Source organism: Misgurnus anguillicaudatus, chromosome 2, assembly GCF_027580225.2.
Source record: "Misgurnus anguillicaudatus chromosome 2, ASM2758022v2, whole genome shotgun sequence".
In the NCBI taxonomy this organism is placed as follows: Eukaryota; Metazoa; Chordata; class Actinopteri; order Cypriniformes; family Cobitidae; genus Misgurnus; species Misgurnus anguillicaudatus.
The window spans coordinates 43,824,239-44,362,500 of NC_073338.2; the positions used below are offsets into that span (position 1 = coordinate 43,824,239).

A 538,262-nucleotide genomic window follows, 5' to 3' on the forward strand; every position below is an offset into this window, starting at 1 on the left:
TTTTGTATGTTACCTAATCTGTAAGTTGTCTTAGATAAAACATCTGCTAAATAAATAAATGTAAATAATTAAGTATTTCTTGGTTATTCCTCATGGGCAAATAAGCCTTTTTAATAATTCATTAGTCAAACTTCCTCATGTTCTGATCTGTGATCATTAACTATTGGTTTCAGTATGATATTACCAGTGTTTTGTGTAATATGTTGGGTTGTGGACATACAGGTATTGCTGTATGAGATCTGGTATGAGGTTTAATTCTGGACATTTATGTCAATGCCCACATGCACAAAACAAGACTGTCAACATATGCCACTGTTTTCATGCACTTAAGATTGTTTGTGCTATACACAAAAACACAACAATATACACTACACTGAAAAAACTGTTTGCTATTTTCTTGAACATAGTTCTATGGACTTATTTTTAGTGTTTTAAATAGCATTAAAACGCAAAATTCATGACTGACTATAAGTCAGTCATTGAATAAACTTTATTCTGAACAGAAACGCACATAAACTGTGTTTCTGACATGCATTGTCAGCACTGTGGAGAGAAATACAATATAATGTTCTGAACAGGGTTCTTGTAAAAAAACACTGATCACCTGAACGGTGACTTCACAAAATTATCATTTACAACAAAACAACATCAATGATATAAGAGCTTAAACCTTTATGACATTTTATTGACAAATATTTAAGTAGTTAAAGTTCTTATCAGTTCTTATTCTGTGATAAAGCTTAAAAAATAAAAATATTCAGGCGCAAAGGATTGTGGGTATTCCTTACAACATGTGCAAATAAATTTAAGTAAGTTGTACTTATTTTTTTAGTTTAATGGATTTAATATTCTTAAGTTAAATTAACTAAGATTTTTTACTTTAATCTGCTGAAGTCTTTGATTAATATGTACTTAATTATTTTAGGACTATGTGCAGTGACTATAAAACAGTTAAATAATACAAGAAAATATCTAATACGACTTACTATTCCTACACAGTTCATTTTCTACATTAGTTAATTGTGTATTTATCATCATTTTACTTAGGACAATCTAGTTCTCAATAAATGTTAATAAAATGATGTAGAAATTGAATGAGAGTTCATCTAATATAAATTACTACACCAAAAAGTTAGTTTTTTCAGTGTATGAGTACACTAAAAAAAAAAAATTATGACACATTATTGTCACAGTTCTCTTAACTAAAAGATGACAAAGGCAGGGATTACATAAACTTACAGGACTTTAATGACGACAGACAGCAAAACACGATGACAATGGTACATGCCAGGGCTGGACTGGTAATCTGGCATACCGGGCAAATGCCCGGTGGGCCGACGTCCTTTGGGGCCGGTGAATATAATATGATTTTTTATTGGCCAACATCCAGCCCAAAAAGCAGGGACAGCGGCCCATTGGTTTATTTTCCATACTGACACCGGGCTGGCCCAATCATCTCTTAACAAGCTCCACCCCTCTGTTTCTAGTGTCAGATGGACAGAGCGATGATCTGACACAAGAAAGAGAGAGTGAGTATCATACAGACGTATCATACATCTCACACTAATTTTGTCTGACCAGCCCATAACACTCGTACATTGCGCAACGCAGCCATTGCTTGCTTTCTTTGTTTCTTATTTGTTTTAATGTAATTCATCAGTGGCGCTAAAATGCGGCATGGCAATGTACTGCATTTTTCAAAAAAGTTAGCGCAAGATGTTTTTTTTTTCGGATAGACCGGCCCAGGAGACACCTAATCAGCAGCCCATTGGTTCTTTTTGATTTGACATTTGGCTAGCCCAATCACAACTTTTAGGGCATTTTATGAAGCATGCAGCGTCAGTGTGTATCAAAATAAGAGACGACTGAGAACCCAGTTGACGTGCGGTAAGCAAAACAGCTTTTAAAACACTGTTGTTAGATATTCTCTTGATAAAACACAGTCAAAAACACAAGTGATGATAGACCAATGGCTGATTGCAAAATGACAGTAATAACACTGCAATAAAATACAGTGGGGGCAGAATTATTAGGTAGCTTCATTAAACTTTTGGTCACAGTTTTTATCAAACATATTTTACTAATTCCAAACCAAATTAATCTTAATAACTACCATTAATTTGGTAAATAAAGCATTTATAAGTAATACATTATTGTTAATGATGGCTGGCTGGAGAAAAAAGCACATTATATTCAAGTGTGCAGAATTATTAGGCACATTTTCTTTTTTATCACATTTTATTTGATGTTCATAAGAAAGATGCCATGCATGGAAATTGAGGTGTGAGTCGTGTGACCATTATACAAGAAATCCTGATTCGGGCAGCAAGGTCATAAAATAGGATGAAAGGAAAAGATATATACAAAATTAATGTTGGTTATTGGGGTTGCTGTGGTTTGGAATTGGTAAAAGGTGTTAAAAAAAGTGATCAAAACGCACCGTAATGGGACTCGTGGCTCAGCCAGAGACTGCAACTTCATTGTAACATTTATCAGGTCTCAGTGTTATCATAAGGTGGTCAGAATGGTTAGTTTAAACATTGTGCACTCACTGGCTAATACTATTATTTTTAAAACCTGCAAAGCCTTTTACAGCCCTTACATTAATGTCACGTTTCAGCTCTTATACTTTTCTACTTAATCATTATGGAGTTGGTAGTCAAGGTTGCACAAAGATTTGTGATCCTATGTAGTGGGCCGGTCTGGGCCAAAATGCCAGGGCCAATTTTTACATGCAGACGAGATCAGACAAAGAACAGGAACATGAGGGCAAACTATAAAGGGTGAGTGATAATGATAAGCAGCTGTAACTAATGATAATGATTAACAGACACAGGTGAGACTAATTAAAGGTAACAAACACAAGAAGCAATGATGAACATCAATGAAAACAAACTAAACAGAACTAAAACCCTGACAGTACGCCCCCTCCCGGTAGGCGCGACCTCGGGGTGACCGAAGCCTGGAGACGTCGTAGTGGGGACGGGAGCTGATGAAGGGGAGGGAGGAGAGACCCGAAGCGAGGCCGCTGGTCCGACGAGCCGAGGCGACCTCTAGGTCTCAGGGAGCCGGGGAGGAGAACTGGAGAAACCCCCGAGACAGTGGGCAGAGAGGCACACCTCGGCTCTGACGAACCAGCGCTGGTGAAGCGCTGAGGATGAGCTGAGATGTGACGCTGTGTCCGCTGATGTAGCTTCGGATTGGCTGAAGCGGGAAAGCCGAAAGGGAAACCGGACGGGACCGGCAGCGCTGGCCAACAGCGACTTACGAGGGGCGGGCTGGACGAAACCAGTGGTGACGATGAGGGGTGGGGAATGTCCGAAGCACAATCCGAGCTGATGTTATTAGCCCCAGGGACCGTTATTGGCTCACCCTCAGCGGCTGGGAGATGGACGTCCTCCCTGACGTCATTAGCAGCTCCCGCGGCGGCACCCCGGAAACTCTGGTCACGCAACCTGGTCAGGGGAAACATCCAGGGTTTCGGCGACGCTGGGCTCCGAGGGTAGCTCTGGCTCGCAGGTCGCACTGCCGGGTTCTCCACCTGCGGTGGGCAGGAGTTCCGGGTAGGGTGATGTCCGTCTGGTCTCTGGGGGTGGCGATGGTCCGTTGGACCGTCCGACGTGATCGGACGGTCTCCCTGCTCCAAACCGAGTGCTTGTTTAAACGAAAAATCCATAAATAAAGCTAAAAACGAAACTGATATTTCGGAAAACAAAAAACTCTAGTTTGAAACACGGAGGGGAACACTAACACGCCACAAATGTTTGGTCTGATCTTTTGTCACAGTTCTCTTAACTAAAAGATGACAAAGGCAGGGATTACATAAATTTACAGGACTTTAATGACGATAGACAGCAAAACACGATGACAATGGTACATGCAGACGAGATCAGACAAAGAACAGGAACATGAGGGCAAACTATAAAGGGTGAGTGATAATGATAAGCAGCTTTAACTAATGATAATGATTAACAGACACAGGTGAGACTAATTAGTATGACTACTCAAAAAATAGTATGTCATACAGAACCGTTTGCCACTGTACGTTAGTATTAACGACGGCAGTGGGGCCTCTGGCCTTAGTCAAATGAGTTCTGTTTCCGTTTCTAAAATCATCAACTATATGTAATACACTTAACCAGCAATAGTTAGCCTGTCCGGAACCGAGCTGACTAAAACCACATTACTGTGTGACACTTGTTTTCTATGTGAACGGCCCCTACGCTAATAAGATTTTGTTTCTCTCTCCCTGTCTCGTCCTTGATCCCGAGGACGAGACAAACAGATCCAGTTCCGGTACATGTGAAAGTCGGCACACAACTGATCTACTAGCTGTTCTTCAACGTGATGTCCAGCTGATGCCTGACCAAAGACCACCGGCAGAACCCGCATAATCTCCGCTTAATCTCCTTCCGTTTCAATGTGTATATATATATAACTCCCAAGGGTTTTTTCCTCCTATGACTTTTTTTATTTCCCCGGCTAAAATTCCGTGTTTTTTTTTTCTCCTAGGGGGTTTTTCTCCTAGGGGGTTTTTCAACCCGGGGAGGCAGCCTTTTTGGGCTTAACTTCTATATGTTACATTAGTAATACGTTTGCTTATAATGTTGATTTAAAGCCGTTGTTAGAAAGGCTTCGTTCTGTGCGCATGCGCACTTTTCCATTAGTGGTCGTCAGGGAGATTTATTCAGCAGCAGATGCGAGCGGGACTGTATGTGTGCAAAGTGTGCGTGAATACGCAAAAGTAAGTTGTTTGTCTATTCAGTAGATAATCAATGTTAGTTTAGGAGTTTGTAAAGTATTCATTCAATGTTATTCTGCATCTGAGATATAAGTATTTGTTGTTATTTAAGCCGTTTGGTCGCGGGCTTTTGACAATATGTAAATGTGCCAATTATGTTCAGTATTACTTGTCATTATTGGATATCTCTGCTAAGTATCGTTTGATTTGTATGTATATATGTGTGATTATCACATTAATAATGTAAACGCTTGCCATTTGATATTTATTCAAGCAATATTTCTGGTTTATATTCAGTTCGTTTAATTTACCTCAGAAATAAGTTTCGGGTTTCAGTGTTTTGCCGTTTCTGACCAACAGGTGGTAGTATTGAGTAATAATTATAATGCCTGTATGTTCATTTCTGTAAATTATTCTCATTTAGAGGTTTTATTGAGAGATTTACAACTGTTGTGAAATAATGTCTGTGCAATAATACTTAAGAAACATTTGTTAATATATATATCTTTATTTCTTTCCTTTAGACCACACATAAACACACATAAAACTCCTTACTTGTGACCTGTAATTCTGTGCACTGCTGTGTTGTGGAATACTGAAAATGACAAATTAAAACCCTATTGCATGAAACTAAAGGAATTCAGTGTGTTCTAACCGACACCCCATAAAGGAAAGCTAATTTAAAACTTCACCTTACATAGAGAAGAACCTTTTTCAGTCCTGCTATCGAACAAATGGTCCTTCGAGCCGGATTTGGCATTTCTTATGGACAAAGAATTCATTAGTAGCAACATGCAACTAGAAGATAAGTCTGCTCAGATAGTAAGACCCAAACGTCAGGTCAATCTTCCTACCTACCTTCAAGACTATGATCTCACGACTGGGCGTCGTAGAACAGTAAACCAGCCAGTATTTCCTCACACAACACAGCATGCACAAGGGTTTGGAGAGGTTGCAAACAATGTCTCTTCACATTCGATCAGAGCAGAGTCGGCGTCAGAGCAATGACGCTGGAGGGGCATTGGATCATCGGCGGGGGGGCACTGCCATTTGAGAAATATTTTGACACAGTGGCAACATCATAAATCCCAATGTGATTGATGCAGCTCAGATAGAGGGGCATATTTAATGAGCATTACTTTATTTTTAGTAGAAAATGTAACAAACAGAGCAACATAATACAGCTGTATATTTAAAGAGCATTACTACTGACACCAGAGCTATACTCGCTGAGCAAATTAAAACATCATAGTACAACACAGCAGAAATGTATTATTTGCGAATTTTGTTTATTCTTGTTAATTTTTATATCATGTCATTTAGAGGCTATGTGGCAACGTTAGCCCTATGCACACAGTTTATTCAGTCACACACAGAAATACGATAATAAAAGGCAGAAAGGGGTGGGGGTAAAGTTATGCCGTCTCATATATCTTTAGTACAGGTAGCCAAGTATAAAACACAAATGCAGATAGACCCAGCAAACATTCATCAACAATTTACATGCTATGCCTTATCATGAAAGCCAGGGCTGGCTTCAAAAAGTGAATTGAACCAACGACTTACTCAAAAGAGTTGTAGGCGACGAGTGTGGCTACTAAACCGTCTAATGTGTCCTTCCATTCGCTTGTGATCGCCCCTTACCACTGTAAACTGTTACCGGATACTGTTTTAACACAATTTGGACAGGCCTGTCAGTCCCGATACCATCAACCGCGGTCCGCTGACTTGGAGGGCTTGAAGATTGTTGCTTAGCTGCGCTAGTTACTTTTGGAAGTTGTCCGGATGGGCCAGCTCGGTACTGGTGGTGGTGGCCGGAGTATCAGATGCTGCTAATTGAAGAGGCTGCGCAGAACTTAACCATTTTCGTAAATCCATTTTTTGTCTATATTTAGGTTAACAATTAGCCGCTAACTGTCTATAATATAGACGGACAAACTGTTCTTTCGATTCTAGAAACAACAACTTGAAATGGATTTTGCGCGCTAAAAGTCAAATGTAACAAGTTTACTCAGCGACCAATAAGAATTGTCCAATAATGACGAAGCTTAGTAACATGTCACAAACAACCGAAATGATGCAAAATATTTTTTCCCATCATTTTCTTTTATTAAAATTATAGTGTGTACATTTAATATTAAAATATTAACTAAAAGGGATTTTTTGTGGGGCCTGTACTAGGAGGGGCATCAATGACCACTAGGGGGGCACGGCCCTCGAATGCCCCACCACAGCGCCGACCCTGGATCAGAGGATCAAGTCCTATAAGTCAAGCTCCATGGGAGACAGTGGATGACTGGTCTGTCCATTCCGAAGGAGAACTTCCTGTCCCAGATGTGGGTGACACTGAACAGCATCATCCTAGTCCTACTTATGCTTCAGTGCCATCTGTTTACCCTCCTCAGTTTTCTCCTTATCACAGACCATGGGAAGAACAGCAGTCTACTCCGCTGCCACAGACTTTCCATACTAATCAGCGTAGGTTATCTCTGCATCATGAAGCTGTACCTTACCATCCAGAGTCTACATTGTATTCTACAGTGCCTCGTCCAGCTTATGGGCAACAGCATCAGATGAGCAGCATAACAGCACCCACTGTGAAGCCATACCATCCCCCCTTTACCTCTACGGAAGGCTTTTCTTTCAGTCATAATCAGCAGTCTGCTTATCTAATTCCGCCCAACCCAGCAAAGGAAAAAACAGTGGATCATCGAAGTGACTCTGGAATGATAGACCTCATTGGAAAGATGATTGGTGAACTTAACGTAATGAAAGATCATATCATGGCTGATACATCTCATAACTCATATGTTCATTCTGCTCAATCTGGTGGGCATACATACCAGCATCCATCTCTCCTGCGGCAGTCTGGAAACATCAGTCTCACTTCTCATCCAGTAGGATTTCAAACTACGCATGGTCCTTACACCACCAATCCTGATCCATACTGGCATTCGAGAACATCCTTAAAACCCACAATTGAGACCTTTGATAATCCTAAGCAGGTATATCATCAGTCAAAGCATCCTACTTGGCTGCAGTCACCTCAGAGAGCTCGCTGCACTACCAATGTAATTCCTGTCGGACAAGAGACCACATACCGAGGTCCAACGCCAACCATACCTAACTTCTGTACTAAAGATCCTAGCGAGTTTACTCGGTTGAAGATAGCGCTTGAGAACCTTTTACCACCAGATGCCACTGAGCTGTTCCGGTACCAAATCCTGTTAGATCATCTAAAGCTAGATGAAGCACGTCTGGTGGCAGATTCCTACCTCAATTCTCCATTTCCATACTCTGATACCATGACTGCTCTGAATGAAAGGTTTGGCCAGCCGCACAAATTGGCTCTCAAGAAAATCGCCAAAGTGATGGACTCCCCAGATATCCGACGTGGAGATACTGAGGCCTTTGATAAGTTCGCTCTGCAAATAAGGGCTCTTGTTGGTATGTTGGAGACTCTTGGAGATGAAGGCGAAGCAGAACTTCAATGTGGGTCACATGTCGAGTGACTGTTGAGTAAGTTACCTGCAGAAATGAGATCAGGATTTCGTAGACAGATGTACCACCGCCCTGGGTCTGTGTATAATCTCCGTGAATTTTCTGAGTGGCTCCAGTATGAGGCCTGGTGTCAAAGCAGCGAGTCGCAGATCAGTTATAAGAGCCAAAGAACAGAGCAGAGAACAGAACGTAGGCGAGAATCCAAACCTACTGCCCGTTCAGCCACCATACTTCATGGAGCAGATGACACTGTCACAAAGATACTTCCAGCACCGACCCAAGTCAAACAAGTTAAAGTGGAGAAGCTCAAAGCCCCAACTAAAGCTTTCTGCCCTTTCTGTGATAAAGATGATCATTATCTCAGTCAGTGTGCTACCTTTAAGTCTTTTGATAAACAGCAAATGATTGACTGGATCCGAACGAACCATCGCTGCTGGCGTTGTGGACGTGGACACCAGGCAGCTCAGTCTACCCTCAAGAAGCCTTGTAGCATATGTAATGGGAAACACTTGCAAATCTTGCACGAAGTCAACACAAAGAGTACAGGAGAGGGTTCCTGCCTGGTTAGCTCAACCGCTGAGACATTGTACTTGGATAGACCTACTGACAACAGACGTGTTCTCCTAAAGGTCATAAATGTTCTGCTGCGCTATGGAGGCAAGACACTTAACACTTATGCTGTCATGGAAGATGGGTCTGAGTGCACTATTCTCCTTCCTGATGCTGCTCGTGAGCTGGACATACAAGGCCAAGCTGAAAACATAGCATTGCGGACCATCCGACAAGAGGTGAAAACCATCAGTGGTACTTCAGTTAACTTCCACATATCACCTGCCACTCAACCACAGAAGACCTTCAAGATTAATGCAGCATTTACTGCAAAAACCCTTGGTCTGGCTGATCACTCGTATCCTGTGAGTTTGCTGGAGAAATATAAATACCTTAAAGACATCCCTCTGCAGACCTTTGAAAGAGTGAGTCCTTTACTTCTAATCGGGGCTGATAATACTCACCTTATCACACCGATCGCACCTGTCCGAATTGGTACACCTGATGGTCCAGCAGCTATAAAAACGAGGCTTGGATGGACACTCCAGGGACCTGCCAAGATCCTGGAGAACCAATTACAACCACAACAGTGCCTTTTCCTGTCTCTGACCCCTGCCGAACTCCAACTCAGAAGAGATGTTGAAAGATTATGGCAGCTTGATGTTTTACCTTTCCGCTGTGAAAAGCAGGTGACAAGGTCCAGAGAGGACCAAGAAGCCATAAATCTTTTAGAGACCAAGACAACACGTGTGGAGGTGAATGGAATCCTACGCTATGCAACACCTTTATTGCGCAGAAAGGATTCACCCTTCTTTTGTGCCCCCAAAGAGGCTGTGGTGCCAAGTCTCCGGAGTATGGAACGCAGACTAGCTCAAAATCCAGTGAAAGCAGCTGTGTACAATGCTGAGGTTGAGAAGTTAGTACAGAATGGCGCAGTTACCAAACTCACACCTGCTGAAAACAGTATGACGGGGGAGACCTGGTATATCCCACACCATCTGGTAAACCACAATGACAAGGATCGTATTGTGTTCAATTGCTCTTTCCGATACAAGGGACTGAACCTTAATGATTCTTTGATGCCTGGTCCAACCTTAAGCCCCTCACTCCTGGGTGTTTTACTGCGTTTCAGGGAGCACTGTGTAGCCATTAGTGGCGATATACGTGGAATGTTCCACCAAGTCCTACTCCTACCTGAAGATAAGCCCCTCCTGCGCTTTCTGTGGCGTGACATGACAAGAGACAACCCACCTGACGTTTATGAATGGCAAGTACTGCCATTTGGAACTACGTGCAGTCCCTGCTGTGCATCCTTTGCCCTTCAAAGACATGTTTCATTGCACAGCACACCAGATGAAGATGTGAGGCATTATGTTGACCACTGTTTCGATGTAGATAACTGGCTGCAGAGCTTTCCATCTGCTCAAGAAGCACAGCAGTTACTGGACAAACTTCAGGAGCTGTTAGCATCTGGAGGATTTGACATCCGTCAGTGGGCCAGCAATGTGCAAGAGGTTATCAGTCATTTGCCATCAGAAGCCAGATCATCCAAGCTAGAGCTGTGGCTCTCACATGACAAATCTGACCCACATGAATCCACCTTGGGACTGAATTGGAACTGTGAGTTAGACCATCTGTGTTACAAGCACAGACCTGTCACTTACAATGCTTTGACGATGCGGAACATATATCGTGTGTTAGCAAGTCAATATGACCCCCTTGGTGCCATTCTTCCTTTCACAACACGGGCTAAGGTCATTGTTCAACAGCTCTGGGCTAAGAATAGGAACTGGGACGATTCACAACTTCCTGAGGAGCTTCAGAAGGCATGGAAAGTGTGGGAAGCTGAACTTCAATACCTGCCTCAAGTAACACTACCAAGAAGCTATACGCCAGCCAGCATGGATAACCCTGAAGTCAATCGGGAAATCCATATCTTCACTGATGCTTCTGAGAAAGCTTACGGAGCAGTAGCGTATCTTCGCTCAGAGGATCCATGTGGAAGTATTCATCTTTCCTTCCTTCTGGCCCGATCACGTGTAGCTCCACGTAAGCAGTGTTCAATTCCCAGGCTTGAGTTGTGTGCCGCTCTTATAGGAGCTCAGCTGGCTAAGCTGACTGAAAATGAGCTCACCTTGAAGATTCAGAAGGTCACTTTCTGGACAGATTCAACAACCGTCCTCCATTGGTTACATTCCGAATCCTGCCGCTTCAATGTGTTTGTGGGCACTAGGGTGGCAGAGATTCAAGAACTAACTGACCTTAAAGCATGGTATTACGTTGACTCTGCCAGGAACCCTGCGGATGACCTTACCCGTGGTAAGAGCCTGAAAGAACTTACTGAGCGTAATCGGTGGACCCATGGACCTGAATTCCTCCTCCAACCTCAGAGTAATTGGCCATCACCACCGATAACCCACAGTCTAGTACCTGAGGACACCACAGAATTAAAGCACAGTGTATTTTGTGGCATTAATAACTCAGCACCAACAACAGCAGATGGTAGTAAGTTTAGCAGCTGGAAGGACTTAGTCAAAACAGTAGCAGAAGAGCTGCACGGGGCGGCAAATCCAAATGGTTCTCCTTCAGCGAATACTTACCAAACAGCAGAGCTGACAGCAATAAGAAGGGCCCAAATGGACAGCTTTCCAGAGGACTATCAGCTGTTAAAGGCCGGTAAGCCTGTCCCTACCAACAGCCGTCTACTTTGCCTCTCCCCAGAATTTGATCTAGACAACAATCTAATACGAGTAGGAGGACGTTTAAGACGCATAGAAGGCATTGATCCAAGTACAGTACACCCTATTGTGTTGGATTCCCATCACCCTTACACTCAGCTACTTATCAAAGACTATGATACTCGCCTTTGTCATCCGGGACCGGAACGAGTCTTTGCTGAACTGCGCCGGAAGGTGTGGATCTTAAAGGGCAGAGAAGCTGTAAGGAAACACCAAAGAACCTGCCACGAATGCTGCAAATGGAGGTCAAAGCCTGCCTCCCAGAAAATGGCTGATCTCCCTCCACCAAGGCTCTGTTTGTTCAAGCCTGCCTTCCATTCAACTGGAATGGACTGTTTTGGACCTTTCTCTGTCAAGGTGGGACGTCGGACAGAAAAACGATGGGGGCTTCTATTTAAGTGTATGACCACTCGGGCTGTGCACCTCGAGGTTCTAACATCAATGGACACTGATGCCTTTCTCATGGCACTGCGACGGTTCATTGGACGTCGTGGGAAACCAGCAGAGTTGTACTCAGATCAGGGCACCAACTTCCGAGGGGGTAACACAGAGCTTAAAGAAGCCTTCAGTCAGCTCAGTGATGATTTACAGCAGCAGTTGGCACAGCAGCAGATCAGCTTCCATTTTAACCCTCCATCTGCTCCACCCTTCGGAGGAGTGTGGGAACGAGAGATTTGTTCGGTTAAAGCTGCACTTTATACAACTCTGGAATCAGAAATGGTGTCTGAAGAAGTACTTCGAACTGTCCTTATTGAAATAGAGGCCATTCTGAACTCCAAACCACTTGGGTATGTTTCAGCAGACATCGCTGATGTAGATCCAGTCACCCCAAACTACCTTCTGATGGGGCGGCCAGATAGTTCCCTCCCCCAAGTCACATATCCAGTGTCTGAGCTCCTGGGAAGACGGAGATGGAGACATTCCCAAGTATTGTCTGATAGGTTCTGGACAGCCTTTATAAAGTACTATTTGCCTGAACTGCAAGCCAGAAGAAAGTGGCATAATTCAGCAACAGACATCCAACCTGGAATGGTGGTTATGGTTGTTGACCCTCAGTTACCCCGTTCATTCTGGCAGATCGGAAAAGTAGTAAAGGTCTTTCCCGGAGCTGATGGTCGAGTGCGTACGGCTGAGGTACAGATAAAGGACAGAGTCTATGCAAGACCCATTGCTCGCTTAATTGTTCTGCCAGAGATTCGAGATGAAGAGGATGATAACCACACTGGAAATTAATGGTAGTTCATATGGTGTCAGCCTTTCAATGGTGCAAATTTGAAACCAAATTTGGGGGCGGCTGTGTTAGAAAGACTGCGTTCTGTGCGCATGCGCACTTTTCCATTAGTGGTCGTCAGGGAGATTTATTCAGCAGCAGATGCGAGCGGGACTGTATGTGTGCAAAGTGTGCGTGAATACGCAAAAGTAAGTTGTTTGTCTATTCAGTAGATAATCAATGTTAGTTTAGGAGTTTGTAAAGTATTCATTCAATGTTATTCTGCATCTGAGATATAAGTATTTGTTGTTATTTAAGCCGTTTGGTCGCGGGCTTTTGCCACACCAGGGCAGACGGCAGAGACGGGGAACACACACAGGCACCGGAACGATGAACCACACACGTTCGGGCTCCGGCCAGACAACGAACGGGGGTTAGGGTTAGCCACTGGGACAGGGGTAAATCCTGCGGCGGGCAGGGGGAGAGAGAGAGAGCGTTAGAGACACTGATGAGAGAAGCTGGACAGCTCCAGTGATGAAGGACCTCTCCAGTGGACAGCGACAATGCCGCGATGAGTCTCCGCCGTAAAGAGATAGACCAGTCTATAAATCCAACAGAGGTTGAAGACAGTCCGTAACAGGCAGCAGAGAAACAGTCCAGAGAGCCGTCGAATAATCAGAGTCCACAGGAAAACTCTCGGGTAGCAGTGAGCTCAGACTGGGGTAGGGAAATAAATCCACAAACTAGAATCAGACACAAAACAAGACTAGAAACTAGCATAGCTAGAAATGGCGAGAACATACGCCGTGACAGACGAGTATATAGACAAACTTTGACAAAGCTTGACAATCTTGACAAATGACAAATATGACAAACGAACTTGCAAAGACACACTAGACACACAGAGATTAAATACACAGACCAAACGAGAGGATAACAAGCAACAGGTGAGGAAGACGAGAGGAGGCAATCACACAGAGCAGGAACACCTGTGAGGAAGCACACGTGAACCTTTAAAACACATACAAACACAAGACAACCACAATACAAACAAGACAAAACCATAAATATATTTATATATAAATAAATATATATAAATATAAATATACACATGAAAACAGAACACTAGACTAAACAAGACATAAAAACAAAGACTGGAAAATGCAAGGGAGCGGGGATAAAGTCACAATGACAAGAGAATACAAGGGAGCGGGAAAAGTCACAAGACACGAGAAAAGCGTGGTCTGATATGACAATACCAAAACCACGTTCTCCCACACAAAACATTTACTGTTAGGACCCTGCCATACAAAACTAGATATAATTACCAAACAAGATTATGGCAGAGTCCTCACAATATGTAAATGTGCCAATTATGTTCAGTATTACTTGTCATTATTGGATATCTCTGCTAAGTATCGTTTGATTTGTATGTATATATGTGTGATTATCACATTAATAATGTAAACGCTTGCCATTTGATATTTATTCAAGCAATATTTCTGGTTTATATTCAGTTCGTTTAATTTACCTCAGAAATAAGTTTCGGGTTTCAGTGTTTTGCCGTTTCTGACCAACAGGTGGTAGTATTGAGTAATAATTATAATGCCTGTATGTTCATTTCTGTAAATTATTCTCATTTAGAGGTTTTATTGAGAGATTTACAACTGTTGTGAAATAATGTCTGTGCAATAATACTTAAGAAACATTTGTTAATATATATATCTTTATTTCTTTCCTTTAGACCACACATAAACACACATAAAACTCCTTACTTGTGACCTGTAATTCTGTGCACTGCTGTGTTGTGGAATACTGAAAATGACAAATTAAAACCCTATTGCATGAAACTAAAGGAATTCAGTGTGTTCTAACCGACACCCCATAAAGGAAAGCTAATTTAAAACTTCACCTTACATAGAGAAGAACCTTTTTCAGTCCTGCTATCGAACAGCCGTAGCAAATTTAACTGCTTGTGCTATCGTTTATTATGTTGTGCTATCTGTCGATTTTCTGTGCTTTTCACTGCATCTATTATGTAAAGCTGCTTTGATACAATTACCAAATTGTGAAAAGCGCTATATAAATAAAATTTAATTGAATTGAATTAATTAAAGGTAACAAACACAAGAAGCAATGATGAACATCAATGAAAACAAACTAAACAGAACTAAAACCCTGACATTTATAACTCACCAGCATATTTAATTAACTAATTTTAGCAATCCATATGTAAGTCTGATATAAACAAACACTGTCCCTGAGATGCATTATTAAAGGCAGGATAGGCAGGAATTATCTAAAAAAACGATTGTACAAATTTGTTTAAACTGTCTTTATATACCAATACATAATTAAAATGTAAGTACTCTGAAAAAGAGAGTATAAAACTCGAGTGTCTATAGACCTCTCATGATTTCCATTCGGGACGAAACAAATGATTTGCTTGCGCGACTATCACTTTCTCTCGCGACCATGGCACCACCCCTGTTGCTAAGGGATCTGCCCACACATGCGCACACCCGATTGATTTGAACGTGCGCGAGGCACTCTAGGAAGAGCAAAAGTATGGCAGAGAAAGTGCATTCAGAAGTCACAGTCCTTCATATGCAGTCAGTAAATATCGAGTGGCTTTTCCTCAAGTCGACGATGCGGTAAGTCAGCGGTATTGTCTCCGGAGTGTAGTCCTCATCAGAGTCAACAGGAAACTCTTCCATGCAAAACAACGTATATGTTATGAATCTTCCACGAAATTCACCTTCATCACAGTGTAAGTGATGGTAATAAAAAAAACTTGTATCAATGGAATCTGTTTTTAGCTTTGTCTTATAAATATAACTAGCTTGTTTGTTATCGAATCAAACAAAATATATTTTAAACTTTACCAGTATCGATTTGCTAGCTTAATAGTGAGTACTTAAAGCTATCCTATTTGTTTATATTCATAGTGATAAAGTTAAACACGTGATTGTGACATGATGTTACTACATGCACCGCGCTCCTTCCTGCCTTTAACCTTCAACTCATATACTTTCACTTTTAGTATCTGCAATAGTCATGAGGGTCATGTGTGATGCAGATATGGTTGCCATGGCAGCATTCTGTACTGTAAGTGAAAGGTGATTTTCCTTTATTATGTCATCAGACACTGAAAACTAGGCTGTATCTGAATTGTTTCATACCATCAGGACACGTGAGACATAAAGAAATGAAACGAAACATCTTCTTTGAAGTAGAGAACAAACAGGTTCCCAAAGACTTTTTGGAAATAGACTGATTTCAAATAACATCTTCTGAAAATGATTACACAACAATCACGAAGCAGTTTGAATACACATAATAAGTTTATTAAACAGAAGTCCAGATGGTATATACTTTTCTTGTGTAAGTGTATTGCTACTTTGGGATTTACTGGTTGTATTAGAAATTTACTTTACAAATTAAATAAAAACAGACATACAGGTGATATGTTGATCTGAAGTACAGATTGTCTATTTAGGGGTTTCAGTTAGACTGCAGTGTTATGGACTTGCTCACTAATTAATTACAAACAATAATCTAATTATCATTGTGTTTTGATATGCACAATGTGGTTCTTGTCATATGTGCTTGGTCATGTAAGTTTTGCTTTTGTTTCCTTTAAACAATTGAAAAGTTCCTGTAAGATGCATGTGTGCCTCTAGATATAAACTCTGCCAGTACAGTTAATGATGACTATATTGTTCTCAAGTTGAATTGCTGCTTAATGTTTGATGGTTTGTCTGGAATGGTAATGAAGAAACTATTGTCTTTAATAACATGTGTCTGGATTGTCTCTACTGCTGGACATGAAATCTTTTCATCAACAGGTATATCAATGTTTTTTAATGCTATTATCCAATCTAATTATCTAATTAATTATTTAGTGTTTTGTTCTATTCTGTTACTTTAGACTGAAATAAGTAAATCCTGTACACTATTTTTAAGTTAGGGTTAGGGTTAGGGTTATATATATTATAGAGACCGGATGAAATCTGTAAATTATCCAATTGGTGCAGAGTACGTTCAAGACATTATTCATTGAAAATTCAAATAAGACTACATTAGTATAAGCGAAGACTTCCGTTGCAGAACGAGATAAATCCGTTTTTAACATTTTTGTCAAAACATGTTTATTATTATGTTTTCGTGTTGTTATTTTGTTTTATGGTGCTATTTAGCTGTATTTTTAAGTTATGAAGGTTTAAATCATAACAAACCAACTGCAGTTGAATTGATATTAATTGGAATGCACAACCAAAAAACAAGATTTCGAAAACGGAATTATCTCATTTTGCAACGAAACTCTTCAAGAGATACTACTGGACAAGATCCGTAAGCAGAATATACAATTTGCAAATAGAAGTAAAATTTGCTGTAGTTATGCAGCTGATTGCTGTAGATTTAAATGTATGTTATTTAATAGCAACAGTTTGTTAAACAGTAACAAGAATTTGTTTTAAAATAATGATAAAATAATAAAAATAAAACTATAAAATAACAGCCTCATGCAAAGCATTCTGGAAACCCGAAATCCTTATCAACCTTTTTCTGTTTTTATCCTTCAGATTTTGGTTCCCAGAATACTTTACATGAGGCTTTTATTTTAGTTTTGTTTTGTTCTGTAAAGATAAAGATAGAAACTTGTTGATGTTCAATGTCCATTTACCTTTGAACAAACTGTTGTTGCCAGTAAATAGTAAATTTAGTGGTGTACATTACTGTAACTTAAGGACCCATTTTGTATCTTTAAAGGTACAATTAAATGTTTTGTACCCGTTTCACTTGACTTAACCCTAACCCTATACACACAAGCCTGTATTACGAAATTATGTACCTATAGTCATGTAAATTTGTGAATCTTTTCCGTGACACGGTTACGTTTTTCTTACGACCCCATCACATATTTCTGTTTACGTGTCATTGTCACGTATTGGTTACTCAAATGTTTTGTCCTATTTTCAAACCATTTAAACCGCTTCGGTTTAGGGTTAGATTTGGGTTTGCGTTAGGATGTATTGGATTATACAATTTTTTCAGATTTTTATTTTTTATTTTCCTTATCTATATTTATATTTTTAAACCATTGTTGCCTGGTGTTAGGGTTAGAGTTGGGTTTGGGGTGTCATTTTGGATGTCATTTTATGTAAATCTAACCCTAAACCGAAGCGACAATGGTCAGAATATAGGACAAAACAGTTGAGTAACCAACACGTGACAATGACATGTAAACAGAAATACATGATACAGTCACGTAAGAAAAAAAGCGGAAAAACATGACAGTGTCACAGAAAAGATTTATACATTTACGTGACTATACGTAATTAAATTTCTGACAGTGTGGTAACCATTTAAGAGCGTATAAAAATTAGTTCTTTAATTACCTCTCAATATAAACAGATAATGGCCTCATTCTCTTTGGTTTTCTATCTAATATCTAATTGGTTTTAATCTAATTAATTTAATATATTTTAATGCATTGCAATTTTCTTATGAATTTTTTTTGACGGAAATTTTTTTTGTCAATTCATTGATGTACTTTTTAAAGATCAAATCATGCAGCTTGTGGAGGAGGAGAGATACCTTCTGGACATCTTCAAGGAATATATTGATGTTGAAGAAGAGAATTTAAACACACTCAAGGCGTAAAATATATTTAACAGATGTTATATACTTAACAATTTAATATGCTGTTTTAGATCAAAAATTATGTAATTGAAGAAATGTATCTTCTTTATCTTTATCTTCAATGCAGCATTCATAAGAGACTTACTCAGCTCTCAAACTTCGAGGACTCTGAGGAAATCATGAATGACCCTGTAGCAGCTTACAAACTTATCAGACGGCTGAGAAATGAATGGCTGTCTATTGTAAACTCCACTCAAGAGAGTCTTTATGAGGGTAAGATATATAGAGGTGGTTTCCCAAACATGGATTAGACTAGTCCTAGACTAAAATAAATGTAACAGCTGACCAAACTAAAAACAACTTGCCACCGTATAGGGGTGGTTTCCCGGAAAAGGATTATTAAACCAGGACTATAGTTTAATTAGGAAATATAACTAGTTTTAACAAACATGCTTTACTAAAACATTACTTTTTATGCATTTTCAGGCAAAACAAAGGGCACTGATGCATTTTAAGATCTGTCAGTGCAAGATGTTTTCAATTTGAACAGCTCTTATATTTATTTTAGTCTAGGAATAGTCTAATCTCTGTCCGCTAAACCGGCCCCTAGAGTTCTAGGTATAGTTTTATATATGTATATATATATATATTAGGGCTGTCAAAATTAACGCGTTAATAACGCGTTAACGCAAATTCATTTTAACGCCACTAATTTTATTAACGGAGATTAACGCAACACGCAATTTCTGTTTGACCCTTGGTCCAGCCCATAGTTGAATGAACAGAGACGCAGACAAATGTGACTCTCTCTAAATGAGTAAAAGGTTTTCATAGAAATAAGAACATTAAGCAAACTGTCTACCAAATCCAATGCTCTAAATGCTCGTTGGACATCTGATATGATCTTTATTTATACGTCTGAGAGGTGTAACGTTACCGTCCTCCTAATGCTTAATCTAATACAAAGATGCGTCTTAATTCATTTTGGTTTCGCTTTTATGCATGACTTAGAAAATAGACTGCAGGACTTGCTTGATGTTAAAAGAGTCATTAAGAGAGATAAAGTTCGGTACCTGATTAATGTTAAAGAGTTATTAAGAGCGACAAGACTCAAAAGCGATCCCCTCACGCTGACTGACTGATATCTGAAGCGCGTGCACACAGACGCGCGAGTGCGCGACCCGGATATATAGACATCTACACAAAATTACAGTTTTACAAATATCTGTTTTGATAAGAATTCACGCAGGTAGGCTCTATAATCTGTTATGTTTTAAGTAAATGTTTGGTTAACTGTTGGGTAAAACTATCTGATGTGTAACATTATATTAGATCACTTAGATTTTAAGCAGTCTGTCTCAATGTCAATCAAACAAAAGGAAAAAAAGTTGAACATACATTGATAATGTTTTTGCTTTGTGTGTGCTAAATCTATTAGTTTTACCAGTGATTTTAAGGTATTGATGTGGTAATATAATGTATGGATGTGGAAATGTTTGTGGTAATTTGACTCTTTCAACTTCAAACACGTGTAGTTCTGTCATATTTTGTTATATTTCAACAAATCATGCATTGTTCTATGTTTTAATAGAAAATGTCAAAATATGAACAACTATTTTTTAAAAATGTGCTAATTCCGACTCAACTTGCCAGCACAGGTCACAAATGATGCAGCAGCAAACAAAAATGGAGAAAGAAAAATCTTGTGAAAGGAAAATTCATATACAAAACAATGGCTGGTGATTCTGTTAAAATGTAAACAGGCTGTTGTTAACATACATTTGCATAAAGCATCTATATATGTATATATGATTAGAATATTAAAAACCTGAAAAGTGTTAAATTAGGGTAAATTTAGAATGGATAAAAATGTGCGATTAATTTGCGATTAATCGCAGTTAACTCATGAAATCATGCGATTAATCTAGATTAATTTTTTAATCTATTGACAGCCCTAATATATATATATATATATATATATATATATATATATATATATATATATATATATATATATATATATATATATATATATATATATATATATATATATATATATATATATCGTCGCTGCCCGATGAAACTCACGTATGTCCAAAACGGTTACTTTTCAGAAAGTGAAAAAAAACACCGTATATCAAAAGCAGTTGAATGTTGCGTTGTCATACTTGGTACGGCATATTTACATGTAACCATATTCTTGCCAGTGTAATGATATAATCCACATTTGACCAAAATTGAGTTTAAATGGACATGCGTGCATATTTTACAGTAACTTTGATCGATACGCGTTCTTCCGATCATTAATTAGAATGGCCAAGTCGCGTTTCGTATTGACAGATAAATACGCTCAGTTCATTAAATAGCCTACGTCTTAGTTAAATACGCTTACTTTAGAAATATTAATTATACATTAATTAAATGTCTCTTGCAAACTATGAAGGGACAATGAATCAATACACTGACATGGTAATACTAAGCAGCAGGGGCGTCAGTTTGTGTTGAAAAGTGGTGGGGACAAAAGATCAGATAAAAACATTACAGCAGGACAGGAAATATATTGAATAACGGCGCATCAAAAATGGGCATAGCGTAGGCTAGTCAACAACAAGAAAATACTCAGCATAAAACCCTCAACAATGTCGACTGCACACATGTAACAGTCCCTGTAACACCAGCTCAACCGAACAATGCCAAAGCAACATACTGTAGAAAACAGCAGCGCTTTTAGTCAATGATTACAATGAATTTCATTACACATGTACAAGAAAACACACCATAAGCATACAACGCAACATATGTGACACTAGACCACAAAACCAGTCTTAAGCATTGCTTGATTTTTCAGAACACTTTAACCAAATGCTTTCAAAAAGTGGTGGGGACATCCCCAGCATAAATAACACCAATGCTAGACAGATACTTTGTTTGCACAGTCCTAATTAAGTCACTCCTAGATGTTCGTCTGGCGTCTGGGGGAAACGTTTACCTCGATGAAGGAAAGTCATTGTCATGTTTATTCGGCTATATCCAGTGCTGAGCTTCGATGAAACTTTAAGAGACCGGCGAGATGCTTCACAGGCGGAAGATATGCGGCGTGATTGACAGCTTTGACACCAATTGGATATACGTGAAAATCAGATGACATGATTTCACAAGTGGCCATTTAGGTATGTGACGCATACTGTATACGGAAATGAACCTGGACATTCAATCTGTCGAAAAATCTCAAAATCGGCAAAATGAACATACATGGTTTTCATCGGACAGCGACGATATGCATATATATATATATACATACATACATACATACATATATATATATATATATATATATATATTAGGGCTGTCAATAGATTAAAAAAATTAATCTAGATTAATCGCATGATTTCATGAGTTAACTGCGATTAATCGCAAATTAATCACACATTTTTATCCATTCTAAATTTACCCTAATTTAACACTTTTCAGGTTTTTAATATTCTAATCATATATACATATATAGATGCTTTATGGAAATGTATGTTAACAACAGCCTGTTTACATTTTAACAGATTCACCAGCCATTGTTTTGTATATGAATTTTCCTTTCAGAAGATTTTTCTTTCTCCATTTTTGTTTGCTGCTGCATCATTTGTGACCTGTGCTGGCAAGTTGAGTCGGAATTAGCAAATTTAAAAAAAAGTTGTTCATATTTTGACATTCTCTATTAAAACATAGAAAAATGCATGATTTGTTGAAATATAACAAAATATGACAGAACTACACGTGTTTGAAGTTGAAAGAGTCAAATTACCACAAACATTTCCACATCCATACATTATATTACCACATCAATACCTTAAAATCACTGGTTAAACTAATAGATTTAGCACACACAAAGCAAAAACATCATCAATGTATGTTCAACTTTTTTCCTTTTGTTTGATTGACATTGAGACAGACTGCTTAAAATCTAAGTGATCTAATATAATGTTACACATGAAATAGTTTTACCCAACAGTTAACCAAACATTTACTTAAAACATAACAAATTATAGAGCCTACCTGCGTGAATTCTTATCAAAACAGATATTTGTAAAACTGTAATTTTGTGTAGATGTCTATATATCCGGGTCGCGCACTCGCGCGTCTGTGTGCACGCGCTTCAGATATCAGTCAGTCAGCGTGAGGGGATCGCTTTTGAGTCTTGTCGCTCTTAATAACTCTTTAACATTAATCAGGTACCGAACTTTATCTCTCTTAATGACTATTTTAACATCAAGCAAGTCCTGCAGTCTATTTTATAAGTCATGCATAAAAGCGAAACCAAAATGAATTGAGACGCATTTTTGTATTAGATTAAGCATTAGGAGGACGGTACGTTACACCTCTCAGGCGTATAAATAAAGATCATATCAGATGTCCAACGAGCATTGGATTTGGTAGACGATTTGCTTAATGTTCTTATTTCTATGAAAACCTTTTACTCATTTAGAGAGAGTCACATTTGTCTGCGTCTCTGTTCATTCAACTATGGGCTGGACCAAGGGTCAAATAAAAATTGCGCTTTGCGTTAATCTCCGTTAATAAAATTAGTGGCGTTAAAATGAATTTGCGTTAACGCGTTATTAACGCGTTAATTTTGACAGCCCTATATGTATAATTTATATTATATATATATATATATATATATATATATATATATACATACATACATACATACATACATACATACACATACATACATACATATATATATATATATATATATATATATATATATACATATATAAAACTATACCTAGAACTCTAGGGGCCGGTTTAATCTGTGTATATTGACATGTTTTTCATAATCTTGCAGTCTTTCAAAACCTGTTGCACTCAGATGTCCTAAAGATACCATCAAATGACGATTTGGAAGGTGCAGCTTTAGGACTGATTGAACTGCAAGAAATCTACAAGCTCTATCCTGAGGACATGATAGAAGGTGAAATGGCTGAATTTTTGCCTTAATGGAAAGATATGTGACACGTTCGGGACCTGATTGATGTTAAAAGAGTTATTAAAGGAACAGTATGTAGGATTGTGGCCAAAACTGGTATTGCAATCACAAAACTTGTGGCTAAAAATGGTACTGCAATCACACAACTGGTGGCCAATACACCAATCTAAGCGCATTGTCTAAAGCGCACAGCGCAACGTCTAAATGGGCGTGTCCGAATGCACTTTTGCTAATTTAACGACGGGAAAAATGGTTTGTGCGCCGAGCGCATGGTCGAAAAGGGTTGGTCCTATTTTTTTAATGATTAATGGGAGTATTTTGGGTGTAACGTGCAATAAACCAATGAGAGTCTCAGCTCTCATCCCCTTTAAAAGCCAGTTGCGCTGTCTAATCCCTATTTAGATGATGGATTTTGTAAACTGAAAACTAAGCGGAGGAAGAAGATCCCCAGTTTAAGATTAATGTTAAATAATTGTGTTGTTTTTCACTTGTATTGAAATTGTTATTTTTTTTTCATTAAAACCTTTAAAAACAGTTTTCTTTTAGTCATGGAAGTAAAAAAGCAGGCTTTTAATTGCTTTAAATGTATGGCTATCCAATATCATCAAAACATAATTTACAAGTATGTAAGAAAAGGTTTGTACTGTAAAAATACTTTATTTGTAACAAACAGGAGATAAAGAATTTACAAACGGCCCTCCGCAAGGTTCAGCACTTGGACAGCGTCACATTTTTTTTAAGCATTACTTAAAAATGTTTCTCATCTCACCATATCCACAGGTACAGAGTCATCATATACAAAACAGATGCATTTGTTTAAAGCAAAGCATTTATTTACTTACCAGGCTACAGGTTAAGCAGCTCTTTGTGCCTTCCAACGTCTCATAATTAGTCCTCATTTATGTCCAAGAGACTCAATAATAATCTTTTACATTCAATCCTTTAATCTTTCATATTTAAAAGCGTTTTTGTGCTGCTGCGCATTCATGTATGTGTTAAGCAAACCCGCGTTGTCGTCCCGTTTATAGGCGCATATTACTAATGCACTCTTTAAATAACAAAAAAAACACATTGCGCCATTGACTTTAGACTTTAGACCAGGTTTTTGTTGGTCAATGGCGTAGTCTATTTTAGGTGCCTCAAAATAGCAACGCGCCAACAATGCGCCTGAACACACCTCGTTTTCAGACCAGAACGCCCACATTTGCTACTTAAACAACGCGGCGCTAAACATGAAAATTATAATTGCGCAGGGTGGAAACTAGCAAAAGACACTTGCGTCGCGCATTGCACTGCATTGCGCCGGGTGTAAGATAGAGCCCAAAATGACAACATAAACATCAGTTGAGGGCTGCAACTCCACTTTTTAAATGACAATATCCTGGCCAGACTATTGTTGTCAGTGATATAAGTATTTGAAATGAAAATGATTTCTTAATGTCTAGTGACATATCAGGGCCATTTTATGATTCATTGATATAAATTTCTTACATACTGTTCCTTTAAGAGCGACAAGACATGAAAACGATCTTTCTCGTGCTGACTGACTGATCAGCACTCACATAAGGTTTTCTCAGACGATGACATGTTTGTCTTGTGGGAACTACCTTAGGTTGTCTATGCTTTTCAAAAGGGAGGGGTGAGCTGTGGACTGAGTCATTGCGGTATCGGGACTGGAAAAGTCGGATCGGTGCATCCCTAATTTTGTATAATGATTCACAGGATATTTTAGTTCTGATGAAGCTTTCCATGTGGGGTTGGTCGCTTATGAGCAGGAAAAATTCCAGCTTGCCTTTCACTGGTTTCTCTACAGTCTGGAAATGCTATTTCAAGATTCCTCGGTTACCAAACAACAGTTGCTTTATTACCTAAGCTTTTCAGCATATAAATTTGGAAGTCTATCTGTGGCAATCGACTTCATCGTACAGCGTCTAAATCTGGGTAAGTCTACAGTATATTTATACACTGTACTAACCAGTGGCGGCTCGTGACTGCTCATTCGAGAGGCGTTAATTCAAAATAAGTGTTCGGAGTGTCACTTGTGTTGCTTGCGTTTTCAAAATATGTGTTTATTGTGTCATGTGAACCATGTGCATCACGTGTTTTGTCAAAATAAGTGCCTGCTGCACATGCGTCAAAACCATTTATGATAAAAAAAAAACACTCACGTTCACAAAATACACGCAAGACACTCACTAAACTCTGATTACACATGAGATTATGGGAGTTTCTGGCAATACGAGCGTCTCTTTTGTCATGAACCCTTGGGACGCATCTGCAGCAGGCACTTATTTTGACAAGACACATGATACACACAGGATCTCTCAAAGTGCAGAAAAAATATTTTGAAAAAAGGAACCACACACACGATGGGCTACATACATGTTGTGACAAACTTCGCATCGAGCGCCCTCGAAAAAAGAAGTCACTGGCCGCCACTGCTACAAACACTGAATTATTTAATTAATATCACACGCATGACAGTGATCTAGGCTGTAGGAATATTAACATGGCTATTTTATCTACAGGCATGAGACAACATGTAATCATGCTATTATATTCAGTTAGTGCAGTGTTTCTCAAAGTGTGGGGCGGGCCCCACTGGTGGGGAATAGGAACATTACAAGTGGGGCGTGACAAATGGGAGAAAATCTATTAATTCAATTATTTATTGACCATACACTCAAAACGGCACATTTAAACATAAACCTAGCTTAAAACTTAAATAAATCAGACTGTAGAAAATGTCACGTGGTAACTTAAAGCCTAGCTGATTATGATTTTGTTCGGGCGATTGGGACAGGTGGGGCTTGGAACTCTTTCCTACCTCCAAAGTGGGGAATGGCAGAAAAAGTTTGAGAAACACTGAGTTAGTGTGATATTGCTTTTATACAACAGTTAATATGTTTCGGACAAAAATTTAAACAGTGTGGCTTTACAAAAATTAGCATTATTGGAAAATTGCCTATCCAATAAAATAAAAAAAACCTATTGTATAATTATATTTGAGGTCACTAAATATGAAGCATAATTTTACGCCTATTTATTCAACTTCTTTACCCCAGACCCGACTGATGAGAATGCTAGATATTTACTGACGTTGTACAGACTTCATCATTTTAGATCTTCAGACCCTGATATATACACATTGAAAAGAGAGTCAACTGACTCCTATGGGGCTTTGTGCAGGGGAGAGGTTAACCAGAGGGCAAGTGCAGTTTCTCAAGTTTAAACAATTATTGATGTGTGTTAACTGGTAAATTTAAGTTTTTGATATTTTAAAAATCAGACCTACAGGAGGCAAAGGGCACTGTCCTGTAGATACAGCACAGGCGGAGGAAACCCCAGACTGATTTTGGCACCATTGAAAGAGGAGATTGAGTGGGATGAACCCAGAATCATCAGATATCATGACATAATATCAGACAAAGAGATCGAGCTCCTGAAGGATCTCTCGAGGCCTCAGGTGAGTATTTAAAACATACACAAAGTGAAAGTGACAAGTTTGTCAAGTATGGAACATATACTCGAAATGTGCATTTAACCCATCCCAGTAAGTACTGAACATAAGCACTGCACCCACACACGGGAAGGAAGCAATTGGGATTAAGGTGCCTTGCTCAAGGGCACCTCAGTCGCAACCTGCCAGCCTTGCGACGCAAACTGGCATCTCTCGGGTTGCATGCCCGACTCTCTAACCAATAGGCTATGACTGCCCCACTAGGCTACGATTGGCCCAAAAATATATGTACTCACAGAAATGTTTATATATAGGCATACTGATTTTCATTGTGTACAAACTGTACATTTGATGGTTTATTCCTGTTTTGTGACCTATAGCTTTCCAGGTCTAAGATTTATTCAGGCATCTCAAAAATCCGTGTTTCTCAAAGGTATTAAACTCATTATTATTAAGAGAGGAATTATTTCAAGAGTTAAACACTTATTTTGTTTACAGAAAAAATATGTCTTTGTTTTTAGTGTTTTTCTGGATGAAAACGACACTGTGGTTGCTCGTGTCAGTCAGAGGATCGCAGACGCTACAGGACTCTCTATGGAAACAGCTGAAAAGCTACATGTACAGTCTTATTTAAAAAACTTCATGTTTACAGCTTGCACGTGACAGAATCTCTGTATTCACAGCTCTTTCTCTGTCCTAGTTAAACACATGTAAACTTTTGCAGTCTTGGTCACATTATCAACAAACTAACTGACATGCTGTAACTCTTATCATAGTGTACCGTTTAATTATTGTGGTTTCAACAATACAGTTTTAAAGGTGCAGTGTGTAAATTTTAGCGGCATCTACACTGTAAAAAAAATCCGTAGAAATCACAATGTTATTGCAGCTGGGTTGCCGGTAATTTACCATAGATTTACATTTATGTTATTTACTGGCAAGAGTTTGTTCAAAGTTAAATAAATTTTAAATATTAACAAGTCTTTATCTTTACAGAATAACACCATACAACAACAGCCTCATGCAAAGCACTCTGGGAATCAGAAATCATCATCAACCTTTTTCTGTTTTTTGCTCCAGATTTTGTGTGCCAGAATGTTGTGCTTGATGTTGTTTTTTTAGTTTCACTCTGTAAAGACAAAGACCTGCAAACGTTCAACGTTCACTCAACTTTGAACAAACTCTTGCCACTAAATAACATAAATGTAAATCTACGGTAAATTACCGGCAACCCAGCTGCAATTTCTACGGAATTTTTTTACAGTGTAGTTGTGAGGTTGCGAATTGCAACTAACGGCTCAGTCCACTGCTCACCCTTCGCTTTAGAAACACATAGTAGCCGCCACCGGAAAAACATGTCATCCACAGAGACAACTTAGTAAAAAAGTTTGTCCATTAAGAGCTTCTGTAAAATCATGGCACAAAATGACTTCCATGTAAGGGGACCCTCGGTGTATGTAGATAAAAACCTCTTATTCTAAGGTAATAAAAACATAACGGCTCATTATAAAAAGGTCTTTATACACCACTGATAATATAGTTTTTTGCATTTCTGTCAAGAGATCCTTTTAAAAATTACACACTGCACCTTTAAATATAATAAAATTTTAATCAGGACTCCTGAGTGATGCAAACATTTTTCAGGTTCAGAATTATGGGATTGGTGGCAAATATGAACCACATTATGATGCATGGGTAAGATTTCTACTGTAGGCTCAAATTATTTCTCATTAAGAGCTTAATTACATATTGAGCAAATTATTGTAAATTTACCTAAAAAATATTTAATCCCACAGTATCAAGCGAATGAAAGGATTGCTACATTCCTAATTTATGTAAGTTAACACGGTTACCGCTGTCTAAAAAAATGCTTGCCCACTGTTATTATTATTGTTGTATTATTATTGTTTTTTTTATCTATATGGACATTTACTGATGTGCTTCTCCTGTAGATGAGTGATGTAAAGATTGGAGGCGCCACTGTGTTTCCTAAAGTTGGAGTTGCACTACAACCCAAAAAGGTAAACGCTCATTTCAGTAACATACTGCATATTTCTGTTGTTGATGTATATATTTTGTATTTTTATATTGTATTTCACCATTGTCTGCTCTTTAAGGGTTCAGCTGTGTTTTGGTACAACCTTGAAAAGAATGGTGATGTGGATTTGAGAACAGAGCATGCTGGATGTCCTGTCTTTGTCGGTAATAAATGGGGTAAGTTTTAATATGATTAATTATATTTAACTTTGATAATGGTATTAGTACAATAAAATGTTTTTTTTCAGTGGCTAACAAATGGATCCATGAGTTTGGGCAGGAGTTCAGGAGACCCTGTTCACTGTCAGAGTGGGAGTAAAAGGCATACTACAGGACCTGTAACCCTTTACTTTTTTCTTTATATGTAAGAATCATGGTACATAAAGATGTATACAGTACTATATACAAAATCTTAAATCAATTCAAATTTATGAATAGTGCTTGTTTGCAACCAGCGCAATGTTACATTGTTTTAAAGTGCCTTAACGTGAAAAAAATTAAATATATTTTATATATAATGGATTACATGGTATTACTGCAAATGTTAATCTGATAAAATGGTATACACTATTTCTTTAACTATTGAACATTTAGTTAAACGTCGTATTAAACTAGACATGCCTTTCCATCTTACATGAAAAAATAACCCTTAAAAAATGCCATCTTGCTTTTCATGCCTATTAAAGGATTAGTCCATTTTCTTGGGGGAAGAATCCAGATGGTTTGCTCACCACCATGTCATCCAGGTTGTTGATTTCTTTCTTTGTTCAGTCGAGGGGAAGTTGTGTTTTTTGAGGAAGGCATTGCAGGATTTTTCTAATTTTAATGGACTTTGATGGAGCCCAACATTTGATACTTGACTCAACACTTGGCCGTTTTTTTCGGCGGAGTTTCAAAGGACTATAAACAATCCCAAACGAGGCATAAGGGTCTTGTCTAGCGGAATGATTGTCATTTTTGACAACAAGGGTGACAAATGTGCATTTTTAAACCACAACGTCTCGTCATGTAGATCCGGTCGTGATGCGCCAGCTGACCCCACGCAATACGTCAAGAAGTCACAGAGGACGAACGCGAAACTCCGCCCCAGTGTTTACAAGTGTGTTGAAAGAGGACCGTATGTCAACTGATACTAACTAATGTCTTTGTGGCAGTTTATTGTTAAAAATGGTCCGCAAATGTGCGTTTTATATGTAACACGTGACCTCCCTACGTCACCACGCATTTACGTTAGGTCGCGCTGGACCGGACCTAGACGAAAAGTTGTGGTTTAAAAGTAAATATTTTTTATTTTTCTTGTCAAAAATGACAATCGTTTTGCTAGATAAGACCCTTATGCCTCGTTTGGGATCGTTTATAGTCCTTTGAAACTCCGTTGAAAAAAACTGTTAAGTGTTGAGTCAAGTATTAATTATTGGTGTCTATTAAAGTCCATTAAAATGAGAAAAATCCTGCAATGTTTTCCTTAAAAAACATAATTTCTTCTGGACTGAACAAAGAAAGACATCAACATTTTGGATGACATGGTGGTGAGTAAATTATCTGGATTTTTCTTTTAAGAAAATGGAATATTCCTTTAAGCTAGCAAATACTTAAAAATTAACATTGTGTACTTTATTATTGACTCTTTAACATATTTATTGTGTTACATAATCTGTAAATTGCCTTTACTGAGGACTTAAAAGCTGCTTTTGACCATCTCATAGCTTCGATGACAGAAAGAAGTGTAGTTTATATCGAATGACCGCTTTTCAAATCAGACTTGTTGCTTTCTAGGAAGTTGTTTGGTACGAGATAGGAGGAAAGCTGGTAATAAACAACACACTCGAGTGTCTTAGAAATTAATGAAAGGAAGAAACACTGGCCGATAATGTTTAGTATTAAATATGGGTTTCCCCGCCAGCATTTAAAAAAAAAGTTGCCAGCCAGCACCAGCAACTTGATTGATTTTCACAAAAGTTTAATGTCTTCCAGAAAATGTTCTTCTTTAAATATCTAAACATGACCAATGAAAGAACAGACCCTTAAACAACAACAACAAAAAACATTTCATCCTACCTTCATTAGTTCTCTTTTTATCACCTCTCAAATATGGGTAGGTTTCTTCAAAAACTCAAAATTTTGAACAAAAAGCTGAGATAATTAAATTTTTGAAGGACTTTTGAAAGAGATCAGATGCAGAGTGATCCTTAAAACATACATGGAGTATTTTCTCTTTCACGTGAGGCATTACTTCCGGGTTGTATAAGTTGAGGAAGTGCGCTACCTGGTGGATAATAGCGGTATTGCGGAAAGACGGAAATTCTCGTCATTGGCAGGGAAGTGTTTTCCTTAATTGACGAGATAACTCGTCAATGGCGGGGAAAGAGTTAAGGAGCAGTGTTACCCGAGCCTCCTTAAAAGCTGAAGGAAATGTACAGTCTGACACACATTTTAAAATGCAAGTGAGTGCAGGAAACACTTCAATGTTTTCCGTATTTAAAGACTGTTACATGAGTAGTTACACAGGTAAGTATGGTAGCACAAAATAAAACGTGACGAGGGAAACAATGGAAGTTTTGGTGGCTTCTAAATGTATACCTATTTGGATCACAAGGAATGAATGGGGCTAGGCTAAATGCTAACACATTCACAATGCGCTGTACAAAGATTAAAGGTGCAGTGTGTAACTTTTAGAAGTATCTAATGACAGAAAATTTAAAAATTCAGCATTATATTATGTTTACATGCCAGTAATCCATGCAGTCAGTGCAGTGTGGGGTAATATTATTAACTTAACTTATTTATACTTAATACATTTATTTATTCTATTATACTCTCATTGGGGGGCTTAGCCCCCCTAAAATTAAAATCCTATAATCGCCCTTGTATGTGAGTGAAAATATGGTTACTGGATAGGGCAGCTGGTGTGGCAGTGTCCTCTGGTTTTATTCAGTGAGTGTCCAAATTCTGAGACCAGAATGTCTAGCAATTGTAGTTATTGTTTAACATTGTTGATAGTGTATTTAGATATTTGATTCAGTGATCACTAAATATTGGTTTTAATACAATATTACCAGTGCTTTGTGTAATATGTTAGTTTGTGAAGAGGTAATGTTATATGAGATCTGTGATCTTTGATTCTAGGCATTTAGGTGAATGCCCACACGCAGAAAACAAGACTGTCAACATACGTCGGCCTTCATGCATGAAAGATGACTCAAGATTTTTGTTCCGCAAGATTCAATGCACAAAAACACAACAATACACACTCTGTGTGTGTACACTAAAGATACATTATTTTACATTGTTTTATAACTCATAACTAATTATGTTATACAGTAGGTAAATCTGATATATATAAACACGGTAATGTAGATGCATTATTAATCTTCATACACTATTAAGTTTTGTTTCTGCATTAGTCATGAGGAACAAATGTGATACAAATAGGGTTGCATGGCAACATTCTGTACTGTAACTAACAGATGATTTTTCTTTCTGCTTAGATAAGGCAATTGTTTCACAATAGGGCATGTGAGAGATAAAGAGATGAAATGAAGTACCTTCTTTGAAATACAGTACAAACAGGTTCCCACACACTTTTTGGAAATAGGCCGACTTCAGATAACAGCTCCTGAATTTTTTATACAACAATGGCAAAACTATGAATGAATAATGAAATAATGAATGTGTTTATATGAACACATTCTATGATTTCAGAGGAATGCTTTCTACTTTAAACTTTGCAGAAAAATCAGCGTGGTTATAGATTCTGCCAACAAAGCGGTATTTCTGAATGGCCTTAGGATGGGATTAAGTGTCAGGAATCAGGATGAGGAAGAACCCAAGTGCGGACGTGGATGAACAACACAGGACTTTATTGAACAAAACAGGAAAACAAAAGCCACGAGGGGGCAAAACAAAACAGGGAAAACACAAATCTAACAAGACTACACTAAACACTATCACTTAAACAAAACACTAAACATAAACTGGAAAACAAGCTATACACTGCAAGACTTACTAATTGACTCTTAGACGAACAAAGTAACATTGACGAACCCGCACTGGACGACAAACACAAGAGCTGTGTCTGAAACCGCTCCCTATCCACTATATAGTGCACTATATTGGGTGTCGGCCATTTTGTAGTGGTGTCCGAAACCTGAGTGAACAACTTCATTCCCTACATTCATTCACTACTTTTTACCCACAATGCACTCTGATTTTGAGGGTACATTCGATGTACACTCGTTCACTCATATTTCCCATGATGCAACGGGAGACGAACGCAACTTGAATCAGCTGAAGGATACTAACAGTAAACACCAAACATTTTCTTGTTGTCAGTTATTTCTACTTTTTGAAAATAAACAAATGAAAAATAATTGCGTTATCTTTTATTTAAAATCTAATAAACATTTTTATTAAACAATAAATAAACAGCAGTAAATAAATATTATAAGCAGTTGTTTTGTTCTCTTTATTATCAACTAATACAATAAACATGACAAATGTGAAAAACAGTAAGAAAGTAAACTTTACCATTTCACAGCACAATCAATAAAGCCACACAGGTGTTTTTGATGAATCTCTGCGACAGCTCTCTGACGCATGATATTTGCGTCAGTGTCCGAAATCGCTCACTCATTTTCATTTGCTTCTTCCCCATATAGTGGACTCAACTGTCATTCCCCATATAGGGAATAGTGAATAAGTGAACGAGGGAACGGTTTCAGACACAGCTAAGGACTTTTAAATAGGGAAAAAATAAATGACATACACCTGGAAATCATTACATGTAAGGGAACGGGGAAAAAGTGACGAGACCCGGGAAATGCGTGGTCAGAATAAACCAATACTAAAACCACGCATCTCCCACATAAAACATTGTACTGTCAGAACCATGCCATGCTAAAACTAGATCTAAATACAAACAAGGATCTGGCAGGATCCTGACATTAAGCGGATTAGAAGCAAAAGTATTTGATGAACATTATAGGCTAAAAAACTAATACATACTAAAAATCTAAAAACTAACTGGGGTGTCATTTTTAACTGATATGTGTGACAAGGTTGAAGACCCACTGAAGTGTCTACATCTTTTTATGTTTTGGAGCTCAGTATTCATGGTCAAATAAGCCAAATAACTTCAATTTTGATTTAATTTGGACTCACTCTACATTCTACAAACTACAGTTTTAACCTGTCTTAATGCAAGCACAAAAAATGAAAATGACTTCAACAGAAATAGAAATACAGATCAGAAGAAACTCTATATAAAAAACATACAAACACTTCTCAGTTAGTTGTGGTTTATATATTACATTTGGTAACACTTTACTTGAAGGGGTGATTATAGGGCTGACATGACACCTTCATAATCATGACATGACACATGTCATGAACATTAAGGAGATTTTATGCATGTTTATGACAAGTGTCATTCATTCAATTATGTCACTTTTAATTCAAAGATGACGTTGTTTGGGATGTCTTTGTTGTGACAACTTGACCTTACCAAGACAACATAACTGATCACTTTTTACCAGTGATACAAAATAAATGTGTCATTTAAATGTCATTAAGTGTTAAAACTCTTTCATATAGTTTTATAACATCGTCATGAATATTTTTCTTGACCTCAACTACAGTGGTATAAATATAATTTGTCATTAAAATGTCATTAAGTGTTAATACTCTCTCAAATAGATTTATAAAATCATCATGAATATTCTTCAGTTCGTAAAGTTTCCTTCATGTGTTTAAAAAATAAAATCAATCATCTAATAATAAAAATAATAATTAAAATTGATACAATTATATTTTATTGCATTTGGAGACAGATTCACCTAAAATTAATGAAAACAGTTCAACATTGGGTCCATATCGCTGCATAAGAGTTAATTACATTAAATTAATTTATTTTATTAATTAAATGTTTTGTTAGTTTTTTCTTCTTATTTCAGAACCTTTTATGTGAGGAAGAACAAGTTCTGTTAATTATCAGTTTTTTTATGTATTGTGCACATACATAAAGCTAAGTATAATCTTTTGACGTGTCTGTTTCATTTTGTTATGGTATTTAAAGTTATTTCACATAGTATTATCACTTGGGAACACCAGACTTGGGACAGTCGTACTTCGGCACAACACCTAACGTGGGACCTTTAACGTGGAACACTGTGAAACCTGGTTCCTACTGCCCCCCCCCCAAAAAAAAAAAAATTTAGGGGAGATGTCCTCCTCAACCTTGCCCATGGTGGGCATCTGCTCAATGCCAGATTATAAAATATGATGTTAAAAGTAATATTCATTGATTATCTTTCTTCAGTTGCTATAAATTAATCTATTAATTTGAGAAGGAGTTCACAAGACCCTGTTTTATGTCAGAAGTGAAAGATAAATTACAGAAAGATAAATTACAGAAACTACATATAATATATGTCACTATGTGTTTTGTGTAGGTTTGTAAAGTGGTAATGTTATTTGAGATCTGGGGTGAGATTTGATTATGGACATTAAGGTGAATACCTACATACACCAAAACAAGATTGTCAACATACATCAATGTCTTACAAACCCATGACAAACATACAATTTTAGCAATTTGTATAGGTCTAATAAAACTTTGTCATTCAAATACATTTTACTTTCAGTTTCTACATTAGTCATAAAAGCTCATGTGATGCAAGTATTTTTGCAGTCACACCAATCTGTACCGCACCAGCGCTTAGAGCGGAGCATTATTTAAAACCATTGAAAACATACATCGGCCACAGGAAATAACATGTACACGCGCCCATAACATGTGATTTTTCTTTTTGTTTAGACATGCCTTTTATAGAGTTACTTGAAATAATGCTTTAAAACACAAGAGGATTAAAGAAGTGAAATTGAACACATTTCTTTGAAAATACAAAACTAACAGGTTCTCACTGACTTTTTGGAAAAATACCTATTTCAAATATGAGAGTTTGAGAATGATTTCACAACAACCATTCTCATTCTCACTTATATATAGAAAATTAAGATTCAATGAACAAAAAACAGCTTTTGTTTGCCCATTGTGTATAGTGCAAACAAATTGAAAATCCATTAACCTTGATCCATAACTAGGCTGATGTGAAGTACAGAGTTTGTAGTAGGAGTCATTTCATAAAATCTTAATAGGGGATTGTTAGGGATTTACAAGGAGGAACCCAAATGCAGACGGTGGTGGTGATGAACACAAACTATTTTATTCAAAACAGAAAATAAATCCCACGAGGGGTCAAAATTACATAAACAAGATACTTGACAGAGGGAAAGAAACTAAACAAGACTAGATCTTAAACACACTTAACACTAAACAGGAAGACACTAAACAATGAACTTGACTAATACAACAAACAACACAAGACTAGACTACTAAGACAGCGTACTCACAGGTACTCAGAACAATGCACAAGCACAGGACAATGAATACAAGAGGATTAAATAGGGGAACAAATCAAGAGGAGAGCAAATGATATAAATAATGAGGAGGCTAACAAGGGAGCGGGGTAAAAGAGACAAGACACAGGGAACACGTGGTCTAGTAAACCAATACTGAGACCACGTGAACCCACACAAAACATGGGTCTGTCAGGATTCTGCCACAAGACTGACAAAACCATGACAGGGGATAGGATGCAAAATGATTTTGAAACAGGCCCTGTCACATAAAGGAATAGACACTGTTTGGTAACTATTACTGCATTGTTATATGAATATTGAGTGTGCAGTAACTAATTACATATAAGAATACATACATAAACATATTTAGTATCACAATAGGTGATTGTTCAGTTTTGCTTTTGCTTTCTCAGAAGTGTCAGATGTAGGTGTGTCTTAAGATGATTTTTATTTAAACACTTACAGTTACAGATGTACAGACTCTTGACAAATTGTGCTGTGACTGTTGACATGTTTTGTGGTTTCAAAAACATGAAGGTAATAATGCAACTATTATCATTTGTGGCGTGTGTCTGGATTGTTTCTGCCGCTGAGAATGAAATCTTTTCATCAACAGGTATATTAGTGTTTCTTTAATATTATTATATCAACAATTTACATTATTGACCATTATTAATACAAAGTTTTTATTTATCTCCTTTGTCTATTTATTCCCTTCTGAGGAAATGGTAACACTTTACAATAAGGTTCATTAGTTAACATTAGTTAATGTATTACCTAACATGAACAAACCATGAGCAATACATTTGTTACAGTATTTCTTAATCTTTGTTAATGTTAGTTAATAGAAATAAAGCTTTTAATTGTTTGTTCATGTTAGTTCACAGTGCATTAACAAACGTTAACAAGATTTTAATAAAGTATTAGTAATTGTCGCATTTAACATTAACAAAGATTAATAAATGATTTATAAGTGCAGTTCATTATTAGTTCATGTTTACTAATGTAGTTAACTAATGTTAACTAATGAACCTTATTGTAAAGTGTTACCGAGGAAATTAATTTATGTTATTACTTTTGAGTTAAATAAATACACATACATTAATGTTAATTTTTTATTTAAAGAAACAGTATGTAAGAAATTTATATCAATTAATTATAAAATGGCCCTGATATGTCACTACACATTAAGAAATCATTTTCATTTCAAATACTTATAACACTGACAACAGTGTTATGGCCAGGATATTGTCATTTAAAAAGTGGAGTTGCAGCCCTCAACTGATGTTTATGTTGTCATTTTGTGTATTGGCCACCAGCTGTGTGATTGCAGTACCAGTTTTAGCCACAAGTTTTGTGATTGCAGTACCAAGTTTGGCCACAATCCTACATACTGTTCCTTTAAATGTGATAACACTTTACAATAAGCACTGTAGATAAGCTGATCAAACTGTAAAAAAACGCGATCTCTGTAGACAGCTCAGGCTCGACAAACGGCAATATCAACATAGTGGCCAAACCTAGCACAACAAAACATAACAAAGTGTTCCAGCCAATAAACAACAAGAAGGATTTGGGGGTGGGGGTTGGGCGCGTTCATGAAAGCACGGACAGGAGAGGGAGGGGGAGGCGTTAGCTACGCTCCGTTTGTTTGAAAACAGTTCAAACATCAACAGGAAGTGACGTCGCACATTATTCGCCTAGAGAGCCTTTAATCTTAAACTGGGGATCTTCTTCCTCCGCTTAGTTTTTCAGTTTACAAAGTCCGTCATCTAAATAGGGATGAGACGTAGCGCCAGCGCAACAGCCTTTTAAAGAGGATGAGAGCTGAGACTCTCATTGGTTTATTGCAGTTACGCCCAAAATACTCCCATTAATCATTAAAAAAATAGGACCAGTCCTTTTCGACCATGCGCTCGGCGCACAAACCATTTTTCCTGTCATTAAATAAGCAAAAGTGGCGCATTTAGACATTGCGCTGTGCGCTTTAGACAATGCGCTTAGATCGTTAAAATAGGACCCAATAAGTTTCATGCTTGTTGCATAATCCAGCATTTAAAAAATATAAATATCAAAATAGTTAAATAATAGTTAATAGTTAAAAAAAATTATTTTGCTTTTTGCCTCTTTTATTATGTTGGTCAGTTAAATGTTAAATATATCCAATCCATGTTCAGTAAATAAAATAATTTAATGCAGAAATAAACTAGCTAATAGGCCAACTGTATAGTATTGTATACCAGTGTTTAATATTGGTCGGTATTGGTCAATAGCTGTCTGTTTAAATTGGTATCGGCAAAAATCCTATCGGTGCATCCCTACTAAAAATGAACAATACTTCTACAGCATTTATTAATCTCTCTTCATATTACTTATACATTTAATTACATTTCTAATATATTTACTATTACATTTTTTAAATTGTGAGCTGTAGCTGTTAACATTAGTAACAAAATAAATAAACCAAGACAAATTGTGTTGCCATTAACAAACATTAAAAAGGAAATTGTTACATCATGCTGAAGATTTACTAATGTTACAACCCTATTGTAGTGAAATGTAAATGTAAGTTATCTCTGTCCCTGTTACATCTGTTATAATATCCATTAATTTGAATTACAGTTTTCTTATGGTAAATGGACTGCATTTATATAGCGCTTTACACAGACCTATGGCCATCCAAAGCGCTTTACAATTAGCCTCACATTCACCCATTCACTCACACATTCATACACCCGATGCATTTTTGTTATTAAAAACTGCTACTTTACAATTAATTGTAGTTGTACTGTGTTTGAAAAAGATCAAGTCATGCAGCTCGTGGAGGAAGAGAGATACCTTCTGAAGATCTTCAGGAACTATATAACTATTGAGGAAAAAAATTTAAACGTACTCAAAGGGTAAAATAATCACACATTACACATTTGACTTCAAGAAACATTGCCATGAAAAATATATTTAAAAAACTGCAGAAATGTTTACATAATCAGTTGTGGATGATTAAAAATCTTATCCTTTTAATATGTAGAATTAGGTTCAGATATGAACACATTGCAAAGTTTTACGTTTTGAATAGGTAGAGCCTCAGAGACAGCTAAATTTTTTCTGACAGTGTACGAGGATGATGTAATGTTGAAAGAATGTATCTTTATCTTCAATGCAGCATTCTTGAGCTTCTTACACAGCGCTCAAACTCTGAGGACTCTGAGGACTCTGAGGAAGCCATGAGTAACCCTGTTGCTGCTTTCAAACTCATACAACGAATGAGAATTGAATGGGTCACTATGGTAAACTCCACTAAAAAGAGTATTTATGAAGGTGGGTTATTTTTAGCTATATTTAAAAAGTTCAGATGCAAAAGCATGTGACAGGGCCATGCGTCAAACAAATGAGATAATGATTGTAACCGAATGCTCTTGGCACGTAATATACAGTCATCAAATATCTATGCATCTAATCGGCTTAATCCCATTCAGAGATACCATCTAGAGTCTGATTTTAAAAAATTTTAGAAGAAAATGGTTTTACATCTGAAATCTTCATTTTATACCCAATGTTATTAAAATGTCCTTTTTTTATTAAAGTTTTTTTTTTTGTTAATCTTGTAGAATTTCAAGTAATACTGCACTCAGATATACTAAAAATCCCATCAAATGAAGATATTGCGGGTGCAGCTTTAGGACTTTTTAGCCTGCAAGAGATCTACAAACTCTACCCAGACGACATCGTAAAAGGTGAAATGTCTGCAATAATGGAAAGTTACGGTTTGTTGTTCCCTCTGTTGCATGTTTTCACAAATCAACTACGATAATTTCACAGGAACATTTTTCGGTGAGGACGAAGCTTATCTTGTGGGGAATATCGCTTATAAGCAGGACAAATTTCAGCTTGCCTTTCACTGGTTTCTATACAGTCTGAAAATGCTAAATCATCCAGACTCCAGACCTTCGATACGAGTTGTTACTAAGGAAATTTTGCTTTCTTACCTGAGCACCTCAGCATATAAGTTTGGAAGTCTACCTGTGGCAATAAACTACACCAAACAGCTTCTAAATCTGGGTGAGTCGAATGTGTGCTAATACTGAATTATTTTATCATTATCACATGAATGAGAGTGATATATATTGTCATTTATTTATAGACGGTTTTATCGGACACATGCATGTTGCCACACTGTCGGAAACGAAGGTATAGATCCGTACCTTTTCTTTCACTGGGGCTGTACCTCAAGTTTCTGTTTGATACCTTTACAGGAATACAAAACAGTTTACAATTTTGGGCAGACTACCGTACCTTAAGCACCCTTTAAGAAGGTAATTGTATGGACCATTAGGTACAGATGTGTAAACAAAACATTTCGTACCAATATGTACCTTTGAGATACTAATATGTATTGTTGAGGTACTAATAAGCTCTCTTTGGTCCCAGCATGTACTTCTGAGGTACTTAAATGAAATCCTTAGGTGCAAAGCTGTGCTTTTTGAACGGGTACAGCCCCAGTGACAGAAAGGGTACGGTTTTGTACCTTTGTTTCTGAGAGTGCATGGTTACATGCCTGGCCCAAATTTAACATCTGATCTGTGATGTTCCAGTTCATTTAACCCTGGAGAACCCACAGGGTCAAATTTGGTCAATAGAAGAAATGGGTTTTTGATTCTCCTGGGTTCTCCAGGGTTAAGAGACGCAGACACGCGTGGTGTAGACCAGAGTTGAACCAAAATTGCAGCACATTCTCGCTCCCCAGGGCGTCGGGGTCTGGGGCATGTTCAGGCGCCTTCAGCGTCAGTGTGAACAAAATGGGGGCTCCGTTGTTTTCGTGCTGGTCCCTCGGTGTCGGATGTAGACGGGGGTGAGTCCCGGAGGTTGATGCCGTCACGTTATGCAACGATATGCAGGATCATGCTGCTTCTGGACGGTAACTACTCAATTTTTTTCCAATTTTTAAACCATTGTCGCATTGGGTTACAGTTAGAGTTGGGTTTGGGTTAGGATGTAATTTTATGTAACAGAAAGTCGTTCTAACCCCAACCCCAAGCGACAATGGTAAAAAATTTGGAACAAAAATTGAGTAGTTACCGTCCAGAAGCTGCATGAACCTGCCGATCGTCGCATAATGTGACAGCATCACCTTCCGGGATTCCCTTTCCTCTATATCCGACGCTGAGGGATTGGCATGAAGGCAACGGAGTTCCCGTTTCATCGATATAGTGACGCATAGGGGCACCCTTCACGTCTTCGTGCTGACGCTGAGGGCGTTTGGGCATGCTTCAGATTTTGATGCCTTGGGGAGTGAGAATGGGTTGAATATTCTGTCTGGCAAACCCCTTCAAAGCGTCTGCAGCAGGCTCATTTTGACAAGACATATGATGCACATAAGTTAACATGACACACGGCGAACACCTATTTTGACATGATGAACCACACACATGACGGGCAATGTTGTGATGGGCTTCGCATCGTGCACCCTCGAACAAGAAGTCACAGGCCACCCCTATTTGGCAGTCAGGCAAATTCAAGGAACTGTAACTAAAACCTCATTCACACAGCACTTTGCTCCCAAAACATTTCCGTAAAATTGACAGAGAGGCTTCTTTGTGAACACAAACGCATTTCCCATATAGGTCCTCCTGTGAAGAGAACCTATAACATTGCTGTAACATCCACGGTAAGCATTCTGTGTGAACAGGACGCAGAAACAGTGCTGAAAGCAGTGTTGGGGGTAACGCATTACAAGTAATGTGCATTAAGTAATAATATTACTTTTCTGCAGTAACGAGTAAAGTAACGCACTACTTTATAAATGTACACATTAATATTTGAGTTACTTTTCAGTTTAATTAATTTGATACAAAAAAGAATGTACTGAGTAAACTGAAACCCCATTCACACAGACCTCTGGTCCCAGAAAATACCCGTAAAATTGCCAGACAAGCGTCTGTGTGAATAAAAACTCGTTCCGTTAATCTTCTGGGATGGTTGCCGGAAAGAGGACCTAGTAAGATACGCGGGTAACCCTCTGTGTGAACAAGAATGCCGTAAAGGGCGTGTCGAAGTGAGGACGCGCGCGTCATCATCACAACACAAGTTATGGTTCAGCTCCTTACAACGACAGATAACATGCATATAAACATTCACCACGAGAAATGTTGCAAACTAGATTGAAGCAGTTATCAGGAAATGATAAATGAGACGCATAAACAATGACGCACGTGCCGTAATGAGGACGCGCGTGTCATGACAACATGAAGTTGGTTCAACTCTTTGAAATAAGGGATTTACAACATTCACGACGAGAAATGTCAGCAAACTGGACTGAAGCAGATATCAGGTAAGTTAGCTCGTTACTTACTGCGTTGAAACGGAGATCATTCAGCAGCATAAAAGAATATCGCGTCACGTGCTCATTTGAGCTATAATAAACGAAAATACCCGCATGTCATTCCAACGAGATATATTGTTCAGCTCCTCAAAATGCGTGTTTTAAATGCATATAAACAATCACGATGAGAAATGTCTGAAAACTGTATCAAAGCAGAAATCAGGGAGCTCGTCAAATATCCACTCTGAAGCTGAGATCATTCAACAGCATAGAAATGTGCATTCACGCACTCCTTTGTAGTCTTATTATAAACAAAAATGCAAGCGAGTTGTTTCTGGAGAGAGAAATAATACATAATATGCAAACTTCAGACGCTGCGTAGAAGAGAGGGCGGGACTTTCAACATGTCACGTGTCTTTCCGGGACCATCAGATGCCGTGTAATCTTGGCAGTGTGAACGAACAAAAACTCTAACTATCCTGGAAAAATCCAGGATGCATTTTACGTGTATTTTACGGAATTTCTGTGTGAAAAGGGCTTGAACGTAGTCACGTAGAATTATGCACTCTTATGCGTGCGCACCTTAGCGGAAACAGTTTGAATCAGAAACAGAGATGGCAGGCCAGAGCGTGACATTTTTGCGATGGAAATATGCAATTTCTGAATGCAGAATTTCTCAGTGATAAAAAACACCTCCAAGGCCTGAAAGAGATCAAGCCTTAGCCAAGTAAGAAAAAGTAACGCAAATGTAACTTAAAAGTAACGTAAGTAATATTTTCCATAAAAAAGTAACCAAGTAATGCAATTAGTTACTTTTTTGGGGAGTAACTGAATATTGTAATGCATTACTTTTAAAAGTAACTTTCGCCGTAAGGGGCGCACCGTATGAGCACACGTGTGTTTAAATAAAAATTATTGGCATTGCGAAGCAACCAAAAATTAAACGATCCATGTATTTTCCGTAATCTCTGTGTGAAAGGGCTACCATGATTTTTCACAGTAACTTTAGCTTACTGATACACTTTTTTTGCTTGTTATTTGAAATAATCTACTCTAGAAGACTCTGTTGTTATTGATCTTATGCGGAAGTCTACCAGAAGTTAAGCTTTAAAGCCATTGGTGTATGTTGTCTTTTCGTTTACATATAAATATATATAAATATATATATATTAGGGCTGTCAAAATTAACGCGTTAACGCAAATTCATTTTAACGCAACTAATTTTATTAACGCCGATTAACGCAACGCGCAATTTCTGTTTGACCCTTGGTCCAGCCCATAGTTGAATGAACAGAGACGCAGACGAATGGGATCCTGTCTAAATGATTCAGAGGTTTTCATAGAAATAAGAACATTAACCAAATCGTCTAGCAAATCCAATGCTCTAAATGCTCGTTGGACATCTGAAATGATCTATATTTATACGTCTGAGGTGTAAAGTTCCCGCCCTCCTAATGCTTAATCTAATGCAAAGATGCGTCTCAATTCATTTTGGTTTCGCTTTTATGCATGACTTAGAAAATAGACTGCAGGATTTGCTTGATGTTAAAAGAGTCATTAAGAGAGATAAAGTTCGGTACCTGATTATTGTTAAAGAGTTATTAAGAGCGACAAGACTCAAAAGCGATCTCCTCACGCTGACTGACTGACATCTGAAGCGACATCTACACAAAATTGAAGTTTTACAAATATCTGCTTTGATAAGAATTCACGCAGGTAGGATCTATAATCTGTTATGTCTTAAGTAAATGTTTGGTTAACTGTTGGGTAAAAATATCTGATTTGTAACATTATATTAGATCACTTAGATTTTAAGCAGTCTGTCACAATGTCAATCAAACAAAAGAAAAAAAGTTTAACATATATTGATTATGTTTTTGCTTTATGTGTGCTAAATCTTATAGTTTTATCAGTGATTTTAAGGTATTGATGTGGTAATTTGATGTATGGATGTGGTAATTTTTCTGGTAATTTAACTTTGCTGACTCTTTCAACTTCAAACAGGTGTAGTTCTGTCATATTTTGTTATATTCCACCAAATCATGCATTGTTCTATGTTTTAATAGAGAATGTCAAAATATGAACAACTATTTTTTTTTTGAAAATTTGCTAATTTCGACTAAATTTGACAGCACATGTCACAAATGATGCAGCATCAAATAAAAATGCAGAAAGAAAATTCTTCTTAAAGGAAAATGCATATACAAAACAATGGCCTGATGGTTCTGTTAAAAATGTAAACAGGCTGTTGTTAACATACATTTGCATAAAAGCATCTATATATGTATATATGATCAGAGTATTAAAAACCTGAAAAGTGTTAAATTAGGGTAAATTTAGAACGGATAAAAATGTACAATTAATTTTTTAGGTTTTTCTCCTAGGGGGGGTTTTACCCCGGGGAGTCAGCCGACATTGGATTAACTTAGCACCCTCTCCGTTACATTATTTATGCGCTCGCTTGTAAAGTTTATTCATATTCATAGCCGCTGTATTTTGCTAATCTGTCGATTTTTCTGTGTTTTCCCCTGCTTCTATTAATGTAAAGCTGCTTTAAAACATTTACCAATTGTGAAAAGCGCTATATAAATAAAATTGAATTGATTTGTTACCGCTGAAACCGTCTATAGGCATGAGACTGCATGAAATCATGCTAATATTCACTTAATGTAATATTGCTTTTATATAACAGTTATCTTGTGTATTGGACAAAATATGTCCCAGTGCTGCTTTACAAAAAAATCTCACCTGTCCAATCAAATCAGAGAACCAGAAGTAACCAAATAACTGAGGTAACTAAATCTGAGACATACATTTACTGCTGTCTTTTCTTCTTATTTTTTTCTCCTAGACCCAACTAATGATAAAGTGAAACATTTATTGAAGTCGTACAAAACCCTTCAACAAACTTCAATTTCATACTACCCTAATATATTCAAACTGAGTACAAAGTCACATAACACCTATGAAGCATTGTGCAGGGGAAATGTTCCCCAGAAGGCAAGTACAATTTTTCAAGTTTAAACCATTATTTGGCATTAAATTGCAAACAATAAATGTAAAGCTGCTTTTATGTGTTCATTGGTTATTAAAGTTTTTTATATTTTAAAAACCAGACCATCAGGAGGCAGAGAGCACTGTCCTGTAGGTACAGCACAGGTGGAGGAAACCCCAGACTGATTCTGGCCCCACTGAAAGAAGAGGTGGAGTGGAATGAACCCCGAATCATCAGATATCATGACATAATATCAGACAACGAGATTGAGATCCTGAAGAATCTCTCAAGACCTTTGGTGAATATCTAACACACACACAAAACATGAACTCACAGACATGTTAATAATAGATGTGCTGGTTTTCATTGTATACATGATGGTTTATTCTTGTTTTGTGACCCGTAGCTTTCCAGGACTATGACTAAATCAGGCATTTTAAATACCCTTGTTTCTCAAAGGTAATAATTGTGTTATTACTGAGAAAGAGCATTGTTTAAAGAGTTCAACATTTATTTTGTTTCAAAAGTGGAATGAAACATCAATCAGCGTTTTCTTGGATGAAGACAACACTGTGGTTGTTCGAGTCAATCAAAGGGTCGCGGATGCTACAGGACTCTCTATGGAAACAGCTGAAGAGCTACACGTTCAGTCTTATTTAAAACAACGTCATGTTTACGTAACACGGTCTCACACCCATGGCGTCAACACCTGACGACACCCGACCATGCGCCAACATGTCGACGCGGAGGGCACACCTTTCGCGTCATTTTTTGACGAACTGGGGACTTCAATACCACCAGGTACGCGAAATTAAACAGTTGTCGCCTGGCATTGGGGTTAGGGAAAGGTTTGGGTAGGGATGTCATTCTGTAATTCTAACCCTAAACCGACGCGAAAATGGTAGAAAATGGTAAGAAAATAGGAAAGAGAATGCAACGGACTTAGTGGTGTTGCAGTCCCCAGTTCGTCAAAAAATGACGCGAAAGGTATACCCTCCGCGTCAACATATTGACGCATGGTCAAGTGTCGTCAAATATTGACGCCATGGGGTGAGACTGGGTTGGTTTACAGTGTGGAAACTCTTTCGCTGTCCTAGTTCAACACATGTAAACCTTTGCAAACATGTCTTGATTACCAGTGTTGGGGACAGTTACTTTTAAAAGTAATGCATTACAATATTAAGTTACTCCAAAAAAAGTAACTAATTGTGTTACTTAGTTACTTTTCATGAAAGTAATGCTTACGTTACTTTTTAGTTACTTTGGCTTTACTTTTTCTTGGATGAGGCTTGATCTCTTTCAGGCCTTGAAGGTGTTTTTAATTACTGAAAGTTCTGCATTCAGAAATTGCGTATTTCATCACAAAAATGTTGAGCCCTGGCCTGCCATCTCAGTTTTTGACTCAAACTGTTCCCACACAAGCGTATACGCATAGAGTGCATAATATGACTACGTTTAGTTTAATTCAGTACATTTTTTTTTTTATCAAATTCATTAAACTAAAAAAGTAACTTGTATTCCTTTTTTGAAAAAGTAACTCATATATTAATGTGTACATTTAAAAAGTCATGCATTGCTTTACTCGTTACTTCTGAAAAGTAATATTATTACGTAGTGCACATTTCTTGTAATGTGTTACCCCCAACACTGTTGATTTAATCAAATTCATTAAACTAAAAAAGTAACTTGTATTCCTTTTTTGAAAAAGTAACTTAAATATTAAAGGAATAGTCTACTAATTTTCGGTGTTGAAACGTGTTATTGCCTTGGCTGGGAATTGTTGATGCATCCCTCTGTCGTCTGTGTGCGTGCACGTAAGCGCTGGATCGCGCTGCGACACTTCGATAGCATTTAGCTTAGCCCCATTCACTCAACGGCACCAACCAGAGACAAAGCCAGAAGTGACCAAACACATCAACGTTTTTCCTATTTAAGACGAGTAGTTATACGAGCAAGTTTGGTGGTACAAAACAAAACGTGGCGCTTTTCTGGGCGGATTTAGAGGAGGAACTATGTTTTGTGGCGTAATAGCACTTTTGGGAGCACTTCGACTCGCCTGAAAAGTCCGCTCCCCTTCTCCCTCTCATAATGGGAGAGGGAGGGTGTTACTGCGCCGAGTCGAAGTACTCCCAAAAGTGCTATTACGCCATAAAATATAGTTTCTCTTTTAAATCCGCTTAGAAAAGCGCTACGTTTTATTTTGTACCACCAAACTTGCTCGTATAACTACTCGTCTTAAATAGGAAAAACGTTGATGTGTTTGGTCACTTCTAACTTTATCTCTGATTGGTACCATTGAATGAATGGGGCTAAGCTAAATGCTATCGAAGCGTCGCAGCGCGATCCAGCGCTTACGTGCACGCACACAGATGATAGAGGGATGTATCAACAATTCTTAGTTAAGGTAATAACATGTTTTGATGTTGAAAGTGAGTAGACTATTCCTTTAATGTGTACATTTAAAAAGTCATGCATTGCTTTACTCGTTACTTCAGAAAAGTAATATTATTACGTAGTGCACATTTCTTGTAATGTGTTACCCCCAACACTGTTGATTTAATCAAATTCATTAAACTAAAAAAGTAACTCAAATATTAATGTGTACATTTAAAAAGTCATGCATTGCTTTACTCGTTACTTCAGGAAAGTAATATTATTAAGTAGTGCACATTTCTTTTAATGCGTTACCCCCAACACTGTTGATTACATTATTAACAAAATCAACTTGCATGCTTTAACTCTTGCCCCAGTATACTGTTTTATATTATGATAATTTTAAATATCATTTTTATTTCAATCAGAACTCTTGAGTGATGCATTCATTTTCAGGTTCAGAATTATGGGATTGGTGGCAGACATGAACCACATTATGATGCAGGGGTACGATGTTTATTCTGAAATATTTTTTCATTGAGAGCTTGATTACAAATTGACCAAACTATTGCAAGCTAATCTGAAAACAAATTAATCCCACAGTTTGACGAGAATGAAAGGATTGCTACATTCCATATTTATGTAGGTTAATTCAGGTACCACTGTCTGAAAAAATATTTTTGTCTGTGTTTAAAAATCCATATAGAAATGTATTGATATGCTCCTCCTGTAGATGAGTGATGTCAAGATCGGGGGCGCCACTGTGTTTCCTACAGTTGGAGTTGCACTGCAACCTAAAAAGGTAAACCCTCCACACAGTATATTACTGTTATTGCGGTAAAATCTTTACCACCATTCTGCATTGTAAACTGTTTCTGTAGAAATTACAGTATTACTGGGTATTACTGGCAACTAGCTGCCAGTAACTTAGATTTCACATTTATATAATTTACCGGCAACAGTTTGTTCAAAGTTAAATGAACATGAAACATTTTTAGTCTTTATCTTCTACAGTAAGTTACTGGCAACCAGCTGCATAATTACAGCACATTTTTACAGTGTGTGCTCTTTCAGGGTTCAGCTGTGTTTTGGTACAACCTTAAAAAAAATGGAGATATGGATTTAAGATTAAAGCATGCTGAATGCCCTGTCTTAGTGGGTAATAAATGGGGTAAGTTTTAATATGAATAATAAATATATCTGAAATATTTTAAAATTAAAAGTCCCTAAAAATTATTTTGTATTTTAAACTTTGCTGTTTGTGACACTGATTGAATGATCAAGCATTTCTTATTAGTAAAATATTTTTTTTGTTTTTTTTTAGTGGCTAACAAATTTATCCATGAGTCTGGGCAGGAGTTTAGGAGACCCTGTTCATTGTCAAAGTGGGAGTGAAACGCATCCTAACCCTTTACAAGAAATCTTCATTTTTTATGTATCTGTATATTTATTTTCTCATGATTTGTATACTACTTTAGACTGTGATCTCTTTTATAAATTATAAAGACAGACAGACAGTCAAGCAGATAGATAGACAAAAATAATCAGAAATTAATCAAATGAGCAATTGATCAAATCAGACACTATTAACTGTAAAAAAAAAATATATGATGAAGTATGTTATGAAATCTTTTTATTTAATGTGTTATCAGACAGGGCCCGGTTCCCCGATAACGTTCACTCTTAGCGCGCTAAGAAGACTCAAAAAGATATATCTTACCAAAGTTGTTTATGTTCCTAAGTGTGTTCCCCGAAGTGTCTCTTAGGAAGCTTCTTAACACGCTGCCTCTAAGTTCAACGTAACAGTGGCGCTGTCCCAAGTGAAGGTGCTGAATTATTTGCGATCGATCGCTCAGGGATCGATTTTCCACTTCACGCGAAAGTGCATTACGGCATTAAGAAAGACAACACGCTCTATACAAATGGAACATTACTCAAATTATTCCAGTAACATTTATTTTAACATAGTTTAAGTTATCCGTAAAATATAGACTATTAATTAAATTATCAAATTGTCAGTAATACGGGTAGATGAACCTCGCTAATCATCCACCCTCCTTATCCCGTTGTGCTTCTTGACATGGGTTTAACGACTTAAAAAATTATATAATACACTTTTATACTAATGGTAAGGTACTTAACAATCAGAATTACTAGGCAAGCAGCTGTAGTACTTCTGTTTAATGCGGTATTGCTTGCCATTAATGTTTTCAATAAAAAACAACCTATCTACAATAAACAGAGAGGGTTAAATAGAGAATATGGTCTGAGAAGATCTAGCAGCTCCATAATGAGTTGTCTTGGGAGGCGATTTTTTTATTTAGCCACGTCAGGCAAATTGTCAAAAGGTTTTAAGTGTTACAGAATAAAAAAAATTGGCATGGACTAAACGGTTACTGGGTTACAGGTGTTGTGTGGAAGTCTGTTCCCCCTGTGTTTCCCTTTAGTGTTTTTATAGCGTTTTTATCACATTATACGTTTATTCTTTATATACATTGAAAGTTCTAATGGCTACTGAGATGTGTGTGTGTGCATTTATGTAATGTATCTTGATTGTAAATTATTTTTACAGTATTACAGTTTGAATCATATTATATGTATAATTTGTTTTAAAACAAACAGTAGAGAAAAAAAAGGAAAAAAGACAGGTTAAAAGATATAAAACTGTCAAATAAGAAATATTTAATAAATTGAATTATAGAATACATGATATTATTGCTTTTATTATAACAAATTCAAATCTTTAATCTTTCTAAATAAATTATAAATGTAAACGCTATAAACATAGAGGAAACAGACTTCGATGGGGAACAAACTTCAACACCGGCGCCGTCTTTGATTCATTCTCATACCAAATAAAGTCAACTGCATAAATAGCCCTGTATCCATTGCAAACATATTTTATTATAAGTCTTAAAATGTCCATAACATAAAATCATTGTCAGCATACCATAGTTTGACTTGTACTGCGCTGCGCTGATTTCTAAAGACTGCGGCGATAGCGTTTTGCGCTCAAACAACGCTAAGAGAGAGCTTACGAATGGTCCAGACCAACCTTACCAAAGTGTGACTTACAGAAGATATACTTAGCGTACGAACGTTTTGGGAATCGTGCCATAGAGTTAAGAGAGAGGTTAAGGAATAGGTTAAGAACTACTTAGCGATAAGGGCTGCGTTCCCCGAAACCTTCTTAGCTCTACGTCGTTCTTAAATTGTACCTTAAGCTGTACCTTATCGTTAATACGTGTTTCCCGAAACGTTCTTAGTTACGTATCACTTCTGTAAGTCGTTCGTTCGGAAGGTTGGTCTGAAGCACTCTTAGCTATACCTTATCCCACTTGACTCCGCTAGGGGCCATCACTGTGATAAAAGCTTGTGTAGATTGCAGTCTATATAACTAAATATCTGTAAAAAAAAAAAGTTGAAGTACACTCCGTGTTAAATTAGGCATTTTTTTTATTTAAAGATTAAAATATTCACATAATTAGACATTATTACACTGATGGTTGTTAGATTTTTTATATTTTTTCCAAAGGAACACCAGCTTCGAACTATTACAGGCTTAAGAAACTATTTAAAAAGAGTTTGGGTCGAGGAGTTGGTGAAACTATGGCAGGGCGAATCTATTTTAGCTGCAATAAAACAAATCAAGTAAAATCGCAGACCACGGGAGCACATTCATCACGAAATCATAATTGTTGATTTTCCTAAATATTATTATTGATGTTAAGTCGACTTTGCATCGAAGTTTTTTAATGTTTTCTAACTTTGAGGCAGCTGCATGCCAAATTCTTTATAAACACTCAAAAGAAAATGCTCCACTTGATTATTGCTTGTATATAAGGTCAACAAATTTTCCACATTAAAACTAATCAAAGCTAAAACCTAAAACAATCATATACAACAATTATATATCATATAATATATATTTTATGTTATATTTAAGGTAAACAGACAGGCGCGGCTCCAGAAACGCGTCCATTAAGCGTTATCCGCATTTTAAACGCGCTGCTTGCGCAGTGTCCAAGCACATAAACGCGTGAACTAATGAACAACAATTTGTTTTAATATATATTTATAGTGTAATGCCAAGCCAGGTGAATTGGACGACCCACCTTATTCCCCTGTGCAACGCATTTATTAACCCCTAATATAAATTATCCTTTAAAGTGAAGGAATAATGGATGCATTGGAGCAGTTTATGCATTATACTTTTGGACATGAAGTTGCGAGTTTTGCATGGGTTTGATATAAAATAAAATATACAAGGTTTATATTAAATTTGAAATATTTTTACCAGATATTCCTAATAAATGTAACTTTTTCTATTTCTGAAATGTTTCTTTAATAAATAACACCGCTCTCTCATAACGCAGCGAAGTACCTATTACATAAAGTGAACAATTGATTGTCGAGCAATCGATATCAACCTATTCAGCACCATCGCCATAGACAGCACCTGGTAACGTCGTACGTAACAAAGTATACCTTAAGAAACCCGCTAAGGTACAGTTCGGGAAACACGCCTAGAAAAGGTAAACCTGTAGTTAAGGTTTAACTTAAGAGTCTTCGTAGCGCGCTAAGAGAGAACGTTGTCGGGAAACGCAGCCCAGTTCGGGAAACACGCCTAGAAAAGGTAAACCTGTAGTTAAGGTTTAACTTAAGAGTCTTCGTAGCGCGCTAAGGGAGAACGTTATCGGGAAACGCAGCCAAGAACGTTTTGGGGAACCGGGCCCTGGAAATCTTTTAATTATTATAATAGAAAATAATTAGAGAAGATATCCGGAGTTCTGCCGAAGTCTGCTCCCTCTATGTGTTTCTTATGGCGTTTTTATCACGTTACGTTTATAATTTATTTAGAAAGATTAAAGATTTGAATGAGTTCATAATATCAATAATATTACCATTTATTAAAGTTTTCGTTTTCTATTACTTCTTTTTACCTTATATCTTAGCCTATGTCTTCTTCCTGTTTGTTTTAAATTATGATGTTTACTAATAAATATATAAACATAGCACACACACACACACACACACACACACACACACACACAATGTAAAGTGTTAATGATATATAAACAGGCCTATACAAATTTATTTGTATGTAAACATAATAGTTTTAGAACAAACACGTAGGCTATAAATATAAGGAAGAAATTGAAAACAGGAAAATGATGAAATATTTAAGAAATGATATTATACAGAATACATGATAGTATTGCTCTTATAAGTACTTCAGCGATTCATACTGTAAAAATAATTGATTTACCAATAAAGAACAATACCTATACATTACATACATGCACACAATTAGTAGCCAAGCCATTTAAACTTTTAATTTATTTAAAAAATAAACTTAACTTGGTGAAAACGTTATAAGAAACATTACACTTAAGAGAGATATAGTGGAAACAGACTTCTACAGAACACCGGATCCATAAAAATCACAGTTTAACGCTAAAACACTTCACACAGCTATTCACCTTATTTTTCATGACAACAAGGGCGGCGCCATTTCGCTCATTTTGTCAACGTTCTTCCGGCCGAATAGACGATGAGCAGCTGAGGCAGTGACTGAAGGCGACGCGTTAAGCTTAAAAAGCTCACTCGAGCGCCTTTATGTTTCTTTCTTACCAATTTTAAGCCAACTGAGGAACACCCTTATCCCAAGTAATGGTTCGACTACGATGTTCCGGTAACTTTTAACCACGCCGGGTGTTGAAAAGGTGGCCAGTTTCAGGTAAGCTATCTAGCTAACTTGTGCTCGTTCGCCTAAAGTTAGATTTGTGAAGTCCGTTCTACAAATACTCTCAAGATCAATAACGTTAGTTTATAAAATGCAACTATTTGAATGGTTTTAATTGTCCACCTATATTTTTATATTTACGATAGTACAACGAGATATTATAGTACATTGCATTCTTACAGTAACCCACGTGATTCCTACAAGTTACTGAGATTTCAGATGCTAGAATGTCAGTTCAGTCCTCATTCAGATATTGATAATGACCTATTAAACAACGTATTATTTAACACTGAAGTTAAAGGCTGTGTGTATAATGTTACTGTCTCTTTTTAATGCATCTCTCTCTTACACACTGTTTTGTTTAAGTATGGGTGCCATTTATATATTAATTCTCATGATGCAAGTTTATTTTAAATACTAACATAAAAATGTTTATGGTTATATTGTTTTCACAGATGCATTGATGTGTAGTGATGGAGTGGACAACTGTGAGGATGATACAATCAACATGTTCCTAAACTGTGATGCAGAAACACAATGAGAGGATCCATCCGTCTCTGACCACAACTACACTTTAAAATCACAACCCAACCTGAAGCAACCTACATCTGATATGGGAAAACAATGGTGCAGTTTCCCTGACAGGGCTTATCCTGGTCCCAGGCTAAAATGCATATTTGAGCTACAATAATTTAAAAACACCTTTTACTGACATACCTCAACATATATGAGTGCCATTGTTTTGTCACAAGATGCGCACCAGTCTTGTTTTTTTTTGTAGGGTTTGTTTGTAAAAACTAAAATGTCCTAATATAATTAAATCCTAGTCCTGTAAACCCTGTCCCAGAAACTGCTTCAATGTGTTGAGCTGGCACATATGTACATATCTCTACTGAGAAACAACCATCTTTGGTTCAGCTTTACAGAGGGTTGAAATTGCATCCATTACACAGTCGCCAAGCACTTTACCAGTACATACACCAACAGCTTCCAGATAAACACTTGGGATCAGCTCCTGATGACTCCGATAAAGCTGTGTCTTAATTTACTGCAGGGTGGTCTTGCTTTACCTGTTGTAAAGTTACATTAAACCTTCATATGTGATCAGATGCAGTGATATTAAACATTTACAGTGTGATCAGATGTTGTGCATTTATATTAAACCTTTACAATGTGATCAGGGGCCGTATTCACAAAGAATTTTATCTTACCACTAAGAGTACTCCTAAATCGCACTAAAAGATTTTAGCTAGGAGTTTTCTCTTAAAAGTTATTCACAACGCCTTTCAGACCTACTTTTAGTAAGGAAAAAATATAACTCTTAAACTAAGAGTGAGTCTTCGTTGCTACGGATGACGTCAATTCTCATGCACGAGCTGCCTCGCAATGACCATGGTGATTGGTTGTTAGATGACAGGGCTGTCATGCGGAACATAACATGCACCAAATCATGGAATTACATCGAAATATGTCTGTGTCCTTCACAAAATAAAAATTGTAATGCCTTCGAAATGCATATATAAAAGAAAAGTCGTGAATGAAATTAAATTAAGGTATAATACCCAAATGAAAACCGCCATTTGCCTAATAATAAAAAACGACATTGCATTAACACTTGCTGGATTAATTTACATCCTATTAGCCTAAATAGACTACTTAAAGCAAGATATGTTGCCTATATATTGAAGAAGCCTAATAAATAAATGACGGTGGATTATGAACTCGCCAAAACGGAAAAGAAAGCCCAACTGGATGCAGGATCAGTTATTGCTGCTGTCCCAGTTGGTGCTGGAAAAAAGAAACATAATAAAAGGGAAATTCGGCACTGAGATATCAAGCAAAACTAAGCTTGGGAGACAGTGATGCGCGGGTCAATGTACTGTACAAAACAACCGGCACCCGACCAACGTTTTCAACTAACCCGCCCGCAACTCGGACCACAAAAAATACAAAATAAATATACCGGACCCGCTCCCTGGCCCGCATTTTTTAAGTAGTAATTGTTTAAAATAGTTAACTGGCATTTTTATTTCAAATGACCCGACCGACCGCGACCCGAATATCATGAAAAATATTTTTGGATGACTCATAACCGCAGGCACACGCTCATTTCGGATCAACCCCGCGTATCACTGGGAGAGGATTTATTTGCAGATCAATGCAGCATTCCCGCTTGTGTCGCGGACCCCGGACGACTGCGAGAGGCGGTGGTATGCATTACAATCGCAGTCAAGGGTTGAGATTGCAGCCTTTAAACGGGCAAGCATGGCAACAGGTTGGCATACAATATTAAATATATAATATCATTATTGTTTCATGTAATTCTAAAAACTTCCTGCTTGTCAAGAATGTAATGAATTATGAAACAAATGTCATAAAAATATGCTTACATTAAAGTGTGCTTTTAAGTCTAGGCAATGCTTTTGAGTTGGTGAAACTGTCCATGTTAAGGAGAATCAGCACCTAAGGCATTAGATCCTTTGTGAATAGGTCTTAGTGAGTTAGGAGTCCTCTCGACTTCTTTTAAGCTCTCCCAGACTTAGGTGCTACTTTTAGGGCTAAAATGCTTCGTGAATTACTTTTAGTGAAAAAAATTAGGAGTCCTAAAGTTAGGAGTGACACGCCCATTATTTTTAGGAGTTGCTCCTAAATTCGCCCGTTAGGAGCTACTTTTAGCCTTAAAATTCTTTGTGAATACGGCCCCAGATGTTGTGCATTTATATTAAACCTTTACAATGTGATCAGATGTTGTGCAGTTATATTAAACCTTTACTATGTGATCAGCTGTTACCTGTCATGCAGTTATATTAAACATTTACTATGAGATCAGATGAACCTGCCCTGCAGTTATATAAACCTTTACAGTGTGATCAGATATTATCTGTAAGGAATTTCTTAAACCATATGTGAGCTTTGTAGATTCCACTTAAATGGATTTAAGTCTCCTGATTTGAAGGAATAATTGTTTGCAAGTTTGCAAATGAATTCTATCATGGTACCACATAAAAACGAAATAGTTTTTGGACTGGCTAAGGTGCACATTTGCTTTAAAAAAGACGAAATCACTGTGTAAATATTGGTAGACATACTTTTAATAATTTTCAATGCTGCTCCATCAACTCCTGACAGGACGAGGTAATTAAATATGCCAGGTAACTTGCCGCGGCCGCTTCATTTCGTCTAACCACGAGACGATTGATGGGACAATATATGACTATCCGAGCGTCTTATGAAGTTTTCTCCGTGCTCCTAATTTAAAACATTTACAGCAGTAGCGATATTTGTCACTTCGCTAAAGTTATAGTGAACTACAAACAATCTTCTAACCACCAAACTAACCACCGAATGCACTGTGCCATGTTAGCAGCGGAAGTCTGTTGACAAAATGCGGAAGAGCGAAGAATTAAAAAGGGGCGTGGCGGAATAAGGTGAATAGAGACAGAGCGCAGTTATGCAAATTTGAAAAACACGCCAACCGTCAATTCAACCGTCTCCATTGACTTTGTATTGCGAGAGGCCGCCTCCTTGTCATTTCTGGCTTATAACAAAAAACAGAATAATGCCTAAAAGCTGCTGTGTGACAATATGTACAGCTAACAAGCCAAAGAACCTAGAAATACATTTTTATAAACTGTCGAGCCGTAAAACCCAGTCTTTGAGGAGAAAAAAGTGGATCGCCGACTACGTTTCCCCCTAGTGGACGCAGTTCTACTAATATGAGTACTATGAAAAGTTGCCTGTTTCCACTTTTCTGTATGTAAACGCTCGTTTTTTGAGTTCGACAGCTTATAAAAACTTATTTCTGGGTTCTTTGGCTTGTTAGCTGTACATATTGTCACACAGCAGCTTTAAGGGATTATTCTGTTTTTTGTTATAAGCCAGAAATGACAAGGAGGCGGCCTCTCTCAATACAAAGTCAATGGAGACGATTGGATTGTTTTTCAGGTTTTCAGGCGTGGTTTTCAGGTTATGACACGCTGCGCTCTGTCTCTATTGAGAAGCATTCACTTTCTGCCACCAGTTGGGCTCCGCCCACAAAAAAACGTCATCTCTGTTTGCAAACCCACAAAAGGTCTATACTAATCTCCATCACCTGTGCCTCATTACCGTATCCCTTCCACCTACTTCCATACTATAGAGTACGCGAAAAGCAGTAGGCGAGGCAAGTAGTATGTCGAAATACATAGTATTCGAAAAACAGTATGCGAAAAGTACCCGGATGACCTACTACTTTCGATTAGATTTTGCAGTGTGCATACGATGGACACTTCACTATCCCATGATGCCCTGGGAGAGGGGTTATCCAACGAGGAAGATGGAGTACATGGGTGATTCTCACGAAAACTTGGTTTTAAAAATGTCAAGCATGAAAATGTAAAAATTGCTTAAATTGACTTTTTTTCCCACCAGACATTGAAAAACAAAGTCTGGAGTAAATGGGAACCTTAATTTAAAAACTTTTACTAATCATTTAACACTTTTTGTAACACAATTTTAAAAATTAGTCCTAAAAAATCTCATTACCGCAACAGTCAGAAAACATCAAAACTGACATATTTTGAAAATGACATGACAAACCTGAAAGAACATAATTTGGAGATTCTGCACTGCATTTAAAATCAAAGTATTATGCTTCTATTAATTAAATTAACATTTAATAAGCATCTGTTGCGGTAATGATAATCAAAATGTCACTTTTGCTTGGTCACTCAAAATCAAACTTTATTAAAATTCTGTATGTGTGCTTAAACTGTTCTAAAAAAGTGTTGCGGAGGATGAGAACATCAGGCATGGACACATCATTTTCCTAATTTTTCTTCATTATTATTATACATGAATATTCAGTAAATAGTTTTTCTGTCTTCTAAAGTAGTCTAGCAAAACATCCATTTATTTTTTTCTTAATATTTTTGTGTTAATTTGATTAAATTACAACATAACGCATGTTCAAACACAGCCGGACACATTGCGGTAATGAGAATTTCAGCAGAAAATGAGATAAAATTTACAATTATAAATTCTTATGTTGAAATCACACATTGTGCAAGGTAGAACACAGTATTGTGTTAATTCTGATGCTTTTTAATGTTACTATATTACACATTTTAAAGCTAAAATCATTAGTGCCGTGGTGTTTCAATGGTTTCGTGAGAATCACCCACATCGATCTAGTACGAGTTCACGGGTGGGAAGTCACGGGTTTGACTGCCGTTCCAGTGCACTTTCACAAGTAAAAGGTTGTAAAAACACGGGTTACAGGCTGCCTGGAACGCATAGAGTCGTGAGTTGTGGTTTTGAAGTCGTAAAGAGAAAATAAAATTTCCCAAAGTCTTTTGTATCCTGTTGTATATATACGGTCCTCAGTTCATGTGTGTTGAAACAGTTCTCAAGTATCGATTTGTGTTAATATAGATCTCCATGTGAATGTGTGTAAAGGCCTTTTCTTGTAATTTTTTTCTACCCGGGTAGTGGGCACAAAGTGTGTGAGATCACAGCTTAGCTGTTATATCCTGTAAATCCACAAGGGGGGCGTGGGTTCACTCCACGTGTGTAGATCAAAAGGGCTATGGCTCGCCAATCAAAAGTAGGTCACGATGCAGAATCAAAATCCAATCATAAAACCCAATCAGAGTTCTTGATTGATTGATTGATTGATTCTTTATTTGTCATTCTCATGTTGTACATAAAAACGAAATTGTGTTTCACACATCCACCGTTCAATAATCATTCAGTGCATTAATAACTAATAAAAGAGCACACTTTAAATATAAATATCCTAAAATTCACTAAAAGAAGGCTAAATAAATAAATAATCTATTTTCAGTACAAATCACATTCTCTGGTTAAGCAGTCTAATGGCTGTGGGAAAAAAACTGTTTAGTAGCCTGCTGGTTCTTGCTCTGATACTTCTGTATCTTTTACCAGACTGAAGGAGTATGAACATGTCATGTGAAAAGTGAGTGAAGTCTTTAATAATGCTGTTTGCTCTCATTTTACAGCGTTCTGTGTATATATCTTCTATACGTGGCAATGGAGCACCAATGATTTTTTCAGCAGTTCTCCCAATCCTGTTCAGTTTACGTCTTTCTTCTCCCGTACTGTTTCCGAACCAGCAAGAGATGCAATATGTGAGAATGCTCTCTATGGTGCCTCTATAAAACATGGTCAAGGCTGGAATAGGAAGCTCCACCTTCTTCAGTCTACGGAGAGAATGAAGACGTTGTTGTGCCCTCTTGACTATAGCTGTTGTATTTTCACTGGAGGTTAACTCATCAGTCAGATGGAAGCCCAGGAACTTGACACTGTGTACTATGTCCACCTCAGAACCACTGATGTTCAATGGGAGATGGTGCCGATTACTAGTCTTCCTAAAGTCAACAACCATCTCCTTCGTTTTTTCAGTATTCAGGACGAGGTTATGTGTTTTACACCATACTGTCAACTGCTCCACCTCCTCTCTATAAGCCGACTCATCATTGTCAGTAATGAGGCCAACAACTGTGGTGTCGTCAGCGAATTTTAAAATGTGATTGGTGGTAAAACTAGCAGAACAGTCATGTGTCAACAACGTAAACAGTAAAGGGCTAAGTACACACCCTTGTGGTGATCCTGTGCTCACTGTGGTTGTCTTGGATATTTTTTTACCTATTCTGACTGTCTGCCGTCTCTCCGTCAAAAAGTCCAAAATCCATCTGCACATGCCAAGATCCACTCCAAGTGATGATAACTTTTCAATAAGTTGTTGTGGCAAAATTGTATTAAAAGCGGAGCTAAAATCAATGAATAAAATTCTTGCGTAAGTGTTCCTGTTTTCCAGATGTGTCAAACTGAGGTGAAGCAGTGTAGATAGAGCATCCTCCGTTGATCGATTTGCTCTATATGCGAACTGCAATGGGTCCAGACTGGTTGGAAGACATGATTTGATGTGGTTCATAACAAGCTGTTCAAAGCATTTCATAGCAATTGGGGTCAGGGCTACAGGACGGTAATCATTCATGGTGGTTGGCTTTGGTGTTTTAGGCAAAGGTATTATAGTTGAACTTTTAAAACAGATGGGCACTCTGGCTTGGCTGAGGGAGATGTTAAATATGTCTGTGAAGACATCCTTCAGCTGTTCTGCACATTTCTTCAGCACACAACCTGGGATGTGATCTGGACCGGCCGCCTTTCTAGGGTTGATTTTTAAGAAGACCCTCTTTACGCTGTCTGGCGTCAGATGGAGTGCCTGGTTGATGGGAGGCAGCACTTGCCGTTGTGCCAATTTGTCATCTGTGATCTCAAACCGTGAAAAAAAGGTGTTAAGATTGTCTGGTAGAGATGTATCATTTTCTGTTATCCGGACAGTAGGCTTATAGCCTATAGCTGTCTGAAATCCCTGCCATAACCGCCTTGTATCCCTTGTGTTGTTAAAATCGCTTGACAGCTTCTCATAAAGAAACACGGTAAATCAACCGAAAAAATTAAATCTTTCCAACCTGGTCTCATGGGAAATACGTACCTCTGTACACTTTTTTGCAGGACCACAAATATGTACTAACAGGTACGTATTGCTAAAGTTTTGAAAAATAAACGTCCACTGGGGTCGCTAAAGAGAAGAACTCCATGTGACATAATTAGGAGTTGCATTACATTACATCGCGAGATTTAACAACGCATGTTGGTAAGTTAAGTCTCTTTAATTCGATATAAAGTGTATTACTCTATATAAATCAGGTTAAACGTGTTCAATTCAATCGCTGTTTTATATCTGTCAGTTCTGCTTAGGTTTATTGTATCTCAAAATGATTTTAAATCAGCACATCGTAACTAAAGCGATTAAATGCCATCTTCAGCTTTTACGTGACGTGATGCAGATTCGACCAGTTTATAATAGTCATACTAGGATAAAGGTAACGCGATACGCGTCGAATTTACCATGCTTTACCACGGTAACAGTATATTTCGGCTACTGCGTGCTTAAATCCGATACGCGTCGAGTTTACCATGCTTTACCACGGTAACAGTTTCGGCTACTGCGTGCTAAAATCCGATTCGCGTCGAATTTACCATGCTTTACCACGGTAACAGTATATTTCGGCTACTGCGTGCTTAAACCCGATTCGCGTCGAATTTACCATGCTTTACCACGGTAACAGTATATTTCGGCTACTGCGTGCTTAAACCCGATTCGCGTCGAATTTACCATGCTTTACCACGGTAACAGTGTATACTCTCACCTCAGGGCCCCCCCTCCCAGAATGTTTTAGATGTCTTCATATATAACACCTCCCTTACGAAAACTAACCATGGTTTTATTGTGGTAAAAGTGTAGTAACCATGTTTTTTTGTGTATTGATTACTATGAGCAAAACCATGGTTTTACTACAATAAGCATGGTTAAACTATGTTTTTTGAAAACCATGGTAACTACAAAACAACCATGGTTTTGACAAACACCTGATTCCACTCATCAGTCTTGTTCCAGAATGTTTAAAACGTTCCTTAATTAACACACTAACAAGCTAATGAACTGAATCAGCCCTTACAAAATTTAACCATGGTTTTATTCCAATTAAAACCAAAAAAAAACATGGTTACTGTAACTACAATAAGCATGGTTAAACTATGGTTTTTGAAAACCATAGTAACGACAAAGTAACCGTGGTTTTGACCACCATAGTTTTCAAAAACCATAGTTAAACCATGGTTATTGTAGTTACTGCAGTAACCATGTTTTTTTTTATTGTAGTAAAAACCATGGTTAAATTTTGTAAGGGCTGATTTAGTTCATTAGCTTGTTAGTGTGTTAATTAAGGAACGTTTTAAACATTCTGGAACAAGACTGATGAGTGGAGTCAGGTGTTTCATATAAGGAGACATTTAAAACATTTTGGGAGGGGGACCTTGAGGACTGAAGTTGGGAACCACTGACCTAAAGGATTATTAGGAACACCTGTTCAATTTCTCATTTATGCAGTTATCTAATCAACCAATCACATGGCAGTTGCTTCAATGCATTTAGGGGTGTGGTCCTGGTCAAGAAAATCTCCTGAACTCCAAACTGAATGTCAGAATGGGAAAGAAAGGTATGGCGTTTAATCAGACCCAGCACACACAAAAACCACGCGTGAGTTAGAGATACGAGCACGCAAACACTATTCGAGCGCTAAAAAGCAGAACACAATTGTGTAAAGCATCCTTGCGAGAGCGCACCTCCGCTCAGCACGCCCAAATGCAGTCACGCGAGCAAGGGCTTGGATGAGCTTTTGCACGACTCTGGCTCTCTCTGTGCTCTCACAGCTGTACCGCACACGCTCGCTCGATCAATATGGCTTTTGGGTCTTTGGGGGCGGGACATTGACTGATGTCTTCGTGCCTGTGATTGGTTGGTTGATTTAATCAGTGATTCGTTCTCAGATCTTCTGTTCTCAATTCGTATCCAGTCAATCTAGGTAGAGAAGACACGTTTTAATAGGACCATTATGTCGGAGCACGTCATTTTAAAACATTGTCTTGTTTGATCCATGCAATAGGCTGCAAACCAAACAATAATGCCAATTTTATTATATATTTTGTTTACTGTTTATCATCCTGCAATATATACTATAGGCTACATATTGACATTGTCAGGTTACAGAGTTGGTTCAGACTTAACATTAGCAAACTTTAGTATAGTCCTGTACATATATATAAACAAACTAGATTTGAACTCCAATTATATATACTCCAATATATATATATATATTAGTTTTTGTAGCCATTCTGTATCTTTTCAGGGTTAAAATAGCATTTAATTTTACTCTGTTGTTGTATTTGAGTTTCATTTCATTTGCCATAATATGGTTGTTAAATTATCTACATGTTAAACAACAAACAAAATACATACCTTAAAAAGGGGCATATTGTTTTGTTATGTTTGCATGGTTTAAACAAGACTAATGTTTTAACATAGATTACCTACTTTGACATAATGATCATATTGAAGCGTGTTTTCTCTACCTAGATTGACTGGAGATATATTGTGGAACAGGAGATCATGCATGTCACTAATCAAATCAAACAACCAATCACAGATGCAGAGACATCAGTCAATGTCCCGCCCCCAAAGTCGCAAAAGTAATCTCGAGCGAGCGAGCGCGTGTGGTGCAGCTGTGAGAGCATAGAGAGAGTCGAGCAAGCGCTCATCCAAACCCTTGCTCACGTGACTGCATTTGTGCGCGCTGAGCGGAGGGGCGCTCTCGCGAGGATGCTTTTTCCGCGTGCGAATAGTTTTCTGCGCCATGTATCTCTCCCTCGCGCGTGGTTTTTGTGCGCGCGACTTTTGGGTCTGATTAAACGCCACAGAAAGGTTTTAAGGATTTAAGCAATTTTGAGTGTGGTATGGACTGATTCAACCTGACAGAAGAGCAACTGTGACTGAAATAACCACTCGTTACAACCGAGGTATGCCGCAAAGCATTTGTGAAGCCACAACACGCACAACCTCGAGGTGGATGGGCTACAACAGCAGTAGACCCCACCGGGTACTACTTATCTCCACAACAAATAGGAAAAAGAGGCTACAATTTGCACGAGCTCACCAAAAGTGTTGAAAAATGTTGCCTGGTCTGATGAGTCTCTGTTGAGACATTCAGATGGTAGAGTCAGAATTTGGCATAAACAGAATGAGAACATGGATTCATCATGCCTTGTTACCACTGTGCAGGCTGGTGGTGTAATGGTGTGGGGAATGTTTTTTGGCACACTTTAGGCCCCTTAGTGCCAATTGGGCATCGTTTAAATGCCACGGCCTACCTGAGCATTGTTTCTGACCATGTCCATCCGTTTATGACCACCATGTATCCATCCTCTGATGGCTACTTCCAGCAGGATAATGCAGCATGTCACAAAGCTCGAATCATTTCAAATTGTTTTCTTGAACATGACAATGAGTTCACTGTACTAAAATGTCCCACACAGTCACCAGATCTCAACCCAATAGAGCATCTTTGGGATGTGGTGGATGGGAGCCTCGTGCCCTGGATGTGCATCCCACAAATCTCCATCAACCGCAAGATGCTATCATATCAATATAGGACAACATTTCTAAAGAATGCTTTCAGCACCTTGTTGAATCAATGCCACATAGTATTAAGGCAGTTCTGAAGGCGAAAGAGGGTCAAACACAGTATTACTATGGTGTTCCTAATAATCCTTTAGGTGATTGTATTAAGTGCGTTGTTTGTAGCTCTAGCATGATAAGCGTTGCATTTACCATGCTTTTACCACAGTAACTATAGATCTACTGTGTTATTTGTAGTTAAAACAATACGCATTGAAGTTACCATGCTTTTTAAGATAAAGCATGTATGTTGCATTGTTGCTTTGTTTTAATGCCATCAAAACTTGAATTTCTTACACTCTGCGGCTCCAGAGTGCAAGTGCAATTATGATTAAAAGCATCAGGCAGAGGAAGCAACCGACAAACAGGTTAACCTCAAAATCATCATTAAATAATTTTCCGACTTCTAACAAATTTCAACCCTGGACAGCATTAATTTAAATATTCATACAGTTGTGCAAAATATACTTTGATCATTCACTTGTATGTATCATACATAAATGCATTTATATAACATTTTAAGATAAAGTTTTAAACTGTACAGATTATGACAAATCACATTTGTTTTTTAAGATGGAAAAGAGAGAAGACAAACTTCACCGAAAGATTTTGGAGGAAAAGGCCAAATTCGTTGTGACTATAGATGAGTACAACAGGGCAGCACCTGAAAACTGCAGTCAGCTGATACAATTCTGGCATCTGGGAGTTACGCATGGCCATGGGTATGGAATGAGCATGGTATGTCTTGTTACTCATTCCAATTTAAAGATATTTAGTATAATGTGTATTTATGTTTTTACTTTCATGCTGTAGGACGGTCGTCACCAATCCTGGTCATGGGGGGTCTCTGCAGATTTTAAATGAAACATCTGCTAAATAGCCATGACTGCTGCTTCCTACTGGTAAAGTGTATGGTTCTCTAAATTCTGCAGAGCATGGATTACAATTATATATTAATTACTAAATATTTGTTGTTCTTGTTTGATAGGTACAGACCAGGAGTGTGGGCTCTCTGACAGTGAAGTTCTAGGACTTCACTTCCTGCTAAAGAAAAGACAATACTACATCATCTCCTCTGTTTGCCAGTTGTACTGTACTGTGCTTGACAACTTTTCTGAGCTGTTTGGGAACATAAAAGATGATGATTACTTTAGGGAAATTCACATGGATGAGGAGGATATCCACTATTGTGGTGGTGGTGGTGATGATGATGATGAGGATGAGTATGAAAAGTCATTGTTTCCTCAGTCAGTATAAAGTGTACACTCAAGTCAGATTTTAAAGACAAGGTCAAGGTTAAACCAGGATTATGCCTTAGCTAAAATTGGACATTTACACTACTTTTAAAAATGTGACTTACAAATAAACTTACTGATGTGCATCTTGAGACAAAATTATGGCACTGATATATTTAAAGATATGTCAGTAAAAGTTGTTTTTTTGTTAAGACAGCTCAAATATACATTTTAGTTTGGGACTAGGCTTAGGCCTTGTGATCGATTGAAGTTGCAATTCACTAGTGTAGTGGATGAAAACTTGTTTAGAATGATAAAGTTGTCTCCCAATAGTTAAATAGTTCATCTTATTTCCCCACGTCCCAATTTACCTTATGTCATCTATGTGATTATATCTGTATTTTATCTTGTGTATATTACTGAAACTGCCAGTTGACCTTTTTTCCTTTAATATTAAGCATCACATACGGTATATAGACTTCACCACATAACTATAGACTGTCTTTTTTAGATTCAGTTAATTAAACAAGACTGTATGCTGTGATGTTTATCTTAGTAATGTTTTACATTGTTTACATTTACATTACAAAGGTGTTGTGAAAATATGTAATTTTATATTGTTTGTCCAATCATTTTTATATTAGATATTGTAATACGTTACTGATATTAGTGTTATTATTACTGATGTAACATTTATGACTTTTTGGACAGTGTTGTAAAATGCCTTCATTGTTATTCATAAAGTGACAAATAAAATTGACCAAATTCACGTGAAAACAACTTCCTGTTTTTTATCATAAATTGTACTATTATGATATGTATATTTAATGTTACAAACTTCATTGCTCTTGAATAAAAATCTGTAATTAAAGTATTTGCACAGGCTCATTTCTTTGATTGACATGTAGTCAACGCTTTATGACTAAATGTTTGATAGCCTAAAAGGATAATGGTTATGATAGCAGTCTACAGTAGCCTATGTGCCAGGCAAACCAAACAAATCGATCTACCATCGAAAATGTTAGTATTATATTTAATAAAAAATATCAATATTAAACAGAACATATAGACACGTGTCAATTCAGCAGAATAAAATTAAAAGATCCTTTCGAAAACTTATGGACAGGAGGTCTTTGGTCAGCTAAGTTGTCATGGTGTTCTTTCGCTGCGCAGACCAATTACAATATGACATCAAAGTGCCGCGAGATCGGACTGCTCTTCGTGTTTTCGAGTCCCTCCCGCGATACTTTGATGTCATACGACAATTGGATTTTCGCAGCGCCACATGAATCATCTTTTAACCCATATAAAAAAGTATTCCATGTCGCAAATGATGTTTTGGTGCTACTGTTACACTTGAAATGCTATCAGCTAACAATATCGCGTTTCTTAGCTGAGAAAACTTTTCCTTTACTTGTATTTCAACCCTAAGCATAACAATTTCAATGAACTACAAACCCTGCTGAAAAAAACAACATCAAACCAGCATGCGGACCAGCATGGGAATACTGGTCTATGCTGGTTTAGCTGGTGGTCACCAGCATACCAGCACCAAAACACAACATATGCTGGTCTTGCTGGTATGGGATGTTGGTGCTATTGCTGGTTTGGTGCTGGTTTAGCTGGTGCTAATACTGGTTTGGGGCTAGTTTAGCTGGTGTTCACTAGCAAACCAGCACCAAACCACAACATATGCTGGTCTTGCTGGTATGCTGTTTTTTCAGCAGAGAATGTCAGCACCATGTTTCCCCATTGTCAGCAATAATATGATGGAGACTTATGGATAATGTAGTTTAACACATTTAGGGATTAAAATTAAATAAATATTACCTTTAATCACTAAATGATTATCCAAATATGTTCATTATGCAAACTTCTGTATATGTCATCTTTGAGGGGCAGGGCAGGTTAAAATCTGGTATGGTTAACATGTCTTAAAATGCCTGTATACTACCTTTTCATGTATGTCTGAAAAGTCTGTCCAACATTATTTAGTAAACACAGCATAAGTAGTTTTCACTTTGATGCACTAATTAGACATTGATTTACAGACTTTTGAAATAGGCTTTTGTCCTCTTACAGAGGTTTTAGGCCTACTGGGCACTTGGGTGTGAAAGGGCAGTAAAACATACACAGATGTATTTGCATAATAAAAGACAACAAACTCTGCTGCGTCACATTTATAACACTTCTTTTTTCTTCTGTTTTATGCACTCAGAAATATGGTACAAAAACTTTCACTGGGACAGAACTCCTTCAAAACAGGTGTTGGCAAGGTCGGTATTGCCGATGTCCTGCAGATTTTAGCTCTAACCCTGATAAAACATTGCCTACAAGTAGTTTAAGATGACTCTTTAGACCTTGATAAGTTGTTCATGTGTGCTTAGAGCTGGAGTTAAACTCTGCAGGATATCAGCACTCCAGACTGATGTTGCCTACCCGTTTTAAAAAGGTCCCAGGGGTGGGCATTCCTGGTCCTGCAAAGTGTAGCTCCAACCCTAATTAACCACACCTGACAATTCTAATCAAAGACTGCAGGATGAATATGAAATGTCATTCAGGTGTGTTTGATTAAGGTTGAAGCTAAACTTGGAGGACAGTGGCCCTCCAAAACCAATGCACAAAGATTTATCCACATTTGGTACCAATATTTACCCATATGCACTCCTTAGGTACTCCGTGTAGTTTCTGAAAGAGCACCACCCCAGTGTCAGCTTTTGTGACTTTATTCTTCTGAGAGTATTCCTACATTAAGATCACATTAGGTTTTATATGGTGTTTTGTGAATTTATATGATGTATTTGTCAGTAATTTTGAAATAAACAGTATGGCTAGGCCACAGATTTTTGTTTATATATTTTATATATATATATTTTTTACAAAATGGCAACGAGAAAATTGCAAACACTTATGCAATTCATTGTCATAACAGGATAAGTCAGGTCACACTTATTTTTATACTAAATATTGTTTTAAAGTAGTTACAAAGTAGCAATCAATGAGGTAAAGATCAATTACAAAACAATTTCTATTGTCAAGAAGATATAGTGTGAATTCAGCTGAAGCAATTTAAAAGTTAACTCAGTTCAATTAAATAGCCATGTAATGTTTATCAATCATGAAACATTTTAATCAGCTAAAAGCAACTCTAAAAAGACAATGGTGTTATTATCACCTCAGTTCCAGCTTTACTATTACATGACAGTGCCCCCCCCCCCATAAAAACAACAACAACAGCAATGCCCATTTAAAATAGGTTTCATCATTTATTTTATTAGTATGATCTGTAGAACAAAATCAAGAGTACAGAGATGACGGTAAATAAAGACAACCATGTAAACATTCAGTAGACATGTAAAACGTAATTGTTTACCAGGCCACTCAATATAACAACAAGGTTCAGAGTTCATGTAGGTAGTATGTAGCACATTATTGTCTTAAATATTCATTTCTAGGAGAAGGAAATTTGTATTTCCTTTTTATCCAAATCAATTATGAAATAAAAATCACAAGAACTTATTTATAAAATTTTGTATATAAACATCTTTAATACATAGTATTCACCACACATTAGTGTAACAACAACATGTGTAGATGTGTTGACAACAAAACTGTTTTTTTCCCCTGATTTTTATATCTAAATATCAATACATTTTGACAACAACAGACCTTCAAGAATAAGACAAACTAAAGTGTTAAACAAAATGTATAGAATAACTTTCTATGATGACAAATACTGTATTGATATGTATAATGGCATGTTTTTAAACAGACACATACTACTGTACAGCATCCTCAGACACCCAGGAACTTCTTGCCACTATAAAGGAAAAAAAAACAATTTAGTTGTACACAGTGTTGTTTAAAAAAACAGAGTGCCGCAGGGGTGACCTACTTTTGTAGGCTAACCCGGAAGTTAGCAGTACAATGTTTCCCTTTCTAAAAAGCCCATTCATTATCCCATAGACTTTTGATTCAAATATGAATAGGCTTTTTATTGAGGGAACCAGTGTCCCGCTAATTTCGGGGTTAGGCTACAAAATAAGCCATACCTGCAGCACACTATTAAAAAGATTCTGTCATCACTCGCTCTCATGTTGTTACAAACCTGTTTAAACTTCTTTGTTCCGATGAACACAAAGAAAGATATTTTGAGAAATGTTTGTAACCAAACCATTCATGGACATTTACTTTCATGGTATTCTTTTGTCCTACCATGGAAGTGAATGGGGTCCATGAACGTTTAAGGGCGCACTCACACTATCCAAACCAAACTGCGCTCGGGCGCGTTTGACCCCCAAAGCCTGGTTTGTTTGAAAAGTGTGATTGCTCTGTTCCGCGCCCGGGCACGGATTGGTTAATCGCGCCACGGCCGGGTTGCAGAGGTGGGCCAGAGCCCGGAACTTGGGCTCAGGCGCGGAAGGCTGTGGTGTGAGCGCATTCGCGCCTTAACGCGATTCAAAAGGTGAAGACGTCAGCTGCGCGACCACTCACCTACATATGCCGCCGTTAAAACCTTTTGTTGCGAGCAGCGGGGTTACGTCAATGTCCGAGATGCGCACGTGACAGATCAACTAAGGAATATGATGACATGTGAGAAGGCTGTCTGTAATCGCGCACCAAACGACTCCGAATAAAAAACACAGACTTATTATTATGGTTTGTTCCAGGGTTAATGGAGAGCTTTACTTCATGCTTTTTTCAAAACAATCGCATTTTAATGACGAAAGAGCGCCCGGACTCTGATCGACAAAAAGTACAGTGTGAGCGCGTGCACCTGGGGGAGTAGGGAGGGGTGACAATCGCGCTGGGGCATGGTTTGGTTTGGCTTGGATAATGTGAGTGCGCCCTAAATAACCAATAACCAGTAAACTCGAGTGGATTTAATTTAGCAACTATCAATATTAAAATAAAAGTAATTTACCACAGCTGTGGTCTCTGGCCGCAGTTGCGGGGTTGCTGACAGTAGTCGCAGGGCCTCTGATGGTAGTGGTGGACTCTCTGGCCACAGTTGCGGAAACGCTGACTGTAGTGACAGGGTGGTTGATTGTAGTGGTGGGGCCTATGATGGTAATGGCAGGGTCACTGGCCACAGTGGTGGGGTCGCTGACTGGAGAGGCGGGGTCTTCGGCTGCAGCGGTGGGGTCTCTGACCATAGTGGTGGGGCAACTGACTCTAGAGGGGCAACCTGTAGAAAATTGCAGAGAACCATTAGACATATCAATTACAAAAATAGTGTATAATGAAAAAGTCAAATTAGTGTTACATTGAGTTATGACGCCCACATAGAGACAGAGCGCCGTTATGCAAATTTGAAAACCACGCCCACCGGGGGGGAATTCAATCCAACCGTCTCCATTGACTTTGTATTGCGAGAAGCCGCCTCCTTGTCATTTCTGGCTTATAACAAAAAACTGAATAATGCCTAAAAGCTGCTGTGTGACAATATGTACAGCTAACAAGCCAAAGAACCCAGAAATAAGTTTTTATAAGCTGTCGAGCCGTAAAACCCAGTCTTTAAGGAGAATAAAGTGGATCGCCGACAACGTTTCCCCCTAGTGGACGCAGTTCTACTAATAGAAGTAATATGAAAAGTTGCCTGTATCCATTTTTGTGTCTTTAAACGCTCGTTTTTTGGGGTCGACAGCTTACAAAAACTTATTTACAGATTAAACTTAAAAACAGAATAATACCTAAAGCTGCAGTGTGACAAGGTGTACATCTAACACGCCAAAAAAATAAATACATAATTTTTTATAAGCTGTCGACCCCAAAAAACGAGCGTCCAGACACAGAAATGGAAACAGGCAACTTTTCATAGTACTCCTATTAGTAAAACTGCGTCCAATAGGGGGAAACGTAATCGGCGATCCACTTAATTCTCCTTAAAGACTGGGTTTTACGGCTCGACAGCTTATAAAAACTTATTTCTGTGTTCTTTGGCTTGTTAGCTGTACATATTGTCCCAAAGCAGCTTTTAGGCATTATTCAGTTTTTTGTTATAAGCCAGAAATGACAAGGAGGCGGCCTCTTGCAATACAAAGTCAATGGAGACTGTTGGCTTGCTTTCCCCCCCGGTGGGCGTGGTTTTCAGGTTGTGACGCGCTGCGCTCTGTCTCTATTGCCATGAGTTAAACCATATAATTAATAAACAATTACTAAAACATCATACAACCAACATTTTCTGGAGGGTCAAGGGCAAACATGTAGGTAAACAAGTTAATAGGTGGTCAAATGTATAAATACATTGGCCAACCTCCAAAAACAGCCTCATATAGTCGCATGATAGGTATTAAAAGATGGCTCTGAATACGTTTTTTTACCTTAAATTTTGGTAGAGTGGTGCAGGATTCTCTGCAAAGTTATAAATAACATTGGTAAGACACCAAGTATTTCCAACTTGTGGAGCTGAGAAGGGAAAACAAAATAGACTAAACCAGAGTATCCAGTCAAACAAACATAATAAGAAAACAAATATAAGTATGTAGTGCAAATATGAGTATCTATTTATTAATATTGAAATAAATGAAACTTACCAGCAAGTCTATAGAATTAATCATTTTGCAGAAATTGCCATCTTTTTTATTTGGTTGCCCACTGTCCATCAAATGACTGATATGGAGTAACTGCAAGACAAAAACAATGATTGGACATGAAAGGTATTAAAAGATAGGTAAGTGTTGTGATAGCGCTGCTTTTATTACAAATTAAAAGGCTAAACTACAGTGACTGTGTTTAAACCATGGCAATGGTTTGTGTTACTGTGCTTTAACTGAATACAACACATTAGTACAGTTACTGTGCTAAAAGCATATATGCAATGCTTACCGTACCATATACCACAGTAGACCTACCATTGTAAGGTTTGTGTTTACTAAAAAAAGGGTTTGGTACTATGCATTAAGCACATGTACCACAACAGAAATAACTTTACTATGGTAGCAGCACGATACAGGTTGTGTTTTCTAGGCTTTAACTAAAAATAACACACTAAATCTACAGTTACTGTGGTAAACGCATGGTAAATGCAATGCTTATCAGGCTTTAACTTCAAACATTGCAGTAAATACACCCACCTAAAGGATTAGGAACACCATACTTATACTGTGTTTGACCCTCTTTTGCCTTCAGAACTGCCTTAATACTACGTGGCATTGATTCAACAAGGTGCTGAAAGCATTCTTTAAAAATGTTAACCCATATTGATAGGATAGCATCTTGCAGTTGATGGAGATTTGTGGGATGCATATCCAGGGCACGAAGCTCCCGTTCCACCACATCCCAAAGATGCTCTATTGGGTTGAGATCTGGTTACTGTGGGGGCCATTTTAGTACAGTGAACTCATTGTCATGTTCAAGAAACCAATTTGAAATGATTTAAGCTTTGTGACATGGTGCATTATCCTGCTGGAAGTAGCTATCAGAGGATGGATACATGGTGGTCATAAAGAGATGGACATGATCAGAAACAATGCTCAGGTAGGTCATGGCATTTAAACGATGCCCAATTGGCACTAAGGGGCCTAAAGTGTGCCAAGAAAACATCCCCCACACCATTACACCACCACCAGCCTGCACAGTGGTAACAAGGCATGATGAATCCATGTTCTCATTCTGTTTATGCCAAATTCTGACTCTACCATCTGAATGTCTCAACAGAGACTCATCAGACCAGGCAACATTTTTCAACACTTTTGGTGAGCTCGTGCAAATTGTAGCCTCTTTTTCCTATTTGTTGTGGAGATAAGTAGTACCCGGTGGGGTCTACTGCTGTTGTAGCCCATCCACCTCGAGGTTGTGCGTGTTGTGGCTTCACAAATGCTTTGCGGCATACCTCGGTTGTAACGAGTGGTTATTTCAGTCACAGTTGCTCTTCTGTCAGGTTGAATCAGTCCATACCACACTCAAAATTGCTTAAATCCTTAAAACCTTTCTGTGGCGTTTAATCAGACCCAAAAGTCGCGCGCACAAAAACCACGCGCGAGGGAGAGATACATGGCGCAGAAAACTATTCGCACGCGGAAAAAGCATCCTCGCGAGAGCGCCCCTCCGCGCGCACAAATGCAGTCACGTGAGCAAGGGTTTGGATGAGCGCTTGCTCGACTCTCTCTATGCTCTCACAGCTGCACCACACGCGCTCGCTCGCTCGAGATTACTTTTGCGACTTTGGGGGCGGGACATTGACTGATGTCTCTGCATCTGTGATTGGTTGTTTGATTTGATTAGTGACATGCATGATCTCTTGTTCCACAATATATCTCCAGTCAATCTAGGTAGAGAAAACATGTTTTAATATGATCATTATGTCGAAGTAGGTAATCTATGTTAAAACATTAGGCTTGTTTAAACCATGCAAACATAACAAAACAATATGCCCCTTTTTAAGGTATGTATTTTGTTTGTTGTTTAACATGTAGATAATTTAACAACCATATTATGGCAAATGAAATGAAACTCAAATACAACAACAGAGTAAAATTAAATGCTATTTTAACCCTGAAAAGATACAGAATGGCTACAAAAACTAATATATATATATATATTGGAGTATATATAATTGGAGTTCAAATCTAGTTTGTTTATATATATGTACAGGACTATACTAAAGTTTGCTAATGCTAAGTCTGAACCAACTCTGTAACCTGACAATGTCAATATGTAGCCTATAGTATATATTGCAGGATGATAAACAGTAAACAAAATATATAATAAAATTGGCATTATTGTTTGGTTTGCAGCCTATTGCATGGATCAAACAAGACAATGTTTTAAAATGACGTGCTCCGACATAATGGTCCTATTAAAACGTGTCTTCTCTACCTAGATTGACTGGATACGAATTGAGAACAGAAAATCTGAGAACGAATCACTGATTAAATCAACCAACCAACCACAGGCACGAAGACACCAGTCAATGCCCCGCCCCCAAAGACCCAAAAGTCATATTGATCGAGCGAGCGTGTGTGGTACAGCCGCGAGAGCACAGAGAGAGCCAGAGTCGTGCAAAAGCTCATCCAAGCCCTTGCTCGCGTGACTGCATTTGTGCGTGCTGAGCGGAGGTGCGCTCTCGCAAGGATGCTTTACACAATTGTGTTCTGCTTTTTAGCGCTCGAATAGTGTTCGCGTGCTCGTATCTCTCACTCACGCGTGGTTTTTGTGTGTGCTGGGTCTGATTAAACGCCATACCTTTCTTTCCCATTCTGACATTCAGTTTGGAGTTCAGGAGATTTTCTTGACCAGGACCACACCCCTAAATGCATTGAAGCAACTGCCATGTGATTGGTTGATTAGATAACTGCATAAATGAGAAATTGAACAGGTGTTCCTAATAATCCTTTAGGTCAGTGGTTCCCAACTTCAGTCCTCAAGGTCCCCCTCCCAAAATGTTTTAAATGTCTCCTTATATGAAACACCTGACTCCACTCATCAGTCTTGTTCCAGAATGTTTAAAACGTTCCTTAATTAACACACTAACAAGCTAATGAACTGAATCAGCCCTTACAAAATTTAACCATGGTTTTTACTACAATAAAAAAAAACATGGTTACTGCAGTAACTACAATAACCATGGTTTAACTATGGTTTTTGAAAACTATGGTGGTCAAAACCACGGTTACTTTGTCGTTACCATGGTTTTCAAAAACCATAGTTTAACCATGCTTATTGTAGTTACAGTAACCATGTTTTTTTTTTTGGTTTTAATTGGAATAAAACCATGGTTAAATTTTGTAAGGGCTGATTCAGTTCATTAGCTTGTTAGTGTGTTAATTAAGGAACGTTTTAAACATTCTGGAACAAGACTGATGAGTGGAATCAGGTGTTTGTCAAAACCATGGTTGTTTTGTAGTTACCATGGTTTTCAAAAACCATAGTTTAACCATGCTTATTGTAGTAAAACCATGGTTTTGCTCATAGTAATCAATACACAAAAAAACATGGTTACTACACTTTTACCACAATAAAACCATGGTTAGTTTTCGTAAGGGAGGTGTTATATATGAAGACATCTAAAACATTCTGGGAGGGGGGGGCCCCGAGGTGAGAGTATACACTGTTACCGTGGTAAAGCATGGTAAATTCGACGCGAATCGGATTTTAGCACGCAGTAGCCGAAATATACTGTTACCGTGGTAAAGCATGGTAAACTCGACGCGTATCGGATTTTAGCACGCAGTAGCCGAAACTGTTACCGTGGTAAAGCATGGTAAATTCGACGCGAATCGGAATTTAGCACGCAGTAGCCGAAATATACTGTTACCGTGGTAAAGCATGGTAAACTCGACGCGTATCGCGTTACCTTTATCCTACTATGACTATTATAAACTGGTCGAATCTGCATCACGTCACGTAAAAGCTGAATATGGCATTTAATCGCTTTAAGTTAGTTACGATGTGCTGATTTAAAATCATTTTGAGATACAATAAACCTAAGCAGAACTGACAACAGCGATTGAATTGAACACGTTTAACCTGATTTATATAGAGTAATAAACTTTATATCAAATTAAAGAGACTTAACTTACCAACAAGCGTTGTTAAATCTCGCGATGTAATGTAATGCAACTCCTAATTATGTGAGATGGGTATAAACGGAGGTCGGAGCCAGCTGCAAATGGGAGGGTTAGCAGCAAGTGGGTGGAGCTTTACCCGCAAGTGGGCTGTACAAACTTCCAGAGGATTTTGATTGGTTTATTTATATCACCTGTAGCAGCTATTGGTTTATGCTCCTCAGTTGGTGGCGCTAATGTGTAAGTTTTGTTGCGATCGATCAGAAAACAAAGAAGAAACCCGCTTTCACATGTTAGCGTGTTGTTGAAATGAAGGTGTAAGCTTGCTTTGCAGTTTTTAGTTTTGTAAAAAAGCATTATAAGTTCTGAAGAAGACCATTTTATAATGGCGTTTGTACGCTGTTTTTAGTCTTGATGTATTAAAAAAGACAAGGTTAAAGTGTATCCAGATACATTTCTGTAGTTTTTTATTAGCACACAAATTACAAAATCTGTAACGTGGATGACAAAATCTTTTCTGCATTCCATTTCTACAATTTGCTCTCCAGATTATGGATTCTGAAGACCATAATAATAAGGTATTGTGGTTGTGTAGTTTTTGTACGTTTTAGGTCTGCATTGATTTTCAAATTGTAAACGTCTTAAACGTTTTATAAATGGATTTGATATTACAATAACGTTACAACTCCTAATTTAATTGTACAATGCATGCAATTCTTTTAAAACTTTTAATTTTTAAAAGTTTTCATTGTAGTTATGCTTTTTTTCTGCGTAATCCATAATGTTATGTAATGTAATGTAATTGAAACATTTGTTTTAATATCATAATTATATTATAAAATGTATTACTCATAACCATCAGTGAAATAATTGTGAAACGCATGTTATTGTGTTTTAGGTTCACTTATCAGTGAAAGATATTTTTTTATGTTCCACATGACTATGATCACAGCTTCTGCTGTAATGTATAAAGTTCTTAATTTACAAGTTGTTGTGTGTTTATAACATCAATTAATAATTTATGGTGTGTCTGATTTCATTACTAGGACAATGCAGGACAAAGGCTGTCAAATAACTGGAGTGTTTGTCTTGATGGCAAGTACGTACTGTAAATGAGGAACATCGAGGTGTAATCAATTGCTGTTACCATTTAACTTTTTTTGGTGTGTCTTTCCATACCGTATTATAGTATGCACTGTATGTTATTCTGGGACAGAAGTTTGACTTCACTGAAGTAAGTATTTATTTTTGTAGCTATATGCATTTTAATATAATTGAAAATTGTACTAATTCATTACTTTATGTACACAGCTAAACATGAAGAACATAGAAAATGGTGGTGTGCCATCTTGCTTGAAAATTAAGTAAGTGTGAAAAAATTAGCTGTACTTTTAACGTGGTGTTTTAAGAAACTCTTAAAGAAGTGAAAAAAATCTTGTTCAGTCTGTAAACTGTTTTGGGAAGACATGGAACGGAATGATTTAGTGACTCGCTCATAACACTATTTCAGTAAAAATATATTCTGCAGACACTTTGAGTGAAAAGAGTGTTTCAGTGATGATAAAAATCAGCAGGTGTAAACACTACTTGCTCTATCAAACTCCTTTAATAGCTTTTCTTAATACTATTAGGGGTTGGCAAGATTTTGAAATGTTGTTGTATTCATTGGTGAATAATTTAAAATTGGACCATTAATTGGATTGTTTCTATATTTACAAAAGTCTTTACTGTAATTTGTAATCAATGTAATGCATCCTTGCATTTAATTAATTTTGATATTGAACTTGTTCTATTTCTTACTTTATTTGTTTTTGTTGCATGACAATCAAATTGTGGAAGACATGGGAGAAAGAGAAAATGAGCTGTTGTAGCTGGTATTGTCAGCTTTTTATATTTTGCTGATATTTTTGTCAAATAAAAAATTAATGGATAATTTTATCACGTTTTTATTCTAATTCTCTTTCAGAAGAAGAAGAAGAATGCTCTGCACTCCCTGAAACCTAGGGGAAGAAAAAAACTGAACTTGCATATGAAAGTAAGAACTTTGCTATAAAACAAAATACATATACTTTGCTGGGTTTCAAATTATGTAACTATAATTCATTTCAGCAGACCAAACCCCAGTTGTGCCCTCTGTTTTGCATAATCAATTGCAATGATGATTTAAAATGTGTATCATAGAACAATTTTAATCCACTTATATTTTTCTTTAAGGATAAACTGTTAAAAGACGATGACCGTCCATCATGCTTCATCTTCAAGGTAGTGGAATGTTATATAATGTGCTTTTTTAAAAAAATTTAACGGCCTGTGCTAACTTTTCAGTTATCAGGAGCGTTGCTGAAGAACATACTGCTTGAAGTTGTTCTTCAAGAAGAAGATGCTGCCTACATGACCCTGTTTGGCTTGCTCAAGGTTCAGGGACATAGTTGGGGATGACAAGTTCAAGAATCAGGCACACTTCTTATGGCTAGAAAGTAAATATTGACATTAAAAAATAAAATGCATAACAAGAACATCATTGATAATGTTAAATGTTATGTGAATTTTTTTGCACCTCAGGTGTTACATGCTGGAAAAAAGTCATCTCACTACAAACAGCTCTTCTGGAAGATGTACTCATTCTCCACGTGTTTGCTGCACACCTGGTACTTTTTGTGTAAATTGGTGATGAATAAACTAGTTGTTAGTCTAAAGGAAAACTAAAAATCTAATTTACTTATATCATCCCTTGGAGTTTAAAAGTTCTGGACACCATTCACTTGCATGGCATGGACCTACAGAGCTGAGAAATTGTTCCTAATGTTTGTAAATGTTCACTGTCAACTATAAACCCTAGTTCATATTGTGCTTCTTGTGTATCCATCAGGTTATGCTGGGAAGGGAAAGCGAGATGAACTCCAGGGCATTTATTCAAAAACCTTCCATCCTGGATTTTGCAGATTTGACTGCATGCAGATCAGTTCTAGTGAGCTGATATAGTTTCCTTACAAAGACTAAAAATAATAAAATAAAACAAACACTTTTGCAAACAATTCTGAGTGACTTGTACATGATTTTATTCATTGAAAAAATAATTTAAATGTAATATATGTGTATGTAGACTTGGAATTAAGCCTTTTCCCCTTTATTATGTGATTCACGGGTCCGGACACCAATTGTCTTGCCAAGAAAAAATCTTTAATATATATATATGTCAGGAGAGAAACCAGTAAAGATGTTCTATTTATGACAGCCTATACATTTCTTTGATTCTCCTTCCTTTCACCCTGTCATCCCTCAGTTTCTCTGGGGTGGTACAGTAAGGTTTGAGCTTTTATACATCACAGAAAGACTTCCTTGTTAGGTAGAAAAACATGTTGCTTAAGCATCTCAAATATAGAACATATATGTCATGCTAACACATGGCACAGTCCACTCCTATATTAAGATACTATTCTTAGTGTATACTTCTGTGGTGCTTTGCAAACTCTACACATCTGACATGTCATTATCAGAACGTATTACCCTCTTTCAATCCCCTGACATGTGATCCATACTATCTATAGTCTCATGCATTCAAACACAGGCATTTAACACTCCATAAGATAACACAACTGATTATGAATATAAAGAATAATAATACAGATACATAATATATAATAATGAAATCATATTAAAATAATACATTTTAATAAAAGAATAAATTTAATAATAAAAGACTACATTTTAAGTGTTTAGTGTAACACGTTCAGAAAAACATTAGTCTGCTATTTTTTAAAAAAATGCAGTAAATATGGATGGTAACTTTATTTTACATTAGCCACATGTTTTTCATGTATTTACACATTCACTTCACTAAGTCCAGTTGCATCACATTTTCATATGTTCATTTACTTAATATTGATATATGGAGCTTCAGAAATGTGTTTGAATAAGGCCTACAGCCTGATGAATTTAAAACGCCATCACTTTAAGTGTAAAAAAGGTGTAAAACGTGACCTCATCATTGACAGTGAGTGGTATTGGACACACACAATAATAACAAAGCTGTAAGAAATCAGACCATGATGAGGAACGTGATATTTGATCGTTTATTTTCATTACTGTCGCTACTTCCTGTCATTCTCATTCACCGCCGTCCCATTTGCGGCGTAAACTCCTCCTACTTGCACATTTCTGAAATCCCTCCCACTTGCGGCGTTAGCTCCTCCCACTTGCGGCGTAAGCTCCTCCCACTTGCAGTCTCCGGGCTGCAGCGATACATACATGCATTATGTCACATGGAGTTCTTCTCTTTAGCGACCCCAGTGGACGTTTATTTTTCAAAACTGTAGCAATACGTACTTGTTAGTACATATTTGTGGTCCTGCAAAAAAGTGTACAGAGGTACGTATTTCCCATGAGACCAGGTTGAATCTTTCACCAGATCTGTGATGCATTTCCAACCTCATGGATGCACGTCCAGCTGGCTTCTTCATCTGAACTAAAAGCAGCCAGTTCACTCAATACACTTAAGATCAAAAAGGTTTCACAAAGTAAATTACACATGAAAGTGGTGTTCAATTTAAAGGGGTTACAAACAGGACAGAAAACAATTCAAAATTCGAGACGGCTGTATTACAAAATCCATAGCGGCCGTAACATCATGTGAAACATGGTGGACTTCATTTAATTTATTTTTAAATCTACTATTCTAGTAATCTGCCATTTATTTAAAAAAGTTAAACAACTAACTATATATCACCTAGGCTACTAATCTATATTGCTTTTCACTCCTGCTTGTGTAATAATCTAGCAAATACTATATCATTGTGTTCTTGGTTTATTATTGACTCTTAAACATATTTGTTATCTAACCTAATTAGCAAGTTGTCTTGGATAAAACATCTGCTAAATAAATAAATGTAAATAAATGAGAATTTCTTTATTATTACTCATCATAGGCTAATACGCCTTTTTAATAAATCATTAATCAGACTTACTCATGTTTTGATCTGTAATTAGAAAGTATTGGTTACAGTATGATATTACCAGTGTTTTGTGTAATAGGTTGGATTGTACAGTAATGCTGTATGAGATCTGATATGAGGTGAATGCTGGGCACACACAGAAAACAAGAATGTCAACATACATCACTGTTTTCATGCATTAAAGGGATAGAGAAAATTCTGTCGTCATTTGCTCACCCTTACTTACTCTAAACCTGTATATCGTCGCTGCCCGATGAAACTAACGTATGTCCAAAACGGTAACTTTTCAGAAAGTGAAAAAATCACTGTATATCAAAAGCAGTTGAATGTAGCGTTGTCATACTTGGTACGGCATATTTACATGTAACCATATTCTTGCCAGTGTCATGATATAATCCACATTTGACCAAAATTGAGTTTAAATGGACATGCGTGCATATTTTACAGTAACTTTGATCGATACGCGTTCTTCCGATCATTAATTAGAATGGCCAAAGTCGCGTTTCGTATTGACAGATGAATACGCTCAGTTTATTAAATAGCCTACGCCTTGGTTAAATACGCTTACTTTATTTAATATTAATTATAAGTGTATTAAATGTCTCCTGCAAACCATTAAGGGACAATGAATCAACACACTGACATGGTAATGTTACACAACAGGGGCGTCAGTTTGTGTTGAAAAGTGGTGGGGACAAAAGATCTTATAAAAACATTACTGCAGGACGGGAAAAATATTGAATAACGCGCATCAAAAATGGGCATAGCGTAGGCCAGTCAACAACAAGAAAATACTCAGCATAAATTTATAAACCCTCAACAATGTCGAATGCACACATCACACATGTAACAGTCCCTGCAACACCAGCTCAACCGAACAATGCCAAAGCACCATACCGTAGAAAACAGCAGCGCGTTTAATAAATGATTACAATGAATTTCATTACATACAGGGGCGGACTGGCCATCGGGAGTTCCGGGAGCAATCCCGAACGGCTGGTCCATTTCAGGCCGAACCGGCCGGAGGTCAAAAAGTTTTTTTTTTTTTAATGCCTACCAGGCGCTCAGCTGCAGCGGAACGCTGTGTCTGTTTCAGACCGGGCCAAACCAATTCTTCAAATCTTGAGGGGGGATAAGAGCGGCCCCTCCCAACTTGGACTGATCCTCGTTTTTCCTCACATCCGATTGGCTCAAAGGCGCCGATCAAAAGAGGCAGCTAAATGCGCCAAATAACAGACCTTTTTCGCAGTTAAAAGGACGCTGTGGCAGGAAGTGCAGATGAGGAAGGACCAGCAGCATGGACAGGACAGGTGCACAATTAGTGATGCATCTATTATACACTGAAATAATTTATATTTGCATTTAAATATAGGCATATATAAGCGCGAATACAACCCCGACAGGCTTATCAGGACCACACGCAAAGCGGAGCTTGAATCAGCCTTACGGGGTTGTATTCGCTATAAGAACCGCCTCGCTCTACATTATCCCGCTTATGAAATTGATGAAATAGCCTGCGTGCACATTTTGGCAACAGAAGTGGTGTTGTTCCCCAGTGGTTTTAACGTGTTAGCAACTCAGTAAGTTTATCAAAACAGCTTCCCAGCATCATGTCTGGTAATTGCGTTTGGTTGCACTAATAATATACTTTATATTTGGCCATCTGCTAACGTCTTCTATTCACTCCACTATAGTACACGGATCTGGTAGCTGTGTTGAAAAACTTGATAAAGTCAACTTTTAAATATAACTTTCTCTGTCTGTGTTGCTTCACTGCTGATTCTTGCCATACTTCCATTGCCAACATGCGCGTTCATACGTTTCCACGTCATCATTGTGTTCAAACAGTAAAATGGTCTAAGGAATCCCTGTATGTCTGTATATTAGCTGTTAAGGTCACTGATGGAGAGAGACAGGTTGATGATGACCCTTGCAGTCATATTGATGAGGAGGAGGAAGGAAAGCAGAACAAGAGGAGGAGGAGAATGGAACCAGTACAAAAACAGTGATGGGGCAGTGTGCAGGGCTGGGTAGGCAATCATATTACCCTGCTGGAAAAAACAGCATACCAGCAAGACCAGCATATGTTGTGTTTTGGTGCTTTTATGCTGGTGACCACCAGCTAAACCAGCATCAAACCAGCATAATTCCCATGCTGGTTTGATGCTGTTTTTTCAGCAGGGTAGGCATATCAATCAACCAATCAATCAAAGGTTTATTAAGGACACACAAATAGAAAAATACAGCACAATATTACATATTTACATATAGGATAAAATGCAATAGTTCCACATACTAGATTATAACCTGACTAAAGCACAGATTGAATTAAAAAAAAGGAATTATTCTTAGTCATATTTATTACTGATGTTCTTCTCATGCATATGTAGCTGTACAATCAGTAAGCAGAGGCAGGGTCCAGCACAGAGGAAGTGGAGCCAGGGAGAGTTGAAAGTGAGTACGTACACACACAATCTCTATTTTATGGGACTGTATTGTAGTTTTTGATTATCTGAGTGGGTATGTGTGAGTATTTGTAACAATTCTATCACTCCAACTGACTGAACACATGACATGCTGGTAGTTAGCAGTATACTGTGACTTATGTGTTCGAGATTAGGTTTTGCTGACCTGGTTGTGTTTAGTGCAGTGGTGACTTGCTTATACAACCTGAGGAGGCAGGTGTTATCCTAAAGTTTCTTTAAGGTCTTCAGCATAATCTGATTCTCTTCATACCATTAAAACACTACTAGAATTAAAATAACTGCAAAAAATCCTGCTCGTGCACCAAGGGCACTCGCGTAAAAGGCCTCTCCATCTTAAAGTCCCAGGCTGAATTTCAGTCCCAGTACGTCCCTGATTACATATGTACAAGAAAACACACCATAAGCATACAACACAACATATGTGACACTAGACCACAAAACCAGTCTTAAGCATCGCTTGATTTTTCAGAACATTTTAACCAAATGCTTTCAAAAAGTGGTGGGGACATCCCCAGCGTAAATATCACCAATGCTAGACAGATACTTTGTTTGCACAGTCCTACCGTAATTAAGTAACTCCTAGATGTTAGTCTGGCGTCCGGGGGAAACGTTTACCTCGAAGGAAAGTCATTGTCATGTTTATTCGGCTATATCCAGTACTGAGGTTCGATGAAACTTTACGAGACCGGCGAGATGCTTCACAGGCGGAAGATATGCGGCGTGATTGACAGCTTTGACACCAAACGGGTACGTGAAAATCAGATGACATGATTTCACAAGTTTTCATTGGCTATTTAGGTATGTGACGCATACTGTATATGGAAATGAACCTGGACATTCAATCTGTCGAAAAATCTCAAAATCGGCAAAATGAACATACGTGAGTTTCATCGGACAGCGACGATATATTCTTTTTATTTTGATAAATGGCGATTGTAACCATTGACTTTTATAGTAGGAAAAATTATTGTGATAAGTGATGATGAAGATATTTTGAAAAATGATGGTAAGCACACAGTTGATGGCATATGTATAAAGGCTAGATGTCTCGCACGCGCTGCTGCCCCACATGGAAGAAACATATATAAACATATATGTTTCAATATAGGTTTTGATATAGGTTTTACATATATGTGACATATATAAAATTGACCGTTTTCCTATATTATATGTACATATATGTACATATATGTTAACCTATATATTGGTAAAATTATTAAAATCTGTAGCTGCTAATAAATTAAACATAAATAAAGGTCCAACCAATGACAGTCTGCACCTGCAGGAGCCAGGATTCATACATCCAACCTTTCCAATTACAAACACGCAATCTCACCCGCCACTGCTGGGATTCGAACACCCAACCTTCCGATCATTAGACAACTCACTCTACCATCTGCGCTACTGTCACTGTTAAAGAACTTGAAACAGTAGCTGTTAAATTGTAAACCATTTTGTTATACATGTCCTAGACAGACCTTGTAAATGTTTTAAACGTGCAGACATCATAACTTTTCTCCCTGTATTTGCCATACACTCTTAAAACGAATGTGTTAAAATAATGTCACAAGCCAGGGGCTGGCTGCTAGTAATTAAGCCACGCCCCTTCTCAACTTCCACCTCGAGGAGGTCCCCAAAACCAACCCAATGACCAGACAACAACGCGGACAGGTAAGTATAAAAAAATATTCTTTATTTATTTAAATATTTAAAATGTACTGGGAATTGGGGAAAGGGAAATTAAAACTAATGGCAAGCTCTCCCCTCCAGGGGGCCACGGCCGAATGAGTGACAGAGGGTAGGGGGGGTTGCGTCGAGGAACAGGCTCCCGCCTCTGGTTCCTTCTGCCCGTGGCGCGCTCCTCTTCCTTCCTGGAGGCAGAACAAAACTTAATCAGTGTTGGTGCTTTACTTTTTCTGTCCGTGTACCTGTGTGTAGCTCACGGCGCGTCGCCGCCTTTCCACACAGCTCCTTGGTTATCGACTCACTCTCCCTTCCTGTTCTCTCTCTCTCCGCAGGCTACAGCTGGGACACGAAGACACAGTGGATCGTTCTCACAAGGGTCTCCTCACCTCTCCACCGACTGCAGCTTCTTGGTAAGTATAGATTTTCCTTCTCAACTCGTTGCTTTAGCGCTCACACTTGTTCTCTCTCTTCCTCCACAGACGACAGCTGGGACACAAAGGCACAGTGAATCGATTTCCAATTTGTTCTCTCACCTCATCGCTGACTACAGCTTCGGGTACGTATGGTTCTCCTTCACAGCTGGCCTCCTTAGTGCTCACGTTTGTTCTCTCTCTTCCTCCACAGACGACAGCTGGGACACAGGGACACAGTGAATCGTTTTCAATTAGTTCTCTCACCTCTTCGCTGACTACAGCTTCGGGTACGTATGGTTCTCCTTCACAGCTGGCCTCCTTAGTGCTCACGTTTGTTCTCTCTCTTCCTCCACAGACGACAGCTGGGACACAGTGAATCGTTTTCGATTAGTTCTCTCACCTCTTCGCTGACTACAGCTTCGGGTACGTATGGTTCTCCTTCACAGCTGGCCTCCTTAGTGCTCACGTTTGTTCTCTCTCTTCCTCCACAGACGACAGCTGGGACACAGGGACACAGTGAATCGTTTTCGATTAGTTCTCTCACCTCTTCGCTGACTACAGCTTCGGGTACGTATGGTTCTCCTTCACAGCTGGCCTCCTTAGTGCTCACGTTTGTTCTCTCTCTTCCTCCACAGACGACACCTGGGACACAAAGGCACAGTGAATCGTTCTCAATCAGTTCTCTCACCTCTTCGCTGACTACAGCTTCTAGGTAGGTGTGATTTCTCTTCACAGCTCGGTGTCTTAGCGTTCACGCTGGCTCTCTCACTTCCCACAGACGACGGCTGGGACACAGGGACACAGTGACTCGTTTTCAGTTGGTTCTCTCACTTCTCCGCTGACTACAGCTTCTAGGTAGGTGTGGTTTCTCTTTACAACTCTCTCAGCACACTCCTCTTCCCTGTTGATCAACAGACTTAACAGGTTACGCTATACTTTACAGGGTGGCGGACTTACGATAGCTGGTATGCGCGATGCGTCGACTGGACAGTGGTTTCCAAGATGGCGCCGGGGACCAAACCCTCTCGGCGAGCTCGTTGGTCCAACAGAGGGGCGAGAATGTCACGCCTTCACACCGGGTCGAGCGCTGCCCTTTCCTCGATGCCCGTTGGCAATCGAAAACCGGACCGGGGCGCCCCTTCGTAGAGACCTCGGGGCAGCGGATCTCCTTCGCCTCTAACTCTGCGATGATGAAAACACACAGGTAAGGTAGCAATGTAATTCGTAATACTCACACACCGCCAATCGTACCGCTCTTCACCGCCACTCCTAACACAAGTCCGCCAAGCGTTTGGCTGCGAAAATACTTCGGGAGGCCACTCCGTGATTTTAAGGCTGAAACACACTCACAGCATAATCATACACAAGATTATTCTAGAACCGCTTTCCTCTTCAGCGCCCCGGGGCGAGTGACTGGAGGCGGGGTACGTCTGACAAGACACAGCAATCTCACTGCAATACACACAGCACCACTTCAAAGTGAAATTTCTACATCCAAGACTCACCCACCACGCTCAGTGCACACAATAGACGCCCGTCTTCCTTCACATCGCTCTGGGCGAGAATGTGGAGTTGGTAACACGGCCTAGTGGTTGTTTCCGTCACTGTAGCTGTTTCACACAAAGATCCTTTGGCTCACCCACCACGCTGACTCAGGGGCAGGGCCACCCGCTCTCGCTTGGAAATACTCAGAAGATATACAGGTCAAGTACATGAAATTTACTTCCAATAAATGGATGCTGTTACTCACGACTATGGTGCTTTCTCCGTCCCACGCTTTCCTAGGTTGATTTCTTACTATAATAACTCCAGCTATATAGATGAAACGGTTCTCCAGTCGCCAACACCACTTTTCCACAGATGGATACTCACAATGGCACGTTCCTTCTTCCTTTGTTTCTCTCATCCAAGATCAGTATCCGTTTACTCTCCAACCCCTAAGGTCTTCGTTATCTCCATCAACAGAAATCCAATGATGCAAACAGAGAGAGAGCGCGAGTACAACGATCCAAATGGCGTACCAGGTGAGCCCAACTCAGCACGACGGCACACACCAACAACGGTGATAACATCAACCCAAACTGTGGTTTAAACTGTTCTAAAATACTCTGCTGGGTGTTGCCATCGTCCAATCACCCGGCGCTCCTCTTAACAATGCACAGCTGTACGTAGTTTGGCTGATTACAGCCCTCGCGATGCTACCGGATGTCCGGTGTTTTCTCTTCCCGGTTCGGGCGGAAACATCCGGGCGGAACCAAACTTTCCCAACTTTTGGTTCCGCCCAAAAGATCGTCACTCCTGTGACATCAACACATCTAATGTGTTGTCCTTAACTTATCACAACTCTGTGTTATTTTTGTGACAACACACTTTGTGTTGTTTTAACACATCTTGCCCCTTTTCTTTATTAAACTCAAAATCAAGATGGAATGACACATAGTGTGTTAAATAGGATTAACACATCCTTTCATAGAGTGTAGTTAAATTCCATAAAATGCCAATTACATACAAATTTCATGTGTTTGCACATACATAAGTTCTTGCATTTTTTTTTGTTAGTTCTTAGTTATTGCCTTGATAATAGAAAATATGAGCTGGGCATGTATGACATTTGCCAAAGTGAGATATGAGCTAAAATGACCAGATCCTGCTTTATAGGAGACATAACTTATAGGGCTCATATGTGGATATAAAGCAGCAATACAGGAGAACTATATGGCCTGTATATGCACATATATGCACCTCAATTTTGCATATATGCAGCATATATATTATCATATATGGGCATATATGCTGTATATGTGCAGCATATATGTGCATATTAGCTGCATATAGGTTTCATATATGTGCATAAATATTATTATATATGTGCATATATATGTGCATATATGCTGTATATGTGCTGCATATATGTGCATATTAGCTGCATAAATGTTTCATATATGCGCATATATATATTTTTATATATGTGCATATATGCTGTATATATGCAGCATATATGTGCATATAAGCTACATATAGGTTTCATATATGCACATATATCCACATATAGGTTCTTTCCATGGCCAATGGAGGTCGACGTCCACACCTGGCGGCCATCTAACCTCAGACAGCTCGCTCACTCGAGTCGTAGCATTGTGTTTTAATGGTGCATGTACTTTTAAATGACCATAACTTGCTCAATTTTCTACCGATTTTCAAATGGTTTGCCTTATAAACGTATGAGACCTATGACACTGCATACTTAATGAATAATTTTCATGAAACATGTTTAAACATTTAGAATTATAGCCACGCTGATAACGTTTGTAACAAACCAAACCTTTTGAAAATTGGTAGAAAATTGAGCAAGTTATGGTTTTTTAAAAGTACCTGCTCAATTAAAACACAATGCTACGAGTGAGCGAGCTGTCTGAGGTAAGATGGCGGCCAGGTGATGATGTTAGAGACTCCGCCGTAACACATCTAGCCTTTATTATACATATCTATTGAATTCCACTATGGAACTCAATGGTTACAATCAGCTGTGTGTTTACTATTGTTTATCAAAATATCTTATTTTGTGCTCATCAGAAAAAAGAAATTCATACAGGTTTAGAACAACATGAGGATGAGAAACTAATGACAAAATTTTCATTTTTGACTGAACTATCCTTGCATGAGATTTTTTGTGCTATAATTCTGTATACAGTAGGTAAATCTGATATAAATAAACACTTTAATGTAGATGCATTATTAACCTTCAACTCATATACTTTCAAGAATTGTTTCTGCATTAGTCATGAGGCACAAATGTGATGCAAATAGGGTTGCATGCCAACATTCTGTACTGTAACAAACAGATTATTTTTCTTTCTGTTTAGATAAGGTCATTGTTTCACAATAGGGCACGTGAGAGATACAGAAATGAAATGAAGAACCTTCTTTGAAATACAGAACAAACAGGTCCCCACAGACTTTTTGGAAATAGACTAACTTCAAATAACAGCTCTTAAAAATTATTAAACAACAATGACAAAACTATGAATGAATAATGAAATGATAAATACGTTTGTGTGAACAGGTTCTATGACTTCACAGGAACACTTTCAATTTAAATCTGTAAAAACTAGCATGGTTACACTGAAGTGCCTGCTTTTTATTATGCTTTGGAGCTCAGTATTCAAATAAGCCAAATAACTTCAATTCTGATTTCATTTGGATTCTACATTCTACATACAGTTTTAACATGTCTTAATGCAAACACTTGTGTTTAGTAGAAATGAAAATGATTAAGCCCAGAACAGAAACAAAAGCACAGAACAGAAAAAAACCCTGTATTAAAACATTAAACACTTCTCAGTTAGTTGTGGTTTATATATTACATTTTATAGAATACACTTTGTGAAGATTTGCAGTTAGTTTGTAAAAAAGTTTCATTACAAAATTGGTCTCAAAATTGTTTTTATTGCATTTACAGTTTTGGCCAGCATGAAGAAGAAGTTGTTTTATTTATATAGCGCCTTCCTATGGCTCAAGGACACTTCACATAGTATTATACAGTACATTAACACTTCCAACTACACAATACAACACATAAGACCATATACACAATACAAACAAATTAGGACAGATTTAACAACATTATCCATAATAAGTATTAAAGGGATACGTTTTACGTTGGGTCTTGAAGGTAGACACAGTTGGTATATTACGAAGTGAAAGGGGTAGCGAATTCCATAAGTTAGGAGCATTAACACTAAAGGACCTACCACCTATGGTGGACAGACGAAAACAAGGAATGGACAAAAGACCAAACTCAGATGATCTGAGGGACCGGTCCGGGCAGGAGAATAGGGGCAGAGAAGGTCAGACAGGTATGGAGGCGCAAGACCATGTAATGTCACGGTGATCCGTGTCATGTTTTGTTTGTGTCTCCGATTACGTCACCTGGACAATTCACGGACTTATTCATCACACCTGTTCCCTGTTAAGTGTTGTGTATTTATACTGCTGTCTGTTTCTCACCTGTCGCCGGATCATTGTCATTGTCATCGTTCCACGTCTGTTCCTGTTGTTCTCTGTATTGGATGTTCCTGTGTTGCTGTTTTACTCCTCGTGTTTTATTTCTGTTCGTTTTATATTAAATGTTATTTATTTCATGTGAACCCTGCGAGTGCGTCCTGATTCCTGTCTCTCCAACCCTGTCGTGACATGTAATGCCTTAAATGTGAGAAGCAACCAATATCTTAATGTGAATGCGTGACGCCACAGGTAGCCAGTAAAGATCATGCAGTAGTGGTGTAATGTGAGCAAAACGCCTGGTGGAGGTGAGAGCTCTTGCTGCAGAGTTTTGAACATACTGTAACTTTGCTATGAGTTTTTTAGGCAGGCCAAGAAGCAGTGCATTGCAATAGTCCAGACGTGATGTGATCAATGCATGGGTTAAAATTTCAGCGTCACCTAAAGTGAGAGAAGGTCGAAGACGAGCAATGTTACGGAGATGGAAAAATTAGTTTTTAACAACAGAAGAAATATGAGAGGCAGAAGATAGAGTGGAGTCAAATAGGACATCAAGATTACGGACGGATGAAAAAGGCTTAACATGAACCCCATCAATTTCAAAGGACAGGTCCATCCTTTTGACTGAGGTAGTAGAGCCAATTACCAATATTTCAGTTTTGTTGTTATTGATTTTAAGAAAATTCAAGGACATCCAGTGCTTTATGTCCCTGATACATGCAGTGAATGAGTCAGGCAGGTATAGCCTATCAGAGCTGGTGGTAAGGTAGATTTGGATGTCATCAGCATAGCAATGAAACTGGAGTCCATGCATGTGTGTGATGTCACCAAGTGGAGAGATATAAATTATAAAAAAGTGGACCTAGAACTAAACCTTGAGGAACACCATGTGAGACTGGAGCAATGGCAGATTTATGTATAGTGATATAGTATTTCTTTTGCTGATATAGGAAATGAGCCAGGAAAGAGCTGAACCAGTGATACCGATATTAGAAAGGCGGGTGATAAGTATTTCATGACAGACCATGTCAAAAGCAGAGCTTAGATTGAGAAGAATAAGAATGTTTATTAACCCTAAATCCATGGACATAAGGATGTCATTAATCACACGAAGAAGGGCTGTTTCTGTGCTATGTGAAGTGCAAAAACCTGACTGAAAAGGTTCAAAAAGGCCATTTTCACTTAAGTAAGATCTTAATTGTGAAGCCACTACTTTTTCCAGAATTTTACTTAAGAAGGGTACATTTGAGATTGGCCTGTAGTTATTCATATTTAGATGGTCGAGGCCCGTTTTTTTGAGAATTGGGGCCACTGCAGCCATTTTTAATTCTGCTGGAACAATGGACGATATTAAACTACAGTTTATTATATGTGTTATTGTCACGGCTAGGGGCTGGCTGTTAAATACTAAAGCCACGCCCCTTCTCAACTTCCACCTCGAGGAGGTCCCCAAAGCCAACCCAATGACCAGACAACACGAGAGCAGGTAAATATTAAAACAAACTTTATTTAAATATTTAAAATAACTTGGGAGGGGGGAAGGGGCAATTAAAACTAAGCGTCCTCTCTGCCTTCCAGGCAGACCACAGCACAGGAAGGTGGCAGGAAGGGGAAGAGGGCAACGGGGGTTCCAGGGGCTGGTGACCAAAGATATAAGGGGTAGGGAACGGGAGACACAGGCTCCTGCCAACTCCGCTATCCGTGGCGCCCTCCACTTCTTTCCTGGAGGCAAAAGACAAAATAGTGTGACTTAGGGGTTCAACTCTCTCTTCGCCCGTGGCACCTGTATCACGCTAGTCGGATGCTGCACTGCTCGCTCTCCTTTCTTCCTCTTCCCACAGGCAGCAACTGGGAACACAAAGACACGTTTAATCTGGACTTGGGTCGTCCTCACCCTGCTGATTACAGCTCTCGGTAAGAGTGATTTTTCCACAGTTCACTCTCCTGACGTTCACTCCTGTTCTCTCTTTCTCCACAGGCAACTTGGACACAGCAACACGGTTAGTCTAACTTGGATGCTGCTCACCTCTCCGCTGTTTACAGCTCTGGGTATGTATGACTGTCCGCAGTTCGTTCTCCTGACGTTCACTCCTGTTCTCTCTTTCTCCACAGGCAGCTTGGACACAACAACACGGTTAGTTCAACTTGGGTGCTTCTCACCTCTCTGCTGTTTACAGCTCTGGGTATGTATGACTGTCCGCAGTTCGTTCTCCTGACGTTCACTCTCGTTCTCTCTTTCTCCACAGGCAGCTAGGAAACAACAATACGGTTAGTTCAACTTGGATGCTTCTCACCTCTCGGCTGTGTACAACTCTGGGTAAGTACAGCTTTTCCTCAGCTCGCTATACGGTGTTCTGATCGACAATGCACGGGGGCGGGCTTACGACAGCTGGCCTGCACAGAAGGGCAAACGGCGATGATTTCCCCAGAAGGCGCCGGGGGCCAAAACCCTCTCGGCGAATTCGCTGGTCAGCAGGGGGCGGACTGTCACACCGTCTCACCGGGCCGAGCGCTGCCCTATCCTCAATGCCCGTAGGGCGATCGAATACCGGACAGGGGCGCCCCTTTGTAGAGACCACGGGGCGGCGGAACTCCTTCGCCTCTCACTCTGCCACAAGGAAAAACACACAAGTAAAGTAGCAATATACAGGCCCGTAGTTGTACTCACACACGCACTGCCAGCTTCCAAATCTTCACCGCCACACTCTGAAACTGTCGACACACAGACGGGGGCGACTTCCAAAGGCCCACACCGTCGCTTCACACTCAAATCGCACACAGCGTATAGTAGATGATGTTACTCACGACCGTCAGCCTCTCCGTCTCTTCCTCGGTAAAGGGGATGATGCGGGGTACTTCTGACAAGACACACAGCACTTGCACAGCAACCCACAGCAAATACACAGCACCACTTCAACGTGAAAGGTTTTCAAATTACATGGACTCACCCACCACACTACAGGTGTACACACGAGACGCCCGACGTCCTCCACTTTGCTGAGGTTGGATGGGGGCGATGACAATACGGCCGGAGTATTTAGCTCTGCTGCTATGGCTGCTGAGTCAAACTATTCCTGCGGCTCACCTACCGCGCTAGATCAGGGGTAGGGCCGCCCTCCTCTTCCTGGAGGTGTTCGATAATACACAGGTTAGTGGTTACACTTCATTTAAATCCAGAAGCTAATACTCACAGCGGTCCTCTTGGTTAATGTTTTGCAAAACTGTTTCGTTTCCTTCTTCCTTGGTTTCTCTAAATGTCTCACATATACCGATGTTTTCTTCTACCCACAGGGTTTTCTCTTACTCCGACACCCACTGCGAACTACGAGAGAGAGAGAGAGAAAGTACAACCAGCTTCCGATGTGTAACGGACGAGCTCAACTCACACACTAAGCACCCCAACTGTGATTTACACTGCTCTTAAATACTCCTCTGTGTGCTGTAATCCTCCAATCAAACGGCGTTCCTCTTAACCGCGCACAGCTGCGCTTGATTTGGCTGATTACAGCCCTCACGACGCTACCGGATGTCCGGTGTCTCCTCCTCCCGGTCTGGGCGGAAACATCCGGGCGGAACCAAAGTTTCCCGACTTTTGGTTCCGCCCAAAAAGATTGTCACCTTGTGACATCCTCCCCCGCCAATGCATTCTAGTCCCTGGAATGCCTCGGAGTCGTCCACTCACCGTAACGGGCAGGGGGGCGGCCTCGGTTCTCCCGTTGGGAGCGTCTCACGGGTGAATCAGGTTCAGCTGGCTCGTGTACTAGCTCTGGTTGTCTCAGGGGTTCAGCTGGCTCGGGTGCTAACTCTCGCTGCTTTTGGGCGGCCGGGGGTTCAGCTGGCTCGGGTGCCAACTCTTGCTCTCTCGGGGCAGCCGGGGGCAACGCCAACACGGGTCGGCCTGGTACCACAGCCCATCCTCCCATCCAGGGGGCCGCCGGCACCGGCTCCACAACCATTTCCTCTGCTGCCTCAGGATAGTTAGGGCAGGGGCGAATCATGTTCCGGTGTACCACACGCTCAGGGCCGGGCTTTCCTTCCGGCCGGATGGTGTACACCGGCTGTCCCGGTCTCTGCTGCCTACAAATCACATACGGGATGGTCTCCCAGCGGTCACTTAGCTTTCCTTTGCCTTGCCGCCTATTGTCCCTCGCCAAGACCCTCTCTCCTGGTAACAGGGGGGCGTCCCGGGCCGTCCGGTCATACAGCCGCTTGTTCCTCTCCCCTGTTGTCTGTATCTTCCTCGATACCTGCTCGTAGGCGAAGTGTAGCCGCTGGTGATGGCGTCCCACCCACTCGGTCACACTCACTTCCTCCTGGCCGGCTGCCACTCCTAAGACCAGGTCCGTGGGCATCCGCACGTGTCTGCCGAACATCAGGTAAGTAGGGGCATACCCCGTCGTACTATGTACACTGTTATTATATGCTTGTGGTAGGTTCGGTAAAGCACTCACCCAGTCGCTCTGCTGCCGTTGATCCAAGGTCCCCAGTAGCCCCAACAGGGTCTGATTGAACCTCTCGCAGCTGCCATTTCCTTGGGGGTGGTACGACGTCGTGTGGGTCTTGGTACACCCATACAGCTGGCACAACTCTCGGATCACCTTCGATTCAAAGTTGGCCCCTTGATCCGAGTGCAAGAACTCCGGGCATCCGAATGTCTGGAAGACGTTCCTCCATAGAACAGTCGCGGTGGTATTAGCTGTCTGGTCGAGGGTGGGAACTGCCCATGCGTACTTGGTGAATAGGTCGGTGATCACCAAGATGTTTTGGTAGCGATCTTGTGGCCGCCCCAGTGTCAGGAAGTCCATTGCCATAATGTGGAGGGGGGCTTTGGCATGGATGGGCACCATCGGCGCTCGAGCCTCTCGTCGAGATTTAAACAGCATGCACCTGGGACAAGCCTGGATCAAACTACGTACTGTGGCTTCCAGCCCTGGCCAGTAGAAAAATCTGCGCAGCAGCGATATGGTCCTTTCTTGTCCCTGGTGCCCCAGCTGATCATGGTAGGCTGAGACTAACGCTGTCGTCTGATTAGCGGGCACCACGATCTGGCGCACCTCCTCGCCCAGCTTCGGGTCACTAACCTTTCTGCAAAGCACTCCTTCCTGTAGCTCCAGCTTGTCCCACTGCCCCAGTAGCCTTCTCCCCGTCTCTGTCTGGGCTAGTCGTTCTGGCGACGTTGGCCGTCGGCCCTGCTCCACCCACGTCTTTACCTGACACACATCCTGATCCTGGGCCTGCCTCTCTATCCACCGACGGGGGTCCCACCCCCAGTTCCCAGGCGCGGCCTCCTGTTGGCCTCCTGGGGCGTCCACGGCCCTTATCATATAGCCTTCCCTCGGGCTATCCTCTCCTTGGCCCCTCCGGCACCCAGGGTCGTCCACCTCCGGCAGTCTTGAAAGGACGTCGGCGTTTGTGTGCTCTCGCCCAGGTCGATACTGCAAGTGATAATCGAAATTGGCCAGCTGGGCTACCCACCGCTGTTCCACAGCCCCCAACTTCGCCGTCTGCAAATGTACCAGAGGATTGTTATCCGTAATTACTGTTACCTTGGCACCCCAGAGGTACACTCAGGGCCCACTTCAGGGCCAGCAGCTCCAGTTTAAACGAGCTGTAATTTGCGTCGTTCCTCTCAGCTGGGTGGAGGCTTCGGCTTGCATAAGCGATCACCCGCTCCGTTCCTTCTTGTCGCTGGGCCAATACGGCCCCCAGCCCCAGGTTGCTTGCGTCTGTGTACAAAACAAATGGTTTAGTGAAGTCTGCGTATGCCAAAATGGGTGCCTGTAACAGTTCCTGTTTTAGCCTCTGAAACGCAGCCTCACAAGGGTCGTCCCAGTTGATGGAGGGTGACCCACGTCCCCGGCTTCGCCCTGTACCAACCAGCAACTGGTTGAGAGATTTAGCAATCTTCGAGAAGTCTTTTATGAATCGTCTGTAATAACCCACGAATCCCAGAAATGATCGTACGTGCCTCACGGTTTTGGGTGCATTCCAGTCTCTTACTGCAGAGACTTTTCCGGGATCTACGGACACCCCCGCGGCGCTGACCACATGACCCAGGAAATGGACTTCTCGCCTCAGCAGATGGCATTTATCGGGTTGCAGTTTCAGCCCATATTTCTCCATGGCTTGGAAGACCTCTTCGAGGTGCCGAAGGTGGGAATTAAAATCTGGGGAATACACAATCACATCATCCAAATATACTAAGACTGACTCCATCAACTGACCTCCAAGGCAGCGCTGCATCAGACGCTGGAACGTGGCCGGAGCGTTACAAAGCCCAAAGGGCATCCGTTCCCACTCAAATAGTCCAAACGGGGTCGTAAAGGCGGTCTTCTCTCGATCTGCCTTGGCCACCTGCACCTGCCAATACCCACTGGCCAGATCTAGAGTGGAGTACCATGCGGACCGCGTGAGACTGGCAAGGGAGTCTTCGATCCGCGGTAGGGGAAAAGCATCTTTCTTGGTTACCAGGTTGAGCTTACGATAATCCACACAGAACCTCCAGGCCCCTGACTTCTTCTGTACAAGCACGATGGGGGCCGCCCACGGGCTACTGCTCTCCCGGACGATGCCCCGCTCCAGCAGGCCCTGCAAGAGTGTGCATACCTCTGTGTATAGGGTAGGTGGAATCGGCCGATATCTCTCTCTGCTTGGCCCTGCGTCCCCAGTCGGGATGTGATGTTCCACCACTCTGGTGCACCCATAGTCTTCCTCATGACTTGCAAATACATGTTGCCATTTCCGAAGGAGCGCCTGGAGTTTCTGTGTCTGTACCTGTTCCAGATTTTCTCCTTGTAGTGACTCACCCGCCAGGTGTTTCGGCACCTCACTCTTCCTGTCGTTTGCAGGGGCATCCATCTGCGTCAGGGCCACCTCGATCACAGAGGGGCACACCTGACGGAAACTGACGTCCCTTTCTTCTCTCACCTGGTGGGGTGCGACTGCCGTTAGTCGGGCCAGTCGTTGGTATCGATGTAAGTGGACTGCGTAAGGATGTTCGTTCCGTACCTTCACGGGGACCCTTCCCCGGCGAACCGCCGCTAGGCCCCGTGCCACTTCTACTTGGGGGCAGTCTGCATGAGGTTCAACCAATACCCACTCCTCAGGGTTGGCTCCTCGAGGGGGCACTCTCGCCCACACAATGGCCTCACTTCTAGGAGGAATGGACAAAGCAAATCGACACATCACTCTTCCTACCTCTTCTCGGTCTCTACGGACCTGGGCCATCTGGACTCGACGACAGTCGGCGACTACACGCTCCCATTTGGGCCTCTCGGCAGGTGAGATCCTGGGGCCCGGCTTAGCCTGAAATAACTCTTCCCAGCATTCAGAGAGGACGTTCATGCCCAGTAGGGCTCGATGGGCACCCAAACACCTGTCTTCGACAATGATCACACCTTTTTGGGGGACTAACACCCCATGGACTTCTAAGTCTGTTAGTCGGTAACCGACGTAAGGGATCTCTAGGCCATTTGCACCCCGCAACGTCAGCCAGGGGGCCTCTGCTCCTTGTGTTCCTTGCCTTCCAAATACTTCCTGTGAAAGGCTTTCTGCAAACAACGTTACCTGAGAGCCCGTATCTACCAGGCACTGTACTGTCTTGCCACACACTTTTACCTCCGCTATTGGGCTATGCCCGATCATCTGGTGCCTAGGGTTATCGCTTCTTCTTGGGTCTTCCCGAGGGTTCCCGGCCACACGACCCACTGTGGCCGGTCGATCTAAAAACCCCCTTCCGATGTCCTACGAGGCCCACACTGACGACTGATATGTCCTGGTTCACCACAGCGATTGCAGATGGGCCGCCCCTGGTCATCCCATTTGAAGCGGGGTCGGTTAAAGCGGTTCGGGCGTCCGGATGGCTCTCGGCCTCGCTCCGAGTAAGCTCGCTCTCGGGGGGCCGGCCTTGGTTCCTCCCGCGCCCTTCCTTGGCGCAACTCTCCCAGGAGGGCCTTAGACAACTCCGATATCTGTTCCTGGACATCCTTCAACAGTTCCGCTTTCAGGGCCTGCTTCCAATCCGCCCGCTCAGGTGGTGTGGGTGCAGTTTCGCTCACAGCCGCGCATACTGGGGCCTCACTGACTTTGACCTCATCACCCTCCAAGGCCAGTGCCTCTTTCTTAAGATCTTCGAAGGTGAGCCCGGGGTCCCTCCGAAACTGGACCCTCAGACTCTGTCTTATGGGGCCCTCTTTCATCCCCAGGAGGAACTGGTCGCGTAATAGGGTCTCCCCGTCTCCCAGCCCATGATCACGTCGGGCCTGTAGCCGAGTGAACTGCTCTCGCAGCCTCAGGGCAAACGCTCTAATGGATTGTCGGGGGCCTTGCTTAAAGTTAAAAAACTGGGAACGGAGGACAGCTACGGGGGTATGGTCACCATATTGTTCGGTGAGAAACTGGAATACGGTCTGGGCGGTGGCTCTAACTGCTTCGGGGGCGGCTTGCACCTCTCGCCGGGCTTCTCCCTCTAGGGAGTTTAATACAAACTGGAGCCGCTGGGCGGCGCTAAGGCCCTGTAGGTTGGCCAAGTACTCTAATTGGGCCTTCCATTCCGTCAGTCGGACCTCTGACTCTGCTCCTCCATACTTCTGCATCCATGGGCTACCCATGATGATGGACGTGGCACGGGGTGGGGCTGCGGGCCCCGCGTTGTCGGTCATTGGGCGACCCTGGTTACTCAACTCGAGGTGGAACCCTGCCGACTACGCCAAAATCTGTCACGGCTAGGGGCGGGCTGTTAAATACTACAGCCACGCCCCTTCTCAACTTCCACCTCGAGGAGGTCCCCAAAGCCAACCCAATGACCAGACAACACGAGAGCAGGTAAATATTAAAACAACTTTATTTAAATATTTAAAATAACTTGGGGAATGGGGAAGGGGTAATTAAAACTAGCTTCCTCTCTGCCTTCCAGGCAGACCACAGCACGGGAAGGTGGCAGGAAGGGGAAGAGGGCAACGGAGGTTCCAGGGGCTGGTGACCAAAGATATAGGGGGGAGGGAACGGGAGACACAGGCTCCTGCCAACTCCGCTATCCGTGGCGCCCTCCTCTTCTTTCCTGGAGGCAAAAGACAAAATAGTGTGACTTAGGGGTTTAACTCTCTCTTCGCCCGTGGTACCTGTATCACGCTAGTCGGATGCTTCACTGCTCACTCTCCTTTCTTCCTCTTCCCACAGGCAGCAACTGGGAACACAAAGACACGTTTAATCTGGACTTGGGTCGTCCTCACCCTGCTGATTACAGCTCTCGGTAAGTGTGGTTTTTCCACAGTTCACTCTCCTGACGTTCACTCCTGTTCTCTCTTTCTCCACAGGCAACTTGGACACAGCAACACGGTTAGTCTAACTTGGATGCTGCTCACCTCTCCGCTGTTTACAGCTCTGGGTATGTATGACTGTCCGCAGTTCGTTCTCCTGACGTTCACTCTCGTTCTCTCTTTCTCCACAGGCAGCTTGGACACAACACACTGTTAGTTCAACTTGGGTGCCTCTCACCTTTCCGCTGTTTGCAGCTCTGGGTATGTATGACTGTCCGCAGTTCGTTCTCCTGACGGTCACTCTCGTTCTCTCTTTCTTCACAGGCAGCTTGGACACAACAACACGGTTAGTTCAACTTAGGTGCTTCTCACCTCTCTGCTGTTTACAGCTCTGGGTATGTATGACTGTCCGCAGTTCGTTCTCCTGACGTTCACTCTCGTTCTCTCTTTCTTCACAGGCAGCTTGGACACAACAACACGGGTAGTTCAACTTGGATGCTTCTCACCTCTCGGCTGTGTACAGCTCTGGGTAAGTGCAGCTTTTCCTCAGCTCGCTATACGGTGTTCTGATCGACAATGCACGGGGGCGGGCTTACGACAGCTGGCCTGCACAGAAGGGCAAACGGCAATGATTTCCCCACAGGGCGCCGGGGGCCAAAACCCTCTCGGCGAATTCGCTGGTCAGCAGGGGGCGGACTGTCACACCGTCTCACCGGGCCGAGCGCTGCCCTATCCTCAATGCCCGTAGGGCGATCGAATACCGGACAGGGGCGCCCCTTTGTAGAGACCACGGGGCGGCGGAACTCCTTCGCCTCTCACTCTGCCACAAGGGAAAACACACAGGTAAAGTAGCAATACACAGGCCCATAGTTGTACTCACACACACACTGCCAGCTTCCAAGTCTTCACCGCCACACTCTGAAAACTGTCGACACACAGACGGGGGCAGCTTCCAAAGGCCCGCACCGTCACTTCACACTCAAATCGCACACAACGTATAGTAGATGATGTTACTCACGACCGTCAGCCTCTCCGTCTCTTCCTCAGTAAAGGGGATGGTGCGGGGTACGTCTGACAAGACACACAGCACTTCCACAGCAACCCACAGCAAACACACAGCACCACTTCAACGTGAAAGGTTTTCAATTTACATGGACTCACCCACCACACTACAGGTGTACACAAGAGACGCCCGACGTCCTCCACTTCGCTGAGGTCGGATGGGGGCGATGACAATACGGCCGGAGTATTTAGCTCTGCTGCTATGGCTGCTGAGTCCAACTATTCCTGCGGCTCACCTACCGCGCTAGATCAGGGGTAGGGCCGCCCTCCTCTTCCTGGAGGTGTTCGATAATACACAGCCAGAAGCTGATACTCACAGCGGTCCTCTTGGTTAATGCTTTGCAAAACTGTGTCGTTTCCTTCTTCCTTGGTTTCTCTAAATGTGTCACATATACCGATGTTTTCTTCTACCCACAGGGTTTTCTCTTACTCCGACACCCACTGCGAACTACGAGAGAGAGAGAGAGAAAGTACAACCAGCTTCCGATGTGTAACGGACGAGCACAGCTCCGCACCTCAACTCATACACTAAGCACCCCAACTGTGATTTACACTGCTCTTAAATACTCCTCTGTGTGCTGTAATCCTCCAATCAACCGGCGTTCCTCTTAACCGCGCACAGCTGCGCTTGATTTGGCTGATTACAGCCCTCACGACGCTACCGGATGTCCGGTGTCTCCTCCTCCCGGTCTGGGCGGAAACATCCGGGCGGAACCAAAGTTTCCCGACTTTTGGTTCCGCCCAACAAATGATTGTCACCTTGTGACATTATAAAAGGCTCAAATGTTGGCTTATCGTAGTTGTTCTAGGGCTGAAGGCACAATAGGTAAAGGATGGGGAAATTTCACAGTTATATTATTCAAACCTCGATAATCAATGCAGGGTCTCAGGCCGCCATCTTTCTTTTCCACAAAGAAGAAACCAGCTGCAGCAGGAGAGATAGAAGTACGGATAAATCCATTTTGGAGTGCTTCAGAAATATATTCCTCCATGGCCCGGGTTTCAGGTTGTGACAGAGAGTAGACTTTACTCTTGGGGGGCATGGCATTAGGGAGCAACTCTATGGCACAATCGTATGATCTATGTGGGGGGGGGGTAACTCGGTAGCCTTGGACTTGCTAAACACTTTACAGAATTCAAGGTAAACATCAGGAATCGTAACCTTCTTACCAGACGGACTTTCAATGTTAGTAGATAGACAGGGTTTGGGTTTCAGGTGGCTGATGCAAGCTTCCATACAGCGTGAGGACCACTGCAAAATCTCTCCAGTCCTCCAGTTAATTTTCGGATCATGAGCAACCAGCCATGGGTGACCTAGGATTATGTTATAGCGAGGAGAAGAAATTGCATACAGAGTTATGGTTTCTTGGTGAAGGGATCCGACTTGGAGTGTGAGAGGGATGGTACGGTGGGTAATACCATTACCAATGGGAACGTTATTTACAGCAGAAATGTTTAATGGTGGTTGACATGGAATGACAGGGATCAGAAACTTTGAGACAACATCTTCATTAATGAGGTTTAAGGCTGAGCCAGAGTCAATCAGTGCAGTGAAAGATAGGGGTTCATCATTGTAGGTGATGGTTACTGGTTGTGAACACATATCATGACACGAAGGGAGGTTTTTAAATTGGCTTACCAAGTGTCCTTTCTGTAACGTTCTTATGTGACCACAGGATAACTAATATGGAACGTCTTCCTACAGTCATATCAGGAAAATTTTTATCTGACCAAAATAGTACCATGTGGGAATGTGCTGTTAATGTTCCAAATGTCCTTTCTGTAACGTTCTTATGTGACCACAGGATAACCAATATGGAACGTCTTCCTACAGTCATATCAGGAACGTTTTTATCTGACCAAAATAGTACCATGTGGGAATGTGCTGTTAATGTTCCAAATGTCCTCTCCATAACGTTCTTATGTGACCACAGGATAACCAATATGGAACGTCTTCCTACAGTCATATCAGGAACGTTATGATATGACCAAAATAGTATCATGTGGGAATGTTCTGTTAATGTTCCAAATTTCCTCTCTGTAACGTTCTTATGTGACCACAGGATAACCAATATGGAACGTCTTCCTACAGTCATATCAGGAACGTTTTTATCTGACCAAAATAGTACCATGTGGGAATGTTCTGTTAATGTTCCAAATGTCCTTTCTGTAACGTTCATGTGACCACAGGATAACCAATATGGAACGTCTTCCTACAGTCATATCAGGAACGTTATGATATGACCAAAATAGTATCATGTGGGAATGTTCTGTTAATGTTCCAAATGTCCTCTCTGTAACGTTCTTATGTGACCACAGGATAACCAATATGGAACGTCTTCCTACAGTCATATCAGGAACATTTTTATCTGACCAAAATAGTACCATGTGGGAATGTTCTGTTTATGTTCCAAATGTCCTCTCTGTAACGTTCTTATGTGACCACAGGATAACCAATATGGAACACCCCCCCCCCCCCAAGTCATATTAGGAATGTTATGATATGACCAAATAGGACCATGTGGGAATGTTCTGTTAATGTTCCAAATGTCCTCTCCGTAACGTTCTTATGTGACCACAGGATAACCAATATGGAACGTCCCGCTACAGTCATATTAGGAATGTTATGATATGACCAAAATAGTATCATGTGGGAATGTTCTGTTAATGTTCCAAATGTCCTCTCTGTAACGTTCTTACAGTATGTGACCACAGGATAACCAGTGTTGGGGTAGTTACTCAAAAAATGTAATTAGTTACTAGTTACTTCTTTAAATTGTAATGAGATTACTTTAGTAGTTACTGCATTTGAAAAGTAACTTCACTACTTATTACTTTACTTTACTTTTTCTTAACTTACCACATAGATACATGGACCTGGTTTAGGCGGGGTCGGCTGATGATGAGTAACTCCTTTAAATTTACTTTACTTTATACTTTATACTTTATTGTCTCATTTCTGAGAAATTTGTCTTGGACATCAAAACACAGCCAGTGAAAACATGTGTAACCATACAAAAACATAATGGACAGATAGGGTTAAGTACCCAATTACAATATACACAACAATCCACAAAATATAACACTAGTTACCGCATACACAATCTCTAAAACGTGTTTTAAAAATTTCAACATTCAACATTTTAATTGCAGAGGGAACAAATGAGTTTTTAAGACGGTTAGACTTACACAATGGGACTCTATAACGTTTTCCAGAGGGCATCAAGTGAAAGTTTGTATGTAAAATGTGTGTCTCATCAGCAACAATGCTAGCATCGTGATTTAAAATCGATACATCATACAGCTCTTGTACAGTTTGTTTCTCCTTCCACCCGATAATTTTATGGGCATTATGTACCAATCTCCCAATCCTATACTTTAACTGGACAGTCAGGTTACCATACCATGCTGTAATTCCATATCGTACTAAGCTCTCAACCACAGACTGATAGAAAAGGTACATAATCTTCTGATTCACTCCAAACACCCTGAGCCTATACGCAAAAAGTAGAGTCTCTGCTGCAATCTGGAACACAGATTATTAACATGAGAAGACCAACTGAGTAAATTATCCATATAAATTCCCAAGTATTTATACGAGGAAACCTATTCGACATTGATACCATGTATAGTAACTGGACTGTGGTCTCCCACATGTTTTGGGTCAAAAATCATTTCCACTGTCTTCGTTCCATTTAATTGTAAAAAGTTCCTGTCGCACCAGCCAACAAATTTATCAACAGCAGAGAAGTATTCTGTAATATTTGTTTGCCTGGTCAATAGACTGAGAACAGCTGTGTCATCAGAATATTTTATAAAAAACGTATTGTTTTGACTAGCGACACACTTATTAGTATATAATGTAAATAAAATGGGTGAGCTAACGCAGCCCTGCGGAGCCCCGTATTCGTACTTTCCACTTTTGAGTAGGAATTATTAACCCTGACCTGTTGTGTCCGGTTAGTTAAGAAAGAATAAAACCACTTAATACAATAAGGGTTCACATTTAGCTCTGTTAACTTATTAATCAGTACAATGGGCTGTAGTGTATTAAAAGCCGAACTAAAATCCATAAAAAGTAAACGAGCATACGCTTGGGCATGTTCCAGGTGAGTGTTAACCAAGTGATGCAATTGACAGCATCCTCAGTGCCTCGGCCGGCCTTGTACGCAAACTGTAGTGGATCTAGGAATGGCTTAACCTGCTCCTTTAACTCTAATATAACAAATCTTTCGAAACACTTCATAACATTGGAAGTTAACGCTACAGGTCTAAAATCACTATTGTTAACTGGACTATTTTTCTTAGGAATTGGTACGATTATAGATTTTTTCCAAATTGATGGAATGATGTGAGAATCCACTGAACGTTGAAAGATAGGGCAGAAGGCTTTAGTTAGTTCTGTAGCACAGCTTTTTAGCAAAATGGTAGAAATCCCATCAGGACCTGTAGCTTTTTTTGAGCATAAGCCTCTAAATAACTTGCTAACTTTACGAGGATCCACCTCTATTCTCTGACCTAAGTCACATGTAATGTTATCCAGTTGCTGTTCAAACGTGCTGAAAATCCTCCTTTTCGAAATTTACGTTTTAAATGGAAGTAAAGATAACAACCATGCTTTAGGAAAATTAATAATTGCTTTATTTAGGCTATAGTATATTTTCTATAGACGTGTAAAACCATATTTTGGCGGATTGTCTTTTACTTTGATTGTTTTTACTAGTTTGCCTGCCCATTTCGTCTTAATAATTAATGGAACCTAAACGAACTTGGCTTGCTGTTCTAGAAGGCAGCTCGAATCTTGGTTGGGGCTCGAGACCCAATTCCAAGTAACAGAAGAGAAGAAAAATGCAGTGAAGGAGGAGAGATGCCAGAAGGATTGCGACTGGGCGCAGAGGCACGGAGACTCACGTTTACCATGATTAATGATGATTGACAAGTTTAGGTTCCTTTCAAACCTACGTTAAAAGTGTAGCCGTTAAAACATTATTAGCCTAATAGTTTATTTTGATCATGGTGCTACAATCGATGGATAATTCTCAAGTTGTTTTAAAGAAGAATAAAATATTACTTTTCAGTCATTTGCGCTGTCACACAGTTGAACGTCTCCGCATATGTACATCATTGCGACGTACTTTTGCAAATGATTCATAAAGTCATACCTCCGCAATTCTTTGATCGATTGTGTTTTAAAAGTACTGTATGCTTAAACTCTAATGACCACAATGTGATCGCTGATGCGCTGGTAGAGAGAGAGAGGTGGAGAAAAAGAGAGAGAGCGCGGCTCTGTACAAAAGTGGAAATGATCGATGTTATTTGATGTCGGCTCTTAAAGTACAAAAAAATCCCGATTAAGCTATTACGTGGCTATTATACAAATTTTTTTCGGGACGTTCTTGCGACCCGGTGGCAACTTGTCCACGACCCAGTACTGGGTCGCGACCCGGTGGTTGGGGACCTCTGCTTTAAATGACCGGTAAGCAGGATCTTTCGCCACAAGTTTTGTATTGCCATGCTGGACTTACAAATGCTCAGACAGGTTGCTCATTGCGTTGTCAGCAGTTGAAAGACACTTGTCGTGTGGGCATAGTGTGCATTTCACACAAATATTTTTGTCCTTTCGAGCAATAAGCTGATCGCCCCAGTGGCCGAAACCCTCCGTCTTCATTTCCCGCTCCCCTTTGCACCAGCAGCTACGTCAAAATTAATGTCTATGGCATTGGCACACGTACAGGCACATTCATGCACGCACCACTTAAACAGACAAAACTTTACACCCAGACAAACACTGCTTGGGTAACGCAGGAAAGCGCGTTCCTATAGTCTAGTAAAGTAGTGTAGTTACCAATATTATTAGTGTAATGCGTTACTTTACTTCGTTACCCAAAAAAGTAATATAGTTACTGTAATCCATTACTTTGTAACTCGTTACCCCCAACACTGAGGATAACCAATATGGAACGTCTTCCTACAGTCATATCAGGAACGTTTTATCTGAACAAAATAGTACCATGTGGGAATGTTCTGTTAATGTTCCAAATGTCCTTTCTGTAACATTCTTATGTGACCACAGGATAACCAATATGGAACGTCTTCCTACAGTCATATCAGGAATGTTATGATATGACCAAAATAGTACCATGTGGGAATGTTCTGTTAATGTTCCAAATGTCCTCTCCGTAACGTTCTTATGTGACCACAGGATAACCAATATGGAACATCTTCCTACAGTCATATCAGGAACGTTTTTATCTGACCAAAATAGTACCATGTGGGAATGTTCTGTTAATGTTCCAAATGTCCTTTCTGTAATGTTCTTATGTGACCACAGGATAACCAATATGGAACGTCCCGCTACAGTCATATCAGGAATGTTATGACCAAAATAGTACCATGTGGGAATGTTCTGTTAATGTTCCAAATGTCCTCTCCGTAACGTTCTTATGTGACCACAGGATAACCAATATGGAACGTCTTCCTACAGTCATATCAGGAACGTTTTTATCTGACCAAAATAGTTCCATGTGGGAATGTTCTGTTAATGTTCCAAATGTCCTTTCTGTAACATTCTTATGTGACCACAGGATAACCAATATGGAACGTCCCGCTACAGTCATATCAGGAATGTAATGATATGACCAAAATAGTACCATGTGGAAATGTTCTGTTAATGTTCCAAATGTCATCTCCGTAACGTTCTTATGTGACCACAGGATAACCAATATGGAACGTCTTCCTACAGTCATATCAGGAACGTTATGATATGACCAAAATAGTACCATGTGGGAATGTTCTGTTAATGTTCCAAATGTCCTCTCCGTAACGTTCTTATGTGACCACAGGATAACCAATATGGAACGTCTTCCTACAGTCATATCAGGCACGTTTTTATCTGACCAAAATAGTACCATGTGGGAATGTTCTGTTAATGTTCCAAATGTCCTCTCTGTAACGTTCTTATGTGACCACAGGATAACCAATATGGAACGTCTTCCTACAGTCATATCAGGAATGTTTTTATCTGACCAAAATAGTACCATGTGGGAATGTTCTGTTAATGTTCCAAATGTCCTTTCTGTAACATCCTTATGTGACCACAGGATAACCAATATGGAACGTCCCGCTACAGTCATATCAGGAATGTTATGATATGACCAAAATAGTACCATGTGGGAATGTTCTGTTAATGTTCCAAATGTCATCTCTGTAACGTTCTTATGTGACCACAGGATAACCAATATGAAACGTCTTCCTACAGTCATATCAGGAACGTTTTATCTGACCAAAATAGTACCATGTGGGAATGTTCTGTTAATGTTCCAAATGTCCTTTCTGTAACATTCTTATGTGACCACAGGATAACCAATATGGAACGTCTCGCTACAGTCATATCAGGAATGTTATGATATGACCAAAATAGTACCATGTGGGAATGTTCTGTTAATGTTCCAAATGTCCTCTCCGTAACGTTCTTATGTGACCACAGGATAACCAATATGGAACGTCTTCCTACAGTCATATCAGGAACGTTTTTATCTGACCAAAATAGTACCATGTTGGAATGTTCTGTTAATGTTCCAAATGTCCTTTCTGTAACGTTCTTATGTGACCACAGGATAACCAATACGGAACGTCCCGCTACAGTCATATTAGGAATGTTATGATATGACCAAAATAGTATCATGTGGGAATGTTCTGTTAATGTTCCAAATGTCCTCTCCGTAACGTTCTTATGTGACCACAGGATAACCAATATGGAACGTCTTATGGAACCCAGTTGGGTTGATTTTTTAACCCATCTGTTGGGTAGAAATAACTTTTTGTTGGGTTGAAACAACCCAACGTTTGGTTAATGTGTTTAAAGCTAAAATTTTGTGGTTTAAATTGCTTTCATACCTTTCATTGTGGTGTCTATAAATAACAAAGCATAGATTTAATTGAAAAAGCATATTTATTGCACATGAACATTAAAAGAGTACATAGCCCTACACAAACAATCAACTTTCTAATAAAAAAAATATATATTAGTATTATATCTCACAATCTAAAATTAACATTACAATTAGATCAAGTAAAAAGTTGTACAAGGGATAATGTATTGGCAGCATGTCATCACAGAAAAAAGACACAACAGTTTCTTCAGGACAAATGTCACAAACACATTGGTTTAGTCATTTGTAAATTTAATGTCGGATATGTAATTAATAGACATTGATATTTATTTTTTGTGTAATATAACACTGTACCTGTCAAAATGATTTGCAGCATTGGAGTTTTTAGTTTTGAGCAGTAGTAGAATGTCACGACTGGCCAATCAGAAACTAGCATTTTAGAGAACCGTGTAATAAGAAATGGTTAATGTAACACATAAGACCAACACTAAGTTGCACAAACAGTCAATATATGATCAACATGAAAAATCACCTTAGCATGACAAATAACTACACAGACTTCTTATAGAAAGGAATTCCGTTCTTGGGAGTTTGTAAACAACAGTCTTCAAAAACACCCACACTGATGTGCACTGCTTAGTAAAATTAATGTCCAAAACATAAAAAAAGTTTAAAACATGTCAACATCACCAAGGAGGGTGTATTGCTGGAGTGACTGTCTGTCAAAAACAACGAAGGCTTGATGGCAGAGATCGTCATCTTCCAATTCAAGGACAAATGGGAATGGTTTTGTCACCTCAGCCTCTCAGAAGAATGCAACCATGTTGGTCCCAACCTGTTGAAAACAGACAAAACACTTAGAATGCAGGCAAAGACGCTAAATGCATGATGCAGCATTATTATACAAAACCAAACAATTCATATTTCATACACACAAATGTAATCTAGTTTAATTGTAATGAAATGTATAAATTTCTGTTTTATTTCAATAACCTTACAATATACTCTTTGTTCATGCCAATAACTCAGATTCACAGTAATTTCAGATTCTGCCACGTCACTTTACCTGGCAGTAAGCCCGATTTTTTAGATTTTGCAACAACCTGCATACTTGCCCTTATTACTTAATATAGCCAACACTTTATTAGCATATATTATGTAATGAATACAGGGCTGGACATTAAAGGAATAGTCTACTCATTTTCAATATTAAACTATGTTATTACCTTAACTAAGAAGAGTTGATACATCCCTCTATCATCTGTGTGTGTGCACGTAAGCGTTGGAGCGCGCTGCGACGCTACGATAGCATTTAGCTTAGCCCCATTCATTCAATGGTACCAATCAGAGATAAAGTTAGAAGTGACCAAACACATCAACGTTTAGTTGTACGAGCAAGTTTGGTGGTACAAAATAAAACATAGCGCTTTTCTAAGCGGATTTAAAAGAGGAACTATATTTTATGGTGTAATAGCACTTTTGGGAGTACTTCGACTCGGCGCAGTAACACACTCCCTCTCCCATTATGAGAGTGAGAAGGGAAGCGGACTTTTCAGGCGTTGATGTGTTTGGTCACTTCTAGGGCTGCAGCTATCAGTTCTTTTTGTAATCGATTAATCTAGCACTGAATCGATCGATTAATCGATTAATCGGATAAAAATATTGTGTGTGTTTTTAAACAACCAAAACAAATAATGCATCACGAAAATGACTTGGCTGTAAAATGTTCAAGCATTTGGCTTTTATTTCTAAAAAAACAGAGGTATTTGGCTCCAAAAAAATAAGCCTATTTATTTCAATTTTACCCATTTAGTGTTTATAAGTGCCAGTGCCAACAATTAAACACTTTAATTTATTAATATGCACAACAGGTTTCATGCTGTAATCTAGCCCTGACATCAAAGTAAATATCTGGTTTATGCACATTTCTACACCTGCAGCATTTACCATTAGGTTACTAACATATAATATATCATTTCTGGGGTGAGCCTATTTGCTATGGTAACAACCTGTGACTGTGCGCGCACGTGACACCTGTGTTCGTGTGTGTGCACGCATTCTTCTGTGCATGAGGAAGAGCGATACCCCAGTCAGACCAGTTGCTTCATTGCAATAGAACGCTGCATTTGGTTTGCATCACTTGCATTGCGGTGCATTTTAGGTTAAGAATCCGTTTGAAAAATCACAACATCACGTCCCGCTGTATACAGTAAATGCATGCTGAAATTATTGTTGCGTGGCTACATTAAAGTTTAAGCATATGTGATGCATTGCGCGATCGTGTGTGAAGGAGTTCTTTTTTAAGCTATATACTCTCCTGCAATTGAACGTGAATACGTTTACTACTTAAAAACATCAACGCTAAACATCATATCTAGTCAAACCGCATAACGACATCGCTACAAATACAGTATGGGATTAAAATCAGCGGAAGCTACGTTACCTTGTTTCATCGATGCTTGGTGAAACAGCAGTGGATGTTTTGAACTAAATTCAAAATGAACCACGTGCTATGATGTCCTTCCTGAACATTGAACAACGGTCCGTGTGAATCAGATCTCGGCGCGTGTAGTGCGCGTCATAGGAATTTAACGAGGCTTCGAGGCAGAATTTTTGCCTCGAGGAATTTTTTTAATCGAGTAAATCGAGTAACTGGATGAATCGTTTCAGCCCTAGTCACTTTTAACTTTATCTCTGATTGGTACCATTGAATGAATGGGGCTAAGCTAAATGCTATTGCAGTGTCTCAACGCACTCCAGCGCTTACGTGCACGCACACAGATGATAGAGGGATGTATCAACAATTCTTAGTTAAGGTAATAACATAGTTTAATATTAAAAATGAGTAGACTATTCCTTTAACGTTTGTCCCTAAAGTTAATGTTTTAGAGTTGCGAGTAAAAGACAATTTTTCTTGTCCGAGTTTTCACTCTATTCCTACTTGTAAACATGTCTTCTTGCTAGTTCACAAACAAAATATTAAATGTTTTAGGTTGCTTGCAAAGTAAAGTGTGCAATACCTCCATTACTTACATAAACTTAAGATTTTCTTCCCACTTTTGTAGACAGGAGTTGGAATATCATCATGGGGTTCTGTAGAGAAAAATGTTTAGGTTAAATTAGTAACTTTACTGTCATAATACTCAGCAAACAACTATTGTATTCCCAAGTGTACCTGGAGGTGATTTGTTGATGCTCTTGGTTCTTGGCTGGGAAGTTGCAGGATTCTGTCCGTAAAATGCAGTGCCCAAGTTTCAAATAGCTTTTCAGCATGGTCACGGAATAACACAGAGAAGTCTTGTTAACTCTGAAAATGACAAATCATGCATTCATTTTCAATAAAACTTTAATGTAAATTTATGCGATAATGAATGCTATATGGGCTAGCTTGTGAGTGAACTACGGCTGCGTGTAGTAAATGGTGCTTTACCTGTTTTCAGATGATGGCAATTTACTTCGAATCACAGAACCGGCTTTACCGATGAGATGGGCTTGACAATTGTATACAATTAAAGAGATAGTTGGGCCAAAAATGATATTGAACCCATGATTACTCACCTTCAAGCCATCCAAGATGCATACGTCCATCATTTTTCAGACTAACACATTTTTAGTTATTTTAGAAAATGTTTTAGATCTTTCAGTTAATCAAATGTAAAGTTATGGGGTCCACTCCTTCAAGTCCAAAAATATTTGCATCCATCCTTCACAAAATAAATCCATATGGCTCCACGATAATAAACAAAGGCCTTCTGAGGGTAGTCCGTGCAGTGTTGTTGTAGAATTATAACAAAAATAACTAGCTTCTGCTAATGGCACCATCTTGGTCGCGTCCGCATTCAAGATGAGAGCTGTCCTGAATACAGAGGAGTCTAAGATGGCGGTATTACTGGAAGCTAGTATTTTTGTTTATAAAGTTTAAATATAGATATTTCTACAAAAAACGGCATGGATCACCCCCAGAAGACCTTTGTTTATCATCGTGGAACCATTTGGATTTCTTTAGTGAAGGATGGGTGCACATTTTTGGGACGTGAAGGAGTAGACCCTGTAACATTACATTTGATTAACTGAAAGATCTAAGAAATTTTCTAAAATATCTCAAAATGTGTTTGTCTAAAAAATGATGGACATATGCATCTCGAATGGCTTGGGGGTGAGTAAATCATGAGTTTAATATAACTTTTGGGTGAACTATTCCTTTAATCGTGCAACCTTACATACCACTTTTGAAAATGACATACTCACAGCAAAATAAGCAGGGATTCTTAATAAAGAAATGCTTTGATATGCCTCATTGTATTATCAACATATCACTTTAAATAATAAAAAACAAGTGCATTTTCATGTTACCTGTAAATAACTTTGTAAAAGCTGGTATCAGAACCTCAAAGTGACATTGTTTTAGCGTCTCCAGAAAAAAAATATCCATCTTTTATCCATCAGGGTCTGAGGAAAAGAGGCAAAACTGTGATTTAAGTGGGCATCATCAAAAACATTTGAAGAAGACAAAAATGTCTGTAACTTACACAGACCAAATGAGAGTTCACAATGTGTGACCCTGTCTCTGAACTCAAGGCTAGAGTTTCATGATCTAAACATGATATTAAAAGCATCAGTTTGATTTCAACTTTTACAACAAACGATTATTTATTTAAAACGTACACGTTTCTTCCTCATATCAACGTTATCTGTTTTAAACTGAATTACTAAACCATTAGAATACGTTACATAACGTTTCTAAAATTATTAAAACAAGCCATGTTTTAGACATATTTCATAAAACGTTTGATCAAACGAAATATTTAAATCATTTAAAAGCAAACATATAGATTTACTGAGCATTACAGACTAGCCAACGGACGCTAATAAAACTTTTAATAAGAGTTATGTCTTGTGAACCATCATTTTGCATACTTTTGCATTCAGAAATAGTTTAAATGATTAAAAACAATGACACAAACCTTTTCCTTCAAATAAATCAAAGATAAGTCGATGAAAACCCGTTTATGAATCCTGAGGTGATGTAAATTCCCGCGTCAGGTAGCGTGCTGTGGCAGGAGGAGTCTTACGTGTCTGTGTGGGGGAAGGGAGAAGTTCTCTCTGGGGAAGAACATCACTGACACCCAGTGGTCGCGCCGGTAACATTCCGACTTTTTGAAATTAAACTTTAAAATTGGCCTTCACTTTACAAACCGACTGCAAATTTGAACATAATACATATATATTCTCGCCTGAACTTATGTTTAAATTACATTTTGTGGACTAGAGAAAGTAATATTGAGAAACAGCTATACCCAGACAGCAATTTAGCTCTTACCGACGTTGGGGCGCATGTACTTGCCCGACATAAAGTGCCTCGGTGAGATGTCTTATGGAGATCGGTAGCTAATAGGCAAGACATCGGGAAGATGGTGGCATTAGAATGATCGCCGACCGTGAGCCAACGTAAACCCGCCCTAATTATTATGACCTATATGCGGCGCGATCCTCTTCGCTCTCCCATTGAACACAGCTGATTTTCGGCTGCATCGCTGTAAACGTCAAGGCATGCTTATAAAGCAGCTGTTCCAGTGTTAAAGGAAGCGAGGCGTCAGGAACCCACCGTTATATAATTGATTTGTTTAGGCCAGGGGTCTCCATGGTGCCAGCACATTCTATTAGTCTCAATTGTAATATTTATTTATTACATACATATGTTTTATATTAACTTGGCTTGGTTTACGTATGTTAACATATTAAACAATACTAAAACATATCAAAAAGTAAAATAAAATAAAATCAGTAAGTAAAACAAAAAAGTTTTGAGTAGAATAAATAAAAAAGTAGCCCTCCAGATTGTTTTATACATATTGTTGTAGCCCTTGCTCACAATGTTGGAGACCCCTGCAGGCTAACTCATTTCATATTGTGTGTCAACAACAATCAACACTCAATAACAGTTTATGTTGTGTTAATCATAAAATTTCTTCCCTAACAATTTGACAAGAGCTAGTTGAGAAGTAGGCAACTAGCCCACTTGCATGCAAGACTCCGTCCGTGGCTGCGCAGTCTGCAGCCGCTTCCTTTTGAGTTGCCAGGTTTTATGACAAAAAAAGTTTAAATTGAAAGTAAGTGATTGTTATGTGTAGGGTGTATTTCATACACAATATGACAACCTGGTAAATGTCAGTCTAACAGAAAAAAATGGATCAGTGAGTTTTCCAGGAGAAATAACAAAACAGAAGGGCATCTGGAAATTTTTTTTACTTTGTTTTTGCAAAGGCAGTTTCATTTATTTTAACACTCCACAAATTACACTTTGGGGTGGTTTCCCGGACAGGGATTATCTTAAACCGGGACTAGGCCTTCGTTTAATTCTGAAATATAACTAGTTTTAATAACATGTCTTAATAAAAACATTACTTGTGTGCATTTTGAAGCATCACAAAAGACACTGATGTATTTTATGATATGTCAGTGCAAGTTGTTTTCAGTTTGGACAGCTCTTACATTTATTTTAGTCTAGAACTAGTCTAATCCCTGTCCTTGAAACCGTCCCATAGCAAACTGCAACAAAAATAAGAAATTCCCTCCAGAATAAGTCATACTCCAGAATCAGTCCAATCAATTATTTCACTTAAGATGCTTGCTTGTCCCGCCTTTGCCGCCCCCATTCCTGTCTCTGCTCAGACAGCCGCAGCCAGTTTCTCACAGTCATCTTTATATCAGCCTCAGTGGAACTTTGTAGGCAGGATTTCTTAACACAGCACCTAAAAAAAAATGTAATAATGTAATAAGCAACAGAAAAAAATAAGACAGCACAAAAGTCTATACATCTTCGTGGATGGTTTCTAAAAAGACAATTCAGAAAAGTCAGAGCATTTTGCAAAAAATAAAATCATGTTGTTTCAACACATTGTAGGACTTACTCAGGAGTACCTGAGATATGGGCTGTGATTTAAGGAGAGCACATCCCTTCATCACTGGGTGTGTCTTGCTGCCAATCATCTTGTGGCACTAGGAAATACAGAAAAAGTCCCGTTACACAAAGAACAGCATCACCCAGGTCCAAATAACAGAGCTAAATAAGTGACCCCACAGCAGTGGTTCTAAAACTTTTTCTGTCATTTTTGTCATTCCCCATTTTATGTAGGACTGTGCTGTGTGTGCGCTGTGTATTGTGTGTGTGTGCCTGTCTCAGTGTGTTCTTGATCTGCATGCTAAACAGCTTATGTTCAGGAGAGCCCAGCCCTTCATATTCATCTTCCTGCTGCCAATTAACGGTTGTCACTATGAAATGATAAAATTAGATTGTGAAACTGCTAAACAGTATGTAGGCTTTTTGCTCTCAAACTTTTCAAGTGCGCTTACACCCACAAGTTTAAAGACCCAATAGACCCTTTTACTGTTTGTACACAATGGTGACGTGGCAACGTATGCACGAGCAGTTTGGCAACGGAAGTATGGCAAGAATCAGCAGTGAAGTAACACAGACAGAGAAAGTTATTTTAAAAAGTTGACTTATCAACTTTTTCCAACACATCTACCAGATCCGTGTACTATAGTGGAGTGGATAGAAGACGTTAGCAGATGGCCAAATATAAAGTGGTCAGATACATATGAAGAGTTTGGTTCCAAAACCCAATAAATCCATTTTGACAAATTTTGTTAAAAACGTGTTTTCTATACCAAGAAAGTGACAAGATGAAAACCACTATTTTCTGTTACAAACTTTCACATAGCATCTTTAGGTTATAAAAACATAAAAAAAAATCAAATCCATAACTTGATTTTCAAAGATTTATTATAAAAACAGATTATTTTTTCCACAAAATGCAATAAATCTATTGAATCAATAGCCTTTATAAATGTGCATTCATCTTTGCCATGTTATTCATTTAGTTGACTAGTGGTATACACCAATTAAAAATATAAACATTAATGGCATTAATCAAAACACTTACTTTGTGATATTAAGAACACTGTCATTGATGCGGTTATACTTGACGTCGTCGCTTAACGTGTTTCACAGCGATCAGCTGTAAAATGTTTTGGTCCTGCTCGATTTTCGTTGACTTTGAGTAAAATTATGGAAAGTTTTTCATAAGATCCGCTGGGGTCAATGTGTTTGCATGACAGAAACTTGATGTTGTCGGCCCGGGCAAACAAGCACCCGTCTCCCGAGTGTCTCTTGCGTAAATTATTAGATGTTGATGGCTTACGTTTCTTTCCCGTCACAGAAAACCATCGCAGGTTTATCAATGCTATTAAAGTATTATTTTGTTTTTGTTTGTTTGTTGATCACGAAGTACAAAGTAGATGAGGAAAACTAGTATTCCGTGTACTCAACGCGCCGCCATTGTTTTGCAATAGTGCGCTGCAAACTGTGGAGCGGATTTATGGCATTCTGTAGAAAAGGAGGAGTGGCGTTTATTGCATTTTGGGAAAAAAGGGAGAAAAGATGACAGAATAAAACGGCGTATATTGGATTTTGCTTAAAATTAAGAATGTACTTTTTAATATTGACCTGATATAATACTGATTCTGGCAGCAACTCATTTTTTTCAAAAATGGCGTTTATTTGGGACCAAACTCTTTATATATACGTATATTAGTATATTATATTAGTACAACCAAACGCAACAACCAGACATTTTGATGCTGGGAAACCGTTTTAATAAACTTTCTGAGTTGCTAACACGTTAGAACAACTGGCGAACAACAACACTTCCGTTGCCGAAATGCGCGCACAAACTATTTGATCACGTGGGCTGTAAAAGGGTCTATGCATCACATATTTAACGGAAACTTACATTCAGTACGAAGAAGGTCCTCATTCACTGATGTAATCACTTAAAGGATAATTCCGGTATTTAACACTTTAAGTCTCATTTCTGGTTTGTTTTGGATGAACTACAGTGATGGACACAGAGATGTTGACGGTGGGTCGTGTCTTGACTTTTCGGCTGGTTTGGAGGCGTCTCTTGACTGCTTCAGAATGGAAGTCAATGGCCATGCACAAACATGTCATTAAAACAACACTTAACGTTCATTTTCAAAACTGTACTACTCACCGAGTGGTTCGTGGTGTTCGTTGATGATTAAAAACAAATATATTGGCGCAATGTATGATTTCAATCCGTGTTATTTGCTATAGTGGAACTATTTTTTCAGATACCTCACAACCGCATATATACTTCCGCTCTATATTTGAGTCTGAAGCATGAATGAACGTAGTCCAACAAACTGTAATAAAACGGTAGCATACTTTCAAAATCAAGTTTATTTGTAACACTTAGACCATCCAATATGTTTTTTTTTCATCAGCAGAACAATAAAGATATTTTGCAGAAACCCCAGTGCTCCGTCATGCAAGTCAACAGATCCGCACACTTTAAGAGCTAAAGCATATATATCCAATACAACAGCAATCCCCCATAAGTCCGTGTGACATATTGACGTCTTGTGAAGCAAATCAATCAGTTTTTGCAAGAAACTGAACGTTATTTACAACACTATTAGCGTGAATGCCAAAGCAGGAAGTGCGCTTTCCGTTTGAGGCGATCTCTTGCACTGGTGAAGTTTGGTGGCTGTTGGCTATGGATGTTGGTCTCTCTGCGCCACCTATAGAGCGGGAGCGTGAAGCGCACTTCCTGCTTGGCAAAAGCTCTGCATTAACGCTGTAAAATATTTATATATATATATATATATTCGAATCTCAAAACTGAAAATCGAATGTCAACCCACGGAACAAATATTCGAATATTCTGGTTCAGCCCTACAATAATGGGAAAAATTTATTCTGAGAGAAACCAAGCGAAAAAACTACAACCACATGTAAACCGACCCTTTTCTGTTTCCCGGCGGCGGAGTGATATATCAGCGAGCAATGAGTCTTCCAATTGAAGTCAATGTAATTTTACAAAATGCCAAATAAAACACGACAGAAACTGTATTTCGCTACACAACTTGTTTTTGGTCATCAACGAACACCACGAACCACTCGGTGAGTAGCACAGTTATGAAAATGAACGTTAAGTGTTGTTTTGGTGACGTGTTTGTGCGTGGCCATTGACTTCCATTCTGAAGCAGTCAAGAGACGCTTCTAAACGAGTCAAAAACTAAAGACACGACCCATTGTCAAAATTTCTGTGTCCATCACTGTAGTTCATCCAAAACAAACCAGAAATGAGACTCAAAGTGTTAAATACCGGAATTATCCTTTAAAATGGAAAAAACACAAATGGCCCAGATCCAGCTTGATTTTAAAATCTGGCCCTAATTCATTTGCTATTGAATTATTCTGAAATGTATTGTTTTACTACCTCAGTATGATGTTCTGAGTAAAAAGTGCAGATTCATACATTACATGTAAAATATCTTACTATCGTTAGTCCTCTGACGGAGCCCTGGAAGAGGGTGACGTGGAGGCTGCTGCAAAGCACACAGGCCTTCGTTATTATTCGGTGTCACTAGAAAATACAGAAAAACGAAATTATTGGAGTGAACAGTAAGTCAAGTTTATCACAATTAGATAAACTAATGTCAGTGGGCTGAGTAATTGCCACACATTTCTACACACACACACACACGTGTCAGTGTTTTCATTGTCTGCGTTTTAAATGGCTTACAGTCAGGAAAGCCTTCAGTTCTCTGCGCCTCTTTCTGAATATTAACCGCAGTCTCTTGGAAAGACAGAAAACCTTGGTTTACTGATCACACTACTAATATAAACTCAAAAATCATATCTCTGGAACATCAAACTATGGTATGTGCTGTGGACCTGTGGAGTACATTGTGTCTGCTTGAATTTAGGGACCTGATGCATTTTACTATATAGGGTACACTTACCTTCACTCTACAATGATGTGGGATGGGCTGGAGGAGTTAAACAAGGGGTGGGAGGGTTAGCCAGCTTTCTTCTTACTGACATTTCAAGAAGATTATAAAAGGTTACAACAGAAAGATGATCAAAAAGGCACATCAACCATAAGATTTGCACCTTAGATATCTATATCTGATATTCGCTGTATGAGAAGTGCAGCATTATACACATAAAATGTCTTACTAGGCTTGCTCCTTTGATGGAAACTTGGGTGGGCTAGAGAAGGCTGCTTCCTTTTTGTCACTGTCATGGCCATTTAAAAACAAGGATTAAAATTCGAAAAATGTTTAAACACAAATATTACAAATTCTTATCAGGCATAATTAAAGTATGAGCATGTAATTAAAGGGAGAGTTCACCCAAAAATGAAAATAATGTAATTAATGACTCACGAGTTTGGAACGACATGAGGGTAAGACCTCCGTTCATCCTCGAAACACAGTTTAAGATATTTTAGATTTAGTCTGAGAGCTTTCTGACCCTCCATTGAAAATCTATGCACAGTATACTGTCCAGGAACAGAGAGGTAATAAAAAACATCATCAAAGTAGCCATTTGACATCGGTGGGTCGGTTGAAATGTGTTGAGGCATCGAAGATGCATTTTGGTCCAAAAAAAAAACAAAATTACGACATCATTCAGCATTGTCTTCTCTTCCGGTTCTGTTTTGAACGCACACGAGACTAAAGTCACATGACTGCAGTGACGCAGCTGACGTACAACGTGGCTGATGTGTTATTAGGTGCGTCCCCGCTTTTTTTTTGTGCGCCCGAGCTTCGTTTACAGTCTGAGGGAGACGAATGCTGTAAATGTGAAAAAAATTCACAAACATATCTGAGGATAACACGCCATCTGCGTCACAAGACTTTAGTCAGACACATGCGCTACACACGAGACATGGAAGAGAATGCTGAATAAATTTGTCACTTTTGGACCAAGATGCATCCCGGATGCCCCAACACATTCCAACCGACCCACCGATGTCAAATGGCAACCCTGATCATGCCTCTTATCATCTTTCTGGACATGGACAGTATACCGTGCATAGATTTTCAATGTAGGGTCAGAAAGCTCTCGGACTAAACATAAAACATCAGAGGTCTTACAAGTTTGGAACGACATGAGGGTGAGTCCTTAATGACATTATCTTTCATTTTTGGGTGAACTATCCCCCCAATTTTCTAATGGACATATGGAAACTTAAAGGAACACGCTGACTTTTTGGGATTTTAGCTCATTCACAGTCACCCCCAGAGTTAGACAAGTGCATACATACCCCTTCATCTCTGTGCGTGCCGTAACTCTGTCTGACGTACCCACCGCTAGCCTATCTGAGCATAAAGACTTGAAGTAAATGGCTCCAGCTAGCATGCTGCTCCCAATAAGTGACAAAATAACAGCAACATTTTCCTATTTATGTGTTGTGATTTGTTTAGTCACACCGTGCACAAACAACAAGGTCACGACACAGCCATCCTTCAACAGTATACATACTGGGAACCACACTCTCAGAAGGCGAAGCACTCGCCACCCGGGGGGAGTAACTGCACAACTCTGACCGAACTCTCTGCTCCTCACCGGGGGTTTCTCAGGTGCTGCTAGCAAATCACTGCACCCAAGTAGCCGGGCTTTGCCTTCTGAGAATATAGTTCCCTGTATGTATATGATTAATAGATGGCTGTGTCTCACATGACCTTGTTATTTGTACATGTTGTGACTATACAAATCACAACATATAAATAGGAAAAAGTTGGCATTATTTTGTCACTTATTGGGAGCAGCATGCTAGCTGGAGCCATTTACTTCAAGTCATTGTGCAAAGCTAAGCTAGCGGTGGGTGCATCAGACAGAGTTACGGCACGCACAGAGATGAAAGGAGTATGTATGCACTTATCTAACTATGGGGATACAGTGAATAAGATAAAAAAATAAGCCTTTAAGGTCAAAATAGTTAATTCAACTTGCCAACTGTTATGTTGTTTCCAGCCATAGGTAGGAGGGAAGGGGGAGGAGGGTTTTTTGGATGGTTTGTTGTGCGTTTTCTTCTTTTTCGCCTGTGATGTTTGTGGTGCATTTTGGGTGTCTGATGAAGGGCACGATGCAGGGGATGATGGTGGTGATGGTGATCTAAGTCAGGATGGTCTGTAAATGAAAAGTTTTTACAAAGATTAGTTTTCATATTGATCACATCGAACATAGAAAGTACAATGAGTAACATCAGAACAACATAGACCCCCACTCTCACTTGTCTCATGTAGTATTCAACAAGAGTATTGTTTTCATCCTTTAGATGGGTTGGGTGATGTCCTCTTGAAAAAACTTTGGAGTATTTTGTATGAGTCTTTATAGACCCTTTTACTCTTTGTACACAATGATGATGTGGCAACGTAGGTGCACGCAGTTTGGCAACGGAAGTATGGTAAGAATCAGCAGTGAAGTAACACAGACAAAGTTATTTTAAAAAGTTGACTTATCAACTTTTTCAACACATCTACCAGATCCGTGTACTATAGTGGAGTGGATAGAAGACATTAGCAGATGGCCAAATATAAAGTGGCCAGATACATATATACGTATATTAGTATATTATATTAGTGCAACCAAACGCAACAACCAGACATTTTGATGCTGGGAAACCGTTTTAATAAACTTTCTGAGTTGCTAACAGGTTAGAGAACCACTGGGGAACAACAACACTTCCGTGGCCGAAATGCGCGCGCAAGCTATTTGATCACGTGGCCTGTAAAAGGTTCTGGAGGCCACCAAGCCATGCCTTCATCGTATTTACCTGAGTGAAAAAAACAGAAAAGACATTTTATTTTGCCTAAATTACAAAGGTTAAATAAAGGCTCTATTTTATGAATAGGTGTGTGTCCAAAAACACTTACTTCCTATCACTTTATTACTTAATAACCACTTTGTCTGACTGTCTACAGTGGCTGTGCACTTGTACTAAACTAGCTCTTTGATTGACAGGTCTACTTTTAACGTTACCATAAAAACGCACAACAAGAGCTGCCTTTAATTTTAAGCATGTCACTTAGACAAAATCATTAAAAATGCATTTAGAGTGTAAGGGGTCCATATTATAAAATGACAGATGTCATTTTTGTGTAGACAAAAGACAGTCCGTCAATTTATTACCGTTTACCTAACTGTTTACCGAACGATCCCCTCACGTCAAAAATACTGTCTAAGGGCTCGGTCACACCAAAAGCGTTTATGGCAGTTGCAGGCGCCTTTTTTGAATGATATTCTATGGGCAGGGCGCGTTTGCGCGCTGTTTATGCGCGCCGAGCGCCTTGCGGTTTTCTGCCGCCTGCCGCGCACGCGTTTTTGAAGGAGCGCTGAGAGCGGAGGAGCGCCTGACGTCATTCGCGTCTTCCATTGTCCAATCGAATGAGGGGAGAGGCGGGCCTTACGTTGTGGCGAGGGAAGTTTACAGTTGCTTTGAAGAACCGGACTTCACTCGCTCACTCTCTCCTGTGTGTTTGTGCTCCTCTTATCCTCAAACAAGGTCAGAGCAAGCGCCCTCTTTTTAAAGTTTCTGCTAATATGACAGTTAACAGCAAAAGAGCGCTCACGCTTCAATATTTGATTGACAAGACAGCTGACTCGGTGGTTGCTTAGCAATATGAAAAGCCGCGCTGCACTGCTCTTTTTTAAAAAAGTCAGTGCGTCGCGCCTTGCGTTTGCAAGCGTTTAAAGCGCTTTTGGTGTGACTGAGCCCTAAAACAACTCACTGAAAAATATTTAATACGCGAACATATTAATAATAACTAACCAGGGGTGCGTTTCCCAAAACCATGTTGCTTATTTTCCATTGCCAACCAGCTAGTTGCTAACACAACAGGTTAGCAACTATGGTTTTGGGAAACGCACCCCAAGTCAACAGTTATAACAACAAACCAAGTCTAAAAACATGTAACGTTGCCTCCGACGCCAATTTCTAGCATCCGTTTATCGAAAACATTTCCACAATCATATTTAATCAACATACCTTCGCGCTTACACTGCCGGCTTGATGTGGACCAACAACTGCGTAGATCTAGTGAAGAAAAAAAGAGGCGCGGTCGGCATAAAGGTTGTTCGCGGTTCCTCTGCCGATCTCCGGCTGCAGACTCATCGCGCCGATCGTTTACCCACCTACTTTTATTCTGTGTGCAGGGGAAAAACCCCAACCGACACTTTGCCGCTGGTGCCCCCCAATTGCCGACGTCGGTAAGACTGAACGTGCTGTCTGGGTAGGGAATGTGGAGTTGACGTCACGCGGTGTTGTATTATGTGTACTCCGCCATATTTGCAGGCACGCGTCCTATCCCGCTGTATTTGATTTCATGTGTTGGAGGTTGTTTTTGTATTTTCTGTCGAGATTTTAATAAACTTCGATATGTTTGGTCAGTACTGCTCGATCAAGCAGGTCACGCGATCGTTCAGGGAGGAAACTGAACAACGGAATACGTTTTTCCAGCTTTTATTCGTGGAAAAAACAAAGGAAGCCGGTGCAGGAGCTGACGAAAAGACGCCGGATCGCATGGTTTGCCTGCTGCAATCAGGAGAAAAACTTTTACTTCTCAAAAAAATCCCTGTATCAGCGAGAGTGTGTTCGCTGCATTTTCAGTCATTCAGTAATTTGTGATTAATAAAAGCAGAACCACTTAAATCGTCTTGTTTTTATGCTAACACTGTCAAACTAACTTGCAAATGTAAGTTATTGATCGATTCATTCATTCATTTCTGATCACCCTAAACACATGAGTTATAAAAATAAATATTTAGACAATTTTGACGATTGTAACACATATTTTTTATTAAATGCAACTGCTCAAACCCACTGCTTGTGACTCTTTAAATAACAACGTTAGCTAAATATTTAGCATTTTGTTTGTTTTAATAACTTGGCCAAAACAGAAGTGCCATCTTTGAACATGTGTTGATTCATCGCACAGAATACAACGGAGAAATTATTTTATAGAATCATTAAGATACGAAGGTATTAACACATTGTCAGTAAATAGCTGGTTTGCCAACCATATGACTCCAAAAGAAGAAGTGTCAGCTTACTATAAGCTTGAAGGGATTTATAGTTCTTAAACTCCTGCAAAGTGTGAATAAAGTCCTGCAAAAACAAGGTAATTGACCAGATATGTAAGCGGAGGTCCGTAATCCAGTCTTGGGCTGCTAAATCATATGGATCTATGTTGTTTATTTGTCCAAATAAAGTTTTTTGGCAGTAGCATTTAGTTTCTCCCGATAGGGTCCCTTCTCTTTTTCTTTCAATTTCTCGATTTCTTCCGTTCTTCTTCAATTTTACCTAGTTTTAGCTTAACATGCCCACAATTAAATGGCATAGCGGTCGGCGGTGCCTCTAAACATGGCGCCCACGTCCCATAATGCAACACTGCGGTAACGTACATTAACTGTTCCAAATGTCCTTTCTGTAACATCCTTATGTGACCACAGGATAACCAATATGGAACGTCCCGCTACAGTCATATTAGGAATGTTATGATATGACCAAAATAGTACCATGTGGGAATGTTCTGTTAATGTTCCAAAAGTCCTCTCCGTAACGTTCTTATGTGACCACAGGATAACCAATATGGAACGTCTTCCTACAGTCATATCAGGAACGTTATGATATGACCAAATAGTATCATGTGGGAATGTTCTGTTAATGTTCCAAATGTCCTTTCTGTAACGTTCTTATGTGACCACAGGATAACCAATATGGAACGTCTTCCTACAGTCATATCAGGAACGTTATGATATGACCAAAATAGTATCATGTGGGAATGTTCTGTTAATGTTCCAAATGTCCTTTCTGTAACGTTCTTATGTGACCACAGGATAACCAATATGGAACATCTTCCTACAGTCATATCAGGAACGTTATGATATGACCAAAATAGTATCATGTGGGAATGTTCTATTAATGTTCCAAATGTCCTCTCCGTAACGTTCTTATGTGACCACAGGATAACCAATATGGAACGTCTTCCTACAGTCATATCAGGAACGTTATGATATGACCAAAATAGTATCATGTGGGAATGTTCTATTAATGTTCCAAATGTCCTCTCCGTAACGTTCTTATGTGACCACAGGATAACCAATATGGAACGTCTTCCTACAGTCATATCAGGAACGTTTTTATCTGACCAAAATAGTACCATGTGGGAATGTTCTGTCAATGTTCCAAATGTCCTCTCTGTAACATTCTTATGTGACCACAGGATAACCAATATGGAATGTCCCGCTACAGTCATATCAGGAATGTTATGATATGACCAAAATAGTACCATGTGGGAATGTTCTGTTAATGTTCCAAATGTCATCTCCGTAACGTTCTTATGTGACCACAGGATAACCAATATGGAACGTCCCGCTACAGTCATATCAGGAATGTTATGATATGACCAAAATAGTACCATGTGGGAATGTTCTGTCAATGTTCCAAATGTCCTCTCTGTAACGTTCTTATGTGACCACAGGATAACCAATATGGAACGTCCCGCTACAGTCATATTAGGAATGTTATGATATGACCAAAATAGTACCATGTGGGAATGTTCTGTTAATGTTCCAAAAGTCCTCTCCGTAACGTTCTTATGTGAGCACAGGATAACCAATATGGAACGTCTTCCTACAGTCATATCAGGAACGTTATGATATGACCAAATAGTATCATGTAAGAATGTTCTGTTAATGTTCCAAATGTCCTTTCTGTAACGTTCTTATGTGACCACAGGATAACCAATATGGAACGTCTTCCTACAGTCATATCAGGAACGTTATGATATGACCAAATAGTATCATGTAAGAATGTTCTGTTAATGTTCCAAATGTCCTTTCTGTAACGTTCTTATGTGACCACAGGATAACCAATATGGAACGTCTTCCTACAGTCATATCAGGAACGTTATGATATGACCAAAATAGTATCATGTGGGAATGTTCTATTAATGTTCCAAATGTCCTCTCCGTAATGTTCTTATGTGACCACAGGATAACCAATATGGAACGTCTTCCTACAGTCATATCAGGAACGTTATGATATGACCAAATAGTATCATGTAAGAATGTTCTGTTAATGTTCCAAATGTCCTTTCTGTAACGTTCTTATGTGACCACAGGATAACCAATATGGAACGTCTTCCTACAGTCATATCAGGAACGTTATGATATGACCAAAATAGTATCATGTGGGAATGTTCTATTAATGTTCCAAATGTCCTCTCCGTAACGTTCTTATGTGACCACAGGATAACCAATATGGAACGTCCCGCTAGAGTCATATTAGGAATGTTATGATATGACCAAAATAGTACCATGTGGGAATGTTCTGTTAATGTTCCAAAAGTCCTCTCCGTAACGTTCTTATGTGACCACAGGATAACCCATGGCCGCGGGAAGTGGGGGTGCTGCGGGTGCTGCAGCACCCCCTGTTGGCGAGAGGGAGATTTTTTTTTAAGTAAAAAGTTTTGCACAATTTATAGATGGGTTGCTCGGCGACGTCATTAACTGGTTGCAAGAGGCAGAAAGAAGAGACGTGCCTTGTGTTGTAGGCTAGCTGTGTCTGTAAGTCAAAATGCAAAGGAGTTGTTGCGTGGATAATATTACCAACAGAGTCAGTGCTGGGTGCCTGATGTTAACATACCAGTAAATGTGACTATTACGTTAGCCCAACATTATAATTCATACATGTATCACAGTAACACTGCAAAAATAAAGACAGAAAAACAGTTCCAACTAAAATCAAGTTTTATTTATATACAAACAATAAAGAACGCTTCAATAATTAAGGTTGTTGCAGTAGCGGATCAGCGCACCAATCGGGCTTTCTGCCTCCTGGTTGCTCGCGCACCCTGTAATGTTTGTAAACCGGCAACCCCGTCTATATATTACTTATGAATATTTTAGGAAATTATTTTTGACACACGTAGGTTATTACGTGTATTTTGGATTTTAATTTCATGTGCCTACCCATCTCCGTGGCCTCATTCGAGCGCACTTCTCCGCCTTGCGTCTTTTGAAGACATGGTACGCACTCACCAGGACCCAAAAAAGACTCACACACCTTTGGCTGATGCATGCCCGCACAGAAATTCTAAACTCCATGGGCATTCGTCCCCTCATGAGAGACTTTGGACTTTATTATACAACCGGCGCAATGCGCGACGCGAGTGTCTTTTGCTAGAGTAAAGAGCGCGTTGATAATATGCGCATATTAACGGGATGACAACGCGGGTTTGTTATCATGGATGCGAAGCAGCACAAACACGCCTTTTTAAAGGTTTAAAATTTAAAAGATTATTATTGAGTGTCTTGGACATAAATGATAACCGATTATGAGACGTTAGAAGGCGCAAAGGGCTGCTTCATCTGTAGCTAAGTAAATAAATGCTTTGCTTTTAAACAAATGCATATATTTTTAAATGTTTTTTAAATGCTTCCCCACGAATTTATTGTATATAATGACTCTTTACCTGTGGATATGGTGAAATGAGAACGTTTGTAAATTCTTTATCTCTTGTTTGTAACAAATAAAGTATTTTTAGAGTACAAACCTTATATAAAGCCTAATATATTCTAAAAATGTAATTACACAGCATGTATTTCTTTATAAAAGTATACAATATCGGAACTAAACCCATTATTATTTTTGTTCAATGTATGAATTATTTATAAGTTAAAAAAGCCAGCGATAGTACTATTTAGTAAAAAAAGGTCTATATAAGGTATGTAATTGTGAGAATATTTTACCACTGTTAATCGACGTGTGATCCTAACTTAAAAACGAAAGTAAAATATGTTCGTCTGGACATTGAAAATTTTGAAGTTTATTTAATAGTATATGTTGTTATAATATTATATGTTGTATGTAAATATATATATGTAATGTATGTCTGAAGATGTAACGAAAGTAATTTCCCCTGGAATTGTTATAAGTATTTTTGCTTAATAGCGCATATTAATCTGATGTCTGTGTGTTTCAGACCCTGCTGTGTGCACTAAAGTGTATATGACAATAAAGTAGTGTGAAACTCAATGTATTTATTTTTAAAATGTATTTTAAATGGGCCTATAGGCTCATAGGTTTTTGTAAAAAAAAAAAATTCACAGCACCCCCTGATCAAAATGACTTCCAGCGGCCCTGGGATAACCAATATGGAACGTCTTCCTACAGTCATATCAGGAACGTATGATATGACCAAATAGTATCATGTGGGAATGTTCTATTAATGTTCCAAATGTCCTCTCCGTAACGTTCTCATGTGACCACAGGATAACCAATATGGAACGTCCCGCTACAGTCATATCAGGAATGTTATGATATGACCAAAATAGTACCATGTGGGAATGTTCTGTTAATGTTCCAAATGTCATCTCCGTAATGTTCTTATGTGACCACAGGATAACCAATATGGAACGTCTTCCTACAGTCATATCAGGAACGTTATGATATGACCAAATAGTATCATGTAAGAATGTTCTGTTAATGTTCCAAATGTCCTTTCTGTAACGTTCTTATGTGACCACAGGATAACCAATATGGAACGTCTTCCTACAGTCATATCAGGAACGTTATGATATGACCAAATAGTATCATGTAAGAATGTTCTGTTAATGTTTCAAATGTCCTTTCTGTAACGTTCTTATGTGACCACAGGATAACCAATATGGAACGTCTTCCTACAGTCATATCAGGAACGTTATGATATGACCAAAATAGTACCATGTGGGAATGTTCTATTAATGTTCCAAATGTCCTCTCCGTAACGTTCTTATGTGACCACAGGATAACCAATATGGAACGTCTTCCTACAGTCATATCAGGAACGTTTTTATCTGACCAAAATAGTACCATGTGGGAATGTTCTGTCAATGTTCCAAATGTCCTCTCTGTAACATTCTTATGTGACCACAGGATAACCAATATGGAACGTCCCGCTACAGTCATATCAGGAATGTTATGATATGACCAAAATAGTACCATGTGGGAATGTTCTGTTAATGTTCCAAATGTCATCTCCGTAATGTTCTTATGTGACCACAGGATAACCAATATGGAACGTCCCGCTACAGTCATATTAGGAATGTTATGATATGACCAAAATAGTACCATGTGGGAATGTTCTGTTAATGTTCCAAAAGTCCTCTCCGTAACGTTCTTATGTGACCACAGGATAACCAATATGGAACGTCTTCCTACAGTCATATCAGGAACGTTATGATATGACCAAATAGTATCATGTAAGAATGTTCTGTTAATGTTCCAAATGTCCTTTCTGTAACGTTCTTATGTGACCACAGGATAACCAATATGGAACGTCTTCCTACAGTCATATCAGGAACGTTATGATATGACCAAATAGTATCATGTAAGAATGTTCTGTTAATGTTCCAAATGTCCTTTCTGTAACGTTCTTATGGGACCACAGGATATCCAATATGGAACGTCTTCCTACAGTCATATCAGGAACGTTATGATATGACCAAAATAGTATCATGTGGGAATGTTCTATTAATGTTACAAATGTCCTCTCCGTAACGTTCTTATGTGACCACAGGATAACCAATATGGAACGTCTTCCTACAGTCATATCAGGAACGTTATGATATGACCAAATAGTATCATGTAAGAATGTTCTATTAATGTTCCAAATGTCCTCTCCGTAACGTTCTTATGTGACCACAGGATAACCAATATGGAACGTCTTCCTACAGTCATATCAGGAACGTTTTTATCTGACCAAAATAGTACCATGTGGGAATGTTCTGTTAATGTTCCAAATGTCCTTTCTGTAACATTCTTATGTGACCACAGGATAACCAATATGGAACGTCCCGCTACAGTCATATCAGGAATGTTATGATATGACCAAAATAGTACCATGTGGGAATGTTCTGTTAATGTTCCAAATGTCATCTCCGTAACGTTCTTATGTGACCACAGGATAACCAATATGGAACGTCCCGCTACAGTCATATCAGGAATGTTATGATATGACCAAAATAGTACCATGTGGGAATGTTCTGTTAATGTTCCAAATGTCATCTCCGTAACGTTCTTATGTGACCACAGGATAACCAATATGGAACGTCCCGCTACAGTCATATCAGGAATGTTATGATATGACCAAAATAGTACCATGTGGGAATGTTCTGTCAATGTTCCAAATGTCCTCTCTGTAACGTTCTTATGTGACCACAGGATAACCAATATGGAACGTCCCGCTACAGTCATATCAGGAATGTTATGATATGACCAAAATAGTACCATGCGGGAATGCTCTGCCAATGTTCCAAATGTCCTCTCTGTAACGTTCTTATGTGACCACAGGATAACCAATATGGAACGTCCCGCTACAGTCATATTAGGAATGTTATGATATGACCAAAATAGTATCATGTGGGAATGTTCTGTTAATGTTCCAAAAGTCCTCTCCGTAACGTTCTTATGTGACCACAGGATAACCAATATGGAACGTCTTCCTACAGTCATATCAGGAACGTTATGATATGACCAAATAGTATCATGTGGGAATGTTCTGTCAATGTTCCAAATGTCCTCTCTGTAACGTTCTTATGTGACCACAGGATAACCAATATGGAACGTCCCGCTACAGTCATATCAGGAATGTTATGATATGACCAAAATAGTACCATGTGGGAATGTTCTGTTAATGTTCCAAAAGTCCTCTCCGTAACGTTCTTATGTGACCACAGGATAACCAATATGGAACGTCTTCCTACAGTCATATCAGGAACGTTATGATATGACCAAATAGTATCATGTAAGAATGTTCTGTTAATGTTCCAAATGTCGTTTCTGTAACATTCTTATGTGACCACAGGATAACCAATATGGAACGTCTTCCTACAGTCATATCAGGAACGTTATGATATGACCAAATAGTATCATGTAAGAATGTTCTGTTAATGTTCCAAATGTCCTTTCTGTAACGTTCTTATGTGACCACAGGATAACCAATATGGAACGTCTTCCTACAGTCATATCAGGAACGTTATGATATGACCAAAATAGTATCATGTGGGAATGTTCTATTAATGTTCCAAATGTCCTCTCCGTAATGTTCTTATGTGACCACAGGATAACCAATATGGAACGTCTTCCTACAGTCATATCAGGAACGTTTTTATCTGACCAAAATAGTACCATGTGGGAATGTTCTGTTAATGTTCCAAATGTCCTTTCTGTAACATTCTTATGTGACCACAGGATAACCAATATGGAACGTCCCGCTACAGTCATATCAGGAATGTTATGATATGACCAAAATAGTACCATGTGGGAATGTTCTGTTAATGTTCCAAATGTCCTTTCTGTAACGTTCTTATGTGACCACAGGACAACCAACATGGAACGTCTTCCTACAGTCATATCGGGAACGTTTTTATCTGACCAAAATAGTACCATATGGGAATGTTCTGGTAATCTCTCAGGCGTCCCCCTAAAGTCACATAAGGAACCTTGAACTGCAAGACTTTTATAACCAACAAAGGACATTTTAGGAATGTACCTAATGTTCTCTAAAGGTTCAGGTCTTTTCATCCTCTTTAGAGAACTTTTAGGGAACGTTGCGAAAGGTCGCGAGAACGTCACCTTCTACGTGGGTATTGCCCCCCAAAAAATTTTAGGGGAGATGTCCTCTTCAACCTCACCCATGGTAAATGGGGATCCGATCAATGCCAGGGCCAGTTTTCCAAAATTCACAAATCTCCCTTGAGGATCATATTGAACAAGTTGTGTTCTGAGTGGTTCTTTAAAATGGATTCTCCACATGCACCAAAACAAGATTGTCAACATGATGACAAACCCATTATAAACATGCACTTTTGTATAGGTCTAAGACCTTAAAAACTTTGTTATTCAAGTACATTTCTTTCAGTTTCTACATTAGTCATAAATGCTCATGTGATGCAAGTATGGTTGCAGTGGCAGCAATCTGTACTGTGCCAGCGCTTAGAGCAGACCTTCCATTTGAATCAATTAAAAACATACATGGGCCACAGGAAATAACATGTACACGCCCCATAACAGGTGATTTTTCTTTTTGTTTAGACATGCCATTTATAGAGGTAATGGAATGATGCTTTAGAACACAGGAGGAGTAAAGAAATGAAATTGAACGCCTTCTCTGAAAATACTAAACTAACAGGTTCTCACTGACTTTTTGGAAAAATACCTATTTCAAATAAGAGAGCTTGAGAATGATTTCACAACAACCATTCTCATTCTCACTTATAAATTGAAAATTAAGATTCAATGCACAAAAATCCAGCTTTTGTTTGCCTATTGTGTATATAGTGCAAAAATATTGAAAATCCATTAACCTTGATCCGTAATCAGGCTGATGTGAAGTACAGACTTTGTAGTAAGAGTCATTTCATAAAATCTTAATAGGGGATAGTATGCAAAATGATTTTGAAACAGGTCCTGATACATAAAGGAATAGACATATATTGTTTCAAAATAGGTGATTGTTCTTGTATGTTTTGCTTTTGCTTTCTCAGAACTGTCAGATGTAGGTGTGTCTTAAGATGATTTTTATTTAAACACTGTCATTTACAGTTACAGATGTACAGACTCTTGACAAATTGTACTGTGACTGTTGACATGTTTTGTGGTTTCAAAAACATGAAGGTAATAATGCAACTATTATCATTTGTGGCATGTGTCTGGATTGTTTCTGCTGCTGAGAATGAAATATTTTCATCAACAGGTATATTAGTGTTTCTTTAATATTATTATATCAACAATTTACATTATTGCCCATTATTAATACAACGTTTTTATTTATCTCCTTTTTCTATTTATTCCCTTCTGTGTAAATTAATTAATATAATATACAAAATTTTTGAGTTTTAAATGGAAATATGGTAACACTTTACAATAACCACTATAAATATATTTTGATAAGCTAAGAAAAACAATTAGTGATGCACAGATATATCGGACAATTTTTTTTAATGAATTTTAAACCAATAGGACCAGAAGCTTCTGGTCCTATTGGTTTAAAATTCATTAAAAAAAATTGATACAGATTGTTTTTTAATTAGCTGCATGAAGGCAGTAAGTTTCATTTTTGTTGCATAATCCAGCATTTTTTTTTTAAGAATTATCAAAATAATTAAATGCATAATAATCTTTAATTGTAGTTTGTCAGAAGTGCAATGGGGGAAAAATAGTAAATTACGTAGTTAATCATGTGAGAGATTACTCATTTACGTGAGCCATGCAGTGAGAGAGTATTTCGGGAAATGTTTGTGGTCTGGGCTTTTTTCAAATCTTGGATAAACACCAAAATCACCAAAATGTTATATTGCTTTGTGCCTCTTTTATTATGTTGGTCAGTTAAATGTTAAAATTGATCCAATCCATGTTCAGTAAAAATAATTGGATGCAGAAATAAACTAGCTAATAGGCCAACTAGTATTGTATACCAGTGTTTAATATTGGTTTGGCATCGGTATCGGTCAATAGTTAAATTGTATCGGCCCAAAAATCCTATTGGTACTAAAAATGAAGAATACTTCTACATTTATTAATCTAAGTTAATATAACTTATACATTTACATTTCTAATATTTGTACTAATACATTTTTAAAACCCTGAGCTGTAACGGTTAACATTAGTTAAAGGAGCATTTCACCGGTAGAAACATTAATCTTTATTGAAAGTGCGTCATATTTGTAGCCGAAATGTAACATAGATTTCGAATTTGGTGCCTATTTGACTGAGAAAAGGGGTGTTTGTAGTCTCACTCCCAGAGGTGGGTAGTAACGAATTACATTTACCTCGTTACATTTACTTGAGCACATTTTTTGGGTAACTAGTACTTTTAGAGTAAATTTAAGCATGGGTACTTTTTACTTTTACTCAAGTACATTTCTGGTGAAAAAACTGTACTTTTACTTCGCTACATTTGGCGGCGTTACTGCGCTACTGTCAAATGGTATTTATTAATGAATATATATTTTTTTTAAATAAAAAAAGTTTCTAAAGTTTCACGAGACAGGCTGCGTCACCCTTTAGCGCGCGACATTAGTGCGCTACCGTGCGGTCATTAGCACACGTGACCACGCGTAGATGAAAGGAGAAGCAAATGAGGGCGCGTGTGCGTTGTGAGAGATATTGGAGGCAGATCATGCGTGGCTTCAAGTTCGATCTATGTTTTCACTCCAAGAGGTCAAAAAGAATAGTTTCATAATGCGATGCATGCTTTGTTCAATAAACAAGCTGACATCTCAGCGTACAGGAATTCAAGATCCAACCTGAAGTGGTGTCTCAGTATTGTCTATTTGAACACTATTACAGTTTTTTTCGATTGCTAAACGACAGTGGGCACAACTGGAGTCACATGTGCAAAACTCTAACTACAGTCTGCACAGCAGCAGTTCATGTGGACCAAACTCTAGTTCGTTTTTCATTGCTTGAACACAATTTTCAAAACTTTACACACTTATCCCATGACTTTAACCACAACCTGCACAACACTGTGGATTTACAGCACTTTGTTCAAATGCTAACACACTGCTGTCAAAACTGTAAACCACACATTCAAAACACAATTGATTTCAGCTTTGTGCCTTTCAAACACTGCTGATTGCAATTTCATATAAATATAAATTCCAATTTCATATATATATTTCATATATATAAAATATTACCTTTCATGTACTTTTAGTTTCTACCTTTTTTTTCTCATTACTGTAATTCCGTAAATTACTCCAGACTACTGAAGCAAACTGCTAATTTTTATTTACCTTAAAGAATTATGATGTTCTAAATAAAATAATAAGTCATGTGATAAATCAATAAATAAATCATTCTTTGAAGAAAACATTACTTTGTGTGACGTCACTGAAATTGTTAAAACTGTAAAGATAAAAGTTAGTATTTTGTGTATTGGTGTTTGATGTTAGTGTTTTTCCTCTCAGTGTGTTGTGAGTGACAGTGTGTGTTATCTCAGTGAGGGTTGTGTTTAGTGTTTGGCTGCACTGAGCTGTTTTGAGTCATGTGTTTAGAGTTGTGCTCACGTGACTTTTGGTAGCGCAGACTGTAGTTAGAGTTTTGCACATGTAGCTCCAGTTGTGCTCACTGTCCTTTAGCAATCGAGAAAAACTGTAATGGTCATTTCACACACTGTCTGAGTTTTTTTGCCATATGCACTCTTGTGCAAGCGATGACAAAACCTAGTGTAAGTTAAACCATACAAACAGCACGTTCGCATTTCCATATCATTTCCCCACAACTAAACAAACCTAACAGCATAATGTAACGACGTCTTGCACTTATACAGAAATCCGGACATCTCACTAATATGTAGAAAATACATTCAAATAAAAACGGGATTGTATTTTATTTATATCCTTCCTAAAGAATGAATGAATAAAAATAAAAAAATTAAGTTTGATTTTAAAGAAACATGTATTATATATTATAATAAATGTAAAATTGATTTGCACAAACAGATACTGTAAGTTCCATATGAAATTCTAAAATGATCATTTTTATCAAGCTCCTGTTTATGTTCAGTAATTGCACTTTAATGGCAATGAAAATAACCTATTCATATAAAAACATGATAACAAACAGACACACACGTTCTTTTTTTGTTTACTGTTTGCATGTTTAAAGGTAGATGCTGACAAGTTTGTGTTGTGAACATGAAAATAAATACAGAGTTAACCGTCAGAAAAACATCTGTGTGTGTGTGTGTGTGTGTGTGTGTGTTTGTGTGTTTGTGTGTGTGTGTGTGTGTGTGTGTGTGTGTGTGTGTGTGTGTGTGTGTGTGTGTGTGTGTGTTTGAGATTTTTTTCTCAAATGACACATTATGTGATGTTTATGTACCCATTGCAGGACTGAGATAAGCTGCTTTACTTGTATATAAGCAGAACAATGAGACTTTTAAGGAGAAGTTTGTGAAAACCCTTCAAGTAGTCTGAAATTCAGTGCTTTTGCGCTACTTCTCTGTCAGATCGGAAGTAACGAGTAACTAACTACTTGAGTAGTTTTTTCATCTAATACTTTTTTACTCTTACTCAAGTAAATAATTAGATTTGATACTTTTACTTGAGTACATTTTTGTATAAGTACTTGCACTTTTACTTGAGTACAGATTTTGGGTACTCTACCCACCTCTGCTCACTCTCTTAACAAAGATATTGGACTTCCTTCTTTCAATGATGCAAAATGATGATTTTTACATCATTGAAAGAAGGAATTGCAACACTGAAATCTGTATTTCTCCTGTCTCAGTGGCATCTGAGGAAATTATGCACGACCATTCAAAAACATGACTAACTATACAAAGCTTAATGCAAATGGGTGAAGTGTCTCTTTAATGCAAAATAAATAAACCAAGAAAAATTGTGTTGCCATTAACAAACAATAAAAAGGAAATGGTTAGATCATGTTGAAGATTTACTAATATAACAACCTTATTGTAAATTGAAGGATAAATGTAAGTTGATCTCTGTCCCTGTTACATATCCATTTATTGGAATTACAGTTCTATTATGCATTTTTGATGCTACTTTACAATTAATTGTAGTTTTACTGTGTTTGAAAAAGATCAAGTCATGCAGCTCGTGGAGGAAGAGAGAAACCTTCTGGAGATCTTCAGGGGCTATATAATTATTGAAGAAAAACATTTAGAATTACTCAAAGGGTAAAATAATCATACATTGCCCATTTGACTTTATGAAACATTAAAACTAAAAAAAAAGATTTAGAGTTAATGCAGAAATGTTATATATTAAATAGCTTGAGCTTTTACATAATCAGTTGTGGATGATTAACAATCTTATAATTTATTTAAAAAAAAAAATCAACAGGTCAGCTGTCACTGGGGCAGTACCCTTTCAATATGTAGAATTAGGTTCAGTAGCACACATTGCAAAGGTCTACATTTTGAATAGGTGCAGCCTATTCACCCCAGTGACAGCTGCATTTTTTCTGACAGTGTATGCTATTTTCAAGGATGATGTAATTGGTCAAGAATGATGTAATTGAAAGAATGTATCTTTATCTTCAATGCAGCCTTCTTGAGCTTCTTACACAGCTCTCAAACTCTGAGGATTCTGAGGAAACGATGAGTGACCCTGTTGCAGCTTTTAAACTAATAAAACGAATGAGAATTGAATGGTTGTCTATGGTAAATTTCACTCAAAGGAGTATTTATAAAGGTGGGTTATTTTTAACTATATTTAAAGAGTTCAGATTTTTTTTAATTAAAAAATGCTAATTAAAGGGAGAGTGCATGATTTTTGAAAAACACTTTGAAAAAAGGAGCTGGGCCGAGTACTGGGTTAAATACTGGGTTGCGTATGTGTGGGGCGGGTCTATTAAAAGAAGGTCCTGGGGCCGTTTCAATAAGGAGGTTCAACCAACTCTGAGTTAAAACTTGAACTCTGAGTTGACTTACTCTGAGATAAGAAACTCTGAGTTTTCAGTTACAGAACAGCGGATCTGAGTTAGTTCAATCGACTCTGAGTAGCGTGCACAAACAAAGCCATCATCAATGGAGCTCTGATATTACGATTCACCATGGCAACAGAACGTAAAAAATAGGTCTAAAATCTTTTTTCTACTAAAACTGAAAGTGTTACTGCAAGTGTACAGCAACTACAAGCATATATTTTAAAGAAAAGAGTTGTTGGAAATAGCTACTCTAGTAAATGCGTCTATTTACTTTTTCATCACGGTTAAAATATCAGAAGTAAATAAACTGAGAACTGTACGTTATTAGATTCATCACATGGACAAAAGCAACTCAACTAAAGTGAAATTAGGCATAATACTTGAGCATAAAAGGCTGCGAACTTTACAAATGTTTGTCATGAATAAAACAGAAATACGACAAGACGGTATTCAAACTCAGATCACCAATAGTGCGTCTGGTCTGCCCACAGCGCACAGTACTACCCACAAGAATAGCAATAATGATGAGTGGATACAGAAGAAATGTAAAGGTGTAAGGGTTTTGTTGTGTTCTGTTATGTTTTGTGTGTTGTACTTTTATTTTGATACCCTGTTATGTTCTGACTTTTATTTTGATATCATGCCATGTCACACTTCACTTCCCACTTCCTGTTTGTTTAGTATAAAGCCACTTCCTTTGGATCATATCACTGCTGATTATTACTCTGTATTGTCTAGCCTGTTTGTATCTGTTTACACACCCGTCGCTATGGGCGGGCCTTAGGGGGCCGGGCCCGCCCTCAAGGACGCTTGTGCCCCCCCTAGTATTTAAAAAAATACTGTCATTTTAAATTATTAATGCTGCTAATTTTGTGTTGCATTAATGTTGTATTCTTTATAATTAAAACATTAAAAATATAAAAAACAATGGTGTGATTTTGTTTGATTGATGGGAATCTAGCTACACTGCAACAGCCTATCACGAGGCTACGTACGACACGTACGTGACGTAGCCTACGTCAGTGTAGCCGGCTAGCCGCTCAACAGTTACCGCACTTTTTTTAAACTGGATGAGTTTTCGCTTAGCTATACTGCTTTAAGATGGATATTATCCGCAAATGGTTAAAAGCCCAACAACAGTCTCCAAAAGACGCGCAGCAGTCAGACAGAAAGAAACTCCGGTGGCCTTGCAACCAATTTGGCGAGCTGCTCCATTGGTTTTACTTTGTTATCTGACGACGACACCAACGTAACTTAACCGCTAAAATGTACATTTATAATTGACTGACATGTTTGTCTCAACGAAAATGAACCTTCCGACAACCACACAATGTCGCAGGCGCTCTTGGCAAACAGATGAGAGGTTTGAAAAGGACATTGACGCACACAGGCGAGAGAGTTCGGGTCTTCTCGGGTCCGTTCAGAAAAAACACATTAATTTTTAAATTACCCGAGACCCGATGCCGCTATTGTTGTACCCGACCCGTGTCCGAGGCACATGTGAAACTTTATACCCGAACCCGATCAGGTCTCGGGTCGGACCTCGGGTTTTCGGATCTAAGTGGACCCGTGAAGAACTCTACCGTGGAGCCCGACCCCGGGCCTAACATACTACTACATTCAGAAGATATGGACTTGTTCACTGCGGTGATTCAGCTTGCTTCTGAAAAGAACCTCACTCACAAGTTTAATTCCGAGTGGACACTTTATTAATGAGGAGCTTCTGCTCTGAGAAACGCCGCCTGCCGCTGTACTGACAGGAGGGGAGGGAGAGACGACAGCGCTTGCCTCCACAGTACCGTAGGTTCAAAGTCTGCGTGCGTGTGTGAATGTGTGTGTGTGTGTGTACGTGTCTCATGGCAATGCATATCCCTTTGTTGACTGCTTTAAAATGCAATGTTTGAGAGATGTCTCTGGTGTTACATGTAATATGTTGTATAGATTTATGGATATTCATAAAATTGTTTCTATATGTAATGTGGTGTGTAGGCTATAGGCTATCTGGTCATATTGCTGATGGTTGTTTAACGTGGTGATTACGTGCTGCGCGAATAGAGTATATATTATTATAAGTATACGTACTGTAGGCTAATAATAAGTGTGCCCTCCCATGCATTTCATATGCCCCCCTTAAGACTGAGGTCTGGCGACGGGTCTGGCTGTTTATCTATATCTTGTTCAGTATCTGCCTGTTTTTAACCCGTGCCTGTCTTTTGGATATTGTTTGTTTTGCTGCCTGCCCTGACCTGTCTTTGGATTACGTTTTGGATTGCCCCTTATTGGATGTGTTTACTCGCCCTTTTGGGGATTTACTTAATAAACCTCTTTTGCACATGGATTCTACTCTCATTCGCTGTCTTTAAGCACCCATGTAACAGAATAATCAGCATAAACAGAATCCAGTGGAGGTTAGTAATTTCCAGCCGGCAACATGAATCCACTGTTTACCTTGCTTGGACTACGCCAGAACAACAGACCTATTGAGGATTACGTGAAGGACTTCCTGGATCTGAGCTATCAGGTACATTATGATGATGACATGCTTAAAAAAAAATTTATAATGTACTTGATAGTAATTTACGCCTGTATATGCCACATGATGCCTCAACCTGGACCTTGGAACGTTACATAGACTTTGCTCTTTTGTTGAGTGGTTCTACCTTCTCCGTGGGAGCTGTAGATGAGGAACACTACAGCTCAACCACAACCACCTCACAAGACCCAGCTAAAGTCATGCCTGTTTTTCCCAAGCCTGTTCAAGCCATGCCTGTCTCTAAGATGGCCGCCACCATGACTGTCCCTAAAATGGCCGCCACCATGCCTGTCCCTAAAATGGCCGCCACCATGCCTATCTCTGCACCCAAGATGGTTGTCATGTCACCTGCATCTGTTTTCAAGATGGCTACCACCATTCCTACACCTGTGATCCAAAGAGCCATCATCATCACCACCACACATTCATTGAAGAGGGCTGTTGTTAACCCTGCACCTGCCATCAAGATGGCCTTCATACCTGCACCTGAGCCACTGCACAAAATGGCTGCCTCACCTACCTCTCCAGTTCACCCCTTAACCCGACGAGTGAGATTGAGTCTACTAGATACCCAGATGGTGTCAGTACGGACATCTCGGATCTCACATCAAGTTGTATCCTGTTCTGTGATTTCTACTGCTACCGAGGTATGTCTCATGAACATTGTGCGTCCTGCCTTTGCCATGGCCCTGTGGTGTGTGTGGTCTGCTTTCTGCTCTTTTGTTTCCTGTGTCCTCAAGACCCTGAGTCTGAATCATCTGATGCACCTCCTGTCATGGCTAGAGGGTTCGAACCTGTGTCTCCTTCACCTGATACCACGACTAGAAGGTCTGAACCTGAGCCCCCCGCACCTCTCATTTTACCTGAACCGCCTGAATCCCCTGGCTTACCTACACCGCCTGAATCCTCTGGCTTACCTGAACTGCCTGAGTTCACCTGACTCACCTGAGTCGTCTGGTTCACCTGACTCACCTGAGTCGTCTGGTTCACCTGGCTCACCTGAGTCGTCTGGTTCACCTGGCCCACCTGAGTCGTCTGGTTCACCTGGCCCACCTGAGTCGTTTGGTTCACCTGGCTCACCTGAGTCGTCTGGTTCACCTGACTCACCTGAGTCGTCTGACTCACCTGAGTCATCTGGTTCACCTGAGTCGTCTGGTTCACCTGACTCACCTGAGTCGTCTGGTTCACCTGAGTCGTCTGGTTCACCTGACTCACCTGAGTCGTCTGGTTCACCTGACTCACCTGAGTCGTCTGGTTCACCTGACTCACCTGAGTCGTCTGGTTCACCTGACTCACCTGAGTATATATATATATATATATATATATATATATATATATATATATATATATATATATATATATATATATATATATATATAGGCTAAAGCAAATGTAAAATGATTACACTAGCAATTTTATTATAACTTGAAGACAGCTAAAAAATATTTAACAGTTTACATACTCACTTAAAACAGTTGGGTTAAAAATAACCCAATAAATAACCCAATGGTGGGTTACTATAGCACTGACTCTTTGTTGGGTTATTTTAACCCAATGCATTGGGTAGAAAGTTTTCCCCAATTAGTTGCATTATGAAATAACCAATTTGTTCGGTTATTTTGCAATGCTATTTAAACCCCATTATTATTATTATTATTATTAATTACTATTATTTGCTTTATAAATAATTAATACAAAACTTACAAATATATTTATAATGCTTTATTTCCATTTAGTCATTTGCACCTGCACTTAAATGTAAATACATACATGTATAGAAGCATAAATATATACACACATACATATATAAATACATAAATAAACAAAAACATATAAGAACAGAACAAATCTACTCCATCTTGTCCAACTAAAAACTGCTTAAAAGGATAATTCTGTCACATATGTGTGTGTATGGTAAGAAGAAGAAGAAGACAAGTAGTTTCCAAGACCGAAAGAGGGAGGAGCTGAGGCTGAGTCGATAGGTTGACAGGACAGGATGGAGTGCAGGGAACAGAGGATGACGGTGTGAATGCAGGATCCTCGCATCCAGATGCTGCTGTATGTTGCATGGCCGGCGATACAGCGTCACTGGGCGCCGGGCTGCAGACATCTAACAAAGACGTGAACTGAGACTTGACTAAACTAGGTGATGGCAAGATGACAGATACAGATGGGCGGGAATGGGTGGGAAGCAGGACCTCACTGCTCCAGTCGATAAGCCAGTCCTCAGTTTCAATATCCACCAAAACCCCTTCGGCCACTGAAGTCACAGGCTCACATCCCTGGTCAGATTGGTGAGTGGGCTCTTCGTCCTGTACGATAGTAGCCTCAGTCCTCTTCTCATTGGGATCTGGCTTACTCATCGTGGCGGGTAGTCCTTATCCGTCTGCGGGGGGCTCACATGATATCTTCGCGGCCATGGGTGGTGGATCGGGTTCTGAGGTAGGCTGTCTCGCTGGTGCAGAGTTGGATTGGACGATTGGGTCATATTCTTCTACAGGGGAGACGATGAAAGATGATTGTGTAATACACAAAGCAATATTAATGTAACTTGACAATGACCATACTGGATTTGCTTGTGGTATTACAAACCGCAACTCTTCGTCCAGTCCAACCCAGAACCCCTCCATAAGGGTAAGATCACTGCAAGTGGTGTGGTGGCAGATGTCTAGAAACTCCTCCACATATTCTTCTAGACTCTTGCCGTTCTGGAAGAGAAAGACGATTCTTTCTGAGGAATGTCTTGCTTTACCTCCAGGGTGAATGTTGATGGCAGCAATATCCATCTTCATTCCAGTTTTGAGGTCCGGTCTTCTGTCACATATGTGTGTGTATGGTAAGAAGAAGAAGAAGACAAGTAGTTTCCAAATAACTTATAAACTTTACTTTCAAAAGCAGGATGAATTCACAACACAGCATGAACACACTTTGCTAACTAACACGACTGAGACCGGACAAGGAAGACTGAAACAGGCACAACTTAAATAGGGCTCTAAACCAGATAATTAATGATAAACAGGTGTTGACAATTAGACAGATGAACAGAGGATGATGACTAACTAACAGAGGATAACTAATCTAGGAAGGTGAAACTCAAAACATGCAATGGACACAGATAGGAATGTGACAAATTCACACATTTGTCATCATTTTCATCCTCTCATGTTGTTATAAACCTGTATAAAAGTCTTTATTTTGATGACCACAAAGGAAGATATTTCAAAGAATGTTTGAAATCAAACCGATCATGAGCCCCATTCACTTTCATAGTATTATTTTTTTCCTACTATGACAGTCTATGGGGCTCATGATCTGTTTGGTTTCAAACATTCTTTGAAATATCTTCCTTTGTGGTCATCAGAACAAAGAAATGTATACAGGTTTGTAACAACAGGAGAGGAAGAAAATTATGACAGAATTTTTATTATGGGGAGAACTATCCCTTTAAGCAGGTGACAGTGTGTTAAGGAAACATCACCTGGTACAAAAGGTTTTGTGTAACAGAAACTACCTATCAGTAGTGAAAGACTTGGGAATATTAAAGCATGTGTCAACTGCTGGTGTTGCTCCAGGGCCAAGCCTCCCCACGATAACAAAAGCTTGTGATTAGTCTAATTCATCCCCTAGCAGGACATGGGTTCTTCGTCGCACCTCCTCCTCCTCCAAATATTGAATTATGTTTGTTTTCTGACCTTAAGACAGAATTTTCACAATGTAAATATGCACACATAAACAGGATAAAAAAACTAAGTGTCATAAATGATACTTACAGGTTGCAAATTAATAAATGTTTGCTTTGCCTCTTGGTACTGTAGGAAGGCTGAATCATCTTGCTGGCCATTTTGTAAGGTTTTTAATGCAACATCTCAAACAATGTCTACATTTAAAGAAAATAATAATGTATTAAATCTCAAAGCAAACACATCTGGCACGCTGAATAAATACTCTACTTTGACAGTAGATGGCGCAGAATTGCAAATTCAATCGTTACCGGGGTTACCGTAAACAGTAGTAGACAGTGTTAAACAGCACTTTATCAGGGATTATACTGCGGTAAAATGGAAGTAAAATGCTATCAGGTCATTTCTTAAGACTTTCCATTCAGAAGCACATTTATATTACAGCTCTGTTTCTATAACACAGACCGGCTAAAAAAATATTTGGAGCAAAAAACAGCCGGTTGCATCCCTTACAAAAGTTAAAAACGGTTGTTACTCCTGTAAAGAACACAGGAGAACAGATTCCAAAGCAGAGGTATTTATTAAATTCCACAACAAGTCTCTCAGTCACCAAAGTCACTTAAGGGCATCCAGAGCTGGGAAACAGAGCACGTAGTAGTTCTCTGGCAATCAGGGCACAGAGTGAAGGCAGGGGAACCCCGATACAGGGCGGGACACATAGGAGTACAGGGAAGGGGAATTTAATCTCCGTGGAATTACTCGAATGAACGAACCACGGCACAACGCAAAAGGGACAGCTCGTCAATCTGCAACAGTCCAGAGCTGTAATATAGAGGAGCGACAACGTTAGTAATGGCAAACAATCTCAGCGCTAAAAGCGCAACTAACTGTTCAGTACGCTCTGGTGACGGTGGTAACAGTCCAGTGACAGAGAGACAACTCAGCTGTGCAGCAGATGAGCAATAAACTGAGACTCGAAGTAATCCAATCTCTCTGCAGCGAAGACGATCTAGTTCATGCGGTGACAGATTGTAGAACTGAAGACTGAATGATGACTGGAAGTCTGCAATGACGCGACAGCAGATAACACAGACTAATACTTGAAATAATACTGGGAACATAACACAACATGACAGGACAAGATGGAGGAAATGCATCAGAAGCACCTCTAGTACATTCAATGATGGATCCGCAAAGACTGAGGGGAACTAGCGAGTATATATACTAATGCCGATTGGGAATCAAACAAGCTTTAGGTGGTGTGACGTCAGTGAGGAAATCACATCAAACAAAAACACCTGTGAAAGACGCGCACATGGATCAGTGACATACATGACAACACAGGGAAACAGGAACACAACAAACCGGTAAGACCGAAATCATGACATTACTCCCCCCCACGGCCGCCACCTGGCGGGCCATCGGGAGGCTCACCTCGTCGCTCCCTTATCAAGCCAGGATCCAGGATGTCCGGGGCCGGTGCCCAACACCTCTCCTCTGGACCGTAGCCCTCCCAGTCCACCAGATATTGGAAGCCTCTACCCCGGCGGCGCACATCTAAAATGGACTTAACAGAATAAGCCGGGATACCATCAATAAGACGAGGGGCGGGAGGGGTGGGAACAGACGGGACAGGATTAAGGGGAGAGAAAAATACCGGTTTTAACTTGGAGACATGGAAACCGAATGGACCCGACCGAGAGTTGGTGGCAATCTGAGCTTAACTGTCACCGGATTAATTACCTTAACAATAGTGAATGGGAAACTTTCTGCCCACAAATAAATCGAGGGGCTGGTCAGCAGTGATGGTCAGCCTCGGCCTTGGTTTGTCTGGAAGCCTTTAGGAGGAGATTTCTAGCCCTTCTCCAGGTGCATTTGCAACGTTGGACGAAGGCTAGCGCAGACGTAACTGCCGCATCGGGCTCTTGAGAGGGAAATAATGGAGGCTGGAACCCCATTGACGCATCAAACGGGGACATGTCAAGGAAAGCCATCGGAAGGGAGTTGTGCACATACTCTACCCAGGGTAACTGTTGGCACCAGGAACTCGGATATTGGGATGTCAGACAGCGGAGCGCTCTACCTAGATCCTGATTAGCCCGTTCACATTGTCCATTGGTCTGGGGGTGATAGCCTGAAGACAAGCTGGTAGTACAACCGATCTGTCTACAGAACTCCTGCCAGAAACGGGAAATAAATTGGGGACCCCTATCAGAAACCATGTCCGTAGGCAGACCATGTAAGCGGAAGACGTGTTTGATCATGGCACTAGCAGTTTCTTTGGCAGACGGAAGTTTGGGCAAAGGAATAAAATGAACCGCTTTGGAAAAACGGTCAACTACTGTTAACACTACGGTGTTACCTTCAGAACTGGGTAAGTTGGTAACAAAATCAATGGCAATATGAGACCAGGGACGAGATGGGACAGGAAGAGGCATAAGACGACCAAGGGGCATCTGATGGGACGTCTTACTGCAGGCACAAACTTGACAGGCTAATACAAACTGTCTGACATCAGGACCCATTGAGGGCCACCAGAAACGTTGGCGGAAGGCAGCCAATGTTCTCCGAATTCCTGGATGACAAACTAACTTGGATTCATGACACCACCGGATAACCTCAGAGCGTAACGCGTCCGGAACCCATAACCACCCCGCCGGACACTCAACTGGCACTTCACCCTCTCGACCAGCCTGCTCCACTCTCTGTTAGATTCCCCAACGCAGTGAACCCACCACCCGCCCCTCCGGGAGGATGGTTTTGTCTCTGGTGGGTTGAGGACCCTCGAACACACGGGATAGAGCATCAGGCTTAATATTCTTGGAACAAGGCCGGTACGAGGGGGTTAAGTTAAACCGGTCAAAGAAGAGTGCCCAGCGGGCCTGGCGAGATGTTAATCTCCTGGCTGAACGGATATACTCTAAATTCTTATGATCCGTCCAGACCAGGAAAGGCTCTGAGGTCCCCTCTAACCAGTGACGCCATTCCTCCAAAGCCAACTTGACCGCCAGCAGTTCCCGATTACCTATGTCGTAATTACGTTCCACTGGATTAAGCTTATGTGAGAAATAGGCGCATGGATGCACCTTGCCATCCTAAGAAGACCTCTGAGATAAGACAGTGCCGACCCCGACATCAGAAGCGTCAACCTCAACAATAAATTGGGCAGCCGGATCTGGAATAGAGAGAACAGGAGCAGAGATAAACCAGAGCTTTAAATTATCAAAGGCTTCCTGAGCTGCTTTATTCCAAGCAAACCTAGTCTTAGTTGAGGTGAGCGTCGTAAGCGGCTGAGCAACCTGGCTATAGTTACGGATAAATCGCCGATAAAAGTTGGTGAAACCCAGAAACCTTAATAGCTCCTTACGGGATACGGGGACAGGCAATTCAGCGACTGCCTTGACCTTGGCGGGATCAGGACGTATCTCACCAGCTGCTATGACAAAACCCAGGAACGAAACCGACTTCTGGTGGAACTCGCACTTCTCTGCCTTTACATACAGCTGGTTCTCTAAGAGACGTCTAAGAACTCTGCAAACGTGTTGAGTGTGTTCCTGCATAGAGGGAGAAAAGATGAGTATATCATCCAAATACACAAAGACAAACTTATTAATCATGTCTTTCAACACGTCATTAACCAGAGCCTGGAAGACGGACGGAGCGTTACAAAGCCCGAAAGGCAGAACGCAGTACTCAAAATGTTAAACGCCATCTTCCATTCATCCCCCTCTCTTATGCGTACCAGATGATAAGCATTGCGCAAATCAAGCTTGGTGAAGACCTGGGCTCCCAGTAAAAGCTCAAAAGCAGATGACATTAAAGGTAGAGGGTACCGATTCTTAACAGTAACGTCATTTAATCCTCTGTAATCAATACAGGGATGCAGAGAGCCGTCCTTCTTCTTAACAAAAAAAACCCCGCCCCTGCGTGCGAGGTGGAGGGTCGGATGAGACCAGCACGAAGGGCATCATTAATATATTTCTCCATAGCCTCTCTCTCTGGACCAGATAATGAATAAAGTCTACCTTTGGGTGGCATCGTGCCTGTGAGGAGATCGATAGCACAATCATACGACCGGTGAGGAGGCAGGGAAGTGGCCCGCGCTTTACTGAAGACCTGGCTGAGGTCGGCATATTCCGCCGGGACTCCGGTCAAACCGGCCGCCGGCACCTGCGGAGGAGAAGACACAACAGCAGAAACAGCGGGACCCAAACAAGACACATGACAAGACTGAGACCAAGACAAAATAACACCTCTCTGCCAATCCACGTGAGGATTATGCTGTACAAACCACCCATGCCCCAAAATGATGGGAGACAAGGCTGCATGAAGTAGGTACAGCACAATCTTCTCACGGTGATTACCAGAGATATGAAGACTTACGGGAGTGGTGCAGTGAGTAATCTGTGCCATCTGCTGGCCACGCAGAGAGATGACATCCAGTGGAACCTTGAGTGGAACAATGGAGAGACCCCAGGATCGAGCTACTTCTTGATCGATGAAACTACCCTCTGCCCCTGTGTCCAGCAGAGCAACCGTGGAAATATCCCGCCCGGCGAAGGATATCGTGATTGGCATGGTAGTGGAGGAAGGAGGGGAGATTTTAGGTGAAGAAGCGCCCATCACTGCTCCCGACTTCAATGATGGGCAGGGCCCTTTTAACGGACAGTCTTTGGCTATATGACCTGGCTTGCCACAATACAGACACAAAGCATTCCGAAGTCGTAGTTCCTTCTCTTGAGATGATAACCGAAACTTTCCAATCTCCATCGGCACTGTTTCAGATGAGGGAGAGTTAGACGAAAGCATAGACAGACCTGAAGATGGGATTGTTCTGGGTTGTCGCATTGTGCGATGCTGTGCACGTAGCACTCGACGAGCTTCAATGCGGAGAGCTAAATCAATAATAGCTTCCAATGACTCTGGCAGTTCGTGCGTGGAAATCTCGTCCTGAATCTCATCGATCAGACCAACAACAAAACGCGCCCAAAGCGCTTCCTGATTCCACTGGCAAGTGGCAGCGAGAGTTTTAAACTGGATCGCATAATCCGTAACGGATAGTCGAGACTGGGTAAAACGAGTCAGACGAGCAGCAGCCGCGTCACCACGAGCCGATCGATCAAATAATCTCTCCATCTCATCCTTAAATTCCGTGAAAGAGTGACAACAAGGGTCATGAGAGTCCCAAACAGCGGTGGCCCAGTCCCAGGCTTTGCCGACTAGATGAGTGATGACATATGCCACTTTAGTACGTTCAGAAACATACCGGCGGGGTTGTAGAGCATAGATGAGGGAACACTGAGATAGAAAGGCTCGGCATGCGGCTGGATCTTCGTTGTAAGGTGGTGGATCAGTGACATGAGGTTCTCTCATGAGTGACGATGCTGAATGTTCCCGTTGCATACGGTCCAAACGAGCAGTGAGATCAGCGACTTGAGCAGAGAGATCGTCAACCACCTGATTGGTGGTAGTTAATTGGGCAGTGTGTTGACCCAACCAGGAGCCTTGCTGTGCTAATGCTGATCTTACAAAATCGGCTTCCGCGGAATCCATGTTGGCGGGTCCGTTCTGTAAAGAACACAGGAGAACAGATTCCAAAGCAGAGGTATTTATTAAATTCCACAACAAGTCTGTCAGTCACCAAAGTCACTTAAGGGCATCCAGAGCTGGGAAACAGAGCACGTAGTAGTTCTCTGGCAATCAGGGCACAGAGTGAAGGCAGGGGAACCCCAATACGGGGCGGGACACATAGGCCACTCCCGTGAGCGCCGCGTCACGGGAGTACAGGGAAGGGGAATTCATTCTCCGTGGAATTCCTCGAATGAACGAACCACGGCACAACCCAAAAGGGACAGCTCGTCAATCTGCAACAGTCCAGAGCTGTAATATAGAGGAGAGACAACGTTAGTGATGGCAAACAATCTCAGCGCTAAAAGCGCAACTAACTGTTCAGTATGCTTTGGTGACGGTGGTAACAGTCCAGTGATAGAGAGACAACTCAGCTGTGCAGCAGATGAGCAATAAACTGAGACTCGAAGTAATCCAATCTCTCCGCAGCGAAGACGATCTAGTTCATGCGGTGACAGATTGTAGAACTGAACACTGAGTGATGACTGGAAGTCTGCAATGACGCGACAGCAGATAACACAGACTAATACTTGAAATAATATTGGGAACATAACACAACATGACAGGACAAGATGGCGAAATGTATCAGAAGCACCTCTAGTACATTCAATGACGGACCCACAAAGACTGAGGGGAACTAGAAAGTATATATACTAATGCCAATTGGGAATCAAACAAGCTTCAGGTGGTGGTGACGTCAGTGAGGAAATCATATCAAACGAAAACCCCTGTGAAAGACGCGCACATGGATCAGTGACATACATGAAAACAGGGAAACAGGAACACAACAAACCGGTAAGACCGAAATCATGACAACTCCACTTTAAACCAAAAAACATTGTCTGTTACAGAAACCATGGTTAAAGAAATATGGCAATCAATACGCCATGAAACTAACGTTATACTACTAAAAGAAGAAATGATTCATTTTCGAAAGGGATCATGCTGTTGGTGCTGTTTAGTATTAAAATAAATTGCAATGTTTTTCTACGTTTATGATGGCTTAAAAACGCTTTTTGACATCGGTAACAGTTAATCAATGGAACAGGTGTAACGGACAAAAACTAGACAACAGCGTTTTTGTACACGTATTTGTAGAAAACGTGGCTGATAGTTTACTGTGTGTTAGAGCTTAAAGACACTTTGTAGCAAAATAAAACATTACACAGAGTTATATATTTTAAAACGTACCTCTCTCGTGTCTGTCCGCCCTCGGTGGCACCGGTTGACCGTTGAAATTCAAAATGCGTGACGTGAGCCTGATTTTAACCCAACTGTCTGGGTTGTTATAGAAATAACCCAAGACAAGCTAGGAATAACCCAACAGAACAACCCAATATGTTTAACCCACCTGTTGGGTAAAACAAATAACCCAACGGTTTTTAGAGTGTAATAAAAATGTGCGCAATGAATGAATGTAGTTAAGCAACTAAAAAGATTAAACACAGCTACTCCTTTAAAAATAGGGAGGAGACCACAAGAAACTCAGAGTTTACCAAATTAAACCTGCTCCCGACCAGGTTAGGTTTACAGAGTAAGTTACTCCGGAAACAGACTCTGAGTATACGTAACCTCTTCTTATGAAACAGGCTTGACTTACCCCGCTGTTTCAGGTTTAACCTACATCTAATTTTGAAACTGAGAACTCAGAGTTTCCCTCATTTCAGTGTTAACATACTCAGAGTTTTCACTTAACCAGCTTTCTGAAACGGGCCCCAGATTCTATTGGGGTAGGGGCATGTTTGTTTGGGTGATTTCAAATGTCAACATTGGCTTTCAGAGATCATGCACCTCGCCTTTAACAAGAAGTCATCCCAGACACACTGTAGTGGGTTTTACATAATATGAACTCTTCATTTTTAGACCCAATACAATACTGCTAATGTTATTAAAATTTCCTCTAGTAATCACCACAATCATTTTTATAGTTTTGTTTTTGTGTTAATCTTGTAGAATTTCAAGAATTGCTGCACTCATATGCACTAATTATCCCATCAAAGGAAGATGTTGAGGGTGCAGCTTTAGGACTTATTAGACTGCAAGAGATCTACAAGCTCTACCCAGAAGACATCGTAAATGGTGAAATGTCTGCATTTTTGCACTAATGGAAAGTTACGGTTTGTCTCTCTGTTGCATGTTATCACAAATCAACCACAATGATTTCACAGGGACGTTTTTCAGCGAGGACGAAGCTTACTATGTGGGGTTGACCGCTTATGACCAGGATAAATTTCAGCTTGCCTTTCATTGGTTTCTGTACAGTCTAAAAATGCTAAATCATCCAGACTCCAGACCTTCAATACGATTTGTTACAAAGAAAAAGTTGCTTTCTTACCTGCGCTCCTCAGCATATAAGTTTGGAAGTATTCCTGTGGCAATAAACTACACCAAACAGCTTCTAAATCTGGGTGAGTCAAATATGTGCTAACATTGAATTATTTAATCATTACCACATGAATGAGAGGGATATATATTGTATATCACCATGGCTATAATTTATTTATGGATGGTTTTATCAGACAAATGCACATTGCCATGGGTACGTGCCTGGACAAAATTTAACATCTGATCTGTGATGTTCTAGTTTATTAAAGAGACACAGACATGCATGGTGTGGACCAGAGTTGAACCAATATTGTGTCTAAATAAAAATGAAAAACCGCACTCTCAAAATATAGTTTCAACGATTTATTTTTCACATGTCCACACAGACGCATGTCGGCCTATGCCATCATCAGTGCAAAATAAATCGTTGAAACTATATTTTGAGAGTGCGGTTTTTCATTTTTATTTTGATACTTCTTTATCACTCGCACCCATAAATTACTAGGGAGTTGAGCGTGTCTGTTCTCTATCCAATATTCTGTCTGGCAAACCCCTTCCAAGTGTCTGCAATAGGCTCATTTTGACAAAAAGTATGATGCATATAAGTTTACATGACACGCAAAACTCATATATTGACATGATGAACCACACACATGACGGGCAATGTTGTGACGTGCTTCGCTTCATGCGCCCTCGAACAAGAAATCACACTGTAAAAAATACTTTCTGCCTTAAAATTTCGGATTTACAAGTAATTTCAACTTACCATTATTTATCTTGACTAGAGATGAGTTGTTATAGCTACAGGTGAGTTGTTATAACTTAATTCAATTCAATTCAATTCAATTTTATTTATATAGCGCTTTTCACAATTTGGTAATTGTATCAAAGCAGCTTTACATAATAGATGCAGTGAAAAGCACAGAAAATCGACAGATAGCACAACATAATAAACGATAGCACAAGCAGTTAAATTTGCTACGGCTATAAATCAACATTATAAGCAAACGTATTACTAATGTAACGAATAGAAGTTAAGCCCAAAAAGGCTGCCTCCCCGGGTTGAAAAACCCCCTAGAAGAAACACCCCCGGAATTTTAGCCGGGGAAGTAAAAAAAAGTCATAGGAGGAAAAAACCCTTGGGAGGTATATATATATATATACACATTGAAAAGGAAGGAGATTAAGCGGAGATTAAGCGGAGATTAAGCGGAGATTAAGCGGGTTCTGCCGGTGGTCTTTGGTCAGGCATCAGCTGGACATCACGTTGAAGAACAGCTAGTAGATCAGTTGTGTGCCGACTTTCACATGTACCGGAACTGGATCTGTTTGTCTCGTCCTCGGGATCAAGGACGAGACAGGGAGAGAGAAACAAAATCTTATTAGCGTAGGGGCCGTTCACATAGAAAACAAGTGTCACACAGTAATGTGGTTTTAGTCAGCTCGGTTCCGGACAGGCTAACTATTGCTGGTTAAGTGTATTACATATACTTGATGATTTTAGAAATGGAAACAGAACTCGTTTGACTAAGGCCAGAGGCCCCACTGCCGTCGTTAATGCTAACGTACAGTGGCAAACGGTTCTGTATGACATACTATTTTAAGGTCATGGGAAAAGGCCAAAATTGCAAGCCGGCCATATTTGGCAGTTAAGACTCAATCGAAAACCAATTCAAAGTTTCAGCATATTACTAAAGAGTATTAATGAGATTTACCATGCTTTGAAGTGTTGACGAAAAAAAAGGTTTTAATTTATTCATTAATTTATTTATTTATTAGGTTGTACAAGCTAGCTATTAGGAGATAAGTACCATTTTTAAAACAACTATTTGAAAGCCTTGTTAAAGAGAAAAGTTTTAAGTCTAGATTTAAAGTTATCTACTGTCTCTGATTTTCGGACGTCGGTTGGTAAATCATTCCAGAGCTTAGGGGCTAAGTAGGAAAAGGATCTGCCACCTTTAGACACTTTTGATATTTTAGGGATAATTAAGAGGCCAGAATTTTGTGACCGCAATGCACGTGATGGATTGTATTCTGATAATAATTCTCTAAGATATGAGGGTGCTAGGCCATTTAAGGCTTTGTAGGTGATTAGTAATATTTTAAATTGTATACGATATTTAACTGGTAGCCAGTGTAAAAATGCCAGAATTGGGCTTATGCGGTCATACTTCTTAGTTCGAGTAAGAACTCTTGCAGAAGCGTTTTGAACTAGCTGAAGCTTGTTGACCTGTTTTGCATGGCATCCTCCGAGTAACGAGTTACAATAGCAGGGGTTAAAGCAAAAATAAATCCTGAGCCTGAACTTTTGCCGGGGGCGGACACATTGTTGAAAACATTGTTGAAACTAACTAGTAACGTATCTGCCATTAACACTTGACAAGCTTAAAATACAGATTATGATGGGCTATTTGAAACACCAATACAAAAGAAAGGTTACTCAAATATATATTTCACTAAAATATGGTGCAAACACAAAAATTGTTTAACTTTTTGTCATCATTTACTATATGCCCAAAAGTAAACCATCAGACTGAACAAAATCAGTCACTTTGTGCATTTAAGGGTAAATACATCAATGTGGTGCATTATGAGAGTAAAAATAAGTTGCTAGATCTATGAGGGATTTTATGTTCTTATTAACTATTTTGTGCTCTATTAGTAAAATCTTTGGTTGCATATATGTATGGTAATAATAGGGCACACAAGCCACATACACAACATGCTAAATGAGATTCATTGTTGGTCAAAACATGTTTAATGTTTATATAATAATTAGAGTAAGCATTTAATAAATATTTATTAGGGGTGTGACGAGACACGAGATTGGGTTTATGAGAAGGAGACGAGATTTTTACACCTTTTTAAGAAATCCTCAGTGATTAAATAAATGGGAAACACAAATCACATTATTTTTAAATGATTTAACTAATCTAGGACTGTCCCAGACAATTATTTTGCTAATTGATAGTGAAGTAATTTGATATTTTTCGTAATAAAAATAGACTCAAGTGAGCAATAACCTTTAAAATTACATAATAATTATGATCCAATAATAACTGTAAATAAAGTATCAAAACCAAGTTACATTAAACAACATTACAATAACAAAAACACATTACATTTATGTAGCCTGTGTAATAAACCAGCTTTATGTATTATAACAAATGCCTGCAGAGGGCGCTAGAGGACTCGTCTCGCGGATGTTATCTTCACTTTCACTTTAGACGGAGAAATGTTTATTTTTAGCCAACGTTTAAATTCATTTGAATCTTTAATATTTGTCAAATTCTTTACACTAGAAATGATACACTTACTGTTATTCTTGAGCAAGAGCATGCAGACATTAAATTATATAAACTCAGATAAGGGTTTAATCTCCTGACTGAGACAACATATGATCAACAGACAATGACAACGCGTCTCAGACTTTATACGATTTGATTTCCCAAACGAACATTATTGGAAACCCAAACAAAAAAGCACATGCAGTAAAAGACATTTATATAATACAGGCACTGTGAAATGTTCAAACAGAAAGCTGCATTCTCCGGACGTCGCATATGCATGCATACATCATCAAGGTTTATTTATGTTAACTGAGCATTGCATTCGCAAGTCATAAGCATATTACAACAACGTGATCAACTAAATACATTTAGTAAACTTTATAATTCTTAATATTCCCTAATAAGACAGTCTTTATGACATATACAGTCTACTAATTAATTTGAGAAACAGCCAGCATTTCACCTCCACGAAAAATCTTGTGACATAATTAATTTCGCGAGATCTCGTCCCACCCCTAATATTTATCATTGATCTAATATGTATTACACAATCTTTGCACCCTTCATTTGAAGTGGATAATGTAACATTAAAGTTACTTAATTCAAATGATGTTGCGACTTAAACATTCCTAGGTGTCTGGAAAGCCAGTCAAGTGCACTTGTCTTTTGCATCAAGAGCTCCGCGTGCTTCTTGTCATCATATTATTCTGTAATCACATGCACTAACCAACGCATGCACGCACCAGAATAACGAACCATCAAGAGGCGCGAAGTTATGCGTGTATTCAGGGTGATGGTTTGCGTGGATGCGTGCGTTAACGCGTTACAGAATAATATAATACAAGCAAACATTTTGACACAAACGCAACTTTATACTGAAGTCGTGAGACAGCATTTCAACTCGACGAGAATTCCTGTAACGCTTTTATACACTCCTTATATTTACATAGTCAAAGCCATACCATGGTCAAAGCAGCAAGCAAAGCAATTGTCTTCGGTCTCCGCTTGGCATCTGCAGCTGGCTCTCAACCACACTTCAAAGACCCGCCCCATCCTACTTATGATTGGCTAGTTTGTTAGCGTGAAATATGTGTGGCTCTCATACTATTTGTAGGCGAACGAATGAACTTAAACTGATTTTTTTTTTACATTCGTCCCCAACGCCGCACGCCGGAGATCCGGCACGGTGCCGGAAAACTTTAAGCCCTGCAATAGTCTATTCTAGAGGTCATAAAAGCGTGGATAAGCTTCTCTGCATCTGATGCAGACAACATATGGCGTATTTTTGAGATATTTCTAAGGTGGAAGAATGCTGTGCGGCAGACATTGGAGATATGGCTGTCGAAGGATAAACTGCTGTCGAACATCACACCTAAATTCTTAACCGTGGAGGTTGGCACCACAGTGCAGCCATCTATGGGCAACTTGTAATCTGTCATATTATATTTGTAGCGATTCGGTTCGATAACAAGTATCTCTGTCTTATTGGAGTTTAGCATAAGAAAGTTATGTGACATCCAGTCACTTATATTGCTGATGCAGTCTGATAGCTTAGAAAAATTTTGTGTTTCGCTAGGATGCGAGGAGATGTAAAGCTGTGTGTCATCTGCATAGCAGTGAAACTGTATGTTATGATTTCTGATAATATCTCCCAGAGGTAACATATATAACGAGAACAGGATAGGACCTAAAACTGATCCCTGCGGTACGCCGTATTTAACCAGGGAGTGATGTGACTCCTCCTCATTTACATAAACAAAGTGATAGCGATTGGTTAGATACGATCTGAACCAAGCTAGCGCCTGACCACTGATGCCAACATAGTTTTCTAGCCTATTAAGTAAGATTGTGATCTATTGTGTCAAAGGCTGCACTAAGGTCTAATAATATAAGGAGTGATATTTCACCACGGTCGGATGTTAGGAGAAGGTCATTTGTAACTCTAAGCAGCGCTGTCTCTGTGCTATGGTGGGGCCTGAATCCTGATTGGAACTTTTCATATGTACTATTATTTGCTAAGAATGTGCGTAGCTGGCTTGCCACTACCTTTTCTAATATTTTGGAAAGAAAAGGGAGATTTGAGATTGGTCTAAAGTTATTTAGATCTCCCTGGTCAAGGTTTGGTTTTTTAATGAGCGGTCTAATAACTGCTAGTTTGAAAGCTGTTGGAACGTAGCCTAATTCTAATGATGAGTTAAAGACATTTAGTACTGGGTTAGACACTATAGGGAATACTTCTTTGAGTAATTTTGTGGGAACAGGGTCCAATATACAGGACGATGATTTGGATGATGCTACTAATTTAGATAGCTCATCTATTGTAGTAGGTTTAAATGACTCAAGATGTTCGTATGGTAGGCAAGCGTTAAATGTATTACTGGGTAGAGTGGTGGCTGCTTGGGTACCTACAATGTTTTCCCTAATAATCATAATTTTCTTAGTAAAGAAGTTCATGAAGTCGTTACTATTGTGTGGGAGTTTATTAGTGGGTTCTGTTTGTTTTTTATTTCTAGTCAGTTTCGCAACTGTGCTAAAGAGGAAGCGAGGGTTATTATGATTTTCTTTAATAAGATTGCTGAGATACGTAGATCTGGCGATTTTTATAGCCTGTCTGTAGTGTTTAACACTCTCTTTCCATGCTGCACGCCATACCTCTAACTTTGTGCTTCTATAATTTCTTTCCATTTTTCTAGCAGCCTTTTTAAGGGCAGCGGTTTGATGGTCGTACCATGGAGCTGGCGTTTTTTCTTTGATTCTCTTTTTTCGAATTGGAGCTACGGCATCCAATGTGTTAGAACAAATACTGTTCAGGTTTTCTATTACAATATCTAGATCTTCAGGGTTATCTGCTACATGTTTCATTTGGGACAGGTCTGGAAGAGTGCTAATAAAGTTATCTTTAGTGGTGGAAATTATTGTTCTGGCTAGTCGGTAGCGTATTGTGGATCGAGTGATCATATCTAGAAGTACCGTGTATGAGACAAGGCAATGGTCTGAAACTGCATCGCTCTGAGGTGATATCTCGATTTCATTAATATTGAGCCCGAGTTTTTTGGCTAGGTATATTAAACAAAAAAATTGCAAATCTTCTATAGCAGCAGTGAGGGCTGAGGATGGAAGATTAGTTACTAAATCTAGGGAAATAAATGATGTATTAAAGAGATTTTATATGAATCTTTATACATCTGAAAATACTGCTACAGATAAAGAGATAATGCTATTTCTAAATAAATTAGAGCTTCCTAAGCTGAATGTCTTGCAAAAGGAGGAGTTAGATTTACCTATTAGTTCACAAGAAATACTTGATGCAATTAAGGAGTTACCATCAGGTAAATCTCCAGGCCAAGATGGATTTACAGCAGAATTCTTTAAATGTTATGCAGAACAGCTATTACAATTATTTGAAAATATGCTTGTAGAAGCGTTTAAAACTGGCGAATTAGCTCCATCCTTAAACCAAGCAATTATTACACTTATATTGAAAAAAGAAAAGGATCCGACTGACTGTAAAAACTATCGTCCAATAAGTTTAATATCTGTTGATTGTAGACATTTATCTAAAATTCTTGCAAAGAGATTGGATAAAGTACTTGGGTCACTTATTCATTCTGATCAAGTGGGTTTTATTAGACAGAGAAATTCTTCTGATAATATAAGACGTCTTATAAACATTATGTGGTCAGTGCGAGATTCCAGTGATCCAATAGCAGCTATATCATTGGACGCTGAGAAAGCGTTCGATAGGCTAGAATGGAGGTATATGTTTCTTACGCTTAAAACCTTTGGATTTGGTCAGACATTTCTTAGATGGATATTCTTTATAAAGACCCACAAGCTGCAGTGAGAACAAATGGTCTGATTTCATCTTATTTTACACTTCATAGAGGCACTCGGCAGGGATCTGCACTGTCACCAGGGCTTTTTTTGTTTAGCTCTGGAGCCTCTTGCGGTAGCAATTCGCAAGAATAATAAAATTCATGGAGTTAAAATTAATGAGTCTATACATAAGCTACTGCTTTATGCGGACGATATTTTGTGGCTTGTATCGGAGCCAGCTAGATCTGTCCCTGTACTATTGGATGTTATTCAATCATTCTCTAGGATATCAGGGTATAAAGTTAACTGGTCTAAGTCAGAGGTTCTTCCACTGACTTTATATTGCCCAAAAACTCTATTTCAGACAGGGCTGTTTCAGTGGCCTACAGAGGGCATAAACTATCTTGGTATTCTCTTTCCTCATAATATTGATAAAATAATTGAAAAGAACTTAAATCCACTCTTTGACAAGATTTTATTAGATGTAGAGAGATGGTCACCACTATTTTTATCATTATGGGGAAAGGTTAACGTCCTAAAGATGAATTGTTTTCCGAGGGTGAACTATTTGTTGCAGTGTCTTCCTATTGCAATACCCCAAAAGTATTTTAAAAGGTTTGACCAAATTTGCAAAAAGTTCTTATGGAATGGTAAACGTGCAAGGATAAAATTGGAAAGGCTTCAAGTGCCAATAAATAAAGGGGGCATGGGTCTTCCTAAGCTAGTCCTGTATCATTATGCCTTCTGTTTGAGACATATAGCTCAGTGGGTATTGCCACCTGAGAGAGCTCCTCCCTGGCTTGAGATAGAACAGGGATTGTTTTCCCCACTTACTCCTGTAAATGCCCTTTCTAGTAGTATACCCTCTAAATTGAAATCTCATCCTATAATATCTAATCTTTGTAAAGTGTGGAAGAAGTTTTCTGAAGCATTTAAGGTTAATGTTTATCTTAATTCTGAATCATGTATTTGGAATAATCCAAAGTTACGTATTAATAAACATCCATTTTTATGGAAAGAGTGGGCAGAAAAAGGAATTATTACAATAGCAAACCTATATGAGAAGGATAGTATAAAGTCGTTTGAAAAGTTGGCAGGTGAATATAATTTACCCAGAAATAACTACTGGAAGTATTTACAAATACGACACCTGGTAGTTGCTGTCATAGGGAAAGGAATAGAACCTCAACAATCAAACCTTCTCTCTCAGACTAGGAAAATAATGGGGATGGGACATGAAGCTGCTATATTTTAGGATATGTTAGTTAAACAGACAATTTCCATATCTTATGCAACAATGTTAATATGGTCGACAGATTTGAACATCAACCTTACATGTAAGGAGTGGGATTGTATTTGTGAAAATATTAAGAGGGTCTCAAGGGACATTAAAATTAGACTAATTCAGTTTAAGATTTTGAATCGGTTTTATTGGACCCCGACTAGATTGTTTAGGTTGAAGCTGAGGGATAATCCAGACTGTTGGAAATGTAGCAACTCGGAAGGAACTTTTTTTCACATGTTCTGGGAATGTTCTATGATTAAGAATTATTGGTCAAAGATTCATGACTGTATTGAAAACATTACCCAGACTACGTTGGAGTTTTGCCCGAGGCTATATGTTTTAAATGATCCACAAATGACAGCTAACTGTGGAGTTGCAGACTTCATCCAAACCAGTACAATGGTAGGAAAACAAATAATAATGAGAAATTGGAAGAACGCAGGTGAGCCCTCCTTTCAGGAGTGGAGTATAGAATTGGCAAAAGTGGCTTCATATGAAAAAATTTGTTTCAATATCAATGCCGGGGCGGACAAATATTTGGCAAAATGGGGATTATATGTGCAATATATTGCTACTAGATGAGAACGTGGTGCATGTTAGGAAATATATATATTTTGAATGTATTTTTTTTTTTTTTTTTTTTTTTTCTTTATAGTAATAATTTATGTTTATTTAAAATGTATCATCATTGCGGGATACATGTTATGCTGGAAAGCATGATGGGAATACAATGTTGTTTATAATGTATCAGTGATGATCAAAAAAATTTAATAAAATGCTAATGATAAAAAAAAATATTGAGCCCGAGTGACAGAATTAAGTCTAATGTGTGCCTGCGTGGGCCCTGTCACGTTTTGTCTAATATTGAGAGAATTTAGAATATCCATAAATGCTAATCCTAATGTATCTGTTGGGTTATCAACATGTATATTAAAGTCACCAACGATAAGAGCTTTATCTACAGTGATTACGAGGTCAGACAGGAAATTTGATATTTCTTTAAGAAAATCTACATGATGGCCCGGAGGTCTATAGATTGTAGCAAGGACAAAAGAGAGCTGTTTATGGTTACGATCAGTTATTTCCATATTTAATAGCATTATTTCAAATTAATTAAATTTTAGTTCGGATTTATGGTTTACTTTAAAAAAAATTTTGTATATTGTAGCTACACTACCCCCTCTCCCCTTTAAACGCGGGTCATGTTTATAATAGTAGTCTTGTGGGGTGGATTCGTTTAAACTAATGTAATCGTCTGCTTTAAGCCAGGTTTCTGTTAAAGAGAGTGCATCTAAGTTTTGGTCAGTAATTATTTCATTGACAATGGGTTCTTTATTGGTAAGCGATCTAATGTTAAGAAGGCCGAATTTTAACATTCGAGGTTCATCTGTAAACGTATTGTTTTCTAATTTTATGTTAGTAAGATTTGTACGAGACGAGGTAAACGGTGCTCTGTATTCGTTTGTTCGAGGAACGCACACAGTTGAAATGTGTTGATACTCTGGTAAGATAGACTCTAAGTTCTGGGATATATGTGATCTTGACATGTCAGAGCTACTAACAGATGGACGGGTAGGCCGATCTATCTGTTTCCTGACCTGGGCCCTGGGTAGTCAAACTGTATTAGAATTTAGAGTATTGGTCAGATTTCTAGAGAGTATAGCATTTCCTTCCGATGACGGATGAAGGCCATCTCTCTTTAGCAGGTCAGGTCTCCCCCTGAAGTGTTTCCAATTATCTATAAACCCTACGTTATGCTGAGGGCACCATTTTGACATCCAGTGGTGAAGAGACACTAATCTGCTATAAGTTTCATCACCCCGGTAGGCGGGGAGGGGACCAGAGCAAATTACATTATCTGACATTGTATTTGCAATTTCACACACCTCTTTAATAATATCTTTGGTGATCTCTGACTGGCGGAGTCTGGTGTCATTTGCGCCGGCATGAATAACAATTTTAGAAAACTTACGCTTAGCATTAGCCAGTACTTTAAGTTTGGATCTAATGTCTGACGATCTGGCTCCCGGTATACAGTCAACTATGGTGGCTGGTGCCTCAATGTTCACGTTCTTAAGTATCGAGTCTCCAATAACAAGGGCACCTTTAACAGATGTCTCAGCCGGTGTATTGTTTAGAATGTCGAATCTGTTAGAAACTACTAGGGGGGACTTCGATGGGCATCGAATATGACTACGCCGCCTGACAGTCACCCAGTTAGTCGGCCGTGTTAAATCAGTTGCCGGAACCGGGCTATGTGTGCTACGCGTTGCCGTAGGCGCACCCGAAACAGTGTTTGAAACATTAACATTAGCATTAGCGGTCTTACTGTCCTCAACGAGCGTTCGGATGTGCGCTTCTAGTTCTGCAACCTTCTCCGTCAGCCTTACTACTTCAATACACTTAACACATGTAAACCCCTCTGTGCTGACGGAAGAAGCTAAACTGTACATGTGGCAAACAGTGCAGGTTACAATGACAAGCGGAGTCTTACCGTTTTCATTTTGGGCGATGGCGTCTCTGTTCGCCTGAACGCGGTCCGTGAAGCTGCATCGAGACCGGTGCTCGCTCCCTGGCTGCCTTGTACGTCTCCGGGTGTCAGGAGCCAGGGTAATGTGAGGCCTGGTGCTAATGCCGGGACACAACTCCTCCACAGCTTCCCGCTCTGGTGAGGAAAGGTCTGAAAAACATACATCGGATGAGTCCGCCATTAGATCGAAAAGGAAGGCAGATTTACAGTGAACAAACAGTGAGGAAACGGTAAACAAACTTCAGCCGGCACGTTTGTTGAAGCTAGCGGGCTATATGCTAACACTAAGTGTTTACCAGTGATAAATCGATTTAGTTATAAATACTGTTGAATAATCGTCACGCTAAATTATTCCTAAGATGAACTAGTAAGTTATATTATATAGATAGTAACAAGATAGTAAGAAAATAGGATTTGGATGATGAACTCGACGGAGCTCCGATAACAGTGTTGCCACTCCACTCTCTCTTGCGTCTCTCTCTTGCGTCTCTCTCTTGCGGCAAGAGGGAGAGAAAAATAAGTCTGCCCGCAGTTGGAGTCAACTTAATTTTATAAGTTGTGACAACTCATCTAGGTTGACTTGACTTGTAGATCTAAGTTGATTTAACAAAAAATTTTGGGGCAGCAAAGTATTTTTTGCAGTGCACCGGCCGGTACTGTTTGGCAGCCAGGCAAATTCAAGGAACTATAACCAGTTATAGCCAGCAGCCATATCACCCTGTAGCCCAAGACAAGGTTACCCACTGAAGCTAAGCAGGGCTGAGCCTGGTCAGTACTTGGATTGGAGACCACCTGGGAAATCCAGGTTGCTGCTGGTAGATGTGTTAGTAAGACCAGCAGGGGGTGCTCACCCTGTGGTCTGTGTGGGTCCTCACACCCCAGTATAGTGACGGGAACACTATACTGTTAAAAAAGCACCGTCCTTCGGATGAGACGTTAAACCGAGGTCCTGACTCTCTGTGGTCATTAAAAATCCCAGGATGTCCTTCGAAAAGAGCAGGGTAGTGACCCAGCATCCTGGCCAAAACTTACCTGTTAGCCTACTAATCATTCCCATATATACTAATTGGCTATATCACTCGGTCTCCTTTACACTAATAAGCTGGTGTGTGGTGGGTGTTCTGGTGCAGTATGGCTGCCGTCGCATCATCCAGGTGGATGCTGGAAATTGGTGGTGGTTGAGGAGAATCCCCCTTTCATATGTAAAGTGCTGCAGAAAAGTGCTATATAAATGTAACTAACTATTATAACTAAAACCCCATTCACAGCAAAGTCCCAGAAAATTTTCCGTAAAATTGACAGTGAGGGCGGCTTCTGTGTGAACACAAACACGTCCCGTAAATGTTCTGGGATTGCTCCTGTTAAGAGGACCTATAACATTGCTGTGACATCCATGGAAAGCATTCTGTGTGAACAAGCCGCAGAAACCGTGCCGTAAGAGGTGGGCCGTAGTAAGGACGCGTGTGTCTCGCAACCAGAAGTATGTTTAGCTCTTAGACACAGGGATTTAAACGGATAATATTCAAACTTCATACGCTGTGGAAAAAACGACGTCACACGTCTTTACGGGATCTTTAAGGTATGTGTGTGAATGCAAGCAGAGATTCCGAAAAATTATTGGCAATGTGAATCATCCAAAAATTAAAACGTATTTTCTGTAATCTCTGTGTGAAAGGGCTAACATGATTTTTCACAGTAACTTTAACTTACTGATACACTTTTTTGCTTGTTATCAGAAATAATCTACTCTAGAAGACTCTGTTGTTATTTAATGCGGAAGTCCACCAAAAGTTAAGCTTTTGAGCCACAAAAGCCATTGGTTTATGTTGTTACCGCTGAAACCATCTATAGGCATGAGACTGCATGAAATCACGCTAATATTCACTTAATGTAATATTGCTTTTATATAACAGGTACCTTGTGTTTTGGACAAAATTTGTCCCAGTTCTGTTTTACATAAATTTCACCTGTCCAATCAAATCAGAGAACCAGATTAAATTAAGGTAATTAAATCTGAGGCATACATTTACTGCTGTCTTTTCTTCTTCTTTTTCCCCCAGACCCAACAAATGATAAAGTTAAATATTTATTGAAGTCGTACAAAACCATTCAACAATCTTCAATTTCATGCTACCCTAATATATTCAAACTGAGTACAAAGTCACATAACACCTATGAAGCATTGTGCAGGGGAAATGTTCACCAGAAGGCAAGTACAATTTTTCAAGTTTAAACCATTATTTGGCATTAAATTGCAAACAATAAATGTAAAGCTGCTTTTATGTGTTAATTGGTTATTAAAGTTTTTTATATTTTAAAAACCAGACCTCCAGGAGGCAGAGAGCACTGTCCTGTAGGTACAGCACAGGTGGAGGAAACCCCAGACTGATTCTGGCCCCACTGAAAGAAGAGGTGGAGTGGAATGAACCCCAAATCATCAGATATCATGACATAATATCAGACAATGAGATTGAGACCCTAAAGAATCTCTCAAGACCTTTGGTGAATATCTAACACATGCACAAAACATTAACTCACAGACATTTTAATAATAGATGTGCTGGGTTTCATTGTATACATACATTTGAGGATTTATTCTTGTTTTGTGACCTGTAGCTTTCCAGGTCTAGGACTAAATCAGGCATCTCAAATGCCCTTGTTTCTCAAAGGTAATAATCATGTTATTACTGAGAGGGAATTGTTTAAAGAGTTCAACATTTATTTTGTTTAAAAAGTGGGAGGAAAAATCAATTTTCAACATTTTATTTTCAGCGGTTTCCTGGATGAAGACGACACTGTGGTTGTTCGAGTCAATCAAAGGGTCGCGGATGCTACAGGACTCTCTATGGAAACAGCTGAAGGGCTAGACGTACAGTCTTATTTAAAAAACTTCATGTTTACAGCGTGCGCATATGGCACAATTTCTGTTTTGCCAACTCTTTCACTGTCCTAGTTCAACGCATGTAAACCTTTGCAAACATGTCTTGATTACATTATTAACAAAGCCAACTTGCATGCTGTATCTTTTGCCACAGTATACAGTTTTATATAATGATTATATTATATAATAATTATATTTACCCATTACCTTAACAAAACAGTTGTAAATATAATTTTTATTTTAATCAGAACTCATGGGTGATGCAATCATTTTCAGGTTCAGAATTATGGGATTGGTGGCATACATGAACCACATTATGATGCAGGGGTACGATCTTTATTCTGAAATTATTTTTTTATTGAGAGCTTGATTACATATTGACCAAACTATTGCAAGCTAATCTGAAAACAAATTCATCCCACAGTTTGACAAGGATGAAAGGATTGCTACATTCCTAATATATGTAGGTTAATACAGGTACCACCGTCTGAAAAAATATTTTTGTCTGTGTTTAAAAATCCATATAGAAATTTATTGATATGCTCCTCCTTTAGATGAGTGATGTCAAGATTGGGGGGGCCACTGTGTTTCCTACAGTTGGAGCTGCACTGCAACCTAAAAAGGTAAACCCTCCACACAGTATATTACTGTTATTGCGGTAAAATCTTTACCACCATTCTGTGCTCTTTCAGGGTTCAGCTGTGTTTTGGTACAACCTTAAAAAAAATGGTGATCTGGATTTAAGGATTAGGCATGCTGAATGCCCTGTCTTAGTGGGTAATAAATGGGGTAAGTTTTAATATGAATAATAAATATCTGTAATATTTTAAAATTAAAAGTCCCTAAAAATTATTTTGTATTTTAAACTTTGTTGTTTGTGACACTGATTGAATGATCAAGCATTTCTTATTAGTAAAATATTTTTTTTTTTTAGTGGCTAACAAATTTATCCATGAGTTTGGGCAGGAGTTTAGGAGACCCTGTTCATTGTCAAAGTGGGAGTGAAAGGCATCCTAATATACAAGAAATCTTTATTTTTATGTATCATGTATATTTATTTTCCCATGATTTGTATACTACTATACTGTATGATCTCTTTAATAAATTACAAAGACAGACAGACAGTCAAGCAGATAGACAAAAATAATCAGTAATTAATCAAATGAGTTATTGATCAAATGTAGACACTATTAACTGTAAAAGAAAATATGAAGTATGTTATAAAATCTTTTCATTAAATGTGTTATCAGACAGATTGTTTTATTTTTTTTTTAAATGGTTTGCAGACAAAATACTTTTTAGATATATGTAGTCCATCTTCTATTTATGTTAAACCGTACAATATAAAATACATAATGTACAGTGCTCTGTATAAATGTGAACCTGACAAAAAATAAAATACGACTAATTCTAAAATAAATCTTAGTTGTCTTCCGATATGTTTTCTTAGTTTTTGTCTGGTTGTAATGCAGTGAATCTGTTGTGAGGCCACATTGTGGTTCTTTTTCTAAAAATAGGTGCATACCTGCCAAAAGAAAACACAAAAATGCCTACAGAAATATACATTGTTGTTAATGATCAATTTAATGTGTGTTACATTAATTGCTATCCAAAAGTGGATTGTGGCCACTTCTTAAACCTCAAAAGGACCTATCACTGAAAAATGTTTTAAAACTGTATTTTTTGTCCCTGGGGTGGTACCCTAAGCCAGTGGTTTTCAAACTGGGGGCCGCGAGATGGTGCCAGGGGGGCTCCAGTTTTATGACATTTTATGAAATACATTAATTTATCATGAATTCTGTGTAATTAAACCTAAAAAAAGGCTACTAACCAAAAGCTCTGCTTTTTTGTATAATTTAATTATTTTTTTTTTATTAAAATGTTGAGCTTTAGAACAGTTTTTTGTCACAAATTTTCTTTGGGGGGGGGGGGGCCGCAAAGGAATGCTGAAAAAGTTTGGGAACCACTGCCCTAAGGTACCGTTGTGTACCTTTACAGGTATACTAAACATAATACAATTTTGTATGTTTTGGGGTACATTACTGTACATGAAGGATATATTGTGTACCTTTAAAGGTTGTATCTCTAAATTTTAACTGGTATAAAATTGATTCTTAACGTACACAATAGATCATTAGGGTATAATATTGTACCCCAAAAGGTACAACTTTTAAATTTGTTGTATACCCATAAAGGTACAAAAAGGTACCTTTGAGGTTACCACCCCAGCGACAGAAAAGACACATTTGTGTACCTTTTTTCTAATAGTGAAAGAAGTGTTGAACAAAAAACTCTAAATGGTTTGCAGACAAAATACTTTTTAGATATATTTATTAGTTCATCTTCTATTTATGTTTAACAGTACAATATTAAATCCATATTGTAAAGTGCTCTGTATACATGTGAACCTGACAAAAAATAAAATACGACTAATTCTAAAATAAATCTTAGTTGTCTTCCGATATGTTTTCTTAGTTTTTGTCTGGTTGTAATGCAGTGAATCTGTTGTGAGGCCACATTGTGGTTCTTTTTCTAAAAATAGGTGCATACCTGCCAAAAGAAAACACAAAAATGCCTACAGAAATATACATTGTTGTTAATGATCAATTTAATGTGTGTTACATTAATTGCTATCCAAAAGTGGATTGTGGCCACTTCTTAAACCTCAAAAGGACCTATCACTGAAAAATGTTTTAAAACTGTATTTTTTGTCCCTGGGGTGGTACCCTAAGCCAGTGGTTTTCAAACTGGGGGCCGCGAGATGGTGCCAGGGGGGCTCCAGTTTTATGACATTTTATGAAATACATTAATTTATCATGAATTCTGTGTAATTAAACCTAAAAAAAGGCTACTAACCAAAAGCTCTGCTTTTTTGTATAATTTAATTATTTTTTTTTATTAAAATGTTGAGCTTTAGAACAGTTTTTTGTCACAAATTTTCTTTGGGGGGGGGGGCCGCAAAGGAATGCTGAAAAAGTTTGGGAACCACTGCCCTAAGGTACCGTTGTGTACCTTTACAGGTATACTAAACATAATACAATTTTGTATGTTTTGGGGTACATTACTGTACATGAAGGATATATTGTGTACCTTTAAAGGTTGTATCTCTAAATTTTAACTGGTATAAAATTGATTCTTAACGTACACAATAGATCATTAGGGTATAATATTGTACCCCAAAAGGTACAACTTTTAAATTTGTTGTATACCCATAAAGGTACAAAAAGGTACCTTTGAGGTTACCACCCCAGCGACAGAAAAGACACATTTGTGTACCTTTTTTCTAATAGTGAAAGAAGTGTTGAACAAAAAACTCAATAAATAAAAACTCAAAATAATAATCCATTATTTGATGAAAGTCTTGATCCGTGCCTCTCTTTCGAAGCACATTCTCTGTGTCTGAACTTTTGTTTAGCAGTTTTGGGGTGTTTAACTATAAATACAGTGAAATAACAGAAACAACAGTGATATTCACACCAAGAAAGTAGAGGAATATATTTCTTCAGGACACTTAAACTATATGACACAAGTTATTAAACACTTATGGGCTCTTTTGAAGCTTGAAGAAGTGGTGACTATTCACTTCTATAACTAGACAAACCTAGAATGACAATAAAAAAAGGTTTTGAAGAACAAATAAAAACATGAGGGTGAGTAAATACTGACAAAGTTTTTAACCTGCAACTTTTACTTTCACTTTTAGTTTCTGCTTTTTTATGTTCATTCATTTGATCATTTGATCATTCACTTTTACTCTTATTTCTATTATTCTCTTGTATTAATTTAATAGTTATTACGTTTCTTAATATTGTTTAACCCTAAGTTTACTTCAATATTTTTCATGTAAATGTTAATCTATCACAACAAAGTATATATTGTTGGAAATGTCTAAGAATGTAGTTTTCATATTTCAAAACCTATTAGCAGTAATAATAATGCAGTAACTTATTCATTTGTGACAAAGATTTTTTATAATTTTATGTATTAAAAATAATACTGTATTGCATTTTTTTATTGATTACAAATAAATGTAGACTGCTATAAAAAATTATATTTTCACCTCCAGACACTTCCGTAAAAAACGTTAAAGGAACAGTATGTAAGAAATGTATATCAATTAATCATAAAATGGCACTGATATGTCACTAGACATTAAGAAATCATTTTTATTTCAAATACTTAAATCATTGACAACAGTAGTCTGGCCAGGATATTGTCATTTAAAAAGAGTTGCAGCCCTCAACTGATGTTTATGTTTGTGTATTGGCCACCAGCTATGTGATTGCAGTACCAGTTTTAGCCACAAGTTTTGTGATTGTAGTACCAGTTTTAGCCACAAGTTTTGTGATTGCAGTACCAGTTTTGTCCACAATCCTACATACTGTTCCTTTAAAGTTTCTTCTTTAAAACAAGACCAAAATTATGCTTCTAAACCAAATAAATGCCAGAGTTATATTAATTTGAAGGTGAACGTCACCTTTTCACCACCCCCCAAACAAAAAGGGCTGCACCAGTTAAAGGGTTAAATTTTATGTTAGTGCTGTGCAAGGTATAATAATACCTGCTAAATCTGCTTTTAGTCAGACAAAGTTATAGTCAGATCATCGACAAAGCTAAACTGAGCATTAAAGCAAAGATTATTCAATAAACCATCTTTATTATATTTACGTCACTTTGTCTCCTGCTTGCTGTTTTTTCCTTCTCTTGATCTGCGTCGTGGAAGATTTGAGGTATTAACTCACAACAGAGTTGATATTACAAATTTAGTCATTTCCTGGCAGAAAGAGAGATCCATAGTTGGATCTATCATTCTCAATTTAAATATTGCTTGGTTAATTTTAACCCAATATGGACACATTTTAGAAATAACACATGTTATGGATTAACCCAACATGTGTTCTGTACAATATTTACCCAGCATTGGGTTAAGAATAACCCAGTACAATGTGGACTAGGCCTTAGTTTAATTTGGAAGTATAACTAGTTTTAACAAACATGCATTACTAAAATCATTACTTGTGTGCATTTTTAGACAAATCAAAGGGCACTGATGTATTATAAGATATGTCAGTGCAAGTTGTTTTCAGTTTGGACAGCTCTTACATTTATTTTAGTCTAGGACTAGTCTAATCCCTGTCCAGAAACCCCCCGAGTGTGGGGAATATTCAAGCCATACAATGTTTACTTTTATTCACAAACTTTTATTATTTTTCTGTCGTTCATAATATTATTTATCATAATATTTTTTCATGTAGAACATGTAAATCTACTCAGGTAGTCATCCAAGGTCTTCCATGTGAAGATATCCAGATATTCTGGGTGGAAATGTGAATGTCATTTAATTTTGAATTTTTGTGTTATTATTGACCAAATGAAGTGCAAACACTATTAAGTGTAACAAAATATGATGTAATGAATTCCATTTAATGTATTATTTCACAGGTATTTATTGGTTAATCTCTTTATGTTAAACAGTTGTGAGGAACTGGAGACATAGAACAAGAGAACCCATGCGCAGACGATATAGGGGAGAGAACACAGAACATTTATTATAAATAAACATGAAAACAAAAGCCCGCGAGGGGGCAACAAAACATTAAACTTGAATTACTAACGCTGACTCAACAAGAAACACTCTGATGAAAACATTACTTAAATGAACACGATGGACAGCAAAACATGACATGATACAACACAATGATCCAGGACAAGAGACAAGAGGAGATTAAATAGGGAAGCTTAACGAGGGTAACACAGGTGCAAGGGATAAACTGATAATGAATAATTAACAGGGAGAACAAGGGGGCGGGGACTAAAGACGAGACACCAGAGGCACATGCCACAATAAACAAGGCATGGCCTCCACATTAAACAAGAGACTGTCAGAACTCTGCCATCACAATAAAACATAAATATAAAACCAAACTCTCGTGGCAGAGTCCTGACAACAGTATAGTGTCAAATATATAAAGTGCTCTATTGTAAACCTGTGAACAAGGACACAAAATTACAAAAACAAGAATAACACTAGTAATAGTAATCAAACCTATCTTTTTAGATACAAGCCTATGAGTCCTCATAATATACATTTTTTCAATGTTTTTGTCTTTTCGTAATCCAATGACTCTGCTGTGAGGCCACACTGTGCGACTTTTAATTGATCAGTAGTAAAAAGTTTGGTTACATTGTAGGGTGGAGTTGACGGGTGATAGACAGGAGAACTCTGAAAGATTTGCGCCCGATGGAGACTGTCCAGAAAAAAGGGAAACTGCCTCTCGATTGGATGTGCCTGGTGAAAGGAAAATGGTTTGGGGAAGCAGTAGGGTTGCAGAAGTGGATGAGAAACTGACTGCACACCTGCCAAAAGAAAACAAACATGCACACATAAAAAAATAGACAGGGTTAATAAAATCTAATATAAAAAAATTAATAATATTGATATAAATTGCCCGAGTACTCAAGTACTAGCATGCCTCAAATGTATTTGTAATCTGTTTTCTTAATTGTGTGTTTGTAATCTTCAGCAATGACACTCTTACCCAAGTCACTAGCAGGCTTGTAGATGGACAACTGTGAAGAAAAGAGCGGGAGAGACGTTGTAGTCTGTAGTTGAGAAGATGAAGAAGAAATATTTTTAAATGAAAAATGACAATGTGCAGTTTAATAATGATAAAATAAGCACTTTTACTTTTTACCTGTGAGCAGGTCGGAAGACTTGGGTAATTCACCAAGATCAATTTACTGAAGTTAAACTTGTAGGTAAACCGTTTCCCTTTGGTCTTGTGCAAAATTCGCTTATTATAATAATACCTGGTCATAAAATAGACATAAATGTAGATCAGTGTCATCACACAAACAGAGTACATAAAAAATGGGTATGGATCTATCTGTGCGTGTACCTTAAAGCTCTGCTGAGTTTGTCGTAATTCATGTGTGGCTTGCCCTTCCTCTCCCCCCACAATTTAGCTAATTTCTCTGGATCTCTGATCACAAATTCCCCCCACTCGCTACCCCATGTGATAGCTCCGCCCTCTCCACGCCCCAGCAGCTCTAACAGGAAGTGCCATAACTGCACCTGCCGTGAACCTGAAGACCAAGCTGGTTTATACGCCCAGTCAGGAAACAACACTGCTGAGAGAATATGATATGTTATTTAGCCAATCACTATATTGTTTGAAAGATAAAAGCATGCAATCAATAAAATATGACAGATGGTAAAAATCATAATTAAAATATAGCCGAACAAAAACAATCCCTGTAAGGTTGTATCATGTAGCCTTTAATCGTTGATAAATACTCTTAAAAATAAAGGTTCAAAAAATGGTTCTTTGCAGCAATGCCACAGAGGAACAGATTTTGGTTCCCCAAAGAACCTTTCAGATAAAGTCTACAAGAACCATTCTTGTACATTCTGAAATCTGTACATTACAAAGAAATTGTCCCAAGGACATCTTTCATCTGCAAAAATAACAATCAGGCCTAATAGGCTATGTGTGGAAGATTCACAACAGGCTTGTATTTAATTTTATTAAAAAAACATTGGATTTGGCAAAAATAATAATAATGCACATATCTTTTATAATTGTAACAGTCATATACTCATAAAAATGAAGTTCAAATAAGTAGTAACATATGAGTAATAGTAAGAGCTAAGATTAAATATATATTTCAATTGCCTTCATAATTATTCGTACATTTCTTCAAACATAAATTGTGGATTAACTATATTTTTATACTGAAGGTTAAACAGCTTCACCTCACTGTCAGAAAAAAGGGTTACAAAAATAGTCCCTTGCTGTCACTTGGGCAGTACAAAGTACACCTTTGCAGCTAAACAGTTCATAATAGGACCTCAGAGGTACACTTAAAACAAACGGTGCTAAATAGCACTAAAAGTGTTTTTTGGCTCGAAATCATAGAGGAACCATTTTCAGTGCTATATAGCACTGGTGAAGCACCTATGAAGAACCACATGGGGGTCATACAGCACCACCACATATGGTTCTACATAGCACTATATGGTTCTACACAGGTGCTACACAGGTACTTTATCGGTGCTATGGCAAATGGTTCCTCTAATTACGAGCCAAGAACCACTTTTCGTGCTATTTAGCACCGTTTGTTTTTAGAGTGTACATAGTGTTACTATAGAGTGCATTTTAGTACATTCAACGTGCATTTGGCACCAATTGTATACATAAGGTACATATAAGGACCTTTTTAAAGTGAACTGCCCCAGTGACAGGTATAGGGACATCTGACAGTGCATTTACAAAATAAATATTTTTGTAGGCCTATAAGTTTATAGTTGTGAAAAAGTTGTGGATCTTTGAATTCGAAACCAGCTGTAGGTAAAATAAACTTGTGAACACACATACACACTCACATGCAAACACATGGTTTCCATAATTTGTGGGGGCATTCCATAGACGCAATTGTTTTCAAGAAACATAATTCTGTTTGATTTATAATCTTGTTTCCTCATGGGGATCTCAAAATGTCACCACAAGGTGAAAAAAAATACTGGTATTCCTATGGGATACAACTTAACAGGTACACACACACACACACACACACACACACACACAAACACTTACTTCTGTTCCAGTGAGTTGAAGGAAAGTAACCAAGAGAGGAATTACAGTTGCACCCCATCTGTCGGATATAATTTAAGTTATCACATCATATTCTCTGTGTTAAATTCAATAAGTTAACAATAGGGAGTTAAATGCGTTTAGGCAATATTTGAGTTATTTGACACCTGTGCCAAGCCATTTAATAATGTTGTTTGTGTGGTATTTTGATACTTTTCATTAAATTAAAATGTTAACTTTCAAATCCATGTGTTTGTTTATTTCTTGTTAAAAATAACGCGATTATATAATTGTTGCATCCAAATAATGCTAAATAAACAAGACTGTTCCCTGCTTTATAACCGGCAGAAAAAAATACATTCAAAGCGAAAGATTTATAACATTTACATCAATTTATTACAAACTGTATTAAACAATTGCAGTTCTGTCTTTAAAAATAAAATACAAAAAAATCAAATTATATTTTAACATTTTAAGTCCTAAAAAAATAAATAAAAGCTTAGATTAAACTAAAGAATTAACTAATATAATTCTAGAAATATGGATAAATCATAGCAACCACTTAATACTCTAGGCCTACCTTATCGAAACTTTACTACTTTACCTCTTTAAATCACTATAAATAAAATAAACTACACTTCGTTTTATTTTTTAGATAAAAACATATGTCCTGTTAAAAAAAACTCTTACCTGTTCAGTAGCCTAATGATGCTCTCCGATGGAAGAAAGATAAGAAAACATCCGTAACTCCTTTCTTTGTTTATCTTTACTTTTTATCTTTCTCTGTCTTTTAACATTTACTTTAATTGCTGACTCTCTCTCCCCTACCCAAACTAAAACTTGATATCCTCGCTTTCCTTTTATCAGGCAAGGGGATGTTTTGTATTGGATGCGCTTGAGGATTTGGTTTAAACAGGGTGGGGGTGGTGACATGTAGGATCCATTTTATACATCCTAAATAATGTTATATTGTATAATAAATATTAACAAACCATATTAACAAATGGTTGACATTAAATGACAATATACATACATTTTCCCAACGCATATTTATGTGTAAATTAGTGAACCTGATGCCTTTACAATGTCTAAACGTTTACATTTTCTTTCAAAATAGATATTTAAATAAATAAATAAATAAAAAACAATCATTATAAACACAAATTAATTGCATTTACACTGTCTAAACTTTTACATTTTCTATCAAAATAACCACATATTTACAAAAAGAACAATTATTATGAACACACATCGAAATATATTTTTTTCAAATAATTTATTCATTATATCGATTTTATTGTTAAAACTTTTATTATAGAGGTGAAACAGCGAGAGCACGCACGCACGCGCACACGCACACACAAGTGTGACAGGCGACACCGGAGGCTTTTAATTCTAGTGTACACACAAATTCTGCACCAGACAGACATCAATAATTCATGTTGTTAACTGAGTTGAATGTTATGCTTTTAGCCATTGAGCTGTGATACAGTTACTCTCACCTTACTTAGTGTGAAGTGTTTTGTGAAGGAATTACAAAGTCCTTTTTTATTTTATTTTATATTATATCAGTACAAAAAACCGTTTGGTTTGTTTAATGATTATGAGGAAGGGATTAAAAATATCATGAGTGTGCTATATAAACAATGGAAGTCTATATAGAGAACCAATCCTGTTTTGTTTATATGAGGATTAGGTGGTCTAAAAGAAATGTTTGTTTTAAAGTGGATGGAGCAAAATCTCCTTACAGGCCTTCCTCATCAGATGATCTGATCCCTGTACTCTCATCCCACTCTCCATCCACATCTTCTCCATCTTTCTTGTCTCTCTATCCTGTTAACAGCTGCTTATTCCTGTTCACGCTGAGAGCGGCTTTTCAGTTTTAATAGTGTGAGTGTATGTGTTTAACAGGCATGTGTGTATGTGTAAGGTCACAGGGCTCATCTTTAAGGATGAATCCTGTTATATGCTGGAGGATAAAAGGCTCTGCTGTGTTTGTGCAAACTCAGTAATCTCAGATCATGATAATTCCACTGGGAACTCGTTCTGTCCTTTGAGACATTGGAAAGGCTTCTTTGTATATTTCTTTATCATTGAATTTATGTTTATTATATGGAATTATTATTTTTATCTCAATTTATCTTTCTTTCATTTTTAATTAGTGGATTAGAACTGTAAAATTATACTGTAAAAAATTGCACTTATATTTTCAAGTATGATCTACTTGGATTGACTACTGATGAGTTGCTGTAACTTATAAAGTTAAATTAGCATAACTTATTTGAACCTTATTTATTTACAGCATCACTGACTCATCACTGGTCAAGATAATAAAATAAAACTTGAAAAGACTTCCAAGTTATTCCAAGTTGATTAAAAAAATAAGTACATTTTTTACAGTGCACTTTTCCACCCTAATTTTATTGCAAAATAATATTATGCAAATATTTTATTAAATTATTATTTATGCAAACTTATTTATATTTTATCTGTTATGTGTTTATCTGTTATCTGATTAATATTTTTTTTTGCAGATACAATTTTTTTTTCAACTTCACTTTAAGTAAAATTTTTAAGTTGAAAAAGCTTAACAGTTAAAGCAATTGTTAAAAGTTTTTTCACCTTACATTTTTCACTTAAAGTGAGAAAGTTTAAGTTGAAAAAACTAAAATTTTTAGGTGCTACGAATTTAAGTAATGTTTTAAGTAGATCAAACTTTTACTTTTTAAAGTGAAGATTTCAATATTTGTCACTTGCTTATTATATATTATATCACTTATATAACAAGCCAATATTGAGGCACAAAGTCTAAGATTCAAACTAAATAAATTTAAGACAAAATGACAACCTTCAAAATTTATTTTTGCTATTACAGTGGGGCTCGAAAGTTTGGGCACCCTTGGTAAATATGAGCAAAGAAAGCTATAAAAAATAATCTATAATGTTTCTTTCATTTAAGCTTTTAAAAAAAGGGTGAAGGGTGTATTACATTACGAAATAAATAATTTTCTCTAATTCTCACTGGGCATAAATATGGGCACCCCTTTATTTAATCCCCTTTGCTACCTCCATTTGCAAGGATACCAGCTCAGTCTTTTTCATTATGTCTGAAAAGGTTGAAAAATTAATGGCCGGTGATTATTATTAATATTTAAATATTAAATATGAATATATTTCTTATTAAAGTAACTTTAACTCATATTTGACTGGGAAATTAAACAAATTGGTGCATTTACTAACTATCAGTTTGTTATATCTGCCTTTTAATGTTTTAGATGGTTTTAAATTGAATAAAAATCAGAGAATAAATATCGGCCGATCCATCCATGCATACTTGTTCACACTGACGTTATTGCCATTAAATTTGAACTACTCATATTTGGTAAAAGTGTACATTTGTGCAAGAGTGGATGTTTAAATATGCATTATATTATAATTATAATAGAGATAAGAATGTATATATGATATTAATATCAAACACTTCATCCACAGTTGTCTCATTCTCTGGCTTCGTGAGATCTCAGCTTTGAGAACTTTGTTGTCGTCACTACCTGATTCTCATTGTGAAGCCAGAAATCTCTCTCTCTCTCTCTCTCACACACACACACACACACAGGAGCTGTGGTTTCTAAAAGGTTTCTGTATGTTTCCCATTATCTGTCTTTGTCGAGGAAAGTAATATATCCGCTCGAAACAAGAGACAAATGGCCAGACACTTTAAGTGCCAAAAAAATGCAGCATCTAAAAGAGTGAGTGGATGTGATGACAAAAACATGCACCTGAATAAGACACCGAAAAGCCTTTCTGTTTTCACACTTTTATAGCTTCATCATCATCATTAAAATCATGTTTAATCATAATCTCATGTGTAAACAAATTCAGAGGAGACCTTATCATTGGCCTGCTGCTTTTTATAAATAACATCCTAACCTCTTGGGCTTCCAGACATTTCTCTCATGAACACAGAATCGGATTCTCAAGTCCTCTTTTGCATTTAGGCTCATATTTTTACTGCACATAAGTTATAAGGAAACTGTAAGGAAACCTCTGCACAAACCTTACGACTTCGGAGAGAAATTGGATATTGGGAGTCCAGAATCCAAAGCTATCAGCTGATTAATCTCATTAAGATAATTTAATCAAAGTTATACATCATCAACCTCACAGATCTTGAAAAATTATTATTTTTATCGCACAAACACAAGCTGGGTGTTACATGACCCCTCTGACCTTCAATGCTTGTTTTTCTACTCTCCGAAGGTGCAATTCATTGATGTTGATTTTATTCTGGTCATTATTATCATCAGCAATTGTGATCAGCGATTATTCAGTAGTGATTTTTCAAATTAAATAAAAACATAAAAATAAAGGAATCACAGCATGTTAGGGCTACAGTGCAACGTTCAGTCATTCATGAAATAAACAACAAATATTTACAAACAAAATTCACAATCATAAAAAAATACTGTTTTCAACCTTCACAACTAAAGACAAAGGGGAGAAGAGTGTGTGTTTGAACGCATGTACACTTTAGATTCGAGTTCATGAAAATCCAGTTACAGAAATGTCTTATAATGCTCCTTTATCTGTATACCCACATTATAGAGAAAGTATGAACATCCTGTGACAGTATGTAAAATTGTGCATGAAGTTATGAAATGGCGACCTCTAGTGGAGCTCAACCTGTACCGATTCATTAGGAAACTACAGACCTGTTAATATTGTGTGTCTGGGGCTCAAGCAACTTTTCAATGTTTCAATATCCGAGAGCATTTGTCCTGTGTCAGTGTGTGCACATGTTTGTATTGTAGTGTGGTTAATTTAAGACATGTGTGTGTGCGCATGGAATCATCTGTGTAATGTAACAGCACATTTGCGTGTAACCATGAGCAACAAGTCAGTTCATATTCACGGATGACAAGACATCCAGAGAAAACCAGAATAAAAGTAACTTTAAAACGCCATCTTCTTTGTCAGAGTAGCTTTTAACCACTTGTTTCTCGATTTGACTTTTACTCTTCATTACTGCATTCACAATCAAGAGTTGATTCTCTCCTGCTCTCTCTTTCTCGTGTCCTGTGGCCTTTATTTTACCCACCACCACCCTTCATCTCTCCTCCGCCAGCCTTTCTTGTCTCTGCTCTCTCTATGTGAGGTTGTGGAGAGGTTGGCTGACCCGCATGCAGCTCCAGTAAAGCGCCCTGGCCAGCGTCAACACCACCAGTAACAATGCTGCCGCCCAGGAGGCGTAAATTCCTCCGTACACACGTGCTTGGGACCACGTCCCTGCCTACAAACACACAGAGAAACAGAAAGTTGTGTTATTGATGAAACTTTTTAAAATTCTGTATTTAAATCTGAAACTATTGCCTCTCTACTGCCACCTCTGTTTGAAACATGCAATCGCTGGGTACTAAACATACTTTACGTAATGATGTCAAACTGAACATTTCCAAATTATTAATCATTATTATAAGCTTGTCGTTGTAAATAAGGGAGATGTAAGAAGAAAACTTTTTTATATATTTGCACTGATTTTATTTTTATTTAAATTAAAAAGTTAAAGAAAAGGCTGCATAACAGCTAATTGCAAATAATCGCTTGCAGAATAAAAGTTTTAGTTTATATCATATATGTGTGTGTACTGTGTATAATAATTATGTATAAATAAATACACACACAAGGCTGTATATTATTTTTAAAAAATATGTGCATATATTTATTAAGTTAGTGATTAATCACAATTAATCGCATACAAAATAAAAGTGATTTTTTGCATAAGATATGAGTGTGTGCTGCGTGTTATTATTCTGTATATATAAATATACACACATTCATGTATGTATTTAAGAAACATTTACATGTGTATATTTATTTATATTTGTATATATTCTATATTATATATGAACTAAAAATGGATATATAAATAAAATGTTATGAAATGTATATGTCTGTATTTAAAGGCGGAGTGCACAATGTTTGAAAAATGCTTTGGAAAAAGAGAGACGGGCCAACTACCAAAACACACTTGTAGCCAATCATCAGTAAGGGGCGTGTCTACTAACCGACATCCTTGCCGGGGTTGCGTATGTGTGGGGCGGGTCTTTTAAAAAAAGGCCCAGATTCTATTGGGGCAGGGGCGTGTTTGTTTAGGTGATTTTAAATATCAACATTGGCTTTCAAACATTGTGCACTCCGACTTTAACTATACATAATTATTACACACAGCACAGACACATATTATGCAAAAATGCACTTTTATTTTGTATACGAATAATCACGATTAATTTTGCACAGCATTAATATTTATATATCATATACATTTTTTAAAATATTTCTTAAATATATACATGCATGTGTGTGTATTTATATATACATAATTATAATACACAATACACATATATATATAATGTAAACAAAAACTTTTATTCTGCAATCAATTAGTTGCGATTAGTTGTTATGCAGCCTTATTTAATAGTATCAATAAAAACCCTTAACAATAAGAAATTGACAGACATTTGTTATAAATTTAATTATTTTAATTAACAAAAAATAATAAACTACTTCAGGGGTTTTCAAACTTTTATGTCAGCTGAAAATGATTTACTTGGTGTACTCCCAAAGATTTTAAGTAAATATTTCAATGATTTTATAGCACATTTACATGTTTAACTTCACAAAACATTTATTTTTCATCCGTTTTGAAGTTTTTATCAGTATAATTTTAAATAGTTGATGTTATTATGACCTTCATTTGGAATTTTTATTTTATTTTGTACATAAAACGTATTCTGATATATTGTAGTGTTGTGAAATAGTTATGTCATGAAGATTAAACAAATACAATTAATAAGTGTTTTAGTAAGTGTTGAATTTTTTATTTTAAAATTATTTATTTACATTTTATGATTTAATTTTAACTGTTTTTTATCAACACCCTGCAATTTCCCTGATTAGAAACCCTGCGCTGGTTCATATATATTTGACTCTTATTTTGAAAAAAAACAAAAACAAATGTGATGTGCTGATTGTATAAAAAAATTCAAAATTCATTTGCTTCGTTTTTTAAATACACTACGAAGTGCACACTTACGATCAGTCCAGCGGCTGAAATGCTAAACAGCAAGCACAGCAGGTAACACCACAAACTCCGCCTCCTGGGGTATCTTTGGCCAATCGAAGATCTGGTAATAAAATATATGGGGAAGAGACTTGTAAAGGGAACAGAAACTGAATATGCAAAACCAGTTAAAGGTTAAATATGTCATTCCAGTTTCTAAACGCTGCCCTGTAAATTTGGGATGTTAACTTGAAAAGTGTACACCTGTGAAATACCCACACTTTTCTGCAATGAGGGCATCGTGCCAATGTCTTGTCGGTAAACTCTGTCCACTGAAATATTGAGAAAACATGAGAGCAGCTCGTGTGAGACAACAACATAAATAAAAACAAGTATAAAGAGTAATCTAATATTTAACTCTACAGTGAACCTTAGCCTAAGTGATGTCACCAGCGTAACACACTTTTTGCAAGTAAAATGTGTGCGTTTACCAAGAAAGTGTTGTTGCAATGTCCACAGGAAACTCTAGCACCAGCCGGCTGTGGATCTGGACTGGCTGGGCCGGGGTGGACGGGCCCCAAATTTATAATCCTCTTACTGTTTGATAGAAACAGACACAAAGATCATGCAAAGAAATTTATTCTTCAGAATAAGCAATTGTGTAATCAAACAATGTGAATGCTGTAATACAAAACAAGCTTTTGATTATATAATTCACTTAAATTTTTTGCATCCCATTTTTATCTAATTCTGTCTTATCTCACCAGTAGAGACGTGGGCAAGCGATCCTTTGGGATGTGACCTTGCAGATGAGAAGACAATTACAAGGGCAACGCACATATTTCTTCCCTGCAGGTGCATTCTTTATAGGCTGGAAAGAATGAAGGGGAAAAGAAAGAAAAAGAGAGAGAGAAGAGAAACAAAGAATTAGCTAAAGCTTTGGTTTCTCAAAGTTCATGTGCTCACAGGATAACAGTAAGTTGTGTTTGACTTAAAGGAACAGTTTACCTAATATTCTGGCATTCAATTTTTTTTATTTTATTTAAATTCTTCTATATAATAAAATAGATTCTAAACATTACCGAAAGTAATGAAACCACTTTACTGAATTTTCATTTTTTAGTAAACTATCCCTTTTAGTCAATTAATTAAGTGTTTTATACATAAAGCAGATGCACAAGGCAGATTTGATCAAACTGTATTTGTTACAGGTATGCCAATTAACCCATTTTGAATTTTTGTGAGAATACAACCAAGTAAAACATTGAATGTGTTTACCTGTACAGAATAAGCGGATAACTATCAAAAATCTGCTTATTATAGAAAACTTTTCATGCTTTTACGTGCAAATCAATAAACGGCTATTCAAAAATGTTTTGAGAAAAGTTTTTTCAGGTTTCTCGCAGGCAGTGACATCACCGCCGTTGGCACATGTAAAAAGCAGACGAGACATTTGTCTTTTAAACTTGTAAATGTAACATGAGCTTTCATTTTCACAGTTTCTCTTCAGTCGTGCAAAGACTTTTATGCTTACTTTGCGCTTATTCCGCGTGTGACGTTTATCTTTCACACGCGAAGACACGCGCACATGAACAAAACTGCAAGAAAGCCGGTGTTTACATGAAACGCAAAATCAGGGTAATGAGCAAAAATCTACATGTGCCGATCGGTTTTTGCTTATGCCGTTTATAGGCTTTTTCCTGATAAAAAGAAAACCATTTTACACGTTTATTATACAATCGGTCATTTTGTTATTTTAGGATTCTGAAGATGTATGTTAATGTGCCTAAAGAGATCCTGTCGGTGAAAAGCCACCTGAAGACAATTTTGTGATTTAATGTTTAAAAATGTAAAGAGGATTCTGTAAAGTTCTCACCAAGATGCGTACAAATGACACGCAGTGTGATTATCGTGCAATAGATACGCCAAATTCCGATTTTGCGTGCATATGATACGCCAGTCCTTCCCATTCACTTATATGGCGAATCGTTTTGTGACGTTTTATTTAATGTTTTCAAATTTGTTTTCTGTTTTTTAAACCATTTTCGCTTGGGTTTAGGGTTAGATTTCACATTTGTTTAAGCAGGTTATTTAATATACAGGTTTCTCTATGTTTTTATCTAGCCATGGTCGCTTGGAGTTGGGGTTAGAGTTGGGGTTTGGGTTAGGATGTCATTTTTATATAACAAAAAGTTGTTCTAACCCTAAACCCAAGCGAAAATGGTAAAAAAAAAACCAGAAAACAAATGAGAAAACAATAAATTAAACGTCACGAAACGATTCGCCATATAAGTGAATGGGAAGGACTGGCGTATCATATGCACGCAAAACCGGAATTTGGCGTATCTATTGCACGATAATCACACTGCGTGTCATTTGTACGCTTTTTGGTGAGAATGGGTTGCTAAAAATATAAGTAAGGTCATGTCAAAGATTGAACTGAATGTGAAAACAATATTTGAAATAAAACTTGTGCTCCTAATCTTAAAATGAGATTATACGAATGTTGGGCAAGGATTTTGCAAACAAAAAGTCACTACTTGTGCTCCATCTCAACTCACTGTTGCTTCGTTGCAGATTCCACACTTGACCACATGTTGATGGATTTTGCCCTCAACGCTGATGAGTGACTGGCAGACCCTACAGCTGATGACCGGGGCACTGCCACTCTCTGGAGATGTCAGGGGGGAGTACGGTGGAGGGTTCTCACCCAGCAACACAGGGGGTTGAGTCGGAAATGGTGGAAAACCTGAAAGGACATACACAACCACCCAAAGTCATCATTAACTTTTTTTAAGTGCATGCTCAAAAGTGTCGCTAGAGCTCTCCTTGAGGTTGGGGAGTGAGGTTTACTTTTACTGCACAGCTTACTAGCTGGCCTCCCTTACAGAAACTTTATACACAAGTTTCCTGCGTCAAAGTGGGCGCGTCTTCCGGTTAGTTGACAGTCACTAAAGATATAGCGATCCAAACTTGCTAACGTCTAACGATGTGGGAACACAACCTCAACGAAATAAAAAGTGTGAAATAACAGCAGTAGATGGTTGGGTACCGCTTATCCTGTGTTGGCTTCTTATCCACAAAGTGAAACGAGCACACAAACAAGTGTGTTTTGGGGTTGTTTTTAACTTTTAGTTCTTCAGCCATATTCTTTTTGATTCGTCGTATTTGGAAGGTGATGGAAACTGTACAACAGGAACACTTCGATTTAGTTTTAGGTTTATGTTCAAAACACTCGCGTTTAAGCCAATGACTTGGTTTATTACGGTTATATGTACAACCACGAACAGCACATGTTGTCCCTGAGCTCCTTAAGTAACGACATCTCTCATAAAGGTTTGCGACTTTAAACAGTCAAAAATTATCAGAAAAACACCTAACCTGTTCGCTATACACCACACAAAATACCATTGATATACTAATTCCGCCGCCTGGAAGTTTCACCCACTTTCTTTTTTACAGTAAATAGAGCCGCCATCTTGAAACAGGGGAGCCCTGCATAAGCGTCATTGTTCATTGTAGGCAATGGTGTAATGGAAATAAAATCACCATAAATCATCATGAATGCGATTTTTAGGTTTTCTTTTGGTTCGTTCCAACAGTCAGACATGTATTTAGCATTGAGCCCAGAAAAAATTTAAGTTTTGATACTTTGAAAATCTACTTTTTCTAACTATAATGCATAGTAAAAAAAAACTATAATGCATAGTGCTAGTAGGCCTAACATCCATACGCAGCACAAAGGTCCACCATCGAATTCGAAGTACAGGCGGAGATAGCAGCGTTACCTATCTACTTCCTATGACAAGACCCCTGTTCCAAGATGGCGGCGGTTTTGACGCATGCTTAGAACCCCAAGGCGACATCTAGTGTATATACCTATGCAGAAAATGGCTTAAAGGGGCCATGGCACAAGATTTTTTTTAAGATGTCAAATAAATCTTTGGTGTCCCCAGAGCACATATGTGAAGTTTTAGCTCAAAATACCATATAAATAATTTATTATAGCATGTTAAAATTGCCACTTTGTAGGTGTGTGCAAAAATGTGCCGTTTTGGGTGTGTCCTTTAAAATGCAAATGAGCTGATAAAATTCAAAAACTGATCACAATGATGGTGTTTGTTGTAATTAAAACTCAATTGTGCTTTTTTCTGCACTAAATGGTAGTGCTGTGGTTGGATAGTGCAGATTAAGGGGTGGTATTATTATAATAAGAGCTCCTTATGACATCATAAGGAGAGACAAATTTCAACAACCTATTTTTTCTTTTCCTTTAGAGAATGGTTTACCAAAACTAAGTTACTGGGTTAATCTTTTTCACATTTTGTAGGTTGATAGAAGCACTGGGGACACAATCATAGCACTTAAACATGGAAAAAGTCAGATTTTCATGCCATGGCCCCTTTAAGCATATATTTATATTGCTGTTCTTTATAGGTATTTTTATGATTATAAAGAATTTGTATAATGATTATGTTTGACGACGAGTGTTGCTTTATAAATGCATGTTAGAAACGACTCAAACAGTGATTTCAGATTGATAAGGACTTTCTACTGATCAAAATCTGTAGTACATGAAAAAGCTGTGCATTATATCTGCTGTGCAATTCAGAATCATTATTGGCCAGGTATTTGTGTGTTATTATCGCATTACTATAATATTTAATAGAAAACAATGCAATGTACAATGTACTCTTAATATAACAAAAAATAGGCTATATATGCCTATTTACACAAGACGTCAGACTAAGAAAATAGTCTGTTTGATGACAGACTTTTGACCCCTTTTTTGCTCTCCTGGGTCATCAGATCCCCTCGATTCTAACAATGGAAATTTCTGCTTTCTTCTTCTCAATGGTATTTCTTAGATTTGTTTTGTGACAGTCCTGTAAAATACGATGAAATGCTGCTTGAAATCCTTTTTATTTATTATTTGGCACTATATTATTATTATATATATTATTATTATATTATTTTACACTGAAACAGACTATTGGTGCTTGGTGACATTTGACAGTAATACTCCATTCCTGATTTTACTGTTGTTTGCACTATTACGTGGTAGCATTTTTAGTTATATTAAATTATCTTTATTTTGATAAACATGGGGGGATACATTTTGTCCCCACCAGAGATTAAAAAAAATAATTCATCAGGGATATAAAGACCAGAGGGGGGATAATCCCCCCAGCAAATCGCACCCTGGATATAGGCTTCAACAAAGTTTCTCTCAAACACTGAAATTTGCACTTTGTATTGCTGAAACAGTCATGTGTTATAGGCCATTAGGATTAACAAGAAAATCAGATTTGGTCTCAAGATCGGCTAAAAGAAGCTTTATAAGGAGACTGAAGAAATGCATGTGGTTATTAGTAAAGTGTGCGAGTTAAGCTGTGGTTGTGAGGGCCAAATGTCCTCACCAACATAGTGAAGTATCATAAGAACCAAATATTGTGCACATATTTTGCAATCTAATATAAAACAGACATTATATTATAGTAAAACAAACATTACTGTGTGCGTGTATATAGCTTTCGCTATGCATATGAAGTCAATTTGTAAAGATGTTTAAGTATTTATAACTATTTCCTATCAATATGATTTTTTAAGTTTAAGTTTTTTAAATGGTTAAAAACTGTTCTCATAAAACACACCTCATCCCAACACCACCAATAACACGCCCTTCAGTAACTTTCAATTGACCGCGCCCCCTCTGTACAATGATTGGCTGCTTTCTCCTCATCCAATCATTTTGGGCTTTCTGATTGGCCTAACTGTCTGTCAGTCAAACACATTGGTGGGGTGTAGCGGATATGGCAGATTACAGTGTGTAATGCCCAAATACTCTTGTTTACCGGTAAATGTGGACAAAATCTAAACAATGAACACTTTTGTGCAACCATACTCACATGACCATTCTTTGAAAATAATATCCTACTATTTAGCATCAGCAATAGACAAAAATAACACAAAAGAGTAACGAAAATCGAACAAGTCAGCCGTAGTGTTCATTCACTAGCGGTTTGATCTGCTGGTATTTGATGAATGACAAAAAAGCAATGATAAATATTAAATACGTAGTTATATCATGACGATGTGGATACATCACTAGAAGAACTGCATTATCTTGCACGCATCAGCTTCATTGACCGCGCGCCCACGCGCACGCTTCATCTGCCTCCCTGCTGTTCTCCAGCAGAAAATCATCCGTTCGGCTCATTAAAACCGGCGTGCAAAACCAAACAAATCGCCATGAACCATACAGCCCCTGTGTGATGCTGTAATGGATACACAGTTGTGCGCGTGTGTGCGAGCGGGCCCGTGACAGCGCAGAAACGCTCGGTACTCACTCTGCGGTTTGTTCGGTATGTCGTGCGGAATCGCTCTAGGAGACAGTCCGCCGTTACCGGTGCCGAGAGCTCCATCACCGAGATCCGAAAGCAATGGGGACCGCTCGCCGTCCGCCATACCGTGAGCGACGCGAAAAGAGGGGGAGCGGCGAGGGTGGAACGGGGAACGCGTATTGTTGTGCTACTGGAGAGCGTGCGTGGTGCTGGTCTGCGTCACTACGCTACGTCCGCTGCTGTGGCAACGCGTGTGCGCATCCGTGCGCCCGGGGGATGTATTGCATGATACCCCTGAGCGATCGTGCATCACAGGAAATCCCTTGTTGTTTATTTTGTTACATCACTCATTTTAAAGCCACTAAATATACCAGAGATTTACCTTCTCAAAGACGCATACATGCAGAAATAAGCTTTATTTTACGGCAGATGTGGAAGAAATATAACAATGTATGATTAAAACGATTATGATGAACATTACATCAATTTTCGTAATACTGAATAACTAACACCACGCCAAAATTTCTTACACGTGTATTTGTTTCTTTTTCTCATCTCACTCTTTACAGCTTCAAAAATAAAAACATTTTAACAAAACATTTATTTTCCCATTCACAGCAGAAACTATTTATGATTATGATGGATAAAAAAAATATGCTGAACATCACAAGATCAGTTTTGTAATACTACTGCATAACCGGACACTTATCATCCAGGTACCTTCCTTTATCTTACACTATTGTTTAGCTGTAAAATGTATAAACAATTTATTGCATTGTCCTCAGCTAAAACAAATTATGATTAATCAAGGACCATAGGCTGGTGGAACTGTATAACCCCCTGTATAGCCTTTTAACATTAAAACACTGTATAACATTTCTATATTTTTATTTTCAGTGCCGTTCCCAACTATGTTGCTGCTCATTGTTTAGTCTCTTTATTCTCTCTTTTTCTGTCACTTTCTCTCTCAAGCAAGGTTGATACTGTCCATTGGTCTATTCATAGGCAGTGTGATCTCCAGTTCTTCTCGCTCTGTAATAAATCTGGCATTCCCCTCATGTTTGTGGACTGGATGAGGCAGGTGAAGGCCTAGCTTACTACCAACACAAACACAAAAATGTAAAATCATTTATAATATATTCTCTTTAGTAAGTAATGCATGAAAATTGGATGTTGATACTTGATGTTGATGTATACTTACTACTTTGGAGTTCTGAGGTCAAGAAATGTCTCCTTCACATCCAAAACCAAATCTGAAGCTTTTGTACCAGGCAGTTTAACTTTCACCTGTGTGTTAAAGAGATAGACTGTGAGATTATGTTAAGATGTTATAGGTAACTTTTGAAATGCAACATCTTAAAGGTGCAGTGTGTAAATTTTAGCGGCATCTAGTGGTGAGGTTGTGAATTACAACCAACGGCTCAGTCCACTGCTCACCTCCTGCTTTTGAAACACATAGAGAAGCTACGATAGCTGCCACCGGACAAATATGTCATTGTTGGAGACAACTTAGTAAAAAAGTTTGTCCGTTAAGGGCTTCTATATAAACATGGTGGCACAAAATGGCGACTTCCATGTAAGGGGACCCTCGGTGTATGTAGATAAAACGTCTCATTCTAAGGTAATAAACACATAACGGTTCATTATAAAAAGGTCTTTATACTCCCCTGATAATATAGTTTTATATATTATTTTGCATTTCTGTCAAGAGATCCTTCTAAAAATTACACACTGCACCTTTAAGCCCTTTTCACACAGAGATTACGGAAAATGCGTTTGATTTTTGGTTAATGCACACTGCCAATTAATTTTCGGAATCTGTGTGTACATTCACATAGATACTGTTAAAATCCCGTAAAAACACGTGACTTTTCTTTTATCCACAGCGTCTAAAGTATGCTAATTATCTGTGACTTCTCTCTCTCTCGAGAAACAAGTGCTGTTAAAATTGTTGTTAAAACTAAGTGGATTTTAGTTTATGACAAGATCATAAGGAGCGAGCGCGTGATGCGCTGTTCTGTCATGCTGGTGAATGATCTCTGTTTCAGCGCGGATACTGGAAGAGCTCCCTGATCTCTGCTTCAGTCTACTTTGTAGACATTTCTTGTCGTAAATGTTGATCTGCGTTTAAACATCTCTGTGTCAAAGAGCTGAACCATAACTTCTGGTTGTGATGACATGCACGTCCTCAACATGGCATGCCCCTTACAGCATTGTTTCTGCGTCTTGTTCACACACAATGCTTTCCGTGAATTTTACTAATGTTACTACTTTACAAAAGCGATCCCAGAACATTTACGGGACACGTTTGTGTTCACACAGAAGCCTCTCTGCAAATTTTACGGACATTTTCTGGGACCAAAGTGCTGTGTGAATGGGGTTTTATTGTTTGGATGACTGGTCCACTATAGAGCCCAGCTGGTCCACTAGATTTTATGCCATAGATCTTGACTCTGAGTTTATGGTGCCTTTTCCCCAAAAACTTAAAGGAAAACACCACCGTTTTTTAATATTGTATTTTAATGTCTTTTTCTTAGTCCATATTTAGGCCTCCTTTAAGTTTCTTCAAATGGTTCTGCTATTGTGACAGCTGAGGAACCCAAAGTGATGCCTAAAATATCTTAGAAAAATCTAACTGTAATCTAAGAAAGCTGTAATGTTATGTGGATATTGTATTTATTTGGGTCTGATGTGTGAATGAGTACAAGCATGCTTTCACAGCACATAGATGAGGGGTCCTTCCTGCTCAAGCCAAGAAACAAATCTTCAGTTCCAACAGATTGCTTCAGGATAATCTCATACCTAAACACGCAAACACACATCGAATGACATAGACTCAATATAAACTCATATGTGATTTGTGAAGAGATTATAAAATCATATGTGATTCTGTGATTTGTGTAAATGTTGTGATTCTGATATGCATTTATTTTCTCATACTCAGGTTGTGGTCTTGGATCTGTGAGGTCTTCAAAGTGTGACCCCTCTGTCACTTCTTCATCATCCCAGATATTTTTGTTGTTCTTCTTCACATAGGCAGTACTACCTGAGGAGATAAAAGTATGTAAGTATGTAACAAGTGTCAGTCGTTAACAGAATCTATTTTTAGTGTCTTTAAAATGAGACACAGAGAAGATATACAGAGAACCATAGATATGTATAAAGGCTACCCTGGTGAAAAACAAATATACTTTATTGTATTTCAAGTATATTTAACTTTGCAATAGTACATTACAAATATACTTACAAAGGAATGTACTTTCTTTAAACATATTTAAAGTATGCTTACAACATATTTGCGCGTATTTTTTACAATTAAACTTTTAACATACTTCAAAATAATTATACTTTAGTATATTTTCTAAAAGTATACTTTAGAAAAATATACTTAAAGTTAAAGTTTTGTGCAATTTTTAAAGTATACTAAATTTAAACTTATTTTAAAATGTATTTTAGGTATACTTTATCGGTATGCTTAAAGTTATCATTATAATAATGCACTGACAGTATATTTCCAAAATACATTATTTAGTATTCTTTAGAAACAGTATATTTTAAGCACATTTTGAAAGTATATGGGGTGTACAAATGTATATTATTTTATGGAGAAATAACGTGGGCTTAAAATTACGAGAGAGAGCAGTATGTTCTGTTACATTTTATATTGTAGATGTATACATTTGTAATATACTATTAACATAATAAGGTACACTTTAACTTCACTATAGTCAAGCATTGGATAAACCAATTAATTGTGTTTTACCACAAAATAACCATGGTTTTGCTAATAATAATCAACACACCAAAAAAAACATGGTTACTAAACTTTAACCACAAAAAAAAAACATTCATTTTCGTAAGGGGAATATGAGTGTTTGTTTCTTTGTAGTTTTTGAGTCAATTGCATACCGCTTTTAGCTGTACACATTAATTAACTTAAACAGTTTTCGTAAATGCATTTCAGAGAAAAGTGAATTCTGAGATTTGAATAATGCATCTGACGTGTGGGATGACGTCACGACGCACGTATTTTGATTTTTACCAGTTGTTCAAGACAGACGGATTCAGTACGTTAAAATATCTTAAAATTAATATATTTGATAATCGTTTGACCATTCTGAAGTTTATCAGTAGACTATCATATTTCGAATGCGAAATGTTGTCAATAACGCGGTGTCTAACTCGCTATTAGTGATAAACTGCTGTGTAGCTTAGCTTAGCTTAGCTTATAGCTAATAGCTAATGTTAAAGGTTTGAAAGATAGCACTGTTAGCTTGTTATATCGAATTAGTACACCCGATTGTTTTGTTAAATATATGTATTGGTGTGTATGTATATGTTAATGAAAAAAGGTAGCGTCAGAAAATCTGTTTTTTAATGTAGCGTGAAAGTTAACCATTTATTGACTGTTTAGAGGTTGTAAGGCTTTTACCAATTTTAACTGTATTTAGTATTAATGATGCTGCATTCCTTCCTCAGAAGCTAAAGTTTTTCAAAGACATTTGTAGGGAGGACTTTGCAGCTAATGGTAAGTCATTTTAAACTCTTAAGATATAATAATTCATTCGTAGTAGTAAATCAAGCTTCAGTTTAGATACCGCCTCAATATGTATATAACTTTTCCCGGACAGGGATTAGACTAGTCTTAGACTAAAATAAATGTAAGAGCTGTCTAAACTGAAAACAACTTGCACTAACATATCTTAAAATACACCAGTGTCCTTTGTTTTGCCTCAAAATGCACACAGGTAATGTTTTTATTAAGGCATGTTTTTTGAAACTAGTTATATTTCTTTATTAAACTAAGGCCTAGTCCTGTTTTAAGCTAATCCCTTTACAGGAAACCACCCAATTGTCTGCTTGTTGCATTTTCTTTCTGACAAGTTTTACATTTAAATTTAATACAATAAAATCTTTCTTTAGGAGCTGAAGTATTTTATGTAAGGAGGACTTTGCAGCCCATATAGGCAAGTCATTATAATGAAAACTCTTAGGGGTGGTTTCCCGAACAGGGATTAGCTTTATCCAGGACTAGACCTTAGTTTAATTAGGATAGTTTTAACAAACATGCCTTACTAAAAACATTACTTATGTGCATTACGATGTAAAACAAAGGGCACTGATGTATTTTAAGATATGTCAGAGCAAGTTGTTTTCAGTTTGGACAGCTCTTACATTTATTTTAGTCTAGGACTAGTCTAATTCCTGTCTGGGAAACCGCCCCTTAATATATATGATGACATTTTAGTCAAGCTCTAGTTTAGGTAAAAATATATCTGCTATACAATCTCTGCCAGTAAACTATAGATTTAATACAGTAAGTCTTAAATAAATGTAATGTTTTAATATTAAACACTTTTTAATTGAGCTTATTGTCTATCTTTTTCAGATTTCCTACGGCTGAACCAAAACCTTCCAGACTAAAGTTGATTTGGGAGAGAAAGACGTTGTAAACTAGGGCTGCACGATAAATCGCATGCGATACCACGCGCATCACGTCAGTAATGCCGGTTCCCTGATTGGTATTGGATCGCCATCGGCTGTTTTCGGATGGAGCAGCACTAACTACACAGAGCCTTAAGCCCGGGATACACTGCACGATTATTGGCTGTCCCAGACGAAAGATTGCCATCGTGAAACTATCGTCGTGATTTCTGTGATCGTGGCTCTCCATCGGTGGTCCTATGTCGTACAGTGAGAGAGGTTCAAAGACGGACGTTTTCCCAGTCTTGCGTCCAAAGATAGCCTACGATAGTTTTCTGGCAGTGTCAGAAATTCGCCATGATCACCGCACTGTGTGTTTGCTGCTACGACCTGCGCGCCGGTATTTGTTTACCACAAGCTCATGCTGGTGACGTTTCGCAACATGTGACGCTGCCGCCAAAGCTTCCGTGTCATCATCGTACAGTTTACATGCCTCTCGTACCCGAGTTTAAACGATACATGTCGCACAGTGTGATAAGGTAATGATCTTATAAGAGGACAAGAATCGTGCAGTGTATTCCGGGCTTTAGTTCCCTGACAAGCTGGGCCATATCGCATACATATCGCAGGCGATACGTCCGCGATAATTAATGCGAGATTGCCCCGATTGTCGGTGAACTACGGCTCTGTGTGGTTGGGGCTGCTCCATCTGGGGACAGCTGATGGCGATTTAGTGCTGATCAGGGAGCCGGCATTACTGAGGAGATGTGCCTGACAAACGCATGCGATTTATCGTGCAGCCCTAAACTCAATCATCTTGACATTCTTCAATGAGTAATTGTTCAATTTTTAGGCAAATACTGTACACTTTGAATGCTGTGAATAAAACTATATTTTAAATATATTTAAAATGAATTGTTTTTGACTGTTTTAATCAGCTTTTATTTATTTGGAAAAAATTATATTGGTTGTGTTACCAGCTAAAGTAATCTATTCCCAAAATAGCACTCTTTAAGTTAACTAATTATTAAGGCACTTGAAGTATACTCATTACTAATCTAGCTGCAGGTATGTAAAAGTATACAAAATGTAATGTACTTGGCATATTCATTTTTCACCAGGGCAGTTTTTAGAATTTTGGATTGGCCAAAAATATATAGAATGTATGCAAACAGTCTATTTAAGGTATACTGATTGTATGTTTGCAAGACACTCATAATACATTTGTAATGTACTCCTAACATAAATAAAACACACTCTAAATCCACTTATCAAGCAAGAATTTAGCACAAAAACCGTCATGTACTTAAATTGTACTAAATACACTTAAAGTTGTTCCACTTTAGCACACAAAAGTACACTAAATACACTTAAAGTTGTACTTTGTTACAATTAATATACAACTAAAATATATTAAGTACAAAATTAGTTGTTCCAAAATAGCACTCTTTAAATAAACTAATCAATAGCACACTTTAAGTATACTGGTCATTAGTGTGACTGCAAGTATACTTAAGTATATCAAAATTAAATATATTTAGCATACTATTTTTTCACCAGGGTAGATGTCTCGCCCGCGCTGCTGGCCAATTTAGTGGAACGTCCGCATTTGGCGGCCATCTTACCACAGGCAGCTCGTAGCATTGAGTTTTAATGGTGCAGGTAATTTTTAAATGACTAAAACTTGCTTAATTTTTTACAGATTTTTCAACGGTTTGGTTTGTTATAAACGTCAAAGATGTACCCATGACACTGCATACTTATACAAAAAAAATCACGAAACATGTAATTAAAGCTTCCAGAATTATAGCCACGTTTGTAAGAAACCAAACCGTTTGAAAATTGGTAGAAAATTGAGCACGTGATCATTTTAAAGTACCTGCACCATTAAATTCAATGCTATGAGTGAGCGAGCTGCCTGTGGTAAGATGGCCGCCAGGTGATGATGTTAGTGACTTTGCCGTAACACATCTAGCCTTGTATTATTTATTTGTATTATATTTACCTCAAAGTTTGTCATTTGAATTATGCCTACTCTATAACTAACTTAGATCTCATTCAATAACAGTAAAGTCCCATAACAATAAGGTATCATAAAAAGTTAACATAAACTGGCAATGAGCAGTATATGTTAACAGCATTTATTAATGTTATTTAAAACAAATACAACTATTTTATTTATTAACAATTATTATTTTTAATTAATTGTGCATTACAAATTTAAAGTATTTAAATTTATAAGGTATACAATGGTGGTGATGTTATGGTATTATAATTTTGTTTTTATTATTATTTAGTTTATCTAATATAATACCTTGTTTGTTGTCTGTTGCAGTAAGAGCAGGTGCGCCAATGTGTCCCGGGCCCATTTTCTCCAAAGGCTTTACTTTCTAAAAAACAAAGCAATACAGTTACAGGTATGTAAAAACAACAAGCACGAGCAAAACGTGTTTATAAAGCGCATACCCTCAGATCTTCCTCGTCTTCCTGTGGTGGGCTCAGTAAAGCTGAAAGCGCGTGGAGATCCTGCACGGACGCGAGACCCTCCATCTCTGCTAGTCGACAAGAAAAGTATGTACAAAGTTTTAAGAGCACTTTCTTTGTAAGTTTTTGGCTTATTCTTAACGTCGGCGCGCTGCTCCGTGGCCTCGTTTGATGTTGCCATGGAGAGGCTAAGCAGCAACCGTTGCTAACCGGGAAAAACCCTAAAGAAAATCAACTACAAATCTGACACAAACTGTGTTATATAGAAATAATTTATGATTAAAATATTTCTAATTAAAATATTAATATAGCTTGTAAACGATCAATGTTAATGTAATGTATAGGCTAGTGTAAAGAGCAGTTTTATTGAATCCATACGAACTACTCAAAAGCTTTAGTTTTTTTTTTTTAGTAATTGCTTTCAATATTTGTTTAAACGTGATAATTTTTCATTATTTTTTTAGCCTAGAACACAAATTGGCTATTTTTTGTGTGGTACAAGTACGTTTTTTCCCTTAATTTATTTTGCAGTATCACGTTTCTCACAGCAGATGGCAGCATTCTCCACTAGTGGACTGTATAAAAATGTGACTGTACCTGTAGCCTACTCTTGTGTAAAAAAAAGTAGGGAAAAAATGATGGGGAAAGTCCAACGAGCCACCTGTTTCCATCGAGTAGAGGTCAGAGATAATGTATTTTTCAACAGGATTGCACAAACCAAAATTAAAACGTGTTTAACTGTTATGAGGTTCAATGGTTGTGTGTTTATAGCTTAGTGGTAAAGCATTGCGTCAAAATGTCATGGGTTCAAACCTCAAACTCAGGGAACACACATTCTGATAAAAAATGTATAGCGTGTAAATCTCCTTGGATAAAAGCATCTGCCAAATGCATAAATGTAATGTAAATGTTTACATCCAAGAGGTGCACAGATTGTTTGCAAATAGGCTTTTAGAAAAATATATAAACACATGAAAAATTTACTTGTGAGGACAACTGTGAAAATTGAAGTACAAGTAGCATTGCATCCACAAGAGGTCCTTTGTAATATAGCTTTAAAGATTTATGTGTGTTGTGTGGCTGTAGGCATGTGCAAAAAGCAGGTTTACTGTGTCATTACACAGCGGTGTTAGAGCCTATAGCAGTATTGGGGGGAGGGGGTATGTCAAGCTGCATATCTGTATTTTATTCATCTCTCTCTCTCTCTCTCTCTCTCTCTCTCTCTCGTTATGCGCACATATCTCTTCCTCTCTGTTTGTTGCCTATCGTATGTTCAGAATCTCCCACACGTCTTCCCTCTCATTCTTTCATCTTGTTTTCTTGCATTTTATTTCTGTACACTGTTGACTAAGTTAACCCATTTATTTCAGAATACTTCACAGTATTCCAGGTCTGCATTTGTGTACAATTGTATCTATTTAAGGAAGTCTGAGAGTGAATCTACAAATGCAAGTCTAAATTTGTAAACACATTTTTTATGTAATTTTAAATCTTTGCATTTAAAGGGATGGTTTACCCAAACATTCCAATATCTGTATTCAAAGGAAAATATTTTGAGGAATGTTTGTAACAAAACCGTTCGTTAGCTCCTTTCACTTTCATAGTAGGAAAAAGAATACTATGGAAGTGAATGGGGCTCACAAACAATTTGGTTACAAACATTTCTCAAAATATCTTCCTTAGTGTTCATCAGAACAAAGAAATAAACATGATCTCACGGAAAGTCGTGTTATAGTCACAAAAAATGTGATTAATTTATTTGTGTCCATGAAAAAGGTAAAATTCCGTTCCTTGAGCACGATTGTCTTTTTTATGGAGCCCCTAAGGGGACATGGAGAAAAAATTAAATAAGTTTAGTTTCGCGTGCGCACATGAAACTATCGTGCACGCACGTGAAAGCGAAAGTTTCATGTGCGCACGCAAAAGTTTCACGAACGCACGCAATAGTTTCACGTACACACGCAAAACTAAAATTTTTTTTATTCTGCACATGAAGGTTTCACGTGAGCACGCAAAAGTTTCACATGAGCATGCAAAAGTTTCACATGAGCACGCGAAAGTTTCACGTTGGCACGCGAAAGTTTCACGTTAGCACGCGAAAGTTTCACGTTAGCACGCGAAAGTTTCACGTTAGCACGCGAAAGTTTCACGTTAGCACGCGAAAGTTTCACGTTAGCACGCGAAAGTTTCAAGTTAGCACGCGAAAGTTTCACGTGAGCACGCGAAAGTTTCACGTGAGCACGCGAAAGTTTCACGTGAGCACGCGAAAGTTTCACGTGAGCACGCGAAAGTTTCACGTGAGCACGCGAAAGTTTCACGTGAGTATGCGAAAGTTTCACGTGAGCACATGAAACGAAACTACTTTTTTTTACTACAATGTCACCTTAGGGGCTCGGTACTTTTTCGTGTCACTTGCATGAATTTCTATAAATAGTTTCTCATGTTCGTGGTACAACTTTCTTTTTTGTGTTATTTTATGTAATGTTTTCTCTTTTTTCCCCCTATTTTTAAATCATTGTCACTTGGGGCTGGGGTTAGATTTGGGCTTTGGGTTAGGATGTACTTTTATTTATTGTTTTATACATGTTTTTTTTTCAGCTTTTCAACAATTTTTTGTTGGGGTTAAAGTTGAGGTTTGTGTTAGGATGTCTAAAAATTTGTGCTGGGCAAAGTAAATTTTTGCATAATATGTGTGTGTGCTGTGTGTAATTATTATGTATATTTAAACACACACATACATGTATACATTTTCAGAAATGTATATATATATATATATATATATATATATATATATATATATATATATATATATATATATATATATTTTTTTTTTTTTTTTATTATGTTACAAATCACTTTTATTTTGTATGCGCTTAATCACGATTAATCTTTGCCCAGCATAAAAATGTAACAGAAAGTGATTTTAACCCCAAGCGACAATGGTAAAAAAAGGGGAAAAAACAATTAGAAAACAATACGTAAAATGACACAAAAGAAAGTCGTGTCACGTACACAAAAAACTAATTATAGAAATTCATGCGAGTGACACGAAAAAGACATTTGTGCTCAAGGCACGAAAAAGCTGAATTTTGTGCCACAAATAAATAAAATAAATTTTTGTGACTTTAACACTTTCCGTGAGATCAGTCTGAAAGAAATGTATACAGGTTTGTAAATACATGAGAGTGAGTAAATGATGACAAATCTATCCCACTATCCCTTTAAGTGACCCTGAATTGGGGACAAATCTGCCTAAGTGAGTCTAAATTTTGATGTCTAAACAAAGCTTGAGAAGCAGCTACAGGTGTGTTTCTGTCATTCTCTTATTTGTAGCTGAAATTCAGATCTTATTATTCCAGTGATCTGATCTATTGTCAGACATATGCCCAAAGATTATACTGGCTTTAGTCTACCAAATGAGCTGGCAACCAGCATTGAACCCATCGCACCAGAACCCAAGCATGAACTGGAATATGGTTGTGTCATAACCTGGTGCCTTTGAAAATCTGATGTTAATGTTTGGAATTAGGGAAATAATCAGACGCAGCTGCTACTCCTACCAGTCTGTGTGCATTTCTGTTTGTGTGTGAATGTAGGTGGGTGGTTAGCCAGAGATTTTGGATATTTTGTGACTTAAGCCACACAGCGAACGTGTGACTTACTAATCTATTTTCCATTGTTGATTGGAATGCCATGAAGTCAGAATATCCACGACTGGGTGGTACTATAGGATTACAATTCCACAAGTGATGTCCTTTATTTGGATTGGCTTTAGTTAGGATTAGGGACTGCTTATCCCAAGAAAACATATAAAACAGCCGAGGTTGAAAACTTCTCTCACCGTCATAGCAGAAGTGCACATACAGTACACCGTGAACAAATATTCAGATTGGGCTTTAGTTGTATTATTGGATTGTGGGCAACATGTACTTGTGCAAGGCAGCTTGCAGTGAGATTACCATCCCTAGGCAGAGAAATGCAAGAACGTTGGGTCGCTTCCTCCAGAGAAAGGGTGCAGGGCTGGACTCACACCTGACAGCAGGTTATCCCAACTGGAAAGGTAGATCCAGTTATGCCCTGGAACTCCAGAAACTGGATGCTTTTGTGCAAATCCACGAGTGCTCTGTGAAGGAGACAGTGAGTGCCAATACCAAAATGGTGTACAGGTAAAGGATAATGCTATAGTTTATGATGTGTTGCTTGGGCATTGATGGATTTTTAGCTCAAGATGATTTCCTAAATATTATCTATGCATTTGCAATTTTATGGAGGGCAGATTAAAGACCAAATTTCCAGTCGACAATTCGAATGTGCATTATATAAAAGCAGCGTAATACCGCTTTAGCTGTGTAACAAAATTGAAGATTATGTTTATGCATTGAAACACCAGTATAAATCAAGAGAGATAACACTAAAGTTATTAGCAAAACCCGATCTACTTCGACTCACACTGGGTCTGCATGTTAATGACTAGCAATATGACTAATCCCAAATGACAGCTGGGATTATGCTGAAGGGAAAGAGAGCGAGAGGATATACAGACTTTTACAGAAGGAAAAGGGCATCATGCAGACAAATATCTATGTCTTGTGCCATTTTCGAGAGAGTGATTGCTGTAGCAGTAGAGTAAAATTGTTATCAAGTACTATTATCTCTCCGCATTCAATGTTCTTTCATTCCAGTTAAGCGGTTTACTGTATTTTGAGGTTCTTCACAGTTCATTTCCACAGGCAGTGACTGACAGATTCAAACTGTGAATATGTTCAGTGTGGAGGCATTGAAGGTTTGCTTGTCACAGCTCTGATGTGTGATCACTTAAAGCCACAATACGGGGCTTTTGTAATAAAATATCCAAAAAACACAGTGTGATATATTTAATGCAGTTGTGTACTTGCATTATCCCAAAAGTTCCCAAGGATTGTAAATCCAGAGAAATTCCTGTTTTAAATCATGTTTTTGCATTGTCTCCCTTGTAATTATTTTAGTGACGTTGGCTGTTTCTTAATATGCGTTCTTCAGCGATCTTGCGTCCTTGTGTCCTCGCTCTACGTCATTATTAACCGTCGAAGTTCAATTACAATTCTCAAGAACGCAAGTACAGAGGGCGCATAAAAATACCTGGATGTGTTCTTGATATCGAGGATGCATCGAGTGCAGACTTTCGCGCTGAAGTCGCTTTACATCCCAGAAGTCATTGCGTCATTGACCAACAGGAAGATCGCACACCTCTCAATTCTCACAAGTGCGTTCTGTGTTCTCGCGACCTTCTGAGTTCGTTCTTCCAAGGTCGCCTGGCAAGACTGATCTTCACGAGAACGCAAGTCCGTTCTTTGCGTTCTTGGAATTGAGAAATTTTTTATATTGAGAATATTTGCGCTATAGTCAGTTTCCCGTTGTAGAAACTATGGCAACACATGTGGACAAACGCAGAAGTAGCGGTTATGCAGCATCTAAAACGCAGCTGTTGTGACGTGCAGCTAATTTATTATGATGTCATAAAATGTTATCAACTATAACTATAAAACATATAGTTTTGAAAATAATTTTATATTAATGAGTATAGAGGAGTTCACACCACAACTATAACGATAAAAATACAATGAACGATATCGTTAGGATCACTTTCTGAGCTATTTTTTTCCCGCCTGATCAATGATAAACCATTGACAGCCAGTCAAATCTATTTGAACTTAAAGTGCATGCGCACTTGAATACTAGTGGAGAAGAACATTGCTGAGGTCCATAACATGATTAGTGAATTTAATATGTCTCTGGATGGTTATAACAACATCTCCTACTGTTCCACTCTCCTTCATAACGTCAATAAGCTTCAATAAGCAGGAGGAATTATGATAATGTCGGTCTTGTCTATATCACCAATCCCAGGAAGTAAACTGTTGCACACAATCCGTGTTTGATGTAGTCCAAGAAAAGAGATTTACATTGGAGATGATAACTTGTGTCAATGTTTACTTTTATATATAACATACTGTCACAAAAACACAGACATGTACACACACACAACCACACACAGACACACAACCACTCACAACTACACACACAAACACGAAATTATATATAACATACTGTCACAAACACACACACACACACACACACACACACACACACAAAATATTACACACACAAACATACTCACACAAACATAAATGTCCCAACTGCCCCATCTGTCCAACTGCCCCAAATGCCTCATCTGCCCCAAATGCCCATTCTGCCCCAACTGCCATATTCTGCCCCAAATGCCCCTTCCGCCCCAAATGCCCAATTCTGCCCCAACTGCCCTAAATGCCCCATCTGCCCTAAATGCCCCATTCTGCCCCAAATGCCCCATCTGCCCCAACTGCCCAATTCTGCCCGAAATGCCCCATTCGGCCCCAAATGCCCCATTCTGCCCCAAAGCCCTGTCTGCCCCAAACACCCAATTCTGCCCCAACCGCCCTGAATGCCCCAACTGCCCTAAATGCCCCAACTGCCCTAAATGCCCCAACTGCCCTAAATGCCCCAACTGCCCTAAATGCCCCATCTGCCCTAAATGCCCCATTCTGCCCCAAATGCCTAATCTGTCCCAACTGCCCCATTTTGCCCCAAATGCCCCGTCTCCCCAACTGCCCAATTCTGCCCCAAATGCCCCATTTTGCCCCAACTGCCCAATTCTGCCCCAAATGCCCCGTCTGCCCCAACTGCCCAATTCTGCCCCAAATGCCCCATTTACACAATTCTGCCCTACCTGCCTCATCTGCCCCAACTAACTCAACTGCCCCAACTGCAGCTCCATCTATTATTCTCAGACTACGCTTTCTCAAGCCAACATAAAGTTTGTTCACAAAGTTTAACCTCATCTAGTTTGTCCTAATATGCTGTCGATAGAATTTAAATAGGGTGACCATACGTGCCATTCTTCCTGGCCAGGATTTCGGGTGCTTCTTCCCGAAGTCATATTTGTCGACCGCATATGTCATAGAGGATTATTATTATTATTATTAAAAGCAACCATTACATTTTAAGGTAAGAATGAAACTACGATTGTATGTCTGTTTTTAACTGAATGCCGTATGCGGTCAACAAATACTACTTCCGGAAGACGCACCGAAATTCTGTCCAGGACACGTCCGAGAAGAATGGCACGTGTGGTCACCCTAATTTAAAGCTTTGAAAAAATAGAAATCTCCACTCAAAATAGTGAAACTCTTTACCATTATTTTTGACACATTTTTAAGTAATTTAACCTTGACCTTGACTTGTCTTGGGAATCTTCTGACTTTTGAGTTTTTCTGTACCATCGCATAAAGTTAGTCAGGATAATTGATCTGGAAACGAGGTGGTGGGCTCATGACATGAGACAGGAAAGCACATGGCACTCAAAAACAAACAATGGCCATGTGCTTTCAAACACAGAACATGGGGCTGTCACGGTAAACTAGGAAGAATGCTAAGGGAAGACAGGACTGTGAAAATATCTGTTACATTTCAACCATCTTATAATGTTGCCCTTGTCAAATTTTCACATATTTTGTGTTTCTTTATTTCTGGGATGTTCTTAGAGAAGATGCAATTTGCAACTTAACAGATGTAGTAAGAAATTAAAACTGAGGAAGTCGGGTCCTCTGGGATCTCTCTTAAATCCGTGTTTGACTAAACTAATTTCCTGTAAGAGCTCGCTATTTGGTTGGGAGTATAATAAAGTGGGTGATCTCTGACTGAGTCTCATTATCATGGGGACGTTTCGAGAGATCTTTGTCTCAGGGTGCCAGAATATTTTTCGTCACTCTAAAAAAGGATGCGTGTATCAGGGACGCCGAAGTGTGACAGATTAAGCTCGTTTTAATGACACACTTATCTCAGTTAAGACTGTCAGAGAGAGGCTTTACTGAGCAGGCACATACAATACACTTTAAAGATAAAACAGAGAGGATGCTAAGTAGAATTCAGTTCAAGCTTCAGTCATTTACATGAACTCTACTGTCCCTGTCGGGTCAAATGTTTTTCCTGCATTTGGGATTTTGGCGCAGACATCTAGTTCTGAGCCTTTTCTGTCAAATCATTGTCTCAATCTCACTGTAGGGGAAGGAAGTTTGAAGGCATTGTGGGATAGGTCTCCAATAGCAAATCCTGTGTCATTGTGTGACCTGACAGAAGCCCCATTTTCTGTTTTCGGGATGATTAAGCTGGGCTTGCATATTGAGGTTGTGTGTTTGTATTTCATTCGACTAGCCACACAGTCAGTGACATCAAAATCTTTAACGTTTTTATCTGGTAAAAAATATTAAGACGTTATGTTGATGATAAACTGTTGCACCAGATTGTAGTTTGTGTAGCGACATCATTCACATGCATTATAACTGTATCTATCTACACATCACACAGTCCTATCCAGATGGATTGGCTGTGTAGATCTGCACTGAGCTGCTGGTGAGAGACTGCAGTTATTTCAGTCTCATTGCAGTCTCTCTCTCTCTCTCTCTCTCTCTCTCTCTCTCTCTCTCTCTCCTCCCTCCTTATCGTCTTTGATTGAGCATCATTCTCACATGCTACTCTTTCACACTCTCTCCATCTCTATTTGCTTCTTACTTACAGGCACAGTGGTCATGCTTCATTCTCTCTCTCTCTTTCTCTCTCTCTCCCTCTCTCTCTCTCCTTCGCTTGTCTGCTTTCGTTTACATATTTCTTCATCAAACTGACTGTTTTTAGTGCAAGTCAAACCGCATTCGCCTGATTTTGGTGAGGGGACATTTGGATGCGGGACACAGCGTGTTTTTGCGGTGATCTCACCTCACGGCTCACTACCTCGCGGAGGGGTTTTAAAAAGGGGGTCCTGCTCCATCCTGGAGTTTCGAGGATCTATCGATTATCCTGTTTGCTGCCTGCCGAGTGTTTTGCCGGAGCCCTGGAGTCTGTTAGCTGTGCATAGCTGTGCATCCCCTGCGGTGCACGCTGACTGCTTTTATAGTTTCGGAGGTCGAAGAAATCCCCCTCTGCCCATCCTGAGGACGAACACAGCAGAGGGTCAGCAGAGGACAGAAAGGATAAAAAAGAAGAGTGAAGAGCAAAAGAGCGCATTATTATTATTATTTGCTTTGAAGACCAGCTAACTGTTGAGAGAGAGTTTTAAAGCAAGACCTCTGGTTCATTGAAGGTGACTCTTCCACTTTTGAGATCTGATCCAGATCACTTGGAACTTCCAGGATAATCCTGATTCTCAAACCCAGTTGCTTCACAGCCCGTAACCATGCAGGTGTCTTTCGCATGTACAGATCACGGACTAAAGGCCCCGCGCCCCAGCGAGCCGAACAAGCAGAACACGTCGAGTCCGAACACGGCCAGTGCGGCACGGGCACGGTTTCGAACGGTGGCGCTGATCGCCCGCAGTCTGGGGACTTTCACGCACAGACACCACATTTCCCTGAAAGAGTCCACCGGAAAACTCACAGGCATGAAGTACAGGTATGAACAACTTCTAGGATCACAGGACAACTTAGCATCGCCAAAATGTGTTATTACATGTTTATATACAGTAATGTGTTTCACAATGCACATTTAATAAATGTTGCAGCTTCAGCGTCTTAATTCCATAATTTCATAAACTTCAGTAATACTTTTCATAACAATCTCTGAATTATGTATTTGGTTTTCATTTCCCTGGAGATGCAAGGAAGCTTTTCTGGCTACTGCAAGTTTTTCTGTTGACTAGTTGGTCTTAAAGCTGTGTATAATTAGTTTCAGGTTGACCTGATATATTAACATAATATGCATTCTTGCATTCACAGACAGCAGAACAGAGGGTTTTGTTTTTCAAGTTTGAGCAGCTACACGGCGGCTTGTTTTCGGTACACTAATTAAAGCATCATGTTTAAAAATATCAAAACTAAAGATAGACACAAAAAATCTTGACGCATTGTTATCTGCAACCCAGTTTTGTAACTATCGCTGCATTTACACTGCCTGTTTAAAATGACTCAATTTTTCCCTTCAAGTGGCACAGATTGGATATGACCCATAGACGTGTAAGCAGGAAAAAAAGTGCATAGATTCTGATATTCTCCGATCGGTTTCAGGTCTCATTCATATGCAGTGTCGGGGAAAGTTACTTTTAAAAGTAATGCATAAATAATAATACTTAGGTTACTTTTAAGTTACTTTTGCGTTCCTTTTTTTAGTTGGCTGAGGTTTGATCTTTTTCAGGCCTTGCATGTGTTTTTTATGACTGAGAAGTTCTGCATTCAGAAATTGCATATTTCCATTGCAAAAATGTCAAGCTCCGGCCTGCCATCTCCATTTCTGACTCAAACTGTACCTGCTCAGCCACGCACACATAGAGTGTGTAATTTTTAGTGTGTAAAGTTTTAGTACATATAATTTTTTTTAAATCTAATTTAATAAACTAAAAAGTAACTTTTAATAATGTGCACACATTAATATTTGAGTTTTTAGTTTAATGAATAAAGTAATGCGTTACTTTACTCGTTAGTTCAGAAAAGTAATATTATTATGTAATGCACATTTCTTGTAATGCATTACCCCAACACTGTTCATATGTATAAATAAATAGGATATAAATTGGATACATTTGAGTCCGCAATGTAAGCGGATGTTCCCATGTCAAGACGCGTCGTGTGTCATTGAAAATGCGACGCTGTCAAATGACGTCAACTCAGGTGGACACCACCCGCGATCACATGACTTTTCTTAGCACATCTTTGGCTCGATGGCTCCACTTAGTTAAGTTATGTTAAAGTTTTATGTCTTGTTACATAATAAAGCTTTGTAATCTTGTATAATCAATGTCTGTGTCTATTGCATATCGTGATGTTTTACTTCCTCTGTGGTTTAGGCTGTTCCGGGTCAGTATGCCTACCTTGAATCAGGGGTCTCCACGGGTCCACTTAGATCCAAAAACTTGAGGTCTGACCCAAGACCCGAGCTAGTTTGCGTCTAAAAGTTTAAAGGTGACATAGAATGATTGAACTGTGTATTTATCCTTGTTCTGTGATGTGACATGTAGACAAAAAAAAATTTGTTTGGGTCTGTAATGCCTTAGAAGCTTCCTAAAAACCTCTCTCAGATAGCTCTATTAGGGTGGGGGATTTTAAACAAGTGGTTTTGCACCTATTTGGCTCCACCTACTGGCTTAACTTGCAATCTCATTACTAATTGGCTGACTTTGCTGCCACCCAAAAAATGCAGCCAACTATTTTAACGTGGAGGGGCAGCGAGACGCATGCGATGTCACAAGCATCAGTCCCCCAGATTGGGCTGTTCTCTGGCTGACACCTCCAAAAGAGGAACCCCTATGAGACTGAGATGTTTAGCATGTTTAGCACTTTTTGTATGTTTGTGAATGTGGGTAGACTACCATTATTCAACAAAGACCAGGTAAAAATGGTTTTTCATTCTCTGTCCCCTTTAACATCTGCCTCGGACACGGGTCGTGTATAATAATAGCGGCATCGGGTCTTGTGTAATTTAAAATGAATGTGTTTTTGCCGAACGGACCCGAGATGACCCAATTATCTTGCGTGTGTGGGTCAATGTCCTTTTTCAACCCGTCCTCTGTTTGCCAAGAGTGCTTGCGACATCGTGTGGCTGGCGGTAGCTTAATTTTTGTTTGGATGCACCTGTCCATCAATTTTAAATGTATATTTAGCGGTTACCTTGGTGTCATCATCAGATAAATAATGAAAATAAATAGAGTAACGGGCCAAATTGGTTGTGAGGCCACTGGGGGTTCTTTCTGTCTGACTGGTGCATGCGGGGTTGCAGATTGCATGCACGTCAATTCTGTATACATTCATGTTCGGGTCGGATTCGGGTCTAATTTTCTTCAGTTTTATCTCAGGTCGGGTCTTTCTTTTAAAAAAAAACATTTATGCATGTCGGGTTCAGGTAGAAAGTGATTTGTGTAATTTTGGGTCATTTTTTTGGACCCGAGAAGACCTTGTTTTGCCAAGTGTTTTGTGTAAATGCAGATATCAGATACAAATTGCTTTTAAAAGATGATGTAAACAGGTTGTCGGATATAGTCAACAAATCGGATTTGGGCATTAAGATCTGGAGTGAAAATCCACCCTAAGACCTAACACTAGAAAAATGATCCAAGTGGTTGGTGAAGTGATGAATGAAGCGATATGCTAAAGAAATGATCAACTAAAAAGTGAATTGCAACTGGTTTAACAGCAGTTGATAAAAAATTCATGACACTTTGAAGTGACAATTGTTACAGATATTTGTGTGTAAAATAGTGAATTAAGATGATTGTAGCAGAGCACAGAGAACATTCAGCATGTGTGAGAATGTGTGGAGGAGGTGGGAACTAATGGTTTTTGTGCTGGAAATAATTAATTGCATCTGAGGCACAAGTGTACCGCAAGCATGCAACAGTTTAAACATATCTGCCAGTTTCCATAACGACAGAGGACTAGTTTGCCAGTATGTTACTCTAATTAGACACATTAGCCGTCGGACAGGGGTCATAATTGGGCAGCAGGTTAAACCTGAACGCCCAACAGCTGACCAGCTTTACACACTCCTGTTATTGCACTTTTGTAGACTTTTCATGAATTTATTACTTTATTTGATCTTTTGTATTAACAGAGTTCAGAACCTTTAAACTTGTGTCTAGTTCAAATATATATTTTATTGAGATATTAACACTTGACTGCTTACATCAACCAGTGTTTATGGAGGCTACTCTGAAACGGTGCAGTAGCTTAATGAGCTACAAGCTACTTATAAAAGTAGTTAAACTACAACCAAGCTACCCATCTGAAAAATGATTACATTGCAAAAATGAATTTCTTTCTTAGTTTTTTTTTTGTCTTGTTTTCAGTAGAAATATCTAAAAATTCTAAAATCAATATGTATTTTCTTGATGAGCAAATGACCTAAGAAAATAACTCTAGTTTTTAGACAAAACATATCAAATTTAAGTGAATTTGTGCTTAAAACAACACTGAAAAAAAGTGATTCATTGAATTTAATCAATTTTTTTAAGGTAAGTGGTTGCAATCAATTTTTTTAAGCTACATTTAAACAAAAGTTTTATCTTTTATTTTACGTTACTCTTTTTTTGTTTAAATGTAGCTTAAATAAATTGATTGCAACCGCTTACCTTAAAAAATTGATTAAATTCAATGAATCATTTTTTTCAGTGAAGCAAAAAAAAATGGAATAAGAAATTTTTTCTTGAATTTACTTAATATAAGAAAAAATCTGCAAAAAATGTCTTAAAATGTCTGGAATTTTATTAAACAAAACAGAAAAAAATGCTGGGACCCAGTGTTGGGTCAAAAAGGGACGAGCCCAGCAGCTGGGTTGAAATTAACCCAGAAAATGTTTATATTTGACCCATCAATGGGTTAACACAACACAGTATTTTGGGTGTAAACAACTCAGCGTGGTGTATGATATGACCTCTATCACAATAACTAACAGCATTCAATAAAAACATCTAAAGGCAAAATTAGACAGAATTAATTTCCTCAATTTGTTAAGATCCAAAATCATGTCACGTAATAAAGCTGTCATTGCAAACAGACGTCAAGGAGAAGACAAACTGCTCAGAGGCCCAAACATTGTTTTAGAGAATTCTTATACGGTTGTTTTCACAGGACAAAGTAGCCGTGAATAATGCCTCTTTGTATATCTGGATATGTCGGATGTCCTGGAGAACAAATAACTGTCTGTGGGCTTTCAACATCTGTCACTCATTGAGATTTAATCCGTATAAATAATAATCGCTCTGACAGCGAAAGTCCTCGAGTCATTTTGTAAACATAAAATTTTTGCTAGGCCATTTTTTATACAGTATTTATGTCCTAATAAAGCACCAGCATGTGTGTAGGGGGTTGAATATTTGAATAACAGCATGGGTTTTACAACACAAACATGATGGTTTGTATAACATAAACCCTTTCTGTGTCCTCATAAACTGAATGGCCTAAAACATATACATTGTGTTTTTAATTTAAAAAAGCCAAATTTACTGCAAGGGTTAGGTTTATAGGTAAGATTATTAGCTTAGTACAAAAACCGTTACGTATACATTCTAAAAAATTTTGGGTTGTTTTAACACATGTATCACATTTTGATATTACTAAGTTAAAGGGCACCTATTATGCAAATTTTTAGAAGATGTAATATAAGTCTCAGATGTGCCCAAATCTGTCTGTGATGTTTCAGCTTTAAATACCCCACAGATCATTTATTATAGCATGTCTAAAATGCCCCCACTTGGGTGGGAGCAAAATAACGCTGTTTTCGTGCCACTACCTTTAAAAGCAAATGAGCTACGGACCCTCACTCCCTTAAGCTGGGTGTACACGGTGCGAATTCTGACTGTCGGAACGTTGTGAGATCTCGCACACGACACGAGTGAGTTTATGCGAAAATAATTCGGACGCAGTCACACGCGACAAGATTTTACTTTACGACTTGACGAATTATGATGTAAGCATTTTCACACCTGTGAGGATGAAGTAGCCTACCTTTCGTTATGGCAGAATGTACAAAAAATAAAACAAGAAGAATACAGCAAAGATATTTGCAGAGAACAGCATGGAATTTCTGTTCTTTTGTATTTCTGTTTATGCATTCCGAAATTGCAATATAGGTCTAGAGCAGTGAAGGAATTTCCTCGGCAGCGATTTTTCGTGGCTAACTAGCGCATATGCGGTTTTACCGCCTTAATTTATCATGATTGTAGTGCCAAGTAAATATCTATATTGCTATTATTAATGTAACATATATTGTTGCTTTTTTAATAAATTTGACCGTTTAAAAAACTAATTGGGCCTATTTATTTATTTGTAAATGCAGAAGGAGGAGCAATGAGGTAAAACGCAAGGTAAGCTAACATTACATGTATTTTCCTTTATGATTAAAGTATTAAGACAAGATATCCACAGCCAAATATTACGTTTTAAAAAGAAAATAATTTAATTTAATATAAAGCACATTGTTTAGGCTTGTTTAGGCTTGTCTTTAAGTAAAAGTGAGTACGTATTTGTGCACCTGTGTAGTATGTGTAGCAAAGGCTACCAAAACTCACAGTTGGCTATATCATGTGTTCCTTTGGTGTAAAATGTGTAAAAAAAAATATATGTGGGTAAAAATATCGAACAAAAACGCTCGCCTGTTAAAGCAGAATTTCCATAATAATGTGGAAAATGTCATTTCGGCACATTTGATCATTGTGTTTAATGTACTCTCTTAAATTTTGTTTGTTGACAATTTATTTTGCATTTATTATACGTGTATAAAGTGTTAAACAATAAAGGCATATCTTAAATGAATATTCCATTTTCTTAAAAGAAAAATCCAGATAATTTACTCACTACCATGTCATCCAAAATGTTGGTGTCTTTCTTTGTCCATTCGAGAGGAATTTGTGTTTTTTGAGGGGAACATTGCAGGATTTTTCTCATTTTAGTGGACTTTAATAGAGCCCAACATTTAATACTTAACTCAACACTTAACATTTTTTTCAACGGAGTTTTAAGGTCTATAAACGATCCCAAACGAGGCATTAGGGTCTTATCTAGCGAAACGATTGTCATTTTTGACAAGAAAAATAAAAAATATGCTCTTTTAAACCACAACTTTTTGTCTAGGTCCGGTCCAGCGCGACCTAACGTAAATGCGTAGTGACGTAGGGAGGTCATGTGTTACATATATGAAACGCACATTTGCGGACCATTGTAAACAATAAACTGACACAAAGACATTAATTAGTATCATTCGATATACAACAACGTCGGAACGGTCCTCTTTCTCAACACATTTGTAAACACTGGGGCGGAGTTTCGCGTTCGTCCTCTGTGACCTCTTGACGTCATGACGTATTGCGTGGGGTCACGCTGGCGCATCACGACTGGATCTAGACGAGAAGTCGATATTTTTTATTTTTCTTGTCAAAAATGACAATCGTTTCGCTAGATAAGACCCTTCTGCCTCGTTTGGGATCGTTTATAGTCCTTTGAAACTCCGTTGAAAAAAACTGTTAAGTGTTGAGTTAAGTATTAAATGTTGGGCTCTATTAAAGTCCATTAAAATGAGAAAAATCCTGCAATGTTTTCCTCAAAAAACATAATTTCTTCTCGACTGAACAAAGAAAGACATCAACATTTTGGATGACATGGTGGTGAGTAAATTATCTGGATTTTTCTTTTAAGAAAATGGAATATTCCTTTAAATTAAACATGGATGTTGCTTTTTATTTTCTGTCGCGACAGCCCTTTTAATATCTATTAATTTATAAAACTGTACTACTATACAGCAACTTAATTGGCACAGCCTGGATTACACAAAATTGCGACATTCCATTTTACATGTACATGTACTGTATAAACCAGTGGTCTCTGCATGGAGTCTAAACATTTGTATATTTTTATAACATATTTTAGTTGGCTTATTTGCGTCTTGCCACATTGCCACCTCGGGTGTGCATTATTTTCGAATAATTCAACGGCCAGTGATCAATTATTCCTTACTTAATATATGGTGGACAGCGTACAACTCCTTGAGGGTGGAAACTATACAATCCAGGACTGTCAGTCAGTAGCCATGGGTGGAGCTTCATCAGTGTGATGTCACATTAACAAGAGAATCAAAACGGCATGAGACTGCTTTAGTTTAATGGGGATCAAAAAAGAAATGGGAGGATTTTTTTCATTTTAAGGTTGTTGTTTTCACACACTGGCAAGACACATTTATATTTTGCCCTTTAATTTAAACCTAATGGTTGAGTTTGTACTTATGTTAACCAACCATGGGATAAAACAATCCAGTTTTTTAAAAAGTATATTAAAACCACATATGCCAGCATGCATATGTTTTTGAGAATGTATTTAAAGTGATCACAATTAATAAAATAAAAATAATTTTAACACTTGACAAGGATGGCCATTGCCAGGGTCAACGCTAATCTTTTAAAATCAGATAAACTGATTAAAAGTATTGTCTTTTACTCTTCATAAAGTAGAATTTCCTTGAATTTGGGAAATTCGCATCTTGCTTTTGCTTTGTGCAACCGTCAGATTTTATCTGTGTGTTTTTCTTTATTTTTGCTCTCTCTCTATTCTATCTCACAGCTCTTTCACAGACTTTATAGATTGTGAAGAAGCTTACGGTGCAGTTAAAAACCTTTGATGTTGACAGATGTGTGAAATACCATATCTTAGAGTGTCTCGAGGATTAGGAGAAGGGTGGTGTGTGTTTAGGGGTGGTGGGTATAATGTCTGTATCTTAAAAGTGATGTTTTTCATTTCTACAGTACGTAAATATAACTATGTTTGCCTGAACTAATAGTACCATACATCATAATGTTGCCTCTACCAATGCCATGAATGTGGGCTGCGTATCTTCTTGGCTGACCAATGGTTAAATGTTGAACAATATGGGCTTATGACGTTATGAAAAAAATAACAGTAATTTACCAGCACAGGAATTTAATAGATTTTGTTGAAAAATTACAAAGACAGACATCTTTGGAGTGCACCGATGAATCATGCAAACCATTTAGAAAAGTAAATGCAGTCATTTTAAATTTAATGTTGACTACAAATGACATTCCTGGAATTGGGAATATAAATCTCAGTTCATTGAGGTGTAATTTTGGCATAGTTTTGCATAGAGTTCACACCCCTAGAGCAATCCGTTCACTGTGTCACGGTTCATTGGCCGGTGCTGCAGTCCAGATGGGTCGTCGTGCTGTGTGTGCGTGTGTGCGCGCAGGCACGCATGTGTGTGTGCATTTGTCCTTGTCGTTGTATTTGTGACTTGCCTTCTGGCTATTCGGACCTTGACCTATTAGAAATCAATCTGTTAGTTTCTTTGCCTTGTAAGCATTTTTCTTCATGGTCTGTCCTGATATGTGTTGTGTGTTGAACCTCATTCACACAGACCTCTGGTCCCAGAAAATACCCGTAAAATTGCCAGACAAGCGTCTGTGTGAACAAAAACTCGTTCCGTTAATCTTCTGGGATCGTTGCCGGAAAGAGGACCTAGTAAGATACGCGGGTAACCCTCTGTGTGAACAAGAATGCCGTAAAGGGCGTGTCGAAGTGAGGACGCGCGCGTCATCATCACAACACAAGTTATGGTTCAGCTCCTTACAACGAGAGATAACATGCATATAAAAATTCACCTTGAGAAATGTTGCAAACTAGATTGAAGCAGTTATCAGGAAATGATATATGAGACGCATAAACAATGACGCACGTGCCGTAGTGAGGACGCGCGTGTCATGGCAACATAAAGTTGGTTCAACTCTTTAAAATGAGGGATTTACAACATTCACTACGAGAAATGTCAGCAAACTAGACTGAAGCAGATATCAGGTAAGTTAGCTCGTTACTTACTGCGTTGAAACGGAGATCATTCAGCAGCATAAAAGAATATCGCGTCACGTGCTCATTTGAGCTATAATAAACGAAAATACCCGCATGTCATGCCAACGAGATATATCGTTCAGCTCCTCAAAATGCGGGTTTTAAATGCATATAAACAATCACGATGAGAAATGTCTGAAAACTGTATCAAAGCAGAAATCAGGGAGCTTGTCAAATATCCACTCTGAAGCTGAGATCATTCACCAGCATAGAACTGTGCATTCACGCGCTACTTTGTAGTCTTATCATAAACAAAAATGCACGCGAGTTGTTTCTGGAGAGAGAAATACCGGTAATATATAATATGCAAACTTCAGACGCTGCATGGAAGAGAGGGCGGGACTTTCAACATGTCACGTGTCTTTTCGGGACCATCAGATGCCGTGTAATCTTGGCAGTGTGAACGAACAAAAACTCTAACTATTCCGGAAAAATCCAGGTTGCATTTTACGTGTATTTTACGGAATTTCTGTGTGAAAAGGGCTTAAGTGTGTGACACAGCCGTTTCCAAAATCTTCTGAAACACATGCAGGAAGACATCACAGACACTTTGAACAAGCACAGTAACATCTTTTCCCTGGTTTGCTGGGAGAGATATTTTTGGTTATGTTGGTTATTTATTATGTATTCTATATGTATGAAGCATGACATCACATACACTGTGACCATATTGTGTTATGGTATAATTTTTTTAAGCAATAACTGACTCAAATATTTTAATTTCTCCTTATCTCTCTTAGTTCCAAACACATCTTTTATTTTTGTAGAAACATCAGCATTTATATTAACAGTATGAACCGAGCCTGGCATTCTGAATTAAATCTCTTATTGCTTCCTTTTGATGGATTTGCTATTATCCTAGTTTTTATAATATGCTTTGAAAAAAATGTTAAATACTTGAATGTAAATACAAGGTTTTTTGTTTTGAGTGAAGTATACATGTCATATAATAAATCATTGATGGACATGTTGGTACCACTAACATTTGAAGTGGATCAGAAACGTTCATTGTTGTCCTGGTTTTAAGACAACTTTTAGGAAAGGTTTTGATCCACTTCAAATGTTGACTAGTATATATACATATCTATAGGACCTTTTAAACAGTCCCTTCAGGATTCCGTGATTTATTTTTGTTATTTTTGCGATCAAAAAGACTTTTGCGGTGGTCATTTCCAGAAAAATATTAATTATTAAGAAGTTTTTGAGTAATTAAATAATTAAGTAAACAGTCAATGATATAATAAGAACAGAGAAACAAAATGAAAATATGACAAATAAACACAACTTGTTTTTTTATTAACATAGACAGCTGTCACAAAGTGTATTTAAAAACTGGCTAGCCAGGATGATTTAAGGAAAATCATCCTTAAATTATTAACCAATTCAGCCGCATAAATGTTTGATATAAATAAGAACATAATGAATCAATCCTTATCACCAACACTGAGAGAGGCGCGACGCTCTTTAAAAAGTTTGAAAATGACTGACCTACAGTAATGCACATAATAAATTTCCCTGTTAAATAACAGTATAATACTGGCAGCTAGATTCAACAGTATACAGCTGTAATTTTACAGTGTACCTACTGTAATCTGAAACAACAGTTTATTACTGTAAAATATATTACGAATTTAGTTCTACTTCTGTTAATGTATAGCTCCCCTATTTTAAAGGGACACTCCACTTTTTTTGAAAATATGCTAATTTTTCAGCTCCCCTTAGTAACTTTCAATGGCAGGGGACTATTTTCAGGCAGTGCTTAATATCACTATGCCTGTTCAGCCATGTTACATTAGCAAAGTAATTGATTATTACGCCAGAATGAGAGTATAGTTCCTAGCCATATCTGCCTAAAATCGCAACTTTTAATTTTCAGTCAGTCTTAGTACACAATGTAACTACAGAAGAGTCAAGTTTTAAGTATATGAAAAATATCCAAACCCTTTGGCTATTTTTTAGCGCGATGCTAATGGTCCAATCAGATTCAGTGGATTGTGCTAAGCTATGTTAAAAGTGGTAGCGCCAGACCTGGAGATTAACTGAATGGATTCCAAAACAGTAAAAATGTTTAACTGTAGGGGAGCTGGAAAATGAGCATATTTTCACAAAAAGTGGAGTGTCCCTTTAACAGTATGTAGCACGAATCAGTCATGGAAGCCATGGCAGCAACTCATTTAATTTAGGAAAGCAATTGCCTGATCCATTCAAGTTTAAAAATAAATATATTTATATGGTGTTAGTACTGTGAACTTAATTAATTTGAGTCCATTGAAAACAAATATTACTTCTAAAATGTAACTGCAAACATTTAATGAGCAATAGTGTTATAACCACTTTCACACAAATCTCATTTGGTTCATCATGAGCAAACTACACAGTTACTGCTGTGAAATAAAACAACAGGCAGCATAATATAAGTGATTTACTGCCCATCCTTACGCTCTACTCTTCAACACAAAACTGAGCCAAATCATAACAAAACAGAACAGTAAACACTAAGAGATTTCTCACAAGTGCAGAAAATATTTTCTAAAAAATACAAGGACTTTAGTTTTCTCTCATTTCTGTGTGAAATTAACGTATTTCTGTAAGCAAATTTGACTGTTAGATTTTCCAGCATCCTTATGTAATTTAATATACAGATTAGTACTGTTAAAAACATTTTCATTCTGTGTTTTTATCTTACACCTTTAACCCTTTAAACCCCACAGAAGAATCTTTGGTGTCAAAAGAACACTGCCTAATGTGTTCACAATACAAAGAGTAAAATAAACAGACACAATGTTGAAGTTAAAGGGATACTTCACCGATTCAGCATTCAGCTTTGTATCTGTAGAAACCCGGCAGTATTACTGAATGACCATGTTTCCCTCCATCATTTCCCCCTGAGAGGAGAGATATCTGCATTTTGGTTCTGCAAAAAAGTCCTCCGATGATGCAAAAATCGTCATATTACATCATCGGAGGACTTTTTTGCAGACCCAAAATGCAGATATCTCTCCTCTCAGGGGGAAATGAGGGAGGGAAACATGGTCATTCAGTAATACTGCCGGGTTTCTACAGATACAAAGCTGAATGCTAAATCGGTGAAGTATCCCTTTAATGAGATAATGAAGTGAACAGCTGTTGTTAAAAAACACAATAACTGCATGAAAGATGAACAAGAACTGCATTAAAGAGAAAAGAAAACAAGTAAAACACAACTTATGGATTTACATGAGACTTAGATGAACACATTACAGGCGGTTTCCTGGACAGGGATTAGACTAGTCCTAGACTAAAATAAATAAATAGCTGTCAAACTGAAAACAACTTGCACTGACATATCATTAAATACATCAGTGCCCTTTGTTTTGCATCAAAATGCACACAATTGATCTTTTTAGTAATGCATGTTTGTTAAAACTAGTAATATTTCTTAATTAAACTAAGGCCTAGTCCTGGCTTAAGCTAATCCCTTTCCAGGAAACTGCCCCTACATGTCCTAAGATCTTACAAGAGGAGCATCAAACAACTCCACAAACAGCATTACCATCACTTATTATAAACCAGTTAGATTTTATTTAATATGTACAAAATTTACTCATTTAATGTTGATTTTTTTGTTGTTGTTAAAAATTAGTAGCTACCGTTCTGGTGATCAGTGTTTGCTTTAGTTGTATTCTTGATCCTTGGGTTGGTTCTTTGGTGTTACGTTTTTGCCTGCTATGTAAATGTGATTTTAAAGACATTGTATATGGCAAAAAAGTATAAAGGAATTGCTAACACTGGCTAACAACATGATGATGTTGGTGTCATGAGTTTGTCTTAATTTGCTGGCTTAATCCAGAAGCTCATAAGTCATTAGATGGGTGGGATTTTGGTCGCAATTCTTATAATGTGACAGTTAGAAACTCAGTGTTGCGGTAGCCAGAGGGATCTTACACATTATGAATAAATGAAAACAACCAAAATACACACACAGACATCAAGTATGAATCTCAACAATGGTGACAATCGAATGAAAAGCTTCATCCTTCAATGTATCAGCATAGTACAAAACTTGAAATGTACGACTCCCAGCATGCATTGCAGCATAAAAAAAATAAGGAAATGAACTGTTTTCCCATTTTCTTTTGTCACCATAGTTGAAAATCATATGCTGATTCTTGATGTCTGTGTGTGTCAGTTGAGCACTAGTTTCAAGTTCAAAACTCCATGTATACAATTCTATTAAGATATCAGATTACTGTAATACTACTTATTCTTATGATGCAGTATCACAAGGCTGAAAACACAAATTACAATCAGACCTCCACAGTCTCATCACAATCAAACATCCATCCTCACAAGAGTCTACTTTCTCTTGGTTTTCTTTGCCAAAACAAACAAGTGTTAAAAACTGTAAAACTAATGTTAAAAGTAAAGAACCCAACTAATGAAAACACTGATCACCATAATGGTGACTTTAGAGAAAATGCCATCATCTAGTAAACCCCTGATCGTTCTCAGAAAGAACTTTTGTAGATATATAACAGAAATAAAGTCAAAGTGGGTCATAAGTGAAAATGATAATGATGTTTGTGGAAATGTTTAATTCTTCTCTGGTGACATCTGGAGAGATTTAATGTGTTCTGTTATTTTCGGTTGATGTTCATCTAAGTCTTTGTGTCTGTAAGTGTTTTTCCTCATCTCTTCTCTGTTTATCTTTTTTTCAGTGACTTTATTAGCAGCAGGTGTCCATCATTAATGCCTCAGTTTCTGAACTCATTGACTTGATTTCAGGTGGATCATTAGGAAACTAATGTGGGGAATACTGAATGAGGGTGTAGGCTGTGATTTGATACGCAGTCTCTGAATGTGGACTCTCATCAGAGACTCTGGCTGCGTCCGAAACCGCATACTGTATAGTAGGTACTGAATTGGATGAAGTACCTACTTACTTGGCGTTAAAACAGTAGGTACTGTATAGTAGGAATCCTGGTAGTATGAATGAGATTCGGACGTACTACATCCGCCATGTTGTTACATCACATGACATACGTCGTCATCACGTCGTGTCATTTCAGCGCGAAAACAGCCGCGTGCCTCTTCTTCTTCGTTGGATAACTCCTCGTCCGGGGCATCATGGGATAGTGAAGCGTCCATCGTATGCACACTGCAAAATCTAACCGGAAGTAGTAGGTCATCCGGGTACTTTTCGCATACTGTTTTTCGAATACTATGTATTCGGACATACTACTCGCCTCGCCTACTGCTTTTCGCGTACTATATAGTATGTAGTAGGCGGTTTCGGACGCAGCATCTGTTTTTTTTACAGAATATAGAATTTACCAGTATATTTCTGTTTTTGTTAAAATACAGAAATGCGCACGTTTGCTAATGCCGAGATGAGATAGTGAACAGATGCCTTTCTTTTGTGTCCCAAGTTCCCAAAAACTTAATATAAGGACTACAAAACACTGAATTGAAATGCATTATGACATTGCTTTACCCGTTTTTGGCATTTATGTGAGACAGCAGGTGCGCCACACGTCTCACACAGATCTTTCACGTATGTATCCTCATGAATATAATGCATTATACTAACTTACAATTAAAAACTGTAGAATTTAAGAAGAGATAATGTAGTGCTCAGGAACTTGTGATTGACTTAATTGTAGGGCGCGAGGTTGCTGGTAGTGGGGTGCAGCGTGCTGGAGAGAGAGATTGTTCATGTGCGTTAGTAAAATAAAGCCAGAAATCTTCACCAAGTTGTCTACTCTGTATCATGACAGAAACTTTATAATTTTGCGATGAAATAACAGATTATGCAGGATCGCAAAAGAATGTGACATTTTGTTGATTTTGCGCTAATCGCGGAATCGCGAAAAACTGGAGGGACTGATTAAAGAATACTGCTCCAGTTATAGCTTTTGTAACTTTTTTGGATAATGTAGATTTAGGAAAGTTAGGGTTAGTACACTGTAAAAAAACAGAAATTGCAGCTGGGTTGACGGTAATTTACCGTAGATTTACATTTATGTTATTTACTGGCAAGAGTTTGTTCAAAGATAAATGATCATTAAACATTTACAAGTCTTTGTCTTTACAGAGTAAAACTAAAAAAAACAGCATCAGGCAAAACATTCTGGAAAACAAAATCTGAAGCTAAAACAGAAAAAGGTTGATGATGATTTCTGGTTCCCAGAATGCTTTGCATGAGGCTGTTATTGTATAGTTTTATTCTGTAAAGATAAAGACTTGTTAATATTTAAAATTGATTTAACTTTGAACAAACTCTTGCTAGTAAATAACACAAACGCAAATCCACGGTAAACCTCCGGCACCCCAGCTGCAATAACATTGTAATTTCTACGGATTTTTTTTACAGTGTAGAATACGTTGACATCACATGTAGTTGCACAATAAAGTGTTAGCAGATATAAAGCAAAGGCGGAGCAAAATTGGCGACTTCCATGAAAGGGGACCCGCAGTGTATGAGGATAAAATGGACCATTTTAGGGTAATAAAACAATACAGTTCATCCTTTATACACCACTGACAGTGTTGGGTGTAACTAGTGACTAAGTAATTAGTTACTGTAATTTAATTACTTTTCCCTTAAAAAAGTAAAGTAAGGGATTACTCTTATTTTTATTGTAATCTAATTACAGTTACTTCTGATGTAACTTAATACTGTGTATGGACTGTAAAACAATTATGTATACTAAAATACAATAGTGGATTTAACATGGTTTTAGTTTACAATTCTCACTATTAACTGGTTGATTCATATTAATGAGATGTTGGCTGTTTATTAATACTTAATAGCACATATTAATGCCTGATTCTGCAAAACCTCATTCTACATCCTTAACCCTCCCCATTTCTACCAATACTTTAAAATTAACAACTACTTTAGTATTAATAAGCAGTAGTTGGAGTATATTGAGGCAAAAGTAGTTAATAGTTAGTTAATAGACAAAATTGGACCCTAAAGTGGGACCAGAATAATTGATATACTTTCATTTATTATTTCTTCGAGCCATTTCAAGCCTCTCCTTGTATCATGTACTAATAGGATTTAGAAAGTAATTAGTAATAAGTAATTAAATACTTTTTGAAGAGAGTAATTTGTAAAGTAATCTAATTACATGATTGAAGATGTAATTAGTAACTAGTAATTAATTACTTTTAATAACTTAAAAGTATTTAATAACTTAAAACAGTGTTGGGTAGTAACTTACCCAACACTGACCACTGATAATATGTAGTTATGTATACTATATTGCATTTCTGTCCAGACATGCTTACACAAAGCACCTTTAAACCATGGTTACCACAAATTAATTTTTGGAAATCAATACATTAAAATGCATGATTACAGCACGTCTACAATAATAAAACCATGGGAAATTTTCAAAAGGGCTCTTGAAGGAATAAACCTAATTTAAAGAGAGAAATGAAAATCGTGTGGTGCTTAACATCTTTTTGCACTCAGTTATTGATCTGTTATCCTAGTCATTTGTTAGCTCATTTGTTGATGTTCATTACCTGAGGCTTAATATTTTTTTCTGAAAGATACACACACACGCTCACGCACACACATTTATCACACTCTGCAGTAGTGCACTGACTCATCTAAACTTCTTGTTATGTTTTAAGGAGACTGTAGCACACATTTAATCACGAACACAGTGAAATACTGAAAGCATGTGAATGTATCTAGATCTCTGTCATTTTGTTGTTGTGCAAATGTCGTTCTTTTATCTGTCATGTCTTATAAATGCTAAATACCATTTAGATTGTGTTTAAACTATAGTTACTGGAGGCTAGCATGGTATTAAAGGAATAGTCTACTCATTTTCAATATTAAAATATGTTATTACCTTAACTAAGAATTGTTGATACATCCCGCTATCATCTGTGTGCGTGCACGTAAGCGCTGGAGCGCGCTGCGACGCTTCGATAGCATTTAGCTTAGCCCCATTCATTCAATGGTACCATTTAGAGATAAAGTTAGAAGTGACCAAACACATCAACGTTTTTCCTATTTAAGACGAGTAGTTATACGAGCAAGTTTGGTGGTACAAAATAAAAAATCCGCTCAACCAATCACTCAACGCATTGTAAACAATATTGGTGGCGTGGAATACACAAAGAATCCTAGTTTTCCTCATCTACTTTGTACTTTGTGATCAACAAACAAACAAAAACAAAATAATAATTTGATGGCTTTGATAAACCTGTGGTGGTTTACTGTGGCGGGGAAGAAACGTAAGCCATCAAAATCTAATAATTTACGTAAGTGTGACTCTGGCAAAGGAAAAATGCCGGCTGTTGCTTGTTCTCACACACAGCATCAAGCTTCTGTCATGCGGATCTTATAAAAAACTTTCCATTATTTTACGCGAAGCCTACAAAAATCGAGCAGGACCAAAACATTTTACAGATGATCGCTGTCAATAAAGATTTGACGACAGGATGTCAAGCAATGACAGTGTTATTAATATGACAAAGTAAGTGTTTTGATTAATGCCATTAATGTTTATTTTTTTAAATCAGTGTATACCACTAGTCAACTAAATGAATATAAAATGGCAAAGATGAATGCACATTTATATATTGATTTAATAGATTAATGCTGCGTTTACACCAGCCGCATGTAGAGGCGTGAAGTGCAAGTGATTTCCATGTTAACTGAATGTGAAGACGCATTGATGTGTGTCTGGAGGTCTCGCGGTGTGGATGAGGCGTTTGGCGCGGCGCAGAAGACGCGTTTCTGCCTCATTTGCGTGTCTAGCTTGTACGAATGGCGCGAATTGAGCGCCTGGCATGGTACGAACGAATGGTGCTTTTTGGCCAATTTGTGTTTGACGCAAGTTTGCGGCTGTCGTCCGAGTTGAAAAATGTGAACTTTGGCGGAATTTCGCGCCATGTTAACCAATCAGGAGCCTGCTTGCTGCTGTGGCGGCAGCCCCACCCGGAGTCACTCATTCAACCTGAATAAACGCTTCATATTGTCCTTAAGCAGTCACCCAGAGCTATACGACACAAGTCCTTTTTTCTATAGAGACTCCTTGAAAGAGTGTCAGTGAGGACATTGGGCAACCTGGTAAGTTGTAATACACATTTCACTTTTGAGTCACGTGACATTTATTGACCCGCGCCATTTATTTTTCCCCTATGGTAAGGTTACCAAATACAAACTGGTAACTCTCTCTATATATGTTCAAACAACATCAGTCATCTTGCAAACAGACAACCGCATAGCACTTGCCCCTCCCACAAGAAGCGGATTTTGCCTCTGACGCCCGTCAAATGCTTGCTTTTACCCCGCGTCTACTCCGCTCTACACGCGCTAATGCATTCAAACTGTTCAAGCGGCAAAATTGCTGCGGTAGACGCGATTTTGACGTCTGAAATGCCATTGGTGTAAACGCAGCATTATAGCATTTTGAAAAAAACCTGTTATGGATTTATTGCATTTGAAGAAAAAATCATTTGTTTTTATAATAAATCTTTAAAAATCTAATTATGGAATTGAATTTTTAATGTTATTATAACCTAATGATGCTATGTGAAAGTTTGTAACAGAAAATGGTTTTAATCTTGTCACTTTCTTGGTATAGAAAACACGTTTTTATTGAAATTAGTCAAAATGCATTTATTGTGTTTTGGAACCAAACTTTTCATATATTTCCCTGCCTTTGTTCTAGTCTTTGTTTGTTATCGTTAATGTTTATTGTGCATACTCCATGCCTTTTTATTACTATTTGTTATTAAAGTTTATCATTTTGATATATTTTCATCCTCCTCATCACATATTACGTAACAGTCATATTAAAATTTTGTGTAATATTAAACTCTACCTGTCAAAATAATTTGCAGCATCCGGGTTACTGTGTGTTATTAGGAATGTTGTGACTGACCAATCAGAATCTAGCATTTTAGAGAGCCGTGTAATAATACATGTTAATACCATCATACTTTTTACAAGTTATAACAGTCAAACCAGAAAAATGCTCCTACTGTGTGCACATTCCCTTTCATGTCAACACACATCTGTTCCTCATACACCTTCCTCACAACAATGTCAGTGAAATAATACATACAGTTTTCATTAGCTTCCAGTGGGATATCTCCGGCTTTCTGACTCAGCTCTCTATGATAAAGAAGGATATGTTGACTCCCAACAGCGTGACTGTCTGTTCCCCGGAAAATAAACCCCCACACCCCATCACACAGAACGCAGGGAGTTTTAAATTATATATCTCTGCAGCTGAGAATCTGCTGTGTATGTAATGTCACACAATCTATTAACAGCTCGGACAGAAACACAAAGTACCGGATGACTTTTGCCAACATCCGCTTTTGCAACAGCTTTATCAGTATGAAAGATGAAACCGTCTTTTTTAAAGACAACAGATTTGTCTTATTTGGAAGGGCAACACTGTAAGAAGCCTGACCGGACCTGCAGGGATCTAACCAAGTGATAAAGTGGATCATTATGTGTGTGTGTTTAAACTGAACTACTGTAGCTTTTAATTGAGTTTGGTGCTTCAGTTCTACACAGTGGTTGAAGTGAGGCAGTTTGGATGGGGATGCAAATTGCGCATGCAGATTTAGTATTCTCGATGTAAGCTCTGAATAATAAGGGGGGTGCTGGGTGTCCTGAAGCCAAAATCAATGCTCTTGGTATGCCTCCAAATCAAATACATACTAACTAGCTTCCTGAAAGTCAATGCTGCACAGCTTTACAAATGCATGGACATGTTAAAGTACTGTGTCTGCTTCTTTTTAAAATTGGTACAGTGAAAAAATAGCTGTCACTGGGCAAAAAGTACCCCTTTGTAGTTCTACAGAAATACATTCTGGTAACAATATGGTATACAAATCTGTACCTAAATAGTACTTATTTAAGGGTACTGTCCCGGTGACAGCCTGGCACCACATTTAGAAATTTTTCTGACAGTGTACCGCAAAATACAGAAAATCCATGTGTATAAGTTGCTTAAAGGATTAGTCCATTTTCTTAAAAGAAAAATCCAGATAATTTACTCACCACCATGTCATCCAAAATGTTGATGTCTTTCTTTGTTCAGTCGAGAAGAAATTATGTTTTTTGAGGAAAACATTCCAGGATTTTTCTAATTTTAAAGCTATGGTCTACGATTTCAAAGATTGTTCATTATTAATAACCTCGTTTAGATGCTGGTTATGGTTCTACAGTAACATCCTAACAATATGAAGAGAAAAAAGAATTGAAAAAATCCATTCAGTCTATTGGGTGTATGGTAGCAGATAAGTTGACCAATGTAAACTGTCCGGCCGGATAGCTTACATTGGTTAACTGCTCTCATCCAATCCCTGCTACATTTGAAAATCCACCTCGTGCTCGCGTCTCCACCCCATCGCACACCACCCCCGCCCCTCTCCTGCCTGCGACATGAAATTTGTGTCAGTGTATGGTAGCTAGCGAAGCAGCAACATCTCACTAATGGAAAAAAAACTAAACAACAGCAGAAAGCAGCCCCTGCTTGTCCCTACAGTAAAGGTTGGAAGAAAAAGGAAGTCTGTTGAAGAAAGAGCAGAGGTTAAAAAAAATGTGAAAAACGCCGGACTCTAAGTAGAATCAATATATGGTCCGCCATTGACCGTTGGAGGAAGCTTCAGGGAGATTTGGGGCTGAAAACCGACGCTGACACAGCAGACTTTTTGTTGAACAGGTACGCACTTATTTATACTTTTATTGTGTGAGGTGTTACATAAATATCTTTTTATGAGTACATGCTGTCGTTCGGCATCGGAATGTTAGCTGTTTAGCATCGCGTATCACGGGTCAAAGTAATTATATTTACTAAGATTGTGTGAGGTGTTATATAGTATTATCAATCTGACTACATGCTGATGCTGCCGGTCGGCATCGGAATGTTAGCAGTTTAGCATCGCGTATCACGGGTCAAAGTAATTATATTTACAAAGATTGTGTGAGGTGTTACATAAATAGTATTATAATCTGACTACATGCTGCTGCCGGTCGGCATCGGAATGTTAGCCGTTTAGCATCGCGTATCACGGGTCAAAGTAATTATATTTATAAAGTCATTTCTTGAAGCTCATGAGGGGAAACGTATGCCAAACGTTGTTGTGAAAGTAAATAACGTCAATTACAATCATAATTGTAATTGTTCATTCCTTCAAGCCTTTATGTGTTTACTGCTCGGTAAATCTCTGTTCTGATGTTTACTACCAGTGATCACAGCTTGAATGAGTTCAGGTCGTTTCCCCGTGGGAGGGATCAGGTAGCACAGAGGGGCGGGATGAGTTTTTTAAAACTTACTAACCGTCTCAGGCTTTTTAGACCGATTTTCAACATCGTAGACTACAGCTTTAATGGACTTAAATAGAACCCAACATTTAATACTTAAAGAGACACAAGGCAGCATTTTTATGTTAATAAATCATCTTCGTAAGTCTGTATATGGTTAAATGACTCATTACATGACGAATGAAGACTCTCTCGCCCGCCCCTACCGCCTGTAGGAAGAATACCCCACTTGCAAGTTCGCTGTATCCGACCCGGTGTCCTTCAGTCTCGTATAGTCTCAGATATAGAACGCATTTACTCCCAGACACTAGGGGGAGCTAGTAGAGAAATAATACTCAGACTTGCCTTGTGTCCCTTTAACTCAACACATAACAGTTTTTTTCAACGGAGTTTCAAAGTACTATAAACAATCCCAAACGAGGCATAAGGGTCTTATCTAGCAAAACGATTGTCGTTTTTGACAATAAAAATGACAAATATACACTTTTGAAGCACGGCTTCTCGTCTAGATCCGGTCGTGATGTGCTAGCGTGACCCGACGCAATACTTCATCACGTCAAGAGGTCACAGAGGACGAACGCGAAACTCCGCCCCAGTGTTTACAAATGTGTTGAGAAAGAGGACCGTTCCGATGTTGTTGTATGTCAACTGATACTAATTAATGTCTTTGTGGCAGTTTATTGTTTACAATGGTCCGCAAATGTGCGTTTTATATATGTAACACGTGACCTCCCTACGTCACTATGCATTTACGTTAGGTCGTGCTGGACCGGACCAAGATGAAAAGTTGTGGTTTAAAAGTAAAACTTTTTTTTCTTGTCAAAAATGACAATCGTTTCGCTAGATAAGACCCTTATGCCTCGTTTGGGATTGTTTATAGTCCTTTGAAACTCCGTTGAAAAAAACTGTTAAGTGTTGAGTTAAGTATTAAATGTTGGGTTCTATTAAAGTCCATTAAAATGAGAAAAATCCTGCAATGTTTTCCTCAAAAAACATAATTTCTTCTTGACTGAACAAAGAAAGACATCAACATTTTGGATGACATGGTGGTGAGTAAATTATCTGGATTTTTCTTTTAAGAAAATGGACTAATCCTTTAAGTCAAAATGCTCTACCCTTAAAGGTGCAGTGTGTAAATTTTAGTGGCATCTAGTGGTGAGGTTGTGAATTGCAACCAATAGCTTTGTCCACTGCTCACCCCTTGTTTTTGAAACACATAGAGAAGCTGCCATCGGACAAACATGTCATCGTTGGAGACAACTTAGTAAAAAAAATGTCCGTTAAGGGCTTCTGTAGAAAAATGGCAGCACAAAATGGCGACTTCCATGTAAGGGGACCCTCGGTGTATGTAGATAAAAAGGTCTCGTTCTAAGGTAATAAACAGATAACGGTTCTTTATGTAAGGTCTTTATACACCCCTGAATTTAGTTTTGTATATTATTTGGCATTTCTTTTAAGAGATCCTTCTAAAAATTACACACTGCACCTTTAAGTCTATGATGTACAGATGGGACGTAGAAAACCATTGATTTGATCTGTTAGAAAACACATCAACTGGCTATGGGTCTGAAATGCTCTATAGGTCTGGTTTTGGGTATCAGTATGTTGTGTTCTTTTCCTCTTACACTATTTGTATTCTCTTTGCAAACCCTCTCTGACTATCTCGGACTGAATCTTATTCAATTTAAATTGGAGGTAGTGTGACATGCCGCAGTGTGATGCACTAGATCTCTTCTGATTTCTTACAGCACACACATGCACATGTATTTTGCTGAGATCAGGATAATCTCAACAGCTCCAGATTTACCTCGTCAGTTAATGGCCTCAATTTTCAGAGCTCATGTTTTAAGGATCTTCTTTTCACAGAGATTAATGTTCTAGAAATAATACTTTACACACCATACTTCTTCCTCGTGATCACAAAAACTAAGACAATTAAATGGGCAATTAAAGACTAGTAATGGTGAACATATAGGGTTTCTGGTCCTTATCCTGGAGGACCATTGTCCTCTTGAATTTAAAGGCACCTGAGTTAGCTAAACAGTCCTTGGGCCCTATCTTGCACCCAGCGCAATTGACTTTGTCAGTGACGCATGTATCATTTCGTATATCATTGCTTATCTAATCTACACAGATGCAACAGTTATTTTTGCAAATCATAAATTGTTACAATAAAAAATATTAACACATGAGATAAGGGAAATCATAGTGGTGAGCATTGTGGTGATAGTTTTTATTTATTGTGTGGCTGCGTTAAAAAATTCTCATGCAAATAACGATTAAAATATTTTCATAAGTTTGTTGTGTGGCTGTATTACCTTTATTTTATGTAAATAATAATTAAAATGTTTTCATAAGAAACCTTAATGTATATTAACTTGATTTGTAAGTGTACTTTGGGGTTGGAACTTGCTTGCGTTTCCGATTTCAAAGCCCCAAACCCTTTCAGCGGTGAGGGTGGACGCAGCGATGTCCTCTGCTGGCGTCAGGTCATGTGTAGAGGCAGATCCACCTCCCGTTACACGCGCCTCACGCAAGAGTCATTTCTCCCGCCCAAGATCCGCCCACAAAGTCACTTGCGCTTTGTGCTTCGCACTTGCGTTTCAGATCGTTAAAGGCGGAGTCCACGATGTTTGAAAAACGGTTGGAAAAGGAGACGGGCCGACTACCAAAACACACTTATAGCCAATCAAATCAAATCAAATGCCGGGTTGCGTATGTGTGGGGCGGGTCTATCAACAGAAGGTCCAGATTCTATTGGGGTAGGGGCGTGTTTGTTTAGGTGATTTCAAATATCAACATTGGCTTTCAAACATCATGGACTCCGCCTTTAAAATAGGGCCCCTTGTGTCTGAAGGTTCTTTGAGGAACCAAAAAATGTCTTTCTATGAGATCCCTGTAAAGAACCTTTTAAGCACGTTTGTTTTAAAGATTGTATGAAACCCATAGTGCCATAACCAGTATGAAACCATAGTATGCAATCACTAGTATGAAAATGTAGTACAATAACAGGATAAAAAACATAGTATGCAATTCTCATAGTGTGCAATAATGAGTATGAAACCATAGTAGGCTATAACCACAGTGTGCAATAACCAGTTTGATAACCATAGTGTGCAATAACCATGAAATCAAAGTGTGCAATAACCAGTATTAAACCATAGTCTGGAATAACCAGTATGAAAACCATAGTATGCAATAATCATAGTGTGCAATAACCAGTATAAAACCCATAGTAAGCAATACCAGTATGAATCCATAGTGTGCAATAACCAGTATGAAACCATAGTGTGCAATAATCATATTGTGCAATAACCAATATGAAAACCATAGTATGCAATAGTTATAGTGTGCAATAACCAGTATGAAACCATAATAAGCAATACCCGTATGAAACCATAGTGTGCAATAACCAGTATGAAACCCATGGTAAGCAATACCAGTATGAAACCATAGTGTGAAATAAACAGTATGAAAACCATAGTGTGCAATAACCAGTATGAAACCATAGTAGGCAATAACCAGTATGAAACCATAGTAGGCAATAACCAGTATAAAACCATATTAGGCAATAACCAGTATGAAAGCCACAGTGTGCTATAACCAGTATCAAAACCATAATATGCATTAAGCATAGTGTGCATTAACCAGTATGAAACCATAGTATGCAATAATCATAGTGTGAAATAACTAGTATGAAACCCATAGTAAGCAATACCAGTATGAAACCATAGTATGCAATAATCATAGTGTGCAATAACCAGTATGAAACCCATAGTAAGCAATACCAGTATGAATCCATAGTGTGCAATAACCAGTATGAAACCATAGTGTGCAATAATCATATTGTGCAATAACCAGTATGAAACCCATGGTAAGCAATACCAGTATGAAACCATAGTGTGCAATAACCAGTATGAAAACCATAGTGTGCAATAATCATAGTGTGAAATAACCAGTATGAAACCATAGTAGGCAATAACCAGTATGAAACCATAGTATGCAATAGTTATAGTGTGCAATAACCAGTATGAAACCCATAGTAAGCAATACCCTTATGAAACCATAGTGTGCAATAACCAGTATGAAACCATAGTGTGCAATAACCAGTATGAAAACCATAGTGTGCAATAATCATAGTGTGAAATAACCAGTATGAAACCATAGTAGGCAATAACCAGTATGAAAACCACAGTGTGCATTAATCATAGTGTGCATTAACCAGTATGAAACCATAGTAGGCAATAACCAGTATGAAACCATAGTGTGCAATTATCAATGTGTGCAATAACCAGTATGAAACAATAGTAGGCAATAACCGGTATAAAACCATATGAGGCAATTACCAGTATGAAACCATAGTAGGCAATAACCAGTATGAAAACCACAGTGTGCTATAACCAGTATGAAAATCATAGTATGCATTAATCATAGTGTGCATTAACCAGTATGAAACCATAGTGTGCAATAATCATATTGTGCAATAACCAGTATAAAACCCATTTTAAGCATTACCAGTATGAAAACCACAGTGTGCATTAATCATAGTGTGCATTAACCAGTATGAAACCATAGTAGGCAATAATCAGTATGAAAACCACAGTGTGCTATAACCAGTATGAAAACCATAGTATGCATTAATCATAGTGTGCATTAACCAGTATGAAACCATAGTGTGCAATAATCATATTGTGCAGTAACCAGTATGAAACCCATAGTAAGCATTACCAGTATGAAACCATAGTGTGCAATAATCATATTGTGCAATAACCAGTATGAAAACCATAGTATGCCATAATCATATTATGCAATAACCAGTATGAAACCACAGTGTGCAATAACTAGTATGAAAACCATAGTATGCATTAATCATAGTGTGCATTAACCACTATGAAACCATAGTATGCAATAATCATATTGTGCAATAACCAGTATGAAACCCATAGTAAGCATTACCAGTATGAAACGTCTCGGGTTACGTAGGTAACCCTGGTTCCCTGAGAAGGGAACGAGACGCTGCGTCGCCATAGCAACGCTTTGGGGAACGCCTCGGCGTGACTGATCTGAAGCACGTGTAACACATAATCAATAATTTGATGATTGGATATAGGCTGGATGCCGTGCGGACCAAGGGTATAAGAAGGCATCCCACACAAACACACTCGCTACCAGTGCCGAAGCAAGTGCCTACAGGGATGCAGGGAGTATGGCATGGAGACGCAGCGTCTCGTTCCCTTCTCAGGGAACCAGGGTTACCTACGTAACCCGAGACGTTCCCTTTCGAGGAACTCGAGCTGCGTCGCCATAGCAACGCTTTGGGGAACGAGATGCCCACGCTTCCATACTACCAAATGCATGTAGCGTGTATAACTGAACACAGTCAAGGCAAAGAACCTGGGACCCTACAGGGGTCTAGGTCTAGACCATAAAATCTGACGTAGGTGAGCGGCGAAGACCAACCGGCCGCATTACACACGTCAAGAGAGGCGCCTGACCCTAAGGCCTTAGAGGCAGCCATACCCAGGGTAGAGTGGGCCCTCACAGCGACAGGTGAGGGTAAGCCCTGATGTTCATAAGCCAGTAAGATAGCATCTACTATCCATCTGCTCAAAGTCTGCTTGGTCGCCGGTAAAACCTTTTCAGGGTGAACCAAAGCACACAAATAGCTGCTCGGACTTCCTCCACTGAGCAGTCCTGTGAACGTATGTGTCCAGTGCAGTGCTCGCACAGGACACAACAAATTCAGCTTTTCTTGGTCCGCGCTCCTGAAGGGGGGGAGGACAAAGGGCCTGTAGAACAATGGGCCTCGGCACATTGTTCAGCACCTTGGGAATATAACCTGGCTTCGGGTGTAAAAAAGCCTTAGCCATCCCAGGTGCAAACTCCAGACATGTCGGGGATACTGACAGGGCCTGAAGGTCCCCCACTCGCTTTAAAGAGGGGATAGCAGAAGGAACACAGCCTTAAAGGCCAGAAACCTATCTGGCAAAGTCTCAAATGGCTCGAGCGGAGCCGACGAGAGCCCTTCCAGCATGACTGGTAGGTCCCAAGTTGGCACCCTTGTGCGGCAAACACGTCGCAACCTGCGAGTGCCACAAAGAAAGCGAGCCAGTAACGGGTGTCTACCCACTGATGAGCCTTCCACCGAAGTATGGTAGGCAGAAACTGCTGCCGTTTAAACCTTAATGGTGAAAGGAGTAAACTCAGAGAAACGCTCCTGCAGAAACCTCAGCACTACGTTGACAGGCAGTTATAACTGGGTCTGTCAGATGAGCTGAACACCAAGAGGTGAACATTTCCCACTTAAGGGAATAAAGTCGCCCCGTGGAGGGATAAACACAACCACAGGGGAAAGCATACAGACGTAGCCTCGCCCATGCCTGTACCATGGAAAACCACAGTGGGAAAAGTGTGGTGTCCTGGGATGCAAACAGATCTACCTCTGCGCGTCCTAACCTTTTCCAGATGTGGTTGACCACATCTAGATGAAGTTTTCACTCCCACCGGAGATGTCTCGAAGGGGCATCTGCCACATTCAGGTGGCCTGGTATGTAGACTGCCCTCAGAGAGTCCAGAAGTGTATGGTAGGCAGAAACTGCTGCCACCTATACCTTAAAGGTGGAGTAATAATGGTCTCCACAACCTCAGTTGGTAGCATGACATTCTTCCAAAGGAGTATGGTAGGCAGAGACTGCTGCCCCCTAAACCTTAGGGTGGAAGGAGTTAACCCAGCAGAGATATGCTCCTGCAGAAACCTCAGTACCACGTCAAGGGGCAGTTGACTGGGTCTGTCAGGTGAGCTGAACACCAAAAGGTGAAGTTTCTCTACTTTAGGGCATACGCTTCCTCGTTGAGGGAGCTCTGAAGTAATCATCTGGTTCCCACAACCTCATTCGGGAGCATGAGGTCCCTCCAAAGGAGCATGGTAGGCAGAGACTGCTGCCACCTAGACCTTAAGGGGTGGAAGTAGTTAAGCCAGCAGAGAATTGCTGCTGCAGAAACCTCAGTACCACATAAACACGGCAGTTGACTGGGTTTGTAAGGGGAGTTAAACACCAATAGGTGAAAGATTCTCCACTTAAGAGCATAAAGCTCTCTTGAGGGTTGTCCAGACGAAATATGAGGTCCTTCCAGAAGGAATACGGAAGGCAGAAACCGCTGCCACCTAAGCCTTAAGAGTGGAAGGAATTAAGCCAGCGGAGAATTGCTCCTGCAGAAACCTCAGCACCACATAAACAGGGCAGGTGATTGGGTCTGTCACGTGAGCTGAACACCATGAGGTGAAGTTTCTCCACTTAGGGCCTTAGCTCCCTGAGGGAGCTCTGGAGTAATCATATGGTCTCCACAACCTCAGTTGGGAGCCTGACATCCTTCCAAAGGAGTATGGTAGGCAGAGACTGCTGCCACCTAAACCTTAAGAGTGGAAGGAGTTAAGCCAGCAGAGATTTGCTCCTGCAGAAACTTCAGCACCACAACAACAGGGCAGTTGACTGGGACTGTCAGGAGTAAAGTATGGTCTCCACAACCTCAGTTGGGAGACCTGAGCCTGCAAGCCTGGCCCCCTCAGAGGCCAAGCTGACAGCTACCAGATCTCTGGCAAACTTTCTCCAGAACTTCTGTTTCAGAGTGATTGGGGGAAAGAAGAGAAAACCACATTAGGCAGTGTGTGGTGTCCTGAGACGCAAACAGATCCACCTCTGCGCGTCCAAATACTCTCCAGATGTGGTTCACTACATCTGGCTGGAATCTCAACTCCCCGGGAATGGGCTTTGCCTTACAGGGCATCTGCCATATGCAAGTGGCCTGGGTCTAAACTGTCGTCAACGAGTACAGTTTGTCCAGAGACCACAAACGCCATTATCCCAAAATCAACAATGTTGTGATTTTGGCCCTATCGGCTTTCCATAACTGTACTCCAACCTGTAAGGGATGTGCCTGTTGTCAGCAACACACGCCAGCAGCGCACACCCAAAACAGTCCTTATGATAGAAACCAAGGTTTTCTTCACACCACCAGAGCACGCAGACAACGATGCGTGACTTTGATTGCAGACCTCCTTAGAGATTCATTTAAGAAACCACCGATGTGATGTCTGTCTAGACAAACACATGATGGCTCCTCTGGTCTAGAAGGAAATGGGAGTCTAACCCATACCATCATCATTTCCAAGGCAATTTCAGTGCCATAGCCGATGATGAGTTTCAGCGATTTTGACCCTTTTGGCTTTCCATAATCGCACTAACCTGTGAGGGACGCTTCTGTTGTCAGCGTCACACATCGACAACGCGCACCCAACACAGGACCTTGGGACAGAAGCCATGCTTTCTTCCTGTTACCACAGCACGCAAAAAACGGTGCGTGACTTTGATCATGCGAGACGGGTTTCCCCTCGGGGAAACCCTCCCGTGTTGAATGAAGACATAAGCTCTAATGTAAGGAATCAGTCCTCGGATCTGATTAAATCACAGTCTGTCTCAGTCACAGGATAGGACTGAGCTGCATCATTGAACAATTACAAATCCCTCCTTTGAAACAATAAAGCAACGGCTGTAGGTCATCATTTCTCTCATGTGGAGGTTCTACAGCCTCCTGCACAAGAATGTATACATGCTCCCCACTGGAGCCGGCTGTATGCAGTTCCACCAGTGCAGGTGAAGGTTAATTGCAGCTGCCTGTGGTACTACGCACAGCAGTGAGTGTGCCCTGCGAGGGCACTGAAGGGAAGCAGGCACCATAAATGGGGTGTGAGCTGCTTCGCTTCAATAAGAAATAGTGAGTGCCACGAACGAAGACGTTACCCGCCTCAGCGGATGAAGGACTCGAACCGTAACACAAAAGATCATATCTTGACCAGCAGACGATCAGGAGAATATGCTGTGTATAGCTGTACAAGCAACACTCAGCATAAACACAAAATAACTGTTTGACACAGCTCACACAGGCTGTGACAAGCATATATACATACATAGCCTACACATACAGGTGTAGAAAACGAAAAATATTATTATTTTCATTATTGTATGTACATACATATAATACCTCCATACTGTAAGAAGAGAGGAGGCTTCACGTGGAGACTGCACGTTTAGCCTTAAACAGTAGGCGGATTATGAAGATGGTTCATCTCTCCAGAGACAGATAGCTGAAATATATGTGGCTCTCACGCAAGGCGCCTTCCCGATCCGGCGAAAGAGAGAGAGAGCGGACGTTACGTGCAAGCAGAGATACCGCCGCCTGCACGAAATCATATGGCGACTCCCACGAGTGCAACCGCTGCTGAGAAGCGGGATCGCAGCCGCGAGCCCAAGCTTCCTAGAAAGCGAAAGACAGATGTCATGGGTGTAGGCGGGGTTACCACCGCCTGCACGCACGAGTGCAGTCACCGCTTTGCCTCGACAGAAGCGGGACCGGATCCGTAAGGGCGCGAGCCCGATATATCCTTCTCTAAGCGCGAAGCTGGAGCGCAACACGTGCACGGGAATGCTCACAGTGCACACAGCCAGGTTTCTCAAAAGCCAACTGTGCGTGCTGCGCTCTAGACACATATAAATGTGTATCCTTGTCTGTGATATCGCGCCGACAGGGAGATACACATACTTGAACTTCATAAAACATACTTCAGATTTATGCAAACGTACACGCAGTCACTTGCTGAGGCACTAAAAGCGAGTGTGTTTGTGTGGGATGCCTTCTTATACCCTTGGTCCGCACGGCATCCAGCCTATATCCAATCATCAAATTATTGATTATGTGTTACACGTGCTTCAGATCAGTCACGCCGAGGCGTTCCCCAAAGCGTTGCTATGGCGACGCAGCTCGAGTTCCTCGAAAGGGAACCATGGTGTGCAATAATCATATTGTGCAATAACCAGTATGAAAACCATATTATACAACAGTTCTTTCTGGTTCTCGAATCTGATTGGCTAAGAGGCGTGCAATATTCTACTGATAACGGCACAGTAACCGCTTCACCTTTCGTATCATTCCGCCACCTAGTGAATGGAGGTCCTCTTAACAGGCTCATCTCTGAATGGAAACACTGCAGACACACACAACCGCGCTGTTTTGAATCACTCTCCGTGTGTCTCATTAGTTCACTAGCTCATAAATCAGTCTGTGAATCCCCAATCGAAAGTTATTATTCCGTCAAAGATCAGCGCTCTTGGATGTTACGTTAAAGTTAATGGGAGTTATGTCTTGTCACATCGTGTGGACGATTAACACTTGGAAAGAGGAATATAAACACTCGTTTTTTTCTGGAGCTATATCTCTTATCAGAACGCGAGAAAAAACATGGAACTGCAGGTAAGCACCACAGCTTTTAAATGTGGACATTGATCATTTATTTAATCGCGACGTGACTATTAAAACATGTTATGAGATATCGCCACTGGTTTATTTATAAGCAGCATGCAAAAACATCTCTCTGACACTTATAAAAAAACCGTTTTATATAGTACTGACAAGAACGAAGTCTAATAATAACCGAGTGCTCGTATCGCGTTAAGATGAAATGGTAAACCAATAGTAACATTATATAGTATAGTTTTATTAACTTTTACCTCGCGCCAAAACAATAACAACACAAAAGACACTAAATATGAATAAGAAAACAAGTAATAGTTTCATCATGACACCAAATACTGCTGATTTGATCTAATTTTTGACCATCAGGCCAGCATGAGAGCCAGGGAATCCCTGTTAGAGATGTAGCCCAGAGAGGGCGGTGGTCAGCGGGGCGAGTGAACACTGATGTCCGCTCATGCTTTGGTTCTCATACGTACCGAATCTCACTAAGCAAACGTTCAAACAGGCGCTATCTTTACTTATCGACTGTAGATTTAAATATAATACATATATATTCTCGACTGAACTAATCTTAAAACTACACTTTGTGACCAAGAAATTGTAATATTTAAAAACGGCGAATCCGTCCATTGAGTTAATATGAGATTCAAAGCAGCCGAAAGTGTTACCTGTCATTCTGGACACCCTCAAATCCGTGGCGGAAGAAGTAGTTCTTAAAAAAAGAGGCTTTTAAAATTACTCCGTTGTTGTTTTCTAGTTTTCGTTTTTCAAACGTGTGCCGTAGAACTGTTGTATAAAAGCAATATCGCTCTTGGAGTCGTGTAAAATAGCTCTATATCATCATGGCTGTGATTGCCTCCGGCACTCGGTAATCACAGCCGTGAATGATATAGAGCTATATCACACTCCTACTCGAGCGATATTGCTTGAGTATGCAATAGTTATAGTGTGCAATAACCAGTATGAAACCATCGTGCAATTGTATAACCAGTATAAAAACATATGCAATAATCAGTATGAAAACTATAATGTGAGAAACACCAGATGGTCTACTCTTTACGCCAAAATTTCTCACTGTGTGCAGACAAAAGAGCTGCTTAAAGAGTCAAGAAGCAGCTACTACATTTATTTCATTACATACTTCACAGTACTCAATGTTAATGCAAGTGTTGTGGAGGTGTGGGTTTCATGTGAATGAGATGTTATCTTTGAGTCAATTGAGAATGAAAAGGAAGCCACATATCAAAGCAGAAGTTTTAATTATGATAGAGTACAAACACAGTTGTATTAGATCCAAGCCAGGGCTGCTGTTAATAGCACATCTAAACCCTGATAAATAGACCTTGAGCTAATGGGTTTTATATTGTAGGCAATAATATGATCTTAATGGGAGGCTAAAGCCATAAAACTTTCGATCCAAGTCTTTGGGGCATAAATACCAGCCAGTCAATGTGTGTGTGTATTTATATTTACTATTTTAAAGCTGTTAAAGAGTTCTTGTTGCCTGGTAATAGCCGTCTTAAATCACCAAAGTGCTTGAAGAGCCAGAATGGCCTCTGTGGATCGGTCACAGCTGATCAAATATTCAGTCGCTCGCTGCCCTTAGTGAGAGAAAATTTAGATTACTGAAATTTTTCTCAGGTCAAAAGAGGAAACCATCATTGGGATGCGACACGGTCAGGGTGTGGGAGGTGTAAAAGACCAATAACAGGACAATACTTATTTTCAGATCATATAGCCAAGTTAAACAAAGAATACATCGAAATGTAAATTTAGTCCACAGTGATTATCCACACGATATAATGATATTTATTAAAGATAAATTAAAAGAATAAGCAATTAATTTTTAATGAGAAAAAGCAACCTGGTGAGGCTGTTTAATAAAAGATTAAAAGACACAACAAAATAATGTTTTTACCTGAAAGGAGAGCATACTGTACGTGAAGATGCTTGAGTGTCCTTACACATATTTCTTTAAATAATAAAAAAAATGTTTGAAGCACATGCACGTGTTTGGAAGTTTAGGCTTTGGTGCTACAGGCAATTACGTTTCCCAGTCCTCTTTAACCTTTCTCTACTCTCCTCTCAATAAATTATAATAGCAAATCAATTAAATTACATTACAATAAAAACATGGTTCATTAAAAGTGTAGTGCTGTTTAATTTATTGTACTATTGCATTCATTTACTGTAAACTTATACCCGTGCAGTGGTAATACGTTTTTCACTCTTTTGACAGGAATCTTGGGAAGTCAGGATTGCGAGTTTCATGTCTTGGACTTGGTGAGTAGTTTTTTTATTTATACTTTTTACTTATAATGTAATCAGCACATCATCCTGCACTCTAAAGCAGTGTTCTTCAACCCTGGTCCTGGAGGACCCCCTTCCAGAAAGTTTTAGATGTCTCCTTATTTAAAACACCTGAACCAACTCATCAGCCTCCTTCCAGAATGTCTCCCTAACAAGCTGATGAGTTAAATCAGGTGTGTTAATTAAGGAGACATCTAAAACATTCTGGAAGGGGGTCCTCCAGGACTAGGGTTGAAGAACCCTGCTCTAAAGGATGTGTTAAAGGGGTCATATTATGAGATTTTTTTTAAGATGTAAAATAAGTCTTTGGTGTCCCCAGAGTGCGTATGTAAAGTTTTAACTCAAAATACCTTACAGATAGCATGTTAAAATTGCCGCTTTGTAGGTGCAAGCAAAAATGTGCCGTTTTTGGGTGTGTCCTTTAAAATGCAAATGAGCTGATGAAATGCAAACACTGATTACAATGATGGTGGTTTGATGAAATTGAAACTTAATTGTGCTGTCAATAATTTTTTTCTCTCTGCACTAAATAGCTTTGCCATGATTGAATAGTGGAGATTTAGAATGACCAAATTTTTCACATGCTTGTGGAGAATGGTTTACCAAAACAAAGTTACTGCCTTGTTCTTGTTCACGTTTTCTAGGTTCATAGAAGCACTGGGGACCCAATTATAGCACTTATAGTCACGCTATGACCCCTTTAAATTTTTACACATTATTTTGTTTTATACCACGGCCCTACTGAATGCTGTATTCTGATTGGCTGAGAAATGTTCCATGGATGTTGATTATTTTTCAATAACCGCACACCTTATTCTTAAAATGTTTTAAAAATAGGCACCAGAGCAATATTTTTGGTTACCGTGGTATCAGCAGAATATTTGACTTTGGTCCCTCGCTATGCGCTGTGCCGCATTACCACCTTGGGTGTGCATTATTTTCTTATAATTCAATGGCCTGTCGTTAATTATTCCTTACTTATCCTATTTAACACATTATGTTTCATTATGTGTTGATTTTGTGTTCAACAAACAAAAGGGACAACACAAGATATGTTAAAACAACACAAAATGTGTTGTTCCAGTAATAACAAAGAAGTGTGTTGTCCTTAACTAGACATGTTTTCAGACTACATAAGATTTTGCATATAAGATCCATCAGAACTTTCGGAATATTATTGATCAGTGGAGTGCATGTAACATTAATGTTTTTGTTTTGTGATGTTATCACATCACCCGCTCTATCATACTTAATCCTGAATTAAAACACAAGCACATTAATTGGCTCACACACAGCAGGCGAATGATAGGTTGCCTCTTAATTTATTTACCATTTTCTTTCAGATTTGTGATTAGCTCATTTCATTAACAAGGCCCATAAACGCAAACATAATGGCGGTTTAGGTCTCTTGATGACTTCTATTTAAGATGAAAAACAAGCGGTGTTATAATGCCATAGGGGCTCTAGGACAGCTATATGCTTGACAACTTGCTAGCGCAGTTCATTTGAAACTAGCCATTATATATTTATGATTACAAATAAGTACAAGTCACGCAAGTCTATTAAACACCATTCCAAACTTTTTTACTACTTTAGTAAGAACCGGTTAATCTACACACAAGTTAATTTATACTGTACACAGGTTTGGAGGAGGTATCTCTAAGGCTACGTTTACATGTGGGCGGCTATTTTCATAAACGGACATTTCAACCTCTACGGTTTCAAAAATAATATTGTGCACACATGTCAGTTTTTAGAAAAGTGTTCATATATGCCGTCAAGAGAAGCTCAAGACAACGTAAGCCAATCACTGGCAGCGCTGGTGGTGACGTGGACTGGTTCTTCGTGTTGGAGGGAGGAGTAGTTGCAGTAGGTGTTTAATGACGTTAAAGTACCGTGAGAGCGTTTCGAACGTTGATATCATCTGCCTGTCGGTTCTTGCAGCGCCGGATGAAGTCGAACACACATAAAATTGCTGACCTCCGAGCATTCGTCTCTGCTCCTCGACATAATGGAGCAGCTGTATTTGCAAATACAAACACACAAAACGAGTTTGCACAAACGTAAATGTGATCATGGAAGCGTTCAGAGTAGCAGTCACATGTAAACATAGGTTGCACTTTTGATGTAGGTGCGAGCTCTGGCGCATACTGTGACATTGGTCGCCTAAACATTCGTTTGTCTCAGTTTACATGCAAGCGTGCAAACGAAGGTTTTCCAAATATTCACTTTGGCTGCAGTTTTTAGAAAGAATCGGTTTCAGAGGCGAAATCTACGTTTACGTGTACACAAAGGGCGCAAACGAAGGTAAATGTCTCAGTTTTTCAAAATAACCATGTACGTGTAAACATGCCCTAATTCACCTAACCTGCATGACTTTGGACTGTGGGAGGAAACCGGATTACCCATAGTATCCACACTTACAGAGGGAGAACATAAAAACTCCACACAGAAAGGTATTCTGACCAAACCGAGACTCAAATCGGAGACCTTCTTGTTGTGATGCAACAATGCTACCCACTGAGCCCCTCTGCCACACCACCTGATGTCATGAATTGATTACTTAAAGCTCACATAACACACGCTGTTTCTGCTCATCTCATGTTAATCTTGAGTACCTATAGAGTAGTATTAAATCCTTCATATTGCCAAAAAGTCTTTAGTTTTATTAGATAATTAGCTTTAGCGATTGTTTCAGGAAAAGCACGGGATCCCGGACGCGTCCGTCGGGAGAAGCGAGTCACGAGCAAGCAACACACACAAAACATTATCCCACTATCTCTGGATAACTTATAAGTTCATCATTATATGCACTAATGTGCCGATTGCCGACAAAACACAGACATTTAATGCAGTTTAACTTACCGCATCAACCCGGTTGGGACTGGCCCATTTCAACGAAATCAAGAATTAAACAAACACACATGCATAACTCTGCGGCTACCCATGAAAAACAAACTATATGCATTGTTTCCATAAGGCGCGCTTACTTGGAAAGCTGAACAAGGCTTTCTTCTCCATACATCCAAAAATACACTTCTTTCGTGCGATTGTTGATTCTGGATATAAAACAAAGCTGTCGCGTGATGCCTGTGACTTTTACTTGAAGAAACAATGCTAATGAGCATCCTCATTCTCGCTCTCACTTTGATTCATGTGTGGGCGTGCTTTTCCGGGGGAAGTGCCCATAAAAGGTATATGGGGTCACTGACATGTAACAGGTACCCATTTTCAAAAAAAAAAAAGTTTCCGAAACTTGTAGGAAAGAGGAGGGGTGAGTTTGGCCCAGAAATACTCTGTCACACGGTCAACTGCTTTTTGAACCTTTGCATTTGTTTAGCATGAGGATTACAACTCTTTAACTATGTTAATAAGTCAGAATGCATGAAATAGCTTTAACCCCCTCTAACCTCCCTTTAAATACTTACAGTAGACTCTAATGATGTAAAGTCTTGCCTGTGTTAAGGGCCGTTCACATTATAACGATAGCTATAACGTTAACTATAACAATAACTATATAAGCGCCCATATTATAACAATAATTTAATGCTAATTCGCTCACGCGCGGGGCACTCGCGCAAATACTTGCCTTTAATGACATTCACTTTTATTTCTAGTAATAAAAACTTTTGCAATTGTTTACATGTCACTGAATATGTAAATATGCTGTTCTTGTTGCATTTACACAGCGGGTCACGTTAAACAGCAGATGTCCTCAACATGCTGCGTTTCGCGTAAGTCTAAACAGTGAATCTAGTTTGTGTAATCTAAAAAGTTAATACCTTTTGGTGTAGTCAGTGTGGTAGGAAAAAAACATCAGAAACTGCATCAGCACTGGATACCTGAGGTAATTTTATGTTATAGACCTCCGCATTGAGCTTTTCCACTGTTATTTGAAGTGCGCGTGCACTTGAAGTTCAAAAAGATTTGATTGGCTGTCAATGGTTTATCGTTCATCAGGTGGGGAAAAAATCGCTCACCTAGCAGCGCAAAGGTTGTGGGTTCGATTCCAGGGAACACACTTATAAGCTGACAAATTGACATTGCGAATTGAAAATACGGCCAATGGAAACACGTCAATTTTGCAAAAACTCCCATATATCGCAAAAAGATTTATAAACTCTCATGAGATGGTTTTTCAGGCAATTAGGAAAAGACGTGCAATGGAAAAATTATCATTATTTGGTATGTGCAAAAAACCTCCCAGAAACGCCTCATATGTTAGTGCTCCCAAGAATAAGAGGCTTCCCTTGGGATTAATGTTTGGATAATACTCCTACATCATCTTCGGTTAAAAATAATGGCTTCTGCGGTGGATGTAATATTAGTAAACCTACCAACATCAGTTGACATGATGTTTGGAATGCCTTAACTACATTTCAGTTGCATATCATTGATAAGTGGAGACGCCGTCATTTCAAAAAAGTTGTTTACCAACATTTTTGAAAATATTGCATAAGTTTTGCACAAATCTGTAATTGTCAGCTATTGTTAACTTGGAAACCAAAGTTTAGTTGCAGTGGGTTATACTGTTGTCATTTGTGAAGGCTTACCGTAACAAGCATTTGCCATTCCACCATCATGTCAAAAAAGCCCCAGGCTTATCTTTACAATGGATTTCAAAATTGTGGCCTCTGATCCTACACCAGATTTTGCCTTTGTCTGTGGGGTCCTGTATCTAAAACTAGTGGAGAAGCCACTCTTACGCACTATGGGGGTATGCACACCAAAGCTTTTAAACGCAGCTGAAAACGCCAGACAGGCGCCGACTGCCAGCTTTTTTTCAGCCGACTACCAGCTTTTTTCAGCGAAGCGCTTTGGTTGCTGTGATACTTCTTCTTTGTTTATCAGTCGTTGTACGATGCGCCGGTTGGTTGTTGTGATGTTTATCCTGCCCCTCCTCCACTGTGATTGGACGGCCGTTTGAGAACTGACATTGACAAGTTGAGCTTTTCACCCAAAGTTGTATATTTTTCATATCTTGGCCCCTTAGCACTGAGTGCGGAAAAAACGCCAAGCGCAGGCTTTCAGCGCGGAAAAAAACGCCAGTTGCTGCTTTTTGAAACACACCATGCTTCCATTAGAAACAATTAAAAACATAAACCGGCCGCCGGTGTAAAAGCTTTGGTGTGCACGCCCCCTATGAGCTACGGTCCTTGTAGCTGTTATTTTTCATAGACGTCATAGGTCTTTGCCTCGGGTCATGCATTAGACACGTGATCAAACAGCACTGCAGGATACTCACACTTCAATGCTTTAGTCAGACATGCATATACTGAAAACATCAAAAATTAGTATGAACCAACAAAGCAGCAATTTAAATTGTATTGGGTTTGCTGAGTGAGTGAGTGCATGCGTGCATTTGCGTGCATATGTGCATGCATAACCCAAAGTCTAGGGTCTCATTACCATTACAATGTGACTATATTGAAACTAAAACTCATTACAGTAACTAGAAGGGTATCCTGCATACTTTTATATTTATGCATATGAAAAGCTTTTTTTTATTAGTATATGTGCTACCTGGGATCAAACCCAGAACTTTTTGCGCTACTAACTGAGCTGATATAAGCGGATATTTCTCTCAGCTGATCAGCTGCCCAAGACTTTGTTGCACACTGTTGCTCACAGTCGCTGTTTATTGGCAGGATGTAGAGCACCACATGCATCACGTACAAAACACAAGAAATGTGCCAAACGCCCCTTAACGCTGTGCAGGTGTCACCAAGGGAACGTAGCACTTGCAGACACCCACACTATTTCCTCATTTATAACACAACCCATGGGCACTTGATCGCCATGGGAACAGCTGACGGGAGGTCACCCCAAAACAGTTCATTCACCTTGAACATGTAGTTTGGGCGTTATATAGAGAGCCAGCGTAAGTCTGGCACCAATACTGAAAACCAGGATGCCAGGGTCCTGCTGGAGAGATGCTCAACCCACAGCCGAGAAGAGTTTTGGGGTAACGGTAGGTCTTTCTGACAGGGATGTGAGGCTGTGCATGTTACTTCGGTGTCTGCAGAGTCTTGCCCTGACAGCAATGAATCATGGGTGTTTTTCAGACCGCAGTCAAGCCAAGAATAACTTCAGTCCTCGGGAAAACGAAGCATCATTTTTACCAAGAATCAACCTCATTGGCTCCCTCACTTTATAGACTTGCATGTAACATTCACATACAATTTTTTTACAGCTGGTTGCAGTTTTTATCTGTGTATTTGTTCTAAGATTGTGTCCGCTTGACCTCACACATTATCTCGCTCTCTTACTTTCTTTTAGGCACGTGGGTGACATTTGGAGGGCAGATTTCAGACGAGGTGAGTATCCCGGGGCTTCATTTTTTATTTTAAAGCAAGGTCAACTTGTCTTGCTAACATTTACCAGGTTGTCATGATTTATTTTTGCACAGATGTTTTGTTTTACCCTTGTTCCAGAGCCTAATGTTATGACAAGCTAAACAAATCTTTTAAAAATCATAGACCATACAGCAGTGGCAGCTCGTGACTGCTCATTCGAGGGATGCAAATTCAAAATATGTGTTCGGAGTGTCATATGTGTTGCTTGTGTTTTCAAAAAATGGGTTTGTAGTGTCATGTGAGCCATGTGCATCACATGTTTTGTCAAAATAAGTGCCTGTTGCACACACGTCAAAACGGTTTATGATAAAAGAGACACTCATGTTCACAAAATACATGCAAAACACTCCCTTAACAGTAAACTTTGATTATGCATGAGATTATGCAAGTATCTGGCAAACGCGAGCATCTCTTTTATCATAAACCCTTTAGATGCGTCTGCAGCAGGCACTTATTTTGACAAAACACGTCATGCACATAGGATCACTCGACGCCAGAAAATTTTTTTGAAACACGAGCAACACACATGACGGGCTACATACATGTTGTGATCAACTTCGCATCGAGCGCCCTCGAAAAAAGAAGTCACCGGCCGCCACTGCCATACATTATCAATATTTATTGTGTAAAATTATTTATATACAGTTTCAACACAAATAATAACCTTTAGTTCAGGCACTATTTTTATTACGAACAATAATGTTTATAAATAAATAAAATTAGGTGTTTTTCCAATAAAGTTTTTCCAATTAACTTGCAATTTAGTCATATTATGCAAATAGTGGCTATGGCTTTTTTGGAACTAACAATATATTGGGTGTCCCTTATGAAATTAAAAGTGCATTGTGGGACTTTTAAAAGGATTTCTTGACACAAATGCAATATACATGCATAACTATATTATCAGTGGTGTATAAAGACCATACATATTGAACTGTATTGTTTTTATTACCTCAGAATGAGATGTTTTTATCTCCATAAACGCAGGCCCAGATTAACACAGTGTAGTGCCATAGGGGATGTATACATATGGCATAGTTGTTGGAGCCAGATGGGCCGGTCTGAGTATTTTACAATAGTTACTAGGATTTTCACGCACAACATTTCTAGGGTTTACAAAGAATGGTGTGAAAAGGGAAAAACATCCAGCATGCGGCAGTTCTGTGGGCAAAAATGCCTTGTTGATGCTAGAGGTCAGAGGAGAATGGGCCGACTGATTCAAGCTGATAGAAGAGCAACTTTGACTGAAATAACCACTCGTTAAAACAGAGGTATGCAGCAAAGCATTTGTGAAGCCACAACACGCACAACCTTGAGGCGGATGGGCTACAACAACAGAAAACCCCCCAGGTTACCACTCATCTCCACTACAAATAGGAAAAAGAGGCTACAATTTGCACAAGCTCACCAAAAATGTAACCTGGTCTGATGAGTCTCTATTTCTGTTGAGACATTCAGATGGTAGAGTCAGAATTTGGCGTAAACAGAATGAGAACATGGATCCATCATGCCTTGTTACCACTGTGCAGGCTGGTGGTGGTGGTGGTGTAATGGTGTGGGGGATGTTTTCTTGGCACACTTTAGGCCCCTTAGTGCCAATTGAGCATCATTTAAATGACACGGCCTACCTGAGCATTGTTTCTGACCATGTCCATCCCTTAATGACCACCATGTAACCATCCTCTGATGGCTAATTCCAGCAGAATAATGCACCATGTCACAAAGCTCGCATCATTTCAAATTTGTTTCTTGAACATGAAAATGAGTTCACTGTACTAAAATGGCCCCCACAGTCACCAGATCTCAACCCAATAGAGCATCTTTGAGATGTGGTGGAACGGGAGCTTCGTGCCCTGGATGTGCATCCCACAAATCTCCATCAACTGCAAGATGCTATCCTATCAATATAGGCCAATATTTCTAAAGAAAGCTTTTAGCACCTTGTTGAATTAATGCCATGTAAAATTAAGGCAGTATTGAATGCGAAAGGGGGTCAAACACAGTATTAGTATGGTGTTCCTAATAATTCTTTAGATGAGTGTATATTTACCCTCAAATTAAAATTAAATAAGGCATTGAATCACCTGTAAACTATCCATAGTTCTTCCTTCTAAATTCAGTCTAACAATAAGCACAAAATGAACAATCTCTGTCTGACAATCTCTGCAATGAAGAAGACTCATAAACACATCATCCTGTGGTCTACCTCGTTGTTCAAACAATAACATCATTCTGCCAGGGCTCCTGACACTCATGCGAAAGCATGTACGCTCCAGCAGTTCTTACGTCATTAAAGTCCCGTGGCAACCACTTTCACGACAACCATCCCCAGAGGCGGAGTCTCCTCTGTTGTCCAATCATTTTTGTGTCCCCCCTGTCTAATCAAATCATTTGGGATGCGGAGGTCCCTGTTTTGCCCTCATCCCCACATGTCATAAGTCATCTCATCAGCCATTGAACAGACCTTTTTTCCTCTTCGGCACACCAACGCACAACTGAAGTGACAGAATGCATCAGTGTCACTCATATTGAAACCTCTTCATCTTATAGATTTTTATTTACTGTAGGTCTATATATCAAAGTGGAGTTTAAAAAGCAATACATGAACTTGTTTTATAAATGTATTAGTTTACACTGTCAGTACAAAGGTCAAAAATTATCCTTAGCTCTCACTGGGGTAGTGTAAGATGCAAGATTTACATATAGAAATGTATACATTTGGTATACCAGTACTTTTTTATGTGCAAATGTGTACTTTTTGAAAGTCTACCACCTCAGTGACAGCCAATAGGGACCAATATTGACAGCTATTTCTGACAGTAGTCATTGGTAAAATAGTTACCCAATGTGACTCAATGTTATAACAGCATAAGTTTAATTAATCTTGCGTCATGATAAGCTGTTGTGTTGCTATATATAAAAAAGGCTGCCATGGTTTTAAGGCATACATTTATGGAGCAACCATGCATAATAATAATCTGTTACCATGCACATGAATGCTATTATAAAAAAAATGCACATCTGCCTGGAAATCTGTCCATTCTTACTGCATTATGAATCATAAGACAGTAAGACTTGTTTTTGCTTCTTACCCCATTGTAAAATGTGATTTTATTAAGCATAAATAAAACAGGAACAGTGCAGCACGAAAACCCATTATTATGCTGAGTTAATTTATCTTGTTAATGCAAAGAAAAAAATGAGTTTGGCAGAGTATAAAAGAGATGAATATTATACAATTTCTAGACACAGTATGTCAGAAGTAAAGTGCATTTGTACCGTATTATTTTCAGATCCAGTAGAGAACATAAACATCTGACTGCTGTGTGGCTGATATCTGTATATGTGTTTATTTGCAGGTGGCAGAGCAGCTGATGACTATAGCTTATGAAAATGGCGTCAACCTCTTCGATACTGCAGAGGTCTATTCGGCAGGAAAGTGAGTTTTACATTTGACTTAAAACCCTACACTATACATGAGTTAGATCATATCTCAGTGACTAAATTCATCCAAGCCTCAGACATCTTATACTGTTTTTAAAGTGCTTTAACCTGAACTGCACTAAATTTATTTCATCCACTTCAGGTTATTTCATGCAATTTATTTAAATATAAATATCTACAACAAAAACTCAGTAGATAATTTTTGCTAAAGGAATGATAGAAATCAGATTAATGACATAACATTAGTATACTACTAGCATACTTTACTGTGGCAGTACAGCATTGCTCTATCATTGCTCTACCAAATACAGTTGAAAGAAAAAGTATGTGAACCCTTCGGGCTTACTTGGATTTCTTCATAAATTGGTCATAAAATCTTCATCTAAGTCACAACAATAGAGAAACGCAGTCTGCTTAAACTAATACCGCACAAGCATTATACGTTTTCATGTTTTTATTGAACACAACATGTAAACATTCATAGTGCAGGGTGGAATTATCTCGTCAATGGCGGGGAAAGAGTTAACCTCTATAAATGCATTATTGATGGTTTTAAGTAAAGTGAAAGCATAGGATACAGTTTTCCTAATGCAAATGTTAGGAAATCATGAAGATGTTATCTAAAATAGCCATGTGAATATGTTTAGACTTTATTTGTCATTAAACAGATGCAAATATATATATATATATACAACATTAAAAGTGTGCACTAATGACATTTCATATATCTAAAGAGTCAAGACCCAAGATATGGATTTTGGGGTTGCATAAAAAATGCATGTAAATTTTCTTTCTGCTTTCTGTGGCCAGTAACAACAGTGTCAGAGAAAAAAAGTTTACTTTTGTGAATCAGGTGCCGTTTGTTACAAAGAAAGAGGGTTTGCCTGATGCTGCTTAATGTATGCAGTACTATTTGGTGAATCTGTCCCGCAGTGCAAACTCATTTTCTTATTCAGTGATCCAACATTAAATGTTTTTTTTTCAGTTTTGTTTTCAAAATTTTCTCCCAAAATAAAATAGATTATTTTTTCATCTTTACAGAGCAGAAATCATCCTAGGAAACATTATCAAGAAGAAGTGTTGGAGGTACTGGATCAATGCATGTGTGTGTGTGTGGCTTTACAGTATCTTTAATGTACCGATGTCACATCTTATCGTTTATGTATTAAAACATCAATTTAATTAACTGAGGAATCAAGCAGACTGTGATATTAATCTGTGTGTGTGCAGGAGATCCAGTCTGGTCATTACCACCAAACTGTACTGGGGAGGAAAGTAAGTATTCAGTGGAGTGAATCCATACATTCACACGTATGAGCATCCAATCATCCATGCAAAGTGACCCCATCTGTCACTTACTCTGTTTCTGTCTCTGTCTCTCTGCCTGTCTATGTATAGCATAATCTGTCTCTTTTTAATCTTTCCTTTCTTTTTCTCGTCTTTCTCTTGTCAAGGGCAGAAACAGAGCGTGGACTCTCAAGAAAGCACATTATAGAAGGTAGTTATTCTTCATCCTTCTTCTAATTTCTCTGTCGTTTGTAATTGACCCAAACCTTCTTTTTTTCTTGTTCTCTCATTGATTTTTTTCTCTTTTACTGCAGTGTTCTGTGTGTGGCCTCATTCCTAATAAAAGCTCAGCACCCACACTGTAATTCAGTGTGAGATTATGTCTCTCTCTCTCTCTCTCTCTCTCTCTCTCTCTCTCTCTCTCTCTCTCTCTCTCTCTCTCTCTCTCTCTCTCTCTCTCTCTCATTTACACTGAGTAAAAAGAGATAAATTTACCTAAGATTTGCATTTAGAGAAAATATTTTTATAGAATATACATTTTTCTTATTGTTAAGCATTAATCTAACATTCTTATAAGGTTTTATCTCTTAAAGCGGAACTTCACCTTAAAAAAAACATTATGCTCAAACACCTACATACAGCAGGGAAAATAAGTATTTGACACTTCAGCATTTTTATCAGTAAGGGGATTTCATAGTGGGCTATTGACACAAAATTTCCAGCAGATGTAGCCATCAAGCCAAATATTGAATTCATACAAAGAAATCAGAACATTTAAGTATACAAGTTGAGTCATAATAAGTAAAGTAAAATGGCACAGGGAATAAGTATTGAACATGCTTCATTTAATACTTTGTAGAAAAGCCTTTGTTGGCGATTACAGCTTCTAGACGCCTCATGTATGGAGAGACCAGTCGTCTGCATTGCTCAAGAGTGATTCTGGCCCATTCTTCCACACAAATTGTCTTTTAAATCTTGAAGGTTCCTTGGGCTTCTTTTAAGAACTTTTATCTTATGGGATTTAGGTCATGTGATTGACTGGCCACTTAATTGTTTCCTTGGCCTTGTGTTTGGGATCATTGTCTTGCTGAAATGTCCACCCTCTTTTCATTTTCAGCTTTCTGGTATGGCAGCAGATTTTAATCCAGAATGTCCCGGTACATTTCTCCGCCTATAACCATTCCCTTTAAAATGCTTTTCAACGATAAGATTACAAAGATCGTGAGAGAGTTATTTGCTTTTACCCATCATGAAGTCTTTCCTGTGTGCCTCCTGGGTAATGAGAAGCCTTTATACGCCATCAATTAGGACTAAAGCAGCTGATATCAATTAGGACTGATAGTGTGCAGGGTTTCTTTCAATACTGACAGATTTCAGGTGATCTCCTGGCTTTCTATGCCATTTTGCTTGTTCTCTTTATGTGTTCAATACTTATTCCCTGTGTCATTTCACTTTGTTTATTATGTATACTCAACTTGTATACATAAATGTTCTGATTTCTTTGTATGAATTCAATATTTGGCTTGATGGCTACATCTGGGGGAAATTTTGTGTCTATAGCCCACTTAGAAATCCCCTTACTGATAAAAATGCTGATGAGTCAAATACTTGTGACACTGGTCTGCACTGATACACAACCCTGTAAATATACACTACATAAACATTTCAATGACAATCCATGCATGCATGTCTCTCTCTCTCCCTCTCTTACTTTCTCTCTCTCTCTCTTGAATGTGACAAGCTGAACCATTCATACTTTTTCTGCTTTCTCATCCTCTCATGTCTGCAAAGCAGCATTCATCTAATCCTCTCTCACATGTTCTTACATTCCTTCCCCCTTTCCTCACTCATCCCTCCATCTTTTTTCACACCCCTCGGTGTCAGCTAGGGGCTCAGAACAGCTGTAAGTTTTGGTGCAGCTGCTTGTGTTTGTGTCACATGGTGCACAAGTTGATAAAGGAGTCTTGCAGCTCGCACAACAATTGAAATTCCACATTTACCCAGTCCTCACTCCAAACATGGCTTAATATTATAAGAAGAGTTGTATCTTGGCTCCTCTTTGACATACAGAAAAACCTGATCTGTGTTCTCTCTCTCTATCTCTCTCTCTCTCTCTCTCTCTCTCTCTCTCTCTCTCTCTCTCTCTCTCTCTCTCTCTCTCTCTCTCTCTCTCTCTCTCTCTCTCTCTCTCTCTCTCTCTCTCTCAGGTCTAAAGGGATCTTTGCAGAGGTTACAACTGGAGTATGTGGACGTGGTTTTTGCTAATCGTCCTGACAGTAACACACCTATGGAGGGTAGGTGAGGCAATCTGTGTGTATTAAGTGAGCCAGTCATGTGTGTGTGTAAAATGAAATGTAGGGTACTATTTCCATACATCTCAGGAGGCAGTTTACACAGTATCATGATCCCACTGTATCCTCCATCTCTCTCGTTCTGAGTGGGATTGGAGAATTGCCTGTGGGGTACACAGTGTATTTTTAAGATGCTCTTTTCCTTTTGTGCCTCTAAATTCTTCCGTCTCTCTCTCTCGCACGCACGCACGCACGCACACACACACACACACACACACAGGCACATATAATTGCCTGACTATCTAAATGAGGTCATACCATACCAGTACTTCAGATCAACCCTAACTTGAACCTAACACATACCACAAAACCATATTGTAAGTAGAACAGGTATTTGTAGCAATAGCCTAGTACATTTTCAAAATTATATTTTTTTAAAGGAGACATTTCACGAGACTTTTTTAATATGTCAAATAAATCTTTGGTGTCCCCAGAGTACATATGTGAAGTTTTAGCTCAAAATACCATATAGGTAATTTATTGTGGCATGTTAAAATAGGCACTTTATGGGTCTGAGCAAAAATGCACCGTTTTTGTGTTTATCCCTTTAAATCCAAATGAGCTGCTGAGGTAGGCGGAGTCTCAAGCACTCGCGCTTCATATATTTGAACAAGTTTAAAAAGTCAATCATCTGTTTTATGCATACTAAATACATGTTTATCAGCAGATGGGGAACATTGTGGAATAAAAATAAAGACCTTTAGGTCTCATGCTGCCAGTGTTTTAAACAGGCACAATGATTTTCAGCATGTTACAATAAAATACACTTCCACAAACACTCAGAAGTTTACTTTTTTGATCAAACCACACGAGCACATTTAAATGAACTGTAACAAAACAACACGTTTAATGCTTTGAGGGAATACAAACGCGTCGTGCTGTCAGTCATTCTTTTTCTCTGTCTCTCGCACTCGTGAGGCCGCGTCATGGTTGGATAGCGCAGATGAAGGGGCGGTATCATCATAATAAGATCCCCTTACTACGTCATGGGGGGAGCGAAATCCGAATGACCTATATATAAGTTACAGGGTTGCTATTTTTAATGTTTTCTGGGTTGGTAGAAGCACTGGGGACCCGATTATATCACTTAAACATGGAAAAAGTCTGATTTTCACACTCTAAAAAATTTGCTGTAATTTTGCAGCTGGTTGCCAGAAACTTACTGTAGAAAATAAAGTCAAAAAATGTTTCATGTTCATTTAACTTTGAACAAAATGTTGCCAGTAAATAACATAAATGTAAAATCTACAGTAAGTTACTGGCAGCTAGTTGCCAGTAATACCCATTAATACTGTAATTTCTACAGACATTTTTTACAGTGCATGTAATGTCCCCTTTAATGCAAAAAATCATTAGGGATTAAAGATCATGTTCCATGAAGATATTTTGTAAATTTCTTACATTTATTCATTTTTCAGATGACGTATAAATATCAGTAAAATAATGACCCTTATGACTGGTTTTGTGGTTTGGGGTCACATTTGCTGATGAAAAATGAATACCTTGAAAGCATTGTAAGTTGTTTTGGAGCAAAGAGTCTGCCAAATGTACTGTAATGAAAACCCAATTGTTTTGTTTCGTAAAAAACAAAACAATTCCTGAATCTTCATATTTTCCAATTTTAATTTTTATTATAGAGATCTTTATATATAGAAATTTGCTTGGGTTTTATGCTTCTCATATGTTTCTTGTGAGAAACAGACTCGGACCCTTACTATTCTCACGTGTCTTCTGAAGTGTTTAATCTCTCAAAGCGCGCTCAGATTTGCTCAGACACCAAAGTCTTCCCAACGTTCCTCGTGAAATTCTCTCAGGACCAATTTATCTAGGCTACGCTCTTCACATTAATGAATTATCTTTATACTGTATCATTATATAAGATATCCTCTTGCGATATTTTTCCATTATACTAGAAGGTTTGTGCCACTTTTGTTCGTTTTTATTTCTCCGAAATTTTTTTAGGACAAAACATCTGACATATTGATTGATGATATGAGACAACTGACAGTTCAATAAAGTGTCCTGCAGAGCAAATTCTTAGCACGGCAGTTTTCCTCTGGACAGAAATGTGCTGTTATTTTTACATCTGTACGAGTAAGAGCCATATCAGCCCGTGAACACATTTTACATCAGGGTTACAAGCTAAGCAACTCATCTAGTTCATACAGTGTGAGGATTATCTGAAGAGGAACACATCTGTACAGATCAGAAGCTTAGAGTTGTTGCTTCGCCTGCATGAGGGGAAAAGCAGAAAATATATCAAAGAAAAACTTTTAAATCTTGCTTCTATCATCAAAACACGACTGATTTCAATTTGAATGATGTGCAATATGTTCTTGGTGCCTACTGATATTTTTGTGCAAGGGAAATTAAAGCAATAATGCATTTTATTATAAGAACATACTGGAGAACTGAGATTGAACAGATCTTATTTCATGCTCTCCCTGGGGTCCTGAGTTGTCGTGTTTGCCTCGAAAAAAATGGATTTCTTACTTAGTATTTTTGTGTTGGTTTTTTGGTACATACACTTGAAAATCCTCAAATCAAGGTTTATGAGAAGTTTAATGACCTAAGACATTAAGGGCCCTTTTTTAAGGATCTAGGTGTCACGGTAGGAAATCCTCTGTTTCCTCCGTGTCATGTGTGTGTGTGTTTGTTTGTTCACTCACCTCTGCCATGTGCTCGTTTGATTAAGTGTTGTCACCTGTGTATGATTACCTCGCTCCAGCTGGTCCTCATTACCCATCTGCTATATATTCTCACCCAGTTCTCTTCCTGTTGTCAGATCCTCATTTCATGTTCCAGCAGTACCTTTTGGATTATCGTCTCCCGTCTTCGTGTGCAGTGATCATTGTTCGTGTTTGTCGTCTCCGTGTGAGTGTTGGGTCCGTTCCTGGTTTCGTCCATTGGCCATCATCACACTCTTCACCGACTTCACGCTTTATCACTCTTCAGCCACCGTAGACCTTCGATCACCATCGCCAACATCCTGGACTCTGTCACATGTTCTATTGTTTATCTGTCTTTACCATCATTTACAATAAATCTGTGTTGATCGCCTGCGCTTGCTTCCTCCACTTTATTGTGTCGTTACAGTAGGATCTGACCATCATGGAAGCAGCAGGCGATCGCTCCCCATCTCATCTGGAGGAATTTCTACAACGCACTGTGGGTCGTATGGATCGTCAAGAGAAAGCGATAGATGAGATGGGTCGAGCTTTCCAAGCGATGGTGACGAAGGTTTCCGAGCTCGCTCTCCAGGCTCAACAACATCATCCATCGCCGCCCACTGCGCCCCCCACGCCACCCACACCGCCGATCACCACTGGGGGTTCTTCCCAGTCCGAGCCACGCCTCCCCATTCCTGAGAAGTATGCGGGTGAGCCTAAATTTTGTCGATCATTTCTTTCTCATTGTTCTCTGCACTTCGCCTTGCAGCCCCGTACGTTCGCCACCGAGGAGATGAAGGTGGCGTTCGTTCTCTCCCTTCTCACGGGGAAGGCTGCCCTCTGGGGGACGGCGGTGTGGGAGAACCAAGATCGCTGCTGTGCTTCGTTCCACACCCTTTCGGAAGAGATGAGACGGGTCTTCGACCGCTCCGTCGCCGGGAGGGAGGCGGCCAGACTTCTAGCGGACCTACGGCAGGAGGATAGGTCCGTATCAGATTATTCCATCGAGTTCCGCACCCTGGCGGCGGAGTGTAAGTGGAACGAAGAGGCGCAGTGGGATCATTTCCTGCATGGGTTGGCTGACCGCATCCAACAGGAGATTCGAGCCGTGGAACTTCCCTCTTCGCTCAACGGTTTGATCGATCTCATTATCCGGATTGACTACCGGCTAGATCAAGCAGCCAGACGGAGGGGGAGGACCACTCGCACCACCAGTCCAGAGGTTCAGCATCGGCGGCCAGAGGTTGCGGTCAGCCCACCTGCAGATCTGGAACCCATGCAGGTGGGGCGAGCTCGGCTCTCCCGGGAGGATCAGGCGGAGATCCCTTGGACTGTGTTTATACTGTGGCAGCTCGCAACATCACATCCAGCGCTGCCCAGTAAAAGATCAAGCCCGATAGTAAATCTGAGGCTACTATCGGGTGGGATCTCTGCCAGGAAGACCTCATCAACATCAACACTCCTTCCGGTGAGACTACGGTGGTCCACACATACACTGGATCAGCACGCTTTGGTGGATTCTGGGGCCGAGGGTAGTTTCATGGATTTCCACTTCGCACGGAAGATCAAGATTCCTCTCACCTCCCTCAAACACCCCATTGCACCTTTTGCACTTGATGGACACAAGCTTCCAGTCATCACTCAGACCACCATTCCCGTTTCACTCATCACATCTGGTAATCATACGGAGAACATTTCATTCCTCATCACAGACTCACCTCAGACTCCCATTGTTCTCGGTCACACTTGGCTCCATCAACACAACCCCAGGATTGATTGGCGTCTCGGATCTGTGGTTAGCTGGAGCGAGGAGTGTCATTTGTCTTGTCTTTTGTCTGCTGGTGTTAATGTTTCTGAGTCTGTGTTTCAGGGGGAAGCAGTGGATTTGACTAACGTGCCCGCGGAGTACCACGACCTGAAGGAGGTGTTCAGTAAGTCGCGGGCTGATTCTCTTCCTCCTCATCGTCCCTATGACTGTGCGATAGAGTTATTGCCAGGTACCTCTCCGCCTAAGGGCAAGTTATATTCCTTGTCTATTCCAGAGACGGCGGCCATGGAGAAATATATATCCAGTTCTCTAGCAACGGGGTTCATTCGCCCTTCCTCTTCTCCAGCGGGGGCGGGGTTCTTTTTTGTGGGAAAGAAGGACGGATCCTTGCGACCTTGTATTGATTACCGAGGGCTGAACAACATAACGGTAAAGAATACTTATCCTTTGCCGCTTATGTCTTCAGCTTTTGAGAGGTTGCAGGGAGCGGCCGTTTTCACTAAATTGGACTTACGTAATGCTTATCATTTGGTCCGCATCAGGGAGGGGGACGAATGGAAGACTGCGTTTAACACCCCTCGTGGCCATTTTGAGTACTGCGTGATGCCTTTCGGGCTATCTAACTCGCCGGCAGTCTTCCAAGCACTCGTTAATGACGTGTTGCGAGACATGGTCGATCAGTTCATATATGTTTACCTGGATGACATATTGATTTTTTCTTCGTCTCTCCAGGAACACGTGCAACACGTACGACGAGTGCTTCTGCGGTTGCTAGAGAATGGATTGTTTGTCAAGGCGGAGAAATGCGTTTTTCATGCACAGTCTGTTTCTTTTCTAGGACACATCATTTCGACTGAGGGTGTTCGCATGGATCCTGAGAAGGTTAAGGCTGTGGTAGATTGGCCATCCCCAGAGTCTCGCAAGGCCCTGCAGAGATTTCTGGGGTTCGCCAATTTTTATCGGCGTTTCATTCGCAATTTCAGCCAGCTAGCCGCACCTCTGACCGCTTTGACCTCCCCTAGTTTGACGTTCAGGTGGTCAGACGCAGCTGAGGCTGCGTTTGCCAAACTGAAAGGCTGCTTTGTTTCAGCTCCAATTCTTGTCACCCCTGATCGCTCACGTCAATTCATAGTGGAGGTCGACGCATCAGAGGTGGGGGTAGGAGCAGTGTTATCCCAGCGCGCATCCTCAGACGGAAAGGTTCATCCTTGCGCGTATTATTCTCATCGTTTATCCCCTGCGGAAGTTAACTATGACATTGGCAATCGGGAGTTGTTGGCCGTCAAATTGGCACTGGAGGAATGGCGTCACTGGCTTGAAGGGTCGGGTGTACCTTTCATTGTATGGACGGACCATAAGAATCTCGAATACATTAGAACTGCTAAAAGACTTAACTCCAGGCAGGCTCGGTGGGCATTGTTTTTCGGTCGTTTCGATTTTACACTTTCTTACCGGCCGGGTTCCAAAAACATCAAACCCGATGCTTTATCCCGTCTTTTTGAGCGTTCCGATCGTACTGCTACTCCCGAGCCCATTTTACCGGAGACCATCATTATCTCCGCGCTCAGATGGGAGGTCGAATCGAAGGTTTTGACTGCCTTAGAAGGGGTAACGCCCCCGGCTCGTTGCCCACCGAACCGTTTATTTGTGCCGGAGGGGTTACGGTCAGACGTTCTCCAGTGGGGTCATTGTTCCAGTGTTGCTTGTCACCCAGGGGTTAGTAGAACTAAATTTCTAGTCAAGCAACGATTTTGGTGGCCTGGTATGGCTCGTGATGTCCACGATTTCGTCTTGGCTTGCTCGGTTTGTGCTGTTGGTAAGACTTCCAATCGACCTCCAGATGGGTTACTCTTACCGCTGTCTGTCCCTTCGAGACCCTGGTCCCACATCTCGCTAGATTTCATTACCGCCCTCCCACCCTCTAAGGGTAATACGGTGATTTTAACCGTAGTGGACCGGTTCTCGAAGGCGGCTCATTTCATCCCCTTGCCCAAATTGCCATCAGCCAAGGAAACAGCGGTAACTGTCATTGACCACGTCTTCCGTATACATGGTCTTCCGACAGACGTGGTTTCTGACAGGGGTCCCCAATTTGTGTCCAAATTTTGGCGAGAGTTTTGTAAATTGTTAGGGGCGACTGTTAGTCTTTCTTCCGGGTTCCATCCCCAGAGCAATGGTCAAACCGAGCGAGCCAATCAGGATGTCGAAAGGGCATTGCGGTGTTTGGCCTCCAACAATCCTTCATCCTGGTGTCAACAACTCTCAATTGTGGAGTACGCACACAATTCTCTGCCAGTGTCATCTACGGGCATGTCTCCATTTAAGTGTAGTTTAGGGTACCAACCACCTAATTTTGTCAGTACTGAATCCGAGGTGTCGGTCCCCTCCGCAAACGCACTAGTCCAGAGGTGTCACCGCACCTGGACCAGAGCTCGTAGAGCTCTGCTCCAGGCAAGGTCGCGCACCAAGGCTAAGGCCGATCGCCACCGGTCGAAGCCTCCCCGATACGTCGTCGGTCAAAGAGTGTGGCTTTCAACCCAGAACATTCCGATGCGTTCCGTTTCGAATAAGCTTGCTCCCAAATTTATTGGCCCGTTTTCTGTTACCAAAATCATTAATCCGGTAACAGTGCGTCTTAGCCTTCCACCGGCGTACAGGAGGGTTCATCCCGTCTTTCATGTGTCCAAAATTAAACCGGTGATTTTTTCCCGTCTTAATCCGCCTGCCCCGGTTCCCCCACCGCCTCGTATCGTTAATGGGGAGACCACATATTCGGTTAATCGTATTCTGGACTCTAGACGGAGGGGACGCGGTTTTCAGTACTTGGTGGATTGGGAAGGTTACGGTCCGGAGGAGAGAAGGTGGGTTCCTGCTCGGGACATACTGGATCACCGCCTTATTGATGATTACAATCTTCAGGTAAAGCAGGCTGGGAACGCCAAGGGGCGTTCCTAGGGGAGGGGGTACTGTCACGGTAGGAAATCCTCTGTTTCCTCCGTGTCATGTGTGTGTGTGTTTGTTTGTTCACTCACCTCTGCCATGTGCTCGTTTGATTAAGTGTTGTCACCTGTGTATGATTACCTCGCTCCAGCTGGTCCTCATTACCCATCTGCTATATATTCTCACCCAGTTCTCTTCCTGTTGTCAGATCCTCATTTCATGTTCCAGCAGTACCTTTTGGATTATCGTCTCCCGTCTTCGTGTGCAGTGATCATTGTTCGTGTTTGTCGTCTCCGTGTGAGTGTTGGGTCCGTTCCTGGTTTCGTCCATTGGCCATCATCACACTCTTCACCGACTTCACGCTTCATCACTCTTCAGCCACCGTAGACCTTCGATCACCATCGCCAACATCCTGGACTCTGTCACATGTTCTATTGTTTATCTGTCTTTACCATCATTTACAATAAATCTGTGTTGATCGCCTGCGCTTGCTTCCTCCACTTTATTGTGTCGTTACACTAGGTGCATTGTAATGCGCACCAGTAATGCGCAGGTCAATGTATAAACAACCCGACCAACGTTTTCAATCTACCCGCCCGCATCTCGGACCACAAAAAAATTAGAAATAAATATTGTACCCGACCCGCTCCCTGGCCTGCATTTTTTAAAGTAGTAATTGTTTAAAATGGATAGCCTACATGATTTGTGTTATCTCAAAAAAATATTTACAAATACGCAAGAAAAGGTTTGTACTCTAAAAATACTTTATTTGTAACAAACAGGAGATAAAGAATTTTGTGGAGAGCCAAAAGTTTCAGCACTCGGACAGTGCGGTGAGTGCTTGGAAAAGCATTACTTAAAAATGGTTTTTCATCATATCCACAGGTACAAAGTCATCATAAACAAAAAATCCATGGAATAGCATTTAAAAAAAAAAAAACATTTAAAATATGTTTGAAGGGGACAGAGAATAAAAAAACATTTTTACCTTGTCTTTGTTGAATAATGGTAGTCTACCCGCATTCACGAACATACCAAAAGTGCTAGACATGCTAAACATCTCAGTCTCAAAGAAATTCCTCTTTTAGAAATGTCAGCCAGAAAACGGCCCAATCTGAAAAACTGATGCTTATGACATCACAGGCATCTCACTGCCCCTCCACTTTAAAATAATTGGCTTCATTTTTTGAGTGGCTGCAAAGTCAGCCAATCAGTAATGAGATTGCAAGTTGAGCCAGTAGGGGGAGCCAAATAGGTGCAAAAACACTTGTTTAAAATCCCCCACCCTAATAGAGATATCTGAGAAAGGTTTTTAGGAAGCTTCTAAGGCATTACAGACCCGAAACAAAAAAATTTTGTCTACATGTCACATCACAGAACAAGGATAAATACCTCGTTCAATCATTCTATGTCACCTTTAAAGCAAAACATTTAATTACTTACCAGGCTACAGGTGAAGCAGCTCTTTACACCTTTTAATGTCTCATAATCGGTCCTCATTTATGTCCAGGAGACTCAATAATAATCTTTTACATTTACAATTCTTTAATTCTTCATATTTTAACATTTATGTGCTGCTGCGCATCCATATGATAAGCAAACGCGCATTGTTGTTCCGTTTATAGGTGCATATTACTAACGCGCTCATTAAATAACAAAAACAGGCTATTTTGCCTCTCAAAGAAATGTTTCTTGATTTAGACATTTCTAGATATTTGTACTGGACAGGACTGACAAAAATGCTATAGAAACCCGTCTTTTTCAATGCATCTATGATTTCCATTGTAAGTGCATGTTATAAGTGATTTTTTTCATCAAGTCCTTACTCTATATTGCCCTATTAATCTATAAAATTTGTTGCCATTTCAATGACTGCCAAACACACAATCTGGTGTTGGACACTCTTACTGGCTTTCCACGACCTGTTTGTGTTTTAATGGTCCACATCAATCCACAGTAGAGATATTAAACTCACAAATCAAAATCATAAAGCACCTGTCCCTCCTTCTCTGGCACACATACACACAAATCGAATTTAGAAGATCGCACAACTACGTTCAGCACAAAATGAATAATACCTTACAAAAATGCAGAGTGGCAGAACCGTGGTATACAGTGATAGTATATTGATGTTAATAGGTTTGCAGGGCCGGCCCTTGGGGTTATGGGGCCCTAGGCAAGACTTTAAAAATGGGCCCCACAGGTGTAAAAAAAAGTTATAGCAATGCAATTTGACAAGTGAAATAAAACAGACAAAAATGAAAATGTATATATTTAAGTGTAGACGTTTTTATTAAGTGCAACATATTAAGCAATGTTGTTATTGCAACAACTGTAAGTGCAAGAGAACTACAGTACTGTATGCATCAATACAAATATCATGGATATTAATACAAAATAATTACTATAGGGTGATATAGTATTCTGTATACTGTTTTTGAACCCTACTATAGTATATTTTTTATGATCCAAGAATTTTAGTTAATTTAGAAATGTGATGGACATTTTTATAATGTTTTTAAAATTGGCATAGGCATTAAATAATATAAAGAAAATAGGCCTACCTTTACCTTTTGATTGCTTTTCTTTCTCTTCTTTTCTCTTTTTCTCTTCAGCTCCTAAATCATTTTAATGGTATAGTTTGCGTGGGGTGCCGACCATCTGCAGATGCGTAATTTTTAGATCCGATTTGAGCTTTGGGTGCGTTAAAAAATGAATTTGTGTTACTACACCGCATGCCACACGCTGACCAGGAGTGATGAATTTCTTTGTATTACAATCAAACACTGTGCGAGGTGAAAATTATTAATCCTTTTTTTTACTTTATCAATAACGCTGAATCCTTTAAAAACTATTTACCAATACGATTTTTTTGATATATGAAAAGTTTCGTTGCAAAACGAGATACCTCCGTTTTTTTAATTTTTCAGAAATCTAATTTTTTGGTTGTGCATTCCAATTAATATCAATTCAACTGCAATTGGTTTGTTTTGATTTAAACCTTCGTAACTTAATAAATACAGCTAAGTAGCACCATAAAACAAAATAATAACATGATAACATAATAATAAACATGTTTTGACAAAAATGTAAAAAAATTGATTTATCTCGTTTTGCAATGAATCTCTTCATATTTATGTGATTGTGGGGTGGTTTCCCGAACAGGGGTTATCTTAAACCAGGACTAGGCCTTAATTTAATTAGGAAATATAACAAATATAATAGTTTTAAACATGCCTTACTAAAAACATTACTGGTGTGCATTTTGAGGCAAAACAAATAGTACTGATGTATTCTAAGATATGTCAGTGCAAGATGTTTTCAGTTTGGACAGCTCTTACATTTATTTTAGTCTAGGACTAGTCTAATGCCTGTTTGGGAAACCGCCCCATTATGTGTTATGTGTTCTTATTTTTAATCTTTTCTCCATATGTTATCTCCAAAAATATTGGTGGTCTTTGTCAAATATATGCATAGCTGTTTATAGTTTCATTCATTTGCATTCATTTATTTACTCCAATACGGTGAATATTCGTAGATTGAAGGCTCTTGCGCTGGAATTAGCTTCTTTACCACGTTGGCACGGATTTATGATTAAACTGAAATTTCATTACGACTAGGGGGTGAACTCCAACAGTAGTGTCCAAATGCCGTGTACAGTGGAAAGGGAGCTTAAGAGAGTCAGACGAGTATCATGGTCATCAGGTTGCCTTCAGCAAGGCATTTGTGCCCCATTGCTCCCCCATAATAACAATTAAAAATAAAATCCCCATACACGTAATTTGTGCAAGTGGTTTATTACAATGTACAGATACGTTTTAGGGATAAACGCCCTCTAGCGGCCAGCAGAGTCCGAAGAGGGAGGAATTATGATAATGTCGGTCTTCTCTACATCACCAATCTCAAGAAGAAAACTGTTGTCTACAATCCGCGTGTTTGTTGAAGTCCAAGTAATTTGTTTTACGTTGTAGACGATAACTCGCGTCATCGTTTACTTTGGGGTTTGCACCTTTTGCATAACATTATGGGGCGGTTTCCCGGACAGGGATTAGACTAGTCCTAGACTTAAACACTTTTAAGAGCTCTCCAAACTGAAAACAACTTGCACTGACATATCTTAAAATACATCAGTACCCTTTGTTTTACCTCAAAATGCACACAGGTAATGTTTTTAGTAAGGAATGTTTGTTCAAACTAGTTATATTTCCTTATTAAACTAAGGCTTAGTCCTGGATTAAGCTAATCCTGATCTGGGAAACCGCCCCTATATCATGTACTACACACTTACACAACAAAGGAAATGTATAATCTTGAATCGGACCATATGTGCACTTAAACCGGAACATTAGAGCATGACGCAATCGCCGGTTTACATTTTAAGATGAAGTCGTTTGACGTAATGACAGTGGCGACTCGTGACTGCTCATCCGAGGGTCGCAAATTCAAAATATGTGTTCGGAGTGTCATATGTAGTCCTTGTGGTTTCAAAATATGTGTTTGTTGCGTCATGTGAACCATGTGCATCACGTGTTTTGTCAAAATAAGTGTCTGCGGCACACACGTCAAAATCGTTTATGATAAAAGAGACGCTCACATTCACAAAATACACACAAGACACTCACTTAACAATAAACTCTGATTACGCATGACATTATGCGAGTATCTGGCAAACACGAGCGTCTCTTTTATCATAAACCCTTTAGACGTGTCTGCAGCAAGCACTTATTTTGACAAGACACGTGATGCACATATGATCACTCGACATGCAGAACACATATTTTGAAATTACGAACCACACACATGACGGGCTACATACATGTTGTGACGAACTTTTCATCAAGCGCCCTCGAAAAAAAAAGTAACCGGCTGCCACTGCGTAATGATGCAATTGGTCACAAGACACACAAGAGACAATATTTTACAATAAAAGATGACAGATCGCTTTCTCCGGCAGGAGAATGTACACACCAGATCTGATATTTATAGGCACCAGATAGTGATCGCTTTGCATATTTTCCTCTTATAAATCAATTGTTTCACCCCGGTACATTTGGTATTTTATTATGTGACTGTGTTTGCATGCTGTTTTATATTATATAATAAATAAATGGCTACATTTTTTACTCAGATTCTGTAATTGTTACTCATAACTCTATTTGCTACTAATGTCTTTGTTGTGGTGCATTTGGGGTAGTGTGGGGTAATGTTGCTGAGCCTGTTAAAATGACTCCCAAGTGTTCAAAGCTCGCATGGTGATGGATGTCCTTTCGCCCACTATCACACGTCACAGCTGCACTAATATAACTCCAGATACTTTCATCATATTAGATTACTACTTCACATTTCTGCTGTTCAGATGGTTTGGGAGATCTATCAAAAATGAGGTGGACCTCAGAGTTCAGAGTCAGAAGCTATGCAGTAGTTTGCTAAAATGACTACATTTTCTTTCACACAGAGTTTTTGTTATTCTTTTCTCAAGCAGATGTATTGTTATGTTGAGCTGAAGTTCTCTTCATTCTCTCTCCTACTATTCTCACCCACACACCCGTGTTACCCTTCATTCGTACGGAGTTCGTAATAAGAGAGTGGGTGTAAGCTTTCATTTCCATAATGCGCTGAGGTAGATTTGGCTGCTAGTTTCTTCTCCTCTGTTACAGCTTTTCACCTCTCTTTTTTCGAATCCACTTTTTGGACTTTTAAATTGTTAAACTGTAGCTTGAACTTTGACTGCAGTAAAATGTCTGGTGGTTTCTGAAGCTTAAAACTGCCAAGAACTGCACACTTAGACAATAAGAGCCATTTGACTGACATATATACTGGAAAAAATTACTTCCTTAGTATTTTTGTCTTGTTTTCAGTACAAATATCTATAAAAAAATATTCAAGATGTATTTTCTGGATGAGCAAAATGACTTCAGAAAATAAGTCTAGTTTTTAGACAAAAAAAATTAAATTAAAGTGAATTTGTGCTTAAAACAAGCAAAAAAATCTGCCAATGGGGTAAGAATTTTTTTCTAGAATTTAGATTTCTTTTCTAGACACGTCTGCGTTATTATTGGAACAACATTTTGTGTTGTTTTAAAGGGACACAAGGCAGCATTTTTATGTTAATAAATCATCTTCGTAAGTCGGTATATGGTTAAATGACTCATTACAGGACGAATTAAGTCTCGTTGCCCGCCCCTACCGTCTGTAGGAAGAATACCCCACTTGCAACTTCGCTGTATACGACCTGGTGTCCTTCAGTCTCGCAAAGTCTCAGATATCGCGAGAAGCAGTATCACTTTACAGCAAACAACACAAAGGCAGGCGAGCTAAACACGGCTAGCGATTGTTGCAAATGGCAGAACCGGGGAAGAAGCATCGAAAACCCTTGACGGAAGGGAAACCTAACTGGATTGGAAATAAGCTGATAAACTTGGTTCCGAGGGGAGAGGGACAACAGTTCGTTTGCATTTACAAACAGACAAGCATTTACTTTCAGACACTAGGGGGAGCTCGTAGAGAAATATTACGCAGACTTGCCTGGTTTCCCTTTAATACATCCCACTAAACAAAAACACGTCCAAAAGACGTCATTATAACGTCTTTGTCTACCGTTTAAAAGACGTCCACTGAGTAGCCAGATTGAAAGTTTTTGCAAAGTCTTTTTTAGACGTCTTATATGTGTTGAAATTAGACGTCTCACTGACATGTCTGTTGAACGGTCAAACGACGTCCACTGACTAGCCAGAATGAAAGTTTTTGCGACGCCTTTTTTAGACGTCTTATATGTGTTGAAATTAAACATCTCACTGACATGCCTGTTGAACGTTCAAACGACGTCCACTGAGTAACCAGAATGAAAGTTTTTGCGACATCTTTTTTAGACGTCTTATATGTGTTGAAATTAAACGTCTCACTGACATGCCTGTTGAACGTTCAAACGACGTCCACTGAGTAGCCAGAATGAAAGTTTTTGCAACGTCTTTTTTAGACGTCTTTTATGTGTTGAAATTAGACGTCCTACTGACATGATTGTTGAATGTTTAAAAGACGTCTACTGGAAAGCCAGAGACAACGTTCATTTAATGTCTTTTTTAGACGTCTTTTATGTGTTGAAATTAGACGTCTTACTGACATGCTTGTTGAACGTTTAAAAGACGTCCAGTGCGGAGCCAGAGACAACGTTCATTTAATGTCTTTTTTAGACGTCTTTTATGTGTTGAAATAAGACGTCCTACTGACATGTTTGTTGAACGTTCAAAAGAAGTCCATGGAGTATCCAGAATGAAAGTTTTTGCAACTTCTTTTCTAGACGTCTTTTTTGTGTTGAAATTAGACATCCTACTGACATGCTTGCTAAACGTTTAAAAGACATCTTATAAAGGATGCTTTTCAAATGTTCTTTATTGAAATCCAAGTGACATCCTTACAGGGTTTTTCGATGTCTTTGCAGACCTCTAAAAGACATTCATCCAATTTTTAATTATGTTTAATTTCAGACATCCCTGTTGACCTCCATTTAAACCAGGTTTACGATTTTACTTCTTAAGCTCACAGTTCAAAATGGTCTTACCACCAAATATGCTACACAAGGGTTTGGACATCAACACTTTTTCAGGTACTGGATGTTGACAGTGTGCACACCTTCTGCTTTAAAATTTTAAATACCCATCCCCTTGGCTGACATGTACCTATCCAAGAACTATAGGTGTGCAGAGACATTTTGTAACATGGGTCACAGTATGTAGGAAGGATGAGGACGATGACAGGTAACACTAAACAGAACTTTATTTGACAGACTATGGGTAAATACCCAGAACATAGACAAGAACCGACAATGAATAAAGACAAGTGTGTGCGTGCGTGCGTGCGTGCGTGCGTGCGTGCGTGCGTGCGTGCGTGTGTGTGTGTGTGTGTGTGTGTGTGTGTGTGTGTGTGTGTGTATAAAAAAATTAAAGATGGTGGTTGAGGGGGTGCAAAGGATAACTTACACAGATTACACAGATTTCTGAACAATATTTATGAGAAATAGGCCTTTTGTGTACAAAGAAAAAATATATGTTTTACTATACATGTCTTTGCAGAAAACTGAAACAAAAAAAGAAGGCAAAATACTTTGTTTCCCTTTAGCTTCCAGACAGACTGTAGCAGTCAGAAATGTCATCTGCATTTGTCCAGAGAACCCACTGAGCAAAAACACTAAAAGAAGTAATCAAGATCTTTGTCTAACATTTAAAAGATGTTCTATGATGTTCCAAGGGGAGCTGGGAGGCAAAATTTGGACTTGACTGTAATAAGAGCCACACCTACAACAACAGGTAGTGGGAAGTACAACTGGTTCCAAAATCAGTTCTACAAGTAACTATTTTTAAAGATGTAGGCTCTATGCTAAAGCAGGCAGAAAAATACAGTGGATGAGCACAAAAAAAACCTTGGTGTTTGGTGTCATATTCATTTATAAACAACATAATGTTTTTACATGTATTTTAGGAACAATTGTACTTGATGGAATAACCTTATTTTTATCACATGTTTCATGTGTCATGCCCTCATACTTTCATTGCTGTTAGTTTATGTCAGTCCTGAGGTTTGCTTGCCAACAGACAATGGACTAATATGGACACAAATGTAGAAATGATGATTAAATGCAAAAAATGCAAAAAATATATACATTTTCAGTGGCTGTATATTTCATAAATGGTAGAGTATTGCATATATCCATGTGCCAATTCATGTGATTTCTTGTTTTTATATAGCATGTAGTTCTCCAGACTATTTGACAATAAATTCTTGATTTACAAAAAAAATCCATATGAGTTCATATCAGTCTCTGGTCAGGTGTTCAGATATTTAATATTTTTGGCACAGCCATAGACATCTACTATCTTCATACAAGAAAGAATTGGCCTTGTAAATGTTTCAGGAAAACGTGTAGACATCATAGCTTTTCTTCTCTAATTGCCATAGTTAAATTCCATAACATGCCAATTATGTGATACCAATTTCACGTGTTTGCTCATACATAAGTTCTTACATATTTTTTTAGTTAGTTCCTAGTTATTGCCTTGATAATAGAAAATATGAGCTAGGCATCATGTATGACAGAGGCCAATGTGAGGTATTAGCTACAAAATGAACAGATCCTGTCATGAGCAATATACTGTAGGAGACATATCTTGTATGTATAGGGCTTATATGTGGATATTTATAAGCAATACATGAGACCAATATGGCCCGATTATGCACATATATGCACCTCAATTCTGCCTGTATGCAGCATACACTGTATGTGCATATAAGCTGCAGGTTTCATATATGTGCATATCCTCATATAGGTTCTTTCCATGTGTGTTTGCACGTCCACAGACATCCATAAGGGGTCATAGTCTGACGTTTATACATTGAACCTTTTTGGTACGTTCACAGACATCCAAAAGGGGTTCAAGAGTGACTTTCAGACACTGATCCTGTTTTGCACGTCCACAGACATCCATAGGGGGGCATAGTCTGACGTTTATACACTGAACCTTTTTGGCACGTCCACAGACATCCAAGAGGGGTGCAAGAGTGACGTCCAGATACTGACCCTGTTTTGCACGTCCACAGACATCCATAAGGGGTGTAGTCTGACGTTCATTCACTGAACCTTTGTGGCACATCCAAAGACATCCAAAAGTGGAGCAAGAGTGACGTCCAGACACTGATCCTACTTAGCATGTCCACAGACCTGCTTAAGAGGTCGTAGTCTGACGTTCATACACTGAACCTGTACTGCACCTCCACAGACGCCCACAGTGTGAACCAAACAGACAATCATACACCCAACCTTTCTGGCACGTCCACAGACATCCAAGAAGGGTGCAAGAGTGACGTCCAGATACTGACCCTGTTTTGCACGTCCACAGACATCCATAAGGGGTGTAGTCTGACTTTCATACACTGACCCTTTTTGGCACGTCCACAGACATCCAAGAATGGTGCAAGAGTGACGTCCAGATACTGACCCTGTTTTGCACGTCCACAGACATCCAAGAGGGGTGCAAGAGTGACGTCCAGATACTGACCCTGTTTTGCACGTCCACAGACATCCATAAGGGGTTGTAGTCTGACGTTCATACACTGAACCTTTTTGGCACGTCCACAGACATCCAAGAGGGGTGCAAGAGTGACGTCCAGATACTGACCCTGTTTTGCACGTCCACAGACATCCATAAAGGGTTGTAGTCTGGCGTTCATACACTGAACCTTTTTGGCACGTCCACAGACATCCAAGAGGGGTGCAAGAGTGACGTCCAGATACTGACCCTGTTTTGCACGTCCACAGACATCCATAAGGGGTTGTAGTCTGACGTTCATACAATGAACCTTTTTGGCACGTCCACAGACATCCAAGAGGGGTGCAAGAGTAACGTCCAGATACTGACCCTGTTTTGCACGTCCACAGACATCCATAAGGGGTGGTAGTCTGACGTTCATACACTGAACCTTTTTGGCACGTCCACAGACATCCAAGAATGGTGCAAGAGTGACGTCCAGATACTGACCCTGTTTTGCACGTGCACAGACATCCATAAAGGGTTGTAGTCTGACGTTCATACACTGAACCTTTTTGGCACGTCCACAGACATCCAAGAATGGTGCAAGAGTGACGTCCAGATACTGCCCCTGTTTTGCACGTCCACAGACATCCATAAGGGGTCGTAGTCTGACGTTCATACACTGAACCTTTTTGGCACGTCCACAGACATCCAAGAATGGTGCAAGAGTGACGTCCAGAAACTGACCCTGTTTTGCACGTACACAGACATCCATAAGGGGTGGTAGTCTGACGTTCATACACTGCACCTTTTTGGCACGTCCACAGACATCCAAGAATGGTGCAAGAGTGACGTCCAGATACTGACCCTGTTTTGCACGTGCACAGACATCCATAAAGGGTTGTAGTCTGACGTTCATACACTGAACCTTTTTGGCACGTCCACAGACATCCAAGAATGGTGCAAGAGTGACGTCCAGATACTGCCCCTGTTTTGCACGTCCACAGACATCCATAAGGGGTGGTAGTCTGACGTTCATACACTGAACCTTTTTGGCACGTCCACAGACATCCAAGAATGGTGCAAGAGTGACGTCCAGATACTGACCCTGTTTTGCAGGTGCACAGACATCCATAAAGGGTTGTAGTCTGACGTTCATACACTGAACCTTTTTGGCACGTCCACAAACATCCAAGAATGGTGCAAGAGTGACGTCCAGATACTGACCCTGTTTTGCACGTCCACAGACATCCATAAGGGGTTGTAGTCTGACGTTCATACACTGAACCTTTTTGGCACGTCCACAGACATCCAAGAGGGGTGCAAGAGTGACGTCCAGATACTGACCCTGTTTTGCACGTCCACAGACATCCATAAGGGGTCGTAGTCTGACGTTCATACACTGAACCTTTTTGGCATGTCCACAGACATCCAAAAGGGGTGCAAGAGTGACGTCCAGACACTGACCCTCTATTGCACGTTCAGCAGACGTTTAAAAGTGGGTCTGAACTAACGGACGTTATACAGACATGATCTGGACATCTCCCAGACGTTTCATGTTTGGTGGGATCTTGCACTGCAAAAAAAATTATTTTCAAAACAAAATTCTTGATGAGCAAAACGACCCAAGAAAATAAGTCTAGTTTTTAGACCAAAAATATCAAATTTAAGTGATTTTGTACATAAAACAAGCAAAAAAATCTGCCAATGGGGTAAGCGAATTTTTCTTGAATTTAGTGTTTAACAAAAATGTTCAAGATTTTTTGCTTGTTTTATGCACAAAATCACTTAAATTTGATATTTTTGGTCTAAAAACTAGACTTAGGGTGCGTCTCATTTCTCTGTCTTACCCCTTCTCCTCGGTTTTGCGCGTTCATGCGAGGCGAAGTTTTTAGACCAAAAATATCAAATTTAAGTGATTTTGTGCATAAAACAAGCAAAAAAATCTGCCAATGGCACATTTTTTTAATTTAGTGTTTAAGAATTTTGCTTGTTTTATTCACAAAATCACTTAAAGGTGCAATTTGTAAGATATGTGCAGTAAAATGTCCAAAAACCACTAGGCCAGTGTTATATATTTTGTCCAGCTGATTACTATCAATATCTGTAATGTTTTCAACTACTTGTAAATCGTGAGAAAATTTCCATTCAAAACATTGACACGGAGCAGTGCAGTCTCCTGTCAATGACGTTAATATCCATGTGACCCTTTGTCACCGCCTTTACTGACGTAAACCACATGACAACACTGGTCGAGTTCGAAAAAATAAAATGGCAGCCAAGGAAGCGACTGGAGCACAAATTTGGTGTAAATAAACGTATATTTTCACTTTTTACACATTTTAATTGCATTTCTAGCGAGAAATTAGTATTGTAGTTTTCAAATATGTGATTAGTTATCACAAAGGCGCTCTCTGTTCATATTTCAAACACGCTGCCTTTGAAGTGCGTCGGAAAGCCTTTCTCTGAGCTGCCTTCAGGCCTCCGAGTCCGAAGTCATTTCCTCATGAGGCAGCGAGGCAACAAGTCCTCACAGTCCTCGCTGCCTTGAGTTTTCAGACGCAGCCAGTGTTGTGGACAAATGCGGAACTATGCGATAGCGGCTGTCGGGCTACGCGCTTGCTTATGGACTTATGGATAACTCTTTACCGTCTGCCGCTTGATGTGTCAGCTCCTGTTAGCGTACGGGCCAACCAAACGACCCAAGAAGAGTTTGGAACAAAACGAGAGAGGATCAATTTGTTGTTGCATTATCTGGATGGAGAAGAGCTTCACGACAACATTTAACTAGACCGAGATTCTGATCCTGCTTGTGTTTTACGCGATGGGTGAGTTGTTTTGATTTGTAACCCTTCAAAAAACGTATGCTATTATATTGATCACAACATTAGTGTGTCGATTGTAATCAGCGCATCTTCCCGCGAACGATATGCACATCAAAGGTATTGTACAGCAATATAAATGGTCATTTTAAGACACTTCACAATAATATTTGTACTGTCAATACATTATGTGAAAAATCATAGTAGATTGTAAGTTGAAAACTTAATTCTGTGCTGTGTTAACCATCGAATTTGGACTAATATAATATCTATGACTGAAAATGTCGTTTTGAACATCACATATAAACTTACATAATGAAATAAACGATGTCATCAAACACAACATTTATAAGACTTGATTACCTTATCCATCAACGTGATTTCTCGTTCTCGTCTGATTCATGGCCATCAGCGGTTGAGTTAAAGACTACAAATCCCATAATTCCACGCTGCTTCAGAGCGTCAGTAAACAACATCATTGCTGTTGTTTGATCTGGCGCCATCTATCGGCGCAAATAATACAAACTGCATCTTTAAATTTGATATTTTTGGTCTAAAAACTAGACTTATTTTCTTGGGTCGTTTTGCTTATCAAGAAAAAGCATCTTAATTAAAGAATGTGTAGATATTTTTACTGAAAACAAGACAAAAATACTAAGAATTTTTGTTTTTTAAATAATTTTTTGGATTGTGGTTACTCAAATGTTTTTCCTTTTTTAAAACATTGTCACTTGGGTTTGCGGTAAGATTTGGGGTTTGGCTTAGGATGTCATTTTAACTATTGGTTTATACTATTTTTTCCCCGATTTTTAAACGGTAAAATTTTTAAACTGACGTTAGGGTCCCAAGCGACAATGGTAAGAAAGGAAAAACAATTGAGTAACCAACATGTGAAACTGACATGGAAAACAAAGTCCGTGGTACGTACACAGAAAAACGCGGAGATCCGCGACAATGACACGGACAAATGAGCAAAATATTTTGTGACTATAACACGGAAATTCGTGAGATCAGGCTGAAATGACACATAATGTGTTAAAAAGCAAAACATAAACTATTTGTAAAAGATGAACACATCCTTTCCTCAAGTGCATTCACAGTAAGGGGGCATGCACACTGCACACCAAAGCTTTTATGCCCGTGGCCGGCGTATGTTTATAATTGTTTTCAATGGAAGCTCTGCCTTTTTCAAAAAAAACAGCAACTAGCGTTTTTTTACGCACTGAAAGCCGGCGCTCTGCGTTTTTTCCGCCCTAAGCACTGAATGCCGAGAGTTGAAAAATATTCAACTTTGGATGAAAAAGCTCAGCTCTTCAATGTCAGTTCTCACACGGCCATCCAATCACAGTGAAAGAGGGGCGGGATAAATATCACAACAACCAACCGTTGCATCGTACAACGACTGATAAACAAAGCAGAAGTATCACAGTAACCAAAGCGCTCAGCTGAAGAAACAGCTGGCATTCAACGTCCTCCTGGCATTTTCAGACGTGTTTTAAAGCTTTGGTGTGCACGCCCCCTAACAGAACTTGTTCATTTTTGTAATCTTTGAAACACATCAGATAGTTGGCAAATAGACATACTATATATATCTAAATTCATAAATTTAGCCACACTGGACCACTGCTGTGCTAGACATTATTTAATAATGTCATGTGTGAGGATGAAATGCCAAAGTCAGTGGACACATATACCGAGCCAAGATCATGGTGAAGTAATAACCACAGTGAAACGCCTTGAGCCAAACACACATCAGGACCTCGGCACTCATGGGAGGAGAATAGCAGAAGTGTGAATTTAGAAATGTAGTTGAAGCAATAAAGTAACTTTATAGGGTCGTAACAGAGGCGTTTTGGAGCCGATCTGCTCTCGCCCAAAAGAGTAACAACTACAAATGAACCCCGAACAGCAGTAAACAGCTCCACTGATACTCTGGTAATGAGGCAAAACTACATCGCCATCAGCGTATCAGAGCAGATGGTTTTCCGTTTGACAGCCAGAGTCAAACATGCAGCACACAATGACATCATAAACGCATATTTTATAGCACAAAAACTATTGCCAATCACAACGTACAGATTACCTGGCCAATCAGAAACACAGCGCTTTTCAAATCGATGAGTTTTGTACAAAATCAGTGCATTTCAGTAAGAGAGGGACATCTAGAGTTATAAAACTGTACAGTATGTGGAAAATAAAGTGTTTTTTTAACCATAAACCAAGCAAACACATTATTATACCAAAATAACATTGTTTTTAGCAATAAAATAGGTGCACTTTGCACCATAGTAGACGTAATTATTCAAACATTTTTTCTGGGATTTATTTACTGGAACTATAATAAATGTGTGCCTGATGACAATTATTGACAGGAATTATGCAAGTGTTAATGATGCAAACACAATCTCAAAATTTGTGATGATTGCAACACATGCAGAGAGATTTGTGATGCAGTGGACTACAGTCTGGCACACAATGCTGGAACTCAACAGCATCGCTCTATCAATGATCCAGGTTTCTTTTCTAAACACTTTTTCAGAAATCACTTGGATACGCCGTGTACTTAGATATATGACCAGTTAAATTGCTCTTCTCATACATTTACATCATCATCATCTGATGAATTGCCACATTAGCCGAAAGCTTTCAGTCAGTCTGCATATAATAAGGTATAATAAGCATAGTTGTATAGAAAGGTGTTCTGTTTTACCTGAAAGTGAACGAGAATACTTTTCTATGGGGATGGTACACGTAAAATTATCTTACCGCCTGAAAAGATCATGCAATTATATGCATTCTCTCTCCACCACACCTTTTTGTCACTGGGAAAAGGCCCTAATATGCACCATTAAGTTAACAGATATGTACCTTTGAGGTACCAGTATGTACCTCTAAGGTACCAGCATGTATTAGATGTACCAATATTTACCTTATAGCTAGAAGAGTGTACTTTTTAAAAAGGTGCTGCCCCAGTGACAACTTTTGTACCTTCATGTACCTACTGAAAGTACACCTTTGAACATTTGGAATGCTGACATCTGATTGGCTTATATAGTTGGAGGATGAGGACTATAGGAAAATATAGGAAATATTAAGGAAAGTCGTGTTATAGTCATGAAAATTTGATTAATTTATTTGTGTCCATGGCAAGAAATTCAGCTAGTTGGAGGATGAGGACTATAGGAAAATATAGGAAATATTAAGGAAAGTCGTGTTATAGTCATGAAAATTTGATTAATTTATTTGTGTCCATGGCAAGAAATTCAGCTTTTTTCGAATTTTTTATAAATAGTTTCTTGCACTGAAAAAAATGATTAATTGAATGTAATTTTTTTTTTAAGGTAAGTGGTTGCAATCAATTTATTTAAGCTACATTTAACCAAAAAAGATTAGTAAAGTAAAATAAAATATAAAACTTTTGTTTAAATGTAGCTTAAATAAATTGATTGCAACCACTTACCTTAAAAAAATTTATTAAATTCAATGAATCATTTTTTTCAGTGTGTGTTCGTGGCACGACTTTCTTTTTATTTTTATTTTATGTATTGTTTTCTCATAGTTTTTACCTATTTTCTTGCCATTGCCGATTGGGATTAGAATCACTTTCTGTTACATTTTTAGACATCCTAACCCAAATCCCAACTTTAACCCCAACTCCAGGCGAGTATAGTTTTAAAAGCTGAAGAAAAACATGTAGAAACCAATACATAAAAGTACATCCTAAACCAAACCCCAAATCTAACCCCAAGCGACAATGATTTAAAAATAGAAAAAAATACATAAAATGACATGAAAAAGAAAGTTGTGCCATGAACACAAAAAAATATTTATAGAAATTTGTGCACGTGACATGAAAAAGACATTTGTGCTCAAGGCACGAAAAAAGCTGAATTTCGTGCCATGGACAGGAATAAATTAATCAAATGTTTCATGACTATAACACGACTTTCCGTGAGATCATTTTGTAGATGGTGGTCTAAAACTTTGAAACATTACTGAATATTAAATGTGCCCTGTGACTTTTAGTGGAACAGATAGTGGAATAAATAAATTCACAATTACTTTATCCGATATTTATACAAGAAGAAAGTTAACAAAGACGTATGTATAATTTAGGAAACTATTAAAATATTAAACCTGGCAATGTGTTACGCGAGTGAGTGTGACTCTACATAACGTTCTTATTGAAATATGTCAGGTGGTTGAAATGCCTCTCATGTATAATCCTATTAAACAAGATGACTGTGAAATAGCTTCAGCTCTTTAAAATATTAGCATTTATGTCCATTACAAGGAGAGGATGAAGACACTGCCATCTAATGGTTACCAGATACTTGTTTATTTTCCTTACGCACTCCCAATAGCCCTATCAGCAAGGGTTAAGTATCCCTCCAACCACTATTTGGAAATTAGTTGCTATTTGCACAAATTACACTGGATATCATTAACACTTTAAAACATTATGGCATTAAAGGGTATAATCAGGGAGAAATTATCTCTGAGGAACAGTAAGACCACATAAGACATTTACTTAAAATGTACTAAATGCCTGTAAATATTGCTGTATTAAATATAAATGCAAGTAGGAAATATTACCCAAATACACTGTCATTTGTCCACAGTATTTCACTTACACTGGGCAAAAATTGTCTGATATATTTGTCTATCACTGTGTGTTTCAGAGATAGTGAGAGCAATGACTCATGTTATTAACCACGGTATGTCCATGTACTGGGGAACATCACGCTGGTCAGCGATGGAGATCATGGTAAGTGACCAGAACATGCATGATATGTTTTCGGTAAACTCATAAATTAAGGTGCTACAAAAGGTTCTTCAAAGTCATGGTGTAGAAGAACCATTTTCTGGTTTTCCAAAGAACCATTCAATAAAAGGCTATTGTGCATTTACTAATGTTAAAGGTGCTGTAGAATGTAAAACATGGTAATGACATATCGTGAGCCTCAAACACTATTGTTTCCTCCTCCTAATGTAAACCTCATGCATGCAAAATACCACTGGAAAACAGGCTAATCTCAACATAAAACCAACTGTGACGCTACAGTCAAAAATATATGTTGACATTAAATTAAGTACAATGTTGTTACAATGCCAAAAATAAAGTTGTGAATGCTAAGTTAGCGCTATATGCTATTTAATGCTATATGCTAGCATTTAGCCTGAAGTTCTACTATTGATGTTATGGTTTTGTAGGTCTATACTGAAAACATAAACTTACCACTCAGAAACGTCCATTAACAATCTCCAAACAATTGATTATTTCTCAAATTCCCTATCTTTGTCTGATACAGGCTCAAACATAAACACACAGCTACTAAAGGAGCTGCTCTATGAAGCAGCCAATCAGAGTAGAGCTCAACATTATTATTCATAACCCTTTCAAATAAGGTAATAATAAACAATTTTATTCAAAAGTTAAATCCTAGGGTTGTAAATGGACATGTATCGTCTCTGTACAAATTTTCCACCTTCTATGTAAAGAACAATTTTTTTTGCTCTGTTATACTTTATCATGTTACATTATTGTAAGGAAGCGTTGTCTTGTTGTCCAAAATTGGGGGGTGTTTGGACATTTATGGAAAAAATGAGATTAAAGTCTATTTGTCCCTCTCTGTCTCTCTCTGTCTCTCTCTCTGTCTCTCTCTTCTTCTTTCCCAGGAGGCGTACTCTGTAGCAAGGCAGTTTAATCTTATTCCTCCTGTTTGTGAACAGGCAGAGTATCATTTATTCCAGAGGGATAAAGTAGAGATGCAGCTGCCTGAGCTTTACCATAAAATAGGTGAAAATACACAAATACAATAAATTTATATACAAATATGTACTATTGTTAGAGGTCCAACTCCATAGCGCCTTGAGGTTTTTTAAGTCCAGTTTTATGTCCACATACAGAAAAACATGCATGATTACCCACTTTATTGACTTTTCACTTGTATTTTAGGGGTTGGTGTTGTATCATGGTCTCCGCTGGCCTGTGGTATCATCACAGGAAAGTATGAAAACGGCATCCCAGAATCCTCCAGGGCATCTCTGAAGTCGTACTTGGCTTTTATAGCAGAAGCATCATACCTCCAAAACAGAAGGATGAAGATCTGTCGAGTTAAAAACTGATACAGAGACTTGTGAAAAATATTAGACCAGAAGCTCAACAAGGTCAGTAGGACCTTGTACAGCATACTGTAAGGCCTGACGTGATTCAACATCTCATTTTCTCGTTAACTGAATATAGACGAACACATAAACGTATTTTTATCGAGATTTACACCGATCCGAACCATGAATCCAGGCCATGTCCTGCAAATAAAACCATGATTCAACCCAACCTGACACATATACCAATCTGGACTATAAAGAATGTTTTTAGGACTAAAATTAACTCTTTATTTGCAATTCACATTTATAAGATTCATCTTTAACTCTTTCCCCACCATTGACGAGTTATCTCATCAATTAAGAGAAAACGTCTGCATAAAAAATGGTTTATGATGAATTTTTATGTTAATCTGCAATACCGCAATTATCCACTAGATGCCCAAGATACCAATTCATAAAAAACTTAAGCCAAAACTTTATTTACTAATTTTAAACAAATTTTAATTTTAAACAGTGTATGTTTTGATAATCTTTTGAATCTGATCTCTAACAAAAAACCTTCACAAAAATGCATTTTTTCACCTTTTTGCTATAAAATTGTATTTTTAAAGGCGGAGTCCACGATGTTTGAAAGCCAATGTTGATCACCTAAACAAACACGCCCCTACCCCAATAGAATCTGGACCTTCTGTTGATAGACTCGCCCCACACATACGCAACCCGGCAAGGATGTCGGTTAGTAGACACGCTCCTTACTGCTGATTGGCTATAAGTGTGTTTTGGTAGTCGGCCCGTCTCCTTTTCCAAAGCGTTTTTCAAACATCGTGGACTCCGCCTTTAAAGAAAAATACCCATACACTGCAAAAAATGTCTTTCTTACATAGTGTTTTTGTCTTGTTTTCAGTAAAAATATCTAAAAATTCTTAAATTGATGAGCAAAATGACCTAGGAAAATAAGTCTAGTTTTTAGACAAAAAAATATATAAAATTTAAGCGAATATGTGCTTAAAACAAGCAAAAAAAATCTGCCAATGGAACAAGTAAAATGTTCTTGAATTAAGTGTTTATGAAAAAAGTTAACTTATTTCAAGAAAATTGAAATTCCTTTGGCAGATTTTTTTCCTTGTTTTAAACACTAATTTACTTAAAGTTTATATTTTTTGTCTAAAAACTAGACTTATTCATTGAGTCATTTTGCTCATCAAGAAAATACTTCTTGATTTAAGAATTTTTAGATATTTTTACTGGAAATCAGACAAAAATACTAAAAGTAATTTTTTACAGTGTATTAAAGAGTTTATAAGCAGAGAAAAAATATAGATAGGATAAAACCCGTTTTTCCCGTTTTGTTTGTTTGTTTGTTTGTTTGTTTATTGTTTGTTTGAAATCAGATGGTTTGTTCTTTCATTTGATATATTTTAATAAGAAGATTTTCCTAGAAGGCATTTGTAAAACTTCAAAATCTCAAAAAATGCTGGCGGGCAACTTTTCAAAAAATGTCTGGCGGGGAATGAGTTAAATACAGCTTAAGCTAAACAAATAATAGAAGCAGCTGTGTCAGACCAGGTTTTGTGTGAGGCTGTATCTCTCTTGTCTCTTTGCAGTCGTACCAGTGGCTGAAGGAGAAGATTTTGAGTGATGATGGCAGAAAGCAGCAGGCAAAGCTCAAGGAACTGACCCACATTGCTGAGAAGCTCAGCTGTACGCTGCCACAGCTTGCCATCGGTAGGTCAAAAGACTTTCACCCAGTTTCATTTAACTGTCACAGCATCACACATATTATCACTGCCACACAGATGACTGGGATTGCTCAGTGGATAAAGGGAATGAGCTCATATTATTTCAGAAACGATTAAATAAAACACCAACTGTTTTGGTCAGTTTTTAATTTTTTATGACTTTATAGAAAACCCTTAAATGGATAATTCACCCAAAAATGAAAATACTCTCATTATTTACTTTGTTCTAATGAACGCAAATGAAGATATTTTCTGGAATGTTTGTAACCAAATCGATCAGAAGCCCCATTGGCTCCCATAGTATATTTTTCCCTATGGATGTCAATGAGGCTTCTTTCTTAAACATGTCTTCATTGGTGTTCACCAGAACAAGGAAATGTATACATGTTTGTAACCACATAAGGGTAAATAAATGTTCACAGAATTTTCATTTTTGGGTGAACTTTTCCTTTAAGCTTTTATTAATTTGTAATGATGTATTGATAAAAGGATAAAAGAAATGAATTTTTTTATTTATTTATTTAGTCAATGGTGCTGCATTGCGTTATTTTTTTGTTTTTTATGTTTAGTAACCTTTATTTTAATTTTAATAGTTTATTTGCACATTTCCAAATTGAGACTTTCTAAAATGAAATACAGTGCACTCAAGGTATATCCCCCTGTAAAAAAAATGCATAATTTTTGTCAAATCAACATATATTTTTGTTACTTTAACCTAAAAAAATTAAGTTAAATAATTTCAGTTTTTATAAGTTATATCAACTTAACATTTGTAAGTTGAATTGACTTGCAAAACCAAGTTGTTTTCACTTCATGCTGCATTTTTATTACAGTGCATGATTTATTATATGTTTTCCCTGAAGATCGAACCCATAAGCTCTACCGCTTTACATTTAAATGTTATGAATTTGGCAGACCGTTTTTACAGACTTACAGTGCATTACAAGGTATACAATTTTTATCAATTTGTGTGTTCCCTGGGTTCCCAAGCTGAGATTTTTTATTGATCTGTTATCTGTGTCCTCCTTTAGCCTGGTGCCTACGTAACGAAGGAGTTAGCTCGGTTCTCTTGGGGACCTCCAACCCTGCACAACTCACTGAGAACTTGGGTGCAATTCAGGCAAGAGATTTATGAAGATATCTCAAATGCATCGAAACATTATGTAGGCTGTAGCAGGCTCTGGTTGCTTTTAAAGGGGACAAATCTTTTTCCATGTTTAAGTGCTATAATTGGGTCCCCAGTGCTTATATAAACCTAGAAAATGCGAAAAAGATCAACCCAGTAACTTAGATTTGGTAAACCATTCTCTGCAAGCTTGTGATGTCAGAAAGGGGATAATACCGCCCCTTAATCTACATTATCCAACCACGGCACTCCCATTTAGTGCAGAGATCAGCTCATTTGCATTTTAAAGCACACCCAAAACGGCACATTTTTGCTCACACCTACAAAGTGGCAATTTTAACATGTTATAATAAATTATCTATATGCTATTTTGAGCTAGAACTTAACATACACACTCTGGGGACACCACAGATTTATTTTACATCTTAAAAAGTCTTGTGAAATGTCCCCTTTAACATTTGATTTGTTGTTATTTACATTTACAGCATCATTTACATTTACAGAATATTGCATGGTGGTATTTTATGTATTACCACAAAATGCAAAATTTTCTTGTAGGAAAAATGCATTATAGCTGGTTTTACATGGTTTCCAGCTGGTGATTGAAGTTCAATATACTGTTAGTCAAAATGGCTAGATTGTTTCCAGCATCAAACCAGCTACCATGTACCAAAATGACATGTAGTCACTTTTCTTTGGTGCACATTCTTTAATGTTTAGGTATTTCATATATGATTGCATTTAATGTAATCTAAACGCGTTTTATATTCCCACCGACAGGTTCTTCCAAAGATCACCCCTAACGTGGCCTCGGACATCGACAAACTTCTGGGTAACCGTCCCCACAGTAAAAAAGACTACCATCATTAGGCCTTTCTGTGAATCCGTATGCCTTGCGACTCAGGATCCCGCGCCAGCCCTCTTGTGTCAGCGGGTGTCCCACCATCGTGTGTCTACTGTATCTGAACCTCTTCTTCAGAGATCCATCGTTGCTGTTACCGTAGAAATGCTAAAGTGTTATGCATGCTTCTGTTCAACCCAGACCTGAGCTCAATCTTGTGTAAAGATCTCTGTGTAGACACACCTAAAAAATTGAAGCACAGAAGCGACTGGACACCTTGGTCCGTGAAATTATGCATTCAGATATTCATCACCCTTACGTGCCAAAGTAAACCCTGGTCTTGACCCTTGACCTCTGGACATGCAAACTGAAAAGGACAGAGGTAAAGGGATGAAATGTCGGACTCTTATAAACAGTGTATGTGAGCGATGTGGAAGTGCTTTTTATTAAAGTATGGCACTCTCACCAGTCTCTCGGTGATCATTCCTTCGTAAGCATAGAGTATAGTGTCTCTTCGATTCGTTCACATACTTTGCTTATAATTGGTCTTGCTTACTATAAAAGAACACAATGTAGGTGACGTGAGGTAAAATAAATAATTTGCATATCATGCTGAGAATGTAAAAATGAAAAACTGTGATGTATGACAGCGCAGCATGTAGAGTTGCGTGCAAGCTGTGTGGATTGGTGAACAAAAATGTGTTGGAGTTTAAGCCATCAGCAGCGTATTCGGCTGTTATTGTGTTACATGTTCTGCATTTTTGTCTCAAACGTCTCTAAAGAGCACAATACTGTGTATGTTAATCCCTGATATTTGCGATGTGTAATTTGTTCCATGATTTTCTTTATTCCCACTGGTCTTGATGATTATTATAAGTAACATAGTTTGTATTATGCTTTTTTTAGTGATACAAGCGTTTTACTGTATTCAATGACACTGGTTAAAGACATGCTTGCTGCTGTATTTGTATTTCAACTGCTAAGCAGTAAATACAAAAGGGTGATAGTTATCCAGTCCAATACAGATGAGGTCAAAATGTTTACAAACTTGAAAATGACGCTGTTATTTATTGCATTGTGCAGAGTGCTTTATCATCAAAATAAAATGTGCATCTCATGTTTTGTATTTTTTTCTTCTATTTAAATAATGATATTTCTTAGATTTTACCATTTTTTATTGTAATGCTACATTATTGTGATAGCTACAATAAAATTGCAGTAATAACCTTTAAAATGTGTGCTAGAGTTAAAAAATAATGAAATGCTTGATGTTAGGCTCAGGCTTTCTATAGCTGTGTAATATTTATAATAAAGTTAAAAGTCATTAAAAAATTTTTTTTACAAAGCTAAGGCATAAATAAAACACTGAATAAGGCGTGTTCAATTTCATGCTGCGCAGCCGCAGGACTGTCATTTTATGACATCAGGGTATCGCAATAGCGATTCAAAATCTTCGCGTTTTGATTTAAACTCGCGATACTTCTACGCAGACGATCTGTCTGCGCAGAGCTTCAGGAAGTCGAACACGCCTATAAACACTTCAGTACTCTGTACGTCTCTATAGAAACTACATGACGAGTTCCGCCCACCAATGTTTTCTATTGGATAAACTCCCTGTCAAGTTTTAAAATCGCGCGTTTTGATTGGCTCCTACCCTCTCGTCACCTTATTTCGATTCCATACGCGCCAAACATTGTAGGCCATGATACATTTGACGCAAGCGCTCCAAACGACATGTTTACGACCATACTGAACCGAGCGTCTTAATTTGTAAAGCAACGCTTTGATTTATTCGTTTTAATTGTTATTTTTAGCCTTTTTAGAGCAAAGAACAAAGCAGTATCCCCGTCTCCAAGGCAGCGGGAAGTAAACGGAAAGCAACCGTGTGCTAGGTGAGTGACGAAGCTTATAATCACATAACAAATCGCGTTACGTTATATAACTAGTCGTGCGGTATTTATACCACCAGTTGTGTAAAGTGTGCTCTCGGTTGATTTGTCTCATATGATAACGTTGGTCTAAGAGCAATATAATTTATGTTTTTATAACAAAACACCTTTATGAATCGCTTAACTTACCACTAAAATATTACTAAATTTCTTTGTTTTATGTTATGCGCTTCATTCCAGTAGTGTTTTACTGTTAAACATCTGCCAAATACATCCCATCAGTAGAACCCACACATTACCATTTAGACCATTTATAGTTTCCATTCAAACCAATACAATTCCTATTATAACCAATAAATTACCTATTAGAATTGTTTCTCTCAGCAGGACATTTGCATAGTGCATGCTGCGATGTGGCTGACACGCGACCGGAGGATCACCCCCAGGGGTGACATGTGTGTTGCTGATGCTGACTGTATTCCCCGCAGTCTGATGAAGAATGATTCCTTCTGCATGAATCAGTCCTTCCCCTCCGAAAGAAACTGCACTTTAAATCCCCTGGATGCAACAGGTGGGACAGACAGAGTTAGCTTAAAATTATAGGTTTGCAATGTATTTGCAAGCAGTATGATGTACACAGGTTACAAACCAATTGTTTGTTTTCCAAAAGGTGATTTAAATGTTGGCACATCAGTGGCCATGAGGAATCTTCAGATATCAGATCTTCAAGACTCTCACCCTGTGGCCCAGCAGATTCCTGTGTTTGAGAGCTCTCTGCTTAAACGGCTCACATGTGGTGCCCCAGATAATTGTGGGATAGCTCTTAATCCCAGCACAGCCAACCTGTCCATTAACCGCAGCACAGCACAGGTATCGGACGACTAAGATTGTCCTAAAACAGTTTATTTAGACTTTGGCTAAATTTTCTGTAACTGGGTCAGTGACAAATGCATTGGCAAGATGAGAAATTAAAAAAAAATTAAAAACTAGTTTTAAAAGCACGCATCAGGTTTATTTTGATGCACAGTGTACACTCACTTAAAGGATTATTAGGAACACCTGTTCAATTTCTCATTAATGCAATGGTGTGGGGGATGTTTTCTTGGCACAATTTAGGACCCTTAGTGATAATTGGGCATCGTTTAAATGTCACAGCCTACCTGAGCATTGTTTCTGACCATGTCCATCCCTTTATGACCACCATGTACCCATCCTCTGATGGCTACTTCCAGCAGGATAATGCACCATGTCACAAAGCTCGAATCATTTCAAATCGGTTTCTTGAACATGACAATGAGTTCACTGTACTAAAATGGCCCCCACAGTCACCAGATCTCAACCCAATAGAGCATCTTTGGGATGTGCATCCCACAAATCTCCATCAACTGCAAGATGCTATCCTATCAATATGGGCCAACATTTCTAAAGAATGCTTTCAGAACCTTGTTAAATCAATCCCACGTAGAATTAAGGCAGTTCTGAAGTGAAAGGGGGTCAAACACAGTATTAGTATGGTGTTCCTAATAATCCTTTAGGGGAGTGTATTTATGTTAATTTTATGCAATAAAAAATGACATTTGCACCATTTTTATGAAAGTTAAGACTGAATGGACCAGAAAATGTCAAATGGTGTAACCGACAATTGTGCCAAAGAATGAGAAGTATTAAATATTTTATCCACCTTGATGGCATGTAAGCGTAATCATCAAAAAAATCTAAATATCATTTTATTAGTTATTTCTAAATGGTAATTTTAATGCGTTTTTGTAATTTGTCCTGACATATGCTGGAAACAGCTCTGTTGTCTAAATAATCTTTGACAAAAATGGTGTAACCGCCAATTGCGCCAAAGAATGAGAAATATTATGTTTTATCCACCTTGATGGCATGTAAGCATAATCATCAAAAAAAATATATATATAATAATCTTTGACAAATGATGTAAAAAAATGATGTAAAAAATCACATTACACTAAACTAGATTATTATTTTTTTATTTCACATTTTTTATGAATATATTTATACAGTTATCAACATTTGAAGTGGATCAAAAAAGTTAATCAAAGTTGTCCAAAGACAAGAACGGGTGTTAAAACAACTTTTATGAAAGGTTTTGATCCACTTCAAATGTTGACTAGTATATTTTCATATAAAAAAATCCTAGTTACACCAATTGACACAGACCGGTTACACCACATTGACATTTTTGCAATTACCCCCACATATTCTTTCAAAATGAAATAAAACCAGAAATTTTACACTTGGTCCTCAAAAAAGAGAATGTATGCAAGTATTCTTCAAATTTATTTTGAGTTTTATTTTAACCCTTTTAAATTTAATTGAACCATACCAACACAAAATAATTAACTTCACGTCATTGACCCAACTACAGTATATTCTGTATTGTTAATACTTTTGTTGCTTCTGTCCTATTCAATTCAATTAAAGCACAATTTTCTCTTTTTGCAAGGTTGTGGATGCCAACGATTATGCTTCTAAGCTATTTGAGTGTGCATATAGCGATTTGATTGGCCAGAAGCTGACCTCTCTCCTGAGAGCCAATCAGATACTAGAGGAGGTCCTGAAGGAGGATACACTCGATTCCACTGGGAACCTTGTTACCTTTTCTGCGAAAGTGGTATGAAGCCTTATCTCTAAAGGAAATTAAAACAGCAATTCACTTGGCTGTCACTACCCCCTTCCCCCCATGAATATTTAATTTCATCCACACTGCCGTTTATAATCAATAGCTCTAATCTCTGGCTTTTGTGGTGTCTGATGTAACGATCATTCATAAAATCACATCTCTGTCTCGTTCTGTCTGGCAGGTGACTGCGGTGAGCTTGGCAGGTGCAGAATTTCCTGTGTCTGTGTGTGTTCAGACACCCGAACAGCCACAGGTTGTTGAGCTTCTCCTGGAGAAAGTGGAGAGGATCACGGCACATGTGACTTTCACACAGAATGGAGGCTTTTTTGATTTCACCATGTGCCTGTTCCTGTATTTAAAAGGCCAATATTATGCCCATTTTTACAAGATGTAATATAAGTCTCAGGTGAATGTGCGTTTGAAGTTTCATCTTAAAATACCCCACAGATCATTTGCTATAGTATGTCTAAAATCCCCCTATTTGGGCGGGAGAAAAAAATTATGATTTTTATGTATGTACCTTTAAATAAGTTACAACTTTTGGTTAAAAATAGATCTGATTCCTGTAAATACAGTCTGAGACAATAGTCTTGCAAACACATTAAGAAAGGCTTTTGGGTAAAGTAAACCAGTCAGTCAGTGGCTGTGGGTGGAGCTTTGTTAGTGTGACATCACATTAACAAAATAATTAAAACAGCATGTTTGTTGAGACTGCTCTGGTTTAAAAGGAATTAAAAAGGAGGAGTGGATGATTTTTTTTTCATTGTAGATATGTTGTGTTCACACTGTAAGAAAAAATGAAGAGGACGTAGAAAATCTTGATGAAAGTAGTTTATTGTGGTAGCAGTGACAAAGCACTTCGTACTTTGGGTTCAGCAGAGTCAGATTGAAACATGAGAAAAGTCAGTCTTAACACTTTATAGTTTCAAACCTGTTTTCCCACCCCGAATGCTAATGAAGTATCCCTTTAAATGTAATTTAAGACTAATACTACAAATGACCTCTATATATCCCACTGTGCCCAAATCCGTCATTGTAGTATCCAACTGTGTGCTCAACCAAGTGGTCAGATAATGTTTAGATAGATGTCTTTTATTATCATGAACCCTCTTTGATCTGTGTTGGTTCAAGAAGTCTCACATTTGCTCCCATACTACTATTAAGAAAGTATTACTTCAGGTTATATTATTGTATTGCTTGAACTGAGATTACCATTTATGATTATCAAGCCTTTTGGAGGGATGAGCTTTATTCAACAGCTAAATTGAAGTGGAATCTTTGTCAAGGCTGACTATAAATTCTTACAGTCCCCCGTTTGATGCTCTTGGCAGAGAAGCATCACATCCACTCCATTCATAAAGATTACACCTCCCATTAATATTAGGGCAGGTGCCCAGTGGCGGCAATACCCTGGCTTAGGTTGTCCCCCATCTGGCCACTGGAGAATCTTACCCGTCATTGGGTCATCACCTCATGCACACTGGTTATCGCTCCATCCCATTAGGCAAGATTATCATAAGGTCTCTCCTAAAATTTGGCAATATGAAACAAACATTTCTTTGGTTTGGGAGAGTAATATTCAAGAACCATCACAGCCAACGGGAACGTCCTTAGGTGATCATTGAATATCTGCAATCTGGCGTCTTAATAGAGAACACATACAGCATAGCATAATGCATTGACAAACAATGAGTAAGATATACACACTGTTTTGAAGGTTACATCCCAAAGTAAATCTGAATATGTAATAGCTAAGTCCCCATTACCCTATCTTTCTCATTAAGATCAATGACATTAACTCATTGTCTAATACTGGCAATTTAAAATCAATTCTGGAATATTTTCTTAAAATAGGATAGTATTTGTCGGGTCACATTCACATATACAAGGTGTAGTAACACAATTTCTCTCATCTGTGACTATTATCCTTGAGAAATGATTCTGCATATGAGTGAGTTTAACTTTACAAGCATCAAAGTCTGTTTCTGGTGCTTCAATAGTTGTTTTTCCACCATGTCACACTCACACATGAAACCAAATGGGGTTTTGTCACAACAGTCTGTGTTTATTCCCTGCCATTCTTCTGATGACAACTTTGCAGCAAATCTAGGAAGGTTCTTCATTTCTTTTAAGAGTATGTTCCTGTAATGTTCCAAGATTGTCCACCTTTAGAATTTTCTCAAACTCAAAATTTCCTTGCTCCTGGAAAATTGTTTAAAGCATAGCATACATTCATTCTAGTGTCATGTGTAGTGAGTCTTCATAATATGGTTTTCCACCTTGGTAGAAAGACTGCTGTCCATACTCTCTAGAAATAGTTTGATTTATTTGTGCTTCTCCTATCGATTGTCCAATCTTTTTCAATTTTGAAAACAGTTCCTTAGATGAATCTTTCATAGCTATTGTTCCGATTCGTATGTCACAGGATCTTTTAGACCTGTCGTTCTGGATCTTAGCAGGTTTGGAAATGTCTGGATTTCCTATTCCAGTAGTAACTCTAGAGACGTCCTGGTTCCTCTTTCTTGAGGAAGTACCCTGGCATCACTTGTCCTGTTGGCCTTCTGGTCCAAATCGTCTTTCTCCCTAAGGTTACACATTTTAGACATCTCCATGCTTACACCTGAAACAAGAAGAATGGAAGAGGTTGCCCCCCTTTTCCCCCACAAGAACTTTTCACATTCAAAACATCAAAGTCACATATGTTTAAGCACAGAACATCAAACATCAGTAATGTTTTAAAAAATATATATTTTTTAATTATTGGCATTAAAACATTTCTTCTAAATAAATTTACATATCAATCACATTAAATCATTTTTCATGAATCTTCAATTAAATAATTTTTCATGAATCTTCAAGAATCACCCCCCTTTTGATAGTAAACATTTTTTTTTCTAAAATGTGCTACTATCATAAAACAATTCTCTAGTTCACATCAACATCTGCTTGTGACTGAGTTACAGTCATGTTGTTCACACAGTGATGTGTCTGGCAAGGTTTCTTCCTTCTTTCCATTCAACAGTGCTAACTGGGTTTCTAAATTGTCTATTTTCTTAAGCAAATCACAAAAGCCCATCTGTCTTTTATGTGAAAAATGACACTGTCTTGCCTTGTGTCCTGTCTTTCCACATCTATGACAGACAAAGTTTCGATATCTCTCTTTGTCTTGACAATGCCTAGCAATGTGACCGGCGTTTCCACATGCATAGCAAAGAATAACACCTGAATTTATTCCTGCAAATCTCATTTGTCTATGATGGAAGCCATCAGTTAGTCTAGAATATTCTGTTCTGCCAAAAGCAGCAACTGGATTTCTAGAATTGGCACCTTTCATTTTACTATTAGCATTATTGTTGTAAAACTGTGTCATTTTAGCAATAATGTCATCATATTCAGAGAAAGGCGTCACAAGCATTGACACAGCAGAATGGGTGAGTGGATCACATTTGTTAATCAAGGCAGACTTGAAAGTGACATCATTCTTAGTAGTATCAGGATTGCCACTGAAAGTTTTGAATGTCTCCATTAATCGTTCTGAAAACGCTGCTGGGTGCTCTCCTGTCCTCATCTGCATCTCAGATATTTTATCCCAATCAACTGACATCATACCCAAAACTTCAAGAAGTGCCTGTTTCCTCTCTGACTTATTTGCAGTTCTGGCCTTTACTCTCTGAGTTAAGGCTCCAGACAAAGTATCAGGCAGACACATCTTTAGCATAACACAGGCATCACCATCAGTAAAATTATACAGATCTGCATATCGTTCAAGATTCTTTAGAAAATCTAATGGATCCTGCTTGGCAGGGTCAAATTTCCCAATGTTCTTGATCACAATTTCTAGTTCAGATGGATTAAATGCTCTGACCATGGTGGAGGTCATATGCTCTTCCCTTCCTTCACTAGCACGCATAGTTGTAGTCACATGAACTGGTGCCACTGGAAATCTCACTGTAGAGTCAGAGTACTGACTTCTGAATGACTGAGAATCTCTTTCCCATCCCTCAGCACTTTCTTCATGCAAATCTGGCATTTCTGAAACTGGACTACACACCGTAACATCTAACAATGACTTACTAGCATTTTTCTCAGTTGTACCATTCATTATCATACACTGACAGGCTGTCTGTGCTTCCTCCAAACTGTTGGCCAAAATTTCCACAGATGATTTGAGCATGTCTTTGTTAGTTCTAAGCAGTGCAATCTCATTCTGCATCTTGACCTTTTCTTCTTTCCATGTTGTTTCAATAGCCTGGTAATTTTTGGTAGAAATCACCTCAACACTAAGTCGCTCATTTTCAGCTTTTAACTCATCTACTCTCTTCCTAATTATGTTGTACGAAGCAAAAACCGCTTGAAGCGCATTGGCAATCTTTCCTTTTTCATTTTTAGGCATTTTAGAAGTTTCAAACTTAGAGATAGCCCATTCATATGGCTTATCAACAACATCTTCTATTCCATCAAATAATCCCTGTGAACCATGCTTGGTAATGTATTTAACAATCAGCTTTTCCATTTCGAAAGTCTTACTGAATTATGTGCAATAATTCAATAGGTATTTACAACTTACTGTCATCAGTGACTACACGTTATCTAGTTGCTTTAAGATATTCATTAGTCTGTTTGTTCATAGTTCCTGTACGTCGGACACTTATGAATTAACAACACAATATGTCAGGCCTCTGAACCTGAAAGTTCCTGCTTCAGACATGGCCACAGTCCGTCGGGCCTTAAGTTCATCTACAAAAATGCTCACATGCAGTTTAAAATATAACACTGTCACAACACAACAGTCTACCTAGCTGTATAGCACTTCAGGGGTAACAACAGTTATCAAGTTTAAAACACAGCTGCAATACCTCGAGCAAACTCACACTGGTTCAGGTTTTTTTTTGTTTTGTTTTTTTAACTTCACAGAGCTACGGTGCGTTGGGCTCTACACAACAATTTTAGTTACTTTAGGAATTCTTTTGTTATAATTCTGCAACCACACTACGTTTGGTTAATTCAATTACTTTAGAATCTTAACAGAAATTATAACAATTCCAAATCAAGTTTCTTTTAACTTGAAAGTCTCACTACTCTGGAGGCCACACTTCTTCGGGCCTAAACCTCTGCTACGCCAACACTCACAAATAGATTAAAATATAACACTGTCACAGTACATCGGTGCTTCTGTGTTATATTTTAAACTATCTAGCCACAGTATACTTCGGGCTTACAACACTATATACCACATTTAAAACTCTGCTACAGTACGTCGAGCAAAACCACACTGTGTCGGGTTTTTAGTTTTAAACTTAACAGAGCCACCGTGCGCTGGGCTCTCACTACAAGAAGTTTCAGTTACTTTAGAAACTCTTTTGTTATAATTTTGCCACCACACTACATCGGGTTGATTCAGTTACTTTAGAATCTTAACAGAAATTATAACAACACAACACCACGTTTCAGTTACTTTAGAAACACACAAACTTAAACACTTTGCTTCAATTACTTTAGAAACAAAAATTCCAATACAACTCTGCCACCACACTGCGTCGGGTTAATTCAGCTTCGTTAGAATCTCAAACAGAATTGTATAAAATAGGCTTAAGAACTCCTCCTGCTAAATTAAACAAACTAAATTCCTTCCTATCCTTACAATTTTCTTTTCTAGATTTTTTTAAACAAGGGGGTTCCCTAAAACAAAAAAACAGCATTAAAGAAGAAAAGTCAGTCTTTCTTACCTTTCCCCGCTTTTTTTTTGTTTTTTTTTTGGAAATCCCTCGCTGCTTGGCTCGCCAGTGTAAGAAAAAATGATGAGGACGTAGAAAATCTTGATGAAAGTAGTTTATTTTGGTAGCAGTGACAAAGCACTTCGTACTTTGGGTTCAGCAGAGTCAGATTGAACCCTGAGCAAAGTCAGTCTTAACACTTTATAGTTTCAAACCTGTTTTTCCACCCCTAATGCTAATGAAGTATCCCTTTAAATGTAAATTAAGACTAATACTACAAATGACCTCTATATCTCCCACTGTGCCCAAATCCGTCATTGTAGTATCCAACTGTGTGCTCAACCAAGTGGTCAGATAATGTTTAGATAGACGTCTTTTATTATCAGGAGCCCTCTTTGATCTGTGTTGGTTCAAGAAATCTCACATTTGCTCCCATACTACTAAGAAATTATAACTTCAGGTTATATTATTATATTGCTTGAACTGAGATTACCATTTATGATTATCAAGCCTTTTAGAGGGATGAGCTTTATTCAACAGCTAAATTGAAGTGGAATCTTTGTCAAGGCTGACTATAAATTCTTACAACACACTGCCAACACACATTTATGTCCAATCACCTTGTAATAGTGGATTTTGCATAATATTATGGACTCTTTAACATGTATTGAACTGGCAGAGCATACCTTTAAATGAAAGTTATATAACTGCTAAGTGGCCCAAAAAAAAATCAAGTCTCTTCTGTTCCTTCAGGGAGGAATTCTGAGTTGTGATTCCACTTTTGCCCATCTCCATGGATATCACACTGCTGAAGATCTGACGGGTCTGTCGATCATGGCTCTGATGCCATCACTACAGATGCCATTCCACTGCAGGACAACTCCTAAGGTTAGGCGTCATCAAAAACCGCCCAATACGAACACAGTGGTCTGAGTTTGGGACGGGACTGTGTGTTGGTCCAATCAAAAGCTAATAATGAAAGTAAATTAGCAGGTTTGTTAAAACAAATAGCTTAAAGGTGTAGCGGAGGATTTTCTCCAATTTTAAAAAAGAACCGCCTTCTCCACTTTTTAAAAATATGCAATTGCACAACACTCCTGATTGACAACTAGGAGGACCAATAGTCTTGATGATCCACCCGGAAAAAGAAAATCCTCTGCAATACCTTTTAAATGTAAGATAGCTACAACACAAAACAAGCACATATAAATAAATAATGCAAGAAGTGGGATTTCAGATTTTCTTCGCTTCATAAGAATGCCAGCTTTATTGTTTTTCTTTCTGCTAAAGCAACACAATTTTTTTCTTTATCCCAGGTGTTGCGTGTACAGAGATTGCGTTTGCAGGACAGGACAGGTATGGCAGTGCCTGCGTGTATCCGACTGCATGCTGCTGTGTCCTGTGGAAGATCGGCGCATCCAGAACAATCTGACATCGTCAGCTCTCGACGGCTCAGCCGGACACCATCAGGTCAGTCCTCACTCTCTGTACCCTCGTCCACTACAGGGTATGAAGGAGTTTTACTAACATAGACATTTTCACTGGTCTTATATTAAAGTAGCATTCTTATTTTCATGTAATATTAAGTTTAGACAAAAGTTTAGTTGGGGCTAATCTAGTTTTGTCATATGGCAATTTTCCATTGGATAGTACCCCATGGTTTGGTTTGGGTCAGGTCAGCTCACCTCACTTTGGTTTGGTTAGCTTTTCCATCGAGTTTAGTAACACTTCAGAGTGGTAGGGATTATAGGCGTGTCGTTTTATTTGCGCTGCCTACTGCTGTGACATCATACAAGTGAAAGAGTCGTTGTACATTCCCATACATTCATTAATTTCTCAGTCCGCCACAAAATTAAAATTAATCACCACAAATAGATGTTTGCACATCGCGTTTCTCACTTCCTCTGTCTCACATGACAGTTTCTGTACAAACACCCGTGGCGTCAGTCAACGCGCTCCACTGAGCCTAATTTAAGTTGCATTTAAGCAAATATGTGAACGTGCGCGTTGGGATCACCACAAACTGCAAGTCTGGAAAAAAACTGTACTGGTGTTCCTGATTCTCAATGTGTGGATGGTTTTATTGCTAAAAGGGAGTTTGGGAACTTATAGCAGAGCACAGATGACAACAGGTTTACTCGAGACAGCGCAAGCTAGCATGAAGGTAAACCTAATCTTTTACATTATTAGCGATTACGCTGGTAGTGACAATGCTCTCAGACCAATCAGTGATCTACAGTGTTTTCGCGTCACGTTTTGGTATTAGCTCGGGTCACTTGGAACCCTGACCGAGGTGGTACTAAAAAAAGTATCAGGTACTACACTGCACCCAGTGGAAAAGCTCACAAAAGTAAGCTAAACCAAACCGTGGGGTACTATGCAATGGAAAAGCGCGAATACTGAAGGTCTGGGAACCATGGCCATTTAAATGGCCAAGGACTGCCTAAGGGGCCATATAACTGACACGTAAAACAACCAATCGTGTTTCGCTTTGTGCCCACAGTGCAAACGGGTGACGCCTAAGGGTGAGATTGCTAATCAGTCTTACTTTACGAATTCAAATTAGGCCAATCTACCTTTTAGTGTGACTGACTTTAAAAAGTTTTCACCAGTCTTGAAAGAAATTAGATGACCAAGTTGTAAGACTAAGCAGTTTTTGCAATGGGCTACTGTTATGCTTCTGACCGTGGATCTAATTCTTTCATCCTATATTGTTATTGGTTCAGTATGATCATTGCCCTGGCATCCTTGTTTTTTTGCAGGTGGTAAATCAGCTTCTGGTGATGTCCTATCCCCCAGCTCAGGTGTACTTTACTCTGGGTCGGTGTGTGTGTTCGCTCCCAGTAGCTGTCTTCTGACACTTCTGCCCAATGGGACCATTCACACTGCCAACAACATCTTTAGCTTCCTGCTACTTGGATACAACAGCCAGCAGCTGGTCGGCAAGGTACAGATGCTATGACATTCCCTTTTATTTAGTCTCTGCTGTATTAATCCAACTTGAATTCATTCACCTTAAATAAGATCTGCATGTCTTCCATGTCCACCTGTATGTGTAGACCATCACGTACCTGATACCAGCGTTTTATGAGCGAGTTCGTGCCGGGAATCAAAGCAACGACTGTGAATCTCATCTACATGACACGTCCACCCCCACAGGTACAAAGACTTCAGGAGGACACGCGTTTATTTATAATATATTGTGCTGAAATCCCCCTCCTTTCCCTTAGATCCTTGTAGATGTTCTGCTAGTGCTAAATGTCAACCTGTCGATGCTCTAACTCTCTTAACTGATGCTAATGCAACAAAAGATGACCAACAAGACACTTGTAGTAAGTTTAGTTTTAACTGCTGCTATTATTTAAATGCTTAAATAGTATATGCATATGATAATAGACGCATCGAAATATCTTTTAGATCCAAACACCGTGCTTGCTGGAGACAGTGTGATGGTACATCTGGCCATAAGAAAGAGAGCAGGTCTGGGGAAAGGAAAGAGGATCTTTACTGGGACCAGTGATAAATTGGAGAAGGAGGGCAGCGTCCCATCAACCATGACCTCACCCGCTGTCACTTCCACACCAATGAATGGGTTAGATACATTAAGATAATTCTCTTATTCAGGGATATTCAGTATTTAAGTAGTGTACTGTATTTTTACAGTTCTGTGCTGTTTTTTTATATGACCTACAGCTCAACTGGTAGAGCTTGATGCCAGCAATTCCAAGAGAACATGCAAACTTAAGTTACTTTGTAAGATTCACAATAAAATAAGGTTTAATTTGTACATAAATGTTTGTAGGAGATGCCTTTTAAAGGGGCCATGGCATGAAAATCTGTTAAGGTGCTATGGTTGGGTCTCTAGTGCTTCTATCAACCTAGAAAATGTGAAAAAGATCAACCCAGTAACTTAGTTTTCAGGGTGTCCGCGGATCCTTAAAAAGTCTTAAAACGTCTTAAATTCCATAGTATGAAAATAAGGCCTTAATTAGCATTAAAATGTCTTAAATCCGCATATCAAAGGTCTTAAAATGTTGCCCAACCAACAACGCCAAGAACATTGTAACTGTTTTATACATGTTCGTCTCATGTGTCAGGAAAAACTGAATAGGTGGAATCTACTAAAGCACAAATTTGCGGGGAGTTCGCTAAAGTGCGTGGACCGGGTATAAGCAAATGGAGAAAAGTGTGAGTTTTAGCTATGGGGAAGTGCACATTTAATTAAAACTGGTTACTTAACCCTGGTTTTGCTCCGTGGTAAAGACCAGTTAGCGTACAGGGTCCGTTGTTTATTTTGCAAGAAAGTTTTAAAACTTGGAACAATGGGCTTCAAAGCTTTAGTGTCACAAATGCAATGTAAGAAACATAAAGCAGCTGCAGAAACCTGTCGAAGACACCCAGCATTTCTCCGTTCTTTGGTGCATACATCAGTAGCCCTAAAGAGCACCACGGCATGTGAATCTGCATCAGCAGTTTTAAGCACCGCGGCTTCTGCTCTATCAGACATCCGATCAACTTTTTGGTCCATTGCCAACGAAGCCTGTCTTCTTTATCTTTTTTAATGGCGGTTGGCATCTAGCTTGTAGGTGCATTAGCGCCCCCTCTGCTCCGGAGGGTGGATCTATACACTCTTTCCCTTACTCCTGGTCTCATCAATTTAATTACTGTATTTTTATTTTTGCCATAAAATATTTCACTGCCACTGTTATGTCTCAAGATGCACACCAGTAATGTATTTTGTAAGTTATATTTAAAAAAAAAAACTCCATAAATGTCCTAATATAAATAAGACCTAGTCCTGGATTAATCTAAATTCTATCTGGGTAAACACACCTAATATTTTAACATTGTTGTTACATAAAGCCATGTGTTTATTTTATGCACATTATACATTATTTGAACCAATTATTATTGTCTCATTATTATTGTCATCGTAAATGCTTTGGCCCATTTAGCTCTATTTTTATTACCAAAAAATATCAGATTACTTGATCGTCATCCTTACCAAAATAACTGTTAATGAAACCCCTAGATTGGTTAAAACATTTTAAATTATGTGATTTTAGTTAATTATAATGCTATTTTTCTTCATATATTTTATCATTGGGGATTTCTTAAAACTTCGTATGACGTTTAAGGTGAAAAACTTGTAATATCAGCAAAGATAAAAAATCTTGTCTGATCTTATTCGCGTAGACCCAGTCTCGTTTCATCTTGCGGAACAAGTGTCTTGTCACACCCCTAGAAAATACATCTTGTTTTTGTCATGAAAGATAAAGGGTTCTAAAAAACACATGAATGCATTCACACTGGACTATAAAATTGGACTTCATTGTCGTGATATAGGTCTTAAATTTAATTCATTATGGTCTTAAAAAGGTCTTAAAAAGTCTTAAATTAGACTTGGTGAAACCTGCAGAATCCCTGGTTTTGGTAAACCATTCTCTACAAGCACATGAAAAAATAGGTTGTTGAAATTTGGCTCTCCTTATGATGTCATAAGGAGCTCTTATTAACATAATAACTCCCCTTAATCTGCACTATCCAACTACAGCACTGCCATTTAGTGCAGAGAAAAACATAATTGAGTTTTAATTGCAACAAACCACCATCATTGTGATCAGTGTTTGAATTTCATCAGCTCATTTGGATTTAAAAGTACACACCCAAAACAGCACATTTTTTCACACACCTACAAAGTGGCAATTTAAACATGGTATAATAAATTATTAATATGGTATTTTGTGCTAAAACTTCACATATGTTCTCTGTGGACACCAAAGATTTATTTGACATCTTAAAAAGTCTTGTGCCATGGCCCCTTTAAATCTTTATTGGCCTGGGCGATTATCGGTGCCGATATTAAGTATTTTTATGGTTATCGGCATCGTCATTTTAAATTGCTGATAAACTCATTTTGAAATGCGCCATTTTTATTTAATTCACAATTCATTTTGAGATCGTCCTATTGTCAGCCTGTAAGATTGCCGATACACGATGGTATCGGGGGGCGGTGCGGTAGTTTACTCATTTATTTTCTTGTTCATTTTTTACTTACCGTATTTTCCGGACTATAAGTCGCACTTTTTTTCATAGTTTGGCTGGTCCTGCGACTTAAGGTCAGGTGCGACTTGTATGTCAAAATTAATTCATACTGACATGAACCAAAAGAAAACATTTACCATCTACAGCCATGAGAGGGCACTATATGTTGCTCCTGTAGCCTACCCCTAACTGAAGCATTAACTTAAAGACAATGGAGAAAAGACTTAACAAACAAAATGCCCCCAAAAAGAATAATAATTTTCTAAATCAATGCGACTTATAGTCCAGTGCGACTTATTTATGTTTTTTCCTGTTCATTATGCCGTTTTTGACTGATGTGACTTATACTCCGGAGCGACTTATAGTCCAGAAAATATGGTATTTATGACAAGTCACTTGATTGGTGGACAAAATGAAGCAAGGGCAACACTATCATGACCGCCACCTCCTTAAAACTGATGCCATTAATTCATCTGCGTAATCCATATTCAGGCGCTCTAAAATTTCATCGCTGGTTTTATTCTCTGCGTGCTTAACAGCATTCCCAGTGCAAGGTAATGTCAGAGCCGCCCGTATTACAAGTTCAGGTGCTAGGAGTCCATGCCGCGCACATTCCGGTCTGAGGAAGAGTCCAAGACGCTCGCATTGAGTCCACGTTCGTGCAAAAAAGCTCTCTCGCGCAAAGAGAAGCCCACAAACCATCTGGAGGAAAAGCATGCAATGCGCATGTTAATGTGAAATTATGATGATAATAATAACTATCGCCAACTATCGTCATGAAAGCCCACTATTAGCGATATGTCTGACGATTTGTTGATACCCGATACTATCGTCTATCGGCACAACCCTATTAAGCACACGGTTGATGGTATACATTAATTTCTACAGCAGGAAAACCAAATACTGTGGAAGTCAATGGGTACCGTCAACAGAATTTAAAATTTTGGAAGAAATATCCCTTTAATGTTATTAACAGTTCTTCAATTTTGTGTATGTTTGTGTGTAATTCTGTTGATCTTAGGTTGGATGATACTACAGACCTTTGTGAACAGATTGTAGCCCTGTCCACACGGATGTCCGAGTCTGACTCTGCAAACTCCACCAATGCTCTGCTACAGACCTTTGCTCTGGTGGAGTCCCTGGAGGTCCACAAAACCTGCCCCTCTACCCATTTCTCTGCTTGTGGTGGCCCATCAGGGCAAGATGCCTCCAAGGCACCTCTTAATCAAAAACTTTCAAACCCAGACTCTAAAGTTCCTCCAAATTCACCACACCCTGAATCTCATAATCAGTCCTGTCAGTGCTCCGAGCAGGCCCAGCTTAATGACTCCAGCTTTGAAGTGATTTCCCTGGGCAGCGGGTCATCATCCGGATTCTGTGAGAAGTTAGTGGGTGGTTCTGGCCCAGAAAAGCTCGATGAGTCTCAACAGGGACGTCAGCTTGCAGAATCTGGGAGCTGCTTCCTGGACTTGAACTCTAATGGAGACGAAATTGTTCATGGCTTGTCGGAGATGAACCTGAATGAGAGCATTGAGATCCCAGATGCCCCTATAGATCTCGACCATTCGTTGACCTCTTGTGATACTGCTGAACTTCTGCGTACCCCTTCACCCTTCATTGTAGAATCAGACACGGAGGTTGAAGATAGGATCTGCTCGGAAGAAGAGGCAACAGACGAAACTGCTCAATCATCGAAAGATCAAATACACGATGCAAGCCCTCAGCAGAAGGCTCTAGAACAACCAGCACGAAAACATCTGGAACATTGGAACCCATCTTCAGTAGGTGTCGTGGGGCGTGTTCTAGATCTCCGGAGGAGTGGTGGAATGATGTTGCCAGGTGACGCCCCTGCCACCTCCACCCCTAAGAAGGCTCAGACAAACTCTCTTATTCCAGACGGCAGGTTTCATGTCACGTGCTACCACAGAGATGGTACTCCAATCGGTATGTCAACTGCCCTTACAATGGCTTACAGTGACCACATAGTTATCAGATGGTATTGATACATAATTTTTCTTTAAACAAATAATATTAGATCAATAGTTAATAAAAGTGTCAGCCTTTTTTAATTTGCTACTTTGCTATGGTTATGATTACGTGCCAGTAAACCACTTTTTGTGCTATGTTTAGCACCATGACCTTTAAAGTATAGATCAGTGGTTTCTAACACATGGTGCCCCGGGTTGCCCGCACGGAGTTGCCCGCCAATGTTTTTTTTATGGGGTGTTTACACCAACCGCGTTTCAGGCATCAAAATAGTTTGCGGTTGTCTGTTTGCAAGATGACTGATGTTGATTGTGCATTTATCGAGAGAGTTACCGGTTTGTATTTGGTAACCTTACCATAGGGGAAAAAATAAACGGCGCGGGTCGATAAACGTCACGTGACTCAAAAGTGAAATGTGTATTACAACTTACCAGGTTGCCCGACTGACACTCTTCCAAGCGAGGTCCTTTTTATTCCTGTCTCTATAGAAATAAGAACTTGTGTCGTATTGCTCCCGGTGACTGCTTCGGACAATATCAAGCGTTTCTTCAGGTTGAATGAGTGACTCCGGGCGGGGCTGCCTCCACAGCAGCAAGCAGGCTCCTGATTGGTTAACGCGGCGTGAAATTCTGCCAAAGTTCAAATTTTTCAACTCGGGCGTCAGCCAGCAATTTGCGTCAAACACAAAATTCGCGCATACCACGCCATGCGCTCAATTCGTGCGAATGCGACGTTTGGCGTGGAAGACACATTTCCGCCTTGTTCGCGCGAATTGACTGCCTTGACCAAATGGTGCATTTTGTGTTTGATGCGAGACCTCCAGACGCTCGTAAACGCATCTTCACATTGACTTAACATTGAAATGCGCGCTTCGCCTCTACCGCGGTTGGTGTAAACGCAGCATTAAAGTTGCCAGCCAGCGTTGCCATTTTTTGATTTTCACAAATGTTTAATGGCTTCCAAAAAATTTTCATCTTTAAATATATAACCATACAATATATCAAATGAAAAAACAGACCCCTCTGCTTTTAAACAAAAAAAACTGTCGTCCTATTCTCATCTGTTCTCTTTTTATCAATTCTTAAATATGGGTAGGTTTCTTTAAAATAATTGAGCAAAAAGCTGAGATAATTGCATTTTTATAAAGGACTTTTGTTAGCATTCAGATTCAGAGTGATGATCAAAACATACACGATGTTTTTACTGTTTTTGGATTAGTGGATGCTTCAGTGTTTTATAAGTTGGGAAAGAACGCCATCTAGTGGATAATAGCGGAAATATGGTTTGCTGTAAAATCTTGTAATGGGCAGGGAAGCGTTGTTTTTATCTTAATTGACGAGATAACTCGTCCATGGTGGGGAAAAGTTAATAGCCTCAATTTTAATATGTATTTATTAAAGCAATAAACCCCAAGAAGCAGTGGGTTACCAGTGCATTTTATAACAGCTAAGGGGCGTTGTTAGGGACGACGCGAAGCGGAGTGCCTAAAACCCCCTTAGCTGTTATAAAATGCACTTTAACCCCACTGCTGCGCAGGAGGTTTATTGCGTTTATAAAACGGTTACTTCATATGCATAGCAGGGTTTCACAAAATGAAACACAAATAAGTTGTAATTATATTAGTACAAATATTGCTCTTCCGCCAAACAAAGTAGTTCCTCAGAATCAAGTGTGGCTGCAACAGACACAGCAAAGACACAATGAAAATATAATTTAAGACTGTGGTGTTTATTTTTATAAATCAACATTCATCTAAAATATACATTAACATTTATATCGTGCAACTGTTGAAGTGATGATGCTTGGAAGCATGCTTAACTCTTTCCCCGTCAGTGTTTTTTTTTTTTTTGTTGCCCGACCCAGTTTTAGTTTAATGTCTAAAAGAAAAACTATCTTCTTTAATAAACATAAAATATCAAATAAAAGAACAGACCATCCGCTTTCCAACAACAACAAAAAAACGTTTCATCCTACCTTCATTTGTTCTCTTATCTGTTATCACCTCTCAAGTTTTCAAAAGCGGAGATAATTCCATTTTTGTGAAGAACTTTTGTAAGAGATCAGATTCAGAGCCATCAAAACTCACACGTTGTGTTGAGTATATGCGTCAGTGTTTAAGTTGGGTAAGATTGCCATCTAGTGGACAATAGCGGAAATATCCATTTAATACAAAAACAACCCAGAGAACGTTTTCTCTTTATTGACGAAATGACTCAACAATATCTATGACATTTATCTGGATATCGCCATAATTGTGCAAATGTAGAAAAAATGTAAATATGATTAAAGCCTGTGGTGTTTATTTTTATAAATCAGTACACAGCAACAGTGGCGCAGTGATACTTGTGATGCGGTCTGAACTGTGGGTTTACCGGGGTATTTTATCACGGCTTAGAACGTGTTTCAACCAATCAGAATGAAGAACCAGAACGAGCCGTTTTATAATACATATTTTTTTATTAGCTTGGCGGCTTTTGTGTATGTTAACCAAGGCTTTAAACGTGATTTTTTTTTTCAGAACCGAAACAGTATTCAAACGTTTCCGATTCTCGATTCAACCCTAAAATTGACGTTCCTGAACCGAACAAAAAAAAAGTTCCCGAACCGGTTAACATTCAACCGCATATGCGTCTGTGCGTACAGAAAATTGCTCACTTAAGCACCTTTTTGCGGTTAAATTGTTTGATATCACTTAAGTGTTAACATTTGCAAGCCTATTAACTCTTTCGCCGCCATTGACGAGATATCTCGTCAGTTAAGAGAAAACGCTTCTCCGCCAATGACGAGATTTTCCGTCTTTCCGCAATACCGCTATTATCCACCAGGTGGCGCACTTCCGCAACGTATACAACCCGGAAGTAGTGCCTCACATGAAAGAGAAAGAACTCTCTGTATGTTTTAAAGATCGCTCTGAATCTGATCTCTGTCAAAAGTCCTACGCTAAAATGGAATTATCTCTGCTTTTTGCTCAAAATTGGGTGTTTTTGAAGAAACCTACCCATGTTTGAGAGGTGATTAAAAGATAACTAATGAAGGTAGGATGAAACGTTTTTTTTTTTTTGAAAGCAGAGGGTCTGTTCTTTCATCTGATATATTGTTTGTTTATATATTTAAAGAAGAACATTTTCTGGAAGGCATTAAACTTTTGTGAAAATCATGAAAAATGCTGGCGCTGGCTGGCAACTTTTTTTTAAAACGCTGGCGGGGAAAGAGTTAAACACGTGCAAATGAACAACTTTCCTCCGTCACACCACTAATTAGTATTAAAAGACAAACATCTTGAGATACTTGGTAGCCTACAATATTTCCCTCTTATGATTGAGCATTAGAGACTTGGGCTTGAATAGGCTACTTGCTGGTGGCATGCTTCTCATTTCTCCGATGAGTCAACGACGACTGGAAGTGAACTTCACAGAGTGTTGCACAGAAATCTTGTCAAAGAACGAAAAAATAATGGTATTAACCGGTTACCATCATTTTAAATAAACGATTCTCTTCCGGAACATATATTTTTTGAAAGTTTCTGGTTTTGTTTCTGTTCCTTGCAAAACATCAAAAGTTTCTGGTTTTCGTTCCGTGAACAGGTTCAAAGCCTTGATGTTAACATTTTAAACAGTGATAAAACGTATCAACAAGTAAAATAGTAGACTATATCAAAAAAGTAGCCCTCCAGATTGTTTTATTCATTGTGGTAGCTCAGTGTTGCTGCTTAGTGTTTTATGTTGAGTTATTGGCACTTAAAGTGTTTCTTTTTCTCTCTCTGTATGTGTAGAGGTTCAGTGTGATGTGCGGCAGGCATCCTTATCCAATGATCGTTCTCTGTTCTGCCTGTGGCTAAGTGGGAGTCATCTTTTGCTCCATCATCAGGAGGCACTACAAAGCATGATGTCTCCAACAGCCAGGACAGGAGCACCAGAACAGGAGCCATTTGCCTACAGCTTTGCTGAGGTGATGTGAAACAGTTTGACGTGGTTTTTGTATCTGTAGGTGTTGTGAACCAGATTAGCGGCTGTACTTTATTCTTTCTGATGGGCCTGGTATGTCTCTTTCTTTTTATTCAGGCAATCCGTTCTGATGCCCTGCGTTCTTCTGTGGACCTGGAGCAGTCCCGAGCATGCGAGGGTCAGTTTGAGGAAGAGTATCGTCCAATGCGCTCCATCGGAAAGGGAGCCTTTGGCTTCGTCTGGCTTGCTTCAAGGCGGAAAGACGAACAGGAAGTCAGTGACTCTTTGGAGCTATATTCATCAAACTATATACCTAAAAATCAACCCTTGATCACTTTAGGGTGTATCTGTTTTAGAGTGTTGCATGAGAAAGCTGGTACTGAGATGTTATCTGTTTCTGTAGTACTTGAGTAGTATTGTAGTGAGTTCAAATCTCAGAGAAAAATTGATATATTGGGAAAAAAATTGTCATGTGCCAAATTCATTACATGCAACACAAATCTTTTGCCCTCTCTCAGGTGGTTGTAAAGTTCATCAGGAAAAGTGCAGTGGTGGGTGAGTGTTGGGTAGATGATCCTGATCTGGGGCGGGTCACTCAGGAAGTATCCATACTGGCTCGTCTGCATCACCCCAACATCGTGAAGGTACATTAAGAAATTCATGCTCAATTTTGGTTTCTGTATTATCTGGTCACAATGTTGTAATATAGTCAGTGTTTGTCAGACATTGATGGTTTGTCACTGTAGGTGCTTGAGATATTTGAGAATGAGGGGTTCTTCCAAATGGTTATGGAGAAACATGGGGACGGGGTCGACCTATTCGAGTTTATCGATATGCAACCAAGACTGGATGAACCTCTTGCAAGTTATATTTTCAGACAGGTGAGAAGTATATTTTAGAATTAATCATTTTAGAAAACATCATTATTTAAATGAAAAGTAGTCGTAGGTAATCGTCTGATACATCCCAGGGAAGACACATATGGTTCACCATAAAGCTTGAATGAACTTTAGAGGAAAACACTCCACTTTTTTTGAAAATATGCTCATTTTCCAGCTCCCCTAGAGTTAAACATTTGATTCTTACCGTTTTGGAATCCATTCAGCTGATCTCCGGGTCTGGCGCTAGCACTTTTAGCATAGCTTAGCCCAATCCATAGAATCTGATTAGACCATTAGCATCGTGCCTAAAAACAATAGTCCCCTTAGTAACTTTCAGTGGCAGGGGACTATTTTCGGGCACTTCGTAATATCAATGCGCCTCCTGCAGCACTGTTACAGCAGCAAAGTCCTTGATTATTACGCCAGAATGAGAGTATAGTTCCTAGACATATCTGCCTAGAAAATCACAACTTTTAATTTTCAGTCTGCCTTAGTACACGATATAACTACTGAAAAATCAAGTTTTAAATAGGACAAATATCCAAACTCTTTTGGTTATTTTTATAGGCGCAATGCTAATGGTCTAATCAGATTCAATGGATTATGCTAAGCTTTGATAAAAGTGGTAGGGCCAGACACTGAGAACAGCTGAATGGATTCCAAAATGGTAAGAATCAAATGTTTAACTCTAGGGGAGCTGGAAAGTTTGCATATTTTCAAAAAAGTGGAATGTCCCTTTAAGTCACTTTGGATTGAAGCGTCTGCCAAACTTGTAAAATCTTGGGTTTGTCCATAGTTGGTAGCGGCAGTGAGTTACCTGCGGGGTCAAAGAGTGCTTCACAGAGACATAAAGGATGAAAATATCATCATAAACTCTCAGTTTCACATCCAACTTATTGACTTTGGCTCAGCTGCTGTACTGGAACCTGGACAGCTCTTCTACACCTTCTGTGGGACTCTGGAGTACTGCTCACCTGAGGTGCTCCAAGGAAACCCGTATGTACTGAAGCTTGGACTTCCTGTATGTCTGAACTGTAGATGTTTAGGGACTAGGATGTTAGTGTTTGGGAATGCAAGCCGTTTCTCAAAGCGAAAGGCTGAATCCTTTAGAGGTCGCATCTGTGGGCTGTGTACGTTTTATTTCAGAATATTAACTCTTTCCCCACCAGCGTTTAAAAAAAAAAAGTTGCCAGCCAGTGCCAGCATTTTTCATGACCCTCTGCTTTCAAACAAAAAAAAAACACTTTATCCTACCTTGATTAGTTCTCTTCTTATCACCTCTCAAATATGGGTAGGTTTCTTTAAAAACACAAAATTATGAGCAAAAAGCTGAGAAAATTCTATTTTTGTGAAGGACTTTTGATAGTGATCCCATTCAGAGTGATCCTCACAACATACACGCAGTTCTTTCACGTGAGACGTTGCTTCCAGGTTGTATAAGCTGCGGAAGGTGGATTATCCACCTTGTGGATAATGGCGGTATTGCGGAAAGCTGGAAATACTCGTCATTGGCAAGGAAGCATTTTTTCTTCATTCACGAGTAAACTCGTCAATGGCCGGGAACGAGTTGACTAATATGAAGTTCACTATTATTCTTAGTTAATCATAAATAATTGTTGTATCCTTATGAATTGCAAATGAAGTGCTCAGTTAACTAAAATAAACAGGGTTCCCATGGGTCCTTGAAATCCTTAAAAGTTTGTGAAACTGGGGGGGGGGGGTGTCAAGGCCCTGGGAATAGGGATGGGACGATTACCGGTTTCACGATTAACCATGATAAAATGTCCTGACGGTTAGTATTATCGTTTAAAATGTAATTATCATTACAACCGTGTTTGATTACCGTGATTTTGAAAACTCGCGGTAAATCCTTTCCAGTCAGAATCAGCTTGACACACGCGCGCGTGCAACATTGGTTTTTGCACGAGAAGGCGTGGCGGAAGTCAGTAACAGGTGCACTGTGTTTTAATGCGTTGCTTATGTGTGCATTTGATGTTCTTATTTAAGGTACTGTTCATTAAAACAGGTTCATACATCTCAGGGCTCTGTTAATGTTCATTTAATGCAGGGGTGTCCAATACGACCAGTCGATCGCAAATGCAATGCCGGTAGATCGCACATAAGTTAATAACTGTAACTGTAACTCTGTAACTTTTGCCTCTCTGCTGCCATCTTAGTTTGAAACATAAATTCACTAAAATTCATACATTTAAATTTTTGTTTATAGGTACGAGGGTCCAGAGCTGGAGATGTGGTCTCTAGGAGTCCTCTTATACACTTTACTTTTCAGTGAAAATCCATTTTGTAGCGTGGAAGAGACCTTGAAAGCCCAACTTAATCCTCCCTGCCAGATATCCACAGGTTTGGAACCCAGCTTAAATTCAGTTTTAAAAGAAATTACTCATTTTCCAGTTGCTGGCTGTGTAACCAGTTGCTTCGTGGTTTTGTGTGTGTGTTGTAGAGTTGTATGGACTGTTGGCTGGACTTCTGCACCCAGTCATTACTCAGAGAATAACACTAGAAGAGCTTTTGGAGTCGCCATGGTTGCGACAGCCCATTAACCTGGCGGAGTACTCGTGGGGAGAGGTCTTCGCCTCCAGCAATGGTAAGGGATAAACGTATCAAAAACTACACTGAGCTAAAGTTACTATGTAAAATGTGTACTATAGAATGTATACAATATTAACTACAGATCGACTGCCAAACAGCGGTGATTTATGATTGTGTAAAAAAATGATTAATCGAACTTAAATATTTTTGGAATGATAGAGCCAAAGCCAAAAAGCGTTACTTTGTGCCTTTCTCTTCCTTACTAAGCACCATGTTGTTTCCCACTCCCAGTGTCTACAGAGCGTGTTGAGTCCATCTTAGGTGTCCATCAGGCAGACATCTTCTACCTGGACCCTGACAACAACCAAAGCTCATTAGATGACACTCCTCTAGAGGATGAAGAAGAGGATGAGGAGCAGAGGAGAACAATGACAGCGCTGCAGTCAGAGCTGCTAAAATATCTCACAGATGAGTGAGGAACCGTCCACCTGCTGTCCATCATTTTTAAAAAGTCTCCATAGAGGAACAAAACAGCTTTATCTATGTTTGGTGGATGGAATGGAAGCATTAAGGTTATTTATCAAATGTTATATAACCTGTCATAGTGTTTTAAAACATTTATTCTGTTATGTAGCAAGATCTCGCACTGATATATTATATTTGACAGAAGGAAAACAGCAATTATTGTCCTGTTAAAACATATGACACATGCACTGGACCTGGTTGAGGGTCAAATAATGTGTTTTTAGTTGTGTAAGCAACTTGTTTTAGGTTGATTTTAAACCTTTTTAAATTATGAATTTTAATTATTTTAATTGAAATTTCTATATTTATCGTGTGAATAAATTGTTATTGGCAACACTTAAGTTTATAAGCTGTCTGTAACTTTGTTTCGATCTGTATACTGGCTTTGTAAAGCCTCTGTCAATCACAAATGTCATTGAAATTTTCTTCAATAAAAATATTTGAAGTTTATATTGTGGTTTTATTTCTTTACTGGATTTAATTAATAATTGTTGAAATCCGTTTAGTCGTTTAATTGAGTGAAAAGAGGAGCATCCACACTGCAAAAAAAATTATTTTCAAGAAAATTTTTTAGTATTTTTGTCTTGTTATCAGTAAAAAAATCTAAAAATTCTTGAAAAAAAATCGAGTAAATTCTAAAATATCAAATTTTAAGTGATTTTGTGCATGAAACAAGCAAAAAAATCTAACAATGGGGTAAGTAAATTGTTCTTGAATTTAGTTTTTAAGAAAATTGTTCAAGATTTTTGCTTATTCCATTGGCAGATTTTTTTTTGCTTGTTTTATGCACAAAATCACTTAAATTTGATATTTTTGATCTAAAAACTAGACTTATTTTCTTTGGTCATTTTGCTCATCAAGAAAAGCATCTTAATTTAAGATTTTTTTTTCATATTTTTACTGAAAACAAGACAAAAATACTAAGAATTGTTTTTCTTTAAAATAATTTTTTGCAGTGCAAGTTTGATTTCGCCCATTGATGTACACGTCAATTTCTGACGTGACATTTGCTCCATCAATATTACATATTTATTACTATTATTAGATTATTTTTCCACAAAATGTTTTGTATAGAGTATGTAGAATGTTTTTGTGATAAATAACAAAACTGTACATCAGAAAAAAATCACTTGCTTGAGTTTTACATGCGTGTGGAGTATTATGTTTTTGTGGAACCTTTGCTCGCCGGTCTCTTGTTTCAGTCGGAGTGTATTTTGACGCAGCACAGATGGTTACACACGCTTGCCAAAGACAGGTGAGCGCAAAATGTCAAATTTAAGGATTCATATACTATTTTATATATTACGCGCTAGAATTCATGTTATTTTGCATTGCTTTATATATCGCTGTACACTGAATTACAAAACATTGAATGATTTGCATGCAAGTTGCCAAGCTAAGTTCCTGACTGTTTATCGATACATGTTTATGTTGTAACAAATACTTTGCGTTTTAATTTGCATACACTGTCATGTTTGAAATGTGGCATGTTATATTTAGTACATATCTGTCTTGAACATCAACGCTCATGTCAATTCCGACTTGTAGATAAAAACTGCTTGTTGTTGTATTAACGTTACGTGTAAACACGGGGTTTGATGTAAAATGTTTTCCACTTAGATGCATGAGCTTGTAAGGTTTTTCCTGTAAAGAATTTATTGTGATTTTTTTTCTCTCTTAATATATAAACTACATCAGGTAACGTATGTGGGCGATTGTATAGTTGCAATGGTTATATTTTTAATCATTGTAATGTTTGGTGAATATAGTTATGGATCACAAGATGTGACAGGTCCTAAAAATATAACATTTTCTGTAAAAAGTGTCTTGTGTATCTGAAAATCATGATTTCCTGTTGATTTTCTGAATTAGTGTGTGTCAGCTCTGTACTGTCAAACTCTGTTGCAAAGATAGTGTTGACAGTTATGTATGTGTGTGTGTTTCTCTGTGTATAACTGCCAGTTCTGTTACATAATGTCAACACTGTTACTCTACCTACCTACTTTTTACAGAATTATATTGTTATGACAATGACTACCAAATTATTAAAGGTGCCATAGAATGTAAAGCAGTATTTACCTAAACTTAGATGATTCATCATGACCCTCAAACACTATTGTTTCCTCCTTATGCAAACCTTGAAAAAGAGGCCAATTACAACATAGGTTAGGGTTGTAATGGTATACCGGTATGGCAGTTTACCCTAATATTGATATGCACGATTATCATGCCGTGAATATTTGCTTATTCACGATTTGGGGAGAGGGAATGAAAGCAGATCTCAACTTTGCTGCTGCAAACTTATGTAACTTCATTCCAACTTCATTCAAACAAACAGAGACTGGAAGTTATGTTTCCACGTAACCCTGACAACGCGCATGCTTCGGCTTCCATGCATGCTTCCGATGAAACGTCTATGAAACAGTGTCCGTTTCTTAATACCAAGGGTGCTTCTCAATATGCTTCCTCGACTCCTACATCCTACAACCCGGAAACTAATTGAGCTCCGCCATCATGTAGGACATCTCAATTCTTTAATTGCACCGTGAGGAACAAGGAGTTAGGAGGCTTTCTGAGGAGTCATGAGCGAGGATACACAAGTGTATCCTATGCGGAAGTGTTTTATCAACTAAACCTGACGCATGTATAAATCATCTCCCCCTTCACATCCTCACATCATTAAACACTAGTGCTGTGTTCAAAATATCGATATGACGAATCATCGTCATGGCCACCTGACGATGCGCGCATCGATACAGAACCTTTCGTATCGATTCGGATGCACTTTTAAAACTAACGTGACGAATCTCTGTTGATTCATGGTCCATATGGAAAGGACGCATAATAATCTGATTTCTTTTAAATAGTATGACTGCATGTTTATAGATATATTCATAGATATAGAATAATGAGAGACAAATATTATGCCTAGAGTAAGGCACCATCTTTGTAAAACTGCTTTTAAAAAAACATAAGTTAAGTACTAACTCTGGGATTTTAAGTATATTTCTATGAGTTACCCCAGAAGCTAATAAATGAATGGCAAAAACACAACTGTTACAACACTGCTTATTCAATGTACAATAACCAGATGGTAATAATAATAAAGTTACTAAATTCTGAACAAAAATGTAATTCAAAATAGTCTTGTATCGTGATGTGCATCGTATCGGGGCCCTTGTATCGGGATACGTATCATATCGGGAAATTGTTGGCGATACACAGCTCTATTAAACACACATAAATCTTCCCATTAAACATTAAATTATTGTAAATGTAGACTAATTATAGACAATATATTAAATATTTATGTATAAACCACCGATCTATGTAAATGATCAGTGGTATAGACACATATATTAATTTTACAGCACTTTTAAGAATGTCTTTTTTTAATGTAGTAAGTAAGGATATGAACTATAACTCAAGTATGTATTTAACTTTATTTGATCAAATATTTGGGGTTTTAAATGCAGTTAATTGTTTGATAACAGATAAGAAACGTTATAAACAGAGTAAGAAAAGAGGATATCATTTCACTCAATACTTTGTCTCCTCCGTCCTCTCGTCTTTCCTCGCTTGCATCCTAGAAGGGTGGAGCTAAGATGCGAGGAAAGGAAGCAAGGAAAGGAAACGAGGATGCACAAATAAGAATTGAGAAGCACCCCAAGTACACCAAGTTCGTACTCGCGTCCTTTGTCGTTCGTACTCGCGTCCTTTGTCGTTCGTACTCGCGTCCTTTGTCGTTCGTACTCGCGTCCTTTGTCGTTCGTACTCGCGTCCTTTGTCGTTCGTACTCGCGTCCTTTGTCGTTCGGACTCGCGTCCTTTTTCGTTCGGACTTGCAAGTTCGGACTCTGAAGAACGAACTCCTGAGGATGCGAGTCCGTTCTATTGCAAATGGAACAGCAGAGTACTTGAGGTTGTCATTTAGTCTAACCAACACGTGCAGTCCTGGCTATTCTTATTTTTGTGTTTTTTAACATAATATATCAAATGCAAAAAAACTGCATGTTTTTGTTTTGAAATTATGAAATATGTGGTCAAGGCAACACGTGAATACCCTGTTTAGCTTCAATGTATTTATTACAAAATAAGGTCGTTTGTACAACATGAAAAAAACATCCAGTTAAAGTAAAGCGCAGTAATTTGCTACAGTGTTAAGATTATATAGAAAATATATGTGATTTAAGTCATGAAACTTGACTTTAGTATCCGTATATAAGAATAATAAAAAAACTGACTTTATATGAATAATAAAGAGAAATAAATTGATGAGACAAAAAAGTGCCAGTTAGATATATCCAAAGGGAATATTTAATGTTTGCGTTTCGACTGAAGTTTTTCTGTTGACGATAAAGTTATGTTTTGCAGGTCCATACTGGAAAAAACACACACAAACATACCACTCAGAAACGTCAATTTCCAATCTCAAAAAAAAGAATTGGTTGTTCCTCAAATTCTGTATCTTCGTCTGATACAGGCTTAAACATACTCAAGGTCTGTTTGCTTTGAGAGCTACTGACTGACACTTCCAATTCCAAATAAGGTAATAACAGACCATTTCATTCTGGGGACACATCCTAAGGTTGTTAATGGACACGTAAAACCGTTACTGGATAATTGTTTTACTTAATAAAGTCACATCCCTTTTATGTAGATATCAGAGAACAATTTAACAGATTGTATCAATGTATTCTTTGGCACCTTTAAAAAAATACAAATATTAGCATTTGAAAAAAGTAGGAAAAAGTACACCCAATGTTCCTGCAATTACATAATCAACCATGTGAGAACATATCAAAATACAGCAAAACAACACTGCACTGCACACAGTAGGTTTTTGTATTGCTGCACACTGAACCTTTCTTCCCTCTGGCTCTTAGATCGTACGATGGATGTGGAGATGGAGTGTTTGTCCTGTGAATGCAAGTGGAGGTCATATGTCCTACTCTACACGACAGGAGTCTTATCAAACGAGACCATCCCAAGCGGATCAGGTCACACACCCGCCTGGGGTCAAGCTGTCTGTGAACTCTTTGCTCGAAATGGGCTTTTCAGAAATTCAAGCTGAGGAGATGCATGAAAGCGTTTTGAAGAGCCGCGGGAAACATGTTCCATCGATCCTGACAGCACTGTTAGTCTTGGGCCTAAATCCCTCCAGCATCCTCAAAATAATGCAGAAATGTCCCGAGGTGCATTCACTTAAAGGCGAAGAGATACAGCAGCGCGTCAATCATCTCAGGAAAATGGGATTGGTAGAAGGTGATGTGTCATGCTTACAGATTTATTATAATTAATAATCACAAAACTGTGAAGGACTTTCTCGATCTACTAAATACTTACATGAATGGCTAATCTTTATGCAACTAAATGAAAATATAAAGCATGTTTTCTTTCTGTATACTTGATAATGCTGTAACGTTTTGTTGTTTTATAACCGTCTGCAGTCCCAGATGTGTGTAATTTAAAGTCTTCTGACCTGTCCACAGGCAGTCTGCAAAGGGTGATCAGCCACTACCCCAAGATCATGGCCCTGCCAATCAAGAGGGTCAACATGGTGTCCCGATTGCTCAGAGAGAAGTGCCAGTTCACCGTCCAGCAGGTCACAGATATCCTCAGAGACTCACCTGAGGTTGTGGAGGAAGACTTGGCACGGTTGGAGTACAAATTTCAGGTAGCGTTACTGTGTAGTGTGCAGAATGTGGATATTTCATAATGCCTGAACACTAGCTACATTTACATGGACACCATTTGCATCAATCGGAAGGAAATCATTCTGATTGATAAATCCTACCATAGCGTTTACGTGAACACTTAATAATGTGATCGGATTGGTATGCGTGTTTATAGACCCTTTGCAAACACGTGACCTAGACCACCTGACGACGCCATGCTGGACGGCAAAATCACTGACGCACTAGGTTGATTAGTAATAGACGAGCGGGATTTTTGATTAGTTTTAAACAGTTTAAATATATATTACACTAAAATACATGGCTTCTTATATTAAAGGGATAGTTCGGCCAAAAACGATATTAAACCCATGATTTACTCACCCCCAAGCTGTCCGAGTTACATATGTCCATCGTTTTTCAGACAAACACATTTTCGGATATTTTAGAAAATATTTTAGATATTTCTGTTCATTAAATGTAATGTTGCGGGGTCCAGGAATAGTCCACGACCTTCAAGTCCAAAAAAGTGCGTCCATCCTTCACAAATTAAATCCAAACGGCTCCAGGATGATAAACAAAGGTCTTCTGTGGGTAATCCGTGATGTGTTGTTGTAGAAATATCCATATTTAAAATGTTATTAACTTTATAAACTAGCTTCCGGTAGCGCCGCCATTTTGGAGTGATGCGCATTCAGGATGAGAGCTTACGCAGCGTACAGAGTTTCTCTGCTGCTGCTCGGTGCCCCCGCCCTCCGAATTTGTCATACGTCACTAAGAAAAGTGCGTACACTACGCTAATCCTCTCTCCTGAGTCTAAGATGGCGGCGCTACCGGAAGCTAGTTTATAAAGTTAATAACATTTTAAATATGGATATTTCTACAACAACACCACACGGATTACCCACAGAAGACCTTTGTTTATCATCCTGGAGCCGTTTGGATTTAATTTGTGAAGGATGGACGTACTTTTTTGGACTTGAAGGTCGTGGACTATTCCTGGACCCCGCAACATTACATTTAATGAACAGAAATATCTAAAATATTTTCTAAAATATCCGAAAATGTGTTTGTCTGAAAAACGATGGACATATGCAACTCGGACAGCTTGGGGGTGAGTAAATCATGGGTTTAATATCGTTTTTGGCCGAACTATCCCTTTAAGGAAGTTGTTGTGCCGTTATCGGTCGAGGTAGGGCATTTGGTAGGTCCTCACAAAAAGCGCTATTTAGAGAAGTTAGAGATAGCGGGACTGGATACCGACCCTTACCTTCTTCCTCCTTCAATTTTCACGGACCTCATTAAACGCAGAGTCTGCCCGACTTCAGCCCGCATGATTTGTACCACTATGTGGTAAACGGGATCCCATACACTGGTGCTGATCTTAAGGCTTTTAAAAGTCTGAAGAGCTGCCAACTTCTGAGTTCAGCTTGGAGTGAGATTTTTTTTTGAGGGGGGGGGGGGGTTGTGGTAATATTGTTCATTATTAAGTCCTACTAGTCTTTACTATTATTTTATACACTTCTATTATGCTTTCCTTCTGATAAAAGTGCCAAAAAAGTTCCGTTAAAATCTAATGAATAGGCTACTGGTCTCTGTAAAATGTATAACTGCAGATAACAGCAGCTTTGATTCAGTTTATCCACTGAGAAAGAGAAGCGTAAAGTGATGATTTATGATTGGTGATAGAGGGACTGTCACAATCAAATAAACCAAATTAGTAGTTTAATATTAAACTAAAGCAACAGATAATGTGTATGTCAAGACCATATAATTATATTTCGTATATATTATTGTTTATAGATGTCAAATATCAATTGACTTTTTTTCTCTTTTATTAAAACCTGTCACCGCAAACATCACGCAGGCTTGTACTGCTTGCAAACATGCACACGCGAGTGATGGTTGATTAAAATTGCTGTTTTCTGAGGGTATCTGCGTGCGTGGAATCCGGGCAGGTCTCTGCTTTTCATCCAGACCTTGACGCTTTGTGTGTTCGACTGGTGCGGAGCTGACTGATCGGCGTATGACATCAGAGTAACGCGAGAGCAAAGGTATGGCGGACCCTTTTGTAACATTTCGACTTGCTCTCGCGGTACTCTGATGTCCTCGCTGCCGAACTTCCTGCGCAGCGCCACATAAAGTGAAATGCTCTTTGACTCTTTGCAGCAAAGCACCAGCAACATGAGAAGGTGGCACGCAAAAGACAGTGAAGGTACGCTAAAATATAAAAGTGTCAGTACTGCGAGCACTGGTTTAGCTACTTACATCGTGAAAATGGATGTGTGGCGTGAGAATGGGGGTCAATTGTGGGTCTCACGGTGAATGCGTAAGAGTTGGCAGCTATGAAATGTATGGTGTCACTGCAGCATTAAACAATACCATTCATGTAAAAAATAATGTATTTATGCCACTTTTCTGTAATGGTAGGTGCATCATAGCAACACGAAATAACCATTTAATGACCCTAACGAACACAAACACGTACTTTTTCGGCTTGCCGTCCGTCTACAACATAGCACTTCCGCCGTCCATCATGGTGTCCATAATTCGCGCGAGTAGAGCGTGACGTCACGTGCAAGGGGTCTATATAGATGGAAATCAGTCATGTGACCTTTACGTCATGCCGCCATCTTGAGGACCTACCGAGTACCACCAAACCACTGACAAGCATTGGCTAGCTTGCTACGATTTACAGATTTCTTATCTTTTCCTGTCTATGATTCTTACGGATACATATGGTCATCTCTGCCAGACATTAAGAATCGATTTCCGAATGCGAATGAATGAATCTCATATGAGGCTCCTTTTTCAACTAGAAGGTCAATATTGTTTTTCACTTGCGACAAAACAATGAATTATCCGTGCATTTATATGGAACTATGCTTTAGGAGCTATCCATCTTTACTCTCCTCCCTCCTTACGTCGCAATTGGAGATCGATACATCTTGACTGGGAAATAGGCTGCGAGCGGACGCCAAAACAACCAAAGTCAGTTGTTCAAAACCTTCTTTTTAGTTAACTCTGTGTTCACAAACAATGTTCTCAATGCTCGGGTTCACGTGTGGAGACCCAGGTGATGCTTCGAGGGAAATATCAGGTTGTGTTGAGCCTTCTTAGTGTTGTAAAAATAGCGATTTTGATGCTCACAGCATATTGAAGGCATAGCTTCTAGTTCTTTTGCGACAACTTCAGGTCCTCAAAATCGCGGAAGACAAGTGAGTGACGTCAGCTGATATCCATGTATAGCACAAGCTTTAAATCAAATTTGATCATTTCACATGCACACATTGCGCACATTTTTTGTTTCCAGAGACGCGTACAAGCTGTCCTCCTAAAATCTTTGTGCGTCTATATCAGGTCATAATTAATAATCGACGAGCACACTGAGCTTTGTGACACGTTGATTATCAAGCAGCAGCAAAAACACCTACCCACGTTTCCCCAAAAAGCGTGTTTGACTTCACGTTGTGAAGTCCGCGAGAGTGAGTCCAAACACGCGCGTTTGTGGATCAGAGTATAAATCATGGACAACGCTGTCTCATATAAAGGGGGCACTGATGACCACACTTCGGAGCACACTTTAACTTGAACTTTAAACCGGTTACAATTGTCCATGTAAACGTAGCTATTAGTATTCCTCTGTGGTTATTCTGGTTGCTTTCATTTGGGCACTTTGACCTTCAACCTTTAAATAAGAAAATTCTGCAATTTTTTACTGACTTTCTCTCTTCAGTGGAATGCAAAAATGAATAAACCACTTTAATTTCGGCCTGCTTCTTACAAAAGCTAGCGAAGAAGATTTGTTATATAACCTACTTACAGTTAGGTCCATAAATATTTGGACAGACTTTTGTGTTATTTTGGCTGTTTGACAGAGTTGATTCCAGTTACAGTCGTATAATGAATATTGGCTTATGCTGAGTTTACACCAAACGCGTTTTGGGCGTCAAAATCTCGTCTACCGCGCCTAGTTTGCCGCTTGAACACATTGAATGCATTCGCACGTGTAGAGCAGAGTAGACGCGCGGAAAAAGCAAGCATTTGACGCGTGTCCGAAGCAAAATCCGCTTCTTGTGGGAGGGGCAACTGCTGTGCGAGTGTCTGTTTGCAAGATGACTGATGTTACTTGTGCATTTATCAAGAGAGTTACCAGTTTGTATTGGGTAACCTTACTATAGGGGGAAAATAAACGGCGGGTCGATAAACGTCACGTGACTCAAAAGTGAAGTGTGTATTACAACTTACCAGGTTGCCCAAAGTCCTTACTGACACTCTTCCAAGCGAGGTCCTTTTTATTCCTGTCTCCTCTATAGAAATAAGAACTTGTGTCATATAGCTCCGAGTTACTGCTTGAATGAGTGACTCTGGGCGGGGCTGCCACCACAGCAGCAGGCAGGCTCCTGATTGGTTAACGCGGCGCGAAATTCCGCCAAAGTTCAAATTTTTCAACTCGGGCGTCAGCCGCAAATTCGCGTGAACCGCAAAATGCACAAAATCACCATTCGCGCGTACCGCGCACAACGCTCAATTGGCGCCTTTCGCGCGAGCTTCACGCGTGAATGAGGAGGAATCGCGTCTTCCGCGCCAAACGCCTCTTCTGCGCCGCGGGACCTCCTGACGCGCGTCAACGCGTCTGCACATTGACTTAACATTAAAATCACTCGCGCTTCACGCCTCTACCACGGTTGGTGTAAACGCACCATTACAGTGCCCAATCTCAGCTTTACTAATGGCGCTTTTCCATTGCACAGTACCCCACGGTTTGGTTTGGGTCAGGTCAGGTCGGGTCAGCTCACCTCACTTAGGCTTGGTTAGCTTTTCCATCAAGTTTAGTAACACTTCGAAATGGGAGGGATTATAGGCGTGTCGTTATATTTGTGCTGCATACTGCTGTGACATCATACAAGTGAGAGCGTCGTTGTACATTCCCATACATTCATTTATTTCTCAGTCCACAACAAAATTAAAATCGACCACCACAAATAGATGTTTGCACATCATGTTTATCACTACCTCTGTCTCACATGACAGTTTTTGTACAAACATTCGTGGCACCAGTCGAGCCTCATTTAAGTTGCATTTAAGCATATATGCGCAGCGTAAGGGCTCAGTCACACCAAAAGCGCTTTAAACGCTTGCAAACGCAAGGCGCGACGCACTGCCTTTTTTAAAAAAGAGCAGTGCAGCGCGGCTTTTAATATTGCTAAGCAACCACCGAGTCAGCTGTCTTGTCAATCAAATATTGAAGCGTGAGCGCTCTTTTGCTGTTAACTGTCATATTAGCAGAAACTTTAAAAAGAGGGCGCTTGCTCTGACCTTGTTTGAGGATAAGAGGAGCACAAACACGCAGGAGAGAGTGAGCGAGTGGAGTCCGGTTCTTCAAAGCAACTGTAAACTTCCCTCGCCACAATGTAAGGCCCGCCTCTCCCCTCATTCGATTGGACAATGGAAGACGCGAATGACGTCAGGCGCTCCTCCGCTCTCAGCGCTCCTTCAAAAACGCGTGCGCGGCAGGCGGCAGAAAACCGCAAGGCGCTCGGCGCGCATAAACAGCGCGCAAACGCGCCCTGCCCATAGAATATCATTCAAAAAAGGCGCCTGCAACTGCCATAAACGCTTTTGGTGTGACTGAGCCCTAAATGTGCCGCTACAAACTGCAAGTCTGGGAAAAAACTGTACTGGTTTTCCTGATTCACAACCTGTGGATGTTTTCATCGCAAAAAGGGAGTTTGGGAACTTACAACAGAGTACAGATGACAACAGGTTTACTCGAGACAAGTTAAAGCTACCATGAAGGTAAAGCTAATCTTTTACATTATAGTGAGGACGCTGGTAGTGATTATTCTCTCAGACCAATCAGTGATCTACACAGTGGTTCCGCATCACGTTTTGGTATCAGCTCGGGTCGCTTGGAACCCAGACCGAGGTGGTACTAAAAAAAGTATCGGGTACTACGTACTGAACCCAGTGGAAAACCCCCCAAAAGTAAGCTGACCCAAACCGCGGGGTACTATGCAATGGAAAAGCGCCATTAGAGAGTATTCACATCCAAATTAAGTGAAGGATTTAGGAATTACAGCTGTTTAATATGTAGCTCCCCCTTTTTAAAGGGGCCAAAAGTAATGGGACAGAAGCTGTTTTATGGACAGGTATTGTCTATTTGTTAAATCATTTCCTAAAAAATGACGGTTGTTAAAGGTCTGGAGTTGATTGAAGTGCAGCATTTGCATTTAGAAGCTGTGGCTGTGAACCCAAATCATGCGGTCATCCACCACTGTTATCCTATATAGACGTTTATATGTTGCTGAGCTCACCAGTTTGTTATTTTTTTAGTCAGAATGTACCAAACATTGATCTGGCCACTCTTAATGTTCCTACTATCTCTCTGATGGATTTGTTGTGATATTGAAACATATACATAAACACACATATGGTCTGTATCACTTGCATGGAGATCTCTCCTGTTCACAGCCACAGCTTCCAAATGCAAATGCCACATTTAAAATTAACTACAGACAGTTAACATCCTTCATTTATAGGGAAATAATTAACATATAGACAAAAGTCAACTGTCCCATTGCTTTTGACCCCTTTGGGGGGGGGGATCTGCGTGTTGAGCGGCTGTAATTTCTAAATCCTTAAGCCAATGTGGATGTGAATACCCTCAAAATAAAGCTGATATTGGGTAATGTAAGTCAATATTCATTATGTGACACTAACTGGAATACATTTTGGTAAACAGCTAAAATAACACAAAATGTGCCTCTGTCCATATCTGTCTATATATAACCTAACTGAAATAAATAAATAAATAAATAAATAAATATATATATATATATATATATATATATATATATATATATATATATATATATATATATATATATATATATATATATATATATATATATATATATATATATATATATATATATATATATATATATATATATATATAACCTAACTGTATGGTCTTGTACTTAGCTGGAAGATAATCTTGTACTTATCCCTGTCCTTACTAAGAATGGGCATTTTTCCGTATTAATATTATATTTGAATATTTGCACTACAAATATTAGTTCATTTAAATTATATTTATTAAGACATAATCTTTTTATTTTTGTATGCATTTTTTATTAGGTCACAATTTCACAAAAATCATATAATTAGGAAATATCCACAAGCCACTAAAATTATATTCTGTATATACAGTATGTGTTTTTAATTTCTTGTTTTTTATTTTAAAAATATTTTTTTAAATTGCTTGTTGAACAGTGTTTAAACCGAGGGGCAACCTTCCGATCTTTCTGATGAAGCCAAAAAGAAGTAACTTAAACATTTCATCGACTGGCCACTGGAGGCCCCCATGTTAAAATGCCCAACTTTACTGTAGAAAATAATGGGGTGGTTTCCCGGACAGGGATTAGACTAGTCCTAGACTAAAATAAATGTAAGAGCTGTCCAAACTGAAAACAACTTGTACTGACATATCTTAAAATACATCAGTGACATTTTTTTTACTCAAAATACACAAAAGTAAAATTAAAGCGACACTCAACATTTTAAAAAATATGCTCATTTTCCAGCTCCCATAGAGATTTGATTTTTAACGTTTTGTAATCTATTCCGCCGTTCTCAGGGTCTAGCGGTACCACTTTTAGCATAGCTTAGCATAATCCATTGAATCTGATTAAACTATTAGCATCGCACTAAAAAAGTAACCAAAGAGTTTCAATATTTTTCCTATTTAAAACTTGACTCTTCTGTAGTTACATTGTGTCCTAAGAAATAGCAGGGGACTATTTTCGGGCAGTGCGTAATATCATTGCGCCTCCTGCAGCCATGTTACAGCAACAAAGTCCTTGATTATAACGCCAGAATGAGAGTATAGTTCCTAAACATATCTGCCGAGAAAATCGCAACTTTAAAATTTTATGTCGGACTTTGTACACGATGTAACCACACAAGAGTCAAGTTTAAATAAGAAAACATATCGAAACTCTTTGGTTATTTTTGAGCGCGATGCTAATGGTCTAATCAGATTCAATGGATTGTGCTAAGCTATGCTAGGAGTGGTGGTGCCAGACCCAGAGATCAGCTGAGTGGATGCCAAAACGGTAAGATTCAGGTTTTTGACTCTGGGGGAGCTGGAAAATGAGCATATTTTTTTTAAAAAAGTAGCGTGTCTCTTTAAACTAAGGGGGTTTTCACATCTGCCTTGTTTAGTTCAATTGAATCGTACCAGAGTTCGATTGCTCAGTTGGTGCAGTTCGTTAGGGCAGGTGAGAATGCAGCAATCAAACTCTGGTGCGCACCAAACAAGCGGACCGAGACCAGCTTGCAGAGGTGGTCTCGGTACGCTTTCAAACGAACTCTAGAGCGGTTCGCTTGTGGTGAGAACACGATCCGAGATCGAACCAACCTAACTGCAAAAGTACTGCGCATTTTGGACTAAACCAGCTGCCGTAGTCAACTGCGCAGTGCATTATCGGATGAGGAAGTGTTTGTTGACCGTTTCTATTAGCAATATTAGCACAATGACAAATCACGGACATACCTGGAGTTGCGAGGAGGTGCGGGCGGAGCCTCGGAAATGTTTTGTCTTCGCCGTTTGTAGTGCATTAAACCGTTGTTTTCAGGCTGCATCCGCGATTCATTCTGAAAATGAACAGTTTGTCTAGAGTGCTGTATACAAACTATGTATAACAACCACGGAGACATAATTACAGCGCGCAGCCGTCTGTCCATGGTGTCTGCTGTATTATCCTTCTTTTGTTTACTTCCAGGGGTTCCGTTGGAATTTCCCGCACGTTGATTCTGACCAATCGTGAAGCCATTTAGGAAATACGTTCAAATACATGTGGCCAATGAGTGATGTTGATCTTATCACATGACAGCATTTTGGTTCGTTTCAATTGGTGCGGATCAGAGCAATCAGTGTGGTGTGAAATGGAACCAAATCTGCTAAAAAAGTTACAATGTATCATTTTTTGCTTTTGGTCCGGACCAAATGAACCGAATTACAGACATGTGAACATGTGAAAACGCCCCAAGGCCTAGTCCTGGCTTAAGCCAAAACACTACAAACAAGCGCATATATACGACGATAAACGTTTTTACCACTAATGAGAACATATAACATGACAGCTGACTTTAACGTGACAGTGCACTGTTTTTATTCAGTTAAACGGAGGCTTCCACCCTAAATTGAGCACTTAGTGCTAGACCAGCTATTTCTACAGATTATAAACTCTATAAACTTTTTTTCAACATGTCCTGATGGATATATAATGTTATACGTGCTCTGTTTTAAACTGTCTGCTTCTGTCACATGCACTATAACTCACACCAAGGACTTAGTTATGAAATTCGATACAAACGGCTAAAAAATGGTTAACATTATGCAGTTCAAATCTTATTAAAGCAATTAGCTTTTTTACACTTTTTGTACGAGCATGCCCAATTTAAATAAATTGTCACGTTTTACGTGTTTAGTGTGGATGGAAATTGTTACTGAAATGCCAGAATGAGCATGGTTTCCATTTTAAAACCCCATGTTTTTTCCGGCAGTACGCATATTTCCGCATGGGTGTGCGGCAAGCGGAGATGGTCAAAGCCAAGCTCTTTCGTTTGACGCTGTCTGAGCTGCGGTGTCGTCACTGTTTTCTGGAGCGGCGAGGAATGTACCAGACGCCAGACAAGAAGGGCCAAACGCTCATCCTTAACCCATCGCTCAAAGACTTCCTCTGCGTATCCGAGGAAACCTACCTGACGCAGGTCGCCAAGGCAACCGCAGAGGAGTTCCACGTGTTCTGTAAGCTCATGGAAAGAGAGCAGGAAGAGGAGTTTATCAATGATGAGGTAGATGGGTTAAGTGAGGACGATGACGACGATGAGGATGATGATGATGATGAAAAACACAAGAGGAGGCATAACTGGAGAACTGGCTACAAAAGAGACAAAAAATAGAGACATACAATAGCATCCATTTTATTTCTGTAAAAATGAATAAAGGGAATATTACATTTAGCCAAATTTCCCTGTTGTTGTTTTTTTTAAAGGACTTAAATATATCATGCAAATACAACAAATGCAAAGCGTCTATACACAGTATTTGCCTAAAGTCTAGATGTCATGCAAACATTCTTGTAAGTTTTTTGTTTGTTCAACGCTCCACCGGCTTTATAGCTTTATAAGCTTTTACTTCGGATATGAGGTCCATAGTGTTGGGTAAGAACATTAAAGTAATAATGGTGTTGATGTTAGTTTATTTGTATGGACCGACATGTGGAAGGGTCAGCACAATTTACACCAAATGCCGAGTAACCATGGAGCGCCTGAAGAGCGTTAGTGCCCTGTGATCATTTACGGATTTGTGCGCATCAGTGGAACGCCTGCTCTCTGATAACACGGGTATAGCTGGAAGGTATTGATTTGGGACGGCATTAGTCTGATGGAGACCTGAATGAAAGCGTATATGGATGTGTGGGACAGGTAAGAGTCATTTTAACTCCCAATTAATTGATTGGAAGTCAATATGTTTGTATTTCATTTTTCGTCTTTCGGGAAAAGAATGAGTGATGGTTTTAGTTTGGGGATTTTTCTAGATGAATGTATTTATCAGTCATTCAAGTTTCTCTAATGTAAACCTAAAAATATATTGAGCTGTCGTTGTAATTCTTGGTGGAAACATGACTGAAGTTGCAAATTTTTTGCTTGTTTTCCTAAGCTTCGTTAACATATGTATTTTTCATGTAGGTAAACAAGCCGTTAGGGGGCTCAACCATTCCAGCGTCAACATATAAAAGAGAAGATTTCAGTAGTGATCGCTCTTCATCCTCTCCTTAAATATGAGTTATTCTCACATTGTTAACATCTCCGAAGAGTGGTACGACATAATGAAGAGCAGACACATGGATCTGTTCCTCATCCCCACCGTTCTGCTGACCTCGGTCACAATGCTGGTCAACCCAGTGTTGTTCTTCTGCATCGTGTGTTTCCATTCGTTGCGTCAAGAGACTCGCTACCTGCTCCTCTGTAACACGCTGTTGGCCGACATGCTCTTCCTCATCATCAACCTTGCGGTTGTCTCCTGCAACACAGTGGGCATGGACATACCTTATGCTCTGTGCAACTTTATGCTGCTAAGCTCAGTGACGACCTATACCTGCTCCGTGATGACGTTCACGCTGATGGTCATCGACACGTACGTGGCAGTGCGCTGGCCTTTACGTTACAATGAGTTTCTCTCAGTGTCCAGAGTTAGGAAGATAATCGTGAGCTTGTGGGTGTTGTCCTCATTGTGCCCGGTCTCATTGCTAGCGTTCTTTAAGATGATTATTCCCAGCGAACAACCACGTAAAGTATGTTTGGTGTTGATTGCTTTGCACTCGATGAAAGTGAAGGTCAGCATTCATCTGTACTTCATCATCGGGATCAGCGTCTGCTCTGCGCTCATTATTTATTGTTACATCCGTCTCTACATGATCACCAAGACTTCTGGGATATGGTGCGATCGCTACTCCCGAGCACGTATGACACTGTTGGCCCACGCTTTGTTGCTGATGTTGTATTTCACTCCAGCGCTGGTCTTTGCGGTCGAGTTGAGTCTTTTGGGACGGGAACAAAAACCAAGCGAAATGGCGGTGTGGATTAATTTGGTGAACATGTGCGTGCTAATGTTGCTGCCGCGACTTTGCACTCCGTACCTGTACATCCTACGCTATCGCGAGATTTACAAGACTCTTCAGAATGTGTTGTGGAAGAACAGACATCGCAGTCAGATCCGCACGGCCTAGAGGTGAGGACGTGAAGGTGGACCACCTGCTAAATTAACTGTTTCTCTTTCTTTAGTAGCCGGAGGATACACTTGCTGATATGTATATTGAATGACTCTCTACGGAAAGTGACTGAATCTTGAGAAAAACTATATTAAAGGGATTTTTCACCCAAAAATGAAAATTCTGTCATCTTTTACTCATCCTCATGTTGTAAACCTGTTTAAATTTCTTTGTTCTGATGAACACAATGGAAGATATGGTGCTCGTGCTTAAAACTTAGACTTTCAGCAGTAACAACATAAACAAACGGCTTTCGTGGAACACACGTAACTTCTGGTAAACTCTGTTAAGAATCAATAACAACAAAGTCCTTTTAGAGTAGTTAATTTCTGATAACAAGCAAATTATTTTTTTATGAGGTATTTGTTCCAAAGTTCAGTTTAGCCACTAGTCAGACCATTAAACAAACAGAAACCAGAAGTAAAGTTCGACCAGACGAGTAACCGCGACAACGCATGTGCATCCGATAAAACCGTCTAAACATGTTTGGAATAACTTGAGGATGAGTAAATAATGACAGAATTTTCATCTACTATCCTTTTAAAGTCATCATGAAATTTTTTTTTAAACGTGGTATTTTTTATAAATGAAAGTACTTGTGTGTGAGCTTCATTATTTTTAAAAAATTAATGTGCCTTCATAATATTTAACCAAAAACGTTTATCTCCTCCCCTCCTGGAATGAACCTCTTTTTACTTCCTGTCACGAGGAATGGCGAGACCTGAGAAAATATTGTAGTAATTAGCAACATGACCCAACTTGCATAGATATGTATAAAGGCTAGATGTCTCGCCAGAGCTGCTGGCCAATTGAGTGGAACATTTGCATTTGGCGGCCATCTTACCACAGGGCAATTGTCTTGTTTTTCCTGTCGTGACTTTTGTCCGAGTAATAAGGCTTCTGACATGAGAAAAAGGTAGTGTGGGACATATATATGTATAATGGCTAGGCTAGATGTGTTACGGCAGAGTCTCTAACATCATCACCTGTTGGCCATCTTGGCACGGGGCGATCGCTCACCCGTGGCATTGAGTTTTAATGGTGCATGTGCTTTTGGGTGACCATAACTTGCTTGATTTTCTACCCATTTTCAAACGGTTTGGTTTGTTACAAACGTCAAAGATGTAAGTATGACACTGCATTCTTATACTAAAAAAAAAATCATGAAACATGTTAAAGCATCCATATTATAGCCACATTAATAACGTTTGTAAGAAACCAAACCGTTTGAAATTTGGTAGAAAATTGAGCAAGTAATGGTCATTTAAAAGTACCTGCACCATTAAAACTCAATGCTACGAGTGAGCGATTGCACTTTGTTAAGATGGTCGCCGGGTGGTGGCGTTGGGGACTCCGCCGTAACACATCTGGCCTTTGTGCATGTCTGTGTCCCACCCTGCCTTTTTCTCGTGTCGGAGGCCGTATTGCTCGGATGGGGGTCGCGACAGGAAAAATGAGACAATCGCTACTTCCGTATCATGACGAGTTTAAAGCGGTAATCGATAACTTTTGTCTCTCTGTTGCCATCTCTGTTTGGAATGTAAAATTGCAGCTTAATATTTGTTGAAGAACATCTGACATGCGAAAACCGACACGCCAGCTTAAATTATAAATCATCATATTCAGCTTCCTGTTGTGTAGGGTGACCATACGTGCCATTCTTCCCGGACGCATCCATCCAGGATTTCGGTGCGTCTTCCGGAAGTCGTATTTGTTGACCGCATACGCCATTCCGTTAAAAACATAAGATATACAATCGTAGTTTCATTCTTACCTTAAAATGTAACGGTTGCTTTTCTGTAATAATAATAATAATAATCCTCTATGACGTATGCGGTCGACAAATACGACTTCCGGGAGACGAACACAAAATCCTGGACGGGATGCGTCCGGGAAGAATGGCACGTATGGTCACCCTACCGTTGTGAATCGTGGTAAGATGAGATGGGTTTCACCGAAAGCTAAGCGAAATCGCATTCATTATCTTGGAAGATCATCTTCGATTATGAACGCGATTTTGCCTAGGTTCTTGGTGAAATACGGCTTTGTGTAGTAAATGCCGCTCCATCTGAAAGCAGGTGATGGCAATTTACTACTAATCACCGAACCGGCTTTACTGATGAGACGTGCATGAGAATCGCAGGTGAATTTTTTGCCTAGCTCTAAAATATAGGCCTGGTTAAGTAAGGAATAATTGAAGATGGGCCATTGAATTATTCGAAAATAATGCACACCCAAGGTGGTAATTTAAAGGACCGGAGTAAATTATTCCACTTAATTATACCACGGTTACCACAGACATTGCTCTGGGGGTTATTTTACGACATTTGACAGGTTAGATGTGTATAAGTTTTACATACAAAATTGTTGTCATGAACTCCTCCTACAGAGTGCTTTGCATTATATAGTCCGATTTGCATGACATTTGGTAACTTATTTATAATCTAGAAACACTCCAGCTTTTTGATAGACCAATTCGTCCTTGTGTTTTGCGTAAACAAATTTGACAATGAGCACACCAAATTGGACGCTAGGCTGTGTCTTCGTGAAATGTTCATGTCTTGACATGACATATCTTCGCAAAACTTTTATGCATTGACACAGACTTCAGGGTGCACGGTGCCAACCAGTGGTCTTGAAATATGAAAAATTATTATTAATTATTTTTGCTTATATCTTTGGAAAACTTCATAAGGTGTTCATTTGTTTTAAACTGCTTTCCCAAAGTCACCTTTTTGTCCATTTGTGCCCTTGTTCGGCTTGACCCCATAATTGTTGCTTGCAGCTATATTTACAATTGTTATTCGAACCCTTTTTGCAAAAGTGACAGTTGATAGCTGTTTTGTTTACTTGATACAATAAACACAGTTATAGATTTTTCAATGGTTGTGTCTTTTTACAATTTCCTAAAGATCAATCTTTAACCTTTGTGGTACTTAGGCCTCCAAGTTAAACAATCAATCAGTTCAAAAATAACAGCGGAAATGTTACGTAATGGTTCTAGGAAGGCATATCAATATTTATGCCTTAAGTGTCGTTGCCATCCATTTAGCTGTGATGTGATATTTACCTGTTTTATGGTCTCTGTGGTGACAATCAACGAGCGTGCCTGCCACGAATCAACATCTACGTTGCTCCCCTGACTCACTTACCACACAGTTCACAAGAAGGAGAGACGCACTTACCTCTCTGTACTTTTTTCTGTGCAGGACTCGCAAACACATGCCAAGAGATGGAAAATCTGATGGAGGGAAGGTCGCAGCGTGTGTTCCTAGCTGCCGAAGACCTATTCCTGGCTCTGCTTTGCACGTTCAGCGATTGGTACAACAGCTCGGGTCGAGCGGAGCTTCACAGACATACCTTCCAATTATCAAACTCCTCTGAAAGCCCCGTGGAGATGTTTGTGCACGAGTGGAATGCATTTCTGCCTACTTACCACACGAAGGCAATTCAGATATGCCCCATTTTGGCTCTCCTGGCCATGCTGCTGACCACGCCGGTCCTTCTCGTACGTATACTGTCCCGGGTTGACCTGCGGCAACAGACGCGTTACCTTCTCCTGGCTAATGTTCTCCTCAGCGACCTGCTTTTTGTTTGCATTAACATCCTGAATGCATGCATCAACTCTGCGGGTGTGTTGATGACGGAGTGGCCCTGTGCTGTGGTTCTCTTCCTATCGGGCGTCTTTTACAGCTCTGGGGTGCTGAGCATTACAGCCATGGTGCTGGACACCTGCTTCGCCGTGTTAGCTCCTCTTCACTACCTGGTGCTCTGGCCCGTGTCCCGGACCTACGGAGCGATCACCGCCATCTGGGTTGTCTCTGTCTTCTTCCCCGCAGCATCCGTTGGGATTTTTGTATGGTACCATAGTACGGGCCCTTGCGCCGTCCATATTTGCTCCCTGCCTTTATTGATGGTTTTAACAGTCAGCCACTTTCGCCCACTGCACGTCTCCATGTTTCTGACAGTCGTTGGTATCCTTGTCATACTCATCTTGATATTTTCGGGTTACATCATCCTGTACTGTCGTACCCGGAGTTCAGGCGTGTGGAAAGGCGAAGCGTCTTCCCGTGCCAGAGGGACGTTTCTTATCCATTATCTCCACCTGTTTCTTTCTTTTTGTCCCATTCTGGTTTTGGTGATCGAGCTGATGCTGTACAGCGAGCAGACTGCGACTTTGGACCTTAGGACCAACCTGTGGGTAAGCCTGGTGGTGTGTAACGTCTTGCTAATCCTGCCCAAAGCCTTGGCACCTTACCTGTATGGGCTCCGCTATCGAGAACTGTGCGTTGTGCTGCTTCAGTTTTTTAGACTGAGGAGGCCAAGAACCATTACACCTATTGTATAAAGATCATGCTGCGTTATTGGCTTAGCACAAAGTTTTCAGATGCTAATTTGAGGCTGTGAGAAATTATTTGAAATATGTACTGCTGTGAGAAAGACTTTGAACTATGTATTGCTGTGCTTTTTCCTGCAGTTCAAGCAGTGTGTTATGTTAGCTAGCTGTAATTACGCTCATTTGGGGTTTTGCCTACAGAAAAGTAAAGCTAGTGAGAAAATAAGGTTTATGACACATAAATTCAGAGCTTTTACCATTACTGTCGGAATTAATGTATTAATAATCTAATTTTGTCTTTTTGTACTACTGAAACGACTGTTTTCAGCATATCAATAAAAACTACTTTTAAAATATTTTCTGATGTCAGTTTTTTACTTTCCATATTCTTATGAGAGTCATAACTCTTTACCAAAAAAGGTATGGTACAGTGATGTTATTAAACAGCATAAGCATACCACATGAAAAATACAAAAGTATTTACTATAGTACAATGTGGCATACTACCTAGTATATCGTAGAAATTACACTATAGTATAGTATAGTAATTACTAGAAAATGCTATACTGTAGTACAATAGTATTTACTATAGTAAGATTCACAAACACTATAGTATCTAGAATTTTACTACAGTTTGCTATAGTTAATATTACAGTATATACAAGTGTTTTTTCATGTAGGGTGGTAGTAATGTTAATTATTTTGTGTCAGTATGGATAAATTAAATGTAAAAGGGTTAAAATTTCAAAATAAATTTGCAGATTACTTGCATTCATTATCTTTTTTTTTTTCGAGGACCAAGTCTAAAATTTCTAGTTTTATTTCATTTTGAAAGAATATTTGGGGGATAATTGTAAACATGTCAATGTAGTGTAACCGGTGTGTGTCAATTGGTGTAACTACTTTTTTTAAATTAAAATATAAATGTATTCGTAAAAAGTGGAATAAATTATAATCATCTAGTTTAGTGTAATATGATTTTTTATATACATTTTTACATCATTTGTCAAAGATGATTTAGAAAACAGAGCTGTTTTCAGCATATGTCAGGACAAATATTACAAAAACGCATTCAAATTTACATTTAGAAATAACTAATAAAATGTTTTTTTTTATGATTATGCTTGCATGCCATAAAGGTGGATAAAATATTTAATATTTCTCATTGACATTTTCAGGTCCATTCAGTCTAAACTTTAATAAAAATGGTGCAAATGTATTTTTTTTATTGCGTAGAATTAACATAAATACACTGTGCATTGAAATAAACCTTTTTTATTTAATGTCTCATCTTTCCAAACCGTTTTTGTCACTGACCCATGTACAACGAAATAATTCTACTATAGTTTTTGCAAGGTGGTACATGTTCAAGCAGTTCAGTACATAATTCAATATGGTAACTAGATTTTTCAAAAATAACTTACAGTTGTTGTTACTAACTACTGTAAATCAAACGGTGTCCAATGCCTCATTTGTTTTATTTCTTGATGACTGGTCGCTAATAAACACGTTTAATTATAGCAAACAATAACGTCGGTGTTTCGCCGAAAATTATAAAAAAAAAATAACGTTACCATAGCATTTTAGTTACTGCTCCACGTACTTTCTCACTCTGAAATACGGGACAAAGATGGCCTGTCGGATATGGATATGGTTTTGTGTATACAGTGTATTTAAGCTTATCTCCCTAATTAAATCTGATTAATTTATAACTCGTTTGCCTTGGCAACAGGTTTATTAATGGTTTGTTAATTTTCAGCAGGTACTTTTCACACAGTCCTTTAATTTAACGATTACCTTCAATATCTGTCTAAGTTAAAACAAAACCCTTGACTTCTGCAATAAGGGTAAAACGTTAGAATCTTTATGTTATTATTACATGTGACAAACTTAAACTAACATAGATTCTGTGAGCTGATTTTTTTTAGTTATTGAGTTTTGAGTTAACATTAAATAATTAAAACACACTTACGTTAGTCTGTAAATCACAAGAGCGAGAATTTCCTTGCAAAGTTGGAAATGCCTTGGGGCATTTCAGATTGAGGCGTTTAGGGCGATCTCTTCAGAATTGAGAACAAGCTTTGTAACTATGCAGATATTATCCATGCACAAACAGCTAAATAGCCAACTAACGTTATATAAAAAAGAAAACTTAAAATCGTATTATTTTACCCTCTTAAACGTATACTGATTGTGATTGGATTAAAGGTGTCGGAGATCATTATCAAGTGTCGTGATCAGCACTGATGCATGCTGCTGATGTTGTATTGCTTGTGGCGCTGCAAGAACTGACAAGTGGATGACATCAAAGTACCGCGAGAGCATTTCGAAAGCAATCTCTTTGTATTATTTCTCGAATCGCTCTCGCGGGATTTTGATTTTATCTGCCGCTCGGTTCTTGTGTCGCCGCATGAAGTCGAACAATCTTGTTGTATCCTTGTATCAGTTACTGGTTAATACGGGACGTCCCGTATATATGGCAACCCTATCACGTGTCGACCACCAAAAACAAAACTTACCAGAAAAATGTTGGTACGAATAATTCTTACTCTTATGAGATGCTTTTCATATTTTCTGTCATTAAACAAACTTGTTTTTGGCCTTGGTTTTCAACTAGTTTAATTGATGATTTGTATATGTCACGTGGAACGATTATTTAGTCAGATTTATTCTGTTTAATTTACACAACTCTTGAAAGTTATACAAGTTTTTGCACAACCACGCGATGGCGCTATTTAGCCTTGTCTTTTGTGACGATGGCCTTTATTGGCATTTTAAAAGAATGCATAATTGTGTCAAACACGTATACTGTTATTATTATTATTATTATTATTATTATTAATATTATGTTCATATTTTTGTTCAATTTGATGGTTTTGACGTTATCAGGAAGCTCAAGTTTAAGCTTCAGTGACGTCACGCTTTGTTACCCAATCTGCTCGGAGAATTGTTGTGTTTACATTTTTCTCTTTCTTATATAACGTGTTTTGTTCACTATGACTGTTCAAGACTAATAAACCTGTACTACAAACGGCAAAACAACATTGCACATTGCAAAATTTCACAATCATAAACTGATTTTCTTCTCATATCTTAACTGCTGAGGGTTTTGTTTGCAAACAACGGCCGGCCACATGGAAACTCTGGCGCGGTGAATTCTGGGACATGATGTTGTTGTTTGGTTTGCCGGCGTGTGATTACAGGTCGATAGAACTACAGTTTCCATGAAACACTGGTGAGCAGATGACAGTTCGGCGCATGGCACACAAAGCTGTGTATGCGCTCTTTGTGTCACAACACGCAGTATGTGACTATGAGACAGACGCTAACAAAGAAACTTTAAACTCTTATGGATTTTTGTTATAAACGCGGGAATTTATTTTTCACATCAACTTTTGATAATATTTAATTCTGACAGTTGTTCTCGATGTTTTCAGAAAAACTGGCCTCCTGGGGATAAGGTAAAAAAAATGTATGTTAAACTTTTTAATAAGCAACTTAATATTCGAGATCAGCACCTTAGTGAAATGCGATACAATAAATGCAATACAATTCGTATTGGTTACTTATATTCTGCGTTGTATATGGCAACTTTGTTAGTGTGTATATATTTTTTTATATTTTTAAATATAAGTTATAAAAGGAAATGTATGAATTAACATAATCTGTATACAAGTAAGCGACCTTCTGGTAATTTTGGACACGAGGCACGTGAATGCTGTCCAGGTAAGCAGGTGACAGTCCTATAGCTTTTGTTTGATAACTTTTCAGAACCTGAATAAACATCACATACAGGTTAGTTTTCTTTTTGTATGTACATATACATAACAACTAATCGTTTGCAGAATAAAAGTTTTTGTGTATAATAATTATATGTATATATAAATACACACAAAATCATGTATATATTATTTGTATTGTGTATAATAATTATGTATATATTTAAGAAATATTTTTGTATTGTGTATACTTATTATGTACATATAAATAAGCATGTATATATTTAAGAAATATTTGTATATACATTGTATATATATACACAAAATATGAATATATTAATTTCTGTATTTATATAGAATTTATATTATATGTAAATATGAATACTTAATATATACACATACTTTTTTTCTTAAAATTATACATGCATGTGTGTATTTATATATACATAATTATTGTACACAATTCACACACACACACACACACATATATATATATATATATATATATATATATATATATATATATATATATATATATATATATATATATATATGATATATATATATATGATATAAACAAAAACTTTTATTCTGCAAGCTATTGGTTGTTATCCCAACTGTTGATCTCATTTCTATGATCTCATAATTTCTGTCAGCACGAGGCATACTTTGTTGTCCAACTGTTTAACCGTTGAGGAAATATTGAGCAATAGTTCATGTTCCTTTATCTCTACTTCCACAACAAAACAAACCGGAGTGACTTAAAAAAATAGCTCTCTCTATATATATCCCATCTGTCTTTCAGCCCCTATGAACCATTGTTCCTTTTATATTTGTGCTATATTATTGCCCCGAGGAATAGGTCACACGTGTTCATGTTACTAACCTTTTCAATTTTGAACTCTTTTGTGTGCTTCATCTTTAATGAATATGCAATAGTTTCAGCCTAAAACACTGCATTTAACTGAATTAGGGTTCATGACCTTTGTGATATTTTAGGTATTATAAATGCCACGGCTTTTCATGATTTACCAAGTTTGTAAAAAAATCCTTTATTATTGTTGACTGTGTTATGTCTTCTAGCCTGAATTCATGACTGAGTAAATATAGATACTGCAAAATGAAAGTAAAATGGTTATTACAGAGTTGGGTGCAACAAAAGTAGAAATACTTTACATATGTGACCCAGTTTTTGAAAGTCCATGTAATCATTTTATGTGATATAGCTTTATATATATATTTATATAAACTAGTGTGACAGAGTTGAAACATGGGTTGGTGGATCTACATTGGTAGGACTGAAGTTTCCTAATATATAATGTTTATTATTTGTAACCGCTGTCCCTTTACAGGTGTTGATGGTGATTTCCTTGTGATTGGTAGTCAGCGAAGGGGCTCCTGTCAAATAAAGTCATGGTGCTCATTCTGGGTCGTCGTCCAAATCATGAGAACTCTGGTGGTGTGCCAGCATCTCCGGCAATCAAGCGTAAAGTCCTTGAGATGGACTCCAAGAACCTGAACGATGTTTACAACTTCACCTCCGGTTCACACGCCGAGAGCATTCTTCAGGTCTTCAACGAGTTCAGAGACAGTCGTCTCTTCACGGACGTGATCATCAGCGTCCAGGGTCGTGAGTTTCCCTGCCACCGAGCCATGCTGTCGGCATGCAGCAGCTACTTCCGTGCCATGTTCTGCAACGATCACCGGGAAAGCCGTGAGATGTTGGTGGAGATCAACGGCATCCAGGCGGATGCCATGGACACGTTCCTGCAGTACGTGTACACAGGCCGTGCTTGCATCACCACGCACAACGTCCAGTTCCTATTCGAGACTTCCAGCCTCTTCCATATTGTGACACTGCGGGACGCGTGTGCGAAATTCCTGGAGGAGCAGCTGGACCCGTGCAACTGCCTCGGAATCCAGCGCTTCGCAGATGCCCATTCGCTCAAACAGCTGGCCAGCCGTTGCCGTGCCTTTGCCACGCAGAATTTTCCAGAGGTGGCGCAGCATGAAGAGTTTTTAGACCTGCGCAAGGATGAACTGGAGGAATATTTAGGTAGCGACGAGTTGTCTGTCGGTAGGGAGGAGGTTGTGTTCGAGGCCGTGATGCGTTGGGTCTACCACAGCGTGGAGTACCGCAGGCCCGTGCTGAAAGACCTGCTGCAACATGTCCGACTGCCTCTCCTGCACCCAAACTACTTTGTACAGACGGTGAGTGCCATGTGCAGACCGAATGTGGGACTGAATGGTACCTGTTAGTCTTTGGGATGGAGAAGAAAACAATCCGGTTGGAATGTTTAGTGCAACCTGTCACTTATTCTAGAAAATCTAGAAATGCCCCCCAACATTGGGTGCAGCAAATTTCTAAAATTATAAAATCATGTGCCAGGTCTTGAAGATCTGGTTTTCTGCATAGCTGAGTTTCAAACTGATTAAACACACCTGAACCAGATAATCAAGATCTTTGAGTTTCATTGAAATTTAACTCTACAGGAAGGTTTAGGAGTTAAGATGATGATAAAATAAATACATTTCCTTGATGCAGGTGGAAGGTGATCAGCTGATACAGAATGCTCCAGAATGTTACCAGCTGCTGCATGAGGCACGTCGATACCATGTACTTGGCAATGAGATGATGTCACCACGTACCAGACCCCGCAGGTACAATCTAGTTTCCAAATGAAAACTGGACAATAGAGGCATCTTTACAATAGGGACACATTTTTAAGACATGGTTTAGTCTGTTTTGGTACAGTTAAGGGTCCTACATCGTAGCCTGAATACCAGTGGTTGCCAACTCTAGTCCTCAGGGGCCCCCTTGTTCTTACAGTCGCAAGCGGAAATGCGACGCAGATTTTTTTCCCGTTTCCTGATGGGAGTGGTTCTAGTGGAGCGATCACAGCACCTGTGGTCCACATTAAACAAACGCGGTGTGAATTTTATTTGCTGAGGTGCGGGTCAGCAGGGTTTCCGCGGGGTTGTAAAAGGTAGTAAAAGGTAGTAAATTACATTATGCCAAATTAAGGCCAGTAAAAAGTAGTAAAAAGTAGTAAACGTCATCTGACGAGGTAGTAAATTTTCGATTGCCTTTTGTAATGTTATGATGCCTGGAAATTAGTTCAAATCACCCGCATATCTGGGCAAATAATCAAAGATCTTTCGGCTCTGGGATGTGATCAAAGCCTGGAGTGGAGCCAAATCACGTTCCTCTCTCCGCAGTAAGCGTTCTGTAATCACTACGGACCGGATCCACTCCGGGTTTTCTGACTGTATCACGTTGAGCTGAGGTAAAAGTTTATTTCAGCTAGCATGGTCAAACTTATAATGCAGGAAGGCTCCGATGTTTTGAAGATCGATAAAGGTGTAAAAGGCTTAGCGAAATGATGAAGATTGGCAAGCCTTTCAGTTCGTGGGCTAAGAAAACCAAACAGGTAATTGCGTGTCTTTGCACAGTATGACTAACGTAAGGGGTCCTGTATTTTTTGGGGGTAAATGATTTCTCACGTTACTGATCATCCGCGGCACGCTTTTTAATGCTATGCTGATATAGCCAGTGGCTGGTACAACGGGTTTGTTTAACTCGTGGGTAAACTGCATGTGGCGCCACAACAACCAAAAGGCAGATGACATCCAAATCCTGTTAGAGCGATTGACGAGGAATCATAAGAGGAGACTGCTTCCGAAATGCTCTCGCGGGACTTTGATGTCATCCACCTGTCGGTTCTTGCAGTTGCATTTGCGTGTGGTCACAAAAACGTAACATTTGTACATATATTTAAGCACAGCAGTTTAAAAACAAGTGATTTTAAGCCATTCAAACACAAACAACAGTGCGTCCGCTGTTTCTGTGTCAGAGGAGCACGCTAGCCGCCCATTCGTTTCTCATTGAGCTTGTGTTGTACGTATTTTTGCCGCTTTATTGGCCTTAAATAACACATATGCCTCAAAAATCCCGTCTTTGCAAATATCCTCATATAAACACGACCATTTAGGTCTTAGGAGAAAATAAACAGCAGAAACATTGCGCATAAAATAGCACATCAGCGCTGCCTCTATTGTAACATAATATTTTGTTGATAAAGTACAGTCATTCAATTTACAACTGTCACTCTGGTTACAGACATCCTGTGCGAATTCTACACGAGTTTGACTCGAGTTACTCGTTCAGGGTTTATATTCATACACATAACCTTACTGTATTAGAGCTGTGACTGTAAGCTGTTGTGTGAACAGAACAGACCCTGGATTATTTGTTTATTTGTACTGAATTATATTATATTAAAAATTTTTATTTGTTCACATTTGTAATTGCATTATATAACATAAACAAACAATGAAATATATTTATTATATAATCATTAATTAATTCTTGTTTATGTCATTACAGTAATTGACGGTGGTTCATGGTGCATTCACTAATGTTAACAGTTTCAACTTTGATTAAAAAATTATTAGTAAATGCTAAAATAAATACATTTACAATTAATAAATAATTTATAAAAGATTCATTAAAGGTGGTGATATTCATGTTTTTCTTTTTATACAGTATAGTGAGTTATTTAGCTGTTTCGCCTTAATCTGAAATGCCCTGCAAACTACAGCTAGCTATATGCCTCATGAGACTTCAATATGGAATTTATGGCAAAAAAAATCTCCCCTTAAAATGCTATTGGTCTCGCCTACATAAAGTGTTAGGTAAAGGAATATGACTTCGCCTGAAAAATATTTCAGTCAAAAGAATTTTTTTCACTTTAATTCTTTTTTGTATGTTATATATGTCAAAATCTGTGTAAATAATAGAAAGGTCGCTGATTAACACTTGCAATTCAGTGTCGTGATGGTTTTAAAAAATATTCTGAAGGTAGTAAAAAAGGTAGTAAAAAGTAGTAAATTTAACTCAAGTATTTATGTATAAAACCTGGTTTGGCTACACACAGCCTTCACACATAGCTATGGTGTAGAACCTACACAGGACTTTAAATTAAGCTTAAGGGGGAAGAATGGCAAAACATAAAATTACTTAATAACATTTAAACATTAACATTTGTAAACATCAACCGTTTACATTTAGTAAAAACCTATTAGTTTACAGATTTTTAAATAAATCACCAAAATTAAATTGAATGAAACATGAGGGAATGACGGAAATTGCCATGCCAACCTGCTACTGTAAACAAAAGCTTGTAACGCTTGCCTTGTCTCCGGGGTTTCCTGATTGGTCCACTGTTCTGGACCTGACCTTGATGAGCTGCTCTGCCTGCAAAAGCTGAAATTCTTTTTAACATGGCATCTTAAAACTGCAAAAGAGGCGAGACGCGTGTGTAACGGTCAAACACGTCCGCCAAACGCATGTTTACACAGAAAAGAAGAAAAAAAATCCTTTACAAATGTGTTGTTGAAATAGGGCAGTCTCAAGCAGGTCATGAGTCGCAGGCGGTATGTAAAATACATCAAATGTGTTTTGTTGGCAATTGGTGCGTAAGTGCATATACAAGTCACAAGCCTGTTATACTGTACACGAGCCGAACATGTAGTGAATCATAAGTTATCCAGAGATAGTGTTTTATAATGTTTTGTGCGTGTTGCTTGCTTGTGACTCACGGTACATTTCCAGTAGCTCGGATTTATTCGGAAAAAATCGGTGCAACTGATTTGTCTTTTATAAATCTGATTAAACTAAAGACTCTATGAATATTCACTCACCTAAAGGATTATTAGGAACACCATACTAATACTGTGTTTGACCCCCTTTCGCCTTCAGAACTACCTTAATTCTACGTGGCATTGATTCAACAAGGTCCTAAAAGCATTCTTTAGAAATGTTGGACCATATTAGTAGGATAGCATCTTGCAGTTGATGGAGATTTGTGGAATACACATCCAGGGCACGAAGCTCCCATTCCACCACATCCCAAAGATGCTCTATTGGGTTGAGATCTGGTGACTGTGGGGGCCATTTTAGTACAGTGAACTCATTTTCATGTTCAAGAAACCAATTTGAAATGATTCGAGCTTTGTGACATGGTGCATTATCCTGCTGGAAGTAGCCATCAGAGGACGGGTACATGGTGGTCATAAAGGGATGGACATGGTCAGAAACAATGCTTAGGTAGGCTGTGGCATTTAAACGATGCCCAATTGGCACTAAGGGGCCTAAAGTGTGGCAAGAAAACATCCCCCACACCATTGCATTAATGAGAAATTGAACAGGTGTTCCTTATAATCCTTTAGGTGAGTGTATGAAGGATGCAATACTACTCTATAGGTACTCAAGATTAACATGAGATAAGCAGAATTGGCTTATGTTATGTGAGCTTTAAATTGTGTTAAATACACTAATATTACCTTATCAGAGAGCTTTTATTGTATTGGAAAATGTTAAGCAAGCAATGTTCTGCGTTACACTTGGAAAACATGAGTTTAAGGATTGAACTTTGATGTTTTCTGTTTTGGGAGGAATTAAATTCAGCCCTTGCCTGTTTAAAATTCATTACATCACTTTTGCTCTTATTTAAGGCGTATCAGAGACTTTGTGGTGTGTTATTTCGACTCCAAGAACACACAGGCATCTGTACAGCAACACAATGGCAACCACTTAAAAAGCATTACGGACCATACAAGGCATGGGTAAAGAGGTCATGTACAAATGGTTCTTCTATTAACGAGAAATCATCCTTTTAAACAAGGGATCACTAAACCTAAACATTTAGTGAAAGCCTATCTTTTTTGGATCTAGTAACCATTTAGGGTAAAGTCTGTATTTAGAGGAAGTTACTTTGTTTTAAGTACTTTTGTTGGAGCCAGATGCATTTGGAGATGTATTTATAGTTGAAAGCATTATCTCAATATAGAGTCCATATCTGTATCTCTATACTTAAAAACAGCATACAGAGTCTGTATATTTAGAAGCGATATCTGTATTTAAAGGCTTTATCTTAGTTTGGAGTCAGTTTCTTTGCTTCCCTCATTGAAAGCGTTGGCATTCCCTTGCCTTAGACGTAAATTATTTAGTGCACACAATTTTCAGCCCAAAAATAAGCATGCACACTTACTTTTCTTAGTTATTATTATCTTCACAAGTGCACTTTCCAGGAACTTTGCAGGGTTTGATATCACAATTGTTGTACTTGTTCAGGCGCCTGTTTCGGTCAATAGGTCAATTCTGTGTGTGTTTGGTTTGAGGTCGTTACATTGAATGTTTAGATTATTAAAAAATGCATAAGCATTGAACAACCAATGTATGCATGTTTATATGACATCAAGTTAGTTTATTTGAACTTTGCATAAATACAGAATTATATTCTGCCCACTGTTGTTGTTTAACTTTCTCCTTATCTCTCCGATGTTCTGCAGGTCCACAGGATTTTCCGAGGTCATTGTTGTGGTGGGGGGCTGCGAGCGAGTCGGGGGGTTCAATCTGCCCTACACAGAATGTTACGACCCCGTGACGGGAGAGTGGATGTCTCTTGCAAAACACCCGGAGTATACCAAGTCTGAGTATGCGGTCTGCGCCCTCCGCAATGACATTATCGTGTCAGGTGAGACGCTCATGAACTTTCTCTTATGCTGGTAACCCGTAGCGTCACGCCTGGTTTGTACAGGGAGTTTTTCTGTACTTTCGGTACTGGTGTGTCCTGTGCTTGGTCACAGTGACTGGTTTTGTGGAAATAAATACATAGACAACATGTGCATGGGTCCACACTGTGTCCTCTTTTGAGCTGTGTTGGCACGTGCGTGTGGAAGTTTATGTATTCGGGTGATTCTCACGAAAACTTGGTTTTAAAAATGTCAAGCATGAAAATGTAAAAATTGCTTAAATTTACTTTTTTTCCCACCAGACATTGAAAAACAAAGTCTCGAGTAAATGGGAACATTAATTTAAAAACTTTTACTTATCATTTAACACTTTTTGTAACATAATTAAAAAAATTAGTCTTAAAAAATCTCATTACCGCAACAGTCAGAAAACATCAACACTGACATATTTTTAAAATGACATGACAAACCTGAAAGAACATAATTTGGAGATTCTGCACATGCATTTAAAATCAAAGTATTATGCTTCTATTAATTAAATTAACATTTAATAAGCATCTGTTGCGGTAATGATAATCAAAATGTCGTGTAAGCATTCTGACAAGACAATATTTCAAATTAACTGTAAAAAAATATTCTTACCTGGTAGCCATCTTGAAGTAACTGGTCCATGTGCTTGGTCACTCAAAATCAAACTTTATTAAAATTCTGTATGTGTGCTTAAACTGTTCTCAAAAAGTGTTGCGGAGGATGAGAACATCAGGTATGGACACATCATTTCCTAATTTTTCTTCATTATTATTATACATGAATATTCAGTAAATATTTTTTCTGTCATCTAAAGTAGTCTAGCAAAACATCCATTTATTTTTTTTCTTAATATTTTTGTGTTAATTTGATTAAATTACAACATAACGCATGTTCAAACACAGCCGGACACATTGCGGTAATGAGAATTTCAGCAGAAAATGAGATAAAATTAACAATTATAAATTCTTAAGTTGAAATCACACATTGTGCAAGGTAGAACACAGTATTGTGTTAATTCTGATGCTTTTTAATGTTACTATATTACACATTTTAAAGCTAAAATCATTAGTGCCGTGGTGTTTCAATGGTTTCGTGAGAATCACCCATTCAGATGTATGCATTAGGAAGTCGATTATATATGAAACATACCGATGGGAGCTCCGTCAAAAATGAGATAATGATAATACCCGAATGCTCTTGGCTTGTATTATAATTTTATCAAAAACTTGCGCTTAAAATCTGCTTAATCCTGGCCACTTAGAAATGGCGGTTTGTTTGCAGAATCCATTAAGAGTCTCATTAAAAATACTCATTTACAAGAAAACATCTCAAATGGACTTAGAGGATTTTGCATCTGAGCTCTTAATTTTTATTAAGTTTTATGTAGTTGCATTTATATTTTCTGTTGTAGTTTACATAAACATTTACATATAGTTTACATATAAATTTATATTTACATATAGTTTACCCTTGAGCCTTCCCAGATGAGTTCCTTTCATCATTTCATAATAAAATGTCATTGTTTAATTTTGTTTTTATGATTCATGTTTTCATTTTTGCATAAACTGTGCCTTTAACAATTTAACGTTTAATAATTATTGCTTATTAAAACAACCGCCGCTGTCTTATTTCTGATCTGATTTAATTTTAAAATGTGTCATCTAAGCTTTATCTTAACAAGAAGTTCTGTTAATATGTAAATGATTTGCATAATGAATCTTCTTAGTGATGGGTTTTGGGCTTTGATAAATGCTTGCGTGAGGAAAACTCTGAACAGCTGCTTATGGTTTGAGGAAAATAGGAAACAACATCTGCCTCTGTGACCAGCTAGTGTGCCAAAGGGAGGTTTTCTTATTGGCACGCTAGAGTATCCTATTGGCCGAGAGCTTGGGACATTTAAACTTTTTAATCATCATCAGGGCGGGCGAGTGCCATCTCGAGGGGAGTATTTGTGCCAGAACAGCTTTAGGACATTTTCAGGTCACAGTTTAGGGTTTGGCTGCAAAATGTGCTGAGGTTATGTTATGATGTCCTCCTATCCCCGAGGCCTACCGGTGATCAAAGTCACGTCCTTGTGTAGTTTCTATAAATGTTGCTGTTTACTGAATGATCATGAAGATTTTATGTATTTCAACTTTTACCAAACTCTTTTAGGTCATGTGTGTGTTTTTCGTTTGCTAGTATGACAATAGAAATCTTGTTTCAAGAGGAATTAGGTCATTCTTGTTTCTTGGTAATTCCTCCAAGCTGTTGCTTTACACTTTGAAAACAAGTAGTAGCGAGCATGTGCTTGTGTTTTTGTGTTCGTTTTCCATGAATAGATCTCTGTTTTTACTCTTATGTTCTTACGTGTCAGGTTCGTCTCTCTCTCGCTATCTTTCTCTCTCCCAAAGCAAAACACAAGCGTTTTAGCGCTGTAGTCGTGTGCATGTGCAGTTGGATGGCCTCCAGCTTTGAGTTAAGAGGTCCCTTACTAAATCTCTCTCCGCTTCACTGTAAGCCATATCCTGATTCTAATCCTAACTCATGGAATTCTAGGAAAAACGGAAATCTCCTGTCGCTCAGCTGGTGGAGCATTGCCTGAGCAGCGCATGGGTCATGGGTTCGACCCCAGTACAAAACGCATACTGATAATTAAATGAAAACTTGCAGTGGGCAAACGCATAGATTTAATATATGGCTGGAGTTACATTGTAAATCTTGATGCCCAATTTCGATTTGTTGCCTGTATCCGATTTTTTTTTTTTTTTGATGACCCGCTTACATCATCTTTTAAAAGCGACTCTCATCCCATATCAGCATTTACACTAAACTAGTGCTTCCCAATCCACACTTTGATAACATCATGCAATGTAGACTTTAGGGACCCTTGATGCGAGTCCACGTGGGTGCACCGGAGTCATATTTTGGGACAGACTTGAGCGTCACGCCGTAAATAGGAAGAGATGTTGCCCATCAGTGTGAAGTCCTCCCTTCCGTCGTCTGATTGGTCGGATTGCTCTTTCGCAAGGACTTCTGGGTTGGTAAAGTGCGCAAAGCCTGCTGCATAAAGGGGGCGCTGATGAGCACACTTTGAAGCATAAAAATGCCAGATGGGACACCCTACGGACTTGTAGACTAAGCGAGAATGCACAATTTAAGGCAGCAGACCAAAAGTCCACATGAAGTGCGCCATTTGGGACAGGGCCTTAGATGTCTCATTATTTATATAACTCATCAGCTTGTTAGGGAGACATGTTTACCATTTTGGAAGGAGGCTGATAAGTTGAATCAGGCGTTTTAAATAAGAAGACATCTAAAACTTTTTGGGAGTGGGTCCTTGAGTACCAGGATTGGGAAGCACTAAACACTTGGCAATACAATTCAAGGTAGGCATACTGACCCAGAACAGCTTAAACCACAGAAGAAGTAAAATGTTGTGATATGCAAAGATTATAGAGCTTTCTGTAACAAGACATAAAACTTTAACATTAGATCACTAAGCGGAGCCATCATCCTCCATTGCGCTGCTAAGAAAAGTCATGTGATCGTGGGTGGTGTCCATCTGAGTTGACGTCATTTGTCAGCGTCGCATTTTTAATGATGTACAACGCATCTTGAGATGGGAATATCCAATCTGCCCTTGTGGTAGCTAAGGAAAAAAAATTCTGGCAGTGTACACTAAATGAAGCAACAAAATTACAGCCAATTTCATTGTTTGTTGTATCGATATATAGGACAATATTATTAAGCCGTAATACTTTATGGTAGATAATGCTGCCCAGAACATATTTGAAATTTAATATATAGCTTTGTGGAGCAGGACCTTTTATCCAAAAGGTTTTTGCTAATAGTCTTCATTATAATTTATAGGGGTGTCACAATTCTCCACATCCTCGATTCAATTTAGTTTTCAATTCTGAGGCCACGGTTCGAATCGATTCTTGGTCTTTTTTTTTTTAAGTTTAAAGGAACAGTATGTAAGAAATGTATATCAATTAATCATAAAATGGTCCTGATATGTCAATAGACATTTAGAAATCATTTTCATTTCAAATACAGTGGTCTGTCCAGGATAATGTCATTTAAAAAGTGGAGTTGCAGCCCTCAACTGATGTTTATGTTGTCACTTTGTGTATTGGCCACCAGTTGTGTGATTGCAGTACCAGATTTAGCCACAAGTTTTGTGATTGCAATACCAGTTTTGGCCACATTCCTACATACTGTTCCTTTAATGTTTCTCCATGTTAGTCGTGTTGCCAGTTGAAAAATATGGTACATGCACATATCTGATAAAACGAAACTTCTTGTCAGATGAACATTCCTGTAAGTACTTTGCACTAGGGCTGTAACGATTTATCGTGCAAATGCGCGTTTTCTCAATGAATGAATTTGAATGAATTACGGTGAAATGCCGCCACATCCAAAAGCCAGGGGGCGCACTCGTGCAGAAACGCCACTTGTGCTACAGAAGAAGTAGCGTTACAAACCCTATTCCAGGAAATTTCTACAGGAATATGTATATCGCTGTTCTTCAAATTGTTTCAGGTAGGGATGCATATCAATCAATCGCGATTAATCTATAGCAGAACAAACGCCCCTGTTCACATCATATATGCGCGCGCACTGTGCACAATAACTCTGCACAGTCAAATGCACACACATGCATGTATATATTTAAGCAATGTTTACATGTGTATATACATTTGTATATTTATGTATAATTTATATTATATATAAAAATAAATACTTAATATATAAATATATTTTTTTCTTAAAATTATACATGCATGTGTGCATATTTATATATACATAATTATTATACACAGTTCACACACATATATGATGTAAACAAAAACTTTTATTCTGCTATAGATTAATCGCGATTAATTGATATGCATCCCTAGTTTCAGGTATTTTCATGATAATAAAGAATATTTTGAATGACTTTGTTTAACGAGTGTTGCTTTTTCAAATGCACGTTATAAATGACTCAGACTCATAATTTAGATTGATAACGGACTTCTTACTGACCAAAACGCCATAGTACACGCACACGCTGCGCATGAAACACAGAATCGCTATGCAGCGATGCAGATTTGATTTTAGACAGGCCTTTTTAATGGGACACGCAATATATCGTTACAGCCCTACTTTGCACCTTAAAAACACGCTTTTATTATCGTCAGACGAGATTGTGAGACTTTACCCCAATTAGTCATGTTTAAATGCCGTTTTCATAACTCTTAAGCAACTGAAATTAGTTGTTGTGAAATTTAAACAGGTCTCAGTTCAGAGAAACATTGTTTCCCATGTAAAGAGCAGCTTGCGTGGTGTCTCCTGCATTAGCCATGCTATCTTTTAACTGACTGTAGCTAGCTAAGTTAGAGGAGGTTGACTCGCAGCATTCAACACGTGTGTTTTTTTCCCGCTTGGCAAGCTGACCGGATGTGACATGGGGGCGTGGCAGCATCGACGATTCCATTTTTTTATTCGAAGGTTGTGATTTAATTTCGCTTGATTTCGATTTAAAATCGAAATCATGACACCCTTAATAATTTAATATTTATATTTACAGTAGAGGTCGACCAATAGTGGATTTTACCGATACCGATAACTAAGTTTGTCCCTGCTTGCCGATAACCGATTAATCGACCGATAGTTTTTAAATGAAAACTGGATAAAAACAAACATAACACTCAAAGTAGAACAGTGCTGAAATGTATTACAAAAGTAATAAAACAACAGTACTGAACAATGAAAATGTGCTTAATAATAAATAAATGTATAAATAAAAATACATTACTTATATTAATAAGTATTGAAAAAATACTTCTGTGAAATACTCCCACAGGTAAAATTAAAATGACATAAATGTATATGTATAGTCTTGTACTTTATTTGCTTCTGTTTTAACAGCTAGTGATTATCTTTTCAAAACAACAGAAGATGTATAGCAGCGATGATAAAAAAAAGAACTGAATTGAGATTTTGATTAGTTGGCTATATTAGTGTAGCCGACAGCTGCATATAAATCCCTTTCTCTCGTTATTAACTTAAAATATGGATAAATCATGGATAAAAGTAACCAGCTGGATATAAACGAATGCAAAATGATTATAATAATCATGACAATAAACATTTGGGTTGGATTTATTTTTGTGTAACCGTTTGAGGTACCACTAATATTATAGCGTCCTGTCAGCCTTGACGACAAACTAAGGTTGCTGCGGTTGTTTCTCTGCTAATGCAGCATCTGTTTTTAGCAAATGAAATACTTCATAATGATATGAAGCAATGGACCCAACTCAACAATTTTTTTTTGCAAAGAGCCGATTAATTGGTGTTCCACCTATTAACTATCGGTGCCGATTTATCTACTTCTAATTAACATTACATCACCATTTATGCATATGCCATAAATAACTTTAATACAAAGCAACACACAAGCTATATTTTATGAGTATTTGGTGTTTCCTGCGATCACACCCAGGACCTTTGCGCTGCTAACGCAACACTCTGCCAATTGAGCTAACACATTTGAGCATATTTTAAACGTCAGCATTGCACAGTTTATTGTTAATCACTGGTGTTGTCACCAGACTGCGTTGAAGTGGTTTATTCCAGTGTTGAAATGTAATGAAAGATGTAATTGTTCAGCGTTTCCTCCTCTGAAGTACTGAATTCAATTCAGCCAAAGAGATGAAAGCCAGCAGAGTGCTGTTAACAACTAAGAGTAACCATAAATCAACCCATCTGCCTTGACATAAACTTGACAGAGAGTATCTATCTATCTATCTATCTATCTATCTATCTATCTATCTATCTATCTATCTATCTATCTATCTATCTATCTATCTATCTATCTATCTATCTATCTATCTATCTATCTATCTATCTATCTCTGTCTGTCTGTTGTCTATCTATCTATCTATCTATCTATCTATCTATTCTAAATCTCATTTGTCGGTGTGTAGGCTTTTCGTGTTTTCCTGAATTTCTTTGTTTTAACCGGTTCAGTGATGACATGTAAATGTCGGCTGGCGACAGACTTTGTCTTTAAATGCTTGTTTGTCTGGTCCTCAGTCTGAATGAATGTCACAGAGACCTGACTATCTTTGTCTGGGGATATTTATAACAGACCAGTAAGTCTGGCTTTTAAAAGCCCTGAAGTCAGGATTTATTGTGTTTACTTAAGATTAGTGGACAACACAAGCACGTCCCCTTTGAGACTGTGATTTGACAGGTTTGGTTTTACATAGCCGTTGCTCAGCTCTTCCTCATAAACGTTCTTCTTCTTTTTACTATTCTACCTTTTGCTTTTTTACTTTCTGAACTTCCTTTAGTGGTCGGATCCCAACGGTAGATAGGGTTTTTGTGTCACGTTATGCAGCATGACACTCGATGATGGAGGAAGTGTCTTGTGTTGTTTGAGGAATTGTGACACCTTTATTATCTGCGTTTCAAAGTAGATTTTTGGTCACGTTTGTGTGGGAGTGAAAGACTGTCGCGGCTTGTCTCAGAGCTGCTGTTGAGTTGATGAAGTAGGAGAGAATAGACCTGCTCTCAGGAAGTCTAGCTAAACATAACCCACAACAAATAATATAGGTTTGGATCAGAGGGAGACACAGCTGTGGCTCCTAATGCACTGTGGTTTGTTTAATTAAAGACTTGGTGTTAAAAACAAATAACCTGTTTGGCTTTGCTAAGTTTGTCAAGTTTCAAATTCATCTGTCTGCAAGAAGAAATAGCACATGTAGGAGTCGATTAAATAATGTTTACAGAATTTATTAGGTTATTGACCAAATTTTTGAGCCTTTTATTCAGAAAGGACAGTAAAGAGTGACTGGTGAGAAATGGGATGGGACTGGGAAATGACGGTGGATCACATTTAAACTTGGGTTCTTTGAGAGTAGGGGAGAGCGGGATAAGTTGTCACTGTCTAACATTTGATTTTACCATTTTGGAATCCATTCAGCCGATCTCCGGGTCTGGCAGTACCACTTTTAGCATAGCTTAGCATAATCCATTGAATCTGAAGCCATAATACGGCAGCAGAGTCCTTGATTATTTAGCCGGGATGAGAGTATAGTTCCAAGCCATATCTGCCTAGAAAATCGCAACTTTTTATTTTTCGTCTGTCTTAGTACACGATGTAACTACAGAAGAGTCAAGTTTTAATAGGAAAAATATCAAAACTCTTTGTTCATTTTTGAACACAATGCTAATGGTCTAATCAGATTAAGTGGATTGTGCTAAGCTATGCTAAAAGTGTTAGCGCCAGACCCAAAGATCAATCGGAATGAATTCAAAAATGGTAAAAAATCAACTCTAGTGTCCCTTTAATTGTGACTATTTTCATTTTAAAATTCAAACCAGAACTAGAAATAGGAGTAGGCTTTGTGACGATTTGCCCCAAAGTAATTGAGACAACTTCCCCAAATTGACATGTGTGCTAATACGCACAACCGGCGCTACGTAATATCACTACGCTGCTGCAGCCATGTTACGGCAGCAGAGTCCTTGATTATTTAAAAACAAAAGTTTTTGCAGAAAAGCTTGCATGCACTTAGAGGGTTTTGCAGCGAAAGACAAATTGTTAAATACCTATGAAATTACTAAAGCGACATTTTCAATTACTGACCAACAACTTTTGCATTGCCATTAAAGTGAAATTACTAAACATAAGAGTCTGATAAAAATGCTAATTTACAATAAAATATGTAAGGCACACTAAGAGGGTTTTGCTTTTGAACTCCTTATATAGTATTTACAATATAGTATATTTATAAATATATATTAGTGCTTGATGTGTAAGTATGTCTTTAAAGTGCAGATGCTTATTGTATATGAGCAAAACAATTGTGCATTTAGTATATTTGTTGGAATGTAAGATATGTGTGCAGGTAAGCAAATAAAGTGTGAATCCTGGATGAAAACAGTGTATGAGCAGACAGTGTAACGATATAGAAAGAATGTCAGGGTGTTTTCATCATACACATAAAATATAATTACTATATAAGTCTAAACAATATTATCTATTACATAGTGATGTTTACAATGATGCCTCCAGGCAGCTATTTCAGTCATGCAAGAATAAAGTTTATATCACAAAAATTGCATGCTAAAATCATAACTGAACAACCCATTTCTGACCAAAAGCAATTAAACCTGACTTCAACTGTACCATAATTGTTTGTCGTTTATATTGCTGGCTTTTTGTTTACAGGTGGACGCATCAATACTACTTACGTATGGATGTACAACTCTCAGCTCAATCTATGGATCAAAGTGGCGTCTCTCAACAAAGGCAGATGGAGACACAAGATGACAGTGCTTCTGGGAAAGGTGAGAGAGTTTTTTTTATTTTATTTCAAGAGGTGTGATCCTTTAAAAAGAGTGTGCTGACGGTGTAAGAGACATAAATGAGTTAATGTGTCAGATGATCCTGATATCCTGGATAATAATAGTCACCGTTCCACCGCAGAAAAAGTGGAGAGGGGGTGAACAGGGAGGATATGCTCTTTGTTCATAAATATAAGCAGCAACATTATCATTATCATAAATATCATCTTTTTCTTGGTAACATCAGTTTTATCACAGTAAAAAAGGAGGAATAAAAAGCACTTCAGGGTTCACAAGTCTTTGAAATCCTTAAAAGTTTGTGAATCTGGGGGGGGGAATTCAAGGCCATGGGAAGTTTTTGAAAATATGCATACATAGATACAGGTCATTGAAAGTGCTTGAATTTATTTTATGCAAGAAGTTTTCTGGAAAAAATATTATTCCCTGTGTAGGATAATATCATAAAAATTCTAGACTTTTTAAGCACGCGTGCTAAACTGTGTGCTTTAAATGCTTATATCTTCTGTAAGCACCAAAATGCTTTTTTGCATAGTTGTGTTTGACACACAAAACGTCTCTGTTTACGTATGTAACTTTTGTTTCCTTAGAAGGGAACGAGACGCTGCGTCTCCCTTGCCATACTTCCTGTGTCCCTGTAACGCCGTCTTTGGCAATACTTCAGATAGCGATATACTTCCTGGCACCCGCGTTACCCTGTCTTTGTCGTTAAGCCTCACCATTGGTTGAATTTGATATACGTATTCAGACGCACTTACCCCTGGAGGCGTCCCCAAAGTGTCACCGCAGTGGCGCAGTGCGAGTTCCCTCGAAAGGGAACTGTAACAATGTATCTTAAAAGGTAACACGATGTAACCTTGCTCTCACTCGAAATGTGTCCCCACATTTAGTCCTTGAATTTGAGGGTATTGGACCTGGAAAGTCTTTGAAAGGTCCTTGAATTTAAAGTTAACTAAGGTGTGGGAACCCTGGCACTTTTTGGATGATATTTTGCATCACAAATACAAAACTCCCTGGTTTTACCTGCCAGCATCTTCTTTAAAGAAACATGCTGTATGTAAAGAATTGCATACCACATTGATTTAGATTGAAGATAAAGTTGTAAAGAAATGTTTTGACCAATAAGAATGTAGTATTCTCATCTGAATGTAATGTAATGAAATGAAGCTGACATGCTTTTCAAGTATGCAACGCATACTCGAAATGTGACCTCTGCATTTAACCCATCCCAGTGAGTAGTGAACACGTGCACTGCAAGTCATGAACAGACCGGAAGCACACTGAAAAAAAAATCTCCGGTTGCACGTGATTGAATTAAGTTTTCTTTAAAAAATTGTTGGATCTACGTAATTTCATTATGTAGCCTACACCAGTTCAACATGATTGAATCAAGTTTTCTTAAAATGAAATTAATTAATGTTAATTTTATTTTAAATAAACCTAATTTAATTATGTGCGACTGATGTCCAGAAGTTTTTTTTTTCAGTGCAGTGGGCAGCTATCCCAGCGCCCAGTAAGCAATTAGGGCTACGGTGCCTTGCTCAAGGGCACCACAGTCGCAACCTGACGGTTGTGAGACTCGAACCGGCAACTATCGGGTTACAAGCCTGACTCTCTGACCACTGGGCTTCGACTGACCCCAGTCATCTTTTTTTTCTTTATACCTCGACAATGCTTGTTTACTAATCTTTCTCATGTTTTAAACATGGCATTGTATACTACAAGTACTGTTCCGCATGCATGTTTCTCATTTGTGCATTGCAGCTAATGAATAAACATGCAACACTTTTCCCCATATTTGAAGCCATTACGCACATCTTCCCCCTGCCATTGGCACGGAAACTGAGGAGATTCCATGTTGCAGATGCAATCTCTTGGCTTTCAGACTGATGATATGATCAGATTTCTACAGCAGTTATCAGGTTGCTGTCATTTTGAATGGTTTGCTTCGACCTAGTTTGTTATTTGAACTTAATGTAGAAGAGAAAGGTTATGATTCTGCAACTATGCACATGTATGTACATCCCAAACTTGTAATTGCTCGAAGGAATTGTGTGTCATTTGCACACACACACACACGGACATCCTTAGAGACCCGGTTCTCGGGAAATACACTTCATTTTTTTCCTCTGTGTTTGTGTGAGGCTCTGTGTCCTTCCCCTTTGAATGTTTACACCAGTTGCTTGACTTTCAGGATGTTCGCAGTTCTTTAGAAAGACAGTTTCTATTTCAAAGTTGTGGTTTACTTCAAAATGCCAAATTCTGTCATCATTTATCCGAACTCAAGTTGTTCCAACGAGTTTGAAAATGTAAAGAATCTTGACTTTGCTTATCTTCTTTGACATCAAAGCCATACAGTAAACATCATCTTTTGTGTACTGATTAAAGGGTCAAATGGGTTTAAAACGGCATGAAGTACGTGATGACAGTATTTTCATTTTTGGTTAACTGTTCCTTTTATGCAAACTGGATGTGTTTAGGTTTTAACGGATCAGCGATCGATCATGGCTGAGGAGATTTGATGGAGGATAGGACAGGTCTGGTCCAAGACTAAAATCCTTGTTTGTGCTTTCCTAACTAAAAACAGCTTGCACTGACATATCTTAAAAAAAAATCAGTGCCATTATTTTGTCTCAAAATGCACACCAGTTATGTTTTTTTTTGTAAGGGTTCATGCTTCTGTATTTTGCTGTACGGGTTTCCTGTTAAACAGCTTTTAATGTGGCTCAGTGTTCCTATATTGTTATTATGACCTCTGCACACTTCCTCCATAGTGACAGTTTTGAGGATACAGGTGTGTGTGTCCATGCATAGCCACAAAGGCCTCTGCACAATCTGTTTTAACAGCAGGGAAATGTGATAGACAACTGTAAATTTATTGCAGAGAAGAACTGTCACCTATTGTGTTACAGTACCATAACTCAATTGATAGATCACTACATTGGAGAGCAAAGGTTATGGGTTTGATTCCTAGGAAACAGGCATAATAATAAAATGAACAGCATGTAATGCACTGGAAGTCATTTTAGATAAAGGCATCTGCCAAATGATTAAACATAAACACATAAAGCATGCAGATTAAATTATTTATTCGATTAATTATTAATCAAGGGTTAACAGTACAATGAGACTTATAATCGTGGTTTATATGTGCTGGACATGTAAGACCTGGATGTCCACGTATGTATTTGTTGTTTGCACCATAATACTTAATTTTGTGTAACTGGAACCTGTTTTACACAAACGTGGACAGTTACAATGCTTCATGTTCAAAGAAAAATATTTGGTTATTATATTTATTGGTTCTTCCTAACCCCAAAATAGCTGGAAGAAATTTGATAGAAGACAAACCAAAGCTTGGGTTTTAGGAGGTTAATGGATTGGTACTGTGCCATACAGTGTGTTTTCAATATGTGCTTTTTATGATTAAGTTTAATTTGTGGTTTGTGTGTGCGTTTTTGCGGTTTTACGTAGCTCTACTTTAACTCTTTCCCCGCCATTGACGAGAGAAAAACACTTCCCTGCCAATGACGAGTTTTTTCTGGAAATCCGTATTTCCGCTATTATCCACTATATTCCCCCCTAAGGGCAAACAGTTCAAAGTCTGTGTATGTTTTGATCATCGCTAGGGCTGTCACGGTTATGAAATTTGGCTGACGGTTAATTGTCTAATAAATTGTGCTGATTATGACGATTAATTGGCTGTTTTAGTGCTTTGACGATTATGATGATTAATTGTCTGTTTTATTGCTTTGACATTTAATTTTCATAATTTGTTTTGCTTGTTTATGAAATAATTTTCACACATAGTTGTAATTATTTCAAATAAATCTTTTGCGAGGTTTACCTGGCAGTAAATATTAATACACGTAACACATATTTAAAAGTAATCCGATAATGTCTCATTTGTACAGGCACTGCAGCTCCCCCTTGTGTATTTTAGAGAGATATGCAATCATTGCGGTGATCTGAAATCATCGCGATGAGGTCAAACAATCGCGATGAGGTCAAACAATCGCGATGAGACGATTATTTAATCATTGTGACAGCCCTAATCATCGCTCTAAATCTGATATAAAACACTAAACAGTCCTTCCAGAAATTTTTTTTTGTGATTGTTGCGAGCAAAAATCCTTGATCTTGCGGCACGTTTTCTTTAAAAAATGTGATGAAATATGCGGGATATTTATGCAATTTTATGAGATGAAACATGGCTGCGCTTGTGTTAAGTAAATGCAACATTTTTCGACTTTGTGCTAAGATACAATTGACTTTTTGCTACGAAAATCCGGGGATTAGAAATCATGCAAACCCGCATATTTTGGGCTCGGAAATCTGTCATTTATGCGGCGAAAGTGTGGCGTATTTGAAAAAATGCGGCTTTGGCTGATTATGCATTGAATCATGCGTTCGCATAATCGCGTTTTTCTGGAGTAGGGATGCAACGATTAAACATTTTGATTTTTCGTGGATTGATTTTACTTAACCGTGACATTTTAAAGCGCGGTTAATAGTGAAACCGGTTAATCGCTGCATCCCTATTCTGGACTGACTGACTAAAGCTCCAAGCACCCTAGGGCTGCATGATAAATCACATGCGATAGTCATGCACATCTCATCAGTAAAGCCGGTTCCTTGATTAATAGTAAATCAGCATCACCTGCTTTCAGATGGGGCAGCATTTACTACACAAAGCCGTAGTTCCCTGACAAGCTGGGCCATATCGCATACATATCGTAGGCGATACGTCCGCAATAATTCAGGGCTCAAAATGAACTTTTTTATGTGGTAGCACTGGTGCTCCCAACTTTAAAGAGTTAGGAGCACCAGCAAAAATTTAGGCGCACAGATCCAAAAATTATGGTTAGGGAGCATTTCTGATTCTGGATGTCATAAACAAGTGAGTACCGCTTACTCCGGTGACTGACGAGAGATGGATGATGTGAACTCCACTGCTTTGCTCTCATTGGTTGTTGCTTCCAAAAGTCGCTCATCATTTGCATAACTTTAAACTTTTCTTAATTTTGTCATGCCGCTGAACACTCCCCATACGGTCACCAGTAGTCATTGGTGTTCGCGTCGTTGGAAGTCGCCAAGCTTCTGTTTGAATGAATGAGATCATGTTGCTTTGCTACTGCTAGTAGCTGGTAGTCTGAATGGGGCATAACTTTCTGCAAATGACCAGCGCCTTTCAGGAGCGACAACCAATGAGAGTGAGTTACATCCATCTTTCATCATTTACTGAGAGGACAGTTACTTATTTGTTTTAGGACAACCAAAATTAGGAACAATGGTTATGATTCTCAGCATGTGGATCATTGTCACCACTAAAAAGGGATTTTGGGAACTCGAACAAAAAAGAGCAGATGACGACATCACTTGGTTTGCGCAACGGCGCACGAGGATAAGCTTAACTTGCATTTAGCAATGACCCCGCTAGGGACAATTCTCTTTGACCAATCACTGATCTGCAGTGTTCAAATGTTACATTTAGTATCCGTACGGCTCACTTGAAACCTCAACCTAAAAAGTACATGGTAGTAGGTACTGTACGCAGTAGAAACCCCCAAAAGTGAGCCGTACCGAGCCGTACTATGCAATGGAAAGTCCAATGTGTTAAGTCTATGTGTATGTGTGTTTTGCAGGTATATGCCGTTGGAGGTTATGATGGACAGTGCAGTCTCAGTAACGTGGAGGTGTATGACTCCTTCTCCAATCGCTGGACTGAGGTGACGCCTATGAAAGAAGCCGTCTGCTCCCCGGCGGTCACCAGTTGTGCAGGAAAACTCTTCGTGATTGGAGGACAGCCTAATGAAAACAGCTGCTCCAACAAGGTAGGAAAAAAAGAGAAAAAGCTACATACTGCATGAATAGATTAAATAATTTATGATTTTATGTTCCACTGCAAAATAAACAAAGCAAAGCACCACTTAGCTTTAGTGTTTGTTTCGAACACAATCACTGGGAACAATGCCTCTTCTAAGCTTTTGGCAAATGTTAGTTTGTGTTTACAGAACAACCAATACTTCTTGACATTTGATTCTTAAGGGGGGTTAAAACAATGCCTGTTTCAAATAAAAACTTGTTTTTTAGTACCCACTCATTTGTCATCTTTTTTCAGTTTGACAAGGTAATTTAATGAAGTGAACAGCAGGAGAGATTGTACCAACTTTTCATGTAGGCTCTGTTCCAAACCATTTTTAGATGCATGCCTACGCTATTGTTAGAGATCATATGAACACTACAAGAGAAAACACTGTAGCCAGCAAAATGATGTTGTCATAAAAGATCAAACATCAAAGGCATAATACATGTGTATTTCATAAAGAATGTGAGAATTTGAAGATGTCAAATAAAAGATTGGTTATAAATACAATATTGTGCAAAGGTCCGAGGCCATAATTAGATGTTTTGGTTATTCAATGGTATGATGACCTATATAGTTATTTCTCAGTCACTTTATTGTAACACAACCAGAAAATGAATAAAATGTGTATGTAATATTATAAAACAGAAAAAATAAGCTAAACTGGGAAGTTTTTAGTGTGAGTTACCCCTAAACTAGAAGTATAGTCCTGTTTCTACGCATACGTGAGGGTCTGTGTGGCTGATTCTCACGAAAACTTGGTTTTAAAAATGTCAAGCATGAAAATGTAAAAATTGCTTAAATTTACTTTTTTTCCCACCAGACATTGAAAAACAAAGTCTGGAGTATATGGGAACATTAATTTAAAAACTTTTACTTATCATTTAACACTTTTTATAACATAATTTAAAAAATTAGTCCTAAAAAATCTCATTACCGCAACAGTCAGAAAACATCAACACTGACATATTTTCAAAATGACATGACAAACCTAAAAGAAAATAATTTGGAGATTTTGCACATGCATTTAAAATCAAAGTATTATGCTTCTATTAATTAAATTAACATTTAATAAGCATCTGTTGCGGTAATGATAATCAAAATGTCGTGTAAGCATTCTGACAAGACAATATTTCAAATTAACTGTAAAAAAATGATCTTACCTGGTAGCCATCTTGAAGTAACTGGTCCATGTGCTTGGTCACTCAAAATCAAACTTTATTAAAATGTTGTATGTGTGCTTAAACTGTTCTCAAAAAGTGTTGCGGAGGATGAGAACATCAGGCATGGACACATCATTTTCCAAATTTTTCTTCATTATTATTATACATGAATATTCAGTAAATATTTTTTCTGTCATCTAAAGTAGTCTAGCAAAACATCCATTTATTTTTTTTCTTAATATTTTTGTGTTCATTTGATTAAATTACAACATAATGCATGTTCAAACACAGCCGGACGCATTGCGGTAATGAGAATTTCAGCAGAAAATGAGATAAAATTTCCAATTATAAATTCTTATGTTGAAATCACACATTGTGCAAGGTAGAACACAGTATTGTGTTAATTCTGATGCTTTTTAATGTTACTATATTACACATTTTAAAGCTAAAATCATTAGTGCCGTGGTGTTTCAATGGTTTCGTGAGAATCACCCGTGTACTTTACGTGCACCACCGGAATTTTTTAACCGCTTGTACTTTGTACGCATAGGCCGTGCATGCGCGTACATTTTGTTGCAATGCACATGCGTTGAACGTGTGTACATGTACAAGTCAATAAAACTATGCTTAAAGGCTTGTCATTCGAGGATACAGACTACACTTAGGGCTTTAAACTTGAGCAATAGCCGGAACCTGTAGTCTCTCTTAAAGGGCACCTATTTCATTGCTAAAAACAACATTATTTTGTGTATTAAGTGTAATACAATGTTTTTGTGTGGTTTATGGTTAAAAAAACACATTTTCCACATACGGTAAATTTTTGAAGCTCCAGATTTTACTCTCTTACTTGAAAAGCACAGATTTGAAAAGCTCTGTGTCCCTGATTGGCCAGCTAATCTGTACGTTGTGATTGGCCTGAATACCTCTGATGTCAGCCAGAATTGTGACGCTCCTTACCATGTTTGAAAGATTCGCTCACAATGCAATACTGACAGAAGTTAACTTACAGGCCGTGTCCACGTCAACCGGCCCAGGAAGTAAACTGTTGCCTACAATCTGTGTGCTTTTTTCTGTCCAAGAAAAGAGATTTACGTTGGAAACGATAACTCCTGTCATCATTTACTTTGGGGTTTGTATCTTATGAAAAACGTTCCAGAATTTTACTCAAAGTCAACGGAAATCGAGCAGGACCAAAACATTTTACAGCTGATCGCTGTGAAAAATGTTAAGCGATGACGTCCCAAGTATAACCGCAGCAATGACAGTGTTATTAATATGACAAAGTAAGTGTTTTGATTAATGCCATTAATGTTTATTTTTTAATCGGTGTATACCACTAGTCAACTAAATGAATATAACATGGCAAAGATGAATGCACATTTATATATTGATTCAACAGATTTATAGCAGCTTGAAAAAAAATCTTGTCATGGATTTATTGCATTTTGTGGAAAAAATAATCAGTTTTTATAATAAATCTTTGAAAATCAAGTTATGGATTTGGTTTTTATGTTTTTATAACCTAAAGATGCTATGTGAAAGTTTGTAACAGAAAATAGTGGTTTTCATCTTGTCACTTTCTTGGTATAGAAAACACATTTTTACCGAAATTTGTCAAAATAGATTTATTGCATTTTGGAAATAAACTCTTCATATTTTCAGTTTTTCTGTTTTGCATCTTATTAAAAAGAAAGAAAATTAAATTTGAATACGCATTAAAACATTGACCTGGCCTAAGACTTTTGTATAATACTGTATGTCACTCTTCTTAAATATGAATATGTGTTAAAGAGCAACTATCGTCCAATTCACGATTTTACATTTTCTTTGGTGTGTGTGTGTATAAGTACATATTAACGATATGCAAAAGGTACAAACCCCAAAGTAAACGAAGACGCGAGTTATCGTCTCCAACGTAAATCTTTTATCTTGGCCTACAACAAACACACGGATTGTAGGCGACAGTATACTTCCTGGGATTGGTGATGTAGACAAGATCGACATTATCATAATTCTTCCCGCTCTGTAAATTAACTCCTTTTAGCATTGCATTGTGAGCAAATCTTTCAAACATGGAGCGTCACATTTCCGGCTGACATCAGAGATATTCAGGCCAATCACAATGTACAGATTAGCTGACCAATCAGGGACAGAGCGCTTCTCAGATCGATAAGCTTTGTACAAAATCAGAGCGTTTGAGGAAAGCAGTATGTTTGGAGCTACAAAAATGTACGGTAGATGGAAATTAATGTGGGTTTTTTTTAACCATAAACCACACAAACACATTGTATTATAACAAATACACAAAATAACGTTGTTTTTTAGCAATGAAATATGTGCACTTTAATAGTTCTGTCTAAGTAATAATCGTCAGTTTCACCCAATTTTTGTGTGCATTATGTTTTGACTTAAATATATTTAGTTGTTGTTACCCTAGCAGCATGACAAAAGGAAGATGAGCATTATTTAAGTTTAGGGTAAAGTCACCTGTAATTTCTGCCTGTTTAAAGCCCTGCAATTTGGGCCTCTCTTTGAACAGAAGGGCTGTTACCAACATATGGGGAGTGAATGTGTGTGGTGTTTATGCAGGTGGTATGACCTGGTGAACAGGTGGGGCTGTGCGTTAAAGTTTTTGTATTTGGGGACCCTGCTGCTGTCTCAGATAACATCTCACGGGTTGAATTACCACTGCTCAGATAACCGCATTCTTGCCACCTGGAACAGAAAAAATGAAGACTTGGGTTTAAAAATGAAATAAGCTGATAAGCTTTCATAGAAGCTCTCTTCCACAGAACATTTCCAGAATGTTGTTCCTCTTGTGTGGCAACATCTTTATACTCTTATCGGTGGATGTGTGTGTTTTTATTTATGTATTTTATTTGAGCCCCTATCACACATGCAGCCTGTAATCTTCAAAAACTCGGCCATCATTAAAGCTTTTTAAATAGAGATAAACAAAAAAAGCATCACTCTTATTCTTCATATTTGTGTGTATAAGGTCCAGTGTTATGACCCGGAGTCTGATAGCTGGGAGCTGAAGGCATGTGTCCCCTTTACCAAGCCTAACATATCTGCTGTCTCTCTCAATAACCTCATCTATGTGTGTGGAGGCCTGACCAAAGCAATCTACTGCTACGATCCTTCACAGGACCACTGGATGCATGTGGTCAACACCTTTCACAGACAGGTAACCGGTTAGCTTTTTACTAAATGCTATATATCTGGAAATAAAGTAGAAGTAATTTAAGTACTTAAAGCAGTGCTTCTCAAATAGTGGGGCGGGACCCCCAGGGGGGGCTCGAAGCAATACCAGGGGGGGCGCGCGAGACCCCGGGGAAAATACTTTATCAGGAAGTGATTTTTTTGCACCGTCACTTAAAGACATAACACCTCAATCACGCTGATAAGCCGCTTGAGTATTTTATTATTATTTATTGATTATATTTAATTTAATTTTTCAGTATCAAATGGTCAAAAAATATTATACTTTAAATAAGGATTGATTTTTTATTTCAGGCAAATTGGTGCATTTTAAGTTTTTTCTGTTACAGACTAAAAAACAATGTTAATAAAGTTGTTCTTTGTTGTAAGTTGATCGATATTTCTTTTTTTGTGTGTTTTCGTGTTGTGTTTTCTCACTGTTAATAAGGAGGATACAATGTTTTGCAGATCATTCGCGGCGGAGAGTTGGGGGGGCGCGAAATGTTTAATTCTTCCTAGGGGGGGCATGACAGAAAAGAATTGAGAAGCACTGACTTAAAGGAATGGTTCACATTTAAAAATTCCTGAATTCCTGTCATTTCCGCCTGTAATTTCCACCCCCTTGTCATCCAAGAAGTTTGTGTTTCTTTCTTCATTTGAAAAAAAATTAAGTTTTTTGAGGAAAACATTTCAGGATTTTTCTCCATATAGAAAACTTTAGTGGATCTCAACATTTTACAGTTTCAATGCGGCTTCGAGGGGCTTTGGGTGATCCCAACCGAGGCATGGGGGTCTTATCTAGCAAAACGATCATCATTTTACTCCCCAAGCCCCAATTATTACATAATTATTACATATTACATAATTACATTGAAAGGTCATGCATGCCATATGCAAAACGCACACTTACAAACCATTTTAAACAATAAACTGACACAAAGACATTGATTAGTGTCATTTTACATACAATCTCTAAACTGCCCCTTTTCTCCACACTGGAGCAGTAGTTTTGCATGTCCTTTTGACATGATTACATAATACGTAATGTCGCGGAAACGCATCACAGGGCTAGCACAAATTGAGGTGAACTTTATTTTGTTTAGTTTATTTGTTTGTTTGTTTTTGTGGACAAAAATGACAGGCGTTTTGTAGGACTTTTATGCCTTGGTTGGGATCGTTTAGAGCCCTTTGAAACTGCAATCTGGCCTTTTAAAGGTGCAGTGTGTAACTTTTATAAGGATCAAATGACAGAAATGCAATATAATATCCATAAATATATTATCAGTAGTGTATAAAGACCTTACATAATAAACTGTTATGTGTTTATTACCTTTAGAATGAGACGTTTTATCTACACACACTGAGGGTCCCCTTACATGGAAGTCGCCATTTTTGTGCCACCATGTTTCTACAGTAGCCCTAAACGTGACATTTTGTCACTACTGTATTTTGTCTTAGATAACAACATGTTGGTCCTTTGGCTACTACCGGAGCTTCTCTATGAATTTCTGTGAACGGTAGACTGAGCCATTGGTTGCAATTCACAATCTCACTGCTAGATGCTGCTAAAATTTACACACTGCACCTTTAAGTCGTTGGGTTTAATTGAAGTATACTATATTGAGAAAAATCCTAAAATATTTTCCCTTAAAATATCAAATTTTTTATTGATCAAAGAAAGACGTAAACATCTTGGATGACATGGGATTTAATTCTCAGGATTTTTTTATGAAAGTGGAATAAACCTTTAACTCTTTCCCTGCCAGCGTTTTAAAAAAAAGGTGCTAGTCAGCGCCAGAATTTTTCATGATTTTCACAAAAGTTTAATGCCTTCCAGAAAATGTTCTTCTTTAAATATATAAACAAACAATATATCAAATTAAAGAACAGACCCTCTGCTTTAAAAAAAAAATCCTACCTTCATTAGTTCTCTTTTTATCACCTCTCAAATATGGGTAGGTTTCCTCAAAAACACGCAATTTTGAGCAAAAAGCTGAGATAATTCCATTTTTGTGAAGAGATTTTGATAGAGATCAGATTCAGAGCGATCTTTAAAACATACACGGAGTTATTTCTCTTTCACATGAGGCGCATCTTCCGCGTTGTATAAGTTGCGGTATTGCGGAAAGCTGGAAATTCTCGTCATTGGCAGGGAAGTGTTTTCTATTAATTGACAAATTATCTCGTCAATGGCGGCGAAAGAGTTAAAGGACCACACCGCCATTTTTCAATATTTTACTATGTTCTACCTCAACTTAGATGAATTAATACATACACATCTTTTTTCAATACGTGTACTTAATCTTTGTACAGCATGTTGTGAATGTGTTAGCATTTAGCCTAGCCCCATTCATTCCTTAGGATCCAAACAGGGATGAATTTAGAAGCCACCAAACACTTCCATGTTTTTCCTATTTAAAGACATGAGTAGTTACACAAGTAAGTATGGTGGCACAAAATAAAACGTTTATTTAAAAAAATATTTTATGGCGGAAGAGCACTTAGTTTGCAGCATTTCCACCTCAATGCGCAGTAACATCATCACTCCTGACTACTCCTCCCCTCGCTCAAACTCGTGGCAATATTACTGGCCCAAGATCGAAGAACATAGTAAAATATTGATTTTGGTCATTTGAAGGGGGTTTGCTAATTAAATATGTAAATAAATATAATAATATATGCATTATTAATATGAAGTGTGTATGGTAACGTATGCTACACTGAGTGCTAGGGATGGGCATAATTAATCGACGATCGATAATTGATTGTTAAGAATTTCGTCAATGACGTTAATTTGTTATCAATTAATCAAATACATTTTTTTTTATCTAACTCCTGTTTCACAAATATTCCGTTTGCGTATGTGTGCGGCGAATCCGTCAAGCACCCGTTGCAGTGCGCTGCTGACCGCTTATTCTGCTTATAAAACGTTCATGTGATTGACACTTTCTGTGAACACTTTTCCGCATAAACAATAGAACAAAGCATCATTTTTTTTTCACAAAACAATAGCCTATATTTTAGATATTATTTGACAGACTAGTAAGTGTGGATTAAGGATGTTTAAAATCTCTAGCCTGGTGGTCAGGATCTGAATGGATCAAATCAGCAGTTTTGCAATGCTTTATTTATCTCCACATATATCATAAATAAAAATAAGCAGAGTAACTTTGCAAGTCTACCCTTCCACATTATATATTTCCTACTATGTTTTATTATTTCAAAATAATAAACGAGAGTATTCAACGACAAAAAGCGTCTCATATGGAAATAAATCCTCACAATATTATTATTTCTCAAAACTTTATGACAAAAATAAGCAACTGTATTCCTACAGTTATTCAAAGATGCACACATTATTCCGCATATATTTGAATATTATACGAAAGTATTCATATAACGGCACGTCTCATATGGCAAATATCCTCACATTAACATAACAGCATAGTGAAATGAATAAACAGACAATGAAACAGGATTGAAATATAAATTGTATTATTATTACCGGGAAAAAAAGCAATATTGCGAAAATAATCTCTGAGGTAAATGCGTGAAAAACGCTGTTACCCGCACAATAAGTGCGAAAAAATGAGCAATAAAAGTGAAAAAAGCATTATTAGGCCATGTCTCAAAACTTTATATGACAAAATATATTTAAAAGAAATGTATACTTACAGTTATTCAAAGATGCACACATTATTCCATATTACTCCCGTTTATGAGCACGTTTGTCTCTGGCCTCGACCTGTTATGTAATAGATTGACAGGTGCGCATCTCCGTCTTTCAAACATATATCATTTTGTAATTACTACCTTAGGAAAATTAGCCATGATTTTATTATTGTGAAAATGTTTTTTTTTTTGCAGATTAAAAACGATTTGTTTTTCCGCAATTTTACTACAAATACCATGGTTATGGTATATTGTGGAGTTGGAGACCATAGTTAATTTGTGTCTACTGTTGTTTTACATCAAATAAAAACTAAAAGACTATGTTAGTATAATTAAACTATGTTGAATGGGGCTCACAAAAAGCACGCTGTTTCACATATAGTCTGTATGCGGAATAAGCCAAGTTAGCGCTGAGGTACCTGTGCATCCCGGTCAGTCTCCTCGGAGCGGCTGCTTTCGGCGGCGGCTGGACTGACGGTCACCATGGGTTGCGGTCGCGTCTGACCCCAAAACATGCTTTTATTTCTCAAAAAAAAAAAAAAAACAGTAGACTTGTGCAGAAGTTTTATGCGAGTTACTAAAGTTAGTTATTTTACATGAGGCTTTAAGTAGCCTAATTTGTTATAGCCTAATGTTAGGAAGGCTAATATCTTGCACTTTCTTCTGGCTTGAATAATTTTGAGTTACATTTTGACAAAACCTTTCAGATCTAAGTATTATGTTTTTTTGTTTGTTTAATTTAATGTTAAACATGAATCTGTTTTTTTTTATTTATTTTGGAACTAATGAGGTCTCTGTTTAAGAACGCTGGCTCGCAGCTGCAGGTTCCGCTGCTTTAGAGCACGTCACATGCACGCACATATATGTTTGAAACATAGTTTAACTGTCTGCCACAAGTTGATCTTGTAATAAAGGTCTCATCGAGGAAAAACAAGCTGTATATTTGTATTCATTGCATTTTTTATGTATAAAAGTTAAATAACAAATTTTATTATAAAAATATTAATGATTAATCGATAGTCGATCGTTAATTCTCCCGACGATCGACAAAGAAAACTTAATCGAATGCCCATCCCTACTGAGTGCGTTTAAATGCGCAAAATAAGCAGATATCAAAAATCAGCCTATTATAAAAACCTGTAAGAAAAGTATTTTTACTTTAATGCGTTACTTCACCTCTTTGTGATCTTTTGCATGCAAAGACATGCGCACATAAAACAAAACTGCAAGAAAGTAAAAAGAAATCAGATTTTGCTTTAGTCATTTAAGACTTTTCTCCTATGCATTTACATGACCTTACATGTTATCAGTTTATTAAGCATTATCGGAGTAAAAGTGCATGCATGTAAACACACTCACTGAATTAAAAAAAAAATGTATGTGTAATATGTAAATATATAAGATATATTTGTTTTTGTGTGTGTGTATTCAGGAAAGTTGCGGGATATCGGTTTGTAACGGAAAAATCTTCATCTTGGGTGGGCGAGGAGAGAACGGTGAAGCCTCTGATAATATCCTATGCTATGACCCCTCCTGTGGCATCATCACGGGCGTGGCTGCAATGCCGCGTCCCATCACCTACCACGGTTGCGTGACCATACACCGTTTCAGCGAGAAGCAACACAAACTCTGATAGCATCCACAAACACAATGTGTACACTAGAGGTCTTTCACGTATCTATACCTGACCTGAAATGACCCAAATCACTTTTTACCCGACCCTGGCGGCAATTTTTTATGAACCTGGCTGGACCGGAATATAAACGTGTGCAGCCTGCAGGCCCGCACAAATACGCAGTTTTCGCGCACAAAATATAATACACGCTTAACCACCAACACTAAACTTACCTAAAGGGTTAACACTACATATCATATTCACACAAAAGGTAACTTCTGCGTATCAATAGCACAAACATAAACCAAATACAAACATGAACTTGTGCTACTGATACGCAGTAGGCCTACTGGGAGATCAAATCCCAGTAGCCTGATGACCAATTAGGTCGGCTGCTCTGTTCATTTTCAAATATTTAATTACTTAATTATTTTTACTTCATATAATTGTCTGCCCGATGCCAATGCACAAACATGATTTTAAAATTTTGCTTTCAGTTGTGACCAGTAGATTTAAAACAAATGAAGTCGATAACCTTATAAATCGCGGATTTGTTGCAATGTTATGTAACGCATCTCTGATTATACACTTACACATGTGGTTCCCAAACTGGGGGCAGGGGATCCCAGTTTTATGACATTTTATAAAATAAAATACTTTATAAATTTTGTGTAATCAAAATATAGCTAACAGCACTACATTGTATCATATAATATGTTTTGTAATTCAGATTTTATGTTTGAGATCATTTTATGTCATGAATTTTCTTTGGGGGGAGGACTTTGAAAAGTTTGAGAACACTGACGTACACAAACTAGCGAGTATTCTCACGAAATCCAGATTTAGAAGGTGTCCAGCATCAGAATTTTTAAAAAGCCATATTATAAGATTAAGGTCTGAACTTACTATAACCATTATTTTTAGAGGATTTAAAAAATATTTCTGTTTAGAATTATTTACATTTTTTAGATCATCATTATCAAAATTATCATTACCGCAACATGATATTACGTTAAATATATGCATTTACAAACTCATGTTTCGGTAATGAGAACTAAAAAGTTGTTTAGGTACTATGACAAACAAAATTTTAATTTTATCTGGAGAGAAAAAATAAGAACTGCTTACCTGGTAGTCATCTTAAGTGTCACGGTCAATTTTGTCCCTTCCAACAATTTTTTTTTTTTATATTAGTTCCTTGAGGGCTTAAACAAAAATTGAAAATTGTTGCGGAGATGAGAAAAATGCTTTTAGACACATTTATAATTTCTTATTATTGTCTCTACATTTAACAATGATCACCAAATACCACATGTTTCTTTACTGTAAATGTTTATAGTATAACATGCACTGAAGCTTTTTATTTTTTGAGTTTTTTTTTTATTATAAATATTTCCATGTCAAAGAACCCAAATCCAGTCATGGACACGTTCCGGTAATGAAAATTTTCCCCTTAAATGTGGAAAAAACAACAAAATTGGTTTGTATGATGTCATCTGAAATCATGTGCAAAATAGTACATGAAGAGATGTTTGTAACTGTATGCTTTTTATTTGGATACTCTTACTTTGCATTTACTTTTATTATTGTTTCATGACACCTCATAAGTCTAATTTTGCGAGAATCACCCGTATGTGCTGAAAAGTCAATCACCCACCACCTTAAATTATGAGACCACCTAACCACAGATCTCGCAAGCGTTCTTGCTGCACGCTGTCTAAGTATGGGTCTGCTTGGGTCTTTTCAAGCAAAAATGTATTTATTTTAAATTACCCGAAACCACTTACATCAGACCTGACTCATGTCCAAAGCACTTGCTCTAAATGGACCCGTGAAGTCCTCTAGTGTACACATTCATGCAAATGAACACTTCCATATCTGGCCGATTGTTTCATTGGATGGTTTTCTCTTTGATACAATCAACATAGATATACTCATCCACAAACACAGAATTTGAGACTGCTTTTAACAGCTACCGTTATCTAACATAATGCAGACGCTATAAAGAAGAGACGTCATCGGGAACACAATGGTCTTCTGACATCAAACATTTCTCTGGAACAGAAATTCTCTTCCTTCGAACGAAGTTCAGAGATTGTATCCAATATCAGGGGGCGTTCATGTTGTAAAAAATTTTGTTGTGGTGATAGCCATCTGCTTACGTGACTCAACAAATGCCCACTTTCTGTTCACTCTTTCCTCTTTTGTCTGAGATTTGAGACATGCTTGTTATTTTTTTACCGTTCAAATGCATCTTTTTTTACCAGATACTTTACTGTATTTGTACTTATTTTGTAGCGCTCAGTTGATTTACTTGTGGGGATGAGGACTTGCTTGTATTTTTGGTGATATTTGTGGGGCTGTTCTTGTTTTAATATGCTGGCTCTTTTTCAATTGTATTAGTATGCGTTTGAACTTAGCAAATGACAAAAACACATTCGCTGCAGGAGGTTTTTCCTCGGGTAGTTTCTTGTGTTTTAACATTTGTTTCTAATGTGGCCATGGCGGAAAACCTTTTAAAGTCACATTTGTTTTTATTTTTTGGGTTCTCGATGAACCACACAGCTGTGAATTAATTTTTTCCTCTATGTGTCATATATCTTTATTTAAGTATCTCAATATATTTAGTGTGACAACCATGATGTGCCTTTGCGGTCGCCTTTTCTTTTATTAGAGCCCCAGTCGTGCACTTGTACGTGGTATTAGTATTAATAATAATAATAATAATAATATGCTGTCTGTGTGAATACATTTTAATTTTTTAGTGAATATTATATGTGTTGTTTTGTAATTTCTGAATGGTGTGTGTACATGTGGATTTTTTTTTTTATAGGACATCTTGAGTGATTGATAGTTTGCGCATGGACTGACCTATTGAGCTATAAGATATCAGCAGACTCTTTTTTTTTTTAGTGCTTATCAGTACTGGAAACAACATTTACTATCAAAAACCATATCTGGTATCAATCCTAAAATGCATCTAGAAGGTTCAGATTTCTTGTTCTCCAGTTAAACACTGCACCTCTGTTAATGTCTGAAATGACAAAAATATAAGCGTCTGTGTAAATTTATTATATTTATTATATATCTTTATACATGTGTTTTGTTTTTGAATCTTTTTAATTGTTACCATTTGTACTTTTTCTAAATGTTTTTCTGCCCAGGTTTGTACTCTTTTCATATGCTGGTTTGCTTTCTTTTCTTGTATTTTTCAATCCAAAAAGTTGTGCGTGTCGATGTTGAATGCGTTATTGATATTATTTTTGTCAGATTGTATGGAGCGTTTGTTTTCTTTGCTCAGTGCTTTAGTAATGTCTTTACTCAACATGTCGCCTGGTGATAAAATGCATTCACCTTTATTGACTCACTGAGCAATTAAATGCCTGCTCGAGTGTAATGAAGCAAAGTAATTACTGTAAGATGAGATCATTTTCAGCAGGTTTTTATACATCCTGGTATTTGTGGTCAAGTAGAAACTCAAATGGCTTTAAACCAAACATGCAGTTGTGCATCATTTTACTTCTAAGGAATAAAACAATAGACGATCAGATGATTGTGGTTGCAAAGGATTGGAACTACTTGGAATAGTATACAACAATAATCGACCATAACCTATGTAAACCTATGTAACCCAACCGGTTTACTTTCTGTTCTGCAAGTGCCTCAATAAAGTTTTTCTTTCTATTTATCAACCTGTCCTTTTACGTAAAAATTCAACAGAATGTGTAAACTTGCGAAGAATGTCTGTGATGTTCTGTGTTAGTTCAACCTAATTCTTGTGGCCTTAGGAAAAATGCATTTCTAAGCATGCAAATGGAGTATGCAAGATTCTATGGAAATCTTCAGGGAAGAATTCGGAAATTAAATACATGCTGTAGTGTTCAATCTTAAACATTTATCTGTGAAGGTGATGATTAAAAGGTGATGTGCACCTTCAAATTAATGCAACTCTGGATTTCTTTGGTCTAGTAGCCTAATATAGGTCATGTTTTAAAGCAACACTATGTAGTTTGTAAAATGTAAAAATGACTTACAGCTCCCCCATGTGGTTGAAAAGCGCAACAGTGCCTGGTATCAGACACTCTTCGGCAGGCGGGGGAGGGGCGGGGCTGTGTTTCCTACCCTCCACCGCCACTTTCAGAGTGTGCTTGTAGCAGCTAGGAGGTTCCTCAGGTTGCAGCAACAGTACAATTTGTCCAGTTAAAAGTTGTTCTATCACTGAAATAATTTTAGAGACATTATTTAAAGGTAAAAAAACTACATAGTGTTGCTTTAAAGAAGACACTATAAAGTTTTGTATTTGTTAATATTACATAAATAAAAAAATAGTTATAGCAGTTTGTGTATTTTAATAAATAAAAAAATGAAATAAAGCTTTAAGTTTCAACTGGTTTTGATCCAAATTTCAGGTTAAAATCACACACACAGGTTTTTGTCACTCTTTTAGTGGTTTTACCAATAAAGCCCTCTAGGTGTCATTAATTTACTGCATACTATTGACACACATTAATACATGACTGTTACTGCATTGTTATTACTGCAAAAAGCTTTTGAACTATAAAAACTAAATTCGTAGAGCTTTCCAAAGATATATCGGTTGTCTAGATTTTTGAAGAATTAATAATAATGACAGTGTTATAAATATGTAAAACCAAGTGGGCCCACCTGAGGCCCCATGATATTTTACAAAATTGCTCTCACTATCTTTCTTTTCTCATAATGGTGATGAAATACGAAAACTACATTCTTAGAGCTTTACAACAATATATAGTTTGTCAAGATTATTTTAGTTTTATAAGTAGCTATTATTGGTTAAATATACGTAAACCACCTGTGGGCCTGTGACAGTTAAAGGGATAGTTCACCCAAAAATGAAAATAATGTCATTAATGACTCACCCTCATGTCGTTCCAAACTCATAAGACCTCCGTTCATCTTCAGAACACAGTTTAAGATGATTTAGATATAGTCCGAGAGCTTGTTGACCCTTCATTGAAAATCATTGTATATATATCAATGTATAGAAAGGTAATAAAAACATCATCAAAGTAGTTCATGTGACATCAGTGGGTCAGTTAGAATATGTTGAACCATCGAAAATACATTTGGTCCAAAAATAACAAAAATTACGACTTTATTCAGCATTGTCTTCTCTTCCGCGTCTGTTGAGAAGCGCATGCTTGAGACTAAAGTCAAGTGACTGCAATGACGCGGATGGCGTGTTATCCTCAGACATGTTTGCAAAGTTTTTTTTTTCAAACTTACAGGGTGCGTCTCCATCAGACTGTAAACGAAGCCCAGGTGCACAAAAAAACAGCTGGGGTGCACCAGATAACACGTCAGCCGTGTCGTACGTCAAGAGAAGAGAAGACAATGCTAAATAAAGTTGTAATTTTTGTTATTTTTGGACCAAAATGTATTTTCGATGCTTCAACACATTCTTACTGACCCACTGATGTCACAAGGACTACTTTGATGATGTTTTTATTAACTTTCTGGACATGGACAGTATACCATACGTAGATTTTCAATGAAGGGTCAACAAGCTCTCGGACTAAATATAAAACGTCTTAAAATGTGTTCCGAAGATGAACGGAGGTTTTACGAGTTTGGAATGACATGAGGGTGAGTCATTAATGACTTTGATTTTATTTTTTGGATGCACTATCCCTTTAAGGGGTTAAACCTTAAATCCAGGATTCTTACAAAGTATCTCTCGCAACAGTTTATAAAGCTGTCTACGCAACTGGTACATTTCCAAAAAGCAACTGAAAAATATAAAAAGCATATGTAAACTATGACACAGTTTTGGGACTGAGCAAAGCTGATTGGCTGATTCAGATAGAACAGGTAATGATCACCAGTTTATTATGCCTCAAGCATTTATATGGTGTCAATGACATGCCAAACATTTATGGGCAGTTTCCCAGGTTTATCCAGACTAAAAGGCATGTTTGAGCTGTCTTAGTTTAAAAACATTTTGCAACGACATATCTTAACATATATCAGTGCCAATGTTTTGTCTCAAGATACACACCTGTATTGTTTTTGTAAAAACTACTTAAATGTCCTAATATAACTAAGGCCTAGTCCTGGATTAATCTTAACCCTGTCTGGGAAACCGACCCTTAATGTGCACAAAAGCTTGGATTACTGTGAATTAATTCTACACAGAGATTTAGTGGTTAAGTAAACAATCCTGCATACTTTTCGAAAGGCTTGCTTAAAGACAAACTGGGCACTAAAGATTTCAGCAGCTTTTCATATTATGAATGAACTCTTTGAGCCTGTGACATTTGCATATAACCAAAGCTTTAAATCACTAACCATTTAGAATAGCATTGAATACCAACTGAAAACAATAAAGGTCAATCATAATTTTGCAACTTGGCAAAGGTTATGTTAAAATGGTTTGTCAAAGTAGCAAGTGACTAACCAAAAGTTCAAAGAGATTTACACTCTAAAAAGGAAACATATTACATATTTCACAATATAGACCACATTTTTGGCCTACAACAAGCATGAATTCCTGCGTAACGTGTAATCTGCCTTACTGTCTTCTATTCAATCAAAGCAAAATGCTTAGGTGATGATGCAAGATGACGTTTTTTTTTAGACAATTATGTTATTTTAAAAGACGGAGAGGTAAAGAGAGAGGAATGTAAAACTCCAGGCCTTAAGGTCCAGTCATTTTGCACTATAGAAAGTGTTAATAGGAATAGAAAAGTACCTTGCTATTTACATTGGTTAACCATAAGTACTATATAAATACATAATATGATCATCATTTACTGCTGTGATTTATACACTACTCACAAAAAGTTAGGAATATTCGACTTTCGGTTAAATTTTCACAATGCACCTTAATTGCACAATAACCTTTACATGTAAACTTAATTTGACATTTCTACCTAAATGCCCTTCTTTCATGATATAATATCACGATAGCATGAACTTTTTGAATTGTTTTTATAAATGTTTTCCTGAAAGTCGAATATCCCTAACCTTTTGTGAGTAGTGCATATCAAATAAACAAGTCATTGCCTTTTCTGTAGTATTTCCACAGAAAGTCTTTAGTTGATTCTTAGCATTTCACAAATACATCTGATGCCATACTAGTGAAGATTTTTTACTTTATCTCTTTCACAAAATATCTTTCATTGGATCACAGACTTCCTTTCTGAAAGGACTCAGCAGGTGAGACTAAAAAGATCTGGAGCCATCACTGACAATAGTGGAAATCCATTTGCAAATATAACTGGGATACACCAAGGTCACCAATACATGGAGCATCACTAAATTAATTAAATAAGTCCCATGAGTATTATTATTATTCATCATTTTCTGTCCTTATGGATATTTTTAATCTGAAAAAAAGATTATTTTACACAAATGCAATAAACCAGTGGTCTCCGACAAGGTGCCCAAGGGCACTAAGTTGCCAGCCAAAGCACATTGTATTAATAGCCTCAATTTTGATACTTATTTATTACATATTTTAATATTAGCTTGGCTTTTTTAATGTATGTTAACATTTTAAACAATGATAAAACATATTAACAAGTAAAATAAAATAAAATCAACAAGTAAACAAAGTTTTGAGTAGACCATACATATAAAAAACTAGCCCTCCAGGTTTTATTTGTCGTGGTAGCCCATGCTCCCAAAAAGGATGAAGAACCTGCAATAGACCCCTGCAATAAACAATGTGGTCCATAATCGGGAAAATTTGGGGTTCAGCACCACCTTTTGGCCATTGGCTGTATTGCATGGCCTAGTTAAGTTTAATGCATTAGTTTGGGGCTGCATGTACAAACAAAACATTTCCACCTATTTTCTGGCACAAGCTTCTCTTCTCTTGGAGCACAGTTTAAAGTAACACACTTTCGGGACTACAAGTAAACACAAATGCATTATTAGACCCTCAAAGACCCGTCAGGTCAGGTGAATTGTGTTTAAACCTCTGTGTTTGTGTGATGTTGAGTTGCAGGTAACGGCAAATGTGTTTGTTGAACGGTTTTGCTGCTTTTGCTTAGTTAGTTAGCTGCTTGCTTTGTTTAAAGGCTCATACTGGGGGCGGGTGTTTTTGCATAAACGGTAGAAGTGGACGTGCGATGGTTTAAAATGTTCGTTATGTCGTTTTGGGGGCAGCCTATTTGTGAAATGTGACGGCTATTGCAGGCCGCGTGCTATCAGCGCTCTTTCCTGGGCGTGAACGCCGCACGCGCTCTTGCGTCCGCGGGATACTTTTCTATGCGCGAGACCAACAGATGCTAACGGATAAACGTTTTGCTATCGTCCTCAGGGTAGGTTTAACGTGCAAAATAAACACTTTTGACATATGCTTAGTTCACTGAGGTGTTTGTGAAGTAATTAACGTTTTGTGTTTCAAAATGTGTTGTTATGTTTGTGATCAGTGTTTGTGTCAGGTCTGTTAAACCCTCATAACAGCTAAGTTAGCTTGTGAGGTAAATACGAACTGTGTGTGGTCTTTATGGCACTTTAATGTTGTTTATCAGTATGAAATCCTATATCATGTGTCCTTAAGCATGTGTCTTAAAATACATTAAACTGCCCCTTTAGACAGCAGTATTTGGCGTTAAAGGGGTAGTTCACCCCAAAAAAGAATTCTGTCATCATTTACTGACTCTCATGTTGTTACAAACCTGTGTAAATTTCTTTGTTCTGATGAACACAATTGAAGATATTTTCAGGAATGTTTGTAACCAAACCGATCATGAGCACCATTCACTTCCACAGTTAGTAAAAAGAATACTATGTAAGTGAATGGGTCTTGGTTACGAAAGTATCTTCCTTCGTGTTCATCAAAACAAAGCAATTTATACAGGTTTGTAACAACATGAGAGTGAGTAAATGATGACAAAATTTTCAGTTTTGGGTGAACTATCCCTTTAAGGCACATGCAGAATTTAAGGGATCACTGGGAAAGCAGCTATTAGCCAAAATTATGTCTAGGTAGCCACCTCACTGGAGTTGGAAAGAAAGCTAGTTAGTAAAGAAAGTTGTTGTTTATGTGGCATGTTGTGTCCTGTTTCTGCAGTCCGGCCAATGAGTGATCATGTCTGGGGTAAAGCGTAAAATAGAGGATAAAGATCCTGACTATGAAGACATCACTCAGGTGCTGGAGAGCAAGAGGAGTAAGGTGGTGGAACAGAATGGTAAGATTTGTTTCTTTAGCTTGCATAAAATATCTGATACAGTAACAACATGGTTTAAATTTGATTCATTTTTCTTTCTTTTTTTACCAGCCTGTGATGCTGCAGTGCAGAAGATTGAAGCCATCATAAAGGATCAGTTTTCTCTGGAGATGAAGAACAAGGAGCATGAGATCGAGGTTATCGGACAGGTAAATAGTCAAAACATATCAAAGTAGCAATAAAATGTAGTCCTGCGCTAAAATTCGCCATCAGCTGTAACTTCACATTGCATTTCATTAGTGCGTGAGACCCATTTAGGGGTTTTGTTATGGTTGAGTCGTGGCATTACAGTAATCTCAAATCACACTGTATCTGATTTGGTGTTAAAAGTTTATTCAGAGTTATCAGAGCAGCTGGTGACGTACTTTCAGTGACCAGTTCGAGTCCTGGCCCTGTTCTCCTTTCTCCATCCCGTCCTCTCTCCATCCCCTCCTCTAATTACTGTCTGTCAATTAAAGGCGAAAAGGCCCCACCCCAAATCAAAGTGTCTTCAGTGTTGAATGTTGTTCCCATGTTGGCTTAAAATGACCCTATAGTGAACATACAAGCACATATAGTTTCCTCTTGCTGGATTTTAAGCTTATGCATATCCTTTTTTTTTCTTCAGAGGCTGAATGAAGCCAGGAGAATGATGGACAAGCTCAGAGCCTGCATTGTCGCTAACTACTATGCCAATGCTGGCCAGCCTAAAGTCCCTGAGGTAATGCTATGTATACCTGAAATGTACAGACACTACTGCGAACGCTTTACAATAAGGTTAATTTACCTTATATATGTTAAGTATTATGAACTGACAAACAAACAACTATTTTCTACAGCATTTATTAGAATAGGACAGAAGTTTTCAATCTTTTTGTGAGCAAGGCCTACCACAATGGATAAAACAATCTGGAGGGCTACTTTTTATATAGTCTACTTAAAACTTTCTTGTTTTACTTGTTGGTTTTATTTTATTTTACCAGTTGATATGTTTTGCCATTGTTTAAAATTTTAACATGCATAAAAGAAGCCAAGCTAGTATTAAATAAATAAATAATAAAATTAATTAAAGGTAATTCATACCAAGTTGAAATGAAGAACAATTATTTGTGTGTATATATCAATTATTTATTTATTAATTATAATTAAAAAGATTGACTGAATGATCCCTAAAAATTGATAGCACCGTTCTCTATTCACCATTGTAGTCACATCGGTTACTATAATCATTATAATCTAAAACGATTAATTACTAAAAAAAAGTGTGTTACCGTTACGGCACTGTAATATTGTACAATTCACAAGTACAATAAAATTTGCAATAATGGCATGTGATCTTTATGTATGCTATAAGTTTCCGTGAATTTCTTTTTTTTTGTGGCTCTAACAAAAGCAGTATTTAAATAAAATATATGTCATTTGTGTTTAGGCCTCTAAGAGTGATCCATCCGTGTTTAACCACCCTGCCATAAAGCGCTTTTTGGAGTCCCCCTCACGCTCCTCATCCCCCCTGAACCAAACCTCAGAGACACCATCACAGGTCCAGTCTGAGACAGAGTCCCTCAGTCAGCACGGGGAGGCGGGGGATAGGGAGACCGACAGCGGAAGAGAAGATGGGACTCCACGTGAACGACGGCCCGGCAGGAATACAGGAAAGGTCAGGAGTGCCTTACACTTATGCAATCTTTTGAACGGATCCCCCACTTATTCCGCTAATTACCAACATATTTTTAAAAGAAATATATTGTTATGCTCTTACCTTTCTGCATAGTAACATTTTTCGATTGCATTTGTATGTGTAGGACACATTCGGTGTGCCAACATCCATAGAGCAGCATGTGACGTTCCACACTACGGGAGAAGAAGCTTCTCGACTATACATGAAGAAAACCATTGTCGTGGGAAACGTATCCAAGTATGAAGACTTACTTTTGTTCCTCTGCATTAATCTTACAGATTTATCATGATTGATTTTTCAATTTTATTAGGAAGATATTATTTAGCATGCAGGATTCATAGTGTGATGCTCCATTTTATTAAAGTTATTCAATTATATTGGAGCTTAATAAATCACATTATGATCTTTGTTTGGACCCTTAAGGGTTTTGATTTATCACCTCAGATCCCCTTGCGTTGATGTTCTTCTGTACACTTGCCCTTGAGTACATTGTGTTTCTCGCTCCCCCATTCCAAAAACCAGAACAATCCCTCGATAGCCACAGAACGAATGGTCATAGTTTATTATTTGGACAAGTGGTTTTATGAGAAACATTAGTTATGTCTCCAAGCTTCTATTCATTTTTAAATCCATCACTCACCAGAAAATCTTGGTATTATTTCTCAGAATCCCAATAAACCTCCACGCGGCACAAACTGCTTTAGCTTTCCCAAAGCTGAGATCTAACCTCATTTATTCTGCATTATCGCACAGCCATCGTCTACCTTACCTCATAAATATCGCTCCGTGCACGTGAAAGAGGCAGAAGTGTGTGTGTCTGGATGTGAGCAATGACTTAAACTCATCTTCCATCTGCCTTTGTGGATTTACTAAGTAACTCTATGTATGGGAGGGGTGAGCTCTAAGTATGTTTACTTCAGGGCCAGTGTGCCGAAATTACTGTCGCCATCTCAAATTGGGAAAATGTGCTAAGTACATCTATGATTTACATTAATAGTCTTGGAAGATGATTTCTTTGCAGACAAATGTAAAATGAAGTGCACTTACTGAGAAAGGGCAATTACTGGGACTGGATACGTGATAATACTGTCAACATCTCAAAATAATCTCTCTGTCTCTCTTTCTCAGATATATTGCCCCTGATAAGCGTGAGGAGAACGATCAGTCCACGCATAAATGGATGGCGTATGTTCGAGGTTCCCGTAAAGAGCCCAGTATTGATCATTTTGTGAAGAAGGTCTGGTTCTTCCTGCACCCCAGCTACAAGCCCAATGACCTTGTGGAGGTCAGGTGTGTGTTTACCTGCCACTAGCATGTTATATACAGTATGTATACAGTCTTTCTTTAAAGAGATTTTAGTAATGGTCATAAAATTGGGAAAGTGAAGTCAATAGCATTTACATTTTCCCCTCCTAGTATAGTTTGTTTGAAAATGTTGCATTTAGTCCACACAAGCGTTTTTATGTTGTTGCTCCTGAAACAGTCTATTCATAAATTTACGCATACTAGTGAGGGACTTTAAATTGAACCTGCTGAGAAAGACACTGTGTTTGTGTATTTTTGTATGCATGTTTAGCGAGCCACCATTCCACCTCACACGTCGAGGGTGGGGAGAGTTTCCCGTCCGGGTCCAGATCCACTTTAAAGACCAACGAAATAAGCGTATTGACATCATTCATCACTTAAAGGTCAGACACTTCTCCGATCCCTTACATCTCCTTGTACCTGTACCCTCTTTTTAAAGTCTTCTGGCTATTTTCTTTTCTTTTTATTCTAATAGAAAGTCTCTCTTTGTTATGGTAATGCTAATGGAACATAAAAGCATATAAAAGTACACAAACAGAGAGATAAATTAAGATGTCAAGAAGAATGGATTGCAGATGAAAGCACTTCAGATGTTTCCCCCATGCCACAAAAACTGTTGAGCGTTATTTGATGTTTCTGTTATGTGTATCCTGCAATTTATCTTTTTTTATTTGTTCTCTGACAGTTGGACAGAACGTACACAGGTTTACAGACACTGGGAGCTGAAACGGTAAGAGAGTATACAAATATCTATAAGAGTCTATTAGGCTTTGTTTACACTGCAAATCTTGATGCCTGATTCTGATTTGTTGCCTGTATCCTTTTTTTTTTTTTTGACGACCCGCTTACATCACCTTTTAAAAGCGACTCTCATCTGTTATCAGCATTTACACCAAACACTTGGCAAAAGAGGTTAAGGTAGACATACTGACCTGGAACAGCTTAAACCATAGAGGAAGTAAAATGTTGCAATCATAGACTGTAAAAAATATGGACGTAGTGTATGTGACGTCACCCATAGGTTTGTGAAGAGCCTATAGTTGGCGGTGCCTGCCGTCGCCATCTTGGCATCATGTCACCGCACATCACTTGCTGAAAACTGAAAAAGGGTAGAGAGGTGGGATGTGGGTGAAGCTCGACTTTAGTGACAACATTGGTCATTTAAGTGACCACGCCCTTAATTATGCAGAACTTTAAGGCCTTAATATAATTTAAACGGAGGGGGGAATTAACCCCCCTCATAGTTAGAGCTGCACGATTAATTGTTAAAGATCGTGATCTCGATTCGACCCCCCCAAACGATCTTAATCCATCATTTTGACCATTCAGGTAATTATATTCTTAAGGAGGAAAGGCGCAGTCTCGTCAGTTCTCTCTTCAGTGCCACATGAGGAAACAAATTGAAATTGAGTCACTTCAAACATGCAATGTAAATGTGGCCTTAGTCAAATCACCTCACCAGTACATTAAGGCAACAAAACGAAATTAAAGAAATAAAAGTTTTGTATGTAAGTGTAGTTTCACAATCCGAGGATGTGTGATTTAATACATGGTAGGTTAGTTAACATTTTTTCTTATTTTTTTAAGGTGGTGGATGTTGAACTTCACAGAAGCTCAGTTGGTGATGACTTCTTCCCTTCTGCCCCTTCATCGTCATCATCCTCTTCTTCCTCTCATCTGCCATTTTTGGGCGGGTCTGGGTCCACAGCTCCCCAGGGCTCTCGACGACCCACCTCTCCATTCCAGACCTCTAATGATGATCAGTCCAGCACAGAAAAAGGTAATTAAAACACACATATATGTCTGTCCACACTGATGGCAAAAATGAGTTGTAATGCTACTTAAACTTATACAGTTAATTTGTATTGATTATATCTGTTATGCTGCCCTCTTTTCTCACTTGTTCCTCCTCAGTTCCAGGTGTCACTGTCAAGAGTGAATCCGTGCGTTCGTCTTGTTCAGAACGGACTTCATCGCAGTCCAGTAGGTCTGACAAAATTACTCTCGGGTCCCACGGAAACTCAGCGTTTCAGCCGATCACAGCCAGCTGTAAGATCATTCCACAAGGGCAGGTGCCCAGCCCCTCCGAATCACCTGGGAAATCATTCCAGCCAATCACGATGAGCTGCAAGATTGTGTCAGGTGAGGCAGGCAGGTGGCAGCACCCAGTCAGTAAAATCTTAATGCTCTGCTTTTTTCCCTTTAGTGGTTGAGATTTCTAAAGGAAAGCAGGCCATCAGAATGTGTGAAACTTTTTAATGCATTATGTATGTGGAATTCATTTAAAGTGCATTCACGCCTTTGGCAGAGACTTTTATCTAAAGCGACTTAACAGTTTTACTTTTTATCAGTATGTGTGCCTCCTGGGAATCAAAAATGTTCAAAACTTCTCTTTGTTAATACATATGCCACTTCTGAGCAGTCTGTAAATATTCACAAGCACCAGATGCAGCTTCTGTGACGCATTTGCAGTGTAAATAAGTCTTATGGGAATTTGGAAATGTCTAAAATGACTTTGTATCCTGTAGCTGAACTGCAGTAGTTCCCTAGAGCTCATCTGATAGAGCTAGCTACGCTAGTCTCATGGGTTTGAATCCCAAGAAACACCTGGAAATGACTTGATAATAATATGCTTTTTTATGTACAATAGCGGTAATGCAACCCGGAGTATTTGCCAAAACCTATACTCACCTGATACCATCCCCTTGTATAAAAAACTTTTGTGGTAAATGTTAAAGGGAGCATATCATGAAAATCTGACTTTTTCCATGTTTAAGTGCTATAATTGGGTCTCCAGTGCTTCTTTCAGCCTAGAAAATGTGAAAAAGATCAACCCAGTAACTTATTTTATAAACCTTTCTGCAAGCATGTGAAAAAATAGGTCAATGAATTTGTCTCCCCATGTGATGTCAGAAGGGGATAATACCGCCCCTTAATCTGCACTATCCAACCATAGCACTGCTCATTTGCATTTAAAAGGACACTCCCAAAAACAGCAAATCTTTGTTCACACCTACAAAATTGCAATTTTAACATGCTATAATAAATTATCTAGACATCTTAAAAAAGTCTTGTGACATGTCCCCTGAAACATGTATCATATTAAACAAGCTCAATTGATGTGTTTATATCTGTTCCAGGTTCTCCCATCTCCACCCCCAGTCACTCTCCTCTCCCCCGAACATCCACTTCAACACCTGTGCACATGAAATCCAGCCCATCAGTTATAAACAACCCCTACATCATTGTTGACAAACCTGGACAAGTCATTAATATGGCCACATCCGCAGCTACAGGTATGGACTTGCATACATTTGCACTTGCATACTAGTGTTGTGGGATATGCCCCATTTTGAGATCGTCCTATCATCAGCCTGTGAGGTAGTCGATACACGATAGTATTGGAGGACGGGGAGTAGTTTACTCATTTATTTATTTGTTTATTTTTACTTATTAAGTCACTTGATTGGACAAATAAGAATCAAGGGCAACACTCAGGGTTCCTACGGGTCCTTGAACTCCTTGAAAGTTTGTGAATCTGGTCAGGGAATTCAAGGCCTGGGAAGTTTTTAAAAATATACATACATAGATAGAGGTCATTGAAAGTGCTTGAATATATTTTATGCAAGAAGTTTCTTAAAAAGACCATATTATCCTGTGTAGTGTTAGGATAATATCATAAAAATTCTAGACTTTAAGCACACATGCTAAACTGTTCGCTGAATCGCTTTAAATGCTTATATCTTCTGTATGCGAATGTTGATTCATACCAAAATGTGTTTTTTGCATAGTTGTGTTTGACGCATGAAAACGTGTCGGGTTACGTATGTAACTGTTGTTTCCTAAGATGGTAATGAGACGCAGCGTCTCTCTTGCAAAACTTCCTGCGTCCCTGTAACGCCGTCTTTGGCAATATGTCAGATAGCGATATAATTCCTGGCTCATGCATAACTCTGTCTTTGTCGTTAAGCCTCACCATTGGTTGAATTTTAAAATACACATTCAGACGCACTTACCCCCTGAAGGCGTCCACAAAGTGTCACTGCAGTGACGCAGCGTGAGTTCCCTTGAAAGGGAACTGTAACAATGTATCTTAAAAGGTAACACGATGTAACCTTGCTCTCACTTAAAATGTGTCCTCACATTTAGTCCTTGAATTTGAGGGTATTAGACCTGGAAATTCCTTGAAAGGTCCTTGAATTTGAAGTTAACTAAGGTGTGGACACTGTCATGTGCATATATTTGCACTTGCATACTAGTGTATGCAATATGCCCCATTGTGAGATCGTCCTATCGTTAGCCTGTGAGATCGCCGATAGTATTGGGGGTAGGGGCAGTAGTTTACTCATTTATTTATTTGTTCATTTTTACTTATTTATGACAAATCGCTTGATTGGTGGACAAAAAAGAATCAAGGGCAACACTGTCCTGACCGCAACCTTAAAACTGATGCCATTAATCCATCCGCGTCATTAAGTCCAGGCGCTCTAAAATTTCCTGCATGCCAGGGAGTGGGAACAACAACTGGTTTTAACCACCTCTCAAGTGCAAGGAAATGTCAGAGTTGCGCATATTACAAGTTCAGGTAATAGAAAGAGTCCATGCCGCGGGCATTCAGGGCCGAGCAAAAGTCCAAGACGTGCGCAAGGAGTCCACGTGCGTGCGAGAAGGAATCCGCGCACATTACAAGCTCCCTCGCACAAAGTGAAGCCCATAAACCCTCTTATGCAAGGAAAAGCACGCAATGTGCATGTTAATGTGAAACTATGATGATAATAATAATAACGATCGCCAACTATCGACACAACCCTATTGCATACGTTTACAAAGTCTCAATCGAATATGCAACGCATTTTGTTGGTCACTCCACAAAGCACTTTAATCACAATCACATATCAAAGCTGTGATTTTTTTTTTTTTGCATTATACAACAACATTAACATCAACATTGTCAGTACAGAGACATGATTTGTTTTTGAATATTTATCGCACCGTGCATGCATATTGCAAGAATAAATATGAAAAAAGGTAAATGATAAAGACATATTAAAAAAGTTTTTTCTTTTCTTTCTCTTATATTTCCCTCCTTCTTGCTCTCTCTATCACACACACACAATTTCCAATGAGTCATGCTGTGGGCTTGTAGGACATCGTAAGACCAGGTTGTCATAGCAACCACATCACTTAGAGTTTAGGAGTGTGTGTTTGCAGCTAATGTATCATTACAAGGTGTGTGTGAGTGGGAGTACAGATTCCACCTCCGTAGCTGCACAACTGATGTGCTTCTCACAAACGCTGTATCACCTATATGTGCATTTGTTCATTTCCACAGCAGACACCCACACAACACACCTACATGCTCTTGAAGAAGTGCTGTGCTCGAATAGAGACCATAAGTGATGCTGTCATAATGAGAACAGAGTTACCCCTCAAAACTCTTTTTCCACCCTTTGAAAAAAAATCAGTGTTTAGTCTTCTTTGGCTTTAGAAAATGCTGTTTAGGTTGGGCACTTCGATCGAATACGTTGAGTATGATGACTGAAGATGAGGTCTCGATAGGACGCTCAAATCAAACATTTACTGAAGCTGTGATGCTTAAAAATTCTGTGTAGGTTGGCAGATCACAGCAAAGGTTTTGAAACCCAGCCAGTCTCTTGGTTTAAATTGCAGACTATCCGAATATTAAATATTTTGATGCATGATCTTTTGAATTGTTAATGCATGAACCAGAAAATGAGTATATGAGTATTACTTTATTGTGAAAATGTGTCTGTATTACAGATCAGTGTAGCTGATCTACATCACAGTAATAACCTTGTAGAAAATGCAGTGTACCTGTATGTGGAAATGTTTTCAGTCAAAATTGAAATGAACTTTATTGTCAGGTGTGCTCATACATAAGGGATTTTGACTTGGTGTAAGCTTGACATACGTAAGCAAAAAGATATGTGAAAAAATAGATGCATGTCCAAAGAAAAAATGATTCGAGCATATACACTTCGTTTCATAATGTAATGTTACTATTTTTACCTTTGTAAGATTTAAGATCTCTCTCTTTTGGCGCTTTTCCATTGCATAGTACCCCACAGTATGGGTCGGGTCAGGTCAGCTTACTTTTGGGGGCTTTTCCACTGTGTGCGGTATGTAGTACCCAATACTTGTTTTAGTACAACCTCGGTTGGGGTTCCAAGCGACCCGAGCTGATACCAAAACGTGACGTGAAAACACTGTAGATCAGCGATTGGTCTGAGAATTGTCACTACCAGTGTTTTTGCTATAATGTAAAATATTAGCTTTACCTTCCTGCTAGTTTGCGCTGTTTCGAGTAAACCTGTTGTCATCTATGTTCTGATAGAAGTTCCCAAACTCCCTTTTGGCGATGAAAAGCATCCACAGGTTGAGAATCAGGAAGTTTTTTCCAGACTTGCTGTTTGTGGGGGGGGGGCACATTTGCGAAGCTCACATTCGCATATATGCTTAAATGCAACTTAAAGGAATATTCCATTTTCTTAAAAGAAAAATCCAGATAATTTACTCACCACCATGTCATCCAAAATGTTGATGTCTTTCTTTGTTCAGTCGAGAAGAAATTATGTTTTTTGAGGAAACCATTGCAGGATTTTTCTCATTTTAATGGACTTTAATAGACACCAAAAATTAACACTATACTCAACACGTAACAGTTTTTTTCAACGGAGTTTCAAAGGTCTATAAACGATCCCAAACGAGGCATTAGGGTCTTATCTAGCGAAACGATTGTCATTTTTGACAAAAAAATAAAAATATGCTCTTTTAAACCACATCTTTTCGTATAGGTCCGGTCCAGCGCAACCTAACGTAAATGCGTAGTGACGTAGGGAGGTCACGTGTTACATATATAAAACGCAAATTTGCGGACCATTGTAAACAATAAACTGACACAAAGACATTAATTAGTATCAGTTGACATACAACAACGTAGGAACGGTCCTCTTCAACACACTTGTAAACACTGGGGCGGAGTTTCGCGTTCGTCCTCTGTGACCTCTTGACGTCATGAAGTATTGCGTGGGGTCACGCTGGCGCGTCACGACTGGATCTAGACGAGAAGTTGTGGTTTAAAAGTGGATGCTTTTTATTTTTCTTGTCAATCATGCGAGACAGAGGTAATAATAAACGCAATGTGCAAACATCTATTTGTAGTGGTCAATTTTATATTTGTGGCGGACTGAGAAATAAATGAATGTATGGGAATGTACAACAACGCTCTAACTTGTATGATGTCACAGCAGTCGGCAGCACAAATATAACGACACGCCTATAATCCCTCCCACTCCGAAGTGTTACTAAACTTGATGGAAAAGCTAAACAAGCCAAAATGAGGTGAGCTGACCTGACCCAAACCAAACCGTGGGGTACTATGCAATGGAAAAGCGCCATTTGTTACTGGAGAAGAGAGCTTGTGAAATCAGGTTGTGAATGTGGAAATGTGCGTCGGCTATCCTTGGGGATGGTGCATTATGAGGTTTGGAGTAAATAAACTCCATTACTTTATTCAGGTGCACACTGACATTCTGGAGAAGTTTAGCTGCAATCTAAACACATTACATTAAACACACACCTGTCCTGCACAATAACTTGCACTGCTATTGTTCATGAACAGAAATAACAAAACGTTGTGTACTGAGATTTATGCAAAAAGCACTTGGGTCAATAATTGTACCAGACACTGGATTAATGTTTGCACTCTCATTGGTAGTTACTCCTCTATCTACATTGCACGGTTGATCATTTAACCCTACTCGAATTACTTCAAATTACCATTCCAAACAAATGTTTGTGTCGTGTTTGTATTATCTGATGTTTTGTGTCCTTTCCAGGCAGTCCATCAGCCAAGCAGAGCAGCACAGCTCATGGGGCTCGATCACCTGCCCCTAAAGTTCACACCAGCAGCTTCCTGTCTTCTGGTGTCAAGGTAAGACCGAAAATGGGTCTTCATCTCTTAGGGGGGTGTGCACACCAAAGCTTTTAAATGCAGCTGAAAAGCTTTTTTCCAGCTGAGCGCCAGCTTTCTTCAGCTGAGCGCTTTGGTTGCGATGTACTTCTACTTTGTTTATCAGTTGTTGTACGATGTGCCGATTGGTTGTTGTGATATTCATCCCGCACCTCCTCCACTGTGATTGGAGTCACCCAAAGTTGAATTTTTTTGAACTCGGTGCTGAGTGCGGAAAAAACGCTGAGCGCTGTGGTTTCAGCCTGGAAAAAACGCTAGCTGCAGACTTTTTTGAAAAATGCTGAGCTTTCATTGGAAACAATTCCAATTCCTAAAGCCATGTTTATACCTGGTATTAAGATGTTTTGGTCGATTGGATCACAAGTGGATGGTGGACGACGTTAAATACATATGTAAAATGTTTTGAGCTTGTCAATTTTTGATCGTACACATTCACAGGTGGTTGAAAACTCATTTGACCGAAGGGCTGTCGCGGTGAAGGAATTTCCCTTGCGGTGAGTTTGCGTGGCTCACCAGCGCGGTATGCGGTTTTACCGCCTTCATTTACTAAAATAAAATTATTTTTTTAAAATCCAGAACAATGAGGTCAACTAATGTAGAAGAAATGTAGGCTACATGTATTTCCCCTTATGAAAAAAAAATTAACACAAGCTATACTACAGCTAAATATATTTTTGAGAAAACAAAAATAAATTGAAGAACATCATTTAGGCTTGTTAAGCGCAAATTAACAGAGCATCGGTCAATACAGAACACAGCAGTGTCTTAAAGAAATTAAAATTAGCCAGTATTTGTGCAACTGTAAATGTACAAAACGAATGCAATACAGAAGGCAATGCATAATAATTTAGGGCATTTTTAATAATTAGTAGATAAATTAACGTGTATATATAAAGTATGAAAACGAATGTATCATTATTTTGGCTAAATAAGCTGGAGAGGTCATTTTTAGTCACACAGATTTCATCATTTCAGAACAAGCTTAAATGCTATCTATAATAACTTACATTATATGTGTCTTTCTTTGTCGAAAATATGTAGAAATATATGCGAGTAAAAAAGTAAAAAGCGGAAACGTTTAGCTCACGCGGAGCGAAGGAAAAGCCATTAATAAAGCAGACTCTCCGTGTATAGAGGATGTGATGAAACAGTCGAGTCGGCAGATGATCATCAATGTTTAAAATGTTTCACGCAGATACTGTTGATGAAAAACTTGCTTATCTAAATGTCTAGGTGAAAGTCAAGTGTGCAGTCAATTCACAAAAGCAACCGCGGCGTTATATTGGCTGCATCCACGGAGCGGATGCTGCAGATGCACAAAGAAAAAACCTATAAAGGTCTTTTTATGAGGTTTTAAGGCTGGTAAGCAACCAGTTATATTTTAGTGTTATTTGGGTTGATCAGTTATATTAAAGTACTTTTAATCTTTAAAACTGCATCTAGAGCAGACGACGCCACAGTTATTCTGTCATCTCAGTTTTACTTTTTCACACATTCACTATATGATTTAACGAAATATGAAGTATTACATTTTTAATTGAAATTTACGAAAAAAAATTGGCCTACTCTCTTAACTCTTGAGAATCTATTTGGCCTTTATTATACATGTACTGTATGACGTGAAAAACAAGGCGGCATATAGTTTCATGAATTTAACGTGAAAGGCGCGGTTGTTGCGGTTGCTTTTTTCCATGCGGTTGGGCTTGTCAGTAGCGCGGTCATCCGGTAATGTGGTTACCGCGACAGCCCTATTTGACCGGATTGCTTTTGTGGTGTAAACGCCCATGTGGTCGAACAGCCACAAAAGATTGCCTACTCTTCGCCTATTGAACTAATGTGATGCACTGAGCACAATGTTTTTACATCACCCCTGACTTCAAATGCGAACCCCCATAATATGTACTCTGACATATATTAGTGCGCATTCATTAAAACCTGGCATTTTTTCCGCTCATGTTTTGAATACTTCTCCATAGATCATCCCCTTAAAGTAATCAGGACATAACTGGTCAAAAGTTGTCAAAAGAGATGTATTAAAACACCAGGTGTAAACAGGAATGTGTCTCTCTTGTCCACTTGTGATCTGATCGACCAGAATGCGTCTTAGATCACAAGTGGACGACGCTTAATACAGGTGTAAATGGGGTGTAAAACGTTTTGAGATGGGCCTCTTTTGACCACATTCAGAGGTAGCCGAAACGCATTTGATTGCTTTTGTGGTGTAGACGTGCATGTGGTCAAATATGTTCGAACAACAGGTGTAAATATGCTCTAAAGGTGGATAGGTTTAAAAAAAAACAGACGGGGTTCTAGTACACCAATCATAGCTAGGGATGCCCCGATCAGGATTTTTGCAGCCGATACGATTGCCGATTTGTTGTCTTTGTGATCGCCCGATACCAGATACCATTCTTCAAGGTGAAATGCAAGCTCTTTGATGACTGTAACTGTTAACTTTTTTTCTAGATAAAGTAATACCACAGATGTTGCCTTTGTTTTATTACTTGCAGTAATTAGGTATATTATTGTTTTAATAGAGAATCAAATAAATAAGCACAACAAATATTTCTTCTTCAAATAGAAATTTAATATGGCTTTAAAAAGGCTTATGTCTGTTAAAAGTTATGAAAATAAAACGCTTCACAGTCTTTACTTACTTACTTAAATATACACACATTCATATAAAGTACAACAGTTCTTCAGTGAAGAGCAGAGAGTGATTTTATTAAGAGATAATTTATGTTACTGCAGCTTTAAGACATGAGAGAGATCGCTCTGTACACGTGCACGAGTCGTGTATGCAGACAAGAACAGCTGTGAGGAAAATGAAAGTTTAAACTGTCAAAACTGCAAATAATAAACGTTCTGCATGAGGATCCAATTGTCTGCAATTGAAATGTGTTTGTATACACTGTTTGATGGGGATGTAGAGACGCGTCGTGCTATTAAGACCAGAGTGCGTCCTCATAGAAAATACACACACATTTGTAAAGGCAAGAAATCCAAATCTGCACGTTGCAAATGAGCAACGGGTTATAAAAATGCTCGCACTGCTTAAAAATGGTCTCTAATTGCAGTGGCATTCAAAAGAGCCCTATAATGACGAATGTAAACAGAAATATTGGTTCATGTGATCAGCAAATTTAGTGAGTACCGATCAAGTAATTTAATACAGTTATCGGCCGATAGCATCCCTAATCACAGCGCTTGCTGTCCGTGTAGAACTGACACGTCGTTAAATTTTTGGAGAAGTGCGCTTCAGGCTTCACACAGCCTAGGGCGTAGCTTCGACCTACACAGAACTATAAATGGCCCTTAGCTTCAAACCGTAGGCAGCTACTTACTTAGAAAGCATTTTTGGGGGGTATTTTTGAATGTTTGATTGCCAACAAACATCCTGCCAGAAATGCTGTCTAGGTAAGCAGCTCACAAGGGTTTGAACCACAGCCAGCAGTTTCCTGTTAATGGTCTTGTCTTTCATAATCTGCCTTCATTGATTTTGATATACAACAGTGAGAAGTTTCTCTTGCTCCAAAAAGGCAGATGAAGAGAACGTAAGAGGAGAAATTGAAGTCGAAATGATGTGCCGGTTGTGTTTTTAGTCGCTTAATCATAAAGTACAAATATGGGCTGTTTAAAATACTGTCACACAATTTGTTTCCAATCATGCAGATTTGATTAGTTAATCAGTTCCTCTTTTTGAGTTCAGAGACAGTTTGCTATTATATTGAATTGATGCATGGTGATTAAATAGTGTAATTGTATCATAGACACATTTGAAGTCATTGTTTTCTAGGACTTCCTTTTCAGTGACCAATTTTTTGCACAATAATGCAAGCTTTTGGATTGGATCACTAAGATATTTAAAGTCTGTCCTTATGCTGAACCCTCTCAAAACCCCTGAAATTAGGCGATCTCTCGCTTTCTCTATTTGGGTTATTCTCTGAGGGCGTTTCAATGTTTTCTGGACACTGCGGGCTAAATTAGCACTAGTAGTTATTAATAGTTTGTGTTGGGTGGTGCAGTAAGCGGTCTGCGGCAGCTGTATGTGTGAGGAGTTTAAAATAGGACATCTATCTCTGACATGATGCGGCTGTTTTCAAGCAATCTGTGCAGAGGACCGGAGTATTCACAGTAATGCAGTGTTGGCTTACATTAGGAATGTCCACAGATGTTTCTCCATAAAAATAATTAGGCCTGTATAACTATTTTGAATTTCATAAGAAGTAATAAAAGGACTATCATTTTCTCTGTGGATGGGTCTCTTGTGTGTGCCATCCAAAAAAGTGGATTGTGTAATTTTTCATATTAAAAAAAGTTTTAAATCAATTTAAAATAATGAAGTTTTGGTCACTGCACCAAATCATTCCCACACACTTTCTTTCTACCTTGTTTGCATTTTTTATTAGTTTTTCGAGACCCACAGCACATTTTGTAAGTCTCACTTTTCTGACATACTTAGTTCAGGATCAGATTTTTTTGTTGTGGCGTTTTGCTCTTTAAAACAAATTGTATATGTCAAGCATACAAACATCACTCCCACTGTTGTGTATAAATCATTGATATTGGGATGGTGAGACCCTGCCAGAGAAAAAAAATCTGTCTCTATATGACATACAGTTGTGTTCAAAATTATTCAACTCCAACTGAAATTGATTGTTTTGGCCGGTTTGACATTGATTTTGATCATTCAGTCATCCTGCTTACAATTACATCAAAGAGGCATGTGTAGGTCAGACAAATATAACATAACATTTATAATGAAATAACCACAAATGTCTTTTCTGTGCTCACATCATTATCAGTTTTATTCAACCCCCAAGTGACATTCAATCTTAGTACTTAGTACAACATCCTTTTACAGTTAAAACAGCTTTTAAACGTGAAGCATAGCTTGACACAAGTGTCTTGCAGCGATCTACGGGTATCTTCGCCCATTCATCATGGGCAAAAGCCTCCAGTTCAGTCACATTCTTAGGCTTGCGCACTGCAACTGCTTTCTTTAAGTCCCACCAGAGGTTCTCAATCGGATTTAAGTCTGGTGACTGCGATGGCCACTTCAAAATGTTCCAGCCTTTTTTCTGCAACCATGCTCTAGTGGATTTGGAGGTATGCTTGGGATCATTGTCCTGTTGAAAGGTCCAACGTCTCCCAAGCCTCAGGTTTGTGACGGACTGCAACACATTGCCATCAATATCTCCTGGTACTGAAGAGAATTCATGGTACCTTGCACACGCTGAAGTTTCCCTGTACCTGCAGAAGCAAAACAGCCCCAAAGCATGATTGACCCCCCACCATGCTTCACAGTAGGCAAGGTGTTCTTTTCTTCATAGGCCTTGTTTTTCCTACTCCAAACATAGCGTTGATCCATGGGCCCAAACAGTTCTAATTTTGTTTCATCAGTCCACAGAACACTATCCCAAAACTTCTGTGGTTTGTCCACATGACTTTTGGCATACTGCAGTCGACTCTTCTTATTCTTCGGAGACAGCAAGGGGGTGCGCCTGGGAGTTCTGGCATGGAGGCCTTCAGTACGCAGGGTGCGCCGTATTGTCTGAGCAGAAACTTCAGTACCCACATCTGACAAATCTTTTCTCAGTTCCTCGTCAGTCACACGGGGACTTTTTTACACTCTACGCTTCAGATAGCGCACAGCAGTCGCAGTTAGCATCTTTTTTCTGCCACGACCAGGAAGCGTTTCAACAGTGCCCTTTGCCTTGAATTTGCGAATGATGCTTCCTATGGTGTCTCTTGGTATGTTTAACATCTTTGCAATCTTCTTATAGCCATTGCCCTTCCTGTGAAGATTAATCACCTCTTCTCTTGTCTTCCTGGACCATTCTTTTGACTTCACCATGTTTGTAACCACACCAGTAAATGTTTAGAAGGAGTTGAGTATCACAGTCATTTTAAAGCTGCCTAATTGGTGCTTATTAGGCTTTATTGCTGTTCCCTGACATCCACAGGTGTTTTCAATACCTGATTGAAAACACTTCAATGAACCTCTGTTCTTCAGAGTGGTAGTTCTTTAAGGGGTTGAATAATTGTGTCAATGAAGAATTCACAAAAGAAACATTTACTACTATATTACAAAACCAATTGATGTCATTTTAGTTGCATATGGTTCTTTAAGAAGTCATTGTAGGATTTCATTCTGAATACAATTACAAATGTACACTAAATTCCCTAAAACCCTTAACAGCATTGGGGGGTTGAATAATTTTGAACACAACTGTATAAACATTGTGGATTGAATCTCCCTTAAGTTTACAGAATTCATCACAATGTTCAGCTTCATCTGGGTGACAGGATGCACACTTCATTTGTCTTGCCTGAGTGAATGTGTGATTCACTAAATTAAATTGAAATTGGATCACAGATCCAATAGCACTGAACATAACTTGCTGCATATTGAACCGTGTATCAAACTAATGGTATTTCTCTAATACAATCTGTCTGTCTTCAGGTGATAATCAAACAAGAACCGGGAGAGGTGCCCACCCAGCCGCCCCCACAGCAACAGGTCGTTTCCACAGCAATATCCCAGCCTCAGCAACAGTATGTGACAGTAAAGGGCGGTCACATGATTGCCATGTCACCACAGAAACAAAGTGGGACGGGAACCGGAGGAGCCACACCCAGCAAGGTTTCTTAGTTTATATTTAAATACCTAGATGGTAAAACTTTACTTGAAGGGGTGTTAATAAGACATGGCATCTTCATAAACATGTTTTTATGCATGTTTATGACAACTGCCATTAATTGTCATTTGTTTAATTGCAACTTGACATTAACCAATACATCATAATTTGTCATGACAACTTGACATTACCAAGACAACATAACTGACCACTTTTTTATCAGTGATACAAATTGAATTTGTCATTAAAATTAAGTGTTAATACTCGGTCATATAGTTTAATAACAGCGTCATGAATATTTTTCTTGACCTCAACTACAGTGGTTTAAATATAATTTGTCATTAAAATGTCGTAAAGTGTTAATACATTTTCAAATAGTTTTATTACAGGGTCAAAAATATTCTTTAGTCCATATTGTTTTTTTTGTAAATGTCATCCAGGTGTTAGAGAAATAAAATCAGTCATCTATTAATAATAATAATAATAATATTAAAATGGATAAAATTATATTTTATTGCATTTGGAGAACGATTCACATAAAATTAAATGAAAACCGTACAATAATGGGTTAAGCTATGCAGCATTGGGTCCATATCGATGGAAACAGTTGATTGCATTAAATTAATTAATTAATTAATTAAAATAAATGTTTTTTCTTCCATGTCAGAAAATTTCAGAACCCTCTGTGTGAGGATAAACAAGTTCTGTTTTCAGTTTTTTATGTATTGTCCACATACATGAAGTTAAGTATAATCTTTTGATGTGTCTGTTGCATTTTGTTAAAGATTTTTAAATTATTTTGACATAGTATTGACATTTTAATGACAAGTTCAATTTGTACCACTGTAGTTGAGGTCAAGAAAAATATTAATGATGCTGTTATAAAACTTTGACAGAGTATTAACACTTTTTTAATGATAGTTTAATATAATGTTAATCCATAAAGCTAGGTAGATTCTTAAGCTTGATCATTATTCTGTTATATCGTGTTTATGGCAGATTTATAACAAGTTATGTTGTATTGACATCTCAAACAATCTTTGCATTAAAAATGACATAATTGAACAAATGACACTTAATGACAGTTAAGTGTCATTAAAACTGCATTTTGCACCATGTAACCAAACATTTTTCTTTTATTAGCCAATAGTAGCTCAGTTGTATCAGTGAGCCGTGCACATTATCTGTGTTTGTATTTGCAGGTTCTGGGGATTCCTCTCGGCTCTGCGGTCAAACAAGTTTCCATGAGCAGCGGGCAAATCTTGGTTGCCAAATCCAGTCCCTCTGTGCCTAAAGTGATGGGGCAAAAGCAGGTGGTGGCACAGGGCGTTGCCAAGGCAATTGTTAGTGGTGCAGGCAGCAGTGCAGGTGGTGTCGCAGGACAGCAGGTGCACGCTGTTACCAAGGCAGCGGGCGGGTCTGGAAGCGGCAAGAGTGGAGGTCAGAGCCTGTACACTTTACTTTTCATCATTGCAGGAACTGAAGCAACTTATATAATTCAATAGCTACTGTATTGCACCTTTGACTTGTTCGAGAGTGCGGTGTGAAGATGCTTGTTAAGTTGCGTGGAGTGAACTTACAAAAGTGTTGGTTTGTTTGAAGTTGTGTTTGAGGGATGTTGTGCTGAGAGGTGTATTTCATTGGGTTAATCTAACGTGTGTGGATGTGGCTGTACTGCAGTGCTGACTAAACCTCTGAAATGAAATGCTATTACTCACTCAGACACTCATCTCTCTCTGCTGCCACATGAGAAAAAAGGATTTTCTTTGATTAATTTTAAAAACTCTCATGTGTGGACGTGTGTGTGCTTGGAGGATGCTGTTAGTGATGTGTGAAATTGACTAAAATGGAATGTACAACCAAAAAATTGCCCTTTTTAGTTGTACCAAATGATGCATTTCAAACCGCCATGCTGCTATTTTTTCGGTGGAATACAAAGGGAAGGGATTTTTTTTTTTTGAAGAAGAAGAAGCCCTGCTTTTTTCCTTGCAATATGTAAGCCTGCCTATGAATACCCATTTAAAGTCTTTTTTTGGTGATTTGGCTAATCATGAAACACAGGGTTTCCACGGGTCCTTGAAAGTTTGTGAATCTGGGGGAAATAATTCAAGGCCCTGGGAAGTTTTTGAAAATATACATACATAGATACAGGGCATTAAAAGTGCTTGAATCTATTTTATGTAAGAAGTTTAATGAAAAAAATCCATATTATTCCCTATGTAGGGTAGTGTAGGATAATATCATACAATTTCTAGCCTTTTAAGCACACGTGCTAAACTGTTCGCTTTAACTGCTTATATCTTCTGTATGCGAATGTTGATTCATACCAAAATGCTTTTTTGCATAGTTGTGTTTGACACATGAAAACGTCTCTGGTTACGGATGTAACTGTTGTTCCCTAAGAAGGGAACGAGACCCTGCGTCTCCCTTGCCATAATTCCTGCGTCCCTGTCTTAGGCAATATTTCAGGTAGCGATATACTTCCTGGCTCCCGCGTCACCCTGTCTTTGTCGTTAAGCCTTGAATTATCCCAGGGCCTTGAATTATCACCATTGGTTGAATTTGATATACACATTCAGACGCACTTACCCCTGGATGCGTCCCCAAAGTGTCACCGCAGTGACGCAGCGCGAGTTCCCTCGAAAGAGAACTGTAACAATGTATCTTAACGGGTAACACAATGTACTTGCTCTCACTTGAAATGGGTCAAAATTAATTTTCCTGACCTGAAATGACCTGAATTAGTTTTTACCTGAACATGACGTGCATAAATACTGTTTTTAAAGGGGACAGAGAATGAAAAAACATTTTTACCTTGTCTTTGTTGAATAATGGTAGTCTACCCACATTCACAAACATACAAAAAGTGCTAAACATCTCAGTCTCATAGAAATTCCTCTTTTAGAAATGTCAGCCAGAAAACGTCCCAATCTGAAAAACTGATGCTTATGACATCACAGGCATCTCACTGCCCCTCCACTTTAAAATAATTGGTTACATTTTTTGAGTGGCAGCAAAGTCAGCCAATTAGTAATAAGATTGCAAGTTAAGCCAGTATAGGGGGAGCAAATAGGTGCAAAACCACTTGTTTAAAATCCCCCACCCTAATAGAGCTATCTGAGAGAGGTTTTTAGGACGCTTTTAAGGCATTACAGACCCAAACAAAACATTTTCTGTCTACATGTCACATCACAGAACAAGGATAAATACTCCGTTCAATCATTCTATGTCACCTTTAAAGAAAGACCCAACCTCGAGAAAATTAGACCTGAGTCCGACCCGACCCAGTAGCATTTGACTCTACCCGAATGTAAAAGGCACCTACGCGTGTGCGGTCTGCGCACCCACCACAAGAAACTCTAGTGGTTTTGCAACCAATTTGTCCCGCTGCTTCATTTGTTTTCATTTGTTATCTGACGATTAAAGGTTCATTCATAATTGATTGACAGGTCTTGCTCGACGAAAATAAACCGTCGCAAGCGCTCTTGGCAAACAAATGAGGGGTTGGAAAAGGACTCGATGCACACACACAAGATAGTTTGGGTCTTCTCGGGTCCATTCGGCAAAAACACATTCATTTTAAATTACCAGAGGCCGCTAATATTATACCCGACCCGTGTCCTGGGCACACGTGAAATTTTTAGACAAGAAACCACTTGGGCCTCGGGTCGGACATCGGTTTTCAGATCTAAATATTATCTTGATATCTTGGGACTGGGAAAGGGGCTGTTCACAAGTTGCACCTTAAAACGTGTGGGTAATGCTAGGCGTGCCGCTTTTTCCTCCATTTCAAAGCCCTAGGGCAGTTGTGCTCCTGAGGTTCTTGTCACATGACCTGCGGTGTGTTTGCAGCATTCTGAAAAGTTGAGATGATTTTAAGGCGATGACGTGTGTACGCGCCTGAAAAAAAACAGCTTGTGAATGAGCGCACATACCGAGTGCCTACATTTGAAATAACGAACTTGAGCGTGCGAAAGGCGCTATATGTGAACAGCCCCTAAGGCCATATCAAAGATTAAAAAAAGAGTGAAATCAAACTTTGATGGTCCTTATCTGACATATGTTGCTCTTTGGTGTAATTGTGGTTTTTGTGGTGGTTTGTCTTTATTTTTAGTTATGGCAACCCTCCAACTGCCAGCGAATAACTTGGCAAACCTGGCCAACCTGCCACCTGGCACCAAGCTCTACTTGACCACCAACAGCAAGAACCCATCGGGCAAAGGGAAACTGCTGCTGATACCACAGGGAGCCATTCTGAGAGCTTCTCACAGCTCAGGTCACACACACACTCTTCATGTGTTACAATGCTAAATGTAAGTCTTTCATCTAACCAGGTTTATTTTTCTGTGTAGGTCAGCAATCTCAGAGTTCTGGTTCGGGGGGTTCTCAGTCCTCCGGTGGATCTTCAGGTTCTGGCAGCCTGCCATCTAATTTATCCTACACTTCATACATCCTTAAGCAGACTCCACAGGTGATTCACATGTTATTTTCTTTGTGTGAATATGTCGTATATACTCTCAATGTTTTAAATACTCTTACTGGCACACATTAATTATGTCATATTCTGTTCAGCATGCTGGATATTCTCAAATTTGTCCAGTTAAATGCCAATGCCCCCCTGTAGCACACATGCATACAATACAGTTTGATACTGAATGGTGTTTTAAGATATGTTAATAATTTCACTATCAATCTTTCCAGGGCACTTTTCTGGTTGGCCAGCCAGGGGGCTCTGGGAAACAGAGCTCAAGTGGACATGTGGCATCAAGTGCTGGCTCCAGTACCCAGCAAGCCATTCGGGTCACAGCCGGACAAAAGGCAGCCATTTTGGCTCAGGTGTGTACAATAAAGACTTAATTATATTAAAGGTGGTACTGGACCACAAAACCAGTCGTAAGTCGCATGCGTATATTTGTAGAAAAAGCCAAACATACATTGCATGGGTTAAAATGATCTATTTTTCTTTCATGACAAAAATCATTAGAATATTAGGTAAAGATCAAGTTTCATGAAGATATTTTGTAAATGTCCTACCTTAAAAATATATCAAAACTTTATTTTGGCAAAATCGCAAACAAAATTGGCCAGAAACTCGTCTACAAACTTGCAATGGTTCCTCTTCCCATTCATGTTTGGGTCCCATTTAAGCTATAATTTCCCAATTCAGTCCACAACATGATTTCAGCTGTGAGCCAGTAGAAAGCGCCTAAACAAACCGTTTCGTTTGTAACGTATTGCTAGGACTTCATTTGGACTTTGATATTTAAATTCGAATTTCTCAATTCAGGCCAAATATTGTCCTATTCTAACAAACCATATATCAATGGAAAGCTTATTTATTCAGCTTTTAGATGATGTATAAATCTCAATTTAAATACATTGACCCTTTGGATACTTTATTTGAACCAATTTTTATTGTCTCATCATTATTTTTATTTATTTATTTATTCATGCATTTGGCAGATGCTTTTATCCAAAGCGACTTAAAGCCAATTTATACTTTTGGGTCGGGTATATGCCGTAGGGTACGCCAGACGCTACGCACGTAGGCAACGCCGTCATGAGCATTTATACTTCTGCGTTTGTGTTGCTCTGCAGTTACACCGCCGAAATGCGTAGGAGGAAACATAATGCATTCACGCCAACCAATCACAGATCTTGCGGTCCGCGTCATTTCGACGTGTAGTTACATTTTTGAGGAGGTGCACATCAGGTACTGCGAAGGCTACGGCGACAGGGTTCGCGTCTATGCGTATGTTACGGCGTACCTATAACGCGCACCTAACGCAAAAGTATAAATTGGCCTTTACAGTGCATTACAGCGCTGTTTAGAGACGCACAGAGGTAGCCTCATTCATACAATCTCTTTCTCTCGCTTTCTCTCGTGCTCTCTTTCTTCTCTATGTGTCTCTGTCACTCTCACTCTCTTTCTAATAACTTCATTAATAACTGCTTTCGAATGCTATCAACGGCTCAAGCCTCCTTTGGCAGCTTTAAAATGACGTTTTGGATCAAGCAAAAGAGCTTTTGGATGAGACGTGGAAGAAATAGCCCTACTCACAATAGTCATTTAAGTGCAAAAACCGGACGAATCCCATGAAATATATGATGTGATTGATGTCTTGTTGTATGGTAACCGTAGTAAGTTTTGCTAATTGATGATAAAGTAATCTGATATTTTTTGGTAATAAAAATAGATCTAAGCGGGCAAAAGCATTTAAGTAAGGAATAATTGACTCCGGGCCGTTGAATTATTGAAAAATAAATCATCACCACCTCGGGTGTGCATTATTTTTCTAATAATTCAACGGCCTGTCATCAATTATTCCTTACTTAAATGCTTTTACTTAACTTCGTCCTGTAGTCTCAAGGTGTAATATCAGCAAAGTGTTAAAAACGTGACTTATTCTCGTGACCCCGTCTCGTGTCTAGTTTCGTCTCGCGGGGTGTTTCATTGCACCCCAAGAAAATACACTTTGTTTTTGTTCATGAAAGATAAAAGGTCTTAAAAAACACATGGATGCATGCACAATGGACTATAAAATTGGATTTCATTGTCATAGGTCTTAAATTTCAAATAAGGACTTAAAAAGTCTTAAATTTGACTTGGTGAAGCTTGCAAAAATCCTGGATTCAGTGAATGACTTCATCATTTAAACTGGTTGTTTTTAATGAATTTTTCAAAATGAATGTGTTTATGAATCAGATTTCACTTCACTAAAGCCATGTTGTCTTTGTTTTATAGTCCAGCACAAAACCCTTTACCTTAATACATTCAGTTCAGACAGCAAGCTCTAAACTTATTTTGATATAAAAATTGCTTTTTAATGCCTTGGTGTATTTTATAGAATTAATATTTAGCAGCATATTACTTCAGTGGTAATACTTTACGAGTTACTATCAGTAAAATATAAAAATAAAGTAATAGAAATAAAATGCCAGATAAGCTCACACACTCGGAGACAGTGACTCAGAAGAGTGGGATTGGTTTAGCTACTGTATAAAAGAGAAAGTGATGAGGGATTTGCCATCATTTCCTCTTTCCCTCATTGATTTCTCTCTCTCTCTCACCACCTCATTGATTTTTTTCATCTCTCTCTCTCCTCTCGTTCGCTGCACTTTCATTAGTGTTACACAACACATCTGAAAAAGCACACACTGTAGAGCGCTTGCTGTATGTGTGTATGTCCTAATTTTTTAGATCAGAAACTAATGAGTATGCCTGCAGCTGACATTCGAGCCGCTATTTAAACTGTAAACACTCCTCTTCTTCTTCCTCCCTTCTTTTTTTGCTCTGTTTCTTGTTGCTTAATTATCCATTCGAATCATTGCTTCTTTATTCACAACTCCCAAGTGCATCACAGAGTAATCTCTGCTAGTTAGTTTTTCAGTATAATTCACATTAACCCCATTTCGAAGAGGCTAGACAAACCAAATCGCATGCTGATGTAGACCAGCTAGTGATTGTTTGGGAACTGTAAAGTGATCCATCGTATAGATCGTCACCTGATATCTTTTCACTCAGTTCTCTGGAGGACGTTAGGCATTTGTGTTTGATGGAGGGTAGGGGCTGTGAGCTGGAAGGAGGATGTGACAGAGAAAGCAATGGGATTGATTCATGAAATAAAATAAATTGGCATATTGAGTATTAGAGCTGGGAAAGTAATTTACATGTCAAATGTTACACATTTTTTAGCTATACCATTTAATTATATCACAAAAGCAAAATATGACCTTCACAGAACCAAGTTTGTTGGTTATGCTTTTGGGAAGGCAGCTGAGGGGGCATAGCATCAATAAAACATCCATCATGCAAATTTAGTTTGCTTTTCGGTGGCTGAATGCATTAAAACTAGATGCATTGCAAAAATGATGCAAAAACAGTTGAGAAGTTAAAATTAACGATCAATCATTCAAATTATTGTTAACGGTAATAGTGCAATAAGTTACTGCAGTGGCATATAGCCAGTGACATAAAGGTCTGCATAAAAACCGACAGCCTCCCTTTACGGGACTTAAAATATTTATTTTGTCTAAATAACATAGCTACAGTTTACATGTTACAGTTTCATGTCACAATTTAAGATGACATTTTAATCTTTTCATTAAAAACGGCTTCTGGTCGTCTTCCCTGTGTATAGCAACGTTGCTATGCTAATCTTGCAGGCTTCCCTAAAGAGGGTTTTTGCTTTCAGTATCCTAACTGTATTTGCATTTTCTGTATCAGACCCTCTCAGATCCACTGGGGATGCCATTTCGTTGGGTTGGCAGCCAGCCTCGTCTTGCATGACGTTAAAAAGCCCAGGTTGTGATCAAGGGAAGTTTAACTTCTGCGCGCTCGCTTCATTTTTTTCTCCAGCTGTATGTGTTTTGTGCATGCACCTCACACACACATACATGATCTTGCTTATTAGACAATCGTTAAGTTTTATCAATTAAATTCTTATCGTCAATTAATCGAAGATCGATTAATTTTTAACATCCCTAGTTTTCCATGTTAAATTAAAATCTGTGGTTATGCGTTTTTACCTTACAGTCATTTAAAATGTATTTTATGGGAAATATGCGATTTAGAATAGTCAAGGACAGATGCAAAGGACAGGCAATTAATTCACCATATATTAAAAAAATACTTATTCATTTTTACTTTGCTTGGTTTGAGTGTAAGTCACAATGAAATTCGAAATTAAAAACTTTTTTTAGGGTTTTTTTTAGAATAATGTTTTTTTTTACAAAGACTCATCTACGAGCTACATTTTTTAAAGAAAAAATGTATGTACCCTCATAATCTTAAATCAAAAATGCGCCCTCCTGGAAACGATCTCTCTTTACTTCTGGTCATGGGGTATGGCAGGTAGGCGGGGAAAAGATCGCAGTGAATAGCAACATGACCCAACTTCCAACGATCAAATCAATTCTCGGTGGATGAATTCAAGTCAAGCCCTACCTTTTCAATTGGATATATGCCACAACTGGATTATAGTGCAGAGATCAACTAATTTGCATTTAAAAGGACACACCCAAAAACAGCTAATTTTACATACGTACTCTGGGGACACCAAAGACATATTTTAATATCTTAAAGTCTTGTGAAATGTCCCCTTTAAAGGCGGAGTGCACAATGTTTGAAAAACGCTTTGGAAAAGGAGACGGGCCGACTTCCAAAACACACTTATAGCCAATCAGCATTAAGGAGCGTGTCTACTAACCAACATTCTTGCCGGGTTGCGTATGTGTGGGGCGGGTCTTTTAAAAGAAGGTCCAGATTCTATTGGGGTAGGGGCGTGTTTGTTTAGGTGATTTATCAAATATCAACATTGATTTTCAAATATTGTGCACTCCGCCTTTAAAGCAGTTCCCTTGATATTTTTGATTGACAGGTGGTAGGTGGGTCACAGGGTTCTCAGGTGAAGCTGTCCGACGGTTCAGTGAAGATGGTATCAGCTGCCGCGGCATCGCACCTGACCAAACCTGGCACAACTACCCTGAGAATGACCGGTGGTGTCATCACTGCTGCCAGCTCCACCCCAACAACACCCAGCGCCACCCCCACGCCTCAACAGGTGTGTGTGAAGCATTGAGCTAAACTAATTTTTTTTTAAAACCTTTAATGTTATGCTACCCCTGTTTTTCACTACAGGCACCCGAAGGTGCTAGTGGGTCCTCCGGCCAGTCTTTACCTCAGACGACGAAAGCGTCATCGCAGCATTCTTTGCTTGTAGCTGCCAATCAGGCAGCGGTGATCAATGCCGCCAAGAACGCCAGCTTAGCCGCCAACGCAGCGAAGAGTTCTGCCCCCTCCACCGGTGCCGTAGCAACCGTTGCCAAGACTGTCAACATGCCGCTTATCGGTCTGTCGAAAGGAGCAGGGTCAGCTCTAGTAGGTGGGTCCAAAAGCACCAGCCCCTCACTGGTCACCACAGCATCGCTGCTCGGAGGAGGGACGGTTAGCGGAAAGACTGCTGCCACCATCTCAGGTAACCAGTCAGAGTTGCCATGGTGACCGGTTCTCCTATATGCCCCTTGTCTCCACTTGAATGTCAATGTGACTTAAGAGGGATTTCATCATTTTTGGCAAACACAGTTCACAAGCAAAATGTGAAGCAATGTAGACGTTTTCAATCTGATCAGGAAATGTACAGATCCCAGCTAGTTAAACCATCCTTAGTAGGGATTGTGTTGGATTGTAATGTTAATATTTAATTGAAAGACATGGAGTTTATTTGGTGTGCTGCCACTTTAAGACCTACATGTAATGCCAACGGATCTAGAATACTGTTACACATGCATTTTCTTTCTGAATTGTGTATATAGTCTCACAACACGACTACGTTAACAAGAATAATCACAAATGAGATAAATAAAACATTTATGTGGGCTTGGTTTTTATCTTATAGGTATGCTTAAGTTGCACCCAGCTCAGTCCAGTTCCCAGCAGACCGTGTTGACCATCCCAGCCAATCAGCTGAAGCAGCTCAGCGTGGGCAGTGGCTCATCAGGGATGCAGACCATATTGATGCCCGTTGGTAAAGGTAACATCACCTTGTTACCCACCCAGCTTGATATAGAAAAGGATCATAGTAACAGTTTAAGCAGATTCAGGCTTTCGTCAGCTGGGTTGAGGCTGCCAGATTTAATTTATCAGAGATGTTCTCTTTTCCCAGCATTCGTTCTAGTGATGACAGTAATAGGTTAACCGAGCTCTGGAGACACTCTCCTGTCAGATATAGTTGTTATTGCACGTCTGTCTTTCTCTCTTCCTGTCTGCTTGATTTGTATTAAATTGATTTGTGCAGCACCGTCGTCACAGGCGCTCAATTTTCGTTTGTTTTGCATGAGTACTTGAACATCAATGAGACAGACCATTTATCTTTAACATTGCAATCTATTGTTGTAGTAAGATGGATGAGAGAATAAAAGAAAGTAGTGTAAACATTAGAGGATTGAGAAATGGAAGATTCAAGTATTTCTAGCTTTTATAAGGGCAAGAGAGACAGAAAACACATTTATGCTGCTTTCGAGTCGTATCAGAGTTTGTATTTGTGAAATAAGCGTACATACCACACTATCTTTATCCATATATACTTTTTTCAATTAGGCATGGGCTGGTTATCGGTTTTAAAGGCTCTCTAAGCGAATAATGTGCAACGTCACTTCCTGTGGATGTTTGAACTGTTTTCAAACAAACGGAGTGTAGCTAACGCCTCCCCCTCCCTCTCCCGTCCGTGCTTTCATTAACGCGCCCAACCCCCAAATCCTTCTTGTCGTTTATTGGCTGGAACACTTTGTTATGTTTTGTTGTGCTAGGTTTGGCCACTATGTTGATATTGCCGTTTGTCGAGCCTGAGCTGTCTACAGAGATCGCGTTTTTTTTACAGTTTGATCAGCGAACAGGCAGCAAGCAGATAGTGAGGAGATGTTTGCTGTATGTAACAAAAAATGTTTTATGGTCTAAAACGCGTCAATTCGCTTAGAGCGCCTTTAAGGTATACCAAGGTTTTTAAAGAGTCAAGGTTTTAACTCTTTAAGAGTTAACGTTTCCAAAGTATGAGCTGTGTTTTCACAAAATTAATTAAAATATTAACTTTTTCCCTGCTAGTGTTTGTAAAAAAGTTGCCTGCCAGCGCCAGCATTTTTTATTATTTTCACAAAAGTTTAATGCCTTCCAGAAAGTGTTCTTTTTTTAAATATATAAACGTACAATATATCAAATGAAAGAACAGACCCTCTGTTTGCGCAAAAGTTTCATCCTACCTTTTATTTGTTATTTTTCATCACCCTATAAATATGGCTAGGTTTCTTCAAAAATACCAAATTTTGAGCAAAACGCTGCGATAATTGTGTTTTTGTTAAAGACTTTTGATAAAGATCAGATTCAGATAAACAGAGTTTGAACTGTATGACATTAGCGGTTGCTTCCAGGTTTTATAAATTAGGTAATTAATAATAATAGCAGAATTACAGTTTGCCAGAAAAACGTATCTTTGGCAGGGAAGCGTTTTCACATAATTGACGAGTTAACTCGTCAATGGCTGGGAAAAGAGTTAAGTTATATATTTGATTTTATGTTTACATTTAAAGGGACATTTCACTTTTTTTGAAAAATGCTCATTTTCCAGCTCCCCTAGAGTTAAACATTTGATTCTTACCACTTTGGAATCTATTCAGCCGATCTTCGGGTCTGGCGCTAACACTTTTAGCATAGCTTAGCACAATCCATTGAATCTGAATAGACCATTAGCATTGCGCTAAAAAATAACCAAAGCGTTTCTGTATTTTTTCTTATTTTATAACTCAACTCTTCTGTAGTTACACCATGTACTAAGACCGACAGAAAATTAAAAATTGCGGTTTTCTAAGCAGATATGTTTGGGAACTATACTCTCATTCTGGTGTAATATTCAAGGACTTTGCTGCCGTAACATGGCGGCAGCAGGTATAGTTATATTACGCAGTGCCCGAAAATAGTCCCCTGCTTTTTAGGGGTGGCACGGTTCATGAAAAAAATCCGAACCGTTCGGTTCGCTTGTCTCGGTTCGGAGCGCGTGTGTGCCGTACGGTTCAACGATTCATGGCATGCGCAATGTATGTAGCCTCGTGCCCTGTATGTGACCTCAGACAGCGTGTTCCCCTTTCGCGAATAGCGCGAAAGAAGAGGTGACTGGTGTGGAGAGTGAGTGCTGCCGGTCATGTTACGTGTAGAAATGGCAAGAGGGAGAGAAAAAGAAGTCTGCCCGCAGTTGGAGGATGCGCCAGCGTCATATAAGTTTGGTGTGTGGAAACATTTTTATTTCATGTTACCTATGATGACAGCGGAAATAAAACAATATATACAGCCACACGCCACAGCCTTCTCTCCGACCATTTATCTAATCTGCGGTAATGAACACTGTTTTACGTCTTTTCTTATTCACCGCTATTTTTAGCCTTTCGTTGATAAAACGAAAGCGGCTGATTTCCGCGTAGTTTCATTTTGCTAGCGTGTGAAAGTTGCGCGATCTTATTTCATAAACTGCCCCTTAAAGTAATCAGGACAGAAATGGTCAAAAGTGGACAAAAGAGACAGATTTAAATATTACAGGTGTAAACGTTATGTTTCTCTCTCGTTCACATATTCTCTCTGCAGTATTTAAGCAGCCTCTCAGTGATAAATCTTAGAGCTACACTGAAGTTGGGATTTTGATAAATGCAAGTTATCTTTGTGTGCTAAAAATGCACACAAAGTTCATGTAGATGGCAATACACATTCCCTTTTTGGCAAATAAATGAAAAGCGTGTTGAAATCATCAATGTCTGCCCTCTTGCTGTATCAAAATCTCACCTGGCTTTCCTCAGAGATGTTCCCAATAATGTGCTTAAAGTCTAATTCAGTTTGTGCATGATTACATGATATAACTTTTTTAATACTGTATCCTAAATTATGGATAATTAATAAGATAATAAATTTCTGGAGTGTTAAAAAATAACAACAAGAACCATACTGAACCGAGAACCGTGACCATAGAACCGTGATACGAACCGAACTGAGGGTTTTGTGAACCGTGCCACCCCTACTGCTTTTGAAAGTTACCAAGGGGACTGTTTTTAATATTACGTAATATTGCGTAATATTATTGCACCTGCTGACTCATGGTACGACAGCAAAGTCCTTGATTATTACGCCAGAATGAGATTAGCCATATCGGTCAAAAAAATTACAAAATTGAATTTTACGTCGTTCTCGTTACACGATGTAAGCTACAAAGGAGTCTAGTTTTAAATAGGAAAAATATCCAAAATCTTTGGTTATTTTTGAACACGATGCTACTGGTCTAATCAGATTCAATGGATTATGCTAAGCTAGGCTAAAAGTGTTACCGCCAGACCCAGGGATCGTCTGAATGGATTCCAAAACGGTAAAACTCAATTGTTTAACTCTAGGGGAGCTGGAAAATGAGCATATTTTCAAAAAAAAATGGGGTGTCCCTTTAATGAGCCTGATATAACAGTAGTTATTTGAAAACTGTGTGTGTTTCAGTAGTGCCATCTGGCTCTAAAGGGGCATCCAGCAGCGCAACATCAACTACACCCGCTTCTTCAGCATCCACACCTGTCGCTCATGGTAAGACACACACAGAGACAGATACTGAGATGTTTTATGTTTTAAAGATCATTTATACAAATATGACCCTGGACCAGAATATAATGAGTCTTATGGGTCAATAAATTGAAATTAAGATTTATTCATCATCATATGGTTTGTTGATAGGAAATGTCCAAGATAGAATTATTTAAAAATCTGAGGTGCAAAAAATAAAGATATTTAGAAAATCGCCTTTTAAATTTGTACAAATGAAGTCATTAGCAACTGCATCCACTCACAAAAATAAAGTTTTGATATGTTTACAGTAGGAAATGTATATAATATCGTCAGGAAACATGATCTTTACATACAGGATTCCCACAGGTAATGAAGTTTCTGGAATTTTACAGACATTGAAAGTCATGGAATTTTATATTTTTTATCCAAGTCATGGAATATCAGGGATTTTTTGTTTGTTGCTTTAAATTTTAGTTCCATTTATAAAAATGTAATTCCCTTGTTTAGTTGTGACTTAAGGAATACCATTTCCGCGTCCAAGCTTCCACTGATTTCAAAACAGCTTTTTTGGCACGGTTTATTCATTTCATGCATTAAAGCTTCATTTTTATAAACTCACATTATATACACCTACATTATCAGGCTCATGGCATCCCAGACATAGGTCATGGAAAATCAACTTTATAGTTCGTGAAAGTCAGGGTACAGTCAAGTAATTTGACATTTGACTTTGAGTGGGAACCATGTACATAATATCCTAATAATAAAAGAAAAATCTTATTTTGACACTGTGCTGTCAGCTATTGCTACAAATATACCCATGCGACTTAAGCACCGTGGTGATAACATGATTATATAAAGTGCTAATGGTCTTTTTTGAGAATGACGTTGCTTCACTTATTTCTGGAAATTATTTTTGTCAGCATTGTTTAGCTTCCTTTACAGCTAAATTCACTTCTCTGTCCATTTGTGTATTTGTCTAGTAAAAACTGAACCTGGTTTGGTTAGCTCCACTTGTTCTACACCAGTACCTCAGACATCTACACCAATCTCTACGGCACCCCCCTCTGTTCCAACCACCCCTGTGTCCGCAGATGGGGCTGCTACTGTTAAACTGGAGCAGGGCACAGAATCCACGACACATGAACTTATCAAGTAAGAGCTCGACATGGATAAACACAAGAAAGACACAATGCTATCTCTTCTTCCAAATGTATCTTGTATCTCTTATAGGGGGCTTGACCTGTCACGTTTGTTTTCTTATGTAATGTTTACTCTTTTGTTGTAGGTATTGTGATATCTAATAACGTCTCTGTCTGTGTTTTAGCACTGAGCACATAGAAAACATGACGCAACTTCTGACAGCCATTGTGAGGAAGTTCCCTCTGATCGTCCCTGAAAAAAGTAAGGTTTACATACACAATCACACAAAATGTTGCAGTTTGGTTTTGCTTTCAAATTAGTTCACTCATATGTTTATGTACACTCACCTAAAGGATTATTAGGAATACCACACTAATACTGTGTTTCACCCCCTTTCGCCTTCAGAACTGCCTTAATTCTATGTGGCATTGATTCAACAAGGTCCTGAAAGCATTCTTTAGAAATGTTGACCCATATTGATAGGATAGCATCTTGCAGTTAATAGAGATTTGTGGGATGCACATCCAGGGCATGAAGCTCCCGTTCCACCACATCCCAAAGATGCTCTATTGGGTTGAGATCTGGTGACTGTGGGGGCCATTTTAGTACAGTGAACTCATTGTCATGTTCAAGAAACCAATTTGAAATGATTCGAGCTTTGTGACATGGTGCATTATCCTGCTGGGAATAGCAATCAGAGGTGGTCATAAAGAGATGAACATGGTCAGAAACAATGCTCAGGTAGGCTGTGGTATTTAAACGATGCGTAATTGGCACTAAGGGGCCTAAAGTGTGCCAAGAAAACATCCCCCACACCATTGCATTAATGAGAAATTGAACAGGTGTTCCTAATAATCCTTTAGGTTAGTGTCTAAGGTGCATTGTGTAAATGGCAAGTTGCCATTTCGCGTCGCCATGTTTATACAGTAACATTAAAAGCGGCTCTATTGAGCGCATTTTGTCACTACATTGTCTCAGGTGATGAGTGAGGTGTTTGTCCTGTGGTGGATACTGTAGCTTCTCTATGCATTTTGAAAGGGAGCGGTGAGCTGTGGACTGAGCCGTTGGTTGCAATTCACAGACTCAGTGCTAGATGCCTTTAAATATCTACACACTGGACCTTTAAGAGACTTGTAGGTCAACCAACATGTTTTGTATGTTTGTTTGCAGATGATGACTCTCATCCGTTCTGTGCCACCTCTGTGGATCAGTATTACTCCTGGAACATTGGCAAACGGCGAGCTGCAGAGGTAAACATGAGCGTCTTCAGCTGTACAATATACAGTGTTGAATTTTTTTGTGTATATTTATATATCCATTCTCTTTCTTTTTAGTCGCAACGTGCGGTGGTGGTACGCCGCGTGTGTGCTGATCTGTTGGAGAGGACCCCTCGCCTTCAGGCTCTCAGCCCCCCCAGAACTAAAGAGGTGCTACGCTGGTGTCGTCTCCGCGGTTACACACCCCCTGACCCGGAACCCCAGCGCACAGAGGAGAACTCAATCGAGGACATTCTCACACAGATCGACAGCGAGCCCGGTGAGTATGTGAATCTGCTTGTGAATGTGTAATAGCACGCATACTTGAATTTTGTGTGTGTGTGTGTTGTACATTTGGCTGAGATTAATTCATGATCTCCTGTGTCTCTCTCTGCTATCCAAAGCTAGTACTTATATAAGACTTGGCACAGACAATGCAGTAGTGCTCTCTCTCTCTCTCTCTCTCTCTCTCTCTCTCTCTCTCTCTCTCTCTCTCTCTCTCTCTCTCTCTCTCTCTCTCTCTCTCTCTCTCTCTCTCTCTCTCTCTCTCTCTCTCTCTCTCTCTCTCTCTCTCTCCCTCCAGTGGTGCATTAGTCTGTATAATGAGATAATAATATTTGGCAAGAATTCAGCTCTCTGCATGTATACTTCAGTTACAGCCTTATTCAGCCTGCCACCATGTTGATTCCAAAACAAGGCTGTGAGGGATGGACGTCCAAAGCATGCACTTTAAACCTATTGTTTTGTACCAGGATGCTGGTCATTTAGCCATCAAAACACAGAAAATACATCGTTTTACAAATAAAGAACCTCAAAAGCATGGATTGTTAAAATGAGAAGAGACATATGACCTAATTTTGAGATGAGAGCAGCACAATGCATACATGAAATCTGTTTTTGTATTAGCCTGTTCGCTAATCGCCAATTTCTAATGTTGTAAGCATGCATACTTTTCTTTAACTTTTTCACCGCCATTAACGAGATATCTCATCAATTAAGAGAAAACGCTTCCCTGCCAATGACGAGATTTTCCGTCTTTCCGCAATACCGCTATTATCCACCAGGTGGCGCACTTCCGCAACTTATACAACCCGGAAGTAGCCCCTCACATGAAAGAGAAAGAACTCTGTGTATGTTTTAAAGATCGCTATGCATCTGATCTCTATCAAAAGTCCTTCGCAAAAATGGAATTATCTCAGCCTTTTGCTCAAAATTGGGTGTTTTTGAAGAAACCTACCCTTGTTTGAGAGGTGATTACAAGAGAACTAAAGAATGTAGGATGAAACGTTTTTTTTTTGTTTGAAAGCAGAGGGTCTGTTCTTTCATCTGATATATTGTTTGTTTATATATTTAAAGAAGAACATTTTCTGGAAGGCAGAAAATGGAAACTTTTGTGAAAATCATGAAAAATGCTGGCGCTGGCTGGCAACTTTTTTTAAAACGCTGGCAGGGAAAGAGTTAAAATACTAATATAGTCCTAACTAAGTACATATCTCCAATTCGTACAGATTACAAAACACACAAAACATGAATATGTTAAACTTTTCTACTGTACGTTTTTTACTCATTCACCACCAGCCTTTTTTTTTAAGTTGTCCGTCAGCATTTTTTGTGATTTTCACAAAATGCTTTCCAGGAATATTCTTCCTATAAATATATAAACATACAATATATCAAATGAAAGAACAGACACTCTGCGTTTAAACAAACAAGCAAACAAAACAGAAAAAAAGTCCTATCTTCCTATCTTATATCTTAATTTGTTTTCGTTTTATAACCTCAAATATGGGTAGTTTTTTTCAAAAATACCAACTTTTGAGAAAAAAGCTGAAATAATTACTTTTGTTGGAGATCAGATTCAGAATGACGATCAAAACATACACAGAGTTTACAATGTTGTTGAAATTAGTTGATGCTTCAGTTTCGTATACATTGGTTAAGAGCACCACCTAGTGGATAACAGTGGAATTATAGATTACCGAAAAACTCGTCAGGGAAACGTTTTTTTGTAGAGAAACGTTTTCTCTTAATTAACGAGATAGCTCGTCAATGGCGGGGAAAGAGTTAAGCACATTGAGCGGAATCAGCAGAAGCAGGATTAATTTCTAAACAAATAACATTTGTACACAACTTTGGGGGTTCATAGGGGGTTTTAATCTCTAACAATACTTGCACAAGGAACTATCACACGTTATTAAGTCAATTTTCATGTCTTTGAAAAACATAACTAAAAAAAATACATGGGACATACTCTTATGATCTATACAAACTGGAAAGGATACTTAGTTGTTGTCATAAAATATATATTGTAGCACTATATTACGTTTTAAAGGTGCAGTGTGTAATTTTTAGAAGGATCTCTTGACAGAAATACAAAATAATATACAAAACTATATTATCAGGGGTGTATAAAGACCTTACATAATGAACCGTTATGTGTTTATTACCTTACAACGAGACCTTTTTATCTACATACACAGAGGGTCCCCTTACATGGAAGTCGCCATTTTGTGCTGCCATTTTTCTACAGAAGCCCTTTAAGGACATTTTTTTTTACTAAGTTGTCTCCGACGATGACGTTTGTCCGGTGGCGGCTACCGTAACTTCTCTATGTGTTTCAAAAACGAGGGGTGAGCAGTGGACTAAGCCGTTGGTTGCAATTCGCAACCTCACCACTAGATGCCGCTAAAATTTACACACTGCACCTTTAAAGAAAAGTAAGCATGCTTACAACATTTAGAAATTAGCGATTAGCCAACAGGCTAATATCCAAAACGGATATTATGTACACAATGCGCTATTCTCATCTCAAATTCGGTCATATGTCCCTTCTAATTTTAGCAATCCATGTTTTCCGAGGCAATAAAGTATATCGCTGGATTTCCAACAAAGCAATAGTATTAACATTTTGGGCTTTCAACAGTTGAAATATGCAGTACTTAGGGATGCGCAATAATTTGCATGTGTTTGTCATTGCGCATCTCTTCAGTGAAGCCGGATCTTTGATTAGAAGTAAATCCCCATCACCTGCTTTCAAATGGAGCGGCATTTACTACACAAAGCCGTAGTTCACTGACAATCAGGGCAATTTTGCTTTAAATGTATCGCCTGCGATATGTATGCGATAGGGCCCGGCTTGGTAGTGAAATACTTGAACACTGCTTTGTGTAGTAAATGACGCTCCATCTGAATAGCAGGTGATGTCGATTTACTACTAATCAAGGCTTTGCTGACGAGATGCGCATGATATCGAATAATTGCGCATCCCTAGCAGTACTCAGTTTTTTTACTGCTGAACTATGCTTGCTCTTGTCTTACAGTAGTGTACTTTGTGTGTGTTAGAGTGCAGTTCAACTCTTTCGGGCTGCGATGAGCTGTCGCAGCGACTAGAGCAACTTCAGAGGCTTCTAAAAGCGGAGCCGGATGAGGACGACAATGAGCCTCTTGACATCATCACCATGAAAGACATTGATGCTGCAAAGGTCAAAATCAAACAAGAACAAGATGAGACTGAACAGGAACCAAAGTTTTTCTTGGGACGCTGCCCATCGACCCAGTTCATCAGAGACACTGCAGAGCAGGTGAAAGAGAGAGAAAACATTTCCCTACCTGAATCCAAGCATCCTGTCGGGTTATACATGTAATGATGATTTGTGCTTGTGTTAGATTGGCGTCACATTGCAGCAGGTGGAGGTGGAGAAGAACGTTTTTGCTCCGGTCATGGAGACTATGATTCTTAAGGTAATTCTAGTATTTTATAGTTTTCTTTTTGTTTTTGTTTTTTGTAATATAGAAAACCTTTCAATTACTTTACCTTCATTTACTTGGTTGATTTTACACTGTTCTGCATGACAAGCCATTTTTCTGCTCAATAGGTTACTTTTTAGTAGCCTGGTGCAACCAGACTCTCGTACATTCATTTAATTTGTACAGAGAGTCTGGCCACGCTCCATTGCAAAGCGTTACTTCCGTTAAGGAGGGTCCTCTGTTGAAATTTAAAACTACTGGATCTGCCCAGAGTCACTCTGAATCTGCCATAACCAATCGCTAACGTTTGGTCGTGACGTATGTCACTCAGTCTGGCGCACGACCTCAACGTCTGCGTTCTTAGCCACTCCCCGCTGTTCGCTGATTGGACCTGCGGATTTTTTGCCGGAGAAAACGAAACTGTACACAGCAGCAGTCCCAGACGTTGTTCTGAAGCGAAATGAAAATTAAGCGGAAGAACTTAGGAGGGCGGAGCCAGGCTAACTTTTTAGTAGGATAAACCGATGCAAAATTTCTGTGCTGTTATTCTGTTACTTAGAATGACATCTACCGATAGTTTTCTTTTACTCCTTGTCTTAAAGATAGGGTAACAGATTTGATCCTGAAACATTTTTTGTTATGCTGGTTAAAAGTCTCCTTACATCCTGATAGCAATCACTGTGTTAAGTTGTTTAAATGTATTTGTAGAAATTTATGTCATCTGTGAAAGGCGTAGGACCAAAAAATGTTCAACAAATCATAGATTTCGGTCCGAACGGACGTTTCCATTTTTGTCCCTAAAACGTAAGCATAATTTTAATGCTAACCGCGCAGCGAGTCCACGCAGACACCATACGTCATCGGCGCGTTCACGTGCGCTCACCTCCTGCCTGTAAACAGTGAGAACAGCAAACTTTTCTGCTAAATTGACAACCTACACAGGAGGCACAAAACTAAAGGCATCTTTTATAACAACAACAGCAAAAACTGCCTGGATCAGCAAGAGCAAAAACCGAAATTAACATCTGTAACTTTACTGCTTTTCCACGAGATGAAACAGCTGCAGGAGCTGCAAAGGGTCTAAAATAGTCGTTGCACTGTTTATTTTGGTAAGGTAGGTACGCGATATGTTTGTATTGAGATGGATTCAGTCAGATATTCTACTTTGATGAAACATTGTGTTGCTTATGAAATTTGTGTTCGTTTACGGATTAGCGTAACGATATAGTTACTACGTCTACACAACCGAACGTGTGCTTAAACTAATTCTGATGTAAACCAGTTGTTTGGTTATTTTGGAAGTGTTATTCACTTTGTACTGCAAAGCTGTCTCACTGCTGAATGAGACATGAGATGTGACCGTCTGTTCTGTCCGTGTTCATGTGTTTTGGAAGATGCGTGACTTTGGATGGCGATTTGACTTGAGGGTGGGATCGGGATTTCATTGCTAGGCGGCTACCGTTAGCATTTTTCAAAATGTGTTACCCTACCTTTAAATTATTAGGTCATGAAATTAGGTCTGCAACAACTAATCAATAAAAATCTTAAAAAATGTATTCATTTCCAACGAATTTCATTATCGATTAGTTGGTCTGTGACGTTACATGCACTACTAGACAATGCACTGTCGGACAGTGCGGACATGCGTACTTCATACAGCGCGAATTATGTACTTATCATTGAGTGCACACACAGTCTTACTCCGATTATGCTTAATAAACTGATAACACGTGGGTTCATGTAAACGCGTAAACAGTTTTTCTTTTATCGGGGAAAGCCCATAAACGGCATAAGCCAAAAACGATCAGCACAGGTAGTTTTTTGCTCATTAACACGATTTCGCATGGCATGTAAACACCTTAACTGGCTTTCTTATGGTTTTGTCCATGTGTCTGCATGTGAAAGTAAGGACAAAGTAAAGCATAAAAGTCTTCGCTCGACTAAAACAGTTGGCAGAGTAACTGCGAAACTAGAAGCTCATGTTACATTTACAAGTTCTCCAGACATGAGAAGAGATACAACAGTAAAGCTTAAGAGAGATATGCCATCGGCTTTTTTAATGACTATTATGTATTATACAACAGTTCTTTCTGGTTCTCGAATCGGATTGGCTAAGAGGTGTGCAATATTCTACTGATAACGGCACAGTAACCGCTTCACCTTTCGTATCATTCCGCCACCTAGTGAATGGAGGTCCTAAACAGGCTCATCTCTGAATGGAAAAACTGCAGGCACACACGGACACACACAACCGCATTGTTTGAATCACTCTCCGTGTGTCTCATTAGTTCACTAGCTCATAAATCAGTCTGTGAATCCCCAATCGGAAGTTATTATTCCGTCAAAGATCAGCGCTCTTGGATGTTACGTTAAAGTTAATGAGATTAATGTCTTGTCACATCGTGTGGACGATTAACACTTGGAAAGAGGAATGTAAACACTCATTTTTTTCTGGAGCTATATCTCTTATCAGAACGCGAAAACACCGTGGAACTGCAGGTAAACACCGCAGCTTTTAAATGTGGACATTGATCATTTATTTAATCGCGACGTGACTATTAAAACATGTTATGAGATATCGCCACTGGTATATTTATAAGCAGCATGCAAAAACATCTCTCTGACACTTATAAAAAACAGTTTTATATAGTACTGACAAGAACGAAGTCTAATAATAACCGAGTGCTCGTATCGCGTTAAGATGAAATGGTAAAACAATAGTAACATTTATATAAGTATAGTTTTATTAACTTTTACCTCGCGCCAAAACAATAACAACACAAAAGAAACTAAATATGAATAAGAAAACAAGCAAATACTGCAGATTTGATCTCATTTTGACCATCAAAAACAAACAAGGCCAACATGAGAGCCAGGGAATCCCTGTTAGAGATGTAGTCCAGAGAGGGCGGTGGTCAGCGGGGCGAGTGAACACTGACGTCCGCTCATGCTTTGGTTCTCATACGTACCGAATCTCACTAAGCAAACGTTCAAACAGGCGCTATCTTTACTAATCGACTGTAGATTTAAATATAATACATATACATTCTCGACTGAACTAATCTTAAAACTATACTTTGTGACCAAGAAACGTTAATATAAAGAAACGCCTATCCGTCCATTGAGTTAATATGAGATTCAAAGCTGCCGAAAGTGTTACCTGTCATTCTGGCCGCCCTCAAATCCGTGGCGGAAGAAGTAGTTCTCAAACAAAGAGGCTTTTAAAATAACTCCGTTGTTGTTTTCTAGTTTTCGTTTTTCAAACGTGTGCCGTCGAACTGTTGTTAAAGCAATATTGCTCTCGGAGTCGTGTGATATAGCTCTATATCATCACGGCTGTGATTGCCTCCAGCACTCGGCCTACGGCCTCGTGCCTCTGGCCTAATCACAGCCGTGATAATATAGAGCTATATCACACGACTCCGAGAGCAATATTGCTTAACTATAGGCAGTGACGTCACTGCCTGCGAGAAACCTGACAAATCTCTAAGTCCCATGCAAACGCATTGTTGCCAGGTCCTCTGCCTTTTGGCGGAGTTCTGAATTGGGCAACTTTTTAACTGTTTCCGCAGGTTGATGTCTTTCTGTGGGTTAGAGACTGAAGGATTTGGTTCATTAGTTGTTTGCATTTGGGCTGTGAAAAGTCATTTGTGATACTTTTGGACAAATTTTAAATGGCTGGTTTTATTATGCGGATCTGGCAACCCTGCAGGACAATGACAGAAACAAAGCGCCAACAAACGCATGTAGTACAGATTTTTTAATAGATGTTGAACATTTATATTATGGGCTAAATATTTTCTCAATTCCTCTGCAGGCTGTGGAGCAGTTCATGGGTGAAATCCTGAGGGAATCTCTGGCCAACGCTCACGGAAAAACCCAGCAAAACAGGTCAGTGCATCCACCGGCATAAGATAAATCAGGAAGGAGTTGAACGGGATGTTTCTGAGTAACTGATAAAACAATTGGAGTAAGAAACTTTATTTTGTGTGGTATTGCTTGAACTTTGAGGTTGTGTTTTTTATGTTCCTTGAGGAACTGTTTTATGATAGTGTATAATTATCAGAGCGTTGAGAAGAGCTAATGAAAATCTGCTTTTATTTGACTTGTACAGCAGCCAAGCCGAGAGACAGAGAGAGAGAGAGAGAGAGAGAGAGAGAGAGAGAGAGAGAGAGAGGCTCAGTACAGCTCCTCTTACTCAGCACATCTCTCTGCATTCACATTCTTGTCACTTATAGTCCTAGCAGACTGTTTCATCAGGTTTTATGCCGTATTAAGTCGCTACCTTTTATGGAGGATTATATTAACCGATGGTCAAATCATAGCAAATTTGCTAAGTGTCTCATACATTAACAGGAAAGCCGACTAGGCTGCCTTTAATGCTGAAAGGTCAATAACCCCATTATACCAATATAGCAAATGGACCGTGAGATTTTCTCTCTTTTTCTCTCTCTCACTCTCTATTATAAGTATGCTTTATCGGCAGGACAAAAACTTAACATGTGTATTGCGAAGGCATTTATACCTAGGCTTCATCAAATAATGTGTGCCATGTTTCTACAGGACTCCGAAGGAAATATCAGCTATGGATGTACATCAAGCCATCAGCTCGATTCCCACCTGTGATTTCCTTACTAACAGGTTGTTTTACATTCGTTATATGCAGCAATGTTATAGAAAACTTGTAGTAAAAATATGACGCTGCCTATAAAACGCAGCTAAAATATTTTTTTGTTCTGAGAAAACATAACCTTTATTGACTAATATTGAGTTAGGACATGTCATTAAATCAATGATTGAAATCAAACTCACTCACATTATCCCAACCAAAATGCGCTTGAGCGTGTTTGACCCCCAAAGCCAGGTTCGTTTGAATAGTGTAATCGCTCTGTACCGTGTCCGGGCGCGGTTCACTTGGAGTTCGGGCGTGGTTCACTTGAGCTCGGTTCACTTGGCCTTGGGCGCGGTTCACTTGGGCTCGTGCTCGATTTACTTGGGCTCGGGCATGGTTCACTTGGGCACGGGCACTGTTCACTTTCGTAAAATCTTTTTGATGCACACAGCAGGGTTAGGTAAATGTCTGTGCTGCACACACAATAAGCAATATTATTGGCATGTATTGGGCTCGGGCGCGGTTCACTTGGGCGCGGTTCACTTGGGCGTGGTTCACTTGGGCTCAGGCGCGGTTCACTTGGGCTCAGGCGCGGTTCACTTGGGCTCAGGCGCGGTTAACTTGGGCTCAGGTGCGGTTCACTTGGGCTCAGGCGCGGTTCACTTGGGCTCAGGCGCGGTTCACTTGGGGCTCGGACATGGTTCACTATTGTAAAATCTTTTTTATGCATACAGCAGGGTTAGGTAAATGTCTGAGCTGCACACTCTGTTCACTTGGGGCCCGGATGCAGTTCACTTGGGCTCGGTTCACTTGGTCTTGGGTCACGGGCTCTGTTCACTTGGGCTCAGTTCACTTGGGGCTTGGACGCAGTTCACTTGAGACTTGGGCGCGGTTCACTTGGGCTCCGGCACGGGTCACTATTGTAAAATCTTTTTTATGCACACAGCAGGGTTCGGTAAATATCTGAGCTGCACACTCTGTTCACTTGGGGCCCGGATGCAGTTCACTTGGGCTCGGTTCACTTGGTCTTGGGTCACAGGCTCGGTTCACTTGGGCTCGGTTCACTTGGGTTTGGGCCCGGTTCACTTGGGCTCGGGCGTGGTTACTTGGGCGCGGTTCACTTGGGCTCAGGCGCGGTTCACTTGGGGCTCTTACGCGGTTCACTTGGGGCTCTTACGCGGTTCACTATTGTAAAATCTTTTTTATGCACACAGCAGGGTTAGGCAAATGTCTGAGCTGCACACACAATAAGCAATGTTATTGGCCTGCATTGGGCTTGGTTCACTTGGGCTTGGTTCACTTGGGCTCAGGCGTGGTTCACTTGGGCGCAGTTCACTTGGGCTCAGGCGCGGGTCACTTGGAGCTTGGACGCGGTTCACATCCTAATGACAAAGGCGTGCCTGGGCTCGGATCTGTCAAAGTACAGTGTGAGTGAGTGCGTGCTTCTGGGGGATTTCGGAGGGGAGGACAATCGCGCTCAGGCACGGTTGGGTTAGGATGATATGAGTGCTCCTAATCTCATCATTGGATTGAGACTTTAGCCTGGATTTCACAGACAGAAAAAAAATCCTTTATTATTACAAAGGACTGGAAAATCATTGGTCAGGTTTGGAAACCTTTTGTCATAATGAAGTTTAATTTGTGTGTTCTCTTCAATTTTGTATTCGATAGGTACATGGGCACCCTGTTGAAGGAAGAAGGCCCTGCTGACTAACTTTTCTGATTGGCATTGGACCCCAGACAAACAGCAGACAGGTGGATTGTCCAATCACACGATGACTCCACCCCTCACATTCTTTAAGGGTGGAAAGTGCACAAGGGCTGGTCAAGCACTAGCAGAAATCTCCTCTAAAATGCAGGTGTCATAATGGACATTATCCACATTTAAACGTCAAAACATCACACTTAATATGATGTTATGCACTCAAAGGATCGTATAGTACTGTAAGCTCGACATGCAGGCTGAAAAGCTGTGGTTTAGTACGACCACATCACTCCATTTCATCATTTTTGAGCTTGCTTTCTGTGTTATTTATGAACTGAGACCTACAGTATATTAATATAACCATCAGCACAATAACTTAAGTATTAGACTTCTGATATAATATTAGATTCACTTTCATTCACCTCCACTCTCCGCAGGCCAAACTACATTACAGCTGACACAAAGCTGTGTTTGTTTTATTAGTCTTAACCATTTGTACAAGCATATTGACCCTGAACCATTAAACAATCAACTTTACTGGTTTTCTCCTTTAAATGTCTTATCAAGCAGGATTTGTAGGGCGTCTGCAAGCACCTCTTTTGTTGCCACACTTACCTGCTCATAAATAATTGGCGCATGTAGTCCAGGATGAAAATTAAATGTACACTGCGGTCAAGTCTTATTTCACGCTGAGTATTGCGGGGGGAAAGTCTTAATCTTGTTTTGTTTTTTATATGAATATAAATAATTTTGTACTGTTGAGTAGAGTGAGATTTTTGGTATTGTTTCTGTGAAAAAAATCGGAGGCATTGTGAAAGAGTTAAAGGGATAGTTCACCCAAAAATGAAAATTGTGTCAAAATTTGCTCTCTCTCGTGTTGTTTTAAACCTGTATGAAGTTCTTTTTTCTGATGAACACAAAAGAAGATATTTTGGAAACCATTGACTTCCATAGTAGGAAAATCAAATACCATGAAATTCAGTGGGAACCATCAACTGTATGCTAACCATATTTTATCAAAATATCTTCTTCATCATTTATCGCAATACTTCCATCGTTTTTGTTTTTACTACTATGGCAGTCAATGGTTACAGCAACTGTAAATGATATCATCATTTATCAAAATATATTCATACAGGTCTAAAACAACACGAGTGTGCGTAAATTAAATTTTTGGGAGAACTGTCCCTTTAATAGGCAGGAGGTTTCAACAGGTATAAAACAAACACATACTTTGTTGTGTCAAAATTAGCAGCGTTTTTTGTGTTCGCCGTCATGTTTGAGCCATAAAGAACGATTTTGTGATGCGTGTTGTTTGTGTGTCGATGAACGAGAATTGTGTTTGTGCGTTTGCTTTCAGTGTTCACGTGCTGGCTGTTGTGTTATCCTTCACATTGTTCAGAAAACAAATATTCTTGTATTAAAAACTATTGATCTGTCCTGATTTGTTATGTTGTTGAAGTTTTTCCAAAACATCCATGTCAGAGATTTGATTTCAACATTTGAAGAGTTTGGTTCCTAAACGCCATTTTAAAAAAAAAAGAGTTACTGCCAAAATCAGTATTATATCAGGTCAGTATTTAAAAATAAATTCTTAATTTTAGGCAAAATCCAATATCCGCTGTGTTATTCTGTCATCTTTTCTCCCTTTTTTCCCGAAACGCAATAAACGCCACTCCTCTTCTACAGAATGCAATAAATCCGCTCAACAAATCACAGCGCACCATTCCACGCATTGTAAACCAACAATGGTACGTTGAGTACACGGAATCTTAGTTTTCCTCATCTACTTTCTACTTTGTGATCAACAAACAAACAAAAACAAAATAATACTTTAATGGCATTAATAAACCTGTGATTGTTTTCTGTGACGGGAAAGAAACGTAAGCCATCAAAATCTAATAATTTACGCGAGAGGCACTCGGGAGACGGTCGCTTGTTCCCCCGAAAGCATGAAGATTCTGTCATGCTAACACATTGACCCCAGAGGATCTTATGAATTTTTTTATGTTTTATAACCTTAAGATGCTATGTGAAAGTTTGTAATGTAAAATAGTGGTTTTCATCTTGTCACTTTCTTGAGATAGAAAACACGTTTTTACCGAAATTTGTCAAAATTGATTTATTGGGTTTTGGAACCAAACTCTTCATTTGCACTCCTCTAATTTCATCAGCTCTCCATCAAAAAATCTGGAAGCACATTTTAAGAAGATACGTTTTATTTAAAGCATTTTCCTCAACATGTTGCTCTCTAAACCAATTTACAAAAAACTTGCACCCCTCCTCTCCGCATCGGTCAAATAAATAATCTTAAAAGTGCTAATGCAGACGTAAGGTCTTTTATATGTGCCGCGGGCTCTGGAGCGATTAGAAACATCCAGCGTAGATATTAACAGATTAAGCAGACCAACATTATTATATGGGTGATTCTCACGAAACCATTGAAACACCACGGCACTAATGATTTTAGCTTTAAAATGTGTAATATAGTAACATTAAAAAGCATCAGAATTAACACAATACTGTGTTCTACCTTGCACAATGTGTGATTTCAACATAAGAATTTATAATTGTAAATTTGATCTCATTTTCTGCTGAAATTCTCATTACCGCAATGTGTCCGGCTGTATTTGAACATGCGTTATGTTGTAATTTAATCAAATTAACACAAAAATATTAAGAAAAAAATGAATGGATGTTTTGCTAGACTACTTTAGATGACAGAAAAAATATTTACTGAAAATTAATGTATAATAATAATGAAGAAAAATTAGGAAAATGATGTGTCCATGCCTGATGTTCTCATCCTCCGCAACACTTTTTAAGAACAGTTTAAGCACACATACAGAATTTTAATAAAGTTTGATTTTGAGTGACCAAGCACATGGACCAGTTACTTCAAGATGGCTACCAGGTAAGATCATTTTTTTACAGTTAATTTGAAATATTGTCTTGTAAGAATTCTTACACGACATTTTGATTATCATTACCACAACAGATGCTTATTAAATGTTAATTTAATTAATAGAAGCATAATATTTTGATTTTAAATGCATGTGCAGAATCTCCAAATTATGTTCTTTCAGGTTTGTCATGTCATTTTGAAAATATGTCAGTGTTGATGTTTTCTGACTGTTGCGGTAATGAGCTTTTTTAGGACTAATTTTTTAAATTATGTTACAAAAAGTGATAAGTAAAAGTTTTTAAATTATTGTTCCCATTTACTCCAGACTTTGTTTTTCAATGTCTGGTGGGAAAAAAGTAATTTCAAGCAATTTTTATATTTTCATGCGTGACATTTTTAAAACCAAATTTTCGTGAGAATCACCCATATACAAAATAACATGTAACTAAGCATGTACATTACACACACACTCGCATGAAGTAACAACGTTAAATGTTTTCTTCCTTTTGTTAAACATTGCATATTCAAATAATTCATAAAACGATTAAGAAACATGCAAATATTAGATTTTTTTTTTCGTCACACTTTCACACACCCTTTCTTTCACACAAAGTCTTAACCCTGATGTGTAGTATATACTTTCATAGATGGTTGACATTTCGAGCATACATTCTCTTGCATAGATTTTACATGGTGTAAAGTTCCAGCAAATTTCCTCTTAATGTTTTATGTCCTTTGTGGAATGGTTTAGAAAATCTCTGTTGCTTTTCATCTTCATCAATAGTTATTTCCCCTCGATTATCTATTCAAAGGATCAAAGATCAATCTCCGAGCAGACATTTTCAAACATTAAACATTCCTATTTAGAATTATTTCCTTGTCTACTAAATGTGTGCGAGGGGAGCTTGATGGATCATATGTTGAAGATCCTGGATTTGCTTTGAAAGACGGCGGATGGGTTTGGTGACAGCTTGGTCTTCATCTGCTCCTGCAACACACAAAACATTTCAGTTAAGATCATCAAACAATTTTAGAGTCAGGAGCAGATGTGATTTTCTGCTCACAAATAAAAAACTATTTGATGTTGATTTGAAGGTCAGTTTGGATGACTTGCATAAATGGGCACTATTCTAAATATAGAGTATAGACGGTTTCAGCAGTACCAACATAAACACGCGGCTTTCGTTGTCATCACGCAACTTCCGGTAAACTCAGCTTAGAATAAATAACAACAAAGTTTTTTTAAAGTAGTTTTTTGTATAACAAGCACACGTAGATTACATCGGAACCCAAAACATTTGTTATTTTCGACAAGGTATTTGTTCAAGAGTTCAGTTTCAGCAACTAGTCAGACCAATAAACAAACAGAAACCAGAAGTAAAGTTCGGACCAGACGCTTATCGCGTCACCGCACGTGCGCCAGATGAAATGGTCTATACTAACCGAAGATGAAAGGATGAACACTTCAAAAAGTCTACTAAAAACACAAAACGTTACACGGCTCGTTGGAATGCTTGATTCTGATTGGCCAGTCACGACATTTGCAGGTTTGTTATTTCCAGTTATACCACGTGGCTGTTGAATGCTTTATTCTAATTAATTGAGTTATGTTCCACAGGTATGCATTATTTTTTAAATAAACCCACACCTAACCTGTCAAATGTCTTAAAATAAGCATCAGAGCAATTTCTGTGGTAACCGTGGTAAAATTGACTCCGGTACTTTGAATTATTTGAAAATAATGCGCACCTGTGATGTAATGGCTCGTGCTGCATTACCACCTTGGGTGTGCATTATTTTCAAATAATTCAACGGCCCGCCGTCAATTATTCTTTATTTATTACACGGCTCTCTGGAATGCTTGATTCTGATTGGTCAGTTGAGACATTTGCAGGTTCGTTCTTTTCAAATAATAACCGCTCCAAAGTAATAACGCATACCCGGTACTACTTGTACGAGTAAAATCACTCCGCGCCAATAAAGATCAATAAAGATTACTGTTTGGCGCCATCTTGTGACAAACACTGGACAACCACGACAAGAAACACACAGCTTACTGACTGAGACTGAACTTGACAAAATAGAGCATGACAGCTACGAAGCCAACACACACAAAAATACAGAATGGGCATTAAAACTTCTCAAAGACTGGCTAAAAGAGAAAAAATGGAGACAGACAAGTATGAAGCAGAGGATCTTAATAAGGTATTGCGATAATTTTATGCATCTGTGCAAAGTTTCGCAGAAGGATAAAAATGTTAATTTAAAACAAATATGCCAATAAAATGTTTCAAATTCATATTCATGTCCAGTTTTTTTTCTTATGTGGCAAGTAGCCGTGTAATAAGCGGGATAATGTAGAGGCAGCCGGTAGTTATCGGGTAAATAAGCCCCGACAGTGTGATCAGGACCCGATAACTACCGGCTGCCTCTACATTATCCCTTACATAACAAGCACTCAAAACTGATAACACACGGTAGCCCGGCTGCTGCAAATCATTTTGACAGCTACAGTTTAATATTACACAAAAATAAATAAAAAATGTCTTTTTTTAACATGTATATGACATTATATTTATAAATGATGAAACCAAATAGCATGTTCGTGACGTTTGAATGTCTTGTATTAAAACCAACGGGTATGCATTCGTTAAAAATAAGCTAATAAATTATTTCAAATCAATATTTAATTAGGAGAAAACACTTCCCTGCTAATGACCAGTTTTTACAATAGCACCTCACTGCAGAACACGACATCCAGGGTGCGGGGTTGGATCCAGGTCCAGAGATCTCTTCCCACAGCGTTTTGATTGGTCTGCAGTAAGACACGTCATACACTTGTTGTTGCGTTACCATTTCTGCATTGAGTCGTAACAAAATAAAATTAATTCTTTTGAAGGAAAAACAAACTTTACTTATGACTACAATAAAAGTAGTGCCTTTAAGGTGAAATGTAAGGTTTTTTTTTTGCTATAATGTTTTGGAGTAAAACATTTCGGGTACTACGACGAGTAATCTTACCATGCGCAGTTTAATACCCATGAATGTATACAGTATAAATATGCATAATTATTAACATATATATATGCCAAGTTATTTAGAAATTAATAAATTGAATGTTTATCTTGTATGGACTTTGAACTTGTTTTAACAAGCATCTTTGCTTACAGCCATTAGGAAACAGGTTTCCCTCTTAGATGGTTTACTTTAAAAAAAAAAGTCCTAATAACAGATCAAATAAAATTTTGTTTTTATATTCACTCATATAGAAATGGCCGTGTAATAAGTGGGATAATGTACAGCCAACCAGGTCGCAAATAAATCCTTTCCATACACCTAACTGTGATCATTACTTACTAAATTATTAATCTTTCTCGACTATATTATTAATCAAACGTACACTTAAAAAATTGATAAGAGCAAACGTTTAGTGACCACAGGTTGCAACTAATTGCAGACTGCAACAACGCAAATATACTGGTTCATTTGGCGGAGCAAAGTATATAAAGTGGGAGGAGTTGGATCTAGATCCAACCTCGCCCCCTGGATATCGTGTTCTGCAGTGAGGACCATCTCAGTTTTTATGCCAATCCATATTTTCACTATTATCCACTAGGTGGCGCTCTTACCCAACTTATAAAACACTGAAGCATCAACTGATTCAACAACAGTAAAAACTGTGTATGTTTTGATTATCGTTCTGAATCTGATCTCTAAAAAAATTAATTTACAAAAATGCAATTATCTTTTAAATCTATTGTTTAAAATTTGGTATTTTAAAAGAAACCTACCCATATTTAAAAGGTGATAAAAAGAGAACAAATTAAGATTCATTTGATTCCTTTTTTATTTGATATATTGTATGTTTATATATTGAAAGAAGAACAATTTCTGGAAGGCACTAAACCTTTGTGAAAATCATTAAAAATGCATGTAAAAAGCGGGATAATGTACAGGCCCCTTTGATATGATGAGGACCTGACATGAAGCAAAGATAACAATCTGCTGCCTATACATAATCCCTTACTTAAACAGCCAAGGACCCATGCCATACTGTTTTCAAAGTACTATAACTTGGAACTCACTTTATCCTAGTTTTGCATAATATTTTGGATAAATAATAATAGTTTTTTGTCTGCCTTTTGCTTTTTCATTTTCTATCTTATTGTCTCCCAGACGCTTTCTCGCTGAAAGAAAATATCTAATCCTAGACACTGGGTGGAAAAGGAGGAATGTATTATGTGAGGAGCCAAGCGGTGAAGTAAAAAGAAAATGAGATTTATGGTCTACCAATTTGTTTTTCTCTCTCACTCACACACATTCTGTTTAGCGTATCTAAAATAAGACCCTGACACCTTCAGTCATGAAACCTCAGCCAGAATTCACTCTTCATATCTCAGGTTATGTTCCAGCTGGTATAACATTAAACTACTGCTAGAAATGCAGCATCTACACTGGGCAGTATGCCATATGCATCCCATATGCGGGAAGGAAGTGAACACCTGGAGACTACTGCTTTGTTCAGTAAGTAAAAAGAAAGTATTCCATTATGAACAACATTCTAGGTGCTCTTCACAGCAATGCCATAGAAAACCCATTTTTGGCTTACTCAAATATTTTTGTTTTAGTACTGCGTGATTTAACGTGTAAATGGTCACGCGGAAAGCGCCGTTCAACACCCGGCACAAGAGGCAGAGTTCAGAATGTTGCTGCGGACAAACGCCTGGAAACAGGAGACATAGAGCGCATGCACATGTTGCAGTCTCAAAGACTTGCAGTTGCCTAAGGGGTTGATCACACAGAATGCATTTTTAATGGTGCGTTTTTTTAATATTGCTAGGCAACCACCGAGGCAGCTGTCCTGTTAAAGGAATAGTCTACTCATTTTCAACACCAAACCATGCCATCACCTCAACTAAGAACCGCCGACACATCCCTCCGCCATCCGCGCGCGTGCACGCAAGCGCCGGAGCGCGCCGCGACACTTCGACAGAACCCAGCTTAGCCCCATTCATTCAATGGCACCAATCAGAGACAAAGCCAGAAGCGACCAAACACATCAACGTTTTTCCTATTTAAGACGAGTAGTTATACGAGCAAGTTTGGTGGTACAAAATAAAACGTAGCGCTTTTCTAAGCGGATTTAAAAGAGGAACTATATTGTATGGCGCAACAGCACTCTTGGGAGTACTTCGACTCGGCGCAGTAACACTCTCCCTCTCCCATTATGAGAGTGAGAAGGGCAGCGGACTTTTCAGGCGAGTCGAAGCACTCCCAAAAGTGCTATTACACCATAAAATATAGTTCCTCTTTTAAATCCGCTTAGAAAAGCGCTACGTTTTATTTTGTACCACCAAACTTGCTCGTGTAGCTGCTCGTCTTGAATAGGAAAAACGTTGATGTGTTTGGTCACTTCTAACTTTATCTCTAAATGGTACCATTGAATGAATGGGGCTAAGCTAAATGCTATCGAAGCGTCGCAGCGCGCTCCAGCGCTTACGTGCACGCACACAGATGATAGAGGGATGTATCAACAATTCTTAGTTAAGGTAATAACATATTTTAATTTTGAAAATGAGTAGACTATTCCTTTAATCAAATATTAAGCGTGAGTGCTCTTGAAACTTTGGTGAGCCGCTTTTCCGCTTGGAGTTGACACTTTTTCAACTTCAGACGCTGGAAAACGGGTGGCACAGCAGGTGTTTGGCATGCATAAACATAGAAAACCATTTAAAAAAGGTGCCTCCCACTGCCATAAACGCTTTCTGTGTGATCCACCCTGCTTGCCTGAGTTTTTTCAACTGTATTTGCTAGAACCTTGTATGCTCCACAATCATTTGTAGACATGCACCTTACTGCTGATGTGCTACAAGGGACTTTTGGTACTTTTGGTCCGACTCACTTTTCAAAAAAATCACTTACCCTACCTTTATCTCATTTCTAAATAGTATAAAATACATTGTCTGCACAGACTTCTGTCTGTTTTATGTTGTAGACTGCTGACAGTCAGGAACAGACAGCTGGGGTGTAGAAATTGAGACATGGCCTCTGTAGCAAGCTTATGCAAGGTATTTAGCACTTAAAAGTTCTTAGTATTTTACTATGTAAGTGAATGGGGCCTATGATCGGTTTGGTTACAAACATTCCTTAAAATATCTTCCCTTTGTGTTTATCAGAACAAAGAAATTCATACAGGTTTGTAACTACATGAAAGTGAGTAATTGATGACAGATTTTTCATTTTTGGGTGAACTATCCCTTTAACTTACTCCTTGAGCGTCAAGACACCAGCAGTACTCATTTTAGGATGTCTCTCTTTACACAGCTGATTGCTTTAGTAAAAGCTCCTTGATCTTAAAGCGCTTTCAGATTAGTAAAACACCTGACAAGTGCAGCACTTACTGGTGGGTATACTAAAGTCACAGTGCTGTAAATCCAACATTTTGAAGGACCACAAGTATAATTTGCATATGCAGGGTTCCCACACCTTAGTTAACTTCAAATTCAATGATCTTTCAAGGACTTTCAAGGTCCAATACACTCAAATTCAAGGACTAAATGTGAGGACACATTTCTGGTGAGAGCAAGGTTACATTGTGTTTCCTTTTAAGATACATTGTTACAGTTCCCTTTCGAGGGAACTCGCGTTGCGTCACTGCGGTGACACTTTGGGGACGCTTCCAGGGGTAAGTGCGTCTGGAATGTGTATATCAAATTCAACCAATGGTGAGGCTTAAAGACAAAGACAGGGTGATGCGGGAGCCAGGAAGTATATCGCTATCTGAAATATTGCCAAAGACGGCGTAACAGGGACACAGGAAGTTTGACAAGGGAGACGCAGCGTCTCGTTCCCTTCTCAGGGAACAACAGTTCCATACGTAACCAGAGACGTTTTTATGTGTCAAACACAACTATGCAAAAAAGCATTTTGGTATAAATCAACATTCGCAGACAGAAGATATAAAGCATTTAAAGTGTACAGTTTAGCACGTGTGCTTAAAAAGTCTAGAAATTTTATATTATCCTACACTACACAGAGAATAATATGGATTTTTTTCCAGAAAACTTCTTGCATAAAATAGATACAGGTCATTGAAAGTGCTTGAATCTATATATGTATATTTTTAAAAGCTTTCCATGGCCTTGAATTTTTTCCCTCAGATTCACAAACTTTCAAGGACCTATAAACATTTTAATACTGATTTAATGCTGGTTATCTTTATCTGTGTCAGGTTTTTATTTAAGATTTTTTGTAAAATTAATTTAATCAAAAGATGGAGGAAAAAGGGAGGGCAGGATTGTGTGAGAGTTAAAACCTTGGGATTGTTAAAATAATACCAGCTGGCTTAGTTATGCAAATGCACTAGTTACTAAACACTATCCAGTGAGCTTACCCAGAGAAAAATGTGATTGCTCTTTTATAGCTCAGGAGATTTGTGTTAAATGTAAGTATCAATTTAGTCGTAGATGTTTTTCCTAAAATTGCTTAAGAGAAATAAAAATGTAAAATGTATTAAGAGTATGGAGCTGTAGAGAGTGTATATATAAAATTATTTGGATTTGGGGTCAATTTTATGAAAACTGTTTATTGTAATTATTGAAATCTTCAATAATATTGACACTTGATTGCACACTTGGCAAATCTGAGCTCAGTTTGATATTGTTTTTTAAAACTCTAAGGCAAAGACATTTGTGAGATTTCTGGGTCTTTTTCTCTGGAGAAATATCTGAGACACAGGATGCTAAAGCAAAACTTTTGCTCCAGTTTTAATCTTTTTGATGTTTTGGAGAAATTAAGATCATTATTTCAACATAAATGTGTGTTGGCAGTGTGAACACAACAACCCTACAATTTAAAAAAAATCCAATCACTCCTATTTATTCCCCATTAAACCAAAGCACTCTCATTAGACAAGCTGATTTAATTCACTTGTTAATGTGATGTCACACTGATAAAGACCCGCCCACGACCACTGACTGATAGTCCTCCATTACCATAGTTTCCACCCTCAGCGAGTTGTACACCGTCTGCCCATTTCAATAATGAGATATTTTCTCAGTCTGTATTCACAGATCAATTTTAACCTGATGCCAGGAGCACCACCATAAATTTTCACCAAATAAATCCCAGCAGGTTTGCCATTTGACATAACCACTTGTTTCTCTTCTCATTGGTTTACACAGAAAACAATTAGGACCAATTGAACCCTGTTTATTTATTCCATCCTTTATTGGCTTCTGTGCAAAACCAATTTAACACTGCTTTAAAAGTCTTTGATTGTTATCGACCGGACACAGAGAGTAAATTCCTGTAACAGGCCACAAGAGCAGGATCAGCCAAGATTACACAATAACAAAAGATCAGGAGCCTGATGTCAATTAAATAAATTTAACCTTATCATCCCTCAGCATGCTGAAAATACATTTACAGTAATGCATTTACAGTAGACGCCACCTATAGAAATTGTTGTTAACCAGTTAGTGCCTGACAGCTGTGGTCACTGTAAATCGTTTTTTATATAGATAAAAGCTGTGTGATTTATTTATTTATTTTTATTCTGCAAGGGTGTTCCAAGAAATAATCAACAAATGTAAACATGAGGGTAAGACAGTGCTTTTAACTCAGTGCTGGAGTTATACAAAAACATCATTGGTTTAAAAAAGCCAGGGAACACACATACTGGTAAAAATCTATACATTATAGTGGATTTGGATAAAAGGGTCTGCCAAATGCATATGTAAATGACAGGATTGTCAATTTTGTCAAAATTATTCCCTTAGGATTAGTCCATTTCCTTAAAAAAAAATCCATTACTCACCACCATGTCATCCAAAATGTTGATGTCTTTCTTTGTTCAGTCGAGAAGAAATTATGTTTCCCGAGGAAAACACCTCAGATTTTTCTCATTTTAATGGACCCCAACACTTAACAGTTTCAATGCAGTTTAAAATTGCAGTTTCAACAGAGTTTCAAAGGACTAAACAATCCCAAACAAGGCATAAGGGTCTTATCTAGTGAAACGATTGTCATTTTTGACAAGAAAAATAAAAAATATGCACTTTTAAACTACAACTTCTCGTCTATCTGCGGTCCTGTGATGCCCCAGCGCGACCTCACGTAATTGCGTAGTGACATAGAAAGGTCACGTGTTACATATATGAAACGCATGTTTGCAGACCATTTTAAACAATAAACTGACACAAAGGCATCAATTAGTATCATTCCTCATACAACAACTTCGGTCCTCTTTCTCCACACTTGTAAACACTGGGGCGTAGTTTCGCATACGTCATCCGTGACCTCTTGACGTGATGACGTATTGCGCGAAGTCATGATGGCGCGTCACAGGATGACAACCGATAAACGAGAAGTTGTGGTTTAAAAGTGCATATATTTTTATTTTTCTTGTCATAGATGACAATCGTTTCGCTAGATAAGACCCTTATGCCTCGTTTGGGATCATTTAGAATCCTTTGAAACTCCGCTGAAACTGCAATTTTAAACTGCATTTAAACTGTTAAGTGTTGTGGTCCATTAAAGGCGCTCTAAGCGAAACCACGAGACGTCACTTTTTCTTGATGTTTGAACTGTTTTCAAAGAAACGGAGAGTAGCTAACTCCTCCCCCTCCCTCTCCCTTCCGTGCTTTCATGAACGCGCCCAACCCCCACCCCAAATCCTTCTTCTCGTTTATTGGCTGGAACACTTTGTTTTGTTTTGTGGTGCTAGGTTTGGCCACTGTGTTATTATTGCCGTTTGTGGAGCCTGGGCTGTCTATAGAGATCGCGTTTTTTTACAGTTTGATCAGCGGTCAGGTAGCAAGCAGATAGTGAGGAGATGTTTGCTGTATGTAACAAAAAAATGTTTATGGTCTAAAATGCGTGAATTCGCTTAGAGCACCTTTAAAGTCCATTAAAATGAAAAAAATCCTGTGATGTTTTCCTAAAAAAAATAATTTCTTCTCGACTGAACAAAGAAAGACATCAACATTTTGGATGACATGGTGGTTTATTATCTAAAGTAAATGATTTTTTTAAGAAAATTGACTAATCCTTTATTGTTAAACATATGCTGTTGAAACACCCGTAGATTAAATGTAGACTTCAATAGTAGTAAAAAATGTATCTGCATACATTGTAAGTCACTTTGGATAAAAGTGTCTGCCAAAGACATAAATGTCAACTTTAATTATAGTAATAAAAAATGTCTTTGGCAGACACTTTTATTCAAAGTGACTTACAATGCATGTGTGTTCACTTCCCTAGGGATCAAACCCACAATGTAAAAAATTATTATGTGCCTTAGTAGAAATAAAAAGACTAAACTCTATTTTATGTAACAGTTCTTATTTTATATTAACCAAAATTTGAGTTAAAAATAACATAAAATGTGACGAATTTGAGTAATTCTAAATGAACACATTATTGAGTAAATTCAACTTAATTTTATTGTGTATAATACACTTAAATTTGTGTAAAGAAGGAAATAGTTTTGTGTTAAAAACTACATAAATGATTTGTTAGAAATATGACTTGTACTTCCCAACATGCTATGCATGAAACTGCATTTGGAGAGTAAAATTTTAAATTAAACGCTATTTTATCTGTTTTTAACTACAAGGAAAGACTTCTTAGTGTTTCATGTTTATTTATCTTTGAGTTTTAGAAGTATTTCATTTCTACTTTAAGTTTTGTAGTTACCATTGTTCAGAAGAGTGATGCTTAGTTAAGTAGATTTACTTAATTTTCCTATTTGTGAAATTTACTTATACTAAAATATTTAAAATATTTAAAACTAAAAATTAAGTAAATTCTACTTGTTTTTTTTCAGTGCATGGCCTATGCAATGCTCTACCAATTGAGCTACGAGAACACAATGGGGCAGTTTCCTGGACTAAATATTGCTTTCCAAACTGAAAACAATAGGCTTTATGCCCAGCTGCAGTACTTCCTGAACTTCAGCCAGCTCCTTATTTCCTGTCTGCCATTATTGGACAAACTGATTAATCCAGGTGTGCCTGATTATTGTTGTTGTGACTACTGAGGTCAGGCACACCTGGATTAATCAGTTTGTCCAATAATGGCAGACAGGAAACAATGAGCTGGCTGAAGTTCAGGAAGTAGTGCAGCTGGGCATAAAGCCTATTTGCACTGACATATTTTGTTTTGCCTCAGAATTCCCAAGTAATGTTTTTAGTAAGGCATGTTTGTTAAAACTAGTCATATTTCCTAATTAAACTAAGGGCTAGTCCTGGTTTACGCTTATCCCTGTCCAGGAAAGCGCCCCAATAAGTTCTTTTTTTTTGTAAGTCTAGTTTTTACTGACTGATCATTCTGCTGAGCATGGTTTGAATCTTTGCCCTCAGTTGATCTTTTGGTCCCATCAGCATGCTGTCTGATTTGATCTTCTTCACTCACTGCATCCGCTTACCTCTGGTTTATTGCTGACCTCCGCCCGCTGTGTGTGTGCTTTCTCTGATAGACTGCTTTGCTCCGCATGCGTGCCGGTCTCCGGTACGCCGTCTGTCTGTCTGTGTGCGTCCGGGCTGAAGGCAGCCTGGTAGCTGGTCGCCGGCGGGGCAGCGTCAGACCCTGTACCCAGAGAGGTGGGCCGTTTCTGGGCAGGCTTTGACGGCCGAGCTCCAGACCAAGGCTGGTACTCTTGTCTGACCATAAAGAGAGAGAAAATGTTTTTACGAAAGATATACAGAATACCACAGAGATATGATTTTGGGAAGGGTTAAAAAAGAGTGTGTTAAAGAACAATGGGCTGACAGGCTGATTTATGTAGTAAAATTATTTTAATAGAAGATGGAGGGCAGGATTGTGTGCGAGTTGAACCCTTGGGATGGTTAAACTAATGCCAGCTGTCAAAATGAAAGCAACAGGTGCCCTTAACAAAGATTTACTTTAGCAAACCTGTATTAAAATGATTAAATGATGTGTCTCATATTAAACACACCTAAATTAACTCATCAGCTGATTGCTGTTGTACATCCAAAATGTTCAGGGCTGGGGAGCAATTACATTATAAACTCTTAAAAGTCATGAGTGCTAAAGTATTTGGGTCAAAACGCAATACTGGCGTAGGCCTGTTTGGTAACAAGAAAAATGAATCAGTAAAACCGAAGCAGTAGGTAAACGTTTTATTTTTCAGATTTGAAACATCTCTTTAAGGTAACATATTTCAAATTACACATAAATCTGATGCTTTTCCAAATTGCAATACTGTTGTTTTTATAGATTGTCATAATAAATGGGGGTAATATCTTACTAATTCCTGTTCTAATATAATAAGAGCCCAGATGTAATTTTGCATTTACATTTTAATATTTTTATTTTATGTTATTTTTTGTTGCATTTTGAGAGAGAGAATATACTTCAACCTAAAAGGTGAGCATCTGATTTAGGACCAGTATTGCGTTTTGACCCATATACGACAGCCAGAAATGGGTATAATCAGGAACCATCCCACTAAAAACTGATTAATATTTAAAGGATTAAAAAAAGCACAGGCTTTACTCGTATACATTTTAAAAACTAAACAGTAATGCAAACAGGTCTGGCTATCACGGTTATCAGTTCTTAAACTGGGGAGTGCGAGATGGTGCCGGGGTCCCTCAAGTTTTTTACATTTTATAAAAACATTAATTTGTCATAAATTCTGTGTAATTAAACCTTGGAAAAATAACCAGCTACTAAGCAACAGCACTACCAATGTTGGGGGTAACACATTTTTCTGAAGTAACGAGTAAAGTAGCGTATTACTTTATAAATGTGCATATTAATATTTGAGTTACTTTTTAAAAAAAGTAATGCAAGTTACTTTTCAGTTTAATAAATATGCGTGGGCGCCTGAGCGGGAACAGTTTGAGTCAGAAACGGAGATGACAGGCCAGACCTTGACATTTTTGCAATGGAAATATGCAATTTCTGAATGCAGAACTTCTCAGTCAAAAACATCTACAATGCCTGAAAGAGATCAAGCCTCAGCCAAGTAAGAACACAAAAGTAACTTAAAGGTGCAGTGTGTAATTTTTAGAAGGATCTCTTGACAGAAATGCAAAATAATATACAAAACTATATTTTTAGGGGTGTATAAAGACCTTTTTATAATAAACCGTTATGTTTTTTATTACCTTAGAATGAGATGTTTTTATCTACATACACTGAGGGTCCTCTTACATGGAGGTCGCCCTTTTTGTTCCGCCATGTTTCTACAGAAGCCCTTAACTGACAAACTTTTTTTACTAAGTTGTCTTCGATGATGACATCTTTCCGGTGGTGGCTATCGTAGCTTCTCTATGCGTTTCAAAAGCGATGGGTGAGCAGTGGACGGAGCGGTTGGTTGCAATATGCAACCTCACCACTAGATGGCGCTAAAATGTACACACTGCACCTTTAAAAGTAATGTAAGCATTACTTTCCATGACAAGTAACTAAGTAACACAATTAGTTACTTTTTTGGGGAGTAACTTAATATTGTAATGCATTACTTTTAAAAGTAACTTTGCCCAACACTGAGCACTACATTGTTTATTATTTAATGGGCCAGTTTCCCGGACAGGGATTAGATTAGTTCTAGACTAAAATAAACTTAAGAGCTGTTCAAACTGAAAACAGCTTGCACTGACATTCCTTAAAATACATCAGTGCCCTTTGTTTTGCCTCAAAATTACACAAGTAATGTTTTTAGTAAGGCATGTTTGTTAAAACTAGCTATATTTCCGAATTAAACTGAGGCCTAGTCCTGGTTTAAGATAATCTCTATCTGGGAAACCACCGCAATGTTTTGTTTAATTCAACTTCTAAGCTTGGAATGCATTATTTTATGAAGGGGCGCAAAGGGATGCGCCCTACAAAAGGGGGACCGCATGCCAAAAGGTTTGAGAACCACTGCCTTATATCAATAATTTAGTCATTCTTTAAAACATTGTATATATGTGTGTTTGATTTCTTTATTTTGGTAGCTGTCATATAAAATATGCACAACTTCGTCTTAAAATCACTGCAATGCACAACCATTACGTGCACATCAGTTGTGCTTAAATAACATCTGATAAAACTTGTGTGCTTGTGTTATTGTGCAAGTGTTTAACTATATGACGATTTATTGTATCCTCTTCAATATCAGCTTCTCAGTTTTGTCTAATAAGTGTTTTTGTTAACCAGTTGCAATTTTGGGATTTTTGAGATTCATAAAATATAATTAATGATATAAATTGTTTGATGATGATAATATCAATAGGCTACTGTATAAAATATAATCTGTTTAAAATACACTAAACTGGTTACATTTATGCATTTGGCACACAGTGCACACATTTTATCATTGTGTTCCTGGGATCGTACCCTCAACCTTTTACGCTGCTTAAACAATGGCAAAACTGACATTAAGAAAGCCTTCCTAACTAGGATATATGTTGTTCAAGGAAGATAGTATAAACCTGTATGGTGTACCAAAAATGGTTCTTCTGTGGCGTCACTGCGCACAACCCTTTGGCACCCTTATTTTTAGGAGTGTAGTGTAAGAGATTGTGAGTTCATCATAAGTGCTAAAAGCACAGCATCATCTCCTCCATCCATCATCATCATCATCAGTACCTGTATGAGCTGATGTGATCTCCTCCTCTCTGCCTCCCGCTCCGCTCCGCCCGCGGATGCGTCGTACCGTTGGCGACCCCGTTTACCGGGCTATCCGTCACACTGCCTCCCTTTCCGCCGTTACTGATCCAGGGAAAGTTATCCTTCTTTGGGATGGGCCAGGGTTTGTAATCCTGTTTATACTGGGTCACGCTCGTGAAAGGCACACCCGGGGGACTGTATTCGTCTCGGGGTTTGTAACTCGGTTCCGTCCGTCCCCGTTGCGGGCGACGCACTCCAACAGCATCCCGCGCCGCGGGAGAACCGCGCTGATCCTGCGTTAAAAAGTCAACGCTTGGCGCTCGCTCCGCGGAAACCAGTTTGGCGACGGATCGCACCTCTTGTTCCGCGATGTCCGAGTAGTTCTGGATGGTTAGCGGAACGGACAGATCCGATTTATCGAACTGGTTCCAGAACCGGGCCAGGCAGCAGACTCTGCTGATGCACGGCCAAGCCATAGCGAGTGATGAAAATGAGCAAACGAAAAATAAAAGAAAGAAAACACGCGGGTAAGGAAAACAGTTGGCGGTTACATGAAGGAATCCGAACGCGCGACCGTTTCTCGAGAACTGCGAGAGTGCGCGCGCTGTCGGGACGCTTTCAGTGCACTCATCTCACGTGGTTCGCGGATTTCCACAGAAAAAATAATCCATAAAGACCCGTGAAATCGCACATCACTGCTATTTTTCCTCGTAGCTGATGTCCTAAAATCCTGGATTAGTTGATGTCTCAAAGCTTAGTGCGCTTTGGGCATCACACGCGCTAACACCAAAAATGATGTCTGCACCAATAAAAGCATCAATGTACTACAATATTTTTGACCATAAAGCTATTGTAGTATTTGTTGTTTATTTATTATATAGCTACCAAAATTGTAGTAAGTTACCATGTTTTGTTTGCGCAGGAGTGGTATTAATTCACATTTGTATTAAGGTAGTTTTAGTTCAAGTTCATTTCTTATTAGCACATTTAAAAACACATTAAGATGATGAACATTTCAGAGAAAAGAAAAGGACATTGCACACAGTTTAAAAACTTTTCAGACCTGGCAAACATTACTGCATTAGCTACTACTACTACTGTCAGACATAAAGATACAAAAGCAGTCACTGGGACAGTACCCTATATGTACCTTTGAAGTACCAATATGCACCTTTGAAGTATCTGCATGTACCTTTGAGGTACTAATTTAGGTACAATGGTGTACCTTTTTAAAAGGTACCATAGTGACAGATTTTGTGCCTTTATTTCTGAGCGTGTAGCCTTATATCATGGTTAAAATATTTTACTTTAGTGAGCCATTTGTACAGTATATGGTTACTATGGTTTTACTACTAATAAAAAATGTTACCAAGGTTAATTTTGTATGGAGTTTACATACTGAACATCAGGGTTATTAATATATCATCACTGGATTGCAGTCAGGTCCAAAGGTCTGAGACCACCAACATTAACAGTAATGTAGTATACCTAAATATTTACTATAATAAACTACATTCAATTCTTACCCTGCTATTGTGATTTTGAACCTTATTTCGTAAAATTAAAGTATACTACAGTACTATAGAGTTCACTCATTTACTATAATAAATACTACGGAATACTATTAACACAGTGTACTATTATACTATAGTATACTACAATTTATTACATGTTAAGGTAAACACTATAAAATACTACTGTATTGGGAAAATCTGTCGTCTAAAATCTTAAGTTAAAGCGACTTGAATAAATAAGTCATTTCAACTTTCTTGATTAAGGATGAGTTGGAGTAAATAATATAAAAATAAAGTTGAATGGACTTAAGTTATTACAACTTTTTTTATAATTTATTGCAAAATAGCTAATTATACAAGTTATTTAAAGATTTTAATGCAACAAGGATGTATTTGTAATGTGTAGATGTTTTAGCTGAACAGTTAAAGGGACACTTTTTAAAAAAAAATATACTCATTTTCCAGCTCCCCTAGAGTTAAACATTTGATTTTTACAGTTTTGAAATCCATTCAGTTGATCTTCGGGTCTGGCGCTACCACTTTTAGCCTAGCTTAGCACAATCCATTGAATCTGATTAGACCATTAGCATCGTGCTAAAAAATAACGAAAGAGTTTCTGTATTTCTCCTATTTAAAACTTGACTCTTTTGTAGTTACATCGTGTACTAAGACCGACGAAAATTAAAGGCGGAGTCCACGATGTTTGAAAAACGCTTTGGAAAAGGAGACGGGCCGACTACCAAAACACACTTATAGCCAATCAGCAGTAAGGAGCGTGTCTACTAACCGACATCCTTGCCGGGTTGCGTATGTGTGGGGCGGGTCTAGCAACAGAAGGTCCAGATTCTATTGGGGTAGGGGCGTGTTTGTTTAGGTGATTACAAATATCAACATTGGCTTTCAAACATCATGGACTCCGCCTTTAAAAGTTGCAATTTCTAGGCAGGTATGTCTAGGAGCTATACTCTCATTCTGGTGTAATAATCAAAGACTTTGCCGGTGTAACATGGCTGCAGCAAGCGTAGTGATATTACGCACTGCCCGAAAATAGTCCCCTGCCCGAAAATAGTCCTATTGAAAGATACTAAGGGGACTATTTTCGGTTGCTGAGTAACATCATTGCGCCTCCTGCAGCCATGTTACAACAGCAAAGTCCTTGATTATTACGCCAGAATGAGAGTATAGTTCCTAAACATATCGGCCTAGAAAATCACAACTTTTAATTTTCCTTCGTTCTTAGTACACAGTGCAACTACAGAAGAGTCAAGTTTTGAGTGGGAAGAATGTCGAAACTCTTTGGTTATTTTTAGCGCCATGCTAATGGTCTAATCAGATTTAATGGATTATGCTAAGCTATGCTAAAAGTGGTACCCCCAGACCCGGAGATCGGCTGAGTGGATTCCAAAAAAGAATAAATCAAATGTTTAACTATATGGGGAGCTGGAAAATTAGCATATTTTCAAAAAAAAAGTGGAGTGTCCCTTTAAGATCAGTTTTTAGGTCAGTGGTCACCAATCCTGGTCCTGGAGGGCTGGTGTCCTGCATAGTTTAGCTCCAGCCCTAATCAAACACACCTGAAGCACTTTAATTAGTAGAGCACACAGCCCCGCCCCGCCCCTCCCCCTGCCTGCAGAAGAGTGACTGATACCAGGCACTGTTGCGCTTTTCAACCACATGGGGGAGCTGTAAGTCATTTTTACATGGAAACTACATAGTGTTGCTTTAATGTTAAAAACCAAATGTCACTTGGAGCTGTTTTTTCACCTGATAAGCATTAAGCCTCATTTACAGGTAATTGAACCAGCCACCTGTGCCTGCCACTACATTTCTTCCTCAACCGGAACCATTTACCACTTGGTAAAAGTAAGATACAGCAGTTTTCTATTCATGGTCAAGATTAATTTACTGACGGGTCTTATTCTGCGAAAAGGTCACTAGAAAAGATTGTGAATATAAGTTCACATTGCGTATTTGACACAAACCGATATCAGCAGCTTCATGCTCGCTTGCCTTTGAGATCATAGAGCAATGGTGCTTCACTCTCCAACGTTTTCAGGAAATACTTAGTACGTTTTTTGGCGGATTTAGTGGGAATGCTGTTATTAGGGGAATGTTATTTTCATGGTTATACAGCTGTTTTTGTTCAATAAAAACGTATTTTTGTTTTCCCTCTCCGTGATGAATCAGAAAGAGAGATACTTATACTGGTATAAATGTTTAATATGTTGTTACAGTACATCAAGAGTAATTCACATTTACAATAGATGATATAATATATAATTTAAAATAAATCAAATATGCTAATATATGAGCTGCACAGCTTATCAATCTTGGTTTTATGCTTAAAAAGATCAAACATGAGGTAGGAACATTATTCATTTAAGTGTATATTGAATAAGAAAAAGAGTATATTGTGTTTGTTCTGGGTTAGTGTTCATTATAATAAAATGTCGCCTCCTGCAGGTAGACAGCAGGACTACAAGTTCCATTATCAGATGAGTTTCAACATTGGTGCCATATAGAGGTAAGATGCATGTAGTTTAAAACATAACACACAAACCATATCCTCACTGTATGGAGAAGCAAAGTTAGTGATGGCAATTAAAATATGTCAGATATGTATTAGTTGAAGTCAATAAAGGTCCAACTCTTCGGGGCTGTTTCCCTAGTCCCAGACTAAAATGCATGTTTGAGCTGCCTTCATGTAAAATATTTTTTACTGACACATCTTAACATATATCAGTGACATTGTTTTGTCTCAAAATGCACACCAGTATTGTTTTTAACTCATTCCACGCCAGCCATTTTTTGAAAAGTTGCACGGCAGCATTTTTTGTGATTATACAAAAGTTTCACAAAATGCCTTCCAGGAAAATTTTCTTCTAAAAATATATAAACATACAAATATATCAAATGAAAGAACAGACGGTCTGCTTTTAAACAAACAATAAACAAACAAACAAACAAAACGGGAAAAAACTTTAATCCTATCTATATTTTTCCTCTGCTTATAAACTCTTAAATATGGATATTTTTCTTTAAAAATATCATTTTTTAGCAAAAAGCTGAAATAATTGCATTTTTGTAAAGGAATTTTGTTAGAGATCAGATTCAGAACGATTATCAAAACATACACAGAGTTTAAAATTAGAAAATAACGTTTTTGCCTTCAGTTTTTTCATAAATTGGTTAAGTACGCCCTCTAGTGGATAATCGCAGTATTGCAGATGAACATAAAATTGATCAGGAACACCTTTTTTAAAGAAATTATTTCTCTTAATTGACGAGATAACTCGTCAATGGCAGGGAAAGAGTTAAAGGAATAGTCTACTCATTTTCAATATTAAAATATGTTATTACCCCAACCAAGAACTGTTGATTCATCCCTCCACCATCTGTGTGCGTGCACGTAGGCGCTGGAGCGCGCTGCGACGCTTCGATAGCATTTGGCTTAGCCACATTCATTCAATGGTACCAATCGGAGATGGAGTTGGAGGTGACCAAACACATCGGCGTTTTTCCTGTTTGAGACGAGTAGTTGTACGAGCAGGTTTGGTGGTACAAAATAAAATGTAGCGCTTTTCTAAGCGGATTTAAAAGAGGAACTATATTGTATGGCGTAATAGCACTTTTGGGAGTACTTCGACTCATCTGAAAAGTCCGCTCCCCTTCTCACTCTCATAATGGGAGAGGGAGGGTGTTACTGCGCCGAGTCGAAGTACTCCCAAAAGTTCTATTACGCCATAAAGTGTAGCTCCTCTTTTAAATCCGCTTAGAAAAGCGCTACGTTTAACTTTGTACCACCAAACCTGCTCGCACAACCACTCGTCCCAAATAGGAAAAACACTGTGTCTGGCCACTTCCAACTCCACCTCCAAACGGTACCATTGAATGAATGGGGCCAAGCCAAATGCCATCGAAGCGTCGCAGCACGCTCCAGCGCCCACGCGCACGCACACAGATGACAGAGGGATGCACCAACAGCTCCCAGCCAAGGCAACAACACACTTCAACATTGAAAATGAGTAGACTATTCCTTTAAGGTTTGTTTGTAAAAACGACTTAAATGTCCTAATATAACTACGGCCTAGCCCTGGATTGGAATCTGCCCCTTTATTATTAATATAAAGCTTAAGATAAAGCCTTTTTTAACATTCTTACGAATGCTAAAAAACACTTGGGAGTGACGAATATAATGAGGTGGAATGATCTCTTATAGTCAAAATATTTGGGTAGGATTTTAGCTTGTCTTCCGCTCCCATTCCTTCTTTCTCAACTCTACGCGCCTTATTTTCCCGCTTACAGTCTTGGGAAGATCATCCACGAACTCAATCTGACAAGAAAATTAATACAAAATTGTAAGTAACAGAAAAAGTGAAAGTACTGCACTATAAAACGTTGCGTTACCTTGCGTGGATATTTATAGGGAGCTGTGACGCTCTTCACATGTATCTGCAGTTCCTGGATCAGTTCTTTACGGTCTCTCGATTTAAAATCTGCTGTCAGAACTACGAATGCCTTCACCACCTGAAACGCACAGCAAAACGATTTCAATATGATTGCAACCCATGTCAACATATCATTCATATTTATGGGCAGCAGCATAAGTAGTATGCCGGTTCTGGTACCTCTCCTCGAATCGGATCAGGACTGCTGACCACAGCAGATTCTGCTACGGCTGGATGTTCTATCAGAGCGTTTTCAACCTCAAATGGACCGATGCGATACCTGACAAACATTTGTAAAAGTGTAATAAACATTTAAACATGTCATTGACATCATCATCACGATCGCAGGAGAATTTCAGACCCCGCAGACAAGATGACATCATCAGCTCTGCCGACGAACCACAGGTATCCTTCATCATCCATCAATCCTCGGTCACCTGTCAGGTAGAAATCACCACGGAAACATTCAGCTGTGCGCTCTGGCTCCCCCTACAGCGAGAATTGGGTAACAGCACTTAAATTTTGTTTTATCAAGACGTTTTAACAGAACTATATTGTCAGTGTAAGATCCTAAGAGAGCAGATGTACCGTATACTCTGTAAAGAGAGAGAAGGGTCTGTGTGGTTTCACTCTAATGGCCAGGTTTCCCTCTTGTCCTTGTGGTAAAATGACACCATCTTCATCCACCACCTTCAATCAAAACAACACAAAATGTCAAGAACACCAAAGAAAATACTGTATGTCCAGTTTCATCCACCAATTAAATATCAGAAGCATGAAGATCCCATGTAAGTGTTTTTGGCTTTTATTATGAATCTTTGTAGTATCTTGAGGATGTGCTCCAAAACATTGACAAATTCAAATGTAAAAGATATCAGCCTTCTGCCAGTTCAGATCAATGATTATGACATCATTCTGCACTTCAGCTTCTCATCAGATTCCAATCTGTAAAGTAAACTAAATGCTATTGGGTATTTAAAAGGAGGAGGAGCCATTATGTTCAATGTGTCTCGCCCTGACTTCCTGGGGAGTTTAAGTGGGTCTTTAACTCTTTCCCTGCCACTGACGAGTAATCTCATCAATTAAAGGATAAGTACATTTTCTGTAAAAATCCAGATAATTTACTCATCACCATGTCATCCAAAATGTTGATGTCTTTCTTTGTTCAGTTGAGAAGAAATTATGTTTTTTGAGGAAAACATTCCAGTATTTTTCTCATTTTAATAGACTGCAATACTTAACAGTTTTCAATGCAGTTTAAAATTGCATTTTCAAAGAACTCTAAACGATCTCAAACGAAGCATAAGGGTCTTATCTAGCCAAATGATTGTCATTTTTGGCAAGAAAAATAAAAATATGCACTTTTAAACCACAACTTCTAGTCTTCCTCCGGTCCTGTGACCCGCCAGTGTGACCTCACGTAATACGTCATCACGTCAAGAGGAAGGATGATGTATTTAAAACGACGCCCCAGTGTTTACAAGTGTGGAGAAAGAGGACAGTTCTAATGTTGTTGTATGTCGAATGATACTAATTAATGTCTTTGTGTCAGTTTATTGTTTAAAATGGTCCGCAAATGTGCGTTTCATATATGTAACATGTGACCTTTCAACGTCATTACGCAATTATGTGAGGTCACAGTGGCGCGTCACAGGTTTGGTTTAAAAGTGCATATTTTCTATCCCTCTTGCCAAAAATGACAATCGTTTCGCTAGATAAGGCCCTTATGCCTCGTTTGAGATTTTTTAGAGTCCTTTAAAACAGCAATTTTAAACTGCATTAAAACTGTTAAGTGTTGGGGTCCATTAAAGTCCATTAAAATGGGAAGAATCTTGGAATGTTTTCCTCCAAAAAACATAATTTCTTCTTGACTGAACAAAGAAAGACATCAACATTTTGGATGGCATGGTGTTGAGTAAATTATCTGTTTTTTTTTAAGAAAATTGACTAATGAAAACGCTTCCCTGCCAATGACCAGTTTTTATTGCAAAGTCAAAAATGCAATTTTCTCAGCTTTTTGCTCAACATTTGGTATTTTTGAAGAAACCTACCCATATTTGAGAGGTGATAAAACACCTGAACAAATGAAAATAGGATAAAACTTTTTTTTTAAGGCAGAGGGTCTGTTCTTTCATTTGATATATTATATGTTTATACATTTAAAGAAGAGCATCTTCTGTAAGGCATTGAACTTTTGTGAAAAATCATAAAAGAGGCTGGAGCTGGCTGGCAACTTTAAAAAAAAAGCTGGCGGGGAAAAAGTTAACTGTTACGGCACCTGAACATCATATCCCGGTGACGCCTTTCCAAATGACCCTGGTTTGATCTTCATGCCCTTGAATGTGCCTGCAATTAACACCTGGAATTAAATAGAAAAGTCATAGTGTGAATTCACAGCGGCTACATGTAAAGAAATACTCATCGTTTTCACTCCTGTATAAATATCTGTAACAAATCACAGGTCAATCTTACAGTCTCAGTCTGTCCATATCCTTCATAGATGTTCAGTCCAGTGAGCTCCTTCCACTTCCACATCACCTCAGGGTTTATGGGCTCTCCCGCACACAGGCAATGTTCAAGAGCCTGGAACTGAAACCTGTCAGAAACCATAATCACTGCTGAGAGCTAAATTACACAAGCAAGAATTCATTCAAGAAAAGCTTTAAAATATAAACTGGTGTCAAGGACATCAAAGCACGCAAGTTTCAGACAGGGTACCTGGATTTGTCCTCATGTACAAGCATCCGATAGGCTGTCGGTGCCGTGCAGAAAGTTGTGATGGGAAAGCTGGACAGAGTCTTTCAGGAGAGGAACGTAAGCTTGTTTTTTGCACAACAAAATCTGTCCATGTCTTTACAAGTAGTAAAGAAATTATACAAAACATTTCATGCATGCATGTGGTATGTTGAGATTTTTAAAGAAGCACTCTAATGTTAAAGGAAAACACCGCCGTTTTTCAACATCCCACCATGTTCCCACCTCAACCCAGACGAACCAACACATACCTATCTTCTCTTCAATGCGTGCACTTCTAATTTTTTTTCAGCGCTTCTTGAATGTGTTAGCATTTAGCCTAGCCCCATTCATTCCTATGGCTCCAAACAAAAGTTTTATTTTGTGCCACCATACTTACCTGTGTAACTACTCGTGTAACGGTCTTTAAATAGGGAAAACATGGAAGTGTTTGGTGGCTTCTGAATTCATCCCTGTTTGGATCCTAATGAATGAATGGGGCTAGGCTAAATGCCAACACATTGACGACACCCTGTACAACGATTAAAAGTGCACGCATTGATAAAAGCTAGGCATGCACCAATCCGTCCAAGTTAAGGCAAGAACATAGCAAAACACTGAAAAACGGCGGTGCCTTCCCTCAAGTACTAGTTCTAGATCTTCATATACCCTTAATACTGTACTGGTGTCAAATCGTGGCATGTGGTGAATGAATACGCATGCTCCCTGGATCCATGGAGCAAACACGCTGCTCCATGCTGATTTGGCCCAACCCGTGTCCGACGTGTTCCAGAAAACATCCCGTTCGGTCAGATCCAGCCAGTATCTTAAAAAACAATAACAACACAGTAAATGTATTTGTATTAAACTTATGTGACCCAGTCTGTTAAAAAGGCTAAAGTCATTTTTTATTCTTTACTACATAAATTGATCCTACATAATGTAAAGAGTAAGGTCATGTTAAAGGAAAATACCACAGTTTTTCAATATTTTACTATGTTCTTACCTCAACTTAGATGAATTAATACATGCCTATCTTTTTTCAATGCGTGCACTTTAATCTTTGTACAGCGCTTCTTGAGTGTGTTAGCATTCGGCCTGGCCCCATTCATTCCTATGGCTCCAAACAAAAGTTTTATTTTGTGCCACCATCCTTACTCGTGTAACTACTCATGTAACAGTCTTTAAATAGAGAAAACATGGAAGTGTTTGGTGGCTTCTAAATTCACCACTGTTTGGAGCCATAGCAATGAATGGGGCTAGGCTAAATGCTAACACATTCACGAAGCGCTGTACAAAGATTAAAAGTGCACGTATTGAAAAAAGAGGTATGTATTAATTTGTCTAAGTTGAGGTAAGAACATAGTAAAATATTGAAAAACGGTGGTGTTTTCCTTTAATGACTGAAATCAAATTGATGATCCAAATTTCTAAATTTAGCCTGGATTTCATAGGTCTGGTCACATAGCTTACCTTTTAAAGTATTCTTTCATCAATTTATCATTTAACTTACTTAAATCAGTAAAAACATACAACGTTCAAACCTTGCATTCACTGTCAGCCCGATGCCATAACTACAGTGGCTGTGTTGGGTCATTTTGGGGGAGCCGGTTGTGCCACTAGTGAAGAAAATAGTCATGGGTTCCTCGCTCCCGGTGTTCACGCAAACATGCTCATCTGACACTGATCTAAAGCAAAAACATGTTTGATCTTAATTCACACTTATATCTCTTACATCTCCAAAACGATCTACAGTACATCCAAGGTAGCCTATATTTTATCTAAATGCATGTTTCTTAGGATTGAACCATGACCTTATATTCAACTTCTTCCACACAAACGTGCACCATCACCTACCCCATAAGTTGCGTCAGGTTGCCCCAGCCGTGTCTGGCCCTGTGGGACACCAGAAGTTTTGAAGTAACGGTCGGGCAATCCGAAGCCACCGAGTCCAGCAGCGGAGCCACGGTTTCATCCGTGATCACACATTTTGCTCCTGAGACCTGCAGCCTGTGACGGATGTCTCGAGCCGTGAGCTGAGAGGTGCCAGGGATGAGGACAGTACCTGTGTGATGACACAAGTTCACATTGAACAGAAATACTGTGTGTTGGAAAATAATTAGCATTCATGAGTTTCAGTCTGTGTTTGGACGGCTATTAAGACATCCAAAACGCAAAACTGCTTGCTGGGTTGTGACCTCAGAAAGACTCCTTACCGCTTCTCAGACATGCAACATTGACCAACCACCACTCGGGGACTCTGGGTAAAATGAGAAAGACGCGATCCCCTCTCTCCAAACCGCACACCTGACACAGAACGTTCGCCAGTCTTCTGGAGTGAAACCCCAGTTCTTCAAAACTCCATCTGACCTCCTCTTCATCATTCACCCACCACAGAGCTGGAAGAGAAGACTTCTGTCCATCCTTGAAACACAATGCAAGAGTAGATAAGAAAACAATGAATGCTACTGTGGTTCAATCGGTAAAGCATTGAATTAGCAACGCAAAGGTCATGAGTTCAATCCCAGGGAACACACACATACTGACAATAAATGTTTAGCTTGAATGGACTGATAAGTCGCTTTGGGTAAAAGTCTGCCAAATACTGCTAGTAGTGTGAAATAATAGTATAAAAAAGAATAAAAATAAATTGGGGTGTGGCTAAATAATTTTCAATAACGGTTCATTGAAATGCATGATTCTGATTGGCAACAATTGCAAGTTTGTTATTCTCAGATAACAACCACTCAAAACTAACAGTGTGTTTATGACATTTGAATGTCTTGTTCAAACTTTTCAAATCATAACACTAATAACAGTTTAATATTAAAATTAATATTACAATTAAATATTACACTTAGGGCTGTGAATCGATTAAAATTTTTAATCTAATTAATTACATACTCTGTGATTAATTAATCTAAATTAATCGCCTACATAATTTTTGCTGTGAAAGTATTAAATATTTCTTTTTAAATAAATCAGTGAATAATCAGCATTAGTGACAATGAAGCTCAAAAACTATAACCTAAAGTAATATGCTAAGGAAATAAAGTGCTTCAGGAAGATTATTTACCAAAAGTTTAACAGTGCAATATCAATTGCAGGGCTTTTTTGTGCAATTGAACATAAACCTTAAATAAAGAACCCGACAGGTGGATGACATCAAAGTACCGCGAGAGCATTTAGGAAGCAGTCTTCTGTTATGATTTCTCGAACTGCTCTCACGGGATTTGGATGTCATCTGCTTCTTGGTTCTTGTGGCGCCACATAAAGTGTACTCACTAGTTTAACAAACCCGTTTTATCAGCCACTGGTTAGATCAACGTAGCAGTCAAAAACGGGACGCGAGTAATCACGTACGAGAGAAATCCTTTACCCACAAAATACAGGACACCTATACTGTGCTATATTTGGTTTTCTGATCCCAATCTTCATCATTCCGCTAAGCCAAGTCAATCTCCATTGGTCTTTTAAACCTTTATCGATCTCCAAAACATCGGAGCCTTCCTGCATTATAAGTATTTCCATGCTAGCTGAAATAACGTTTTACCTCAAATTACGCGCTACAGCCAGACAACCCGGAGTGGATCCGGTGCGTAGTGATTACAGAAAGCTTACAGTGGAGAGAGGAACGTGATTTTGCTCCAGTCCAGGCTTTGATCACATCCCACTTAAAAAGCTGAATACATGTCGTATTTATGAAAAGTTAATTTAATAATTTTGCAATTGACGGAAATCCGTGTAACGACGGAGAACTTTACTCCATGTGCTTTGTATGATGTGGTACTTTAGAGTGGACGAACTCTATGATATGCAAATTCTTTGCTGCAGACGTTGCATACTTTATTTTTATCATCACTTCCATCAGGCCGTTTTTTTATAAGTAAATGTTCCAGTCAATGATCCAGTCACCGCCAGAGCGTTACTCGTCTACCTCCTTTATTTTACAGTCAAATGGTGGCTAGAATGTATCCAGGTTCAATACGGAATGGATTAATCTGCGTTATTTTTTTTAACGCGTTATTTTTTCTCAGATTAATTAATCAAATTAATGCGTTATTTTCACAGCCCTAATTACACTTATTTGTAACTGTCTAAAAAGGCAGCATGAACGGGGCGTGGCTACATGACATGTGTCGCTCCGCCCATAAGTGTTTTTCAAATACGCAAGTTAAGTGTGTCTATGTGTATGACTGTGTCGTGTATTTATATTACTAAATATTGCAACGTCTGAGAGTAAATCGCCAGTGTGGCACTAAACGAAATAATAATTCCAAAGAAGTTTTACGAACTACACCTGGCTACAGAACGGGGCGTGGCTATACATGGGGCGGGGTTATTGGTGACGCTCCCAGTGTTTTACAAATACTTCACCGACCGTGTTCTTGTAGCCTAATCTAATGCATAACTGTGTGTTTTTATTACTAAAATGTACAATAACGTACCGATCTGTTAAAACGTTACAAAGTGTTTGTTAATGATTAAAATTGTTACACAATTTAAAGTACAAAGAAATACAATGACGTAAATATTTATGTAAACGTTTAATAAATATTTAAATACCCTTTCTTTAGTTTCCCACTGCTCGAGCACGTCTTTGGCGAAATTAAAATGCAGAGGAACTTGAGGGTTGTAAGTTTGTCTCGTGCTCTCATAATCCTTGAAGTTTTTCGGTGCTGATGTCTTGGATCTCCACATCTGTAGCCATTGTCCACGCCTGAATATTTCATTTCTGCAAATTTTATTCAGGCAACATCCGTTTAAAAGACCTTTGCGATATGCAATCAAATGCATTTTCGTAGATTTATAACCGATTTATGACTTCCTCTTATCCTGTATTTCCACACAGGTAAAACTTTCAGACGGATCAGGAGTTTTCAGAGATTGGTATTTGCGTTAAAACGTATTAATTAAACTGCACAAGCAAACGATTTGTGGAAATAATCATGCTGCATAAAGTTAGTTACACTCCAAGAAGTGAAATGCATGCAGTTCAAAATCTCACATAAACTCCACCGTTCTTCAGCTCCGTGAAGACAGACACCAAATCTTTTGGTTTCTTTGGGAAAAATGAACTACAAAACTAAAGTCCCACATCTAAACAACTGTATTCAAACTTTTAATTTGTTACAGTATGAACCAGATGAAGCGAATTAATACTTATACCTTTAACTGTCACCCCCCCCCCCCTTTTGAGGGTGATGTGCACATTCAAATTCATTTAACTCTCTCATTCTTTGGTCTAGAAGCAAAAACTCTTTTTAAAGGAGACACTTTAAACTAACTGAAGTGTCTGGAGTTGTGAATATTAAATTAAATATTTAAAAATTAAAATAATGCAATAAAGAATAGATTTTATATTTAAAAAACATAAATAAAAATGTTATACTTCCAAAAATAAAACCATAGTGTCAACTAGTTCTGCCCCAAATTTCACGTTAAAATCACAATGAGGTTTTTGTCACAGTTTAAGTAGTTTTAGCACCAAATGCCAGTGGTTTTCTCCATAACAAATTACTGTTGCTGCATCATTATTAATAAAAAAATAGGTTTATAGGATATCTAATAATAAATGGGTTAATGGCAAAAAACAGATTGGCAAGATGAGAAATGTAATAAAAAAAACTTGTTTTAAAAGCATGCATCGGGTTTATTTCAATGCACAGTGTATTTATGTTAATTTTAAATCACATTTGCACCATTTTTATGAAAGTAAAGACTGAATGGACCTGAAAATATCAAATGGTGTAACCGCCAATTGCACAAAAGAATTAGAAATATAAAATATTTTATCCACCTTGATGGCATGCAAGCATAATTAAAAAATATCATTTTATTAGTTATTTCTAAATGTAAATTTTAATGCGTTTTTGTAATATTTGCCCTTACATATGCTGAATATAAGCTCTGTTTTCTAAATAATCTTTGACAAATGATGTAAAAATGTATGTAAAAAAATCATATTACACTAAACTAGATGATTATATTTTATTCCACATTTTCATGACTATATTTGAAGAGTTTCGTTGCAAAACGAGATAAATCCATTTTTTAACATTTTTGTAAAAAAATGTTATTATTATGTTATCGTGTTATTATTTTGTTTTAAGGTGCTACTTAGCTGTATTTTTTAATTTATGAAGGTTTAAATCAAAACAAACCAACTGCAGTTGCATTGAAATTAATTGGAATGCACAACAAAAAAACAAGATTTCTGAACAATTTAAAAAACGATGGTTCTCTCGTTTTGCAACAAAACTCTTCATTTATATTTTAATTAAAAAAAATAAAAATAGTTACACCAATTAACACAAACCGGTTACACCACATTGCCATTTTTTGCAATTATCCCTCAAATATTCTTTCCAAATGAAATAATACCAGAAATTTTAGACTTGGTCCTCAAAAAAGAGAATGTATGCAAGTAATCTGCAAATTTATTTCTAAATTTTACCCTTTTACATTAATTTATCCATACTGACACAAAATAATTAACATCACGTCATTGACCCAAATATGTAAAATAACTTGGGCCCACCAGTTGGCCAGTGACATTTTTGATGAAATATGAAAACCTCACTCGGAGAGCTTTCCAATGATACAGAGTTTTTCAAGATTAGTACTGGTTAAGACTAAGAAATTATGGTTTTAAATATGTAATGCCACACCTGTGGGACAGTAACAGTTAAAGGGTTAAAGTATTGGATACGTTTTTGTTTTATCAAATCAAACACCACCATTTTGGAGCTAGAGCAGTGGTCTCCAACAAGGTGCCCAGGGGCACCAGGTTGCCCGCACGGAGTGCCCGCCAAAGCACATTCTAATAATAGCCTCAATTTGAATTTTATTTAACTACATATTTATATTGTAACATTCTGAATAATGATAAAACAAAATCAACATGAAACGTTTTGAGTAAACCATCAAAAAAGTAGCCCATCCATTGTGAAACATAAATAGTAGAATTAAAATGTCAAACTGCAGTTTCAACAAAGCAGGTGCATTTAGAAATATAGTGTAAGTAGAGGGAGTATAAATTATGTTGTAACAGCAATAACCTAACCACATTTTTCAATAGTACAACAGTAACTTAGCTGTGATTCAGTAAATTTATATATCATGCTTTTCAGACATTTATTTACATTTTAACATGAATTTTACAATTTGTGAAAAGTTTTGATGTGTTTTGGTTAAGAAATTGAAGATTTCATTGTCTTATGTTTTTTTTCTACAATTTCTGAGTCACCAAATCCAACCATATATTATTTTAATCAATGTCTTGTCACCCAACACCATTTCGCAACATGTCAGCAACCCTTAGTAACTGATAGCTGGGATTGAAAACATTTTTACACATCCATTATCCATTGTGGTAGACCCCTAATGTAGTTTTAGTAAATATTTAATTTCAACTTCACACCCCTAATACTCACACAATCCTGCTGATATTATGATATTAAATGATAACAATATTTGGTCAAATTGACACAATGTAGTTTTTTAACCTGTTACACTGTTTTTCAGGACAATACAATTTGTTCATTATATGCAGCGCAAAACACACAAACATACACATCCCTTATGGTTCAAAACCTCTTTTATTAAAAAAACAAACACACAATATGGAAAATAAAACATTTATAAAATGACAATAACAGTCACAGAGGTTTTCTGTCTAAAATCAGATTAAATGATATGCATAAAAACAAAGAGATAAAAGTTGACAAAAACAAATAAAGAGTGCTCAGTGTCTGAGTCGAGTGCGTCGTGTGCGGGCAATGGGCGTTGTTACTTTAGGAGTTTCACTCTCGGCCATGACAGCATCTGAAAAAATTGAGTACGTCAGTGAGCAAATATACTTGCCATTAAATATCTCAATGACAGTTTACAGATTGCTAAACATATGCTCCTCATATCATATTTAGACTGGGTTTTACAGACATAAATCACAAATATGTAAAAATGACTGACCATCTTCCTGCTCATCTTCATCACTGGTGAAGGTTATGACAGGCTTAGGACGTGAACGAGTTGTTTTCGGGGTCACAAGATCAGTGTCATCTAACTTGGGTTTACCGCGTCCTGAATGACAGAGATACACGATGAGACAACATTAAAATATGCTTCATGATTCAATAATGGCACGTTTGCATGAATCGATTCGCTCACCTCGTGTGGTTTTTCGTTTTTTGTGTGTTTGTGGTGTTTGCATGTTTTGGCTCTGCGTGTCTTCTGTCGGCTGTTCCCTCTCTTCACCCTCAACGTTCTCCAGCCCTTTCGTGTGAACGGCCGTCAATCGTTTTTCAAAGTCCTCAACCTGCGACTGTATACACAACATTATTTTTAGCACAAAAAAGTCACATGTGGACATAAATAAGTTTGGCTGGGTTTGAAAGAGATGCAATGTGGTACCTTAAACTGTGGTTTTGCTCTGCGACGGAGTTTGGCCATGATGGACAGGAGGGGTTGATAGACTCCCGACTCAGTGAGTTTATCACTGTAACAGTCCCAGCATTCCTGCAGCTTCTTAAAACCTCGCTCACACACCGACAAGAGAGACAGAGACACGGCCAGATCTGCCCATTGACGCTCCGTCTTTGCAGTCCTGAACCGCTGGCAGAGCTTCTCCACTAAACTTTCTGTCTGTCTCTCTTTAGTGATGTAGGAGAAGAGTTGCCTGAAAGACAAAGATGGAGTTTAAGTTACTAATCCTTAATTTATGCATAACTTTGCAAAAGCTGCATAATTGATCTCACTTCATGATGGTGTTGAAATTCTCCTCATTCATCCCTCTCTCTGGATCGGATAATCGGCTGATGATGTCCGGCAGCAGGTTATAGATGGCGTTGTCCTGAATAAAGAGCATTTAGCTTCATCTTGATGAATGAGACAGAAAAATGATACCGCAACAAGAGAGAAATATTTACCTTTGCGGAGAGCTCATTGAAGAAATTCAGAGCCAGGCTGGCGATGTGCGGCTCAGGGTCCAGCAGCAGCACTGCTACCTCACTGACCTGACCTTTGACCTTCATCACATCCTTTAGCACCAGCTGGGTCAGAACTGTGATGGCGGTCAGACGCACAGATGCGTTCTCATCACCCAGCCTGAGGACAAACACAAAGTAATGAACCACTAGACAGTACAAGCAACAGCAAAACTTATCTTGAGCTCATTAATTTATTTGTGGGAGATCTTTTAGCTACCTGGCATAAAGGTTAGGTGTCCACGGCTCTAGGATGTTGGGGAAGCGGACTGTTAGGTCACCAAGAGCAACGATGGTGTTGGCCCTTACGACTGGAAGTGAAGATTTCTCCAGCACGGTGAACAGCAGACGGATGTTGTCGTTACAAACAGCTGGACTGGAGATACAGAGACCGTGTGTTATACACCGATATAAAAACCATCTAGTTTGTGTGCATGCAAATGTGAATATACCTGATCATCATATACTGAGACAGAGCCAGACAGGCGGCGGTGGTGAGTTGAGGATGAGAATATCTGCCCGGAGAGCTGCAAACCTTCACCAGCAGGGGCAGGAATGCACTCAGCATGTTCCCATCTATAGAAAAAGAGAGGGGGCTCAGTTTAAAAATGTTAGTAATATAAGACATGGTCATGAAATGCTTTAAACAAACACTCACCGGCAAGTAATTCAGTCTCACAGATCTTGCGTATGAACTCCGCTTCAGTGTCCTCAGCAGAGGCGCCCACCAGCCCGAGTTCCTCCTCCACGCAACTGTCATTAGCCTCCTACGAACCATATGCAAATGAATCATCCCACTGCAGGCAGAACAGGACTAATACATTATTGGGATCAATACAGGACTCCACAGACCTTTGTCTTGTTGGCAGGTGCCTTCTCTTTCTCCTCCTTTTCTTCTTTCTCTCCTCTTCTTCTGCGTAGCTCCGAGCTGACGCTTCTCTCGAGGTGAGATACCTGCCAGAAGGCCACAGCTCCGCAGAGGGACAACACCTGGGCCAGACTCACACAATTCACTGGAACAGAAATGATCAGAATTGGTTTACAAAAGTCTAAAATAAGTTTTGCATTTGTAACTTTGCACCAATTAAAGTACAAATGGCTTATAAATCATAACATATGGGCTTGTTAAGTCTAACCATGCATCACTTCCGCGTCCAACGTTACCTACACACTATGCAATAGTTTTTAACAATAAAATCTTTAAAAACGTTTGGAGCTTTGGTGTTGACGACTTTGTATTCTATTACATTTTTTTTTAGTCAAGCACCCAGCTAAGATTGATGTGCGTGCTTCTGCCTCAGTGTTTCCCATACATTGATTTATTTGTGGTGGCCCACCACAGAATCAACACTGACCCCACAAATAGAATTTTCATGATTCCCATTTACATTTTTATTTCACCATTTAAAACAGCTTAATTCGGCTTAAAATATAATTTGATATATAATACAGATCAAATACAGATACAGATCAAAGAGTAGAAGTGAAACATATTTCAGGTGCCAACACTAGATCAAACGCAAACACAACATGATGAAGTCACATATGCTAATTAGCGGGTGACGTCATCACCACCACAGTCTCTTCAAAATCCTGTGGGAAACACTGTGCCTGCTTTGTAAATTTTTGATTCAAGCAATTACAAAAAACAAGATAATTGAGGTACAACAATTACAGTGCGATAAATATAAAATGTGTGGTGCTGGACTGATGTTGGCATGTGTAACCTATTGCAACACTTATTTAATAAAAGGGTAAAATAAATGCATGTTTTCAAAGTCACAGAGTAATCGTGTTAAATAACCATGATTATGATTTTGCCCATAATTGAGCAAGCCCTACACTTGTTACATAATGCTAAACTTCCAAAAACACACACACACACAAAAAAAACCACCCCGCGCCTGTCACCTGGAAACAGCTGAGACGTTTCTGACTTACTAAAATAAATATGGAACCAGAAAAATATTCATTTTATTTTAGAAATTGACACATATAGATTAACCCCCCCCCCCCCCCCATTGACAAGTTATCTCGTCAATTAAGAGAAAATGCTTCCCTGCATATTGACGAATTTTTACAGCAATCCATAACTCCACTGTTATCCACTAGGTGGCGGTCTCACCCACCTTATAAAACACTGAAACAGCCACTGATCCAAACAGTAAAACGTTCTGAATCTGATCTCTAACAAAACGTATTTAATAGGTTATATATTAAAAAAAAAAAGATAGGATAAAACTTTGTTTTTAATGTAAAGAATCTGTTAGGGATTCACCGATATGGAAATTTTGGCAGATGCTGATAACTTAGTATTTGGGGGGCGATAACCGATATCTATAGGCCGATAAACATTAATATTTTCACAATGAAAAACTCGTAGACCGCGGACATCTTGTCTTTGCGCTAGACTAGCATACTCTTCTTAAGCCCACAACACATGTCATCTTCGTGCTATGTCACACAAAACACCAATCAAAACTCCACATGGCCAGCAATGAGCAAGTAGGGCTGTCGCAGTGAAGGAATTTCCCTTGCGGTGATTTTGCGTGGCTCACCAGCGCGGTATGCGGTTTTACCGCCTTCATTTACTAAAATAAAATATTTTTTAAATCCAGAACAATGAGGTCAACTAATAGATGAAGGGTAGGCTACATGTATTTCCCCTTATGAAAAAAAAAGATTAACACAAGCTATACTACAGCTAAATATATTTTTGAGAAAACAAAAATAAATTGAAGAACATCATTTAGGCTTGTTAAGCGCAAATTAACAGAGCATCAGTCAATATAGAACACAGCAGTGTCTTAAAGAAATTAAAATTAGCCAGTATTTGTACTCCTGTAAATGTACAAAACGAATGCAATACAGAAGTCAATGCATAATAATTTAGGGCATTTTAATAAAACATTAGTAAATAAATTAACGTTTATATATAAAGTATGAAAACGAATGTATCATTATTTTGGCTAAATTAAGCTGGAGAGGTCATATTTAGTCACAAAGATTTGTCATCATTTCAGAACAAGCTTAAATGCTATCTAGAATAACTTACATTATATCCTGTGTCTTCCTTTGTCAAAAATATGTAGAATTATATGCGAGTAAAAAAGCAAAAAGTGGAAACGTTTAGCTCACGCGGAGCGAAGGAAAAGCCGTTAATAAAGCAGACTCTCCGTGTATAGAGGATGTGATGAAACAGTCGAGTCGGCAGATGATCATCGGTGTTTATAATGTTTCACGCAGATACTGTTGATGAAAAACTTTGATATTTAAATGTGAAAATCAAGTGTGTGCAGTCAGTCAGTTCACAAAAGCAACCGCGGCGTTATATTGGCTGCATCCACGGAGCGGACGCTGCAGATGCACAAAGAAAAAACCTATAAGGTCTTTTTTATGAGGTTTTAATGCTGGTAAGCATCCAGTTATATTTTGGCGTCATTTGGGTTGATCAGTTATATTAAAGTACTTTTAATCTTTAAAACTGGATCTAGAGGGAGACGACGCCACAGTTATTCTGTCATCTCAGTTTTACTTTTTCACACATTCACTATGATTTAACGAAATATGAAGTAATTACATTTTTAATTGAAATTTACGAAAAACAAATTGGCCTAGTCTCTTAACTCTTGACAATCTATTTGGCCTTTAATATACATGTCAGCATGACGTGAAAAACAAGGCGGCATATAGTTTCATGAATTTATCGTGAAAGGCGCGGTTGTTGCGGTTGCTTTTTTTCCATGCGGTTGGGCTTGTCAGTAGCGCGGTCATGCGGTAATGCGGTTACCGCGACAGCCCTATGAGCAAGTGAAGTGGTTCAACAAACCAAAAAAAATTCCATCATTTATCGGCTTTCATTTATTGGCCTAATTTTGCTATCAGACCGATAACCGATAATATTAAAAATAAGCAGTTATCGGCCAATAACGATATGTCGGCCGATATATCGTGCATCCCTAGAATCTGTTCTTTCATTTGTATGGCATTAAACTTTTGTAAAAATTGTAAAAACGCTGGCATTGACTATCAACTTTGTTTTTAAAAAACGCTGGTGGGGAAAGAGTTAAATTAACCAACAGTATATCAAATTAATCTTAGAAATATACGCAACATACACAGAATAATATTAACAAAACATTATTCAGCACTTACAGACCCACAATTAATCTCAGGTCAGCCTAAGCGGTGAAGCATCCATTCGTTCTATCCTTAGCAGCGCAGAGAAATAAGGACGTATTTTGAGGCTTCATCTTAAGCAGCCTTCGAATTGGGACGCTACTAGCTTTAAGTCGTGCTGCTTTGATGCTATCGGTCTTAGAATACGGAAAACTTAAGTTGTGACTGCAGTGACGCGCCTGACGTGTTATCTGGTGCGCCCGAGCTTCGTTTACAGTCTGAGGGAGATGCACGCTGTAAGTTTGGGAAAAAAAACACTTCACTCATGCACATGGTTCACAACAGAACCGGAAGAGAAGACAATGCTGAATAAAGTCGTAATTTTAGTTATTTTTGGACCAAAATGTGTTTTCGATGATTCAAAACATTCTAACTGACCCACTGATGTCACATGAACTACTTTGATGATGTTTTTATTACCTTTCTGGACATGGATAGTATACCATACATACATTTCAATGAAGGGTCAAACAAGCTCTCGGACTAAATATAAAACATCTTAAACTGTGTTCCGAAGATGAACGGAGGTCTTACGAGTTTGGAACGACATGAGCCATTAATGACATTATTTTCATCTTTGGATGAACTAACCCTTTAAATGTGATATAAATAAATAGTTCTCATAAAAGGCTGTTTATATAATATCCCCTATTGAAATGAGTGGAATCTTGGACCCGGAAACAGTACTCCTTACGTCATGACTTAAAAAGCTTTCAGGTCCCTTCTGTGCTACCCTACCTTGCTCTTCATTGCCCTGAGACCCAGCTTCCTGCACTTGTGATTGATTGGGCTCGCCGCCCTCTGTAACTTGCTCCAATAAGAGGCGAGCAGACCGCTGGAGGAGGCGGGAACACAGCTGATCAGGAGATTCAGCCAGGAAGTAGATGAGACGGACAGCTTGTTCCATGAAGGCCTGCCAATGGGGGTCTGACTGTACCACTCCTGTTGGTGATACGTTACAGCATTAAGCAAAAGAAGGTGAAACTTCAACAAAGCGGGATGAGAATACATACCATCAGCAATGGCCTGTGACAGACAGCTGAAAAGATGGTGGTCCACAGGAAGCCTGAAGGGGGCACCTTTGGATTGCTAATACAAAATACAAGAAACATTTACTACATGTCCAGTGCATTGAAAGATAAAGGGAATGTTTGCTTACGCACCCTCACGTGGTCGGTTATATTAGCGATGGTGACCAGTGTGTCCCGAGCTAGGAGATAATCTTCTGCGACCTTCTCTCCAAGAGCGACAGAGCAAAGCGTGTCCAAATTACTGAGAACCACCTCCCTCTCCGCACTACAAAAACAAACAGAAGTTAGGACTTTATCTATCATCTCAGTACTTTTATAAAAAATAAAAAAACATGAACAACAGTGCCCTCAGATTATTATAGAAGCAGCTCACAACCCACTGGATATTATAGAGACCTGAGACTCGTCCTGTGTCCTTACATACACACCCACTGACCACCCTTCCCATCTCTCTCTTCTGCATTTCTCTCAGGGAGAGAGTTTGAGGGGAGGGGCTTGTTTAATATAGGCAGGCCCTTACAGCAAAGCAGCAAATCTCCACTGCTCAGCCAAGATTACCAGCCAATAGAAACACAGGAGAGGAACTCAGGCTCTTAACCAGCGAGTTCGCATTCGCCTTGGTCTCATCACAGGGCAAAAAACGACTAGACTATAGTTAATCCATCTAATGTAAAGAACCAGTAGGGTCTCACCGTGCCGCCATGCCCAGCAAAAGGACCGCAGCTCTCCTGTGAAGTGCCGATACCTCTCGTTTACCGGAAAACCTCTCCCACAAAACCTGGATTACTGACGTCTGCAGGGCGCTCTCAGTGCTGAAAAACTCTTGCACCTGCATAAAGATAAAACTATTAGTCAAAGCAAGAGGAGTGTGAAACCGCTTGCATATGAGGAGCTAAAGATACTCACAATTTCCTCCAGACACTGAATGGTGCCCAATGAAGCATCGACCATCAGCTCCGACAGACTGTCTACTAGAGTCTGAGCCTTTGCCCTGAGGGACAAGCAAACGTTTTGATTTATGATAATACGAAGACATGCATGTTTATTTATTCTTCAGGAAAGCTGAGGCGTACCTGGTATTGTCACCGTGTGGGTTGAGATACATGCGTCTGTAGGCTTGAATGACAGCATCTTTGACGGCGACATCAGTGGACCAGACCAGCGGCAGCATCTTTCTCACCCCGCACACAGAGTCAGCCACGCTAAATTCAAAAGCTGCGACACAAAATTGCACCGCCTCCTGTACAACTAAGAAAATGAGACCGATCAGAGGATGCCACATTGTATGTGGATGTTTTATCATGTGATGCTTGCCGAGGCTTTAATGGTCCACATTATGTAAACTGATCCTAATTTTATTCGAATGGATCATTTGTAACTTATAGATGATTTGAACTACCTGTAGTAGTTTTCCAGTATAGCATGTTGTTAATGACAGCGATTGCTCTTTCCACCTGTAAGGCAAAGCTCTCGGTGTCTTTCAGATATTGAACCAACATCTCCTGCTTCTTTAGTTCACTTTCTTTCCCCTCATTTACTTCTTTCTCTGGGGTGGGTGGAGCATCACTTGCACCAGCCTCGGGTGTTTCATGTTCTGGACCTACAGTCGTGGGTTTTATAGTTAAAAGTTTAAGAAACACTGGATGAAATAGTGCCCAAATGTGATTAGGTGACTTACCCTTAAAAAGTGATGCAAGCGTGTTAATGAGGGTTTCTGCGTTTAGGTCAGCCAGAGCCGAGAAGAAGGGAGAGTCTGGAAACCGAGAGTAAGCCCGCATGCACAGACCAACTGCCTGTCTACACAAACACAGATAGTTTAACACCACAGTTTTGTGTCTGTATACAGACATACAATCACCTAAAGGATTATTAGGAACACCATACTAATACTGTGTTTGACCCCCTTTCACCTTCAAAACTGCATCAATTCTACGTGGCATTGATTCAACAAGGTGCTGAAAGCATTCTTTAGAAATGTTGGCCCATTTGATAGGATAACATCTTGCAGTTGATTGAGATTTGTGGGATGCACATCCAGGGCACGAAGCTCCCGTTCCACCAAATCCCAAAGATTGGGTTGAGATCTGGTGACTGTTGGGGCCATTTTAGTACAGTGAACTCATTGTCATGTTCAAGAAACCACTATGAAATGATTTAAGCTTTGTGACATGGTGCATTATCCTGCTGGAAGTAACCATCAGAGGATGGGTACATGGTGGTCATAAAGGGATGGACATGGTCAGAAACAATGTCAGGTAGGCCACTGCATTTAAACGATGCCCAATTGGCATTAAGGGGCCTAAAGTGTGCCAAGAAAACATCCCCCACACCATTACACCACCATCACCAGCAGCCTGCACAGTGGTAACAAGGCATGATGGATCCACGTTCTCATTCTGTTTACGCCAAATTCTGACTCTACTATCTAAATGTCTCAACAGAAATCGAAACTCATCAGAACAGGCAACATTTTTCCATTCTTCAACTGTCCAATTTTGGTGAGCTCGTGCAAATTGTAGCCTCTTTTTCCTATTTGTAGTGGAGATGAGTGGTACCCGGTGGGGTCTTCTGCTGTTGTAGCCCATCCGCCTCAAGGTTGTGCGTGTTGTAGCTTCATAAATGCTTTGCTGCATACCTCGGTTGTAACAAGTGGTTATTTCAGTCAAAGTCGGCGCATTCTCCTCTGACCTCTAGCATCAACAAGGCATTTTCGCCCACAGGACTGCCGCATACTGGATGATTTTCCCTTTTCACACCATTCTTTGTAAACCCTAGAAATGGTTGTGCGTGAAAATCCCAGTAACTGAGCAGATTATGACATACTCAGACCGGCCCGTCTGGCACCAACAACCATGCCATGCTCAAAATTGCTTAAATCACCTTTCTTTCCCATTCTGACATTCAGTTTAGAGTTCAGGAGATTGTCTTGACCAGGACCACACCCCTAAATGCATTTAATTGCAGGCAACTGCCATGTGATTGGTTGATTAGATATTTGCATTGAGAAAATGAACAGGTGTCCCTAATAATCCTTTAGATGAGTGTATAAGAGATCATTTAAAAAAGGTACATTTAGCGGTGAGTCTGTAAATTGCAACCAACGGCTCAGTCCACAGCTCACCCCTCGTCTGAGACAACGGAGGGAGTAAATGTGCTATATAGAGCAGTTGGTCCATTTAGGACTACTGTTAAAACATCATGGCAACTTCCATGTAAGGGGACCCATGTAGATAAAAAAGACTAACTATAGGGTAATAAAACCATTCAATTTATTTTGTAGGGTCTTTATACACCACTGGAAATATAGTTATGTATATTGCATTTTTGTCAAGAGATCCTCCTAAAAGTCCCACATTGCACCTTTAATTTCCTGTACTAATTCACACTTACCTGTATTTGTTGTCTCTGAGAAACTGTGCTATTTGGACAGCTGTTTCTCTGTCGCTTCTTTCTTCCTCTCCACCTGCCTCTTCTTTATCATCATCATCATCCTCTCTCTCTTCCTCACTGCTTGGCTCTAGTTGAGCTTTCACTGTCATTTCCACCTCAGGCTTCATAGCATCCCAAAGATCAGCTGCAGTGATCACTGTGACTACAAACACAGATATTTGTAACCTTACAGCTGGACACAGGTACTGAGACTGAAAGATGGATTTCGTTTAAAAAAGGCAAAATGTTTACCCGGCTCTGGTTCTCTCAATGTTTCTCTCATCTCTTTAAGTTTAGCCGTCTCCTTTTCCAGCGGCTTCTTAAGGTCCAGACTGCTCAACTAAAAAGGTCCCCGTTTTTGGATAAAAACAAGAACACAAAGGCACATTAGTCCATGAGGGTTTTAGATTCGCTGCTGAATATTGCCTGGTTAAAACAGCAACACATGTACGAGGTTTGTAGTTGTGCGTGCTTGTACCTTGCAGCTGTAAGGATTGTGGGCAATGAAGGCAGCCAGCAGCTGGATGGCACTCTTACACACATGGACAGATTTATCACCAAGGCGACCGACGGTCAGCTCCATAACTTCAGTGTACCTGCACAGCGGCAAGGCCTGACAGAGAAAGGATTATTACATTTAAACTTTTTTTGCAAAAAAACAAAAGGGTACATTTTAAACAAACCCACACAAACCTTGCTGTTGACGATACGCGCGTAGACCTGCAACACTCGAGCTCTGACATGGGAGTGAGCGTCGTGGATGTGCTCCTGCAGCGTGTCCAGGAATCGATCTCGATCCCCACGAGCCGAATCGTCAAGCTTATCGCCGGTCAGAACCCGAACCAACACCTCACCCAGAACCTCGCACACGGCCACACGTAAACTCGGACTCTGTACAAACAGACACCACGTTTTAAACACAAAAACAAAGAGGTTCTGTACAAACTTCACTGAGTTTTGGGTTTACCCTCAGATTACCAAAGAGAGAGCTCAATGCCCTTAGATTTAATCCAGAGAAGTGAGACTCAACCTGTTACCCTACACAAACTGTAAGCTCCCCTTCTTTATCTCCCCCAATTTCTTTAAAGGATAGAAAAAGTGAGGAGCTAGATAATGTAGGCAGGCCCTTACAGCAAAACAGTAAACCTTCACTGTCCAGCCAAGATTACCAGCCAATGGGTGCACAGGAGAGCTCAGACTCTAATCAGTGGGCTCATATTCGCCTTGGTCTCATCATTGGGCAGGATCCCCAAAAAGGATTTTGTATTATATGAAAGATACATTTTTAATTTATTGTTTAATACTAACAGCTGACAGGAACTCGTACCAGAATGAGAGTTTGCAACAAAAAAAACTAAAAAAAAAAAAACAATGTGTACCTCTCCCTCCAGGTGTGTCAGCAGAACACTGATGTTTGGGATCATGGCTTCAGGTACCAGAGTGCTAAGTTCGGACAGGAAGCTTGAGAAGGCCTTCACACCTGAACCTTCTCTTGCCAGCTCCTCGCTCGACTTCTGACCGATTTCTCTGAAACCAAATCACATAGAAGAAAGGTGAGCTTTTGAACGTCGTTTCCCAGCAAGCACAAAAAAGTGCACTTCCACACCAGTAGGGATGTCTTTACCTCATGATCTCTCCAACGATAGACTTAACTCCATATTCTGAGCTCCAGGCAGCCACAGCCTGAGCACACACTGATGCCAGCTGCTCAAAATGTTGCAGGAGCTGAATCACTTTCACACACGCACCTGCACAACATACAAGCCTCAGTACACAACAATTCAGAACTTTGCACACACCATGTGCAATTTTAGAGCAACAGCACATAAGAAATGGACATATCAGCAGTGATAATGGCACAACTGCACAATTACGCCATTAACGCTAAATAGGGACATGAAAATAAGGAAATCAAGGTAAAACTCACCCAACATGTGGTTGTATTTCTTCACCATGATTCCTAGCACATGGATGATGGCATCTCTAGTGGATTTGCTCTTCACGTGGCTTATGGTGGGATTTTCCAGGAGTTTATAGCAACAGCATGTAACACAGCTACAGATGAACAAAGACAAAATTTAATACATAAGATTCTTATGATTTTTTTGATTATTTCCTCTGGGCAGAAAATTGACAGAAGATATGTATGATAGATTAGTGGTTAATATGGGTTGTGGTTGATACAGATATTAGTAAAGCTATGTGCCAGACCAAATGAATTTTACAAATGCATTTTATTTACAATATATTTATACAAACAAAAGTTTGTTTTAGTGCCACTTTTTTAAATATACCCCAAAACAGGTTGTTTTCCTTTAAAGGGGACATATGATGAAAATCTGCCTTTTTCAATGTTTAAGTGCTAATATTTGGTCCCCAGTGCTTTTATCAACCTAGAAAATTTGAAAAAGATCAACCCAGTAACTTTCTCCACAAGCATGTGAAAAAATGAGTCATTGAAATTTGGCTCCTTGCGATGTCAGAAGGGGATAATACCACCCCTTAATCTGCACTTTCCAACCATGGCACTGCCATTAAGTGCAGAGATCAGCTCATTTGCATGTTAAAGGACACACCGACAATGGTACATTTTTGCTCACACCTACAAAGTGACAATTTTAACATGCTACAATAAATTATCTATATGATATTTTGACTTAGAACCTCATATATGTACTCTGGGGACACCAACGATTTATTTGACATCTTAAAGGGGCCATGGCACAAAACTTTAAGATGTCAAATAAATCTTTGGTGTCCCCCGAGCACATGTGTGAAGTTTTAGCTCAAAATACCATATAAATAATTTATTATAGCATGTTAAAATTGCCACTTTGTAGGTGTGTGCAAAAATGTGCCGTTTTGGGTGTGTCCTTTAAAATGCAAATGAGCTGATGAAATTCAAACACTGATCACAATGATGTTGGTTTGTTGCAATTAAAACTCAATTGTGCTTTTCTCTGCACTAAATGGCAGTGCTGTGGTTGGGTAGTGCAGATTAAGGGGTGGTATTATTATAATAAGAGCTCCTTATGACATCATAAGGAGAGACAAATTTCACGACCTATTTTTTAATGTGCTTGTAGAGAATGGTTTACCAAAACTAAGTTACTGGGTTAATATTTTTGACATTTTCTAGGTTGATAGAAGCACTGGGGACCCAATCATAGCACTTAAAAATGGAAAAAGTCAGATTTTCATGCCATGGCCCCTTTAAAGTCAATAGTGTGTCTCTGTAAAAACAATTGTTTGTAAGGTTAAATGTTCAGTTTTCTTTAAATTTGTTTAGCCAAAGCTTTTGCTGGGAAAGATTATTCAGCCAATGCTGTTAATTTAAAAATTCCAAGTAAATCCATGTGCAAAAAAGGTCACAGAGAGTAATGTTATATCCACACAAGGGCCCATCCAATCTTTTTCCTTGTTCTTAAAAACGTCCATTAACACAGCACTAAAAACAGAGAAGATAACTTGGGGCATGCGCATAAACCTTGTTGTTGTCCATAATCATTTAATGCTCATCGTAGTAGCAAAGGAGCAGAAGATTTTGTTTCAGTAAAGCTAATAGGCTCATTACCTTCTGCAGCACGACAGGCATGTAATCCACCATTGTTGTTACATGATGTAGCGGTGTCTGACTATGGTCGAGACTCAAGACGTAGGGTGATGACAAATAGCGGTTTCAGGCTCGCAAAACGCAGAATCCACCTGAAAAACTAAACACATTTCGGCATGGACGGCTCTAAGACCACCTCTCACCTCACAAACTCCTCCTCAACAAGAGACAGACTCCACAGCGTCCGAATGTCCAGCTGCAGCAGTTGAGTCAAACACTGAAGAACCGTCTCTCTCTCACTTTCCCACTGCAGAAGACCTTTCCCAGCAGCCTTATCCTTCTTACGACCCTGATAGACAATAGGAGAGAGAGAATGAATGCTCGGAGGGTTTTGATTTTGTGCAGACCACATAAACAAGCTTAACCATTTGATGCCCTCAGATTACCAAAGAAAGAGTTCACAGCTGGTAGACCTGTGAGACGCATGACTCTTGGCTAACTGACACATTTACACACACTCAGACAGACGACACACACGCACTATAAGCTACAATTCATTCACAAACGCCCATTTCTTGTGGACGATTGTTTTTTTTCTGAACAGCAGCTGGTTTTACTATGGATGGGCCCTTACAGCAAAGCAGCCAATCTTCACTGCTCTGCCAAGATTACCCACCAGTCAGAGAGCTAGAGGACATACGCCCCAGCCAATCAGCTCGTATTTGCCATGGTCTCATCATTGGGCACGTACAATTATACTAAATTCAGCATTTGTGACCCTGGACCACAAAACCAGTTACATGGGTAACATAATTTGAAACTAAGATTATATATCATCTGAAACCTAAGCTTTCTATTGATGTATGGTTTGTTATGATAGGACAATTTACAACCACTTAAAAATCTGGAATATTGAGAAAATTGCCTTTGAAGCAATTCAAATGAAGTCCTTAGCAACAAATAATACATTTTTTTTATTTATTTACAGTACGGGACTTACAAAACATCTTTATGGAACAGGATCTTAATATCCTGATGACTTTGGCATACATTTTTTTGACATATACAATGTATTGTTGGCTATTGTTACAAATATACCCATGGTTTTGTGGTCTCGGGTCACATATTAACAATTTGTGGATACAAAAATGACCTCAGTGTACCTTGCTGGGTGCCGTCACAATTGTCTCCCTATAAGAGTCACTCTCAAGGTTCTCTGTGAGCTTGCAAAGGAGAAAGACGCTCATCTTCACAGCATTGAGCTGTTGTTTGCGGTCCGTAGCTGACAGAGAGCCGGACAGAAGAATGGTCGGCAGAGAGACGGACAGGCTTTGAACCACTGAGGACAGAGAGAGCAAACACATGGGTTTAAGGGAATGTGGTTTTCATTTTTGCTCCAAAACAGAATAAGCACTTGTTAGGGACACTAACCTTGAATCAGCAGTTCTAGGGCATCTTCTTTGACCGCCACATCAACTGTACGACAATGTCTAAAGATGAACACAAGTGTTTAAAAAGTTGTCTTCACAATCTCAAGATTCTTTTTTCCCCATTATACCATTTATATCCTGTCATTCCCACATGTGTTTCAATAGTTTATATTAAGAAATTTACAGAATTTTTAGTTAAACGTTGTTATGCAAGTTTTTAATTGATAATTGTGTGAGTTTGTGTAGATATCATACTTACTTTAGCACACTGTATGCTGTGTCAAAATGTTCCAGGATACACAGTGGCCCTTGACTTCTGAGTGCTGCTTTAAAATCTTGAAAAAAAAAGACAAAACAATGAACCACAACGTTACACGGAAAACTGCATACAGTCCGAGATCAGAGCATACTTACTGTTGAGGTGAGAGGGGAGCTGTTTAACAGACAACACATCCTGAACCACATACTGGTTAACAGCTCCAGACTTAACGAGATCATCCAAACAAACCGGAACAATAAAATCGCACGACATCCCTGCACAATAACACAATACAAGTACAATTAGACAGAAGTAAGTTATAGCTAACGTTACAGTAAAATAAACCGATATAACGGAACCAAAATACTGATACACACGATACAAAAGCAACGTCTATTTTCCCTCCCGATTATCGTTTATTTTGCATCGTAAATGAAATCTAACACTTATGAACTATGTTATTGTAACTACAGTAAAGTTAATTAACGTTAGAGGAAAACGTTTTTACTGACGCTAACACCGAACCGAACAAAACAAACATAACTGAAGCTAAATGCTAACATACGCTAAGTTAACAGACAAAAACTTTCTTTAAATAAACGAAACAACTTGCCAAATCTACACACGCAATATCACATGCAAGATAAACCCACCGTTGAAAAGACGACAAACTTATGCATTAAAATCTTATAGAAATGAATTCCCAGAGCTCGGTTCACACTTACTGAACGGTTGGAGCCGCAGCTTTGAATTTCACATAGCGCGCCAAAGGAAGTACGTCATCTGCCCGCCCACTCGCGCTCATCCGGTCAGAGCGAAAAGCTTTTAAAATTCAAGTTTCTTAAAAAAAAAAACTGAACTGTTGCGAATCGATTTCACAAGACCATCATCATTATCGAGTATTATAATAACAATGCATGCATCTGAAATAGTTACAAGCTGAGAATGGTGCACAGTTAGAGTACAGGTTGTAACGTTAATCACTTTAATCAACATTTGTTTTTATTTTTATAGCGCTTTTCGAAATTTTGGATTTTTACAAAGAAGTTTCTTTACATACTATTTTAAAGCAAACTCTACAGACAAATTTATAATAGAAAACAAAATGCACAGTGAATAATATTTTTTGAAGTCACATTATTTATGTTAAATAACACATATAAGTCAACAATGAAATGAAAATTTTATTCGTCATGGTTTCGACAAAATACTTCCAGCTTCTGAGTTTTTATGAACTTTTATTTTGAAAAACTGTGTTGAATTGGTCACGTCATGATGGGCATGTGTGGAAAGAAAAACGCATGGGTCTTGCTGGTAGATCTTCTAAAATACCAGCTAGCTTTGTAATATTTTATTCAGCGTGTCAGACACATATTCTCTAATTATGAACAGAAACTGTGAAAAACATTGAGAAAACACTGGTAAGAGCAGACTGACCTGATTTAAATACCACCGAACGGTATCATTTTTCATATGAAACAAACTATTTATAAAGTCATAAGTGTGAATGAAATTAGAAATGGACAGCTGGGGTCGTTCTGTCAAGCCCAATACAACAATCGAAATGTCAGCAGTGGTTATTTAATAACAATACTGTAAGAATGTGATAATCATCATATCTCTTATTTTATTTTAAAGAATGATGGAGTATTTGCCAGACTCAAACGCCAGATATAAAGATGTGGATTACTGGAATGAGCGTTACCGCACAGAGGAGAGTTTCGAGTGGTTTGGAGATTTTACCAAATTTGAGCATCTGATCAAACAGCATGTAGGAGTGGAAGAAAACATTTTGATATTGGGTAAGTTAGCCAAAACACTTTTCCTCTCATGTATTTGCCCGTTTATAGACTTGACAGGCTTGACAGAATTAATCGATAGGCGGCGCTACCGCACCGCTTCTGTGTTCTTAAAGTTGGCGGTAGTTTAAAGGGGTCATATTATGAAATTTTTTAAAGATGCAAAATAAGTCTTTGGTGTCCCCAGATTGCGAATATGAAGTTTTAGCTTAAAATACCCCACAGATAATTTATTATAGTATGTTAAAATTGCCAATTTGTAGGCAAGCAAAAAATGCTGTTTTGGGGTGTGCCCTTTAAAATGCAAATAAGCTGATGAAATGCATGCATACACTGATCACCATAATGGTGGTTTGTTAAAATTGAATCTCAATTGTGCTGTCAATAATTTTTTTCTGTCGTTTTCCTTCTGCTCTAAATGGCATTGTCGTTGTTGGATAGTGCAGATTAAGGGGCGGTATTATTGTAATAACTTACTACCTATGTCACAAAACAGGCAAAATCTGAATGAACTATTTTTTTAAAGTGCTATTTTCAAGTCAAATTTTTATGACCTCTTTAAAGAAATTACTTGACCCTAGGTTTCTTTAGATAAACTCTACCGAATAAATAAATGTCACTTTTATTACACCATTTAGAAAAAATGGCATGAATGTGAAAACAGTCAGCATGTTTAACATTTATACCAAGTTTTGCTTTTTTAAATAAGTAAATAATACACATAGACCAAGTTAAACAGATTTTTTTTTATTTTGAGCAAAACTGGCATTTAATTACTGCAGTTCAGTACACCAACTGCAGTACTGTATCGCAACTCTAGGGGGCAGTGTAGCCATAGCATTATATTTATGTGGTTACAGAATAGATTATGTATTTAACTGGTGCTGTAATGAAGATGAGTGTGAACCTTTGACATGCTCTCAGAGCTCTACATCTGTTCTTCAGAGCGATGACACCATCTCTCACCCTCCACAAAGTGTTTTGTGTGTGTCTGTGTTAAGTTTAAGGTGTATTGTTCATCTGCATGGCTTCTGAATGTGGGTGTGGGTTGTTTATCTTAGAAAATGTATAAGGACACACAATAACCTTGTGTCAAGATTATGAGATTTAGTCTGATGTAATTAGGTTGATTTGCAAGGATGGCAGATGAAGACCAAATTATTTATATACATAATAAAAGTAGTTTTTCATTACTAAATAGCTTTACTCATTAAATTTGACTGATGAAGAATTGAGTCTCTCATTAATTCTTGTCTTTGTGGACTCTTGAGCAGATACAGGTAAATGTAACATCTTTTATACAGATTTCACAACTAATATCTTAGATATTTATTTTATGTATTTCTCTCTCTTTTCACATGGACACCCACATCATGTTCCCACAATTGCCCACTATCACAAAAGTGACGCTCTCTGTGACCTTTCAAAGCTGTAAAGACAGGAAAGTTATAGATATGGTTCAACACACACTTCTCTTGTGTGCTATACCCGTGACCTCTGACACAATGAAGTTTTCTTTATGTAATGCTGTTGTTGGGATGCATTTTAACTTTAACATTGCAACTTAATTGCTAAAAAGTCTGGCATCACAACATAAGTGTCCTCTCACCCATAATGGACTTGCTTAAGGGAGATTCCTCTGCAATACATTAATGCTGTGCGTGTCTCGAGTTTCTGCAGTTGTGTGAGGAAAAAGTGGAAGCCCTACAGTTAGTCAGCGTTAGCAGATTCTTTGACTGGGAGAGGCAGTTCATATCCCATAATTCCTTTCAGCAGCATGTGTACATGAAGTGAGAGATGGAGATGAATGTACTATGTGGATATTTCCAGAGCTGGGCTTTTAAATGGATTGTTCCCAACTAATCATGGTAATGAACAGCCATTAGCACATAAGTACATGATCATCTTTATTAACATTATAACACCTAGTCAGTGTTCAACAACTTGACACACCCTGATGGTTAAAAATAGTGTGAACGATTCACTGAGTACTCGGACTGCTTGTAGATCAGGTAGAAAAGGTACAGTAGCAAAAAATCCTAAAAAAAAAAAAGCTGGTTCAAATTTTAGTTTCCATTGATCAAAATGTAATCTGCTTGTTAAGTTGTGAAGTAAGGAATACCGTTTCCGGGACCAAGCCTATGCTGGTTTCAAGTAAGGATACAATTTAAACAGCTGTTTATTTGCACTGTTTATACATTTCATTCAATTCAATTTTATTTATATAGCGCTTTTCACAATTGTTTAATTGTTTCAAAACAGCTTCACATTGACAGATGCAAGAAAATCATAAAACATAAACAGCAGAATACAGCGTTTAAGATTAACCATACAAGCGAGTGTTGTAAAAATGTAACATATGTAAGAGAGTGCTAAGTTACGGCAATGTCAGCAGACTCCCTAGGGGTTGAAAAAAACCCTCTAGGAGAAAAACCCCATGGGCGAAAAGTCCTAGGAGGGGAAAAACCCTGGGAGAGAGCCAAACATAGCTGATTCTATAGAGGATATATTATATATTAGGTAAGATTTTTAAAATTTTTATGGGGATTAAAACATAATATATATGTATATATACACACACAGAGATAAGTAGATTAGATCCGGGGCAGCTTCATGCATTTAAGCTACATTTTTATAAAATCACATATACACTACATTATCCAGGCTTACGGCATCAGGGACATAGGTCATGGAAATTCAGCTTTTTAGTCTGTGAAAGTCAGGAAATTTGACATTTGACTTAAAGCGGAAACTCTGATATTACATCACAATAAATAGCATGCCTAACATATGCATACTGCCATCTAGAAGGAGGTAACGCACACCTGAACGAAAAAATAAATACCCCAGCTACCATAGTTCCCCATTTATGTCTCTTTTACCACAGAGTATAATTTTGACCAGTGGTCTCCAACAAGGTGCCCACCATAGCACATTCTATTAATAGTCTCAATTGTATTATTTATTTATTGCACATTTATATTAGTATGGCTTTTTATGTATGTTAACATTTTAAACAATGATAAAATCAATGTTTTGAGTAGATAAATATCAAAAAGTAGCCCTTCAGATTGCTTTATCCTTCGCCCTTGCTCACAAAAAAAGTTGGAGACCCCTGATTTAGTCTCTTCTTTCAGATTTTATGCCTAAATAAGTTTTTGTTATTTTGTAAGGAGCGAGTTAAAATGATATTTCTGTGGCAATGAATGGTAAGTTACAGAGGCAAAATTTACATTCACTTTTAAATGCTCAGAGCAGATGCTTTAATTCAAAGCGACTTGAATGAAGGGAAAAATCAATAGTGATTCATCTCCAGGAGACAATAATATGAGAAATGCTACAAAGTTGCATTCATTACATTTTACTTATGCATTTATCAGATGCTTTTGTCCATACTGGATTTAATCTCTAAATTTTTCGTGTTCCCTTGGGATCGGACCCATGACCTTTGTGTTGTTTGCGCAGATCAGTCCTTTAATGTTGTGTAACTGTGTGTAAGTGTCAGTGTATATCCAGTATCTTTCCAAGTGCTTTTTTCCACTTGGCAAACACATTGAAGTCATTGCTGACAGAATGGAAAGAGCACAGGGCGAGAAGGAGGGTGAGATGGGGGTCTTTGAAGTGCCCGGTCATAGCAACACACCATCAGGAGGGTAACCCCATGCTCATTCTCTCTCTCTCTCTCTCTCTCTCTCTCTCTCTCTCTCTCTCTCTCTTTCTGCACTGCAGTATTGAACAAGAAAACAAAGCACAAGAAATCCACTCAAGTGTATTTTGTTTTGCGTCACAATACACAAATCACATTTGATCTGCAGTAAAAGTGTTTGATTGTTGAACGGAGAGACTTGAATTGAGACTGCAGGATTACATTACGATTCACAGTCGAACAGAATGGCTGTGAGTCAATGCGTTTGCTTCATTCACACGCTGTTATCTTCTTTCTTCCTCTCTGCATTATTTCCCCGGGGTCACGTAAAACGTTGTGAGCTCGTCTGTGCTATGACGAGAGGGGCCATCGCTGTCCAGACCAACCACAGCTGTGTACGATCGCACTTTATGAATGAATGAATCAATGAAGGGATGAATGAACGAGCGAGTGAATGAAACGTGGGGGAAGGGAGGGCTGCAGTGTTATGCGGTATCTCCTTGGCCCTGCCCATCCTGTTGTGTTTCCTTCCTCTCGTCTGATTGGCCGAGAGGATTCAATGCTGCTGGAAGCTACCGCAGTCATATGGGGGTTATCCCCCCATTTCATCAGCACAGGCTCTGCAGTTTATGAATGGAAAGTGAATAATTAATCGAGTTGCATGTAAGAGAGATTGTGTTTGTGCGTCTTTCATGTTGTTTGGTTGTGTATATATGCATAAGATTATAGTGTGCGTTTTTAATATCAGGTTTTTAATAATATAGACTTTGATTTATATTTATATATAAATGTATTTTGACAAATCCAGACAAATGTCTTATAATCGAAGTATGAGATCAGAAACATCAAAGCTGTAATTTCAGTCTTCGACATGACCTTACTCGGTCAAAAGATATCAAGGTTATTCAACCGATTGTTCTTTACATTATGTAGGATGATTTTATGTAAAATACCTGCAAAAAACACTAGCTGAGAGGGTCACATACACTCTCAGAAATAAAGGTACAAAAGTTGTCACTGGGACAGTACCCTGTCAAAAAGGTACACATTTGTACCCAAAGAGTGCATATTAGTACTTTGAACTGCCAAAATGTACCTTTAAAGGTACATATTTGTATCTAAATGGTACATATTAGGACCTTTTTTAAAGGGTACTGCCCCAGTGACAGCTTCGTACCTTTATTTTTGACTGTGTACTGTATGTGTTATGCGTTACTGAAAATCTGTTTTTGTGTGTTGGACCTGTAAATGTGTTGCTTGCTTGTTTGTGCATCACTGTATCGGTCTTTCTCTCTCACTGTCTCGCTTGTGTCTGGAATATTAACTGGGTTACCCGGGCAACGGCACTCGGATGATAGATGGGCTCTCCTCCGGTAAATGGGGCAGTGGATGCACATGAAAGAAAATGTCTGGTGTGTGTGTGTAATTTATGAAGGGGTTTGTTTTCAACCTTTAATCGCCCTTTACCCGTATGCTGACTCACATACTCATTTATGTCCTTTCTGTGTGATATTCTCCTTTAGGTTAATTTTATTAACTGGTGCATACGCCCCCATACACATACGCTGAGACCTTTAATTTACCCACAGCTTTACCTTAACCTATGAATGAAATTTCAACCCTTCTTTTCTCTCAGTAGCTTATTGTTTTTTAATTTACCAGCTATTGCACTCAAACTTCTGCTGAGACAAGCTAGTCATCTGAACTGATCTTGGATCAGGATATAAAATATTTCCACTAAGAGGGCAAAGAGAGGTGCATTGTGGGATCTGCTGGAATGTGATAATTTTTTTCGATGCATCGATTAATCTAACGATTCATTTTATCAGTCCGATTCGACTTCGATTCGATTCTCGATTATCTCCCCATTAATTAACTAATAGCAATTTATACATGTTGATTTACATATCTGAATGTAAACATTTCAATATAGAGTTTCGTTGCAAAACGAGATAAATCCATTTTTTTTACATTTTTCTCAAAACATGTTTATTATTATATTGTCATGTTATTATTTTGTTTTATGGTGCTACTTAGCTGTATTTTTTTAGTTATGAAGGTTTAAATCAAAACAAACCAACTGCAGTTGCATTGAAATCAATTGGAATGCACAACCAAAAACGAAATTTCTGAACAATTAAGAAAACGTTGGTTATCTCGTTTTGCAACGAAACTCTTCACATGTTCATTGCTCTTAAAATTTAAAAATAAAAAAGACTATACAAGTGCAAAATAATGCATTCTTAGTCAGAGGTAGCATTCAATAAAGCGTTTGCAGCTCATACTGTGCAGTTTAGTAACAGTATAAAAATCTCAAGTTCAAATTATCTTTATTTTACATGCATTTATGAGCAAAACCTCTTCAATGTGCATTTTGATGGTCAGTGTAACTTTTATAACTTGATTTGTTTAATCCACATTGTTTTTGTGCTGTTCTAGTCCATTTAATGACTGATATAAACACAATTATAGACTTAAGAAGCACATATGTTATTGAATCTTTTTCTCTTAAGTTTGTTAAGATAGATTAGACTCATTTACTGCTGGACAGATAGTGAATGAAAGCGCAGTCTTCTAACAACAGTGACACATTTCATTGCTTTTTGTTAAATTGCTCAAAGTCATGACTGTTTAAAACACACTTGACATTCATGATTTTATGGTAAAATTACACTTTTTCGCGTCAATCCACGAGCATTTAAACCATAAACAAAGCACTTTCACTTTAATTGAGCATGAGCAGCGCAGCAGAACCGACGCAGAAACGATTGCAGCACTGTTGCTACAGAGCCGCGAGCTCGTGCTGCTCATGCGGCAGGGTGCATGCTTGTTAACATGGGCGCTGAAAAAACGCGCCGCACGTACTGCTCACACTTGCTGTGTGGACTGAAGCCACTCGTGTTGCTACTATTCTACGTCGGCGACTTTTTGGGTCTAACGAATCGACGCGTATATTTTGCGTCTACGTATTTTTTGCGTCGACGTCGTCGATTACGTCGACACGTTGTCCCAGCCCTACACCCAGCGTCGAGTCGCGCCTAGGACAACTCGGAGGTATCGTAAACCGGAAGTGCACATTAAATAGCGTGAGCTTCGCCAGATAGCATCTACTTCAAAATGCAGAATATGCGCTCCGGTGTGCGTATACTCATAGAAAAAATGTGTTCGATTTTAGAACGGCGCGGAGCTGCGCGGCCGGTGTGCGAGCCCCTTAACTGCTAGTTTCAACCCGGCACAATTATAATTTTCACGTTTAGCCACCACATTTGCGCCCAATTTTGCGCCCATGGGCGTTCTGGTCCGAAAACGAGGTGTGTTCAGGCGCATTGTTGGCACGTTGCCATTTTGAGGCAACTAAAATAGACTACGCCATTTACAAACAAAAACCTGGTATAAAGTCAATGCCGCAATGTTGTTTTTGTTATTTAATGAGCGCGTTAGTAATATGTGCCTATAAATGGGACGACAACATGCCTTTGCTTATCACATGGATGCGCAGCAGCACACAAACATTTTAAAATATGAAAAATCAAAGAATAAAAATGTAAAAGATTATTATTGAGTCTCTTGGACATAAATGAGGATCGATTATGATATGTTAGAAGGCGTAAAGAGCTGCTTCACCTGTAGCCTGGTAGGTAAATGTTTTGCTTTAAACAAATACTCATATTTTTTTTTATGTTTTTAAAAAATGCTACTCCACTGATTCATTGCTTGCATATGATGACTTTGTACATGTGGATATGATGAGATAAGAAACGTTTTTAAGTAATGCTTTTCAAAACCATCACGGCGCTGTCCGAGTGCTGAAACGTTTCGGCTCTCCACATGTTTGTAAATTCTTTATCTCCTGTTTGTTACAAATAAAGTATTTTTTGGAGTACAAACGCATATTTGTTAATTTTTTTTTAGATAACACTGGTCATGTAGGCTATCCATTCATTTACAGCAATTAAAAGCCTAATTTTACTTCCATGACTGAAAGAAAATGACTTTTAAAGGTTTTAATACCAAAAATACCAGTTTCAATACACATGAAAACAACGAATTTTTTTAATATCAATCTTAATAATAATTCTTCCTTCACTTAGTTTTTCAGTTTACAAATTCCGCCATCTAAATAGGAAATTGGCATGGCGCCAGCGCAACTTGCTTTTTAAGGGGATGAGAGATGATTTATTGCATGTTACACCCAAAACACACCCATTACTCATAATGAGAATAGGAACAACCCTTTTAGGCCACGCACTTGCTGCATTAACCATTTTCTCGTCGTTAAATTAGCAAAAGTGAAATCGGACACGCCCGTTTAGACCGTCCACTGTGTGCTTTAGAGAATTCACTTAGATCATTAAAATAGGGCCCAATGTGTGTTGGCAGTGTGTGAACAAAAAAAATCTACCCGTTCCTTGTTTTTAATCCCCATTAAACCAAAGCAGTCTCATTAGACATGCAGTTTTGATGATCTTATTAGTGTGAGGTCACATTAAAAGGTGGTGCAGACAAATACCTCACTTGTCAATTACTCATTCACACCCCTATAGTTTAAACATAAATGTGGAAGTTTAATATTTACTTATATAAAGTGTATCTGTGTGAATGTGCAAGAACTGAAAGTGTTCTGGAGTCGTGTTTGAGGACACAGATGGAGTTTTTCCACAGGAAGTGAGTTTATCACCGTTGTGTCTGTCGGCTCTCTCATCTTCTGTCCTCCTGACTAACGGACAGGAAAATCTCCCAAGCTGAAAAGCAGCAGTAATGTGCTTGAAAATAAGTGTTATGTTATTGTCTGTGTCCCATCTCACACGTTGATGTGTGCAAATCTAGACGTGAAAGGCTGTGTGAAATCTCAAGTGTTTCTGTCACGACTGTGAGTGTTCATGACTTAGAGGAGTGTGACTTTCAGACATCCCTCTTCTGCACGAATCTCGTTATACAAAGCGGGATCTTTAGGTGTTAATTAAAATTTGTCTGTCTTTTGTTCTACTTGTCTTTGTTTGTGGCTGTCTGCTTGTTTGTCTATCTGCCTGTCCATACATCTACCTTTCTGTCTGTATGTTTGTTTGTCCGTTTATCATCGATCTTTCTGTATTTTGATTAAACTATCTCTTTTTGTCTGTCTTTTGATCTGTATGTCTGTCTTTTGTTGTGTCCATTTGATTTTGTTCTACCTGTCTGTCCGTCCATCTATCTGTGTGTGTGTCTCTGTGTTTGTCTGTCTGCTGTTCTGTTTGTCTGTCTTTTCTTGTGTCCGTCTGTCTATTGTTCTGCCTGTCTGTCTGTCCATCTATCCGTGTTAGTCTGTTTTTTTGATCTATTTGTCTGTCTGTTTGTCTCGGTGTGTGTCTGTCTGCCTGTCCATACATCTATCTTTCTGTCTCTATGTTTGTCTGTCTCTCTGTATTTTTATCCAACCATCTTTCTATATTTTTGATTTTCTGTCTGTCTGTCTGTCTGTCTATCTGTCTTTTGTTGTGTCCGTCTGTCTTTTTCTGCCTGTCTGTCTGTCCATCTATCTGTGTGTGTGTGTGTGTGTGTGTGTGTGTCTTTGTCTGTCTTTTGATCTGTTTGTCTGTATTTTGATCTACCTGTTTGTCTGTCTGTCTTTCTTTCTGTCTTTTTGTATTTTTATCCAACCATCTGTCTATCTTTTTGTTTGTCTGTCTTTCATTCTGTCTGTCTATCCATCTTTCTGTATTTTTATCCAACCATCTGTCTATCTCTTTGTTAGTCTATCTATCTGTCTTTAGTTCTGTTTTTATTGTATCCGTCTGCCTTTTGTTCTGCCTGTCTGTCTGTCCATCTATCCGTGTGTGTGTGTGTGTGTGTGTGTGTGTCTGTGTGTGTGTGTGTCTGTCTGTCTTTTGATCTATTTGTCTGTCTGTTATTCTGTTTGTCTGTCTTTTGATCTACCTCTCTGTCTGTCTGTCTGTTTGTCTGTCTTTCTATATTTTTATTCAACCATCTCTTTATTTTTTTGTTGGTCTGTCTGTTAGTCTATCTGTCTTTGATTTGTCTTTTGTTGTGTCCATCTGACCTTTGTTCTGCCTGCCTGTCTGTCTGTCTGTCTGTCCATTTGTCTGTCTGTCTGTTTGCTTGTCTTTCAATCTATCTGTCCATACATCTACCTTTCTGTCTGTATGTTTGTTTGGTTGTTCGACTATCATCAAACTGTCTGTCTTTTAATTTAACTATCTGTCTGTCTTTTTGTTTGTCTGTCTTTTGATCAGTGATTTGCCTGTTTGTCTGTCTGTTTTTTGTTGTGTCTGTTTGTCTTTTGTTCTTGTTTTATCTGTCTGTCTGTCTGTCTGTTTGTTTGTCTGTCTTTCTGTATTTTTATTCAACCATCTGTCTTTCTCTTTGTTGGTCTGTCTGTCTGTCTTTTGATCTGTCTTTTGTTGTGTCCATCTGACTTTTGTTCTGCCTGCAAAGCGCAAGTGACTTTGTGTGCGGATCTTGGGCGCTGTTGCTATTTTCCCGGCGGGAGAAATAACTCTTGCGCAAATCAATAAGGGGTTGGTCTGAAGTAGGTTCATTATTCATAGGTGTGGTTTGGGCGTAACGTCAAATAAACCAATCAGAACGCTATCCAAAATTCCCTTTAAACGCAAGGGCGAAGTTCCATGGCGGGTTGCTATTATTATGACGGATTTGCCAGGCGCACGGCAGGAGCGGTTCACAGCCGAGGAGACCCACGTTCTTGTAAGAGTCAAAGAAAGAGAAGTTGTTTTGTATGGGGATGGAAGAAACCGTGAGAGGAAATAGCCACAATTGTCTCATCAGCTGGCATCCCCATCGTTGCGCCAAGCGCTACAATGATGTCAGGAGACGGGGGAATTCCAAGCTTGCCAGCATAAATCGGGCACGCCGTGTAACGGGAGGTGGATCTGCCTCTACACATGACCTGACGCCAGCAGAGGACATCGCTGCATCCACCCTCACCGCTGAAAGGGTTTGGGGGCATTGAAATCGGACCCAAGAAACGCAAGCAAGGTCCAACCCCGAAGTACACTTACAAATCAAGTTCATATACATTAAGGTTTCTTATGAAAACATTTTAATTATTATTTACATAAAATAAACGTAATACAGTCACACCACAAACTTATGAAAAATTTGTAACCGTTATTTGCATGAGATTTTTTTTAACGCAGCCACACAATAAATAAAAACTATCACCACAATGCTCACCACAATGATTTCCCTTATCTCATGTGTTAATATTTTTTTATTGTAACAATTTATGATTTGCAAAAATAACTGTTGCATCTGTGTAGATTAGATAAGCAAAGTGTGTGCGCATTGTGCACGCTATACATTATGGTCAAGCATGCGCCCTTAAAATAGCATAATGAACCACGCGCAACACGCCACTGACTTTAGACTAGTTTTTTTTGTCAGTGGCGCAATTGTTTTTTGACTGCAAAATAGCATCAGGGATGGTTTGCGCCGGAACACGCCTCCTTTTTTGCGCCGAACCGCCCAGGGAGCAAAGTTCATTCCCTAGTTTGCCGACGTGCGTCTGTGGAGGGAAAAACCCGCTCTGCGCCGGTGCAAAATACGAATGATACATGCGTTACTGACAAAGTCAATTGCGCTGGGTGCAAGATAGGGCCCTTTATGTTTGTTTGGTTGTCCGACTACCATCAAACTGTCTGTCTTTTGATCCGTGATTTGCCTGTTTGTCTGTCTGTTTTTTATTGTGTCTGTTTGTCTTTTGTTCTTGTTTTTATTTCTCTGTCTGTTTGTCTGTCTTTTGGTCTACCTGTCTGTCTGTTGGTCTCTGTGTGTGTCTACCTTTCTGTCTACATTTCTTGTCTGTATGTTTGTATGTATGTATGTTTGTCTTTTTATCATTGATCTGTCTGTCTTTTAATCCAACTATATTTCTGTCTTTTGGTTTGTCTGGCTTTTGAACTGACTGCTTGTCTGTCTTTTGTTGTGTCTGTTTGTCTTTTTATCTGCCTGTCTGTCGGTCCATCCATCTGTGTGTGTTTGTTTGTCTGATTGTATTTTTAGCCACCTGTCTATCAGCCTGTCTATTTGTCTGTCTTTTCTTCAGAACTGCTACAGCGATCCAGGGGCGTAGCCACGAGGGGGCCTGGGTGTAGCCTGACTACGTCAGACTTCGTACTTCCGCTAAATTTCATTACGCTTCTGTACTCAGTCTGAGATACCTCCCATTCAAACCGTTTTCTTCCGGTCTCAAAACGTCCGTCCAATCAACGAACAGAGGGCGGGCTGAGAGCCGTGACGTAGACGCTAAACGCCGAATCACGGTTGTAGTTTGTTGTGGACACGGAGATACAGAAAGCTATTTGCTCTGTTGTGGAGAACCGGCACTTGCCAACTTAAACCCGAACAAGAAAAGTGTTTGTTAAACATTTGAATGGAGATTATGTTGTTGCCCTACTCCCGACAAGTTTTTGGAAAAGTTTAATTTATCAACTTTACCGATCGTCAGCGAGAAACTGTGTGCAGCACAGCTTGACGTGCACAACGTTCGAGAAATCATGGAATGGAATTATATTGTTCACAGTTAATGGTGGAGGACGCGTGGGCAAGCATTCTTTGGTGACATTCCTGATTAACCAGAAAATAAGGTAGGAAGATTTAATTTACATATGGTTATGGTTGTCTGGTGGAAGAGTTTGAGAGGAGAGAGGGGCTTTCCTCCCGTTAGACGTGAGTGGAAAGCCACCGTAAGGATAGTGTTCAACTAGCTCTGGCACGATTTACTTTACATAATCTGCAAAAGTCGTTCATAGCCATGTTAACTCTGGTATTTCGCTCGATGGGTTTATACGTGTATTTTACAGCAGAGATATGATGCGGCTGATCCGGCGCATAAAGCACATCATTTCCAAATGTTATGTGTGATTGGCTTACGTTTAGACCAATGATTTTAAACTTCAGACAAGCCCCTCCCACGAGAAGGAAAACGATTGTCAATTATGCCCAGCCAGACTCTGTCTATGAAGCGAAGCAAAATAGCAGAGGATGGTATTACCAGGCTAGCCTGGGTGGGCCTTGGCCCCCTCATTTACATGTCTGCCCCCTCAGATTTCCAATTGCTTAAAATAAAATAAATAAAATAAGAAAATGTTGATTTCTTAGTCTGATTGACAGCTGTTTTCAAACTTGATAGGATTAGCTCATGTCACATGGTGTTGTGTGTAACTTTGCATGAGAGTTCATTATTATTTGGTGACAATGGCAGCTGGTGCGCAAAGTACAATTTTACGCTTTTTCAAAAAAGCACGAAAAGATGAACGAGAAGAAGAAAACGTGCCATCCATATATATATATATATATATATATATATATATATATATATATATATATATATGGGACCCCCAAAAATAAAATTCTAGCTACGCCCCTGCAGCGATCTTAAAGCGTTTATTCTCTCCTTGTTTTATTTTAATGACAGAGAGAGTAGAGATGAGAGTCCCTGCTGCAGTTATGTAATCCTGTTCAGAATGCACCTCTGTCTGCCACCAACTTTATTGTCACCTTACAAAGTCTGCATGACAGACTCTATATCACTCTTGCTTTTTCCCCCCTATTATTTGTTTGTATTTTTTATAAAGACTATAACGTGAAAGAGAAAGAAATAAAGCAATGCAACAGCTACCTTCTTTAAATATACACACACTGCATAAACTGCACATGAATTCACCCACAAAACATTTTATGACGTTCTGGAGTGCACATGGGCTTTGAAGAGGAAGAAAGCGTTACGGTCACGTTTTCCGCATGGCTTTAGACGCGACGAGAAGTAAATGTTAAGAAACTGGCCAAGCGTATGTGCTTGGTCATTTCAGTGGGTGCTCAAGCAAGCCCCGAAGCACACACGGGATTGGCGCCTATGTGCGTGTTTATTGTAACCGTGGGTTCACAACAAGGCAAGGCAAGGCAAGGCAAGTTTATTTGTATAGCACATTTCATGCACAAAGGTCATTCAAAGTGCTTTACATAGAAATGAGAAAACAAAAATCAAAGAAACATGCATTTAATATCAATTAAAAGAAAATTAATGTGATTTTAATAAAAACTGTTTAAATGTGTGAAAAAGAATAAAACAGGAATAAAAGTATAAAACAGTTAAAAATAAGAATAAAATCAAGAGAAATAGAAAATAATTAAAATAGTGCATATAAAATATAGTGCAATCAGTTCGGACGCAGCATAGTGCTCATTCAGTAAATGCATAGCTAAACAGATGTGTTTTGAGTCTGGATTTGAATGTGGCTACTGTTGGAGCACATCTGATCTCTTCTGGAAGCTGGTTCCAGCTGCGACTGGCATAATAGCTAAAAGCTGACTCTCCTTGCTTTGAGTAAACCCTTGGTATTTCCAGCTGATGTGATCCTAATGATCTGAGTGACCTGTTGGGTTTATATTCAATGAGCATATCAGCAATGTATTGAGGTCCTAGTCCACTGAGTGATTTATACACCATTAATAATACTTTAAAATCAATCCTAAATGTAACTGGTAGCCAGTGTAGAGACCTGAGGACTGGTGTGATATGTTCATATTTTCTGGTTCTGCTCAGAATCCTGGCAGCAGCGTTCTGAATGAGCTGGAGCTGTCTAATGGTCTTTTTGGGAAGGCCAGTGAGGAGGCCATTACAATAATCCACCCTGCTGGTGATGAAAGCATGCACAAGTTTCTCTAAGTCTTGTCTGGAAACAAAGCATCTAATTCTTGCGATATTTTTGAGATGATAGTATGCTGATTTAGTTATTGCTTTGACATGACTACTGAATCTAAGGTCAGACTCCAGAATCACACCAAGATTCCTGACTTGATTTTTAGTTGTTTGACCCCTAGCGTCAAGGTATGCATTCACCTTGAGAACTTAAACTTAGTTTACAAAAGCAATGACTTCAGTTTTCTCTTTGTTTAACTGAAGAAAGTTTTGGCACATCCAACTGTTAACTTCATCAATGCATTTGCACAGGGAGTCAATGGGGCTGTAGTCATTAGGGGATAGAGCTAAGTAGATCTGAGTGTCGTCTGCATAACTGTGATAGGCAATTTTGTTCTCTCTCATTATTTGGCTTAGTGGGAGCATATACAGGTTGAACAGGAGTGGCGCAAGAATTGAGCCTTGCGGGACTCCGCATGTCATGGATGTCCACTTAGATTTATGGCCACCTATACTTACATAATAACCTCTCCCTTCTAAGTATGACTTGAACCATTTCAGGACCACCCCAGAAAGCCCGACCCAGTTTTCCAGTCTGTCAAGAAGTATGTTGTGATCGACAGTGTCAAAAGCAGCACTGAGGTCGAGTAGCACCAGCACTGATAGTTTGCCTGTGTCTGTGTTGAGGCGAATATCATTTATTATCTTTATGAGCGCTGTCTCTGTACTGTGGTGTGGTCTGAAACCAGATTGAAAAATGTCAAAGTAACCATTAGAAATTAAGAATTTGTTCAGCTGATTGAAAACAACTGCCGCGTTTGAGGCGTCAAAATCGCGTCTACCACGTCTAGTTTGCCGCTTGAATAGTTTGAGTTTACTTGCTTCATTTGCGTGTGAAATTCTAGTCATCGAGACATTCACGCAGAAATTCGCGTCATGGGAGGGGCTTGTGCGACTCCGCTCGCTTCTGTAATCACGTCACTACTAGAGCAAGCTCCTGAATGGTTAACGTAGTGTGTTTTTCCGCCAAATTTCAAATTTTTCAACTCGCGCCATTCGCGCAAACTACACATGCGAATGAGGCGGAATCGCGTCTAACGCCCCGCACTAAACGCCTCATTCGTGCCGCGAGACCTCCAGACGCGCATCAACGCGTCTTCACATTGACTTAAAATTGAAATAATTTGCGTTGGACGCCTCTACCTCAGCTGGTGTGAACGCAGCATAACACTTCCATCCATGAAACAAGAAGTGAGGAACCTTTTTGGGGTTATAATGTTTCCAACCATGCTGAAAACTCTTCTGATGGTGTAACGCAGATTGATATTTTTTTGCAACCTTGAGTGAACAAAAGAGAATGGCAGTTTCTTAATCTGAAGGCTGCAGCCTCCGGAGGTCCATATGCAGGCTTTATACGTCATCAAGCCTGGCTTATTTCAGTTACCTAAGCATTACATAAGCATATTACAACAATTTACTATTAACAAAGAATAATAGTCAACTTTGTAATTGTTAATATTCTGAAATACGACACTCTTGATGATGCAGCTTACAAATGCGACCTCTAGAGGCTGCAGCCAATATCTTGCATCATTGTTTCGTCCTCAAGCCAGCGGATCATCACTGATATCAGTTGCCTTCCCTTGCAAATAGCACACTAACTCCAAGTCTGCAGGCTTTATATTTCTCATAGTTTGTGACATGCACACCACCACAGGCCGCACTTCACCGTCACAGCCCTAGCCGCCATTTTTCATCTAGATGTGTTTACATTCAAATGCAAAAAATACGCTTTAAATTATGTTTTGTGATAAAAGACCAACTCAGGGCTTCACTTTCTCTGCTTAAGGATAATACATATAATCTAGAACCCATACACTGGCCTAAGGAACCTATATACCGTCAAGAACTTATGTAATGTGTTTGATTACAGCTGGAGCTACACTTTTCAGGACTGTGGCTCTCCAGGGCTGACATTTGCCACCCCTGTTATAGCATAAAGAGACTGATGTAAGTCTCAGGGCCTGTACATGAAATTGGTCCTTAATAAGAAGCTAAAAACATCCTTTTAAATCCTAAGGGTATAAAGATCTTGCTACACTCATCTTTTACACTTTGACTCTTTGCATCATTGATGTCAATTTTTGACCTACCAGGGAAAGATTGCTTTTTGGTTGAATTAAAACGCTGGATCTTTGACATTCAGCCTAGATAGAAACTGCTGACTGCTGAATAATTCTGCTGAGACATCTGGTGCAATAGAGGTCACTGATTCTGACCTGAGATCAGTTCCAGCCCAGTTCCACTATTAAAATTCCATTAAAATCTTTTTAAGGTGTTTCACTATGCTCGAAAAAAGCCCACTGGGCAAAAAATGTTTTGTAATAATGCAACAAAGTTCTCGCTGAGTTATGTTTATAACCTTTAGAGGAAATTTAGGATTCAGACCAAAAGTGTTCCTCTACACCATGGGTTTTCAAACTATTGGTCGGTAAGAAAAGGTAGGTTGCGCAAAGTCGCTTGGCTGTAGAGGTGAATGACACAAAATAAAATAAAATAATTATTTTGATATGATATACCATGAGGTTTTTTATAATGCAATTAAACTTACATTTCATAAAAATGACAAGGAAAATAAAGACTACTCAATTATAAAAGAGGAAAAAAGTGTTTCATTAATTTACATTTAATATGTTGGTGGGTCCCGGGATAGATTTTATCTATTTTAAGTGGGTCGTAAAATAAAAAATTTGGGAACCCCTTCTCTACACTGTTTGATATTCCTTAGTGGTGGATAATTTACCTAACATTTCATATCTTGATTTCTTTCTAAATTTTAACTCCGTATAGTTGGTATTTTCAATATTTCTGCTTTTGGAAAAATTTTAAAAACGTCAACTTTAAAATTAAAAACATGATCTGGATAGGACGTTTTGGAGTGGTTTCCCGGACAGGGATTAGCTTAAACCAGGACTAGGCTTTATAGGAAATATAACTAGTTTTAACAAACATGCCTTACTAAAAAAACATTACTTGTTTGCATTTTGAGGCAAAAAAGTACTTTTAAAACACAATTTCTCATCAGGCGTTACATATGTGAAACACACATATTACTTAAACAATCCACAATAAACTGACACAAAGACATTAATTAGTATCATTCCACATGCAACAATGTCGCAACGCTTCTCTTTTTTGTAAACACTGGAACAGAAGTTTTGCATACGTCATACTTGGATGACATGGGGGTGAGTAAATTAATTATAAGAATATTTTTTATGTGGAATATTCCTTTAAAGCAACACTAAAGAGTTTTTTTTACCTTAAAATAATGTTTCCAAAAAAGTTTCAGTCGTTCATCCATCCGAAACAGGGTGAACGGCACTTTCACATTTGCTTTGCAGCCCTCTATCGGCCAAAACCGCACTAAAGAAGTTTCCAACCGTCGGGTCGCGGTCCTGTAGTTCGAGTGAAAACTACAAAAACGTGCTTTACGGCAGACCTACAATCCAATCAGAGCCAGCTTTGCTGCAGTAGGCTAAATTATTTACGACAGTGGTAATGGACGATTCCGCTTCGAACCTTTAGGGGGAGCAAAGAGTAAAAACTCTTTAGTGTTGCTTTTAATACTTTTATTAAATTAACGTGTATACAGTATTCACTATTTAAAGGCACACAAGGCAAGTCTGAGTATTATTTCTCTACTAGCTCCCCCTAGTGTCTGGGAGTAAATGCTTTCTATATCTGAGACTTTACGAGACTGAAGGACACCGGGTCGGATACAGCGAACTTGCAAGTGGGGTATTCTTCCTACAGACAGTAGGGGCGGGCGAGAGGGTCTTCATTCGTCATGTAATGAGTCATTTAACCATATACCGACTTACGAAGATGATTTATTAACATAAAAATGCTGCCTTGTGTCCCTTTAAGCAATATCGCTCGAGTAGGAGTGTGATATAGCTCTATATCATCACGGCTGTGATTAGGCCAGAGGCATGAGGCCGTAGGCCTCAGAGAGCGATATTGCTTAAATAGTGAATACTGTATACACGTTAATTTAATAAAAGTATTAAAAGCAACACTAAAGAGTTTTTGCTCTTTGCTCCCCCTAAAGGTTTGAAGCGGAATCGTCCATTACCACTGTCGTAAATAATTTAGCCTACTGCAGCAAAGCTGGCTCTGATTGGATTGTAGGTCTGCCGTAAAGCAAGTTTTTGTAGTTTTCACTCGAACTACAGGACCGCGACCTGATGGTTGGAAACTTCTTTAATGCGGTTTTGGCCGATAGAGGGCTGCAAAGCGAATGTGAAAGTGCCGTTATACAACAATTCGACGGCACACGTTTGAAAAACGAAAACTAGAAAACAACAACGGAGTTATTTTAAAAGGCTCTTTGTTTGAGAACTACTTCTTCCGCCACAGATTTGAGGGCGGCCAGAATGACAGGTAACACTTTCGGTTGCTTTTGACTCAATGGACGGAAAAGCCATTTCTTTATATTACCGTTTCTTGGTCACAAAGTGTAGTTTTAAGATTAGTTCAGTCGAGAATGTATATGTATTATATTTAAATCTGCAGTCGATTAGTAAAGATAGCGCCTGTTTGAACGCTTGCTTAGTGAGATTCGGTACGAATGAGAACCAAAGCATGAGCGGACGTCAGTGTTCATTCGCCCCACTGACCACCGCCCTCTCTGGGCTACATCTCTGACAGGGATTCCCTGGCTCTCATGTTAGCCTTGTTTGTTTTTGATCGTCAAAATTAGATCAAATCAGCAGTATTTGGTGTCATGATCAAACTATTACTTGTTGTTTTATTCATATTTAGTGTCTTTTGTGTTGTTATTGTTTTGGCGCGAGGTAAAAGTTAATAAAACTATACTTGTATAACGTTACTATTGCTTTCCCATTTACTCAACGCGATACGAGCACTCGATTATTATTAAACTATATAAAACGTTTTTTTATAAGTGTCAGAGAGATGTTTTTGCATGCTGCTTTTAAATATATCAGTTGTGATATCTCATAACATGTTTTAATAGTCACGTCACGATAAAGTAAATGATCAATGTCCACATTTAAAAGCTGCGGTGCTTACCTGCAGTTCCATGGTGTTTTCGCGTTCTGAGAAGAGATATTGCTCCAGAAAAAAAATAGTTTACATTCCTCTTTCCAAGTGTTAATCGTCCACACGATGTGACAAGACATAACTTCAATTAAGTTTAACGTAACATCCAAGAGCGCTGATCTTTGACGGAATAATAACTTCCGATTAGGATTCACACACTGATTCACGAGCTAGTGAACTAATGAGACACACGGAGAGTGATTCAAAACAGCGTGTTTGTGTGTGTCCGTGTGTGGGCAGCCTGTTTAGAGGACCTCCATTCACTAGGTGGCGGAATGATACGAAAGGTGAAGCGGTTACTGTGCCGTTATCAGTAGAATATTGCACGCCTCTTAGCCAATCAGATTCGAGAACCAGAAAGAACTGTTGTATAATATTCTGTAATTTTGCTTCTTCAGCATGATTGTCTCGAAAAAATCTAATATTTGATATATTGCCCAGTCCTAATTTTCCTTCAACAAAACTTTTCAAAGTTTTGGCTTTAGCACTGAAGAGGTTGTGGGTGTATGGTGTGTTTGTGTGTCTGTGTGTGGTGTTAGACAGCTGAGCGTACTGCCTGCAGATTTGATGTGTGCTAGGTTCAGAATAAAAGCAGCTCTGTGTAGTTGTTTTCCTGTGGGAGTGCAGAAGCTGTCAGCATCTTCTGCCCTTTTCAACAAGACAGGCAGAGGAACAGAAGAACACACGCTTTACCCCTTCTACACACACACACACACGCACACACACACACACACACACACACACACACACACACGCGCAGGCACACGTTCAGGTTCTCCTCTGATTCCCTTTGTCCCATGACATTGTGTGTTTTATAATCCAACAGATGGCCAGAGATGTGTCTTTTATATCCAAATCCTCTGCAATTTTTCTGCACACATGGAACAGAATCATCAATTTTATTATCTCTCTGTGTTTGTATCAGAATAGAACTGCTTAATTTTTCTGTTTGGTCACATTCTGATTACTAGTGATGTAGCGAAAGGAAAATTCGTGGCCGAATCCGAATAAAATGAAAAACTCAGCCGAAGGCCGAATACAGAACAGCCAAACTATTTTTTTGTCATTTTCCTAATTATTTTGCCAATTTGCTCAAGTTACATTTTCAGAATGTTCTTTTTACTATATTTATTTTGCATTATTTAAAGGTCTCGATCTTTCTGTGTTTTCAAAGCTTTGATTGTGTTTACAGTGCGCAAAATAACGTGTTTATGTTGCACATGTAAAAAAGCGGTATTTTTCACACAATTAACTTATCTTTATAGCGCTGTTTTCACTGTCCTAAAAACAGGCTGATGTCTTTCTTGTTCTGTGAAGTCCCTCCTTCAGAAATACATAATGAGTCCTGATTGTGTAGTTTGTTTAGTGTGTTTTGATTCGATAGCAGCTTAGCTTAGCAGAGCCGTTTGAGCCAAAGCTGGCGACTGACATTTTCCTGTGGGCGGAGTTTTGTTGAAAACTCCAATATTGACGTCATTCAACCTGGAAGTAGAGGGCTGTAGGCCAAACCGGCCGTTCGCTGTAGGCTTTGAAATTTGTTAAAGAAAATATGAAGAGTTTGGTTCCAAAACGCAATAAACGCCATTTTTGAAAAAAAAAATGAGTTACTGCCAGAATCAGTATTATATCAGGTCAGTAGTTAAAAGTAAATTCTTAATTTTACGCAAAATCCAATATCTGCCGTGTTATTCTGTCATCTTTTCTCCCTTTTTTCCCAAAATGTGATAAACGCCACTCCTTCTTTTTTACAGAACGCAATAAATCCATTCCTGAAATTACAGCCCACCAGTCACGCAATGTAAACAAACAATGGCGCCGCGCTGAGTACACAGAGTCCTAGTTTTCCTCATCTACTTTGTATTTCGTGATCAACAAACAAAACAAAATTATACTTAAATTGCATTGCTAAACTTGTGATGGTTTTCTGTGACGGGAAAGAAACGTAAGCCATCAACATCTAATAATTTCCGCGAGAGGCACTCGGGTGCTTGTTCTCCCGACAGCATCAAGCTTCTCATGCTAAAACATTGACCTCAGGGGATCTTATGAAAACTTTACATTATTTTACTCAAAGTCAACGAAAATCAAGCGGGACCAAAACATTTTACAGCTGATCGCTGTGAAAAATGTAAAGAGACGACGTCAAGTATAACCGCAGCAATGACAGTGTTCTTAATATAACAAAGTAAGTGTTTTGGTTAATGGCATTAATGTTTATTTTTTAATCATTGTATACCACTAGTCAACTAAATAAATATAAAATGGTAAAGATGAATGCACATTTATAAATTGATTTAATAGATTTATAGCATTTTGATATAAAAAACTGTCATGGATTTATTGCATTTTGTGGAAAAAAGAAGTTTTTATAATAAATCTTTGAAAATCAAGTTATGGATTTGAATTTTTTATGTTTTTATAACCTAAAGATGCTATGTGAAAGTTTGTAACAGAAAATAGTGGTTTTCATCTTGTCACTTTCTTGGTATAGAAAACACGTTTTTACTGAAATTTGTCAAAATGGATTTATTGCGTTTTGGAACCAAACTCTTCATATATAACCACCTGGCAGTGAACTTTGAGCTTTATAATTTTACAGGTATTATTTATGCTAACAGCAATGTTACACACTAACTAAAGTTAGAAAAATGGGATCAGTAAGAACGTGACCTTTAGCATTCCAGCAGTAATTATAGGGCCTTTTTACACCTGGTCACTTCTCTCATCAGATAGCTATTGATATACTTAAAACTGTTCCATTTACATTCAACCAGATAAATGAGTTTTGGCTAAACGGATATTAATCTGATCCTGCAAAATGCAAATAACCAGAAACTTGCAACAAAGCTTATATAGCACTGTATGTTGAGCGGTGGACGCACCTGCATGCACGGTCAAGCACGAGCAAAGAGAGAGAGAGAGACGGTGGCAAGATTGACAGGAGATGACAGAGGAAAAAGCCCTCAACAAAGCGGTCTAATTAATAGCTTAAAATTTTATTTCTTGTTTAATATAAGCGTGTTGTCATTGTAGGACTTTACTAGTTTTAGGAAGTTTTTATTACATACCGCTGACGCTCTTCGTCGTTCTATAACATGAGAGGAAGAGCTAAAGTCTCTTTTTTTCCCGTGCTTCTGTATTCAGCAGACAAATACCCAGGATTGCTGCATGGTTTTCAGGATGTCTTGATTTTAAATGATAAATGAAACTTGTTGTGCTCTGTTTTCGCATCTTTGTACAACATGTTTGCTGCATTTGCGCATCTCTCACTCTATGCTGGTAAATTTGATCGCGTCATCAAAGACCAAATTGTTCGGTAAAATGTATTCGGCCTTTTCACTTGTTCGGAATAATTTTGATTGCCGAACATTCGGTGCACGCTTACTGATTACATATAACTAACTTCACATTAGATTTAATTCGACACCCTCCATTTGTTTTAAATGGGTCATAGACACACAAAAACTGTCGAAAAATCTGGTATATGTTAGGAACATACCACTACAGCTGTTTAAAGCTTAAATGTTAAGCTATTTCATGCATTCTGACTTATTAACATTGACCACGTTTACATGCACCCTAATAATGCGAATATAATGGGATTTTGGCAATACTGCGATTATACCTTACCTCATGTAAACGCAATAATTCGATAAAAATAATGCGATTAAGCTCATAATCGCAGTAAGTATAATCACATTAAAAGAGGTGGCGTACGCCGTTTATAATTGCAATATGCGTCCATGTAAACGCTTTAATCGCATTTATACCGCACTAACTGAAGTGCGCGTGTGTTTTAGTCACGCACCTTAAGCACAAACTCGTTTTAAACTTGACATTAGGAAGTTTTACGTGAACTCTGCCAACACGACTCGCTGTCAGCAGTCTGCCTTCATCCAAAAACAGCTCAAATAACACGACAGCAGTGTATAAAACCTTTAAGGGACATTATAACAATAATTATAACGATTAATATATTAGTGAAAACACCATAATGATAACTTCATGCTAATTCGCTCAATGAGTGCGGCATTACCTAATATTTTATATTTCTTGTAATAAAAACTTTTTTGTAATTGTTTACATCTCACTGAATATGTAAATATACTGTTCTTGCATTTACACAGCGAGAAACCAGCAGATGTCCTCAACTCGCTGCGTTTCGCGTAACTAAACAATGAATGTAGTAGTTTGTGTAATAATATCTTTCCTTTTGGCGTAGTCAGTGTGGTAGAAAAAGCATTAAGTATGAATGTCACAGCAACTGCATCAGCACTGGATACCTGAGGTAATTTTATGTTATAGACCTCAGCAATGAATGAGCTTTACTGCATTTAAGTGCGGGTGCACTTCAAGTTAAAATAGATTTGATTGGCTGTCAATGGTTCATCGGCCATGTGCCAAAATCGCTATCGTTATAGTTGTTGTGTGAACTCCGCTATTATCTTTAATATAAAACGATTTAAAAACTATATTTTTATATCGTTTTAATATGAACGCCCTTTACAGGCACTGTCATAATATTTCTATCTTCATCACGGCAATAATGAAATACATCCATAACAACGTGTTTGTCATTTAACGTAAGTAAATTAAAACAGTGGACCATATATGTGAGTTCATCATTTGTGCTCTGCATTGGGCTATGTGTGAATAATCCGAAAATAGAAACTGCATGTAAACAGGAGTGAAGAGGTTAGCTCCTGTCATGTAAACATCTTACTGCGATTAAGCCCTTACTCGCATTATTGGAAATAATCGCATTATTGGTGTGCATGTAAACGAGTTCATTGTTTAAGAGTTGTATTCCTCATGCTACATTCCAACATAGGCAAAGTGTCAAAGAAGCAGTTAAACGTATGACATAGTATTTCTTTGCAGAATGCACTTCGCCAGGGTTTCGGGGAGATTTTTTCGAACATGAAAGATTCACACATTAACAATCTTTCTTTATTTTGTATGGGCAATTTCAGTCAGGTCAGATTGAGACCATTAAACACTAAAACAAAAAACTTGGAAATTGGTAAATCTAAATTATGCTTTGTTACACACACACACACACACACACACACACACACACACACACACACACACACACACACACACACACACACACACACACACACACACACACACACACACACACACATACACACTGTGACAGTAATCTTCTGTGTATAGTGTGGTTAATTACTCTCATCTGGTGTCTCTGGTATAGCAGTCACTACTGTTGTAGGGTCACAGAGTCAAGGCAGGACCATGACATCCCATGTTCTGAGGTCAGTGTATGTGTGTGTTTGGGTCACAGCACCAGTTTGTACACTAGAAATATTTATTATATCAAAACCCTCTGAGGCTTTTCAAGGTCACAAGCTGCCTCAGTAGCTTAAGGTCTCTCTCTCTCTCTCTCTCTCTCTCTCTCCCTCTCTCCTTATTTAAATATGAACAAGACTGTGTGTGTGCATATGTGTGTCACTGTGTGCTTTATGAATTCTGAGCCAGGCAAATATATTAAGGATGAGATTAGGTTGTTTGTTAGGGAGTGTGTGCGGGTGCGTATGTCAGGGCAGAGATACAGCCAGACGTTGAAAGCATTACATCATCATAACAGGTCAAGAGAGATTGTTTAGTGAGTGCAACGTCGGCCAGCTGCTGTATCTCTTTCGCTCTATATCTCTCACATTTAATGTTAGTCTACTATATTAGGCCAGTGCAAAAATTATTGCAGCAATATATAAATAATGAAATGGGACAAACATTCAGTTTAAACAGAAAAAAAAGGATGATGTAAAAGTCTCTGTGTAGTCAGTGGATATTTTAAAGAGCACCAATGGTCTGATACATTTCCTTTGGTGTGTAAGTGTGTACTATTAGTACATGTTAACGATATGCAAAAGGTACAAACCCCAAAGTAAACAATGACGTGAGTTATCATCTCCAACGTAAATCCCTTTTCTTGGACTACAACAAACACATGGATTGTAGGCAACAGTTTACTTCCTGGGATTGGTAAAGTAGACAAGACCGACATTATCATAATTCCTCCCACTTCTGACTCACAGCCTGTAAGTTAACTCCTGTTAGCATTGCATTGTGAGCGAATCTTTCAAACATAGTAAAGAGCGTCACGTTTCCGGCTGACGTCAGAGGTATTCAGGCCAATCACAACGTTACAGATTAGACATTACTTACACACTAACTAGAGTTTAAAAATGGGATTAGAAAGAACGTGACCTTTAATATTTGTATTGTGTTATAAATTTATAAAAGGAATAAGGTACTATTCAGCTAGTGCTGTATCATGAATAAGTCACAGCTGAAATGGCATTGTTAAGCATGATGTGAAGCAGAGCAACGCCTTTAGTACAGCCTTTCATAACATTTTGCTTTCATAACAAGTTGAATGTTACATTTTTATGTTTTGTAGACAAAACTGTTTGGAGACATTTTCAAAATATTATGATACTATTGTCTTGTTGTGTTACCAAAACATAAGTTGAGTATATTCTTACACCCCTAACAATCAGTGGATCTGCCTTTCTTCCTATGGTTGCCATGTTTTCTTTGTATCTTCTGATATCTTTGGTAAGGTTGTTGTGTGCACTGAGGTGCCTTGTCAAGATGATGCTTATATTTTGTTTATCTGTCAATGTTTGCAGATAGTTGTGTACTTTTTTAGAGCCAGATAGCAGGGTTTCCCGCAAAAAAATTGTTAGTTAAGGTGGTAGGGTTGGGCGGGTGGTTTGGGGCCGGGGGCGTAGCAATCAAAGGGGTGGCACGTATGCTTCATGATGAAAATGAAAATATTTTTGGACTAATACAATAACAGGCTGAAATAAACCCAGCCGTGTGGCACGTGTGCATGCTTGCGGTGTGAAGCGCATCTGCGCTATTCTCAGAGATGTTTTATCCACTGGCTGGGTATCCTCCAGACAGTGACGGACCACGTCTTTCTCTCATTTCTGCCGTGTGGTGCGCGTGCCCGCCTGTGGTGTGAAGTGCGTTAGCGCTATTCTCCGAGATGCACTCGATGGCCTTTTGTGCAGCTAATTTTTTAAACGACCTAGTTAAGGCGGTTGGGTTTCCCAGCTTAGGCGGGCCGCCTGAACTGCAAAGTGCTGCGGGAAACCCTAGCATTGCATTTACTCTGCTGTTGAGTTTGGTATGGGGTTAAACAGATGTTTGTGAAACATCAGGGTCAGATGAGAGGAGGCTGGTTTCTTTGTACAATAAAGGTTGTGTTTCGTGTTACATAAAAGCAGCACAGCCATTATCCGAGCAGGTGGAATTCTGGGATAGCCCTTCCAGCAAGATACAGTCTCACTAATGACAAAGCACTTATCACAAGCAAAGGCTTATGGGAAATAGACATATCAACAAATCAAAACTCAGTAGTAGAAAGAGAGAGGGTTAATGCGTGCCTTTTATTCATGTTTATTTATGCTATGACAAAAAATGAAAGGGAGCATAAATATTCATAAGACGTTCTTTCTGAGAAAGAGGTCACAATTAAGTTAAAGTGAAGTGAAGTGTCCTCTACAATGTCTTTCATCATTTCATCCCTCTCTCTCTCTTCTCTGTCTGTGTACAGATTGTGGTGAGTAAGCTCTTTAATCCCTTCGTCCTGCACTCATTGTCCTGCTGCGAGTCGACTGCCAACAGCCCTTACAGCCAAATCGAATGTGTGTGTGCTCCTTGAGTCTCATCAGGAATTCACCTAGAGTTATCTCTGCGACAAACACACACACACACACACACACACACACACACACACACACACACAGACGTTACGAGCTATGTGTTCAAGGAGCTCTCATGGACACAATGGTTTTAAAGTATCATTCAGTTTAACACAAATACATGATATGGTTAGTGTTCCTGTAGCAGCGCAAAGGTTGTCGGTTTGGCTTAGGCGGGCCACGATAAAAGGCCACTCTACAAAGGGGGGGGGGTCCGAAAACCGGTCAGTATCCTGCCTTACGCAGTTGATCGGGTTGTTGATTGTGGCCTGTAGAACTATGCTCCACTCCTCTTCAATGGCTCTGCAAAGTTGCTGGATATTGGCAGGAACTGGAACACATTGTCATATACACCGATCCAGAGCATTTCAAACATGCTCAATGGGTGACATTTTCAGTGAGTATGCTGGTCATGCAAGAACTGGGATGTTTTTAGCTTCCAGGATTTCTGTACAGATCCTTGCCACATGGAGCCGTGCATTATCATGCTGCAACATGAGGTGATGGTAGTGGATGAATGGTACAACAATGGGCCTTAGGATCTCGTCACAGTATCTCTGTGCACTCGAAATGCATGTGTTTGTTGTCCAAAACATACGCCTGCCCATACCATAACCCCACCATCAACATGGGCCACTCGATCCACAACATTGACATTAGCTAACCGCTCACCCACACGACGAAATACATGCTGTCTTCCATCTGTCTTTCCTGAACAGTAAAAAAATGGGATCTGTTAAGAGAACACCTCTCCAGAGTGCCAGACGCCATCGAATGTTAGCATTTGCCCACTCATGTCGGTTACAACGACGAACTGGCATCAGGTCGAGACCCCGATGAGGATGACCAGCATGGAGATAAGCTTCCATAATGCAGTAATGCAAACCGATTGTTGCAGCAGCAGTCCTTGTGGCTGGTCTCAGACGATCTTGGAGGTGAAGATGCTGGATGTGGAGTTCCTGGACTGGTGTGGTTAAACATGGTCTGCGGTTGTGAGGCCAGTTGAATGTACTTCCAAATTCTTTGAAACGCCTTTGAAGAAGGTTGAACTTTCAATTCATGGGCTCAACTCCAGTGGACATTCCTGCAGTCAGCATGCCAATTGCACGCTCCCTCAATACTTGCAAGGGGAACTGCACATTTTAGAATGGCCTTTTATTGTGGCCAGCCTAAGGCACACCTGTGCAATAATCATGGTGTCTAAATCAGCATCTTGATATGCCACACCTGTGAGGTGTGCTCACTAACAGATTTGTAAAAAATATTTGAGAGAAATAGGCCTTTTATGTTCAAGTCTTAAATCTTTCAGTTCAGCTCATGAAAAATGGGGGCAAAAACAAAAGGGTTGCGATTATAATTTTGATAAGTGTAGAACATCCAAATTTTATTCACAGTACCCATATTCATACTTAACTAATCAACATTTAATATGAATCAAAACATTTTAAGAAAGTGTCTTAAAACCAATACCCGTTCTTGTCTTAGGACAGCTTTGATTATCTTTTTTGATCCATTTCAAATGTTGACTGTTTTACCTAGGGCTGTGTATCGCCAAGAATCTCGTGGTACAATACCTATCACGTTGCGTTGCTGTAACCTGGGGTGATTATATTAAATATTTACTATTTTAGGAATATAATTAGATATAATTGTAGGAAAGCTATCATTGAGGACACACCACCATGTGCAAACCTTAGCAAAAAAAAATGGATGGCATTCCCCCTATGCAACACATTTGTAGGATGTCTGGTGTGAACCGCTCTCTTGAGGTCATTCCACAGGTTAAGGTCTGGGCTTTGACTAGGCCACTCCAAATTGTGCATTTTGTTTTTCTTAAGCCAGTCTGTAGTGGATTTACTACAATGCTTAAAGTCATTGTCTTGTTGCATCAACTAACTTCTACTGAGCTTCAACTGGTGGACAGCCACCCTGACATTATCCTGTAGGATTTTTTTTTAACTTAATAATTCATTTTACCCTTGATGATGGCAAGTGGTCCAGGCCATGAGGCAGCAAAGCAAGCCCAAATCATGATGTTCCCTCCACCATGCTTCACTGTTGGGATGATGTTTTGATGTTGGTAAGCTGTGCCCATTTTGCGCCATAACATTTTTCCAACTTGTGTTTCATCAATCCATAAAATATTTTCCCAGTAGCACTGGGGTTTGCCAAGGTGCTCTTTTGCAAACTTCAGGCTTACAGCAATGTTTTTCCGGAGAGCAGCGGCTTCCTCCGTGGTGTACTGTCATAGACACCGTGCCTGTCCAAAGACTTGCGTATGGTAGACTCAGGAACAGAGCTGTGTGCCCGTTCCTATGATGTCTTCAAGCCTTTAGCTGTTACTCGTGGGTGCTTCTTTACTTCATTGAGTATTCTGCATGTGTCTTTGGAGTCATTTTGACTGTGCGCCCACTTCTAGGAAGGGTAGCTACAGTATTTAACTGTCTCCATTTATAGACAGTTTGTTTAAGTGTAGACTGATGGAGGTCTAAACATTTTGAGATTGTTTTGTATCCCTTTTCAGCCTTATGGAGTGCAACATCTCTTGATCAGATATCTTTATAAGAGCATGGTTCAGAAGAGCTGATGCTTCTTAAGGACAGCAATCTTAAAATGTGTGAGTGTCTTAATATCAATCAAAGTTGCACTAAACCACACATTTAAACTCATTTTATTAATTGGACTCCAGTTTGCCAGCTTCTGCCAAACAAAATATTACAATACTCACATAAATTCAATATTTTCTTACATCCCTAGTTTAACTTTAATGAGTAGGTACTTCATCTTATTCAGAACGTACCGTTACATTCTTCAAAGCATGCACACTTGAGAATACGTGTAAGGGCTCCTTGTGTTCTTGTGAAAACTGCCATGTGAGAATTTGGGATGGTCGTGTGTTTGTGTGGATGGGAGAGCACAGACTGTATAGCCTAGCAGGAGGGTGATTGAAAATGTCATCTTGGCTGCTACACTTCTCATTCGCCATCTCTCTTTATCAATCTGTGTCCTTTCCTAACATATGAGGGCAAACAAAAGAGTTTTAACATTACAAAACAAACAAATCCATGTTAGTTTGTATTTATTTTGTTACTCAACCATGTACAAGCAACACCATAATTTCTCTTACTTGAGTAGGCTAAAGGGTTTTAAATAAAATACTAAACCAGACCAAACAATGAATTCTCAGCTAAGATGGAGGGATAATTAATTTCTTCATAAACCTACATAGACTATTAAAGAATGGGACAAAGAGAGAGTTTGATGTAGGTGCGTGTTTGCAGAATTGCTGCAGAAATGGGCAGGTGTTTGGGGACTGGATCACATCGCCTCCATCTCTTATTAAAATCTCACACAGTCTCTGTTATAAACTTCTACATTTGTTCACGGCCAAAATCGGAGACAGATCTGATTAAAGCAGAGCATGCAACACAGTCCAAAAAGAAGCCATGGCATCTCAGAAACACTGCCAAAATTGCACTCATACAAATCAACCTGGTAAAGCTGACACGTGTCATAAATAGTGTTATCTCAGTTTAATGTGCATGAAGCGTGTGCCTGTATCTTACTTGGTAAAGCGTTGCATTAGCAGCACAAAGATCATGGGTTCAATTCCCAGCTACCACACATACTGATAAAATGTTTACCTTGAATACACTTTGGTGTCTGCCAAAAGCATTTTATATAAAGCTTTTGGCTGATTTTTTTTCATGGAGTGTGCAAATGTTTCTCTGTGGGACTTTGAATGCATTGACGAACTTTAACAGACTGCATTGATTATGCATTGTAAATTAAGGTTGGTTGAAGTTAACTTAATTTTGAATAAGCCTATTTCTAAATCTTTTTTCATTCAAAAATACATTTTTGAAATTAAACATAAAGGGCAGACCCCCTGCAGTCCCGCCCTCGACCCACAATAAAGAGTGCAGCTCTATGAGAAACATGGTACTGTGAGTCATATAAAAGACTTGCTATAAAAATAATTGCTGATGACTTCATATTAGTATAATGAGGGAATAAAGATGAAATTAAGTTATAAACGATTATGGAATTAAAGGCAAAATAGTTGTTTTATGTTTCTAAATGTTTTTGTGTAAATGCAAAGATAAAGAGTCTTAGATATTACTTAGGATATATCTGATATGGAGTAAAGTGGCTGTGACATTTGACTGAAATCGCATACTGTGACAGTGGGTACTGAATTAAAAAAAAGGCATAAGGGTCCTATATAGGAAAAAGATTGTCATTTTTGGCAAGAAAAATAAAAAATATGCAGTTTTAAGTCACAACTTCTCGTCTTGCGCCAGTCGTATGACATGCCAGCGCGACCTCACGTAATTTTGTAAGGTCACACGTTATGTGAAACGCACATTTGCGGACCATTTTAAACAATAAACTGACACAAAGACATTAATTAGTATCATTCCACATACAACAATGTCAGAATGGACCTATTTCTCCACACTTCTAAACACTGGGGCGGTAGTTTCACATACGTCATGTGTGACCTTTTGATGTGATGACACATTAGGTGAGGTCGCGCTGGCGCATCACACGGCTGGTGCAAGACGAAAAGTTGTGGTTTATAAGTGTTTTTTTTCTGGCCAAAAATGACAATCTTTTTGCTAGATAAGACCCTTATGCCCCGGTTGGGATTATTTAGAGCTCTTTGAAGCTGCATTGAAACTGCGAACTGTTGAGGTCCAATAAAGTTTACTATACAGAGAAAAATCCTGGAATATTTTTATTTAAAAAAAATATTAAATAATAATTATTATTAGTTCTTTCTTTGTTCAGTCAAGAAAAAAATAAGTACTTCTCGACTGAACAAAGAAAGACATAAACATTTTGGATGACATGGGGGTGAATAAATTATCTGGATTTTTTTTAGAATATTGAGTAATCCTTTAATTCCCCTGATATTAAATTAACAGTTATCATTTTGATGAATAGTTGAAGAGTTTCGTTGCAAAACGAGATAAATCCATTTTTTAACATTTTTGTCAAAACATGTTTATTATTATGTTATCGTGTTATTATTTTGTTTTATGGTGCTACTTAGCTGTATTTTTTAAGTTATGAAGGTTTAAATCAAAACAAACCAACTGCAGTTGCATTGAAATTAATTGGAATGCACAACCAAAAAAGGAGATTTCTGAACAATTAAAAAAAGGTGGTTATCTCGTTTTGCAATGAAACTCTTTATTTTCATATTTATTTTATTTTTATTATCATTGTATACCTGAGGCTTTATTGTAACACTGTGTGACAACTAACCCCGCTGTGTAAAAATGTTTTCAATTCCAGCTATCAGTTACTAGGAGTTGCTGACATGTTTCAAAATGGTGTTATGTTATTTAAATCACTGTCTTGTTACCTAAAACATAAGGTTGGATTTGGTGACTTGCACACGCAACTCAGAAATCGAAAAAAATAAACCTAAGATGAAGAAATGTACTCTAAATCACTCTTTGTTCAATATCTTAAAGGGGACATGTCACAATAATTTTTTAAAATGTCAAATAAATATTTGGTGTCCCTAGAGTACGTATATGAAGTTTTAGCTTAAAATACCCCACAGATAATTTATTATAGCATGTTAAAATTGCCACTTTGTAGGTGTGAGCAAAAATGTGGTGTTTTTGGGTGTGTCCCTTTAAATGCAAATGAGCTCATAAAATTCAAACACTGATCACAATGATGGTGGTTTGTTGCAGGTAAAACTCAATTGTGTTGTGAAATATTTTTTCTCTGTCTCTTTCTCTAAATGACAGTGCAGTGGTTGGATAGTGCAAATTAAGGGGCGGTATTATTATAGTAAGATCTCTTTGTGACATCATAAGGAGAGCCAAATTTCAATGACATAATTTTTCACATGCTTGCAGAGAATGGTTTATCAAAACTAAGTTACTGGGTTGATCTTTTTCACATTTTCTAGGTTGATAGAAGCACTGGGAACCCAATTATAGCATTTAAACATGGAAAAGTCAAATTTTCATGCCATGGCCCCTTTAACAAAAACACATCAAAGCTTTTCACAAATTCACACGTGATCATATTCTGACAGTAAGAGAAAAAGCAATTTAAACACACGGGACAGCTATTTAATATATGTATCTGCATTTGAATAGAACCGAGTTACCGTTTTCGGGCATTTTTAAATAAAACAACACCCCTCTGTCTGATTTTTTGTTGGATGACTCCAAAATAAGAAACTGGAAGTCAGTCTAGTGGTTGACATTCACTTTCTGACACACACACACACACACACACACACACACACACACACACACACACACACACACACACACACACACACACACACACACACAGACATGCACACACAAACACGCACTATTGCATCGATTTTTCTTGTTGCCATAAGGTAACAGTCATGCATTGCTGTCACTGAAAAGGCAAAAGTTACATCTGGGTACAGCACAGGACACCTTAGTTAGTAGAAAGGATCATTGGAGAATATTTTTAAGTGTTGGTGTTTGGCAGTCTCTGCCCACCAAATCATGTTTTGCTGTAGTTCTTTAAAGAAATACAAAACAGTTCGTCCAAATACAAAAATACTCTAATAATGTGCCTGCCCTCATGCCATCCCAGATGTACGTGTATGACTTACTTTTTTTTTCAGTTGTACTCAAATAATCTCTGTTATCTGTCCTGCTTTACTACTGTAAGTATGCATAACTTTTTGAAGCATAAAAGCCATTATTTTTGGATGAAATATGCATATTACACCTAGTCGCAAGACGCACAATAACCAATGATATTTGACACTATGGACACTATTGCTGCCATATTTCAACTTACCCTGTAAAATATTAAATTATAAGATATTTGGTAAACTAGCCCAACATTTTGGGCAAACATTCCTTCATGTTAATTATGTGTTCTAACTAATACGGCAAAAGCAGCATATGTATGGGAGAGATAAACAGACACGCCAGTGCTCGTAGTGGAAATAGCACGTTGTTAATATCACCATGCACCAAGCTACATGTGTGTCCTTGTCATCCTAGTGTTTGCACTCTCGTGACCCAATTATAGCACCGCTGATGACGGTTGATTTCTCTTTCTGTTCCTGTGTGTGTTTATATATTCGTGTTTATCTTCTATTCCCAGCATGCTTTGGGAGGGTGGTAAACAAAGCCCTATGGGAGTCGGTCTGCTGCGCTCTATCTGGCGTCGCCATGGCAACAAAGCCGCTCCCTCATTGAAGCTGACATTTCCGGGAAGCATTTAAAAGCGTGTGAGAGTTGATGAACGCTAATAACACAATAAAAATGTATTCCTGGAAACTATGCATGTTCAAAACGACAAAAGGAGAGAAAGTGATTTATTGTTCAGCGCACAAAACGTGTGTCGAATGCTTAGATGCTGATTTATTTACTTGTTTTTCTGTTTTGTTCTTTCGAGGTGGCAGACCTTTTTGCATCTGTTGTAGTTAGGGATGCAACAGTATCAAAAATGTTATATGATAGTACCTTGGTATGATGCCTGTGCTACGGTATTTATTGAACCATTTACAGCAAGGAAAAAATTAATGAAGACTTGGAAAAACAATGACTGAACATTAAAATGATGTACAAGTTAACAATTTCATATTCTCTCCTTTTTTATTGATCCTTTAATCATAACTGTAGAGATATGATGTAAGATGGGTCAAATGATGAAACACGAAATAATCAGTCAGGTTTTAAGGATTGAGTCACCTGTTTTTTTATTATTATTAACGCTGATGCTTTGTATTAGGAAAGCAGTTGTTGTGAATGAAGAATGAAGAAAAGAGGGTGGGTTTTAAGATGAGTCAATTCCTGAAAACAAAAACAACCCAGTAAAAATAAAAATAGCAGCCTGTTTATTGCAGCGGGACCTAGAGCTGATTTATGTGAGCTCATTTACTGAAACAGGACGTTTCGCAATCGGAAGGCTACAGCATTGGTTCTCAAACTGGGGTCCGGGGCTCCCAGGGGGGCCGCGAGATGGTGCCAGGGGGGCCCCAGTTTTATGACATTTTATAAAATACATTAATTTATCATGAATTCTGTGTAATTAAACCTAAAAAGAAATAAGGCTACTAACCAACAGCACTACTTTCTATAAGTTAATATTTTGATTAATTAAAATGTTACATTTTAGAACAGTTTTTTGTCATAAATTTTCTTTGGGGGGGCCACGAAGGATTGCGCCGTACACAAGGAGGGCCGCACGCGGAAAAAGTTTGAGAACCACTGGGCTACAGCCTCCATAGGTTGCATTTGTAGGCTGCATACGTCATGAAGACCATCTTATTATGTTATGTTTTGTGACTATTATTCTTATTTAATCGTAAATCATCGTAAAATGCTTATGACTTGCGAATGTTAACTTAAACTTAAATAAACCAGGCTTTAAGATGTATGCAGCCTGCATATGCGACCCAAGAATGCTACAGCTTTCTAATTGATAAAGGGCAACACTTGCACACTAATTCATGGATTCATTTACACTTGTTTTTTGCATATCCGTCACATTTTGTCCTTTCTCGTTTCTTGCCACAGTGAACCCGAAATCCACGCAATGTTTTCCATACATCCGATTTAAAATGTGCGTTTTTTTTACCTTTGCCACTATAGCAGCATCCCACGTTTTCGCTCTACTTGATCTGTAGAGGCAGCAGAGTGATGGGCACGCATGGGATTACGGGAATTGTAGTTCCCTCTTCCCTGCGCATGCTCCACTTGGCCAAACCCCCCCCCCCCACTTGTTGCCGGTAAAAATTTAAACAAGTCATGTGAACACGAAATTTATAATACAATTATATCTCTTGTTGTAGTGGATGACCATTATGATGATATAAGAGCTTCATAGTTATTGGCGCTTATTGTTATAATTTAAAGGTTTAATTTAAATGGGCTATTTTGTTAATGCTTTGTTTTTTTGCCCTCGATGTAATTTGCTGTCAAGCTCAATATAGTTTTTATGTCCCTCACAAACTGTTAAGATCAGACTAAAAGTAACCCCTGACCCCTTTTTAAAATGTGGCACTTGTTAACAATGAAATCTTTTTTTTCTACTTGTACTTACTCATTCTGCTTGCATTGTGTAATTCATTTCTGTTTCCTTCTTTACTTTGTATGACACCAATGGCCCTAAATAGCTGTCTTTATCCTTTAAGATTCATCTTCTTATAAAAACTTCAGCATGATCTTATTTAAAACATTGAAGTTTAGAGAAACAATTTTAAATGAGACCGCTGTGACTTTTAACGGTACATTCACACGGGGCGAAAGCGTTGACGCTTCCCATTCACTTTTAAAGGGTGACGTCATGCGTTGCCGAACTGAATTGTGGATCCTCTGCGCCGCGTCAGTGCCGTTGCTCGTGGCAGAAGTTAAACATTTTTCTACTTTTCAAGCGACAACGCATGTGTCAGCCAATCAGATCGCCTTATGCAAATAACCTAGGCAGAGCCAGCTAATTACGTTTATGGAAGACCGGAGCTTGTGTTGCAGCCACTGTGATTGGCTGTTGGCCACGCTTCAGACAAGCCTCCTGTCAAGCGTTAACGCTTTTGCCCCATGTGAATGTACCATAAGAGTTCGTAGAGTAAGCATGCGCAGGGAATGTGATTGGTCGAGCCTGGTCGAGTTTGAAAAAATAAAATGGCGCCCAAGAAAGCTGCTGTAGCACAAAAAGTGTAAATAAGGTTATATTTTTACACCTTTTGATTGCATTTAGTGAGAAATTAGTATTGCAGTATTCAAGTGTGATTAGTTATCACAAATGTGCTCTCTGTTTATATTTCAAACAGAATTCCATTACAATGCCTATGAAGGTTGTCAGAATGCGTTTTTCTGGAGTTGCCTTCATGCCGCCGAAGTCATTGCCTCATGAGGCAGCGAGGCAGCTGCATTGGGTTTTGTGTGCAGCTAATGTTCCAGAGACGCATCCCCTCAGATCTGCGTATGGCACGTTCTCTTTGACTCTCAGGGTCTTGGGATGTTTGTCTGAAATGTCTTGTCGTGACTGTCTGAGACATGAAATCATGTTTTCCGTTTTGCCATGTTGAGAAGGAGAGAGAGAGGGGAGGGGGATGAAGCAATGCTATGTGTGATACCCTAGACTAACTTTAGCATTCTGTGCTGTTACTAAGCATCTCCGTATTGGAAATTCCCAGGTCCTTGAATTCATGACCAGCGCTCCGAATAGGGGGGCGACAGTAGGAAAGGTCAGGGTGCAGGAGGTGATGTCATGGAAAGGGAATGGAAACAAGGTGTGTTTATAACAAAGACAGACACACTCTTATTTGTGTTTCTCTTTGTTTTTCTTTTCATATGCATAGTCACATTAACACCAATGTAAAGGATTCCTTACCTTTGACCTTCTAAACCACAAGCCGCCTTAAATCAGGGCATATACTGCAATAATATCAGCATAGCTGCATATAAATGGCACGCAGAAGTTTGATTCTCAGGTTGCCAGATTTGCATGTTAAAACCATCCCAATAGACATTCAAAACTAGCCCAAAAGAATCCCAAAAGAAGCCCAAATGCCAATAACAAATGCCAATAACCAATAAACCAATTATCCCATAGAAAAAAAACAACTTGTGGAAACAGTTTTAACAAATCTGAACTCAAAAAAAGCATGTGCAACAGTATATTTTGTTGAGTTCATGCTATTTCTAAAAAGTACAAAGTCAAAGCTGCTCCAACTCAACTTTGACTTGGTACTTTTTAGAAATATAGCATGAACTCAACAATAGATGCTGTTGCCCAAGATTTTTTCGAGTTCAGATTTGTTAAAACTGTTTCCACAAGTTAATTTTTTTTCTGCTTAAGTTTTCAGATAAAGTCAAAGAAACACTTTGCACAACATTATTTTATTGGTTTATGTAGCCTTTGTAGAATGCTCTGTGCATGACCTCATTACCTTAAAAATGCTTGTTGCCATTGCCTTGCTATTGCATGCTTCTGTAACTAGAATCATCTGAGGTAAATATAAGACGTGAACTTAAGCACAATTCTTCTGCGCATGTGCACAATGTATTTTAGCATCCAATCGAGGAAATACAACGATTCACACGTTTACATGCATACTTTTCTCCTGATAATGAGATCACATATCAGACTACACTACCCCTTTCAATACGATTGAAATTTGCATCCGATCAACCTCAATCGTATTGATTAAGGTGTTTACGTAAAGGATTTTCAATCCAATTGGACCATCAATCCGATTACAAACAGATTATTTTGTTGCATGTAAATGCACCTACATTTAAGATTCTTAAGAAGCGTAATTTGAAATCTAGGATTTCTTTTTTTAATCCCTCTAATGGCTATTCAAAGTATTTCTAAAATAATAATTTTATTTAAATTTTGTCCTCGTTTTCCATTGTTTGGACAAACAGGCCCTAACGGCGCATTCACACGGGGCGTCAGCGTTAACGCTTCCCATTCACTTTTAATGGGTGATGTCATCCGTTGCCGAACTGAATTGTGGATCCGTCGGCGCCGCGTCAGTGCCGTTGCTCGCGGCAGAAGTTGAACATTTCTCAACTTTTCAAGCGGAAACGGGTGCGTCAGCCAATCAGATCGCCTTATGCAAATTACCTAGACAAAGCCAGCCAAGTACGTTTATGGAAGAACGGAGCATGTGTAGCGGCCACTGTGATTGGCTGTTGGCCACGCTTCAGACAAGCCTTCCGTTAAGCATTAACACTTACGCCCCGTGTGAATGCGCCGTAAGTCACGCCATTTGTGTAGCAGTGTTGCTTTGTTGGACCTGTTCTTATACTCAAATAAACACACTTCACCATTGCAGACATTCATGATTATAAATAACTTAACGCAGATTTGTGAGGTCAAACTTTACGCAAACGTACATTATTTTTGCCATTTTTTCATCTTGTAACCAAAATGAATGACTATTTGAAGAGTTTCGTTGCAAAACGAGATAACCACCGTTTTTTTAATTGTTCAGAAATCTTGTTTTTTGGTTGTGCATTCCAATTAATTTCAATGCAACTGCAGATGGTTTGTTTTGATTTAAACCTTCATAACTTAAAAAATACAGTTAAGTAGCACCATAAAACAAAATAATAACATGATAACATAATAATAAACATGTTTTGAGAAAAATGTTAAAAAATGGATTTATCTAGTTTTGCAACGAAACTCTTCATTTATTCTTCTTAGATATATTTTGTATATAATCCTCTTAAAAATATTGAAAACTTTCTATACATACTATATGAAGAGTTTGTTGCAAAACGAGTTAACTCCATTTTTAACACTTTTGTCAAAACATGTTTATTATTATGTTATCATGTTATTATTTTGTTTTATGGTGCTACTTAGCTGTATTTTTTAAGTTATGAAGGTTTAAATCAAAACAAACCAACTGCAGTTGAATTTAAATTAATTGGAATGCACAACCAAAAAACAAGTTTTCTGAACAATTAAAAAAATTGTGGTTATCTCGTTTTGCAACAAAACTCTTCATATGTAACTATGTACAGAAAATGAATTTTGTTTTTACATAAGGGGTTTGTTGATGCTGTTTAAAGGGCACATATGGTCCATTTCACGTTTTTACATTTCCTTTGGTGTGTAAGTGTGTACTAGTATGTTATTTCCGGCTGACGTCAGAGGTATTCAGATCAATCACAACGTACAGATTAGCTGGCCAATCGCGGACAAAGCACTTTTTAGATCGATCAGTTTTGTACAAAATCAGTGCGTAAACTGAAGTAAAACTGGAGCTACATGTATTACTACTGTATGTGGAAAAAACTTTTTTAAACCACGTAAACACATTGTATTTATACCAAATACGCATAATAACGTTGTTTTTTAGCAATTAATGGGTGCACTTTAATGTCAGTCTGCTGTCAGTTTATTTGATGGCACAAACATCAAGACTGGTACGAAATGATTTTGTCAGGAGATCTGGGAATAGAGCGGCAGCATATGCAAGATAAATACTTCATAAAAAGCTATAAATAGAGGTTGAGACCCGTACCATAAGGTGCCTTCAGGGAAACGCCTTTAAGTCCCACTGAGACTGTGGCATAAAAGCGAGGTAATACTGAGAGCAGCAACGGTCCTGTGAAAGATAGCTGTTTATGACTTTATCATTACATTCAGCGTTACATGAGAAAAGATTGTTGAGTGCTGACAGATGTGCAGAACGAGGCAAAAAGAGAAAGATAATGCTTTTGATGAAACACCCTGCTTAAGATGGCTTGTTAAGCACTCTTTAATTAGACTGACAAAGGAGGCGATAATTAAAGTTGCTCTCGCCTCAGGAGCTGAGATGTCGAAAGCCCTCGTGCCACAACAGGAAGTAACACCATGTGACTTCCTGTCACTTACACCTCTGGTTAGATTGATGAATTTTAATGACTTTTTATTCGAAAAGTCACATGAGTTTCACATTTGTGACCTTGTCTGTAAAATCCAAGCTAATCTAATTATAAGATTAGGAGCATTAAAGTTTGATTTCACATTGATTTCAATCTTTGACGTGGCCTTACTTACTTTTTTTAAGGTGCAGTGTGTAATTTTTAGAAGGATCTCTTGAAAGAAATGCAAAATAATATATAAAACTGTATTATCTGTGGTGTATAAAACCTTTTAAAATGAACCGTTATGTTTCTATAACCTTAGAATGAGACATTTTTTTCTACATACACCGAGGGTCCCCTTACATGGAAGTCGCCATTTTGTGCCGCCAATTTCTACAGAAGCCCTTAACGGACAAACTTTTTACTAAGTTGTTTCCAACGATGAAATGTTTGTCCAGTTGTGGCTATCGTAGCTTCTTTATGCATTTCAAAAGCGAGGGTTGGTCAGTGGACTGAGTCGTTGGTTGCAATTCGCAACCTCACCACTAGATGCCGCTAAAAGTTACACACTGCACCTTTAACAGACTGAGTTGCATTTTAAAATAATATTTTAAATAAAAAAGCTAGAAATATTGACCTTTAACCTTGACCTCGCAATTAATTGCATACAATTTTAAGAACATAATCCAAATAAATAAATTAATAATTATATTTAGACCACGGGTCTGTTGAATGCTGCATTCTGATTGGCTGAGAAATGTTCTATGGGTGTTGATTATTTTTCTGTAAACCGCACACCTAATTTTTCAAATGTCTTAAAAATAGGCACCAGAGCAATGTCTGTGGTAACCGTGGTATAAGCGGAATAATTGACTCCGGTCCCCTGAACTATTTGAAAACAATGCACACCTGCGGTGTAACGGCCCTCCGCTTCACGTCGTGCCGCATTACCACCTTGGTGTGCATTATTTTCTTATAATTCAATGGCCCGTCGTCAATTATTCCTTACATATATATTTAGATTTTGATTTTTTAAATTATATATAAATAAAAAAATAAACATTTTAAATTTTGTATGCGATTAATTGCAATTTATTTTTTGACAGCCCAAATTGACATAAAAAATATTTAGTAAACCTCTGCAGACAGAGGCGGTGTACTTATGAATGTTTTATTTTTTTCATGAGCTCTTCACAAAGTTGTCACTTTCTGAGTTATTCAGAAACTGATAAAGCAAATTCAGTTGTCACTCCACTAAGTATCTGTGTTATGTGTGCACAGAATGAAACGCATGAAAAGTGAAGTGACACATTTACTTTTATTCAGATGCATCATGTTTAAAAACCGACTTTTCTTTTTACTTTTCTCTCTTTTTAAGGTTGTGGAAACAGTGCTCTGAGTTTTGATATGTGTCAGGCTGGCTACACCTCCATTACCAACATAGACTACTCCAGCATTTGTGTAGAGACCATGGCGGAGAGACACAAGGACTGTGCTCAGCTCAGCTGGTTATGCATGGACGCCCGCCAACTGGCCTTCCCTGATGGCACGTTTGATGTCGTTTTGGAGAAGGGAACTCTGGATGCCATGCTGGTGGAAGAGACCGACCCGTGGAGGGTCTCCAATGATGCAGCTCAACTGCTGCACCAGGTTCTTCTGGAGGTGAGGATCTCCACTTAAGCACTCATTATAGTTCTGTGTAGCTCCTACGGCATAGCCTTGACGCGTCAGTTGTCATTCATACTCCTGTGTGGTAATTACACATTCAGACCGCTAGTAGGCAGTATCTACGCATAGCAGTGCAACAGGCAAAGCAGCATCAGCTTGGTAACCCACAAAAGAAGAAGAAGCTTGTGATATTTAATATTAACTTTGGTATAATTGTGATGGAGGTAAATAGACACCAACTTTTGGCGAACGGCTGGTTGGACTACAGCCCTCTACTTCCTGCTTTAATGATGTCAGTAGAACAGTTTTTTGACTAAACTCGGCCCACAGGCATATGTCAGTCGCCAGCTAAGCTATCGGCAAACCACACTGCTATCCAATCATGTGTTTGTGTTTCACGTGTAAAAAAGCTGTATTTTTCACACAAACAATCTGTATACCTGTTTTCACTGTCCTAAAAACTGTCTGATGTCTTTCTTGTTCTATGAAGTCCCTCCTTCAAAAATACCTAACTAGTTCTGATTGTGTAGTCTGTTTAGTGTGCACTGTAAACACAATCAAAGCTTCAAAAACACAGGAAGAATGGGACCTTTAACATTTCAACTATGAAGTTTGTTAGCTGCCTAAAATAGTTTAGTTGTGCATTGCTTTTCTATTAATATTTTAACCAAGATGGCAGCCAAATGGTCTGATTTGCTTTGGTGGTTCTTACCGTAAGTTCACACCAGTGGCGTTTAAGGCGTCAAATTCGCGTCTACTGCGTATTACATTTTGAGTTTACTCGCTTCATTCCTGCGTGAAAGCCGCATCATGGAAAATTCTAGTCATTGAAACATTCACGCGGAAATTCGCGTCATGGAAGGGGCTTCTGCCACTCCACTCACTTCCTGTAATCACATCACTACTAGAGCAAGCTCCTGATTGGTTAACGCGACGCGTTTTTCCAGCAAAGTTCAAATTTTTCAACTTGCGCGTTTCCCGCGGCAACGCTCAATTCGCGCAAACGAGGCAGAATCGCATCTATCTACGAGACCTCCAGATGCTCGTCACCTCTACTTTACATTGACTTAACATTGAAATCACTCGCGCTTGACACCTCTACCGCTGCTGGTCTAAATGCAGCATTAGTGTGTAAATGTCGAACAATCTACAGTGTAAAAATTCTTAAATTTAAATGTATGTATTTATATATACATAATATTTACACCCAATACACACACAAATATATTATGCAAACAGAAACTTTTATTTTGTGTGCGATTATTTGCAATTCATTTTTGACAACCCTAATTGACATATAAAATATTTAGTAAACCTCTGCAGACAGAGGCGCTGTATCTTACTTATGAATGTTTTATATTTTTTATGAGCTCTTCACAAAGTTGTCACTTTCTGAATTATTTAGGAACTGATAAAGCAAATTCAGTTGTCACTCCATTAAGTATCTGTGCTATGTGTGTACAGAATGAAATGCATAAAAAAGTGAAGTGACATCTCCATTTACGTTTAGTCAGACGCATCATGTTTAAAATAGCATCTACCGCACCGCGCTAAACACCTCATTCGCGCCGCGCGACCTCCAGATGCTTGTCAACGCGTCTTTACATTGACTTAACATTGAAATCACACACGCTTGACACCTGGTCTAAATGCAGCATTAGCGCGAAAATGTCGAACAATCTACAGTGAAGTATTATCTGAACTAGTTTTTATATCTTATTGGAAATTGTATTTGCAGGCATGTTTTTTATTTTGTGACTTTTATTTGCATTTGACAGAACAAATCAGGTGTTGCATTTCATATAAGCCATGTAAGTAAATTAACCAAGTATAGTCTGTTTTTACACAAGCATACATGCACGGTCGAATGCACAGCCTCGCAAAGCATAGTTTATTTGATTCGAACGTGTACGCAGATATACTTCGACGCACGTGCAACACATCTCCTGGGCTACATACTACATTCACATGTACTCGCATTGGTGGCCTACACGAAATTAAGTCACTATCACTGTACGCGGACCCTCGTGTACACCTAAAAAATTAACAATACTTTAGCCTTTAGGCAAAGGTTTATTTTAAATTTAAAGACCCTTTAGATCTAAGGGCTCACAAAATCGCTAGCCCGACGTCCCGGGGCTATTGTGAATTCCTGTCGGGCTACCAAAATGTATTTACGCCCTGCCCGTTGGGCTATCTTGGGGAGGAAATAATATTTTAATGTTTTTGCTTTGTCTCAGATTTAGTTAGGTAATTATATTGTATGTATTTCGGCGTCCTCTTGTCAGTCATTATCCAGTCCTTCCAGAAAAACGCAGAGTTTTTTTGTGATTGTTGCGGACAAAAATCCTCAATTTTGCGGCACGTTTTCTTAAAAAATGCGATGGAATATGCGGGATATTTATTCAATTTATGCGATGGAATTGCGGGAATTTGCGAAAATTGCGGAACTTGCAAAAACTGCGGAAACTTGCAAAAGCTGCAATGATGTTCATGTCACATAATCACGTCACTTCATAACGTTCCCATGGCAACAGAGGACACGGCTGCGCTTGTGTGAAGGAAATGCAACATTTTTCAAATTTCTGCTAAGATATATGTGACTTTTTGCTACGAAAATGCGGGGATTATGAAATCATGCAAGCCCCGCATATTTTGTGCGCGGAAATCTGTAATTAATGCGGCGAAAGTGCATCGTATTTGGAAAAAATGCGGCCCCGCATAAATATGCAGACTTTTGCTGATTATGCAATAAATCGTGCGATCGTGCGATCGCACAATCGCGTTTTTCTGGAGGGACTGATTATCCTCACGTAACAAGTGAAACTGTCAGGAAATGAATTGAAAGCATAAATAAACCCATCCTTTAATGTGCAGGTCTGATATGCGCGCTACCCTCTGCACGCGCTTCTCCCAGCTTCGCTCTTCATGAACACCTACTTGCTCTTGTGCTCAGCAAAAAAGCGCGAACTCAAGTCATTTAAAAAATAACGTAATTTCATTTTTACCTCATAGACTAACATTGTTTTAGCGTTTATTTTTCTTTCTTCAGTAAGTAACTTAAATATGTGAGAAGGAAAAGATTTCCGATCGATTTGACACGTCTAGGCTATTGAGAGTATATGATGTTACAAGCTGATAGGTGACTAAACAGCAGTGGTAAGATATGTTTACCTAAAGGGAATTAAATGTTTATTCCTTTTTAATAAATATCTGCTTTAAATCTTTTATATTGTGTTAAAGTCGTTGGTTGTTTATATATTTGATAAAATACCATGTTATCTAAATACAATGTGTGATGTTTTGAGGTATTTTTTTATAAAAAATAAACTGTGTTATAATACATTCATATAATATTTCAGTAATATAACAATTCAATTATTCTAAGGTTAGGGGAACGTTAAAACAAAAAATATCATTAGGGGAATGTTTATTTTCTTAAAGAAAACATTCCTGGCTAACCAAAAACCTAGCTGGGGATGGGCAGGAATAGTTGGCTTACATGGAAATCCAGGATTTATCAATATTCTACATTAAACAGTGTATTTTTTTTATTCTGGCTACTTATATTAATTTTCGGGCTACCAAAAATTAAAGAGTGTTTGCTCGAAGGGCTACCAGGGATTTAAAAATTTTGCGAGCCACAGTATCCATAAGAGGTGCTGAGAGTGTCCGACCCGTGTCCAAATAAGCAGCCACAACGCATGTTTTTTCCTTTTATTTTGAAATGGTTTGAACCAAAGCATAGATATGTACACTAGATGTCGCCTTGGCTACGGCAGTTCATTGGACCGAATGCGTCAACTAGAGCCACCATTTTGAAACAGGGGAATCCCGCATCAGCGTCATTGTAGGCAATGGTGTAACCGAAATAAAATCACTATAAATCATAATGAACGCGATTTTCTTGGTTTTCTTTTGGTTCGTTTCAACAGTCAGACATGTATTTAGCATTTAGTACAGGAAAAAATCTAAGTTTTGATTTTATGAAAATCTACTTTTCTGTAATGCATAGTGCTAGTAGCCCTAACATCCATACGCAGCACAAAAGTCTGGTATCGTTCATGAATTCGAAGTACAGGCGGAGATAGCAGCTTTACCTAGATACTTCCTTTGACAAGACCTCTGTTCTAAGATGGCGGCGGTTTTGACGCATGCTCAGAGCCCCAAGGCGACATCTAGTGTATATATCTATGGAACCAAACATGTGGCTTTCCCTCAATCCCACAATGCATTATTTTGAGAATTGGTCAGAAGTCACAGTGAGGGCCACACAGCACTAAAACAACTCTCTGTGTATGTTTTTTTTCTCTCTGTTTATGTGTTAAAGATCTGACAATAGTCGCGGTAATAATTTGGGAATTATTTAATTATTTCTGTTCATTGGAACCTTTCTTTACAGCAGACATCATAGAGCCATTTATATTTAATCTCTCTTTCTCTCTCTCTCTCTCTCTCTCTCTCCCTCTCTTTCTCTCTCTCATGCTAATAGTGTAACAGTCAGTTCAGTTTCCTATCTTCATACTTTATTCATCAGTATGTCAGACCAGCACAGATTAAGCTGGTGGTGGTCTCTACAGCACGTGTGAATTTGTTTTACGCACTTTACTCTTAACAAAAATATATTCACAAAGGTGATTATCTCATTTACATGTGACTGCTACATGTAGTGCTTTTCAAATCAAAGGATGAAGAACAGATGTATATAGTAGAGGAGAGATAGGCGAGAAGTAAAGAACAAGACTGAGAAGGATGGCGACGAGATAAAAGAGGAAAATGTTTTCAATTTGAGAGTCATTTGCATTGTAATTTAGAGAGAGGTCATAAACTAAATGAAAACCATCGCTCCGAGCACAATGTCCTGTCCTTAACAAAGCCTTTTACAGGTCATAGAGAAACAAGGTCATCTCTCCTTCCCTGTGTAATGTTTTTGTTAATTACCAGCTTTAGATATTAACTCAGTACAGGGAATATGGAGACTCCAGATGGCCATGTTTCCAAACAACCTGTTAGTTAATCTGCTTTGTAGGTGCTGTGTGAATTTACAACACCATTAGCGTTATGAAATGGTATTGCAAAAAAACTAAACAGGGATGTTCAGTTTGTCTGTGTCAAGGGCCTTTCTGTTTAAAGCCATTTAGTTCATGACAAGTGTCACTGAAGAGCGTTCGGTGAGTTTTTGATACGCTGTCAATAGCGACCTTAGTGACACGCGTACACAACACCCGTTCACGTTAAAGCACTCTTAAGCACTCAAACATCAATGTGCCCACTCCCTCTGTCTCGCTCACACACACACACACACACACACACACACACGTAGGTGTAAAATTTTGTTTTCAGCTTGGCACGCTCCATGAATCACCCACATCCGTTTCCATAGCAACATCATCCGCACACTCACACAGGGCTCCCATCTCAAACACAGATACAGAGGGGCGCTTGTCTGTTTTGAGGGGTTTGACCAATAGAGTAAACATTAGGGGTGTAAGAAAATATTGATACATTGTGATATTTTATTTGGCAATACTGTATTGATTCTCAAAAATGCAATATTAATATTTTTTAAATTAAAAATCATTTCAAAGATTCATGGCAGTTTGGAGTTTACATCCGGACCACTAAATAGCATTTTTCTTATTTTCTAATTTAAACAGTGACAGGACGTACACTTTTTTTTTTTGATAAGGTTTGCATATGGTGGCCTGTTTTCAATGACAGCTTTCCTAAAATGATATCTTATTATATTCTTAAAATAGGAAATATCCCAATATAAAGTCACCCCGCCATAATGTATCGCAAATCCTATATCATAATATGTACAGTATCGCAAGTGAGGTGAATTCAAGGTTTGCATTTTTAGTATTATGTGTGTTTCAGGGTTCCCACGGGTCCTTGAAATCCTTGAAAGTTTGTGAATCTGAAAGAAAAAATTCAAGGAAGTTTTTGAAAATATATACATACATAGATACAGGTCATTGAAAGTGCTTGAATCTATTTTATGCAAGAAGTTTTCTGGGGAAAAAATCCATATTATTCCCTGTGTAGTGTAGGATAATATCATAAAAATTCTAGCATGCTAAACTGTTCGCTTTTAATGCTTATATCTTCTGTATGTGAATGTTGATTCATACCAAAATTATTTTTTGCATAGTTGTGTTTGACACATGAAAACGTCTTGGGTTACGTATGTAACTGTTGTTTCCTGAGAAGGGAACGAGACGCTGCGTCCCCCTTGCCATAATTCCTGCGTCCCTGTAATGCCGTCTTTGGCAGTATTTCTGATAGTAATATACTTCCTGGCTCCCGCGTCACCCTATCTTTGTCGTTAAACCTCACCATTGGTTGAATTTGATATACACATTCAGACGCACTTACCCCTGAAAGTGTCACCGCTGTGACGCAGCGCAATTCCCTCAAAAGGGAACTGTAATAATGTATCTTAAAAGGTAACACGATGTAAACTTGCTCTCACTTGAAATGTGTCCTCAAATTTAGTCCTTGAATTTGAGGGTATTTAACCTGGATAGTCCTTGAAAGGTCCTTGAATTTGAAGTTGACTAAGGTGTGGGAACCCTGATGTTTGCGTTGCTAGTGGTTAAGCAGCAGAAACACTGTCACATTGTCTTCCAAATGCATAAATGTAAATCACACTTGACATAAAGTATTACATACACTTCTATCCAAAGTGAATTACTGTGTATTTACGGTCGGTACTGTAGTTTACCTATTTGTGTGTTCCATCGAACCTATGACCTTTGTGCCATGTTAACATAGTGCTATACCAGTTACCAGGCTAGACTTTTGGGAGTAATGATTGATTGTAGATTGTGTTGGGATATGCATGTTCAGAAATGGGAAACACTTTGTCTGTTAATAAAAGGTGTGCAAAATATTTTACACCACAGACCATTAAACAAGTACTTAATGCTTTGTTTTTTTACACCTTGATTATTGCTCTGTGGTTTGGTCTAGTACTTCAACAACTAATATAAAAAAATTACAAGTGATTCACTATAAAGCAGCACATGTGGCTCTTTCATGTGGGTTTAGATCAAATGTTGATAAAATGCTTGAAAGCCTTTCATGGTTTAAAGTTAAAACAGATTTGTGTATTCACTAATGGGTTTTTATATGTAAAATTATAACAAACAAAACTCTTTTTACTGTATATATATGGGTGATTCTCACGAAAACTTGGTTTTAAAAATGTCAAGCATGAAAATGAAAAATTGCTTAAATTTACTTTTTTTTCCACCAGACATTGAAAAACAAAGTCTGGAGTAAATGGGAACATTTATTTAAAAACTTTTACTAATCATTTAACACTTTTTGTAACATAATGTAAAAAATTAGTCCTAAAAAATCTCATTACCGCAACAGTCAGAAAACATCAACACTGACATATTTTCAAAATGACATGACAAACCTGAAAGAACATAATTTGGAGATTCTGCACATGCATTTAAAATCAAAGTATTATGCTTCTATTAATTAAATTAACATTTAATAAGCATCTGTTGCGGTAACGATAATCAAAATGTCGTGTAAGCATTCTGACAAGACAATATTTCAAATTAACTGTAAAAAAAAGATTTTACCTGGTAGCCATCTTGAAGTAACTGGTCCATGTGCTTGGTCACTCAAAATCAAACTTTATTAAAATTCTGTATGTGTGCTTAAACTGTTCTCAAAAAGTGTTGTGGAGGATGAGAACATCAGGCATGGACACATCATTTTCCTAATTTTTCTTCATTATTATTATACATGAATATTCAGTAAATATTTTTTCTGTCATCTAAAGTAGTCTAGCAAAACATCCATTTATTTTTTTTCTTAATATTTTTGTGTTAATTTGATTACAGAGGCGTGTTTACCCACCACGCAAACCACGCAATTGCATGGGGCCCCACGGGCTTGGGGGGCCCCCTACTGGCCACAAGGTGTGCGAAAGTATGTTACGTTTATTCAGACCCAAATCTAAGGTACGGGTGAAGCATGCACGAGCACGATATGTGCGAGTCTGTACACAGAATAATATATGCGCGCATCCTTGTGAGGGCACATATAGGCTACTTCATGAGCGAAACTCTACGGGAAAACGCACCCCTGCTCAGCGCTCACAAATGCAGCCACACAAGTGCTGGAATGAGCGCTCCCTCGACTCTCTCTGCTCTCGTAACTGCACAACATTCACTCTATGGTCAAGTTTACTTTAAAGACTTTGGGCTTCACACCTGTGATTGGTGACACGCATTTTTTGTTCCACGCTCGTACAGGTATAAACATGATAAAGACACCACGCAGGGGTTTTAATCATGTCAAAAATAGATAAATCATATTCTGTATCTCATTATTGTCATCAAATCTCATCTTTAATGTTTGTCTAGTCTATATGCTTGTTGTATCTCACAGTAAGTTTGGTTTTACAATATGAACATGAGAGTTATGTGATTCCCATCCATAAATTCAAGCAATAACCAACTTACAATGTTGTTTGCTGGTGTTTGTTAGTTCAGCTTGTTAGATCAGTCTGAATCATAATCTAAAGCTTCGTCTATTTCCTCATTTAGTTTTTTTAGTAAGATGTCAGACATTGAAGTTGCAGTATTAATTACATTGTTTGAAATACATCCTGTAAGACATTTGCGAGCAAAAAATATATCTGAGAGGGGCGTTAAACATTTTTTTAAACCAAGAATTTTTGTCATACCAAACTGTAACAATTTAGTGTTATTTTAAGCAGTGTAAAACAAAATAAATCCGCTTTATATATATCTCACTTAATTCTATATACTGAATATTATTGTTGTGCAATTCAAATGAAAAACCTTGGGCAATGCTGGTGCATGGGGGGCCCGGTTCTTGGACTTTGCTTAGGGCCCCCACACTGTAAAAAAAAATCTCGTAAAAAAACGGTTATTTTCTGGCAGCAGGGGCGCCAGAAAATTACTTTCAAATAACAGGGAAAAACTGTGACGTAAAAATACAGATTTTGACTGTATAATAACGAATGTACAAAAACAGTTTTTTTTGTGTATTTGTACAGCCTTTAAATGTGTAATGAATGATATTTACTTGTATAAAAACAGTCAAAACACCTATAAATACGGGTAAACGCGGCGACAATGCAGCCTTTTCATGTTTAATTAATGATATTTACTTGTATAAAACAATAAAAAAACTATAAATACGGGTAAACGCTGCTATAATGCAGCCAATTCATGTTTAATTAATGATATTTACTTGTAATAATACTTGCTTTTAAACTATATGCAAAACACTAAAATCAACCTCATCCAATCAGGAAGCACAGGCAATTGCCTAGCTTTCAGAACAAGCCAAGACCTTCCGAACATATGTCTATGTCTGTTATGGTCCAAGCGCGTACACACGCTGCATGCTCAGGGACCTTACTGATTAACATAAGCATCACAAAGACGGTGAGTGAAAAAAATACAGGGATTTAATAGCAGGATAAACTCTCCACACCAAAATCGACAGTAAAGTGACAATAAATACAAAACATCAGTATAAATAAAGACAGAAAACATTACAAAATAGGAGCAGAGTGGGCTCATTTGCATAATGTTAATGACGCGCTTGCAGAGGTGCGTCAAATACGTCTCATTGCGCATGCTTTGAAATGAAACGTTTGGGATTATGGGTAATGTAGTCTCGTATAGCAACGTAATGTTCATGTTACTTTCAATAAAGATAAAAACAAGACTTATTTTAGTGATGTTGCGGTGGTAAGCTTAAGTAAACTATGGCATCAAAATGGTTCCTTACCCTAGCTGAAGAGAAAAAGAGAAAAGCAGAGGAAGAAAAACAACCTTATAGCAAAGTTATGTATAATATACCCAATAACAATAAACCGTCTTGCCTAAATGACTATCATCAAGTTGCCCTCAAATCAATAGTCATGAAGGTCTTGTGCCTTATTTCCAAAAGTAAAATTAACAAATGAGTAAACTTCACTTTACAGTTAATTTTTCATAATTGAAACTGTATTTTTATGATTACTTTGTTAAAATCATTTGGAATCTGTTTAAAAACTGATATTTTGTGTAGTACATTTGTACAGAATTTCTTTGTAAAATCATGTTACACATTTTATTAAACAGTATATTCTTGTGATTTGAACACACGTTTTCTGTCATGTAAAAAAACAGAGAAAACATTGTAAAATTAATTTCCCCAAACTGTAAATAAAATATGTTTTGGGCCCCTGTATTTTAACAGTGTTTTCATATGAAATAAAGGACATTTTCTATGAAATAAAGGACATTTTCTTTGAAAAAACGGAAAATCATGATTATTTACATTAACAGTTTTTTCCTGTAATTTTATATTACAAATCTAATTCCACAGTACATTTCTGTACTATTATCAAAACAATACTGTTTTCCACAAAAACAGAAAGAAACTGTAAAATATACACACTATTTCCCATAAAAATACAGACTTTTTTTACAGTGCAAAATGGTAAACACGCCACTGTTTGATTAAATTACAACATAACGCATGTTCAAACACAGCCGGACACATTGGGGTAATGAGAATTTCAGCAGAAAATGAGATAAAATTTACAATTATAAATTCTTATGTTGAAATCACACATTGTGCAAGGTAGAACACAGTATTGTGTTAATTCTGATGCTTTTTAATGTTACTATATTACACATTTTAAAGCTAAAATCATTAGTGCCGTGGTGTTTCAATGGTTTCGTGAGAATCACCCATATACCTAATTCATGTGCATTAGGTTTCATGCGTGTTAATTTGGCTATGCGTGTGTGCATCATGTTTTTTTGCGTAAATTATTATTGAGGTCATTCTGACTCCAAAACATAGGGGCTCTTTAAACTTAAGCAGCGCTGCACAGATATATTAGCGTATGACATTGGTTCCCAAACTTTTTTAGCGTGAATTTTTTAGCGTTTAGCGAAAATTTATGACAAAAACAGTTTTAAAATGTCATATTTTAATTGACAAAACAAAACAAATAAAATGATACCTAATAATGCTGTTGGTTAGTTGGCTTATTATTTTTTAGGTTTAATTACACAGAATTCCTGATAAATTAATGTATTTTATAAAATGTCATAAAACTGGGGGGCCCCCTGGAACCATCTCGCGGCCCCCAGTTTGAAAACCACTGGCGTATGACATTAACCATGCAATTAAATCCTGTGTATCACATGTTTTTTAAAACGTGCAGCACTGTGATAGCAACTTCAAAGTATCAGGCACACATCATTAATGTTTCCTGGGATTAGCAGAAACACAGTCACAGGTCAGAACAGCCAAGTGGCACAGAGCCTTTGTGAAGACAACCTCACACACTTCTGATCAAAAGCCACCTCAGTTCTGCTACAGTGATGTGAGGGAACAGAGAAGGATGCCCACACACACTTAGGCTTTCACCATCCTTTTGTTCTTGTCTTTGGTCTGAGCTAATACCTAAAGCCTCCTAATTGCCAAGCCTTAGGCCTGTTACATAATAGCTCAAGAGGGAAGCGGCTGAGGGCGATGTAGTGGGGGTCTGCGGATCCGATGGTAAAATTGCACATCAGCTCTCATTTTCTTGATTTCTTCTCTCCTTTCTTTGCCCTTCGGCTTTTTTCTAAGCAGCGAATGAAAGGAAGAGAGGAGAGACAGTGAGAAATGGCGTTTTATCAGAATATTTCATTATTTACGGTACTGCAGATGATGATGTGATAATGTGATGACGTGTCTCTTACATTATAATTGAACATTCTCGCTTCACTTTTACTTTATTATGTACTTTGTATTAGGGGTGGGCGATATGACCAAAATCTTATATCACGATAGGATTAATTTTATATCATGATAACGATATGTATCACAGTAGAGTTTTTTCTTTGAACTCTTTCACCGCCAGCATTTTTTAAAAAAGTTGCCAGCCAGCACCAGCGTTTTTCATGATTTTCACAAAAGTTTAATGCCTTCCAGAAAATGTTCTTCTTTAAATATATGAACATACAATATATCAAAAGAAAGAACAGACCCTCTGCTTTAAAAAAAAAAAAACGTTTCATCCTACCTTCAGTAGTTCTTTTGTAATCAGCTTTTGAATATGGGTAGGTTTCTGCAAAAACACCACATTTTGAGCAAAAAGCAGAGATAATTCAATTTTTGTGACGGACTTTTCATAGAGTTCCCATTCAGAGCGATCTTTAAAATAGACACGGACATGCAGCTGCTTGCCATAGGGCAATACTTCCGGGTTTAAAAAGTTGCAGAAGGGCGCCACCTGGTGAATAATAGCGGTATTGCGGAAAGACGGAAATACTCGTCATTGGCGGGGAAGCGTTTTTCTCTTGATTGACGAGATATCTCGTCAATTGCGGCGAAAGAGTTATAAGGTTTTCATGTTATTAAAATAATTAATGCCATAGAATTTTCACAATTATAACAAAAAACTTGTACAAGCATAAAAAAGAAGATAAAAACACACAAAACTCAAGCTCTATGAAGATAAACAGTCAGTGATGAAAGAATGATATAATATAGATATAGATATGGATGGTTGGATGGATGGATAGATAGATAGATAGATAGATAGATAGTTTCTCAAGCCCTAAATATTCGTGTTTATGAGGATACATGCAAAGACTGGAATTTTGACGCATATAAGATAAGTATTTAAGGCCAATAATGCTCACGCCCACAATGTGACGAGGACACGTAGCCTTGATAGAGACGATAGTCCAAAATCCCTACCAGTTGGGAAATTTATCATATCTACCGGTTGATAGCCCACCCCTAATTGGTATATTTGAAGAGTTTGGTTCCAAAATGCGATAAACGGCATTTTAAAAAAATTGTTACCGCCAAAATTGATTTTACCCAAAATCCAATATCCGCCCTCTTATTCTGTCATATTTTCTCCCTTTTTTCCCAAAACGTGTTAAACGCCGGTCCTCCTTCTCTGCAGAATGCAATAAATCCGCTTAACAAATCACAGCGCACCATTCACGCAATGTAAACAATAATGGTGCCACTTTGAATTCACACAGAATCCTAGTTTTCCTCATCTTGTACTTTGTGATCAACAAACAAACAAAAACAAAATAATATTTTGATGAAATTGCTAAACCTGTGGTGGTTTTCTGTGATGAGAAAGAAATGTAAGCCATCAAAATGAATCACTTGGAAGACGGGAAAAATGTCGGCTGTTGCTTGTTCTCACACGACAGCATCAAGCTTCTGTCATGCTAACACATTGACCCCAGGGGATCTTATGAAAAACTTTCCATTATTTTATTCAAAACAAGCAAAAATATGACAGTAGCAATGACAGTGTCCTTAAAGGGATAGTTCGGCCAAAAACGATATTAAACCCATGATTTACTCACCCCCAAGCTGTCCGAGTTGCATATGTCCATCGTTTTTCAGACAAACACATTTTCGGATATTTTAGAAAATATTTGAGATATTTCTGTTCATTAAATGTAATGTTGCGGGGTCCAGCAATAGTCCACGACCTTCAAGTCCAAAAAAGTGCGTCCATCCTTCACAAATTAAATCCAAACGGCTCCAGGATGATGAACAAAGGTCTTCTGTGGGTAATCCGTGCGGTGTTGTTGTAGAAATATCCATATTTAAAATGTTATTAACGTTATAAACTACCTTCCGGTAGCGTCGCCATCTTAGACTCAGGAGAGAGTATTAGCGTAGTGTACGCACTTTTCTTAGTGACGTATGACAAATTCGGAGGGCGGGGGCACAGAGCAGAAGCAGAGAAACTCTGTACGCTGCGTAAGCTCTCATCCTGAATGCGCATCACTCCAAAATGGCGGCGCTACCGGATGGTAGTTTATAACGTTAATAACATTTTAAATATGGATATTTCTACAACAACACCGCACGGATTACCCACAGAAGACCTTTGTTTATCATCCTGGAGACGTTTGGATTTAATTTGTGAAGGATGGACGCACTTTTTTGGACTTGAAGGTCGTGGACTATTGCTGGACCCCGCAACATTACATTTAATCAACAGAAATATCTCAAATATTTTCTAAAATATCCGAAAATGTGTTTGTCTGAAAAACGATGGACATATGCAACTCGGACAGCTTGGGGGTGAGTAAATCATGGGTTTAATATCGTTTTTGGCCGAACTATCCCTTTAATATGACAAAGTAAGTGTTTTGATTAACCCCATTAATGTTTTTTTTGTTTGTTTGTTTAATCAGTGTATACCACTAGTCAACTAAATGAATATAACATGGCAAAGATGAATGCACATTTATATATTGATTCAATAGATTTTAGCATAAAAAAAACTTGTCATGGATTAATGGCATTTTATGGAAAAAATATTTTTTTTTTATAATAAATCTTTGAAAATCAAATTATGGATTTGATTTTTTGATGTTTTATAACATAAAGATGCTATCTGAAAGTTTGTAAAAGAAAATAGTGTTTTTCATCTTGTCACTTTCTTGGTATAAAAACAAATTTTTACCTAAATTAGTCAAAATGGATTTATTGCGTTTTGGAACCAAACTCTTCATTTGTTTTTCAATTTCTGCACTGCCTTGGGTTCGAACCCATGACCCTGGTATTGTGAGCACCATGCTTTACCAGTAGCTGATGAACGCTTAATATACCCGATCTCACATAGTTTGTTTTCACCATCATGTCAGTCAATACGTTCTTTGATATCTATTTTCTGCTTCCCGGCTTTGGGTTAGATACTGTGTTCAAGAGAAAAGGATGAAAAGAGAGTTTTGTGTTGTTTGTTTAACTAGTGTCAACTTATCAAAGTGTTGATAGCTCTCTTGTTAGGATCACACATTCGCACGCAGCAGTGTGCTAACTAGAGCTGGAGTTATGTAACAAAGCGGTCACATGATTTCTCAGACAGAACGGTGCTCAACATATCTATCAGACATTACAAAGTTAAAGCTGGGATGTGATTATAGGGTCTGTGTGTGGTATAACGTCTGAGCTGTGGGATATCTGTTTGTACATGGTGTCATTTACAGTGTGTGAGGTATAATCTGATGATGATCTTAAAATTACCATTGGTGCAGTAATATGGAGCATTAAGTGTAGTTTGGTGTGGTGCATGAATTACATAATGTGCAGAATTACATATTTTATGCTAGTTATTTGACGTCTGTGTCTTCTGGATTACAGTATAATGATGTGATCAATCTTACACGTCTTGTTTTTACTTGTATAAAGATTTTGTTTTTTTACCGGCAAGATTTTGCATGCATCAGGTCAAGTTATTGAGTGTCATTTATAAAAATTGGTTTCAGTAATAATCAAGGACTTAGCTGCTGTAACATGGCTGCAGGAGGCGCAATGATATTACGCAGCAGCTGAAAATAGTCCCCTAAGTAACTTTCAATGGCAGGGGAGGGGACTATTTTCGGATGCTGCATAATATCATTGCGCCTCCTGCAGCCATGTTACAGCAGCAAAGTCCTTGATTATTACGCCAGAATGAGAGTATAGTTCCTAGCCATATCTGCCTAGAAAATCACAACTTTAAATTTTCCGTCGGTCTTGGTACACGATGTAACTACAGAAGAGTCAAGATTTCAATAGGAAAAATATTTTTAGCATGATGCTAATGGTCTAATCAGATTTAATGGATTGTGCTAAGCTATGCTAAAAGTGGTAGAGCCAGACCCGGAGATCGGCTGAATGGGTTCCAAAACGATAAGAATAAAATGTTTAACTCTAGGGAAGCTGGAAAATTTGTATATTTTCAAAAAAAGAGGAGTGTCCCTTCAACTGCCCTTACTGAATAAAAGTAAAAGGCTTAAAGGTGCAGTGTGTAAATTTTTGTGGCATCTAGTGGTGAGGTTGTGAATTACAACCAACGACTCAGTCCACTGCTCACCTCTCGTTTTGGAAACATATAGAGAAGCTACGGTAGCCGCCACCGGACAACCATGTCATCATCGGAGACAACGTAGTAAAAAAGTTTGGGCTTCTGTAGAAACATGGCGGAACAAAATGGCGACTTTCATGTAAGGGGACCCTCGTGTACGTAGATAAAAACATCTCATTCTAAGGTAATAAACACATAACGGTTCTTTATGAAAGATCTTTATACACCCCTGATAATATAGTTCTGTATATTATTTTGCATTTCTGTCAAGAGATCCTTCTAAAAATTACACACTGCACCTTTAAAAAGTCGGTCAATATCCGAATAGATTTGATAAACCTCCTTTAACCAGTAAAAACCTCTTGCACCTTGATGTACGCACCCCATCATTCATCCAATTCTTCTTTTTTGAGCACTTAATGGACTTTGCTCAAAAATGATTGTGGCGTTAAAGTCGCAATGAAATTAAAATAAAAAAACTGTAATTTGTTTTTGGATGTGCCCTCATAATCTGTAATAAATGCAAATCTCCTCCTCTCCTTGAAACTATCTCGCTTTACTTTTGGTCATATGGTATGGCAGGCGGGCCGGGTCCGGGCAAAGATCTTGGCTATTAGCAAATAGCAACATGACCCAACTTCAAATGGTTCAATCAGTTCTCGATAAAGTTTTTTATACCAACCAGGCAAACATGTAACTGCATATTTGGCACACATGTTTCTCTGAAATGGGACAAAATTGAACCAGGAGACTGTGTCACAAGACACAACAGATCGCACAAAGCCCATTTCAACCCTTAACTCAATTTTGACCAAACGCGTAGTTACTGCACTTTGGCTTTGTAGGGCAGATATATTTCATGTAGAGAGCATTCAGTCAATATCATTATCTCATCTCCCTGGACCACAAAAACCAGTTGTAAGGGTCATTTTTTTAAAATTGAGATTTATACATAATCAGAAAGCTAAATACAGTATAAGCTTTTCATTGATCTATGGTTTGTTAGGTTAGGAGAATGTATCTGGAATCTGAGAGTGCAAAAAAATAGAAATATTGAGAGGATCGCATTTAAAGTTCAAAGTCCAAAAAAAATCTTAAGGTACGCATTATTACTAATGAAAAGGTTTGTTGTAGTGCTTTTTTCTGGCTTAAAACCGAACTTGAAAGGGAAATCTCCAAAGAGCAGCTCACGATTATGCTGCATCCATTCACAAAAATAAAGTTTTTATATATTTATGGTAGAAAATTTACAAAATATCTTCATTGAAAATTATCTTTACATAATCAGTCCTTCCAGAAAAACACTGAGTTTTTTTGTGATTGTTGCGGGCAAAAATCTTCGATTTTGCGGTACGTTTTCTTAAAAAATGCGATGGAATATGCGGGATATTTATGCAATTTATGCGATGGAATTGCAGGAATTTGCGAAAATTGCGGAACTTGCAAAAACTGCGGAAACTTGCAAAAGCTGCAATGATGTTCACGTCACATAATCACGTCACTTCATAACGTTCCCATGGCAATAGCGGACACGGCTGCGCTTGTGTAAAGTAAATGCAACATTTTTCAACTTTCTGCTAATATATATGTCACTTTCTGCTACGAAAATGCGGGGATTATGAAATCATGCAAGCCTTTTTTTGCGCGGAAATCTGTAATTTATGCGGCGAAAGTGCGTCGTATTTGGAAAAAATGCGGCCCCGCATAAATATGCAGACTTTGGCTGATTATGCAATAAATCGTGCGATCGCACAATTGCGTTTTTCTGGAGGGACTGCATAATAAACTAAATCAATAATTTTGCTTACTGTAATGTATTTTTGCTTTTTACTACAAATATATCCATGCAACTTTTCTGGTTTTCTGGTCCAAGGTCAAATTTGTGACGGAGCTGTCCGTATACACTATACATTATATACAGTATCTATACAATGATACATGGTTTTAAATTTTGAGGCACAGAAATGACATAACCTATGTTCTAGATCGGTCTTAATTGCTGTATGTGTTCTCATGTTGAGTTTTACTTGGGGATTAAGAGAGTTGATTTTGGGATCTGAGTTTTGTCTTATTAAAGATTTAGGACCTCTGCTAGCTGCCTACAGGCTTTACATAAACAGTGACCTGACTGGAAGAGAACTGCTGTCAGACACAGATTAAAATTTCATCATCTGACACCAACACCCTGCAGGCAAACACGGATGGTTGTGTAGGACTGTGTATACGTACTGCCTCAGATCGAAATTTTTGAAGCGAGACCTTGTCTGACAAATATAGCTGTTATCCAGTAAGCATTGAGAGCAATCCATTTCCATCAAACACTTGAATCCCTACATTTAATGAAGGGCAATGTCAGGCAGGGTGTCTTGAACCAAACTCATCTTCAATTTAGTTTAACACCATGAGTGTGGCAATATGTTAACATGGGCAGTCAAATGTTAATGTGCTCACGTCTACAGTGTCATACCTTTAAAGACTTCTGAACTGACCCATTTTTGTTAGCCTGACGTTGTCATACTCAATTCTAGTCAGAATTTGAGTCTGATACCGCTCCATTGAGCTATAATTATGAGGCGTGTCTCAACCGAAAAATGCCTCTGCACTCAATTGGATAGACCTACGACCAATCAGAGCAACGGAGTGTGTGACGTATGTTGAAATTACGTCTTTGCAGCCTGACCGAACTGCTTATTTCGCTACAATGACACTAACATTGTGATTATACCGAGTTAGCGAATGTACATCAACACCTATTATGTTTACAACATTTCGTTTATATCACAACATGAAGTATTTACATAGTCATAGAGTAAGACTATCTCTTACCATTTGTACGTTAGGTGAACTTCATCCACGACGATACCCATTACGTTGGCTTGAAAATATCGGAGCCTAGCATGTCCCTCCACTTATTCAGCAACCACGATTCCGGGCTTCCGAAAAGAAGCTGGCAACGACCGCGTGAGTTGCATCGCCGTGATAACGTTAGCCATTTCAGTTGCGACCAACTTTTGCCGAATAGGAAGGACGGCAAAAACATCAACAAATGCCCTGCTCGCGTTTCTCTGTTCCTCTTTTAAAATCAATGCTCTGTCGATATCTTTTAGAACAGACTCAATGTCAGAATCCACACATCTGAACTCTACAGCGGCAGCCATTCAACACACGCACTCTTTGGTGACGTGGTTCATTACGTTACTGCTGATTATCTGTCCATCATCGTATAAAGCCCGCCCTGACAATTTGATTGGTTCGACCAGCATTTGTCTTAGCATAGTAGCTCCTCAACGGAGAAACGCCAGACCGATCTTCCCGTTTTCAAATTCTTGTGGGCGGGGCTAAGATCGGCTGGCACCCAGGCTACATTTTTGTTGCTCAGTTTTAAAAATGCCAAAGAATGTATTGAAATATGATGTTAAATTGTTCTCTGATATCTAGTGTGTGGGTTTATTCAGTGCAAAAAATAACCAGAAACGGTTTTACATTTCCATTTACAACCCTAGGATTTGCCCTTACAGTGCATTCACACAGGGCGAAAGTGTTAACGCTTCTCAATTTACTTTTAATGGGTGATGTCATGCGTTGCCGAAGTGAATTGTCAAAGTCGCGTCACTGCCGTTGCTCACGGCAGAAGTTGAACATTTCTCAACTTTTCAAGCCCCAATGTGTGCGTCAGCCAATCAGATTGTTTTATGCAAATAATCTAGCGCGAGCCAGTCAATTACGTTTATGCAAGACCGGAGCATGTGTTGTGGCTACTGTGATTGGCTGTTGGCCATGCTTCAGACAAGCCTTCCGTCAAGCATTAACACTTTCGCCCAGTGTGAATGTACCGTTAGAATGAGATGGTCTATTATAACCTTACTTGAAAGGGTCATGAATAATAATTTTGAGCTCTGCTCTGATTGGCTGTTTCTCAGAGCAGCTCCTTTAAGTAGCTCTCTGTGTGTGTAAACAGATCTTATGTTTGAGCCTGTATCAGACAAAGATACAGATTTTGAGGAATAATCAATTATTTGGAGATTGTTAAAGCTCCCATAACACACGCTGTTTCTGCATATCTTATTTTAATCTTGAGTACCTATAGAGTAGTATTACATCCTTCATATCTCTAAATAGTCTTTAGTTTTATCAGATTTATAAAAGACAGATCGGCTCTAGTGATTCTTTCTGATAACGCACGGAAACATTCGGGAAGAGGAGTTACTAGCTGCGGGAGGAGCGAGTCACGAGTCAACACTTTATACAACACTGACTGGATAACTTATGATTCACTACGTGTTCGTGTCTTTATATACAGTTGTGTTCAAAATTATTCAACCCCCCAATGCTGTTAAGGGTTTTAGGGAATTTAGTGTACATTTGTAATTGTATTCAGAATGAAATCCTACAATGACTTCTTAAAGAACCATATGCAACTAAAATGACATCAATTGGTTTTGTAATATAGTAGTAAATGTTTCTTTTGTGAATTCTTCATGGACACAATTATTCAAACTACCACTCTGAAGAACAGAGGTTCATTGAAGTGTTTTCAATCAGGTATTGAAAACACCTGTGGATGTCAGGGAACAGCAATAAAGCCTAATAAGCACCAATTAGGCAGCTTTAAAATGACTGTGATACTCAACTCCTTCTAAACATTTACTGGTGTGGTTACAAACATGGTGAAGTCAAAAGAATGGTCCAGGAAGACAAGAGAAGAGGTGATTAATCTTTACAGGAAGGGCAATGGCTATAAGATTGCAAAGATGTTAAACATACCAAGAGACACCATAGGAAGCATCATTCGCAAATTCAAGGCAAAGGGCACTGTTGAAACGCTTCCTGGTCGTGGCAGAAAAAAGATGCTAACTGCGACTGCTGTGCGCTATCTGAAACGTAGAGTGGAAAAAAGTCCCCGTGTGACTGCTGAGGAACTGAGAAAAGATTTGTCAGATGTGGGTACTGAAGTTTCTGCTCAGACAATACGGCGCACCCCCTTGCTGTCTCCAAAGAATAAGAAGAGTCGACTGCAGTATGCCAAAAGTCATGTGGACAAACCACAGAGGTTTTGGGATAGTGTTCTGTGGAAAATTAGAACTGTTTGGGCCCATGGATCAACGCTATGTTTGGAGGAGGAAAAACAAGGCCTATGAAGAAAAGAACACCTTGCCTACTGTGAAGCATGGTGGGGGGTCAATCATGCTTTGGGGCTGTTTTGCTTCTGCAGGTACAGGGAAACTTCAGCGTGTGCAAGGTACCATGAATTCTCTTCAGTACCAGGAGATATTGGATGACAATGTGTTGCAGTCCGTCACAAACCTGAGGCTTGGGAGACGTTGGACCTTTCAACAGGACAAGGATCCCAAGCATACCTCCAAATCCACTAGAGCATGGTTGCAGAAAAAAGGCTGGAACATTTTGAAGTGGCCATCGCAGTCCCCAGACTTAAATCCGATTGAGAACCTCTGGTGGGACTTAAAGAAAGCAGTTGCAGTGCGCAAGCCTAAGAATGTGACTGAACTGGAGGCTTTTGCCCATGATGAATGGGCGAAGATACCCGTAGATCGCTGCAAGACACTTGTGTCAAGCTATGCTTCACGTTTAAAAGCTGTTTTAACTGTAAAAGGATGTTGTACTAAGTACTAAGATTGAATGTCACTTGGGGGTTGAATAAAACTGATAATGATGTGAGCACAGAAAAGACATTTGTGGTTATTTCATTATAAATGTTATGTTATATTTGTCTGACCTACACATGCCTCTTTGATGTAATTGTAAGCAGGATGACTGAATGATCAAAATCAATGTCAAACCGGCCAAAACAATCAATTTCAGTTGGGGTTGAATAATTTTGAACACAACTGTAATATGTCCTTACGTGCCGATTTCCAACATAACACTGAAGTCTTACTTAACACATGCAACTCCAGTGTTAATTTTGGCAGCAAATTCTGATTTAGTCTTAGTCTTTTGAATAACACACCATTTAGTTTTAGTCTTATTTTAGTCACCTGAAATCTTTTAGTCTTAGTCTAGTTTTAGTCGACTAAATATAATAAGAAAATAACCTTAGCCTGTTTGCTTAACTTCGCATGTATTTCTGGATGAGTCATCTTAACAGGCAGTCTTGTTGTAATATTTGAAGTGTGACCAGATTAGAAGTTAGCTCTGACATTTTTGCTGTCAATGAGACATGTCTTCGGACCGGGTGCACCGCAAAACGTTAGCGTGTGGCTAACGAGCGTAGTCAACTGACATCAGCCAAAGCTAGATAACTAAGACTGTACACAACTAAATATAATGTAAACAACCTGTTGTGAAAACGAACTTTGCCGCGGGTTTTTAAAATGCCTCTGCTGCCTGCATAGATCAACCTACCCTCAAAGATTCGCTCTGATTGGATTTCTTCCCAACTTGTCCCACAAAATGAGTAGCTCTTGGATCTCTTCTCCATTCGTCCCTTCCTAACATTTTCGTCTTATTTTGATTAGTTGACTAAAGTGTCAGTTATATTTCGTTACAGTCTTCGTCATCATATCTGACTTTTATTTAGTTTTTATTTAGTTTTCGTCCGTGAAAAAGGTTAGTTGACGAATATTTTTCGGCATTGTCTTCGTCAACGAAATTAACACTGCAACTCATGACCCGCTTGGGACTTTTCAACAAAATCCAGCGTTAAACAAATACATGCACAAACTGTACCCTGGATAAACAAACTATGTTCATTGTTTCCATAAGGCTGGCCTTTTTTTCACACACTTCTTCTTTCATGCCATTCTTGAGTCTTGATATAAGTTCAAAAAAACTTTGCGTAACTTGTACGAACCCTGGCGAAGTGCATTCGGCACAGAAATACTCTATAACATGTCCAACTGCTTTTTTGACACTTTACCTTTGTTTAGCATAAGGAAACCAACTCTTAAGGGTCATTCACATTATAAAGATAACTATAAAAATTAAGTTTTAAAAATATTTTTTTATTAAAGAGAATAGCGGAGTTCACACCACAACTATAACGATAAAAATACAATGATCTATATCGTTGGAATCACATTCTGTGCGATTTTTTTACCCCCCTGATTAACGATAAACCATTGACAGCCAATCAAATCTATTTGAACTTGAACGAATTAGCATTAGGAAATATATCTTTATCGTCTGGTGATGTGGGTGCTAATATAGTTATCATTATAGTAGTGCTGGGCAAAGATTAATCGTGATTAATCGCATACAAAATAAAAGTGGTTATTGTTATAATATATGAGTGTGTGCTGTGTCTAAATATTATGTATAAATATATACACACACATTCATGTATGTATTTAAGAAACATTTACATGTTTATATATATTTATTTATATTTTTATGTAATCTATATTAAATATAAATAAAAAAAAATGATATAAATATAAAACAATTCTGAAATGAATATATGAATGTGTGTGTGGTTAAATATACATAATAATTAGACACAGTACACGCACATATATTATGCAAAAAATCTCTTTTATTTTGTATGCGATTAATCGCAATTAATCTTTGCCCAGCACTACATTATAGTTAATGTTAGAGTTATCGTTATAAATGTAAATGACCCTTTAAACTGTGTTAATAAGTCAGAATGCATGAAATACCATTGACCCCCCCCCCCCCTCTTAATGGATGTTTTTGAGTGGTAAGTTTGTGTTTTTTCAGTATTGACCTGCAAAACGTAACTGTAACGTATAGTAGAACTGCAGCCTAAACGTTAGCATATAGCATTAACTAGCATATAGCACTTACTCAGCAGAATTAGTAAGGTAGAAATGTAGTTCACAGAATTAACAAACGATAATTTTACTTAAACGCACACCTATAAATATTAAATTTAGAAAAAATGAAAAAAAAGTAGTTATGCAAGTATTTATGTAAGGTATGTGTGCATGCTTTGTGCAAGTTTATGTAAAATGTGTAGCAATGTGGATATGGATTAGAGACCAAATGGAGAGATTATCAGAGGTAGAGTGAAGGAAAACAGGACATATGAAGAGAAGAGCAGATAGACTGTTTGTGTTGTGTGTTAATATCTGTGTGTGTGTGTGTGTGTGTGTGTGCGTGTGTGTGTGTGTGTGTGTGTGTGTGTGTGTGTGTGTGTGTGTGTGCGTGTGTGTGTGCCCGCGGCAGATTAGACAAGCTGTGTTTTTCTCTCTCAAATGTTCATCTCTCATTGCAAACACAGATGGCTCACAAGACAGTATGTCCACACACACACACACACACACACACACACACACACACACACACACACACACACACACACACACACACACACACACACACACACACACACACACACACACACACAAATTAATAAACATGACGAAGCTGATTTTATTTCTATTATTATTGTTATTACTATTTACTGGTGACATCTGCCTGAAGATTATGTTTCACTATAATTTCCCAAACATTTGGCTCTCACTTATTATTATACAGATGTACAAAACAATGCACATGTGATCTGCCATGAAAGTGTGAT

The 538,262-nt window shown here is 38.5% G+C and overlaps 16 protein-coding genes, 7 long non-coding RNA genes and 3 other non-coding genes across 45 annotated transcripts in view; 15 read left to right on the forward strand and 11 right to left on the reverse strand.

Annotated features, from left to right (window-relative positions):
* The first annotated feature begins 16,407 nt into the window (after window positions 1–16,407).
* LOC129443003 (prolyl 4-hydroxylase subunit alpha-1-like) lies at window positions 16,408–29,216 on the forward strand. Of its 2 annotated transcripts, none has more exons than XM_055203370.2 (14): window positions 16,408–16,587; window positions 18,306–18,402; window positions 18,513–18,658; window positions 23,229–23,354; window positions 25,092–25,310; window positions 26,435–26,565; window positions 26,659–26,835; window positions 27,210–27,262; window positions 27,351–27,447; window positions 28,474–28,524; window positions 28,626–28,664; window positions 28,782–28,850; window positions 28,947–29,043; window positions 29,115–29,216. In XM_055203370.2, the coding sequence occupies exons 1-14, from the start codon at window positions 16,485–16,487 to the stop codon at window positions 29,183–29,185; spliced, it is 1,476 nt and encodes a 491-aa protein (XP_055059345.2). In that variant the 5' UTR covers window positions 16,408–16,484; the 3' UTR covers window positions 29,186–29,216. The 2 variants fall into 2 exon arrangements, with proteins under 2 accessions (XP_055059345.2, XP_055059344.2); XM_055203369.2 differs by having other exon boundaries at window positions 16,410–16,587; window positions 26,435–26,577.
* A 7,525-nt stretch (window positions 29,217–36,741) lies between these two features.
* LOC129443004 (prolyl 4-hydroxylase subunit alpha-1-like) lies at window positions 36,742–167,971 on the forward strand. 5 transcript variants are annotated; one of them, XM_073856184.1, is made up of 14 exons: window positions 36,742–36,901; window positions 39,089–39,185; window positions 39,449–39,603; window positions 39,894–40,019; window positions 40,105–40,344; window positions 45,456–45,604; window positions 45,721–45,897; window positions 46,006–46,058; window positions 46,147–46,243; window positions 48,429–48,479; window positions 167,004–167,042; window positions 167,134–167,202; window positions 167,272–167,368; window positions 167,514–167,971. In XM_073856184.1, exons 1-14 carry the CDS (start codon window positions 36,757–36,759, stop codon window positions 167,582–167,584), a joined length of 1,566 nt encoding a protein of 521 aa, XP_073712285.1. In that variant the 5' UTR covers window positions 36,742–36,756; the 3' UTR covers window positions 167,585–167,971. The 5 variants fall into 5 exon arrangements, with proteins under 5 accessions (XP_073712285.1, XP_073712293.1, XP_073712299.1 ...); XM_073856192.1 differs by lacking the exons at window positions 45,721–45,897; window positions 46,006–46,058; window positions 46,147–46,243; window positions 48,429–48,479 and adding exons at window positions 166,024–166,200; window positions 166,315–166,367; window positions 166,471–166,567; window positions 166,856–166,906; XM_073856198.1 differs by lacking the exons at window positions 167,004–167,042; window positions 167,134–167,202; window positions 167,272–167,368; window positions 167,514–167,971 and adding exons at window positions 48,576–48,614; window positions 48,706–48,774; window positions 49,047–49,143; window positions 49,297–50,044.
* LOC141350588 (uncharacterized) lies at window positions 50,049–54,895 on the forward strand. Its single transcript, XR_012358675.1, has 2 exons — window positions 50,049–53,712; window positions 54,174–54,895. It is a non-coding gene; the product is annotated as an uncharacterized lncRNA (long non-coding RNA).
* LOC129445649 (uncharacterized) lies at window positions 61,196–66,871 on the forward strand. Of its 3 annotated transcripts, none has more exons than XR_008644826.2 (4): window positions 61,196–61,378; window positions 65,372–65,536; window positions 65,612–65,700; window positions 65,787–66,871. It is a non-coding gene; the product is annotated as an uncharacterized lncRNA (long non-coding RNA). The 3 variants fall into 3 exon arrangements; XR_008644825.2 differs by having other exon boundaries at window positions 65,372–65,520; XR_012358666.1 differs by lacking the exon at window positions 61,196–61,378 and adding an exon at window positions 63,735–64,140 and having other exon boundaries at window positions 65,372–65,520.
* LOC129449917 (uncharacterized) lies at window positions 76,622–79,576 on the forward strand. 2 transcript variants are annotated; one of them, XR_012358669.1, is made up of 10 exons: window positions 76,622–76,856; window positions 77,090–77,119; window positions 77,588–77,640; window positions 77,731–77,775; window positions 77,853–77,905; window positions 78,381–78,415; window positions 78,508–78,576; window positions 78,867–79,018; window positions 79,104–79,189; window positions 79,411–79,576. It is a non-coding gene; the product is annotated as an uncharacterized lncRNA (long non-coding RNA). The 2 variants fall into 2 exon arrangements; XR_012358668.1 differs by lacking the exon at window positions 76,622–76,856 and having other exon boundaries at window positions 76,951–77,119.
* LOC129436015 (uncharacterized) lies at window positions 109,541–114,576 on the reverse strand. Its single transcript, XR_012371192.1, has 5 exons — window positions 114,255–114,576; window positions 113,644–113,739; window positions 112,466–112,597; window positions 112,324–112,383; window positions 109,541–110,125 (listed from the first exon to the last, which is right to left on the reverse strand). It is a non-coding gene; the product is annotated as an uncharacterized lncRNA (long non-coding RNA).
* LOC129444779 (uncharacterized) lies at window positions 115,521–124,355 on the reverse strand. 2 transcript variants are annotated; one of them, XR_012358671.1, is made up of 9 exons: window positions 124,158–124,355; window positions 122,403–122,945; window positions 122,123–122,299; window positions 120,341–120,400; window positions 120,124–120,198; window positions 119,904–119,957; window positions 119,658–119,744; window positions 116,202–116,289; window positions 115,521–116,042 (listed from the first exon to the last, which is right to left on the reverse strand). It is a non-coding gene; the product is annotated as an uncharacterized lncRNA (long non-coding RNA). The 2 variants fall into 2 exon arrangements; XR_012358672.1 differs by lacking the exon at window positions 124,158–124,355 and having other exon boundaries at window positions 116,212–116,289; window positions 122,403–122,919.
* A 4,151-nt stretch (window positions 167,972–172,122) lies between the features above and the next one.
* On the reverse strand, window positions 172,123–175,305 carry LOC129441415 (ETS domain-containing transcription factor ERF-like). 2 transcript variants are annotated; one of them, XM_073871412.1, is made up of 5 exons: window positions 175,177–175,305; window positions 173,479–173,710; window positions 173,275–173,389; window positions 173,119–173,149; window positions 172,123–172,936 (listed from the first exon to the last, which is right to left on the reverse strand). In XM_073871412.1, exons 1-5 carry the CDS (start codon window positions 175,232–175,234, stop codon window positions 172,656–172,658), a joined length of 717 nt encoding a protein of 238 aa, XP_073727513.1. In that variant the 5' UTR covers window positions 175,235–175,305; the 3' UTR covers window positions 172,123–172,655. The 2 variants fall into 2 exon arrangements, with proteins under 2 accessions (XP_073727513.1, XP_073727511.1); XM_073871410.1 differs by having other exon boundaries at window positions 173,119–173,182.
* Window positions 175,306–179,204: 3,899 nt separating this feature from the next.
* On the reverse strand, window positions 179,205–188,845 carry pip4p1a (phosphatidylinositol-4,5-bisphosphate 4-phosphatase 1a). Its single transcript, XM_055203407.2, has 7 exons — window positions 188,584–188,845; window positions 184,795–184,982; window positions 182,998–183,104; window positions 182,725–182,830; window positions 182,513–182,565; window positions 182,267–182,357; window positions 179,205–180,463 (listed from the first exon to the last, which is right to left on the reverse strand). The coding sequence occupies exons 1-7, from the start codon at window positions 188,699–188,701 to the stop codon at window positions 180,320–180,322; spliced, it is 807 nt and encodes a 268-aa protein (XP_055059382.2). The 5' UTR covers window positions 188,702–188,845; the 3' UTR covers window positions 179,205–180,319.
* Window positions 188,846–188,976: 131 nt separating this feature from the next.
* dnaaf6 (dynein axonemal assembly factor 6) lies at window positions 188,977–196,692 on the reverse strand. Its single transcript, XM_055203413.2, has 6 exons — window positions 196,468–196,692; window positions 196,316–196,391; window positions 191,518–191,623; window positions 191,283–191,379; window positions 189,779–189,864; window positions 188,977–189,674 (listed from the first exon to the last, which is right to left on the reverse strand). Exons 1-6 carry the CDS (start codon window positions 196,549–196,551, stop codon window positions 189,545–189,547), a joined length of 579 nt encoding a protein of 192 aa, XP_055059388.2. The 5' UTR covers window positions 196,552–196,692; the 3' UTR covers window positions 188,977–189,544.
* Window positions 192,696–194,916, forward strand: LOC129419011 (uncharacterized). The gene is made up of 2 exons (XR_012358693.1): window positions 192,696–193,105; window positions 193,967–194,916. It is a non-coding gene; the product is annotated as an uncharacterized lncRNA (long non-coding RNA).
* Window positions 196,693–200,235: 3,543 nt separating the features above from the next.
* kcnab1b (potassium voltage-gated channel subfamily A regulatory beta subunit 1b) lies at window positions 200,236–284,389 on the forward strand. Of its 2 annotated transcripts, none has more exons than XM_073856233.1 (14): window positions 200,236–200,651; window positions 239,726–239,769; window positions 246,076–246,113; window positions 249,512–249,591; window positions 250,638–250,682; window positions 250,827–250,871; window positions 251,051–251,094; window positions 253,091–253,177; window positions 278,138–278,223; window positions 279,135–279,255; window positions 279,415–279,518; window positions 281,180–281,291; window positions 282,337–282,425; window positions 283,212–284,389. In XM_073856233.1, exons 1-14 carry the CDS (start codon window positions 200,410–200,412, stop codon window positions 283,299–283,301), a joined length of 1,227 nt encoding a protein of 408 aa, XP_073712334.1. In that variant the 5' UTR covers window positions 200,236–200,409; the 3' UTR covers window positions 283,302–284,389. The 2 variants fall into 2 exon arrangements, with proteins under 2 accessions (XP_073712334.1, XP_073712335.1); XM_073856234.1 differs by lacking the exon at window positions 200,236–200,651 and adding an exon at window positions 205,040–205,944.
* Window positions 284,390–284,918: 529 nt separating this feature from the next.
* pask (PAS domain containing serine/threonine kinase) lies at window positions 284,919–309,903 on the forward strand. Of its 2 annotated transcripts, XM_073856218.1 has the most exons (20): window positions 284,919–285,164; window positions 285,546–285,732; window positions 285,832–286,031; window positions 287,632–287,799; window positions 287,990–288,128; window positions 294,280–294,410; window positions 294,839–294,992; window positions 296,285–296,469; window positions 296,582–296,681; window positions 296,753–296,854; window positions 296,940–297,114; window positions 300,589–301,511; window positions 305,326–305,501; window positions 305,615–305,770; window positions 306,016–306,141; window positions 306,244–306,378; window positions 307,175–307,374; window positions 308,606–308,739; window positions 308,840–308,983; window positions 309,220–309,903. In XM_073856218.1, the coding sequence occupies exons 2-20, from the start codon at window positions 285,573–285,575 to the stop codon at window positions 309,402–309,404; spliced, it is 3,693 nt and encodes a 1,230-aa protein (XP_073712319.1). In that variant the 5' UTR covers window positions 284,919–285,164; window positions 285,546–285,572; the 3' UTR covers window positions 309,405–309,903. The 2 variants fall into 2 exon arrangements, with proteins under 2 accessions (XP_073712319.1, XP_073712312.1); XM_073856211.1 differs by lacking the exons at window positions 284,919–285,164; window positions 285,546–285,732; window positions 296,753–296,854.
* Window positions 309,904–310,583: 680 nt separating this feature from the next.
* mterf4 (mitochondrial transcription termination factor 4) lies at window positions 310,584–325,165 on the forward strand. Its single transcript, XM_055203405.2, has 4 exons — window positions 310,584–310,708; window positions 314,339–314,717; window positions 314,945–315,129; window positions 324,701–325,165. Exons 1-4 carry the CDS (start codon window positions 310,682–310,684, stop codon window positions 325,097–325,099), a joined length of 990 nt encoding a protein of 329 aa, XP_055059380.2. The 5' UTR covers window positions 310,584–310,681; the 3' UTR covers window positions 325,100–325,165.
* A 49-nt stretch (window positions 325,166–325,214) lies between these two features.
* On the forward strand, window positions 325,215–327,854 carry LOC129443027 (probable G-protein coupled receptor 148). Its single transcript, XM_055203406.2, has one exon. The coding sequence runs from the start codon at window positions 325,981–325,983 to the stop codon at window positions 326,926–326,928; it is 948 nt and encodes a 315-aa protein (XP_055059381.1). The 5' UTR covers window positions 325,215–325,980; the 3' UTR covers window positions 326,929–327,854.
* A 1,101-nt stretch (window positions 327,855–328,955) lies between these two features.
* LOC129443023 (probable G-protein coupled receptor 148) lies at window positions 328,956–331,699 on the forward strand. The gene has a single exon (XM_055203402.2). The coding sequence runs from the start codon at window positions 330,203–330,205 to the stop codon at window positions 331,316–331,318; it is 1,116 nt and encodes a 371-aa protein (XP_055059377.1). The 5' UTR covers window positions 328,956–330,202; the 3' UTR covers window positions 331,319–331,699.
* Window positions 331,700–334,548: 2,849 nt separating this feature from the next.
* Window positions 334,549–371,138, forward strand: klhl24a (kelch-like family member 24a). Of its 2 annotated transcripts, none has more exons than XM_055203390.2 (8): window positions 334,549–334,778; window positions 336,378–337,236; window positions 337,571–337,686; window positions 342,379–342,563; window positions 351,800–351,918; window positions 357,579–357,767; window positions 361,961–362,149; window positions 367,268–371,138. In XM_055203390.2, exons 2-8 carry the CDS (start codon window positions 336,439–336,441, stop codon window positions 367,466–367,468), a joined length of 1,797 nt encoding a protein of 598 aa, XP_055059365.1. In that variant the 5' UTR covers window positions 334,549–334,778; window positions 336,378–336,438; the 3' UTR covers window positions 367,469–371,138. The 2 variants fall into 2 exon arrangements, with proteins under 2 accessions (XP_055059365.1, XP_055059363.1); XM_055203388.2 differs by having other exon boundaries at window positions 334,549–334,767.
* Window positions 371,139–375,210: 4,072 nt separating this feature from the next.
* On the forward strand, window positions 375,211–422,246 carry yeats2 (YEATS domain containing 2). Of its 4 annotated transcripts, none has more exons than XM_055203377.2 (31): window positions 375,211–375,394; window positions 376,512–376,629; window positions 376,720–376,817; window positions 377,276–377,368; window positions 378,077–378,304; window positions 378,450–378,562; window positions 379,454–379,615; window positions 379,902–380,013; window positions 380,316–380,360; window positions 381,218–381,410; window positions 381,545–381,772; window positions 382,771–382,926; window positions 387,490–387,584; window positions 394,090–394,269; window positions 395,467–395,704; window positions 398,379–398,540; window positions 398,617–398,735; window positions 398,966–399,100; window positions 403,645–403,827; window positions 403,905–404,241; window positions 404,662–404,796; window positions 408,282–408,365; window positions 409,328–409,499; window positions 409,672–409,748; window positions 410,658–410,737; window positions 410,822–411,023; window positions 414,086–414,324; window positions 414,410–414,484; window positions 418,308–418,381; window positions 419,054–419,131; window positions 420,774–422,246. In XM_055203377.2, the coding sequence occupies exons 2-31, from the start codon at window positions 376,530–376,532 to the stop codon at window positions 420,814–420,816; spliced, it is 4,236 nt and encodes a 1,411-aa protein (XP_055059352.2). In that variant the 5' UTR covers window positions 375,211–375,394; window positions 376,512–376,529; the 3' UTR covers window positions 420,817–422,246. The 4 variants fall into 4 exon arrangements, with proteins under 4 accessions (XP_055059352.2, XP_073712367.1, XP_055059353.2 ...); XM_073856266.1 differs by having other exon boundaries at window positions 408,285–408,365; XM_055203378.2 differs by having other exon boundaries at window positions 375,211–375,389.
* A 2,051-nt stretch (window positions 422,247–424,297) lies between these two features.
* map6d1 (MAP6 domain containing 1) lies at window positions 424,298–439,068 on the reverse strand. Its single transcript, XM_055203409.2, has 3 exons — window positions 438,314–439,068; window positions 435,141–435,375; window positions 424,298–424,700 (listed from the first exon to the last, which is right to left on the reverse strand). The coding sequence occupies exons 1-3, from the start codon at window positions 438,808–438,810 to the stop codon at window positions 424,626–424,628; spliced, it is 807 nt and encodes a 268-aa protein (XP_055059384.2). The 5' UTR covers window positions 438,811–439,068; the 3' UTR covers window positions 424,298–424,625.
* A 2,437-nt stretch (window positions 439,069–441,505) lies between these two features.
* On the forward strand, window positions 441,506–447,690 carry LOC129443035 (uncharacterized). Its single transcript, XR_008644074.2, has 3 exons — window positions 441,506–441,914; window positions 442,312–442,372; window positions 446,797–447,690. It is a non-coding gene; the product is annotated as an uncharacterized lncRNA (long non-coding RNA).
* On the reverse strand, window positions 443,717–452,073 carry acsm3 (acyl-CoA synthetase medium chain family member 3). The gene is made up of 13 exons (XM_055203391.2): window positions 451,596–452,073; window positions 449,246–449,453; window positions 448,887–449,094; window positions 448,574–448,717; window positions 447,699–447,855; window positions 447,015–447,094; window positions 446,769–446,892; window positions 446,575–446,655; window positions 444,885–444,986; window positions 444,658–444,785; window positions 444,477–444,576; window positions 444,256–444,375; window positions 443,717–444,181 (listed from the first exon to the last, which is right to left on the reverse strand). The coding sequence occupies exons 1-13, from the start codon at window positions 451,824–451,826 to the stop codon at window positions 444,089–444,091; spliced, it is 1,776 nt and encodes a 591-aa protein (XP_055059366.2). The 5' UTR covers window positions 451,827–452,073; the 3' UTR covers window positions 443,717–444,088.
* Window positions 452,074–454,611: 2,538 nt separating this feature from the next.
* ncapd2 (non-SMC condensin I complex, subunit D2) lies at window positions 454,612–470,749 on the reverse strand. Of its 2 annotated transcripts, none has more exons than XM_055203382.2 (31): window positions 470,623–470,749; window positions 470,053–470,172; window positions 469,898–469,973; window positions 469,640–469,698; window positions 469,372–469,547; window positions 468,412–468,557; window positions 466,583–466,710; window positions 466,280–466,403; window positions 466,035–466,182; window positions 465,349–465,546; window positions 465,134–465,268; window positions 464,908–464,995; window positions 464,617–464,818; window positions 462,905–463,023; window positions 462,626–462,826; window positions 462,300–462,474; window positions 462,133–462,217; window positions 461,919–462,055; window positions 461,359–461,491; window positions 461,209–461,284; window positions 460,934–461,137; window positions 456,869–457,029; window positions 456,675–456,783; window positions 456,469–456,592; window positions 456,237–456,392; window positions 455,960–456,137; window positions 455,789–455,883; window positions 455,445–455,709; window positions 455,202–455,355; window positions 455,004–455,114; window positions 454,612–454,856 (listed from the first exon to the last, which is right to left on the reverse strand). In XM_055203382.2, exons 2-31 carry the CDS (start codon window positions 470,168–470,170, stop codon window positions 454,777–454,779), a joined length of 4,161 nt encoding a protein of 1,386 aa, XP_055059357.2. In that variant the 5' UTR covers window positions 470,171–470,172; window positions 470,623–470,749; the 3' UTR covers window positions 454,612–454,776. The 2 variants fall into 2 exon arrangements, with proteins under 2 accessions (XP_055059357.2, XP_055059356.2); XM_055203381.2 differs by having other exon boundaries at window positions 470,551–470,677.
* LOC129443543 (small nucleolar RNA U85) lies at window positions 461,570–461,861 on the reverse strand. The gene has a single exon (XR_008644203.2). It is a non-coding gene; the product is annotated as a small nucleolar RNA U85 (small nucleolar RNA).
* On the reverse strand, window positions 465,620–465,897 carry LOC129443540 (small nucleolar RNA U85). The gene has a single exon (XR_008644202.2). It is a non-coding gene; the product is annotated as a small nucleolar RNA U85 (small nucleolar RNA).
* On the reverse strand, window positions 468,641–468,953 carry LOC129443544 (small nucleolar RNA U85). Its single transcript, XR_008644204.1, has one exon. It is a non-coding gene; the product is annotated as a small nucleolar RNA U85 (small nucleolar RNA).
* A 9-nt stretch (window positions 470,750–470,758) lies between the features above and the next one.
* ece2a (endothelin converting enzyme 2a) overlaps window positions 470,759–538,262 on the forward strand; it is a 115,634-nt gene continuing 48,130 nt past the window's right edge. Inside the window, exons 1-3 of one of the 3 annotated variants that reach the window (XM_073856316.1) lie at window positions 470,759–470,864; window positions 471,536–471,699; window positions 513,587–513,870. In XM_073856316.1, coding sequence (XP_073712417.1) covers window positions 471,537–471,699; window positions 513,587–513,870 — 447 coding nt within the window. In that variant the 5' untranslated portion in view covers window positions 470,759–470,864; window position 471,536. Of the gene's footprint in view, window positions 470,865–471,153; window positions 471,319–471,535; window positions 471,700–513,586; window positions 513,871–538,262 lie in introns of those variants that run through there. The other 2 variants (XM_073856312.1, XM_055203411.2) reach the window with 2 other exon arrangements.

What these genes read in the sequence shown, in the direction of transcription:
- LOC129443003 (XM_055203369.2), top strand. Translation starts at nt 16,485, where the DNA reads ATGTTTGATGGTTTGTCTGGAATGGTAATGAAGAAACTATTGTCTTTA. An exon ending in CGTACAGCGTCTAAATCTGG is followed by an intron (nt 25,311 to 26,434) that starts GTAAGTCTACAG and finishes TCTTTACCCCAG; the next exon opens with ACCCGACTGATGAGAATGCT. An exon ending in AAAATCCGTGTTTCTCAAAG is followed by an intron (nt 27,263 to 27,350) that starts GTATTAAACTCA and finishes CTTTGTTTTTAG; the next exon opens with TGTTTTTCTGGATGAAAACG.
- LOC129443004 (XM_073856184.1), top strand. Translation starts at nt 36,757, where the DNA reads ATGTACAGACTCTTGACAAATTGTGCTGTGACTGTTGACATGTTTTGT. An exon ending in CCCAGACGACATCGTAAAAG is followed by an intron (nt 40,020 to 40,104) that starts GTGAAATGTCTG and finishes ATAATTTCACAG; the next exon opens with GAACATTTTTCGGTGAGGAC. An exon ending in AAACAGCTGAAGAGCTACAC is followed by an intron (nt 46,244 to 48,428) that starts GTTCAGTCTTAT and finishes ATTCATTTTCAG; the next exon opens with GTTCAGAATTATGGGATTGG.
- LOC129441415 (XM_073871410.1), bottom strand. Translation starts at nt 175,234, where the DNA reads ATGGGGTGCAACTGTAATTCCTCTCTTGGTTACTTTCCTTCAACTCAC. An exon ending in TTCAACTCACTGGAACAGAA is followed by an intron (nt 173,711 to 175,176) that starts GTAAGTGTTTGT and finishes ATATTCTCTCAG; the next exon opens with CAGTGTTGTTTCCTGACTGG. An exon ending in GTCTTCCGACCTGCTCACAG is followed by an intron (nt 173,183 to 173,274) that starts GTAAAAAGTAAA and finishes TCTCAACTACAG; the next exon opens with ACTACAACGTCTCTCCCGCT.
- pip4p1a (XM_055203407.2), bottom strand. Translation starts at nt 188,701, where the DNA reads ATGGCGGACGGCGAGCGGTCCCCATTGCTTTCGGATCTCGGTGATGGA. An exon ending in GAATCTGCAACGAAGCAACA is followed by an intron (nt 183,105 to 184,794) that starts GTGAGTTGAGAT and finishes CATTCTTTCCAG; the next exon opens with CCTATAAAGAATGCACCTGC. An exon ending in GCTTGCCCACGTCTCTACTG is followed by an intron (nt 182,831 to 182,997) that starts GTGAGATAAGAC and finishes TCTATCAAACAG; the next exon opens with TAAGAGGATTATAAATTTGG.
- dnaaf6 (XM_055203413.2), bottom strand. Translation starts at nt 196,551, where the DNA reads ATGGAGGGTCTCGCGTCCGTGCAGGATCTCCACGCGCTTTCAGCTTTA. An exon ending in AAGACGAGGAAGATCTGAGG is followed by an intron (nt 196,392 to 196,467) that starts GTATGCGCTTTA and finishes TTTGTTTTTTAG; the next exon opens with AAAGTAAAGCCTTTGGAGAA. An exon ending in TGCAACAGACAACAAACAAG is followed by an intron (nt 191,624 to 196,315) that starts GTATTATATTAG and finishes TTATCTCCTCAG; the next exon opens with GTAGTACTGCCTATGTGAAG.
- kcnab1b (XM_073856233.1), top strand. Translation starts at nt 200,410, where the DNA reads ATGTACTTGTGCAAGGCAGCTTGCAGTGAGATTACCATCCCTAGGCAG. An exon ending in GAGGTCTATTCGGCAGGAAA is followed by an intron (nt 249,592 to 250,637) that starts GTGAGTTTTACA and finishes TCATCTTTACAG; the next exon opens with AGCAGAAATCATCCTAGGAA. An exon ending in GGTCAGCGATGGAGATCATG is followed by an intron (nt 278,224 to 279,134) that starts GTAAGTGACCAG and finishes CTTCTTTCCCAG; the next exon opens with GAGGCGTACTCTGTAGCAAG.
- pask (XM_073856218.1), top strand. Translation starts at nt 285,573, where the DNA reads ATGTGGCTGACACGCGACCGGAGGATCACCCCCAGGGGTGACATGTGT. An exon ending in TTAACCGCAGCACAGCACAG is followed by an intron (nt 286,032 to 287,631) that starts GTATCGGACGAC and finishes TCTTTTTGCAAG; the next exon opens with GTTGTGGATGCCAACGATTA. An exon ending in TGACCAACAAGACACTTGTA is followed by an intron (nt 296,855 to 296,939) that starts GTAAGTTTAGTT and finishes AATATCTTTTAG; the next exon opens with ATCCAAACACCGTGCTTGCT.
- mterf4 (XM_055203405.2), top strand. Translation starts at nt 310,682, where the DNA reads ATGGTTACACACGCTTGCCAAAGACAG. An exon ending in GAAAATGGGATTGGTAGAAG is followed by an intron (nt 314,718 to 314,944) that starts GTGATGTGTCAT and finishes ACCTGTCCACAG; the next exon opens with GCAGTCTGCAAAGGGTGATC. An exon ending in GGTTGGAGTACAAATTTCAG is followed by an intron (nt 315,130 to 324,700) that starts GTAGCGTTACTG and finishes TTTTTCCGGCAG; the next exon opens with TACGCATATTTCCGCATGGG.
- LOC129443027 (XM_055203406.2), top strand. Translation starts at nt 325,981, where the DNA reads ATGAGTTATTCTCACATTGTTAACATCTCCGAAGAGTGGTACGACATA.
- LOC129443023 (XM_055203402.2), top strand. Translation starts at nt 330,203, where the DNA reads ATGGAAAATCTGATGGAGGGAAGGTCGCAGCGTGTGTTCCTAGCTGCC.
- klhl24a (XM_055203390.2), top strand. Translation starts at nt 336,439, where the DNA reads ATGGTGCTCATTCTGGGTCGTCGTCCAAATCATGAGAACTCTGGTGGT. An exon ending in CAAACTACTTTGTACAGACG is followed by an intron (nt 337,237 to 337,570) that starts GTGAGTGCCATG and finishes TCCTTGATGCAG; the next exon opens with GTGGAAGGTGATCAGCTGAT. An exon ending in CCACGTACCAGACCCCGCAG is followed by an intron (nt 337,687 to 342,378) that starts GTACAATCTAGT and finishes GATGTTCTGCAG; the next exon opens with GTCCACAGGATTTTCCGAGG.
- yeats2 (XM_055203377.2), top strand. Translation starts at nt 376,530, where the DNA reads ATGTCTGGGGTAAAGCGTAAAATAGAGGATAAAGATCCTGACTATGAA. An exon ending in AATGACCTTGTGGAGGTCAG is followed by an intron (nt 379,616 to 379,901) that starts GTGTGTGTTTAC and finishes ATGCATGTTTAG; the next exon opens with CGAGCCACCATTCCACCTCA. An exon ending in TCAGAGACACTGCAGAGCAG is followed by an intron (nt 414,325 to 414,409) that starts GTGAAAGAGAGA and finishes TGCTTGTGTTAG; the next exon opens with ATTGGCGTCACATTGCAGCA.
- map6d1 (XM_055203409.2), bottom strand. Translation starts at nt 438,810, where the DNA reads ATGGCTTGGCCGTGCATCAGCAGAGTCTGCTGCCTGGCCCGGTTCTGG. An exon ending in GATCACATCAGCTCATACAG is followed by an intron (nt 435,376 to 438,313) that starts GTACTGATGATG and finishes CTTTATGGTCAG; the next exon opens with ACAAGAGTACCAGCCTTGGT. An exon ending in AGGTCAGCAATAAACCAGAG is followed by an intron (nt 424,701 to 435,140) that starts GTAAGCGGATGC and finishes TGTGTGTTGCAG; the next exon opens with GAGCAGATGAAGACCAAGCT.
- acsm3 (XM_055203391.2), bottom strand. Translation starts at nt 451,826, where the DNA reads ATGCATTTGATTGCATATCGCAAAGGTCTTTTAAACGGATGTTGCCTG. An exon ending in TGTTGCATGTCTGAGAAGCG is followed by an intron (nt 449,095 to 449,245) that starts GTAAGGAGTCTT and finishes GTCATCACACAG; the next exon opens with GTACTGTCCTCATCCCTGGC. An exon ending in ACACCAGTACAGTATTAAGG is followed by an intron (nt 447,095 to 447,698) that starts GTATATGAAGAT and finishes CTCTCCTGAAAG; the next exon opens with ACTCTGTCCAGCTTTCCCAT.
- ncapd2 (XM_055203382.2), bottom strand. Translation starts at nt 470,170, where the DNA reads ATGTCGTGCGATTTTATTGTTCCGGTTTGTTTGGATGATCTCGTTAAG. An exon ending in GAAATACAACCACATGTTGG is followed by an intron (nt 466,404 to 466,582) that starts GTGAGTTTTACC and finishes TATGTTGTGCAG; the next exon opens with GTGCGTGTGTGAAAGTGATT. An exon ending in ATTGAGAGAACCAGAGCCGG is followed by an intron (nt 464,819 to 464,907) that starts GTAAACATTTTG and finishes CTGTGTTTGTAG; the next exon opens with TCACAGTGATCACTGCAGCT.